At 35.9% G+C, this 519,117-nt stretch overlaps 1 protein-coding gene across 1 annotated transcript; it reads right to left on the bottom strand.

Annotated features, from left to right (window-relative positions):
• Positions 1–41,558: 41,558 nt before the first annotated feature.
• On the bottom strand, positions 41,559–475,584 carry LOC138691409 (mucin-2). Its single transcript, XM_069813321.1, has 14 exons — positions 475,393–475,584; positions 192,275–192,331; positions 187,269–187,466; positions 128,493–128,570; positions 126,426–126,608; positions 118,321–118,371; positions 115,053–115,241; positions 103,047–103,132; positions 84,797–85,521; positions 74,049–74,209; positions 68,265–68,386; positions 60,151–60,358; positions 51,356–51,544; positions 41,559–43,976 (listed from the first exon to the last, which is right to left on the bottom strand). Exons 1-14 carry the CDS (start codon positions 475,499–475,501, stop codon positions 42,850–42,852), a joined length of 3,483 nt encoding a protein of 1,160 aa, XP_069669422.1. The 5' UTR covers positions 475,502–475,584; the 3' UTR covers positions 41,559–42,849.
• Positions 475,585–519,117: the final 43,533 nt, after the last annotated feature.

Below are 519,117 nucleotides of genomic sequence, written 5' to 3'. Positions count from 1 at the left end.
TCTCTCTTCTTCATCTTTACATATCTACAATATTAATTATACTCTAATTTTATATATATCACATACATTACATTGCAATTTTACAATTTATTTACTCGCCACTGCTGACGTTGGGATTCGATCCAGGAACCTTCATATTTCATTCACATCTCATTACTTGTCCAACACCTTAGTTATTAAGCCAAGAAGACAAGTTACAAATCAGACATTAAAATCATCTCTCTATAGAATTGTAACGACTGTTTCAATGATAATAGCAAATACCTTACTATAATAATACCGGACAGTTAGCAGTTCTGCGCGCGAACGACGCTGGTGCTGCTACCTAGGCGACTGGTGTGGCGATACTCGCGAAACAAGTTGTAATCAACTGCAATGTATATTGTTTCTGGGCTAGTTAATAGTTTTATTAATATACTCGTATGTGCTGTTTATAATTGCTACAAAATTACAGCATTACAAATTGCTCCAAATCGTACCTTCGATTTCCGAAGGATCATAAAACGTGAGTCAACAACATTCTTTAGTAGGCCTAATTCCTTCGTCTTTGTGTTGATAGAAAAATACAAATTAGCGTTTTTATTTAGACCTATTAAATGTACAGAAGTTAAAATGTATCGGAAATTTTAAGGTTTCATCAAATTAAGTTTTACTGTTGTCCACATGCCTTTACTAATTATTACAAGCATCAGATAACTATCAATTTTATACTTGCAGTTGTCAGCAATGTGTATATAAAGCATTATTGTAAATTCATTCCTAATATCAGAATTGATTTTGTCTTACTAAACCAAAGAAAAAATATGTAACAATTAATTACGGAAAGTAATATGAAGTGGCTCTGGAAGTATGCAATATTTTTCATAATATGCAGCTTTGATAAGATAATAATTTTACATTAAATATTATTCAACATTTCCTAAGTGTTTCATATATTATTCCTCATTAGTAACCCACGATTTAAACAATAGTCCGAATCCCGCTATGTTAATATTTGTATTTGTGGACGTAATTCCACGCCGCTCCGCTAGATGTCAGGTCCGCGATATTTCGCACTCACTCGCTAGTATACAGCTGTCCGGTATTATTATAGTAAGGTATTTGATAATAGCACAGTCTAGTACAGTCAGTTCAAACTCAATGCTCTGTGACGTCATAGCGAGCTTCTCTCGTTCTCCGTAGCAATCCAGATAGACTCTCGGAGCAGACCGCAACGCCAGACCCTATCGAAGCAGTGGTGTATGGCAAACCAGTTTAACTTAGCGTCTACAGTACCTATAAAAAAAAGGGACAGAAGAAATCGGCGGGTCTGGCGAACCCCTACTTCTCTACCCCGACTCCTACACCCCTCAGAACCTGCTTGGTGTGTAGTCCTGTCTCAAATAACTCCATTGATACTTTTTCACTGCAGGAAAACTTAGAAAATAAATAAAATAATAACGTGATTTGTAGTAATTACAAATAGGGCCTACGTTCTTTACTCAGTATTATCATAATAATATTTTGCAAGTTAAGTCATTTCACAAATATAATAAAGTGTAATGTAAACCTAGTATAAATCAAATATTTAGCATTAAACAAATACTTTGTATTTATGTATTTTCAGAATGTTGTGTTGAAATAGTAAATACTAAATAATGTTTGTGCAGTATACTTACCAACTTTATAAATCACGATAAAATTAAACATTAAAGTACAAAATATTAATGTATGTTTACTGATTGTGAAATATGTATATTATTATAACATGAACGAGTTTCGTAATGAAAGCACACTTACGAATGGCTTAGCTTAATAAAATAAATAACATAATAAGTATGACACAAAAAATCGTTTATAAATTGGGCACTCAGTACTATTCTGATTCTATGCGGGGAGTTTCATTCATGCCCATGTGCACCATTCTCGATTAAAATTTGACCATGGTTAAGTCGGCACTTGACCATCTTCAACGCCAATTTGCGGAGTATCAATCTTGATCAGAGTTAAACAAGCCAGTTGATGATAATCAAATTTGATCACGGGTGTGGGACCGATTATCTTGAATTGAACATGGTCAAGTCGAGAAAATCAAAATGGCGGCACGATTTGACGTACTTGTTGGAATTGAAGATGAAATGATGTATCTTGAACACGCAAATCATTGCGGAAATAACAGAATTGGTGTTATTGTAGAAAGAGTAAGTTTGTAGATGAATAATAAAAATGTTCTTTTTTTTATCAAAATAGGCTAATGTTTTATATATGTTTCTGCTTTGGAAGATCGGGACTTTACTTGAGGACAAAATATTATTTAGGCCTAATTGTCCAATTTTGTTAGCATAATAATAAAGCAGTTATTCTATGCCGGTAATAATATAGCAAAACTAAATGACCATTTTGTAGAATGCGAGATTATCACTTATTAGCTATAGATTTACCGTTTGAAACTATTAAGACCTACATGACGTTTTGGACAGTTAGGCTATTTACGATTTAATTAAGAGAAATTACACGGTACCTTCCTTTCCCTCTTACTCCAAAATTCCAACCTTGTGAACACAAAATAAATGGATAAATTTCAGAACAAGGATACTTTCCTTTCCCTCTTACTCCAAAATTCCAACCTTGTGCACACAAAATAAATTGACACTAAAAACTTCCTTTTCGTATGCATGATGGTGCGTATTCGACATACACAGACGAATTGCTTTTTTTTTTTTTTTTTTTTTTTTTAAATAATTGTTAGCGAGGTATCCGTATACTGAAATTTTCCCAAATAAATTATTGGCACTGAAATGTGTCTTTTTCGTAAGCAAGATGATGAGCATTCGACAAACACAAATCTGCTCTTTTTAGTATCCTATTTCAAGATAATTGTCAGTGAGGTATCCGTATACTGAATTTTTCCCAATTATTATCAATAATATGAAATAACCACTGTATAAATTACGTTACAAATTATGTGGAATTATGTAAACACGTATAACTCATGTGAATTGTGAGGTTAAATCCAACCAGGTAGCCTGCTTTTCTCTTAGAGAACTTCCGTCAGTACTTTTATTCTGTAATATGGATGCATAATTGCTGACGAGTTCTAAAGGAATTCCCACTTCGAACTGTGAGAAGTTCGGTGCTCTTTTCTTTTTTTCTTCCATGATTATTGAAACTTGTTATTTGAAAACTGCGAGGATGTTTGAAAGCAGTCCGACAAACAAAAACGAAGAGATAATTGACAGAGTGCGTTCGTTCGCTGTTTTATACGCGGTAACCTAGCGCTCAGATGATTCTTCTCAAGCGAGCGTACCGTCAGCTGACGGTACTGAGTTGATCGAGGGAAAATGTCGGTGCACCGCATCTGTAACTTGATCATTGTCAAGAATTAACCATGTTTCCGTGATTGCTGATAAACGGGCTAGATGATCGAGAATGGTGCACACGGCCATAAGTCTTGTTTATGCGTCTGTATTATTAAAGTCCATCAACAATTCAATAGGCTACAAAAAGTGTTGAAATAGCATATATTCAAAGAAAAAAGTCGATAAAATATTCGCCAGTCACAGTTATATCTACTCAAGTTAATGCATTATTGACAAGTTATTAAATAATATTTCATTTTATGATCCTAATAATATTTTATTCCCAAACGTAATGTATTTTACCTAATTATAACTAACACTGGAGCTCCTAAAAATTTAGCAGTCAAGAACATGTAGTAGACTACAATATAATACTCCATTTGACAGAGATATAATTAGCATATCAATTAAGAAATTTACCTCATTCCGTGAACAGTTTCTAAAAAAATTAAATTAACTTAATAATGGTCTTCAACAATCTAAATAATGAAACAATTTTCCATTGTTAATATCTTAAATAAGCAACTTAATATAGCATAAAATAAAATGTTACAATATCTAAAAAAAATATATATATTAATTTAAATGTAAAATTCCATATTATCTATACCTGTCCGTGTATTCTTTAAATAAATATCTGTAAAATTAGGCTCCATAGGTTCATTGTTTTACTGCTATTCGTCTCCCTTTTGCATAAATTCTCTGGACCGATCGTAAAGAAGGGCCACTCGCCTTTGACAGTGACTGTCTGCATTGATGATAGGACATTTTTAATGTCCTCACAGTTCTTTCAAGAAAGAGTGAAGTTGATAAACACCACCTTTAGTAAGGCTTCTGATATCAGGGCCCGATTGAGACATGATAGCGATTACAGTACTGGATGATTAGCTGTTTAAAAATACTGTTTATTATGAGATATATTGTATTTACAAACAAACTGTGGGACAGTAGTATATATCGGAACTACATGTCTTTAAATAATTTTATATCTTATTTTCTAGGTTGAAGATATAAATGAAAATGCAAGTAATTGCACCATCCCTGAAATTTCTGCAAAGTGTTTCAAAATAACTATTTCTGTTGGAAGTGAAGTTGATTTATCAGCTCACAATCCTAGGAATGACTTAAAAAACGGCATGTACAAAGTATGAGAAAACAGTCGTGATTCTCAGCTTGCGGGTGGAAATAGCGACCAATTAAAAAAAGTATGTGATATGTTTTTAACTACCGTAAAGATTTAGCACGCATTGTGAAAATTAAAATGGATTTACGGGATCGTAGCAAGAAAGAAATGTGATACCAAAAGGAACTGAAAATTGTGGCTCTAACGATGTTTTTAAGTCCTAAGTTTTGACTGTATAAATCATAAAATGCTGCTAGATAAATTAGATTATTATGGAATTAAAGGTGTTGCACACCAATGGTTTCACTCATATCTCATAGATAGGAAACAGAAAGTTGAAATCAATACAACTATGAAATTTACATCGACATGGGGAACTATTAATAATGGAATTCCTCAAGGATCAATATTAGGTCCCCTACTTTTTCTAGTGTTTATAAATGATCTTGCCCCCCTTATAAAAGATGTAGGTCATCCCATATTATTTGCAGATGACACAAGTATAGTAATTACAGCCAATAACTCCAACACATTCCAATCTTCAACAGAGGAAATTCTCTTCAAAATATGTGACTGGTTCTCAGTCAATAAATTAGTATTAAATTGTAACAAAATTAACATAATTCAATTTAAATCCTGTCCAAATTCAACGTCCCAAATTTCTAGCGCAATAATTAACAATAGATCCCTATTAGAAACAACAACAACAACAACAACAACAACAACCAAATTTCTTGGCTTAAAAATCGATAATGTGTTAAATTGGAAAAATCATATTAAAGAAATTACCCCCAAACTAAATTCAGCTTATTTTGCTATTAGATCTATGCAAAAGATAGTAAATATCAATACCTTAAAAACAATATACTCGTACTCGTACTTTGCATACTTCCACTCGGTAATGAGTTTTGGAATAATATTCTGGGGAAATTCCACAGATAGTAACAATATATTTCTATTACAAAAAAGAGTAATTAGAATAATATTAGGTGCCAAATCTAGGGAATCGTGTAGGACTATTTTCAAAAAACTACAAATAATGCCCATGGCTTGTCAGTATATCTTTTCATTAATAGTCTTCCTCGTATGTAATCGTGAAAACTTTGTAACTAATTCAACAGTTCATAGCATAAATACACGTCAAAAAAATGACTTTCATACTCCATCGGCAAGTCTATCGTGCTATCAAAAAGGAGTGCGTTATATGGCAGTAAAAATTTTTAATAGCCTCCCTATCGATATAAAAAATGAAACTCAAAACATAAAATTATTTAGGGCCAAATTAAAGAAGTACCTAATTTCTCACGCATTCTATTCTGTAGGTGAATTCATGACATTCAATAACATTTCATGAAATTGATACTAAAACTATGTGTTGTACTAGTAGACTATATTGTAAATCTCGTCTGTATATATTTCATCTAGACTGTGACTATAAATTAAGATTTTATAATAGTACCGGTATTAAGTTTTTTGACTTGTTGCATATTCTAGCTGTAAGCATGTATGAATACCATGGAATGTTAATAAATACAATACAATACAATAAGTTTATGCAGTACTACAATAATTGTCTACAATGTGCTTAAGACAAATGACAGAAAAATGGCAATACTCTCCTGCCCCAAATTAATTTATATTTTCTGGTGTAAAATTGAAACTGAGTAATTTAAGTAAGATAGAGAAATATTGTCTTAATTTCAGATGCAATTCATATTGAATGATGAAATAGTATGATTAGGTAATACAGGTACTGTACAATGAAATGTACCTAATCTATGTTTGGCATGGTAGGTCAACAATGTAGATTCTACATATTTGTAGTTGCTTCATAAATGAATGGAAATTTAAAAAATGAGACAAAAGACATTGCCCGTTTAAGTATGGTATTCCTTGCATACCGTATATAATATGTAAATATAATTAGTATCGTTATTACGCTATTATTATTACTACTACTACCACTACTACTGTATTTTTCTATTGTGTATACAGTAAGTCTAATTCTGTACCTAATACATTTTCATTTTTGCATTTCTTTGTATTACTAGTATGTAAAGCAAGCCTGGTTTCAACACGGCTGCCAGCACGGCTTCATAATAATAGAAGGAACCGATATTTACTTTCATTTCTGTATATTACTTAATCTCTACATTAGACCTATACATTCAACCAGAGCTAATAGCTCTGACAATTCACGATCCACCACAGCCCCGAGATCGGCTCTGATTATTATTTCTCTGGGCCTCTTCTCCGAGAGGAAAAGCATGCTCCGATGTCACAACTCGATCAGTTGTCACAAAGCTCAATACGTAGGGAATATGCATTCATAGATTGTTGCTAACCACTAGGATCGCTACTATTGCCTCATCACAGTCAATGCGAAATAGTCAAAGACGTTTTATAGTACACAGTCTACTATATACTGTGGTACCTGCACAATTGTTCCTAGTACCTTCATCAACTCAAGGTTCGTGACTGTATATACTAGACTGTGATAATAGTCTATAAACAAAACAATAGATGGCGTAACGTATACGTAATATTAAATATGTTGACAGGTTATAAACATAGACTTACTGGTTATAAATTCGTACTAAGTAGCGCCAGTGAAATAGTTCAACGCCAGGAAAATATACGACAGACTTTAAGACGGATAGATATTATATCGTCATTAGAAAGTGTGTATGGAAACCAGTGGTAGTATAGTGCAATGCGAGAAAATATACGACAGACTTTAATGTGGATACATATTGTATCGTCACTAGAAAATGTGGAACAAAGTGTTCAGTTTTGTAGAGAATGTAACTTACTTCCATCAGAAGAACCACAGAATTATGTGCATTATGAAAACCAATTCAAAGTTAAAACTCAGCAATGGTTTGAAGAGTGTAAATTTTCAATTTTGCTGAACAGTATAGTACAGTATATTGTTGCCTTCATGAAATTTCTTTACTAATAACTAGTAGTGAAAGTAACTTAAGCATAGTTAGCGTGCAAGTTTGTGTTTCTTACAAGACATCGCCAAAGTGTATCCAAGATACGACAAGCAGAAATTAAGTTCAAAAGCTTACACTACTCGAATAGTCGAAGTGAATGTTGAATAAAACACAATGGTGAGTAACTTACTAAATATTATAGCCTATGTACACTTAATTTAATCGCATTAACTCTATACTATATAACCAAATCGTGAATTAAAAAAAAACATGGTGCTACTATTATAACTACCGTAGCTCGTTAGACACGTATAACTACCTTCTGACGTCATCAATGACATACCTTTCCATCGTATCTTTAAATTCAGGGCTGGACACCAAGAGCGGATTCTACTCTCACTGGGAACCATATGACTTCTCTTCAATCCCTTTCTTCCCCCCCCCCCAACACCGCTCAGCATTGATGCCGTGACGGATGAATATTAAGTATTCCCGTTTAGAGTTTGAATTCGCTCCTGGTGCCCAGCCCTGTTTAAATTTAACAGAAACTCAATGACATGGACTTGCATGGACATGGAAGAGTGTACAAAATTGACGGACAAGCCTTTTACAGTATATTGTAGAAAAACTAGAATGCTAAACAGTCAGTTTCATAGATCTTCTGTTTCTAATGCACAATCTTTAGAAGCCAAATATCAGGAACTTTAAAGTAATTGGAAGTTTTTGACGAAACAAAGTGGCCAGAAGATGTGGGTAATGATATTAAATATTTGGGTAATTGTGAATTACAGGAACGCCACCTTTATCTTTTTCAAAATCGCTGAAATAAACTATAAAATGAAAGTATTCATTAGTACAAATAGATGTGATCACTTGGAGAGCTGTGGGCCCAACCCTAAATAGGTACTTTACTTATATACGAAAATCGTCGTCTGTGAATAAGAATGCGGCCATATTTCGTTAATTTCATAGTGGGTTTCATTGTCGCCAACATAGTAATAATACTACACACCTAATAAAACCTAACCTAACCTTCCACCTGTAGCAACATTTTTCACGTTTAGTATCATTTCGTTTGCATGTATTGGCAACCCAGCTGCTCGTGTCGGGGAGCCATCTAGTGGAAGTAGATCGTACTGCCAGGAAGAAGAACAGTCTGCAATATTCTTTCAGTGGCCAGTAATATACTCCATCTTGGTGTGCCCAAGCTTCACAATTAATAATATTTGTTTTGGAGACAGTAAAATAAAATATCTGTGTGAAAAATTGTATATAGCCTAGGTTCCAGTAACAGCGTTTAGTTTTTATGCATCTGACAATACATAACAGATGATTTGAAACTCTACTTTGAGCTGTGAAAACCATAATCATATCCACAACAGAATGTGAATGATCATTCAGTGCCATAAACATAATATAGGCCTATTCACCTGAAAGGAATTAGCTCCAGATGAAAACTGCCAGCAACTTGGCCTTCCTGACGTTGGTAGGGGTCCAAGTGCACAAATTCAAGCCAAAGAAATATGTGAAGATATGGCTAAGTAAGGGACGTCAGGGTACCACTGAAAACAACTGTATGAAGCGAAAGGTATCAGATGTTGCTCCCTCAGGATTAAATGCAGTCTGGGAGTTTCTGCATGAATAAGATGATAAGCCTCAAATCAGAAGGCAAATTTCTGCTTCAGCATAGGCTACTTTTGTAAGATAATTTTTGTTGCTGTTGCACTTTTTATTAATAAAATTAAGTAAGACACTTTGGAACTTTAACATTATTTTATATGATCAGTCTCAATGGACTATGCAAAATAATCTAATAAATAACTGAATAACTTGAAATTATTTTGTTAAGAAATTTAATGTTTTGCGTCAAAGATTCGTGTTACTGATTACATAAAACATATACGGTATGTATGTGAATGCTGTAAGGGAGGAGTATGCCTTTTTTTTTTTCCTCGCTGTTATTTATACTCGCTTTAACATCTTTGGTCATATCGCGTGTTAATCTTTGGTTGAAATCCGAAGACCTGTGTACTATTGTTGAGACTGGTTCTATTGTTGTGAACTAGATGGCGACTGTATATATATTAGTGATTTGTTATGAATATGATTTCGGTGATAAATGAGACCGGTGATTTTCAGGGATGTTGTGGCCCGAATTTCCTGGCATTTGCCTTACGGTTGAGGGAAAGCCCTGAAAAACCTCAACCAGGAAATTCAACCTGACCGGGCCCTCTGTGTAAGAGACCAGCATGCTGACCCCTACACCACAGAGGTGGTCAATGCCTTTTTTTTAAATTGAGGTATGTGAGGGAAAAATCTTGGGGATAGCATACCGACTTTGGTTTTTCCCCATTTCCCTTACTGAGGTTAGGTAATCAACACAAAAATTCAAATATTAATACTCAGAATCTAATAAATTAAAACATTTACCATCTGAAAACAATAAAATTACTTCTTTTTGTGAGCCTGATTCTAATGTGATTAGATTCTGTTGTCTTAAGCCACCTTTCAACGAGGTTGTTATCCTGCGACGGTACCAGTTTCTGATTTAGTGTTGCGAAGAAGTTTTGGAAATTTCTTTGCTGTGGTTTCCTTAGTGCACGTATACTTTCTACTATACCTTGGATATTTTCCTATTGACATACCGGTACCTTTTCTTTTCCTTTCCCATTTAGATGCAAACATTGTGTTTTGTGAACTGATCTGTTTAAATGGCTTATGTCTGAAAGTTACATAGCTATTCCTTAAATATTTACATAGGCTATGTTACTACGTACATAAATTAATGATACATTATTAGCTTATACAGGATAGGGAACATGTCGATATGGAACACTGGTGACAACAGCATTTGTATGTGTAAGTTGTCCTAGAGTTACCAAAAATTGTTTTGGTGCATGAGTTTTGTCCTTGTGAACATCATTTGAGGTCCCCATTATTACCACAAAGCCATGTGAATTGTAGTGGTTAGTGTCTTCGTGCAATGGGGCATTCAATTTTACAATAACTGTTGTTCTCATTTTCTGCCATTATAGGTTACTGGACAGTTCCTCCCATGACTGTCTGAATATATTATGATGACATTGCGTTTTACAGCTTTTTTCTTTGTGTGTGCTGGACCATTTTACAATTTTGCGTTGCTTCAGTTGGTAGAGCAGCTGGCTACGGACTGGAAGGTCCGGGGTTCGATCCCAGGTGGTGACAGGATTTTTTCTCGTTGCCAAACTTTCAGAACGGCCCCGAGGTTCACTCAGCCTGCTATAAAATTGAGTACCGGGTCTTTCCCGGGGGTAAAAGGTGGTGAGAGCGTGGTGCCGATCACACCACCTCATTCTAGTGCCGAGGTCATGGAAAGCATGGGGCTCTACCTCCATGCCCCCCAAGTGCCTTCATGGCATGTTACAGGGATACCTTTACCTTTTACCTTTTTTTATTGCATTTTATTTCGTGATGGATTTTCTTCATTTTGCAGTACCAGCATATAAAACTTTTTTTTATTTTTTTATTTTATACGAGTCAACAAATGGACCACGAAAACAAACAGTTAAAAACAATACCATTTGTTATACAACATTGGAAGTTAATTTTTTTCATTGTTGTATTGTTATATTTTAAATAACTTATCAATTAGCAGAAATTACTTTAAATTCTTTTGACTATTTTAGATGTAGGTCTAACTGATTTTAACATTGATATTGTTTGTACTCTAAGCCTATAAAGTGTTCATACATTGTAACATTCATACCTATGATCTGAAGATGGCAAAACATTTGCCGAAAACGTTCATCTATGTAACATTGTCATACACATTATGCTAATTTAACTTTGTGAACAAATTTCACCTCACTTAGTATTTGATAAGCTATTTTAGACAACAAACACAAAATAAATAATTTCTACATTTTTTTTCCCCTTGGGATTTAACAGTTTGAACCTGGGATCCATAATGCTTTGTAACAGTGTGATGTCTGCTGCCATCTACAGTCACTGAATTCTTGAATTTCCTTTTCTCGATGACTAATTTCTGTAGCATTTCATTCTGTTTCTTATTTCGGCTCTGCTATAATTATAGTTTGGTAACTTCAAGTAATATTGTTAGCTGTACCTCCAGCTCTCTATTTTGAATCACAAAAGCCACACTTCCTGCATTGCAGTCCGAAAAATACCATTCTTTTCAATCAATATCTGTTACATTTCTGTTAATATTACCACATTTAAAATGACACTACTTGTCACAGTATGCACACAGAATACCATTTAGCCTACAAGATTTCTTCTATACTTTAGACACTTTGTATCATGGATTATCAAAGTTTACTTGTGAATCCATACACAATGTCATTTTAGGATGTTAGGATGTCCTTTCTTGGATCATTCCTTAAATTACTGTTGTTCTCCATCAGATTGAGCAGTAAATTCAGAATGTTTTCCACACATTGAGCCACATAACCACATTGTCTCTGTCTCTGCTGTATGATATGTAGACCTGTTTTTGATGCACACACACAGGTAGATGAGTGAGCATATGTGAGGTCTCTCCATTGTTCTTCTCAATGTATGAATATAGTTTCTCTCCGGCAATATCTCCTAGGTTCTACACGGTTGGTTAGCAATTTGGAGGGTATACTGTAGCAACAGACTAAATACAGTGCTTCCGTTCTTGCGTTGCGCATGATGTCATTCTTTCTCACCCATCAACTGATAACATAGGCATGACAGGGAGATAGACCATTATATACTTCAAGATTACCTTAAAATAAGCTAATATAGTAGGAAGAGAACAATGATATATTACACTATCTAGAGTAAACCGTACTTCACAAGAGCAGATCCATACTCTTCAAGAGACTCAAGACGAATTATGCCCCATTCCAGTCTGAACAGTAGGAACACTTGCTTTCTGCGCATTTAGAAATGTTTGTTACCTGACTATACTGACTTCTCGGCCAGTGTCTTCTTCTTGATCACACTGATTGGTAATGGTCCAGGAGGCTGATAGCATTACAAAAACTCCTCACATTGTAAAGTATAGGTAATTACTCAAGAAGGCACTTTGTTTTTTGCCTCACTGTCTTCTGTGAAATGTATAGTGATAAACAAGTCGTTTTAGTTTTCAGTCACAAATACCAGCACTTTCAACACAAAAATCGCTTGATATTTACCTGCATATTTTAATGCTGTTGTAGTTTCCACAATCCACACTTGTCACAAATACAGAGTGTCCCAAATTGATGTATACACATTTTGAAACACTTTCTCAGCAACGAGATGACACAGAAATACGATTTTTGCGATTTTGTATTCATCAAGCCCATACATGTTCAAAATGGCCCCCATCCGCCACAGTACACTCCCAACACCGACTTACAACAGAGTGACATCCAACTGGATTGTTACTAATGGAATACCATTACAGGTATGTTCAATCTGAACTCCCAGTTCCTCCAGTGTTTGTGGTTTTGTGGCGTACACTTTGTCTTTTAGAGCTCCCCATAGGTAGAAGCATGGCGGGGTTAAATCAGAGATCGAGGCGGGAACTCCGCAGCACTTCCTCTTCGTCCTATCCATCTCTGATTGAGTGTGCGATCGAGAAAATTCCTCACATTGACATGAAAGTGAGCTGGAGTCCCCTCTTGTTGAAAGTAAAACCCATTTTCATTCTCAAAGAGGTCATTAAGACATAGAATCGTGGTTTTCAACATTTGCAGCTGTATTTCTCATCTGTGACAATCCCTTTGAAGAAGTATGGCTCAATTATTTCTCTGAAAGACAGACCACCATACTGTTACTCCTGAAAGATTGACGGCCTTTTCTTGAAAGGTGTGTGGATTTTCGTTAGCCCAGTACACACAATTGTGCTATTAAGTTCAAATGTGGCTTCATCTGACCAAACAATTAAGTCTTGAAAATCTTCCCTTTCATCACACATGTTCAAGAATCACTCAAAAAAGTCCAGTCACCTATCTGGGTCATCCTCATTTAGTACATGGACAAGTCTCGGAATATAAGGCTTCCATTTTTGGGCTCGCAAAATTCGATGAACACTTGATTTGCTGATACCAATCTCACAAGAACATTGCTTCATTGACTTTTTTTGAGGATTGTGCAAAAGTCTGCATGACTGCATCAACACAATCATTATCGGTGGAACTTCGCTTTCTTCCGCACCGCCCTTTCAGCACATCTTGCACTGTTCCGTCTACTTCAAACTTGTCTCAGATTCTTGTGATAGTTAACATTGTTGGTGGTTGTGTTCCAAATTCAACCCTCAAACGTCGTTGAACCTCAACAACATTCTCCACTTTCCAATAACATTTCATTATCCACCTACTTTCATTGAATGATAATTGCACCACCATGTATGTTTATAAACAGATAAACATGTTTTCATGCTTTCCACGCCTTCTGAATCATAAACCGCAAAAATTATACTTCTCATTTCTTTGCTGTGAAATAGTATTTCAAAGAGTGTATAGGCTTCATCAATTTGGGACACTCCATATAATACTCGAGAGATCCAGGATGCAATATTAAGGAAACTGACATTTTCCTAGTAACGTCCTGGACTGCTCACATGTTATGTTGGTAATTAGTAACAAGTAGAGGGAGGGGTGGGAGGGAGTTACAGCAGTGCAGTAGAATATGTAGGTAAGTATCGAACGAGTTTTATGTTGAACATACTTGTGGCTGCAACTAACTTTTCTGGAGAATTATAAAAAAATAAATGTTTCAACCACGAGGCGTGTTCTTAAAGTAAGTTCCAAAAGGGTGTAGTAAGTAAATGGGAAGATATTTAAAAACCATTTTTGTTGCATTGTATTCCCCACACTTCAATTACTTCTCAACATAATCTCCACCATTATTGAGGTATTTATCGAGTCGTGGCACAAGTCTTTCTATCCCCTCATTGTAGAATTCGCCCGCCTGCAATGCGAACCACTCCCACACTGCTGTTTTCACTTCATCATCGCCATCAAAACGTTGACCATCTAGGAACTTCTTGAGGTGCAGGAAGAGATAAAAGTCACTCGGAGCCAAATCTGGACTGTAGGGGGATGGTCAATTTTTCCCAGCCAGATTTCGAGATGAGATTTTGGGTGTCACGAGCTGTGCGTGGCCGAGCGTTGTCATGAAGCAACACAACTCCATCGGTCAGCATTCCACATCTCTTGTTGTGAATTGTGCGACGGATCTTCTTCAAGGCCTGACAATAGGTTTCTCTATTAATGGTTTCACCCCAAGGCAAGAATTCGATGAGTAGGACTCCTTTTCTGTCCCAAAAAACAGTGCACATGATCTTGCGTGTTGACATGGTTTGTTTGAATTTCTTTTTCCTTGGCGCTGCAGTGTGCCTCCATTCCATGGACTTCTGCTTTGATTCAGGTGTCATGTGAGACACCCAAGTCTCGTCACCTGTCACGATATGGTCAAGAAACTCATCACCTTGCTCACTGTAACATGTGAGAAAGCTCAATGCACTGGAAGCTCGTTTAGTTTTGTGTTCCTCGGTGAGCATCTTGGGTACTCATCGCGAGTACAATTTTCGATATCGTAATCGATCTGTCACAATTTTGTAGAGAATACTCCGCGACATTTGTGGAAAATTCAAGGAACGCGAAGAAATTGTGAACCTCCTGTCCTCATGAATTTTTTCATCGACAGCACGCACCAAATCGTCATTGATCAAAGATGGCCGACCGGTATGCTGCTCGTCATGCACAGAGACGCGGCCCTCTTTGAACTTCCTAACCGATCTCCTGACCATTCCATCACTAATGGCATCATCACCATACACCTCACAAAGTTGACGATGAATGTCAGCTTGTTTGATATTTTTCGCATTCAAGAAACGGATAACAGACTGCATCTCACATTCGGCTGGGTGCTCGATCACTTTAAACATTTCAACTGATCACAACTAACCACACACACACGGACTGAAGCTCTGAAACTGCATGCACAGCTTGCCTGAGGACTGAAGAAGAAAACACGCATGTGCAAAATAACGATTGCAGTGATGAGACTGCTATAATTATTGAAAATGAACTTACTTTAAGAATGCACCTTGTACTACAACTACATCCGCCTTCAACATTCCCCTACTCTCAACATGCACTATGTTTCAGTGTTTTCTTCTTATACAATCACTGCATATAAGTTAACCCCTTACCGCATTCTGGGACAGATATGGCACATACCAGTTTATATTCATATAATTTATAATATAAGCATATAATAATATAATATTTCAAACTGCATACTGGGACAGATATGGTACACGGTCAAGAATTGGATTTGACCATATGTGACATCAGTTGAGAAGGAAAGAACTACTTAAGTTATTTGAATATTAAACCAGTGTGTGCAAGACTGTCCCATGCGGTAAGGGGTTAATTTACATAAACTAACGAAATTGCTACGTCAAAGCTGCCTGAGCTACACAATGCCTACTAACCTCCGCCATGATACATAGCTATATAGTCTTCATAACTATCAGTTAATTTAAAACTGAAATGTGAAATTGTTGTTGTTGTTGTTTTCTAATGCCAGGCGTTTGATAATAAAGTCATTTGACCTCTTGCACTCCAATATTTTTCAAAGATATTATCATGGCCAGCCACTGAAGCACAGATTTTGAGGTGTTCCGAATCCATTTCTTGGTTTGAGTTGCTCAATGGGCAGTTAGGGGACTGATATATTCCAAATCTATGCAGGTGTTTGGCCAAACAATCATGGCCTGTTGCCAATCTAAATGCAGCTACAGACGATTTTCGTGGTAAATCGGGAATTAACTGTGTTTTATGATGCAGAGAGTTCCATTTTTTCCCTTGAGATTGTGTTATCAAATTTTGTTTGTTGAAGTCTAAGTATGTAGATTTAATAAATCTTTTCACAGAGTAATACGTAGATTTAGTAACAGGTCTGTGAAATTGTAAGAACATTCATTCGAAGCACATGATTTCTCCATTCAATATAGCTGCATGATCAGAAACTATTGTAATTTTTTTTATTCCTGAACAAGTCTGTTTTACATTAAAAAATAAGAATGTGTAATTTGAAGTAAAAGTTGTTGAAGCATATAAAACTGTACAGAGATTATTATGAAGTAGATAAGAGAACTAAAAGTGCTGTCAAATTAGTAACTGTAAGTTTGCTAGTTTTGAAATGCATTACATATAATTTGGAAACCTTTTAAAATATGTACAATTTTTTTTTTATGTTTGTACCTACAGATTTACTGTGCTTATTGTCAGTGCTGTAGTTGAGCCAGAACAGACTGGAACAGAGTTCCTGTTAAAATTTTAGTTGGACTTTACCATTACGGTTAAAAATTAATAGGACTTCACCATTCCGGTATAAATAACCTTTTAATTCTAGCAGTGGTGATTCCTCCAAGAAGGATATGAGGATGATCCTACAGTTTAATTTCGTGCCTCTGAGGATAGAAAACATTTCAATTACAGATTTTATTTTTAATGTGTCCCAATGTAATAATTTTCTACAAACTTTCCACTTTCTCTTTGAGTTGTCGTCATTGGACATCTCAGACCTTAGAAATACTTTTCGAGGAACCATCCAAATATCTTACAGCAAACGGGTTTTTCTAGCAGTGAAGTTACGGACAGGGGTGAGTGCGGAGGGTATGGCTCGTCTTTAACCGCATTTGAGGATATGACTGTATAACCTAATACTACGACACTTCTTTCTGGGTGGTGGTGTGGAAACCCTGTCAGAGACTACAATACGAATTTTCTAGTACCCTTGTAGCCTCCTTAAATGCAATTCACTGGTCATTTTAAAAGAATAGAATAAACGAAATAATCGTCTTCTTCTTCTTCTTCTTCACTTCAAGGATTAGGTGAATCGCCTGTTCCGAATTCACAATGATTCCCTCCATCTCTTCCTAGGTCTTCCCACATCCCTTAGTCCTCTTGGTTTATATTGATATGCTACATTGGACAATCTTGTTTCTTCCATTCTCTGGACATCCTGTTCCCAACCGATGCGATGTTGTTGAATTCTATCATTTATTGAGTATATTTCTAATTCTCATCTAATTTCCTCATTTTTTATGTGGTCTAATTTTGTGCAACCTTTGGTCCTTCTTAGAAAGTTCATTTCTACACTTTGTATTCTACTCGAGTTCTTCTTATTTATTACCCAGGACTCGCTACCATACAGAAGCATCGGCACCGCCATTGTCTTAAACGAAATAATAAATAATTTAAAATGGTATGATATAAAAAATAAAATTAATAAAAACCAAAATTACATAAAAATAAATAAAATAAGCTATAATAAATTCAAGAATTAACAGGACTTTCAGACGACAGGACTGCCGAAAGAATATGTGAAGTTGTATTTGATCATTTAGAAGAATTTAACTGTAGCAAGAAATTAATTGCGCATGCGCTATTATTATTATTATTATTATTATTATTATTATTATTATTATTATTATTATTGTCCAGGATAACAGAGAGGGTTTGGAATTGAACGGGTTGCATCAGCTGTTTGTGTGCGGATGACGTGAATATGTTAGGAGAAAATCCACAGACAATTAGGGAAAACACGGGAATTTTACTGGAAGTAAGCAAAGAGATAGGTTTGGAAGTAAATCCCGAAAAGACAAAGTATATGATTATGTCCCGTGACGAGAATATTGTAGGAAATGGACATATAAAAATTGAAAATTTATCTTTTGAAGAGGTGGAGAAGTTCAAATATCTGGGAGCAACAGTAACAAATATAAATGATACTCGGGAGGAAATTAAACACAGAATAAATATGGGAAATGCCTGTCATTATTCGGTTGAGAAACTTTTATCATCCAGTCTGCTGTCGAAAAATCTGAAAGTTAGAATTTATAAAATAGTTATATTACCGGTTGTTCTTTATGGTTGTGAAACTTGGACTCTCACTTTGAGAGAGGAACAGAGATTAAGTGTGTTTGAGAATAAGTGCTTAGGAAAATATTTGGGACCAAGAGGGATGAAGTTACAGGAGAATGAAGAATGTTACAAAACACAGAACTGCTCGCATTGTATTCTTCACCTGACATAATTAGGAATATTAAATCCAGACGTTTGAGATGGGCAGGGCATGTAGCACGTATGGGCGAATCCAGAAATGCATATAGAGTGTTAGTGGGAGGCCGGAGGGAAAAAGACCTTTAGGGAGGCCGAGACGTAGATGGGAAGATAATATTAAAATGGATTTGAGGGAGGTGGGATATGATGATAGAGAATGGATTAATTTTGCTCAGGATAGGGACCGATGGCGGGCTTATGTGAGGGCGGCAATGAACCTCCGGGTTCCTTAAAAGCCAGTAAGTAAGTAGTAATTATTATTATTATTATTATTATTATTATTATTATTATTATTATTATTATTATTAGTTTCGGTCTTGGCCATCAGTCGTCAATCTTATATCCTACAAACAAAAAATATCACGAGTCGCCACTGAATTCTAGGTAAATATTTATCAGTGAAACGATTCTGTTTTTTATCGGGTTCAGTATTCGTGCAAATTTCAATTTATGGTAGGCTTCCGTTAAAGAAACACACTTTAAGTTAGAAAAATACGGAGTGAAATGTCAGCAGTCATCTTTTTTTCCTCTATGCAGCCCGCACACAGACAGAGAATGCACTCTGTTGTATAAAAGTGAAGTTAGTCCCAAGAAATGCCGCAAAACTAGTCATCAGTTTCCAGTGTCACCATACCAATTGAAATTTTTTCTTGCTAAGTGATGAATAAATGAATTTACTTGTAAATGATCTCTTCCTGAGACTGATATCACTAAAGTTGATAAAAATGTGTGCAGACTCTGCGATATTTTTCGTTTGCTAGAAAAGGGACTCTTCAACTGCTTTCCGTGAGTTTATTGACTGTGAAACTGAAACACATGAACTGAAAATTTTAAAACAAACAATCGACACTCTGTCAATTTCAGTATTAGAGTACAAAAGATCATTCAGCACAATGATTGAAGTAATAATATAAAAAAAAGAGAAATGCTCTCCTAGTCTCCTGGGAAGCTTGGAGCAACAATAACAAATATAAATGACACTCGGGAGGAAATTAAACGCAGAATAAATATGGGAAATGCCTGTTATTATTCGGTTGAGAAGCTTTTGGTAACTAATCTGGTCTCAAAAAATCTGGAAGTTGGAATTTATAAAACAGTTAACTTACGTTACCGGTTGTTCTGTAGGTTGTGAAACTTGGACTCTCACTTTGAGAGAGGAACATAGGTTAAGGATATACGAGAATGGGGTTCTTAGGAAAATGTTTGGGACTAAGAGGGATGAAGTTACAGGAGAATGGAAAAAGTTACACAACGCAGAACTGCACTCATTGTATTCTTTACCTGACATAATTAGGAACATTAAATCCAAATGTTTGAGATGGGCAAGGCATGTAACACATATGGACGAAACCAGAAATGCATATAGAGTGTTAGTTGGGAGGCCGGAGGGAGAAACACCTTTGCAAAGGCTGAGACGTAGATAGAAGGATAATATTAAAATGGATTTGAGGGAGGTGGAAAATGATGATAGAGACTGGATTAATCTTGCTCAGGATAGGTGCCGATGAATGGCTTATGTGAGGGCAGCAATGAACCTCCGAGTTCCTTTTTTTTTTTTTTTTATTGGGTTATTTTACGACGCTGTATCAACATCTAGGTTATTTAGCGTCTGAATGATATGAAGGTGATAATGCTGGTGAAAGGAGTCCGGGGTCCAGCACCGAAAGTTACCCAGCATTTGCTCGTAGTGGGTTGAGGGAAAACCCCGGAAAAAACCAACCTCAACCAGGTAACTTGCCCCGACCGGGATTCGAACCCGGGCCACCTGGTTTCGCAGTCAGACGCGCTGACCGTTACTCCACAGGTGTGGACTCCGGGTTCCTTAAAAGCCATAAGTAAGTAGGATAGTCTCCCGGGAAGTGAGTTGATATTCATAAGCCGTGTTGGCCCTCCACTTCAAGAGTTCAATCCACACCCTTATGTACAGACTTAGAAACAAAATTTGAGTCACCTGAATTTTCCAAGTTTTAGTAAGCACTGAGCATGTGCATTATGTTATAACTAGAGTACGGATTTTTAGGTCGTTAAAATGTAATTTTAGGTACCTAAAATAGGCTTAAAAGTGTAGGAAATAGTCTCTAAAGAATTGAAAATAGGCTCTAACAAAAAATAATGTTTTCTTTAAAAACATGTTCCAAATCATCACTTCTAGAATTTGATAATTTTAAATGCTTATAAACCATCATGACATACTAAAGAATGAAAAATTAAAAAAAATAGAGCATAAAATTAATTTTTGTGTGAGAAGATACGTTTCAATTTTGTTACATTTTTCTGAAAAATTTAAAGAAAAAAAATATATATCTCAAAAACTATTTGAGATATTGAGTTCAAACTTGTCACAGCTACTTTTAGTGTCAAATAGACATCAGTTATCATAAATCAAGGAGTAAGGCAGGGCTACCCATTGTCCCCTTCTATTTTTAATATATATTTTGACGCAGCCGTTGGCGAATGGAAAGAAAAATTAAATGAGAATTTTAGATTGGCAAATTTAAAATTAGATAGACCTACGTTACTATTTGCAGATGACCAGGTTATATTCGCTGGAACAGAAGATCAGCTACAAAGAGCTTCCTTACAATTATATAATACTATGGCTACTTATAATCTACTTATTTCAAATACTAAGACAAAAGTATTGGCCTTTATAGGTAAGCAACCAATCAGATCGAAAATAATAATCAATAATGCAGCAATAGAGCAAGTTTCTCATTTCAACTATTTAGATTGTGAAGTGTCATACAATAAAGATAATGATGTAATACAAAAACTATATAAATTTCAATACGTGTGTGGCACTGTAAGTAGAACATTGAAGAATAAGATAAGAGTTGATACACAGCTAAAATTTTATAAGACTATGGCTGTTCCAATGTTGATGTATGGATCTGAGAACTGGGCTCTAAATAGATTTGATGTTAGGAAAGTTGAAACAATTGAAATGAAATTTCTAAGAAGAGTAGCAGGCCTTACCTTATGTGACCAAGTGAGCAACAATGAAATAAGACAAACATTAGGAATATATGATTTCAAAGAGAAAATATATGCAAATAAAATAATTGATATAATCATATACAAAGAATGGATCATAATTCTATAACAAAACAGGTTTTAAATTATAATCCAAAAGGTTATCGTGATGTAGGACGTCCGGTAACCAGATGGAGAGATTCTCTGAGTCGGAACAGGCCATGAGACAGCCTACCATGATGATGATGATGATGATGATGATGATGATGATGATGATGATGATGATGATGATAAATTCAGTACACAAACAAGTCAAATATAACCGATTTTGTCTGTCATGTTCATAATTAGCTTCACAATAAATTAATAATACTTTTTCTAAATTTTCAATAAAAAGCAATACCGTCTGTCACTCAACACAAATTTGCATACTGAAAATGAACGCTCCACATCCACTGAAGTAACAGGAGCGTATTTAAATTTTGACACTAGTTGGACAGGAATGTTACATTGTAAATCAGTATTCTTCCCTGCTAGGATATCTGAAGCAGTATGTAGGTCCTTCAGTCCTACATTTCTCTGCAGAACTTGCTCCAGTTTATTCCGTACTTTATTTTCAACAGAACCAGGAACACATTTGGAATTTAAAATACAAATTTTCGAAATAAGAATGGGCATTTTAACCTATTACAAATGAAACATACTTGGTAGGTCAAAATAGGCTTTGTCGTCAAAATAGGCAGTTTTAGGTGCTTTTAAAATACCCATTTTAGGCATAGTTTTATATGAAACGTGTACTTGCAAGTTTTTATGAACTTATCTTTTAAGGATTAAAATAGGTTTTTACCTAAAATCCGAAGTCTAGTTATAATTGGAACTTGGAAAATTCAGTTTGCCCAAATTTTGTTTCTGGGTCTATACAATCGTGGTTGCGAGATGGCAGATGAAACAGCATGTAGGAAACGACAGCCAGTCAAAGGATGTACATATGAGGCAATCTGGGGTCTTCTGAAATAGACAATAAGATGAGTTTCACTTACAATTTTTTCCCCAACTACAGCACTGCTTATTGTACATAAAAGGTGTGTTCATTTATGGAAATGCAATGGGATTTCTTCGAAATCTATTTACAGTTGTACGAGGCGCATCCAGAAAGTAAGTTTCCCAATTTTTTCCCCTTGAAAGTAAATGTAATTAGCCGTGTCAATTGCGCATGTGTAACAGATCTATGCCGTATCAATCATATGCCAGCCGGACAGGTCCCGCCTGGTACCAGTATTGTGGCAGCAGTGGTCCAAAATGGAAGCTCTTATTCCTTCTCCCGCTGCCTGCTAGGTTCGGTTGGTGATAAAGTTATTTAATGCACAAAGCAGCTCTGTCAGGTCTATGGACCGAACATCATGAATAAGCAGATGGTGCGTCCCTGGTGTAGGCAGTTTTCCGAAGGTCGTCAAAGTGTCCATGATGAAGAGCGCAGTGGGCGACCGTCCCTCATCAATGATGATCGTGTTGAGCTGGTGTGGCAGTGCATCATGGAGAACCATCGCTTCACGATTACGGAGCTGAGCAGCCATTTTCCGCAGATATCGCGATCCTTGTTGCATGAGATTGTCACTAAGCACCTGCTGTTCAAAAAAGTGTGTGCCAGGTGGGTTCCGAAAAACCTGACACCCGAACACAAAATGCAACGTTTAGGAGCAGCACTGACATTTTTACAAAGGCATCACGATGACGGCGACGAGTTCCTCGACAGGATCATCACGGGCAATGAGACTTGGATTTCGCACTTCACCCTGGAAACCAAGCAGCAGTCAATGCATTGGCGGCATAGTGGATCTCCGGTCAGGACGAAATTCAAACAGATGCTTTCGGTACGGAAAGTGATGTGCATGGTGTTCTGGGACAGGAAGGGCATTCTGCTCATTGACTTCCTTCCAAGAGGTGAAACAGTGAACGCTGACCGTTACTGTGAAAAACTGCGAAAATTGCGACGTGCCATTCAAAACAAGAGGCGTGGAATGCTTACTGCAGGTGTTGTGCTCCTCCATGACAATGCTCGTCCACATACGGCTCGGCGCACAGCAGCTATTTTGACGGAATTTGGCTGGGAGTTGTTTGATCATCCACCCTACAGTCCTGATCTTGCTCCCAGCGATTTTCACGTTTTCTTGCACCTCAAGAAATTCCTGTCCCCCAGTGAGCATTTTGGCAATGACGAAGAGCTGAAGACGTCTGTCACACGCTGGTTCCATTCACAGGAGGCAGAATTCTACGACAGAGGGATACAAAAGTTGATCCCACGATACGACAAGTGTCTCAATTTTGATGGTGGCTATGTTGAAAAATAGCTGAAACATTCCTGTACCTGTTGCCAATAAATGTTTTCCTGAAAGTGTGTGTTCTTTTTTTTTAAATAGGGAAACTTACTTTCTGGATGCGCCTCGTAAATTGATAACGATTCCAAACGGGAAAGGGATGTATAAAATAAGATTAAGGTTAGACTTTTGAGTTTCTCATTACATATAGTGCTGTTTTAATGTCCGATACTTAGCTTAAAAACTACTAATTACAAAATGCTTGTTGAGAGGTATACTTAACAACAGACACTATTGTTAGAAGATTAACATACTGCCACATTGATGTGAAGATACTTTTCAGAAAATGTAAGTAAATTACATCTTCAAAGCTTTAATTCCACTTTTCATTGAAACAGACACTTCTCTAACAAGTATTTAGCATAATGAACTTAAAATATTCACAACTAATGTATCACTGTAATTTGACCAAAAGATAGAAGTACATAGAAAAAAAAAAAAAAATAAAAGTACATGTGCAGAGATAGTGTGGGTGAATACGGTTGGTGACCGCAAATCACCCCAGCCTCTGTTGGCACTCTTCTTTGGGCCATTATGTTACCAACATCATCAACAATGAAAATAAAAAAAAACACTTATTATAAAATAAATAATTATAATAATATGTAACAAGTAACTTAACACTAACCATCACTTTGGATTTTGAAACACATTGAGGTTTATGAAACTAAACTAAATTGCCAAGTCAGATATTTTAAATTATTCTGAAACATTCTACATGTTGCCACTTTATGATAATGCTTTTTTTTTAAATGTGATATGATGAATAGTCTATTACAATTATGTAATATGATAGGCCCTATGTAAATATCACAATATCGAAAACAACGGGAACCATTGTTTTAGGCCTATCATTAATTTCTCTAGTAGCTACAGCAGTGATCGCCAAAAACTGTGTCGCAACACATGCCCCTGTCTCCACTCAAGCGTAACCATGGCATCATACCCCCACCTTCTGTTTACAGCCTTCACTTCGATATAAGACAAGACATTTATCAACAGTGGACGTTACAAGTGTGTAGGATAATATGTTTCGATGTTTTTTTTTCAAAACAGAAAACAGGTAATATGCAAAAACTTAATTTTAAGGAGCATAGGAGCAAAAGTATTTCTTTTGTGCATATGGCAAAAATATGCGATACTTAATTTGTTGTAAAATTTTTAATGAAGTATAAAAGAACAATGTACATTCTCATTATTTTTTATATAAAGTCTACCAAGCCCTTACCTGTAAATTGAATATTTCATTAATAAACGAACAATAAAAAGTATCGACTTCTATGTCTTAATCGAGGTAAAATACTTCGACGTTCTTTTTTTTTTTTTTTTTTTTTTTGAAGTATGTAATGTAATTTACAACTTCCTGACCAGCCTGGCACGTTTTTCTAATTTCAAGTATCTGCAGATGTAAAGTACACGTTCTTTTTATTGTAAATAAGAAAATATATTTTATTTTATTAATAATACAAAAATAATGAATAGGAGAATAAAAGTTAACACGGACAAAAGTGTGTGTAGTTAATAAGTAGAAGAATATTATACTGTTTTTGTTTTTTTGGTCACAATCCATCTCTGCACTGTTATCGCTGCATTACCTGAGGAGACACGCACTCCACCCCTCTCCCTGCGATAGTGGTGTGTGGGTTGCATTTCTATTACGTCACAATTTCGTGGTGTTTGGCAACCACTGAGCTACAGTGTCGTAGCTGCCATATCTCCATTATGGTCATTGTGGTCAGGCACAATCTGTAGCTGCCAAATCGCCATGATTGTTCCAGTAAAGCAAGCACTTAAAAGAAGAAAACTAGCACAAAAAGTCGTTACAGGAAATGTATTTCTTTCCTCTCTCCATAGAGGTGCAGGAACACAAAGGTCAGGACCTGATCAATCACCTGCCATCTAGTAGTCAACTGCGTAAGTATCATACAGGATAGGGAAACTGCATAATCAAAGCTGATAATCCCCACAAGTGTTATTAAACGACATGGAGCCAGTTAAATAGATTGACAGAAGGTAGAGTACAATATAGTAGATGGATCTGAGGAAATTCCCTAACACCACGATAGTGGTATACTAGGGAAGAAGAAGAAGAAGAAGTTATTAAACGATTTTTCTTTAAACCAGAATCCACTACCTATTGTGGCTCCCCAATTTTGCTATCATGAAACTTGTTGGACCTTGTTCCAGATCCTATACCCTTGAAGAAATAGTTGAACCTGCCGGAAATCGAACCAGAACCTCTGGGTTCACAATCAGGCAAGTTAACCATTACATCGAGGAAGCAGTCACAGTAAATGTATAACCTCTGCAGACATATTATGTCTATATTTTAAGGTTATGGTATAAAAATAAAATGAGATTAGTTCAGAATGTTTTTAATGACTGCTCTGAATGCAGGTTTATTTAATTTTTTACATCTTATTTTGTGTTTGAGACAGAAAAAATCATAACATTTATAGGCCATTCATTATCTTGTGAAACAAAATGCATTCATGTGCCGTATATTATAGTAAGAGTCTTATTGTGGGGTTAAGTGAGCTAGCTAACTAGAAATGCTGGCATATCGAGGGAGAGAAGCTTCCCAATGCACTTCCTTGTTCTCCTCATGCGCAGGTAGGTTTCACGAGATCACAAAATCCTGTACACGTACTTTTAATTAGGTACCGTTATTCAGAAACCTCTCTTTGTTTAAGGGGCTGTATTGAGATGGGATCTATCTGGTAATCAGCTGGGTTCAGGTCCACAGCTACCAAGCAGACTGGGTCAGTCAAGCGAGTAGAAACTCCTTACCCCAATTTGTATTGCATGAAGACGTGATTTCCTATTTTATTACTAGCAGTGGAAAAAGTTTGATTTACGCCTCTCCCTCATTTAGATCAACTGAGTACTGAACAAGAAGACAATGAGAAGTCATGTGAGATCTAGTTTCAAATTTTTAAGTAAAATTATTTGGCTATATATGACTTTATAATATCTATTCATTTCATTACATTGTCTTTTCTCTAGTGACCATCACGTGGCTTATTAAAAATTAATTTATGGATCAACATAATTGCCAGAATAGCAAAGTAACTTTCAGCCACCAGTGTAGCTCAGCCAGTAGCACGTTTGCCTACTAGTTCACAGTTGCGTTTAGGCTATTGCTTGGACATACTATCTGGTTGGACTTTTTCCAAGGTTTTTCCTAACTGTAAGGCGAATATCAAGTACGGTAATCTATGGCGAATCCTCGGCCTCATCTCGTCAAATACCATCTCATTATCACTAATTTCATTGACGCTAAATAACCCAGTAGTTGAAGAAACTTAAGTGTTTTCTGTGATTTTAAGAACACAATCTTTACATTCTGTAAGATGGTGATGTAACAACTAAAGACTATAAGGTGGCTCTATCACAGTACCAATAGTATGCTTATGGTTTCCATAGTTTAACACAGATATTGAGCTTCCTGGTTTGAACGAAGGTAACGAAGGTCTTCATGAACTTCAGTGTTAAGTCTGTAGCAAGAGAGAGAAAGAGTAAGTTAAATCAGAAGAATGCAATATATGATTTAAAATCTTAATGCACTGGTTACAAAGAACCTTAATTTAACAGTAACAAAGTACAGACTGAAGATAAATTCAAGTGTTATTACGGTACATAATGTAAAAATAAGAAATTATACATTCTAATTTGAGCTTAAAAATTAATGTTTCTGTAACAACATCTACTTAAGAAACAAGTGTTGTACCTACATTTATGTTCATTAGAAAACAGTTACCAGTACCAGTATTGATTACTAAACCAGTGTGAAACTAAATGGTACTGAAAAGAAGACAGAAGCATAGGCGGAGTTATGGGGGGGAGGGGGCATGGAGGGGCACTGCCCCCCCCAAACTTGTCTGAACTCCTTTTTTTTTTTTTTTTTTTTCTATTAACATTAGAAAATATTGAATGCAAAAGACTTTTCTTGCTTTTGTTTATGATTAAGTTTCTGTGCTTAAATTGAAGAATTAATGTCTTCAGATCATGTGTCTAGACTATAATATTCATTTTAAATTTCTGAATGTATAAGAATTTCTATACCTCGTTTGAGGAATGGAAGCACTGCACTGTAATGTTTCTTTTAACAGCTTGTACTCCTGTGTTAGAAATCTGCAGCGGCCAGCTACTGAATTAGGTGTTAATGAAAAAAAAAACACCATAGTCCCATGTGGAAATTTTCAGTAGTTTTCATAAAACAACCATAGTCCAATGATTTTTTTTGTGAAAACAGCCATTTTCCAGGAAGATGGTATAATGGTAGCATTTACAAATAATATCCCATTCATAAACAAAAGCAAGAAAAGTCTTTTGAATTCAATATTTTGTACTGTTAATAGAAAAAAAAAGAGTTCAGACAAACTTGGGGGGGGGGGGGAGCAGTGCCCCCACATACCCTCCCATAACTCTGCCTATGGTTATGCCCTATTACAATTTGTAGTATACCTACAGTTGAAGCCCTATACATCTCGGTACGAAACATCGTGGATATGGATGTAACACTGTAAGAAACATGCATCCCAAAAATACTTTTATTAAATGATCATATTCCCATATACTATACCACGGTGAAGCTATAATGGGGGAGAAAGTAAATGATATCTATCTCCCGTAACCTCGTTATATCGGGATTCTATGGTTTTGCTTTGCCCCCCCCCCCCCCCCCCAAGGAAATGGTTCTCTCTCCGCCTGTGGACAGAAGTATAACTATATGTCACTAATTAGGAGTAAAGTCATAGACAAAATACAAACTGTTTATTAACGTCATAAAGACATACTGGAGGAAATAAAATTTAAAGAATATGCACATTGAATGATATTACATATTGACAAAATACTAATAGAAGGACTTGCTGACTACATCAACCATGGAAAATTTTGACAGAATGAAACTGACAGACTAAACTGGTCATAATATGAACTTAGTGTATTAACATGAAATATGTAACTTGCTATGGACATATAGCCTATTAGTGAGTTTTATCTTTTTAATGAGGTACCATAACATACAACTATGAAATCTGCATCGACATGAGGAACTATTAATAATGGAATTCCTCAAGGATCAATATTAGGTCCCCTACTTTTTTTAGTGTTTATAAATGATCTTGCCTCCCTAATAAAAGATGTAGGTCATCCCATATTATTTGTAGATGACACAAGTATAGTAATTACAGCCAATAAGTCCAACACATTCCAATCTTCAACAGAGAAAATTCTCGTCAAAATATGTGACTGGTTCTCAGTCAATAAATTGATATTAAATTGTAACAAAACTAACATAATTCAATTTAAATCCTGTCCGAATTCAATGTCGCAAATTTCTAGCGCAATAATTAACAATAGATCCCTATTAGAAACAACAACAACCAAATTTCTTGGCTTAAAAATCGATAATGTGTTAAATTGGAATAATCATATTAAAGAAATTACCCCCAAACTAAATTCAGCTTGTTTTGCTATTAGATCTATGCAAAAGATAGTAAATATCAATACCTTAAAAACAATATACTTTGCATACTTCCACTCGGTAATGAGTTTTGGAATAATATTCTGGGGAAATTCCACAGATAGTAACAGTATATTTCTATTCCAGAAAAGAGTAATTAGAATAATATTAGGTGCAAAATCTAGGGAATCGTGTAGGACTATTTTCAAAAAACTACAAATAATGCCCATGGCTTGTCAGTATATCTTTTCATTAATAATCTTCCTCGTATGTAATCGTGAAAATTTTGTAACTAATTCAACATAATAAATACACGTCAAAATAATGACTTTCATACTCCATCAGCAAATCTATCGTGCTATTAAAAAGGAGTGCGTTATATGGCAGTAAAAATCTTTAATAGCCTCCCTGTCGATATAAAAAATGAAACTCAAAACATAAAATTATTCAGGGCCAAATTTAAAAAGTACCTAATTTCTCACGCCTTCTATTCTGTAGGTGAACTCATGACATTCAATAACACTTCATAAAATTGATACTAAAACTATGTGTTGTACTAGTAGACTATATTGTAAATCTCGTCTGTATGTATTTCATCTAGACTGTGACTATAAATTAAGACTTAATAATAGTATTAAGTTTTTTGACTTGTTCCATATTCTAGCTGTAAGCAATGTATGAATACCATGGAATGTTAATAAATACAATACAATACAATAACTTCAACCTCGTACATTAGTAGAGTCAAAGCTAAACTTTGTTCAAATGTTATCTGTTTTCTGAATTCATGGATAGTAGAATATTAATGTCTCATCACTTTGAATACGAATGTATTATAATTCAGTATCTACTATTTTAAAAATCTGCAAGCAAATGTTCCAAGTAAGGTTTTATAACATAAAGTGGCAACTCTAATATTATGTTCCAGAAAAACATAGAAGTATTGCAGACACATATGTAATGGAGAGATTTGATATTTGTTACATTCATTTTATAAAATTCATAGAAACTGAAATTTGTGTTACACTATTACAGATGACAGCTGTTTATCAAACAGCATCAACGAAATGAGGTATTGAACTTACATTTGTGACAATCGGTGGGGATGAATGTCTCGTGAAGTAGTAAAGGTGCAGTTACCATTGTATATCAGTTAATTCAGTTTTCTTCCTAGAATATAAAATATTACTAAGTATGACATAAAGGAATTGTTATTATTTTGTTTTAAGTAGAGTGGCTACAGTACCTAATAAAATTACAGTATACTATATTTTGTGGTCTAAAATAATAATGAATAGTGATAGCTACACATTTCTTGCTTGTATTGTGATATTTCCAAAAATTATTATCCAGGTTAGAAAAACACAAAGGATTCCAAAGTATGCATGGGTAAGCCTATATTAGCGATAGTGTTTCTATATTATTTCTATTTTTACATAATATTTCTTGTAGCTAAAACTATCCCACAAAATTGATCCAACGGTAACTGCACATGACCATATAAAATACTGAGGTAATGGTTAAATGAGAGAACCAAGACTACATGTCATTGAGAAAGAATGTTGCAATCTAGTGGGATCATATTCTGTACAATCTGTACATATTATATTCATGTAATTTTTTAATCCTTGTATTGAAAGTTTCCTTCCATCAACTTTGTTTTGATGTTATCTTGTTTTCGTTACCGGTACATAACAATTTAAAATTTAGTATACATCTTGATTACACAACTTTTAACACTATATCACTTTGTAATATAAAGTATGTAATATATGCTTTCACGTATTAATTAACTAGGTTACCTTGTTGATTAGTTTCAGCATCAGAACTTGGTGGTAATAAAATTTAGAATGAAAGTAAAGAAAATCTAAATATAGAAATACAATAAGATATTCACGTGACATAAAACAATAAGGATCTAATATTTCTTTCTGTAAAACATTCAGAACTAAGAAACTCATTTCAGACCTTGATTTTGAATTTCAAATTGTTTTACACTAATTTTTACAATAAGTCCCTACTCTTCGTAATCAACGAGGTGAAGTCGCTAACTGAATCTTAGACTCTCTTTGTCATCTAGTAGAACTTTGTTACTTTATTGTGAAATGGGAGTGGTTCTTAAGCATTTACTGAAAGTATAGTGATAATAAAAAGAAAATATTTAATATATTTACATAGGCCTGCATCATGTCCATATAGAATCTTACCAGTTTTGATTGGCTGTAAAATAAAGAAGAGGTCTTGTACCAATCTGACTTGAGTTTTATAAGGTGATAAAACTGTACAAGTTTTGTTTGGAAGCTGTAAATTATTCTCTAATGTTCAAAAAATTGCATTATCATTGTTGAAGTCTAAATGGCATCTCCGTAAGGATGTGTGCAAACTGTTGTATGGTTTGCTGAGTTAAAATCAATGATATTAGTGCAGTGAAACTTCAGAAATGTGTAGTGGAAGAATGCACCCGATAAAAGCACTATCAAATCATGATATAACACATTTCTTGCCGTTGGAAACATTAAAGAGAGCATTCAAAATTATAAGATTGTACATCTCGGTCTACTAAACATGATGATTAAGCTTAGTGAAATTTTGTTTTTTGTTCTTTTTTTGTTTTTAATTTCTAAAATAATGTTTTTAGGGTTGATAGTAATCTAATGTTTACTGTTCGAGTAAATGTTTACCCATGTTGAATCTTTTGTACACTACTTTTAACACTTGAATATAAATAATTGATTAAATAGCGATCTTACTCGTGTTAATTGTGTAAGCATGTACGGCTTACAGCTGTTTCGGTGCTTCACACCATCCTCAGAGCCTACTAGATCTCGGCATCATCTCGAACTTCGTTGCCTGTTGTGTGGGTGCGTTCGATTGTTGAAAAGTGTTGAAGTGTGGCGTCAAATAATGTGTGTGTTCTGAAATTAGTCTGTGTATTGAGAATTTGATCAGGGTGTGTTTTAGTGTGTCTGTATATTTCATATTGTTCCAGTGTGTTGAGTTTTTGGTTTTTGGGTTGTATGTATAGGATTTCCATGTCTGTATTTATGTTATTGTATGTGTGGTTAGCATTGGTTATGTGATTGGCGTATGTAGATATATTGTGTCCTCTAGTTATTGCTTTAATGTGTTCTTTGTAGCCTGTTTGGAATGATCTGCCTGTCTGTCCTATGTAGAACTTATCTTACATAATTAACAAGAGTAAGTCCGCTAGTTAATCAATTAATTATATTCAAGTGTTAAAAGTAGTGTACGCAAGATTCAAAATGGAGTAATATTCTATAATCATTAGTGTCTTTACAGTGTCAAATTAAAATAGGTTAGGTTCTGTGTGGACATGGTAACTCAAATTTTGTAATTTTTGAATGCTGAACTGTAATTTAAATTTAGTTACATTATTTAAGGAAAATATGATGTTCGAGAGACTTTTATTTTCCTTAAAGGTAAAATTATTCTAGTACATTAATACATTAATAACTTGTAGTTGGTTCTCTCTATATTGAGTTAATGTTACGAAAATGTGAGTTAAGGCATGGAAATTGAAAACTGGAATGGCACTTTACCTGCTTGTAATAGAAGTAAGGGCTGTACAGTAGTGGCAATGGATTTGGCATTGGAACTTAAGTCATTTGGCAAGTTACGTCTATTTCAAGAGAGATTAACAATGGAGGCAGAAATGTTGTGCTTGAAACCACGATTAAAATGTATCCTGGGAATACATTATCATTTTCTCATTTCAAATCTCCATTATGTAAAATATATCACCACATTGTCCCTTGCGTCTGTTAATTATTTACGTACAATAAATAAAGCAATTTTAATTGTACTGCTAGATCTAGTTATTTAACTCTTTGCCATTCGAGTTAAGTATCTACTATAATTTGTTTCTAACACAGAAAAATCGTTAAATTATATTTGATGACTACAAATGAGCATACCAAAGCCCAGTCTGGTTATCTACATATAACAATATTGTTACAGCAAAGAGTTAAATTACTGTAACATTCAAGCTCATAGGATTAACTAATGAAGAGGGTTTGCACTGCAACTGGATTGATAAACACCATCTTTAAACTTTATTATATATCCAAACAGGTAGAATTTTATCCACATAATGACAGAATTCAGAGCCAGCCAAGTGAGTACAGTTTTAGCGCGAAAGTCAAGCAAATGCAGTGTAACACTGAATTTTTCTTAATATTCTATATGAATATAATACGAGAATAATATTATAAATATAATACCAGATACGAAATTATCTTCTGACATGTGCAGTAAATATTAAGTGAAAATTGTATTTCGTAAAATATAAAACTTTTGCAATTTATCACACTTTTTAAAAATATTTCTTTCATTTGTAATTTTACTTTATACGTATTTATTATTGTACTCCATGTGTTCTCAATATAACAAATACCTACTATATGATATGGTTATTAATGTTATTATCAGAAGGTCGCGGGTTCGATTCCCGATAGAGTAATTGGTTTTTCCATTCATCTTATGCTTCCAGCCGCACTATGACCTGGCTCTACTGAGCCCCTAATAACATTTATTGGGGATAAAGGCGGCGGACAAGTAGGACTGACATCCCTACTGCTATTAAATACCGATTGTCTGTAAATGTGGAAGCCTTAACTTTTCATTACCCTCTGGGCCGATTTGGTCTGTCATGGGATTGACTTTACCTTTACCTTTAATGTTTTTACACAAAATTTAAAACTCTGAGCTTTAACTGTTGTTTTACAATTGATCTTTATATTTATTATTATTAGGCCTACTATTTACTCAACATACCGTATGGTAAAAACTATTTTGCTTAAATAAGGTATTATTATTTGAGAAGAAGTGTTAACCTCATATGATATTATTGTAATTGCTGTCTCTGCATAGATGAGTTAAACTTTACTGTTACATTAATAACATAGTGTGATAAACAAATGATAAAAATTTCAATTGTCTAAAGCAACCATTTTCAACCGGTGTGCTGCAGCACACTAGTGTGTCGTGAATGATCAGCTGATGTGCCGCGAGAAAATGAAAATAGTAAAGGTTGTTGAAGCAAAAATTGGAAAAATAAAAGTTAAGAGATTAGTAAAAAAAGAAGTGAGTCCACAAGAGTCAACTTTCAGCAAACATGATGCAAGTTAACATTCAGTAAATGAAGTGTAAGTGTACAAGCGGTAGAGAAGAGAATGACTGACATGCAGCTAGGGTTGCCAGTTCAGTAAAGTTAGAATATCGTACCATTCTTTAAAAGTGTCATGTTTTACTTGTCTTTATAAAAAAAATGTCGTACATTAAATACCTTGGCAAAACGTAATAATATTGTATGTTTTTCTAAATAACAAATTAAAGAAACACGCGTAATACCATAATTATTACACTAATATTGCATTGTAATAATTTTCTGTCATTAAAGTTTAAATTTCTATCATAAACTTCAAATAAAAATACAAAAAATGTTTTATATTTGTAAACAATGTGTATTTTGTTTCTCTTATCAACTTTTTTTTTTGTCCCATGCGCCCTTTCACCATTCATCACATTATCACTCCCCCTTATGTTGACTAAAAAATAATGCCTATAAAATTGAAAATATTTTATTTTATACAGAGTGAATCAAAAGTCTGGAACCATATAAATGTCTTCCATATGCTTGATTTTCGATTAATATAGGTGTCACAGGTTAACCAAACAGTAAAGCAAGAAAACTTAATTACCAGAATTGCATAAAAATACCTTTTCCAAAGCCTCCTTAGTACTGTACCACAGCCTACTATATACAGTCACGAAGCTTGAGTTTTGAGGGTGCTAGAAACAATAGACTGTGACGGTATTATTTTGCATTGCCTGTAATGAGGCGATATTAGCGATCCTAGTGGTGAGCAACTATCTAATGTTTGCATGTTTGCTACGTATTGACTTCGAGACTGTATATACTAGACTGTGACTGTACCATGTTACAAATATCTGTAGATACAGTACCGTCATTTCTCATAACTATAGTCCTGGATCACAATTATGGTCCGCGAACAACTATTCAAAGAACATTGTAGAAGTACTGTAACATGAACCATTTGTAGATAGCTGCAGTGACTTGACTTCAAACTACAGTACAGCAAAAATATAGATAAACGAGGTACTACATTATGAAGTGCAAAATTTGAATGGACCATAGTTGTGTTCCAGGACCATAGTTATGGGAAATGACGGTAACTAATGTTTGTGTCATTATGACAGTTATCTTTAAATAACTTGAAAACGATTAGAGATATCTCAAAACAGATTGCACCATTTTTTTTTTCCCCAGAAAATTTCACATGATTTTGAGTACCTGCATGACCCCCTTTCTATTTAAAATTTCAAAGTTGCATCCAAAATGGCGGTTTTTGATATAGCTGAGGGCTAGAATCGAATGTGTCACTGGTGAGAGCATATGGAAGATATTTATATGGGTCCAAACTTTTGATTCACTCACAGTACATATCTCATTTATTTGTATTTTATAGTTCTTATTCCCTTCTAGAACCCTCAAAATTTCCTCCTAGTTGGGAACCACAGTTTTAGATTATAGTTCTATGAGTGTGCCTCGGAATACAGACTAAAATTGGTAAAATAGCTTAGAAGCATGAATAGTGACATTTTTAGAATGTAAGAATTCAATGCATGTCAATAGGTCATCATATTTTATGTTTTTTTTTTTATGTGCTTCAGCTTCAGTCACTGAAAGCAGTTAAATTCTTTCATAGGTTTTCACCATTTGTTTAGATATTCTATGCATAATATCGCACATTATTCAATATTAATATTAATTGTATTTGAAATGCGAAATGCCAGACATTCCAATTTTTTTTAATGCCTCCCAGACAGGATAAAATGATTAAAAAAGAGGACATGTCCTCCTTTTCCTGGACGGATGGTAACCCCAGAAAAAGTGCATTGGCCATGTGGAAAATAAGGAGTTGAAATATTGCATTAGAGATCATGATGAAGACAATAGAATAATAATTCATTTGAACGATGATGACAGTAGCTCCAGTGACGAGGGTAATGGCATGGATGAAAACAACTGAGTAACAGGTAAATTTTTAAATAATATCATATTATCTAATAACATTAAATGTGCATGTATGTAGGCCTACTGTACTGATATGTATAAATTAGCTAAGAATGCGATGAGAAGAGGTAGGCGTCTGTAGCAGCTGGTAACCGAAATCCTCGGTGAGGCCAGATGCAACTAGTTTAAGTGCCTCCGATAGAAAATGTTTATTTATGATATTAATTATTGTTATATTATTAATATGAGTACTGTATTATTATTAGTAGTATTATTATTATTAGTCTATTATTATTAGCCTACTATTGATGAAAAATAATGTCACTCACCAAATAAGCTGTCATGCTGTGAGTTTCAGTGATTGTTTCAGTGTGATGAAGCAACCCACATTATGTGTTGAAAATCCCCTCCTTTCTGTTCATTTTATTTTTTTCCCTTGACAGCAACGAACAAGGCCAACAGAGAAGTTTATTTTACACCACATTACCACTTAACCATTTATGTTGCCATACCAAGATGCAATAGAAACTCGCGTTTTAAGATTATCTGTCAGAAAAATTGTCAGTGATGTCGTAGGTATCTCGGTAGACTCTCTCTTTATTTAAAACTTCCTTTCTTTCAATATTATTTCTTCTTGAAAAAAGACACTTTAACAATGAATTACTACACCAGCATTATTTCTCGCATTTGTTTCTGTTTATATTTTCCCGAAATACATAACAACATTGGCCCAGATTCACTACTGTACTACGAATTACAATAGTACAACACCCTGTATCATAAACTGATACATAAGGGGAGGGAATAGTGTGCGTCTCTGCCTGCCAAAGAGCTGGAATTTGTGTTATTTATGACCTATTTAGGAAGACAAGTCACCGTTGCTATTCCCACCCCACTCTACCCTTGAGGCCAGCCCATGGATGTGAGGAGTGAAACCTGACCAGGCCACGAGGCCAGACGAATTGTGCCTCGGCTACAACGTTTTAAGCACAAGCTCAAACCCCGCGAAAATACAGGAAATTCAGAAGACAGACCCGGCACGAACGATTCTGGCCTCAGGAACAAATTTTACTGCAAAGCAGGTCTATATACATCACAGAGTTTTAAAATGCTTCTACAGCGATGCTTCATTCAAATAACTAATACATTATATAAAAACACAAAATCTGATTTCTGTTAAGCCAAGTGACTGAGGCCCGGCCCCACTTGCCTCAGTCAATCAGCTGCCACTGGTAGGCGTGACAACTATATTTATGTCTTAGTTGCGCCACGGTAGCTGTCTCAGAAACAAAGGAAGCCGGCAGACTGAATTTCCATTGTCTCTAAATCAATGGCTTGCAGGTGGTTAACATGGAATTCGACTCTACTATACCAGTAGGGGTGCTGTTCTGTAATATCTAAGACTCATATTAACTAACGATAGGAAACTATACAGGCAACTCAAGTAACAGGTGATTTGATTTGAAATTTGAGGTTATCTCAGATGCATAAGCTAACAATAACGGTATACATTACTGTTGATACCTAGAGTAGAGTCCTGTGCTGGAACAACTAAAACAAAAATAAGTAGTCTACTCAGTTATTAAGAATAATAGAGGTGTAAAACCAATACTGGACATTACATTATGGGATCAGATGCAAAAGGACATCAAGAATTTATGCTCGATCTACGACCAATGGTTATTTCAACAGGTGAGGCTTGAGCTGTTTGTAGTAAACTTGAAATTAACTTTTTTGTTTCTTTCTCAAATGAATTTTTCTGTGAGCTGGACTTTCACGTGTGAGAATAAACATTAAAATGCGCAATGATTTCTTAATATAGATATAAATAATTGCATTCACAACTTCTTAGATAAACAGAGCTAATATAGAAAAATAAAATTTGAATATGCTCATGTATTGTATAATCTAAAATAAGAAAGTCACATGATCGTCAGCAAATCTTTTGTTATGCAGTTAGCTTGTAATTAGTCATTATGGTCTCTGATAGTATTTACTGAACAGCTATTTAATGTTAATTCTGTGGTGTTTGGGTAAAGGGACATGTCATAAAAATGAGTCCGGAGATAAACGAAAATTAAACTTCGAAACCTTATTACATGTAATTTCCTACACAAATAAAACACATCAACTGCTTGTATTCTTTGATTTTTGCACACCCACTTGTATAATTTAACTTGTGTGTTCATCTGGGGAACAAAATTCCATCTGGACAAAAAATGACTTATACCCCTTTACCCGAACACCACAGAATTATTCAATAATTACATTTTTTCACTGCAGAATTATATTCATAAAAAAAGTATCGTACTTATATAAGATGTGCGTAATTGTATTTACCTATTAAAAGTTGAGATAATCGATTACAATTTGTTAACGTCTGAAGGAACTTTCTTTTAACTTTTGATTTTACCTATACTATAGTATAGAAATATTATATTGTCTGTTACAAAATACGTAGTCGAAGAAACAGGACTACTTCAGTTTGGGCAGGACATTGACAGATGTGTAAAAATACGCTGAATAGAGTGGCACAACCATATGTAAAATCAAATCCAAAAAGGCTAATTAAATAACTAAGAAATAATGAAATGGGTGGGCAGTAAGTAATCGTACTGTTTCACACGAAACTAGAGGTACAGTGACAATACACAAAACTCGTCATAATTAAGATCATCGTCATTGTCGTCGTAATCGTCTTTGCTGTTATACTGGTACTATACGTAGGAATTTATACAAATAAGAATGTTAGATTCTTCTCCTAACTACCCATTGTAAAGTTTTATAGTATTACAATGTTATAAAAATTAAATTTTAAAATACTCACTCTTAAAATTTTTGGAAGTACTATGAGAGTCAAGTGTTTGAGTGTTGCGAGGTGTAGTTACTCTCGGCTGGCTCTGGATTGGAAGGCATAAAATTAAATATACATCTTTCTTGTTTCCTTAACATGAACGGGGAAAAAAAGTTTCCAAACAATAATCTGAATTCAGCTTCAGTTTACAACCCTCGTGTATTAATGAATGTATTGCAGTATGTTCATAGCCTCCCTTGTGAGTTTTAAAGCTTTCTAATCCGTGATACTATTACACAAAGAAAACAACTTAACAAATATGTGTCCTTATTGCAGTCAAGTGGTTCCCAATCATTCAAATTTCTTGGTTCAGTCTATATCGTCGTTATTGCATTATATTTAATCAAGAAAATTTTGTTATAATAATAATAATAATAATAATAATAATAATAATAATAATAATAATAATAATAATTTATTATTTAAGCGTTTATTATTATTATTATTATTATTATTATTATTATTATTATTATTATTATTATTATTACTATTATTATTATTAATTTTCACACAGCTATAAGATGGAGAAAAAAAGATAAACCGAATAAACCAACTTCTTAGGATTATAATTTAGGAAGATTATGATGCTTGTGAAGCATCTTGGGAATGTGTGCAGAGTCTTAAAATTATTGTTGTTCTATGTAATTTGTTCAAGCTTGATGCTTCAGAAATGGTAGAAAGATATTAAATTAACCATTCTGTAACATTTCTTGCATCACTGATGAAACTAGTATGGTAGTCTGTACATCCTATATGAGTTGTGTTTCTTTATAGTTTAAGGTAGTTACTGGTATATACGAGGGGGATCCAGGAAATAACGACCGTTCGCGCATACCCGCCGCGCAGCTAACTCCCCTTCCTTGTTTGAAGGTCAACTGGCTTCCTTAACATGTATTCTCATAATGTTGTGAGTACTGGTTGCAACAAGTCGCCATTGTGCATTTTGTGTTACTTCAAAATGAACGACGTGATTGATAATCCCGCCGACTGTGAGGTGAGGAGTGTGATTCGATTTTTGAATGCCCGACATTTGAAACCTGCAGAAATTTACCGGCAATTGAAAGAAGTGTATGGTGATACTGTGATAAATGAAAGAAATGTGAGAAAATGGTGCGAAATGTTCAACAATGGGCGAACAAATGTCCACGATGAAACTCGACCCGGACGCCCATCACTCATCACAGAAGACCTGAAGACTAAAGTGAACGACAGAATCTTGCAAGACAGGCGCACATCTCTCGACGAATTGCATATTGCCTTTCCTGACATTCCTCGTTCTTTGCTTGGTGAAATTGTGTCGCAACATCTTGGCTACCACAAAATCTGTGCATGATGGGTTCCACGGCAACTGAGTGACCAACACAAAACTCAGAGAATGGCCTCAGCATTGACATTCTTGATGCGATATCACACAGATGGAGACGCCTTTCTTGATCAAATTGTGACTGGTGATGAGACCTGGGTATCTCACAACACCCCAGAGACCAAGCACCAATCACGTCAGTGGCATCATCCCTCATCACCCAAGAAACCGAGAAAATTCAAACAGACTCTCTCAACACAAAAAGTCATGGCTACTGTCTTTTGGGATCGCAAAGGTGTTCTTTTGCTGGATTTCATGCCAAAAGGCACTACGATCAATGCAAATCGTTATTATGAGACTTTACGAAAACTATGGTGAGCCATCCAAAACAAGAGGCGAGGAATGCTTTCGAGAGGAGTTGTGCTTCTTCACGACAACGCCCGCCCGCACACTGCTGCTTCAACTCGAGAATTGCTGGATCAATTCGGTTGGGAAATCTTTGATCATCCGCCCTATAGTCCAGACCTTGCTCCTAGCGATTTTCACCTTTTCACTAAGCTGAAAGACTTTCTAGGTGGTACGCGTTTTGGAAGTGATGAAGAGTTGAAGAAGACAGTGAACACCTGGCTTAATGAACTGGAGTATAACACGGGAATTCTAAAGCTAGTGAACAGATACGACAAATGTTTAAATGTAGGTGGTGATTATGTAGAGAAGTGAAGGAAGCTTGAGTTATGTAACAGACTTTGTTTTTTTCAAATAAATATATATTTTTTTTAATTATTACAACAAAACGGTCGTTATTTCCTGGATCCCCCTCGTAATATGTTTCTACAGTTGTTAAGTTTGCTGCTTCATTACATTCTATCAGTTTGTTTAATTATATCAATAATTTATAAAGGCTTCGTATCATCATCATCATCATCATCATCATCATCTATGAGATGACGTGATTGCATTGTTGAATTGAAATTGATGATTTTGATAAAGTTAAAATATTTCAGAAAATTTTGATTGTTTAAATCACCGTATTTAAATTTATGTAAATTAATAAATAACAACTTCACTGTGTTAATATTTTAAATAATGATGTTGTAGTACCTGATTGACTAGTTTTGATGTTATTTTCATCATTGTCGGAATTCTAGTGAGTGTTAAAAGAGTGTAATGGTACTAGTATACAAGAAAAAATAAAACATCCATGTTGCATTTTTCGTACACTACTTTTAACACTTGAATATAAATAATTGATTAAATGGCGATCTTACTCGTGTTAATTATGTAAGCATGTGCGGCTTACAGCTGTTTCGGTGCTATTCGACACCATCCTCGGAGCCTACTAGATCTCGGCGCTATCTCAACTTCACTGCCTGTTGTGTGAGTGCGTTCGTGTGATGAAGAGTTGTGTCAAATAGTGTGTGTGTTCTGAAATTGATCTGTGTGTTGAGAATTTGACTGGGGTGTGTTTTAGTGCGTCTGTATATTTCATATTATTCTATTGTGTTGAGTTTTTGGTTTTTGGGTTGTATGTGTAGGATTTCCATGTCTGTATTTATGTTATTGTGTGTGTGGTTAGCATTAGTTACGTGTTCGGCATATATAGATGTATTAATTTTTAATGTGGACCCTATAATTATATAATTAACAGGACGTAAGGGCATTTCTTAAAATAATACATGATATACACTATATATTTAGGCAATAAGACATATTCCGCGCCTCTGAAAGGGTATTTGGTACTCTAAAGGTTGTTTTTACATGGACTATTCTATAGATTGCACTGTAAAAACGAATATGTAATATACCATATGAAAACAGAATAAAAACTGAATACTACCGTAATATCTCTCTGAAAGTGAAAGAATCTAACACAAATTCTGCGCTCATAAAAAATGTTATTCAATTCGAAAATCTTCATATTTTAAGTAATGCATACATATATTATTTACTAGTAATTTAATAAATTGATTGCACGATGATTATGATGGTGTTGATGATGCAATTTGAAGCACAAAACAGGTCAATCAATGTCAGGACTCCTAATAGTTCATCATAACTATGGGGGTAATATAAGGAAGGAGAAATGAACTACATTTCCTTCATATATCAATTAAATTTTAAAATAAACTCTTTAGACCTACAGACTTTGGGAAATACGAAAGTTTATATCACTGCTTGCATGTTATTGAACAACGTTTTTTCCTCAAGTGCAGTATAAATATTTATATACAGTTGCTTACAGTTAATTGTCAAACATTTTTAAAGTAAGGGTGATTTGTAATTGAATGATTGGTAACCACTAACATCATTTTAAAGAAAAAGTGTCATCAACAATCAAGTGGCCGACATTGAACCCCCACCTCTGTACACATACACTCCAAGCAGGGACCAGACAATTCTGAAATGATTCTACCAACGCGGTACATACGGCCGTATATGTTACAACCTGCAAGTTTCAGTAGACCTGATGCTGCTCCCAGATCTGCTGACACTGGCGCTGGCAACTGTGGGTGATGGAGGGGCTCTGCACTCAGATTCGGTGGCCTACCTGAAGGAGGGTCATGACTGCTCGAAGTGTCTGGAGAAATTGTGTTCATGTTGTTTAAAACTGCCGTTAAAACCAGTGGCGGAATAATGCTGAATTTTGTATTAGCCAGATTTGAATCTGTCGTAAAATTAAGATCATCTTGATTATTTGACGATGTATTTAAATCAACAGTATTTCCTGAGAAGTTTTTATTGGAAGCTTTGTTAGTATCAGAAATTGGTTGACTTGAATATCCAATCGTTGATGAAACAGTATTATGTGATGTAGTAACCATTTCTTCAAAAGAACTACTTGATAATTGTGGTGTACTGCTGTTAGAAGGTGGGTTTGTTGTGCGCAATGGTGCCTTTGTGGTGTCACCACCAGAAAACAGAAACTGAAGCACGCTATCTAAAGATAAGCCCGAATCTTCATCTTCGTCTTCGTCATCTTCTTCCTTACTGAGTTGATCTTCAGTGTCATCATTTCTCTGAGGATTATTTTCCTCTGAAACAACTTTAGTTTCATTAAGAAGTTCTAGCGTAATGGGTGAAATATCAGGCAATGAAGATGTTTGAATTTTAGATGTTTCTGTTGTACTTTCTTCTTCTTGGATAGGAAAAGATGGTTTGGAAACAGATGTGGTGGAAGATGATGCTAAAGGAGTAGTGCTGGAAGCAAATGTGGTGGCTGTGTGACGTTCTAGAAGAAATGGCATCATGTCTTCAATAAGCGAAGGTAAATCTGGAGCTGGTTCTGTTCTAATTACATCTCTGAATGGGTCTGGAGTTACAACCCCATCTGCTACCGTGATTGGCGGCACGATGCCACCCAAATGATGTGGTGGAGGCTGCTGTTGCAATGTCTGTAGAGAACTTGGAGTTACATCTTTTCGATCCAAAACTACTGTTGGTGATTCATCATCATCTGAAACATTAAAGAGAATAATCGGCTGTTATTTATTCTAACTCGTGGTTAAACTATCCTGACTTTATCTCAGCTCAGTGACTTTATTTATAAAGATTGAACTTTAATAGATCCTGTGATATTTACAAGGACTGAAGTAGTTGTGACAGGTTTTCTCATCATGTCAGTCTTCCATTATCATCGTAACAAGTCTGAATAGAATGAACAACTTAAAAAAGTTAATATTTATTAATATTACTTACTTACTGGCTTTTAAGGAACCCGGAGGTTCATTGCCATCCTCACATAAGCCCGCCATTGTTCCCTATCCTGAGCAAGATTAATCCAGTCTCTACCATCATATCCCACCTCCGTGAAATCCATTTTAATATTATCTTCCCATCTGCGTCTCGGCCTCCCCAAAGGTCTTTTTTCCTCTGGCCTCCCAGCTAACACTCTATATGCATTTCTGGATTCGCCCGTACGTGCTACATGTCCTGCCCATCTCAAACGTCTGGATTTAATGTTCCTAATTATGTCAGGTGAAGAATACAATGCGTGCAGCTCTGCGTTGTGTAACTTTCTCCATTCTCCTGTAACTTCATCCCTCTTAGCCCCAAATATTTTCCTAAGAACCTTATTCTCAAACACCCTTAACCTCTGTTCCTCTCTCAAAGTGAGAGTCCAAGTTTCACAACCATACAGAACAACCAGTAATATAACTGTTTTATAAATTCTAACTTTCAGATTTTTTGACAGCAGACTAGATGACAAAAGCTTCTCAACCGAATAATAACACTCATTTCCTATATTTATTCTGTGTTTAATTTCCTCCTGAGTGTCATTTATATTTGTTACTGTTGCTCCAAGGTATTTGAATTTTTCCACCTCTTCGAAGGATAAATCTCCAATTTTTATACTTCCATTTCGTACAATATTCTGGTCACGAGACATAATCATATACTTAGTCTTTTTCGGGATTTACATCCAACCCTATCACTTTACTTGCTTGAAGTAGAATTTCCGTGTTTTCCCTAATCGTTTGTGGATTTTCTCCTAACATATTCACGTCATCCGCATAGACAAGAAGCTGATGTAACCCGTTCAATTCCAAACCCTCTCTGTTATCCTGAACTTTCCTAATGGCATATTCTAGAGTGAAGTTAAAAAGTAGAGGTGACAATGCATCTCCTTGCATCAATATTAGAGGAAAAAAATTCGCTCTGGTGCCGGGGATCGAACCTGAGTCCTTGATTCTACGTACCAAGCACTCTCACCATTGAGCTATGCCGAAGCTCAATCCATAGCACCGGATCAAACCCCCTCCTCCAGTATTTTTCCCCTTGTGGCCTGACTCCAAGTTAGGCATGTTGACATTTTATATTGTCAACTGCCATTATACAAGGAGCGCTATGCTGTGGATTGAGCTCGGCATAACTCAATGGTGAGAGCGCATGGTACATAGAACCAACGATCCGTGTTCGATCCCTGGTGACAGAGCGAATTTTTCTCCTCTGATATTAATTGCTACCATAACAGATGTATTCTGTAGGACCAAAAATAATAATCTTTACGTAGAGTCTTCTAGCAATAGTGCATATTACTGCACAGATTACTGTGCATATTACTGTGGAATCCCGGCCACAAGTCACTCAACTGAGTGCGCTCCTTGTATAATGGCAGTTGACTTAATATAAAATGTCAACATACATGCCCAACTTGGAGTCAGGCCACAAAGGGAAAAACACTGGAGGAGGGGGGGGGGGTTCGATCCAGTGCTGTGAATTGAGCTTCGGCGTAGCTCAATGGTGAGAGCACTTGGTACATAGAACCAAAGACCCGGGTTCGAATTTTTCTCTTCTGATATTAATTGTTACCATAACAGATGTATTCTGTAGGACCAAAACATAATAATCTTTACGTAGAAACTTAAAAAAGACTTCTTAAATTAAAGATTGTCTGCCTTATATTTCAAGACATGTAACAGACTTTTATGAACAATTATTATGTTGCCTTATATTAAAAAAGAAACTATGAAACACTTATTTAAGGAGTTATTATTTTATACATCTTGATTAGACAACTTTTAACACTATATCACTTCGGAATATAAAGTATATATATGCTTTCACATGTTGATTAACTAGGTTACTTTGTTGACTAGTTTCAGATGGTTTATTATTTTTTGTTCCAAGAGAAGGCATGTAACAAAATTTTACGTGAAGTTACATTCCAAAAGTGGTTATTCTACAGAGATCTACACTAATAATAAATCTGTAAGCGAAATTGTTCTGGTAATTTTCGATTTTCCAAAAATAATTGGTGTTAACATGTACTGAAACCGAAAATCGCTTTTTTTAAATTTTTGTTTGTATGTCTGTCTGTCTGGATGTTTGTTACCTTTTCACGCGATAATGGCTGACCGGATTTCGATGAAAATTGGAATATAAATTAAGTTCTTTGTAACTTAGATTTTAGGCTATATGGAATTCAAAATACTTTATTTAAAAGTGTGGTTATAAGGGGGCCTGAATTAAATAAACCGAAATATCTCGCTTATTATTGATTTTTGTGGAAAATGTTACATAACAAAAGTTTCTCTAAAAATGATTTCCGATAAGTTTCATCCCAGGTAAAATTTTGATAGGACACGCATTCGGGGGGGTCCCTGGTTCAAACCTCGTGGCCGACCAATCTGACTGGGGTTTTTCATGATTTTCCTTAGTCATAAAGGCAAATGCCGGATTGGAAAGATACATGCCATTATTCATCACCGCCTCAATTACCAATACCAAAAACATTAATCAAAGTCTATAATCAGTTACATGAACACAAGCCATCTACAACACACAATAGAAACAGGAACTCAACAAGAGTAAACGCGGCCTGCTGATATACCCACACATTCTAAACACGTGACATGACCACAGATGTTAAGGCGTGAATAAAATAAACTTAACAAAAAAAAAGAAGATGCACAGTAAGGTTACATAAAAATGATCTTCGTACACAATCAACTCTATTAATTTGGAGTGATTTATTAAAGGATGCATTCAAGACTAATTTAGAAAAATGTTAAACGAATTATCTTTGCACCAAATGAGTGGTCTCTGGACCAAAATGATAGCATTTTAATTATTTAAATACAATTTAAATTAAGTAGCATAAGAGAAGGCCTTATGGCCTTAACTCTGCCAGGTTAAATAAAGCCATTATTATTATTATTATTATTATTATTATTATTATTATTATTATTATTGTTATTATTATTATTATTATTATTATTATTATTATTATTACTAAACGATTTATTCTTCTATCAAATACGAATGTTCCCTGGACCCAATGTTCTATTTTAATTATGTAATTACTTTATATTTATTTATAATAAGTGCAGCAGAGCGTACGGGTGCAGCTAGTTTTTTAAATAAATAATTAGGATATCTTGGATTTCAAAAGAAACCATGCAATGCCATAGATTTTTTATGAAGAATTATCTTCCCTTTTATTCTAAGGGAACTATAGGTGTGCCACAGATATGTATTTCTCTTAAAATTCACAACTCTCAGACGTATTTGAACCATAAACGTCAGTTGTACAATAGCAATTTAGAAAGGTTGACCAGATTTATGAAATCAAAAACCAGGAAAATTCATAAATTTAATGTTGTTTGCTGTTTAGTCAACTGTCCGAAGACAGGTAGGAACCTCAGAAGTGACACCAATAAGGCATCACTCAATGAGGCAACTAAGCCAGGAGATAATGAGATATGTTGGCCAGTTCATTTCCCCTGCCATTGCATACAACGCTGACTAGTAACATATTTTACAAATCAGATTTCAGGTGTATACAAACAATAAAATTGTTCTTCCTCTGACACATATCGTCAGGTGAGATATGTAGGCCCTACTGTCTGATGAGAGATTACATATCAGCGAGAACCTCAATCAGAGGTTAAATTTAATGTAATATAGGACAAAACCGGATACTTAAATTACAAAAAATTATGCACTGAACAGCAATGTTTTAAAAGTAATAATTGTTAGGAAGATATTTAATATACATAGTAAACGCTAGAGTCGACGGCAATTTGAAAAGCAGTAGTCTGCTAGCGTTTGCATCGAGAGAGACAGATAGAGAGAGCAAGGCAGCATACAACATTGCCACATTCTACTTTACGAGCACTTGCAATACAAATAGCGCAGGAGAGAATTTAAATTATCAAAAGACAATAATGACCTTAGCCATTGATTACTGTAAGCATGACACCAAACAAACCTTCTTTCCTTCACTAACAATATTCTTTGCACGGTTCCCATTCGTACACCACTTGCTTCTGCAGTTGTTTCTTGCGCATTGGCAACATTGAAGCCAGCATCAAAATGGCCGGCAGTGTTCTGCTCTTTAACGTTTTTAAAATAATTAGGTATAAACCTTAAACACTGTTTTCCGCGCCTGCCTTGCAATATTTGTCTTTTTATAGTCTCTTATTCCATTTGTTTATGTCACACGCACGCACGCACACACACACACGAGAGAGAGAGGGAGGGAGGGAGGGGGAGGGGGAGGGAGAGGGAGGGGGAGGGGAGAGAGAGAGTGTGTGTGTGTGTGTGTGTTAGTTTTACTTATCAGAGAGAGAGAGTGTGTGTGTGTGTGTGTGTGTGTGTGTGTGTGTGTGTGTTAGTTTTACTTATCAGATGTATTGAAACACTCGCAAGTGAACAAACGAACTCGGGAAATACTTGTTACAGACTGATTCTGATTGGTTATACTGTACAAGCTTGTGACATCACATACAAAAAATGCTACGGCGCATATAGCAACTGACCGCCTTCCGAAATGCCGTCTAGTCTAGTGATTTCATACAAATGTAAACATGAACACTTCAACAATCTACAGAATTTGAGTTAGTGATAATGGTGGTTCCAAAATCAGGATCTATACTTTTTTCCTTGTATTTTTATGAGTTGATTTCCAGTAAGAGTTTTGAATTAGGCTTACTTAATAACAGACTGTCAAATTTTTTGCAACTAAAAATCCTGAAAATAGTCTTAAGGGGAGAGGATGGTTAAATATGATGAAAAACCCGTAAATTAATATATATTAAATCATATCTTATCAGTTATTTGCGTTTATGGTTCAAATATGTCTGAGAGTTGTGAATTTTAAGGGAAATACATATGTCTTCATATATGGATTGGAAAGAAGAAATGACAGAGGAGAGTCTTTGGTAAATTTCTGTAGCCTAAAAGAAATGCAATGATTGTTGGATATACATTATCCCAACAACATAAACAAAGAAGATACACATGGACATGCCCAAGAGACGAAAGCAGATACCAGATAGATTACATACTGGTGCAGGAAAGATTCCGAAATTGCTTAAAAAATGCGAAGACTTTACCAGGAGCAGTTATTAACTCAGATCATGCTCTCCTGATAGGCGAAGTAGATATTCATCTGAAGGAGACAAGAGGAAGACAAGTGACGAAATTGAACATGGAAAAACTGAAGAATGAAGAGAAAAGAAGAACATTTGAAGCAATTACATAAACTTTAATGCGGCCTTGTCAGCTACTGTGACGCCATTTTGAAAGTTCTGGCGCACAGGGTTAAAAATCTTGCCATTAAATGACCCTTAAATGTCAATTAAGCTTGATAGCAATTTCCCATAATTTTAATTTATTGCTTAATTCCATACAAAAATTTATTTATCTTCGGAACTATTAATGCTATATTCAAGAAATTTTGTACACTACTTCTTTAGGCTATTAGGAAACTTTTTTCTGGAATAGAAATTTGTTATTTTGTTGCATTTCAAAAATATATCTCCATATATCTATCGTCTAAAACTCATTCTTAAAATTAATTGTTTATGTTAAAAATGTTGAAAACCAATATCAAAATTGTGTTCCAGACATTTTAAATAACGTGCTTTTTGGAGTAAAATGTTATAGACATTTTATTTTATTTTTAAAATTTGGTGAGTTATATCCATTTTAATGAATTACTCTTATCCTGTTTTTTTTAATTTGAACTCCTTTTTTTTTTTTTTTTCAAAAACTAATCTCGAATTTAAGTTGCTGCAGCAATGATATTTCTACATGCAAAATATGAAAATTGTGCATCAATTAGGAAAAAAATTTAAAATTTCACCATACTCTCCACCAATAACTTTCTGCTTGTACAGTTTCAGTTAAATAACGGTTCTTTTCACCAGTCGACGAAGAGTTACATTTGAACAGAATACATTTGGATCTACAGTCGTGCTTGCGTAAATGCAGAGCTCACAACCATCTCTATGTTTTGACATTATTTAATTTATGAAAAGCATCACACCATATTTTATCTGCATCTGTGTTAATGTTTTTACATTCCGGTTACTCAAGTTTGCTGAATGCAATATTGTTTAAATGTTGTTGTTGTTTTCTAATGCCAGGCATTTGACAATAAAGTCATTTGACCTCTTGCACTCCAATATTTTTCAAAGATATTGTCATGGTTAGCTACTGACACACAGACTTTGAGATGTTCTGAATCCATTTCTTGATTCGAGTTGCACAATGGACAGTTAGGAGACTGATATATTCCAATTCTATGCAGATGCTTGGCCAAACAGTCATGGCCTGTTGCCAATCTAAATGCAGCTACAGACGATTTGCGTGGTAAATCGGGAATCAACTGTGAATTATGATGCAGAGAGTTCCATTTTTTCCCTTGAGACTGTGTTATCAAATTTTGTTTGTTGAAGTCTAAGTATGTAGATTTAATACTTAGACTTCAACAAACAAAATTAAATGTAAATGTTTAAATGTAAAATTTCATTAAACAGTTCACCTTTATGTGTCTGAAATAATGAACCTGAATCTATTGTTTTAAGAACTTCAGGACTTTTCACAGTTTCATCTTAAGTTAAAATCCTTTTTAATTGCATCCAATGAAAAGAGTTTAGAGGCTGATACGGAGAAATCCACGTCTCTAAGTAGCGTACAAATTTGTCATAATAGAAATTTGCAACCTCTTCAGAATTTGATTGGATGGAAATACCTTCACATTATATTCTAATCTAAAATTGGTGAAACAGCCAAAATTTGAAACTTAACACATTTCCTGTCAGGGCCATCTTAACAGTATTATAGGCCCTCAGGCAAAGCAGTGCATTGAGCCCTGCCTACACAACCACTCACAGGAGGAAAAATGTAAATTATCTATAAAATAAACTTATGTTTATTAGTATATCTTCAACTAACATCTAGTCATTCTAATTTAGCAAGATATGAATGTTATGAATGACAAGTTTGCCATGTACTTGGTTTGAATATTTGGAATAAATGGAGCAGTTTTATTTTTTAATGCACTCAAATTCTTATAAACAAAACTAAAGATTTTCTGACCCATACCACAGACAATTCGGCCACAGCAAACACCATGTTCTTTCTCCTTGAGACGTCGACACCCTGTCTTGACATGCGGGCACTTGCCCTCTTGGCATAGTACTTCACCATAGTAACAGACACACATGATGCAGGCACTCGGATCCGAGATGAGTTCCCCATGCCGAAACTCACGTCCATCAGACAGGCAGTGTTCTGTAACATCGTTTCAGTAAAATATTCATAACATGATGATGATAATTATTATAATGATGTAGGTCAGTGGTTGCCAAACACCACGAAATTGTGACGTAATAGAAATGCAACCCGCACACCACTATCGCAGGGAGAGGGGTGGAGTGGGTATCTCTTCAAGTAATGCAGTGAATAACAGTGCAGAGACGGACTGTGACCAAAAAACGAAAGCAGTATAATATTCTTCTACTTATTAACTATACACACTTTTTTCCGTGTTAATTTTTTATCTTCCTATTAATTATTTTTGTATTATTAATAAAATAACATAAATTTATTTCCTTATGTAACATAGAAAGAGCGTGTACTTTACATCAGCAGTAATCTGAAATTAGAAAAATGTACCAGGTTGGTCACGAAGTTGTAAATTATGCTACATACTTAAAAAAACGTTGAAGTATTTTACTCCGATTAAGACATAGAAGCCGATATTTTTTATTGTTTATTTATTAATGAAATATTCAAATTACACTCATAGAAAAAAACGTGGAAGTATTTTACACTGATTAAAACATAGAAGCCAATACTTTTTATTGTTTATATATTAATGAAATATACACTACATACGTCGAAAAAAACGTCGAAGTATTTTACCCCGATTAAGACATAGAAGCCGTTACTTTTTATTGTTAGTTTATTATTCAAGTTACAGGTAAGGGCGTGGTAGTCTTCATAACAAGAAAAATAATGACAACGTACATTGTTCTTTTATACTTCATTTAAAATTTTACAACAAATTACGTATCTCATATTTTTGCCATCTGCACAAAATAAATACTTTTCCTTCCATGCTCCTTAAAATTAAGTTTTTACTTACTATCTGTTTTCGAAAAGACATCGAAACATATTATCCTACACGCTTGTACATTACATGCGTACGTCTGCTGCTGATAAATGTCTTTACTTATATCGAAGTGATGGCTGTAAACAGAGGGTGGGGATATGATGTCATGGTTACGCTTGAGTAGAGACAGGGGCATGTGTCGCAACACAGCTTTTGGCGATCACTGATGTAGGTGATTATGATAATGAACATATACAGGGTGGAAGTAAAATAACCTCGGCAGATTTTCAGAGCAAAGAGCTCATTTTGTATATAACGTGTAATATAATATTGGTGGGAAGTTCATAGTTTTCTCAGAAAAAAATGTTTTTTTTTTTTTTTTTTCTAATTGTGAGTAGGATCGTGATTTTTGTTCATATCGATAGAGAATGTAATAAAGAATCATTTATCCCTCTGACGTATTTCAATAGCGTGGACAGTTTTAGTGTAAATTTAATTTAAAAACCACTAATTTCAAGCCACTTAAGGCGTTAGGTACAGCTTACAACAGTAAAATTTTGAAAATATTCAACATTTTTTTCCTTCATTACTGTATCTTACGCAATAATGAAAATTAGTATGTGCAAAACACTGCCCTTCTGCTATATGAAAAAAAATATTTTTACGATTTAAAAAAAATTATTTACATTTTTATTTTCAAAACTCAGTTCACTGTGCAATGATGAAGTGTTTCCCATGCAACTATGCAACATTCTGTGATCAAATATTTTGTGTGTATTTATGCATGTCATATCTACAATATGATGCAAGATCTCTTCTCTATCTTTGATAGATTTTCTGATAAAAAATAAATTCTTTAAAAAATGGTCAAATATCAGTACTTTATTCTACCACAAAATAAAAAAAAATACACTATTTATTGAGGAATGTAGTTGAAAGAGTATGATATTGTAAACACGAGTTTCAGGAATAAAATAAGAGAGAGAGAACATGAAAAAGTTAAGCGGTTTATGAGTTATGAGGGAAATGCTTCATCACTGCACAGTGAACTACCACCATTTTGAATTTTGAACAAAAAATATATACATAAATATTTTTTTTAAATTGTAAAAATATTTTCTCATTTAGCAGGATGATAGTGTTTTACATATACCAATTTTCATTATTGTACAAGATACAGTAATGAAGGAAAAAAATGTTGAATACTTCCAAAATTTTGCTGCTGTAAGCTATAGCTTATCCATTAACAATGTAACCAGATTACAACGTTATATCCAGAGAGGGAGTTGGGAGGTAGTCCATGTTGGCTGAGTTTGTTGACCTATTACATCTGTATTACGAGAAAGAAGAAGACTGTGTTAGTGGCGATGTTGCCAGACTACTGGAACTTCCAACTTAATTTTCTAATTAATTGTGCAGTTAATCAAAAAACGTAATAGGATAGCTTGTCTATTCATTTAAGTGTACTCTATCGTCCCTTTCAATCTGCAGGACTGTTTCATTTCCTCCTTGTATGTATTCGCTTCCATTGCACAATGTTCTACAGCAATGTTTCAGTGGGATTATCAACTTCTATATTAAGAAGAAACGGTGTTGGTGGTAGTAACAACCCTGATCCTTTGTCTCATTATGAACATATTAAGTAACAGAGATGTTTTAAATAAAGAAATACTTTAGATAAATGTAGAAAGAAATACTGTAGACTGAAATGGTTTGGGCATATTAAAAGAATGGATGAAAGCAGATTACCTAAGGGAATGTTAATTTGAAGCTGAAAGATGAACGACTCAGAGGAAGATCTCGAATGAATTGGATTGACCAAATTAAAAAGAGCATAACAGCTTGTGATTTCCAATGGGAGGAGATATCGGTAAAAAAAAAAAAAAAAAAGGAATGATGAGAGATATATGAAGAGGACACGATTAGAGGATGATGATAATGGTGGATGGATGGGTGGGTGGGTGGGTGGGTGGGTGGGTGGGTGGGTGGTGGTGGTGGTTAACAGTGTTGTAATCTATTAAATTTTGTTATATAGGGATCAAGACACAACAGACAGGAGAGTAAATAATAATTTTCCTTGTAAATTGATAGATTCTGTCTTGGATCACAATAACAAATGTTGGAATGATTAAACGATATCAACACAAAAGAAGACCTACTAAATTAAAATTATGGAATGAGGAATTAAAGAAAGTTAGACAGGATGCACAGGCGGAGTTATGGGGGGGGGGGGGGTACTGTCCTCCCAAACTTGGCCGAACTCTTTTTTTTTTTTCTATTAACATTAGAAAATAATGAATTCAAAAAAATTTTCTTGTTTTTGTTTATGATTAAGTTTCTGTGTTTAAATTGACGAATTATTGTCTTCAGACCATGTGTCTGGACTATAATATTTATTTTAAATTTCTGAATGTATAAGAATTTCTATACCTCCTTTGAGGAATGGAAGCAATGTTATGTTTTTTTTTTGTAACAGCCTGTACTGATGTGTTAGAACGTCTGACTAATACACACTAATAAATGTTATATGATATTACTCCTTATAGCATAAAAAACACGCTGCATTAAAAGGTACGAGAAATTAAATGCAGTTTATACGTAACTACTATTTCCCAAGGAAATTTATAAATATGAAATGTGCGTAGAAAACGAAATATGATTTTTTTGAAATTAGTTTTAGGTCGAGAACATGCAAATCTATTGAGTAATCTTGAGAAACGCCAGAATATTCAAGAGAATAAATGTATACAACGTGATGGAATATTATTGACTAGTTACACAATTTCTTGGGAACTCAGTGACGGAGAAACAGTAAAAAGGTTTATGATTAAAGCTGCTGAATTAATTTGCCCAAATTAAATAAAGATTTTCGATCGTCTCACGTTAACCAGGTGCTTTCCTAATAATTCGCCACTGACTGCCTTGGTGATTACGATAAGGTGATGCAGGTCACAGCAGTTTATATTTCCCATCCTACTCTGCAGTCTGCTCTTCTAATAAACAAACTATTTCAAATCGAGTACCTCACGTAACAGAAAATTGTGCCCATGTCTGCTCTAGACCAAACACTGAATGGGTTTCTCTAATTGATTGAAAAAGTATCGAGCTTGAAGTTTACACTTAGAATCATCGTTATCTTTGACAGCCTCCATGTCTTTTTCATTCCATATGTCTGTCGAATATCATTACGTTCATAAAATACGTTAACTTTTTTAATGGTATCTGAATTCATTGCCTGTGAATTGGTAGACCTATGTTTTTTTGCAGCTTTTGAGGTCTCCATTTCCTACAAGAGATTGAAATAATTAATTTTCTTATTATACACTTCCTTTTCTGTGGCAGTTTTGGTAATGCCTTTCAGGCACGAGCAGTATCTTTTCCAGGTGAACAAAAAGTTTTCGTTTGTAATTGAAGATGTTTGATTATGAAATGCCATCCTTTGTTTTTTTAGTGCTCTTTCTCTTGAAAATCGTTCCTTTGCTTTCCTCCTTTGTTCTTGTTTAATTGCTTTCCTTTTTTTGTCACTCAGTTTTGCTAATTCTTACTTTTCTCTTATCTTTTTCATAGATTGTTTTTGTTTTGTTTTTTTTTTGTATTCATCACACTTTCCTGTATCTTTTAATTTCTGCTGCCATTTTCTCATTTATTCTGCACAAGATAATGGCTTGCCTGCAAAATAAAGTAAGAATTCCAGAATTCTTTTAAAACTGTGAAATAGGTGCCAAAAGTGAAGTGAGTTTGCATGTTTCTTCAGCTTTTATACATATATTAAAAATTCTTGTCGTTTTGAAAAAATTTCTTTTGATCATTACAAAACTATCATGTTATTAAAGGTTAAGTGTAAAAAAATACCGGTATTCTATTTTCAGTTCTTTATACAGTGGCCTATTTCTGGAAGACTTTGTTACATCTTTCTTATATTCTAATTTAGGTCTGGCCGTGACTGTGCATTGAGTAGCTCATCGGTAACTAACATTATAAAAATTTAAACTTAAATAAAAATGCTTGAGTTATGTACAAAAGGTCAAATCAATTTCCTCACCATTTTACTCAATAATTCTCGAGTAAATTATATTTTTTGTTTGTTTAAAGCAAATAAGATGACTAAGATAAACTTTTCCATGTTTGTGGTCATTCATATTACAACTTAATCCTTAATTTTCAAGACTTGATGGAAGGTATAGCACCAAAATCAAGTGAAATTAAGAAGTTGTTGACCTACCATATATATTTGTTAATATCCTCCACTAAAAATGTTTCTTGTATTTATTATAAAAATTCTTGAAAATATATAATAAAAATACTCAAATGTATCTGCCAGGACTGCCTGTACAGATTATCAAGTTTCACAAACAAAATACACAGAAATGCTTTGTTTAATCTCTACAATTTTGGCCTACCAATATTCTCTCAAGTTTTTGCCTTATGGAAAACAAACTTTTGTTGAAATTTATTTATTTAAAAAAAATAAGAGTTTTGTCCTGTTTCTCATGGACATAGGTACCCAATTGTAAAGTAGTAATTCCAGAAGTTGTCACTACATTTGACGAAGTATTTAAAATTCAGTGTTTATTAATTTATTACAACTACTTATAAAATTTATTGATAACTAAATTCTTTGTACAGGGTCCGGCATTTGGTTCTGACGAGTTTCAACATGCTGTTGTAAAGGAACTATAAACAAAAACACGCAAAACACAACACAAACACAAGAACACAAGAAATACATCACACTAACGTATGAAAACAAAAGCACACATAAGATCGCATCTTCATTCAGAAAGCAGAAATACAACATAGCATACAGAACAGAAAACACACTACAAAGACATCTCAACACACAAAAAACACAAACAAATAAATACGACCACACAGGTTATACAAACTCACATGTAATAGTTGCGACAAGTTCTACATAGGACAGACCGGCAGATCATTCCAAACATGCTACAAAGAACACATTAAAGCAATAACTGAGGACACAATAGCCCTACATCTACATACACTGATCACATAACCAATGCTAACCATGCATACAATAACATAAATGCGGACATGGAAATCCTACACATACAACCCAAGAACAAAAACTCAACACACTAAAACAATACGAAATATACAAACACACTAAAACACACCCCAATCAAATTCTCAACACACAGATCAATTTCAGTACACACACACACTATTTGACTCCACTTTTCAATACCTTTCAACAATCAAACGCACCCACATAACAGGCAGAGAAGTTCGAGATGACGCCGAGATCTAGTAGGCTCTGAGGATGGTGTGATGAAGCACCGAAACAGCTGTAAGCCGCACAAACTTACATAATTAACATGAGTAAGTCCGCTAGTTAATCAATTACGAACTATAAGGTTTATAAATTAAAAAATTACACAGTATGTAGCGTGAATAATGCAATTTATTGGAATGTCTTCATTTTTTGAAAATTACACATTTCAAGTGATCCCCTTGGTAATCTTATGACCTGTTGTAATCTTATACGAAAATTGTTCATGACACTTTGCAATAAATCTGGCGTTTCGTTGATTTCTTGCACTTCAGCCTGTAATCTGTTCTTCAGATCCTGGACAGAGTGTGTCCCCACAAAAAGAAGTCAGAAGCTGTTAGATCTGAAGATCAAGCCGGCCAATTGATATCTCCAAACCGAGAAATTATGCGTCCTGGGAAGAATTTTCTCAACAATTACAGTGTGTCTCTGGCAGTATGGGCCATAGCCTCATCTTGTTGAAATCACATGTCATCCCTGTTTAGTGTCTCTAAATGTCTGTAACATCTGTCAATACCGTTCACCATTCACTGTAACAGCTCTCTCATTTCCATCTTCGAAAAAATAGGGACCAATTATGACTGCAGCAGAAACAGGACACCATAAGGTCACCCTCAAAGCAAGAGTGTTTCAAACCAGACCACACTCTATCCAGGATCTGAAGAACAGGATACAGGCTAAAGTGCAAGAAATCAACGAAACCCCAGGGTTATTGCAAAGTGTCGTGAACAATTTTTGTGTAAGATTACAACAGGTCATAAGATACCAAGGGGATCACTTGAAATGTGTAATTTTCAAAAAATGAAGACATTCCAATAAATTGCATTATTCAAGCTACATACTGTGTTATTTTTTAATTTTTAAACCTTACAATCCCTTTACAACAGCATGTTGAAACTCGTCAGAACCAAATTCCGGACGCTGTATGTTAAACATTAATTTTGTGTTTTAGCAAATTACTAGCCTACATATTTATCACGGTCTTAGCATTTTCAAGAAGCTTTTTCTCCATTCTCGAAATTTAGAAATTCCTTGAACTATTGACAAGATAAATTAAAATTTATTTTTACTAATAATGTACCCTCAATGTTGCCTAAACTTAATTACTTATTCTTTACTTTCTCAATGAAAACTCTTTCTGAAGAGACATTAGAAAGGGGTATGGAAATTAAAAGAAACACTTTTCTCCAACTGAGGAGCTTCAAGTTTGAGAAAAAAAAAAAAAACAACTCATTTTTGGTCAGTTTCCACCTTACAAAAATTTTTGTCTTTGTTCTTTTCAATGACGGCACAAAATCAACTGACAAATAACTGTGATACAGAAAGTTTATTTCCGCCTTAATTATATATTATCGTCTGTTTCTTTGCTTACATTACTCTTAAAAACTTATCATCTTTCTATGTCATGTATTCCTGATGAACATACAACATCCGTTTTTGAATGTTTAGGAATATCATACTCACTACAACGACCGACACTGGACTGGCTGTTACCTACCTTACACTTGACAATATATTCTTTTTTTTTTTTCAGATCTCACACAAACTAACTAGACAACCATGATTCTCTAAATTTACATAGTTATTTTCTTTTCTCGCACACTGGAGGGGAAGAAAGTTTCAAATGTTGTATGCCTCCACCGGGATTTGAAGGAGTGTCACTGTCACTTCCACTCGACATTGTAGCAAGCGCCTCACTTTTATAGACTGTTATAAAAAACACAAACACACAAAAGTAAAGAACTTTGTTTCTGATCTATCTTAATAATAGCCTACTAAGTTAGCGGTTAATGTTCAACTCTCACTAATGTGTGCTCGAAATTAAGTCACACTTTTAAAGTGAGGTAGAACAGTAAGTAAATTCTTCTAGTCCTTTAGTCCTGCACAACCACGTTTATTCTTTCCTCTCGGCACCAAGATATTCAAATTGTTGCAGATAACTTAGCTGTCATGTGAGCAGAAACGCAATAAGTACGTCATACTAGTTTAAAAGTGTAAACCTACATTGTTTACCAAATGAATTTAAATTTAATGTGATTATTTAGACGAAAAGAGTTATTAGCTAATGATAAAATTATACAAATGATGATGTCCACACCTGTGGAGTAACGGTTAGTGCGTCTGGCCGCGAAACCAGGTGGCCTGGGTTCGATTCCTGGTCGGGGTAAGTTACCTGGTTGAGTTTTTTTTCCGGGGTTTTCCCTGAACCCAATATGAGCAAATGCTGGATAACTTTCGGTGCTCGACCCGGACTCATTTCACTGGCATTATCACGTTCATCTCATTTAGACGCTAAATAACCTAAGATGTTGATAAGGCGTCGTAAAATAACCTACTAAAATAAAAATAAATAGCCTACAAGTGATGTTGGTTTTCTAAAGGAGGGACTTTTTGCATCTCCCCTCGATTCGAAGTGGGATGAGGGATTTTTATATGGAAATCAAGACATCTGGCAACCCTGTCTTTCCTTATCCAATCTTAAAAACTCACCATCATCTGTTTTTGGCAGCATTGTTATTGATGGTGGAATAATTGTCCCAGACGTTATGTCAACAGGCATATGGCCATCTGGAATATTGAGTCCTGTTGTATGGTAGGGAACTTCATATTTGGTCTCATAGAATGGCCCATCAATAATAGGTTCACGTGGAACAAAACCACCTGGAAAACAATACAAAACACATGTCACTACCACTTTCTACATATACAGTTCTTTAGGCTTTTTGTATGGCTTGATTTCATTGTATTTTTGATGGATTTGGAGGTCAGAATGTAAATCATCCTGTTGTCAGGTATCTGCCAATGCTAATAACAAATTGGTCATTTCGATACCATTGAACATTATTTTACATTCCAAGGGCATTCATGCCCACAAAGTAATTGAGATTTCAATGTATAGAAGTGGAAGGTTAGAAAAACCGACAGTGTCTATTTACTGAAAGAATATGTGGAGATGGTAGTGCTATCAAATGCTAAAAACAGATCTGAGGTGAAAGTTGTTTTGAACAGTGATATATCTGACTTCAAGAATTAGTGGCCAAATTTCTATCAGAAAAATAGAGTTTTTTTTAAACAAGCAGCAGGTGTACCAAGAGAACAAAAGAAGCACTTTAATATTAGAAATTTTATGAAATTCATATATTCAGGAGACCAAGTGGAGCTGTGAAAATAAGCTAAAAGCTACACTGTTAGGCTAGGTGCTAGAGGAACCAGTGGCGGCTGGTGAAGCATTCTGGTAGTGGTGCCAAAAAAAAATGATTGCACGCAAATCACCCAAGTAAAAGATGATAATCACAGGTCACTTTACATTATGTTATATAAAACACATTAATTAAACCAGCTATTTTACCAGGTGTGCAGTTAATAATGCACCTAGTAACAGTTACAATACTGTAACATTTCCGAAACTAATAACGAAATTTACAAATACAGATAATGCAAAACTTTCTCAGTATTGTTAAGTCAAATACAAGTAACTTTTATAACTAGTAAAATTACTGACAAAAACACACGAGGTGAACAATGATATAGGTAATAAATGAACAAGTTTACACTTTATTTAAATAGGCCGATGAATCCAAGGCATCAGCCTGAATAACACATGTTCATGTCCTGCACAGATCTCATGTATTGTTAACAAAAGCATCAATACTAGCAACAGTGTAGCGATATTTAGTTGCCACGAAATAAAACAAATATTACACAAAATTAACAAATAGTGTTACACAATATGAAAAAAAAATCTTTCTAAAAAGAACCATGACTGGCTATCTCTGCATTCGATATAATTAAATGGATAATAACTTACACATTCAAATCCAAGTTGTGTGCATTAATTTTGAATTGGCAACATTACATTAAGATTTGGCGCGGAACTTTAACTTGTGTTTTCGTGCAAGTCTGCGCTTGATGGTTCCCTGAAAACGTCTCCAACAACCCTGTCATTTGGCGAAATTTCTGCATTACTGTGCTCTAGCGGGCGGAATGTTAACTACTGAGTCAAATTGAATTCGGCTCAAAGTCTGCCATAAGAAACGCATATAAACTAGAATCAGTAGCCTTTTGTACAGTGTTATATGGAGGCACCGAACTGGCTCCAACATTCGGAGAAACACTGCAAGAGTGCGTCCCGATCTGTGCGCGCGCTTGTTCAGATGAAATACGAATAAAATGTGTAGAAATAAACGATTACAACTCCTTTTTGGATATTATTTTTTGTTTCTTTCATTGGTGGTGCCATGACACACTGGCACTGCCCCAAAAGCCGCCCCTGAGAGGAACACACATTTTGTCGGCAGATTCTCAAAATGTACTGTACCCACTCCATCTTTCAATATACTGGTAGTCTATCCCGAAGAAAATGTGCAATAAATCCAAAGAAAATAGAAAACATAAAAATAAAAAATATTCCGACCTTACTTGTCTGACAATGTTGAAACAATGACTTTCGTGATGAAATCTGTACTTTATTTATCTGCACAGTGAATAAAAACTAAGTTAATGATATTCTTACTGAGCCACAGTTTTCCCTGTTATTTATTTTCTCTAACTCCAGCACAGGACACAATGCATCTGTGTTTCTTGTTAATTGTTCATACTAAGTAAGTGTCACAATTCAGTTTGCACTTTGCATGGTTAATCTCCATTAGTGAGTTGTCTGAATTGTATTCAGAAAGACGTATGTTCAGCCATAGTACCTATAGTACAAAGATACACAGTACAAAGGTATGACAACGTATTTTCTTTCATTGTTTCTTTTTCACTCGTTTAAAACTTAAACGTTTTTAGTTGAAACGTTAAAAGTGTTATAATTTTAAAGAGGTTATGTACCTTATGACAGACGGATCCCATTTCAACATCAGTATGGTGTCTTCTTCAGCTGTTCCAGCTGATTTTGAGTTCTGGTGTTTGCGTTTGTCAGTTGTAGAGGTGTGTTGCTCTTAGGAAGGGAGATGGTTGTTTGTGTGTCATGTATTATGATATCGAATAATGCATGGGTATTGAATTGTAATTGTATATTAAGTACATAATTATATGCTGTGGGTGTGTTATTGTGTGCTTGTATATTTCGTATTGTTCTAATATTATGCTTAACTGTGAACTTATTGGTGTGATGTACAGTATTTCCATATATGTTTCTATGTTATTGTAGTCGTGATTGTTGTTGATAATATGTTCTGCGTAATGTGATGTGATGTAGGGTTTAGTTGAGGGAGTCAGCGCAACAGTGGTCTAAGCCACTTTTTGTAATGTAGAAAAAGGAAGTTAAAATTATATATATTATATAAGTGTTATTTTTTAGGGGCAAAATTACATGCTTCCTAACAAGCTTTATAATAGTGGATTGGTCTATTCCACTTCGTAGGAAGGTAGTTCACGTCAAAATCAACAGAAGGCTCAATATTTAATTTTTCGTATTGAGGAAGGTTAGAAAACTGTTGTGCTGACCCTCTCAGTTGTAGCTTTAATGTGTTCTTGCAAATCAGGCTTTCAGGTTTAACTCCCTGTAAAGTTGATTTGAATAATTTCGAGGGAAAAATTGTTCCGGGGCCGGGCATCCAACCCGGGACCTTTGGTTAAACGTACCAATGCTCTACCAACTGAGCTACCCGGGAACTCTACCAGACACTGATCCAATTTTTCCCTCTATATCCACAGACCTTACAGTGGGCTGACGACCGTCAAGCAACCAACATTGAGTGCACACTAACTCTATGTGACTTAAATTGTGGTTTTCTGTTAACGAACAGTGACGTGTATTATGCAGATCAAAATTTTCAGGTATAAACCTATGTAAAGTTGATTTGAATAATTTCGAGGGAAAAATTGTTCCGGAGCTGGGCATCGAACCCGGGACCTTTGGTTAAACGTACCAACGCTCTACCAACTGAGCTACCCGGGAACTCTTATCAGACACCGATCCAATTTTTTTTTCCCTCGAAATTATTCAAATCAACTTTACAGGGAGCTATACCTGAAAGCTTGATTTGCATAATGCAAGTCACTGTTCGTTAACAGAAAACCACAATTTAAGTCACAGAGAGTTAGTATGCACTCAATGTTGGTTGCTTGACGGTCGTCAGCCCACTTTGAGATCTGTGGATATGGAGGGAAAAATTGGATCGGTATCTGGTAGAGTTCCCAGGTAGCTCAGTTGGTAGAGCATTGGTACGTTTAACCAAAGGTCCTGGGTTCGATGCCCGGCCCCAGAACAATTTTTCCCACGAAATTATTAATGTGTTCTTGTTTGAAAGGAACTTCCTGCCTATACCATGTAAAAATCTGGGCAGCTATTGCATTTTAATTTGTAAACCCCAGTTGAATTATATTTATTAGTATGTTTGATGTGATTATTTAAATATTTCTGTGTTGTGTTATTTGTTTTATATGCTACTTGTATATTAGTTTTCTGAATGAAGTTGCGATTTTGTATGTATTGGTATTACAATATGTTAATATTATGTACCGGTATTAATAAAATTCTCGTGTATTGTGTTGGTTTGTTATGTTTTTATTTTGCCTTTTTATTAGTGTGTCTCAGTGGAGTAGCGTCAATGTAAGCTGAAAAGCTCAGCTTCCCCGCTTAATAATAATTTCATAATAAACCTGCAGTCTATGGACAAAATTATTTATTAATTTTAATAGAATTTATATTTACGCGTTAAATATTGTGATGCGGCAGCTCAGGATGATTTATGATGCAGCAGTAAACAAGAAGCCTGCACACACCAGCTTCCAAGCAGACTGGTTTCTTACACTCATTCTTCTGTGTAACCCACCCCACAGATTTTCCATCCCTTTCTAACTAAACCACCCTGGTCGCAAGGCTCGCAAGAAGCTAGCTTTGACATTGAAAATAAGTAGTTTCCGAGTTATCCCTTTTCGTGAGTTGTGTTCAGTTAAAGTGTTAGTGTGCATTGTGGCTGATATAATAAATAATGAGTGAAATAACAGTTCCTGACACAAATTTACTTGAACTTTTAGGACAATTCTATTATCAAGACTGACTTACGAACAAAAGTGTGATCTAAAAAACAAATGACCGACTCCCTTGCTGTCAATGAAGGGTAGAAACAAAAGACAGACGCATACTTATGTAATGATACTAATACTGTATCTATTGACCGTTAATATTGTGATTTCTCTAACTATAACAGGGAGTGAGCTAATGTTATACATATATGTACCAGTATCTATTTGTTAGAGATATGTGTAAACTGTGAAATCATATTTTACTACGTACCATTTGAGGTCATGCCTTATTGGTGTTACTTACGAGGTTCCAACGAATCTTCGACTGCTGAATTGACATTGACTACTATTGTATGACTTGAGGCTTTCCCGGCGTTTGATATAGAATAACTCTTCTCGGGTTCTCAGAAAGGTGAGTTGGAGATTAGCTTCCAAGCTTTCGACGGCTAACTCTGCCATCTTCTTCAGGGACGAAGTGATGTGGGACCACGTCTAGCCGGTATATATGCAAAAATAGGGCTTCCCGCTGCGGGCCAATCAGGAGCTAGTTCCTAGCCCCGACCGCCAGGCGCATTCTGGTTGGTGGACACGGCAGCCAATCAGGAGCTCCTGAGCATTCGTGCGCTAAGCAAAGGGTCCTGGGATCGATACCCAGCCCCGGAACAATTTTTCCTTGAAATTATTCAACCTGCTTTTCAGGGAGCTACTACCTGAAAGCCAGATTTGCATAATGTATTAAATTTATTAAACAAGTGGCGAAAAACAGGTTCTGTTTTCGATAGATGAAACATTGCCTGAAGTGTAAACACAACTCATACAGCTTCTTCTTCAGTAGATACGTTTCAACAAGGAAAATGCGTTGTTGTAAGTTACATTCTATTATTGAAAATATGTCGTTCTCAATACAGATCAGACAACTCTCTAACGTAGATTCACAATGCAAAGTGCGGGCAGAATTGTGTTGCCGACTTAGTGTGAACAATTAAGAGGAAACAAGTAACCAGGAAATCTCAATGCGGTGTCTGTCAAAAAGCAACCTCGTAACTCAGCAATGATGCTGGTAACCAGAGGCGGCTCTACAATAAGAACTGCAGAGCTGCAGAACCGCCATTTAAATGGACCTGAAAAAATTAAAAATGTAAAACGTGCTTTTATGTAATCTAGTTCATTGTTTCATTTATTTTTCCAATACATTCTCCTTCGATTCGAGATTTTACTGTCTGTAGGAGCCTTGAACTGCTCGAGAATTTTAGCTGTAGTGTACTTTTCGGATCTATGATCGGCAGTTCCTGAAGCTCAACGTAGGGTAGTCGGCAGCAGAAAACTGGTTTTCTTCACCATCCCATAAGACTGCATTAGAGCTGCAACCGAAGCAGCTCTCTCCGAATATACAAAAGAATCGTCAACACCCTCATCTCTTTATGACCTGCCTTAGAACACACAGGCTTCTGAACTACTGTATATCATTACAGTTCCAGTGTGTTACAGTACTGTGGGTGGTGTGATGTGATTAGTCAGTGTGTCTAAGGAAATATTTTATATTAAAAATGAATGAAATGAAAACCTAATAATCGACTAACCCTTTTCGAAATTGAAAGAGAAATTGCATGTTAACTTAAGAAATTACGATGTCCTACACAAAATTTAAATATTGAAATTTCTGCAAAAAGTCGAGGAAATCATATAGCCTACTAGTCATTTTAATACCGAAATGTGTAATGGAAACAATTGGTTTTTTGCTGTGATCATAAAAATGCTTTCTCCTCCACCTGTGTATTCTGTTTAGAGGAGAAAATACATGGACAAACACCGGAGTGAAGGATTTAGTTAATTTGACTTAAAAAACTAGAAAAGTATGTGGGGCACATCTCCACTACGTGACTAGTTATACTAGGTGGGAGAGGTGTAGCGCACGGATGGTTGCAGTACAATTTCGGGTGCACAGTCAACTTCGAGAAGGGACTGTAATTACACGTGTTATCCTATTTAGATGCAATAAACAGCATGCGTTTGCTAAATACACTATTTTTCATGCAGAACTGCTAATCTTTGTAACCGCGGCCGCTACTGCTGGTAACTTAGGTTTGACTCGCTCTAGACAAATCAAGACTAAAAAGTTAGACAATAATATATTATTTTAAACTCTCTCAGAATTCTTATTATATTTTTCTGTGAAAATTACATTATAAATAAATGGTTTGCATGAGGAGAACATTTTGCTGTATTATGTCCATGAAAATTTAGTTTTGGCCCGTTTTATTGTGTTTATTGTGTCCTGAAAGTACATACTGGTATTATATTTGTGTAAAGTTTCCATGAATATCAGAAACCGCATATGTCAACCATATTTTACATTTTTACTCTCACCCAAGAATGATAAAAATATGGTACAAATTGTGCTAGAATCTTACCTGATAATGCACTGCCTATGGATAAATTATTTTTCCCGAGAAGTATAATAATAATAATAATAATAATAATAATAATAATAATAATAGCCTAATGTGTCCCTTGAAGGGCAAAGGCCTCCTGCTAGAGGGTAGCTCTGTTTCACTAACGCGGTGAGCTACTCCGCGTTAGGTTGTGTCTAGTGTTTCTTTGTCTGGTTTGAGTTGATTTCGCTGTCACTTTGATTAATTTGATTTCACTAACACTTTGATTATATTGAATGCACTATCACTAAGTCAACTTGGGATGTTGTTTGTGGCTGGCACTGTCTTCGTTTGTAGTCGATTTCCAATTGTTCTCCATGTTCCCCTGCTTCTTGCTATTCTGGACCATTGCTGGCCTGCTTGTGTCGTGTAGAAGTCTGCCCACCTCTTCCTTGGTCTGCCTCTATGCCGGTCTCCTGTGCGCGGGTCCCACATGGTGGCTCTGTATGTCCATCTTTCGTCTTTCATTCGCGCGATGTGGCCTCCCCACTTCCACTTCAATTTGTTTGCTCTTTGTGTGACGTTTGTTGTTGATGCCATTTGGGACAGCGACTCATTGGAAATTCTGTCTCTCATAGTTATTCCCAATATCTTTCGTTCCATTTTCCTTTGGCATATTTCTAGCGCATTCATCTGTCTGTTTGTTGTCGACCATGTTTGGCATCCATAAAGTAGTGTTGGGTAGACGCAGGTTTGTAGTACTTCGAATTTGAGTCTTCTGTTGATTGTCTTGTCCAGGAGTATGAACTGGAGGGACCAGAAGGATTTCCAAGCTAAGGATATTCTTCTTCTTATTTCTTTTCCAGTCTTGTCTTTAAAGGAAATTAGTTGGCCTAGGTATGTGTATTCCGTTGCATATGGTAGCGTTGTTCCGTCAATTGAGATGGGGATTTCTTGTCTGTTTGTCATCAGCTGTGTTTTTGTCATGTTCATTGATAGACCTGCGGTTTTGCTTTGTGTACGGAGTTGTTGGAGCATTGATTGTAGTTCTTCTGGTGTTTTTGCGAACAGGACTACGTCGTCCGCGAATCTTAGGTCTGTTAGGTGTCTTCCGTTTATGTTTATTCCCTGTTGCTTGCTCCAATTCATTTTTCTGAATACATTTTCCAAAACGTTTGTAAAAAGTTTGGGAGAGATTGGGTCACCTTGTCGTACTCCGCGTTCTAGACGAAATGATTGGCCTTCTATTTCTGTTCTTACCTTAGCAAAGTTTTGTCTATAAATATTGCTCAATAGACGAATGTATTTGCCTTCCACTCCCTTTGTGGACAAGGCCTGCAGAATGCTTCTGTGTTCGATTGAGTCAAAAGCTTTGCTGTAGTCTACAAAGCCGAGAAGTATGCTATTCTTAAATGAAACAGTTTTTTATTTTTCCTAAAACTGTAGTTCAATGAACATGTGAAGTTTCTGGAATTGGAGGTTCGAGTTCATTTTTAAATTGTCAAAAATAAATAAATAAATAAATAAATAAATAAATAAATAAACAAGCAAGCAAGCAAGCAAGCAAGCAAGCAAGCAAGCAAGCAAGCAAGCAAGCAAGCAAGCAAGCAAGCAAGCAAGCAAGCAAGCAAGCAAGCAAGCAAGCAAGCAAGCAAGCAAGCAAGCAAGCAAGCAAGCAAGCAAGCAAGCAAGCAAGCAAGCAAGCAAGCAAGCAAGCAAGCAAGCAAGCAAGCAAGCAAGCAAGCAAGCAAGCAAGCAAGCAAGCAAGCAAGCAAGCAAGCAAGCAAGCAAGCAAGCAAGCAAGCAAGCAAGCAAGCAAGCAAGCAAGCAAGCAAGCAAGCAAGCAAGCAAGCAAGCAAGCAAGCAAGCAAGCAAGCAAGCAAGCAAGCAAGCAAGCAAGCAAGCAAGCAAGCAAGCAAGCAAGCAAGCAAGCAAGCAAGCAAGCAAGCAAGCAAGCAAGCAAGCAAGCAAGCAAGCAAGCAAGCAAGCAAGCAAGCAAGCAAGCAAGCAAGCAAGCAAGCAAGCAAGCAAGCAAGCAAGCAAGCAAGCAAGCAAGCAAGCAAGCAAGCAAGCAAGCAAGCAAGCAAGCAAGCAAGCAAGCAAGCAAGCAAGCAAGCAAGCAAGCAAGCAAGCAAGCAAGCAAGCAAGCAAGCAAGCAAGCAAGCAAGCAAGCAAGCAAGCAAGCAAGCAAGCAAGCAAGCAAGCAAGCAAGCAAGCAAGCAAGCAAGCAAGCAAGCAAGCAAGCAAGCAAGCAAGCAAGCAAGCAAGCAAGCAAGCAAGCAAGCAAGCAAGCAAGCAAGCAAGCAAGCAAGCAAGCAAGCAAGCAAGCAAGCAAGCAAGCAAGCAAGCAAGCAAGCAAGCAAGCAAGCAAGCAAGCAAGCAAGCAAGCAAGCAAGCAAGCAAGCAAGCAAGCAAGCAAGCAAGCAAGCAAGCAAGCAAGCAAGCAAGCAAGCAAGCAAGCAAGCAAGCAAGCAAGCAAGCAAGCAAGCAAGCAAGCAAGCAAGCAAGCAAGCAAGCAAGCAAGCAAGCAAGCAAGCAAGCAAGCAAGCAAGCAAGCAAGCAAGCAAGCAAGCAAGCAAGCAAGCAAGCAAGCAAGCAAGCAAGCAAGCAAGCAAGCAAGCAAGCAAGCAAGCAAGCAAGCAAGCAAGCAAGCAAGCAAGCAAGCAAGCAAGCAAGCAAGCAAGCAAGCAAGCAAGCAAGCAAGCAAGCAAGCAAGCAAGCAAGCAAGCAAGCAAGCAAGCAAGCAAGCAAGCAAGCAAGCAAGCAAGCAAGCAAGCAAGCAAGCAAGCAAGCAAGCAAGCAAGCAAGCAAGCAAGCAAGCAAGCAAGCAAGCAAGCAAGCAAGCAAGCAAGCAAGCAAGCAAGCAAGCAAGCAAGCAAGCAAGCAAGCAAGCAAGCAAGCAAGCAAGCAAGCAAGCAAGCAAGCAAGCAAGCAAGCAAGCAAGCAAGCAAGCAAGCAAGCAAGCAAGCAAGCAAGCAAGCAAGCAAGCAAGCAAGCAAGCAAGCAAGCAAGCAAGCAAGCAAGCAAGCAAGCAAGCAAGCAAGCAAGCAAGCAAGCAAGCAAGCAAGCAAGCAAGCAAGCAAGCAAGCAAGCAAGCAAGCAAGCAAGCAAGCAAGCAAGCAAGCAAGCAAGCAAGCAAGCAAGCAAGCAAGCAAGCAAGCAAGCAAGCAAGCAAGCAAGCAAGCAAGCAAGCAAGCAAGCAAGCAAGCAAGCAAGCAAGCAAGCAAGCAAGCAAGCAAGCAAGCAAGCAAGCAAGCAAGCAAGCAAGCAAGCAAGCAAGCAAGCAAGCAAGCAAGCAAGCAAGCAAGCAAGCAAGCAAGCAAGCAAGCAAGCAAGCAAGCAAGCAAGCAAGCAAGCAAGCAAGCAAGCAAGCAAGCAAGCAAGCAAGCAAGCAAGCAAGCAAGCAAGCAAGCAAGCAAGCAAGCAAGCAAGCAAGCAAGCAAGCAAGCAAGCAAGCAAGCAAGCAAGCAAGCAAGCAAGCAAGCAAGCAAGCAAGCAAGCAAGCAAGCAAGCAAGCAAGCAAGCAAGCAAGCAAGCAAGCAAGCAAGCAAGCAAGCAAGCAAGCAAGCAAGCAAGCAAGCAAGCAAGCAAGCAAGCAAGCAAGCAAGCAAGCAAGCAAGCAAGCAAGCAAGCAAGCAAGCAAGCAAGCAAGCAAGCAAGCAAGCAAGCAAGCAAGCAAGCAAGCAAGCAAGCAAGCAAGCAAGCAAGCAAGCAAGCAAGCAAGCAAGCAAGCAAGCAAGCAAGCAAGCAAGCAAGCAAGCAAGCAAGCAAGCAAGCAAGCAAGCAAGCAAGCAAGCAAGCAAGCAAGCAAGCAAGCAAGCAAGCAAGCAAGCAAGCAAGCAAGCAAGCAAGCAAGCAAGCAAGCAAGCAAGCAAGCAAGCAAGCAAGCAAGCAAGCAAGCAAGCAAGCAAGCAAGCAAGCAAGCAAGCAAGCAAGCAAGCAAGCAAGCAAGCAAGCAAGCAAGCAAGCAAGCAAGCAAGCAAGCAAGCAAGCAAGCAAGCAAGCAAGCAAGCAAGCAAGCAAGCAAGCAAGCAAGCAAGCAAGCAAGCAAGCAAGCAAGCAAGCAAGCAAGCAAGCAAGCAAGCAAGCAAGCAAGCAAGCAAGCAAGCAAGCAAGCAAGCAAGCAAGCAAGCAAGCAAGCAAGCAAGCAAGCAAGCAAGCAAGCAAGCAAGCAAGCAAGCAAGCAAGCAAGCAAGCAAGCAAGCAAGCAAGCAAGCAAGCAAGCAAGCAAGCAAGCAAGCAAGCAAGCAAGCAAGCAAGCAAGCAAGCAAGCAAGCAAGCAAGCAAGCAAGCAAGCAAGCAAGCAAGCAAGCAAGCAAGCAAGCAAGCAAGCAAGCAAGCAAGCAAGCAAGCAAGCAAGCAAGCAAGCAAGCAAGCAAGCAAGCAAGCAAGCAAGCAAGCAAGCAAGCAAGCAAGCAAGCAAGCAAGCAAGCAAGCAAGCAAGCAAGCAAGCAAGCAAGCAAGCAAGCAAGCAAGCAAGCAAGCAAGCAAGCAAGCAAGCAAGCAAGCAAGCAAGCAAGCAAGCAAGCAAGCAAGCAAGCAAGCAAGCAAGCAAGCAAGCAAGCAAGCAAGCAAGCAAGCAAGCAAGCAAGCAAGCAAGCAAGCAAGCAAGCAAGCAAGCAAGCAAGCAAGCAAGCAAGCAAGCAAGCAAGCAAGCAAGCAAGCAAGCAAGCAAGCAAGCAAGCAAGCAAGCAAGCAAGCAAGCAAGCAAGCAAGCAAGCAAGCAAGCAAGCAAGCAAGCAAGCAAGCAAGCAAGCAAGCAAGCAAGCAAGCAAGCAAGCAAGCAAGCAAGCAAGCAAGCAAGCAAGCAAGCAAGCAAGCAAGCAAGCAAGCAAGCAAGCAAGCAAGCAAGCAAGCAAGCAAGCAAGCAAGCAAGCAAGCAAGCAAGCAAGCAAGCAAGCAAGCAAGCAAGCAAGCAAGCAAGCAAGCAAGCAAGCAAGCAAGCAAGCAAGCAAGCAAGCAAGCAAGCAAGCAAGCAAGCAAGCAAGCAAGCAAGCAAGCAAGCAAGCAAGCAAGCAAGCAAGCAAGCAAGCAAGCAAGCAAGCAAGCAAGCAAGCAAGCAAGCAAGCAAGCAAGCAAGCAAGCAAGCAAGCAAGCAAGCAAGCAAGCAAGCAAGCAAGCAAGCAAGCAAGCAAGCAAGCAAGCAAGCAAGCAAGCAAGCAAGCAAGCAAGCAAGCAAGCAAGCAAGCAAGCAAGCAAGCAAGCAAGCAAGCAAGCAAGCAAGCAAGCAAGCAAGCAAGCAAGCAAGCAAGCAAGCAAGCAAGCAAGCAAGCAAGCAAGCAAGCAAGCAAGCAAGCAAGCAAGCAAGCAAGCAAGCAAGCAAGCAAGCAAGCAAGCAAGCAAGCAAGCAAGCAAGCAAGCAAGCAAGCAAGCAAGCAAGCAAGCAAGCAAGCAAGCAAGCAAGCAAGCAAGCAAGCAAGCAAGCAAGCAAGCAAGCAAGCAAGCAAGCAAGCAAGCAAGCAAGCAAGCAAGCAAGCAAGCAAGCAAGCAAGCAAGCAAGCAAGCAAGCAAGCAAGCAAGCAAGCAAGCAAGCAAGCAAGCAAGCAAGCAAGCAAGCAAGCAAGCAAGCAAGCAAGCAAGCAAGCAAGCAAGCAAGCAAGCAAGCAAGCAAGCAAGCAAGCAAGCAAGCAAGCAAGCAAGCAAGCAAGCAAGCAAGCAAGCAAGCAAGCAAGCAAGCAAGCAAGCAAGCAAGCAAAATTAAAATAAATAAATAAAATTAAATAAATTAAAATTAAATAAATAAAACAACATTAAACTACAAAATAAGGCCAAGGAGTTAAAATAGGCGAAATAAAAAAAAAGAATTGTAAAAAGACTAGTGCAACAATATGAAAGTAATTTTTACATTAAGAAATCATCGATACACACAGCCAATTAAATGTGACATTTCTGCAAACTACTGCAACTGCAACTTTCTTTCAGGAGTTAGACCCAACAGCCTGTTCCAGTCTCAATTCCGCCTTTTAACCACTCGTTCTACATCTGTCTTCCTTGTTGGATTATAATATAGGGCCATGCTTGGAATACTTATTTCCTCCATACGTTCAAGATGTTCTTTCCATTTTTGTTTATGTTCTATTCTGTCATTATCTGACAATATATCGATGGCCCAGAACCAGACTGTTCCAAGTCCATTTTACAATTTTTTTTTTCAGAAGAGCTATTTTAAGCTGCTGACATTCAAAGCTTCATGAAACAATTTGTAATAGCTTCATAGCAACCTTATGGAGAGGAATATTTATAAGTTTGTTCAATTCATATATGTAGAGAAGAACTGGAACACAGTGAAACAGAGATTTCTTTCTTATAAAAAGTTGGACTTAGAACAGTCTGGTTCTCAGCCATCGATATTTAATTCTTTTCTGATCTCTTCATTGCGTATTTTCCCAAACTTCTGGGCTCTGATTTTAACTGATAATTAGCTATATGAGCGATATTATGATTATTGGTCGCAATATAAATAATAATGATTTTTTAAATATGGAAAAAAATAACATTTGATCGTTCTTCTTTATAATTATACTTATACGTGGAAATTTGTTCCATCAACTCCTTAAATAGAGACTTGGTTTGAAATATCATCTGATTCTTCTTTGTTGCAACATTTACAAAAATTATGACACTCGAAAGTTTAGAAACAATTCAGAAGAGAAATAGAGTACTTGTACCTACATATAAACACAGTTTATCCATAATTAATTTGCAATTGAACCAGCTATCTTTAAAAACAAATAAATGAAACTTGTGAACAGTCTTGACATATAAATAGCCAGTAAAAGCGATGGCATTAAAGTCTCACTTTACTAATGGCTTGTACGAAGGGATTGGTATTTGAACCTTATATATTACCAGTACATTCTGTGAGATGTAGGCCTACTAAATGATGAAAAATGACTGCGAAGTAAGGCTTATTTCGAAGTATTCTACCATTCTATCATTGCTTCATCACTTCTATATTATTATTACTGTGGTTTAAAAGATACGTTAATTATTATTGTTCGTATGGTTCCCTACCTTAATACAAAATACGAAATATACCGGTACCTTCTGTTTCTATGGGTGGTGAGAAACGGTTTGGATGTGAGACTTTGTAGTATAGTGGATTGTCTGTTGGTATATGTTTATCCTGTGTAGGATAAACTGTGGGTCTGTCCACTTCATCATCTTCTTCCAAAACTGCATCTGCTGCTACGAATGGAATAATTCTGAAAAAAGTCGAAATTTAGATTATGTTTAAGTATTTCTGTTGAAATACTCTCATAAATATGTAGGCCTAAAGGTAAACACACAAAGACAAAGAAATTAGGAATTTATTCATCACTGTGGTTTTAATAAATATCTGTCCTGTCTCCTTCCAGAATGAGTAGTGAGAGATATGTTGCAATATATAATTGGAGCTGAAAATGTATTTTTCACAATGATTTTAATATGATCTTCTTCTACCGAGTGCAGTTTCTTCAGAGTATTTTATATTAACATTTCAAAATACCGTAGCTTTTATGATAAATTCAGATACTGGAAACCTGTGTGACTACTTTCTATTCTGTAAAGAGAAAAGTTTCAAATATAACCTAGAACTGAGGAAATACCTCAATAAATGTTGCTTTTTTTACTGTTTTATAATACAAGGGTCGTTCAAAACTATGCCTAATGCCCCACAATTTTTATCAGTCATTAACAAAGATAGAAAAGTGCACTGTTGAGGGCTTGAAATCTGATGTTTCTTCCGTGCGTGTACCGGTACTGAGTTGCAAGTCATACCAACAGATGGTGGAGCTGTAGTGAATTGTTAAAATGACGTCTGTTGCAGATTTCGATTACAAGAGGCGACCAATGACTGAATTTTTGGTTCTTGAAAACGAAAGTAGTAGTATTAATAGTAGTAGTATTTATTTATTTAACTCTGGTAGAGATCTCTGCCCCTCTACCAGGGGATTACAACTATAATATGAAAAATAAAATTACAATTAATATTACATTCACAATTACAATTACAATAAAAATTAAAGTATGACAAGATTACCTGATTAATGAAAGCTAGACATTTTATCATAGAAGTTAAGAACAAAGAATATTTTTGTATTTACTGAATTACAAATTAAACCGAGAATAACAAAATTCTATAATGATGAAATTACCGGATATTGAAATATTTTTTGATAGATTAAGAGAACTATTTACAAGAAACCATGTCTGAACGAGTCTCAATTACTAACCAAGTGCCTAGTAAGTTTGCATTTGAATTCAATTTTATTTCGACAGTCCCTGATGCTAGCAGGTAACGAATTCCAGAGTCTTGGCAGGGCTATTATCAAAGAGGATGAATATGAGGAGGTACGATGGGATGGTATTGTTAGTATTCTTTCATGGCGAGAGCGTGTGTTCAGATTGTGGTGGGAAGAAGGGTAAGTGAAGCGAGACGACAGGTACGAAGGAATACATGCTCTAAACGTTTCTTGAGGTTGTTCAGGGTGTTGAAAAATTTGTTTTTAAATTATGGTTTATTTAACGACACTCGCAACTGCAGAGGTTATATCAGCATTGCCGGTGTGCTGGAATTTTGTCTTGTTGGGATTCTTTTACATGAAGTAAATCTACTGACACGAGCTATCCATAAACGTTTGTGTGCAGTGTGTGATAGTTGTACAGTTACTTAGGCGGTGGTTTCAGCAAGTTCGGGCATCAGGATGTGCAGTAACCAAACTCCGAGATGTGTCACATGCTGAACACTGGGATTGTGGAGGAGTCATCTTTGTGGATGTGATGACAAGAGGAACAACCATTAACTCAGAGATGTACCATCAATACCCTGAAGTCGGCCTGGATAGTGCAGTCGATATAGTGCTGGCCTTCTGTGCTCGAGATTGCAGGTTCGATCCCGGCCCAGGTTGAGGCATTTAAGTGTGTTTAAATGCGACAGGCTCATGTCAATAGATTTACTGGCATGTAAAAGAATTCCTTCGGGACAAAATTCTGGCACACCGGCGACGCTGATATAACCTCTGCAGTTGCGAGTGTCGTTAAATAAAACATAATTTAAAAACAAATTTTCCAACACTCTGAACAAACTCAAGAAACGTTTAGAGCGAATTCAGCCTAGCAAGAATCCAGTAGTTGCTCCAACATGAAAATGTATGCCCTCACATAGTAAGTCTGCAAACCTGGAAACATATTATCAAAATGGTTTGGATCATGCTGACCCATTCACCCTACAGCCCAGATCTATTACCATTAGACTTCCACCACTTTTAGTCTCTCCACCATTCTTTGCATGGAACTCATTTTGAAAGTGACAACAGCATAAATGATGGAGTAAGAAAGTGGCTACGCATGCAGGACAAGAGCTGGTACTGGCAAGGAATACATGCACTCGTTGCACATTGGCATAAGGTCGTACAAAGTGATGGAGACTATGTAGAAAAATAGTATGTGAAAAAGAAACATTCATTTATACTGTCACCAAACTACAGTAATATTCATTAAATATAATCTGAGAAAAGAATGTGGGGCATTATTTTTTTAATGTTCCTTGTATATGATGTTAATTTATCAAAGAGTAGAGGAAGAATTCACTGAGGATAAATAACGACCCTATGGGTTATGGTTTAGAAAAATGTCATATTCATCATATTGCTGTTCCAAAAAAACAATGACACATCTGCAAAATTGGGGTGAATATTAAAATCACCCATATCTGACTAGTACTTCGGAATATGTATGATAAGAACTTTCTTGTGTTAAATTTTAATGTAACTTGTTAGCATGTTTCGACCTATTTTCGGTCATCTTCGGAACTGATCGTTGTTGGTCTTGGCGCCTCTTGTTTCCTGTGTGGGTGCGTTCGTAGTGTAGAGTCAAAGAGTGTATGTGTTTTGAAATTGAGACCAAGACCAACAACTACCAGTTCCGAAGTTGACCGAAAATAGGTCAAAACATGTTAACAAGGTACGTTAAAATTTAACACAAGAAAGTTCTTATCATACATATTCCGAAGTGATACAGTGTTAAAAGTTGTGTAATCAAGATGTATATATATATATATATATATATATATATATATATATATAACTAGTACTATTTAAAAGTAACCAAAAATTAGAATATTTTGCTTCATTTCGATTGTCATAATAGGCCTATTTTTATCAAATACTGGTATTTATTATTTATTTTTATACAGGGTGTTTCATGAGGTTTTCCCCCGGTTTATTGAGGTGATTCCTGGTGTTATTTGGAACAAAAAATGTAAATACAGTAATGGGGTGACATTCATAATTACGGAGTTACGACAATTTGAAAAAAGCAGAAAAAAATTTTATTTGAGGATGTCACTGGTAAAAATGGAAATCATAGTTAGAATACAAACAAGTGTTTCATTTTGTACCAGTCTCTTGCATGTAGAGTGGATTTAAAGCAAATTTTCAAAATTTCCTCCCTCCATCTGAAGGTAAAGATTTGCATGGTTGTGCACTGCGCGTGTAGCATTTCGTAAATTCACATGTAAACAGAGACTGCTGTATCAACAACGTGCTTGTTGTTATGAGAAAGTACCACTCGCTTCGCTTATCTACTGCTTAGTGTTTGATCGTTACAGTCCTCCGCCCCCCACACATCGTTAGTCCTGCGCAAACATATCTAGCGCTACATACACCATGGCGTGTTTCGAAAACCTGTTGTAACTCCTTAATTATGAATGTCACCCCATTACTATATTTACATTTTTTGTTCCAAATAACACCAGGGATCACCTCCATAAACCAGGGGAAAACCTCATGATACACTCTGTATCTATTTATATCTAAATAAGATCCTGTTTTTTGCTTCTCCTGAAAAACATTCTAGGTTGTACTTACGTCATTGTTCCTCCAGAACAGCATACCTTACCTAATATCATTTGTTTCTTTTATGGTGCTATGGCCGAATACTCGGGCATGAGTATAAACTGAAGGAATTCCCGTGACTACTGACTTGTTCCATAAACTGTCCACCATAGAAACTTCGTGTGCTGGAGAAAATGTTATGATACAGCAGTTCTGCATTGCTATTGAATCTGTGACGGGATTATTTCTAATGTTTTAATGATGAAGAAATTATGGATTAAGGGCAGAGGAAACTAGAGTATTCATCCATATCGTCTTGTTAATCAGAGATTCAACTTACGGTCTCCGGGATTTGAACTCGGACCTTTAATGCTACTAAAATGGCAACAGTAATGTGTGTACATATTTTTTTTAAATTATATGTCAAATTGTAGCTTAATTTTTTCCTTCGTAAGGAGCACGGGCCCAAAGGCTAGCATAACAGCCCGAGGTTTTTGTACCTTACCACTCCTTTATGTGGGAATGGTTATTTGAGTCCAAGTGATAGCTTTTTTGTAGATATCGTGACTCAGATATGAGGTGCCATTTGTCGATTCAGCCATGTAGGCTCAATGTCAGGTGATGTCCTGCTAAAGCACCCTTTCGTCCTCGAGTAGTGTACTACACCTTCTCAGACTGATGCCATCTGTGCAGTAGTCATAATACTACATCCATGTGCACCATTTTAAATGGGCACTACTGAGATGATGATGATGATGATGATAATAATAATAATGGAGAGTGACAGAGATAAATTCTCAGGAACATTGGCTTTGTTCATCACAAATATAACTCCGCCATCACCAAGATATTGTGGCACCAGTCTGGATTGTTCTGGTTGCCTCAGGAGTGTGCATGCGCATCTAGCGAGAAGGAAGGCGTGGGGAAACGGAAACTCGAGCTTCGGTAGGAGCTGTACCGCAGTACAGAGCGAGGGTAGGAGAACTATGGTGATGGCACGGAGCAGAGAGAGCAAGGGAAACATCTAGAAGCGGAATTCTCTCGAAGATTCTAAAAGCCATGCGAATCGAAGATTCCAGAACATGTGGTGTAATAAATAACACAGTGAACGGCCGAGTCAGTCAGTCTTCAAGTCTTGTCTTGGACAGCAGCGAGCAAGGGGGACCTGAGTTCGACATGCAGTAAACAGCATCTGGAAGACTTAGGTTCGACGTGCAGTGAACCCTATCTGGAAGACTTGGGTTCGACATGCAGTGAACCGCATCTGGAAGACCGGGGTTCGACGTGCAGTGACCTTGAACTAGAAGAATTAGCCAAGGCAAGTGAACTGAGAACTGACAGTTTTGTTCTGCACACAGTGCATTGTGAAGATTAATTGAAATTAGGAGTATTGTTCTTCTCAATAATACACGTCATGTATTGCCATTGCTGTCATGTGGAGTGCAATAACGACTATTGTGTTGAGTGGAATATTCATTGTTGTATGGTGAATTATTAAGAATAAAAGTCACATTGTTGTCGGGTGTGTGGTGGTTAAAGTAGAGAATAAAAATCACAATATAAGTCCCGATTTCGCAATTATTTTGAGCCATTGCTCTGCCAGTTGGGCTACCAAGGCGACTCTACGTATAGCTTACAAAATGAAAATTTATTTTATTGGTTGTCAGTACTGTAATAAGTTGCACCAACGATTTAAGAAAGGACAGTGGTTCTTGAATTTAAATTAGCATATTACAGATAAGCAGTACTTTCTAGATTATAATAAAATCTGTATTTAGAGAAATTAAACTATAACAATCCCATTAGCTTTGTACACATTTGGACCTTTACCTTAAAAAATTAAACGACATTAGACACATTTTGAGGAATAACGTTAATGAAAATTTATCAAGATAAATTGAAGAGGTTAGTGGAATAAGGGGGTATCCCACATTTTGGTAAAAAATGAACTAAGTTCGTGTTATGAAAGCTGAGTCCATCTACTGTTAGTTTAATGTGCTATTTAAGTATGGGATAGTCCCATTTTAAAGTAAATATGAACATATGAAAGGGCTTTGTAAGTTGTATCAAAATTCTGAATGGAATAAGGAGGTATCCCACAGTTCCTTGAAACCTTGGTTCTGATTGGCCAGCTGTTTACCTAACTGACCAATGGGAGAATACTGCTTTGATACAATAAGTTTCCAAGCAACATGGCGGATGTTGACCGTACTAATGTTTTTGTAAGTGACGAAATGGTGAAAATAAGACAAATAATAGCAAAAAGAGGAAAAGAAATCCATAAAATGGAAAGACAACAGCAGACAGAAGGCACGAAACAGTGGAAAAGAATATATTACACGCACAGACAAAGTAATGTCTGCTAAAGTGTTCACTAACATACAGGAAAAGAAAAGCCACCAAATACAGGATGTTAAAAAGTATCCACTATTTTAGGAGGTGATAGTATGCATCAAAATAAGAAAATAATGTCTAATAAACATGGGTCCTACAACACACACTTGTTCATAAGAGGTGCTCAATGTGACGTCCATTCATGGCAATGAATTTCTCTGCCTTACAATACAGCAGACTACCAGAAAATCATACCGTAGTTGACACCTTTGGCATGGAATAATGATACGTCGCAAGGAATACTGAAAACAAAAGTCTGGTTGCGGATATGAGCAGGGTTCAGCAGAGATGGTGTTGTGAATTTTCATAATCAGCATGTGTGGGCTGATGAAAATTCCAATGCAGTTGAAGAAACGAGGCATCAGCACCCATTCTCAATCAACGTATGGGCAGGCATTCTTGGTGAAAGATTAATAGGGCCATATGTGCTACCACAGAGACTTTTAGGACTTTCTTATTAACGTATTGCCTGCCTTGCTGGAGAATGTGTCTTGTCAGCAGGACTACAGATGTGGTTCATACACGATGGCGCACCAGCACATTTTCACCACAATGTACGTGAACACCTGATGTTGACATTTCAAGACCACTGCAATGGTCGGGGAAGCCTCACACATTGGCCTGCTCGTTCCCCAAACCTAAATCCCCTAGACTTTTGGTTATGGGGACACAGATGTGGTTCATACACGATGACACACACCACTGCAATGGTCGGGGAAGCCCCACACCTTGGCCTGCTCGTTCCCCAAACCTAAATCTCCTAGACTTTTGTTATGGGGACACATAAAGGAATCAGGTCAATTTCAAAGAGTGCGTGATTCCTTACTCCAAAGGGCAGAGAAATGCATTGCGATGAGTGGACATTAGATTAGGCACCTCCTATGAAGAAGTGTTCAGAAAGTATGTGTTGTAGGACCGATGTTTATTAGACATTATTTTCTTGTTTTGATGCATACTTGCACCTCCTAAAATATTGGATATTTTTAACACTCTGCATAGCAAGCATAGTTATGAAACCAAAGCACCCCGATGGAATGCTCATCAAAGCTGCTTAGCGTCCTGACATACTGTCCATATTAAAGTTCAGACCTCCAATTCATCACAACTTTTATTTAAATTTGAAATCAGATAATGGATGTGAAGTAGAAAACAATGATCATAACCCATTACTTCCTGGTCTAGTTGCTTCATAAGTGGTGCCTTGTTGGTATCACTTATGAGGTTCAGACCTGTCTTCGGACAGTTGACTCAACAGACAAACAAATGAATCTTATTTAAGTGTCTTTTGATTAATACCTTTCAAAGTTTTTTCTTTCTTTGTTGTAAAATATAGTATATCATAAGTGAAATTTTCCTACAATAACAATAATAATCAAGATATTATGCTCTACATTTGCAGAAAGTTAGTTCAATACCTACCTAACACATTACCCAAAAGACTTTGTGATCCTTATTATTTTCCTTAAGTTACAGAGAATCTAACAAAATGCTAAATATCTCAAAAACATACTTTTGAGGGATACCCCCTTCTTCCACTAAGCCCTTCAATTTATTTAAAGAAAGATACATACTACGAAATGAAGACATTATTACAAACACAACCGTTGTCAAAATTGTAATTTTTCAGGAGAACAAAAGAATAACGCATGTCATCTATTTTCGTTCAACTGGTGTTTTATCCTTGTGTCTATTGGACTTTACATGGGCAGTTTTTGGAGTCTATAAACATTTAAAATCGTAGCAAATGTGTCAACTCAATTTCATCAAAAATGACTTGGGCTGTTTTTGTAATAATGTCTTCAATTGTATAACTTACATTATATCCTTGAAATTAAAAAAAAAAAAAAAAAATAGCTCTAGAGTGAAGTGAGTAGGACTTGGTATCAAAATGATTAGTTGAATTCTGTACATTAACTGTTGCTAAGAAAATGAAACTATAGTACAAAGCTAGACAAACCTAAGGGACTGGCATCTCCTACACTACAGCCTGGTAAGCAGATCGCCAGTTCTCGAGGATAACATTCTTACTGGCTGACTAACCTATAGTCTGGCAAGTGATCTTTTGCATAACTAGTGAATTAATCATTTATGAAAATGGAGATAATTTATCTGAATTTCAGAGCAGTTGCTCAAAATGTTCTCCATTATGTTCTGTACATTTGGTTGTGAAAACACGATGCACTGCTTGCAGCTTGGTAAGAATGCCGGTATTTTAGGTTTGCTTTAGGGGGTTAGGTACAGCTTACAGCAGTAAAATTTTTGGAAATATTCAATTTTTTTTCCTCCATTACTGTATCTTGTACAATAATGAAAATTGGTATGCGTAAAATACTGTCCTTCTGCTATGTGAAACAAATATTTTTACGATTTAAAAAAAAAATTACTTAGGCCTATATTCTTTTTTTCAAAATTCAAAATGTTGGCAGTTGACTGTGCTGTGATGAAGCGTTTCCCTCACAATTCATAAACTTGTTAACTTTTTCATGTTCTTTCTCTTTTATTTTATTGCTGAAACTCATGTTTACACTATCATGCTCTTTCAACTACATTCCTTTATAAATAATATTTTTTTTTATTTTGTGTTAGAAGAAAATACTGATGTTTGACCATTTTTTAAAATGAATTTATTTTTTATCAGACAATCTATCAAAGGAAGAGAAGTGATCTTGCATCATATTGTAGATATAGCATGCATAAATACACACAAAAAAATTCATCACAGAATGTTGAATAGTTTTTGAGTTATGCGGGAAATGCTTCATCACTGCACAGTGAACTGAATTTTGAAAAAAAAAAAAAAATAAATGTTAATAATATTTTTAAATTGTAAAAATATTTTTTCATATAGCAGAAGGACAGTGTTTTACACATATTAATTTTCATTATTGTACAAGATACAGTAATGGAGGAAAAAAAAAAGTTGAATATTTCCAAAATTTTACTGCTGTAAGTTGTACCTAACCCCTTAAGCCCAGCACATGACATAGTAGTTGGGGTTTCCTTACCAGTTGTTGCACTACATTGATGACACAATTCTGCTGGCACTCTACACTGTCAATCTCAGCTACTGAGCTATCTGAACTATATTCATCACACACATTGGAGCATCCAATGAAAGCTGTACATGAAATTTCTATGACAGAGTAATAAGTATTGGATTATGACCTACCCCTCTCCAGAATTCTTGGTGTGTGACTTTTATCTATGGAGTACCATACTCTTAAACAAATGTGTACAAAAACAACCCGCATACTATGGATGCTCAGGCTATTATGCAGTATCAGCTAGGATGAGATCCAGTGAGTAACCTAGAGCTTCATACATTGCTGCAACATGTGTATAGAACTAATGGAGGACATTTTGAACAACTGCTCTGAATTTCACGTAAAATTATCTCCATTTGGTTAAATATATAAATCACTAGTTACACGAAAAAGATCACTTGCCAGACTGTAATGCTGTGAAATGTCAAGAATGTTATTCATGAGAGTTGGCGATCTGCTTGCCAGACTCCTGTGCCAAGAGACAGCTGGAGTGTCGGTTCCCTAGGTTTGATTCGCTCTGTATAAAATGGAAGAGGTCAGAGATAGTTGAATGGATAATCTGCTTGAAAGAGAACAGAGCATCCATAATAAAAAATAGAAAAATTTCGCCCTCAACCATATCTGATGCAGACTTCTATCTACAAATTTTAATGCCCATGGCGATGTGATGATAATGCAAAGCGTGAGAAGAGACCGGGAAAATAATATCATTGACAGTGATAATAAAGAAGAAGAAGAGAAACTAAAAGAAAAAGAACACATCACAAATGCTAACCACACCCACAGAGACATTAACACAGACATGGAAATACTACACATCCAACCAAAAAGCCAGAAACTAAGCACACTAGAACAATATGAAATATACAGATACACGAAAACACACCCCAACGAAATTCTCGACACACAACTCAATTTCAAAACACACACACGCTTTGACTCTACACTATACCACACGAACGCACCCTCACAGGAAACAGAACAAGAGGCGCCAAGACCAACAACGACCAGTTCTGAAGATGACCCATAAATAGGTCGAAACATGTAAACAAGGTACGTTAGAATTTAACACAAGAAAGTCTTATCATACATATTCTGAAGTTATACAGTGTTAAAAGTTGTGTAATCAAGATGTATAAGAAAGAAAAGGCTAAAAAAGAAGAGGAAATTAAGTCGATAGGAGATTAAATGAAAAAGTAGAAAAATTGAGAAGGAAAATGATGATGATGATGATGATGGTGATAATAATAATAATAATAATAATAATAATAATAATAATAATAATAATAATAATAATAGTAATGTGGTGATCGTGACGAAGTAATAGAGGGGAATATGGAGAAGAAAGAAATAAGAAAAATTGTTATGTTGAAAAAAACGAGAAAGAGGACAAAGACAAAGGTGGTGGTGGTGGTGGTGGTGGTGGTGGTTGTGGTAGTAGTGGTGATGTTGGTGGTAATATTGTCTAGTAAAAGATGCAGATAAGAATTAAGCAAATAATGTTTAGTTTCGTAGTAATAGTGATAGTTATATTTACCTCAAATTGGGCAGAGATGGTGGCAGTGAAGGTTCATTATAGTCGTATTCATAATCGTCGTCTTTCTTATGAGTGATGTTCAGAATAGCTTCAATTTCAGGTGAAATGGCTCGCACAGGTGGCAGCGATCCATTCACAGCAGTACTGTTGTCTTCTCTTTCAACAATAGTGACATTACTGTGAACTGTTATGTTTGCCACATACATATCTTCTGGTATGATCATAGTTGTAGGTAGTGACGTCATGAACGTTGTTTCTGTTTGCATCGTCATGGGATTCTCATCTTCATCACTGAAAGTAGTCGTAACTGTGGTCATCAGGCTCTCGTCGGCTGTACCTTCTGTTGGAGAGTCCCCCTGTCTCTCTTGGACGTCACTTTCACTCACCTTGACGTCTTCCGAAGCTTCCAGTGTAGACAGCAGCGACACTGTAGTGGACTGGATAGTAGTAACATCTGTTGTTACTGTGGATGTGATGGTAGTTGTATCTGAACTCATTTCGTCTGTTGTTGTTTCCACTGTAGTAACACTTGTTGTAGTGGGAGTGCCAGTTGATGTTTCATTCAGCTCCACAGTGGTCGTGTTTTCTGCCCATTTGGTGTCTGCATTGTGGTTGCTCCTTCCTTCATTAGCAACTTGTTGCTGGTAGTGATTTTTTGATTTCATTAGTGATCCAGGCATTGAGCGAACTGTACTAACATGTTTCCGCTTGGTTATTGTATTGCTCTAAAAATAATAAACATTATGAGCTAGATTATGGTGATTTGCTCATGTACTAAAAATTCCAAACAATAATAAACATTATGAGCTAGATTATGGTGATTTGCTCATGTACTAAAAATTCCAAACAATAATAAACATTATGAGCTAGAATATGATGATTTGCTCATGTACTAAAAGTTCCAAACAATAATAAACATTATGAGCTAGATTATGGTGATTTACTCATGTACTAAAAATTCCAAACAATAATAAATATTATGAGCTAGATTATGGTAATTTGCTCATGTACTAAAAATTCCAAACAATAATAAACATTATCAGCTAGATTATGGTGATTTGCTCATGTACTAAAAATTCCAAACAATAAACATTATGAGCTAGATTATGGTGATTTACTCATGTACTAAAAATTCCAAACAATAATAAACATTATGAACTAGATTATGGTGATTTGCTCATGTACTAAAAATTCCAAATAATAATAAACATTATGAGATAGATTATGGTGATTTGCTCATGTACCCGTACTAAAAATTCCAAACAATAATAAACATTATGAGCTAGATTATGATGATTTGCTCATGTACTAAAAATTCGAAATAATAATAAACATTATGAGCTAGATTATGATGATTTGCTCATGTACTAAAAATTCCAAACATACTGAGTATTTCACTATCAAGTTTTAATTAATTACACTTATTCTCTACTTTAACATAAAAACCAAGACGTAACTAATTAATAAATATTTCAATTTATTTTCATATTTTCATACTTAGTAAACATATTATTTACGTTCTAAACACAGTTTCTTTCATAGTAATTTTGAATAATATATCGACAGCCCAATTCAAAAGGGAAACAACTTAAAATTTAAAATTTTGAGAAATCTGAATTTTAAAGCTTCATGTTGCTCTAAAGAATCTAATTCATTCATTCATTCATTCATTCATTCATTCATTCATTCATAGTGCTCTGCCCAAAGGCGAACTCAGCATTCTCCAGTTTTTCCTATTGTCTACCTTCCTCTTTGCCTCCGCATATGATCCATATATCTTAATGTTGTCTAATAGAAAATCCAATTAACACACACTAATTTGAAACTTACGATATATATAAAACATCATAAACATAATTTGAAGTAATTTCAACGATCCATTGATTTTTCGCAGTAACTTAAAACTTTAAGAAATGCAGGTTTCTCAGAACTTCAAATTTTGAGTTGTTTCCCTTTTGAACTGGGCCGTCATTGTATTCGTGATCAAACTGTACTTCAGTTTATGACATCTTTTAAATGAGTGGTTCAATTCTTCATTATGAGGTTCTTTAGTGATAATACATCAGTTTCGACATTGGCACTGATTTGAAGTAATTTATTTACATTTATAATTAGTAGAAAATAATGCTGTAATTTTATAATATCTATATTTTATGAAGTAATGAATTACACACAAAATTTATTTTAACTTAAATTAATAATTTTATTATAACACATATATAGGATTGTACGTAAAATCATGTTGGGCATTTAAATGATTATGATCATACAATTTTATTGCATTGAAACACGAGAGAGATGTGAAACAACCACTAAATAAAAGAATAAAGGTAGGTGGTCGCTTACTAGAATGGGTTCGTTCGGCGCATTCGGATTTCTGTTATAGTATCGCTCCTTTACTCTGCATTTCCAAATTTATCATATAATAGTGTTATTATTTACCGATAGAGCGAGAACATTACTTCCTTGTAATATTCTGTACTAAATCTGGAAATAAAATGAGTACCGTAGCTCTGAGGATGTTGTATTTTTAATTGCCTTAGCTTTGGAAGAAGAAATAACGTAATAAACTTAGCGTCATCCATTTCATTTATGCCTTCAGTATATTACCACAGTCTAGTACAGTATATACAGTCACGAAGCTCAATATGTAGTAAATATGCATCCATAGACAGTTACTAACCACTAGGATCGCTACTATCGCCTCATCACAGACAATGCGAAATAGTACCTGCACGGTCTATTGTTCCTAGTACCCTCACAACTCAAGCTTCGTGACTGTATATACTAGACTGTGGTATTACCGCGATTGAAGGCCTTGGAATCGATATATTGCCGTGGCTTTCTTTATTTCGTTCTTGACCTGTACGGAAATCCGTCTAGATTTCTCTGGCCAGAATTCTGGATGATATTTAGTCATGCATGCAGAGATGATATGTCGAGTGGGCGATGGTCAATTTAAAATAGTGCAAAGAATAAAAATCCGTACGCGCCGAACGATTTCGTTCCGGTGAGTGCCTACCTTTAACTCTTCAAGTTTTTTTTTTTTTTTTTTTTTTTTGCAGTGGCGGCACCAAAATTTCACAGTTGAGGGTGCGAATTGGGTGCTATATATACAATGAAAGGTGCTGTTAGTAGAATAAAATAGAATGTTTTATTTTCGCTGGCAGAGTTAGTATTACTAGATTAGTAATAGATTTAATAGTCTATCTATGAAACGAAAATGTACCGTAATATTTCATGTTCCTGATTTAAATTAACACTTACGTATACACTTATTCTCATATAGGCTATATAGGCTACACACATACATTAACCTACGCATAGGGTCTTCATGTACTTAGAATATTATAGCTCGCGCAAGGAACGATTACCGAAAAGCATTGGCGGCGTTGCTGTCTGTTTTGATGTGTGTATGTAGGCAAGCCGAGGGAGGAAAGGTGCGGGCCGATGGAAGTACTCTCTCTTCCAAGAAGATGAACAAATGAGGACATCGCTGTGGAAATAAAGAACGTAGCAAGAGAAAAATTCGAAGCTAATTAAACGCGCAACATATGTTTACGAATGAAATAATAATACCGTGCGATACAAGACACGTATTCACATGCAAGAGAACAAACTAAAGTCATAATGTAACTATTCACAACGCAAGACTGATTCTATCGATGTCATTTCTCTTCCGACTGTACTCTTGAATATCATTCAAGTTATCTCGTGACCTTTCCTATCGCCCGCTCTTCCTTATTGCAGTGTTTCATTCGCATTCCTTCCGTCGGTATTCCGTGCTTGCGAGACCTATACCTTAGCATGGTGTGACGTGATGTTAATGTAGTGCTATGCGACAGTTTTCATGTCTCCGGTCGAATTTACTTAAATATTATTTTTTTTTTGGTCCTACAGAATTATCTGTTATGGTTACCGGTTGAATTTGTGAATTAGAGTATTTTTACCTAATTTTTCACTATGTCGTTCTGGATCGCCAAAACGGCCAAGTTCCTGTTGCGCATATATATTTTAAACAACGCATGTACAAAAAGAATACATTAGACATTCGAAAAATAAATTGTTATGGTTATTAGGCCTATTGTGAGTTTCGGTCATGAAAATATGCAAGGACGTAATTTCACAGAGTGGAAAATATTATTTATGACTTTATTATTCTCATATTTAGCACGACTTGTGGCTTTGGGAATCAATTTTACTTCTGCTTGAACATCATCCATGTTACAGTAAGTTGTAGTGTATGTAGTTCATCAGTGTTTAGAAATTTTCACGAGCAGGATGTAGACATTAGTGTCCTGCAATGTTTGAACATGAGAGAGGCAACAAAACATTACGAACTTCGTTTTATATGAAAAACTAATCGCAAGATCTGTGCTAAATCCTTAAGGGGTTAGGTACAGCTTACAGCAGTAAAATTTTTGGAAATATTAAACATTTTTTTCCTCCATTACTGTATCTTGTACAATAATGAAAATTGGTATGTGTAAAACACTGTCCTGCTATATGAAAAAAAAATATATATATATTAAAAAATTACTTATATATATATATTTTTTTTTTTCAAAATAAAAAATGGTGGCAGTTCACTGTGCAGTGATGAAGCGTTTCCCTCGTAACTCATAAACTTGTTAACTTTTTCATGTTCTCTCTCTTTTATTTTATTGCTGAAACTCATTTTTACAATATCATGCTCCTTCAACCACTTTCCTTAATAAATAATATTTTTTTATTTTGTGTTAGAAGAAAATACTGATATTTGACCATTTTTAAAATAAATTTATATTTTATCAGACAATTTATCAAAGGTAAAGGAGTGATCTTGCATCATATTGTAGATATGACATGTATAAATACTTACTTACTTACTGGCCTTTAAGGAACCCGGAGGTTTATTGCCGCCCTCACATAAGTCCGCCATAGATCCCTATCCTGAGCAAGATTAATCCAGTCTCTATCATCATAGCCCACCTCCCTCAAATCGATTTTAATATTATCTTCCCATCTACGTCTCGGCCTCCCCAAAGGTAATTTTCCTCCCCAAAGGTAATTTTCCCCTCCGGCCTCCCAACTAACACTCTATATGCATTTCTAGATTCACCCATACGTGCTACGTGCCCTGCCCATCTCAAACGTCTGGATTTAATGTTCCTAATTAATGACATGTATAAATACACACAAAAAATTTCATCACAGAATGTTATGTGAGAAATGCTTCATCACTCCACAGTGAACTGGGGGGGGGGGGAAATAAAAGTAAATATTTTTTTTAATCGTAAAAATATTTTTTTCATGTAGAACAAGGACAGTGTTTTAAAGATACGTACCAATTTTCATTATTGTGCAAGAAAGAGTAATGCAGAAAAAAATGTTGAATATTTCCCAAAATTTGACTGCTATAAGCTGTACCTAACCCCCTTAAGCAGTTAAAACATGAAGCGATGGGAGTGGAGGACAGCGAATATTTGTATAACAAGATGGAACAAACACAACAGGCCTCATTCTGCAGAGCGATCATCGACGAATATCAAACTTCGCCATACTCGACAAACTTGAACCGAGTTTAGTGCCTGTAATGCACGACGCTAGTAGACAAATAATACCTTCCAGGATGTGACTGTTTTGGTCAAATATTCTGCCGATTCTCTAGACTGGGAAGAAAGATATGTCAGTAGAAACCTTCCATTACTACAAATTTTACAAGATTAGGGTGACCAGACGCCCTCTTTTATCCCGTCATGTCCTCCTTTTTAGGCTTTGTCTGGGGTCCGGGCGGATTTTTAAAAAATCAGGAAATGTCCTCCTTTCCGTAACTTGTATGCCTGATATTTTGAAACTATCTGATTTGACGCCTTTTTTTGTAGGTGGCAGTAGTATCGACGGAATATGCTCTTTGCCAACGTTCATAACTCTCTTTGCTCCTCCTTTTGATAATAATTATAGTTCCCTTGGTTTTCATATGTAGCTAACTGTAAAATCATTTTGTATTATTAAGTTTTGTCATAAGTATGCTATAATAAAATAGATATTGACATAATTTTAAATACAGTATAGGCTAAGCCTAAATATAAATACATATTTTCTGTCCTCTTTAATAATAATTCTGCAGTGCCTGGGAAAAGTGACATAAGTCAGTTTCCACAAACCTTTTTTGATAATTTGACAACTTACGGAACATCTGCTCGCTTGGAAAAAGAGACATAAATATTTCTCCCATTACAATAATTCATACAGAAAAAAATCAAATCGACATAAACCAGTGTAAGTTGTCAATAAATTATCAAAAAAGGTTTGTGGAAACTGACTTATGTCACTTTTCCCAGGCACTGCAGAATTATAGTTCCCTTGACTTTCATATGTAGCTAATTGTAAAATCATTATTATTAATTTTTATCATAATTATTTTGTAATAAAATAGATATTAACATACGTTTAAATATGATATAAGCCTAAATCTGTACTGTATATTGACGTAAATTAAAGTACAATATAGCCCTAAGCTTAAATCAAAGTAGGCTACATATTTCCTGTCCTCTTTTTTAGAACAATGTCCTCCTTTTGAAGCTTTGTGTCCTCTGTTTTATCGATGTGAATCCGGTCACCCTATATAAGATGGTCTAGAAGTCTTCTTGTTCGACTAAGACGTTCATCGCTGTCTTTGGTACCTATTTAAATTTCAAAGGCATTCCACTTCCTGCTAGACTTAACTGAAATCAATAGCAAAACGAAGCTGTTTTAATCTATTTCTTGTAGCTGCGTCCTTCTCCGTGACATCGTGGTTTAAGGCATCATGCCTAGGACTCGCGTTATGAAATGCGTTTTGGTTCGAGTCCTCATGAGGGAATAAATTTTCTCATGATTATGTATTAGTTACGAAAGTTATGGCATCAAAGGGGAAATACCCGAGAAGGTCTAAAATATTGATTGATGATAAAATAGTAGAACAGGTGCAACATTTTAATTATTTAGGCTGCGAAGTTGCATTTAATTACGAAGAAGACCTGAAGAACAAAGTTCATATATTCCAAAATATATGTGGAACTATCAAATCTTAAAAAATAAAACACAGAAAGAAACAATGCTTAAATTCTACAAAACTATGGCAGTACCAGTTTTGATTTACGGCTCGGAGAACTGGGCAAAGAATAGAAGAACTATAGAAACTGCAGAAATGAAGTTCCTTAGATATGTGGTCGGATACTCTCTCACAGACCATAATTATGAGAAGTGAAGAAATACGAGATCAGCTGAATATATATAACTTAAATGACAAAATCATGAATAATAAACAGAATTGGCATGACCATATACTCAGAATGATGAATAATAGATCGGCAAAACAAGCAATGCGATATAAACCCCTAGGATCTAGAGACATAGGAAGACCTCGCCGGCGATGGGAGGATGACTTCTGAGACGAAACAGGTCAATTTGGCCTATCTTGATGCAGATGATGATGATGATTATTATTTATTAGGTTTTTACGACGCTGTACCAACATCTTAGGTTATTTAGCGGCTGAATGAGATGAAGGTAATAATGCCGGTGAAATGAGCCTGGGGTCCAGCACCGATAGTTACCCAGCATTTGCTCATATTGAGTTTAGGGAAAACCCCGGAAGAAACTTCAATCAGATAAGTAGTCCCGACCGGGATTCGAACCCGGGCCACCTGATTTCGCGGCCAGACGCGCTAACCGTTACTCCACAGGTGTTGACCTTTTCTAATGATATTTCGGCCAATGTATGGAACTGGTGCCACCCAGCATCGTGATGCATTTGAGGTGCTGCTATAGGTAGCGAAATCTGATTACAACCAGCTATAAAGGATGGGTAATAATCGTGTTAACCACACGATAACTCCGTTCTGGGTGAATGATTGTTCAGCTCTGCAGAAGCATATGGACGTGAGGCCAGTAGTCGGTTGGTCGGCCCTGGCTCTTAATGGGCTGTTGCGCCGGGGACATTTATTTTTTCTTGCAGCTGCAACTTTGGTAAGGACTCGTCCAATATGACTATCCTGTATTTGCAAGATATGATATATTTTTAATTTCTTTTAGAAGCATACCGAAAATTAACAAATGTACCAAAAACCCTTTGTTTATGGCATTAATCAAGCCTCTTGCCTCTTTAGCACCGTGCCAGAAAACACCTCTATTTCTTACTGGTCCTGTAGTCTCTTTCGAGTAATGCTTCTAACATAAGCTGTGGAATTCCAACTGAAATATTTGTCGCAATGTCACAAGGGAATTCAAATTCATGAACACTCGCCTCTTTTACATCACTCTACGCAAAATCATCCTCGAAAGTAGCAGTTCTCCCAAGAAAGTCTGATATACTCAGTTTCTTGCCCAGGCCCGACGTTTCAAAGACGCTTATTAGCAATTGCTAAAGAATCTGCCTATATAATCGGAAATTTGTTTCACTTTGTCACATTGAACATTTTATTCCATTAGACCAGCGGTGACCAAAGCAGGTGTCATGATTACATCGTGTAATCAGACATTCAAACGGGTATAAGAAGTTTCCTGTACATTGCTGTGTGTTTCATTCACATACTGCAGGTAAGCAGTGGCGGTATCATGTCGCTCTACAAACTCTGGATCTACAAGCAGTGAGAGGTGCTTTCGTAAAGAATGAGGAGGAGAACTTTTTTCTTGTTGTCGGACAAAATATAATATGTTTACTTTGCTCAACGGTTCAATTAGGAGCATATAGAAACATTAATTGCCACGCTGAATAATGTATTATTATTATTATTATTATTATTATTATTATTATTATTATTATTATTGACCACTAAGTAGGCTATGTGTTCTTCTGTATGTGCATGAATATTGATATTTTTAGATCTTCTCCCTAGAAAGATAAAATTATTAGGTTTTATCTCAGTTTGAATCTTCTTAATCTTTAGATGAGAATAACTATTTATTAGTTATTCATTTAATAATAATATTGTAGAAAAACTGATTCAATATTATGTCCAACGAACTGTTAAACACTAGGAATTGACATGTCTTAAATCATAGCCAGGAAGAGAAAGTAAGAAAATAAATGTAAGGAAGTCAGCTGTTTAATGGGGTTTGAAGTATTTCGTGCTCTAAAGCCTTTTAATATAACAGAATTTCTAAAAAAAAAGAGTAATGATTAAAATAGCTTAAATAACTTGTCTATAAGAAGTTTTTAATTTTGAAAAACTACGAATTTCTCGACCAAGTATCGAGAGAAGAATTTAGAAAATTTCTGATTATATTGAAGAGGAAGGTTAAAAAAAGAAGCAAGAAAAATCGTATATTATTCACTGGCTCTTGATGACAGCAGTGACATTACTGATACAGAAAAGCTTGAGATTTTTATCCGCGGGATTGATCAAGATGTTAGTACAGCAACCACCACTGGTTGTAGTCTTCATGCCAAGCACTTTTACTCTGTTTCCTTACTTCATAGGCTGACTGTCGCATGTAATCACTGCAGCTCGAGTTTTGGTCACCGCTGCATTAGACGAATTGAGTGGTTCAGCACAAGGAACTGAACAATATAATTATCACTTGAAAAGTACAGAGGAGTTTGAAATGAAATCTAATTTGGTATGTATTGACTAACACTGTCGAGAATTTTGTCTATCGTCGGCTGGCGATCAAAACCTCGTAACTCCAAAATTGAAAATTTTACAGGAGAAAGAAATAATGTTGCTGTGACCATGTTTTTAAAGCAAAATCGATGTGGTTTTGAATTTAGCAACCGAAATGTGATACATTAAATGTACGATAACAGTATATATTGTAAATTACATACATTTGTGTGTGGTGGAGTTACGGGTTTTTGTTACTGGTTAGGACTTTGGATTTACGTGGTTTTTACTAAATGAACATATTTCTTTCGTATACTCTATGTTCTTTTAAGTGTTCTCAATAGTTTTTCACAACTACACGGATGCCAAATTAGTAAGTGACTACACTTAATTGGAATACAGGCATGTTTGTATATTTTATGACAAATTTAACGACAATAAAAATGAATACAAACTTTACAGATAGCCATTATACAAACTGTTAAAAAAAATTAACATAAACGCTGTAAAGACAATTTTAATTTTTAATTTCCCAATTTTATAAATATTTCTGTTGTTCGTTGTGTTGGGATTTATACAAAATTATATACTTTCCACTAAACTGGAAGAAAGTGTCTGCTGACGTTTTGCAGGAAGTCGTAGAATACATTGAAATCATGGGGTATAATTTTATTTATTTACTGCAAGTAGGTGAGAATTTGTATAAAGTTGTGGTAAAGACATATTTTCTCTGTTCTTTGGCATCCTTTTAGAAATAATGTTCCATGCACAATTCAAGTTCAATTTGTATTCAATAATTATTCCTGAATTGTCGGCGACAGTTGGGTCTCCTGCTTTTGAAATAAGTCCAATGGAGAAGTGCCTCGAAACTTTACTACATACTTTGAAGAAGTCATGGTGAAGATATTACATGATGCATGGCTAATTTTTTGTCTGGCAGTTTGCATGCTTCAACATACACTGTAGGTGTGTAAATTTACCAGTTGCTTAATTTTCTTTCTATTGTAGAGTGAACAGAATCACACTTCATTTGATTGTAACCTATCTCAAGAAACTCCCGAACACTTCTCATGGTTAAGGCGATTAAATCATTTGCCAAAATACTATTTCTGTTTTGTTAAGTACATTCATCACTATACAAAATTACTTCATCTTCAGGTACTTTTTTTTGTAAATAAAACTCACTATTATACTGGTAAATTAATAAGAATTTAGTCTATCTTCAGCTCATGCCATCGATAACAAAATACATCTTTTCATTGTGACTCAAACAGCGTAAAGTTATGCAGTTTCAGTTTCGTCTTAATGGTACAGAGCTGAGTCATGGAGAGATAAGCACAGAAGTACATCCTGCAAGTCAATAGTCAGTACTCTTTTAGTGTCTTTTTTTGTCTGCTTCCTTAGACTTTCTTGCTTCATATTTTATAAGAATATGATACTAATATTTTTCATCATCAACATTTCCTGCATCACGAAAGTAGCACAAATGACAGTGTTGTTTTTTTTTAGGTGAAAATAGACTTAAATTTTGTTCCTCAATCACATACCTACATAAATATATTTATTCAGGACTGTGATTTTTTATGTATAGGATGTCTCATATTCTTTGTAGAGGGCAGCGTTACTCTGCCAATTTGGTTCAAAAAATATTTTTCTGGAAGTAGTTTGATAATGATAGAACTCCAATTTAGGCAGCTCAGAAACTTAACAGCTTCTTTGGTTTGATGATAGATTTAGAGTTAGCTTAGGTCCCATTTCTTACAGACACATTCCCCTATGGAAAACGTGTTAAGAAACGTGGACTTGCAGACTTTCTGTCTTTTACTGCCAATGAAAAATAATTGGGCATAGTATAAAATCGATTTGATTCTTTTTAATCTCTCCTTCGACGCTGAACTGGAATACAATCTACAAGCCCTATTACAAACATCTTTTTTCCTCCCATGACAGATTAGTCCAGAAATTATCGAAAATTGTCTTTAGTTGATTTTCTGAAATTATTTTACAAAACCTACTTTTTGCATTACACGAATGCGTCTTTCTACTTCATATCTCCATTTTTCTGCCTCATCTTTCGCCAGCTCCATGTGATCTAGTTCTTTCATTCGTTGTTTCTTGTTGACTGTCAGTTTCCATTAGCCGCATCCCGATTTCTTATATATTAAGTTTTGCCACTTTATTGCTAATAGTAAATGAAAAAAAAAATATTGTTTCATTACCATTTCAACAAACCATAACAAAATAATGTATACTGTACCAGTGCAGCAACAATTAATTTCAAGTGTCACTCACTTCGTCCATTTATCTTCCCTTCATTTTCGTTTTCTGATTCACCTTCGTTCTAAACGCTATTATTTTTGGCATATAGTGTTCATCACAACTACTTAAGTGGATTCCTCTTCACTGCTCTTATCAGCCTTAGTATTACTACTGAGTTGAACGGAGGTATTGGATATTCTGATGTCTGTAACAGGAGTTTTTGCAATACCGCCACAGAGTGCAGACTAATTTCTAAAGTGTTATGTTCTGTAACACCGAAGTTTACAGCGGAACCATAATAATGGTGTTTAATATTTATCTTGTTCTAAATAAAATGAATGTAATTAGAGCATTTAATTATTTATTTACTCATTCATTCATTTATTATTTAATTACATATTTATTTATTCATCTTTTAGGCCTAATAAAACGCCATTTCAGTTCCCTTTATTCTGCGTATTATTTCCATACAGTGCAGGCACAATTTCTGAACTGTTGTCTTCTGTAACACCGAAGTTTGCAGCAGATTATTGTCATACTGATCACTAGACAGAGTACAATATTTTTAACGTAGCATCAGTCGCAATGCCTCGTATGTCAGTTTCAGTCTGCAAATGATCAATCAGCATGGTATTTAAAACCTCGTAATATCCCACCCAATGGAGTTCCGAACTTTTGAGTCTAAGATTAAGAGCAGTGGAAACCTCGTGATTCCAGTCTGCTGGAGATCCGAGGTTTTGAGTCTGAGATTAAATGCTAGGGAGATACGAGGTCTTTGTAATTGGTCAGTAGATGGCTTCTGTAAGATTTGAAGTCACAATGCTTTAATAGAACATGGGAAATGTTATTTGTTGCCAGTTTATGACAAAAAACCGATTTTACTTGTAAATGGAGTTACGAGGTTTTGATCGCCGACCGACGCTATGTGTGTACGATTGTCGCAACAATCTGCTGAACTGCAAAACTTATCAAAGCGCATCTGTGATTAGCACACGTACAGAAGACTTCAAACAAAAAGTAATAAAACGAAAGTTTACAAAATGCAAGAAAATTTTTATATACTTACTCGTATTGTCCCTTTATAATGAACAATAATTTATGTACGTAGCCTATCTATTGTTTATTTAGAAGTTAAACGTTATTGTTTAGAGAGTTTAGATGATAATTACAAGAATTAGCATTTATTAGATTTTTAAATAAATCCATAAAGAATGTACAACAATGTATTGTAAGTAACTTATTTTGAAAGTCCGACAATAAAATTTTACGTGATTATAAATCGTTGGTTACGAGCAACGGTATAAATGTCAATGAAATACTTACATACCTATATAACACTCCTTTAACATTGCATAAATATAAATAAAGTATGAAGGGATCTCTCTTTCTTAACTTAAAAATTATATTTTATTCATCATCAGTCTATACATGATTAAACGCTGAGGGCCGTATTCATAGACACTTTTAGCGCGGGCTTCCGGTAGATGATCAGCGTTTTTCGTATTCATAAACCAGTGTTAGCGATAGGATATGATTTGAATTCTGTACAAGTAACCAGTGGATAGTCGGGGCTAGCTTAGTACGCTCGTAGCGCGTGCTGCGAAATGTCTATGAATCGCACCCTATAATACTAAGATTACCTTATGAGTTATCTGAAAGGGGCACTGAAGGAGGATGAGGGATTTCAGAAGGGGTGCGCAAGCACCCCCTGGCGCCGCGCCTGATTTCATGGTTGTCATGGTTACTTGCTGATCGATTATTATCATCATTGGAATGAACAAGATGGACGTAAGAAGAATTAATGTGTACGGTAGTGCACTTTATGACTTGCAAATTTGAATGAATTACTCTTGTCTGATGTGAACATTCTCGTATGATTAATGAAATTTACCACATAAAAACAACATTAACCATTAAGATAAACAGTTCAAAGAAACGAGAAGCCTATTCAACAAAACGCAATTATGCTGCGAATATTCTTCATGGGATTGACAATGACGAACAGTTTTTAGGTGGTGTAGTATTAGGCCAATTTTCGTATTTCTGAACATATTTATGTAGGCTATTCATCGACAGAATGAGACAGTTTGGTTCATAAAAATCCACATTCCATTGTTGAACATGAGTGCAATAGTTCGACAGTGTAGTGTGCTTTCGCAACATATAAAGTGATTATTCTCTCCTTACAGAATTACCTCGATATGTTGAAACTGCTTGCAGTAGGTAGGCCTACCGCAGATTTACAATGCTACCAGTAATGTAATCTTTCAGCAAGATGCTCCTCTGCACTTTTCTGGTGTAGTTCGAAAATTCCTAAATGCAACATTTCCACAGAGATGGATCAGAAGGGGCAGATGGAAATCATATTCACCTCACTCTTTTGGACTCTTACTTACGAGGTTAAAGCAAGGGATATACATTATAACCATTAAAAAATATTACTAAAACAAATCAACAATGAAAATGTTTCATTCCTGACCTGACAATTGTTCATCCTGGGTTTCCTCACTGAAAAAGAAAAATAGAATTCCCAATCATGATTGCTTATAGACAAAATGAGGAATCAAGAAAAGGTATGCTATGTGTTGAATGGAGTACACTGGGGTAGGATAATCAACATAGTCCAAAAATTTAATGAAACAGGAAGTATAAAGAATGAACCAAAATCTGGAAGACCAAAGAGAAGAAAATGTCTTTGATATTATGTTATCAATCCAAGATATCCGCAAAAATCTACCAGACAGGTTGCACATGAATAAAATGGTAATCGTGTATTGGTATGAAGTTCTTGAAATCAGAGAAATGGTATCCATACTGGTGGTGGGTTTGATTTGAAGCCCTGTTATTTTGTCGCTGTGATAGGTTTGTCGCTAGTTCTGATTGTGACTATAGTTCTAAAATCACAGCTTCGAGAAATCGCCATCTCCGACCTATATGTGAATCATAGCTAGGCGACTGTTGTACGTAATTAAGACTCCATAGAGCTCATTCTTTTTGTCAAAATCATCTTCAATTAATTCAGATTTTGTATGGATTAGAGGTGGGTGTAACAGCTTTTTGCTGTCACAGCTCCGGAAAAATCGCTGTGAAAGATAATGGTGATTAAGTCACAGTGTGATTTTTGTGTTCGGACGATTCTTGGCATTTCAAATGTTTCTTATCACGAACCGACAGATTATTATGTTTATCGCTCTTCTGCGAATTGATATGCATGTTCCTTAAGTATTATAAACAATATTAATTAGACGGCTGGTTTTCTAGGGTACTACCACATCCCTCTATCATTCCACTAACACTCTCCACCTTCCCCTTATTTCATTTATCATATACAAGAGTTGAGAGTTGGAGAGAAGTCTTGGGGTAGTACGCGTTTCCAATGCTGATATAGAGAAGGTTGGACCCTGCGGCTTATCAGATACTCGCCCAAGGATGATACCTGTCTCTATCAGGGCAGAGGCAGGATGGCCCACCTGTTAGAATCCAGTAACGAATGCCACCCAGACTGCCTTGGATGATCATCGCACATAGGACGCACAGCAAGACTACGTGCAAGGATCCGTCCCAGGTCATGCCCTCGAGAATGTCAAGCCACGTCATTCAGGATAATATTTGGTATTAGTAAGATGATCCTCCGCGCATTTTGGGAGCGAACTATTGCTTACAATATTTATATACACTGTCTACGAAAAAGTAATTGGGCACTGTTTTTGCCCCTTTAGAACCTCGTGGTACACCTCTTGTTGCTATAACAGCAGCCACCCTCTCAGGCATGTTCTCCACTAGTTTGTGTAGGATATCCACTGGAATGCGTCGCCATTCCTCCTGCAATATGGTTCTCAGTTGGACAATGGAAGTTGGCCGCATTTCCCGAAACCTCAATCGCCGGTCCAATTCGTCTCAAAGGTGCTCAATGTGATTGAGATCAGGACTCTGTGCAGGCCAGTCCAACCGGTGAACATTGTCTGCATACCACTGCATAGTAGCCGCCGAAACTTGGCATCTAGCACGTAAAATCCTGGGTGCTCAATTACTTTTTGGTAGATAGTGTATTTATTTATTTCATCAATCTTTGTTCACATCATGGCGGATTAAATGTGTTCCAGTTCTTAATCCACCATTACTCTCTATACAAACATTACAAGAACAACTACATATCGAACCTATAAGTATCCTCTGTACACCCTAATAATAATAATAATAATAATAATAATAATAATAATAAACTAATAATAAGTAGTCCTATAGCTCTTGTATTTAAAACTCTTACTTTAGCTTTTTCACTTCTATACTCAATCTCTTAAAAATTATTCTGTTCACTTCATTGACTTCCTATCGTGTTCGACTACTCAAAATTTATAATTCCATATCCGTTAGAGCTTTGACTTTCTCTTCCCATCTAATTTTAACTCTAAAAAGAAATTTTCCTAATTTATGCAGACTGCTGGCGTTTAATGGACCATTCATTTTTTATAAGCTACTATAGCGTTTATTTGTAGAAATTTTTTATCCACCCAACTGTGTCTCAAATCATTCGTTGCCTAATACTTTAACGCAATATGCATTGCGTCTTCCGCTAGTCCACACAAAGGACATTTATCGTTCTCTACGTTCCCTCTCTTATTCTTGAGTCTCCAGATACCTAATCTCCAGCATGCCATTCCTGTTCTCTCTTCCCTTGAATTTAGTCTAATATATTCTTCCTGTTCCCAAAACTGTTTAACCTCCCTATAGTATTTTAGTGATTCTAGGGCTTTAATATTACTAAAAATATCTTGTCTCGAAATTTCGTTTGCCCTCTCTTTTACTATTCCTCCAATAGTATTCGTGTTTATAGACCCTAGTTTTCTCCATAGCCAATTTAGACCTAATCTGTTTATTTCTCGTTCCAGCTCTTTCAGCCAATTCGATTTCCAATTAGTGGCTTCCATACAAAAGATACATGTTTTCATAATTTCTGAATCATCCCTAATCGTTCATAACCTAAATATTTGATTTTTCTTTCTAGAATAATTATTGCTTACAATAACATTATAAAGCTTTCAATAACAACGGCTCTGAAGATACGAAGCCTTTGCTTATCTCTTGGTGTGAGAAAATCAACTTAAGAATGAAGAAATTTCAGAAAGGAATACAATTGAAAGAAATAACGCTACCGGCAGGTCTACGCACATAAGTATAAATGACGACATTAATTTATAAAAGTGGCCAGTGTATGACTTTCATGTAAGTTTTATGCCCTTCAAAAATGTAATTAATATCGGTATTTAAAAGAATATTCACTGAAATAAGTGAAATGTTTATGTTTAAAGTATAACATTTAAAAGGAGATTTCAGATATGTACAAATTAATCATACATTTTATCTTCCCCCGCTCGAGGACGTTGAGCGGAGGCGGGAGTGCACAGTGCAGCTGCCCACATGCGAGCGGGGAAAGATAAAATGTATGCAGTGTAGAATGTGATTTAAAAATATATTTGCCACAAACGTTACCTACTGCCTACATGTTTTATTTTCTAAAACATTGGCAATAATATCTACTGTACCAATGTGATTTGTTTCTAACAACGTTTGTACTTTATAGTAAGACTAAAAATTGTAATACTATGAGTTGTATTCCATACTTTCTTTACACTCTATAAATACTATTCGTCTTGTGTTTTCAAGAAAAATCAATTACGGAACACAGCCTTCCCGCCATTTCTTTCTGTGTGCCATCTTATTGCACTGAGGAAGTTACGAATTGCTTCAGGCGAATAAATTTATTGGCTAGAATACAGAACAGTATTCGGAGTGTAAACCTTTTTCGAGTATCGATTGCCAATTACTATAGTACATGATTAGGCCTACACTAGCTCTGGAAACAAAGTTCAGTATTTTTTACTTTTGTGTTAATTTTCCAGTAGGAGGAGGAGTTTAATATTATATTGGAGTCATATTGTTTACGTTTCTCAAGATTTTATGTAGTACGTTAAGCGACAATTCAAGCTACCTACTTGTACTAAATATTACAGCTTAAGTTTCTTAGATAACCTGCAGTTTCGATGTGCTAAAAATCAGTATGGTGTAGGTCTACATAAAGATAGAAGCATAGAAGGTTACTCTATTATAATTAATAATGTGACTTTCCATTCTGAACAATTTTGCTCATGGTAGGCTATTATAGTCATGAATCATAATAATAATAATATTAATAATAATAATAATAATAATAATAATAATAAAACATTAATGTCCCAAAGCACTTCATATATCGCTAGTAACGTTCTTTCTCCCTTTGTAGAGAGATTTTAAAGAATACAGCATCCGTAAGCTGTCTTGCTTTTAAGTAATGCTAATACTGTATTTACTTCAGTGGTTTAATGTCTACATAACATAACTATGATTTAAAAGAATTAATAAAAATAATTGTGCTTTACCAATACCTTAGAATCTGAATACAATTCCAGATGGTTGTTGTCTGACCCATAAGCTGGAAAGGTGCCTTCTGTAAGCTCCAGAGCACTTGCACCTGAAATTGCATAGTTGTGCATATTTTATGTTATTTCATGTTGTTGCAAGTATCTTAAACTTGTATTTAATTGTAATATATTACTTAGTATAGTATGTAAGTTAAACTATACGGCGGGTGCACACAGAATCAGATGCGACTCAACTTTTGTGGCATGGTATTTCAGTTTCACTGATTTCTTATAATGTAATGGCAATAGAATCAGATGCGACAAGACAGTCGCGGTCAGACACGAGACAACATTGGATGACTGCTTGAACTTTTTCCCGAGCAGACGGTCTGATGGTGCAGCATATTGCGCATGTGTGAGTGGCCATGTTCACGATCTCGACGTAGACAATTTTTAAGAAGATACTCAATCATTAAGAGATGGTAGATTTTACAATCACTATAAATGCGAAATATGTCCAAAATATGCTGTCACAATATGCAATTTTATGTTCAAAAGCATGTTAAAAGTATTAGTGTAGCGATAAAATGAGAAATGGCAACATTTTGTCTGTTTATTTTGCTCTTTACCTCTGATTGAGGTTCTGGCTGATATAACTCTATTATCAGGTAGTACATCTCACTTGATACGTGTCAGAGAAAGAATTTTATTGCCTGTATACAGCTGAAATCTGATTTGTATAATATGTAGCTAATCGGCGATATAAACCGAGGGGGAAAGGAATTGGTCACCCTATCCCTTTTTCTCCTGGCTTAGTTGCCTCATTGGTATCACTTGTGAGGTTCAGGTCTGTCTGTGGACAGTTGACTAAAGAACAGTATTTCTACCTTTCTTATTCTTCCTCCAAAATAATGAAAATTCACCATGACGCCATTTTCTAGACTAGGGTAGTTTTCCAAACCCACACAACCGGCAGATCAGTTGTCGCAAGCAGACAGGATTAAGCTGTCACGCACGGGTCGTTGTGTAAAGCAAAGCGTCGCGTTGTGAAGGGGCGCTCCGCGTCTGGTCCTGTGTGTACTCCAGCTTTGGAGTTTAACCATTGTTACACGTTAAGTTAGCCTATATTTCTGGACAACTATTAAAGAAGAACAATATCTCCTCCTTCCTCTTAAGACGATGGACCACAAAAAAATGTTGTTTTAGGGTCAAAAATCACATTATATTGAAAAATTCTCTACAGTTTAAATAGCATATCTGCGAATTTTGGTACCCCTACGGGCTCTACAGCATGTGTTTACGTCGCCATTTTTAAAAGTTTGTGCTGCGTTTAAATCGCCCCAACCACCGCCCCACCAACCACTATGTAGTTTTAACATTTTTCTTTACTTAAATTTATTTTTCTCCTAAGTGTTTTAAGATACAGTCATGAAATTTGGTAGTTATGTTCAGAAGGGTGTGGAGCATGTACCCTGATACTACTTTCTTTCTTAGTAACAAAGAACATGAGATACAAATTTTTTCATATGTATATATATCCATTATTCAAAGAGGGGAAAAAATATGAATAAGTAATACTGTATTTTTTTCTCTTGATGTAATGGGGGAAAAAAAACAAAGGTACCGGAGTGATTGGATCTCATTATTGGCTACACTTTGACCATAAGGACATTGAAATATCTTACAAACTGAAAGCATGCAATGGGTAGCAATGGCGCATCAATATTTCTAATTAAATTAATTACTGTAGCTACATATTTTATCCAATCTATATGAAACTTTGACATATACTTATTGAAATAGTCCTATCCAGTCCTTACCACCATATCCCACCTTCCTCAAATCCATTTTAATATTATCCTTCCATCTACGTCTCGGTCTTTCCAAAGATCTCTTTCCCTCAGGCCTCCTAACTAACACTCTATATGCATTTCTGGATTCGCCCGTACGTTCTACATGCCCTGCCCATCTCAAACTTCTGGATTTAATGTTTCTAATTATGTCAGGTGAAGAATACAATGCGTGCAGTTCTGTGTTGTGTAACTTTCTCTATTCTCATGTAACTTCATCCCTCTTAGTCCCAAATATTTTCCTAAGAACCTTATTCTCCAACACCCTTAACCTCGGGTCCTCTCGCTAAGTGAGACTCCAAGTTTCCCAACCATACAGAACAACCGGTAGTATAACTGTTTTATAAATTCTAACTTTCAGATTTTTTGAGAGCAGACTGGATGACAACAATTTCTCAACCGAATAATAACAAACATTTCCCATATTTATTCCGCGTTTAATTTTGTCCCGGGTGTCATTTACATTTGTTACTGTTGCTCCCAGATATTTTAATTTTTCCACCTCTTCAAAGGATAAATTTTCAATTTTTATATTTTCATTTCTTACAATGTTCTTGTCACGAGACATAATAATGTACTTTGTCTTTTCGGGATTTACTTCCAAACTTATCTCTTTACTTGCTTAAAGTAAAATTCCCCTGTTGTCCCTAATAGTTTGTGGATTTTTTCCTAAGATATTAACGTCATCTGCATAGACAAGCAGCTGACTTAACCCGTTTAATTCCAAACCCTCACTGTGATCCTGAACTTTCCTAATGGCATATTGTAAAGCAAAGTTAAAAAGTAAGGGTGATGGTGCATCTCTTTGCTTTAGCCCGCAGTGAATTGGAAAAGCATCCGACAGCATCTGGCCTATACGGACTCTGCTGTACGTTTCACTGAACTAGTTTCTTGGGAATACCAAATTCAATAAGAATATCATAATTATAAAACTTCTCTCTTAACCGAGTCATATGCCTTTCTTAAATCTATGAACAACTGACGTACTATACCCTTATACTCCCATTTTTTCTCCAATGTCTGTCAAATACAAAAAATCTTATCAATATTCAGTCTATTACGCCTGAAACCACACTGATGATCCCCAATAATTTCATCTACATATGGAGTTAATCTTCTCAAAAGAATATTGGACAAAATTTCGTACAAAATAAAGTGATATTCCTCGAAAGTTACTACAGTTTAGTGTTGCCCCCCTTCTTAAAGATAGGTATTATTTTGGACTCCTTCCATAGTGATTACTACTGCAAATAATTCCTTTATTATTGTTTGCTTTCCAGTTTTTTGTGTCTGCTGTTGTACTCCTCAAATTACTTTAAAAATATGAAAATAAATGGAAATTTTCATGAAATTGTATTATTCGCTAAGTTAATATCCTTCACCTAGTGAAAATGACTTCTTTCTTATACATAGAAATTATTATTGTATATTGATATTCAATTTTCTATGATAATATAGGAGTGGCATTGTCTCACTCTTTCCTGTAAAGGCTTAATCAATTTTTTTTAGAGTTGAGAAAAAGTCACCTCAGCCGGAGGTGAGATTGTCTAATTTTTTTGGAAAGAAATATGTGGACTTCAGAAATTTCAATAACTTTGGAAAAATTGTTTAAATTAACTTATTCATTAGACACTAAACATTTGAGAAAAATATTCTAGAAATTTAAAAAAATACTTGTCACACAATAAAAATGTTTTAAATGGAAAGAGGTTCTGAAAATGAGTCAGTCACCGTTGTTGACGATACCTCTATAATTTGGAAAATGTTCGGATGAGCTGTATAGAATAAAGCGTTCAACTTTGCACGAAATGGTTCACAGCTGTTTGTTGTTCTTTGGACTCTTCCTTTGAATTCAATCCATATTATTGGTGGGAAAGCAGCATCGAGTTTAATATATTCTAGTACGAAATCTGTAAATTCCTGCACTCTTTGATCTTGTGGTTGAATACTCATCAAATACTCGTAATCCATTTCTTGCGGTGACAGAAATGGAAGGCCAAAAAAGCAACTGAGATATGTTGCAATATCTGTATTGTTCTTGTATTCTGATGAAAAACCTACTTTCTGGATTTATCGCCACCAACTTCGTTCTAAATGAAATCTGCAGACTTCGATTTCAGTATCTGGCCATACAGTCGATATTGCACTGTGTATAGCCTTTTCAAAGTCCACGTACACTCCTTTAGAGTAAAATGACAAGTTCAGTTTATTATTTTCAATCACCAAGCCTCTCAAAGCATCGACATAATTCTTTTCAGACTTTCCTGGTAATAAACAAAATGCAAGGAGCAAGTAGTGGTCGTTACGAAGACCATGAACAGTGAAAAGTTGAGTGAACATCTTTGGAGCACTCTTAAACGTTCCGTGTGAGAATATTTTATCCATAGTGCATACTTACAATGGCTTTTAAGGAACCCGAAGGTTCATTGCCGCCCTCACATAAGCCCGCCATCGGTCCCTATCCTGTGCAAGATTAAGCCAGTCTGTATCATCATACCCCACCTCCCTCAAATCCATTTTAATATTATCCTCCCATCTACGTCTCGGCCTTCCTAAAGGTCTTTTTCCCTCCGGTCTCCCAAGTAACACTCTATATGCATTTCTGGATTCGCCCATACGTGCTACATGCCCTGCCCATCTCAAACGTCTGGATTTCAAGTTCCTAATTATGTCAGGTGAAGAATACAATGCGTGTAGTTCTGTGTTGTGTAACTTTCTCCATTCTCCTGTAACTTCATCCCGCTTAGCCCCAAATATTTTCCTAAGCACCTTATTCTCAAACACCCTTAACCTATGTTCCTCTCTCAGAGTGAGAGTCCAAGTTTCACAGCCATATAGAAGAACCGGTAATATAACTGTTTTATAAATTCTAACTTTCAGATTTTTGGACAGCAGACTGGATGACAAGAGCTTCTCAACCGAATAATAACACGCATTTCCCATATTTATTCTGCGTTTAATTTCCTCCCGAGTGTCATTTACATTTGTTACTGTTGCTCCAAGATATTTGAATTTTTCCACCTCTTCGAAGGATAAATCTCCAATATTTATATTTCCATTTCGTACAATATTCCCGTCACGAGACATAATCATATACTTTGTCTTTTCGGGATTTACTTCCAAACCGATCGCTTTACTTGCTTCAAGTAAAATTTCCGTGTTTTCCCTAACCGTTTGTGTATTTTCTCCTAACATATTCACGTCATCTGCATAGACAAGAAGCTGATGTAGCCCGTTCAATTCCAAACCCTGCCTGTTATCCTGAACTTTCCTAATGGCATATTCTAAAGCGAAGTTAAAAAGTAAAGGTGATAGTGCATCTCCCTGCTTTAGCCCGCAGTGAATTGGAAAAGGATCAGATAGAAACTGACCTATACGGACTCTGCTGTATGTTTCACTGAGACACATTTTAATTAATCGAACTAGTTTCTTGGGAATACCAAATTCAATAAGAATATCATATAATACTTCCCTCTTAACCGAGTCATATGCCTTTTTGAAATCTATGAATAACTGATGTACTGTACCCTTATACTCCCATTTTTTCTCCATTATCTGCCGAATACAAAAAATCTGATCAATAGTCGATCTATTACGCCGAAAACCGCACTGATGATCCCCAATAATTTCATCTACGTACGGAGTTAATCTCCTCAAAAGAATATTGGACAAAATTTTGTACGACGTCAACAAAAGTGATATTCCTCGAAAGTTACCACAGTTGGTTTTGTCCCCCTTTTTAAAAATAGGTACAATTATGGACTCCTTCCATTGTTCTGGTACAATTTCCTTTTCCCAAATAGCAAGTACAAGTTTATAAATTTCGCTATATAATGCACTTCCACCCTCTTGTATTAATTCTGCTGGAATTTGATCGATACCTGGAGACTTGTACTTTTTCAGATTTTCTATCGCAATTTCGACTTCTGAAATCGTGGGTTCGGGTATAAATGGCTCAGCAGTTTGTATTTCAATATCGTCCCGATCATTTCTATTTGGCCTATGTACATTTAGTAGTTGCGCAAAATAGTTTTTCCATCTGTTTAGGATTGATGAAGAGTCTGCAAGCAAGTCACCATTCTCATCCTTGATCACGTTTACCCTTGACTGATATCCGTTCTTAAATTCCTTTATACCCTTATATAAATCTCGAATGTTTTTATTCTTACTATTTGTTTCTACCTCATTCAGTTTTTCCTTCAAGTAACCTCTCTTTTTATTCCTAAGTGTACGACTTGCTTCCCGTCTTTCATTGAAATAATTATCTCTATTCTCCTCAACTGGATCCTGTAAGAATTTCAATTTTGCCTGTTTCCTTCTTTCTACTACCATGCAACAATCTTCATCAAACCACGGTTTCTTTTTCTTAGTTTCATAATAACCTATGCTCTGCTCAGCTGCAATTTTGATACTATCTCTGATATTTTCCCACACGCTATTAACATCTAATTCTTTCTCAACTTCGTCGGAACTTTCTAAAGTGGCAAACCTATTCGAAATTTCGACCTGATAATTTTGCTTAGCTTCCTCGTCCTTTAATTTCAAAATATTGAATTTAGTAATATTAACTTGTTGCTCTACTCGCTTGGCTACTGATAATCTTTCTCTTAATTCTCCAATCACCAAATAATGGTCAGAATTACAGTCTGCACCTCTGAAAGTTCGAATATCTACTATACTAGTATGTCTCCGTTTATCTATCAAGATGTGATCTATTTGGTTGTGTGTCAATCCATCCGGAGAAGTCCAAGTATATTTATGTATATCCTTATGGGGGAATGTTGTACTTTTGACAATTAAATTTTTCGATGTGGCAAAGTTGACTAATCTAACTCCATTGTCACTACTAATTGCGTGTAGGCTCTCTTTTCCAATAGTTGGTCTAAAAATATCCTCCCGTCCTACTTTAGCGTTGAAATCCCCCAATAAAATTTTCATATGATATCTAGGAAACTGATCAAAAGTATGTTCCAATTCCTCATAGAAGCTATCCTTTATATGGTCGTCTTTCTCTTCTGTAGGGGCGTGAGCATTTATAACTATGATGTCGCACCATCTACCCTTAAGTACTAAATATGATAACCTGTCACTGATAAATTCGACCTTTTTTACTGCTGATTTTATTCTTTTATGTACAAAGAATCCTGTTCCTAATTGGTGATTATTGTTTCCTTCCCCATAATACAACAAGTAATCTCCTATTTGTGATATGCCATTCCCATCTAACCTAACCTCTTGTACTCCCACAAAGTCTATTCTATATCTAGCTAGTTCTTTTGCTACTAATGTTACCCCTCCTGTTCTATAAAGACTAGTTACGTTCCAAGTGCCAAATCTCAAAACCTTATTCCTTTGCTGTGGTCGTGCCAGAGAATCAGTCCTATTCCGAGGCTTACTGTAGGAATTCGTAACAAGCTGTTTTTTACGGTGATGGGTTGTTAGCCCTTCGCCCAACCCCCAAGCTGGAGGACCACCCCTTATCGGCTGTCCACGACTGCTTATTCAATATATTCGCAGCTACCCTCCATATCTGGAGGCCGTCTCCTCTATCCGCAACCTGAGGACGCGCCATGCCGTGGTGATAGGGACCCACCATACATGGTTATCCATAGTGCATAAATATTTAAAATTGAGCATGGTTTAAAATACAACAATATGTTTATCATCTTCATTAACAAGCAAAATTTTTTAATTTTCAATACTTTCAATCAACATATCTTGCAGTGTTCGATGAACTTCAGTTAAACTTTTCGGAATCTAGTATCGTGCATGTTTTTCCTAATTAAATGGGTATCATCTTTGGTTAAGTGTTGCAAATCACTTTTTTTGGCACAACTACTGTACATGGAAACTGCTGTTTTTCATAACACATTATTAAGAGAAGTTCTACTTTGCTGTACGTGTACTTCAAAAACACTGTTAGATTCATTTTCCGGTACGAATACCGCAAAGTTATCATAGTAACATAATTATAGTTATAATTAGACGTATTATTAAATAGTGCTATTGATCGATCAAAATGTTTAATCGATTAATCGAGCTTTGATTGATTTGAAAAAAAGTTCTAATATACAATTACTGTTAAATTTAATTTCTGTTCGGTGATAAGCATAAGTATAAAATGTTGTATATCTGTTTATACTGCATCGTTATATTACAAAATAATACTATTTTAGTTATTTACTAACATATTTATTATGTAGGCTTATAATTTATTGTATAAATTTCTCCGAGGATTTTTGAGACAAACAAATAAAAAAAATATGAAGACTCACCTGGTTAATACTGCTTCATCCATGATTTTAAACATGTGAGTACCTTTACATGGTATGAATTAAGTGCTGTTCTACGTTTACTAACAATATTTCCTCCATCACTAAACAAAAAAGATTTTTTTTTCTGTCAAGCACTTCTCCACGATCGTTCAACTTAAATCCAAATGTTTCACCGAGTTTATCTCTCAAATTCTCATATGACATAATGGAATTTTCACTTTTCACAGACCACAGAAATCTGATTCTTTAGCAAACTAAACACACACGCTTCATCTACAAACTCAATAAAGAAACTGCAGTGGTGAAATCGGATTACAAAATTTTAGGAAGAGAAGAAGATAGATACTCTCTCACTTTCCCATAGTGTAGCCATGGGTAAGGGATGAGTGGGGAGATTCCAGAAAAGTATGTATTTCATATAGGAGGAAGACGAACTGACAACAAGGTGGAAGTTTTCTTGGAAAACTATAAAACTTAATAAGGGTTTCACATTGTGTTTCAACTTTCAATAGGAGTAGATCAGATCACCGTCCTCATATCTCCATCTCTTTCTGAAGTGCTTGCCTTATACTGCTTTGCAGTTACAAAATAACGGTACTATTGTGCTTTGAAGTAAGTAATTTCTGAGAGACAAGTATTGTTGGAATTTTTAGTCTGAGTTTGTATTAACAAAATAATAATTAATATCAAGTACAACCGATTAATTTTAATCGACTCGATTATTCCATTAAATATTTTGGTCGATTAAACTTACAGTAGAAATTGATCGCTTAATCGATCAGATTAGCTAATCGATTAAATTCCACAACACTGCTATTAAGACAATGTAGTTTTAGAAGGCCGTGGTTTCTAGCGTACAAAAATTTCAATAGGCTCTGATTAATTAATAAGTTAATTAATTCACTAGAATTTTTATGTAGTTGTGCGAAAATATTGTCCGTAACTAGTACGTGTCTAGCTTTCATTAATCAGGTAATCTTATCGTACTTTAATTTTTATTGTAATTGTAATATTGTAAATTTAATATTAATTGTAATTTTATTCTTCATATTATAGTTTTAATCCCCTGGTAGAGGGGCAGAGTAGGCCTGATGGCCTTATCTCTACCAGGTTAAATAAATAAATACCGGTACTAAATACTAAAATACTAAGAAAGTGTTTTTCGCGCACTCGTTTCGAAATTCCGAACTAGGCTAACGTCTCGTCCGTAAGGGCCGTATTCATAGACATTCTTAGCTCGGGCTTTCGGTGGATGATCAGCGAACTAACGTTTTTCGTATTCATAAACCAGTGTCAGCGATATGATATGATATGGATCCTGTTTAGCACGCTCGTAGCGCGGGCTAGCGAAATGTCTATGAATAGCACCCTAAACGTCTAACTCGTGCACAAAAGTATCACTTTCTCTCCTAGTTATGTAAATAACTATTTTTAAGTTCATTGTGTAATAACTTAGAGGTCTTTCACAAATATCATCTAGGCCTAAAGATTTCCTTTTAAGCTTGTTAATAAGCACTTGCCTGTTTAGTATTGTTGCATCCACTTTATTATGATTGTACACTTCATGTCGATCTGTATAGTTTCATAACGTCCATTAACTTTAAGGAACGCTTTGCAGGATCGCAACACATATCGCTATCTTTCGATATCGTTGGCTAATTGTTTCTGGAACGAATACTTGAAACCATCTATAAGATACTCATATATTGGTTTTCCTTTTCCACTATAGGGTATACAGAGTTGTTTCCGATCTCTGATAACGAATTTGAATGACATCTTGTGCGTCAGAAATCACACCGACAGCTGAATTGCGGCGAGAGGTGGAAGACCAGTAGCGAGTGATTTCATAATCAGAGTGCACGGTGTATCACAGTAGCAATGCCCAAGAAACTCGAGCCTTTTTTGAGAGGGATACATAACAACTCTTTCCGATGCCAAGTATAGTTACGTGAAAATCATAGGAGCTGCAAAAAACGTGGTTTCGTTATTTCCAAGAAAGGCATCTTGTGTGTACCTAATAAGACTGGCAAAGCTCGGATGGGATTAATTCCAGAGTGGAAAAAGCAAGCAAATACACCCCCTGTCACAAGTCGCTGCACCCCACGAGATGTTACAAATTAATTCCATTCGAGCTTTACAAATCTTATTAAGTACACAGAAGATGCCTTTCTTGGAAATAATGAAACCTCGTTTATTGCAGGCTTCTTTTATTTTCACTTAACTATACTTGACATCGGAAAGGGTTGTTATGTATCCCTCCCAAAAAGGCTAGATTTTCTTGAAAATTTCTGCTGTGAGTCGCTGTGCACTCTGACTATGAGATCACTCAGTTCTGGTCTGTCACTTCGTGCCACAGTTCAACTGTCGTGTGACTCCTGACGCACATGATGTCATTCAAATTGGTTATCGGAGATCGGAAACAACCCTGTACAACTCATCTTCGCAGTCACCCATGACTGTGAACGAGAGCCTTACTGTTCTAAACTTCACAAATAAATGAAATCTAACATCGACGACACGCCCACATACATCTGAATAGTTACTACCAACATACTGTATATGGGCTAGATAGGTCGATATATTCACAGTAATTAAGGGGACACTCAACTATATTTTGGAACTTTTTTCCTATTTGATCAATCTTTTTCAAATTTGGAGAAGAAGTAACATGCAAAATCTCAGCTCATTAGATCCAATACTTTTCAAAATAAAAAAATATTTCAATTTTTAATCAATCATTAATTGAAATATCACTTTTAATTATCATTTTTTTATTTTTTGGCTTTTTGCATTTGACTGTGTCTTCTCAATGAATAGGGGAAGAATTCTGCGTATTGATTTAGTTCTGTCATGTAAATTAGTGTAGAAATTTAATTTTTTCATTTCTATGACACTTTTTCTCCAATTTTTAAGTTGAGTATACCCTTAATTAGTACCAATCTTATAAATGGTACGCTCGTAATCGATATCAGATAGCAGTCGATTCACGGCAATTAGGGACAATACTACACTTACATGAACTATGATTCTAATTGACTCATATATTTAAAGTGATTAATATGTACTGTATCTTAACATTCATGAATAAAAGCAGAAATACCTGCAAGGAAGGGACCCAACTAGTACTATACTCTTTTACCCTAGGATCTAACTAGTACTGATATTTCAAGTATATAGTATTTATTCGGACCCAACTTATTTTCATCACTCACTCTATACAAGGAATGGCCGACTTAGCAAGAGTCTATTGTACCTGACATTGGAACAGATAGACACTATACCTACTTAATCATGTTACTTACAAATAGTTTTTAAGGAACCCGGAGGTTCATTGCCGCCCTCACATAAGACTGCCATCGGTTCCTGTCCTCAGTAAGATTAATCCAGTCCCTACCATTATATCCCACTTTCCTCAAATCCATTTTATTATCCTCCTATCTACGCCTCGACCTCACCAAAGGTCTTTTTCCCTCAGCTCTTCCAACTAACACTCTATATGCATTTCTGGATTCACCCATACGTGCTTTATGTTCTGCCCATCTCAAACGTCTGGATTTAATGTTTGTAATTATGTTAGGTGAAGAAAACACTGTGTGTAGGTCTGCATTGTGTAACTTTTATCCTTTCTCTTGTAACTTCATCCCTCTTAGCCCCAAATATTTTCCTAAGCATCTTATTCTCTAATACCCTTAACCTCGATTCCTTTCTCAAAGTGAGAGTCCAAGTTTCACAACCATCCAGAACAACCGGTGATATAACTGTTTTATAAATTCTAACTTTCAGCTTTTTTGAGAGCACACAGGATGACAAAAGCTTCTCAACCGTATAATAATAGATATTTCCCATATTTATTCTGCGTTTAATTAGTTAATCATGCATATTATGTAGTTAAATAATTTACTTACTGCAGTTGTAACTTGTTGGACAACATTTTCCTGGAGTCATAACGGGACTGCAACCCAATAAAGGCGGTGCACATTCCAGTGGTATACATTGTACTTTGCCCTTTATACAGAAACAGTTCTCACATTGTGATCTGGCTACAGCTTGTACCATCTCTCCTTCTGGGTAGAAGTGACTGTCCAATTCACATCCTGTAATCATATGTGTTTTAAACCTTGAAATTTAAACTGAAAAAAGGAGCGAAAATATGTCACGAAAAATAACATTTTTAAAAACTCATAACAAATTAGATGTTAAGAGAACTTTAGCAAAAACAATGGCCTTACACTTCCAGGCCATGAAAAATATTACAAAATGTACACAAAATTATCGTATTAACTAGCAATATCATATTTAGAATTCCAAAACAATATCAGAGATGTCTGGACCGCGAGCCATTTCCCATATTAGTGTACCGTACTTCATGCAGGATGCACATGACATACGGGCTTTGTCGTTGCAAGTCTAAAGACGCCTTTTAATTGCTAATTGTAACTTATTGCTGAGAATACACTTTCAATAACTAGTTGAATGGAAATGTAAGTCTGAATAAGTGTCACAAATTTTTAATATTTCATTTATTACTTGTAATAAACAGTTTGAATGAAACAGAACTTCTCACTGGACTAAATAAGTTTCCAGTTATAGCTAGAGAGCGGAATTTAGGCAAAAACCTATTTTTTTTTCTTGATATATGTAGGCTTGAGATTCATTATTTACATTTTTCATGGAAATATAGGTATAAATAAAGGGGTTTCATAGTACCTAAAATGCCTATTTCGACGTTAGTGCCTATTTTTAAGTTTTTTTTTTAATTATACATCTTTTATGCTCGACCATGCCGAAATGTAGTAATTATACACCTGGTAGTAGCCCTTTAATGCACCTCATTAAAGTACACCTATTCATTATAGTTCAGTTGTTCAGCCAATGAGAAATCACCTTTGTAGCATTATAAAAGCGCAAGTATCGATTATTCTCGGATATGCAATCGAAAGACAACTAGCGAAAAGTCACGGAGGCTGGAAATCCAATACTGTCGCAGAAGGTTATATTCTGTTACTATAATAATTAGCGTTAATTGTAAATAATATTAAAATAAATTGAATTTGTCATCTCGTTTTTCAATTCTAAATCAATTTCCAGGTTATATCAAGACTAATGTTCCTGTTATTCTCTAGATTATATCAAGGTCATGACATTCGTTCCTCGGAAAAAAATCAATACTTTCGCGTCTGCGCACATCTCACAATTTAGAAGGTCAGTTCCGCTCCTCACTTAGATAACCATAACATGAATACTTATGAATAATTTCAAGTTAGAAATATGGACGATCATAAAAAGTCGTATGAAACTTGACTATAATGGTAATTAAGACGTTCGTATGAAAATTATGAAACTCGCTTGCGCTCGTTTCATAAACAAACATACTCGCGTCTTAATTACTACCATTATAGGCTTGTTGCATAATGTACTATTTCGTAATTGTTTACTGTTTTTGTTAACCTTTTGTACCGTTTGCGTTCCAAAACGGATAACAACAACTCCTTCCTAGCAATAAACAACACAACAGAGAAGTACCTCCGGGCCACCCCTTCTCATTCTTAAAATCTTTCAATCCTAAAATTCCAACTTTCAGTCGACCTGGGTAGCGTAGTCGGTGTAGCGCTGGCCTTCTGTGCTCGAGGTTACGAGTTCGATCCCGGCCTAGATCAGTGTCATTTAAGTGTGCTTAAATGAGACAGGCTCATGTCAGTAGATTTACTGGCATGTAAAAGAACGCCTGCATGACAAATAATAATAATAATTATTATTATTATTATTATTATTATTATTATCATCATATCATCTTCCTCTGTCTGTCAGCAATTTAACACAAATTTGCTGGGTTGTACCCGAATAAGCATTCTCTTACATTCCAACACAGATAACAACCCCTTCCTTTTCGTCACCATTTGTAAGTACAGCAGTGAGCGACACAATAGCCACAATAGGTGCTGATCATCTACTGTGACGCAAACTATGGAAATGTTATTACTGAATGAAAAACGCTAACTTAAAAACAGAATGTCTTCATTTTGTGTGTGTATGTATACACTTGTAAAACGTGAAATGTATGGAAGTTTGTTTTACATTAAATACATGTTGAATCTTATATTAGTGACGTTATTTAACAAAAAAGCCAATTTTTTATTTTATAGAGCCTAAATAAAGGAGTTTAAGAGCCTATTTTAGGTGCCTAAAATGCCACTTTTTAGGGCCTAAAATTCCGCTCTCTAGACTTAATAGCAAACAGAAAATCATTTGCTGCTGAGTCAACCTGGCCACAAATGTAGCATATCGTCGTTGATTTTATGAAACATTCCATGTGACATTTACAACTTACTTACAAATGGCTTTTAAGGAACCCGAAGGTTCATTGCCGCCCTCACATAAGCCCGCCATCGGTCCCTATCCTGTGCAAGATTAAGCCAGTCTATGTGACATTACAGAGCATAATTATTCAGGAGGAAGAAAAAAGTAATTAACTATCAATAAGCCTACACTGATCCTAGATGATGTTATTGTTGTCAACCAACAAGTTCTACCGAATCACCTAATTTATTATGTAGGCCTATTGATATTTAACTACTTTTTTTCTTCCTCCTGAAGCTCTGTACTGTCAAATAGGAGGTTTCATGAAATCAGCGACGATGTTTTCTCGGCAATAAATGCAGCTACGCATATGCGTAATGCGTTGTCACGACCGTAAAAAAAAACGAACTTTTGAGTTTATCTTTCACTTCAGGTATCACTTATTGGGTTGCTGCATAAACATGAAATCTTGTAAATTTTTCTCGCCGCAGCTCATTTCGCCACATTTTATCCTTAGGACATATCATCGCACCTACTTCAATGTAGGCACATTCAGAATCCAACGTGCTTGGTTTGGCAACGTTGTACGGTGTATGTATCGTAGCATATCTTATAGGCGAAGTCACTACTTGCCTTCGCTTAGTCTTAATGGTAGGATAGTGCATAGTTGCGCATTTCCTTTTTTTTTGTCGTGGTTAGGGAAATAACATGGCTTCAATATAGTCCCAAAAACCCAACCAGGTAATGAGGCCAAACGGGAATCGAACATGCGCCCGAACGTAACTCCGGATCGGCAAGCGATTTAGCCGCCTGAGCTACGCCGGTGATTCTCTTGCCTCAGTAATTTTAATATACCTACACATGTAATTTACTTACCAACAAAACTTGAAGGTGCTGTAGAAGTTGTTGTTGTCTGTGCAGCTTGACCTGCAATAAGTCAGTTCAGTTATGTTTTGTTTAAGAAAAATAAGCAGTTTCAGTTCACAAAATACACAAAATATTGTTCATTGAAGCGTTGGGACGAATAACGGTCTATGTTACAATCTGCTAATTGTGCAGAAGGAACAAAAATGTTACATCGTAATTCCGCTCATAAATTTACTATCGGACGGGCAACATAGACCGTTATTCCATCAGTATGTTTTGTACACTAAGCGACTGTAGAGATGGGAACGATATATCGGTTTTTACGAAATACCGATATTTTCGTTTCGATATAGCGATATATCGATATCGAAATTTTGATTCAATATATCGTATAATATATCGGTTTGTCATAAATTTATCGATTTTCGTGGAATGATTAGCATTATCAACAACAACAAAATCCGCACTAGAAAACTCTGATAATTCCCGAGAGATGGCGCTACTGAAGGTGGACCGTTACATAATTGTCTATGATTTCTATGCACAACCTAGTGCTGACATTCTGTTTTCTTATTATATCTTTTAGTGCATAAAAATTCTGTCCCTATAATCATCACCATTGCTGTTTGGAATGTTGGAGTGTAACAATAACTTGCAATGGGAACTTACTATAGAAGGATTGTATCAAATCAATTGTGAAGTTTGTTAAAACTTGTAACATTCTGAGTACGGTTTACTTATATTTTAAAATAATTACAAGTTCTGTTTACTTGCATTCAAAAATGATTTTGTTGTTAGGTAGAAAAGAGCATTATATCTGAGTCCTAGATTGAATCCTATATAACATTAGAATAATTGAATCGCGTTCCAATATCAAATACTCAACCATGTAGAGTTCACTTAATTGTTTCTCACTATATCATTTAAGCTCCCTTGCCTTCACCATAATTTTGATTTAGGTTAGGATCTACATCATATGGTATTGAAAATGTATTGTTTATTGTTACAATTTTACATTTATATATGCTTTTGACTGTTATGATGTTAATTTCAATGGTAAAAAGAAATATTACAATTTAAGTAATTTTATTGTAATACAGTAAATGTAAGCCTGAAAATGCAATTTGCTTACGGAATAGTGATATATCGATAATCGTTCGATACATCGATATATTTTCTGCGATATATATCGTTTATCGAATTTAGGTTTGTAATATATTGCAATATCAATATATCGGTATTTAATTTATTTCCTCCATCACTAAGCAAAGTATACGATTGTATGTTATTGAAAGTCGTATTACACATCATAGATGTTTGTAACATTTTTAACTCCACAGAAATGCTATTGGGGAATACAGACAATAAACAGCTTTATACAATCAGAATATTATGAAATATAGAAAATCAATAAAAAGGATATATTATGAACAAAATGATTGTCATTTATTTTTAAATGCTATATATTAATATGAATTAACACCATGTAATTAATTAAAGTTACACTCAATGTCATATTATGAATAAACATAGAATAGCCTATTGATCAAATAATAATACTATTATTAGGAAATAACTGGAGTATTAAGATATAGGGACACTATTAAATTAATGAAAGTTGTAACAATAACGAATGAATAAAGAAAATTAATTAAATATTACAGTTGTGAAATTGTTGGAGGATGGAATTTGAACCCCTGTCCCGAATATTCAGTATTCAACACAACAGATGGCCAACCCATCTCTGTTAAGTAAAAATTTTATTAATAATGAAGACAATAACAATCACAGTTTTTAAATGCTGACTGATGACAATATTCCTCGTCGCTTGTTCTGAATTGCCTTTCGTAGACTTTGAAGAGTCACGCTGTATGAGGCTGCAGTGATGGTCGTGCCACGTTTCACGAATTCCACCAAGAGAACTTCTTGTCGGTCCCAGAACACAGGAAACATACACTTTCTGACGGAGAAAGTACGCTTGAACTTCTTTGGTTTACTCGGGGAATGAGAATGCATCCACTGTTTGGATTGCTCTTTTGTTTCTTCAATTTGGAAATGGACCCATGTCTCGTCCCCTGTGACAGTTTTGTTCAAAAAATCTTCTCCATCATGGTAGCGCTGGAGAAACATTAAGGTGGCGCCCATTCGCTGTGTTTGTGATGGTCGAACAGCATCTTGAGAACCCATCTCGCACACAGTTTGCGGTAATGAAGTCTCTGTCACGATGGTATAGAGCAGTGTTCCGCAACCTTTTTATACTCACGGCACACCCTAGATGGGCCTAGACCAGGGATGAGACGATATTAATAATAATAATAATAAATAATAATGATTTGTTTAACCTGGCAGAGTTAAGGCCATACGGCCTTCTCTAACAGCTCCCAATCATGGTAGAAGAGCTCGACCTTGATCACGAGCGCATAGCGCATCCCCTACATAGCGTCGTAATGTAGACGTCAGGGATGTACATGCACATGCAGCGAATAAAGGCAGCAATTATTACAATAACTTGCGTTACTAAATTTCTGGCTATGTAATAGGGCTAATTATTCAGTTATTTAATATACATGTACAGCTGTCAAAAAAAAAAAAAAGTGGCCGCACTCGTGAACAGCGAATATTTTCAAAGTCCACTTCGGGTCGCGGCGATGTTACACGATGCATGTGCTTGTACAAGCAGTTCCGGAACTATGAAAGTGTTCCATATCTACGCCTCGTGGACCAGTGGTAGAGTGCTTGTTTAATGATTCAAAGGTCGTGGGTTCGGGCCTTCTTCAAGTTTTCATTTTATTTTTTAATCTTTCTTTAGCGATGTAAATGATATTCAAATTATCATTTACATCCAGTTATCGTTCTTTATGGATATCACGTTATTTATATTTTGTTATCGTTCTTTAGAGATATGAACAAAATCCAGGTCATCATTTGTATTCTGTTATCGTATTATAACGATATGAATAATAATTATTATTGTATTTCCAATGGGGGTTAGCCGTATTTTACATATGTATGTTAGAGCTATAGTTTTATACACAAAAAAGATAAGCATAAAGAGAAATGGAAAAGAAAATTAAATTAGCTTACGCGATGTAAACAAAACATAAACAATCCGTAAATTAGGCATTGCGATTGCAAAACAAATATCAGGTATCAAATTGTAACATACAAAAACATTAACAACACACATACGTAACACTTCTATAACACAAATATGCAGCTTTCCGTACCATACATCATAAATTAATACACAATAGTCACACAAACACAATCAAACCATAATTACGACATTGCGACGACATCAAGCATCACATAACTGACTCACATACATAACAAATCAAGCATCCGTTACAACACATACACTTCAACATAGTAACCACACTTTTAAAAGTTACAAATTTGGCTCCAAGAAGAATAAATAGGACACTGTTACTAATTACTATTCTTCTACAATTCCTTAAATACATCTGTAATAAATCTGTGAAATTCCGATATGAATAATATTCACGTTTTTTATATTGTTATCGTTCTTTAGCGATTTAAATAATATTCAAGTTATCATTTATATTCTGTTTTCCTTCATTAGCATTATAAAACAATATTCAAGTTATTTATATTGTTATTGTTCTTTCGCAATATATTAATTAAACAAACCGATATTTATCATTTATATTCTGTTATCGTTCTTTAGTGAGACTGTATAAATAATATTCAAGTTATTTATATTGTAATCGTTCTTTAGCGATATAAATAACATAAATTTAATATTAGGTTTGGAAAAATCCAGTTGCATAATACTGGTATTAGTTTTTCTTTTTGTATTATTACATACAATTGAACCACAATAAAATGAAAAGGAGTAACGAGGAATTGAACCTGAGACGTTGACATCTAAATTCCGACGTTCGTCCGCTGAGCTACGAGAGCAAAAGTGTGGAAACATTTTTGGAAAAATTGGCCCAATCACACTCTAAGATCTTCTGATGATTCGTAGAAGCTAGTCCAGGATTCGGGGGGCAAAGGCTAATTGAGATTTCCCGGTCTCTGACCGGGTCAAACATCCTGATAGAATTAATATTTAACCTTTGCCGTGACTTTCGGTGAAGTCCGGAGGGCCCAATTAGTCAAATCCACTCTCCTCATCTCCACGCTTGGGCCCCTTGGGATTTAATAAAATGCGAAAGAGATTGTGGTGTGCGGAAAGCAACGGGATGTTACCGCATTTAGGCCTATCCTTCCTAAGAAAACTGCAAACATGAACAAAGGAAGCTTTTAATAGAAGAAGAAGGATCTTCTGCGGACCTCTGGAAAAAGAACTAAGGAAGAGACTAGTGAAGTGCTTTGTGTGGAGTGTGGCATTGTATGGGGAAGGAACATGGACATGACGACGAAATGAAGAGAAACGAATTGAAGCATTTGAAATGTGGATGTGGAGAAGAACGGTGCGTGTAAAGTGGACAGGCAGAATAAGAAATAAAATTGTGTTTGAAAAAGTGAGTGAAGAAAGAATGATGCTGAAACTGATTAGAAAGAGAAAAAGGAATTGGTTGGGTCTCTGGTTGAAAAGAATAATGGACGACATTAGGATATGTGGATCATATGCGGAGACTAAGAGGAAGGCAGAAAATAGGAAAGATTGGAGATTGCTGGGTTTGCAGTTAAAGACCTGCCCATGGACAGAACATTTATGTGTGTATGTTCAGAATGCCTGGAATATCGTGTCTAAGAACAGTCGCTATTTGCAAAGACTAGTCAATTCCATGCCCACTCGACTGCAAGATGATCGAGATAAGAGGAAGATAGACTAAATATTGAATTGTGGCTTTTTGTTTTGTTTTTTGAACGCTTAATTGTTTGAATATTTTAAGGCCGACGCCAGTAAATTTGTTATGTTTATGCCACGAAAGATATTTTATTGAGAATAAAATCTTTTTTCTTTCCATTTGCAGCCACAATATCATAATGATAATGATAAAGTCATGGCATAATATATTAATGAACCTGATGTTAATTACTAAAATAATCATAAAAGAAATAGGAGCCATTATGTCTAGTTTGTCTCTCTCAAAAACAGAACAAAAAAGGACATGAAAAGCACGAGGTTGTAGTCGAACGCAGGACCTCATGAATAAGACGCCTGAATGCTACCATTATGCTATCGAATAACACACAATATACTTCAATTATAACTGTAATCAGGCAACGTGGTCCAACAACATGTAACATCGCCTGTCTCTGAATTGTAGCGAAGATACCCGAAGGGAACTTTGATACAGGAGAGCGGCCACTTTTTCTTTTGACAGCTGTACATATATAAACAAATCGCAAAGGGAAGGGTTTTTTTAGGAACAAAAAGAGAAATAGGAAACGTTAATTGTATTTAAACCATTTTATTGTTAAAAGCAATTATTTATTATGTAAATAATTCACTTCATTGGTTAGGAGAAACTAATAGGGTCTACCTGCTCGACATGTGTGATCTCTAAGTACTTTTGAGTATTTGTTGAAAAAATAGTAATGACAATATTGATTGAAATAGAGTATATTGATTGTGTGATTGTGAAAATGTAGTCCTTACTCTCCAGTCGTGATTATGTAATGAGTTTTCTTAGAGTGATTTGTGAGAGGCACGTAACACGAAAAACAAATTGATTAAATTAAGATATTGTGAGCCATCGTAATTTTTGGAGTCAATCATTTAAGGGGATATGTATGATTTTTAAAACTTCCACAATTTCGGCCAAAATTTGTGAAATTTAAACTATATAAACAGATCTGTAATAATATCATCTGTACCAAATTTGGTGCAATTAGGTCTAATAGTTTTGAAATTATATTTTTAAGTATATTTTATATTGACGTTGCTAAAAAAAGCTCCTTGCATCAAAGTTTTCAAAATTTTAGTTCATATTTGCTAAAAATCCTGAAAATAGTTATTGGAATAAAAGTAAGTTAGCATTTTGAGTTTAGTAATAGTATAAGTTAAAGTGCAATCAAAGATAAAATATTATTTCTAAATTAAAGAAACACGTAGTCTAATAAAAGTAAATATCCAGAAACAAGCAACAAATAAAACATCAACAATACATTTAATAAAAGAAATAAAAGGAATCTAGATACTATCTACTGACCCAAATGTAAATTAATTTAACTTCGATGTCAATTCCGAAATGAATTTATTTCTCTCTTCTCCTGAATAATGCCTATATTTTTTTCATGTTGCGTCTCATAATGCCGTTTTATGTTGCTTTTTTTGCAAATGATATTTTTTTTACACAACAAACACTGGACTTCATCACCATGTTCCAAGCATAAATACTGTATCTTCCACTCTTCCTTGAAAGCTTAAGCGCTTCCGTTCCGTCATGATGCGCTGTGTTCTAAGATCTGTACATCCTTTAGCATTGTTTACAGGTAAAAGAGCTCCGCGCGCGCGCAGCGGGCATAAAATAGCTCTTGCTCGCAATCATTAGTCACCATCGCAAGACTAGCCTAGACTCAATACTGCACAACAAAATATTAATCCTCTCAAAAACATATGATGGATTCTCTTAATATAATTACGAAATATAATTAAATTTATGATTAACGTTGTTATTATTATTATTATTATTATTATTATTATTATTATTATTGTTGTTGTTGTTGTTGTTGTTATTACAAAACAGAAATAGACTCTTGCATTTATTGAGAATTTATGAACTTTAATTCACTGTAGATAACTTTACTCACACCTTCAATGTGGTACTTGGGCCTGCTTAGCTGCACACAAGTCGCTGATCTGTGGCGGAATCGTTGATAGTGCAAGCCTCATTTCTTCATCGATGGATCTGAGTCTCTGATGTCTTTGATGTTTTAATTTTCAGTTAACGTCAAGAAGCCCAGTTCACACACATATGTGAAAATGGCAATAACATATTAACTGCAATCTCGGAGATAGCCGGGTATACACTCCTTATTGACAACCAATCTGTTTCCAAAGACACTTCGAAAAGTTTTAATTTCAATATTCTGTCTGCTTTTAAGTCTGCTAGTTTCTCTTGTACGAGTATATTATTCGGAAGATGTTTTGAATCCACAATGAATGAATCACGAACCCAGTAAAAATCTTGAACACACTCTCCGAAGTAATTCTTGAACTTCTGCTGCAAGATTACTAAATATTCTTTAATTAAGTCCATCAACACTTTATTACCGTTAGCAAGGGGCCATATAGTTGAGAACATCTCAAACGACCCACGGAACACTGTGAATGAATATTAATAGTAATGTCATTTTATCATGGCGATTCAAAACTTATGTTTCAGAAGAATAATCAATGTGTGTCCTATCTCGCACCGGTACGACACTGCACTTGGTTTAGTGTTGTGGTTGTTTGCCACATTGTGATTGTTTGCTATGCGCATTGATTCGTCATTGTTGTTTTTAGGTATATTTATTGAAAGCTCAGTCATCAGAGAGTCAACAATAAAAAAATGGAGTGTTAGGGCGTCAGAGAACTAGTCGACGTGCATTTGGTTTTTGCATGAAAGCGCAGTGATACCCCAGTTCGCAAGTTGTGTGTTGTTCACTGATGAAGCAACTTTCACGCGGGTTGGTATTTTTAAAACACACAACCAGCATTGCAGTTATATCTCATCAGGTAAGATTGTATTTTAGTATTTAATTTCAACTCATTGCATTTCATTCATTCATGTGTACGAATTATAAAACTTTGTAGAGATTTGCTGAATATATAGATTTGTAAAATTGTATTAATTTCATAATTGACACGTAAGGCTAATTCAATAGGAGACTTTATTAATCAATGTCATATAATAATAATAATAATAATAATAATAATAATAATTATTATTATTATTATTATTATTATTATTATTATTATTATTATTATTACTGTTATGTATTTATAACCCTAACATACCTATCTCAGGTAAAATAGGGTTCTCTGTAAAATTGCAGTATAATAAATAAATATATAAAATTATTGCAACCTATCTTATTCGAGCCTAAAAACCCGAGGTCTAATAATTATTTTGTAGCATCATAATACTTTCCCTGTACTTCGTATAATGAGAAAGTAGAAAGTTATTTTCATGAGCCGTTAATGAACTTACTGCAGTTATAATGCGTCGGGCAGCACGACAGAGCTCTGTAACCAGGTGTGCAACCCTCTAGTGGCAGGAGGCACTGTGGCTGCACGCACTGTTGACGTCCCCTGATGCAGTAGCAGTAGTCACACAGCCCAGAACTGTGCATGGCCGAACCCTCGGCGTACAAGGTTCCATTTGCTACGCAGGCTGCATGATAGGATATGACATTAGTGTCATTCTTAAGATTTTAAATTGTTAATTAAATGTATTTGAGGTGTTGAAAGTGAGCGAGAATGGCTTGATTTTAAATCTGTGTGTGGTAGGAGAAAAAAAAACACAACTCCTGCAAATGTTTCTTTGTCTTCATAGACCTACATCCAAATGTCTTGTATAGCAACACAGGACATTTATATTAAGGGTTCAGAACCATAGTGGGCCACGTGCCATCTACTAAAACCGTAGAAAACAAAGGTTAAAATGAAGTTATGACCATAATTCAATGAAAACATATAGCAAGTAGTCTAAAGTATATACATTAAAACTAAATGATATGTCAATCTTCATTAAACTATGGTATTCACTTAACTTTAACCCTTGCTTTCTCTATTTTTAATAAATGGCGCTTGGCCCACTGTGGCTATGAACCCTTCATATGTGATCAGTTGGTGGAGAGAAAAAAGAAAAAAAAAGTATCATGAAGATGACATAAATATCTACATATATCGTAACAATTCACTTTTTTCATATTGAGAATGATATTCACTTGTGTAGTTTATTTTTGTTAAATATTATAATATATATATATATATATATATATATATATATATATATATATATATATTTGTTTGTGTTGTTTGTGTGTTGAGATGTCTTTGTAGTGTGATTTCTGTTCTGTATGCTATGTTGTATTTCTGTTTTCTGAATGAGGATGCGATCTTATGTGTGTTCTTGTTTTCGTATGTTAAAGAACACAAACAAATACAACCACACAGGCGTATACAAACTCACATGCAATAGTTGCGACAGTTTCTGCATTGGACAGACAGGCAGTTCATTCCAAACTCGATACAAAAAAACCCATTAAAGCAATAACCACAGGACACAATACATCTACATATGCCGAACACATAACTAATGTTAACCACAAATAAAATAACATAAATACAGACATGGAAATCCTACACATAAACCCAAAAACCAAAAACTCAACACACTAGAACAATATGAAATATACAGACACACCAAAACACACCCCAATCAAATTCTCAACACACAATTCAATTTCAGAACACACACACTATTCGACTCAACTCTTCATCACACGAACGCACCCACACAATAGGCAGCGATGTTGAGATGACGCCGAGATACAGAAGACTCTGAGGATGGTGTCAAATAGTACCGAAACAGCTGTAAGCCGCACATGCTTACATAATTAACACGAGTAAGTTCGCCATTTAATCAAGTATTTATATTCGAGTGTTAAAAGTAGTGTACGAAAGATTCAAAATGGATTATGAAGGTTAGGTAAGGTTTGATAAGGATGTAGATTATTAACAAGTAGTCCCACTGTCAGTGTTAAGGTTAGGTAAGGTTTGATTAGGATGTAGATTAGTAACAATTAGTCCCACTGCCAGTATTACGGTTAGGTAAGGTTTGATAAGGAGGTAGATTAGTAACAAGTAGTCCCACTGTCAATAATACAGTTTAGGTACGGTTTGATGAGAAGATAGATGAATGGCAAGTAGTAGGCTACCACTCTCAGTGATGAGGTTTAGATATGGTTTGATGACACAGGTTAGTGAATAGTACTTCGTGTAAAAATGACACACGTGAATATCGTACTCATTATCCTTTTCTATATATTGAGGTTCCAATTTTTTCTCCATAATTGTTCTTCCTTCACGATTTTGGCCATAGCCTGTTTCGGCTTCTTATAGGAACATCTATCCTTAGGTTGACCCTGTGAGTTTTTACCATTTGTTTAAAAATAATTAATTTATTACCACACGAGATACCTTCAAAATATTACAATAGAATTCATTTTTACTCTTTATTCATGTGAAAATAAGTAGCATATTGTTTTGTTACCTCTGTCTGGTTGTGCATCGCTTGCTCCTGGGATGACGTCAGACCTTACATCAAACTTCTTTTTGGACGTACCGCTATCTGGAACAGAAGGTTGAAAGTTAGGCAGTGGATATAAGAAAACAATATTCAGTACATTTTTTTCAATATTTTAACAGTAGCAAAGAAGCACTGCTGTAAACACATGAAAATATACCCTCATTATACAATAATTTCAATATATTGATATTCTGTTGTCGGCCTCGGTAGCGTAGTCGATATAGTGCTCGCCTTATATGCTCGAGGTTGCGGGTTGGATCCCGGCCCAGGTCGACGGCATTTAAGTGTGTTAAAATGCTACATGCTCATGTCAGTAGATTTACTGGGATGTAAAAGAACGCCTGCGGGACAAAATTCCGGCACACCGGCGACGCTGATATAACGTCTGCAGTTGAGAGCGTCGTTAAATAAACCATAATTTAATAATAATTTTTCGTATTCTGTCGGAAAAAGAATAGATACAAGAGGGCTGTGAATAATAACACACAAACTGTCTTTCCATGTCTGAACATTCTCTATTGATTCATCGTTTAGTCTACATTTATCATACATATAACTGAAACTTTTTTCGGTAAATGCTGATAAAATATATTTTTGCAAAGCAAAAAAGATTAAGGAGCAAGTTACGTAACTCCGCGGAACTTTCCGAAAATGCACCGATTAGTAATTTATACAACAAGGACATAAAGTGACTAATTTTTGCACGCGTGAGAGAGATTTTAAACGAGCCGTTAGGCGGGTCTGAAAATCTTACGAGTGAAAAATTAGTCACTTTTTGTCGTTATATGAACATTTTTTCCACAAAGAAGATTTTAAAGTGTTTAACCTTCAACCCTGTGGTCGAATTTTTCTGTGTTAAATTGAACTTTAGCTGTGAAAGAATTTATAGATGTAAGTAATTAGCCTACAGTGATGGAATTTCTTAAAGGACAAAGTGAAGGTTATAAACATAAGTACCATCTACAAACGTATAATAGTCTAACTATAAATTTGTTAAAAATGAATAGTGATATATTTGATATTGAATAACATGTTTGAAGCTTAGTTAATTTTCTTGTTTAAATTTGAATTGTTTCGAGCGTGCAATCTTACTCTACAGTAAAAGCATTTCTTAAAAGACAAAGTGAAGGTTATAAACATAAGTAACTTCTCAAACAGCACAATAACTATAAATTTATTAAAAAAGAATAGTGATGTTGTATTTTTATATTACTGCATAAAATGTTTGAAACTTAGTTAACTTTCTTTTTTAATTTGAATTGTTTCAAGTGTGCAAACTTTGTATTTTTTTAAACAGCGTGCAAGACTGCGCTTAAACGTCGTTTCGATAATTCTGACTGAGCTCTGTGGTAGCGTGTATGCCTCCGGACTAACCGGCCCGGGTTCGATCCCCGACGGGTAAGAAATTTTCATGTAAAGAGATGGCGGTGCACAACTTTTAATCACTAGATTGTGCATCAATTCGTCTGGGATTTCTCCGCAGTGCGTATGAAGAGAAGGCATAATATGTACCCGTCGGACGGGGACGTGAAGTCCGGCGGAAATCTTGGTGCTATTCGAGATGAGTAGGATACGTGCCGGCACCGGGTTTTTCCTTCTTTCTTCCTCATCTTCATATTCATCATCATCATCATCATCATCATCATGTACACTACACTTACACATACTCTCACCCTAGTGCACGACGTAACTCTCCAAAGATACACATAATGTACAGCGTGACCCACCGTAGTGGTGTGCAACTAGAAAATGGGTCACAGTCCATTCATCTATCCGCACTATGCGGATCCCGAATCATGTAAAGTGAAGTGAGTAGGCATTGGATGCATGCATGCATACATGCATGCATACATACATACATACATACATACATACATACATACATACATACATACATACATACATACATACATACATACATACATACATACATACATGCATGCATACATACATAGGCCTACAACTGGCGAATTCCTTTGGCAATTATCGAACTCTTTCTGTTAGAGGCCAATCACTTCCGCCGACCTTTATATAGCGTCGTTAAATACCTAACCGATTATATATATATATATATATATATATATATATATATATATATATATATATATATATATATCAACTTGTGCCTAATAGTATTTAACTTATATCTGAGAGAAATTATTATAAAAACAAGATAAAAGATAAAAATTACATTTCTTTTCAACTGACTACTCCCCATTCAGAATATTTTTACAACAGACTAACTAAATAATTCGTATGCCGAGCTTGTCTCATTTCCAGGACAAACATGTGATGGCAATTTTTTATTAGAATATAGGGTGGATACATTTTTTATTTGAAGTGCGTCTATAGGCCTACTCATCAGAATCTGAACCCAAGTTTCCAGAATGAAAATAATGACGACAATTGAATTAATCGCGACATACGACGCAAGAATTTGATATTGTAATCTGACTGGAGGACAGGATTGGACGATAGCTTAGAAAAATATGCAATTTTAAGTTTGAATTTCAGTTTGAACACACTAGTAGGCCTCATTTATGACCGATGGTATAAATAGGAATGGATGCACGACAGCGTCCCGGTTAAAGGCGTAAAGTTGCAAAGCCGGAAGGTCGCGGGTTCAGTTCCCGATGAAGTTATGAATTTTCTTCATTGATCCAATTCTTCCGGCCACCTATGGCCCTGGGGTTTACTTAGTCTCTAACAGAAATGAGTATCAGGGTAATTTCCTTGAGGTTAAAGGCGGCGGGTACGTAGGACTGACATCCCTACTGTCATTAATGCAGATTGCATATAAACGTGGAAGCCTTAACCTCTCAACACCCTCTGGGCTGATTTGGCATGTAATGCAGTTAAATTTACCTTTTACCATAAGAAATGCTTTACTGGATGAAGTGACATGTGGTTCAGAGTGTGATTTTTTTTTCTTTCAACCGCTGTCTTTCCTGACGGTACACTCTATTTTATTTTTCGATTTGGATTTACGTTCACTCTGAAGGTGTTGTCAGTGTGTTTCCTCTCATCTCTCCATTGATCAATGTCGTGCAGCCGTTCACAAATATTACAAGACACATGATATGTACAGCATTTAGTAACCCCCCTTTCTTTTTATTAAAAATTAACACTTTCATGTTCTATTCAGTCCCGAGAACAACTTAAAATATGAAATTAATTATTTTAATATTATTGTTGAAATTTGACTTACTGGATAGTTATTAGTTGAAATAAGATCATGTCCGGGTATACTGAAAATATTTAAATAATTGATTAAATGGCGATCGTACTTGTGTTAATTATGTAAGCATGTGCGGCTTACAGCTGTTTCGGTGCTACTTGACACTATCCTCAGAGCTTACTAGATCTCGGCGCTATCTCAACTTCGCTGCCTGTTGTGTGGGTGCGTTCGTGTGATGAAGAGTTGTGTCGAGTAGTGTGTGTGTTCTGAAATTGATCTGTGTGTTGAGAATTTGATTGGGGTGTGTTTTAGTGTGTCTGTATATTTCATATTGTTCTAGTGTGTTGAGTTTTTGGTTTTTGGGTTTATGTGTAGGATTTCCATGTCTGTATTTATGTTATTTTATTTGTGGTTAACATTAGTTATGCGTTCGGCATATGTAGATGTATTGTGTCCTCTGGTTATTGCTTTAATGTGTTCTTTGTATCGAGTTTGGAATGATCTGCCTGTCTGTTCAATGCAGAAACTGTCAAGTGTTAAAAGTAGTGTACGAAAGATTCAACATGGATGAAAAGATTTTTTCTATACATTTCATGAATACACAAACATCAAGATGGGTACCAAATAAGACACTTTTGGACAGTGTGCAAATGGACCCCCTTGGAGAATCTGATGAAAAGGCAATAATTTGCCCCTGTTAGGAACAACATTCATTATCCCTCTCATGTGGCCAACGTACAGTATTTTATATGTTATTACTCGTAATAGTCCACACCTGTGGAGTAACGGTCAGCGCTTCTGGCTGCGAAACCAAGTGGCTCGGGTTTGAATCCTGGTCGGGACAAGTTACCTGGTTGAGGTTTTTTCCGGGGTTTTCCCTCAACCCAATACGAGCAAATGCTGGGTAACTTTCGGTGCTGGACCCCGGACTCATTTCACCGACATTATCACCTTCATTTCATTCAGACGCTAAATAACCTAATGTTGATACAGCGTCGTAAAATAACTCAATGAAATAAATACAAAAATACTCGTAATACAACACATATTAACGATTCTCCTTTGTTGAGTGCGACAACAATACGAATCGGCCCAACATTGTTAATTATTCATTCATTCATTCATTCATTCATTGTTTTCTGCCCAAAGAAGGTCTTTCACTACAAATCCAGCTTTTCCAAATCTTTCCTATTTTCTGCCTTCCTCTTAGTCTCCGCATATAATCCATATACGGTACTATCTTAATGTCGTCTATCATCTGATATCTTCTTCTGACCGAACTCTTCTCCTGTTCACCATTCCTTCCAGTGCATCTTTCAGTAGGCAGTTTCTTCTCAGCCAGTGACCCAGCTAATTATTCCGTTTTCTCTTCCTGATCTGTTTCAGTATCATTATTATGGACAGCTGTTCCCGGGTATAGAATAGAATAGAATGTTTTATTTTCGCTGGCAGAGTTAAGGCCATAAGGCCTTCTCTTCCATTCAACCAGCCTCAATCAATACAATACAAAACATATTTAAATTACGAATACTTACACTACACTTAAAAGATTCTCCAGCAATATTCTTCAGTTAAGGTTTAACGACTAGTACATGTTTATTTAAATTTAGATAAAGTAGTAACTTAATTTATTAGCAAATGTAATCCAATCATTTTTATTATAATTAATTTGAGATAGCTAGTAACATGATGAGAATTAACTTAATATAAGTTTACTAGAACTATGTTATAGGGAGAAAAATATAAATATAAAATATATTTATATAATGAGAATATTTAATGTAATGAAATTTTGCCATTAGAAGTTTTGTATTCTGTTTAGAGTTAGTGATAATAATAAGAATGGACAGATGTTAGTTTCATTATAAGTAACAAATATTAATCAGTAATTAATCTGTTATGTAATTTTGACCTAAATGAAGTTATTGTCCAACAACCCCTTAGATCACTCGGAAGCGAGTTCCGATTTCTAGCAACTGAAACTGTATAAGATGACGAGTATAAAGGTGTCTTGTGGTAGGGTATAATGAGTAAATCGTTATGATGAGATCTGGTACTTAGCTGATGATATGCGTACCTTTGTGTTGTTCGTTTCTTAATTCGACAGTAAGTTATACATAAAATGTATTATGCCTTGTGAGTTTACAACGGTACAGCATGTCTTTCTTTACGATTCATATGTGTTAACTCAGCTCGGAAGTTCGAAGATGGTTTCAAGGAAGATTCCTGTGTAGACGCTCCAGATCGTAAAATATAAATTTCGTGAAACTAGAAGTGTCCAGCCTAAAAACCCAAAAAAGCAGCATAGGGTTCTCACTGAAGAAAGATTACATGACATTAGTAATAGTTTACGAAAGTCTCATAGAAAATCTCTTTGTCGTCTTGCACAATAAGTGGGACTTTCATATGGGTCTGTGCAAAAGGCTACTAAATTATTGCACTTCAAGACGTATAAAATAACTGTGGAACACGCTTTTCAGTCAGATGACGCCGTACGTAGGCGCACATTTTGCGAGTGGATTCTGGAATATGTGACGAATAATTTCCTAGAGAGATGCGAAAAATGTGTGGAGAATGAAATCGGGCAGTTTCAACATTCCATTTGATAATATGGTAAGTAATGAGCCTCTTAAATTTGTTTATGTATTGTTTGATTGGTTTGTTTTATTGTTTTACTCTCCCCCTAATCACCGAGACACGACTAACTGGCTAACCGGCTAACGAACGGCGCGGTCGCCTATAGACAAAACACTCCGACGGAAAGCAAAACTGATCGCACTATATAATTCAGTGAGGGGACATCCATCGTTTGATAAAACTTATTTCTCGTCAATCTTCTAATATCGTATTTGAGATGCATTCTTATTCTTTTGAAAATAATCCGAGATGTTGTCGTTTCTGTATTTGTACCCAGTTTTTTCAGTATATTTTTTTTGCAGATTTTAAATTTCTTATTCTACTTTTTCTAATTACATATTTGTCTTTCAATCACATTTTGCACAATAATTCATTTAGCTTACGATAATCAACTCACTTAGCAACCCTAACATTCTTACAGCGGCGAGATAATGTTACTATAATGTCAAAGGAATCAAATTCATTCGTAGAAAGGCTGTCTGCAGCCTTTTAATTCAATGTCTGAACCGGGAATTTAAACTCTGGGATTCCTCAATGAATAAATACTTAATCTGTAGAATATGCAATATAATAGTACATTATGCAACGAGCCTATAATGGTAGTAATTAAGACGCAAGTATGATTGTTTATGAATTGTGAGATGTGCGCAGACGCGAAAGTATTGATTTTTTCCGAGGCCGAATGTCATTGACCTTGGCACAGAATAAGAATGAACATTAGTCTGATATAACCTGGAAATTGATTTAGAATTGAAAAACGAGATGACAAATTGAATTTATTTGAATATTATTTACAATTAACGCTAATTATTATAGTAACAGAACATAACCTTCTGCGACAGTATTGGATTTCCAGCCTCCGTGACTTTTCGCTAATTGTCTGTCGATTGCATATCCGAGAATAATCGATATAACGGTACAAATCTGACTTGTGATTGGCTGAAGACCTGTACTTTAATGAGTAGGTGTACTTTAATGACATGCATTAAAGGACTACTACCAGGTGTATAATTACAACATTTCGGCATGGTCGAGCATAAACCAATTCTTACTTCTGCATTTTCATAATTTAACACTATGAAAATTAGATGTGTCGTATTAAGAGAAACAATAATCTAAGCACTGAAATAAACATATATATTTTTTCACTTTTTAAATTCGTTTCTCATCACCATCATGATCATCATCATCATCTGCATTACGGTATGGACCATAAGATCCGTTCCACTCCAATCAAAACTGGTCCCGCCATCTTTTTGTGAGTCTTCCTGGGTTTCTTTTCCTACGAGGGTCGTGATTGTCTATTGTTCTGGTAATTGATGTTTTTGACATACGCTGTATATACTTCCTATTGTTTTCATGTCTTCTTATTATATCTATAATATTATGCATTTTTATTCGGATCTAATGTCGTCACTTCTCTTTTTTTATCAAGTAGTGTATAGCCACAAATCTAAAAAATTTCATTTCAACAGCCTCAATTCTTCTCTCGTCTTTCTTCCTTAAAACCTAGTTTTCGCATTCATACAGTAAAGTTGGTAAAGCCATCACCTTGTAAATCTTTAGTAATGTTTCTTTCCGAACGTTCCTACCTAAAGTTCGACGAATTGTTCCACAATAGTACATTATGTAACGAGCCTATAATGATAGTATTTAAGAAGCGAGTATGGATGTTTATGAAACGAGCGCAAGCGAGTTTCATAATTTTCATACGAGCTTCTTAATTACCATTATAGGCGAGTTTCATACGACTTTTTATGCTCGACCATATTTCTAACTTGAAATTACAGTATTCAGATGTATACATTTTATTTGTATCTGACAAGATCGGAAGTGATCTTGTTCTAGGTCGTGAATTGTGAGATGTGCGCAGACGCGAAAGTATTTATTTTTTCCGAGGAACAATAATGTCATTGACCTTGTGTAATCCGTTAAACTTGGTATAACCTTGATTATTGAATTCGACATTGAAAAACGAGATGACAAATTGAATTTATTTGAATATTATTTACAATTAACGCTAATTATTATAGTAACAGAACATAACCTTCTGCGACAGTATTGGATTTCCAGCCTCCGTGACTTTTCGTTAATTCTCTTTCGATTGCATATCCGAGAATAAGCGATACTTGCGGTTTTATAACGGTACAAAGCTGACTCGTTATTGGCTAAACACCTGTAAGCTGAGTTGTCATTGGCTGAAAACACCTGAACTTTAATGAGTAGGTGTACTTTAATGACATGCGTTAAAGGACTGCTACCAGGTGTATAATTACTACATTTCGGCATGGTCGAGCATAAAAATAATTAAAAGCATTTAACTTAGTCTATTATCTATTTCTCGGCTCTTATTATAAGTGACATTGCAGCCTAGATATTTGAACGTATTCACTTGTTCTATGATTTTATTGTTCAGTACAATTTTTGTTTTGTTTGGGTAAGATCCTACGAATGCCATTACTTTTGTTTTATCTGTGGAGATAATCATATATTTGCAGATCATTTTTGTTACGGCTGACAATTACTTGATCGTCTGGAAATAAAAGTGCTGTAAAATTTACATTGTCAATATTAAAATGTTTAATCTCCTCAAACCAAATTCTTGTTATTTCATCTATATATATATATATATATATATATTGAAAAGAGTGGGTGAGAAAGGGCACCCTTGTCGAACTCCTTGGTTTATTTCGGCCATTTTTTGTACTATCTTATATTTTAATCTGTATGGCATTATTTTTGTATAGACTTTGTATCGTTTTGATAAGGTGTCCCATAATTAAATAATATGCCCCATAATAATTCTCGGTCTACTCTGTCGAAAGCCTTCTCATAGTCTATAAAAGCGAAATATGTTGGCAAATTAAATTCGCGACGTTGTTCTGTAAGTTGAGTGATAATAAATAAACAGTCTGTACAAGACTTGCCTTTTCTAAAACCATGTTGTACATCCAGTATCATGCTATCAGTTATTGGATAGAGTCGTTTTTCTATTATCCGTGCATATAATTTATAACAAGTATTTAAAAGGCTGATGCCACGATAATTTTCGCATTTATTTCTATCTCCTTTTTTATACAAAGGACATATTTGGCCTACGTGCCATTCTTCTGGTATGTAATAACTCTGCCAGCATACATTGATGAAATCCAAAATTCTTCTTTTCATTGTATCAGGTGCATACTTAATTAATTCTATATTAATTCCGTCGCTTCCTGGAGATTTCTTACTTTTGCTTGAAGCGATTGTTTCTTGTAGTCCTTCTAATGTGATAGGATCTATATTATCATCCCTTTCTTGTATTATTATACATCTATCTTCTACACTGATATTTATAGTATTGTAGCCATTCGTCTTCGGTTATTAAGTTAAGTTTTAACGTATCTCTATTTTATTAAGGCGTCTCATAATTTTATATGCCTTATCTTGTCTTCCATGGGCATCATGTTCAATTTCACTTATATATCTATCCCAACTGTTTCTTTTAATTTGTCTTACTTTTCTTTTCGCTATAGCTGAATTTCTTTTATAATCAATTTTCAATTCTACTTCATTTGGTGAACTTATTATTTTTAAGTAGGCTTACTTTTTATTTTCGATTATTTCTTTTAATTCCAAAATTTTAGTCCTCTATTGTTATTTCTTTTCTTACTTCTTCCGAGAGCTTCTCCTGCTGCTTTTGTTATTATTTCTTTGATATTATTCCATTCAAGATTTATATTATTAATTTTCGGGGTTATATTTATGTAATTTTCAAGTCGCGTTTCATAAAATTTGCGAATACTATGATCTTTGAGAAGATTTACCGTAAATAATGTCGATTCAGTTTGGTTTTCTTTTCTGGAAGACATTTTCTTCCATTTCTCATATATTGCTATTTTGGCAACGACCATGAAATGATCAGATGATATGTCTGGGCCTCTAAATACTCTCACATTCTGTATCGTGAGCCATATCTTCTTATTTACCATAACATAGTCTATTATTGTTGAGAAACCTCTCGCTGACCATGTGTATTTGTGAATTTTTTATGTCTAAAAAAAGTTTGTTACTCGGAGTTCGTTATTGATGCAAACTCTCTTAATTCATAACCGTTATTGTTTATGACTTCTTCTCCTTCTGTACCAACTATATTTGATATTGGGATTCTGCCCATTCTTGCATTTAGATCCCCAGCTATAATATAATAATCATTTTTATTAATTTTGTCAACTAATTTTTGCAAATCTTCATGTCTACCTTCTTCTGGAGCATAGACACCTATTACCGTTAGATATCCCCTTTTTATCTTTACTCTAAAGAAGAAATTACTTTGGTAATCCCTGTGTACGATGAACAATTATAAAGCTCCACAGGACGACGGGTTTTGAACTCGTAACTGCCCATCTGTAGGGACTGAAATGTTCGACGAACACGCAGAGTTTTTTCTTTTGCAGTTAATACTCAGGTATGAAGCAAAAATAAGAACAAAAATTGACACTACGTAACATTATGTGGCTGATTACCGGAGACACGCCCAGAGGAGTGTGCAAGGACATAAACTGTTATATTTCTCGTACAATTAACCAAACAAGATCATAACAAGATTGTAGTTAATAAATAAAAAAAACTTAATATAGATTCTAAAACTCGAATAAGTAGTCAAGCTCTTCTGAAAACTACCGAGCACGAGCAATTTACCATTCAAATGAGTTCTGAAATTATAGGCGATAGCGCGCAGTCCGAAGAACTGCTGCTTCGTTGTCATGGACTGAGGCAGACATCGAACTTGGAACGGAGTGGAACAGTCGGTACAACTATATTCAAGCGACACGGTGCGAAATTCCAGTTATACTAAAATCGGCTTTGCTTCAATAAATTATTAATTTCAGTAAGCGTAAAAAACATTTCTGACGACTTCCGTTTGTTGCTCTGAGCGCCACTCGTGGGGTCGTAGCTGAACGCGAAAACATCCATGGAGTAAAATACGTATTCAAGCATTAATCTATACCGATATGCAATTTATTTTCACTGATGTATAATTAATGTGTAATCTACAAACATTTTCTATACGCTATTTATTTATATTGGTCCCGCGCCTTGGCGTCGTGGTTTAAGGCATCCTGCCTAGGACTCGCGTTACGGAATGCGCGCTGGTTCGAGTCCTCATGCGGGAAGAAATTTTCTCATGAAGTTTCGACCAGTGTATGGGACCGGTGCCCACCCAGCATCGTGATGCACTTGGGGAGCTACGCTAGGTAGCGAAATCCGGTTGCGAATACCAGCTATAACGGTTGGGGGGATCATCGTGCTAACCACACGATACCTCCATTCTGGTTGGATGATCGTCCACCTCTGCTTCATCATGTGGGCGTGAGGCCAGCAGGCGACTGGTCGGTCTAGGCCCTTCACGGGCTGTAGAGCTACGGATAATTTATTTATATTGATGTATGATTAATGTGTCACCTACCTACTTCTACTTCTTCTTCTTCTTCTTCTTCTTCTTCTTCTTCTTCTTCAATTCAAGGGATAGGCATATGCCTGTTCCGGCTTCATAGTGTATCCGTCCAACACTTCCTAGGTCTTCCCGGATGTCTTCTCCCTCTAGGTCTATAATTCATCATTCCTCTTGGGATTCTTTCTGGTGTCATTCTATTGACATGTTCTGCCCACTGATCTCTATAATTCTTAATTTTTTCTTCTAGGGAAAAGATCATCAATTCTTCTCTTATTTTATCATTTCTAATTTTATCCGATATAGTACATCCCTTGACTGACCTTAGAAATTTCATTTCAGCGGCCTGTAATTTTTTTGCTGTCAGCTGCAGTCATCGTCCAGGTTTCTGATCCAAATAGCAAAGATGGTACTGCCATTACTTTATAAAATTTAATTTGCGTTTCTTTTCTTGCTTTATTTTTCAAATTCCTGTTTATTGTAGGCCTACCACAAAGTTGCTGAAATATGGGGAGTTTATATTTGTAGTCACTTTCATGTTTATATGTGAGCTGAGTACCTAGGTATTTAAAGCTTGTTACTTGTTCTAGAGGAGTGTCATTTAAAACAATTTTTGTCCTTACGCTGTATTTCCCTTGAAAAGCCATTGTTTTGGTTTTAGTTAAGGAAATTTTAAAATTATATTTCTCACACACTTTCCGTAGTTCATACACCACCTACTTCTTTGAAGACAAAACTAAACTTTCCATAATTTATTTTATTACAACATTTTCACAATCGTTGAGTAATAACAAATGAATAACACCTATCGACAAATACGAATATTAATAAATGACGCCTATCGACAAATAACAAACGGTGATCACACACTCGACTTTGTCTCGTCTTCTCTAGCTTTTCCTCGATTCTGTTATAATGAACTTACTATGCTTGTAACTCTTAAAAATAAACTTCTGGATTTTGACTTATCGTTATAACGTAGTGTGTAGATAAAATTGCTTTAGGACCTTTTGTACAGGCCTTTCGATTAAAACTGATATTATAATTTGCAATTCTGTGTAGGCGTAGCATTCTCACGCACTACAGAATAGAGTGTGTGTAGCCTAATAGCGTAATTGGGGAGAAAGGAATAGACGTGCTTCAACGCTTAGCAACAATAGTCGAAACGTATGCCTGTGACATAGTCTCGATTCCTGAGTGATATTTGTCTGTGTCTGTAAGAAACTATCTGCAACATTGTTATATTTACTTTCTCATTATATGTATTTAGTATAAAAATAAACTTTTATGAAACCGAAAATATTAAATTTTGAGATTTCCATGGAAATACAAGTTTACAGCTACCATGGAAAAGTGTTTTTTTGTAGTGCTGTTGATCGATCAAAATATTTAATCGATTAACTGAATTTAATCGATAGATTAATCGAGTTTTGATCGATTTGAAAACAGTACATTATGCAACGAGCCTATAATGGTAATAACTAAGACGCAAGTATGTTTGTTTATGAAACGAGCGCAAGCGAGTTTCATAATTTTCATACGAGCGTCTTAATTACCATTATAGGCAAGTTTCATACGACTTTTTATGCTCGACCATATTTCTAACTTGAAATTATTCAAAATTAGGTCATGTTATGGTTATGTGCGAACTGGCCTGAATTGTGAGATGTGCGCAGACGCGAAAGTATTGATTTTTTCCGAGGCCGAATGTCATTGACCTTGATAGAGAATAAGATGACCATTAGTCTGATATAACCTGGAAATTTATTTAGAATTGAAAAACGAGATGACAAATTGAATTTATTTGAATATTATTTACAATTAACGCTAATTATTATAGTAACAGAACATAACCTTCTGCGACAGTATTGGATTTCCAGCCTCCGTGACTTTTCGCTAATTGTCTTTCGATTGCGTATCCGAGAATAATCGATACTTGCGGTTTTATAACGGTACAAAGGTGACTTGTCATTGGCTGAACATCTGAACTTTAATGAATAGGTGTACTTTAATGAGGTGCATTAAAGGGCTACTACCAGGTGTATAATTACTTCATTTCGGCATGGTCGAGCATAAAATGTTTTAATATATTGTAATACACAATTATTGTTCAATTTAACTTGTGTTTAGTGATAAGCATAAGTATTAAATGTTGTATATCTGTATATATTATATCGTTATATTACAAAATAACTATTTTAATTATTATGATGTTTACAATTTATTGTGTCAATTTCTTCGGGAATTTTTGAGATAAACATAAATAACAAAAAGTATGAAGACTCACCTAGTTAATACTGCCTCATCTATGATTTTAGTCCACACCTGTGGAGTAACAGACAGCGCGTCTGGCCGCGAAATCAGGTGGCCCGGGTTCGAATCCCGGTCGGGGAAAGTTACTTGCTTGAGGTTTTTCTGGGGTTTTCCCTCAACCCAATACGAGCAAATGCTGGGTAACTTTCGGTGCTGGACCCCGGACTCATTTCACCGGCATTATCACCTTCATTTCATTCAGACGCTAAATAACCCAGATGTTGAAAAAGCGTCGTAGAATAACCCAATAAAATAAAAATAAATAAATCCATGATTTTAAACACGTGAGTGCATTCACATGCTCCGAATTAAGTATCGCTCTACCTTTAGTAACAATGTTTCCTGCATAACTAAACACGAAATTTTTTTTTTGTGTCAAGCACTTCTCCACGATCGTTCAATATAAATCCAAACTTTTCACCGAGTTTACCTCTCAAATTCTCATATGACATACTGGAGTTTACACTTTTCACAGACTATAGAAAACTGATGTTTTTCCTTTATCAAACTAAACACACAACCTTGATATACAGACTAAATACAGAAACTGCAACTGCAAAAGTACAGCGGTCGAAACAGAAGACTGGCCCTATTGTAATCGAATTACCAGATATTAGAAAGAGAAGAAGATAGTTACGCTCTCACTTACACACACAGTGTAGACGTGGCTATTTTATAAGGGATGAGGGGGACAAATCTCAGAAAAGTATGTATTTCATATGCTAGGAAGATGAGCTGACAATAATGTGTAAGTTTTCTTGGAAAACCATAAAACTTAATAAGGGTTTCGCATTGTGTTTCAACTTTCAGTAGTGGTAGACCAGGTCACTGTCCTCATACAGTAGAACCTCTATTATCCGTGATAATGAAGGGGATATAGTGAACGGTTAATCGAAAAAATCGGATAATCCATACTATAAAAGGTGTTCATAAACTAATTGCATAATACAGTTTCGTCATTTACCCCGTTGACTTTTCTTTTAACACGCTAGGTTGTGGATCATAAGTTCATTAATTGAAATCTAGTTTTCAACGACGGGTTTTTAATGGACAAGGAAGCTCTTTATGAGAGCTGTCTGTAGAAAGACAGGAATAGTAGAGGTCTAATGTTGTAGATTTACAAATTTAATGCACTTTATATTTTGTTTTTCATTAAATCGCGCACAGTTGTAATTCCTATCTCGTATTGTGATAAGACAGATTCTCATTTCCCATATCACTCAATTACTTGCACTTTTTTTCGTAGCAAACACGTTTTCTTTTGACACCTGTGGAAGACATTTTGCATAGAAGTTAGACAGTACGACCACTCGAAGAGTAGATCATACTACGTAACTGTAAAGGTTTGTAAAAAGAACACTCTGTAGAAAAAAAATTTCGTACTAATATAATGTACAGTACTCTTATTTTTTCTGCAAAACAAAAAGAGCGAGAGAGAAAGACAGTTGGATAATCCATCAATCGGTTAATACGGTGACGGATAATCGGGGTTTTACTGTATCTCCATTTCTTTCTGAAGTGTTTGTGCAAAGATTTTCCCTACGCTACCTACTTTGCAGTTAGAAAATAACGTACTATTGTCCTTTTAAGTAAGCAACTTCCAAGAGAGGAATATTGTCTGCATTTTTAGTATGAACTTGTATTAACAAAATAATAATAATATTAACTACAGCCGATTAATTTTAGTGAACTCAATTATTCGATTAAATACCTTTGATCGATTAATCTTACAACAGAAATTGATTGATTAATCGATTAAATTCCACAACACTAGTTTCTTGACATGATTTTTGCTGCTATTCGCCCTTCTTCCTGTGTGTTGCGATTTAGTGGTTTAGTGAAAAAAGACTGAAAATTTTCTTTCTTTCTTTCCGTCGATCTGTGCAAAGCATTTATCCTAAACTATTAAACGAGCTTCAATCATGGCCTATGATTCAATTCTTAAAGGAAGAATTTTTAGGCTAAATGAAATATAATAATCGTTCCCGAAATTAATATATTTTTATTTGAAAAACCTAGAATAACTATTTACTTAAAAGCGACTGTGACGCTATTTTGTAGTTCTTTCTTGTACTAAATAAAGTGATAAATTAAACTGTTCACATATTTTGAAAGTAGCTGAAGGAAATGAGTCACATGACAAAGAACTGAAACCGTTGCGAAATGTATGAAACCTATGTATAATGAGAAAATATGTGTTATTTTTATGCTGTGCATTTTTACTTAATCCGTTCTTGCATCTAGTAGATAGTGACAATACTTGAATATGAAGTTTACATGGAAGCAAATTTCATGAACGTTAGGGAAATGATGGCACTTGCTCCTTGAAATTATTAATAAGTTTTTATAATAACTAGTCTGAATACACTTACGCCCTCTTCTCTTCACACTTGTCTTCCGAGAACAGACAGTGATTACAAGTGTGATCGCCGTACATTACCAGGGGTGCCCAGTGTGTCGCAGTCTAGTATAGTCTACTTCCCAAAGAAGAAACTTGTCTCACCTCTTTAAATAGGCGACCCTTTGTTCCATTCAATTCCCATTCGTGTGAGGATTATAATCCAGTAATGACATTCATAAGTAGCGGGCACCTTTGTCATTCCGGTACATAGTAGTGTACAATGCAATTCTACGAGCTGTAGGCCTATACAATTTTTGAATTACAAGATAATTAAATCAAATGTCTGCTTTAAAAAATAAAGCATTAGATTATAAATATGTATATATCTTTTATTTTCAAAAAATCGTCTGCTCAGGCATCCTGGGTTGCCAAAAACACAGAATAACACACATATGAGTCATTACACGTCAAATCGCACAAAATTATACAAATTTTGACGTTCATATTTCTGATTGCGTTTATATTTTTTTTACCAACTCTATGGGTCTAATAAACCAACAAGTGTATTTTTATTTCCTCCTAAGTCCACATGTTTTTAAAATATTACATGTTAAAATTCGTTAAAAATGTCGCACAATGCAACACTTAAAGCGTCATATTTCTGACGATATTGATGTTAAAATTTTTTTGAAAAATGCATTTAAAAGCTCAAAGTACTGTTTTTATTAAATATTTACTAATTAATTTTAATATAATTATTATAAATATTTGTTTATAATTCAATTTTTAAAACATATATATCAATGTGAAATAGCCCTATTAGAAATCTAAAAAAATTCCTACTAGGTGCACTGAAGTACTCTTAATAATCCCAGAAAAAATCAGAATGGGATCTCCAATAGTTTCATGGAAATTTAATTACTTACGACACAATGTGTAGCGGTCGGCGCAGCAGCAGTGGACGGGAAGCGTTAAAGCGCGCTGGTAGGTTTATCGGCGTTGGATGATTGACTGAACGTTGCAACATTACACGCAGTACGGATAAAGTCACTCGAGAAAACACTGTTAATTTACTTATCATGATATCTTCAAATATTTGTACATTATGCTTTTTAAATGTTTCTTTTCATTCACACTTTAAATTTTCATTCGCCTACCTTCTTTTTTTTTATTTTAGTAGGTTATTTTACGATGCTTTATCAACATCTTTGGTTATTTAGCGTCTGAATGAGATGAAGGTAATAATGCCGGTGAAATGAGTCCGGGGTCCAGCACCGAAAGTTACCCAGCATTTGCTCATATTGGGTTGAGGGAAAACCCCGGAAAAAACCTCAACCAGGTAACTTGCCCCGACCGAGAATCGAACCCGGGCCACCTGGTTTCGCGGCCAGACGCGCTGACCGTTACTCCACAGGTGTGGACCCTACCTTCTTTCTTGAAAGAAAATTGTTTTACTAAATCTTCAGTTTTTGACAACGGAATGAAAGAATGTAATTTTAATGTACCAGTTATTGGTTTTAGATTATGGTATCTGGCCTGCAAATTTTCAGTGGGGTTTTTGTGCTTATTCAATGGACAAAATATAAATAACAAGTTAGAAATTTTTTTTGTGACCAATCAAACAGTTTCTTTTTTTGGTGTTGTTATAGGATCTTGTATAGGCTGGATCTCGTGGCAAGTCTTTTAACAGTATCTCTAATGCCATCACATGGACCTTTACCATGCGACATTGCAAAGAAGTGTCATTCAGCACTAATTCCATAATCGTCTTCATGTAAGCAATTATTTTTAATTTTTTTTTTTTGAACTTGATCCATTGGAAAAGTAGATGATTTTTTTTTCATATCGTTGAATTCTTGCTTTAAGAAATTGATTGCTTCGTATTGAAAAAAAAGGGAAAGAGATCGGTGCCGTGTTTCATGGTTTCTGAGATGACAATTCTTTTGTAACGAATTTCTGTATCTCCTTTGAAATATACTACGAAAGGATTTATTTATTCATTTATTTATTTATTTATTTATTTATTTATACAGAATAAAGAATATAATTACAAACAAGAGAAATAGAAATAAAATAATACAATCAATATAAAAAAGGAGATACAATAGTATTAACAAAATATGAGACCGAATGAGCAGCGCTCGTGTTCGGTCGCAGTTCAGATATAATATTAATAGACCTATAAGAGAATATAAAATAAAATAAAATAGGAAGTAAAATTAAATTTGTATTGTATTGTGGCTTGGCATATGTTCCAATGCACACCTTTTATTGAATCTTGTATTACAAATGAATAATTTTCAGAAAAGTCTGCAATAACTATGTAATTTTCTGGTTGTACATTTCTTTGCATTCCGTCAAAAATAAAATATGGCTGTCTTTTAAAGGGACGACGATGCATCTTCTACATAAAAAAACTTTACATGCTAGGGAGTCTTTTACTTTTTGAAACTTTTCACGGGGGTATCGTTTTTGTTGTAGCTTTCTTTTCTTGATAAGGGATTCTATTGACATCAAACTCCTGTTTAATTCCTCAATATTAGTGATTTCTAGCACTGTATCCATAGAACTGCTAGAAGAAGAACTGGGATAATCACTTTCTCTGTTCGCACTTTCATTTGATTCATGTTTATTAATATCACAAGAACTACCGGCTTCACATATAATTTCACCTGACCTATCCGGAAATTGATTGATTTTTAAGGAACGGAATCACATATTTGCACAGTCAAAGACTCCTTTAAATTGAGCTTTATCAATAAGTCGCGACTTACGCGTCTTAATGTACTTTTCTTTTTAAAAGCGTGATTAGGAAGGTAAATGGATTCAAACACTTGTTATATATTACGCGATCTTTACCATCACTCATGTTGTATAGAAGTCACGTCACTGCGTGAAATTCACACCCAAACTGATTATTCTTCTCTCCTGCCATCTGTTTACTGCCATAAAGTTTACTGCCTTACCCAGCCTTGCTATCATCAAACACTTGGCTATATTACAGTATAAACATATAGCACTATGAAGGGCTTCCCCTCTTAGCTGAGCTGACAATAATAAAATAATTTTAGATAAGATATTTACTGTTCCTTAAGGTATTAATCATTTGATGATTAGTATGGTGACATCAGATGCAACGGGGAATTTCGTAAAACTAGCCACGGCAGCCTTCTAGCCTATGGCTGCAAGCAGTTCATTAGCTGGGCATCGCGAGTGCGAGCATGCCTCCGGAAAATAAATTGTTATATATGTATGGGTGCCGATCCCATATTTATAAATGCAGTAGTTTACAGATAATATATCAGCGAACAAGTGTATATTTTTTCAGATTTTTAACTTGGGTATTTAATATAGTAATTTTGCTTTGAAAAAGAAATGATTAAAAAATAGGCCAAATTTTAAATTTATTTGCGATAGGCATAAAGTAATAAAAATTGTTGTATTTAGTCTTTCAGTCCCGCCTAGGACCCGCGTTACGGAATGCGCGCTGGTCGGTCTAGGCCCTTCAAGGGCTGTAGTGCCACGGATTGTTTATTTAGTCTTTCAAATGCGCCAAACCGCAAATCTCAATTATATGTAGACACAGAGTTCCAAGTGAGTTTATGTAACAGTGCGCGCATAATTTGCGTAACTTCAAATAGTCATAACTACACAAATAATTAATAATTGTGAAAATAAAACAATACGGGTCTCCTTATTTGATGTCTGGAATTCATGAAAAAAAAATTCGACCATTTCCGAGAAGGTCGTGTTTTATTGCTGTGCGATTTGACGTGGAATGACTCATGTAAGAATAATAACGATTACAGTAAAATAGATGAGTCAAATTGAAATGTGAACTAGGAGTTAAAATTTAAGAAATCTACTACTACGACCACCACCACCACCACCACCACCACCACCACCACTGCTACTATTGATATTGATCGTATTCAATCTTGTTATTTTATATCAATGACCATTAAAACTCTGTTTATAGGCCTATTCCTAAACTTTGCACTACGATATCAATGTCATGTTATCTGTGTATGCCAAACGTCAGGAGAGCCGCCACTGGTTTAAAGTATGGTCGGCCAGTTCATATTTTAGTGCAACGCTTCCCCGAAACCTACACATTCAATTATAATGAAACATCAAGAAGCGGCCTTACGGTTAATTAAAGTATTGCTGGTAATCCCGAAGGCAGAAGCGGCAGTTATGCACTTGTCTGAATGAAATTATCACGTGGCTGGCAAGTCTGCTCCTTCTTTTTCTCCAGTCCTTACGAAGAAATATCTTAGCATCTCCCATTGGCTAATTAAGACGCCACGTAATTAGGGTTTCATGAATTGCCATGCAGCCGTGAGAAGACAGTCTGTGCCACTATAAAGCTACGTTTACAATGAGGGCTTTGTACCTGGGACATGTCTCTGGCATATAATCTCAGATACAAGTGTCCAAGGGACTTGTGAACTGATACTTGATACATGTCCGTGGCACAAATATCCAATCAGTTGTTCACATTCACGGTAAAAATCAAAGGACAAATGCTGATACTATTGCTCCAGATGCTGAACTCTTGTTTTGTATGTGTGAACGCTTTAAGTGTACTTAAAGAAGAGAAGAGGGAGAAATGTAGTCAAGACGCTTGTAATTGTGTTATTATTAACAATTAAAACTTGAGGGCAGTCATGGATGTATAGATGTCTGCAGCAGAATTTAATACATTGCTAAATATGATAGGATCATACATCCATAAGGAAGCGCATTAGTTGAGGAGTATATTCTAAAGTTGGGTCATTGGATAAGAAGAAACTTCCTGCTGAAGGATGAACCAGAAGGAATGGTGAACGGGAAAAAGTTCGGGGTAGAAGAAGATACGATGATAGACAACATTAAGATATATGGATCGTATGCGAAGACGAAGAGGAAGGTGGAAGTGGAAAAGAGGAAGACTGGAGAATGTTGGGTTTGCAATGATGGACCTTGCCCGTGGGAAGAAAACTATGAATGAATGAATGAATGAATGAATGAATGAACAAACGAAAAACAAATAAACAGACAAACGAAATACTCTTTGCGTGTGTAACTTTGTTACATTAAAAGAAAAAAATAAACTTGATTTCAAATTTGAAATTTTTTCACATCTCCTTTTCATTGGCATTGAACACTGTCTTCATTTATATGAAATGGTCATATTTAAATCTTCTGTTCTCATATCAATTGAAAGCACGGTCCCACAAACATCTGCTAAATGCTACCAGATTTTTTAATCAGTTTTGATTGGTTTTCGATTACTTCATTTTTCATGCAGTTAGAAGTTCAGTATACAATGGCATTAAACTAATGAATCACTACGCTAGCAAGGCAAGAAGGCACATGCGCCCTGAGTCAGAACTTCGGAACATGTGCCTAAATATTTATTTCCTATTAGATACACATATCCTGCAACAAGGTTTTGAACTTTCAAATCAATGTTTGTGCCCAGATAATTGAAGCGGTTATCGAAGGAAGGACTCAACTCGTCATTTAAAAATTTTACAGGAGGAACAAAAAACTGAATAACTCAGTATCAAATATCGACTGAAAGTTAATTCTTTAACATCATATATTTAAAGCACTTGCAAGAAGATATGATATAATTTTATCCTTCTGCATGTTTAAGAAAGAGGCGCGCAAACAATGGTCAAGAAAAGCAAAGGACAGAGTTTTATGGAAAGAACTAGGAAAAGGCATTTAAATAGTTAACATGAGTGTTGAAAATATTGTAAATAGTAAACTCAGTGATTTTGAAAGTGCTAGTTGAAAATAGCAAAAATGCGTGTCTAAATATTGTAAATAGTAAAGTTGGTGTTTGTGAAAGTGTCAATTAAAATATTGTATGTATATGAAAGCGCTAGTTAAAGTATTGTAAATAGTAATCTCAGTGTTTGTCAAAGTGATGGTGTTAGTAATGCGTGGATAGTGCATGAAAAGCTCAAAGATCAAAGTGCTGAGACTAGTAAAATTTAACAGGGTTAATAACCATTCCAAGACAGTATCTACGACAACTCGCCTGGATTGGCTCACCGAACGAGTATCCACGAGCCAACCCTGTAAAGAGAGTCCTACCCTCAGCACAGGAGGGCTTTGCCCAACATGGGACATCATGGCTATTATTCGTTCATTCATTCATTACTGCTTGAAAAAGGTTTAATTATAATTTTAATAATAATAAAATACTACTACAATACTACTATTTTAGAAATAAAATTCCTTTTAAAGCCTTACTATTAATGATTTGAACAAATCAAATTCTAAACTATTACATTAAGTAAATTCAAACAGATAAAACGTCATACTAAGAAAACTGGAATTTCAAACTTCAAAATGTACCGATATGCATTGATACATGTGCTGAAGTATGTCTGTGATAAATCCCTCATGTGAACATAGCATAACCACAGTCTAGTAGTATATACATTCACGAAGCTTGAGTTGTTGGATAAACTGTGCCGGTACTGTTTCACATTGTCTGTAATGAGGCGATAGTAGCGATCCTAGTAGTTAGCAACTATCTATTGATGCATATTTCCTACATATATTTAGCTTCGTGACTGTATATATAGACTGTGGCATAACAATGATCGAAATCACTGTTTTCGTTGCCTCGTCAACCCATCTCTGCAAAACAAATTTAGGTATAATATTGGAGAATAATATTGAGAGCTAGACAGGGAGACAAACTACAAACAGACCTACAAGAAAATAGATGAGACAAAACATGACAGACAACAGAGACAGAGAGAGAGAGAGAGAGAGAGAGAGAGAGAGAGAGAGATATTGAGAGGAGAGAGAGAGACGAGCGTTACTTGGTGGAAGATATGCAGGGATTCCGGAAATGTGTTTCTTTTAATGTACTACATATTTTCTTCTTCAGACATCAGATTTATAAAAGTATTCCTCGTCCACTTATCTCCTCTAAACGTTGAGTACGTATAACTTCTGCCATAATTGAGGCGTTCCCTGGGACAAGAACTCAACTACAAAATCTTGAATTTGAGGTACAAAGCATCAATATCTTATATCTGGCATAACAGAATTGCTTAGAGAGACATTCAAATATCACAAATATCAGGTCATTGAAAATTGTTTGTGAAATTTGATCTGAATTTCATATAATTTAGTCTGCTGAATTGAAATATAACCACCATTTTTCTCCATCACGTAAGGTTTTTTCACAAAGTTAATTTGAAAATATGGGAAAAGAATAGATTGCTTCAGATTATGATCGAAACATGTGCTTTGAAAAGAAAATTAAAAATAGCATCATATTCATCTTTTTCATCAGAAAATCACTCCCAATGTTTATTTATCTTTACAGATTCTGACAACGCCTTTTTCGTTTTCCCTCGAAGCTCCGTCTGCTACTTCTCTTGTAAGTTGCTTTACGCAAAACTCTGCGTAATATCCAACAGTAGTCCGCAAGCATGTTGAAGTTCCATCTACCCTGATATCTCGTTCCATTTCTTTGACACCTTGATGGAATCTCTCGCCCTGTTCTTCACTTATAACACCAAGATTTTCAGGAAAGTAGTCCAAATGGGAATGTAAGAAATGTACCTTCAGACTCATTGAACAGCCAAAATCCTTGAATTTCATTAACATGTTTTGCATTATACGTTTAAAATTCTGATGCTTGTAGTTTCGAAGAAATATCTGTGCAACTTCTTTGAACGCTCTCCAAGCTACTTTTTGACAAGTTTCCAATTTTGTTTCGAATACTTCGTCTCTAAAGAGTTTCCGAATATCTGGATCAAGAAAACACCTTCTTTCACTTTTGCTTCTGGAAGTTCCTGAAACTTACTGTGGAAGTATGGAAAACACTCTCCTTCGTGTAGTAAAGTCTTCACAAACTGTTTCATTAGTCCAAACTTTATATGAAGTGGTGGAAGGAGAACTTTTCTTCGATCAACCAAACTTTCTCGTAATATATTTGCGTTTCCAGGTTCTAAATTTATTCTAGACAGTCACTCTCTTTTGACCCAGTGCTGACGACCCCTATCTCTATTGCCTCTCTGTTGTCCAAGAAGCATGGTAATAACTTGCCGCATATCGTCCAATGATCATTGTATTTCAGTTTGGAGAGGATTAATGCTAAGTTTTCATAGTATTCTTTCATATGTATAAAATGTCCTGGCACTGAGGTATACTTGCTGCCATTGTGAATAAGTACTGCTTTGAGGCTCCTTTTAGACGAATAAAATATAAAAAGCGTCCATTCATTGACATCATAGCCTACTGAATGTTAAATTCCTTAAACAGTCCAATAACATCACTACAGTTAACCAGGTCGTTTTCCTGTGAAAATTAAGGTGTGAAATTTCTTTCTCTATATCTGAACCATGAGAAAAATGTACTGGGAGCCAATAAATTATTTTCCTTTAATCTGGAACGTAACAGTTCTGCTGGATCTTTAGAGACACCTAAGTCTCTAACCAAATCATTCAATTCAGGCTGTGAATACAGTTGAGACTCTCTACTGCCTGTAACAACGAATTCTTCGCCAGATTTCCCAGATTCATTTTCAGAGTCATTAGCTATGTCTTCTAGTTTATCCGGGAGTGAAGGTACAGGTATTCCTGGTTGATGAGGTACAGGGCGTCTTGCTGACTGAACATTGGGATAAACAATTTCTTATTTATAAGATTATACCTTGCTATATATCAGGAAGTAACAGTCAGTACTGTGATTTGTGGGTTCCATTCATAAAATTTGATCCCCAAAACGGAAAGCTTTTATCTTACCTACAGATCATTGTCGGAGTTCTTCCACACAAATACATCATACCTTATGTAGAGCTCATGTCTTGTCCAAATCACCAAGTTTTACCCCAAAATATGTATAGTACAATTTCTTTACAAAGGTAGTAATGTTTCTGCGCTGTTTCTTTACAACAAAGTCTCCACAAATGTAAGAGACGTTATCAGGCGAATTACGACACCCCCTTGAAGTCATCTTGTATTAATAAATAAATAAATAAATAAATAAATGAAACCACAAATATAGTAGTAAAAATGATATAGGTTAAGTTTGGAATATACACAGAAATAAAGTAATAAACTGAAGAAAAAACTCATTACGAATATATAAAAACTGAACTTCTTGAACAATTTAGAAATCTACACTGGAATAACAATCATCTTACACAGAGTACTAGCACATTCTAGTATATACAATCACGAAGCTCAATACGTAGGAAATATGCATCCATAGATAGTTGCTAACCACTAGGATCGCTACTATCGCTTGATCACAAACAATGCGAAGCAATACCGGCACAGTCAATTGTTCCTAGTACCCTCAACAACTCAAGCATCGTGACTGTATATATTACTGTGGTACTAGTTACAACTGAACTGAAAATGAAGCAACAATGAAATTGTGATTGTAAAACAACAATAATGCATCATATAGTCAGAATTCTTTCATTGTTGTGCGAAAAACGAAGATTAATAGACACCAGTACTGTGAGTAGAATTTAGTGATTCAGTAGACATAAAAATTTAGATATTAATTTTTGAAAAAATGATGGGTGAAATTTTGAAGTATCTTATCAGATATTAGCACACATAAATCTGTGGAAATCAACTATTACTCTCCAAACAATTTTTCCATCGCAGGCCTATGTTTTCTAGAGGCGCCCTCTGTGCTACAGGCAAGTAATATTTTATCAGGAGAGAGATGTGTTACTAAATATTCAATATATGAGCCGTTCAGAGCAAAAGTGGTGTAAGTCAAAATTGGGTAATGAGGTTTAAAGCAAAAATTCTGTAAAATACAGAGCAACGTAGCAATTAATATGTCCTTCTTGACTACTAATAGTTTAAACAAATTGACTATTAATATGTCTTTCTTGCTATCCACTGACTACTAATGGTTTAAACAAATTGACTATTAATTGCTACTTTTCTCTGTATTTTACAGAATGTTTACTTTAATCCTAATTACCCATTTTTGACTTACACTACTTCTGCTCTGAACGGCTCATATACTGGAACGACGGAAAGTACGTCAAGTCGTTATTCCAGGAAACGCATCAATTTCACTTCCAATTCGCGATCGACCATCGCATCAATTACTCCGCATTATCATTTTGTTCTGAGTCGTTCTCTTTTCTGTCTTTCTGCAGACGTTAAATTAATTATTTTTGTTAGCAATTTTACAGTTTCCGTGCATTTGTCGTGACTTCATCTATTTAACCGTTATTTCCCTATGCTTTCTCTATGTAGAATTTTTCACCCATAAATTCCAGTACAGTTTAGATGTATCTTCCGTCTTCTGAGAAAGTTCGTTCTATGGTCAATAATATTTCAAGTTTGCCAAGTCTCTCCATTTGATAATTAAAAATAAAACACTTCTAGGTAATGAAAATGTTAATTTTAGTTTCCTGTTGTTCCTTATTTCATAAAATGGAGATTATGGCTGAGATCATTATTTTTCTACGCACAAATTACATTTTTTGTATATGGTACGTTGGTGCCTTATATTTTTGTTATTGTCTCTAAGTGTTTATAAATCCTATTCGTCAAACTACTTTTTCTTAAAGTATCGGTACCTTGAAATTAAATTATAAATTAATATTACATAATTATATTGAAATAAATTTCTTTAAAGTTTCTGTAAAATTGGAGTTCATAATATCTGAAAGAAAATTTTTATTATTTGAAGTTTTACCGTCGCACTAAAATATTATAGATAGCCTAGTCTTTAATGTCATTATGCCTCTCTGACGTTACTTGTAACCAACTTGATGTACGAGCCGCTTCTTTTAGGCCCTCGGGGATCACGTATCCCGTACGCTAGAATCTATGATACATTTTTTCACCAACTTCCATGGAAGTGAACGGTAACTTGCGGGTCTATCAGTCATTTCATACCAACGACATACAGTAATTTAACCGCATAGCAATCAAGAGTTGCTATTAAATGAGAGAGAGAGCCCCAAACATTAATACTGTCCTAATTTTAGAACATAGAACATAACAGCGATTCCGCGAAGAATAAAACTTAAAGAGCTCAAATTCCATTTCCTTCTTGACTTCTTGCAGTTATCGTTGCTTGTTCTGCAAGGGACTATACCAGTCATAATACCATCTATGGCAGGCCTGGGCGCTATTAACTCAATTGAGTCATACATATTTCTCCTTAACTTCTCATTCCACCTTCCCCGGATCAGGCGACTAGACTGATAGTTAAACACTGTTCAGTGACGGATTGCATCATAGCTTCTACGAAATTTCGCTCTCGCTGGTCATCTGAAATCCATCACTGATGCACAGTGCCCACTGTGCGTTTGTTTATAAGGCATTGAACATGGGAGTTTCAGAGTTCCGTTCCACTTCCCCGTTGTGATCTATAGTATGTGTAATCTTACCTGGAACACTAGCTATTCGATTATCAACCAACATAATTGCTGGACATTTAGCTCTCTTTGCAATAGCTGTCTGTTTTATGTAACAGATCGTCATCTGAATTTCATATGTACTATACCGGTACAGGATTACCGAGTTTTAAGGCCGTGTCTCAAAGCTGAAGTCTATACTACATGATAATAACTAGCAACTAGCTGACTTGTAAACTACACACTAGAGAGCTTTGAATGTGTATGCTGGAATCATCGCCTTCTTCATAGACTATTCTTCTCAAAGCCATGAAATTACGGTATAGCAATAAATTAAGAAGGCAGTGTCCTAATGCAGTTTAATGATGAGTTATCAGCTGTTATTTTTTGGAAATTCGAATTCTTTGTTTATAACAGAGTGCTGCATTGGAATTAAATCGCTCGCTTGAACTCGGTCGAATGTCGCACCCTCGAGTGAGATAAGATCGGTCGTGATGCGCTCGTAATGCGCTCGTAATAAATAGAAGCACAGTACAAAGTCATCTCACCGACATGTCTTATCTTGTATGGAAGGCGACAGATAAGATACACATGTTTTGCTCACAAGGTAAAAATAAGGCTTTGTTATGACAAACGTCAAAGGGAACGTACCGAAAGAGTAACATGAAGTTATAAATAAAATAGTATGAAAAACTTCGACATACAGTTATTATTCCTAATTAATAATTATTCAATATTTGATAGGTGTCCACACCTGTGGAGTAACGGTCAGCGCGTCTGGCCGCGAAACCAGGTGGCCCGGGTTCGAATCCCAGTGGGGGCAAATTACCTGGTTGAGGTTTTTTCCGGGGTTTTCCCTCAACCCAATACGAGCAAATGCTGGGTAACTTTCGGTGCTGGACCCCGGACTCATTTCACCGGCATTATCACCTTCATATCATTCAGACGCTAGATAACCTAGCTGTTGATACAGCGTTGTAAAATAACCAAAAAAAAAATTGATAGGTCCATACATAGTGTTCCGCCTATATACTGTGACAATGTAGAAACGTTTTACAAAATATTATTGATATAGCAGTAGATTAATAACAATATTAGTAGGCTTACAGAGATAACGTCACAGAAAATATATATATATATATATATATATATATATATATATATTTTTTTTTTTTTCGTTGTTGGTAACTCTATAGCATCTATTAGATGCTTTATGGTTGTGCTAACAGATGGAGTTACTTGTCAACAATGTGACGCTGAAACGTGTGTTCAGGTTACTGCCCAGCGACAGTCCTGACGTTGAAAATATAATAAAACGAATAATCATGCTGCACAATTGTTACAACGCAAAGATTGATACACTAATAATTATATTATTATTATTATTATTATTATTATTATTATTATTATTATTATTACTAGAAAACTTGATACATTTCTTGCATTATCGTGATTGTGTTCTCCTTTTATAATAATTACATTTACATCCAATAACATCTATCAGATATGGCAAAAACAAAATCACTCCTGTGTGGGGGGTGGGGAAACATTTACCTACATCATTTATATTACATTTCAAAGCAAGTTTTGTAGTTGTACTATGGAGAGGTTAGTTAAACACTGCAAAGTTTTGAAATGATAAACATCTATGATGTTACTATACAGTTCATCACTGTAACAAGAACGAATATCTAACGCTCGGCTTATACCGTTCGAGGATTTATCGCTCGCGACAATTTTACCCATCATGCATGTGCGCTACCTATCAGATTATGCTATGAACTACTTGGCGCTCGAGCGAAAACGTCCGATGCAGACCTCTGGTTTATAAATAGTTTTCCAGTAAACAGTTCAAGAAACTTAATTCTCAGGATTATGAACTAAATGGTAATTTCCTGAGGCACTAGAAAAGAAACGTAGAAAGATGTAGAATTGTAAAAGATGTTCAAAAGATATCTATGAAAATTACGTTTGGCTATCAACAATCGAAATAATTGTGGAAAAGGTAAGGCCTGAAATATTACAATATAAAAAAATGCAACTCAGATACCAACAATGTCAATGTTCCAAGTTAACGTGTTATTCTACATTGAACTCGCATTTTATTTCCAAACATCATCAGATTTCATAATCCCAATTGTTAATGAGGTATCCATGTTTGTTTAGTATACAAGTCAACAATCAAGCAAGCATAAATTCAGTGTTGTCAATACAGCGATTTTCCCGCTAGATCTAACGTTTTTCAGTGTTAGCTTAGCGGATAACATTTATGGGATTTGTATTGCTGATATAGGGATTTAGCGGGTATTTTCAGCATTCACAGCGGCAAAATAATCTAATTTTACATTGACAATATAGCAATTTAGCGGTTTCTGCACGGTCTCATAGGGGATTTTAAGAATCGAGTTGGCAACACTTTTCGTTTACTAGCTACTACGGACTTGATTGCTATTCACACGTAGCTTTGGATTATAATTTATGATGTCACATCCGGCTATTTAGTCAACAATCTAGTTCACTTCAGCTGAAAATGTAGCTTTGAGACACGGCCTAATATTTTTTATTCTCTTAGGAAAATATTTTTAGAATAGTATACTATTTCTTAACCATTTATCAATTGTATTCATCTTACAAGTGCAGAATACGAAGACAAGGAAAACTTTCTTCTCATTTCGCATTCACTACAGAAGACTGATATTAGTTTTGATTAAATTTTAGTTAAACTAACACTTATTTTGTAATACTGAGATTTCAAGAAAATAATAATAATAATAATAATAATAAATTACCAAACGGATGTACGCCTGGAAACATAAATATTTCACTTAATACGGCGCCATTCGAAATGTGCCATAAGCAAAAAACAATATGTTTTTCGGGGATTGAACGCGTCAGCAATCAGCAATAAAATCTCGCTACTTAAACCTTATGTTACAGATGTAGACTAATTTATTGGCTCACTTTACAATAAGTGTTGGAAATACAGCACGGCCCTTTTTCTACGATTTCTTTGTAATATACATATCATGTAATGAAGATTTACCGTTCTAATGTGTACTTAATTGCCACGAACTAAACTAAACTGCACTGATTGGAAGTCAACTGTATACCAATTCTCTAACCACGGCGTACCTTCAGACTGTGTTATCTGTCCATACTACGCAACACAAAACTCTCCCGAACTCGATCCAGGGGAAATATAGGCCCACTATTCTCTATTTTCTCGGTATTCTCGTTCGATCTGTAACAGTGAAAGGCCTACGGAATTTACCTGAGCCAAACCGGTTTCTTGGCGAACCCTCTGTGGACTCTTTTACACAATTGAATTATTAAATCACTTGGGGTGCTATGCATAGACAATTCGTTAGCCCGCTTTACGAGAGTGCTAAACTAGTCCCGGCTATCTCCGCTATTTTTTTAAGAGAGAGATAAAATATAAAAATTAGAATTCTTCACCATTTAACCCCTTACTGCATGTGACAGTCATGCACACACCGGTTTAATATTCAAATAACTTAAGTAGTTCTTTCTTTCTCAACGGATGTCACATATGGTCAAATCCAATTCTTGACCGTGTGCCATATCTGTCCCAGTATGCAGTTTGAAATATTATATGCTTATATTATAAATTATATGAATATAAAATCGGTATGTGCCATATCTGTCCCAGAATGCGGTAAGGGGTTAAATGGCTCATTAGGTTACGTTGTTCAGTAAGGTTTTTATTTAAATGTTAAAATTGGAGAAGGCACGTTTTGGAACTATACCTAAGAGTAGGCAAGTTTTGGAAACAACATAGACCTAGTTGGATAAGACATGATTTATAAAAACACAAAAATCTTCAATCTAAATTAAATTTTGTATTACAAGACTTCAAATCAAGAGTTTCACAATGTTAATGAATTATAGGGTATTTCAAAAATAAATTCAAACATTATACCGTTATCAATATTATAATATTTCAGACAGGGAAAAAACAAAAACATCACAGTGTTGGGCAAACAACGGGGCTTACAAAACATTGGGAAGATGTCCGCCGTTTTCTTGTTCAACGTGCAGCATTCTGTCTGCGACACCATGCACAGCTTTTTGCAGATAATGTCGTGGAATATTGGAAATTTCTTGCGAGATGGCATCTCACAGTTGCAGTAGTTGGTTGTGTCAGGAAAACTCGATGTTTAAGGTAACCCCACAACCAAAAGTCGTCTGGATTGAAATCTGGAGATCGCGGAGGCTACATTGCTGGAAAGTGCCTACTGATAACACGATCGCCAAACATCTGCGTAATTAATTGTTTTGCAGGGATAAAGATGTGTGGTGGAGAGCCATCTTGCGTGAAGATTATGTTTTCCATATCGTGATTCCTCAGTCTAGGGATGACGAAGTTGTGTAACGAACTGTAGCAGCGCTCCCCGTTTACTGTAATAGTCTGGGTTATTCCATTATTGTCCACACCTGTGGACTAACGGTTAGCGCGTCTGACCGGAAAACCATGTGGCCCGGGTTCGATTCCCGGTGGGGGCAAGTTACGTGGTTGAGATTTTTCCGGGATTTTCCTTCAACCCAATATGAAAAAATACTAGGTAACTTTCGGTGCTGGACCTCGGAATCATTTCAACGGCATTATCACCTTCATCTCATTCAGACGCTAAATAAAGTAAGATGTTGATAAAGCGTCCTAAAATAACGTACTAAGAATTAATGGTGGAGTTAGCACACGTAATTGAAGTTCGTTTTCCAACCAAAGTCATCAGTAGGCACTTTCCAGAAATGTGGCGTACGCGATCTCCAGATTTCAATCCGGACGATTTGTTGTTGTGAGGGTACTTTAGAGAACGAGTTTTCCTCACACATCCAACATCCCTACTGCAACTGAAAGATGCCATCTCGGAAGAGATTGCCAATATTCCAAGATATTATCTGGAAAATGCTGTGCATGGTTCGCAGACAGAATACTGTACGTTGAACAAGAGAACGGCGGACATCTTCCCAATGTTTTGTAAACTCCGTTGTTTGCCCAACACTGTGATGTTTTTGTTATTTTTTTCCCCTATCTCAAATATTATAATATTTATAGGGGTTTAACATTTGAACTGACTTTGGAAATACCCTATACTTTAATGTCAATGATTAGCAAAAAACTGAATCTTACTAAAAAAAACTCAAAATACTCACATAATTAGAAAGTCAATGTAAATTAAATTTTGTATTACAAGACTTCAAATCAAAAGCTATTCATTGTTAGTGAAGTAGTTTACGGTCAATGATTAGTAAAAAACTGACAGCTTACTAAAAAAATTCAAAATACTCTCATAATGAAAAAGTTTTCCAATGTTCTTAAGCACGATGAACTGATTCAGAGTCTGGTTCATCACAACAGTCAACATATGATTCAACATTCTGGATTCATCAGCACGATTTGTACTCAGGAGGTTCATGTAGAAAGATAATCCGGCCTGATTTTTCCATCCATCGCCGAAATGTTTTGTTAGAAGGTTGTTAACATTATTTAATTTTGCTTCTTTAATGATGTTCCTTTTGCGAATAACTTAAGGCTCAACATTAAAAATGTTGTCCCCATTTTTCACAACATTTCTATGGAGTATGGAGTAGGCAAGTTATGAAACATACTTTTGGAGGATAAGACACATTTTGGAACGTCAACCATATTTCTCCTATTAAATTGAGTGGGAGAAGAATTTTTTTAGAACATCACTTTGTCACAGTATATTATGTATTGATCGCATAGTGCAGTAGTGTATTGGTACTTATCTGAATTTTCGATTTTTCGGGATAAGACACATTAATTTTAGAACTATAATAATTGAATTGATTTATTTAATCTGGTGGAGCTAAGGCCAGTAGGCCTTCTCTTCCGCCCAGCCAGACTTTAATTCTAATTGAATACAATTGGTTACATAGTTATTACATTAATATCTAGACCATAAACCAACATGAAAGTAAATGATTAAAGTTGGATAAGTAATGTTAGTGAGACAATAATAAACATTGGTAAGAAATAGTAATAATAATAATAATAATAATAATAATAATAATAATAATAACACTTACTGGCTTTTAAGAAACCCGGAGGTTCATTGCCGCCCTCACATAAGTCCGCCATTGGTCCCTATTCTGAGCAAAGATTAATCCAGTCTCTATCATCATATCCCAAGTCCCTCAAATCTATTTTAATATTGTCCTCCCATCTATATCTCGGGCTCCCCAAAGGTATATTTCCCTCCGGCCTCCCAACTAACACATTATCTGCATTTCTGGATTCGCCCATATGTGCTACATGCCCTGCCCATCTCAAACGTATGGATTTAATGTTCCTAATTATGTCGGGTAAAGAATACAATGCGTGCAGTTCTGTGTTGTGGAACTTTTTCCAATCTCCTGTAAATTCATCCCTCTTAGCCCCAAATATTTTCCTAAGCACCTTATTCTTAAACACCCTTAACCTCTGTTCCTCTCTCAAAGTGAGAGCCCAAGTTTCACAACCATACAGACCAACCGGTAATATAATATAATATAATAATAATAATAATAATAATAATAATAATAATAATAATAATACTAATCATCTAATAATAATAATCTAATAATAATGAGATAATTTAAATATTTATTCTGTGATATATAATTATTAAACATTGAGAAACCTGTAACAACTATTATTGTTAACAAGAATTGTTAGAAAAATATTTCCTTATTCTATTCTTAAGTTGGTTTGATATCTGACAGTCTCTGACATTACTCGGTAGGGAATTCCAAAGTCGAGGAACAGCCACAGTGAAAGAAGATGAATATCAGGAAGTTCGGTGGGAGGGAATGGATAATATTGAGGAGTGTTGTGATCGTGTGTCTAGATTATGGTGAGTGGATAAATTTTGAAGACGAGACGCAAGATAGACAGGAGTGGAGAAATGCAATATGTGAAAGAGGAGGGAAAGACAGTGGATTTTCCTAGGATCTTCTAAATGGAGCCAGGACAACATTTTGAGGGATGGTGTTACGTGATCAGCCCGGCGAATATTGCAGACGAAACGGACGCACATATGTGAACACGTTGTAGTCTCTGCTCCGAAGTAACGCTTAGGTCAGTAAACAGAATATCACAGTAATCGAAATGGGGCATCACGAGTGTTTGCACTAACATTTTTTTCGGGGAAAAGGGTAGAAAATTCTTCAATCACCTAAACGAGTGGATTAATGAGAATACTTTTTTGCAGGTTTCTGCAACTTGAATGTTCCCATTTAAACTTTTTTCCATATAAATACCCAGGTTCTTTACTGATTCACTGAATGGAATTTCGGTGCCGTAAATTTTAATCGGGGACATATTTGATATGGTAATAGTGCTTAACAAACGTGAATGGCCCACAATTATTGACTGTGATTTTTCTGGACTTATCACATGTGATATACTAAAATAAAACTTTGAGTTTCCCTTTCTAGTAGTATGAATTTCAAGTTATCTGATTTTCATTAAATGTAAGTTGCACGTGTTCGAAAGCGGAAAGGTCATTTGTGGGAATCCTATATCATTTAGAACATAAGAAAATAAAATACAGACTTTAGAAATGAGATGAAAGAGTAATGGAACGGAGAAAAATTCTCTCCGGCGCCGGGATTTGAACCCGGGTTTTCAGCTCTACGTGCTGATGCTTTATCCACTAAGCCATACCGGATACCACCCCGGCGTCGGACAGAATTGTCTCTAATTAAGTTCCAACTCTTGGGTTCCCTCTAGTGGCCGCCCTCTGCACTACGTCATAGATGTCTATGAACATAGGACCGAAGTCCACACATGTGCTGAGGTGCACTCGTTATGAGTGACCAGTTGGCCGGGATCCGACGGAATAAGCGCCGTCTTAAATCACGAAGTGATTTACGCATATCATATATATTATTTTAATGTACCGAAGTACATATGATATTTCCATGCATATATTCTGCGTCATCATACGATGAAAGAGTAATGGAACGGAGAAAAATTCTTTCCGGCGCCGGGATTTGAACCCGGGTTTTCAGCTCTACTTGCTGATGCTTTATCCACTAAGCCACACCGGATACCACCCCGGCGTCGGACAGAATTGTCTCTAATTAAGTTCCAACTCTTGGGTTCCCTCTAGTGGCCGCCCTCTGCACTACGGTGTGGCTTAGTGGATAAAGCATCAGCACGTAGAGCTGAAAACCCGGGTTCAAATCCCGGCGCCGGAGAGAATTTTTCTCCGTTCCATTACTCTTTCATCGTATGATGACGCAGAATATCTGCATGCAAATATCATATGTACTTCGGTACATTAAAATAATATTTAGAAATGAGGTTTACCGTACAAGTAAAAGAACGCACTAAGTTATACTATAAAAGAAACGAAATGAACATGACATGAACGAATATAAAAGTTACAGGAAGCAAACTTGAACGTCTTGAAAATATGTAGGCAAAACGACCCATCTGAACAAATGTGGAATTATAGTATAGGATGGAGATTTTTGGGTAGTTCTAGAAAGGATAGCTGGAAGACGTATGAAGGCGCAACATGCACTTTGCCTAATCCATATAATGAAGAGCGGATGTCTCCAAAAGCCTACTCGCGAGTAAGCCCCTGAACGGAACCGAAGCCAGTACGTAAAGGTGCGTCCAGACTTGCAACAGAACATCGTAGCGCAACCGCGCTGCGATCCTATCTGGACAGCGAACGATACTTCGCAACATCGGCGCGTAGCGTGAGCCCGCAACCTGAGCGTTACGGACCTAGAGGCGCTGAGTTGCACCACTTGTCGTTTATTCCAAGGAAAAATCAAAGGATCCAGGGGCCCGTTTCACAATCCTTACAAATTACAAATTAACAATTTACAAATAACAAGTAAAAGTTTACAAATGCTTGTAAATTGTTTCACAATGCTACTTTATTAGTTTGTAAAGTCTGACGAATTTTACAAAATCAGCTAAAGAAATTTACAAATACGCATTATTGGTTACACAATATCGCCAACGACAGTTTACAAAAATCGCTAAGGAGCAGAGCTAAAGTCGCTGTATTTTTACTACTATCGATACATATGTTTATATTTTGTACTAAAATAGATTATTCTAAGCTTGCTGATTCATATTTCACCAACAGAAAATAAAAAGTATTGTTAAAAAAATTAAAAGTATTTAGATTTTTATATATTGGCGACAATGGAGTTTCATGTAATGTGATTGGTCGAGTATACCAATACGTCTATTACTTAAATGACCAATGTTAGCACAAAATTCAGTAAAATAAGTAAACAACAGATTTGGTCTATGTACAAAAATGCAATTGATAAAATAATTACGATGTCTAAACGCAAAATCAGATTCATTTTTTGTGTTGATCCATCAGTATTTATTAATGTTTCATCCCTAACCTCACAAACATTAGTGATCCCGTCAGCAGCATAAAAATTCTGTGCTATAATAAATAACATTTTGGTGATCAAAAACCTGCCCCGAATTTAACTCTTTTAACAACATCAACTACCCTGTGCGCACTTTTGCACACTGATATCTTAGAAATTCCGTGCTTATCTGCTAACCCACGGAACTGACTGCATCCAATGCAAAACAATACAGTTCTAGCTTTTCTCTTTTGGATGTTGGATATATGATGTCCCATATCTTGTAGGAGAGATTCCAGCGAAACGGGACTCGAAACGACTTCAGAATACCGCGTAAGTAGTGTCGATATTGCATTATTGAATTATTTATTTTTGGTGCAGGGAAGTTCTTTATTAAGTGCGAGTATTTATTAAATACAGTCTTCGTATATAAATACTTACGCGGTATTCTGAAGTATAGCGCGGGACTCATTCGAAACCTTTCATTAAGTTTATACAATGATACGAACGTGTTATTAATTCTTGCCCGGAGAATTTTACGTATACGTCTTCGTTTGATTAGGCCTAAATTCAATATCTTCGTCTGAGTCATTAGAACTCCTTAATAACATAAAAACTGCTTTAGTTTAATTCTTAATATTATCCAGTTACTCAAAAATTAATTTAATAAGTATTTCTTTATTGTATTTATTCATAATTTGTTGCAATATCAAACTTTACACATCTCAGAGGTATTGTAGAAAATGTGCTAATTTTACAAGTAAATTTACATGTTTGTAAAATTACTCTTAATTGTGAAACAGAATATTTGTAAAGCGAGCAAAATTTAATTTGTAAAAATTTGATTTCCTTTGTAAAGTTCAACATTACAAACAAAGATTGTGAAACAGAAGCTTACAATTTACAAGCAAAGTTTACAATTTACAAAGATTGTAAACATTGTGAAACAGGCCCCAGAGCGTTGAAGTTGCAGTAAGTGTGGACGTGCATGGAAGCTGGACGTGTAACACCCATTCGTGCTGCATGTGTGGCTACAGTGCTAGTGCACTGGCCTTTCATGAAGACGGTCCGGGTTCGGTCTGCGTGGAATGTATGATGGTAAAATAGACGTTGCATAAGGGTTTTCTCGGCATACTCTGTTTCCTTCTTTCATTCCAACACTTCACTTCTCCTTCATTTCATCTCTCGGAACAACTGGATAAGGCGGACCGCACAGCAGCGCCGACTATGCTCGCCACTAGTGACCTGGCCGTACCGAAATAAGACAATCGAAATTTCGCTAGTAAATTCGCGACTATAATCTTTAAGAATTATTTCAAATGCAAGGTTTACGGAGTATAACGGCGGTCTTTTGAATGCACTAGAAGAAAATACAGATTTAGTAAGATATTATATCAGATTATCACAGCGAAATGGAGGAAAAATATGATGTGATTTAGGAAATATCACTGAAATCGACAAAATCAAATTTCGTAGCAATCGTCAAGCGCTAGCTAGGGTATTCAATTATAACCGCATTGGCGTTGTATTTTTGGTTCAGAGAAAAGAGCTCGTCTTTACGAAAGAAACGTTCAGCTGCCATGAAGTTAATTATTGCTTTCATAACATTGCTTATCAATTTTACGAAAAAATTATCATCAGAACAATGGGCGACTAGAAACATCATAGTGTCCACCGCTGTGGAGTAACGGTTAGCTTGCCTGACCGTGACACGAGCGGGCACGGATTCAAATCCTGGTTGAGGTTTTTTTCAGGGAGTTTACTTCAACCCATTAAGAGCAATTGCTTGGTAACTTTCGGCACTGGACCCTGGACTCATTTCGCCGTCATTATCACCTTCATAGCATTCAGACGCTAGATAACCATAGATGTTGATCGTCTGACCGCGAAACCAGATGGCCCGGGTTCGAATCCCGGTCGGGGCAAGTTACCTGGTTGAGGTTTTTTCCGGGGTTTTCCCTCAACCCAATACGAGGAAATTCTGGGCAACTTTCGGTGCTGGACCCGGACTCATTTCACCGGCATTATCACCTTCATTTCATTCAGACGCTAAATAACCTAGATGTTGATACAGCGTTGCAAAATAATAATAATAATAATAATAATAATAATAATAATAATAATAATAATAATAATAATAATGGCTTTATTTAACCTAGCAGAGTTAAAGCCATAAGGCCTTCTCTTACACTCAACCAGGATTAAAACTTGCTTACATAGTTGAACATACAACTGGATCGGAATTAAGTAATTACATACTGATACAATTTAGGTACATAATGAGATCAAAAGAGGTAGTTACATAAAAATACATAATGAGATCAAAAGAGGTAGTTACATAAAAATTTACCTCATAAAATAAAAATAAACGTAGTGGAATACATATTAATATTGTTAGAATCAAATACTAATCACATAAAAACAGAAGCGGATAATAACAAATGTACACAGTAAAAATAAAAATAAACAATTAGTATACATATTAGTATTAGACTACAATTAAGTAGGATTCACATAATTAAACCAGAAACCGACAATTGAATAAAATGTACACAAAAAATAGATTAAGTTAATAATAAAAAACAACACAGTGGGATACATATTGGTGTTAAGTGGTAAATAAACACGATTTACGTGCTTACACAATAAAAATAAGAAACAAAAAAATAAAAATAAATACAGTGGAACACATTCCATTAAATGTTTGCAACGCGTTAGGTCTGGCAACTCATCATAAGATATGTTTCTAATTTACATTTAAGGAAATTAAAGTTCGCCAGGCCTTGACTTCAGAAAATAACCTACTACAAAAATACTCGTACATCACTAGCCGATGTTAATCTAGGTTCTAAGGGCTTGAGGCTCCAGGTTCTATTCGGGCTCTTTAGTAGATGATGAAACCTTACCTGCAGGGTCAAGGAAAGATAGCCCACTTGTTAGCGTAGGATTAATGTCAATCAATTAGTCAATCAATCAACCATCAATCAACGAATCAATCAACACCCATTCGTCTGTCTGTGTGGGCAGTGAACATGGAATGGACCGAGCAAAACACGTTGCACTTTATGCAATTATACAGAGGTAAAGAAATTTTGTGAAATGCCAAACACCACAAGGAATTTAAAAAAAAAGTTTAAGGAACGATGCTTGGGAGCAGCTGGCGCGACCTTGATGTTACGACCCTGCGTTGCGGACCGATGATGCGGAGGCGATCCGTCAGTAGTCTGTATTCCTGCGTAACAGTCAAAGGATTCAGCTCTCAAGTTGCAGTAGGGGAGAGTCGGGTAGTATCGGACATCGGGTAATATCGGACAGTGAGTTTCTTTCATCTACCACACGATGATAGTACCTGATTGACGTGGTTACGTTTCTGTGATGTCGCATAGAGAAACGTAACCATGTCATTCAGGTACTACCATATGGTGGTAGATGAAAGAAACGCACTGTCCGATACTACCCGATGTCCGATACTACCCGACTCTCCCCTATGTGTGGACGCTGACACAAATATGTTGGACTGCGCATGCTGACGTCACACTGGGATGTTAATGATTGCAATTTGAATTTTATTGTTTCCGAATTATTATTAAATTCAGCAAATTATGCTGCACCAGTACCATGTTCATGCTTTATACTTATTTATGTTTATTTTATGGTCAACTTCATTATTATTATTATTATTATTATTATTGTTATTATTAATATCATCATTATCATCATTTATATTCATACGACTATTTCATTGACTCTGATTATTTCCTGATTTATTGTAGTATTCAATGAGATCCAAAATTGTAACATCTATGTTAATTCACATTCGGAAAACCAAAATCACTGTCCTTATACAAAATATTACTGTCAATAATACGAATAATCAGCAAGTATGAAGTTATTGGCATGTAAAAATATCTCAATAATATATTATTATACTAGCAAGTATAAATAATAATTATTTGTATACATACTGCTGATGTCTACACTTCGCTCAAACACACGCCATAATGAATTACTTTTTAAAAATTAAATACACGCAAACACTAAATAGTAATATACGTTACAAGAGCGGTATGTTGACGTTTTCATGGTCGAGGAAAAGATTGAAAAAGCGAAACGTAGTTGAGCTTTTTTAATTTCCGAGAACATGAAAACAAACATATCGCTCGTGTATCGTACATTATTTTGTGCGAAGATCGTTTATTACATACCTGAAAGACGAATTTCTAATTAGTTGCAATGAAATCTCCATGTTGGTTTCTATTTAATGACGGCAACTTCGGAAAACCAAAATATCTTTCTTCAACATAGTTGCTATAAAATGTTTTCTGTGTTTACTATACTCCAGCAGGCCGTGATATACGTCTGTCTTTTTTTTCCCCCAGTCTATAAATGCGAACTTAAAGCAAACGGTAAGGTTATGTAATGATTTATTTTTCATTTTAATATTTTAACAATATTATGTATATAACATATTGCAGTAATAACATCGGCATCTGGAATCTTGTCGATTTTTTTCACGGCTTCCTTAATGTTACTTGTATCAGGAATGCAATAAGTTTCGTGGAGTAGTAGACTTTACTTAATTTTTGCAAATATTTAAAAACAATAATTAACAGTGCAACTTAGGTGAAATTGCAGTGGTAAGTTTCCAATTTATAATTATTACTATTTTAACGTCTCTAAAAATAATATGTTAAAAGCCTAAAGCAGTAAAATGAATGTCGCGCTTAAGCGGTAAGATGAGGGAAATTGTTATGTGTGTTACGTTGGGAATACTGAATGTGGTATTTCACACTTACCGCATATTGGTTCTGGGCGGAAAACAAGCAAATACGCACGATCTCGCACGAAAGTAATTAACACTTCTTAGGAACACAACATTGAAGTTACTCTCAATTTCTCAATTGTTAATTGAACATAATTCAATACACCGATATGAAATGAGTTTAAATCACCGCCAATTACAGTGGTCAACTCCCTAGATTTTAACTTATTAAAAAATAAAGTACTACAATAATGAGGCATTTCATATTTCTTCTGTCTGTGACTTTCTATTCTTACAGTTCTGCATTACGTGTATTAAAATCATGACAATTTACTCGTAATATTTTATTATATTCAGTTTCGTCATGCGTAAACAGCATTAAACCTTTATAAATAGAAGTATAGGCTGTACAAAGAAATACCAAGATTCTATATTCCTAAAAAAGAAAAAAAAATACAAGGTTTTGTACTTAAAATAACAAAATCGTTCTAATAACTCGTTTCTGAGCAATAAAGACTCTGCTAATATTTACAGTATTTCTCCTTAAAAGGTACCATGGTTAAAATGAGAATAATATATAGATAAGAAAGAATGTACTTTCAACGTAGACCTAAGCTGTAAAAATAGCAAAATTTATGGTATTTAGTTTTTTTTTTAAATAAAATCAATATAGGCCTACCATTGTAAAGTGTTGTCGACAAAAAATTCAAGAAACCTAATATTATCCACAGATGTAATATAACAATTATTAAAATTGATAGATGGATGGACGGACAGGCAGACAGACAGACATATTTATTCGTTCGATAATATCTTACAGTTGCTTTAGAGTATAGAATAAAGAACATGTCAAATTCTTTCGTTTAAAATATAAAAATGCAAATATGAAATATATACAGAATTAATACCTTAATGACAATAACATATTATACAATAGAATTCATTTACCATTTCATAGTATTAAAATATTTACACTACCAATATGTGAAATGTCAAGAATTCATCTACAGAATAGAAAGTGTGAGATATTAAGTACGGTAATTTTTAGTTATACTTTAAATAATGCAGGATTTTGATTATAACTCAATGGCTTGAAGACTACTGAAAAAATTTTTATTGTCATGCAAGGTACTACTCCCTTTGATAGCATGATAAGTTTGATGATGGCGTTTGAAAATCATTATTTCTGCAGGTATTTATACATGTATGGCTAAATTAGTTGTAAAATTTCTTTATTACATTAGAGGAAATTTATTGAAGAGTATAATGTACTGATTTGTTAAAGTCAGAATCTCTAATTAAAAAAAAAAAATGCTTTACACGATTCTATAGCCTTTGCTGCAACTATTATTCTAATTTCTCTTTTTGTAATAATATATTTTTACTATCCCCAAAATATTATTTCGTAGAACATAATTAAATAAATATAGGCAAATATATTGTCTTTAAAATACTCCTATTTACGAATTGTTGTAACGACCTAATTGCAAAGCATGCTGAGCTACGTTTGGGGGTTATTTCATTATTTTGATGGTTGCAGTTTAATGTAGACCTATTATTAATATGCAAACCAATAAATTTGGTTGTTGATGTTTCTAGTAGAGGTATATTGTTGATAGTTGTGTCTCATGTTTCAGAGATTAAATTTGAAGAGGTTTTAAGTTGAATTATGTTAGTTTTATTAATGTTTAAAGCTAGTTTATCGGTTGTAAACCAGTCATAAATTTTAAGGAAAAGTGTTTCTGTTTTATGTTTGAATGTGGCAAAGTTGCTGTCTGTAATTATGATACTTGTGTCACCTGTAAATAGTATAGGATAATCTGTTCCTTTATTAAGGGGCCAAGATCATTTATAAAAATTAGAAAAAGAAGAGGTCCTAATAGATATCTTTGTGTGACCCCTGTATGAACATTTCCCCATGTTGAAGTAGGTTTAAAGGTGTCACTGAATGCGTTGATTTCAACTTTTGTTTTCTGAAATGGAGATATGATTCAAACCACTGTTATGCTATGCCTTTAATAACATAGTATTCTAATTTTTAAAGTAGAATTTTATGATTAATACAATCGAAAGCTTTGGAGAGATCACAAAATATCCCTCCTACTTGTAATTTCCTATTAATTGCTTCCAGAATTTTATAAACCATACAATATGATACCAGTTTTCGAAAAAAAGTTAGATATTCAGACATAAAGGGTGTGACAGTAAAGTTAATTTTTAATGATACTCTATATTAAAATTTACATATTCCGATTCTCCATTAAATGTTATGTTTGAATGCATACAAATTTTACCCACCGAGTTAGTTCTGTGGTAGCAAGTTCTACATCCAGACTAGCCGGTCCGGGTTCCATTCCCGGCGGGGTCAGAAATTTTCATGTAAATAGTGATAGTGATTCGTCCGTCGGGTGGAGACGTTAAGCCTGGCGGCCCTCTTGGTGCTACTCGGCAGAGTAGGCTACGTGCCGGCACCGGGTTTCCCCTTCTTCCTTCCTCACCATCATCATCCTCACCCATTCCCTACACTACACTTACACATACACTCACCCTAGTAGCCTACACGACATAATTCTTCATAGATACACATCATGCATAACGTGGCTCTCCGAAGTGTTGTGCAATTTGAAAGTGGGCCACAGTCCTGCCATCTATGTGCAGTATGCGGAACCGAATCACGCAAGTGGAGTAAGCATTAGATACACAGATAATATTAAAATAGATTTGAAGGAGGTGGGATATGATGGTAGAGACTGGATTAATCTTGCTCAGGATAGGGACCAATAGTGGGCTTATGTGAGAGCGGCAATGAACCTCCGGGTTCCTTAAAAGCCAGTAAGGAAGTAAATAATGTTCCTAGTTGTTTTGATTTTATTAGTCAAGTTTAGAATAAATTGTTAAAGTAAAGTTATTTGGCTTTTAAGATTACTTTGTGTTTCATTTAACTGATAAAATTCTGGAAGCAATTAATAAAAAATAACAAATAGGAGGGGTATTCTGTGATCTCTCCAAAGCCTTCGTTTGTATTAATCATAAAATTGTACTACAGAAATTAGACCTATTAATTTGCGGTCATTACTATTTCTACTTTAAATATATTGAGTTCTCTTTGTTTTGCATGAGATTCTTATGTCTTGTGTAATCCAATTATTTTTAGATGTTTGAGAATTTTTGTGCTTTACAAGAAAATTTAGTTCAAAGATATTTAAGAATGTATTATGAAACGCATTGAATTTACTATTCATATCTTCATTGACATATACTGATTTCCAGGTTTCATTTTTTAATTTAGCTTCAAAGTCCTTTAAAGATTCTTCATTTGTGATTCTTAACCTAATTTTAGTCTTGTGTGTTGATTCAGCAATGTTGTTGCATATTATTGTACGGTTGCCAGAAATCGCATCGTCACTGCCACTCTTTCTTGAACTGAATGTGGTATCCTTCTTTTCAACATTAGGCGCCAGCAAATATTTAAAGTTTGTAGGTGACATTCTGGTAAAATTTTTATAATGTCCACCAACTGTTTTGAACTTCAAGTCAGCCAGAAAATTTGAATCACCACATTTATTTCTACTTGTATATGATATGTAACTATGTTTACCACCATTGCCTCTGTTTCCGTTTCTTTTTGCACGCAAAATGCAAATAAATATAGGCTGCTGCAACTACGTCCATGATTGAAAGTAGGAGTACCTGAACTGGCGGACGCTGGTAGGTTAGGGTCCAGTTTTACCAACTTCGTTACAATAACGCTAACAGCATGTTAACTAACGTGTTGTTAAAAATTAAACATTCTGTTAGCGTAATAGTGTTTCACCAACCATTTGAGGTAGTTTGGTTAGGTAACATGATGTTAAGAGTAATGTAACAGGAATCAAAGAAGCAGTGATTGTATGAAAGTTTACTGAATGTGCCTTTAGTTGATGTAGTCATTTGTTCTAGCGGGGAATTGTATTTTTTACATTATGGAAGTATTGGAGACTAACATAATTTCAACGGAAATCGAGAAAAAGAAAGTGTAAGGAGCAGTAATTTTACCTCATATGAGAAATATAATTATTTTAGCATATCTAGCAATTATATGAATGTAATTGAACTCAAACTTAGTGATGGAACTTTCATTAGGAAAAAGGAAAAAAGATGGGTCTCTTTAACCCAATATTTTCAATCGCCATTTGGATGTGAAAACGCAAACTATGAAACAAATCAATGTTATGAAACTATTAAAATAAATGCTAAGACCGGTCATGCACAAGATACAGTGGAACATTTGAAAACTGACGGTGGTACTTTCACTCTCAAAGTTGATATTTGTACGAAGATTCTTTCAATTATCCAGGATCAAATAGAACCAATAGAAAATGAAAATAATTGTGATGCTGAATAAGCGTTAACATTATTTTCATATCTTATATATCTAACATATCTTCACACGTTATTAGTCATAATTACATGTGAACTCTTAAATCATTGAAATAAAGAAATATCGTTTTGAAAATCTGCAATTATATCTGAGAGTTAATACGAAATAATAATCACAGAAATGCTTACCTTAATAAACACACTTCTTCTCTTTACTGTGGATGCAGTGCTAATATTAATATGAATAATTTTAGTATTCATGAACATATCTATTCTGAATAATTAAAAATGCTGAAGTAGTGATTGCAGCTAATTGTTTTCACTGCAAATATATCTCGATATAATAATGCGGCATGTAACATATGTTCTCTGGCAGCCATGATTCACGCTGTAGCAGGACGTTAAGGATTTAAGTGAGGGAGTATGCTATGTTAATTTAACAGTGGGTTTAACATGATGATAGCAGTAACAACAGTTGATGAAACATCACTTCGTTAAGTTTGCTGTTAAACTACCTTAACGTAATGTTAAATATTTAACAAGGGTTGGTGCAACCGGTCCGTAGTGTTGCGGAGTTTGGCGCGGGTTGAAAAAGTTCATCGCGCAACGTCATAGTGCAACCACCGTGCGTAACATTGCCCTGGCGCGGGTCGTGGTTGCGCTATGGGTTTCGGCGCGCATATCTGTACGAGGCTTAGGCTGGTATTCATAGTCGACACTTTATATCACCACTTTGCAAAGTGACACTTTTGACGAAAGTGGCTCTTTCATATTAGTGATATTCATAGACTATTGAAGAAGTGCACTTCACAAAGTGTCATTTTACGCCAGCAAAGTGTAGAGTTACAATTTGGTTGGTAATAGAAGTCCCACAATGCCTTTCAAAACAAGTGAACAAACAATAACAAATTAATGACGTATAACCTACAAATTACAATGCTTGTGATTTGAATTGGGAGCCTATTGATTGCGCGAGGAAGAAAATATATATTTAAAGTTGTTTTATTTCAGTTTCTAGTTTTTGTTGCCGATAGTTTAGATTATTTCAGTCTGTTCAGATATATAACATTTTATTAAATAGTTAGTGATACTGCTGGTGAAATTAGGTTAGATTTTGTACAGTACATAACTGATTCATTAATTTATATAGTTAGATTAGGTTCTGTACATATCTTTTTCATTGATTTATGTCGCTAAGTTAGATTTGTATGTATCCGTTCCACTGATTTATACAGTTCGGTTAGATTTTGTAGCCTACATATCTTCTATTAGTTTATATAGTTAGGTTAAGTTGGACTGAGTAGGTTAAGTTTTGTGTGTGTGTATATATATATATATATATATATATATATATATATATATCATTAAATTTATATCGTTAGGTTAGGTTTTATAAGTATCTGCTTCATTGATATATCGTGTTATTTCCGTTATTTTCATTTTTGTCTTTTTCGTGAATAGTGAATAGAAGTAGAAAAAGAATGAGATAAACACATGACTACTGCTATTATTATTATTATTATTATTATTATTATTATTATTATTATTATTACTACTACTACTACTACTACTACTACTACTACTACTACTACTACTACTACTACTACTACTACTATTTTCGCTCTCTCGTTTCCATTATTGCCTGCTCTTCAGGAATATTTTGAATGCCAAATGTTTCTACAATGCAAAACAAAATAGGCCTAATAGTATGAGATCTCTTTTCATGGTGAGGTTATGACTGCACATTAACTAGAGACAGTAGATGTATTGCTTACCGGCGTGAAAATATATATTACCGTTATCAAAACAGTAATGATTATATCAACATCAAGATAAATCTTATCTCAAAATACAGGTAGTCAACAAAAATCAAAATCATTTTAAACCCAATATAATTATGGAATCTGCTTAGAAGGCAGGCACGTGAGGTCTCTCAATGCTAATTTAAAATAATTATGCCTACATTAGATTGAAGTTAGTTTAACATTATTAAGTTAAAAAATTCGTTTCAGTAGTAAAAAATAGGTTATATAGGCATATCTACCTACATATCACTTCATCGAATTGAGGTTATAAATATACGAATGTTACTACAGAAATACCTGAACTATAATATTATATATATATATATATATATATATATATATATATATATATATATATATATATATATATTAATGTATGGTACATATCTGTAGCATAGAATTTTAATGCAGTCAATAACTGTATTATTGGAGGCACTGGCAAACGTCTATTATTCGTTTTTGTCAACCAGTCATCGAAAATATAAGCAATCTCAATAAGTTTCTTTATCAAATCGGAACCGTTTTTTTTTAATTCTATATCATTATAAAATTCCACGGGATTGTCTTTAGGCCCATCTCTAATTTTTACATTGTCCACTAATTGTGCCATCTCTTCCGCACGTTCTAATAATTCGACAACTTCCAAGACGTCCGCCATTTTTATACAAAGTGCCACTTTCGGCTGAAAGTGTGGTCGGAACTACACTTTCATCCAAAGTGTTCTTTTGCACCAAAGTGTCGACTGTGCGACGGAAAAGTGATACTTCGCGTCTTCCAAAGGACACTTTAATCGAAAGTGTCGACTATGAATACCAGCCTTCTTGAGCGCGCTGCGCCTCACCCATACCCACCTGTACTGTACTCAGTGTTTATGCGCAAACGAAGAGCAGTGGCGGACTGCCATTATCATTGTGTTGGTCGCAGTGTTCCACCGTTTCACAATGTCTTCTAATCATGGACGTAGTACATTCAAGGAGTCCACACCTGTGGAGTAACGGTCAGCGCGTCTGGCCGCGAAACCAGGTGGCCCGGGTTCGAATCCCGGTCGGGGCAAGTTACCTGGTTGAGGTTTTTTCTGGGGTTTTCCCTCAACCCAATACGAGCAAATGCTGGGTGACTTTCGGTGCTGGACCTCGGACTCATTTCACCGGCATTATCACCTTCATTTCATTCAGACGCTTAATAACCTAGATGTTGACATAGCGTCGTAAAATAACCTAATAAAATAAAATAATAAAAAAAAAACATTCAAGGATGAACAGGAAGAGAAATTTTTTGTGTTAGTGGGGACAATGTGAAATGCTTAATTTGTTTGAAAATTCTTAAGGGTGTGTTAAAATTCAACTTGCAACGACAATACTCGACTCTTCAGAAAGAATATCATACAATTATAGGCATGTTGGACATGTGAAAATATTTATTTTGGGGCTATCTGTGTAACTGTTGGTTATACATAATAATCAGTATAACAATACGTTTACACTCATTTCCGCATGACAAACATATGTTTTTCGTTTCATTTTGGGTGAAATGCGTAGGCTCACAAATATTTTGATAAATATAAAACAAGAAAATACAAACACAAATCACACACGTGTCCTCAGTCTTAAACAGAAAAACCTTCTTGCTAGCTATGTTCTAGCTTGAAATATTGGAAAATCAATGAAACCCTTTACAGAAGCATCATTTGCAAAATAATGCATACAGGACGTTGCTAAAATATTGTGTCTAGAACAAAGTCAAAGTTTAAGAAAATTAAATTGTTTCCAATTACAGTTCAGAGAAGGAATTTCAAGATTGTAAAAGCAATTAAATCTGAAGTCGAGACCACAGTTAACCAGTTTGTAGCTTACTCACATGCATTGGACGAAAGCACAATAGAAATGACAAAGCTCACCTAGCCATTTTCATCCGAGAAGTTAATAAACATTTTATTGTGTCTGAATGTCTTCTAGATGTAATTACAAAATACAACTGGAGAAGATCTTTTCCAGGCACTGAAAGGCACCATAGGACAGAAGAGGTTGAATTTGCAATGGTTGTGTCAATATCAACGACGGGGCTCCAGCTTCATATATGGGGCATTCCTTGTCAAATCAACACAAAAAAGTGGACTTTTCAACCCGACCACCTCAGATTTTCATTAAATTTGGTGGGATGGTAAAGAACCTTAAGTTAAGTAATTATGTAAAATTTTAGCCCTCAATAATGCACGATATTCATACAGCAATTCTGTCAATACGAGAAAAAATGTAAAAATGTCGCATACTATGTCAATAAAAATAATTCATAACTTCTCTTCTAATTGAGGTAGAATCTTAAACTTGGGCTTATTTTAAAGCTAATGGATCATACGTTTCAATAAAAATAGGTTTACATCAAAGTAATGAATTTTTTTATTGAATGGTCACGTGAAACACATTTTAACATTAAATATCTATAAATGCGGGACATAAATTATTTCGCGAAAAATGTATGTTATAGAGGTAAGAGTATTCTCCCCTTGGTGTAAGTTTCATTTTGAAAACGATTCAGGAATATCAGTAAAAAAATATATCAATTTATCGGTTTGTAGCACTTAAACCCGTCTTACACCAACACTGCATGCGCGCGAGTTCGTACTTGTCTGATAAGCTGCGTCGTAGATCTGTCAGGCCGTCATGTGTGGCAGTTTATACAGTCTTCAATTTATACAAAACGTGCAATCTGTTTCAAGTGCAGTGTCGTTAGTTTTCGTAGTATGTGGTAGTTTTGTGCGATGTAATGGAGTCGCGTTTTAAGTTACAGGTCTGTGTTTTCTGCAATCCCTTCGAGAAATCAAGGCGTTGTAATTAGAGGAAAAATTTAAGAAGTGTTATATCGTGGATGCTTAATGTATTTCCTGATTTAAAACAGGAACAAAATGTGTGCGCTATGTGTCGCAAAGAAATAAAAATATAATATAATGCTATTACGCAGAATCCTCATAATGACTCTAGTAATGAAGAATACGTCGACTCTACAACAAATGTAAGTTCATTAAATACAAGTCTTTTTGACCAAGGTGTGTTCCTTATTAAACAAGAAAGGCTACAACAAGAGAAATATAAGAGACAGAAATTTGAAAATATTGTGCAGTAAAAGACAAAGTCTTCGATATTAAAGATGCCGAGGAACCAGGACCTTTCTGATTCTGAAATTTTGTCTCGGTTGCAGGAAAATTTTCAAAATTCAGGTGAAAGTGAGAAAATCACCATTTTAACACTACTACCTAAAAGCTGGAGCGTAAATAATATAAAAAAGTTTCTTTCAGCTTTCGAATACATAATTCGGAAAGCCAAAGTCCTGGCAAAGGGAAAGGGAATTTTGTGATCACCAAATCCGAAACCTGGAAAACCCTTGCTCGCGGCTGTTGCCGGTAAAGTTAAAGAATTCTGTTGTTCTGACGAGATAAGCAGAATGATGCCTGGTAAGAAATATTTGTTGAGATTAAAGAATCAGGGAGTAAATCACATGAGTAGAAATTAATTATATGCAGTGTTTAAAAATTCTAACCCTGACCGAGAAATTGTATCCTAGCTGGAGTTAGTGGACTATACTGTCTGTGTTTGTGTCCTCATCAGAATGTAAAACTTATGCCGGAAGCAATTTATTAAAGTTTCAGGTCTACGTGGATTTCAAGAAAATTTTTCTTTATACTTTCCAACTTAACATTTCTTGGCTACTATGGTATGCAATCCTCCTCATATAAACTGCTTGTTCAGGAAATGTACAGGATGTCCTGAACCATTCAAAATAAGAGAGGGTTTAGAGAAATGTTTCGAATAAAACTTCAGTTAATCAGTGACCTACAAGCAGTGGATGACGACTGACCGATCAACGCTTGAGACTATAATGAAACCCACAGACAAATTTTTCGACTGTCTCTTGGGGAAACTTGGTGATTTACTGACTCACTCATTTATATCACCTGGACAAAGTAAGTTTCTACGTGATATGAATTCATTTCTACAGCCATGCCTGCTTGTTGTGTTATGCGACTTCGCTGAAAACTATTATTTCGTAATCCAAGATGAAATTCAGTCATATCACAGGACTAATGTGCAGACAACCATTCATACTTTCGTAATATATTATAACGAATCGTCATCCGATACAGTCTCTATTAAAAATCTGGTAATAATTTCACACTGCCTGAAATATGACACTACAGCTGTACATCTGTTTCAAAAATATCTAATGGAGTCATTAAAACAAACATCTGTAATTCACCACAAAAATTATATATTTCTCCGATGGATTCTCTGCTCAGTATAAAAATAGGAAAAAATTTCCTGAACCTCACATTACATGGAGAAGATTTTGGATTTCCAACAGAATTGCATTATTTTTGCATATCGCATGGCAAAAGACCTACGACGTTGTAGGTGGGACACTTAAAAGGTTTGCGGCTTGTGCTAGTTTGCAGAGACCATCCGATAAACAAATAACTACACCTAGGGAATTGTACGACTGGACAAGGGATCATCTCCCAAACATTAATACCGTTTATACAACTAAAAAAGGCTATACTGAAGAGGAAAAAATGCTTGCTCTTCGATTTACAAAATCCACCGCAGTGCCTGGAACACAAGTTTCATACAGTCCTGCTGTTTAGGATGGGTATTATACTTGCTAAGCAGTTTTAAAATGCAGCTGAAACAACGCAGCATCCTGTCTGGAAATATGATCAGGCTATTTGATCTCAGCAATGAAAGGTAAGCATTTCTTACAGAACTTCAGGTTTAACAAAATCCATGTGACAATAATTTATTTCAAGTAATATTTAAAAAAATGCGAATTATGTACTACATGTTAAATTACATAGTGCCATTCAAGAATATGATCAAATATAATTAAATACAACGAATGTGTGGGACATAATTATCGCGACTTATACGGTTAGCTTACGCTTGCTGTGACATAATAATTTTTATCTTTGTAACCTATGATGATTCCAAGTTGAAACTTATCAGTTCATTATATCACTAATTGAGGCGTACTATATATTTTTTTTCATTAAAATAGAACCCCTGCATTTTTAAATATGAATATATGAAAATTGTTTCACCACGTTTTTTTAGTGTAATTGAATACATGCAGAAAACAATATAAGCAATAAAAACTATCACATATTAAGAATGTATCACCCAATTTTTGTAAATTTATCTGGAGACGTTGTTGAGATATATAATTTTAATTGAAGCGGCGTGCTTACAAAAATATGATTTTTCTTCATGTTTGAAACGCCACTGACAGAAAACGAAAAGCACAGGACATATGAAATTCGGCAGTTTTAGTTAACGCGGCAGGTAAAACAAACCCTCAAAATTTGAAAGAAATCTGAGTCGGTCGGGTTGAGTGCCTTGTTGATTTGATATGGAATGACCCATATGTCAAAATAATATACAAACGTGTGATATTTCTTATTCTTTTGATGATATTATTTGTAAACATAAGCAGACCGTTGCCGCGAACCCCCACTGATCGCTCCCATCTGTTGAGGTACGAATCTCTCCCCCTTCTCTAGCCTTACAGCACACTGTGTTCGGCGGGCAGCATCGAGAGCACGAATGACGATACGCTTTTTGGAGACCTCTGATGAAGAGGAAAGAGAAATGTATTCCACTTTGTCGGATCTGCTTCTGCGAATCTCAGTAAAATTCAACCAGAGAACTACTAATATGTGCTTAAAAACTTCCACACATTCAAGCACTGGAAAACCTGGAATCACAAGGAAATGGTGGTGTATGAGACCGTATGGCTAATTATTGCAGAAGCGGTGATCCTAGTCACGGAAGATGAAGGTGGTACGAATGAGTGGGCGGTTGAAGTGTGCGTGGTACCGACCTTCCGGGTGAATGGCCTACATGCCGTGCAGATTGTTTCCTTATCCGAGCCTAGGCGCAGCGCCGGAGCAGTTCCCCACCATTCATAAACAGCTTCCCGCCCCCACACGACTCATTCAGAGCACGTACCGGTATACGTCTACAACAACAACGTGTCTGTTGCAGCGAAACGCCTCCGAGTTGGACGTCTGCCGGCCTAACGTACGGAACATCTAATTGGGAAGAGATCTCTCTTTTTAAATGCTGTGATATAGGGATTGTTTTTTTAACAAATAAATATAGGCCTATATGGTTTATTTAACGACGCTCGCAACTGTAGAAGTTATAAGTATCAGCGTCGCCGGTGTGCCGGAATTTTGTCCCGCAGAAGAAACTAAGAAAAAGAAACTGTGGTTTGATGAAGATTGTTGCATGAATTGAAATTCTTACAGGATCCAGTTGAGGCGAATAGAAATAATTATTTCAATAAAAGACGGGAAGCAAATCTTACGCTTAGGAATAAAGAGAGAGATTACTTGAAGGAAAAACTGAATGAGGTAGAAACAAATAGTAGGAATAAAAACATTTGAGATTTATATAAGGGCATAAAGGAATTCAAGAATGGATATCAGGCAAGGGTAAACGTGATCAAGGATGATAATGGTGACTTGCTTGCAGACGCTCATTCAATCTTGAACAGATGTAAAAACTGTTTTGGACAACTACTAAATATACATAGGCCAAATGGAAATGATCGGGACGAAATTGAAATACAAACTGCTGAGCCATTTATACCCGAACCCACACTTTCTGAAGTCGAAATTGCGATAGAAAATCTGAAAAATTATAAGTCTTCAGGTATCGATCAAATTCCAGCAGAATTAATACAAGAGGGAGGAAGCGCATTATCTAACGAAATTTATAAGCTTCTGCTTGCTATTTGGGAAAATGAAATTGTACCAGAACAATGGAAGGAGCCCATAATCGTACCTATCTTTAAGAAGGGGGACAAGACTAATGGCCGGTTTCACCAACCTTCGTTATCATTATAACGTCTCGTTATATAATTTAATGACATGTTAGTCAGTTTTTGTGTTTCACCAAGTATCATTATTGCTAACGCATCTTTAAATTGATCGTTAATTTATTAGGACCTATTCGTCGCGTTAAAACAGTAACGATGCGTTAAGAAGTCAACAACATGGCGGACGTAATTATTCGATGATGAAGTTCTTTATTTAGAACTTCAACATAACGACGAACTTATATGTTGTAATAACACTCGGAATAATCATTTTGAGATTTAAGTGATAAAGAATTCCACGAAAGCTACACATTAAGGAAATAAGTAGTAAGAATGATTCTAGAAGAAACTGAATACCGGTATACTGTATAGGTTAGAATACGACAGATAGAAATCACCCACTTAACGCCTCTTCAACAGATTCTTCTCGTTTTAAAATAATGTTGCGGGAAGTTTTGAAATAACTTAGTAATTGATGATATGAACGGGGTATCAAAAGCTGTATTGTCTAGATATGTGAATAAATTATCAGACGTACTACCAACATTACAATAGTCATTATTTCTATAGGCCTAATAAGCTTATAGCTAAATTTTATGTTGTCATAGATAACATAGATTGTGTACATGTTCCAATCGTATATCCTAGCAGTAATATAGCCAAAAGATTCTGCAATAGAAGATCCTATTTTTCCTTCAATATTCAAACAATTTCATAGGCCTATGTAATGCTCCGCATAGAAAAATTGTGGCTAAACTAGCGCTGAGGTAGTTTAACTTCGTACTCTGCTTATACACCTTGCACATACGAATCTGTGAAAGGGTTATGTTTGATTAGTTTAATTTTTTGTTATGACTTGCATATACGATCAACTGCATTACCACAAAAAAATCCCTTATAAGTTCAACGATTTTCACTTCTACCTCAGAACTACCTCAGCGCTAGTTTATTGAAATTGTAATAGGTTAGAATACGACAGATAGGAATCACCCACTTAACGCCTCTCCAACAGATTCTTCTCGGTTTAAGATAATGTTACGGTCTACACGGATAGCACAACATTCCAAAGGAGGATGCCTTTTAAATGAAAAGGGTGCAAAGAGATTTTCTTTTAGGAGACAATGGATACCCCTTAAAATCCAATTTAATGACATCTCTCCTGAATCCTGCCACACAAGCATGGCAAAATTGTTACAGGGTACTAATAAATCTGCATGAAATGCAGTGGAAAAGTAGTATGCAATTTATGGAAGAGGCGATTTCCCGTCCTAAATTTAGGCCTAATATAACTGCTTAGAATGCTTTGTATATAATTAATTGTGGCATCAATTTTTAAGCTGTCGACCTTGTAGTCCGCTAAATTTTCTCAGATTTCCTTTAGAAGCTACAATTTAACTGCTCTACATTCCTATTATTTACATTTGGAAGCAGCTGTCTTTTTTTTTTTTTTTAATTGCGGTATGACAACATACTGTATTTAGGAAGATGTTCTTAAAATTACTGCCTCTTACCCGTTTGCCTATGATTGTTTCTTCATGCCAAACAAAGTCAGCCATGATCATATGTAACCAATGAAATTCGCGATTTCGAAGCCATGGTCGTATGAAAAACAAAACATGCAAGATACAAGTACAAAATCCCCTCGTTAGTAAACGCCTGTTAATTTTAAAGATGTGAGGCTTGGTGAAATAGTCAACTTTTAAAGATTCCGTTAAAATTAAACGATCCATTTGTTAACAAGTCGTTTGTGCTGATTTAAAGAAGCTTGGTGAAACCGGCCATAACTGTAGTAAATTTCGAGGAATATCACTTTTGTTGACGTCGTACAAAATTTTGTCGAATATTCTTTTGAGAAGATTAACTCCATATGTAGATGAAATTATTGGGGATCATCAGTGTGGTTTTAGGCGTAATAGATTAACTATTGACCAGATATTTTGTATTCGACAGATAATGGAGAAAAAATGGGAGTATAAGGGTAGAGTGCATCAGTTATTCATAGAGTTCAAAAAGGCATATGACTCTGTTAAGAGAGAAGTTTTATATGATATTCTTATTGAATTTGGTATTCCCAAGAAACTAGTTCGATTAATTAAAATGTGTCTCAGTGAATCGTATAGCAGAGTTCGTATAGGTTACTGTTATGCGTTTCCAATTCACTGTGGGCTAAAGCAAGGAGATGTACTATCACCTTTACTTTTAACTTTGCTTTAGAGTATGCCATTAGGAAAGTTCAGGATAACAGAGAGGGTTTGGAATTGAACGGATTACATCAGCTTCTTGTCTATGCGGATGACCTGAATATATTAGGAGAAAATCCGCAAACGATTAGGAAAAACATGGGAATTTTACTGGAAGCAAGTAAAGAGATAGGTTTGGAAATAAATCCCGAAAAGACAAAGTATATGATTATGTCTCGTGACGAGAATATTGTAAGAAATGGAAATATAAAAATTGGAAATTTATCTTTTGAAGAGATGGAGAAGTTCAAATATCTTGGAGCAACAGTAACAAATATAAATGATACTCGGGAGGAAATTAAACACAGAATTAATATGGGAAATGCCTGTTATTATTCGATTGAGAAGCTGTTATCATCCAGTCTGCTGTCAAAAAATCTGAAAGTTAGACTTTATAAAACAGTTGTATTACGGGTTGTTCTTTATGGTTGTTAAACTTGGACTCTCACTTTGAGAGAGGAACATAGGTTAAGGGTGTTTGAGAATAAGGTGCTTAGGAAAATATTTGGGGCTAAAAAGGATGAAGTTACAGGAGAATGGAGAAAGTTACACAACACAGAACTGCACGCATTGTATTCTTCACCTGACATAATTAGGAACATTAAATCCAGACGTTTGAGATGGGCAGGGCATGTAGCACGTATGTGCGAATCCAGAAATGCATATAGAGAGTTAGTTGGGAGGTCGGAGGGAAAACGACCTTTGGGGAGGCCGAGACGTAGATGGGAAGATAATATTGAAATGGATTTGAGGGAGGTGGGATATGATGATATAGACTGGATTAATCTTGCTCAGGATAGGGACCAATGGCGGGCTTATGTAAGGGCGGCAATGAACCTCCGGGATCCTTAAAAGCCAGTAAGTAAGTAAGTGTTAGAATACAACGATACAATATATACATATATACAACATTTAATATTTATGCTTATCACCGAACATAAGTTAAATTTAACAATAATTGTGTATTACAGTATATTAAGACATTTCTTCAACTCGATCAAAACTCGACTAATCTATTGATTAATCGATTAAATTCAAATAGTTAATCGATTAAATATTTTGATCGATCGACAGCACTAATATATATATATATATATATATATATATATATATATATATATATAATCTGCAGAAGTTACAATATAGCCATTAAAGAAAAAAGGAAATGTTCTTGAAAAGTATTGTGTGTTTATTGTGATGTGTAATATATGAAATGCACTGTAAGATTCACGAAGCTGTGTTTTTTCACTTGCTGATACAGTAAGAGATACTGTATCATATTTAAGATTTTCTCCAGTTACGGCTTGTAACGTAGAAGGAACATTTTCAAGTACAATTTTTTTTTCAGAACATGCAAGAGTATTTCTTTTGATAAACTGAAAATGTACATTGTTACTAATTTTAACAACACTTGATACATATAATTATGTATTTTGTTTCTTATTCTTATATCAGTGAGTAAATAGCCTAGTAATTTTATATTGAAAATTACAGAGATTCTTATTGTCAAATATATACTCGTATTTTATACAATATTATTTGCCTATTTTGTTTCCTATTCTAAGGTACAAAGACAAGTTTTGTTACCACCCTATTGTACATGTTCGTTTTGCTGGTTTGTTGACGGTGAGAGCTGCGTTACTGCTGTTCATTCGGTATATATATAGTCCAAGCTCACACAACTTGAAAGTTCCGGTACGAACTTCTTATCTCTGTTGGAGACCAGACTAATGCGTTCCTTGCGAACTTTCCGTTACTACAAAACATTGTTGAATTGAGATATTTCCCACCGGAATGGATTTATGGAAGCAGGAGGCGATGAATTTGATTTTGACTATAAGGTAACTTCAATATCACTATAGACGGACGATGGTGTAATGCTGTGCGAGGGGTCCTCGACTTTGGTGGGATGCAAAGGTAGGCTCTTAGTACTTCGGGCTTGAACTTAGTTGACCTCGTACTTTGAGGGCGCAAAGCTGGAAGTCGTATAGTAGAGAATATGTACGGACCGAGAAGCAAAATTTGGGTCACCTGAATTTTGTTTTGGGTTTGTACAGAACTCACCCCTGCAGTTGAGCTGCGGACAGCAGTGATTTTTGCGATGCACCAAGACACATTCTGGAGGCGGAGGGTTAGGAAGGCGAGGACATACACGAAGATAGCACACCAGCGAGCCCTGCTGGCAGCTGCAGTTGACGCACGGCTCGTCTGCTATCGTCACCTGCTGACCCTCCACGTACACCAGGCCCTCATGCGTGCAACCTGAGGAAAACAAACGTATCAATACCCTTCGAGGATTGGGCCTTGTGGTCCATTAAACAGCCACCTTTAGCAGAACTTCCTTTTTCATGTTGTCATCATGGAGGAAGGATAATACACTGCTCCCCCGATTTAGTAGGAAGCGTTCGAGTCTAAAGAAAGCACCAAAATAGTGTACAACATGGCCTGTTGCTGTGACAAGAATCCAAGCCCTCGCATACTATTACGACATCATGTCACAAACACTTTCACATCTGAATATTTCTGACAAAGTGAATATTATTCAACGCCTTGAAAACAGCGCAAATATTAAGGATATTGCTGGAGAGTCTCAGGTAGTAATCATTGATTGATTGATTGGATTCATTCATTCATTCATTCATTCTGAACGATGTGCATCATAATACCGTAAGACATCGTATTTTTTGTATATTCCTTGTGTGTGTGTGTGTGTGTGTGTGTTTTTTTTTTTGCATACAAAACGTTGTTCTTCTCCTCTACGCTTAAGTCTCCGGGAAATAAACTGTGTTGACCTTTTGTCATCAAATTTGCACTAGACTTCTAGTCTACCGTCCCCGGAGCCAAACATTGTAATATTACACCATCAACTCTGAACAACACTTCCACTACTGTTTACTTCTCCACTGACTAGCAACTACAAGTACTGCCAAAGTACATTGACGTTCCCAGGACTTTGCACATTTTGCAGTATATCCCACGTCTGCCATAGATTAATACAGTGGTTCCCTTTTTTGACTGACGACACACTTTACTGAACGCCCATGATACATTTATTTTTATTAAATATAATGATATAATAATAACAGCCAGTGCTTTTCTTATGGAGAAAAAGGTAGTGGAACCGTGTGTAGAATATTTTATAGCGGACGGGGTGATGATTACTGTTCACTGCACGGGAATTTTGTCGTTTTTGATCTCCTTTTAGTCCAACTAAGAGTTTTGTTGAAGGTATAAGCGGAATTCAAAGAAAAATAGCTAATATTAAAAACATAGTTATTCACTCATATTTCGGTTCGATGACAAAAAGGTGCCAGAATACCGTTCCAGAGCGTTCCGCCAGAAAAGAGCACTAATAACAATTTCTATGTAGTGTCGGACATCCAGTGTTGTAAATAGGTCGATGTTGACACGCAGTCTAAAAAAAGCAGCAACTTGAGTGGCATTAGAAAAAAAAACAAAGGTATGTGTCAAAAATCTCAACTTATCTATTCTGGATGTCCGATAAAATATTTTTATTATCGTTTTTGGAAACTCGCCTATTTAAATTAATGTGAAGTCTGCGCTTGGTGGGTTGCATAGAGTTTCTCTATACGTGGTCTTATGATTGACAGACCAACACGTAAATCATTTTCAAGATGCAGCAGTCTGTATCTTTGTTTAGAGTTCACTATTTTCATTGTAGAAAATGCTGATTCACATAAGTATGGCGTTGAAAACGGCAGTTCTGAATGTCTTTTTAGTTTATTCCGCATCATCGACTGATTTGACAAAACATTTCCGCATATAAGACACTCGGGATTTTGTTTATATTCATCTCCACGCCACGTAAAACCATATTCCAAGTATTTATCACTATAATATTTACGAAACGCAGTACGTTTTTGCGAACCCTGAAGGGAACTTTCGCTCACATTATTTGAATTAGCCCTGCTGTCATCTAACCCAGAACTTAATTCAGATTGAGTTTTTTAAATTAAAAATTTGTACATAAAAATCTAAATAAAGCACTTTTGATAAAATAGTCGCACTATCACCCGCCCATTCATACTTATATACTGAAACTGATCAATATGTTCTAACGATTCTAAACTCTCTTTATTAGTAAGTGGGAAGGGTACACGAATTACTAAGCACTGTTGCAGGTGTTCAATTTCATTCGAATTATCGCCACGCAGAAAAATTAAAACTGAGTATTGTTGCAGGTCTTCACGTTTCATTGGTAAAGTCTGTCTCAAAATAAAATGTACAATATCAAAGACTTCGTTGTAAAAAAAATGCATTGTAAAGAGACGTCCTGGATGGGATAAAATTTATTTTTCAATTCCAAAATTTCGCGACACATTCCATGGCGCTGTGCGACACACCGGTTGGGAACCATTGAATTAATACATGACACACATGGAGTCTGAACTACAGGAGGGAGTATTGGAGAGAAGCAAAAATAGAAGCTGCTACTACTACTATTACTACTACTACTACCACCACCACTACTACCATCACCACAACCACTACCACTGCCACTACCACAACCACAACCACTACCACTAGTATAGGATGAATAAAAATCTGGAATCACCCAATTAAGCCTATAAGTGTGATGTTGTGTACCTAGGTGAATATAGTTGTTGTTATTTAAATGTCCGAAGACAAGTTTGAACCTCATAAGTGACACCAATAAGATATATATATATATATATATATATATATATATATATATATATATATATATATATAGGGTTATTTTACGACGCTGTATCAACATCTAGGTTATTTAGCGTCTGAATGATATGACGGTGATAATGCCGGTGAAATGAGTCCGGGTCCACACCTGTGGAGTAACGGTCAGCGCGTCTGGCCGCGAAACCAGGTGGCCCGGGTTCGATTCCCGGTCGGGGCAAGTTACCTGGTTGAGGTTTTTTTCCGGGGTTTTCCGTCAACCCAATATGAGCAAATGCTGGGTAACTTTCGGTGCTGGACCCCGGACTCATTTCACCGGCATTATCACCTTCACCTCATTCAGACGCTAAATAACCTAAGCTGTTGATAAAGCGTCGTAAAATAATCTACTAAAAAAATGAGTCCGGGGTCCAGCACCGAAAGTTACCCAGAATTTACTCGTATTGGGTTGAGGGAAAACCCTGGAAAAAACCACAACCAGCTAACTCGCCTCGACCGGGATTCGAACCCGGGCCACTTGGTTTCACAGCCAGACGCGCTGACCGTTACTCCACAGGTGTGATCACCAATAAGAAATCAGTCATGAGTATTACTTCTGACAGATAAACATCTGACATCATTCACCAGCTAGCTTAAAGCGCTAGATCTGTTCGGTACACTAACATTAGGCCTATTATTATTATTATTATTATTATTATTATTATTATTATTATTATTAGCTGCATTTATGAATAATAAAGTTAATTTTGATCTAATAATCTTTAACACTGTGTAAATCTATAACATTTCTCCCACTTGAATGCACTCTAAAGAAAACAACACAACGTTTATTTTCCACACGCGGATTTGAATCCACGAAATCCTGTAATCATTTCATAGCCTGGGCCTGCATTCAGGACATCAGTTCCTTCTGTTAGAAATATGACTAAAATTTCATCAAAGAAGCGAGGAAAGAGGTAGATCTAGTGGTAGGGGATAGTATTACCACTGTCTAGTATATAGTCACGAAGCTTGAGTTTATGAAGATACTAGAAACAATAGACTGCAGGTACTATTTTGTATGGTCTGTAATGAGGCGATAGTAGCGATCCTAGTGGTTAGCAACTATCTATGGATGCATATTTACTACGTATTGAGCTTCGTGACTATATACTGGACCAGGCATGTCAATTGATGCCCACAGGAGCAAGCGCGCGCTTTAGAGCCCAGGAGAGCCTGAGCGCTTTACAGCGGAAAGGAAAGAGACAGACGAAAGAGGTGGTTTATGCCGCTTGGTCGAGCTATATTCAGGGATGGCCAGCACTGATTCAATAGGTAAATGGAATAGAACTTATTAAAACTGTATCCGTGTTAATTTTTAGATTTGCCTGTGAAGTATAAGTGCATTATAAGAATGTAAATTTTAATTTTAATGCTCATTTTTCACAAGTTTGATTTTTTTTATTCAAAAGAAATATTTTCTCAACTTTTTCGTATAGAAAAGTGAAATTTTCAGATATAGGCCTATTTATTTAGTAGCCTTACAGAATGTTTTCGTAAATCTAATATACCGTATATACGTATTAGTGAAGATAGTGTATTGAACATTTTGAAAATATTCGCATGGAAATTGTTTATAAGGAAATGAATTAACAAGGCAACTACTGTTACACCATAAGCAAAAGATAAGTGCCCATGTGTTGTAAAAATGTCAGCTCTATAGCTTCAGCAGATTTCGAGAAAATAATTTAATATTCTGATGATAGGAAGTTGCACACAAATATCACCTTAAAAGCATAATGCGATAAGAGTTTTGTTATGTAATATTACTTACACTTAAAACAGATACAGTACCTAGGTAACTTTGCTTTGTACTGTAATATTGTTTTGATTAGTTTATTGATTACTTTTGAAAGGCTAAAGATACCATCAATATAAATTCCCACTTATCATGTCATACTCAATCCATTTCTTTGGAATATCACTTTCTTTATGAATGACGTGTTTCATCCACTTAATACAGTACAATATTATACTACTATGGAATTTAAGTGAATATTCCTTCTTAACTCTCTGTTATGTTATTAAGATTTAAAACACAAGTGCAATATTAAGAAATCAGTGTTAGTACTTCTGTTTTACAGACAATATAGATAATATTAAACAGAAAGAAGCCATATAAAAATAACGACATAAAATTTCACGTTCCGTTTGAAGTTTGTACACCACTGTTTTCTTAATCCAACGGGCTGCTTATTCATATACACAACCCTTCCTCTTTCCACACTTAGCGCTTGCTGCCCGCGCACGACGTCAAGGTCAGAAAAATGCGCTTGCTTTGACATCACTGTACTAGACTGTGGTATTACTGTTTCCTCATCAGCTCGCCACTGTAGTGTGTATTTCATACTCACTTCTATTGCGCTGCAGTTGCTGCAGATCTCGCGGCTCGGATAATACGACTTCTGAATCTGAAACGAAGAGCAGACATGAAATAAGGAGGATGACAGGTGAGTAGGCCTATCTTTAGAAGCACATACTTTGAATCGAAAATAACATAAAACTAGGAAATTAAGAACTCCTCAGAAATAAGGAGAATAAACTAAGATCTCAAGAAACAATCACTTGTAAATCGGAAATAGCATCACATTACAAAGGTAAGGACTCCATGGAAATGGGAAGAAAAAGTGATTGTCTATAGGAGCATATTCTTGCAATCAGAAATAGCATCTAACTACAAAATGAAGGAATTCATAGAAATAGGCCTAAGGAGAATAAGCAAAACTTTTCGAACTCTATTCTTCTTCTTCCTAATTTATTTTAAAATTTAACTTGATTAAAATTTTAAAACCCTACTAACAGTCTGTTCAAACCAATGTCAGACCATCTCTTTTCGGCCAGTCTACGCTTCTATGTCCTCTAGGCCAATGGTTCTCAAAGTGAGGGTCGTGTAAGGAGCTGAGGGGGAGTCGCGAGATGATTTACAAATTAATACAACAAAGTTTTATTAACATAGGCCTACATTTATTTTGTATTTAGAAACATAAACACAAACAACGTTGAACATAAGAATAAAAAATGTTTCTGTAGTTATAAATTAAATGCAGACATTAAATTAGCAACATTAAATCCAGACGTTTGAGATGGGCAGGGCATGTAGCACGTATGGGCGAATCCAGAAATGCATATAGAGTGTTAGTTGGGAGACCGGAGGGAAAAAGACCTTTAGGGAGACCGAGACGTAGATGGGAGGATAATATTAAAATGGATTTGAGGGAGGTGGGGTATGATGATAGAGACTGGATTAATCTTGCACAGGATAGGGACCGCTGGCGGGCTTATGTGAGGGCGGCAATGAACCTTCGGGTTCCTTAAAAGCCATTTGTAAGTAAGTAAGTTATAAATTAAAAAATAATATAATAAGAGTGTCTGTTTTTCAGAAAGCAGTTTCTCAAATATGGACTCCATATTCGAAACACATAGTGATTTAATTTTGAAATTCAAGGAAATTTCTCGCTTTTGTTTTGATGATGATGATGATGATGATGATGATAGACAAGAAATGTATTTTCCATAAATACGAGGATACAAATATTACAAAAAAATTTAAGAACTACGTACTTTTGGAAGCTAGAGGTATTCTTACATTCTTTTGATCCAAAGCTGGTCTTTGCTCTTCGAAAGAAAAGTCTAGTTTAAACGTTTCAATAGTAGGCATATATTTCAATGACTTTCTTCTTAATATTTTCTGGAATTTCAGTCAGTTGAACGAAAATGTCTAAAACAGATTCATTTTCCATCTGTCATTGTCGTAATTGTTTTGAGATTTTCGTCGGAAAGTACTCAAAAAGCTGTTGTTTAAAATTGTGGAAACTCAATTGCTTGTCGGCAAAAACAAACTCGGTATTTGTCTACCATACGTAGCTAAATTTTTCATGAGTTCTTTAATACAATGAAATGAATCAGATTTCTTTTTGTCAAGAGATATTGACCAGAAATCAAGTTTCTTTATAAATCCGCTGATTTCATCTCAGGCTGGTATTATATTATTATCTTGGTCTTGGAAATTACGATTCAAAGTGTTTAAGTGTTCAAAAATATGAGCAAGAAAGATCAATCCAAGAAACAAAATAGAATCGGGAAATAGATTTGCATATTCTGATTTCTCGTCATAGATGTACCGGTACAATAAAAGTTCTGCTCTTAACTGTAAAAGTCTTTTCAACACATTACTCCATGAAAACCGTCTTACTTTCGTATGATAAAGAATATTTTCATGTAACGAACCCATGTCTTCACAAATTTTGCTCAAAATACGAGTTTGCAAAGCTCTTCCTTTAATGAAATTTACCACTTTATATTGAACTACTATCGCAGCGCCATGGTGGTAATAGTTTGAAGTATTATAAATGATGTTTACTTAATATTTCGTGTCATGGTTATGCTATATACTTCTATTTTTATCGTTCTTTGGTTCCAGTGGTTTTAAGTAAAAGTATCGTTATTTTCGATTTTACAGAGATTTGTATTTTTAGAATGGAGTTAAGTACCGGTACGATAGATTGGGGGGGGGGGTCGCAAAAGAAAATCTCATCCAAAAGTGGGTCGTGCCTTGAAAAAGTTTGGGAACCACTGCTCTAGGCGATTTATCTCTTGCTGTTTTTATTACCTTGCTTTGTCCATTCTGTATTCACACAGCGCTTTTCAAACTGCCTCTCTATAGTATTATAATTCGTTGAGAACGACAGAGGTTTTAAGTAGGGTTCGGAAGTCGATGACCTAAAAATCACAGAAAAATAACCTATAAAGTGACTTGAAATTTCTGAAAATTTAACATTAAAATTTAAGAAAGAAAATGACCAACTCTGATATGCCACTGTCGTACAATTTATGTCCGATATTCTGTATCAAAAAAGTAGCCAATGTACATTATATGCAAGAATGGAACGAAAGATGGGTCAATAGTGATAAGGGTATTCTTAGAAAAGATCTATATTTTCCAACAGTCTATGATCGAAATAAATGTAAATTAATAACGCCAAATTTCGTACTGACACAGTTTTTGACTGGGCATGGAAAATTCGGGGAATACTTAAATAGATTCCATATTAAATACGATGCAACTTGCATTTGTGGGGAGGAATCTCAAGATGTGAAACATGTATTATTATCATTGTCCAGTCTTTTGTCGTGAAAGATACGAGTTTGAATTGTTGCTGAACACTTTAAATTATACGTTTACTAAACCGTTAACCAATATACTTACCAACTCTAAATCATATAATTATTTCATGTCATTCTTGAATAGAATATTCGTGAAACTGTAAAATGTTAAATTATTCTGGTAAAAAATATCGTATTAGTTCTAATCAACTATTGTGAAACTGTAAGTCTTCAATTTCGCATACTATAAGGGTACTATTGGTTTTAATTTTTTTTTCAAATTAGGTATTTGATTTCTAATTTTGAGCCATTTCTTGTAATACCTCCTTATTGCCAATTGTTGTTACTAAATAATGTATTTAATTCGTAAATTTTAAATCATCTCTTAGTATAGCTATTTATTGCTTCTAAAATAATGCGTTTAATAGCTATTATATATATATATATATATATATATATATATATATATATATATATATATATATATATATGTCTTCCTATAACCATTACAGGTTGCCATTGATAAAGACTACCATGATACAATAAATATAGAGAAATGCCTTGAGGCTTTATGAAACATATTTTTGTTGTTACAGTGAAAAATAACAAATTGAAATAGATTGAAACACAAAATAATATATGAAGTAACGTCAAGAAGATGTGAATTAAAGTCATGGTCCATGTATATAATGCCTGAAAATAGCTATTGATCCTTTGCGTGTTTGTTTTTAAAACAATGTGTTTAATCTGTAACTACAGTCAATGTATTGTAAATTTATTTCAACTCAACAACAATGTAATTTTATTATCTCAACAATAACTCTTCACTCTCTACAATTTAATTTCACTCTCGTCAACAATGGGATTTGCTCTCCACACAGTAACACAGTATCCGTTAGTGCACTCCACAAACGACAATGACAATTTACTTGGACTATTACGAACAACAATGAACTGTTAATCTTTACTAATATTCACAAAGCACTATTTACAACACAGAACTGTCAGTTCTCAGTTCACAGCTCGTTTGTCTTGGCTAGTTCTTCTAGCTCAGTCACTCGCGTTCACAGAATCTCGAACCCCAGACCTTCAGAGACGATCCGCTGAACTTCGAACTCAGGTCCCCCAACTGCGGTCCACTGCACTCGAACTCCGGGCTTCAGGCTCCACAGTTACGGACACAACTCAAGTCGCGCTCTGGTCTCGAAGCTGGCTTCACTGCTACAAAAGACTGGCTTGCTGTCCACTGACTTACTCTCTGACTGACTGACAATAAAACTGCTCAAGTTCTCTCGCGTTTCTTCTTTTATAACTAAACCATAGTTTCTGGAGAGTTCGCCAAAGATTCCACTCTCGAATAATCTGGATTTCCACTTCGACGGACTTCTGGACGATTCGGGAGGGTCCGTTCCCCCTTCACTCCGCACGTAGCAGTTTGCTTCCATCCTCACTCGGCAGGTAGCAGATGCGCGCGCAACCTCCCCTCGCCGCGTTGCCGTAATACATCCCCTCTGCCCTCTCAGCATGCAGATGCTCCCCGTACCAGCGTTTCGTCTGCCGCGCGCCCTGTCGGTCGTGAGATTGAACCTCACGTGGCCATCACAGTATTGTTATCAGTATCTCTTTGTTGTTACCTATTGCTTTAAAAAGAATGTGTTTAACTTGTAATTTTAAGTCAATTTTTCTGCTATTCCTTTACTGTTTACATTTGTTTTTCAAATCTTTTGTATTGTCCCTACTATTATATATTGCCCTTCAAGAATTTCGTTATTCGTTAGTTGTAACTCTTTACTTGTTTTATTATTTTAATTATTGTACTTGTTCCTGAATCACGTATTTAACTTGTAAACGTAAATCATTGCTTGTAATATCCCTTTATTACTCTTAGCTGTTCCAATGTTCATGAATTAAGTATTAATTTGAAAGTTAAAGTCAAACTTTATTATATTAATCTAGTATTGATTATCTTTTTAGGTCGTGTATTTACTCTGAAACGGTTAGACATTCTTGTATATCTTTTGCATTGATTATTCCTCAAACATCTCATTAATCTTTAACAGGATCCGTTTTTCATTAAGGTGCATTCTTCTACATAATTGATGTAAATTAACTGTGACCACTATTTTATATCATGACTTTACTATTGTTTATTGGTTATAAAATATGTATTTTGATGCCAACTATAACCCTAATATACCTCAGGGTGAAATAGGGTTTATTAAATTGGATAATAAAAAAATAAAGGATATGACCACGGTTTTAATAGTAAAATATAAACAAAATAAAAGTATAATTCCATCTGTGAAAAATACATTCTCAGTCACTAACTGTTGCAAAAACTTTCACTGCTTTGTTTTTCTTTCGGAATTTTTACGTCTTCACATGTGTGATACAATATGCTGACTGCGGGCGTTGTGGCTACAGTATTTGTTCTGTTGAGTTCAATGGGGGGGGGGGGAAGCATGTAACACAAGTGATCAGGAGTCAAAGCAGATGCAAAGGAAAATTCTTTTTAACACGAAATCGAATTGCGTAAGCAATCTCCAGTAGGTTCTCAAATATAGACAACGAGAACACCGTAAAAAATGTCCGTTAATAAGCAGAAAAAGGAAAAAATGTTACAAAAAATAGAAAATACCGAAAAATGCAAAATAAAAGTAGGCTATATTAGTCCGTGTTGAAGTCAAACGTGTTTGTAAAGCATCCTGCATTATCTGTGATGTTTCATAAAAAAATTATACGTATTTCATCAACTTCTGAGCCCTAGTTATAAGTGGAATAGACACTGGCGATTCGAATGAGATTATCGGCCAGAAGATACAGGTGCTCAATTTAATATTCGGTCAGGCTTTATATTGAATATTTAAAAACTTTAATAAACCATTTGAAGCGAAATAAATATATTAATGCGTATAAAACAAAAATATTTGTACTTCATACAAAGTAAACAATATAATACATTTTTCCAAATTGACCCTGACATTACAAAAATCAAACTATTTATTCTTTTATCAACATAAACAAAAATATCACAGTTAATTTAATATTCGGTCAAAAGTTAGGAAATAAAAAGTATACTTCTTCATAAGAACAGCAACAGAAAATTAATCATTTGTGGGGTACCCCTTCTGCTGGATAACATGCTGCAATCGTCTGGGCATACTGGCAATGATCCTGCTTGTATATGCTTCATCAATACGACGTCATTCCTCTTCCAGTCGTCGTTTTAACTCTTCTTTTTAAGAAACTGGCACTTTTCTCAGTCTTCTGTTCAGTTCATTTCATAGATTTTCTATGGAGTTGCTGTCGGGAGATTGGGAAAACGTATTGATAACTTTTGGACAGTTACACAGTACCCAATTGCGCACAATATGCGACTTATTTTTGGAGTCGTTGTCTTGGTAAAATTTGAATGTATTATGTATTCCCAACTTTTCAGCACTCTTGTGTAAATTTTCTTTCATGATTTGGAGATACTATTCCTTGTTCATGTTACCGTCAATGAAGACGAGCTCCCCTACTCCAGCAGCTGACATGCAGCCCCAAACCATAACTTTTCCACCACCATGCTTCACAGTTGGTTGCAAGTTGTTGATTTTCATGTCATCTTTCACCTTACGCTACACCATCAGCCGACCAGCCTGACTAAAAACTCTAAATGGACTTTCGCCTACGAAAATACCTCATTCCACCAAGCTTCATCCTTGTCAATATCCTAGTCATTATTCCATGGTAACCACGCTTTCATAACATTTTTATAATTGTTTCATGTGCGCAATCTTTGAAGATTTTTTTGCTAGGTCTTTTGCTAGTTGTGGAGCACTTATTCGGGGATTCTTATTAATTTTCCTGATGATCGAACGTACATCTCTGTATGTTAACTTCCTTGGTTGCCTTCTCTGCGGCACATATTCAATCCTGTCTTCATTCTCATATCTTCTGATTATGTACCCGAACTGTACTCCTTCTCATATTCAACATTTCGGCGATCTCTCTATGTGTACGTCCCTTCGCATGGTGGAAAATATCAAGCTGTCGTTTTTCAAAACTAATATTCTTGCCTTTGCGGCCCATTATTACAATGATCTTGCAAATGTTAAAAGTAAGAAGATAACTTAGACATACCACTGCCACCCTTCACTGTACAATGCTTGCAGACGACATAGTAAACACAGTGCAAAAGGGACTATATCACACTGACCGAATATTAAAGTGTACACAATTTTTATATTCAAAACTACAAATTATATGGTATATATTAATTCTGAATCAATAAGTGTTTGCTCAATATTCTTCTTTCGTTTGCTTGAATTTATCAATTATACTTTTTTTAAGTTTTTTGCACTTACTATCTGACTCAAGTTCGAAAATAATGAAATTTAAAGTCTGGCCGAATATTAAGGTGAGTACCTGTATGCAGGAAACAGCAAGCGAGTCGCAAAAGAACAACTAACAAGTCACTCGCAGACGCGCTACTTTTATAGTCGCATATTTTCAATCCAGAAAGTTCGAGACTCATCGGTATCTGCTGCGAACATTCGGGTAACAGGAAATTGCGTCATAATACGACACGACTGCACTACGTCGGCAGCGATAGCAAGTGTTGTCAATCGAGTTTAAATTATCGCGTTATTGGGTTATTCTCATCTATCATTCTATCTTATATTTTGAGGGGAGGCGCAGCATTATCAAAGGCAAAAAAAAAATAATAAATAAATAAGGAACACGAAATACGAAAGTTTTTGAACCGCTGCAGTACTGTTTAAATATTACAATTGAAAATATACATATACAGTCTTACTAACAAACCGTGTATAGTTTTTATACGAGACTTATGCAGAGTTGAGACAGAAAACTTTACTAATAAACCATGCATAAGCAATGGATATATAAACAGACTGTAACTATACAATGGGAATTGCTTTGTAGTAGTTATATGCACGAAACCTCTTGTTTAAGCGTTGTATATAGAGAAAAAATGGCCGCCCCTCTAACAACTGTTCGTATCGACTGTCATTTTATGATGATGGTTGCCTTGTAACCACAGAAGAACAAACCAAAGAGCACAGAATAATTAGAATAATATTGCTGTAGCGTGTACTCTTTGACCAAAATATAGCGTGGTAATCGATTAGAGGCAGTTGTGCTATCGATACTTAACACGCCACACTAGAGCGCTCTACCGGATGCAATAAAGAACCTCAGAGATTCTATTACCTTTCGTAACGAAGTAATGATGAAACTATGACGTAACTGTGTCACAGTTAATACTGTTATACACGACGTATGTAATGATTATTAGTAAGGAATTTACACACGACGTATAAAAGAGCTACTCACTGTATAAGTATAAGACAGTTAAACGTCTATATATAGAGATTTTATTAGTAAGACCGCTATTTTTTAAAGTTCTCACAAATATAATGTGACTTTTAATATAGCCAGTCATGTTAGGTTACAGTAATTCTTTTACCATTTAATACAACATCATTTAGAGGAGTGGTCGCCAGCACTCGCTGAAATGAGTAACGGGTAAGCAGTGCGTCGTAATATGCCCCGTCGTGCAGCAGGAAGAGGGAGAGAGTAAACCCACCAGCACTGTAGTCCAGTCTCTTATCCGCGGGTAAGAGACGCTAGCCCGAGGGTGCATTGTGCTGATGACCGCTGATTTAGAGTGTTAAATTTGTTTTAGAGTTTGCGTGTTCTTGCGCATTTATCAGTAATGAATTCTTTTCATTGGTGGCGCACAATCACTGCGTGAGTGTTTTAGGTATGCAAAATTATTCACATGGCATTGATTATCAGGTTAAAAATATATTGGATACATTTTCATCCAACCTTAATAAACGCACAGTGGATCAGAACGCAAATCCAGTAGCAGGACAAAATTAATAACTTGTCTGCATTCTAACGAATTGTAATGAAACTTTGTACAGACCTTAAAGGTAGTACATATTTTTTGTAAACAAACTTTGATTACGTTTACACAAGAGAAATTACTCCTTTTTAGGGGGTCATTTAGACAAAATAACTTCACTCTTATCTAACAGAATTTTATAAAACATTGTACAAAAGTTACAGGTGGCATATACAAACTATATTTACAGTTCCATAAGAGCTACTACTCCTTTATAGAGGGTGCATTTAGACAAACTTAATAATTTCTCTCTTATGTAACAGATGTTTGTGAAACTTTACACAGAAATTATACGTAGCATATATTTTTTGTCTACAAAGTCTGATTATGTTCCTATAAGAGGAATTACCCGTTTATAGTGGTAAATTTAGGCAAAATAACAGATAGAATACAAATATAATCAGAGTTTGTACACAGTAGTCTAATATATGCTACCTGTAACTCCTGCACAAAGTTTAATATAGGAAAGAATTTATTAATCGAGACTACATTCACCTCTATAAAGGGATAGTTTCTCTTGCACATGTAATCAGAGTATCCATACAAAAAATATATGCTATCTGTACCACCTATATAGAGTTTCATAAAAATTCGTTGAATAGAGAGAAAGTTATTACTTTTGTATGAAACCACCACCTATAAACGGGTAGTTCCACTTGCACAAACGTAATGAGAGTTTGTACACAAAAAATATGTGCTACCTGTAAAATCTGTACGAAGTTAATTACAATCCGTTAGAAAGCAGAGAATTTATAAATTTTGTCCAGTTAGATTTGCGTTTTTACACACTATACGATGGATGGATGGATGGATGGATGGATGGGTAGATAGATGGGTACACAGATGCGTAGGAAGGCAAGTAGAAAGGTAGCAGCCAGGCAGATAAAAGTATCGGTGAATGAGTAGATATAACATAATGGATAGCTAATGTAGGTAATAAGCGAGGCTGTTGGGTAAGATTTTAAAATTATGGTTTTCAATCCAGTAATGGTTCTAATTTATAGTTTATAGTGATAGTGCAAAGTATTTGAACAGCGAAATGTTTTTGAAGTGTTAGTAAAATCAGGATAGTATGAGTGAAATGTGCCGCAGTTCCAGTGCAGTGAGTCAGTTGACAGCGAAATGAGTGTAGTGCTGAAATGTTCTTGTGAATGTATGCAGATATCATACTCGTGGGTTTTGGTTCGAATTTAAGGTTAAGATACAAATTAGATTTAGTTTAAATGTTATTTTAAATGATCGTGCTTAATTTAATTTGGGATGCTCATTATTATTACTTACTTACTGACTTTTAAGGAACCCGGAGGTTCATTGCCGCCCTCACATAAGCCCGCCATTGGTCCCTATCCTGAGCAAGATTAATCCATTCTCTATCATCATATCCCACGTCCCTCAAATCCATTTTAATATTATCTTCCCATCTACGTCTCGGCCTCCCAACTAACACTCTATATGCATTTCTCGATTCGCCCACACGTGCTACATGCCCTGCCCATCTCAAACGTCTGGATTTAATGTTCCTAATTATGTCAGGTGAACAGTACAATGCGTGCAGTTCTGTGCTGTGTAACTTTCTCCATTCTCCTGTAACTACATCCCTCTTAGCCCCAAATATTTTTCTAAGCACCTTATTCTCAAACAACCTTAACCTATGTTCCTCTCTCAAAGTGAGAGTCCAAGTTTCACAGCCATACAGAACAACCGGTAATATAACTGTTTTATAAATTCTAACTTTCAGATTTTTTTACAGCAGACTAGATGACAAAAGCTTCTCAACCGAATAATAACAGGCATTTCCCATATTTATTCTGTGATTAATTTCCTCCCGAGTATCATTTATATTTGTTATTGTTGCTCCAGGTATTTGAATTTTTCCACCTCTTCAAAGGATAAATTTCCAGTTTTTATATTTCCATTTCGTACAATATTCCCATCACGAGACATAATCATATACTTTGTCTTTTCGGGATTTACTTCCAAACCTATCTCTTTACTTGCTTCCAGTAAAATTCTCGTGTTTTCCCTAGTCGTTTGTGGATTTTCTCCTAACATATTCACGTCATCCGCATAGACAAGCAGCTGATGTAACCCGTTCAATTCCAAACCCTCTGTGTTATCCTGAACTTTCCTAATGGCATATTCTAGAGCAAAGTTATAAAGTAAAGGTGATAGTGCATCTCCTTGCTTTAGCCCACAGTGAATTATTATTAGTATTATTATTAATTGTGTTTATTATTAATTGTCATTATTGAGTGTAATTAGTTACCATTGCCACCGGTGAATAAATACATACATTTGGACAGCCCTGTTATCGATGTTTTTGTTGTGTTTGCTGTGTCGTAAGGTAATGAAGCGCTGCACCTTATTAAAACCAGTGGAGGGTGTGGTGTTGGTGGTGACGTAATAACGAGATTGATGGTCGCCACCACCTCCCTAACTGCGGGGCAGTGCGGACTCAAACCGTCTGTAATAATTCTGTCCTTTGCCTTTGATATAATATTTACTGACGTGATGGGATTGCTACGCGCCGAAGGTTTCGGTGAGCACGTAAATTCCTTATGTAACCATCGTTGAAAACCGATAGAGGTGAACATAGCAGCTAAGATAATGATCGTAGTTCGAATCCCGCATTTGTGATGGGTAGGTCTACTCGTCAGGTGTGAATATTGTGTCTTATGTCGTCTTAAGAAAGGACAAGTTATGTGAATCTCGTCTTATGAAAGAAGACCTAGCGACTTGTTTCTGGCTAGTTCTCATTACCTCACTAGAAAGAGTGGAAAGGCCTGAGAAAAATGAGAGGGTGAAAGGAAAATTAGGGTATGGCAGAAATTATGAAAAAGAAAGTAAAGAGGGCACAGAAAAATGAAGAGTGGAAATGACAAAGGTTTTAAGTGCCATTTTGTGTATTGTACGTTTTTTGATTCATCGTGTTCCTTGTGTCATCGAGAATAACCTGCGAAAGTTTCATAAACCTAAGGCCTTTACAAGTAGTTCAAGCATTCATCGCAGATGATGCATGTTCTAACACCGGATTCCTTTGCTATGTTCGATGTGCCATCGTCAGATTTATTATGTTTAACTTGTACTATATCACCTGATCACAGCTCCTCCAACAATTGGTTACATAGTTATTATCTAGATCATAAAACAACATGAAAGTAAATAATGAAAGTTGGATAAGTAATGTTAGTAAGATAAACATTGGTAAGTACTTACTTACTTACTTACTGGCTTTTAAGGAACCCGGAGGTTCATTGCCGCCCTCACAAAAGCCCGCCATTGGTCCCTATCCTGAGCAAGATTAATCCAGTCCCTACCATCATATCCCACCTCCCTCAAATACATTTTAATATTATCTTCCCATCTACGTCTCGGCCTTCCCAAAGGTATTTTCCTCTCTGGCCTCCCAACTAACACTCTATATGCATTTCTGGAATCGCCCATACGTGCTACATGCCCAGCCCATCTCAAACGTCTGGATTTAATGTTCCTAATTATGTCAGGTGAAGGATACAATGCGTGCTGCTCTGCGTTGTGTAACTTTCTCCATTCTCCTGTAACTTCATCCCTCTTAGTCCCAAATATTTTCCTAAGAACCTTATTCTCAAAAACCCTCATCTCTGTTCCTCTCTCAAAGTGAGAGTCCAAGTTTCACAGCCATACAGAACAACCGGTAATATAACTGTTTCATAAATTCTAACTTTCAGATTTGTTGACAGCAGACTAGATGACAAAAGCTTCTCAACCGAATAATAACAGGCATTTCCCATATTTATTATGTGATTAATTTCCTCCCGAGTGTCATTTACATTTGTTACTGTTGCTCCAAGATATTTGAATTTTTCCACCTCTTCGAAGGATAAATCTCCAACTTTTATAGTTCCATTTCGTACAATATTCTGATCACGAGACATAATCATATACTTAGTCTTTTCGGGATTTACTTCCAACCCTATCTCCTTACTTGCTTCAAGTAAAATTTCCGCGTTTTCCCAAATCGTTTGTGGATTTTCTCCTAACATATTCACGTCATCCGCATAGACAAGAAGCTGATGTAACCCGTTCAATTCCAAATCCTCTGTGTTATCCTGAACTTTCCTAATGGCATATTCTAGAGCGAAGTTAAAAAGTAAAGGTGATAGTGCATCTCCCTGCTTTAGCCCGCAGTGAATTGGAAAAGCGTCAGATAGAAGCTTGTCTATACGGACTCTGCTGTAAGTTTCACTAAGACACATTTTAATTAATCGAACTAGATTCTTGGGAATATCAAATTCAATAAGAATATTATATAAGACTTCTCTCTTAACCGAGTCATGCGCCTTTTTAAACATTGGTAAGTAAGTAAGTAAGTAAGTAATAATAATAATAATAATAATGGGCTACATCAGCTGCTTGTCTATGCGGATGATATGAATATGTTACGACAAAATTCACAAACGATTAGGGAAAATACGGGAATTATACTTGAAGGAAGTAAGGAAATAGGTTTGGAAATAAATCCCGAAAAGACAAAGTATATGATTATGTCTCGTGACCAGAATATTGTACGAAATGGAAATATAAAAACTGGAAATTTATCCTTTGAGGAGGTGGAAAAATTTAAATACCTGGGAGCAACAATAACAAATATAAAAAGTACTCGGGAGGAAATTAAACACAGAATAAATATGGGAAATGCTTGTTATTATTCGGCTAAGAAACTTTTATTATCCAGTCTCTTGTCAAAAAATCTAAAAGTTAGAATTTATAAAACAGTTATATTACCGGTTGTTTTCTTATGGTTGTGAAACTTGAACTCTCAATTTGAGAGAGTAACATAGGTTAAGGTTGTTTGAGAATAAAGTGCTTAGGAAAATATTTGGGGGCTAAGAGGGATGAAGTTACAGGAGAAAGGAGAAAGTTACACAACACAGAACTGCACGCATTGTATTCTTCACCTGACATAATTAGGAACATTAAATCCAGACGTTTGAGATGGGCAGGGCATGTAGCACATATGGACGAATCCAGAAATGCATATAGAGTGTTAGTTGGGAGGCCGGAGGGAAAAAGACCTTTGGGAAGGCCGAGACGTAGATGGGAGGATAATATTAAAATGGATTTGAGGGAGGTGGGATATGATGATAGAGAATGGATTAATCTTGCTCAGGATAGGGACCAATGGCGGACTTATGTGAGGGCCAAGCACTATTTACTAAAACCGTAGAAATCAGGAGTTAAAATGATAATTTCACCATAATTGAATGGAAACATATAGCAAGTAATATAAAGTATACACATTAAAACTAAATGATATGTCAATCTTCATTAAACTATGGTATTCACTTATCTTTAACCTTTACTGTCTCCGTTTTTAATAAATGGCGCTTGGCCCACTATGGCTCTGAACCCTTCATTTATAAGTTTTTAACCAGTTCTAGAATCTTCCATTGTTTGTGGTTTTTCGAAAAAGATCTGGATGTGAGACGTCCAGCGACATGTAGAGGCAGGGTATTGCATGGCGCGAGGCAAGAAGATATGTCTGTCATTAGCAATAAATCCTTGGCGTATCCCTCAGTGGCCCGACGATTACCGAAGATCATAGAACGTGAAGAATGTAAAACTTATCACCGCTGTTAGAAATGGAGAAATCACGTCTATCTGATTTCAAATAGCCGAAAAAAGAACGATAGATCATAAGGAAAGAGATCAATAGGCCGAGGTGTAAAAATATATCTTCATTCCTTTTGGATTAGATCACTATGGCAAATGCTTGACTTGGATAACAATAAGTGACGACTGATGGAGGTTCTGAAACGCCGCTCTCTCTATAGAAAATTTTAAAGACTATTATTTCGTGTCTGTTCTCCTGATTACTTGAATTATGTACATTGTAGTAGGGTCGAGTGGGGTTATTATGATACAAAAATTCAGTCTTTTGCGGTAATTTTTCTATCGAAACAAAAAAAAAATGAAAAAAAAATGTCATATTCTACTTTAGACATATATGAAGGATTTGGAGTTACATTTACTTTCATTTGTAATAATTAATACAATTTAAAATAAACCAGTATATCATTACATTTTAATGGTTTCCTAAATAAAAAAATTATTCACAAATTTTAAGAAAATATTAAAAAATAATAAAGAATTGCATTAAATTCTTATAATTATAAGATTTGTTGTCACCAAAAATTAATTTCATTTTTTCGCAAACGTTTGAAATGTCATGGAAAATTCACTTTTCCAAATGTTCCAGATGTTTCAATGGTTTCGAAGTCAGACATCAAAATGATCTAAATAAGCCTACAAAGCATGTCAAGATAAAGAGACAGCAACTTTTTGTTTTCTTTTGAAATAAATGCAAATCATTTCAATGTCCGTTATTAGACACTATGGTGTCTCACTGTACCCTCATGAATGGGAACAGTGAGACATTTGCATTTTTTTGACAAACACGTAATGCATATTATGTCCTTTATCTACTAACATTTTTGTTATGTATTATTATACTCCATGTTTTAATGTCTATTTCTATTGCACTTGATTTAAAAAATACTTGAATTATCACTTGCATACATATGTCTTAATGTTTTGTGTCTCACTGTACCCACTACTCCTCTACTTACAAATGGCTTTTAAGGAACCCGGAGGTTCATTGCCACCGTCACATAAGCCCACCATTGGTCCCTATCCTGTGCAAGATTAATCCAGTCTTTATCATCATATCCCACCTCCCTCAAATCCATTTTAATCAGCGGCGTGCGGTGATGACGTTTTAGGGGAAGCAATTCCATGGAAACTCTGTATGTAGGCAACAGGCATCGAAGCCCAGTCGAGCAATGGCATACATATAGGCACCACTTCCCTTCGCGTCATGCTAGTGCACGCCACTGACTTTAATATTATCCCCCCCCATCTACGTCTCGGCCTCCCTAAAGGTTTTATTCCCTCTGGCCTTCCAACTAACACTCTATATGCATTTCTATATTCGCCCATACGTACTACATGCCCTGCCCATCTCAAACGTCTGGATTTAATGTTCCTAATTATGTCAGGTGAAGAATACATTGCGTGCAGTTCTGCGTTGTGTAATTTTCTCCATTCTCCTGTGACTTCATCTCATCCCTCTTAGCACCAAATATTTTCCTAAGAACCTTGTTCTCAAACACCCTTAATCTGTGTTCCTCTCTCAAAGTGAGACTCCAAGTTTCACAACCATACAGAACAACCGGTAATATAACTGTTTTATAAATTCTAACTTTCAGATTTTTTGACAGCAGATTGGATGATGAAAACTTCTCAACCGAATAATAACAGGCATTTCCAATATTTATTCTGCGTTTAATTTCCTCCCGAGTGTCATTTATATTTGTTGGTCCAAGATATTTGCATTTTTCCATCTCTAGAATTTTTATATTTCCATTTCGTACAATGTTCTGGTCACGAGATATAATCATATACTTCGTCTTTTCTTTACAGTTTGTACTGTTAAAATAATTTAAAATGCCTTTTAAATAATGATGAAAGTATTTTTCGAAGTTTTGTAAAAACTTTAGCAGTCAGAAGAAAGACTATGAAGCTAAAATCTATACTAATAATAAATCTGTAGCCAAACTTTTTCTGGTAATATTCGATTTTCCAAAAATAATTGGTGTTAACATGTATAATTAATCATCCTGAAACCGAAAATCGATTTTTTGAAATTTTTGTTTGTATGTCTGTCTGTCTGGATGTTTGTTACCTTTTCACGCGATAATGGCAGAACCGATTTATATGAAAATTGAAATATAAATTAAGTTCGTTATAACTTAGATTTTAGGCTATATGGCATTCAAAATACTTTATTTAAAAGGGGGGTTATAAGGGAGCCTGAATTAAATAAATCGAAATATCTCGCTTATTATTGATTCTCATGAAAAATATTACATAACAAAAGTTTCTTTAAAAATAATTTCCGATAAGTTGTATTCTATACAAAATTTTAATAGGACTGATATTTAATGAGATAAATGAATTTTAAAATTACAATAACAACGCCATCTAAGGCGCTGTATTGAAATATAAACAAATGACTTCGTCTATAAGGGGCCTTGGACAGCAACAATCGAAAGCTATTAAACATAGCCTAAGAGAATGTTTCTATGTTTGTATGAAGTAATATCGGAAGCTAATTAATTGTTAATTATTATTTCACCATTGGAAAGTGTAGTTTCTCTAGATGGACATAATTCTATGTTATTACAGTAACTTCTGAAACATATAGTAAGTAGTATAAAGTATACTCATTAAAACTAAATGATATGTCAATCTTCATTAAACTATGGTTGCATGTAATAACAATTAAGAAACATGTTAAAGGAATTGTCATTGCACCAAATGATTGCTCCATGGACCAAAATGACCGCATTTTAATTATTTAAATGCAATTTAAATTAAGTAACATATTAAACGATTTATCCTTCTATCAAACATGAATGTTTCCTGGATCAAACGTCCTATTTTAATTATGTAATTACTTTATATTTATTTCTAACAGGTGCAGCGGAGCGCACGGGTACGGCTAGTTATTAGATAAATAAGTAAAAATAGGACAACATGTGTAATTTCTTAACTTATCGTGGGTTCCAACATGTTAATTCAAACATCCCTCAAGAGGAGAGAAATTATTATGAAATACTCCTCAACAGGTAATACATTACTTTAAGTTAGATCACTGAGGAACTTCGTCAATTTCGACTTTTTACTGTATCATATTAGCCCTACTTTACCCAATATTAAAAATTGTCCACGTATGGCATCGACGCCTGGGTAAGGCACGTTAGACAACACGCAATACTGGACCGGACTTATCCACCTCTGCTGTACGAAACGCGGCGTTGCCATGACTAATATCTCCATCTCTCCCAACCACTGAGACTGTAGGCGAATGTCCGAGCGTAATTTTTCAAAAGTGAACTTGTGAGAGAGATGAAGTGTCAGTACAATGAAATGGCTGTGATTTTCTTGAAAGTGAGACGCATGACTTCACTTGACAAATACGGAGTGTCAGTTAAAATGTTTATGGTTTTTTGAAAGCATTTGTGTTTGAATCCATTTGATACATATGGATGAAGCGTCAATTCAAATTTGTTATACGGAACGTTCTCTTCGGATCTGGGCCGGCCGAATCGCAGACGGCTGATATCACGCCACCTCAACATTACGTATTGAGCGTGTATGCTGCGTGATGAGCTATTAAAGATCGAGACGTGTCATTACTTTTAGGGTAGGTTAGTTTTTTCAAATGTGATTTCACTATACGTGTATTAAATTAGATCGTTGAGACCATTGAAATGGTAGCCAAAGAGTTCATGCTACGGCAAGAATTTTTGTGTCTGATACAAGTGTCAAAATCGACTCATAGCTGTCTACGCCATGCGCAGTTCGCTAACGTATATATGCGCTTTATCGGCACAAACCCGAGCCGAGCGATGTGTAGGAAGCGTATACGAGTATGATCAAAATACAAGACTATCCATTACATCATTCCAAAACTTTTATTTGACACTCTGATTTTTAAAGTAGGTAGTCTCTCTTTACTGACGAAGACATGATGATGATGATGATGATGATGATGATGATGATGATGATGATGATGATGATAAATTTGTAAAGATCAAAGGTAGTTTTTCTCAAACAAGTTTGCAATATTCTATTAAATAAAACATTTTCCAACTTGGATTTTCCCACCTCCTACCAGTAGCGGCTCCTGCGTATTTCTTAAGAGGAGGAAAGAAGGTAACAGGATGAAATGACACCTTCTTGAATGAAACATGCTACAAATTAGCCAACATGCACACATGTAAGACCAGGTAGTGTTGGGGTTGGCCTTCCCTTCTGTATAGCAATAATCTGTTCTTGTAAACTGACTTTCCTAAATTTTCCATAAAATATAATGTTTTCACTTCCATTCATTGTTGAATAATTGCACAAATTAACAATTACAAGGAAATTCACCTCGCAGCATTTTTCGAGCACACTACAGCATCACACGTGTTGGAAGAGACTATAGCAACTAACACGTAATCGGAACCACGGAAATGGGAATGGGAAATAATCTGAGGAAAGCGAGAACACTGCACCCACCCACTTGGTCTGTGTTGCCACATGTACATTGTACAAGTTCAGTATCACATGCTTTTGAAGAATATCAGTTCTTGTAAAGTCATACTACCATTATTGTTCAAAGTTGCCGGTGCCCAATTTTTTATGTTAAAAATAATGTAGTTTGGAGTACCTAGTTACTTTCAATTTCAAATATATTTGTAAAAAACTGGCAACTTGGCTGTTGCCCTGTCTAGTACACAATGAACGGAAATGAATTTCAGGAGCCAAAAAGATCTGCGATACTAACATAGAACTACTTCCTATTTGTTTTATATAAACACGACTTTAACTTTCAAATATCCTTGAAAGTTTCAAACCATGAATAGTAGCCTATATCAAGTGCAATGAATAAAATTTTTGATTTATAATTTTGAAAAAAGTTTATATGGTGTCTTTCATAGTGTTGCGTTAAAACTGTTTTATTGTGCCTCCTCCTAGTTGTGTTGTAGTCTCGTTGAATGCAAGATCGTTAGATGGCAGCGGTAGCGAGCTTGCTGCACGACCAGTCGGTTTCTATTTCCCGCCCATGCGCTGATTCAGAGGAGGATCTCCTCCCTCTCCGTTCATTTACTCGCTTTAAAACTCTGCTTCTTTCTCTGGCCGCTAGCGCGCTGTTGTCTATGTGTGCTCAGAGTCCGTGGATATCCAGAGTACCGCAATCGTATGAGCCGGCAAATGCCGACAAATCCGCCATTGTTAGTCCAGCGCGCGCTATGCAGTATACAGTTGCATAGGGAAAGAATGTGATTTAAATGTGAAAAAATGCAATGCTGCTGTGTTCAGAACTGTTCACAGAGAACTGAAAAAAAGCGCACATTTGTTTTCTCTCTGACAAGGTGAAAGAAATAAGGAAAAAGGAAAAAAGTGACTATAAATATAAAAAGGAACAATCCACCACCTAAGCGAGCATACATTGCGAGATTAATGAATGACTGTATTTTGATATTTATTTTTTTTTAAATTGGGGCCCAAAATATTTTTATAAAACTAATCTAGAATTTAAGTTCTTTCAGGAATGATATTTCTACATAAAACAAATGAAAATCACGTACAAATTAGGATCAGTGCCAAATTTTTACCATCTTCTCCCTTTCAAATCAAGCATTTCTGAATTTAATCCTGTTTGCTATTTGCAAGAATGACATAATATATTTGTGAAGTTCTGAATTCATTCTTGAGACAAGATTGTATTGTTTGGCTCGATTGGAAAATGCAGAGACCGTAGAAACTAGAAACCCTGTTAAGGTTATACTGATGTGAAATTTCAATTTTCTAAACTATTATAGGCAGATCTATGAAATTTTGTACTTTTAATTTGAAATTTTAAATTGTGTAAATTTAGGTTTTCAAAAATTGCTACGATTATGGCCAGAAGTTTTGTCTACATACTTGTCAGACCTTCAGAAACAAAACTTACTATACAATTTTCCTTTTATTTTACTAAAAAAATAATTAAAAATATTTAATGCACTAAAAGTGTAAAAAAAGGAAAAAAAATTCGAGCGTAAAAAATGGTATTAAAAATACCTTTTATTGATATTCTGGCTGATATGCATATATATTATCAGGTAGTACATCTCACTTGACGGTATGTGTCAGAGGAAGAACAGTTGTTTATATGCATCTGAAGTCTGATTAGTGGAATATGTAGCTAATCGGCGAAGTATGCATTGGAGGGAGAAAGGAACTGGCTACCCTACCCCATTATCTCCTGGCCTAGTTGTCTCATGAGTGATGCCTTACTTATGAGATTCAAACATGTCTTCGGACATTTGACTAAACAACAGCAACAACAAAAAATATGAGTGTTAGGTATAATCCTGATAGTAAGTTTTGTTAAGAACATTTCAAAAACCTCTAATGATTATTGTAATATAGTAAACTCTATGTAAACTGTAAGAATTGTTTATGTATTTTCGCGATATGACTTCCTAAGCTAAAACGACATAAAATAAATAAATTAAAAAAAACCTCTACAAAAAATGATGCACGTAGTTCAAAATCTGTAGAAAGAGTAGAATTTTTATCAATGCAAACTTTACAGTAAATTAAAGTGGAGAAAATTCACTTCAAAGTTTTGGATGATAATAATGAACCAGGTCTCTGTCTTTTTTATTTTCTAGGCATTTTGAAGCATATAGACCTAGCATATTATATACAGAACTTACCCTTATATACACTACCACGCTGTGCACATCTAACATACACTAGTAAACAAAGGTGACTAAAAAACTATGTAAACTTATGAAAACACTATAATAGATAAATATTATTTACAAGTTACTATAGACTGTAGAAACTATAACACTAACAATAAAACAGAAACTTTCAAATATTTATTGTATCACAAACAAAAAACCAAGCATGGAAAACACGTTGTTATGGCTACTAGCAACAAGCGGAATTTTCTTTTAGACAAGAGTTGTGCTCTCCTTTGTAACTGAATGTTTCTTTTAAGGAAAGAAGTCTTTGAAGTAGGCCTAACACCTGTTGGATTCTATGAAGAAATATTTCGAGAAGTCGAGAAGCTACACTGACTCAATCGGAAATCTAATATAATAAATAATGTATGAAATAGAGCGTAATTTCCAAAATGGTCGCACAATTCAGAGTGGAGGGCGTGGACGGAGCATTTAAATTAACAGTCAGAGCCCGCAGCCTTTTAAAATGTGACCCTAAATAGCTGATAGACCGGTCGTATGGTCATGAAAATTGGCAGAGGGCATCTTTAGACCAAAAATGAATTTTAAAGGTAAAAACAAAGAAACGATTTTTTGACCAAAAATGACAAAATCTCACATCAGTGTATCCTTGGGGACATTATACTGAAATTACCAACTTCCATATTTTTCAAGCTAAATTCACAAAATGTTTATCAGTAGTATATCTGGTTAGTAATAACACATGTACAAAATTTCGTCTCCCTATAATAAGTGGTTTGCATTTTATTAATAACTTAATAGAATAATATTCGGTCAGAGCGTCTGGCCGCGAAACCAGGTGGCCCGGGTTCGAATCCCGGTCGGGGCAAGTTACCTGGTTGAGGTTTTTTCCGGGGTTTTCCCTCAACCCAGTAGGAGCAAATGCTGGGTAACTTTCGGTGCTGGACCCCGGACTCATTTCACCGACATTATCACCTTCATATCATTGAGACGCTAAATAACCTAGATGTTGATATAGCGTCGTAAAATAACCCAATAAAATAAAGAAAAATGAAAACAGAATAATATTGTATTGCTTTATACAAAAAATCTCATGCGTCACAATTTACATTATTTGTAATTGATATTCACTTATATGATTCTTTATATACATTGGAAGAAACATTACTATTGGAATTTTCTGTATAGCGAATGGGTAAATTACTAGGAAATTTTATGGCTATTAATTTTTTATTTTTTATAATAAAAAATTTTAGTAATTTACTGATTAATTTTACAGCTAACCCTATAGTAAGCTTTGATTCCATGTATGTAAGGACCCATATAAGTGAAAATCAGTTAAGAATAATGTCAATTGTAGTGCAAGCGCCTTTTTATATAAAGCGGTTCAATATTTTAGTAAAATAATTAATAAAATGCAAACCATGTATCATAGGCGGATGCAATTTTGTACACTTGTCACTATTAAGCAGATATATCAGTGATAAAAGTTAGATGAATCTAGCTTCGGAAGTATGGTAGTTATGGATTTTACTATTGTGAACTCTTAATACTAATGAACTTCGAGAGATTTCAGTATAGTGTCCCCTTATATACGGAAGCCGGAGAGTTCGCACGAGGAATGTAGTTGCAAATGTTTAGATTTATTGTTATTTTATTTGAAACATTGTTGTTTTAATTTGTTACTTGTAATTTATTAACTTCTTGTTGCTGTAATCCCTATAACTGATACGTTTATGAAGGAGACACTTAAATGTATATTTATGCTATATTAATTATTAAATGAAGTTTTTTTACATTAGTATGTTGACTGACAATAATGTTCTATAATATAAGAAGATCCTTTAGACGTTTTTGCCCTTCAAATTAAAAATATCTGAGTTTTACTTTAAATATTCCTATCCCTAGCGTGTTGAAAAGGACTAACAATGGCGGCCGACTCGGTGATTGCGCTACTCTGGTATATCCACGGACTCTGTGTGTGCTCAGAGTCCGTGGATATACCAGAGTAGCGCAATCACCGAGTCGGCCGCCATTGTTATTCCTTTTCAACACGCTGGGGATAGGAATATTTAAAGTAAACTCAGATATTTTTAATTTGAAGGGCAAAAACTTGTAAAGGATCTTCTTACATTATGGAACATTATTGTCAGTGAACATACTACTGTAAAAAAACTTCATTTAATAATTATAATAGCATAAATATACATTTAAGTGTTCAATACACTCCTTCATAAACGTATCAGTTGTAGGTATTACAGCAACAAGAACTTAATAAATTACAAGTAACAAATTAAAACAACAATGTTTCAAATAAAATAACATTTTTGCAACTACATTCCTCGTGCGAACTCTCCGGCTTCCGCGTATAAGGGGACACTATACTGAAATTTCGCGAAGTTCCTTAGTATTAAGAGTTCACAACAGCGAAATCCATAACTACCATACTTACGATTCATCAAACTTTTATCACTGATATATCTCCTTAATAGTGACAAGTGTACAAAATTGCATCCTCCTATAATACGTGGTTTGCATTTTATTAAAACATTGAACCGCTTTATATAAAAAGGCGCTTGCACTACAATTGACATTATTCTTAAGTGATTTTTATTTATATGGATCCATACATACACGGAATCAAAGCTTACTATAGGGTTTTCTGTAAAATTAATCAGTAAATTACTAGAATTTTTTATTATAAAAATAAAAAATTGATAGCCATAAAATTTCCTAGTAATTTACCCATTAGCTGTACAGAAAATTCCAATAGTAGGCCTAATGTTTGTTCCAATGTATATAAAAAATCATATAAGTGAATGTCAATTAAAAATAATGTAAATTGTGACGCATGGGACTTTTTGTATAAAGCAATACAATATTATTCTACTAAGTTGTTAATAAAATGCAAACCACTTATTATAGAGAGACGAAATTTTGTACATGTGTTACTGCTAACCAGATATACTACTGATAAACATTTTGTGAATTTAACTTTAAAAATATGGAAGTTAGTAATTTCAGTATAATGTCCCCAATTATACACTGATGTGAGGTTTTGTCATTTTTGGTCAAAAAATCGTTTCTTTGTTTTTCTCTTTAAAAATTCATTTTTGGTCTAAAGATGCCCTCTGTCAATTTTCATGACCATACGACCGGTCTATCAGTTATTTAGGGTCACATTTTTAAAAGGCTGCGGACTCTGACTGTTAATTTAAATGCTCCGTCCACGCCCTCCACTCTGAATTGTGTGACCATTTTGGAAATTACGCTCTATTTCATACATTATTTATTATATTAGATTTCCGATTCAACCAGTGTAGCTTCTCGAAATATTTCTTCATAGAATCCAACAAGTGTTAGCCTACTTCCAAGGTTGCTTTCCTTTTAAAAACTTTCAGTTACAAAGGAGAGCACAACTCTTGTCTAAAGGAAAATTCCGCTTGTTGCTAGTAGCCATAACAACGTGTTTTCCATGCTTGGTTTTTGTTTGTGATACAATAAATATTTGGAAGTTTCTGTTTTATTGTTAGTGTTATAATAGTGTCTACAGCCTATAGTGATTTGTTAATAGTATTTATCTATTATAGTGTTTTCATAAGTTTACATAGTTTTTTTGGTCACCTTTGTTTACTAGTGTAGGTTAGGTGTGCACAGCGTGGTAGTGTATATAAGGGTAAGTTCTGTATATAATATGCTAGGTCTATATGCTTCAAAATGCCTAGAAAATAAAAAAGACAGAGACCTGGTTCATTATTATCATCCAAAACTTTGAAGTGAATTTTCTCCACTTTAATTTACTGTAAATTTTTCATTGCTAAAAATTCTACTCTTTGTACAGATTTTGTACTACGTCCATGATTTTTTGTAGAGTTTTTTTTTTAAATTTATTTATTTTATGTCGTTTTAGCTTAGGAAGTCATATCGCGAAAATACATAAACATTTCTTACAGTTTACATAGAGTTTACTATATTACAATAATCATTAGAGGTTTTTGAAATGTTCTTAACAAAACTTACTATCAGGATTATACCTAACACTCATATTTTTAGTTGTTGCTGTTGTTTAGTCAAATGTCCGAAGACATGTTTGAATCTCATAAGTAAGGCATCACTCATGAGACAACTAGGCCAGGAGATAATGGGGTAGGGTAGCCAGTTCCTTTCTCCCTCCAATGCATACTTCGCCTATTAGCTACATATTCCACTAATCAGACTTCATATGCATGCAAACAATTGTTCTTCCTCTGACACATACCGTCAAGTGAGATGTACTGCCTGATAATATATATGCATATCAGCCAGAATATCAATAAAAGGTACTTTTAATGCTATTTTTTTACGCTCGAGTTGAATTTTTTTACCTTTGTTTACACTTTTAGTGCATTAAATAGTTTTAATTATTTTTTTAGTAAAATAAAAGGATAATTGTATAGTAAGTTTTGTTTCTGAAGGTCTGACAAGTATGTAGACAAAAATTCTGGCCATAATCGTAGCAATTTTCGAAAACCTAAATTTACATAATTTAAAATTACACATTAAAAGTAGAAAATTGAAATTTCACATCAGTCTAACCTTAATAGGGTTTCTAGTTTCTACGGTCTCTGCATTTTCCAATCGAGACAAACAATACAATCTTGTCTCAAGAATGAATACAGAACTTCACAAATATATTATGTCATTCTTGCAAATAGCAAAAAGGATTGAATTCAGAAATGCTTGATTTGAAAGGGAGAAGATGGTAAAAATTTGGCATTGATCCTAATAGGTACGTGATATTCATTTGTTTTATGTAGAAATATCATTCCTGAAACAACTTAAATTCTAGATTAGTTTTATAAAAATATTTTGGGGCCCAATTTAAAAAAAAATAAATATCAAAATACAGTCATTCATTAATGTCGCAATGTATGCTCGCTTAGGTAGCGGATCGTTCCTTTTTATATTTATAATCACTTCTTTCCTTTTTCCTTATTTCTTTCACTTTGTCACAGAGAAAACAAATGTGCGCTTTTTTCAGTTCTCTGTGAACAGTTCTGAACACAGCAGCACTACAATTTTTCGCACTTAAATTACATTTTTTCCCTATGCTACTGTATACTGCATAGCGCGCGCTGGACTAACAATGGCGGATTTGTCGGCATTTGCCGGCTCATACGATTGCGGTACTCTGGATATCCACGGACTCTGTGTGTGCTAACTGCAGTAAAGGAGGAATGGATTGGCTTTCCTCCACACAAACAATCTCGCATCTTTCTCACAGTTTTGTACCAGCACATGAGCGCGCATCGTTCAAAACTCGATCAACCGAGGTTTTCTTATAGCTGTGAACTTAAAAATGATCGAATCTTTCTTGAATTTCAAGGCACATATTTTATTTGGTATTTACTTTCAAAAGAAGAAAAATGTGAGGAGGACGTTCCTCCCTTCTCTCCCCCGAGGAACCGCCACTGCCTACAATACAATTTAGAAATAACAAGTAAAAGATAAATGTCTGTAAACTGTGTTTCACAATGCAATCTCATTCATTTGTAAAGTTTAACGAACTTTAAAAAATCAGCGAAAGATATTTACAAATACGCATTATTGGTTAAACAATATCGCCAACAACAGTTTACAAAAATCACTAAGGATCAGAGCTAAAGTAGCTGTATTTTTACAACTATCGATAGACATGTTTATATTTTATCCTAAAATAGATTATTATAAGCTTGCTAAATTATATTTCACTAACAGAAAAATTTAAAAGTGTCTAGAATTTGTTATATTGGCGACAACGGAGTTTCGTATACCAAAGCGTTAATTGGCCTACGACTTAAATGACGAAAGTTAGCGCGAAATTCATTCAAATAAATAAATAACGATCTGATCCACATACAAATATGCAATTGATAGATAGTTAACATGTCTATCCATAAAATCAGCTTCATTTTGTGTTGGTCCATCAGTATTTATTGTTTCATCCATAACCTCACAAACATTAGGGAACCCAGCAAGAGCATAAAAATCCTTTGCTCCAGTAAGTACATTCAGTAACCTGCCTCGAATTTCACTCTGTTAACAACATCAACTACTATTTGGGAACTTTTGCACACTGAAATCTTAGAAAATCCGTGCTTATCTGCTAACGCACGAAACTGACAGCTATAGTCCCGTCGCTATAATTTCCGGCAGCCAATCGCGTTGCAGATCGGCTACATTTAAACGTGTGCGTCTTGTGATTCACTTATGAAGACGTTATTCATTTCTTAAGGCTCGGTAAATACTTAATATAATCGCCCGCCATTTTGGCTCTTTCGTTGGCGTTCGCAGAAAGCACACGAAGACGTTATTTGCCGCTCAGTTATGTGCTGAATTACAGTGCTTTTGATTTATTATCATAGGAGCTACGACATGATAATATTTAACGGTGTGGCAAATAGATTCCTCGTATGGTAGCTCGGCAACAAAAGAACAAAAATGGCGAACGATACTACCTACCTAGACTTTATAGAGCCTTCACTTCCTAAGACGTAAGCAAAGAGGAGGAGTCGCGCCGGGAATGACAGCGTCGCGACTATAGTATGCAACCAATGCAAAACAATACAGTTCTCGCTTTGATGTCTGATGTGATGTCCCATATCTTGTAAGAGAGATTCCAGCGAAATGGGATTCAGAACGACTTCAGAATACTGCGTAAGTAATGCCGTTATTGCATTATTGAGTTATTTATTTTTGGTGCAAAGAACTTCTTTTTTTTAAATGTGAGTATTTATTAAATACATTCTTCGTATATAAATACTTACGCGGTATTCTGATGTATAGCGCTGGATTCATTCGAAAACTTTCATTAAATTCATACAATGATATGAACGTGTTATTCATTCTTGGCCGGAAAATTTTACGTATACGTCTTCTTTGATTAGGTCTAAATGCAATATCTTCGTCTGAGTGACTAGAACTGCTTAATAACATCACAACTGCTTTAATTTAATTTTTAATGGTACCCAGTTACTAAAAAATTAATTTTATAAATATATATTTATTTTGTTTATTCACAATTTGTTGCAATATCAAACTTTGCACATCTCAAAGCCAGAATTAAAACAGACTTTAGTGCAAACCCTCGTACTAGCACTGTTTGACTATTGCGACGTAATACTTACAGACTTGACAACTGATCTTTCGAACAAGCTCCAGCGTGTGCACAATATGTGTGTCAGATTCATCAACAATGCCCACAAATTTGACCACATGTCATTACACCCTCGTTCAAATCTTTATCCTGGCTGCAACTTAGTAACCGTAGAACACTTCATTCGCTCTCTCTTCTGTTTCGAGTTCTCCACACTTCTACTCGAAATTATCTTCGTTCCCGGTTTAACTACTTATCCTCCAATCACAATCTAAACACCAGGTCACAGGAGAGCCAAATCCTAGCAATTCCTGCCCATAGGACATCCCACTATTCATCCTCTTTTACTGTCTCAGTTCCCCGCGAATGGAATTCTCTACCTCAGAAGATAGGGGCTGCCAGACAATAACCACTTTCAAGAAAAGGATAAACGATTTTTTACGGGCGCAGTCAAATTGAAGTTATAATTGTGATCGAGTTTAATAATTTAATTTAATTTAGGTATGACTATCATTACTATTATTATTATTATTATTATTATTATTATTATTATTATTACATAATTATTTTATTGGTGTTGTGAAGATGAAAAGAATTGTCATTGTATTATATTAATTATGTATTATAATGTCTTGTATTGTAGTATTGTATTGCTTTGAATTGTATTGTATTAATTATATTATATCCACAGCATTGTAGTAATTTTCTGTCATACTGGTTGAGTGGAAGAGAAGGCCGAATGGCCTTAACTCTGCCAGTTAAAATAAACTATTATTATTATTATTATTATTATTATTATTATTATTATTATTATTGTAGAAAATGTGCTAACTTTACAAGTAAAGTTTACACTCCTTCATTGTGAAACAAAACACTTGTAAAGAGCGCAAAATTCCATTTGTAAAGATTTGATTTCCTTTATAAAGTTCAATATTACAAATAAAGATTGTGAAACAGAAGTGTACAATTTACAGGAAGTGATTTGGGAAGTCATGTGTATTCTGAACGTGAAGGTAAAATTATTGCTTATTGTACTAGTAGGCCTATTGTTGAAACAATTGATTGTGTTATGCGTTGTGGTGTGGTGTAATGTACAAGTTCCTTTACATAATTCTCGGCGCTGGGATAGCAGCTTTGGTAGCAGGCTGTTAAAGCGATAGGTTCACAGGTGCCGTCGTTGGTTGATTACTGGCCAAACCTTCCAGACAGGTGGACGACTATCATGCGACCGGATGAATATTCATCAACCTGAATGGAGAGAGACAGACTCTGCGAGAGAGAGAAAAAAATACTGACAAAAAAGGACAAGTTTTGAGACTCAGTGTCGACTGTCTTGTTCCTGACCTTCTCCTCCCACGTGCTCTTCTCTATAGCACCTACATACATGACGGACACCTCTAAATCACTCACCATCGTCTTAAATTAAAAAAACTACTTAAATGTGCGATTTAGTACACTCTAGCTTTCTCTTTGTCTCTGCGACAGTACAGTATGTGCATCCCCCATCTGTCTCTCTTGTGGCCCAACACTCTGTGTGGTTGAGCGTTGTCTGATTATTAAATTAACAAGTTAAGATGGAAACTCTTCCGCTTTTAAGCATTATTTTCATCACGAAAACCTGATGATTTAAAAAAAAAGCAAGGGATTTATTTTTTAGTTGGTTATTTAACGACGCACTATCAACTACGAGATTATTTAGCGTCGATGAGATTGGTGATAGCGAGATGGTATTTGGCGAGATGAGGCCGAGGATTCGCTATAGATTACCTGGCATTCACCTTACGGTTGGCGAAAACCTCGGAAAAAACCCAACGAAGTTATCAGCCCAAGCGGGAATCGAACCCGCGCCCGAGCGCAACTTCAAACCGGCAGGCAGGCGCCTTAACCGACTGAGCCACGCCGGTGGCGCAAGGGCTTTAATTCTGCGAATATTGTGTGGGATGTTTGTGAAAAAAAAAAAGTAGGATATGGGTTAGGATTTATTCGGTTTCCCCTCGTATTCTCATCTCACCAAGATTCCAAGCTGAGATGCTATCCTTAGGAGCTCTCCTTCGTATAAGGGGAAAACCAAGTAACAATTAAAATTGTCCACCGTTGTGGCTGAGGGGTTATCGAGTCTAACTCCGAACCCAGCGGTCCCGGGTTCGAGTCCCGGTCAGGACGATTTTCCTGGGTGAGGTTTTATGGATGAATATCAGGTAACTGTATCAGGAGATTGGAACCCCACTCATCTTCGCCACTTCCTTTCCTCCCCCATCATCCCGTTTCTGGTTTTTCAGATCACTCTACCGGCGTCCTCCCGAAGCTGCTGACTCTCTCGACCGGCCTGCGTGGAATGTAGTTCAGCGACGTTGGATGGCTTCTGCAACGAGCACCCGAGGCGGACCTACTCGGGGGAGGAGTTTCGCCTCGGGCCGACAGGGGGGCCTTGGGGGAATTTACCGAAGCATGAATGGTATATGGATTCTGTCGGCTGTAGGGACGGGTCGTTAAGGTCCTGTGGTTAGGGCGGTGCGCGTAGGGAATCTGTGGCATGCAACTCATTCCATATCGAGGGTTAGCGCAATAGATCTCAATAGGTCGCAGTGCTGGGCCATCCGTGCCCCCTCTCAGTTAAATTAAAATTACAATATCTATCACAAACAAAATGTATAGTATATCTAACTTGTTACGGCGATCCAGCGAGTTCGATTGCTGAGTATTTGTGATAAATAAAGAAGTTAGGTATAGGCCAGGGATAAAGAACTGGCGAGAGATGGGTGGAAAGCATGGGAAAAGCGTTGGTTCCCCGTCCACAGTCCATATGCGTTGAATGACGTATCTGTGGCCCGTACGCAATCACATAAGACAGACACTGAATACAAATCCCCTCCTCTACCAAGTCAATGACGCGGGAATGGAAGGAAGGGGTGAGTGACGTATCCGATGAGTGACGCAACGCCACAATTGTCACTCAATTCTGCAAGCCTGGTATAGGCCTTCTCTCTGAGTATTAGTCACCCCGTCAGCTAATTCCAGCATGGTCCAATTATCTCAGTGCTTTAAGAGAGGCGTAAAAATGACGGTTATAGTAATATTATCATCTCTTACTTGAATAACCTTTGCAATTTAAAGCGACATTAAACAAATAATAAATAAAATAACTATCATATTATAGTCTGTGAATAGTCGGTGTGCTTTAAAGGAGATGTGAGGCTAAATAAAGAATTGTGACGTTACCATTTCATCGTTTCTGAGTAGACAGTGTAGCTTTATCAAGGCTTTTATAATACGATGGGTGAGAGTATAAAAGTTGTACATCCAAAAAATTACAAAAATGAGTTATAGGTACTAGTTGATTTGTCTTAGTGTAATCTTCATTTGGACATCGGTAATATATCCTTCCTTGAAGAAAATACCATAAAAATGATTATGACAACGAGGTTAAAATCCATGATTGAATAGTCTACTCTTCAAAATCTTATTTTCTCCATTTCCCATAAATTGTGTTTTATGCACATACAACCTTTGTATTCTTACTCATAGTATTACAAAAGCCTATTCTCCGCCTTCATTCTGTGAATAGCTTATGCGCTTTCCATCTAAACAGTCAATCGTTTGGTTCCTGGTATGGAGAATGGAAGAGATTCGCCTTCTATCCACGAGACTGGGTAATTTGTCCGTTGTCATGTGCTGACCTGTGTTATCTCAACGGTAGCTCTGTGCCATGCTGACCATATGACCAGAGAGCTCAAATATATACCCTCTCTTACACCACAATAATTTGTAAGTGGCTATTGAAAAGGGGAAGTAAAAATAGACAATAACGAAGAAATGAATAGCTTGTGTATTGGGAAATTGATGTTAAATGTCCAATTATGGTTACAGTTATTTTCTCTAATATGAATTGGAAATTAAAAGGGTCTTAAATTAAAGGTTACAATTACAAATATTATTTTATCGTTTCTGAAATGTTTGACTAAGTAAATATTAAATTATTATATTATTGTGTCTGAGTAATTGTGTAGTTCAGCGCTTCTCAAACTTTCTTGAAGTGGGGACCATTTTTTTAAGTCAGAACAGTTCCGCGAACCACCTTACTCTTGTTCCCTTCGAAAACAAATGTATCATTTTTGTAGCATATTTTAATACCAAATAGAATTAATTAATTATTAATACTTTTGTAATTATATTTTTGTAGCCAATCATAAATAACTTATAACAAATATTCTGTGCATTGTTGATTCATCGCTTGCCTGTTAGCAGTTAGTTGTTTGAAATCCTTCTTTTGTGATACACGCTAGTAGTTGTTCATGTCTCTGTCAAATAATGTCCATTATAAATAATGGAAAATTGGCTTCGATCCGCATCTTTGAAAAGAAAGGACCATGAAGATACGCTTAATTTAGGCAGTGTTAATAGTTCAGAAGCTGTGTGTGAAGTAATATATTAATTATAGTGTCATTAAAGAAATATCTAGTCCTAGTGGTAGCTATTCAAAGAAAAAATACTTTCGTAAATATGACAAGAATTATGTGGAACTTGGTCTTACTTGGTATGGCAATGAGAATGAACCAAAACCTCGATGCGTTGTTTGTTACGAAGTGCTTTCAAACGACTGTATGAAACCCGCGAAATTGAAACGGCACTTAGAGACGAAACACGCAAGTGTAAAAAGTAAACCTGTCAGATTTTAAAATAGGCGGAGTCTAAAATTTCTTATATCGTCAACTGGAAAAAAACAAATAAAAAAAATTAATGCAGAAACATGCCCGATTTTCAACAAGTAAAGATGCAATTTGGCACGTTCTGTTGTTGGTGTACGACGAACGGTACTTGTCCATATCAATGTGCGTACTGAGTGTCGGCAATACTATTAAGAAAGTCATCATTACATGAAAAGGTTCGGTACTTTGGTCCTCTGTTATGAATTCGGGTGGTCCCTGGCTGAGTGACAGGCTCAGCGCGAGATGTGCAGGGAAAAGATGGCGAGAAACGCCACGTTCATAGTGCTTTAAATCTCTCTTTTGTTGCTGAGAGTATAGTGGGAAGTACGTACATGGGTAGGGTAAGAAATTTCATAAAATATTAGTACTGGGAGAAAAAGTGAAAGGCGATTGCCATGTGTCATTTCCAAACTCTGAGATTTTCAGCTATAGTATGATACGTAATTCGTTTGAATTTCATTTTTTCTTCTCTCTCTTCTGAAGGACCACAAGGGAAGAACTCGAGGACCACAGGTGGTCCGCGGACCATAGTTTGAGAAACGTTGGTTTAGTTTAGTCAGCATTAAATACATACAATTAAATTGCAATTATCATGTCGTCGTCTCATTAAGCTGGTTAGTTGAACTGAGGTTGTAAATAAAGAATTAGGTTGCAATTGATCTCATTGCTTTTGAATAGTTTCTTTAGAATGTAAGGGATACTAAATATTATAGAATTTAAACGTAACCATGTCAATCAGGTACTATCATCGTGTGGTAAATGAAAGAAACTCACTGTCCGATATTACCCGATGTCCGATACTACCCGACTCTCCCCTAATGAAAAATAGTCACATCATGGCATTAACTATAATAATATTTAATTTCTAATGTTAATAATGTTATCAAACCACCTCATGTTTTGTAGATTTTAATATCCAATACACAGCTGCACTCAGAAAATTACACACCGCAAAATCATACCTGTGAATAATTTAGTAAGTCTTGAAGTTTTTAATATCCAATTGAATTTGAACTCTAAATATGTCAGCAATCTTGCAGGTCATGGCCTTCGTGTAATAACCTATTGTTTATTGTAATGTGTGTTTTGTTTTATTCTGAAATCACGGCCGACTGCTGAAATGCAATTAGTTGTCAAAACTGACGAAAGATGGATTTTGGAAAATAGGAAAATTATGTAGGAAAACTAACGCTTCACTGAAAGTTACTATTTTTCTGAAAATCCTTGGGTGCCAAGCTTCAAAATGACGGGTCATTCATTAAAATCCGTTCAGCCGTTTTCCCGTAATTTCCATTACCAGTTCAAATATATATATATATATATATATATATATATATATATATATAAAGAAACTTTAATTCACTGTAAGTTTTTGCCGTAGTGAAATGTACACTGAGCAATGAACGTGTGGGTTTTCTGCAACTCACGATTCAATTGTGATCTCATCGTTTCAGAATAGACTGTGCTATGCATTGCTATGCTTAGACATGTAGAATTCATCTAGAGACACAACTGTGAAACCTCAAATATAAATTGAATGAAAACTACGCTCATGCCTTGCATTCGATGATATTGCGAACATATCCTTAGTTCACAAGTTCATTCATTCTTGCGTCTGTGACGGCATTCTTTGGTTCCTTCATTCATTGCAAGAACGCACTCCTCTTCACACTTACTGCATGTCTGGCTGGTTTGTAAATGCTACTTTATCTATTGAAATAAATTCTGGATACGCCAATATCCTTCCAGGAGCTGGTTTGGTGGGTTTGATCAGGTTTTTCCAATCTGGGTGTGCTCGTTCTCTTTAAATGAATCTTTAGAAACATATCTGGATTCTCTTCTTGATTCTTTCATACATAATTATTACTTGTGAGATATTTTTATACAATGTCGTTAGCACTGAATAAATACTTCGACGAAAGAGAAGTTAAGAGAAATTTTATTTCACTGCATCTAACATTGTAAAAAATGTTCACTTCCGGACTGATAATAATATCGCTGCAATACTTTTCGATTGCAGCGATATTTTAATACTTAGGCTAATTAACTTATTATTCCCAGAACATGAATTTTACCAGCAATCGAAAAGCATTCGGAATAAATTTGAAAAAGGAACAAAAAAAAAAAAAAATTTCCTTCCCAGGCAGAATTCGAAACACGAAAGTCTTAGTTACCAGTCTATCGTACTATGGAGTGAATAAGGCTCTGAAATCAGCTACAAGGGTCGGTCCGGTATTTTTTACCACTACTGTATATCACCACCACTATCTTTAGTCGTCTTGGTAGTTCAGTTGGCAAAGCGCTGGCTTATGACGTCCGCGGACCTGAATTCAAATCTCGGAGATGGCGGAGTTGTATTTGTGGTGGACAAAACCAAGCTTGTTCAGGTTTTCTCGGGGTTCTCCAGTATTTATCTGGAAATTTTTAAAGATATGGCATTTCCTGTGTTTGTGTCAAGCAGAATCGCCATCCGCCATGGTGGGTGTTCCTCGAGATTTGTCAAAATATAGGTAGATCTATTTGGCAGTAGTGTCGGATTCTAAATGACTCGTAGATCTGTGTAAGAGTTACAGAGGCACCACAGATACTTCCCTTCACCTGACGGGTAAATGATGACTCGCATAGTTTTGTCAGTATATAGACAATCAACAGAAATATGATATACATATTTGAAGAGTAGAGGGGAATGCAAGGTATGGCAGATGATGGGGCTTGATTGATTCCCGGACATTTTCCTGAATACCCATTCTCCTGAAAGACTCCCTACAAATCCAGTTTCCCAAATGACGTTGCCCGAAATCATATTTCTCGAAAAAATTTATATAAAGTTAATGACTGTTAAATAATTTTAATGCTGCCAATATTATAATGCTATTTTTAAGAGGAACATCTACAACGAGAAATTATATCCAATGCGTCTCTGTCTAATCTTCTGTTTTCCTCTTTATATTCAAAATCTATTTTCAGTCTCCCCATCTTCATCAAAACTATCAAATAGAAGATAGTTATCGCCTTCAAAGGTATTTTTTAATCTCTTTGGAATCTCCTGAATTTGTGTAAGCAATATTGGATTAACTGGTAGATTTTTCATCTTTCCCTCCTTAAAATTTTCACGTTCCGGTGGCAGTATTAAAGCAGACCAGGGTTTAGTTCAGGATATCCGTCTACTATACGTCTCAGGTTTGTTTTTACAATTTTAGCATTAGTTTCTTCTCTATGATTATATGGAGAGTCCACATCGCCTTACTCTTGTACTTTGGCTTACCGTAATGGATCTGCATTATACTCCCTCTGTCTCAGTTTCTTACAATCCCAGTAAGTTTTTGCTTCTGTCCCATTTATACTTTTATAATAAATGTAACTATTTTATAATAACTCAGTGCCTCTTTTTCCGTAGGTTATAATTCTAGGTATATTGTCCATTTCAACTTTTAGTACTGTGTCCAGTTTACTTGAAGATTTTGAAATGTTGATTTTGTGAAATGTATAGCAACAGTAAGACAATTTTTGTATTATGCTGCTATTGAAACTTACATACCAATTTTTTAAAATAAATGATACAAAGTAGATTTGGGATAACCGATTCGGGAAAATGTTCATTCGGGAAACTAGATTCGGGAATATGGGTTTGGGATAACCGATTCTGGAAAATGTCCATTCCGCAAAATATACATTCGGGATTTTGGGTTCGGGAAAATGGATTCGAGAATTTGGTCCGGAACGAGCTGGCTTAGCCTGACAGCACAATCGGCACACACCTCATTCCATCAGGGGTGTACAAGAATCCTATTTGGGCTGAAGTGCTCAGTGATGCTCCATGTCACGCCCGATACAGAAGTATCGTTGCCACTAAGTATCTTTCCCATTTAACATAATTTTTGTCACTTGCACTTTTATCTTACAACGTTATTTCTTTGTTTTTTGTCTTTATCTGCGTCACTATCTTTTTCTGCCAATCTCAGTCGCTTTTATCTTTATATTAGTCATTTTAACCTCATCCCCTTATTTTCCTCCTCATTTTTGCATCTCTCGTCTATATTTGCGTCACGTTACTGTCCGCATTAATCGCGTCTTTGTGACTATCATTCTCGCCCTTATCACATCACTGTTCATATCTTCATCACTCTCATATTTGTCCTCGTAATTTTCGTCCCTGTACCAATCGTTCTCGTCCTTGTTTGTAGCACCGTTTCCCATGTCTTCATTTTCGTCCTTGTATTCATATCTTTCGTTTTGTTCCCATCACTTTTGCTCTTGTTATCATTACTTTCTTCCTTGTCCTCATTACTTTCTTTCTTGTCCTCATCACTTTCGTCCTTGTCCCCCATTACTTTCGTCCTTTTCCTCACTTTCGTCCTTGTTCTCATAACTTCCGCCCTTGTCCTAATCACTTTCGTTCCTGACCTCATAACTTCCGTCCTTGTCCTCATCACTTTCGTCCTTGTTCTCAACACTTTCGTCCTTGTTCTCATCACTTTCGTCCTTGTTCTCATCACTTTCGTCCTTGTTCTCATCACTTTCGTCCTTGTTCTCATCACTTTCGTCCTTGTTCTCATGACTTTCGTCCTTGTTCTCATCACTTTCGTCCTTTTCCTCACTTTCGTCCTTGTTCTCATCACTCGTCCTTGTTCTCATCACTTTCGTCCTTGTTCTCAACACTTTCGTTCTTGTTCTCATCACTTTCGTTCTTGTTCTCATCACTTTCGTCCTTGTTCTCATCACTTTCGTCCTTGTTCTCATCACTTTCGTCCTTGTTCTCATCAATTTCGTCCTTGTTCTCATCACTTTCGTCCTCGTTCTCATCACTTTCGTCCTTATTCTCATCACTTTCGTCCTTGTTCTCAACACTTTCGTCCTTGTTCTCTTTACTTTCGTCCTTGTTCTCATCACTTTCGTCCTTGTTCTCAACACTTTCGTCCTTGTTCTCATCACTTTCGTCCTTGTTCTCATCACTTTCGTCCTTGTTCTCATCACTTTCGTCCTTGTTCTCAACACTTTCGTCCTTGTTCTCATCACTTTCGTCATTTGTTCTCATCACTTTCGTCTTTGTTCTCATCACTTTCGTCCTCGTTCTCATCACTTTCGTCCTTGTCTTCATTACTTTCATTTTTCCCTCAAAAAATTCGTCCTTGTTCTCGTCACTAACCTTCTTGTCTTCATCACTTACGTCCTTGTCCTCATTACTTTCATTTTTCCCGCAACACATTCGTTCTTGTTCTCGTCACTAACCTTCATGTCTTCATCACTTTTATGATTGTCCTTTTCACTTTTTTGCTTATCTTAATGACTTTCGTTCTTCCTTAATCACTTTCGTGCTTGTCTCTATAATTTTCGTCCTTATTCTCGTCACAATAGTATATGTCCCCACCACTTCTTCTTTGTTCCAATCACCTTCGCCTACCCTCACCACTTTTGTCTTTATTCTCATCACTTGCGTTCTTGTTCTTATCACTCGTTCTTGTCCCTATCAGTTTCGTTCTCGTCTTCATTCCTTTCGTCCTTGTCCATATCAGTTTTGTCCTTGTCCCCATCACTTTCATCTTTGTTTCTATTACTCGTTCTTGTGTACTCCACTTTCGTCATTATCTTCATCACTTTTGATCTTGTCTTCATCACTTTCGACTTTGTGTTCATATTTTGTCTTTGTCTTCATTACTTTCGGCCTTGTGTTTATCAAATTCTGTCTTGTCTTCATCACTGTTGTCCTTGTCTTTATCACTTTCGTTGTTGACTTCTTTGTCTTAATTATTTCCGTTCTTGTCTTCATAACTTTCGTCTTTCTCTTCATACTTTTGTCTTTGTCTTAATCACTTTCGCCCTTGTGTTCATCACGTTTATCCTTTCCTTCATCACTTTCGTACTTTATAGCTTTCTCTTTTCTCCATTACTTCCGTCCTTGTCCCTATTACACATCCTTGTCTTCATCACCTTCGTCCTTGTCTTCAACACTTTCGTCTTTGTATTCATCAGTTTCGTCCTTCTCCATCAGTTTCATCCTGGTCTTTATAATTTCCGTCTCTGTCTTCATAAATTTCGTACTCCTCCCAAACATTTCCGTCCTTGTTCCTATTACTCGTCCTTGTTTTTATCACCTTCATCCTTGTCTTCTTCACTTTCGTCTTTGCCTTATCATTTTCGTCCTTTCTTCAAAATTTTCGTGTTTGTCTTCATAACTTTCGTCTTTTCCTCATCACTTCCGTCCTTGTCCCTATTACTCGTCCTTGTTTTTATTACTCAAGTTATTATCCTTCATAACTTCAGTTTTTGTCTCAGCCACTTCCATCCTTGCCACTATTTGTAGTTTTGCAGTTGTAATCCCCTGGTAGAGGGGAAGAGAAGGCCTGATGGCCTTATCTCTACCAGGTTAAATAAATAAATAAATATATATATATATATATATATATATATATATATATATATATATATATATATATATTACTCTTTCTTGCCGTCATGACTTCAATTTTTTGTCTACGTCACTTCCGTCCTTGTTCCCATTACTCGTCCTTATCCTATCACTCACGTGTTTATCCCAATCACGCTTATCCTTGTGTCCAGTTCTTGTCTTCTTTGTAGATGTCGCTCTGGGTTATGTTGCTTTCTTACCCTTTTCAACGCAACTTCGGCAGTTTTCATTCTTGTATTATCCCAACCTTCACATTTGTTCACACTATTTTCCTACCATTCTAAATTGGCTTATTTCAGTGTGTCTTGCTGTTAGCAGTATTAAAACAGACCAGGGTTTAGTTCAGGATATCCGTCTACTCTACTGTTTCTCGGTCGATCAGTCAATCGGTCAGTTAGTCAGTAGATCGTTCTCGGTCAGTCAGTTTGTCAGATTTTTGGTCTGTCAGTCGATCTGTCAGTCGGTCTGTCAATCTGTCAGTCAGTAATGTTTCGGTAGGTCGGCCAATTCGATATATTGACCCACTGAACGACTGATCTATAGGCCGACTTACTGAAGGACTGGCCGTCAGGTCGATTGAACGAATGATCGACTGACAGACAGAGCGACAGACTTTTTCACCGCCTGGCCGACCGGCCGATTACCGACTGACCAACTAAATGACTGATACAAGATTGACCGACTGACTACCACTGAACGACTGTCACACTGACTAGTTGACAGACCGTCTGGATGAAAGGTTTACTGATCGACAGGTCGTCCGACCGAATGACGACTTGGTCGACCGATCAACTGACCGACTGACTGACTCACTGACCGATTACCGACAGACCGAGCGACTAGCTGAAAATAGTTTTCCAGCAAGGCGTTCCATCTCTGAAAACAGGTGAAAATCGGTCCATGTTAAGTCCGGACTATAGATTGAGTGCTTAAAAGTTTCCCAATGAAATTCATCACGCACCAAGTCCTTTGCTTCCCTGGCAATATGCGAGCGGGATTATCAATGGACACGTTCGTTTTCAAAAAGCGTTACACCCCTTATCACATATAACAGATTGATCAGACCAATATGGTTTCAAGACAACTTTTATCAATTTCACTATGTTGTTATCTAGCGACTGCAAAATAAGTCACGTTATAATCCTGATGGAATTGCTTGGAGTAATACGAGGCGCGTCCATAAAGTAACTTTCCCACTCGTTCTACAGCTAGCAAACCATATGTTGAGCGAAGCGACTGCGTGTACGTGATAGAGTAATGTACTGGCATGGCGCATGCGCTAGCGGAACTTCCCGAGTGCTCTCAGTAGCTTCGTTTCATTGGTTGAAGATAGACGCTCCTATTCCAGCTCCCGCCGCATGTGAAGTGCGATGAGTGATAAAGTTTTTGAATGCACAGGGCATAGCGCCGATTGAAATTGATCGTCAGCTGTGCCAGGTCTATGGGCCTAACGTCATGAGCAAGCAGATGGGTGAGTTGCTGCTGTAGACAATTTTCAGCAGAACGCCAAACTGTGCCTGACGAGGAGCGAAGTTGGAGGCCAACCATCATCACAGACGACCTTGTGGAGCAACGCACTATCTGCTTCCTCATGACGTTAGGCCCATAGACCTGGCATAGCTGACGATAAATTTCATGCCCTATGCATTCTAAAGCTTTATCACTCATCGCACTTCACACGCGGCGGAAGCTGGAATATGAGCGTCCATCTTCAACCAATGAAACGAAGCTACTGAGAGCATTCGGGAAGTTCCGCTAGCGCATGCGCCATGCCAGGACATTACTCTATCACATACACGCAGTCGCTTCGCGCAACATATGGTTTGCTAGATGTGGGACGAGTGGGAAAGTTACTTTATGGACGTGCCTTGTATTTTAAAAGCAGTATCCCCATTTAGCGGTCGTTATCAAAAAATTCATTTTCGACATTGAAGATCCTGGTGTTTGTTCTCTTTTATATGTTGCCATTTCAAAACGTGGGAATGGCCAAACCGATATACAGGGTGATTGATAAATACCGTTACAAACTTTGTAGGTGTAATATAGAGGAAATAATAAGACCAAAACGTTCTATACAACTTTTCCTGCAAACCCTTACTTTCAGAGTTATGATGCATAATGTCCTATCTTGCTAGGCTTCAAAGATATGGGACAGTAAAGCCTTCGGATGTGGCACGTTCGCCTACATAGCGACTGCGGTAGATGTTTGTTACTCGTACATCCTGCTACAGTTAATTTCGACTTGATGGACTTTGTTTGCTGTGCGTAGGTATATACTGATTTTGGAATGTAACAGACTTCGTTCAACTCATTCCGAACAGTTTCACAGCCATTTTGAGTTCGTTGCTGTAGTTCTGCTACGTTCGAAATCTGAGTGGCATAAACGAGCGTCTTTAAATGGCCCCAAAGATAGAAGTTCAGGTCCGGTGATCTGGCTGGACAAGCAACTGGTTCTGCACGACCTGTCGTATCGTACACAACTGATGCATACTGAACTAACGACAGAATGAATGTGTACTAACGAGACGTGGTGACGGTAGGAAATACAACAGCGCCATACAACTAAACATATCTATGTATAGTAAACAAAGTCCTATCAGGTCGGAATCAATTGTAGTGAGGTGTACGAATAACAAACACATATTGCAGTCGCTATGTAGGCAACCACGACACATCCGAAGACTTTACTGGCCCATGTTTTTATGCCTAGCAAGATAGGGCCTTACGTTACTAGTGACCTGAAGCAACAATAGCTGCTTGTATATTGGATTTGTATTTAAAAAAATAAGTAAATATACAATTAAACTGAAAGATAAAGCAATAAGGAACACAATATCTCTGTACAATGTCACTGAAGGCAGCAATTCGATCCAAACATAATTCTTTGTATAAAATCTAACTTTACATACTGCATATGCGAATAATTGAGTCAAACACAACACCGATTGAAAAACATAACTTGACACAATTAGAATGAGACATATTACAATAATATTTATTTGTAAACAATGTTTTTTGTATGTGCTATATCACCGTCTTGGCCTTCTTTAAGGTTTAAAAATACCCTCCAATAAAAAAAAATAAAAGTTCTACCTAGTTATTTATATGAAAGTAACAAACTCTTTTCACTTCACATTGCATTGGTTGTGAACAACAGTTGAACATCGTGATAAATGGGTGAAAAGCATAAGAAAATTTTCAACCATTATCACAAATTTCAGGGGCAAAGGCTAATTGGGATTTCCCTGTCTCTGATCGGGTCAGAAGTCTTAAAAAAAAAAACTAATATTTAACTCTTGTGGTGAATTTCGGTGAAATCCTGAAGGTCTTAATCAGTCAAATCCACTTTCCTCACCTACACGCTGGGACGCCTGAGATCTTTTAAGATGCAAAAGAGAGAGTGGTGTGGGGAAAGCAACGGGAAGGTGCCGCACTTATATTTCCCAAGAAAAACTGCAAACACGACTACATTAAGATATATGGGTCGTATGCGGAGACTAAGAGGAAGGCGAAAAACAGGAAAGATTGGATAATAGGATTGAGTTTGCAGTGAAAGATCTTTCCTTTGGCAGAACACTATGAATGAATCACAATGCTATGTGGTTAGGTTTCAGCCAAGACTGTCATTTGAGACAACATAGATCAAAACAAGATAAGATGCTGTCTCTTTCTATGGAAGACACATGAGTCTGCACTTCCTCGATGAAAATTGAACTCGATTTCACTACATTTGTAGATGAATACGCTTCCATTCGTGTCAGAGACGAGTATGAAATCGAAATTCTTCATCATCATCATCATCATCATCATCATCATCATCATCATCATCATCACCAGGGATCGGATTTTTATATAATACCAAGGTGTGAAATATGTACATATTTATGTAAGAAAAATAAGCTGAATATGTACCAAAATATGTAAAATCATGAAAATATTTAATATCAATATCTGGCAGGTATAGAATAGGTAATGTGATTTCATAGAGCACCCGACTTTTTTACCGCACATTGACACATTACTATTTTTCCATCTGTAGTGAAAGCTTCGCAATCCATGATTTTATTTTTGTCGTTAGTGTTGAAGATACAGGGGCCATTTTAGTTAGTTAAAAGCAGTTGATAAACTCACTTGTACTTTATACTGTAAGTACTAAAACTAGAGAACTGAGTGAAATGAATGACACAACAGGAATGCAAGCACTGTTTCACTTTACTGGATTAAGAGAAAATAAGAGGAGATGTGGGACACTACCTACTAAAACCTCAAACTATAGGCATTTACAAATTGTTGATTGAAATGTGACATTCCTGTCTCATTCAGAAGGGTAGAATTATTCCAACCGAGAACCATACTTTCTAATTCCTCGGAAAATCCCATATCCGTATAGATCTACTAAATTTAAAGTAAAGAGATCAAGTAATATCCTGAAAAGCTATTTATTTTAATCTTTCAACATTTTTCCAGTTTGTTTCTTTACTCCAGCTTCTTTTCAAAAGTCTGCTACTTTATTGCGGCTCATGCCAGACTTGACACGGGTTTTCCCTGGAAGGATTAGGAAGAGGGTGGGTAAGGTTGCAAATTGCATGGGAACGGCTTGTTAAGACGTGTGGAGAACAATTATAGTTCGAGAAAAATCATGTCGTCCTCGTCCCACTCCATCGCATGAAGGCAACACTACTTTCTGAGTGATTTTTACAATATAAGGTAGTTGTATGAGAAAAGTTGCCTTTTTTTCACTCATATTTACAGTGGGTGATATGGGATGAGTGCTTCTGTTACTTCCTGGAACTAAGAATGTTATGTTTCGTTCCGAAATATATCCTTTCTTGGGTAGATGAAAAGGCTTTTTAAATCAATGTATTTCAAATTGTAAACTTCCCTAGGAGAAGTTTTTTTTTTTTTTTTTTTTTTTTTTTTTTTTCCACTTTTAGAGAAATAAAAATGAATAAAACCCTTAAATATATAGATTTATGTAGTACCAAGCCATAATATGTAATGTGGGGTAAATATGTAGTGTCAAATTTTAATATATTAACGGTAATTACAAGATTCGCAAGATTTGTTATTTATATACAGTTAGGTTGAAAGGAATATAATATGTAATTACATAAAAATCCGGTCCCTAATCATCATCATCCTCGTGTTCGTCGTAATCATCATCGTCGTAATCATCATCATCGTCATCATCATCATCATCATCATCGTCATCATCATCATCATCATCAAGTTATGGGCCTATTGGACCGCTTTGGTCCCCATTGAAACATGTCGCGGTTCATCTTTCCAGGGTAAAGAACGACATTATCCAACATATTAATTACACCATCGCCATGGATTCTGTCAATCAGCAGGATGCTTACTTGTAAGGCAACTTGTAATCTGTCGGAGCTCCTTAGTGTACCAAGTGCCTCTCAGAGCGCAGGTAGTGGAAACCTGAGTGATTTTTCGGTTGTTCACCTTGAGGCCCGGAGCCCCCACGACGAAATGGTCTGTGTGTCTGGTAGACTGGAGGATTTCCGTTAATGTCAAGGCGAGAGGAAGACTTTTACGACTTTATTGATAAACACAGCGTGCTCAATGAATAGAAACAACTCCGGACCCCATTCAAGAAGCACTTTACGTACTCTAAATCCGGTTTAATGGGGATCCTTTCACTTCTAACAGATATCTAAACTAAACGTGTTGTCTATCAAGACTGCTTGCATTTATGGTACATGCTAATATCTAAAAATAGAACATCAGAAGATATTTTATCTATTAGGAGCATGAAAATCAAGGCGATTATATGAGCAATTTTATATAACCTCTTTAAAGTGATCTGCAAACAAATGTGCAATCAAGCCTGTACAGCACTTTACTAACCTTATTAGTAGCTTTGCCTATGCAATCAATCAATCAATTAGTCATTTCATTCTAAAATCTTGGTCTCGTCTCTTCAATAACTTTTCTCTTTCCTCTGCTGTTTTTCTAATTAATTCTTCCCAGTAATTATACTTCATTTTACTGAGAAAGTATGTGACGTATTTAGTTCTCGGTCTTCCCCTTCCTTTATTGAGAAATACAGTATTTTCACTTGCAATATATTAACTAATAATGTGTAATGTCTGTATAATCAGTGAATTTCGTTCTTATTTTGTGTAGTTTTTATCAATGATCTATTTTTATTTGCCTTCCTGAATTTTTATATTCTGTGTCAGATACATTTTTTCAGCTACAAAATATTAAATATTAAATATTTTAGATCCGAAGTGAAAACTGGATTACCTAAGAATTATGTGTCACATATTAGGCACACGTTAGTAAAACTAACTGAATAACAGAGAAAATTAAAATTAAACATTAAGAAGAATCTATACTAATAATAAATCTGTAGCCGAAATTTTTCTGGTAATTTTCGATTTTCCAAAAATAATTGATGTTAACATGTATAATTAACCATCCTGAAACCGAAAATCGCTTTTTTGACATTTTTGTATGTCTGTCTGTCTGTCTGGATGTTTGTTACCTTTTCACGCGATAATGGCGGAACCGATTTATATGAAAATTGGAATATAAATTAAGTTCATTGTAACTTAGATTTTAGGCTATATGGCATTCAAAATACTTTATTTAAAAGGGAGGTTACAGGGGGGCCTGAATTAAATAAACCGAAATATCTCGCTTTTTATTGATTTTTGTGAAACATGTTACATAACAAAAGTTTCTTTAAAAATGATTTCCGAAACGTTTCATTCCAAGCAAAAGTTTGATGGGACTAAATTGCACCAAAAACGGATGTTCTCTGAATCAAATGATCCTATTTTAATTATTTGCATGTAATAACAATTAATAAACATGTTGAAGGAATTATCATTGCACTAAATGAGTGGTCTCTGGATCAAAATTATCGCATTTTAATTATTTAAATACAATTTAAATTAGGTGACATATAAACGATTTATCCTTCTATCAAACACGAATGTTCCCTGGACCAGATGTCCTATTTTAATTATGTAATTACATTATATTTATTTCTAACAAGTGCAGCGGAGCGCACGGGTACGGCTAGTTAGAAATAAATCAAGAAGTGACTAGGAAGAAGACAGAATGACAGTAATAGATATAAGCTTTAATATCTAAGCAATTAATGAATGAATCGATATTATCATAAAATGAATATATTGCTTACATCATAATGATAAATAAAGCCCGGATTTCTAAGCACCATCAAACAGTAAAACAAGCAAGAAAATAAGCACCAAAATAAGCAAAAACAAATACACGGAAATATGATGATAAATTATTTGTTTCGTAGAACTCTTACCATATTGAAGGCTGTTGCAGTATACAAGGAAGTTCATCCTGAGATTTTCCTATGTGAAGTTCGTGCGTCTGTCAGTGAAAAATAATTTGTACAGTGAAAATGTTCTTTCGACGTCGCATGACGTCACAGGCACATGTGAAAAGCACTACAGTTCTTCTTCTATGAATTCCTCTTCAATATCTGTTTCTTCACCAGAAAGCTTTTTAGAAATTTGACACAGTGTTTTGTAACCGGAATTTTTATGTAATACCTGGCTGAGTTTATCGAACGCACTTTTTGCAACCCCATGTGTTTATGAAGATAATGTTACCGAAATTTCGTCTATCAGAGAAAGTGAATGTTCCAAGGAATTATTTCGAGCTTCCAACTGCTTTAAAATTTCGGGTATTTTGGAGAAACGGTTATGAATGTACTGAATCTTTTCTTGGATGCCGTTTCTATCAAAACATTCCTGGGCTGTGGCAATGCTGACTGCATCTTCTGCATTTATGGAATTCAAAACATTTTTCACTTCACTGAAATGTCCGCATAGTATGACACAACATGTAACCATGTACCCCATCGAGTTAAGACTGGCTGAGGAGGTAAAGGCAAATTTGGAAGGAGTTCACGAAATTTCTTAATTCTAATCGGTGACTTTATAAACACTTTCTTCACGCTGAAAACAAGAAGATCCACGTCTTTATACTGCCTAGTTGCAGAAGCTTGGAGGGGAATCCCAGGGTTCTCTCCTAATTAGAACTACGCAGTATTTTTTAATATTTCTCTATTTTATTGCACGAAGAGTGGTTTGTATAAGTCTTAATAGCTGCTCAGTTGTTAATGCATCAGTCTTATCTTATCTAAGCTGCTTTTGGAAATTTTCACACAAGAAATGAGAACAAAGTAATTCTTAATAGGTTAAAAATCCTGATTTTTCAATGTATCAAGTAAAGATCAAGTAAGTATCTATAACACTAAAACGTGACGTGTTACGAACTTTTCACTGTCATTTTCGTGTTCAGCGTATGAAAATTAGTTAAGATCAGCCTATTTTATTAATGTTATGGAAAAAAAGTTCAAATTTGTTGAGTAGTGTTATTATTATTATTATTATTATTATTATTATTATTATTATTATTATTATTATTAGGCTATTATTATTACTCAGAATTATTAAACTTGCCTCTTTTAAGGAGGCTTTCTCAAGATTCTCAAGTCCACCGCTGTGAAGTAACGATTAGCCTATCTGACCGTGAAACGAGCAGTCCCGGGTTCAAATCCTGGTTGGGAAAGTTACCTGGATGAGATTTTTTCTGTTTTTTTTTTCTCAACTCATTAAGAACAAATGCTAGATAACTTTCAGCGCTGGACCCTGGACTCATTTCGCTGGCATTATCACCTTCATCTCACTCAGACGCTAGATAATCTTAGCAGTCGATAAATCGTCGTAAAATAAACGAATAAGAAGGAAAAAATCGTGAGACATTTTTGTACGATCCCCTTTTACAACCAAATCATAAGTATTAGCATGTTTGTATTATAGTGGCACTCCACATTATATTGGCCGCAAAAATACCACATATCAGGCATATTATTATGTTATATATTATTATATAATAATATTATAATTATATAATTTATTATATTATATTATTATAGCTAATCGTACTTCTTTTTGGGTTCGTGGTACCATCTCCAATTACACTTATAACCTTTTAAAATCAATAGGATTCGCATTTTATCACGCTGAGAAAATCCTTAAGAAATTCTAATAGATTCAAGTCAAATTTTGCAATTCCATCTCTAGTTCAAGCGATATAATTATTTCATCTTCACTTTAATTTTCTTTTGAAAGTGAGTGAGTGTGTGTGTGTGTGTGTATCTAATGCCAACTCACTTCACTTGCATGATTCGGGTTCCGCATACCGCGGGTAAATGACAGGATTGTGATTCATTTTCAAGTTGCACACCACTTCGACGGGCCACGTTATGCATAATGTGTATCTGTGAAGAGTTATGTCGTGTACTAGGGTGAGTGTATGTATGTGTTTGTGTAAGTTAGTGTAGGGAATGGGTGATGATGATAATGATGATGATGATGAAGATGAAGGTGAGGAAGAGAGAAGGGGAAACCCGGTGCCGGCACTTAGCCTACTCCTGTCGAATAGCACCAAGGGCTTAACGTTCCCATCCGACGGACCAATCACTATCAACAGTGACATATGCCTTCTCTTCATATGCACTGGGAAGAGATTAATTGGGATTTAACCCAGGCATTTGGTGTACAATTTAGTGGTTAGAAATTGTGCACCGCCATCTCTCCAAGAAAATTTCTAACTCCGCCGGGAATCGAACTCGGGTCGGCTAATCTGGATGCAGACGCGCTTTCTTTTGAAAATTATTGCATGTATTTTCATTGTTTCATTGTAAATTTCTTTAAATGTATTTTTTTCTGGATCCTTCTGGTCACCCTTATTGAAGGGCAGATGGTTTTATTTAATAAATTCGATATCTCGGGAAAGTTGTTTTAAATGAGGCGATTCTTTCCAGAACTTGCCTTATTCACTAACACATAATTCCTATAATCTTGAGTCAGACTTCCTGAATATTTTACTAACACTCCAAACCAAGATCAAGAGGACTACCAAGCAGGGAAATATAAATATTATCAACAGAACCGTAGTTATTCAATTTTTATTTTAGATATAACTAGTTTTGAGGAAATAGGTCGTATTAATTTACATAACTTTATTGAAAAGGCAACAAATAAAGCAAAAATTAAGACATCTTAGCTCTTTCTTTTTATCCCTATGAATATTCCGCCTTGAAAATCACAATGTGTAAGTGATATAATTTAAATAATATTATTCAGAACACAAAAACAAAAACTAACACATTTTGGCTTATTTAATCCCATCAGTATTGCGGCTTGCAGACCACACTTTATTTTATGTGGCTTCACCTGTTTCAGAGCACTATGGAAAGAATATAAATTTGCAATACAGTGGTAATACAGTGCAAAACATAATATTTTCCAATTACTCAAACCCATAAAATAAAATAAAATAAAATAAAATAAATAATTTTGTGACAATACCATAGAAACACTCTAAGGCCCGTAACACACTTGAAGACCATTCGCTAGCGAGAACTGTGTTGCGAGAAAGAGGTGAAGAGCCTTCCTCCACACACTTGGCGAGTTCTCGCTGTCACAGATCACACCTCGCTATGATCATCTATGCACTGCCTTCATGCAGAAAGAATTTTTCTGATTATAGTAATCACTCGTTGGGGGAAATATTATAGGTTGTGTATTTACGTATATTGTTGTACTTAAATATATAACCTGTAAGTATATTTACAAATTACGTACGAACGCTATGTTGAATCTGAGTATTCAGATGATGAGGAAATGGAGTTACATGAACATATTTTGTTAATGAAAAGAAAAAGTAGGCCTAAAATTAAAGCCAGAAATATCTGAAAATTACATTGTATCTTACGAAAATAAGGGCGAGTTTTGGACACTGGTTTCGATTTGGATGATGATACGTTTAGGCGTTATTTCAGGTTGAATGGACCTCAGTTTTTTGCTATTCATGATATGATAGAGGATTCTTTGCTATGTTCTGATTAAAATTATGTAAACTGTTAAGACATATAGATACATTATTTCAAATGTTTAATTAATACTATTAAATCTCATCAAAATAAAATATAGCCCTATTTATTTTCAGATAATCTGATATTTGTCTCCAGATTTCTTCTTTGAGTTTCGTGTTTTTGTAATTTTCATCCCGTGTATCATATAAATAGGCCTACGGGTGACATCGCAAAAGTTCTATAAGTTTCTGACTGCAATTATCAGCCATCTTTCCTCATTTCCAAATAAAAACCTACATTCAATCGTCATGAAGGGTATAAATATCAAACGTCTTCGATAAATGTGTCAAGAAAATTCGCTGAGCTACCGATTCCAGCGAAAAACTCGCGCGAGGTTTTTGCCTCGAACGAGAATCTCTTCTAGTGTGTGGACGTCCATTTGAATCCATGTTATCAATCTTTGAATTTTCTCGCAACACATTTCTCGCTACCGAAAACTCTTCAAGTGTGTTACGGGCCTAAAACAGGAGTTCTCAACCTGGGAGGGTTCCCCCCTGGGGAGGCGTTTGAGAATTTCAGGGGAAGCGTGGTGAACAGTGAAAGATATACAAGAATTAGCCAATCAAAAAAAAAAAAATTATGACAAAACACAAACTCCTTGTGTAGGTCTCAGAAGAGAGACTTCTGCAAATAGTTCTCTCCGTCACTTCCAGATCTAATTTCATTCAGACACCCGTCTTATTTACACTCCCTTTATCTATTGTAATTGTATTCTTCGTATTGTAGTTGTAATCCCTGGTAAAGGGGAAGAGAAGGCTTGATGACCTTATCTTTACCAGGTTAAATAAATACATATACCTAAATAATTTGCCCTAGATCCCTCTGTATTTCTGTTGGAAGCAGGCGAGCAGTGTTCTTAGGGGAAAATTTTACCGTGGCTAGGGCAATTTTACTACCGGTTGGTGGCTACATTGCATAGAACAGACGATTGAGGTTTGTTATTGTGTTTCAGTCGTTTGAGCGATTTTCGTGCGTAGTAGTTCTAAACATGGCTAAATCGTTATCAAACAAAAGACTGTACAGTGATGAGTAGGCCTATATATAAGATTCGGCTTTATGCACATTGAGAAAAACGATTGTCGTTTACCTCAGTGTGTTATTTGTCACAATGTTCTGTGTAATGATGCAATGGGACAGGGCGTTTAGAATGCCATTTGACTACCAATCATCCCGGCTTCAAAGACAAACCACGCGAGTTCTCCCTTAAACGAATGAAACTTAATTCAACTGGAACTTTTCAAGTGGAGAAGAAAAGGCAGCTTTGCTTATAGCAAAAGACAAGAAACCAAATACCATTGGTGAGTCACTTATAAAACCATGTTTACTAAATGCATGCAGTACTTTATTTGGAGAGGAAATTGCCAAAATATACCGCTCTCAAATGTCACAGTACAACCACAGTCTAGTATACGAGTATACAGTCACGAAGCTTGAGTTGTTGAGGGTACTAGGAACAATAGACTGTGCCGGTACTATTTCGCATTATCTGTGATGAGGCGGTAGTAGCGATCCTAGTGGTTAGCAACTATCTATGGATGCATATTCCCTATGTATTGAGCTTCGTGACTGTATATACTAAACTGTGGTACAACGTAGAATTGATGACATGGCACAAGATTAAAAAAAACAAGTAATAGAAACGTTAAAGAAATTTCCATTCTTTTCTCTGTAGTGTGATGAGACAATTGACATTTCAAAGCACTTTCAGTTGCTGTTTTACTGTAGATATATTGACGGAAAACTCTTCATAGAGGAAATATTGTTTTCCAAAACTCTTCAGACAACCACAAAATCTGAAAATGTTTTTCCTGCTCTGTGCAACTTTTTGGCAGTTAACAATTTGCATTGGGAGAACGTTGTTGGAATATGCATGATGATCACAAGCCATGACAGGATGCATTCTCGATTTGTAGACCGTGCAAAAAAAAACAGAACCCTAACATCATTGGTTCTCATTGTATCATACACAGACAAGCTTTGGCTTGCAAGACTCTGCCTGAAACGCTTAAAACTGTTTTTAAATTAGTAATCGAATTATGGCAGTCATTCCAGGATGGAGAGTTCAGAGCGAGAGGCTTATGACAGAAGCCTCTAAAGACATGACTACGACCTTGACTCGCAAGCTTGAAGGGGAATCGGGGAGGGGTTATCGATTCGCAACATCTCTATAGGAAACGCTGCTAGCTTCAACAATAATACATTGCGCTATATTGGTGTTCTGTGATTGTGCTGCGTTGTTGAATGTTAATGTAATCAAAAGTGCATGCGTGTGTATGTTACATATTAATTTTGTGTAATGTGGCTCATAATGAGAGAACATTGAGATTATTATTTGTAGAATTAAAAAGAACCATTTTCAAGTTGGACATATGAAACAAAATGTGATTACAAAGATAAAACATCGACATCACATTTACACATTAAAATAGCGGATGTAGGAAGACAAAATATAAATTTTCAATGTTCGTGGTATAAGAAATATCCTTGGTTAACAGGATGCTCTGAGACAAATAAGTTATACAGTGTGTCCCATTATCTTGTGCACCTATTATAACTGTTTTGTTTGGATAGGTATTGGAATTTTCGTTTTTGAGAGTTATGTTAGAACGAAGGGCTAATATAAGTGTAGAGAGTTGGTGCATGTAACTACATTATGGTACAAGATACACGTGACGTCATCAATTTTTCAAATACCACTACATACTTTACATTGATTACGCACATTAAGACGAGTTCAAAAATGTATCACATTGTCACCCTCCCAATCAATAACAACAAAATCCAAAATGAATGCCATCAGAACGTGCCGTTTGTTGTGGTGTCCCATTCATCTTGTGCATTAACTTACACGAAACGAAAGACGACTGACGTCCGTACACGTCGTGTGTTGTGTGTTTGCTGTCTTAACATGTAAAGAAATCACAACTGTCGACGCCACAATCCACGTACAATGGTCTGCACGTTCTCCCAACCTGTCGCCATTCGACTTCTTCCTGTGGGGAACTGTAAAGGACAGTGTGTACTAGAACATTCTGACAACACCAGACGACATGCAGCAACGCATTCGACAGGATGGTGTGTCCATTCAGCCAGCAACATGCCGGGCAGTCATACGGTCTTTCGGGGAACGCCTTCGAATGTGCATTAATGTGAATGGTCACCATTTGGAACATCTTATGTGACTCTCAGAGCATAACATTATCACATTGGAAGTACGTTTTTGTTACGTTTTGTTGTTGTTATTGATTAGGAAGGTGACATTGTGATACATTTTTGATCTCGCCTTAATATGTATGATCAATGTAACATGATTAAAGTATGTAGTGCTATTTGAAAAATTGATGACGTCACGTGTATCTTGTACCATAATGTAGTTACATGCACCAAATCTCTACACTCATGTTAGCCCCTCGTTCTAACATAACGCTCAAAAACAAAAGTTCCAATACCTATCCAAACAAAAAAGTTATAATAGGTGCACAAGATAAATGGGACAACCTGTATTGTTATACCTGTATTCTTTTTGGGGATGAAAATAAGTGATCACCATCTTCTTGTGGAGTCTCTGTCACAAAAAAAATTGATTAAATAGCCGAGAAACATGTGCTATGTAAAAAGATGTAAGGTAAGCAGATTTTTTCAGCTTATCCAGTATTTACACCTGAAGCTTCGCCACTGATAGAGATTGTAATAGATCTGTGTCAGAAGTTAAGAAATACACGATACTTGTACGAAAAACCACTATCTTAAGAATGTTTGAGTTTTTGTGACTTGGGGAAGTTTGTTAAGAAACTCGTCAATTAAGGCTTGTGAGAAGACCGAAACTATATCCTGCTCAGAAGATAAATGAAGTGAATTTGCAAGCCAAGACTCAGTCTGCACGATGACGGGACAATTTCCATACTCCGCTCCGACTGCGATTAGATAGTGGCGGGCCCGACATGGATTCCGCTTCTCGCGCGTGACAGTAGTCGTGTAGTCCATCTGCCACAATCGAAGATTCTTTCATACACTGTCAAAAGCTGGAGCCAATTCTTGCTCACATAGCATGTCCGACTACAGATCTACAGAACCCTGATTCGATTTCCAGTAGACACATTCAAATTTCATGTCACTTCTTTGACAACTAGGGCTCTTATATCTTAAATATTCTGTTTATCTTTTAATTTCATTGTTTTGGAACTTGTTAATTAGATGTCTACAAAGCCCCCACCTTTTGAATGCTTTGGATGACATATCTGAACAGTATGTTCTGTAGTAAAGAGATGCACTATATTCATTGATTCTGGTTCACGTTAACACTTTGTTTAAAAAACTTAAAATTGTTTAACGTCACGTTAAAAGTGTTATAAATTTTAAAAAAGGTTATGTACCTTAGACAGACGGCCCGTTTCGACGCCGGTTCTGCGTCATCTTCAGTGTCCTACGAACTACTGTTCTTCCTGTTGATCTTTCATTCTGCCATTTGCATTCGTCAGTTGTAGGGGTGGGGGTGTAAGTTTTTTGAATCACTATATTTGTAAACTGATGATGATGACATGATACGATACGATATAGGCCCTATATGATATGATTTTTCTTCCTATGACCAAGATCTTGTCTTATTTGCATTTATCCTCATTCCATACTGCTCACAGCTGTCATTTAGCTCCAGTAGTATATTCTTTAGTATAATTTCCTCTTCTGCTAACAACGCCATATATCAGCAAAACTTATGCACCTTATTCTTCTTCCTCCCGAGTGTCATTTATATTTGTTACTGTTGCTCCAAGATATATTTAAATTTTTCCACCTCTTCGAAGGATAAATCTCCAATTTTTATGTTTCCTTTTCGTACAATATTCTGGTCACGAGACATAATCATATGCTTTGTCCTTTCGGAATTTATTTCCAAACCTATCGCTTTACTTGCTTCAAGTAAAATTTCCGTGTTTTCCCTAATCGTCTGTGTATTTTCTCCTAGCATATTCACGTCATCCGCATAGACAAGAGGCTGATGTAACCCGTTCAATTCCAAACCCTGTCTGTTATCCTGAACTTTGTGCCTTATATCGTACAACAAGGGAAATGTTTTTCGAACACAACGGGAAAGCGGACACCTGATGACGGAAGTTTGAATTTATTTTAGTATTGTAACATAATACACATTTTATAGGAAAACTCAAGAAAATCTGGGATTTTTAAAGATTTGTATTTAACCGGCAGGGACAATTTTTCAGTTCTCAAATCCGGGACAACCCCGGTTTTCCGGGACGCATGGCAACTCTAATCATGGAGGACCAGGAAACTGCAGAACTCACGTCGACATGAATCAGCAGATGTGAAAGATCATTCAACCAGTAGAGGATAACATGGTATTAGCACGACGACCCTTCTGGTAGTTATAGCTGGCTTTCGAAATCGGCTTTTGCTACACGCTACATCTCCCCACACTTATCACGATGCTAGGTAGGCATCGATCCTATACATGGGTCGAAATATGAGAATATTTATTGCTCCATGAAGATTCGAATCAGCGCCCATTTGGTATAGTTAGTTCAATGCATATAAATTAGTAATATAATGAAGTCAGTAGCAGTAATAATAATAATGGTAATAATAATAATAATAATAATAATAATAATAATACAGAGCGATCCAAAACTCGCGCACATCTTAATAAGTTCACATATATTTATAAAGATGAATTTATTACGTTTACTTACATCAGTTTTGACAGGAGTTACATCATTTTTCACAACATATGCTGAAAATGGCAGTCCCGTTAAGTAATACATGTACGAACTCTTTTTACCATGTTTGCGGCCACTTTTTTGAGCACGCGTACATTGATGTTGTTAATCTCCGTTGTTATGTTCCTCTTTAATTCCTCCAGAGTGTGCGGCCTGTTTTTGTATACCCTTCATTTAAGATAACCCCACAGGAAGAAATCTGGGGACGTCAAATCGGGGGAACATAGGGGCCACAATCCTTGAGAAATTATATGTTCACCAAAAATCTCGCGCAAAAACAGATGTGTGACATGTGGCACTGTCCTGCTGGAACCAACATTCACGTTCATCATCGTCAAGAAGCGCTGACCCTCATTCTCTAAAATGGCGATTAATCTCGTTATGGTCGAATTGTTAGGCACTGCCACATCCGAATAATTCCTACGAAATTCGTCTACAACACGTGTATAAGAACGACTGAAAAAGTAATGTTAAACAATGAAAATTCGTTGCTTTTGTGAAAAAGACATGTTTCCCGAGTAATAAACAAAGGACTACTGCAAGTGTCAGTGTATACATACACATCACAATGACGTCTAGATTTGTTGCTGTTAATAACAATGATGCTATCTAGAGGTAGCCGATAGCCGATAGCACTTTCCAACTGCACTACTCAATATAGACACTATAATTTAAATTGCGCGACTTTTGGACCGCTCTGTAATAATAATGATAATAATAATAATAATAATAATAATAATAATAATAATAATAGGTCCACACCTGTGGAGTAATGGTTAGCGCGTCTGGCCGCGAAACCAGGTGGCCCGGGTTCGATTCTCGGTTGAGGCAAGTTGCCTGGTTGAGGTTTTTTCCGGGGTTTTCCCTCAACCCAGTATGAGCAAATGCTGGATAACTATAGGTACTGGACCCCGGACTCATTTCATCGGCATTATCACCTTCATCTCATTCAGACGCTAAATAACCTAAGATGTTGATAAAGCGTCGTAAAATAACCTACTAAAATAATAATAATAATAATAATAATAATAATAATAATAATAATAATAATAATGATAATCACCATCATCAAAATAAGTAGTATGTAATCTACCGACTATGATGTAGGCTACACAAAATTTAAGATGAAACTTCAATGCTGTATGGAAGCCATGGTGTGAGTTAGAATCCCTACCACAAAATGTGTGTCACTCTGCCTATGGCAACGTGACGTACTGTTTTATATTAAGTGGAGATCTATCGTTATATTGGTTCAGCGTCACGTAGGTTCCAACACGTAGGGCTACTCGTCTAAGAATGTTTCAGGTCTAGAAAAGTTCGTATGGACTGAAGCCAAGGTCCAATAACGGAATAAATTCAAATGGAAAAAGAAAAACAATAAGTACGTTATAATATTAAGAATAGAGTCAGGGTTTTTATTCAAGTTTATTTATTTAATACATTACACTTGAGCTACATTAGGCATTGCAGCCCGAAATAATAGAAGTTCGAAATTATGTAATTACATATTTTTTTTCTATAATATTTTATCTTTCTGAAATCCCAAAATGTTGGTGAATTGGGCTACTAAGGTGAAGCAGTAATTAGGAGACGGAGAGACAGATTTAATAGCGAGGTTGATACCACCGTATTTTAGTTACTTGAATTCGCGGGGACGTTTTAGCGACTTTGTCAGAAATAGTTTCCCACGCAGGTGTTTCGTCTTAGTGAGTCACTTAGCAGCATCGGACAGATTTACGGCCACCTTGTGCGGGGTTGTATAGAGACGCATTCAGGCGTAGAATCCGGAAGTTGGACAGACTCGTGGGAAAGCAATTGCAAAGATCGGGGTTTTCCAAAAGAACGGGTATTGTCGAAAAGTCTACTAACTAATTCGATGTTGTGGGAAGTCCAAGTCTAAATTTACAGATGACGTATTTCGTGACCAATGAGAAGAGATCTCGATTCAGTATATGAGGTCACTTTGGACCAATAGAAAACAGATTTTAGGTCGGCTAAATGACGTAGGTTTCAATAAATAAGGGTGACGAGGCGCAGAGAGGAGCTTTTTCGTGTCCACGGCACTACATACGAGTCGTCCTTTCGGCGAAGACACGACAGACAGAACTTTATCATCGACGAGGCTACACATCAACATTACCATCAGGAGCCGTTCGGATGGAGAGAGAGCGGAGTGAATAGGAGCTTCGAGTATAGAGTATTGAACAGAGGATCGAGTTTATAGTATTGAATAGAGCATATTCAGCGCTGTCATAGAGTTGATATAGAAGTACGACCAACTATTAAATTACAAGTTCAGCCGGAAATACATCCTCAAGGGTTTATTAGTTGAATACGCCAATAAACTTATAGTTTCGATATCAACACTGCCTTTTCTCTAAGTAGTCGGCTTGGTATTATTCCCGACATCATCCTACACCGCAACTGTACCTCGGCTACCCTGAATGGATCTCATGCTACACCGAGCGCCGAAATAGGGTGGGCTGGCGCCCACTACTTAAAACAATAGTAAATTTGCCTACCCTATTCGCGCTTCTCGAAGGACGAGTGCTGACAGCCGTGGACCTGCTGGCTGGTGCGAGTGAAGGGGCGTCATCCGTTGCATCGTCATCGATTGGGGACCACCTCAATCACGACGCCTCCCACCCTCAAAGGGCAGAGTTCACCAACTTGTTACTAATCCACAATTAGCTAATTGTAATTTAACTTAAATACTGGTTAAATCATATTTAATTCGTTTGCATTTTACCAAACTAATACGCATTTAAAATAAAGCCTATTAATTTAATTTCCAATTAAGTGACCACGGCTTTCGGAATCACAGTAAAATCGTAGTTTCAAAGGCCACGTGCATTGTTAATATAAGCAGTGACCTTTATAGTGAGTTCATTTCTTATATTACAACAATAAAATGTCATCATAAACAGCGGTAATCTCAAAACATATTAAAATCTTCGTAAACAAAAAGATGGATGGGCAGACTTCAGAAGAAAAGAAGAAAGAAGTAGAAAGAGATTTCAATGCAAGAATACTTTATCCCATAGGCCTACATGATAAATTTGTTACATACACTACTTTAGTTGCTTTATTTAGGCAATCGAAAATTGATTATAGTAAGTTTCTTCGATAAATATATAATTTAAATAATTATGAAGTACTTAACTATCAGTTGGAAATTCTAAATCACCTTTTGCACTATTCAAAATATACAATGCTGATTTTTTTTCCTTAACCTAAACCGCATTTGCAAATCTTTTTCCTTAATTGTATTAAAATAATATTCTCTTTCGGAAATTATCTTTGCCCAACTTGGTAAGAAAGCAATATTTTCAAAAATCAAGTCCATCATTGTCCTTGCCATGATGATAATTATTGTCGTTAATGAAGTATTAATTATTTAAATGATCAAATATTGACAAATTAACTTAAATATAGTTTAATGAGAGCTTAAAATCCAGTTTGTGTAGGTGAAATACATTATCTCCTTAAATGTCAATTAAAGACTTTAAATAGCAATTAAAGTTGAATATGTTTGGTGAAATGGGCCCTAAGACTTTATATTTAATTTTAATACTACATATTTTTACATATTTCGCACAATACTATGTAATTATTTTTAAGAAAATTACATATTTTTACTTAAAATTAACATTATGCCAAATGTCGTTTCATCAAACGCCTTGTAAAGAAAATTGTCAGTTATTTCAGCATAAACTAAAAGGAAATTATAAAAATATTTTTACAGTTTTAAACTCAACGTTGTCAGTACTTAATAGGATATTTATTTTAACATTGAGAACAGAATAATCACTCAGATATAACTTGATATTTCCCTGCTAATTCTGCAATTTTGCACTTCGTTCTCAACTCTGAAAAAAGCTAGGTGATTTTGACAGTTCTCACTACATAAGATTTCATTTCACTTCAACCGCCTGAAGGAGCTCCAGCTTAACTTTTAACTTTGTCTTTTGTTAGCTGATGTTTGTAAGAGATGTAGAAAAGGGCGAGTGTCTATAGTAGACACCGGCAAATCAGACAAGACTAACGCCTGTAACTACCTGTCGTCAGGCTTGGGTTCCGGTGAACCTACAAAGCAAGTTAAGAGTTAAGACTGGCCCATTCAGCCCAGGTTTTATGAGCTCAGTCCAGGCGGAACCCGAGAAAGCTTGCCTGTGTGCTCGCATTACTTGCATTCAAGGAAACTAGTGTCTACGCTGCTTAAGAGGAAACAGTACTAGTTTTAAATCTAAGTTCGTTGGCTATATAGCCACTTCAAAAAATCTTTATTTTCTGCTCCAACACGGCAGAAAATTCTTGATTAAAGAAACACAGTTTTGGAATTTATTGCACTACAGGATTTCGTAAAATAATAAGTCAATATTATACATTTCATATTCCTGCAAAGTGTATCTGACTCAACAAAATATTTCGTAACTTGTAACTAGAGGAGAGGAGAGGAGAGGAGAGGAGAGGAGAGGAGAGGAGAGGAGAGGAGAGACGAGAGAGAAGGAAATATGTTGAAAAGATATTGATAACAATTATTATGAATATTAACAATTATTATAGAAAAATATTCCATTTTAACTTTTTCATTATCAACAATTAAAAGCCTCATGAAGACCTGTAAAATGTATAAAAGTTATTTGTTCCTCAGAATATTGATTTGCTATTTAACTTCCGAGGAACAGATTTCTTTATATTTATTAACGGTACGTTTCAGAAAACAACAAATTAAATGTTCGGTAGTTTGTCTATATTTGTAGGCTTCCCGTCAGGTTTGAATGACTCGGTTGATATTTTATCGTGCATCTGAAAGCAGCACAGTCTGGCGCAGATCGATGAAACATAACAGTCCTTTCGGGTTACCATTAGGACTGTTTGACGTCACGTGCAACGTCACTGCCTGTCTGCTTGTGAGGAAAGATTGAAGGCAGGCTAGCGATTTCATGCGTAAAACGGGTATGGGCAGGCCTGAAAGAGATTTTGCCGACCTCTGGGCTATAGTATTTCCTGAAACTGGAGGAGGTACGTTTTGTTACACTGGACAGTGGCTTTATCTTTTATCCCAATATTCGCTTGACTTCTTCGCAACGAGTCTTACAGTATTCTAAAATTCCTTATTAAGTGGCATATATCGACTGTAACTTCGATTGGATTTCCGAAAGCATCAAAATGTGGGAAACTATCAGACTTTCACTCATAGAATCGATGGACATCATCTGTGACTCAAAAAATAAATTCAGTGCTGTCCGTGGAACTGCAGGTAAGCAAGTCGTAAAAAAATTCGAAGTAGTCTGTGAAAGATATTGGGGTTACGCCAGTTTATGTACTGTTAACCAAGTCCTCAGAAGAAAAACCCGGAACCCTGTCAGTCACTTCTATTTATTTAAATATGCACCAGTAACCTCATGCGGTGCCGAGCAATCGTTTTCGGTGGACAAGAACAAACTGTAAAATCACAGACATATCTTAACTACTAAAAAATCATAAAAAGATATATGTAAAGGTGTAATTTGTATGAAATTAATCTTCTTATTTATCTTTATTTAAGACAAAATTATTTTTAAAATAAATAAAAAAAATTTAACTCTCTGTGCAATTTTGACACCTAGACCTATAACATATTCAGTATACATATGAGGACTACACAGCAAGAAGGATGAATAAACATTCGAGCGCATGATGTTCCTTGTGCTTTTCTTGCGCGGAGGAAGGAGCGGCAACCAAGGAGTTGTCCCCTAATCTACTACCAGAGACAAGTAAAGTCTCTTTCCGGCTTGCCTATGACTGTTTACGTCCGTGAGCGGGCTTACGCTTAGTATCGTTCGCCCGCCTGCAACCTTCCCTCACAAGCAGACAGGCAGTGTGGTTGCACGTGACTCCCAAACAGTCCTAAGAGTGACCCGAAAGGACTGTTGGATTCCGCCGACCTGCGCCAGACTGTGCTGCTTTCAGATGCATGATAAATATCGACCAAGTCATTCAAACCTGACAAGTAGCCTACAGATATAGACAAACTACTGAAAACTTAATTTGTTGTCTTCTGAAACGTACCGTTAATAAAGACAAAAAAAACTGTTTCTCGACAACATAATATCCATTAAATGCCAACAATTAATGCATAATGTACTCGTAATAAAGAGGCACTAGGTAGCTACAGTCATAAAAAATAAATTATCATATCCTAAAAACAAAAGTTCGACTGTTGAACTTATAGGCTTACTTCCTCTTGTGAGGGACACTTCTGAAATATTCCTTTGCTGCAGCTAAATTACATTACAGGAAATATTCTTATAAGGTAAGGATGTTAAAATCTAACGACATGGACGAAATACCACCAGTGTGTTTGAAAGCATTCATTTCTTGCACGGGATCTTTTACAAACGAGTTCAGATGTCTACCTAAAGATCAACGAGGTAAACATCATAATCATCACAACAAAAATTTCTTGATGTCTTCGAAAGTGTGCCCAACCACATTAACTCCCATTCAAGGGACAGAAGCCATTATGGTCAGTCAAAAAGTGATCGAATATATCTTCCCGACAATCTCAACGTAAAAAAATATGAAATGCATATTTCATAAGGTCCAAAGATTTTCAAACCAGATTTAATATATCATTTGGATATTCAAGCTGTGACACTTGTAGTACATGTGACAAGTTTCAGACTGATCTCAAAGTTTATGAAATTAAACTCTCTGATAACATGGTGTCTTTTCTTCCTGTACGTCAGCCGTGGCGAGAACGTGACTCGCGAGACATTGTGGCTCGCAGTGATAGCTGTGCATTTCGCTTGCTTCTAACCTCCGCCAACCCCCACCCTCTCACTCACTGGAGTCAAACTCCGTTCCATTTGTATTTGTCTCTGACTTGCGAGTGGCATATGTCTCTCTCGAAACCATGTACGAAAGTTCCAAGTAGGATGGGAGGACGCATTTTTTTGCTGTCAATATGATGAGAATATTAAATGTATGATTTGTTCACGAGTATTACGAGGAAAAAGGTTGTATAACATAAAACGGCATTATACTACATGTTACTGATGAAACATTAAAAGGTTAAGTGTTATTGTTGTTGTTATCATCATCATCATCATCTCTCTACTTCGACACTTTTTCAGCAGATGTACGAATAATGCGGTTAGCTCTTCAATTTGAACTCGTTGATGTACTATGTGATGTCAAATGAAAGCTAGATGCAAGGACTTGACAAATGTTGAACTTTCAAATCTTTGCCAAAAAATAAATATCCGAAGGTTCGTTCTTTCGCTTGCTCTGTTGAAGCCATGTTCGCTACAACTTACGTTTATGAAAAATTATTTTCAACAATTAAAACAGTAAAAACCAAATTTAGATCACGACTGACAGACAAATACCTTCGTGATCAACTACGACTGGCAGTAAGTGACATAATTCCTGATTTTGAAACTTTGTCACAGAGACATTCTGAAGACAGTTAATTTTAGGTTGTGATATTGTTCATTTATTGTTCATTTCTTTCTTCGTTACACGTACTAAACATTAGTTTGTAGCCTTGTCCTGTATAAAATTATATTTAAGTGCTTGACGTAAGGAAAATGAAAATCCGTTAATAAGTCAGACAGTTGCTTCACTTCCCCTTCTGGTGTCCGCCTCCCTCCGTAGGTGCTATGCACGTTGCAGGTTACACAGTGGTTCGGCGCACGATTACATTTTCGCCACTGCTGCTGTATTTACGTACCAGCTAGGTCCGGTGTGCCTTCTAAGCTTCTTACAACAATGGCATAGGCCTATGGCGCTGAATGTTTCGGAAACTCTATTCATCCTTTTTGGCCTTTTCAGACTTCATTTATGATTCAGTGGTAGTGTTCCTGCCTACAGATCTAGCGGAATTGGTTCGCATGATAAAAATTATATGGAGAATTGTGTTCGCCATAAAAGAGTAATTATGTGTTGTCTATTTTTTTATGTTGTCTCAAACGTTACCTTATATCATGCTGGAACTCCGTTGCTGCTGGAAGTCTAGTACTAATTAACAATCTTTACAGGGGTGGACCAAACTTAAAAAGCAGTTGACGATGTCTAAATAAAGCGTCCTTTGTGTGTCGAAGTGACGTAACCTCGTCTGAGTGTCTGGCAGGCCAGTCATCTGTTCAGGTTTTCTTGTGTAGACCAGAGTACTTAATATTGTTCACTAACACGATGGTAACTTGGTTATTGAATCTTACTATTCGACGATTTCCACTTTGAGGACGAAGCGGTTCACACCTGTGGAGTAACGGCTAGCGCGTCTGGCCGCGAAACCAGGTAAACCGGGTTCGATTCCCGGTCGGGGAAAGTTACCTGGTTGAGGTTTTTTCCGAAGTTATCCTCAACCCAATATGAGCAAATACTGGATAACTCTCGGTGTTGGACCTCGGACTCATTTGACCGGCATTATCACCTTCATTTCATTCAGACGCTAAATAACCTAGATGTTGATAAAGCGTCGTAAAATAACCTACTAAAAAAATAAAAAAATAAAGGACGAAACGGACCTTTGAGATTCAAATATGAATTTATGCTTTCATTGAATAATTTTAAGGGAAGAATTTTACCGGGATAGATACCCGGCCGCGGAAAAATTTTTCCCTTGAAATTATTCAAGTTTGCTTCACAGAAAGCTTTACGGGAAGTTAGATTTGCATATTATCCTTCCATTGTTTGTTACTTTATTTTTGTTTCTTCTTTCTGTCTTCGATTGTCTGTAATATCTGTATCATCAGTCTATGTTTTCTTCCCCCTTGTGCCTACTTCTGTCTTCATATTCCCACTATAATTTTATTTTCTTTTTGCCTTTTTTCAATTCTTCTTCCCTTTTCCATTTGTTTTTAATTTCACCCATCTGTTCTTCCTTATATACTTACTTACTTACTGGCTTTTAAAGAATCCGCAAGTTCATTGCCGCTCTCACATAAGCCCGCCATTGGTCCCTATCCTGAGCAAGATTAATCCATTCTCTATCATCATATCCCACCTCCCTCAAATCCATGTTAATAGTATCATCCCATCTATGTCTCGATCTCCCGAAAGGTCTTTTTCCCTCCGGCCTCCCAACTAACACTCTATATGCATTTCTGGATTCGTCCATACGTGCTACATGCCCTGCCCATCTCAAACGTCTGGATTTAATGTTCCTAATTATGTCAGATGAAGAATACAATGCGTGCAGTTCTGCGTTGTGTAACTTTCTCCATTCTCCTGTAACTTCAACCCTCTTAGCCCCAAATATTTTCCTAAGCACCTTATTCTCAATATTATTATCTATTTTTATTATTTCCTGTTTTGTGATTTTCTTCCTCTTCCGTTTTTCCCCTCCTACGTCTTTCGTTTATTTTTTATTGTTTAGTTCATGTTTTCGTCTTTTATTCTTCGTTACTTTCGCTTTAATTTTCCTTGCTTCGTCTGTGATATTTTTTATAGCCTATTCATTTTCATTCTTAATTTTCTTATTTTTTCTTTTCATTCTCTCTTTTCTTATTTTTTTCTTTTCATTGTTTCTTTTCATATTCTCTCTTTTCTTATTTTTTCTTTTCATTGTTTCTTTTCATATTTTTTCTTTTCATTCTTTCTTTTCTTATTTTTTCTTTTCATTATATTTTTTCTTTTCATTCACTCTTTTCTTATTTTTCTGTTCATTCTCTCTTTTCTTATTTTTTTCATTCTCTTTTCTTATTTTTTCTTTCCGTTCTTTCTTATTTTTCTTTTTATTCGCTCTTTTCTTATTTTTTCTTTTCATGCTTTCTTTTCTTATTTTTTCTTTTCATTCTATCTTTTCTTATTTTTTTCTTTTCATTCTTTCTCTTATTTTTTTTTTCATTCTATCTTTTCCTATTTTTTTCATTCAATCTTTTCTTACATTTTTCTTTTCATTCTTTCTCTTATGTTTTTCATTCTATCTTTTCTTATTTTTTCGTCCTTTAATTCTTTCCTCATTACCCATTCCATCCTTCATGATTCCAGCTTTCTTTTACGAGTATATTTCACTTTTATCCATATTTCTTTGGTTCACTGTGATATGTTTCTTATTTAGTTATTTCTAGTCTTCCTTCTATTTTCTTTGTTATTTCTCTTTTAGACACCCATTCCTAAAAGTAGATATATTAACATTAGGCAAGCATCTTAAAATTGACTATTTACGATAGAGTGCGAAGTACTTTTAACACTAGTGTGAAAAGTATTTTTTTATTCTGTTAAGAGAGAAGTTTTATATAATATTCTTATTGAATTTGGTATTCCCAAGAAGCTAGTTCGATTAATTAAAATGTGTCTCAGTAAAATGGACAACATAATCCGTATAGGCCAGTTTCTGTCTGACGATTTTCCTATTCACTGCGGGCTAAAGCAGGGAGATGCACTATCACCTTTACTTTTTAACTTTGCTCTAAAATATGCCTTTAGTAAAGTTCAGGAAAACAGAGAGAGTTTGGAATTGAACAGGTTACACCTACTGCTTGTTTATATGTATAGCGTGAATATGCTAGGAGAAAATCCACAAACTATTAGGGAAATCACGGGAATTTTACTTGAAGCAAGTAATGAGATAGGTTTGAAAGTAAATTCCGAAAAAAAAAACAAAACAAAATATATGATTGTCTCGTGACCAGAACATAGTGTCGACCTGGGTGGCGCAGTCAGTATAGTGCTAGCCTTCTGTGCCCGAGGTTGCGGGTTCGATCCCGGCGCAAGTCTATAGCATTTAAGTGTGCTTAAATGCGATAGGCTGATGTCAGTAAATTTGTTGGTATGTAAAAGAACTCCTGCGGGACTCCTGCAAGTTACCTGATTGAGGTTTTTCCATAGTTTTCCCTTAATCCAACAAGAACAAATGCTGGGTAACTTCCGCGTTGGACCCTGGACTCATTTCGCTGGCATACAACAGAAAGTTATTAATTTAAATCGATGTATGTATGTGTCTGCGTGTGCGTGCTCGTGTATGTGCGCGCGCGCGCGCGTGTATGTATGTATGTATGTATGTATGTATGCATGTATGTATTTTTTTATATTGGTTGAACAGCATGTCCCATTACAATAAAGGTAATACTACATGCCTTGCTACCTGTATGTTTACACTATACACATTATGCCTCTAGGCGTATGTAGGTTTGTTATTCTGTTGTGAAAATTTGAGTATTCCACTATGTCTAATGCCTACTCTTATCTATCCTAGATTAAATTATCCTAAGTTTACTTAAGTATCAAATATGTATGAGTTTATTATCGTCAAAATTACTTATCAATGGTCACACATTAAACCATTATGATGTTACATGAAATGGTACATAAAACTGACAAACGTTTTCGCCATAAACACGGCATCTTCAGGTCACATCAAAGCGATAACACATGATGAACACTTGAAATATTCTGGTTTGAAACAATCGTTAAAATGTTTTAAAAAAGTTGATGTGATAGGCAGTTTAAACATATTCCATTTAAAAACATATATGTAGCATGAAATTTAAGTGTATAAAAAACAAGCAGTGTGCTAATAAAAGAGTATATAAAGAAATATAATAATTTGACAATCTTCAGATACAAGTGGGCACAATTCACAAGTCAGTCGTGTTGCTGCGTCATTCAGGTCAGGTCAGCCTCTCCTCAACCAAATTTGAGTTTGATTTCGTACGCCCCTTAAACAGCAGCACGAGCGAACTACATACCGTAGCATGTTCCGCTATTTTGTGAATTCTGCCCACCTGTATCTGAAGATTGTCAAATTATTATATTTCCTTTATACACTCATTTATTAGCACACTGCTTGTTTTTTCTATACTTTGTATGGTGTTAAATTTCATGCTACATATATGTTTTTAAATGGCATATGTTTAAACTGCCTATCACATGAACTCTTTTAAACATTTTAACGATTGTTTTAAACCAGAATATTTCAAGTGTTCATCACGTGTTATCGCTTTGATGTGACCTGAGGATGCCGTGTTAATGGCGAAAACTTTAGTCAGTTTTTATGTACCATTTCATGTAACATCATAATGGTTTAATGTGTGACTATTGATAAGTAATTTTGACGATAATAAACCCACACATATTTGATACTTATATTACACTTATCGGACCCAACGTGTGTGTGTGTGTGCGTGCGTGTGTGTTTTTTTTCAGTTGTGGGTATTTTAATTATTCTAATTGACTAAAACTCTTTCCGCTAAAAGCAAAGCGCCGAAACTGTGGATCACTCTGCCGTCATAAATGTTGTCCGTGAAAGCGCAACTATATTTAGTATTTAGTATTTATGTATTTAACCTGGTAGAGATAAGGCCGTCAGGCCTTCTCTGCCCCTCTACCAGGGGATTACAACTATAACATGAACAATAAGATTACAATTAATATTAAATTTACAATTACAATTACAATAAAAATTAAAGTACGACAAGAATACCTGATTAATGAAAGCTAGACATTTTATCATAGAAGTTAAGAACAAAGAATATTTTTTAATTTACTAAATTACAAATTAAACCTACAATAACAAAATTCTATAGTGATGAAATTACCGGATATTGAAATATTTTGTGATAGATTAAGAGATCTATTTACAAGAAACCATGTCTGAACGAGTCTCAATTACTGACCAAGTGCCTATTAGTTTGCGTTTGAATTCAATTTTATTTCGACAGTCTCTGATGCCAGCAGGTAACGAATTCCAGAGTCTTGGCAGGGCTATTGTGAAAGAGGATGAGTATGAGGAGGTGCGATGGGATGGTATTGTTAGTATTGCTTCATGGCGAGAGCGTGTGTTCAGATTATGGTGGGAAGAAAGGTAAGTGAAGCGAGACGACAGGTACGAAGGAATAGAAGAGTTCAAGATTTCGAAGAGAAGGAGAAGTGAATGTAAATTTCTTTTCTTATCTAGTTTAAGCCAACCTATTGCTTCCAGGGATGGGGTAATGTGATCATATTTACGAACATTGCTTACAAAACGTACACACAAATTATGAGCACGTTGACGTTTCGTTTTGTTGTCGCTGGAAAGGTCAGTCAGTAAAATGTCAGCATAGTCAAAATAGGGAAATACAAGTGTCTGCACAAGGGACTTTTTTAAGCAAGAGGGAAGATGAACATTTATCCTTTTTAGCACATGAATAATAGAATATACTTTTCTGCAGGTTTCTGTGATTTGCATGTCCCAGTTGAGATTATTATCCATGTGAATGCCAAGATTTTTTATCGAAGAACTGAAAGGGATATGCACTGTACTTACTTTAACGGGGGAAATGTCGAGGTGCTTTACAGCGTCGATTTGCCGTTTGTGTCCTAATATGATTGCTTGTGTCTTTCCAGGATTGATATTAAGATGGAATTTCTTTGTCCATGTCACAATCGAGTCAATGTCTTCGTTCAATTTATCTATAGCGTCATTTATTCTATCTAAGCGGGAAGAGATGTAGCATTGAAGGTCGTCAGCATACAAGTGATAGTTACAATGCCTTACATGAGATGTAATATCATTGACATAAATTGTGAACAACAATGGTCCGAGTACCGAACCCTGTGGTATACCTGATGTTATGTTAAGCCAGGAAGAGCTTCGATTCCCGGATACAACACATTGTTGTCTTTCCCGTAAGTAGGATTCGAACCAACTCACAGCAGTCTCTGACAAATGCAGATTTCTCAATTTATGGGTGAGCATGTCAAAATTTACAGAGTTGAAAGCTTTGCTAAGGTCAAGAAGTGTTAGTATTGTTACTTTATTAGAGTCGATTGCTTCACGAATGTCTTCTGTCACTTTAAGTAGAGCAGTGCTTGTGTTGTGTCCAGCTCTGAAACCTGACTGATACTTGTCGAATAGTTTGTGTTCGTTCATGTAGTTAGTAATTTGTCTGTGTACGATTCTTTCCAGTGCTTTTGATATGGCTGGCAGGATACTGATTGGTCTATAGTCGTTTGGGTCGGTGGGAACTTTGACTTTTGGAAGAGGAAGAACGAAAGCTTGCTTCCATATTGTACTAAGAGGAAGAAGACTATTAATGGAGAACGCTATAATTTTCACATATAACGCGGGAGTTCCTGTAATAGCCTTTCCCGACAGTCATATCTGTGCACTGGAATTTTTACTCGAATTCGCAAGGTGTTGTACCCAGGTTTTCGGCGAGTGAAGTCGCCTCTAGATGTTAGGTAAACTGTACAGTGCATCTAATTGATATGCAAATACTATTGTATGAAAATAGTGCTTCCAGATTAAATTGCCCACTTCAAAATGACCAGAGGAAATATGACCACAAACAAAAATGTCCAGAGCAAAATGTCCAAGGAGAAAAGACCAGTAAAAAATGTTCATATACAAAAATGTCCACAACAAAATGTCCCGTATAAAAATGTCCATTAGCAAAATTCCCACATAAAAAATGTCCACAATAAAATGTCCAGTATAAAAAAGTCCGAATTCAAAAATGTCCATAAAAAGTTCATAATTGGAAAAAAAAATCCGTAATAATTTTTTTACAGAAGCAGTAACCAGTAGAAAGATTAAAATTTAAAATGTTTTATTGAGATTGCTAAGCGACGTACCAAATTTTAAATCAAGAGTGACAGAATGGCTGAAATTATACGTTCACAAAAAGGAAAAACATTCTAGTACACAATGGCATTTCGTATCACTTTCATTCAAGGAGCAAAAATGGTAATACATTATATTGGAGGTGTATGGAAAGAAGCATCTGTGATGCGAAATGTGTGACCAATGCTGACATGGATAACTTACATGTAGATAAACCAAGTGGACATTTAGTTTTATGGACATTTATATAAGTGGACATTGGATTTGTGGACATTTAATTTTTATGGACATTTATGTAAGTCGACATTTTGCTAGTGGATATTTCTGTTTGCGGACGTATTGAAATGGACATTTTAACCTCCAACCAAAATAGTACCAAAATGATGATGGCTGTGGTGTTGATGGTGATGGTGATGATGATGATGATGATGATGATGATGATGATAATAATAATAATAGGCCTAGTAATAATAATAATAATAATAATAATAGGAATAATAATAGTAATAATAATATAATAGAATGTATTATAATATAATATAATATAATAATTGTTATTGTTATAAAAATAGTTTCATAATTGCCGTTGTGACATGATTTTGCTCAAGAATCATAACACTCTTTGCTTGGTGATGATTTTGGCAGTGTACGTTGTCACCGCAATTTATTTTAGACGGAATGGATGACTTAATCGACTTAGAGTAGTGGAGACTGTTGCTTGGTTCATGACCGACCACCTGTAGAGGCAAGAGATCCGGGATCGGGAGAATTGACCGCCAAACCGACCGTTATTGTATGGACAATAAAAGTGTCTTACCACAAACACACCAAATGCACGGGTATCAAGCACGTGGGCATTTTACAGCCTGCGCTCTAAGATGACTGCTTTCGCCCTCAAGATTTATACATTTTCGTTTAAATACAGCATGAATACATTCTGTGAACATTACATGGCATCAGTTTAAATATAATATAGGCTACTTCTACAGTTTTTCGTAGGCAATTTTACGCAATAAACCATAAGTAAGTAATAATAATAACAATAGTCAAAACTGTCAATATCATATTACAAAGAAAGACTGTATAATACAGAATTCACTTTTTCACTCGATAATGGCTGAAGAGATTTCTATGAAAATTGGCATGCAAAATAAGTTGGGACCTACTTAGATTTTAAGAAATTTGGCATTCAAAATACTTTCTTTAAAAACGGGTTAAAAGGGGGCCAGACGTAAATAAATCGAAATATCTCGCTTATTTTTTTATGTTTTAGGAGAATGTTACATAATAAAGGTTGCTTTAAAAATTTTTCGGACAAGTTTTTATGCTGTGCAAAATTTTTATATTTCATGAGACATATGAGTTTTAAAATAACTACTCGTTTTATATCAGTGCATGTCAATCAGATTAATAAAACTTTAGTCTAACATACATTTTTCTGATTTTTTCGCTTTTGCGAAAATAATTATTGGTGTTAACATATGAACTATCCTGAGACAGAAAATCGCATTTTTTTTTTTTAATTTTTCTTTCCTTGTATCTATGTCTGTCTGTCTATATGTTTGTTACTTTTTCACTTTATAATTGCTGAACAGATTTCTATGAAAATTGGTACCGTAAGCTGGGATCACTTTGTCTAACCCGAGGTGACTTTGTCTCATATCACGAAAAAAAATAAATAAATAAAAGTGGCGCCATCTCACGTTCTTTTTCAATTAAACAGGTTACTAATGCCTGATTCCGATATATAACAGAACTACTTTCAGTATGGAAATTTCAGATTGGACTTTGTGGTTTCACAGTTGGTTGTATTGGAGCTGTTCTGTTGTTTACATTTTTCAGTGAATTTCTTGTGCATCAAACTTTCTATTGAAACAGAGTCTGAACTTACTTCAATAAGCTGGTAAGTATTTATTTTTATTCCGTAATATTTCTACTTGAAACACCAATGAAAGTTACAATAATTATTGATCCAAGACTGTAGGTTATTTTGTTGGGTTTAAGGAAATATGGCGTTTCTAACAGCGATTTGGGGTGACTTTGTCGCATCAAAATTTGCTCATGTTTGTATTGAAAATGAATTTAGGTACCGGTAATTTTGATTTGCATTTATATCCATACATGAATACTAAAAAATACTGGTACTTGCTTTTGTTTTCATATAGGTAGGCCTAGGTACGTACTGATCCATCATGCCATGTAAGTGTATGTGCCAGCCCTACAAAAACTACAATGAAGAAACTTTGAAGAAAGCTGTAAATGATGTCTTAATGAAACGATTAAGGCAAAGAAAAGCGGCCATAGATGATCGAATTTCTATTATAACTTTCAAGAGTAAACTGAAAAAGAGGCACACAAAAACACGGGGGAGACAAAAGATTTTCAACGATAGGGAGAAGCAATCATTTTAGGCCATCTTATCAAGGTATCAGAGTTTGGGTTTCCTGTGGATGAAACTGATTTTAGAATGACTGTGCGATATAATCTGCAACACAAAGGTGTAAGTGTGCCTAAATTCAAGGTCAATACTCCAGGCTCTGATTGGATCAAAAGGTTTCTCCGTGATCAGCCTGAATTAACGGTGAGGTTTGCGCAAAATATTAAGAAAGTATCTCAGATAATACGAATGGGAGAGCATTTTGAGGAAAATTGATCCTCGGAGGCCTGTATCGGTGAAGAAGAACAACTATTTTTTAGCCCTAGAGTTTAGTGATTACTATTGCAAATAAATCCTTCATTATTGTTTTTTTTTTGTATTATTTTGTGTCTGTTTTTCTACTCCTCAAATTACTTTTAAAATATGAAAACAGATGGAAATTTTTAAGAAATTATATTTACTTCAATTTTTTTATTGTACCTGACTTTTTCAATGTACTTCACTCCCACCCTCTCTACTAGTAAACATCCAACCGTCCACCACACAGAACCAAGGCCGCGTATACAATCAAAGTCGCCTTACGGTCATAGTAAACAGTACTCAGTGAGTATAGTGCTTTCCATAAATATGTTCACGTTTTCCAGTGAGGAAAGAGCTTTCAATATTGAATCATATTTTCGCACAGGTACTGTCGTCCGTTTGCCTACGTCGCATTCCGGTTTTCCCCACCCGCTTCTGCTCGCCCCTCTGTAAAGACTAGTGGCTTGGCTGTCTTAGCTCTTTTTTGAAAACATTAATTTCTGTTAGGAATTGGACGTCTACGTAATATTATACAACTGTTCAAAATAACTTAAATAAAATGGCCTCGTTAATTAATTAACTGTAACGTGATTTCCTCCATTTCTATGACCCTGCGACAAAACCACTTGGACGGACAGTAGATAGCATGTCTGAGTAATTTTATTTTTTCGGATCGGGCAGAAGTGAAGATTGAATTCACGGTACGTAAGGTACTCTTTTGTAGAGTAGGTAGAGAATTATTTCAACATGAATTACTAGAACGAAGGACGAAACTGCTAATTGGAATCAGGTACAATAGTATACGCGTATAGTGCGATAATATGCACAAATGAACTGAAGTCTGTATGAAATGAACGGCCACCATTTTAAAAATGTGTTTAAATATCCACATTATGATTATTTTTCAATTTAACTTCATTCTCTATATTGTATGCTAATGTACTGTAGACAATATAATATACACTGCGTAATGAATACGTCCGAATGAATAGCTCAGGTCGTGAGTAAAAACACTTATTGTTAATACAGTACTGTATTTTGATTAAACAAAAACCTAATAAAAATTATCAAACTCAAAATCGCGATATTTCCTAGTTTACGTAAATGGATGAACTATTCTTCCCCCTATACCTAGTAAAGTGATTTGTTTGCATTTTACGCCAGTATCATCGAACTCCAGTCGTGGAAGGGGGTAGCAAACGGTATTTCCGCTTCTCAACCGGTAATCCAAAGGTATGGCCAGATTAATATTAGAAATGTCAGTAAAAATAAAATGATGTCCCTGTATTTTTCGCCTAGTTTACGTACTTCACTTACTGAAAATGATGACTTTTTATACATAGAAATCATCATTGTTTATTGAGATTCATTTTTCTATGACTATTACACTTTTACTACGTCACACTACTTTTGACCAATAAATCGGTACGAAAAGACGTCTTTCAATCAATCGTGGCTGCTTATCGCACAATTTTATCGGGTCTCTAGCATTTGTTTAATTTTATCGCGTCCCTAGCATTTGTTTATTTTTATCACTACCCTAGCATTTGTTTCTTTGTTTGCCAACATTTCAAACTGCACTAGTCTGAACGTCAAAAAACAGAAAATTACAAACTACTCCAGGTGATGCACAGCACTTTTAAATATGACTTGCATTGGCATTCAAGAACAAGATTTAATAAAGATCACTGGTCATAGCTATGTATCTTCCCTGAAACCCTATTTACAAACAAATAAAGAACACCATTCGGAAATCCTGAATAAGTTGAGGGATACACCATGTACAGTTTCCCTGGAAAAGGATGAGACGATTGAATATTCCTAAGTCTCAGAAGTGAGACACTGCGCATGATCGGAGACCAGAGCACTGATACACAAGATAACGAATATTGAGTTACTTAAATTCAGGCTATTTGGTTTGTTACTAGCATCGTTCCGAAATTCACTTCAAAAACTGCAAAAAATATGATAATATTACGTAAATAAAAGATAAATATATACATAAATCGTGTAGTTAAATCGACAATGGACCTTCATGACTAGATCGACACTCCGCACAGAAAGGAACGCTTTCGTGTCGTTTCAATAGCTCAGACGGTAAGACTTCTGCGTGTTGTGTAGAAGAGTGCGAGTTCGATTCTTAGTCTACGCAACGATTTTTTTTGTCTAAATAACGTTGAAATAGAGTTTTACAAAGTCCTGAGATTAAGTGTTAATGATCGCAAACAATACAAAATTACAAGTTATAATATTATAAACGTTAATCTAATGAATGCATTTATACACATATACAATGTAAATGCATATATATTAAAAACTAACAATAAAAATGAAATTAAAAAATATATGTAATAATAGACAAACTTTTACAAAGGTTTAGAGTCCTTAGGCTAAGTCATTTGTCGAGTAATCATTACAATATTTTTATTAATAGCTTTCCCATACGTGTAAGAGATGCACTCGCACAAAACAATTTTTGTTAAAAGTATGGCTTTGGATTATTTCATTCTTACCCCTTCAGTTAATTTTAACTATTTTATCTACGTGTTTGCAATAGTGTTTAATTTAATGTGCATTCAATTTTATTCATGTTATGATTGAATGAAGAAGCACTGTTGCAGTTATTGACTAATTACATATATCAATATAATTATTAAATGCATCTGTTAAGTAACCAATTGCAGTATCTTTTGAAAAATCTTGAATGTTTAAGTTGTCAATAATATTTCTGTACTATATACTATAATACGTTAAAAGAATTTGCAATAGATTTGGGATCCTCTACTTTATAATCATTGGTTTTAATGAAAAAATATTTTCTTTCTTAGGATATCTACAAGTTTAAATTTAACAATATTTCAATAGGTTTAATTGTATTATCTGAATTTTGTACTTTTCTATTCAAATATATTCTATTTCCCTCTTTCATAATTTTTTATAAATTACACTGTACTTCTTATAGTATTTAAGAACATGAGGATCATTACATTGCAACTCATTACATATAGATTCTTCTTTTTAATACATGAGATTTTGAAGTCCCTGCGTTATCTACATGTTTTAACTTTTGAATTTTTTCACAACATTGAGTGGAGAACATCCACTGAAGTGATTATGAAATTAAGTGAAAAATTCAATACATTTACTCTTAATATCAGTAGTACCAGTATAATATATGTTTTTCCAAGATTCATTTTGTAGACATAAATGTAAATAATCACTAGATACAGCATTTACGATCCTTTCTTAGTTTTTAAATTAATATTTTGAAATTGTTCAGTAACATTGGAAACACTTAGGATTTGTTTATCATGTTCAGACAAGCCATTGATTATAGGTTCTGTCGAATAGGAATTCAGTCTAATTCTGTGTACAAAACATTTACAATGGCTGTGCTACTTCAGCTTGTATGCTATGGGAAAATGACTCTGCGACTAAGGTTTCCAGTTTCAAGGAGTGAATTTAATTTACATTTACGGAAAAGTTCCGAGAGATAATCTATGTTTATGTCACTACAGATCACAAATTCCATATGAGATTTCTAAAGTCTTTTCTTTACAAATTCAATGTTGGCTATAAATATTAATAAATAATGTAAGAAATATGAATGATTGTAGTTATAAGTCTGATTTACATTATAAAAAGCAAGAAGTTACATTCCTCCGCAAGATTCGAACTTTCGATGATGGTTTTGTAGTCCAACGCACAGCCACGGACCTATTCAATGCTTATGTTAATAACCTACAATTTAGCTGTAGGAATGTGGTGTCATAACTTGGAGTTTATTTACTAAATGTAATTAGATTTAATTTGATTAGTTTCGCAACAATTGGACTTCCTGTTATATTCTGTTATTTATATATTTAATTTAGGGTTGATTTATTAACTCTTACTATGCAAGATGCCTGTTATTTCAATAATTCTATATCACGTTAAATAGTCATTGTCTACACTAAAGTATTATCGTCATCCCTCATTTCTCATCGTAATGGCGAACCGACGTGACATGAGACAGCGAATTATAGCTCTAGTTGAGGCTGGATATGGGGCTAGATCTGCTGGCCGTTTGGTCGATGTTCCTGGAAGTACAGCCGCGAGGTGGGTTCATCGTTACCAAAATTTAGGGAAAGTCGAAAATCACCCTATTCCTCGGCGTTCGCGGATTTCTTCATTGGAAGAGGATGATCTCTTATTCGAGACAGTTCGACAGGACCCCTTTCTGACTGCTAACGAAATAAGAGCAGCATCTAACTTTCCCGGCTCTTCACAGACTGTGATCAGCAGGTTGAGGAACCGCGGTATTAGGAGCCGGAGGGCTGCGCAAATGGAAATTTTGGGGGAAGCACAAGCTGTCGACCATCTTGCCTTCGCTACCAATCGAGTGGATTTCGATTGGAGAAATGTAATTTTCTCCGACGAAACAACCATCTCGAGTGATTACGAAGGTCCTGTCCGTGTCTATCGTGAGAATGGTCTCCGACATGACCAGCGCTATGTGCACCGACGTGAAAGATCGGGGCGCTTTAGCATATCGTGTTGGGGGTGGATGTCTTACGATGGACCTGGCGTTATAGAACACATCGATGGCCGGTTTAATGCGGGAACTTATATGCACATTCTGGAAAATATATTCCTTCCCTCCGCCCGAGAACTTTTTCCCGAAGGAACATTGCTGTTCCAGCAGGATAACCATCCCGTGCACTATGCTGCAAGCATTCAAAGATGGTTTCAAAGGAGACCCGAGATCGAAATCATTAATTGGCCTCCGAAGTCACCTGATTTGAATGTCATCGAAAATTTATGGGCGGAATTGAAAAAGAGAAGGATAGCCACCTATGCCCACCGGCGCCCTCGAAATCGAGACGAATTGTGGGATCAAGTTGTTGACACCTGGGAAGATCTCGTCGGGGATCAGAACTTATTCCACAATCTCGTGACATCCATGCCGGATCGACTTAGAGTTGTAATAGAAGCTGATGGCATGTGGACAAGATTTTAAGTTAACAGGTCTCTTTTTGTTTCTTATGATTTTTGTTTGAGGAAGAATACTTTTAACTTACAAGTAAGATTTATTTATTTTTTTGACGAGGTTCAGCCCACTTGTAAGACCCAGAAATTGGGTATAAATTATTCCACATTTTTCGACAAATTGGACAGTCGAGGAACTCTGAACAAATTAATTACACCTCAATAAAAAAGTTTTACCCGGGATCGAACACGAGACGTTTCAGTTATACAGTGGAACCGACACGCTACTATCTGAGCTAACGAGACAAGACAGTGACAGCAGCAGTCCAGAATGTAGATCCTTTAGCAGGCATTTGCCATTCGGTACAGTGAAGCAATGATATTTTGAGACTCGAGCTATGTTGTGAAATCCTGGCCTTAAATAGCTATCTTCGCGATCCTTATTCTGGTCCTTGTCCTTGTTGTGGTCCTTGTAACAATTCTTGTACTATTTGTCATGGTATGTATCGTTACGTCGATATCGAGTGAACCGCGCTGTAGAACTTTAACTTCCGACGACCAAGAATCGTCTCATTATTTTTCAGGGTAACTGGACATCAACGAGTTCACTTCTTTTACGCACACGTCCAATATAACATCAACTGAACCACCAACCACTAAAACATTCAAATTTGAAAATTGTACCTACTTTCAATAATTGTTTCTTTTAAAATTATTCATGTTTATTTTTTATTTCATCATCGTTAATCAAAACATTTCTTGTTTATTTGATCATCCCTAATTAAAATTTTTCTAACACTTGTTTATATTATTTAGGTTATGTTATAGCTTCTGCTATATGATTTTATGGATAGTCACGTATCACAGATTGTTTAATACTAAGATTTATTGAATATCATCTGTCAAGTGACGTTGATTACTGGGATCCGGATGATTGAAGTGGAATGCAAATGTTCTAATAAAAATGAAACTGAATCAACAAAGCCTTCTTGACTACTAACCGTCCACAGAGTTCAATGAAGATTCCATAGTTGGCACAACTGATAACAAGAAAACAGCTAATCCGTTGCCTACGCTATTATACTATAGCGTAGGCAATGGCTAATCATAACACGCTACTGCCATCTAGCGTAATGTTGAGATGGTACAATAAAACATTTGAAGACAGTTGTATTTTCGTAAGTCAATTAATATTTTATTGTATTGTAGTACTTCGTTACTTCTAATCTTTATATACTTTCTTCTAATCGTGTAATAGTCAATTAAATCCCACTCGAGTTTTGATTTTCTCTAGATAAATCAGATCTTCTAGTGAGATTACTGTTGATAATATAGAGGTGACATTTGTCTCACTAGTTACTGTAAAGGCATATTCAATGGTTTTTGAGATTCGAGACAGTCACCGTAGGTCGAGGTGTTAATTTTGATCCAAAATGTAAGAGCCTGAAAGTTCTAAATAAATATATTACGTAAATTTATAATAATAATAATAATAATAATAATAATAATAATAATATTTATTTAATTTATTATTATTATTATTATTATTATTATTATTATTATTATTATTATTATTATTATTATCTGGGAGCAACAGTAACAAGTATAAATGATAGTCGGGAAAAAATTAAACACAGAATAAATATGGGAAATGCCTGTTATTATTCGGTTGAGAAACTTTTATCATCCAGTCTACTGTCGAAAAATCTGAAAGTTAGAATTTATAAAACAGTTTATTACCGGTTGTTCTGTATGGTTGTGAAACTTGGACTCTCACTTTGAGAAAGGAAGAGAGATTAAGGGTTTTTGAGAATAAGGTCCTTAGAAAAATATTTTGGGCTAAGAGGGATGAAGTTACAGGAGAATGGAGGAAGTTACACAACACAGAGCTGCACGCATTGTATACTTCACCTGACATAATTAGGAACATAAAATCCAGACGTTTGAGATGGGCAGGGCATGTAGCACGTATGGGCGAATCCAGAAATGCATATAGAGTGTTAGTTGGGAGGCCGGAGGGCAAAAGACCTTTTGGGAGGCCGAGACGTAGATGCGAAGATAATATTAAAATGGATTTAAGGGAGGTAGGATATGATGGTAGAGACTGGATTAATCTTGCTCAGGATAGGGGCCAATGGCGGGCTTATGTGAGGGCGGCAATGAACGTCCGGGTTCCTTAAAAGCCAGTAAGTAAGTAAGTATTGGAGTACTTTGTTACTTCTAATCTTTATATACTTTCTTCTAATCGTGTAATAGTCAATTAACTCCCACTCGAGTTTTGATTGTCTCTAGATAAATCAAAACCTCTAGTGAGATTACTGTTAATAATATTTGGGGTGATATTTGTCTCACTAGTTACTGTAAAGGCATATTCAATGGTTTTTGAGATTCGAGACAGTCATCGTAGGTCGAGGTGTTAATTTTGATGCAAAATGTAAGAGCTTGAAAGTTCTAAATAAATATATTATGTAAATTAATAATAATAATAATATTTAATTAATTTATTATTATTATTATTATTATTATTATTATTATTATTATTATTATTATTATTAATTTACACGGCATTACGATGCTGTGGCCTGAGAATATCTTGATATTTTGACGAGTCCAACAGTCTAGAAGGAAGCGAAGGTGTGAGACCTTCCGGTTACAGCGGGGTCATTGGCTGTACGACGTAACATTCGTCTAGGCAAGTTCCCAAACCAATCGTGCGGTGTAGCAGTGTGTTTGCCAACCAGGGGGCGGGGTGGCGGCAGCATGTAATTGCATTAGACAGTTTTGTTTTGTTTCGTTCTTTTTAGTCGTCTGGCCTTTGTCCAACTGTTTGGTGCTCCTCCTTGTCTCCCAATCACGGACACTCATCGTCGTCCTCCATCGCATATTTATGTTGTGCTCAGAAGGTCGTTTGATTTGTGTTGTGTGCAGTAGTTATTTTGGTTTTATATGAAGTCTGATAAACGTTATACACATGAAGACACTCTTTTATTAAGTTATTTTATTTTAGTTGGCTTCTTAACCACGCTGTATCAACTACAAGTTGTTTAATGTCGATGAAATTGGTGATAGAGAGGTGGTATGTGACGAGATGGGAGAAATCTCGGGGAAAACCGAACCAGATAATAAAACCAAGCGGGAATCGAACCCATACTCAAGCGCAACTCCGTATCAGCAGACTAACGGTCCTATAGTTGGTCTTTTGAAAGATGGGTTATGACAGGAGCGTTGTGATTGGAAAAACAACTGAATGTTACATAGCGTGGTAGGCCTGTTGCTATGGTAACAACGGTTGAGTTGCCAAACTTACCGTTCTCACGTGGCGAGTGTTTAATAGCTCTCTTGGCGAAATTTATTGTGCACACAATGTTAGCATTGGTACGTTTCGTGTTTGATTCTCTGTCGATTTTTGTATTGTTTTCTTACCTTCGCGTCAATTATCAATGAATGTTTTAACGTCAGCCATCTTAACGTCAATTGCTAGCTTCCATCAGGCGGCAGCATGATGGTCCAAATTGGCAACATAGCACTGTAGTTCCAAGCTCGGCCTCTTAACTGTCATGTCCCATCTTTAAGAAGAACAAGTATAGTACCTGAGCAATGCCCGTAGCTGCTACACTCTTTATCAAGGGTTCTACTCTATGTTCACTTTTCATTTTGTGACTGGCTTAAATAAAAACATACCGTACCCGCAAGTGGTTATAAAAGTGCATATACAGAGTACATACAATTTATTTTTGCAATTTATGTCTGTAAATCAATTACTATAGTAATAAGTATCATTCATTCATTTAGTGTTCCGCCCAAGGGCAGATCTTTCACTGCAAACCCAGTTTTCTCCAATCTTTCCTATTTTCTGCCTTCCTCTTCGTTTTCTCATATTATTCACATATTTTAATGTCGTTTAGGCCAATCATCTGATATCTTCTTCTACCCTGAACTCTTCTCCCGTTCACCATTCCTTTCAATGCATCCCACAGTACCCAGTTTCTTCTCATCCAGTGACCCAACCAATTCCTTTTCCTCTCCCTGATCAGTTTCAGCATCATTCTTTCTTCACCCATTCCTTCCAACACAGCTTCATTTCTTATTCTGTCTGTCCACTTCACTTGTTTCATCCTTCTCCATACCCACATTTCAAATACTTCTGTTTGCTTCTCTTCACTTCGTCGTAATGTCCATGTTTCTGCTTCATACAATGCCACACTCCATTCAAAGCACTTTACTAGTCTCTTCCTTAGTTCTTTTTCCAGAGGTCCGCAGAAGATGCTCCTTTTTCTATTACAAGTTTTCTTGGCCATTGCTATCCTCCTTTTGACTTCGTAACAACAGCTCATATTACAGCTTATAGTACACCCAAATACTTGAAGCTGTCCACTTGCTCTACTGCTTCATTTAGAATTCGCAAGTTTATCTTCTGTATTTTTCTTCCTATCACCATGCTCTTCGTCTTATTTGCATTTATCTTCATCCCATTCTGCTTATAGCTGTCACTTCGCTCCAGTCGCATATCCTTTAGTATCATTTCCTCTTCTGCTAATAAAGCCATATCATCAGCAAATCTTATGCACTTTATTCTTCTTCCTCCTACTATCATTCCTCCCATGTTCTGAAAACAGTTCTTTAACCAAATTCTCAAGTAGATGTTGAACACAGTAGGTGATAAAGGACATCCTTGGCGTACTCCTCTCCCAACTAATTACGAGGGCTATTCATAAGGTAACTTCCGTTTTATTATAACAAAAATAGCAATGTGATTACTTAATTTGTTTAAAACAGATTAAAACTACAAACTTTGCTTAATATTACTATACAGTTTCTGGCTAAATTGAGACACTTATCATAGCGTTTAACGAGAGTTTGAATACCGCAACATTAAAGATTTATATAACGATATAAAGGAATTTAAGTAAGAATATCAAGCAAGAGTAAACGTGACCAGTATGAGAATGGTGTCTCTCATTTATTTACTTATTTATTTATTTATTTATTTATTTATTTACTTATTTATTTATTTATTTATTTATTTTATTTATTTATTCATTTATTGATTCATTTTTTGATTCATTTATTGATTCATTTATATTGTCGCTTTAACTTATAATAAAAGTCATATCGCGACACGAATTAATTTTAACACTAACATAACATTTGGCAAGTTACAATAAACATTACACAATTTTAACAAACAATCCTGTTAACTTGAAAAACTTTATGACACTATTGCAGTAAGAGGGTTCACCACGAGATCTTGCTATATCGTTGGGGATTTTTAGTTGTTGTCGTAACTGATTGCACTGAGGACAGTCCTGGATGATGTGCTTCACAGAAAGAGTTTCACTGCAAGTGTTACAAACTGGAGAAGGTTTCTTCTTTAATAAATAACCATGTGTGAGCTTGGTATGTCCAATACGTAGTCGGTTGATGAGAACTTGATTCCTGCGTGATAGATGTTTAGTTGGATAGGATAAACTGGAAGCAGTTCTAATTTCCCTGAGTTTGCTAGTAGATGTTTGAAGCCAACTGGAGTACCATAGATTATTTAACTTTGTTTTAAGGTGAGTGGCTATATCATTATTCCAAGTGTGAATGACTATATCCTGTATAGGAAGACGGGTTGCTTCTTTTGCTGCCATATCAGCCTGTTCATTTCGATGCAGACCTTGATGGGAAGGAATCCAGATTACGATAATTTGCTTTGATTGATTGAAGATCTCAATGTAATAATGTTGAATTTCGTTGATCAGTGGAAATTTAGAGGATGAGTTATGTAGGGCTTTTATGGCAGATTGAGAATCCGTAAAGAGCAGATACCGATCGCTATCAGGATGTTTCAGTACATTCTCAAAGGCCTTTTTAATTGCATGTAGTTCAGAAGAGTAAACTGTATAAAATGGTGTCTCTCATTCGATCCTGAACAGACGAACAACTATTAAATGTACATAGGCCAAAATTGAATGATCGGGACGAAATTCAAATACAAACTGCTGAGCAATTTATACCGGAACCCACACTTTTTGGAGTCGAAATTTTGATAGAGAAGATGAAAAATATAAGTCTCCAGGTATCGATAGAATTCCAGCAGAATTAGTACAGAAGGATGAAGACGCATTGTGTAGTCAAATTTATCATTTTGTAGGCTATTGGGAAAAAGGAAATTTTACCAGAACAATGGAAGGAGCCCAGCGGGGAAACGAGAAACAAGAGGAAGATGCTAATACAGTTTCTAAAAGATGCGAGAGGATCCATGATTAGAGAATTTCCAATGAGAGATAAGAACAAGGGTGCTGATGGAAAAAGAAACAAGGAAATTCAAACAGAGGCCAAAGAAATCCGGCCGTCATCCAAGGATAGTGTAGTGAATAAAGGAACGAAAAAAATCCGTGGGAGAGAGTAAGAACGTGTTTTGTGAGAATAGAATACAGAAATGAACTTTAAAGGATTTGGTTAGGAAGTGAAAGACAACACATAAGGGATAACTGAGAACAAAAGTAGGAAATATAATTTCAGTATAGAGCTAATTTATTAATACTACTACTACTTACTGGCTTTTAAGGAACCCGGAGGTTCATTGCCGCCCTCACATAAGACCGCCATTGGTCCCTATTCTAAGCAAGATTAATCCAGTCTCTACCATCATATCCCACCTCCCTCAAATACATTTTAATATTATCCTCTCATCTACGTCTCGGCCTCCCCAAAGATCTTTTTCCCTCCGACCTCCCAACTAACACTCTATATGCATTTCTAGATTAGCCCATACGTGCTACATGCCCTGCCCATCTCAAACGTCTGGATTTAATGTTCCTAATTATGTCAGGTGAAGAATACAATGCGTGCAGCTCTGCGTTGTGTAAGTTTCTCCATTCTTCTGTAACTTCATCTCTCTTAGCCCCAAATATTCTCCTAAGAACCTTATTCTCAAACATCCTTAATCTGTGTTCCTCTCTCAAAGTGAGAGTCCAAGTTTCACAGCCATACAGAACAACCGGTAATATAACTGTTTTATAAATTCTAACTTTCAGATTTTTTGACAACAGACTAGATGACAAAAGCTTCTCAACCGAATAATAACAGGCATTTCCCATATTTATTCTGCGTTTAATTTCCTCCCGAGTGTCATTTATATTTGTTACTTTTGCTCCAAGATATTTCAATTTTTCCACCTCTTCGAAGGATAAATCTCCAATTTTTATGTTTCCATTTCGTACAATATTCTGGTCACGAGACATAATCATATACTTAGAATTTATTAATAGTAAGAAATATAAAGTAGAATACTGGAAGAATAGTAATAAAATTGTAGACAAATGTAAATGAGAATTATGATGTAATTTAATTCAGTAATGTGAAGGTACACTATAACAGACATAGATCCTGTTGACAAGGGCCTAAGGACAGGTCTTTCAATACAAACCCAGCAATCTCCAGTCTTTCCTATTTTTTGCCTTTCTCTTAGTCTCCGCATATGTTCATAAATATGTTCGTATATCTTAATGTCGTTTTTCATCTGATATCTTCTTCTGCTCCGAGTTTTCTCTTACACCATTTCTTCCAGTGCTTCCTTCAAAAGGCAGTTTCTTCTCAATTACTGATCTAGCACATCCTTTTCCTCTTACTATTCAGTTTCAGCGTCATTCTTTCTTCACCCACTTCGTTTCTTATTCTGTCTGTCCATTTCACGCGCTCCATCCTTCTCCATATCCACATTTCAAATGCTTCTATTCACTTCTCTCCACTTCATCGTAATGTTCACGTTTCTGCCCCATACAATGCTACACTCCACACAAAGTATTTCACCATATGAAATAAGGGAAGAAGACTGAAAAAAGAGAGAAACAAATAACTCAAAATGAGGTCATAAGAATGTATAATGCAGGACAGAACAAAAAGTGAAGAAAAAAATGGAAGGTAATATTATAATATAATAATAATAATAATAATAATAATAATAATAATAATAATAATAATGGAAATGAAGAAAGCTGATTAAGAAGAGAAGCATTTAAGGAAGAACACACCTAGTGAAAAAATGACTTAACAAAAGGTGGAGTAATATGTAATATACCTGAAATAAAAAGGAAAGAAGATTCATAAGGAAGTACTCATTAAGATTAGAAAGTAGAGAAAATGGACAAATTTCCTCAATAGTATTGAACAGAAATTATTTTTGCAGTACAATTTTAAGAACTCTATTGTCCACAAGGGCAAAGTAACAGTAAGTTGCATTACTATCAAAATACTTTTCTTTTCTCCGATGCAGTCGCCATGGGTGGTGCAGGCGGTATAACGCTGACCTTCTGTGCCCGAAGTTGCGGATTTTTCTAAGTAGGTTATTTTACGACGCTTTATCAACATCTTAGGTTATTTATCGGCTCATGAGATGAAGGTGATAATTCCGGTGAAATGAGTCCGGAGTCCAGCACCGATAATTACCCAGCATTTGCTCATATGGGTTGAGGGAAAAACCTCAACTAGGTAACTTGCCCCGATTGGGATTCGAACCCGGGCCACCTGGTTTTGCGGCCAGACGTGCTAACCGTTACTCCACAGGTGTGGATAGCTCGCGGATTCGATTCCGGCCCAGGTCAATGGTATTTAAGAGTCATGTTACTAGATTTAGTGGCATCTAAAATAACTCCTGCGGGACAAAATTCCGGCACACCGGCGACGCTGATATAACCTCTGCAGTTGCGAGCGTCGTTAAATAAAACCTTTTTTTTCTCCGATGCAGATGTGCTAGCTAGTATCCTAACTAACAGTTTCACTAACATTTTTATTATTATTTCACGCTCCACTTAGTTCAGAGCAAAGGAAAGCGGCGAAGTTCTTCCGCCTAATAATATTGAACATCATGCAGCATCATAGGATCCCTGTAATTGCGTCAGACTTTCATGATCTAGGTTGGCGTTTTTGTGATATTTCGATATTTAAAGAATTGATCCTCATTTAAAAGGAGTGTGAATACGATTGAAAATTAAATAAATTTAATGGAATGTTATGTGTTGTATTATTAATGATAATTTTCACTTTATTTTTTAATTGAATGTATACCACGTATCTGTACAAGTATTTAAAATGGGATTACTGTTTTCCATCTGGATTGGTTCGTTGGAGAGCTGTTAGCACAGGTCTCCGATAAGAGAAATAGGAAAATATTGTGACAGCGACGTGAGATTCGAACTCACGACCAGCGTCCCGCAAGAGGGCGGACCGCGCGTGGGCCGGCGCGGGCTTCGCGGAGCGCTTTGGGATGGCGCGTGGCGGAGAGAAGTAAGGGGAAAGGGCCTACGCGGCGAGAGAGTGGAGAGAGAGTACGCGCGCATCTGGTGCTGGTAGAGAGGAGAGGGCTCTGGATTTTTCTGGAGTGCCATCTCTAGAGACGCGTGGAACTTTCGAGGCTACGTCGCTGTGGTTATAAATTACGGACGCGAAGGAACGACAGCAGTTTTCAGTTGATTAGTCAGCCAGTCAGTGAGAAAGCCAGAGCAAGCAAGCCAGTCTTGTGTACCGGAGTTCGACTCGAGTGTGCGTCCGCAACTGTATCAGCATCCGAAGGCCTGAGTTCGAGTGCAGTGGACCGCAGTTGGAGGAACCTGAGTTCGAGTGCAGTGGACCGCAGTTGGAGGGACCTGAGTTCGAGTACAGTGAACTGTCTCTGAAGGTCTGTGGTTCGAGATACTGTGAACTCGAGTGACTGAGCTAGAAGAACTGTGAACTGAGAACTGATAGTTCTGATTTGTAAATAGTGCTTTGTAAATATTAGTTAAGATTAACAGTTCATTATTGTTCGTAATAGTCCCAGTAAATTGTCATTGCCGTCAGTGGAGTGCTATAACGAATACTGTGTTGAGTGAAAATGCTATTGTTGACGAGAGCGTTTAAGGTGAATTGTAGAAAGGAATTATTGTTGGAAGAATAAAATCCTATTGTTGATTTGAAATAAAATTCACACTGGTGTCAGAATCGGGACATTATCGACAATGGAGAATCTACAGCAGATCCTGCAAGCCATCGCGGAAATGAAAGCAGAAATGAAAGACGAAATGAACAAGCACATCAGTGAGCTGAAGAACGACATAAGTGAAGTGAAAACGGAGATGAAATGTGACATAAGTGAAGTGAAAACGGAGATGAAAGGCGACATAAGCGGAGTGAAAAATGACGTCACTACGCAAATTGAAAGCGTTTCGGCCCACGTAGATGGAATTGTCGCCATCGTGAAAGACGAACTCAAAGCCGATCTTGACAACCTAAACAAGAATTTTACAACTATAAACGAGACAGTAGCCGAATTGAGACAGGAGGTAGACCATTTCGACGGCAAAATCCGCGATCTCGAGCGTCGTCAAGAGCAGACGAGCGAGTTGCTGGACAAGACGAGTGAGGTGATGGACAAACACGCCGAGGAAAACAAGCACATACTCACGTTGATGGACCGACGGACCGACATGCTGAAGAAAACAAGCACATACTCACGTTGATGGACCGACTTGCTGAAGAAAACAAGCACATCCTCGCGTTGGTGGATCGCCAGGCTAGAGAACAGAAAAAGATAATTGCCGAGGAAGTTCAACGGGCCGTGGAAAGATCGACGACAGAATTGAGGACCTCATTTAGTGGCCATGTGGAACCGTCGCCCTCAGCCAGACATTGCAACGTCAAGACGCCGAAGTTCGACGGTACGACGTCTTGGGCGATATTCCGTCGCCAGTTCGAGGCCACCGCGGCACATAATGGGTGGACGCCAGCGGAGAAGACTACCCAGCTGTTGACCGCGCTTCAGGGGCAGGCGTCGGAGATTCTTCACAGCGTTCCAGAAGTTGGGACAGCCGCTGAGATAATGGCGGCCTTGGAGGGACGTTATGGTGACCATCAACTTGCGGCAGCATTCAGAACCCAACTGAAAACGAGGGTCCAACAGTCAGGCGAGTCCCTACAAGAATTCGCGATGGCGGTGGAACAACTTGCCCATAAGGCCCTCAGGGGCCTACCTAATGATTTCATCGCTGGAGAGGCGGCCTACACCTTCGGCAGCGGAGTTCGAGACCCGGAAATAAGACAACAGCTACTCTTAGCAGAGCATCGCGCCATCAACGCAGCTCTGGCGGCGGCCCTCAGGATGGAGGCAGCCAAGTTGACTGCGAACGTCTCGGCATCGCACCGGATTAGGAGCGTCGCGGCGGCCGACGTCGAGGAGCGTTAACCGAAATCGCCCGAACGACGAAAACGAGGAGTGCCTACCTGCTGGTCCTGCGGCGAACCTGGGCACTTGAAGAGGGACTGTGACCGATCTGGTCACAAACAGGTTAACTAAAAGGGGCCGATGCGACAAGGGGCACGTCGGCGCCGCCATCACCATCCCCTCGGCTGATCTTGAAGACGGTTAACAGAAGATGCGACGATGGGCTGATTGCTGACGGATGGATAAGAGGCCGCCCATGCAGAGTACTGGTAGACATCGGGGCGTCGCTCACCATCGCCAGACCGGAAGTCGTGCGTGGCCTACCTGGAAGGACGCCGCTGCGCCGGTATGAGCTACGTACTGCCTCAGGCGAGAACCTGCCCATCCAGAAAGAGGTTTTCGTGGACTTGACCTTGGGAAAGAGGAGACTGGAGATGTGGGTGTTCGTCGCCATCATCACTGAAGACGTCATCCTGGGACTCGACGCCATGCGGATCTTCGATGCAACGGTGGACGTCAGGCGCCGTATCCTGCGTTTTGGTCAGGATGAAGTGTTCCTGAGGGACGTCGAAGACCAACCCATGGCCAGCAGACTCACCTTGGAGAAACAAGTGACAATCCCAGCAGGCTGCGAGATGGTGGTGACGACAAGACTAGACGGACAACCTAAGAGAAACCTGCTGCTCGATTCGCTAACAACTCCGATAGATGGGGTTTATGTGGCCAGATCCCTACTCCCGAATCAGAAGGTGGTACCGGTGAGGGTCCTGAATGTCACCAATCGGGACAAGGAGGTGCCTAGTGGAACTGTACTAGGTAGCGTCGAGCCGGTGGTGTCTGTGACGTCTCTGGCAGATAACGAGGAGTGTCACCGACCACGTCCAGATCTAGACCCATCACTGAAAGAGCTGGGTCGAGAATTGCCGGCGAATTTAAGCAAAAGAGAAAGAAGACAAGTCCACGATCTACTGACAGAATTTCAGGACGTGTTCAGTCTGTCTGAAAATGACTACGGGAGAACGGAGAAAGTTCAGCACCGCATTGACTCCGGAAATGCTCGCCCAATCAGACAACCTCCTCGACGCGTCCCTCTAGCTAAACAGAGGGAGATTGACAGCCAACTGGAGGGCATGAAAGCAACAGGGGTCATCGAGGAATCCGACAGCCCTTGGTCATCACCTGTAGTGCTGGTGAAGAAGAAGTATGGGGACCTGCGTTTCTGCGTGGACTACAGAAGACTGAATGACGTCACCAGGAAAGACTGTTTCCCCTCCCACGAATTGACGACACCTTGGACACCCTGGCCGGAGCAGAGTGGTTCTCGACGTTGGATATCAAGTCAGGATACTGGCAGGTGGCTCTACATCCTGAGGACAAGGAGAAAACGGCATTCACTACAGGCCAGGGACTATGGCAGTTCACCGTTATGCCGTTCGGCCTCTTCAACGCCCCGGCTACATTCCAGAGACTAATGGCATCCGTAATGTGAGGCCTGACATACGACACCTGTTTGCTGTACCTTGATGACGTCATCGTGGTGGGCAAGACTTTCGGCGAACAGCTGTTGAACCTGAGGAAAGTGTTCGAGAGACTGCGACAAGCCAGACTCAAGTTGAACCCGAAGAAATGTCATCTATTCCAGAAGAATGTCAGCTACCTGGGGCACGTAGTAGGGACCAACGGAGTGGCCACGGACCCGGAGAAGCTATAAGCCGTAAGAGGATGGCCGAGACCGAGGGACAAGCAGGAGTTGCGCCGCTTTCTGGGCCTCTGCACTTATTACACAAGGTTCATAGCTGGGTACGCCAACATCGCTAAGCCTCTAACCCAGCTGACCGAGGAGAAACGACAATTCCAGTGGACAGACGAGGCGGAGTCATCCTTCCAATCACTGAAAGAGGCGCTCTGCACTGCTGTACTGGGATATCCAATCCCTGGAAGGAAGTTCACGCTCGACACGGACGCTAGCAACGTAGGCATCGGTGGAGTACTCTCTCAGGAACAGGACGGACAAGAGAGGGTGATTGCCTACTTCAGCCGAACACTATCCAAGGCTGAGAGAAACTACTGTGTAACGCGTAGAGAACATCTTGCCATTGTGGAAGCCCTGAAACACTTCCACAAATATTTGTATGGCCAGGAATTCTATCTGAGGACAGACCATTCTGCACTCACCTGGCTATTAGGCTTCAAGAATCTGGAGGAGCAGACCGCCCGTTGGGTTCAACGACTGCAGGAGTACAACTTCACCTCCGAACACCGCCAAGGGAAGAAACATTCCAACGCTGATGCCTTATCACGACGTCCGTGCCCGGATGGCTGCAAACACTGCCTGAAAGTAGAAGAGCGGGATAGCGCCCACGCAGTCCGAGCAATTGCCGCCCAGCCGAGCCCAGGATGGGATAACGCCGCCGTAAGGAGGGAGCAGCTGGAGGACCCAAACATGGGACACTACTGCGTGATGTGGAGTCCGGCCAGAGACCTGTATGGGCCGATATCGCCAACCGTATCACCACTTACAAGAGCTATTGGGCCCAGTGGGAATCCTTCACTGTCAAGGGCGGTATCCTGAAGAGGATTTAGGAGTCGGTCGATGGAAGGACCCGCATAGAACAACTTGTCCTGCCCAGGAGCAAGGTGAAGGAAGTGCTGGAGGAGACTCATGGTGGAGTGACTGGAGGCCACCTTGGAGCCAACAAGATGCTGGACAAGTTAAGACAGAGGTTCTATTGGTTGCATCAGAGAACCGACATGGAACAATGGTACCGAAGATGCGACACCTGTGCAGACAGTCGCGGACCAAGGACACGCAGCATGGGAGCCATGCAACAGTACAACGTGGGAGCTCCCTTTGAGAGGATCGCCATCGACGTTGCTGGACCGTTCCCGGTCACGGATCGCGGGAACCGCTACCTGCTAGTCGCCATGGATTACTTCACAAAATGGCCAGAGGTGTACGCGATTCCCAACCAAGAGGCTTCGACGGTGGCCGACGCGCTGCTTGACAACTTCATCTACCGATTCGGGGTGCCCCGGGAATTGCATAGCGATCAGGGGCGCAACTTCGAATCCAACCTGATGGGAGAATTGCTCGAGCGTCTGGGGGTGCATAGAACCAGGACCACTCCCCTCCACCCACAGTCCGACGGCATGGTGGAACGATACATCAAAACCGTGGAGGAGCACCTGCGGAAGGTGGTGTCCAACCATCAGCGAGACTGGGATGCCAGAGTTCCACTGTTCCTCTTGGCCTACAGAGCTTCGGTCCACGATACAACAGGGATGACACGGCAAACATGTTCTTCGGGAGAGAGCTGCGCCTGCCCTGTGATCTGCTGTTTGGCACGCCACCCAGCGCCGACCAGCCAGCGACTGACTATGTGGCAGAACTCACCGAGAAGTTGAATGGAGTTCACCACCTGGCCAGAGAGCACCTCAAGAAGGCCAGCGACAGGATGAAGGTGCGCTACGACAGATTAGCCAACTCTGCAGGATTCCAGGAGGGCGACCTGGTGTGGCTGTATCGACCTACAAGGACCAAAGGGAAATCACCAAAGCTGCAGCGTGCCTTGGATGGACCATACCGCGTGGTGACCCGGATCAACGACGTGGTGTACCGCATCCAGCGACAACCTCGAGGGAAAATGATGGTGATGCATCTGGACCGATTAGTAGCCTACCAAGGGACTGCCCGGGACGAGCAGCCCTAAGAGGGAGCAATGTGACAGCGACGTGAGATTCGAACTCACGACCAGCGTCCCGCAAGAGAGAAGATCGCGCGGAGCACTTTGGGACGGTGCGCGGCGAGAGAGTGGAGAGGGAGTTTGCGCGCGCATCTTCTGCTTGCCTAGAGAGGCCGAGAAATCCGTCGAAGTGGAAGACTCGCGAATTCGAACTTTCGAGGCTACGTCGCTGTGGTTATAAATTACGATCGCGAAGGAACGACAGCAGTTTTCAGTTGATTAGTCAGCCAGTCAGTGAGAAAGCCAGAGCAAGCAAGCCAGTCTTGTGTACCGGAGTTCGACTCGAGTGTGCGTCCGCAACTGTATCAGCATCCGAAGGCCTGAGTTCGAGTGCAGTGGACCGCAGTTGGAGGGACCTGAGTTCGAGTGTAGTGGACCGCAGTTGGAGGGACCTGAGTTCGAGTACAGTGAACTGTCTCTGAAGGTCTGTGGTTCGAGATACTGTGAACTCGAGTGACTGAGCTAGAAGAACTGTGAACTGAGAACTGATAGTTCTGATTTGTAAATAGTGCTTTGTAAATATTAGTTAAGATTAACAGTTCATTATTGTTCGTAATAGTCCCAGTAAATTGTCATTGCCGTCAGAGGAGTGCTATAACGAATACTGTGTTGAGTGAAAATTCTATTGTTGACGAGAGCGTTTAAGGTGAATTGTAGAAAGGAATTATTGTTGGAAGAATAAAATCCTATTGTTGATTTGAAATAAAATTCACAATAGTGTGATATAACTCATCGTTATTGCTAAGCAACTGACGTCAGATATTGAAATGTTTGTAATTTATTTTTATTAGACAGTTGAGTATGCAGAACTGTTGCTACGATTGTGACGTTAGAATACTGTGATATAACTCATCGTTAATGCTAAGCAACTGACGTCGGATTTTGAAATGTTTGTAATATTATTTTTATTAGGCAGTTGAGTATGCTGAACTGTAGCTACGAAAGTGACGTTAGAATACTGTGATATAACTCATCGTTATTGCTAAACAACTGACGTCGGATGTTGAAATGTTTGTAATATTATTTTTATTAGACAGTTGAGTATGCTGAACTGTAGCTACGAAAGTGACGTTAGAATACTGTGATATAACTCATCGTTATTGCTAAGAAACTGACGTCGGATGTTGAAATTTTTGTAATATTTTCGTTGGACAGTTGAGAATGCTGTACTATAGCTACGAAAGTGACGTTAGAATACTGTGATATAACTCATCGTTTTTGCTAAGCAACTGACGTCGGATTGTGAAATGTTTTTAATATTTCATTAGACACTCGAGCATAAATGTTTCACGCTGATTCGTTGCTACGAAGGTAACGTCAGAATAGTGTGATACTTCTAACTTATGTTATTATTAAGCAACTGGCGTCAGATGTTGAAATGTTTGTAATATTATTTTTATTTGACAATTGAGAATGCTGAACTGTTGCTACGAAAGTGACGTTAGAATACTGTGATATAACTCATTGTTGTTGCTAAGCAAATGACGTCGGATGTTGAAATGTTTGTAATATTTCATTAGACACTCGAGCATAAATGTTTCACTCTGATTCGTTGCTACAAAATTAACGTCAAAATAGTGTGATATATAACTCATGTTATTATTAAGCAACTGACGTCAAATGTTGACAATTTCGTGACATTTTATTCCTTTTTGTTTATTAATTAGGTTGTATAGTCAACTGTTCGAGGACAGGTTTGAACCTCATAAGTGACACCAATAAGACATGACTCGTGAGGCAGCTAAGCCAGGAGATAATGGGTTAGGGTATTAACTAAGGAAGTTTTAAATATAATTACACTAAAGAATTAGCTTTTGATCTCCTCGTTCTCTTCCTCTCCCCATCATCATTATCATCATCATCATCATCATCATCATCCATATTCCTGTGGGGTTGGGTTGTGTTGCATTCGGTTTGGAGTGCATTGTTTGCACTAATGTAGTCAGCTTTTAGCTTCTAAGCGTACCTGTAAGACTAATTCTTCTCTTTCCACAATTTATAATGCCCTTGTAAATATCTTCAGACTAATGTCATACATGCCGGAGTCTTCTGCTTGCTATTTACTATAGCTTCTGTTTCCTTTATTTGGGAAGTATACGGTCTTAAAGTTACACAACGCAGTATCAGATAAATTCAAAATATATGTGTTGCCAACGTAGAGAATATCTTGTATACATTTGCCATTGATCCTTCTCATTACAGAAAAGCGTTCTTTTATGTACATTCCATGAATGTACTTCACGCCACTACAGCTAGGTCTATAATTTCCCTTATGAAGAAACGCAGTATCAGAGAAATTCAAAATATATCTGTTGCCGAAGTAGAGAACATCTTGTATACATTTGCTATTGATCCTTCTCATTACAGAAAAGCGTTCTTTTATGTACATTCCATGAATGTACTTCACGCCACTACAGCTAGGTCTATAATTTCCCTTATGAAGAAACGCAGTATCAGAGAAATTCAAAATATATCTGTTGCCGAAGTAGAGAACATATTGTATACATTTGCTATTGATCCTTCTCATAACAGAAAAGCGTTCTTTTATGTACGTTCCATAAATATATACTTCACGCCACTACAGCTAGGTCTATAATTTCCCTTATGAAGAAACCGTGTAAGAAATTTTTATCATCCTTAAAATTGAACTCCACTGGGCTGGATTTGAACTCGAGAATCAGGGATAACTGTAACCAGACCATAACCAATAACAGCAGCATGACAGAAGGTAAAATTACAAATTTAGTCCCTTTCTAAGTTACATAAATCTATTTCCTCCCCATGTATGTGGGTCCCTATCATGACGGCATGGCGCGTGCTCAGGTTGCGGATAGAGGAGACTACCTCCAGATATGCTGGTGGATAGCTGCGAAATATATTGAACAAGCAGTTACGGACAGCCGATAAGAAGTGGTCCTCCAGCTTGGGGGTTGGACGAGGGGCTAACAACCGATCACCGTAAAAAGATCCTGTTACGAAACCCCAACATAAGCCTCGAAATGAGGCTGATTTTTTGGCACGACCATAGCAAAGGAATCGGCGTATAGGCTAGTTTCTCTCTGACGCTTTTCCAATTTACTGCTGGCTAAAGCAAGGATATGCACTATAACTTTTTAACCTTGCTCTAGAATATACTTTTAGCAAAATCCAGGAAAAGAGAAAGGCATTGTAACCTTAATTTGAATTATTTTTTTCATGACTGTGGTATTCCCTAAATAAAAAGTTCGTGTGTTTGTATGAACTTCGATTCTTTATACACAAATAGAAAAATAATCCAGAGTGTTTTGCTTTTTACATTTTGAAAAATCTTACATTGTGCAGGTAGTATGACCAGAAGGAAGAAAATTCATTATTCTGGAAAGAAAAGCATTTATTGGCGATTAATGAAGTTTGGATTGAGAATAATGGTTTTTGGCTTCAAAAAATATTCCCACAAATAATTTGTGACTAGGTCTATAAAAGGTTGCAATTTTAAAAAGAAAATAATGACAAAGTTAACAAACACAAGAATGGAAAAAAAAACAATGTGTATATGTGAGAGTAAATAAGTCTTTTGTGAGTCCAACACATTTATCATGCATATACACACACACCATAAATTGTACACAGTGGCATATTCATATGGCCATATTACCTTCATCCAGCACCTCTCGAAAAATCAGCTATTTTTCAGTTCAATATGAAAGCATTTTAAATAAGCATTGGATGTCTGTAACGAGCATTGAACAAGTTATAAAATGTTATATACAAGCTATAATAGTTAGAGCTGAGACGAGATGTTATGGCACCAACCTGCGCGAAGTTTTAAATTGCCGGCCAGCAGGGTAGAGGAGTGGGGGTTGTTTGGGTTACGGTTCTCAAGCTCAGAGCGGCAGGCATATCCGTTTCATCTCTTTCCAAAAACATTCGTCTTATCTAAGTATCACCACTTTCCTATTCAAGAGTCCGAAGGTACCTAATGAAATTACGCCCGCTATTCCATCTTTATTTCTTATTCTCAGTCTGAATCAGACGACTGATCAGTGCTGGAATCAGATGTCCCTAAGTTTATGGAAATGTTCTCCAAAATACTGTCCATCACGTGCTCACTTTCAATGTAATTGTCCTCTACTTTCTTCACATAATCATACACTGATATCCATTTTTGGAAGAAGCGATTGCAGAGTCGGCCTCTGCTTATGCGTAGCGTAGAAATTATAGATGAGTGTTCTTAGGACTTCATCAAAACTGTCCACAGCTGCAACAATCTTCTTCTTCTGCTGTGATTTTTCCGGACTGGAGAAAGAATCTACTGTTCCTGCCTCAATATTTTCCCCTTCTTTCCTGATTCTTGCCAAGGTTCGCTTTGAAATACCAGTGGCAGCCAGTACTCTTGCACAACGCTTTTCAATGGAATTGGTATTCCATTTACAGCCTCTTCAGACATGAATTTCCATACATTGTATGCTATTTCATGTCCTTGACTATGAATTACTCTATGATTTCACACCTCAGACAATGCCATAATGAGGGCGGTCAGAAGGACAATGTTTTCAGTATTAGCAATAGCGGTAGTAGCAGAACGATCTGAACACTCGGAATGCTAGTAACCAACTAACCCAACACCCCTCCAGTTGAGTGTGAGGGCGAGTCCAAGCAAACGAACTAAAATGCATCCCTCGCACCGGTGCCATAACTTCTCGTCCGGGCTCTAACTCCGGATATAGTGAACATCTACGGACTTGCATATTTCGTTCACTATATCCGGAGTGTCTCTCCCCTGACCTTAAACGGCAGAAATGAATGACATTGTGAACAAGAAAATAAAATATTTCATTTTTGTGGAATGGATTACACTGTATACTGTATATTATTATTCACAGTTGATTTACTTAAACTATGTTGTCGACTCACGTCCGCTTGCGAAAGACCACGTTCAATGTCATTTATAATATTCGCCTTATCTTCCAAAGAAAATACTTTACGCTTCCACATTTTTATACAGTACATTCACTGTTGGAACACCAGAAACAGACTGATCAGGTAGAAATGATAAACGCTATTATGGTGTGACTGCGTACTCAGCCTTGAAATTTCCCGGGTCACTTAATGGAAACTGAGAGAGGGTTAATGGAGTTTGAAAGCCATTGAAAACCTTCATTTATGCTCTGGACATAATGTTCGTCCCCTATTAATAAAAGAAGGCAATTTCATTTTCCGTTGTTTCGATGCTATCAGTCATAATGGAAATGTTTCTGAGAACAAAAGGCAACCCTTTGACGGTGAAGGATTAGAAATAACAGTAGATTAGAGTGCCTGAGAACAGAATATCAACCCTTTGATTGTGGAGTGAGGCAAGATCGTCACGTGTTGCCTGTATTTACAGTACAGCTCATTGTCTAGGAAACGCTAATCCTACCTTTGTCCTTTGACTAAACGAGTAAGAAACTTAGAATGTTGTTCTCAACACATTCTTTCAATTTTATACAAGAAGGTCTGACTTCAAATAAGGATTTGTCAGAACACAAGGTTCACTATAACCGAAGCGAGGGTTCACTATAAACGGAAATATTAATGTAGTTTTTAATGTACAGTATGCGGGTCGGGACCAACGATTTAGGTTTACTATAGCTGAATGTTCACTATAACCGAGTTCACTATGTCCAGAGTCGACTGCACAAGACAAACTTAGCAACAGCGATATTATAACTAGAGCTAGGATTCCTATGTAGTAAAAGCTAATATTTTTAGTCGGTATAGTTTACAAACGTGCAAGCCATGCCCCCCACTCCTCATACTTGCCATTCTTGTCATTCAGTACTTCCATTGTTTGCGCTAAGGGTTTTTAAGCCTCTTAACCACCACTTACAAAACAGCGGGGGTTTAAAAGCTGCATTGTCTAGTACTTGTGACTTTCCTGCATTTCAAGTCTTGTCAACCAGGCTTAAAACCTTCTTAACCGGCATCACATCGATTCAAATGTATTCGGCGTCATTCTTAACTCATACTACATATAAATCCTAACTCTAATTATAACACCGTCTTAATCCGTTGCCACAAATCAAATAAAGAATGCCTGTGGAAGCAGTTTTGCTATTATCCACTAATGTCGCTGATTATGTACACTTCCTAACACGTGGTTCGACATACTGTCATTAACGTTTGGTTATCATATTAATTAGCTATAGAACAGTAACGTAGCTATATTATCTGCATTGCCCATATTTGTATCACATACCTTATAAACTGTCTACTGATGGCATTTTGAATGTCCGCGGTTTTATGATCGTGAAAAGTTAATACAATAATTTAATGTACTAATTCGAGGTTAGAATTAATTATTGAAGAATGTTCCCAATTTTATTAAGTTATTTAATTTAAGGGGTTAGGTACAGCTTACAGCAGTAAAATTTTTGGAAATATTCAACATTTTTTTTCCCTCCATTACTGTATTTTCTCTAATAATGAAAATTGGTATGTGTGAAACACTGTCCTTCTGCTATATGAAAAAAAAATATATATATATTTTTACGATTAAATTTTTTTTTTCAAAATTCAAAATGGTGGCAATTTATTGTGCAATCATGAAACGTTTCCCTCATAACTCATAAACTTGTTAACTTTTTCATGTTCTTTCTCTTTTATTTTATTGCTAAAACTCATACTTACAATATCATGCTCTTTCAACTACATTCCTTAATAAACAATATATTTTTTTTTATTTTGTGTTAGAAGAAAATACTGATATTTGACCATTTTTAAATTAATTTATTTTTTATCAGACAATCTATCAAAGATAGAGAAGTTATCTTACATCATATTGTAGACATGACATGTATAAATACACACAAAAAATTTCATCACATAATGTTGGAAAGGTTGATTAAGAATTATGGAAGTAGAGAAAGAAATGGGAAGTAAGAATAAATTAGGAAAGAGAAATGTAAGAAAAGAAGAAAGAAGAAAACAGATATGAAGCATGGGATTCGCATTCGGGAGGTCCATGGTTCGATTCCTGGACCGACCAACCTGACTGTGGTTTTTCCGTGGTTTTGCACAGTTACTTAGACAAATGCCGGGTTGGAATTTTCATTGCCACGGTCCATTTTCTCTTCCCCTCCCGTGTAGAAACAAAAAATAGATTTTCTTATCATAACATTCATCTTTCTCATCTCATTTAATAACCATATTCATGTCTTCATCCGCTTACATTAGGGGGCGTCCTCTCTACAACCGTCCCTGGGTTCCCAGCCTTCCGCAATATCTCTGCCAGGATTAATTCCTTAAGAGCACTTCCAAGGGCGCCTCGACACCTTGGAAGGACCGTTTGAATGGATCCTATGCTGCTTGGTCACCTTGGGCGGTGTGAATTTAGAGCGGGGAGGGTTGGAGGCCCCCATTGGGTGAGCGGATGAGGGGTCACATGTGGCCGGTGGGCTGGTACACTCTAATTTTCATTCATCCCATACACTTCGGGGTGCACAATAGGCCTCAGTATGGCTGACGTGCAGAGGGTCGTTCTAACCTGCCCGTAGCCACCGCGACCTAACCTAATCTGAAGAGGTATGAAAACAGGAAGAAAGAGAAAAGAAATGGAACGAAGGAAGGAGGAAAGGTAGGAGAGAAGAGAAATAAGAAATAAAGAAAGAAAGACAGACAGACAATACTGGTAACTGTAGTCGATAAATTCTCTTCCAGGTACACCTAAATTTGGTAAGATTTCACCGTTAGCTCATTTTGTGGGCACAAGATGAATCTCACGTGATGCCAGACGTTAAATTCGTGACGAGAAGAAAATAATTCCAGCAATTGAATGTATGATTATGGACCGTTGCGTTGAAAGAAATCTCAAGGGTTACTGCGGTGCAGTCTACTTTATTATAGACTGCATGTAAATATAATTTGTTTGTCTGAAAGAAACCAGAATATCATATACAGTGTTTGTACATTAATATTTTAAGTACCTGTAACATATGACCAGCTTGGTCGCTAAGTGGCTTAAGTAAAATAAAAAAGTTGTTCTGATATAAATAGGATTTTGCGTTTCTTATGTTAAAAAATTCTAGAAATTCTAGTAACATATTCCTGTATTGATGCTGAACTACATGCGATGGAGTAAACGCATGGCCGATTATTCAAATGCAGTGCTGCCTGAGTTGCTTCACTATACTTGTTTCTTTGAAACATGGGACATGACAGTTAAGCGGCAGAGCTTGGAACTACAGTGCCATGTTACCGATATGGACTACCACACTGCCAGCTGATGGAAGCTAGCAAAATTGTCATTAAGATGGCTGACGTTAAAACATTCACTGACACGAAGGTAAGAAAACAATACAAAAATCGACAGAGAATCAAAAAATGAAACGTATCAATGCTAACATTGTGTGCACAATAAATGTCGCCAAGAGAGCTATTAAGCACTCGCCACGTGGGAACTGTAAGTTTGGCAACTCAACCGTTGTTACCATAACAACAGGCATACCACGCTATGTGACATTCAGTTGTTTTTCCGATCGCAACGCTCCTGTCATGTCCCGTCTTTCAAAAACACGAGTATAGGACAAAACGTGAGGTGAACTTACTTCTTGTGCTCAAACTTCTAATGCTCTCTGTTGGCAGTTTTATGTACTACGAACTTACTTCGCTTCGCATATAAATACTTCTCTCTGTGTATGAGCATACGATAAAACTTCTAACTCATATTCGATAATTTCTGACTTAGATCACTTGGCGACAAATCAGCTCATGTTACCTATGTGTCCGGGATGGATCACAAAACTAAAAAGTACCAAGTTTAGTGATGATGATGATGATAATAATAATAATAATAGTTTGTGAGAGCGGCAATGAATCTCCGGATTCCTCACAAGCCATAAGTAAGTTATTATTATTATTATTATTATTATTATTATTATTATTATTATTATTATTATTATTATTAGGTTTGTTTCTGCTGCAGTTTCCAACGTTCCGAACCGTCATGAGCACGCGCACATCGACTTTACTTATCCTATTCGTGCAGCGACAACTTCAAACTCACAAGCATTCTCTTGAGGGCAAATAAAAAAAAAAAATTTTTTTTCTTCAACCATGTTAATATTGTCAAAACAATTGCTTATATAAAAACTTTGGTCACTGGAACGCTATTACGAGGGCCGTCCAGAGAGTAAGTTTGCCTGGGGCTGTTTACAAAAAGAAAACACAATTTCATAGAAATATTTATTTGAACAGATACAGCAATTGTAGAGCTATTTTTTCAATTTATTTCCCACCGGATTAGAGACACTTGTCATACCATGGAATCAATAGATCCGATCCCAGGCGGCAGACTTCTACGACACAGGGATACAAAAATTGACCCCTTGGTATGACAAATGTCCGAATTCCGCTGGGAAATATGTTTTAAAATAGCTCAACAATTTTCTGTATCTGTTCCAATAAATATTTCCATGAAATTGTGTTTTCTTTCTGTAAACGGCCCTAGGCAAACTTACTTTCTGGACAGCCCTCGTAATTGCACTCGAGTGGCCAAAATTTTTATAAGCACTTGTTTTAACATTAGTAACATGCTAGAAGAAAAAAATAACTTTTTTATCTGCATCCATGAGAATGTTTGCTTGTCAGACTATTTGCTGATTAAAGTCAGGTGTTCTTGCAGAATATAAAACTGTCACCAAACCATTTCCTGACGGTCAGAAAAATTTGCGCATGAAACCCAAACCAATCTTAAATCACGTTGACGCATACGCATTGAGATACTTGTGCTTTACTTTTATCCACTAGACTGGCAAACACATACTTCTTGCATTAATATTTTGTGTTTCCGTGCTTATCTATATTTGGTTATTAAAATGTACTGTGAAACTTAATTACATCTTCAATATTCGAGATAATTAAATTATTTTACAGAACATGAGCGTTCGTGCAGTGATGGTTTGAAATTAATTTGAAATCGAACACGGCTGATGATGCGCAACAGTTAAGGTTGGAAAAGTTTACAAACACTTGTCACAAAGTCGCTACAGATACAAGCCCATTATTATTATTATTATTATTATTATTATTATTATTATTATTATTATTATTATCATATAGATTTACCTCTGATTGAGGTTCTGGCTGATGTGTGGCCTACATCTTTTATCACTTATCAGCAGGGAACGAAGTTTGGACAGCAAAACATTGCCTAGAGGCGAATACAGGTTTCAACTGGCTTTAGTTAGGATTACGTTAGTTGTTTACTCTACTGATGTACCTTCAGGTTCGTATGCAAAATGAAAGATATGCGGGAGCTATGTTCATTCCAAACTTAAAGGGAGCGAATTTTATGTTGTTCACTCCATTATAATAGGATGTTTCGACACATCACGCCTATTTTCTGTTCGTAAGGAGTTCAGTTGTGATCTAACAAAGGTACTGTGAAGATGTATTAAAATGCCTCCAATAAAATCCGCAACCCAGCCTGTGCTTGTAAAGGACTTCGGAGATGAATATTTTTCAGTCAAGGACGAAAATATATTATGACGTAAAGTGTGTAAGACATAAATGTTAAAAAGCGTCGCAATTTAGTAAAAAAATTTGTCACTCTAAAAGACACATCGAACATCGGAATTTGTTTAGTGATTTGATTTTGGATCAGTCCACCTTTTATTGTGGCTTGTGTCCGATGCTGGCGTGTGCGAATATTCCGCTCCATAACCTTGAGAATCCACTTTATATATAAATCCCACAAGGGTAACTGCCCTTCAGTAAGGGTTGTCAAAAGACCAGCATACTAAACAAATAAAATAAAAATAAACATTTGCGTCATCACTATTTACGATTTTTATTTTCAAATGGAAGCTACCCTTGGGAAAGTACTTCATTCAATAGTTATTAGTAATCAAATAGAATATAAGGAAATTTAGGTGTACAGTTGAACAGAATGTTTCATTACGTCTATAGCAATAATTTTCAAAATATTTAAAGGAATTCCAAAAGACTTAAAACATTCAACTGAGAATTTTGGAATTGTTCCCCTTGCTCAGAACAATAATCCAAATACTTCAATCTGTCCTTGTATATGATAATAATATCTAAAGTATTTAATTGTAGGCTCATAGATGGTCTTCTTTTCTTCATGTAGTGCTACAGATTGTTCAACTGCAGTTTCAAAGCGCATGGTGGGATCGATGATAATTGCTCTGTCATTTCTTCTATCAATGAGCGTATTCCGAATCTCAGCGCTGAGCAATCTGATGGCATCACGGTGTTCCGAACTTCACCGATGGCTTCACTGATGCTCCACCGGTGTCGCACCGATGCCATCAGCTTGCAGAGGTGGTGGCAGTCTCCATCAGCCGCCATCAGTGAATCTGATTGGTTCTTGTATAGGGCGGGAATTAGCAGACGAATGACATCGTGCACTGTTGTGTCATGGCGGTGTGTTCTGATGTATTGTTTGTAATGAGCACAACGTAAAAACAATATGTTAATGGCTTATGAGCGAACATGTCAACGGACCAGTTATTACTACCGGTTCAAGAAATAAGTTGTTTATGATCTCTTTTCTTTGAACGAGATGGCAATACGAAAATTTCGCAAAATTTTGCTAGCGTAGCACAGACAACAACTTATACAGTCGCCATGACAGCCATCGATCCTTCTAGCAGTTTTGTTCCTATTTCGCTGCAGCGTGACGTCATTGTTGTTCACCGGTCCGGTGAGATTCGGAAAACGCTGAATGGCAATGATGTCAACTCGCCGAGAACTTCCATCTTTTGCAAGGCAGTGGACTTCTTGGTGAACCTCGTAGAAGGAAGGAAGACTTTTAGCAATACGTTCTCGTATAGCATGTTGTCTAGTATTCCGGATGAGAGTTCCATGTTGGCAGAATCCCAGGATTCTTCATTGAAAAGTATACGTCTAGAAAACTGCGACTCCAACGACCATACGTACACAATATTTGCACTCGTGTTGTGAAAAAACTTTAAATTTTTTACCATCAGCTGTTGGTAATAATAAAAAAAATTAAACTGAAACTGAAAAGTGTTAAAAAAAACCTGCTTATTCGGAACACTATGAAGTGCAGTATGAATTAAATAGTGAACAGGTACAAGATAACACACAACGTTATAATGAAGTAAACTATTTCAAATTCGGACTAATAGCATCGTGTAATGTCGAAAGAACATTCTCTTGTTTTCATTTTTATTTAGAAAGTATCACCTTTTCTACAAAGAAGAGAATGAGGTAAGTCGCTTTCGTAAATGTGTGCTGTACTCGATTTGTTTTAGTCGCTGACTATACCGAGCAATATTTTGATTCAAGCATAGCAGTGCTATGTATAAATTCCTGTACTACCCAGAGTTGATATAAACAACACAATTTGTATAACACGCTACGTAGTTAACTTCATAGGTTAGGTGTCCGAACTTCCATTCCCAGTGATGACTAGGGAACGGATTTTTATGTAATATCAAGGTGTGAAATATGTACATATTTATGTAAGAAAATAAGCTGAATATGTACCAAAATATGTCAAATCATGAAAATATTTAATATCAATATCTGGCAGGTATAGGATAGGTAAGACTCTCCAGTTTTGATTTCATAGAGCACCCGACTTTTCTTTACCGCACATTTGACACATTACTATTTTCCCATCTGTAGCGAAAGCTTCGTCCACTGCAATCCATGATTTTATTTGTGTTGTTAGGGTAGAAAATACAGGAACCATTTTAGTTAGTTAAAAGCAGTAGATAAATTCACTTGCACTTTATAGGTACTGTAAGTACTAAAACTAGAGAACTGAGTGAAATGAATAACACAACAGTACTGCAAGCACTGTTTCGCTTTACTGGATTAGGAGAAAATAAGAGAGATGTGGGACACATGCATTTTAACTGCTCCCTGTAAGAAACAAAGTACCTACTAAAACCTCAAACCATAGGTGCTTTATTTACAAACTGTTGTTTGAAAAGTGACATTTCTGTCTCATTCAGAAGGGTAGGATTATTCCAGCCGAGAACCATACTTTCTAATTGCTCGGAAAATCTCATTTCCGTATAGGTCTACTAAATTTAAAGTAAAGAGATCAAGCAGTAACCTGAAAAGCTATTTATTTTAATCTTTCAACATCTTTGCAATTTGTTTCTTTACTTCAGCTTCTTTTCAAAAGTCGGCTACTTTATTGCGGCTCATGCCAGACTTGACACGGGTTTTCCCTGGAAGGAATAGGAAGAGCATGGGTTGCGAATTGCATGGGAACTGCTTGTTAAGACGTGTGGAGAACAATTATAGTTCGAGAAAAATCATGTCGTCCTCGTCCCACTTCACCGCATGAAGACAACGCTACTTTCTGAGGGATTTTTACAATACAAGGTAGTTGTATGAGAAAGGTTGCCTTTTGTTCACTCATATTTACAGTGGGCGGTATGGGGTGAGTGCCTCTTTTACTTCCTGGAACTAAGAATGTTATGTTTCGTCCCGAAATATGTCCTTTCTTGCGTAGGTAAAAAGGCTTTTCAAATGTGTATTTCAAATTGTTAACTTCCCTAGCAGAAGTTTTTTTTTTTTCTTTTAGAGAAATAAAAATGAATAAAACCCCTAAATATATAGATTTATGCAACACCAAACCATAATACAAAGGTTGGATAAAAAGTAATGGCAACACTGCTGTCAAGTGACGATGGTGCGTTCGAGACCTGCCAGCTGTGTGGACATGAACAAGGACTGTTAGATGAGTTAGTGCAGCCAGCGGCGACAGTACTCTGTCAATATACTGCAGTGTGTAGAACGTTGACTTTCATAGGGATAGTGCGAGCGCCCTAAGACCACGTTTACAAAACTAGAGCAACGTTTCTGGATCAAAATTGAAATGGCACGAGGTCGTAATGCACAAGAATGTTTTCAGGGACTGCGTGAAGCATGTGGCGATGCAGCGTTGCCATATCGCACAATGGGTTAAAGCGTTTCGGGAAGGCCTTGTTGGACCGGTGCCAAAGGGAAGGTGACGACTTTCTTGGACGAATCGTCGCTATGGACAAAACCTGGGCTCGCTCGTATGAACCAAACTTAAAACGCCAATTAAATGGATGGAAGCATCCCGGTTCTCCTCGTCCAAAGAAAGTGCGCCCTACACAAAGTGCTGTGAAGGTGATGTTCATTGTGGCGTATGACATTGATGGCGGTAATACTGCACCACGCTCTAAGTCCAAGGCAGACGGCAAACGAGGACTACTACTGCAGGTTCCTGCAGCACCACTTTCGTCCAGCCCTCAGGAGAAAACGAAGATACTTGGTGGTACAGAACCCCATCATTCTTCATGATAATGCAAGGAGTCACACCACTGCTGTTGTCAAGGACCTCTTGCGCCGCTGGCAATGGGAGATTCTGGAACATCCACCGTACTCACCCGATATGAGTCCATATGATTACGATCTTTTCATCAAAGTGAAAGAACCACTGGGAGGGACCCGGTACAATACCAGAGATGAACTTATCCGTGCTATAGGGCGGTCAATACGGAACATCAACAAAGATGGACGCGCTTATGGTGTACGACGCTATCCAAAAATTTGGCAAAAGGTAATAAATAAGGGGGGCGACTATACAGAAGGTACGTAAATGTTGTACCACTGTAAATAAAGCCATGTCAGAAATATCGAACTGTTGCCATTACTTTTTATCCAGCCCTAGTATGTAATTTAGGGCAAATATGTAAAAATATGTACTATCAAATTTTAATATATTAATGATAATTACAAGATTCGCAAAGATTTGTTATTTATATACGGTTAGGTGGAAAGGAATATAATATGTAATTACATAAAAATCCGGCCCCTAGTGTTGACATCCAAACCGATTTCTTGATGAATTATAAAACTTCCTCTAAACTTGGTCACCAAGTTGATCTCACACATGTAGAAGGTACAATATGTCTGGTACAAGTTCGGAAATGCCTGAATGCCGAAATACTAAAAGAACTGAATGATATGATAGCTGTCGTGTGTATATGTCACGCTTGGAGGCGGGCGGCTGAGAACACGGAGATCGTGACTGCGGGGACGGACAGACAGCCTTGTGAATACTAAGCCTGTTCAGACGATTAAGTTCTTACCGATCGTGACCCGACAGTTCACGGCGCGTTACATATGACACCACCACATCCAGGTGTAACAAAAAGCGTCTGTCTACTATACAAGTCATACAATTCGACTTCATACACTGAATTAAACTGATATGAAATGTGTCATTTGCATGAAAATGGGCAGATCATATTAGGCGTCGCGAACAGTAAGCTCGATTCCTGGTTACATTTTTCGGAAGTTTTCCCCAACTTACTCATGGCTTTTAAGGAACCCGGAGGTTCATTGCCACCCTCACGTAAGCCCGCCATTGGTCCCTATCCTGAGCAAGATCAATCCAGTCTCTATCATCATATCCCACCTCCCTCAAATCCATTTTAATATTATCCTCCCATCTACGTCTCGGCCTCCCCAAAGGTTTTTTCCCCTCTGGACTCCCAACTCACACTCTATATGCATTTCTGGATTCGTCCATACGTGCTGCATGCCCTGCCCATCTCAAACATCTGGATTTAATGTTCCTAATTATGTCAGGTGAAGAATATAATGCGTGCAGTTCTGCGTTGTGTAACTTTCTCCATTCTCCTGTAACTTCGTCCCTTTTAGCCCCAAATATTTTCCTAAGAACTTTATTCTCAAACACCCTCAATCTCTGTTCCCCTCTCAAAGTGAAAGTCCAAGTTTCACAACCATACAGAACAACCGGTATTATAATTGTTTTATAAATTCTAATCTTCAAATTTTTTGACAGCAGATTAGATGACAAAAGCTTCTCAGCCGAATAATAACAGGCATTTCCCATATTTATTCTGAGTTTAATTTCCTCCCGAGTATCATTTATATTTGTTACTGTTGCTCCAAGATATTTGAATTTTTGCACCTCTTGGAAGGATAAGTCTCCAATTTTTATAGTTCCATTTCGTACAATATTCTGGTCACGAGACATAATCATATACTTAGTCTTTTCGGGATTTACTTCCAAACCTATCGCTTTATTTGCTTCAAGTAGAATTTCCGTGTTTTCCCTAATCGTTTGTCGATTTTCTTCTAAGATATTCACGGCATCCGCAATAGTAAGGCGAATAACAGGTAATCACATGGCTAATTCTCGGCCCCATCTCGCAGAATGCCATTTCGCTATCTCCACTACCACCGACGCTAAATAATCTAATAGTTGATACAGTGTTGTTAAATAGCCTACGATAAAAAAGTAACGATAATCGCCAAATATCGCATCCGATCGTCAATATTCATTTTTTTTTATTTTAATATGTGAACATAACAGGCTAACCAATTACAATGCTCACTTATAATTACAATGTTAATTATTAAATACAACAGCCTAACCAACTGAGTACCAAGCCTAATCTCATTTGGAATTTAGATGAAACAGGGTTTTCATTGGTTACCAAACCTAACAAAATTGTGTCCCCAAGAGGAGCAAAGTCTGTCCATCTTCAATAGCAGAGAAAGGAGAAATAATTGTCTTGCTAGCGGAAGGGGATTCGGATTGGAACTAAATAGTTATCATAGTGTTTTCTTTCTATCTTTGGCATAATGTTTGATGCAGATATGTGTTAGATAAATTTATTAATTTACAATTAATATGCAAGCCTTTTCCTGTTACTAGTGTTAATAATTGAAGCCCAGTTGTTCTATATTTATTGACTAGTGTGTTAATGTGTGTTCAGTTCATGCGTGTAAACATGTACTGATATTTAGATTACATTAAACATGTTTGAGATAAAAGGAGTACTCTTGAAAATTGTATGTGTTACTGCGAAATTGCCCGAGCAGTATTGCGAAGTTACACGAGTTTCTGAAAGAATACACATATGTTCTCATCTTTTAGACGGAGCTATTTCTCTGTTGAGATACACTTAGAAAAATCAAATCTTTTTACAAACCAATAAAATTAAGTATAGTGATTAACTGCCAAATGAAGGAAGTTTTTTAAAGCATTTTTGGGTATAACTGTAGACAGAAAAGCTTAATACTGCGAAATTAGCCGAGTTTGCTTTATACCCTATCTCGTCAACTAGGCATGACTGACTGTTCATCGATGCTGCACTTACCAGTCCATCCTCGCTTGCGTTAATCAACGAAAACTGTATCTTCATTTGATATCACCGAAATCATTCACCATAGACCTACGTCAAAGGAAAGGAAGATAAATGAAATGGTATTGTTGGAATTATATTTTTAAAGGAGAGGGAACGAGATAAAGAAGAGACAAAAACGTTCGTCTTTTGATGATGTCCCCCACAAGTAACATTATTTCGATAATGTCACCCACAAGTAACATTTCAGTCAAAGGCAAGAATCGAACCTCAATCCGAGGAATAATAATTTATTTCTTTAATCTGCAGAGCTAAGGTCAGAAAGTCTTCTCTTCCGCTCAGCCAGACTGTAAATGAAGGGTTCAGAGCCATAGTGGGTCAAGCGCCACAAATAAAAAGCGAAGTGATCATTGTAATTTAATGACACATACAGCAAGTAATATAAAGAATGCATATTAAAACTATATGACAGGAATCTTCATTAAACTATAGTATTCACTTAACTTTAAACCTTGCTTTCTTCGTTTTTAATAAATGGCGCTTGGCCCACTATGGCTCTGAACCTTTCAAATGACTCTAGGAATGATAAACGCATAGCTACTTGTTGTTGCTTAGTCAACTGTCTGAAGACAGGTCTGAACCTCACAAGCACCAGCAAGAAGGCACCACTTATGCGGCAACTAGGCCAGGAGATAATAGGGTAGCGTGGCCAGTTCCTTTCCCCCCTCCATTGCATACATCACCAACTAGCTACATATAACACTAGTCAGACAAACAATTATTCTTCCTCTGACACATCTTCAAGTGAGATGTACTGCCTGATAACACTGAACAACAAATTTTCACTTTTTGTCTTACTCCGAAATAAAAATAGGTTAATATCACTAATACGTGTGCCCTAAATCTGAATTTAAAATCCAAATTGCCCCATCACGTACCATTTTCCGAGGAAAATGAATTGAACTTTTTATGACAAAACTTATTTGTTTTTAATTTTTCACTGCTACTGATAAAATTACAACATACTAGGGATTCAAAATTCCTCATAATACTTGAAAAATATATACTAGATACAAAAATGATGTTACATAGTTTAAAACACAGCAACAATAAAAACATTTCATGCATATAATGAGAAAAATCTCGGAATTTGAACTTATATTTAAAATAATTTTCTGGATGACGTCTGTTTATAACTAGACCTGGGATTGTCTTTTACAAAGAACCAAGAATAGTCTGCAAGCATGCTGGATGATGATCTTCCTTTATATCGCCTTTCCATTTCAGGTACTTCTTGATGAAATATTTGCCCATGCTCGTCCTTTACCACTCCAAAGTTAGATGGAAAGAAATCCAAATGAGAATGTAAAAAGTGTATTTTGAGAGACATATTACACTCCATTTTGTCATATGCACTTAACATGGTTTCCAGAACAAGTTCTATGTATTTCTCTGCCCTAGAATTTCCAAGGAAATTTGAGCAAACGTGTTTGAAAGTGCGCCATGCCATTCTTTCTGTAACGGAAATTTTTCCTCAAACAAAGAGTCAGCCATAACTTCGTGAATTTGTGAACCTATGAAAATGCCCTCTTTTAATTTGCCTTCACTCAAACCTGTACAAGTTTCCTTCAAATACTGAAAACCACACCCTTGTTTGTTCATTGCATAGACCTTACTTTGAATTGTTATGAAATTTATTTAATAGAAGGGACCAATATCTGTTTATTTATTATAAGTACAAAATAACATGCTAACAACCTTAAGAAACCGGAAATAAGTCTTGAACTCATAAAATGCATTAGATTTTGTTTCGGTTTATACTCCCAACCCGCGCCAGTTGTTTCCTGGGTGAGCGCTTATCGAAAAGTGAAATCATAGTTCAGTGAAACTTCTCTTAACGGACACTTCCCAATAGCGGACATTTTAAAATTCCCCTGCAAAATAACATTGGCCCTTATGATAAAATTCTTCCAAATAGCGGACATTCTCAATAACGGACGCGGACACTGAAATGTATCTCCCAACAACTATTAAAACTTCCAAATAACGGACAGCTTGAAAGAAAAAAAAAAAAGAAAAAGACGGTTGTAAATTGAACGGAATTCTAACGGAATTCTTTGCAACAATCATTATCATGCATTTCAACGTTCTTGTACTTTATTGAAGGTAAGCAGCACAGTTGTTAATTTTGATACTGTACGTGAGCAGTCCGTACTTTCTTAGTTTGTCAAGTTGAGTGTTCGGAAATACAGTCACATTAAAAATGTCACAAAAACGTAAACGTTTGTCACTAAAAGAGAAAGTGGATATTGTAAAGCATAGTGAGAAGGAGAAATTAAGTGTTCGTGAGCTGGCCACAAAGTTTAATGTGGGAAAAACTCAGGTTAGTGAAATTTTGAAAAACAAGGATGTTATTTTAAAATCATACACTGAGAATGCAATTCTAGATTTCTTTGTGTAAGGTGAAGTGGTACAGTGACTGATGTTTATTTCATTTACAAAACATTTACTGGTACGATTTCTCTATGGATGAATAATATGAACAATCTCACTGTCTACTGTACTGTACTGTAAAATATAGTGTTGAATACGTATGAGAAATTTTAATGTACCGTCAACGCGGGCTACTTGGACCCTTAAGGTGTTACTTGAACCCAGAAGAAAAAAATGTTTACTTACCATTGGAGTAACTTAGGTGAAAATATTTGTACAGATGAAAGTTTGCAGAGAAAAAAACCACAACTTTCGACACCAAACTGTTATTTTACATCGACGAAAACATTTTTTTCTTCTGGGTTCAAGTAACACCTTAAGGGTCAAAGTAGCCCGCGTTGACGGTACTGTATACATACTAACGATTTTCTAAATAGCGGACACTCCTAAATAACGGACATTTAATTTTTCCCCGACGGTGTCCGTATTGGGAAGTTTCACTGTATATCTCAAAACCCTTACGTGATACCAAGAAAAGATATGCATTTTCGGATACAGCGCACATCAAACCTTAAGGGACATATTGTTTTAAGTCGGAGCAAAATTCTTGTTGTTCAGCGTAATCAGAGCTACTATTTTAGCAAATACTAGAACTTTATATCTGACGAGAAATTTGAGCTGAAAACTTGTTAAACATTTCTTGTCAGTGTTCAAACGCGCGAATCTTGAATCTAATGAGCTTGATTAAGCACTTACTCGACCACCGAAACCGACGTCATGTGTAATTAAGACGAATTTCTGAGGACTGCGTTAAGACAGGTTTCCTTGCTGAAAACGTACGTGAAATCGCAAGTTGTCTTACAAGTAAAGGCAGAACTTGAAAAATGAAGAAGACGAGGAGTCTGGAGTAGTCTACGTCTGGGCCACACAGTATGAATCCCACTTTGTATAGGAATTCCGACTCGGGATTGTTTTGACGAAAACTAGTTGAGGTCATCATTTCAATCCATTTACCAAGACTCCGGCAGTGAAACATTAAAACTGTGTTCTTGCCTTTATATTTTTTTTTTATTCTTCTGTACTCGTCTACGTCTGTGTGTGGCCCCAAATATCAAGACAACTCAAAGAAACAAGAGGATTACTAATGTTCCGTGCATACGCAACATTCTACAACTTTGTATAATTGCATTCTCTTCATATTAGACAATGATTCGTGCTCAAGTACGATACATGTAGAACAAAAAGTGTTGATGTAATTTGAAAATGATGTGATTAACCTAAACGACGTTTGTCGTCTAAGTCAGGGTCGTCCATCTATTGATATAATTCCAAAAGATGAGTTTTTGAGGTCGTATGTTTAAAATCTAAAGTAGGCTAATCCATTTCAAAATATTACAATTCTGTTCCCTATTCCGTATTAATTGTGAAGTTTACTTTAGGTTTTGAATTAGGCTAAATTACAACGTTCAATTTTTAATTTTAACAAAATTGGAATTAAATATGATATGAAAGTCAATATAGAAAAAACTAAAATTATGGCCTTCTGCGGAAAATACCCTATGCCTAGCAAAATATGTTTAGATTCAAAAATATTAGAAAGGATAAATTATTTTACATATCTTGGATACACATGATCTTTTTTTCGATGATGTAGACATTTCACAGAAAATTTCTAAATGCACCAAAAAAATGGGAATAATTAACACCATTATGAAACCTTCCCTAGTACAAAGACATAATCGAATTCGCCTTTACAAGACCTTGGCGAGACCTGTACTTTGTTACGGCAGTGAGGCATGGACATTGAGGAAGAAAGACGAAAGCAGAATAACGGCTAATGAAATGAAATTTATGAGATATACAGCGGGATATACGAAATGGGATCACAAACGCAATGAAGATGTAATGGAAGAATTACAATTGAACCTGTAATTAATCACGTAAAACATTATCAGAACAACTGGATAAATCATCTGCATCGCATGCATAGAGATAGAATCCCATAAGTCATGCTCCACTATCGCCCAAAAGGGAAGAGATCTCTCGGTCGTCCAAAGAAGCGCTGAATTGAAAATTCAACTGTGAGATCGTAACAGGCCATTTGACCTAATACTTGAAGGGAAGAAGAAGAAGAATTAGGCTAAATCTCCACTTTTGGACCCATAAACCATCCTGTGCCTAATGTAATCGAACATGCGATCACTTGGTACACAGCGATTAATTAATTTACTAATTTCGCTATATTTTGGCAAGGCTTCTAATTCCACTAGTGAACTATCGGAGAAGTTCGCGCTACATTCGAACAAGTCTGGCGTCTGAAAGATTTGACAGAGCAACAAACGGGGAAATAAAGAAATTAATTTGAGAGGCTGAGCCTAAGAACATCGAAATGAATAGAATATATATATATATATATATATATATATATATATATATATACTGTATTATTTAGGGTTATTTATTATATCTCCAGCGCCACTTTTAATCCATATTTGGTATATTGACAACCATAGGATTAAGATACTTGCAATGACCACTCGTGTGATGTTAAAATGTCACTTATTGTAAGTACGGTATTTGAAATAGTACCTTCTTTCATTAGTTCTATTTACTTCGTTTTATTCGGGAATCGATAAGGTCAAAACCACTCGTGGCAATCTACTTGCCGATAGACATGTAATTGGTTCATTTAACTAAATTAGACGGAAATACACAAATTTCTTAAACATATTTAAATCTTCAATAGACTGTAACGAGCCTCAATTTTTGTAAAAGTAACTTACTATTCAAGCTTAATAATTGTAGCTTACTCAGCTCCTTGATTATTATCAGAGTTCATTTGTATTGCCTATATATATATATATATATATATATATATATATATATATATATATATGTTGGAACATGATTGGCAATACAAATGGACTCTGATAATAATCAAGGAGCTGAGTATGCTACAATTATTATATCTGCAGTGCTTGGGAAAAGTGACATAAGTCAGTTTTCACAAACCTTTTATGATAATTTATTGACAACTTACGGAACATCTGCTCGCTTGGAAAAAAATACATAAGTATTTCTCTCATTACAATAACTCATACAGAAAAAAATCAAATCGACATAAACCAGTGTAAGTCGTCAATAAATTGTCAAAAATGGTTTGTGGAAACTGACTTATGTCACTTTTCCCAAGCACTGCATATATATATATATATATATATAGGAGAGAGTCGGATAGTATCGGACATCGGGTAGTATTGGACAGTGCGTTTCTTTCATCTACCACCATATGGTAGTACCTGAATGACATGGTTACGTTTCTCTATGCGACATCACAGAAACGTAACCATGTCAATCAAGTACTATCATCGTGTGGTAGATGAAAGAAACTCACTGTCCGATATTACCCGATGTCCGATACTACCCGACTCTCCCCTATATACATATATATAATAATAATAATAATAATAATAATAATAATAATAATAATAATAATAATAATAATAATTGTAGCTTAGTCAGCTATATATTCATTCATTCATTCATTCATTCATTCATTCATTCATTCATTCAACTAGTGTTCTGCCCAAGGGCAGGTTTTTCACTGCAAACCCAGCTTTCTCCAATCTTTCTTATTTTCTGCTTTCCTTTTCGTTTCTTCATATGATCCATATATCTTAATGTCGTCTATGATCTGATATGTTCCTCTACCCCGAACTCTTCTCCCGTTCACCATTCCTTCCGGTGCATCCTTCACTAGGCAATTTTTTTTCTCAGCCAGTGATCCAACCAATTCCTTTTCCTCTTCTTGATCAGTTTCAGTATCACTCTTTCTTCACCCACTCTTTCCAACACAGCTTCATTTCTTACTCTCTCTGTCCACTTTACACGTTCCATTCTCTTCCATATCCACATTTCAAATGCTTCTATTCGCTTCTCTTCACTTTGTCGTAATGTCCATGTTTCTGCCCCATACAATGCCACAGTCCATATAAAGCACTTCACTAGTCTCTTCCTTAGTTCTTTTTCCAGAGGTCCGCAGAAAATGTTCTTTTTTCTATTAAAAGCTTCCTTGGCCATTGCTATCCTTCTTTTGACTTCCTGGCAGCAGTTCATGTCACTTCTTACAGTATAATAACCACAAGTAGTTGAAGCTGTCCACTATATATACAGAGTGTTTCCGAGGTGGTGTTACAAACTTCAGGGATGATGGCGAAGGGTAAAAAAAAAAGGTAAAGGTATCCCCATAACATGCCATGAAGGCACTTGGGGGGCATGGAGGTAGAGCCCCATGCTTTCCGTGACCTCGGCACTAGAATGAGGTGGTGTGGTCGGCACCACGCTCTGACCGCCTTTTACCCCGGGAAAGACCCGGTACTCAATTTTATAGGAGGCTGAGTGAACCTCGGGGCCGTTCTGAAAGTTTGGCAACGAGAAAAAATCCTGTCACCACCTGGGATCGAACCCCGGACCTTCCAGTCCGTAGCCAGCTGCTCTACCAACTGAGCTACCCGGCCGCCCGATGGCGAAGGGTACATGTATCAATTTGAGATCAGGAACCATTGTCCGGAAATGACTGAGTCGAAAGTTATAAGCAAAAATAGTTGTGGGAAAATGGAATTATTGTAATTTGGCACCTCGTGCCCTCCTTCCTTTAACCTTTGGAACAGTCGTGGAAAGATGGTATGGGCCGGATGTCTCCTACATGGGTACATAGCCCGATACAATCTGTGAGCTTGTCTACTCTTCCCATTGGCTCATCCGTATTCGATAATCAGGTCTGCTTATTCCTCTCTAGTGTACTCCTCCATTTCACTAGGACTGATCGACTGATATATATATATATATATATATATATATATATATATATATATATATATAGTGTCTCAAGAGGAATGTAAAATACTTCACGATAAATAGTTTGGGTTAATCTATATAGATACTCGTATAACCTGATATATCTATGTCCGAAATGTAACGTTTGATTAGTTATTGATGAGCGACATTGGAATGGAGACAGGCATTATTTCTACGTTTTAGAACATTGTAATATGATACTATGAAAATACTACATCTTGTGTTGTTTCAATAAGTTTATTTTGTAATTAAATATTTAAATTCAAATTATGTTTTTACTCAGTGTCGCCGGTGTGCCGAAATTTTGTCCCTCAGGAGTTCTTTTGCATGCCAGTAAATATATTCACATGAGCCTGTCGCATTTAAGCACACTTAAATTCCATCGTCCTGAGCCCGGATCGCACCCGCATTCTCAGGCATATAGACCAGCAATCTACCGACTGCGTCACCCAGGCGGACCATAATTTTGTTAAGTACAAACTCAGTAAGAAAAGAAAATAATTACACAAGGGATTCAATGAATTGTAAATTCATATCGGATATCGGTAACCCTTCTCTTTTCGAACTCAATGAAACACTTGGTAGCTTGCCAGTTTTAGATGACGTCCGGTAAACACGGGAAAACATATAACTAGATGAAACCCTTCGATTGGGAAAACGTCGTCTGTATTCCTAAACAACAGTCAATGCGTTGCCGTCACAAAATACATAAACAAAGATCATATCTACATATTCACTAAGCGAATACACGAATTAAATATCAAGTGGACGTGTATTTAGTTATGTGTGCTCCGCTAGTGTTGCGGTGCTCAGATGCTACCGTGTGCAAAAGATCTGGCAAGTACAGTACATGGAGCTGCAAGACTTTCTAGTATTTCTCCCCAACCATTAGACTTCGAACATAGGTATAAGAGATTAAATCGATGTAGGTCAACTCAAACTATTATACATTATACTAAAGGATTTTAAATTCCTCCTGAGACATTCTGTATATAACTATATAGAGAATGTTACAAAAAGGTATGTCAAAACTTTAGGGAATTATCACATCAAATAGGTTTGCTGCTTTAGCAACTGCTGACGAAGCTGAGGAAGAGTTAGATGTTAATAGCGTGTGGGACAATATCCGAGATAATATCAAAATTGCACCTGAGCAGAGCATAGGTTATCATGAAACTAAGAAAAAGAAATCATGGTTTGATGAAGATTGTTCCATTGTAGTAGATAGAAGGAAACAGGCAAAATTGAAATTCTTACAGGATCCAATTGTGGAGAATAGAGATAATTATTTCAATGAAAGACGGGAAGCAAGTCGTACACTTAGGAATAAAAAGAGAGAATACTTGAAGGAAAAACTGAATGAATAATAGTAAGAATAAAAACATTCGAGATTTATATAAGGTTATAAAGGAATTTAAACACGGATATCAGGCAAGGATAAACGTGATCAAGGATGGGAATGGTGACTTGCTTGCAGACTCTCATTCAATCCTGAAGAGATGGAAAAACTATTTTGGGCAATTACTAAATAAAAATAGGCCAAATAGAAATGATCGGGACGAAATTGAAATACAAACTGCTGAACAATTTATACCGGAACCCACACTTTCAGAAGTCGAAATGGCGATAGAAAATTTGAAAAAGTACAAGTCTCCAGGTATTGATCAAATTCCAGCAGAATTAATACAAGAGGGTGGAAGGGCTTTATGTAACCAAATTTATAAGCTTGTACTTGCTATTTGGGAAACGGAAAATGTACCAGAACAATGGAAGGCGTCCATAATCGTACCTGTCTTTAAGAAGGGGGACAAGACTAACTGTAGTAATTTTCGAGGAATATCACTTTTGTTGACGTCGTACAAAATTTTGTCCAATATCCTTTTCAGAAGATTAACTCCATATGTAGATGAAATTATTGGGGATTATCAGTGTGGTTTTAGGCGTAATAGATCGACTATTGATCAGATTTTTTGTATTCGACAGATATTAGAGAAAAAAATGAGAGTATAAGGGTACAGTACACCAGTTATTCATAGATTTCAAAAATGCGTATGACTCGGTTAAGAGAGAAGTTTTATATAATATTCTTCTTGGATTTAGTATTCCCAAGAAACTAGTTCGATTAATTAAAATGTGTCTTAGTGAACCTTACAACAGAGTCCGTATAGGCCAGTTTCTATCTGATGCTTTTCCAATTCACTGCGGGCTAAAGCAGGGAGATGCACTATCACCTTTACTTTTTAACTTCGCTCTAGAATATGCCATTAGGAAAGTTCAGGATAACACAAAGGGTTTGGAATTGAACGGGTTACATCAGCTTCTTGTCTATACGGATGACGTGAATATGTTAGGGGAAAATCCACAAACGATTAGGGAAAACGTAGAAATTCTAGTTGAAGCAAGTAAAGCGATAGGTTTGGAAGTAAATCCCGAAAAGACTAGATATATGATTATGTGTCATGACCAGAATATTGTACGAAATGGAACTATAAAAATTGGAGATTTATCCTTCGAAGAGGTGGAAAAATTCAAATATCTTGGAGCAACAGTAACAAATATAAATGACACTCGGGAGGAAATTAAACTCAGAATAAATATGGGAAATGCCTGTTATTATTCGGTTGAGAAGCTTTTGTCATCTAGTCTTCTGTCAAAAAATCTGAAAGTTAGAATTTATAAAACAGTTATATTACCGGTTGTTCTGTATGGTTTTGAAACTTGGACTCTCACTTTGAGAGAGGAACAGAGATTAAGCGTGTTTGAGAATAAGGTTCTTAGGAAAATATTTGGGGCTAAGCGGGATGAAGTTACAGGAGAATGGAGAAAGTTACACAACGCAGAGCTGCACGCATTGTATACCTCACCTGACATAATTAGGAACATTAAATCCAGACGTTTGAGATGGGCAAGACATGTAGTATGTATGGGCGAATCCAGAAATGCATATAGAGTGTTAGTTGGGAGGCCGGAGGGCAAAATACATTTGGGGAGGCCGAGACGTAGATGGGAGGATAATATTAAAATGGATTTGAGGGAAGTGGGATATGATGGTAGAGACTGGATTAATCTTGCTCAGGATAGGGACCATGGCGGGCTTATGTGAGGGCGGCAATGAACCTCCGGGTTCCTTAAAAGCCAGTAAGTAAGTAAGAGGATGAAAATATGTTATATAAACATGAGTCCGGAAACGGTTTATTTCCGTATTAGAGCTCATTTTCTGCAATTAGTCTTCCCCAGTTTACAAACAAGAGCTTGTAAATAAGAACTGGTTTACAAACAGCTTGTAATCTGACTGTAGTAGACTACTGTTTACGTCTGATTAGTGGTAGTGAAGTCGTGACGTAATTCTTAGTTTCACCACCAATGTTGATTTGCAACTGTACATACAAAGGTCGTGCGAATCACCTCATTGCTTGACTACATAGCATCAAGCACGTAGTATCAAGTTGTTTTTGTTTATCACGGACTTTGTTTACAGTGAATTTTCACAAGCAACATTTATGGGCAGACGAGAATCCAATGATAATTGTTCAGTCACGTCATCAACAATGATTCTCTGTCACTGTTTGGGCTGGTATGGTTGTGACTTTTTGTTGGGCCCTTATTTTCTTCCATTCAGGCTGAACGGACAAACATACCAAGTGTTCGTAGAGAATACCTTACTGTTCGCTTGGAAGTTATCACTAGGAATACGACGAAAGATGTACTTTAAGGACGATGGAGCTCCTGCTCATTTGAATATCATTGTGCGTCTGTTGCCAAATGAAAGGTTGCGTGACAGATGGATAGGGAGAAGTGGACCAATATCTTGGTCTCCACGCTCTCCGGACCTATACCCACTTGATTATTACTTATGAGTACATATGAAAGCTCTTGTTTATGAAACCCCGGTGTAAGATGTAGATTGTCTTCGCGCCCGTATTGTGAAAAGCTGGGGAAAAATACGACATTCTCCAGGGGTACATTAGCCTCTCCGGAATGCAATGCGACAGCGGGTTCATGTATGTTCTGTGGTAATGGAGAACATTTTGAACTCTTCTTGTATTGCAGAGTTTCTTGTGGTATGTTCCTGCGTGTTTCCCATGATATGTAAGCGAAGTTGTAGAAAAATGACCTTTAACACGGAAATAAAGCATTTCGGACCCATATTTACATGACATAATCCCATACGTGTGAGAAATATTTCCTTAAAGTTTTGACATGCTTTTTTATTTTTACTAACATTTCTGATATTAACCTGGCTATACATTTGGATTAACGGTTGAGAACTGGAAACACCGTTTGCTACCCCTTTCCACGAGTGGAGTTCGATGATACAAACAAATCACTTTACTAGGTATAGGAGGGAAGAAAAGTAGTTCATCCATTTACGTAAACTAGGAAATATCGCGATTTTGAGTTTGATCATTTTCATTAGGTTTTTGTTTAATCAAATTACAGTACTGTATTAACAATACGTATTTTTATTCACAAACTGAGCTATCCATTCGGACGTATTCATTATGCAGTGTATATTGTATTGTCTACAGCACATTAGCGTACAATGTAGAGAATGAAGGTAAATTGAAAAATATAGTAATATGGATATTTAAACACATTTTTGAAAATGGTGGCCGTTCATTTCGATACAGGCTTCAGTTCTTTTGTTCATATTATTGCACTGTAGACTATTGTACCTAATTCCAATTAGCATTTTCGTCCTTCGTACTAGTAACTCATGTTGAAATAATTCTGTACCTACTTTATAAAAGAAGAGTACCTTACGTACTGTAAATTCAATCTTCACTTCTGCCCGGTCCGAAAAGATAAAATTACTCAGACATGCTATCTACTGTCTGTCCAAGTGGTTTTGTCGTAGAAAGGGGGGAAATCACGTGACAATTACTTAACGAGGCCCTTTTAAGTTATTTTAAACAGTAGTATAATATTAGGTAGACATCTAATTTCTAACAGAAATTAATGTTTTTGAAAAGAACTAAGACAGCCCAGCCACTACAGAGGGGCGAGCAGAAACGGATGGGGAAACCGGGATGCGACGTAGGCAAACGGACGACAGTACCTGTGCGAAAATATGATTCAATATTTAAAGCTTTTTCGTCACTGGAAAACGCGAACATATTTCTGGAACGTACTATACTCACTAACTCAGTACTGTTTACTATGACCGTAAGGCGACTTTGACTGCATACACGACCTTGGTTCTGTGTGGAGGACGATTGAAAGTTTACTAGTAGAGGGGGTGGAAGTAAAGTACATTCAAAAACTCAGATGCAATAAAAATTGAAGTAAAAATTATATATACCCACACTGCTTCTTAATTACATTTTGTAATTTAAGAAGGTTAGTAAACATCAAAATACTTGAAATCTTCTCACTGGAAGAGGCTTGGAAGACAAACAGGTTGTCATTTAATATAATGTGATACTATTATATGCACATCTTCTTAAATTCATTGCAGTATCTAAAAATGTGATGATTGTTGTATTTTAGTCCCTTAATCGTGCAGTGAAGTTATTTTACTAATATGATTATTTCCTAACACAAGCGTATCTTAAAATGAAGACAATTGTTTGAAATTGGGTCTAAGAATACTTAAACTTAGAGGGAATAGCTGCAAAGCGAATGCTTGGAAAAATAAATGTTTTTTATTAGAGTTCAGGCGGAAGAAGTGAACATAAAAACTTTTTCTTCAACTTCTGATTGAGTGCCTTGTCTTATTGTATTGCGATATCTTAAGCCAAGACTTTTAATGTTGCCTAGATGTCCAAAAGACTCGAAATTCGTAAATGTCCATTATTGAATCATATCCATCATAGCTTCGACCTGGTTGGCGAGTTGGTATAGCGCTTGCCTTCTATGCCAAAGGTTGCAGGTTCGATCCCGGGCCAGGTCGATGGCATTTAAGTGTGCTTAAATGCGACAAGCTCATGTCAGTAGATTTATTGGCATGTAAAAGAACTTCTGCGGGACAAAATTCCGGCACATTCGGCGATGCTGATATAACCTCGGCAGTTGCGAGCGTTGTTAAATAAAACATAACATTATCCATCATAGCCAGACAAGGTGGTTTGTACGTAATTAATTATATTCTTTTAATATTAACATAACTTACTAGAATTATAGGTAGGAGAAGGAACGAAGAGGAGGATGAAGTGGAGAAAATATGTAATGATGTGTTAGGATACGATTTATGATTATAATACGAGAGTCACTCCAAACTACCAAACTAATTCACAACATTTATTTAAAAATTACATTTTTATCCTACAATTTTGCTATTTTCACAGAATGTAGAACATCCTTTAGGAACAATATGTCATTTCCCACATAATCTCCGTCCCTTTCAACTGCCTTACGCCATCTTGGAACGAGGGTCTGTATACCTGTACGAGGGAGTCGTCATCTTCAAACCTCGTTCCGCACAGTTTACCAAAGAGATGGTAATAGTGCCAGATCAGGATATAAGGCGGATGTGTCAGTATTGTCCATCAAAGTTTTCTGATATGGTCTGTGGTCTTATGATTGACATGTAACCGTGCGTTGTCGTGCAATGGCAGAACATCCTGCTTCTCCCATTATGGTCGAACACGACTCACAATTCCTGCACGGAAATATCATAAGTACTTCGGTACATCATAATAATATGATATGCGTAAGTAATCACTTAGTGATTCAAGACGGCGCTCAACCCTCGGATCCCAGTCACTTAGTCACTCGTAATGAGCGCACATCTATACATAGTGTGTTGGGTATTGTGCCACTGTCACATATTCTGTGACACAGTACATGAAGGTAGGCCACCAAAGGGAAAACTGAGAGGTAGAACTTAAACTGAGGGTATTCAATCCGCCATCGGAACTGGAATCCGGTGTGGCTCAGTGGATAAAGGGTCAGCACGTAGAGCTGAAAACCCGGGTTCCAGTCCCGGTGCCGGGGAGAATTTGTCTATGTTATATCCACCCTTCATCTTCTTGAGAGTTGTCACATACACATACGAATTAATGGTGGTTCCGTGTGGCATGATGTCCACAAGCAAGAGTGCTTCTGAATCGAAAAACACAGTAGCCACAGCTTTTCCTGCCGAAGGCGCAAGTTTGAATTTATTTTTCTTTGGTGAATTTGCATGATGCCATTCCATTGTTTGCCTCTTTGTCTCCGGATCAAAATAGTGGAACTGTGTTTCATCTCCTGTACAATTCTTACAAGAAAGTCATCTCCACCATTCTCATGCTGGTCCAAAAGTTCACTGCACACTGTTTTTCGAGTTTCTTCGTGGGCTTCTGTCAACATTCTCGAAACTCACCTGGCACAAACCTTTTTTAACCCCAACTGTTCAATATTCTGCTTCTCCTATTCAAACTTGAAGTGACAATTCTTTCACTGTTACGCGTTTGTCAGCCACAACCATGTTGTTACGCGCTGCACATTGTCAGAACTTCGTGCAGTGCAGGGTCTGCCGCTGCGAGGAGTATCCAGAATATTGGCGTGTCGTCTTTCACCAGATAATCTGCTTGCCCACCGACTAACCGTACTACGATACTGCGATCGACAGCTGCATTTCCATACCTTTCTCAGCCTTTTGTGAATGTTTCCCTCTCGTTCTCACACCACAGGAACAGGATAATAGCACGTTGGTTCTGACGAATGTGAAGTACAGCAGTCATCTTGAAGGAATGTTATCATGGCTCCACTCACGGAAGCGACTTAAATTAAATTTGAATACAAGCGGGAAGGATGTATCTATGATCTCCATAAATTGCAAAGGTGTAGAATAAAATATATATGAAAATGTAATGTGCATTTCTTTTGGAGTGACTCTAGTAAGTTTCGATATTTTAGTATTTTAGAAGATGATATCAGATGATGTAAAATAAGATAAGATCCGATACAAAATTATTACTTACGATACAATACAATACAATACAATACAATAACTTCAGTGCAACAAGAAGTATTAACATAAGATAGAATATGATAGCATACAAGGAAAGTTGGGAACGATACTATATACTACTTGTACGAGGGAATTCTGTAAGAAGAAATTTGGTACAATAAGATAAAATACAACATCACTACCATGTGATAACTAGAGCTCTGAAGTTGATGACCAAAAATTACACAGAAATGATCTTAAATTTCTGAAAATATGACATTAAAGTTAAAAAAAATGACCGTGATTTTAATAGTAAAATACAAATAAAGTAATAGTAGGCCCATATTTCCATCTGTGGAAAGTCCATTGTCACCAAACTCAGTCACTAACTGTCGCAAAAATACTTTGTCTGCTTTCTTTTACTTTCGGCAATTTTAATCTTCTCTTGTGAGATAGAATATGCTGATTGTGGGCACTGCGGCTACAGTATTTGTTTTGTTGCGTTCAATGGAGGAAACACATAACACACGTGGTCAAGAGTCAAAGCTGATGCAACCATAAGAAAAATTCTTGTAAGACGCAATCGAATTGCATAAACAATATGCAGTAGGATCTCGAATATAGACTATGACTACACAGTAAAAAACATGGCCGTACATAAGCAGAAGAGCAAAAATGCAACAAAAAGTAGAAAACTTCCTAAAAAAATTACAATTAGACAATAAAATACCGAAAAATGCAAAAGAAAATACAAAATAAAAGTAGCTATATTATTTCGTGTTGAAGTGAAACGAGTTTCTATTGCATCCCGTATTGTCTGTGATGTCTCAGAAAAAAGATAATATTATATCAACTTCCGAGCCCTAGTGATAACATAGCACAATGCAAAAATATATGAAGTTATCATATATTAGCAAGATAAGATATTTTAGTCTATACCAGGCCTGCTCAAACTGCGCTCAACAGCTCGCCGGAAATGTACGTCGGAATGACGTAGGCCCACTATAGGTAGAGGACAGTCCACGCAGCTATCTGGTGTAGTATGTATTATCAGTAGCTATTTCACTTTGCCTATCTACGGCTACATAATAGAGGAATCTAAAAGACGGAAAAATGATCATCAGACAAATTCTTTCAATATTGCATGGGAAATTTCTTATTTTTTTCACAGCAGCTGGAGTCAGTACTTAACTGCCACAAAAGTTTGAAAGAAAGAGGAAAACATAATATAATGCGTCATTACTAGTCCACACATACAGATAGGCCTACGACGGTTTTCTTGGTGAAGATCGCAGTAAAAAGGTTAAGGAGTTGAAAGTTGCATTATTACATGAGGTAGGGTACGTTAGAATTTATTAATCTTCAACAATTTACCGTAAATATCTCTCTTCAGGGAAAAGGCCAGCTCATTGTTGATATGTTGAATAAATTACGGGATTTCAGTCGTAAACTTACACTTTTCCTAAGTCAGTTTCGGGAAGGTAATATGGCTCACTTTCCAACGATAGAAACTGCTCGTGATGAAGCCATGTTAAACGATTATGTGCAAATGTTAATTGGAATTCAAAATGAATTTAATACTGGGTTCAAAGATCTTGTCTTAATTGGAAAGAATTTTAAAGTTATCATAATAAATTCCTTCAACACCAGTTGAAATAGTGTCATACGATTTACAGCTTGAATTTATTGATCTTCAATGTGACCTAAGGACCAAGTTGAATTTTACAAGACTAAATCTCAGTAATAATATCTACGACTACACAGACTAACTGTGAAAATGATTGCTATGTTTGGCTCAACTTTTATATGTGTGAGCAATTGTTTTCTATAATAATCAACTTTAATAAAGGCAGGCATGTTTCATTACGATCATTACTGTTCCTTTCAGCTGCCAACAGCATAAATCCCCGTTTTGATGTACTGATAAGTAAAACTATGATATTGTATATTTAAGTAGCTATAGAATATCTATTATTTCTGTAAAATGAATATTTATTTATTAATTAATAATAGTCCATGATAGTTTTGTAAACACTGAACGGGAATTCATTTCAGGAACACTCGTACTAGTACTTCCTTTTGTGTACATTTTGTACGAGATCACCCCTGCTTCCAGTTCACCCTTATACAGAGCGCAGCCAATATCTGCATTCCGCTCGCGAGCTGTGAACCGATTCGGAGAGCGCAAACCTTGTGCAGGCCTGGTCTATACTGTGTAGATGCGTTACGATGCGATGTAGACTTGTAAAATAGAACAGGGAATCTTATGATATAAAGCCCTGTCCATGGCTGAAGCGCCAGCGTGCTGGCCTTCCATTAAGTGGACCCAGATTCGATTCTCGGCCAGGTCTTGGGTTTGTGGTGGATAGAGGAGACGTTACAGAATGGTTTTCTCATGGTACTCAACACTCTCTACCTCCTCATTTCATCTATCATCTGCAGTAGTAAAAATAGGCTGTGACGAAGTCTTTGGGGATATTACGGGTTTCCGATACTGATATAGAAAGAGCTTCGAGTTCTGGTGGATCCCGAGTATCTTATCAAGTGCTAATCTGAGGATTAGTTCTGGCTCTGTGTCAGGCCTGAAGCAGGATGGCTCATCTAACAGCATCTAAATCACGAATGCCACTTAGATCACCTGTTGAACTTGAAAAATTGTAGCATAAATAATGTGTAAAATGGATCAAAGAAAGTCTATGGTGTGTCAAAAACTACTTCCGACCTGACGAATGGCGCCTTTAGCATGTTACCATGGCAACCCTTCAAATCAACCAATCACGAGAGATGCGTAACCATGGTGACAGGACGGTGTTGCCGTGTCTATGTTTAAAGTGCATATAATTTCCAGGTTGACTTTGAGTTGGCTGCTTAGCGTGTCCGTTATGTGAATTAAAAGTATTGTTTAGTTTTATTATTGTTTTAGTGTATCGATAATTATTGTGTTTAAATTATATTACACGTATTATCTTCATTGTCATTGGTGGAGTATGTGACTAGTGTGTGTTTTCTAGTTTCTACGAGAGTTTTTAAATAAGTTACTTGTGCAATATCGGAAGGAAGGAAAGGCAGGCGTAGAAGAAAGAATATTGTACAAGTGCCTCGTTAAAGAGTCAAGCGCGAGAAATGTTGTGTAACGTAGGAGAGTATTTTGAGAGGCAAAAAGACACCTTTGGAATAAGTCGTAATGAGAACTGCTGCTTGCGATAAAATTAATAAGAGCTATGTCATCGATAGAAAAAAAAAGAAAAAGGCCGTATAGATGAAGTTGACGCAAGTCTTGAAACTCCGGGAAAAGGGAAAAGTGGAGAAAAGTGTAACAAATATGAATACTTTCCAGCAAGATGCTTTTCTAATAATATTATATGGACAAATACTGGCACTCATAAAAGTAAAGGTATTGTGTTAAATTTAAACTTGTTTTTAAGTTAACAGTTCTTTCAACGTTTTTCTAGCAATATTAGAATACCGGTGCTGCTGCTACTACTGATAATAATAATAATAATAATAATAATAATAATAATAATAATAATGTACTCTAATTTTAATGCATAGTACTCAACAAATTGGTTAGCAATGTATACATTCATATCAGTTGTTCGTTACTGCAATCTATCGGCAGCGCGCTCGCTTACACGTAAGATGGACAACATGACAACACTGCTACCCCTTCTCTGTAAGCTGTCAAGTCGGAAGTAGATTTGGTCACACCATAAGTTTAAGGATCCGTCTCGGGTCCGCTCCTCGAAAAAGGAATGATATTAATTAGGGTAATACTGTGAGACCTATACTATTTGAAATGATGTACCATATGATAGTAGTATATCATACATCACACCAAACCACACTCCACTATATCATTACAATTTCTTACTATACTGTACCATATCACACTTACTTACTGGTTCATTGCCGCCCTCACATAAGCCCGCCATTGGTCCCTATCCTGAGCAAGATTAATCCAGTCCCTATCATCATATCCCACCTCACTCAAATCAATTTTAATATTATCCTCCAATCTACGTCTCGGCCTCCCCAAAAGTCTTTTTCCCTCCGGCCTCCCAACTAACAATCTATATGCATTTCTTGATTCGCCCATACGTGCTACATGCCCTGCCCATCACATACGTCTGGATTTAATGTTCCTAATTATGTCAGGTGAAAAATACAATGCGTGCAGTTCTGTATTGTGTAACTTTCTCCATTCTCCTGTAACTTCATCCCTCTTAGCCCAAAATATTTTCCTAAGCACCTTATTCTCAAACACCCTTAACCTATGTTCCTCTCTCAAAGTGAGAGTCCAAGTTTCACAACCATATAGAACAACCTGTAATATAACTGTTTTATAAATTCTAACTTTCAGATTTTTTGACAACAGACTGGATGATAAAAGCTTTTCAACCGAATAATAACAGGCATTTCCCATATTTATTCTGTGTTTAATTTTCTTCCGAGAATCATTTATATTTGTTACTGTTGCTTCCAGGTATTTGAATTTTTCCACCTCTTCAAAGGATAAATTTCCAATTTTTATATTTCAATTTCGTACAATATTCTGGTCACGAGACATAATCATATACTTTGTCTTTTCGGGATTTACTTCCAAACCTATTTCTTTACTTCCTTCAAGTAAAATTCCAGTATTTTCCCTAATCGTTATCATACAATATATAATACTACTTAAATTACCCGGCGTTGCCCGGGTTTTAAATTTTGGTCTATTTCTAAATAAACTGTTGTTAGACTTATCGGAGACCTCGGCAAGGGAACTATATAAAACCAAAAGGAACCATATTTACTTATGTTTTCTCCTCCCTAGTGACGAATATTAAAGAAAGTGCCACTAATATCCAAAGAAACTGACTAATCGAAATAATTCCATCTCACCTATGAATAGAGTTTTAACAACATTAAGGCTGGTATTCATAGTCGACACTTTATATCACCACTTTGCAAAGTGACACTTTTGACGAAAGTGGCTCTTTCATATTAGTGGTATTCATAGACGATTGAAGAAGTGCACTTCACAAAGTGTCACTTTACGCCAGCAAAGTGTAGAGTTACAATTTGGTTGGTAATAGAAGTCCCACAATGCCTTTCAAAACAAGTGAACAAACAATAACAAATTAATGACGTATAACCTACAAATTACAATGCTTGTGATTTGAATTGGAAGCCTATTGATTTCGCGAGGAAGAAAATATATATTTAAAGTTGTTTTATTTCAGTTTATAGTTTTTGTTGCCGATAGTTTAGATTATTTCAGTCAGTTCAGATATATAACATTTTATTAAATAGTTAGTGATACTGCTGGTGAAATTAGGTTAGGTTTTGTACAGTACATAACTGATCCATTAATTTATATAGTTAGATTAGGTTCTGTACATATCTTTTTCATTGATTTATGTCGCTAAGTTAGATTATATATGTATCCGTTCCACTGATTTATACAGTTCGGTTAGATTTTGTAGCCTACATATCTTCTATTAGTTTATATAGTTAGGTTAAGTTGGACTGAGTAGGTTAAGTATATATATATATATATATATATATATATATATATATATAATCAAATTTATATCGTTAGGTTAGGTTTTATACGTATCTGCTTCATTGATATATCGTGTTATTTCCGTTATTTTCATTTTTGTCTTTTTCGTGAATAGTGAATAGAAGTAAAAAAAGAATGAGATAAACACATTACTACTGCTATTATTATTATTATTATTATTATTATTATTATTATTATTATTACTACTACTACTACTACTATTTTCTCACTCTCGTTTCCATTATTGCCTGCTCTTCAGGAATATTTTGAATGCCAAATGTTTCTATAATGCAAAACAAAATAGGCCTAATAGTATGAGATCTCTTTTCATGGTGAGGTTATCACCACATGAACTAGAGACAGTAGATGTATTGCTTACCGGCGTGAAAATATATATTACCGGTATCAAAACAGTAATGATTATATCAACATCAAGATAAATCTTATCTCAAAATACAGGTAGTCAACAAAAATCAAAATCATTTAAAACCCAATATAATTATGGAATCTGCTTAGAAGGCAGGCACGTGAGGTCTCTCAATGCTAATTTAAAATAATTATGCCTTCATTAGATTGAAGTTAGTTTAATATTATTTAAGTTAAAAAATTCGTTTCAGTAATAGAAAGTGGGTTATATAGGCATATCTACCTACATATCACTTAATCGAATTGAGGTTATAAATATACGAATGTTACTACAGAAATACCTGAACTATAATATTATATATATATATATATATATATATATATGGTACATATCTGTAGCATAGAATTTTAATGCAGTCAATAACTGTATTATTGGAGGCACTGGCAAACGTCTATTATTCGTTTTTGTCAACCAGTCATCGAAAATATAAGCAATCTCAATAAGTTTCTTTATCAAATCGGAACCGTTTTTTTTTAATTCTATATCATTATAAAATTCCACGGGATTGTCTTTAGGCCTATCTCTAATTTGTACATTGTCCACTAATTGTGCCATCTCTTCCGCACGTTCTAATAATTCGACAACTTCCAAGACGTCCGCCATTTTTATACAAAGTGCCACTTTCGGCTCAAAGTGTGGTCGCAACTACACTTTCATCCAAAGTGTTCTTTTGCACCAAAGTGTCGACTGTGCAACGGAAAAGTGATACTTTGCGTCTTCCAAAGGACACTTTAATCGAAAGTGTCGACTATGAATACCAGCCTAAGACCTTATGCTACAGGGATATTTAAGAAATTTAACATTGTGATTCATGATAATATTTATCGTAACACAGCATTATGCATTATTAAGCCTTTCTGCCCACAATATATTTAATTTCCTTCAAGGCCAAAGTACAATCTGTAACGGGTGGATTCTATCAAATACATGGATTTCAGGGTGTTTTGCAGTAACGGAGACTATACTCATCAGAATTCACTCTCCTGGAGAAGGCAATGTAGAACACTACCGCAACAGAAAATCGTATTTTTCTATAAACGGCCAAGTCATTAGTGACCATAACTTATTAATAAGAGACGGGTTAACAGTAACAGTAAAATAGGCTCTATTTTATTATTGCAATATTATAATATTGTAATATTATCACAAATATTACTATAACTTATAATAATTGCTTAAAATCGAATGGCTATAATAGCAATACGTAGGATAAAAACATCATCTTCTTTCGTTTTTCCAGTTAATATTGCCACTCATATTACATTTCGCATGGGTTTTTGACACAAATTCTTGTTAGTGCATAATTTTGGTGAGTCAATATTTCGCAATAGTAGGTCTACTGTGGCTATTCAATATTAAGTAAATTATGTGGTAGAAATCCTTGTAGTTTGAAAGAATTCTAGAATTCAATTGGATAAAACAGTCTGCTCACTATCTACAAAACTGCATCGAGGAATTCATAATACGGTCCTGGACTGCGTAAAGATACTTAAATTATCTAGTTTTAGCCTTCATGATCTGTAACAACAATGTAATTTAATTTCGTGTTAAAATTTCCAAGGCCTCGTGAAAGTATATGTTGAATACAACAGACAACAATAATAAAGAACAATTGACTGTAGAAGATTTTGCATTTTAATATAATACATGAATATTATTTATTTTTATTTTTTATATATTTAATTAATTTAACTTCCATTTGCACAATTTTAATGTAGCCTATGTTCTTCTCCTGGTTATGAAGGTTAAATGTGCAAACTTTGGAACATATCGGTCAAAGCGTGTAGATTTGTATAGAGAACATATACATACATACATACATACATACATACATACATACATACATACATACATACATACATACATACATACATACATACATACCCACATTCAATTTCATATATTAAGATATCATACTGCACCACACGTCACTATATCATACCATAACATCTCAGTCATATCACATTCCAGCATGCGATACTATTACACCACATTATATTATATCATACACTATACCACCTGCAGAAACCTGCAACAAAGTATTCTCATTAATCCACTCGTTTAGGCGATTGAAGAATTTTCTAGCCTTTTCCATGAAAAAAAAAAAAAATGTTAGTGCAAACACTCGTGATGTCCCTCTTCGATTACTGTGATATTCTGCTTACTGACCTAAGCGCATAGACTACAACGTGTTCACAATATGTGCGTCCGTTTCATCTGCAATATTCGCCGGGCTGATCACGTAACACCATCCCTCGAAATGTTATCCTGGCTCCGTCTAGAAGATCGTAGGAAAATCCACTGTCTTTCCCTTCTCTTTCACATATTGCATTTCACCACTCCTGTCTATCTTGCGTCTCGTTTTCAAAATTTATCCACCCATCATAACTTAGACACACGATCACAACACTCCTCAATTTCATCCATTCCTTCCCACCGAACATCCTCATATTCATCTTCTTTCACTGTGGCTGTTCCTCGGCTTTGGAATTCCCTACCGAGTAATGTCAGGGACTGTCAGACATCAAACCAATTTAAGAATAGACTAACGAAATATTTTTCTAGCAATTCTTGTTAGTAATAATAGCTGTTTCAGGTTTCTCAATGTTTAATGGTTTTATATATATATATATATATATATATATATATATATCTGAATTATATTATTATTACTATTATTATTATTACTATTATTACTATTACCATTATTATTATTATTATTATTATTATTATTATTATTTCTTACCAATGTTTATTATTGTCGCACTAACATTACTTATCCAACTTTCATTATTTATTTTGATGTTGTTTTATGGTCTAGATATTAATGTAATAACTATGTAAGCAATTGTATTCAATTAGAATTAGAGTCTGGCTGGGCGGAAGAGAAGGCCTACTGGCCTTAGCTCTGCCAGATTAAATAAATAAATAATAATAATTATTATTATTATACCACACCATTCCATAACACACTCTACCACAACACTCTGTACCAAGCCACAATGTACAAAACCACGCTATACCACATCACACTATACCGTTTCACCATGTACCACACAGAACTTTACTATACCATGCCATACCATGCTATACAATAATAATATTTTAAAACATTGCTAGATATTTCATGTGTGGTGGCCTTTATTTTATTTTCTTACATTTCAATTTAACCAATGTTTTGGGCCTAATTAATTGTTCTTGTATGATACACAAAGTGTTTGCAAATGGGTGGAAAATATTTTGGGGACAAATTTGTAATAACAAGATATTGAAAAACTTTCATATAAACATGGCCTTGGAAATGCTTAGCTTCAAAATTACGATACTTTGTTGATAACAAACCCATAGTATAAGTGATACTAAGCAACTTATTACTAAAAATAACTAATTACAAAAACTCAAAATCGCCTCTTTCTTCATCGATGCATCTCCTAAGCCTGTGTGCCATGCTTTGGTATACTTTGTTGAAAAATGGTAGAATGTTTCGTATTTGCTCGAACCCAGTTAGGATTGTATTGTATTGTATTTATTAACATTCCGTGGTATTCATACATTGCTTTACAGCTAGAATGTGGAACAAGTCAAAAAAAACTTAATACTATTATAAAGTCTTAATTTATAGTCACAGTCTAGGTGAAATATATACAGACGAGATTTACAATATAGTCTACTGGTACAACACAAATTTTTAGTATCAATTTCATGACGTGTTATTGAATGTCATGAATTCACCTACAGAATAGAAGGCGTGAGAAATTAGGTACTTCTTTAATTTGACCCTAAATAATCTTATGTTTTGAGTTTAATTTTTTATATCGATAGGGAGGCTATTAAAAATTTTTACTGCCATATAACGCACTCCATTTTGATAGCACGATAGACCTGCCGATGGAGTATGAAAGTCATTTTTTGACGTGTATTTATGTTATGAACTGTTGAATTAGTTACAAAGTTTTCACGATTACATACGAGGAAGATTATTAATGAAAAGATATACTGACACCCATGGGCATTATTTGTAGTTTTTTTTTAAATAGTCCTACACGATTCTCTAGATTTGGCACCTACTATTATTCTAATTACTCTTTTTTGTAATAGAAATATACTGTTACTATCTGTGGAATTTCCCCAGAATAATATTCCAAAACTCATTACCGAGTGGAAGTATGCAAAGTTTATTGTTTTTATCTACTATTTACTATCTTTTGCATAGATCTAATAGCAAAACAAGCTGAATTTAGTTCGGGGGTAATTTCTTTAATATTATTTTTCCAATTTAACACATTATCGATTTTTAAGCCAAGAAATTTGGTTGTTGTTGTTTCTAATAGGGATCTATTGTTAAATATTGAGCTAGAAATTTGCGAGGTTGAATTTGGACAGGATTTAAATTGAATTATGTTAGTTTTGTTACAATTTAATACCAATTTATTGACTGAGAACCAGTCACATATTTTGATACGATAGACTTGCCGATGGAGTATGATACTCTCTAAGAACGTCAATAGTAGGTACAGTACACAAGTTGCATGAATTCATTCATTCGTAGTTCTCTGCGCAAGGCCAGGTCTTCTACTGCAAACCTAGCAAACGCTCTTATACAAGTACAGCACGCTGCACCGTCAACTTAACCCGGGCGTGGTATGGATGATGATATCTGAATTAATTATGGCGAAATGAGTCCGAAGTCCAACGCCGAACGTTACCCAGCAATTACAGCTTCAATTGGTTGAGAGAAAACTCCGGATAAAACCCCAACCAGGTAACTTGTCTCAACCAGGATTTGAACCCGGGCAGATATGCTAACCGTTACTCCACAGCAGTGGACCTTGGGACAAGTTACTTGTTTGAGGATTTTTTGCGAGGTTTTTCTTCAATTAAATGAAGCAGAATTCTTGCGTAACTTTCAGCTTTGTACCCAGGACTCATTTCGCCATCAGAATTTTACTTTCCCTCTTTCATCATGTCTGTTTCTTTCCCATACTCGGCTGTGGCCGAATTTTAACCCCGTGGCATGTGGTCATTAGTTGCTGGTGGTAGTGTTATGTACCGTAGGCTCTCCTCTGGACTCGTGGTAGCTTGTGAGACGGGATTGAGGGACCAAGGTGATGTCTACGCGGAAAGGCAAAAGAATTCTCTAAGCCAGTGTTTCTCAAACTATGGTCCGCGAACCACCTGTGGTCCTCGAGGTCTGCCCTTATGGTCCTTCAAAAAAGACAGAAGAAAAACTGAAATTCAAACGAATTGCGTATCACATTATAGATGAAAATCTCAGAGTTTGTAAATGACACATGGCAATCGCTTTTCACTTTTTCTCCCAGTACTGACATTTTATGAATTTTATTACCCTACTCCTCTACCGTCTTCCCACTCTACTCTCAGCAACAAAAGAGAGATTTAAAGCACTATAAACGTGGTGTTTCTCGCCATCTTTTCCCTGCACATCTGACGCCTGTAACACGCTAGGGACCACCTGAATTCATAACAGAGGACTAAAGTACCGAACCTTTTCATGTATTTATTACTTTCTTAGTAGTTTTTCCGACACCTAGTCTGCACATTGAAATGGTCACGTACTGTACGTCATACACTAAAAATACAACTCAGAGTTCACAATTTGAAACTTATTTCCCAAATAAACATGACGAATTTTCATGGGTTCGTGATCCCTTTCATTACGATATTGAAAATAACAAACTTTCATTGTATGAAACAGAACGATTAATTGAACTCTCGAATGACACCGGATTTAAAATGAAATTCAAAGCGGAAGGTATGGTTAATTTCTGGACCTCATCATAAGTGAAAAGAGAATATAGTGAATTGTTCAATGGTGCTTTAGAGATTATAGTTGTTTGCTTCTACGTATCTGTGTGAGAAAGGGTTTTCATCACTAACTCTAATAAAAACAAAGTACCGAAATCGACTCGATATATGTGACGATCTCCGACGTAAGCTTACCAGCATTCCTACATTCAAATACAGAAAAACTGTGCAAGAATCGGCAGGCTTATCCATCTCAATATGAATACCAACATTTGTTTATTTATTTTTTTAGTTAATAAGTTAAAGATTATCCAAACTCTACTAGCCTAGAATTATAAAAAAAAAACAAAAAACGAAACATTAACTTAATTAGTTAATACTAATGTAAAATCAACTGAATTAAATCAATTTTAATTAATTAATTCTATTTTAAAATATAAGTTTACTGGTATTAAAATATGCTACAAAAAAGATAAAGTTTCTTCTGAAGGGAACAAGAATAAGGTGGTCCGCGGAACTGTTCTCACTTAAAAAAGTGGTCCCCACTTCAAAAAAGATTGAGAAACGCTGCTCTAAGCTGTAGAGGAGCTAGGAGGCGGCCCACGGAGAAGTGTCTTAGGACATGCACACCATTTCATTCCGTGTAATAGCCTACAATAGGCCAACCTAAGCGTCCTACGTGCGAGGGCCATCCTTAGTCAGTGCCCCTCCCCCTCAAGAGAGCATTCAATTGTTATTCAAAAAATACAGTAAAACCTCGATAAGACGCGCCCGCTTATTACGCTGTCCCGTATAATACGCTTTTTTTGTCCAGTCCCTGCACATTTCATACATAACGCCTTTATAAAATACCCCGTTTGTTGCGCTCAAGTTCCGCATAATACGCTGTTTTTGTGGAATATTTTCGATGTAATTTTCAGCAATGTACTGTAACGGCAATGAAACATCTTGGTCATTGAACTCACTGGTGCCATTAACGTGAAAAGTATTGGTATTCGACCCTTTACCTGCGCATTTAAACCTTCATACTTCATACCCACCCTCTTGTTACGCTCTCTTATTCGACTCCTTATCTGCGAGGTTAAAGCCTACATACAGTTACAATACCTCACCCTCTTGCTAACCCCCTCTCTCAAACAACATTCCTCACTCGGCCGTAATAAAATTCTGGAAATTTTTGCTGGGCAGTTTGTTGTCCTTTTGTGTATTGAAGTGTCTGTGAATGTGATTATACAATGAGTGTTAAACGAAAAGCCCTTTCTGTGTCGGAAAAATTGGAAATCTTACGAAAGTACGATGAGAACAGTACTCTTACTCAGAAACAACTCTCTGATTCATTAGGAATCCCATCATCGACATTAAGAACGATAATAAAAAATCGCGACTCAATCACTGCAGCTGCGACGTCTGAATGTAATGTAATCGCAGAAACTGAAGTGTGGTAAACATGAGGACTTGGAGAACACGCACATGGCAACCACCTATAAATGGCTTTTTTTTTTCGAAACAATTAAGTACCGGTACAGTACATATTGTAAAAAAATGTCTTTGACGTACAGTACGGTAATTACATAATGGAGTAATACTGTATTACCTTTCATGAATAATGTATTTTAATAAAGAAACGTGCTAATAGATACTGTATATAAGTCAAAATTGGTATACCCGGTTAATACGCGTTTTACACCCGGTCTCTTCAACAGCGTCTTATCGGGGTTTTACTGTATTGTTGCTTTTGTCATTGTGTGACAACTGTGATACGAAAAAAAAAACATAATGTTATGAAGCATTAGGGAAAACAAAGAAACGAGTTCCCTTGACAAGTTAACATAAAATTATATTAGGTAATGATATTTGTTCCACGAAACTAGACTATTCTTCCACAACTGCACATGAATAAGAATATTTGTAAAAGCAGTAGATAAAGAAAGAGAGATGGATTTTAGTACTTTAGAAGTGTTTTTTTTTTCTAATTTAACATACTTAGTTTAATTTTCTTTTCTTTTTTTTTTTTCTAACACAGCTCATTTTTCATTAGCGCCTCTGCCTACTTTCTGATGATTTTGACGACGAATCCCATATTGAGGTTAGAGCACCCATTCGGTCGGATTCTGTTCGCCCCGTATAGTAGGATGACATGGGTAAGAAAGTGGGCAAGATAGTTGAAGATTAAAGTGATAATGACGACAAAACGAGTCTCGCTGAAATTTATTCAGCATTTGCTCTTAATGAGTTGACTTAAGTAAAACTTAGCGATATTTTAATACGATAAAAAATTGATAAACTTCTGATTGAGAAGCTTAACAATCATTGAAGGCGTTTCGACATAGTTTTCTCGGTAAAAAGAAAAACGGTGGGTTTTTTTCGGCGCTGAACCCTGAAATCTTGCATTATCACCATCTCACTTAGACGCTAGATAACTACAACAGTTGATAAAGAGTCGTAAAGTACGCCAATTAAAAGCATTACAGAATGCAATATCTTAATGTAAAATATGATCAGACACAATGCGACACTATCTGATGAGATTCTGTGCGTTCAGGTTCGTTATGAAAAGATACAATATAGCATGACAGTGGTCGTCAGCACTCGCTGAAATGGGTAAAGGGTATTTGGTGCAACATCATATTACCTGTCGTGCAGCAGGCAGAGAGGGAGAGCGGTATGGCGTAGTTGCGCCCCGCGGTCAATTGGGAGACCTAGGCATGGCATAATTGCGCCCCGAAGAAATCAGATAGCAGAAGGGACATGGCATAGTTGCGCCACGAAGAAATCAGGTAGCAGAATGGACATGGCATAGTTGCGCCCCGATGGGCATAGTACACACGAAAATGATTGTCATAATATAAACAAATTACTTAAAAATATTACAGTGATAGCTGCATTGAAATCAGGTAGGCCTAGCATATGATCAATTTTGCTATTTAAAATAACACTTTTTTATTGATCACACACAATGGATGAACTGCATTTTTTGTTTCTACATCGATATCTTAACCCTGCGGTACAGTATTTCGAAAATTGAAACTTAGAACCATTGTAAATTATTAACTCTTTACCCTTTTCACTAAACTTAACATTAATTTTAAATTAACCTCACTATACGCCACAGACGGTGTGAAAATCACTAATAAAATGTCAAGACTGCTAAGTCCCCATATTCCAACGGCTCACTCATTTGAATATGTCAGTTAATAAAGTACTTCCAACTTCATGGTGTCCATTATAACAGTAGATTATTGATAATCACTACATAAGCAGTAGAAAAACAGTTAATAAAGTACTACCAACTTCATGGTGTTCATTTTAACGGTATCATAATGAATATTAAATGTAATAAGAAATCAATAAAGTTGGTTGATTACGAGGCTCGAGTTTCCGTAGTGTCCTTTTCTCTACCTATTTCATCGGGGTGCAACTATGCCATGCCCCTTTTCTCTACCTGATGGGAAAGGGACGCAACTATGCCCACAAAACCGGGACCCTTTTTTCTCTGCTGCATCTTATCTGACCGTGGGGCGCAACTATGCCATGCCCAGGGAGAGAACATACCCGCCAGCAGCTATGGATGCACCATAGTGCATCTCTTATCCGCGGGTAAAAGACGCTAGCCTGAGGGTGCTCTGTGCTGATTACCGCTGTAGTATGACATGGTAAGATAGATGAGATACAATATGGTAAGATATTGTACAACGGATTATGATAGGATACAATACGGTCGCGTGTGTGGTTCAAGTGCTAGCGCACTGGTATTCTAGACCCCCTCATTTCATCTATTATTTACAATAGTAAAAATAGGCTAGGGTGAAGTCTGGGGGTTGTTCTGGTTTCCGATCTGATATAGGAAGGGTTTGGGGCTCCGGGCCCATGGGGTTTATCAGGCTGCGGATGGACAAGACTCTGTCAGGGGCAAGATGGCCCACCTGTTATCGTCAGATTCACGAATGCCACCCAGGTCAAGCTGTAGGTCCAGTAACGTAGATTATTGCTCGTAGAAGACACTGTTCCTGATAGGAAGCTCTAAGCCAGGCTTGCAGAACTGGGCGACAATTGTGACGTTGCGTCACTCATCGATACGTCACTCACTCCTTCCTTTCATCCCCGCGTCATTGACTTGATAGGGAAAGGGATTTGTATTCAGTGTCTGTCTTATGTGATTGCATATGGGCTACAGGTACGTCATTCAACGCCGGTGGACTGTGGACGGGAAACTAACGCTTTCCCCATACTTTCCACCCCTCTCTCGCCAGTTCTGTATCCCTGCTCTAGGCAAAATAACCACGCACGTTGAATTTTAACGTTGAGTAACCTCTGCAGTCAAAAGCGAAATTAATAAAAATACAACTACTACTACTACTACTACTGCTGCTGCTGCTGCTGCTATTCCAGAACGAGATCATTTCTTGTAAGTTGAATATTTGACGCCTTCTCACAAAAAGGGAGTTGAGATGGAATCAATTGTTTTGAGTAGTTCCTTTTTCCTGATACATTATTCCTATCCTATCCTACGTGTAATGGTAAAGGGATCTGTAGGCCAGTGGTTCCCAAACGGGGGGTCGCGATCCCCAGGGGGTTTATAAAGGGCTGAGGGGGGGCGCGAGATGATTTACAAAATGAAACAAAAATGTTTTTTTAACATGCATTTACTATGTGTTCAGAAGCATCAACAACATTAATACAAAAATAAAAAAACCAGTAGTTATATACTAAATGAAATATATTTTTATTAATGCAACAGATGTACCCTTCTTACATAGAAAATCGCTATCAAATTTGGAATCTGTATTCGATATACACATGGTGACATCACTTTGAAGTTCAATGACATTTCTCGTCTTTGGTTTGATAGCAATAATAACGAGAATCTTATTTTGCATAAATATGAGGTTGCGAATGTTAGGCCTATTAAAAATGTAAGAGTTTCTTTGGGATCATGCATTGTTTGGTCCAAACTGATCTACACTCTACGAAAAGCCTAATTTCAACGTTCTATCAATAAGTACTGTACATACCGGTACGTACAGGGTGTATCTATATACGTGTCTATAAATGTGGGGGCATATTCCTGGCACCAAAACATAACAAAAAGTTCATATGAACATGGGTCCACAAACCCTTCGTTAGGGAGTTATGAGAGGAATTTCCTGTAGTGACCCCTGATTATGTAATTCACCTCAAACTTGCATTTTTCCCACTTTCTTCATTACAGTTGTTCATGACATTTGTTTTGTTTTGTCTGATTGCCTTTTGTTCTGCTTTGTGTTATTCACAGTAACATTCATCACATTACAAGATGTATTCAGTGAGAGAAATGACGGATATACACTACATTTATGGTCTACCAGATGGGAATACGGTAGCAGCACGTCGTTTGATCAATTCGTAACACCCCAGGATATTTGAGAGCGTACGACAAAGCATGAAACGTAGGCTCAGGGCATGCATCGAAGCAGGAGGAAGTCACTTTGAGCAATTTTTGTAAATGAGTGTTGTTAAATGTATCACATGTACCATTACCAATAAACTCATAACTCCCTAACGAAGGGTTTTCGGACCCATGTTCATATGAACTTCTAGTTATGGTTTGGTGTCAGGAATACGCCTCCACATTTATGGATACATATATAGATACACCCTGTATTAAAATGATTTTTTCTTCATTTTCTAACTTTTAACAGTTGAACGCAACTGTCTAGAAATGGATTTAGTAACAAACTGTGACAGTCGTATTGCTTTGAGTGTCTTCCGGAAAACACTCAAAAAGCTGTTTAAAATTTTGAAAATTATGTTCGCAAAAACAAACTCAGTATTTGTCGTATCATATTATGTAGCTAAATTTTCCAAAAGTTCTTTAATACCTTGCAATACATCACATACTTTATGTCAAATAATGTCTACCAGAAATCAAGTTCGTTTATAAATCCTTTGATTTTATCCCTGGCTGTTATTATATTAACACCTTGGCCTTGCAAAATACTATCCAAAGTGTTTTAATAGGCTATTCTAAAATATCAGCAAAGTAGACGACTTTTCTAGTAGTAGGTTCATGTAATATTTCGTGTCATTGCTGCATTATATTCTTCTATTTTAGACGTCCTTTGAGTGGTAGGCCTATCACTAATTTTGAGTAAAATAGTTGTTTTCGATTGTATAGGGATTTGTTTTTTTAGAATGAAGTTAAGTATTCTACCAGTTCGGTAGTGGGGGTCGCATAAAGAAGTCTCGCCCAAAAGTGGGTCGCACCTTCAGTAAATTTGGAAACCACTGATGTAGGTTATAGTGGAGTTCGGTAGCGGCGCGCAAGGGAGATCTGCAGCGCGGGGGTCCTTAGGACATGCACACCATTCCATCCCGGGTAGTACAAAGCGCTCACCCGTACGGCGTCCGTGCGAGGCCAGTCCCAGTCCATCCTTTAAAGGGGAAATAATAGATACACAGATTCCTGTCTTATCATTAACCAGTTATCCCAATACCCCGAACACATCTCTTTTGTGCATCTTCCAATATTTGAAAAGCACGTCAAATCAAGAACAACTAGGCCAGACCTGCAGAACTGTATCTCCTCAGAGCGACAGCCTTACTACACCTACTTACCCCATCCACCTTTTCTACCAGTGTGGTCATGGCGTTCTAGTTACGCTCGGCTGCATCAACATTCATTCTCGCTGCGGCAGGTATACAATAGGCTATCAAGAATTACAATTAACAGATAATAGAGTCCTTAGGAACATACCTTTAGAAAGTAAGAGAAAAATGAATGAGGGAAATAAATTAGTTAAAAGACATTTAAAATAAACTTTAAAATGTATGTGTGCATATAATGTAAGAAAGTCTGCCTATGTATATATCGTCATATTACTAGTAAAGTCGATTAACTTAAATACACTACAGTCCCCGACTTGTCTTTACGTGCTCTGTATTCTACTAAAATGAAATAAGTCCGAAATGTTGCATGCAAGCAACAAACCAATTACTTTATTTGAAGAATTCATTATGATTTTTCGTGCATTAATAAAGTTTTAATTCCTGTTTTTACAAAACTTGCATTACTGGTCTTAACAGGTTTTACTAGTAATAGGACGATAAATAAATTGTTCGTTGATAAGTGATTGATAGCTTTATGACCAGATGTCAAAGCTGTCATTCAACATTGTAACACACTCCAACCAAATAAATAGATAGATAGATAGATAGATAGATAGATAGATAGATAGATAGATAGATAGATAGATAGATAGATAGATAGATAGATAGATAGATAGATAGATGGATGGATGGATGGATGGATGGATGGATGGATGGATGGATGGATGGATGGATGGATGGATGGATGGATGGATGGATGGATGGATGGATGGATGGAGAGATAGAGAGACAGACAGACAGACAGAAAGGTAGGTAGATAAATAGGTAGATAGATAAATAAGTAGGAAAATAAATAAATAAGTAAGTAAATAAATAAATAAATAAATAAACGCGTACTGCAGTTTAAAGAGAACTGGAACATGGCAAAATCTAGACCCGTGAAGAAATACTACTTCCAAAGAAAATGGGAATATGATTATTTTGTTGTTGGAGACGAAAGAATTCCTTGTTTACTGCGTCCCATCCAATTTATTTCTACTAGTCATTTCAATATTAAACTACATTTCAACAAAGCCCATATTAAGAATTATGGAATGCACAAAGTTTCGGGTAAGTTCATTGTTACGAACTGTATGTTGATTATTTATTTATATAGTGTTAAATTAAGGACGTCACTCGTTGTGTTCATTTTGAATTGAAATTAATAGTGATTTTCAAAGTTCATTACTTAAATGCTATAAATTTATGTTTCCGTAGGTGATTATAGGAGGAAAGTTTTCGAAAAGCTAAAGCAGGTTAGATGCAAAGAAATTTCAAAGAAACTACCGATAGGAAATCTAGCATAATTCTAAACCTTGAAACGATATAACGCATTATAAATACAATGAAATTATTACAATCCTTTTTGAAAATTACATGCCGCCACTGATGAACCTTTGCACGGGCAGAAAATATAAACAACTCTACGCGGAACTCGATCATCCCCAATAGAAGTGGAGTGAGACTGACGACATATTTCCCCTACTTACGGGTTCTGCAGGCCTGAACTAGGCCTACATGGGCATTGCTTCATCGTAACATAGTCCTGCCTACAATCTGCAGCATATATAGAGGTCTTACGTGCAATGCAGGAATATCTAAGCACCAGGACGAAGGGCTTTATTTCCTTCGTTGGGCTCGCTTTGCAGACGCCGCACAATAAGAATGAGCTTGTTGGACAGCCTTTGTACAAACAAGTTACACTGTGGGACCCGACAATTGCAGTGGTACGTGAGACAAGACGAATTTATTCTACATGGTTGGAATGTGCCATTATAACAGGCCACCGCGTAGTCATGCAGATGTTCTGCCCCCGCCATTCTGCGATGCTCATGCTAAATTACGAAACGGAATTTTTTTCCACTAGAAATTAATAGAGCCATTAAGGAAACAGGCAACTTTATTTATACTGTGGATATAATAAAATAAATTACACAAAGGATCGAAAGGACGCGATTGCTTTTAAAAGCTGTAATACATATCATACATTGACATTTACATTCCAGCTAATTGCTGACTTCACTTTAATCAATGGAATATTACGTATGTTTAATTGCGTTTGAAAGAATTCGTTGCTCTTCTCTTTGTTAGGTGAATGTTTTATTTGCGAAAGAAAAAATTGTGTGTATATGAAACTTTCTATGCGATGTAAATATTAGGAAATCTAATTTCAGGCTGAAGTAGGCACGAAAATATCTATAGTAATAATAATAATAATAATAATAATAATAATAATAGTAGTAATAATGATAATAATATGCTAATAATCATAATATTACGTTACCTTACATTATTATTATTATTATTATTATTATTATTATTATTATTATTATTATTATTATTATTATTATACAGGTTTAAAGAGCATCTTCGTGTATCGATACCCAATTTTTTATACTTTTATCCTCTTCCTCCAACACTCTCTATTCTCCCAGTTCTGTTATATTATAGCTACTACTAGCTGAAAGCACCCGACGTTGCCCTGGTTATCCTTTTTGCTTCTTTTTTTTTTTAATTGCACTGGTTGTTAGACTTCGGAAATCTCAGAAACTCAACTATATACAACCACTGAGATTTCCTCGTCCATAAAGATTAAATCTTTACATAGTATCATTTACATGAATTAATGAACTTCTTAGCCGAATGCCTGAAAAAGATTAACTCAATTTGAAACAAATGTAGGTCAGGCAGTGAAAGAAAACATTTCATCACGCGCCATACGTTCAAATGTTTTTTAATTTGATGTATATATATATATATATATATATATATATATATATATATATATATATATATACAGTATACATATGTGTGTATTTATTTATTTATTTATTTTGGCGCAGTTAAGGCCGTCAGACCTTCTCTTCCACATCACCAGAAATACAAATAAAATAATAGAAAAATTAAACTATAAATAAAATAAATCTAAACGAAAATATATACAGGTTACAGCAACACAAACTTTAAATGAGTTAGCATTGCTTTGATTTTCATTCCCCATTTTCCTGGCGCTACAGTCCATGAAGGACCCTGGCTTCTCTTACAGCTCTCGCCCAATCTTTCTTGTCCGCAGCACACCTCCAGCATTGCCTTGAAGTTCAGCTAAACAAAAACGCACTCCTCGACCACTTAACGTTAACTCAATGTTCTACAGATCTTATATTTTATTTCTGCCGGTCAGTGACTGTTAAATTCCAAATGGCTTATCTTAGTCGTGAGAGTCAGCGTGTTAAAAATCATTACAACTTTTCTGCCGTCTTCCTTCCTCCCTACCGCAAATGTGACGTTGCACAGAAGCAGAGACATACTAATTATAAGATCTGTACATTGATCTATGCTGTGGTGACATACATTTCACGTAACTTCATGTCTATGTATGCGTTCACTTAAATTTCAGAGACAGCTGACGATGAAAGGGAATTCCCTTGTTCCCAGTCTTAACCCGTTGCGGTGTCATCGTGAGCCAAAATTTATCTCTCTATCTGTCGTACCAAAGAATCAATATAGCCTATAGGCTACGTATATTTTAATTTACATTGGAAGATTTTTTTACCGCTTGATCGCTGTACGCCCGCTTATAATATAATACCCAGTTTTGTTTTGTAATCATGACTTAAGAAATTGTATCTCACAAATTCAGAACATACTAATTATATTATTTTATATACAGAATACAGATACAATACAAACCCGCAAGAAGTCATTATTTTTAACATAAAGACTAATATTCTGAGCGACGTATGCCAGTATTTTGTAAATTAAGAGATTGCTCTTTCCACAACGCAAAACGTACTACATTGGTAACGTGATTATACTGATAGAATTTCTCAGTAATAAATTTTCGAACATGAATAACAATACGTATATTTTAGAATTAATACAGTGTTATTTTCAGTGGGCTTACGTACATTCACATACTTCATTACCAACATGACAAAATTATCATTGAAGTGCTTTTTGATATGTGTAATTTTTTTTTTCACTCCTTTGTATAAAATAAAGTTGAGAATGTGAAAAACAGTTAGTTTTTAAGTTAATGTCTGCAACTTTGACCGACTGTCCTTGAGTTTCATTTTAATAAATGGCCATTATAAATGCTGGTCGCATTGAAATTGCAGTTGCTTAAAATCGAAAGGCATGTTAGTGGGTATCATAGAAATACTTACTTACTTACTTACTTACTTACTTACTTACTTACTTACTTACTTACTTACTTACTTACTTACTGGCTTTTAAGGAACCCGGAGGTTCATTGCCGCCCTCACATAAGCCCGCCATTGGTCCCTATCCTGACCAAGATTAATCCATTCTCTATCATCATATCCCACCTCCCTCAAATCCATTTTAATATTATCCTCCCACCTACGTCTCGGTCTCCCTAAAGGTCTTTTTCCCTCCGGCCTCCCAACTAACACTCTATATGCATTTCTGGATTCGCCCATACCTGCTACATGCCCTGCCCATCTCAAACGTCTGGATTTAATGTTCCTAATTATGTCAGGTGAAGAATACAATGCGTGCAGTTCTGTGTTGTGTAACTTTCTCCATTCTCCTGTAACTTCATCCCTCTTAGCCCCAAATATTTTCCAAAGCACTTTATTCTCAAACACCTTTAACCTATGTTCCTCTCTCAAAGTGAGAGTCCAAGTTTCACAACCATAAAGAACAACCGGTAATATAACTGTTTTATAAATTCCAACTTTCAAATTTTTTGACAACAGACTGGATGATAAAAGTTTCTTAACCGAATAATACCAGGCATTTCCCATATTTATTCTGTGTTTAATTTCCTCCCGAGTATCATTTATATTTGTTACTGTTGCTCCAACATATTTGAACTTCTCCACCTCCACAAAAGATAAATTTCCAATTTCTATATTTCCATTTCCTACAATATTCTCGTCACGAGACATAATCATATACTTTGTTTTTCGGGATTTACTTCCAAACCTATCTCTTTATTTGCTTCAGTAAAATTCCAATGTTTTCCCTAATCATTTGTATATTTTCTCCTAACATATTCACGTCATCCGCATAGACAAGCAGCCGATGTAACCCGTTCAATTCCAAACCCTCTCTGCACTTTCCTGATGGCATACTATAGACCAAAGTTAAAAAGTAAAGGTGATAGTGCATCTCCTTGCTTTAGCCCACAGTGAATTGGAAACGCATCTGACAGAAACTGACCTATACGAACTCTGCTGTACGTTTCACTGAGACACATTTTAATTAATCGAACTAGTTTCTTGGGAATACCAAATTCTATAAGAATATCATATAAAACTTCTCTCTTAACCGAGTCATATGTCTTTTTGAAATCTATGAATAACTGATGCACTGTACCCTTATTACTCCCATTTTTTCTCCATTATCTGTCGAATACAAAATATCTGATCAATAGTTGATCTAGTACGCCTAAAACCACACTGATGATCCCCAATAAATTCATCTACATATGGAGTTAATCTTCTCAAAAGAATTTATTTATTTTATTTTAGTAGGTTATATTACGACGCTTTATCAACAGCTCAGGTTATTTAGCGTCTGAATGGGATGAAGGTGATAATGCCGGTGAAATGAGTCCGGGGTCCAACACCGAAAGTTACCCAGCATTTGCTCATATTGGGTTAAGGGAAAACCCCAGAATAAACCTCAACCAGGTAACTTGCCCCAAGCGGGAATCGAACCCGGGCCACCTGATTTCGCGGCTAGGCATGCTAACCGTTACTCCATAGATGTGGACTCTCAAAAGCGTATTGGACAAAATTTTGTACGACGTCAACAAAAGTGATATTCCTCGAAATTTACTACAGTTAGTCTTGTCCACCTTCTTAAAGATAGGTACGATTATGGACTCCTTCCATTGTTCTGGTACAATTTCCTTTTCCCAAGTAGGAAATACAAGCTTATAAATTTCGTTAGATAATGCGCTTCCACCCTCTTGTATAAATTCTGCTGGAATTTGATCAGTACTTGGAGACTTATAATTTTTAAGATTTTCTATCTCAATTTCGACTTCAGAAAGTGTGGGTTCCGGTATAAATGGCTCAGCAGTTTGTATTTCAATTTCGTCCCGATCATTTCTATATGTCTACTATACTAGTATGTTTTCTTTTACCTATCAAGATGTGATCTATCTGGTTATGTGTCAATCCATCTGGAGAAGTCCAAGTATATTTATGTATATCCTTATGGGGGAATGTTGTACTTTTGACAATTAAATTTTTTGATGTGGCAAAGTTGACTAACCTAACTCCATTGTTTTTTTATTGGGTTATTTTACGACGCTGTATCAACATCTAGGTTATTTAGCGTCTGAATGATATGAAGGTGATAATGCCGGTGAAATAAGTCCGGGGTCCAGCACCGAAAGTTACCCAGCATTTGCTCGTATTGAGTTGAGGGAAAACCCAGGAAAAAAACCTCAACCAGGTAACTTGCCCCGACCGGGTTTGGAACCCGGGCCACCTGGTTTCGCGGTCAGACGCGCTGACCGTTACTCCACAGGTGTGGACCTAACTCCATTGTCATTACTAGTTGTGTGTAGGCTCTCTTTTCCAATAGTTGGTTTAAAAATATCCTCCCGTCCTACTTTAGCATTGAAATCCCCCAATAAAATTTTCATGTGATATCTAGGTAACTGATCAAAAGTCTGTTCCAATTCCTCATAGAAGCTATCCTTTATATGGTCGTCTTTCTCTTCTGTAGGGGCATGAGCGTTTATAACTACGATATCGCACCATCTACTCTTAAGTACTAAATACGATAACCTATCACTGATAAATTCGACCTTTTTTACTGCTGATTTTATTCTTTTATGAATAAAGAATCCTGTTCCTAATTGGTGATTATCGTTTCCTTCCCCATAATACAACAAATAATTTCCTATTTGTGTTATGCCATTCCCATCTAACCGAACCTCCTGTACTACCACAAAGTATATTCTATATCTAGCTAGTTCTTTTGCTACTAATGTTATCCCTCCCGTTCTATATAGACTTGTAACATTCCAAGTACCAAATCTCAAAACATTATTCCTTTGCTGTGGTCATGCCAGAGAATCAGTCCCATTCCGAGGTTTATTTGAAGGATTCGTAACAAGCTGTTTTTTTACGGTGATGGGTTGTTAGCCCTTCGCCCAACCCCCAAGCTGGAGGACCACCCCTCATCGGCTGTCCGCGACTGCTTATTCAATATATTCACAGCTACCCTCCATATCTGGAGGCCGTCTCCTCGATCCGCAACCTGAGGACGCGCCATGCCGTGGTGATAGGGACCCACAATACATAGAAATACATGGGATAAAAACATCTTCTCCTTTCGTTTTGACAGTTAATATTGTCACTTCTATTATGTTTTTCTTGAGTTTTTTCTCATCAATTCTCGTTCCATTGCAGAATTTTGGTGGATCAATATTTCGTAATAGTACTATTGGTGATTCAATAGGGTATTAAGTATTCAATTATGTGATAGCAATTCTTGTGGTTTCAAAGAATTCAGTTGGATAAACACAGCCTGCTCACTATGTACACCTGCATCGAGAAATTCATAATGCGATCCTGGACTGCGTAAATATACTTATTGTATTGTCTTCTAGATTTTAGCCTTCATGATGTATCAACAGTGTAATTTAATTTCGTGTTATAATTTCCATGGCCTCGTGAAAGTCGATGTTGAATGCAACAGACAATAATAAAGAACAATTTTATTGACTATAGAAGCTTTTGCATTTTAATGTTATACATGAATATTTGATCTGTTTATTTTTATTTTTTATATTTTAATTAATTTAACGTCCATCTATCCAATTTTAATATAGCTTATGTTCTTCTCCGGGTTATGAAGGTTAAATGTGCAAACTTTGGTAAATATCGGTCAATGCGTGTAGATTTGTATCGAGTACATACATACATACATACATAGCCACATTGACTTTTATATATAAGATATTACATTATATTATATTATATTTTATGCTCGACCATGCAGAAATGTAGTAATTATACACCTGGTAGCAGACCTTTAATGCATGTCAGGTTACAACTGTTCAGCCAATGACAGGTCAGCTTTCTACCGTTATAAAACCGCAAGTATCGATTATTCTCGGATATGCATTCGAAAGAGAATTAGCGAAAAGTCACGGAGGCTGGAAATCCGATACTGTCGCAGAAGGTTATGTTCTGTTGCTATAATAATTAGCGTTAATTGTAAATAATATTCAAATAAATTCAATTTGTCATCTCGTTTTTCAATGTCTAATTTAATTTCAGTGTTATCTCTGTAGGTTCTTATGGCCTAGCAAGGTCAATGTGGACATCTGTTCCTCGGAAAAAATCAATAATTTCGCGTCTGCGCACATCTCACAACATATGGGACATTGCTCCAGGTCAGATACAATAAAATTAATAATATCAAGTTAGAAATATGGTCGAGCATAAAAAGTCGTATGAAACTCGCCTATAATGGTAATTAAGAAGCTCGTATGAAAATTATGAAACTCGCTTGCGCTCGTTTCATAAATATCCATACTCACTTCTTAATTACCTTCATTATAGGCTCGTTGCATAATGTACTAATATAATATTGTATTATATTATATTATATTATATTATATTATATTATATTATATTATATTATATTATATTATATTATATTATATTATATTGGATTGGTGCATAAGATCGTAGCGTTTTTGTTTCGCGTGTTGGTAGGCCTATTCCGATTGCTATGAGTTTATTTAACGATTGTCATTTTTTATTTGAAGTTCAGTTGTTGTGCTTGAGTTTTAATATTCTTCTTTTTGAGTTCAATAGAGGGGCGAAAGCAGCGGAGGCTGCCAGAAACATTTGTTCCGTGTATTGGGACAATGCTATCGGAGAGACCACGACAAGAAAATGGTTTTCTTATTTTATGGAAGGTCGTTTTGACATTAGTGACACTCCATGTTCAGACAGACGTTTGGGATTTGATGAAGACCGTTTAAACACATTAATCCACAATGATCCATGTCAGTGTACCCGAAAACTGGCAAATCTGATGAACTGTGACCATTCCACCACCGTGCGGCATTTGCATTCAATGGGCAAGGGTAAACAATCAGGTATATGGGCACCTCATGCTCTAAACCAAAACCACAAAAAGCAGCGGTTGGCCATATGTGCATCTTTGCTTGCTCGTCATCGATTGGCTCGTGAACAACATCGAACATTCCTATCCAATATCGTTACTGGTGACGAGAAATAGTGTTTTTATGCTAACGTTAGGAAAAGAAAGGAATGGTTGAGCCCGAACAAAAAAGCAACTCCCCGTACAAGGACCAGCGCGCATCGACAAAAGATAATTTTATGCATCTGTTGGAACTGCGAGGGTGTGCTGTACTACGAATTTCTTCCCCGAAGTGTAACCATCACTGCCGACATTTATTGCCACCAACTGAGAGTCCACACCTGTAGAGTAACGGTCAGCGCGTCTGACCGCGAAACGAGGTGACCCGGGTTCGAATCCCGGTCGGGGCAAGTTACCTGGTTGAGGTTTTTTTTGGGGTTTTCCCTCAACCCAATACGAGCAAATGCTGGGTAACTTTCGGTGCTGGACCCCGGACTCATTTCACCGGCATTATCACCTTCATTTCATTCAGACGCTAAATAACCTAGATGTTGATACAGCGTCGTAAAATAACCCAATAAAATAAAAAAGCCAACTGAGACGTCTTGCACACGTAATCAAAGAAAAACGACCAACAAGACGTGAAGTAATGCTACTACACGATAACGCCCAAAAATAATATTTAATCAAAGGTCTTATTGTAGATGCAAAAAGCATTCCTTTTGACAATATGCTTTTGAAAATAGTCAATGTCTTACAGCCCCTTTACACTATGTACATTATTCGCTATTTTTGTTATTTAAACCATCATAAAGACTGTAGACTTACATTGATCGAACATATTTGCACTATTATTTACAAAATAAGTAGACTATGAAATAAAATAGGTTGCATCATAATACACAGCACTATACATAATTTAAAAGTGTAAATAGTGCGTGATCAATGTAGGCCTACATTCTTTATGATAGAGTGAACAGTGAAAATAGCGTATTCTAGTGTAAATGGGTAAATAATTTAAAGTGTAAATATTAGTGTAATTGTTAAAGTGGTCCATGTTTTGTTGTGCCCAAATTGACCACACAAGAGTCGCGTGCGTGGTCGTCCACTTAAAACTCCAGTAATATTTACCTAATTACTACATCACAACACCCTCTGTACAAGCAATATCAAAAGAAACACATCGCTTAGTTGTCTCATAAGTGGTATCTTATTGGTATCACTTGTGAGGTTCAGACCTGCCTTACGGTATATTAGATTTACGAAAACATTCTGTAAGGCTACTAAATAAATAGGCCTATATTTGAAAATTTCACTTTTCTATTAAAAAAAGTTGAGAAAATATTTCTTTTGAACAAAAAAATCAAACTTGTGAAAAATGAACATTAAAATTAAAACTTACATTCTTATAATGCACTCATACTTCTCAGACAAATCTAAAAATTAACATGGATACAGTTTTATTAAGTTCTCTTCCCTTTATCTATTGAATCAGTGCTGGCCATCCCTGAATATAGCTCGACCAAGTGGCATATACTACCTCTTTCGTCTGTCTCTTTCCTTCCCGCTGTAAAGCGCTCAGGCTCTCCTGAGCTCTAAAGCGCGCCCTTGTTCCTATGGGCATCAATTGACATGACTGGCCTACTGTGTGAAGAAACACTTCATTAAAACTAAAATTTTTCTATATTCCTAAATTCAAATTTGTTGCAATAACAATGATAATAAATTAACTTGAGGAAATGTGATGCAGATATTTTTCTCTGTCTCTGTCCATTAATTTTTTTGGCACATTTAAGTAGTCATCACTGTTTCTCCTTGCGCAACGTATATGTAAGGAAGGCGTGGCTGTGTTGTGCTTTGGGATTTTACATGCAATTCAGCTTAAACTTGTTTCTGTATTTTGAGTGCAAGCAAAAATATATAGGCCTATAGCGGGTGAAATGATTCGCATGTAGGCCTACGTATTGATTGTGCAATTCGTAATAGCTGAACCAGAAGAAAACATTTGGGGAGGAAACGTAGTTTCCTGTGATATTCAGTCATCTACTAAAAAATCTGAAATTTTCACTAACCTGTCATCTACTGGTTGTATTGAATATAATTCTGTGACGAATTCATTTCTCACGTCATTCCGTGTACACATTGAATCCCAAAGTATAGGCTATCCACTTTCAGACTTCAGTTAGATTGATGTATTCGTTGGCTAAACCTAGCGATTGTATCTTGCGCCATCATGCCACAGAAAGGTGGCATCTGCTTGCCATTATTTTGACGTTCACCAATAGAGCAACTAATGATTTGTACTACTTCTTTAGCGGAAAACACCAAAGTTAGTTTTTCACATCTGTATTAAGTTATTAATAAATCTGTAGCCGAAATTTTTCTGGTAATTTTCGCTTTTCCAAAAATAATTGGTCGTAACTTATATAATTAGCCACCCTGAAACCAAAAATATTTTTTTTTGAAATTTTTATTTGTATGTATGTCTGTCTGTCTTGATGTTTGTTACCTTTTCACGCGATAGTGGCTGAACCGATTTATATGAAAATTGGAATATAAATTAAGTTTGTTGTAACTTAGATTTTAGGCTATATGACATTCAAAATACTTTATTTAAATGGGGTGTTATAAGGGGGCCTGAATTAAATAAATCGAAATATCTCGCTTATTATTGATTTTTGTGAAAAATGTTACATAACAAAAGTTTCTTTAAAAGTTATTTCCGATAAGTTCGCGCGCAAAAAAAGAAAACTAGATTTGCATAATGTGTACGTTACTGTAGGTACGTTAACAGAAAGCCACAATTTAAAGTCACACAGTATTTGTGTGCACTCGATGTGGATTTGTGGCGTCTCGTCAGTCAACTCGAGGTGTGTGGATATAAGGGGAAAAATTGAGACGGTGTCGGGTGGAGTTCCTGGGTAGTTTAGTCGGTAAAGCGCTAGTGCGTTCAGCCAGAGGTCCCGAGATCGATACACGGCCCCAGAACAATTTTTCCCTTGAAATTATTCAATAATAAATTGGAGCACAAAATCATAATGAAACTGCAGTACATGTAGCAGCCTACATCGGCAAGGCATCACATGAGCAGACATCACCAGAAGCGTGATTGACTGGGAAGTGGAGAGCTAGAGTTGATTTGTTGATGTGGTGAAGCTGGCCTGGAGCTAAAGCTTTTACTAACACTTCTGGCTAACTCTGCTATACTTGTCAGGTATCACCATCGTCACGAATCGGACCCTCTTGATCTGCTTGGTTGATGATCAATTTGAAACTATGATGTCAAATTGTTGTTGAGATTACGACGAAATGAAGAGAAACGAATAGAAGCATTTGAAATCTGGATATGGAGAAGAATGAAGCGTGTGAAGTGGACAGACAGAATAAGAAATGAAGTTATGTTGGTAAGAGTGAGTGAAGAAAGAATGATGCTGAAATTGATAAAGGAAGAGGAATGGGAATTGGTTGGGTCACTGTCTGAGAAGAAACTGCCTACTGAAGGATGCATTGGAAGGAATGGTGAACGAAAGGAGAGTTCGGGGCAAAAGAAGATATCAGACGATAGACGTCACATGACGTTGGTGCGTTCGAGAGCTGCCAGCTGTGTGGACTTGAACAAGGACTGTTAGATGAGTTAGTGCAGCCAGTGACGACAGTATTCTGTCAATCTACTGCAGTGTGTAAAACGTTGCCTTTCATAAGGACAGTGCGAGCGCCCTAAGACCATGCTTCAGTGTTGCTCATCGGAGTGACTACTACCGCGGAGGAATCGGAGATTACGAATAAAGCTCTCCACCGGTGATCTCCGATACTACCGTAGGTGAAAAAGGGGACACACGGAGGGATGCGGGGGTTCGGAGCGAAGCAACAGTTAGCTCAAGGACGACCGGCGCGTACGGACTGAGGGTAGTTGTGAGGGGAATAAAATGGCACCAAATCGGATATCCGTCGCATGGAAATTATTTAATTTAGTTGAAGGTAATAATAAAGTCGCACACTGTAAACTTTGTGGGCGAATTTACTCTAAGGGTGGTGGAACTTCGAATTTGTTAGACCATTTGAAGCGATCGCACAATCGCGAACTCGATGAAAACAATTACGCAAAACATTTGATACGATTTATTTTTAAATTGTTTAAGTGCTATTCTTCCCAAAGGCTCACAGTCTACTAAAAAGTCTTGAAATTTCTCTAAAACGTAACTTTCGAGGCAATAAAAAACAAATGAAATATTTACGACTTGAGTTATATTTTACTCTTTAGACAACTTGAGTTATATTTTACTGTTGGGATTAAAATATTTCTGAATGAAACTAAAGAAGCATCTGGTAATAGTATAATTACAATTATCCTTAAGTTGATATCCACTTTTATTTTTATTACAGAGCAAGAGTGGCGCGTTTTAGAAGAGGCAGTTCAAATACTGACACCCTTTAACACAATAATCACAATCCTGTCCGGTGAAGAATCTGAATAAATTATGTTGGACAGTAAACTTTTTCCCATTGATAGCCCACGTTTTTTTTTTTGTTTCATTCTGAAGCTCCCTTAATATATTTTTAACTAAACCGATTAGAATAATAATTGGCAAACCCTGTTTGCGATTAAACGAGAGTTTCTAGGAGAATTAAAGTATGAAAGTTTACATTAGCTCCTGAAAAGTTTTATTTCTGCGTTAGTTTTGCAGTTAGATTGAATGTTATTAATTTGATCAATGACACAAAACTAATACAGCTTTCCACATATACTATGAATTTCAAAACTAAAAAAAAATCTGTCAGCTAACGTAGCACTTTAAGCAACACAAAAAAAAAAGCCGAAGAAAGAGAGAGAGATTAAACAACAACAAATTAGAACTTACTTTAAAAGATACGCGGACGTCAGCGGACTTGAATCACTACCTGATCCGATTAAAGGAATGCTCAGCGGAAAGAGTATGTCTGCGCCACAGCACATATACAACCCACGCGGCATCAATCGGAGGTAACCGGAAGTCTCCGATTGAAAGGGCGCAAACAACCGCTCCGGAGAAAACCTAATCATAAGCAGCACTACCATGCTTACAAAATTAGAGCAACGTTCCTGGTTCAAAATTGAAGTGGCACGAGGTCGTAGTGCACAAGAATGTTTTCAGGGACTGCGTGAGGCATGTGGCGATGCAGTGTTGCCATATCGCACAGTTGCACGATGGGTTAAAGCGTTCCGGGAAGGCCTTGTTGGACCGGTACCAAAGGGAAGGTGACGACTTTCTTGAACGAATCGTCGCTATGGACGAAACCTGGACTCGCTCGTATGAACCAAACTTGAAACGCTAATCAAATGAATGGAAGCATCCCGGTTCTCCTCGTCCAAAGGAAGTGCGCCCTACACAAAGTGCTGTGAAGGAAATGTTCATTGTGGCGTATGACACTGATAGGTAATACTGCACCACGCTGTACTTCCAAGACAGACGGTAAACGCGGGCTACTACTGCAGGTTCCTGCAGCACCACCTTCGTCCAGCCCTGAGGAGAAAACGACGTTACTTGGTGGTACAGAACCCCATCATTCTTCATGATAATGCAAGGAGTCACACCGCTGTGCTGTCAAGGACCTCTTGCGCCGCTGGCAATGGGAGATTCTGGAACATCCACCCTACTCACCCGATATGAGTCCATGCAATTACGATGTCTTCGCCAAAGTGAAAGAACCACTGCGAGGGACCCGGTACAATGTCAGAGATGAACTTATCTGTGCTATAGGGCGGTCAATATGGAACATCAACAAAGATGGACGCGCTGATGGTGTACGCCGCCTTCCAAACATTTAGAAAAAGGTGATAAATAAAGGGGGCGACTATATAAATGTTGTACCCCTGTGAATAAAGCCATGTTAGAAATATCGAACTGTTGCCATTACGTTTTATCCAACCTTTTGTATATGAATCATATGAGGAGACAAAGAGGAAGGCAGAAATTGGATAGATTGGATAAAGCTGGGTTTACAGTGAAAGATCTGCCTTCGGGCAGAACACTATGAATGAAAAAACTATAATTTATATTGTGCTCACGGTTTATCTCATATAATTGTATGGTCTTTATTAACATTTACTTCTACTGATTATGTCCGCCGAGTTAGCTCTGAGGTAGGGCATCCAGACTAGCCGACCCGGGTTCGATTCCCGGCAGGGTCAGAAATTTTCATGTTAAAATTTCTACCTTAGGACTAGGAAAGATGGCGATGTACAACTTCTAATCACTAAATTATGCACCAATAAGCCTGGGTTAAATCCCAAATCTGTTCGCAGTGCATATAAAGAGAAGGCATATGTCACTGTTGATAGTGATTCGTCCGTCTAATAGAGACGTTAAGCTTGGCGGCCACCTTGGTGCGATTCGACATGAGTAGGCTACGTGTCGGCACCGGATTTCTCCTTCGCCCTTCCTCACCTTCATCATCATCCTCACCTATTCCCTAAAGTACACTTACAAGAATACTTACACATACATTCACCCTAGTACACGACATAGGCTTAATTCTTCACAGATATTACACATGCATAACGTGGTCCGCCGAAGTGGTGCGCAACTTGAAAATGGATTACAATCCTGCAGTATGCGGAACCAGAATCACGCAAGTGAAGTGGATAGACATTAAATACACACACACACACACACACTTCTACTGATTATTATTGTGTAAGCATGTTATTTTTGACGTTGCTAATTGTCTTCTATGTCAAGTTAGGATGTGTAAATAAATCAGTTGAACTCCTTCACATCCTAACGCCATTTATGATTATAACATATACAGGGTGTCTCCGAGGTGGTGTTACAAACTTTCAGGGATGATGGCGAAGTTCACATGTATCAATTTGAGATAGGAACCATGGTCCGGAAATGACTGAGTCGAAAGTATTAAGCAAAAATAGTTGTGTGGAAATGGAATTGTAATTTGGTACCACGTACCCTTCTTCTCTTAACTTTTGGAACAGTCGTGGAAAAATGGTATGGGCCAGATGTCTCCTACGTGGGTGGGTACTTGCCCCGATACAATCTGTGAGCTTGTCTACTGTTCCTATTGGCTCATCCGTATTCGAAAATCAGGTCTGCTTATTCCGCTCTCGTGTACTCCTCCATTTCACTAGGACTGATCGACTGGACACTGCAACTTGTACACATACACTGCTGTACAGACGTGCATATCAGGACCAACCATGTCCGTTACACATTACGGTATCTGCATTGCTTTAGTGTAGTTTTCTGTCCCCATCCCTCAGACAGCTCATTGAATGGAATACTGTAAGTAGACAATGTAAACAACGTCAGATGAATACAGTATGCGAGCCCCTACAGCCAAAGCTGCGCAGAAGTTTAGAGTAGAGACAAATTGAAGCTTGCGTCCGCCGCCATGCTTTGGGAGAAGCACCGGCTAGCAGACGGCTGTACTATACAATGCTGAATGTTTAATATAAATGTTTGGTTTCTCTTATAAATCAATCTGAATGGATAAATGAAAAAAAAAATCTTATTAACATTTAAAGCGACCACGTTAAAGAAATAATCAAGCTTAGTTACCGTTAGTTTGACATGAAACGAAAGAAAACTGTAACAATTTGATACCGTAACTAAAGATGTTGTATAGTTATTTGACAACATATAGAGCGAACAGAAATACAAATGCATATTGTAGTAATAGTTCAGATGAAAAGAAAATTATTAGTATTAACTATTATTAACAAAACACTGCCTGTGTAAGACGTTACATTAGGCCTATATTGTAAAAACGTTTGCATTGATATGGACGAGAAATGAACAATTATTATTTATTCGCTTCCATATCACATAATATAGGCCTACACCTGTAAAATAGAAACACATTCCTAATGTTTTAGTTAGAAATATAAGTAGGCCTACCGTGCAATAGCTTATTATCACAGCTGTAGTATGAAATAAACGTCACATGGATGAATTAGTCAATTAGTCATATAATAGAACTCAGGCCTAGTGTACAGAACATCTTGCCTATTGATTCATTATTATTATTATTATTATTATTATTATTATTATTATTATCGACTCCGTTAAATATTGTCTTACAACATTTTTATGTAAAGTCATGTTGTACTGGTAACCTTAAGCTGTGTGCTAACATATGCTCTTTATGTAGTACTTTCTTTTGTTTGGTTATTTAATGACGCTGTATCACCTACTAGATTATTTAGCATCGATGGTATTGATGATAGCGAGATGATATTTGGCGAGACGAGGCCAAGGATCCGCCATAGATTACCTGACATTCACCTTACGGTTGGGGATATAAGAAAAAACCCAACCAGGAAATCAGCGGGAATCGAATCCGCGACCGAGCGCGACTCCGGACCGACAGTCCTTAGCTCGCTGAGCTACGTCAGTATCTTTATGTACTTTTATGGTCAGTTTAATAAGTTTAAAATATGATTCTCGGGAGGAATCTGGAATCCATTTTCTAAAATATGTTCCTAAAAGCGTAGAAAGATTGTACAAGTATTCTACTTCTAGAGCACATTGTTTTCACACGATGTAAGGGTGGGTGGTAATATGCCATTGAACTGTCAACATCTGTATAATCGCTCTTTCACTTAAGCGGCATATTTCTATAATCTCAGATGATGGTATGACAAGACTCCCATTATTCTTTCGTTAAAAAAATAAAATAGATTTTGTTTACTGCTGGTAGACTACGTACCATAAATTGAGTCTTTAGATTTATTACAGCATATTTTTCTTAACGATTTAACAACTAAGCCAGCAATGAATACAATCACATTTTGACAATGTTGTGTCATTGAGAATGATGTCTGGAAATGACCATTGGGTATATAGATATTTTTAGCGGACATCCCTCTCTTTGTAATATAATTTAAATAAATTATTTACGTATTTTCTAACGTATATAAAATAACATAAGTAAAAATATTCCATGTATTCCGTCATAGGAAATAGAAATAAACTAATAAGTCTATTTATGAGCAATATAAAGCGTTTATATTTAAAACTATGCTTAGTTACAATATTAAGATTTACTTCTGTTATTTTATATTAGACGTTAGAAAATACTTAAATAAGTTTAGTTATCGCTAATATGTTTTCGCGGGATATCAGCCGAGTTAAGATTTTGGAATGCTCCAAGCTTTCGACTGCTATCTCTGCAGCCATCTTCAGGGAAGTGATGTCCGAACAGAAAGTCGAAAGGTTATATAGATGTGGCTGTCTCAGGTGAAACGGGATTGGTTGGCGGATCGGCCAATCCGGGGCCGGGAATTGTCATCGCTCGTAAGCTCCGCCCCTCCCGGGATTACTGCGTGAAGTTTGGCGGGCGGCGAGCCCTGTTCCGCCGGTTGGAATCGGTTGCCGTCCTCGGTCCGTGATCTTCATGACCTTGATTGTAAGAGGGCCTGAGTTGGTCTAAGGCCGGTGTCCATGCCTGACTGAGCTGGAGTCCACTGTCTCTGTTAAAGTTGTTTTTCTCCAGCTTGATCTCTATGGCCTCCTTGATTGTACGATCCCAGTAGTGGCTTGATTTGTTAATGACCTTGGTGTGGTCAAACAGTATTTTATGCTCCTTTCTATGCTGTGTTGCGCCACTGCAGATTTTTCCGGGTAATACAGCCTCAGGTTCCTCTTATGTTCTTTGATTCTGTCTTCTATTGTGCGGCCAGTCTGCCCTATGTATACTTCGCCACACTCGCATGGAATCTTGTAAATCCCTGGAGTCCTTAAGCCCTGACTGTCTTTAACCTGACGTAGATGACTCCGGATTTTGCTCTGTGGTTTATGGATGGTTTTGATATTAACCTTCTGGAGGATTCTGCTTATTTTGTGTGACACAACTCAGGCCCTCTTACAATCAAGGTCATGAAGATCACGGACCGAGGACGGCAACCGATTCCAACCGGCGGAACAGGGCTCGCCGCCCGCCAAACTTCACGCAGTAATCCCGGGAGGGGCGGAGCTTACGAGCGATGACAATTCCCGGCCCCGGATTGGCCGATCCGCCAACCAATCCCGTTTCACCTGAGACAGCCACATCTATATAACCTTTCGACTTTCTGTTCGGACATCACTTCCCTGAAGATGGCTGCAGAGATAGCAGTCGAAAGCTTGGAGCATTCCAAAATCTTAACTCGGCTGATATCCCGCGAAAACATATTAGCGAACCAACGCCGAGAAAGCCTCAAATCATACAAGTTTAGTTATATTACAGTGAAGGAGGAAATCCACTAAGAAAACGCCTATATACTCGATGGTATTTTCTAAACTCCGAATGCTTAATACGAGTAGAAACAATCATTCGTGCTCCCCAAACATGGCGTCGCGCGAACCTGCGCGAGAGGTTTCAAATTTGTACACGACACCAGCGCCAATTGTGTGTCTAGATATATAACTACAACGTCTTTGACAGTATGTATAAGCTGTACAGATAAATATACATAAATAAGGTGTAAAGAGTAATAAAATTATTTCATTTCCACAGAACTATTTTTGCTTGTAACTTTCGACTCGGTCATTTCCGGATCAGGGTTCCTTATCTCAAATTGATACATGTGTCCTTCGCAATCATCCCTGAAAGTTTGTAACACCACTTCTGAAACATCCTGTATAGTTTCCATATTTAATATAATATAGTCGTCACTTTTAAAGTAGTTTTATGAAAACCACAGTTTATAATAGGCCTATTTACAAATTCACAACATTTTAGGTGCTACTTTCGTGATAATCTTTTTTTTTCTAACGTGAATGTTTAACGAATTCATAGGACAAGTTTTAATCAAAGATCTAAGTATATCTGTCAGTTTTCCCATTCTGTTTCAAAATTTGTCTCGTTTCTCAAGTATTGTGATAAATATATTTTATAATATCCGTTTTTCGTATTATTTTATAGGTTACTATACACCAAGTGATAGCGGTTCTGGATTAAATCCAAACAAAGTGGAGATTTATATCTTTTCATAGGGACTTAAGTATGAACTTTTATTTTATATCACCCCTTAAGCGACGATATTGGACCATGCTGACAAGATGATCAGAGAGGTTCTCAAATTGCTTTGTCCATAATACTCACACGAATGGATGTAGGACGAAACAATGGGCACAATCCTAGAAGCATATTATTATTATTATTATTATTATTATTATTATTATTATTATTATTATTATTATATTCTATGTAAGCCTAGTTGATCTTTGTATGAAATGTATGACTCATCAAAAGTAGCCATATTATTCAGAGGAGTCTGTTAGCAGTGTAATACTCGTATCATCTATCATTATTGACGTTTTGTTGATATGTTGAAGTTACAGTGATGGTCCCAAAATCGAATTAAGTCATATCTTTACTATTATCGTGTGCAATTCAGTTCTTTACCTATCGAGTGAAGCATCAAGTTTTGGAAGGCGCTGTGAACTCAAGCAAACCGCAGAAGTGCATTTCTCTACACCACAAATACCACATGTCTGATCGGGTTTCGAATCCAGGTGTGCTCCTTTGAAGGACTGCGTTTTACCCATGCGGCCCAAGGTGAGTGCACACAGCAATTGCAATGAGAATTTCCCTAGGTTCAGACGTCAATTGATTATATCTCATTAAAGTGAGTTAAGACTTCTCAATATTCTCTCGGGGTTATACAGAATGTCTACGATGAAATGTCCTCATTTCGGCCATAACGAGTACGTACAAATCGGCAAATGTACCATTTTTAGGTCAGATATTTCCCAGTTGTAATACAGATATTAAAATTTAATTTTTTAATCCTTAACTTATTTATTTAACTATTCATTTATTGGTTTAATTAATTATTTATTTATGTATTTATGTATTTAATTAATTATTTATTTATTTACTTATTTATGTATTTATTTATGATTGTAGTTATTTATTTAATTTATTATTTATTTATATATTTAATTATTTATTTAACTAATTACTTATTTAACTATTTATTTATTTGTTTATTTATTTATTTAGTTATTTATTTAGCTATTTAGCTATTTATGTATTCATTTATTTATCTACGAGTATTTATGTATTTATCTATTTATCTATATATCTATTTATTTATTTATTTATTTATTTATTCTGGGCGGAGTTAGTGCCATCAAGCCTTCTCTACCACACCACCAGAATACAAATTTAATCAACAACACATTCAAAAACAAGCAATTAATTTTAACATAAAAAATAAAATAAATAATTAAAATAAATGAATCATCAGATGACTGAAAGCAAGTAATGGTCTCTTAAACCAAATTAGAGTAATTTAGCAATTACTTCGACATGTACAAGAAACAAAAAATGCAGAGAGAAAAAGGAAAGAAGAAATAGTAGTAACAATATATTGTTTAACTAATATATTAGTGATTAAGGAAAATGATTAAATATCTAGAAGTAAGTAGCTGACTGTGCAAATGTAAAGCGGAACAAAACAGTAACAATTTCGAAACATTTGCAATAAATGAGTAGGCTATACTCATTTTCCTGCATGGCACTCTACAGCTCAAGCATTTTGTCAAGATATCCCCCACTCTTCCTATAGAGCTGCGCACGAGATCGGTTGAATTTACTTACGAATTATAGGGGAATGGGTTAGCCTTTGCCTTGAACTCGGTAGACACATTCCCGACCTTCCCTTCTATTCCTATTCCCTCCACATAAAACGTTGTTCCCCTACTGCGCATCACAAGTGTCTTGACAAAATGCATGAGCTGTACGCAGTAACAAAATGCTTAATGAGTTTGTTTTTTAACACTGTTAAATTCTGACAGTCTCTGATGTCACTGGATAGGGTATTCCACAAGCGGGATAGCGAGATTGTGTATGATGATGAATACGATGATGTCTTATGTGTTGGTATGGCTAGTATGCGGCTATTTTGCGTGCGTGTGTAATGAAATTTGTGTATGAAATAAATAAAATTCACAAACATTTTATCTTTCATTTATGTCACATACATAGAAATCTAAGAATACAAGCGGTCTTAATCCTTGCATATCAATTGAATATGTTTAGAAGAAAAGTTCAGTATTTTACATCGTGAATTCGACTTAATATGATCAATGTTTTGGAACTGCACACTAGTTTCCAACATTAAAGTAATACAGTTCTAGGTCTTAGGGCTCGCATATCTGTTAGATACGTTTCATTCATTCATTCATTCATTCATTCATTCATTCATTCATTCATTCAGTAAAATTGCAATAGATTCTCAAAAAGAACTATCACAATATTACTCGTATCACAGTACACCAACCTTTACCCTATACAGTAAGTAGACACTTTAACCAGGACGAATAGATCTATTCGTCCTGCTTTAACTTTTCGGTCAAAACTTGGTGTGTTTTGTATGAACAAAAATGTTTCATAATTTTGCTCACTTTTAGAGAATACAATAAACTCTGGGTATTTCATTATAGACAATATGTTCGTTTTTAGTTAGCAAGATTGAGAACTTTCTAGTCATTACTACTATTACTAGTGTTACTGTTACTATTACTACTATTATTTGAACTATAATAGCAGCTGTTACTATTACCATAATTACTATTAATACTACTATTACTATTCTTTTACTGTTTCTTCATTTAACAAGCACTACACGCTCAATGTTACATGACCACTGAGCGGTGATGTCGCCACTGTCGTTGTATACACTACATCGTTAGCGATTAAGCAGTTCGGGACATTGAGAGGATCGAGGCATTCATGGAGGGCTCTGTTAGTTTGTGGAATCAGCACCGATCAATTTACAACGGACGAGTAGTATAGTGCTGGCTTCACTCAGACTGGCGTGAACCGTGAACTTGAGGGAGTCTTGACGTACGCTACGCCAATGGTTTTCAATCTATGGTACGCGTACCCGGGTAGCGGGGTTGTGTCAAGGGGTATGAATCCCACTGATTAGGTATGTAAAAATGTTGCCGTATTTATTTTATTTGTTGATAATTATTGCAGTTTATATATTTTCATTTATAATATCAACCCATGTTTTTCATTGTTTCAATAACATTTTACATGATTCATAAATATAATCATTGCGTCAATAATTACCATACTGTATAATAATAATAATAATAATAATAATAATAATAATAATAATAATAATCTATACTAATAATAAATATGTAGCTGAAATTTTTCTGGTAATTTTCGATTTTCCAAAATTCTGTGTTCGTATGAAGTAATATCGGAAGCTAAATTAACCGATTTGTGTAATTAATTATTATTTCACCATTGGAAAGTGTAGTTTCTCTATATGGACACAATGCTATAATGTTATTACAGTAACTTCAGAGTGAAATGAGGACAGGTAAGATTAAAATAGCTTCTTATGCACAAACAACTTGATAGGCTATTCTGTGTATTCGTTTCCTATATTTCTTATAATAATGTTTATCTCAGAGAATTAACGAACCACAAGAGTGTATTGATTTAGTATGCAGTAATAATATGTTAGATTAGCATTCCATTATTTTATAATCCAAATTTTAACTATGCTCAATTGAATCATGTTAAAATACATAAAATACATATGCATTAAATGCAATGCAAAAAAAAAAAAATAGGTAATGAGCCAAGCAGATTATGTTGCGCTGTTGTAAAATAAAATTTGTTCCTCCTGAGATTCAAGAGCTCCCATAACAAATTAAAACTTACTTATCAGTGTACATCCGTTATCAGCACATTTTTATATAATATAATATAATATAATATAATATAATATAATATAATATAATATAAGTTATTTGAAGGGTTCAGAACGATAGTGGCCCAAGCGGCATTTACTGAATACGTAGAAAACAAGGGTTAAAATTAAGTTATTATCATAATTCAATGGAAACATATAGCAAGTAAAATAAAGTATATACATTAAATCTAAATGATATGTGAGTCTTCATTAAAGTATGGATGCATATAATAAAAATTAAGAAACATGTTAAATGTTATGTTTTATTTAACGACACTCGCAACTGCAGAGGTTATATCAGCGTCGCCGGATGTGCCGGAATTTTGTCCCGCAGGAGTTCTTTTACATGCCAGTAAATCTACTGACATGAGCCTGTCGCATTTAAGCACACTTAAATGTCATCGACTTGGCCCGGGATCGAACCCGCAACCTTGGGCATAGAAGGCCAGCTCTATACCAACTCGCCAACCAGGTCGACAACATGTTAAAGGAATTGTCATTGCACCAAGTGAGTGGTCTCTGGACCAAAATGATCGCATTTTAATTATTTAAATACAATTTAAATTAAGTAACATATTAAACGATTTATCCTTCTATCAAACACGAATCTTCCCTGGATCAAATGTCCTATTTTAATTATGTAATTACTTTATATTTATTTGTAACGGGTGCAGCGGAGCGCACGGGTACGGCTAGTAATAATAATAATAATAATAATAATAATAATAATAATAATAATAAGGATAATGATAAGGATAATAATAATAATAATAATAATAATAATAATAATAATACTTACAAATGGCTTTTAAGGAACACGGAGGTTCATTTCCGCCCTCACATAAGCTCGCCATCGGTCCCTATGCTGTGTAAGATTATTCCAATCTCTATCATCATATGCCACCTCCCTCAAACCAATTTTAATATTATCCTCCCATGTACGTCTCGGTCTCCCCAAAGGTCTTTTTCCCTCTGGCCTCCCAACTCACACTCTATATCAGCGGTGACGAAAACTCGAACGGCAGTGATTAGGCTACACGCGAGAGACGTCTATAAAGTAAAGAGACGGGGGAGAGGTACTTGGCATGAAAACTACAACCAGTGGTTATTCGTGCACTAGCATTGAGTTCTTCATCAATCCGCTAATAAGAATCGCAAGTTTTGCTGTATCTTGATGACAGTAGTGACATTTCACTACTGTCATCAAGAGTTAATAATAATAATAATAGTAATAATAATAATAATAATAATAATACTAATAATAATAATAATACTAATAATAATAATATTATAATACAGTAAATTTTCTTGCCCTTTTTTCTTAATATTCCTGACGAACACAATCAGAAATGAATTCTCTTCTGGATATTTAGTCGAGAAAGCGCAGTTTTTCAAAATTAATTAACAACTTTCATTGGACAAATTATTTCAGCTACCTTCATCATTATGCTTTTAAAAAACTCTTCTTCGTTGGAAGGCTTAAGAGAACGAGCTACAGTATTTCGTTCGCCACTAGATAGCTGGCTTCCTTACATTTATTTATGTCATTTTTCTCTTCATGACGATGATTTATGGCTGATTTCAGTTCTTGGAGTTTAATAGCTCGTTTCATTACTACACTAGCACATAATATTCAATCAGTTCCTCTATATTATTATTATTATTATTATTATTATTATTATTATTATTATTATTATTACTGCTGCTACTGGTAATCTATCAGTATTGTTATTAGTATTATTATTATTATCATTATTACTATTATTATTAAATCAATAACTAGTAAATAACTGATAATAGTCACCAAAATATTAAAAAAAATTAAAATGGAGATATAGCGTACAGTAGTATTTTATCCTTCAAGGGAAGATGTAGGCCTATATATTTAGGCACGTATATAAGAATTATGATAACACTTGCTGATAAATAATAATAGTAATAATAATAATAATAATAATAATAATACCTATATATATGTGCATTCAGCGTAATGCCCTGTAATGTCTCTTCTATATACTACTACTAATTGAACCATTGAGCATTTTCTCCGACAGAACAGCGAATAAATTCCTCTTACCATTTTGTACGAAACCTTCTGTTTCTGCTAGACACAAAGGGTTTATAGAGCGACATAGTACCGACACTGCTTACCATCAGTACATGAGCGAGACAGAGAGCAATGTACAGGAAACTCCTCTTACCAGTATGAATGTCTTTGATTACACGATGTAATCACGATACCCAGTTTGGTCACCGCTGCCCTATATGCATTTCTGGATTCGCCCATACGTACTACATGCCCTGCCCATCTCAAACGTCTGGATTTAATGTTCCTAATTATGTCAGGTGAAGAATACAATGCGTGCAGTTCTGCGTTGTGCAATTTTCTTCATTCTCCTGTAACTTCATCTCTCTTAGCTCCAAATATTTTCCTAAGAACCTTATTCTGAAACATCCTTAATCTCTGTTCCTCTCTCAAAGTGAGAGTCCGAGTTTTACAACCATACACAACAACCGGTAACATAACTGTTTTATAAATTCTAACTTTCTGATTTTTTTGAGAACAGACCAGATGACAAAAGCTTCTCAAATTTTCGAATAATAATTATTTATTTATTTTGCATACCTATAACTTCAATCATAGTCTTTTTCAATAGCAATGTTGCCAGTTGCACTTTCCGACCGTAAAATAATTTGTTCGCCCAATATAATACATATACGGTCTTACTAATAAAATCTCTATATAAGGGAGAGTTGGATAAAACAGGATGGTATGATAAAACGGGATACCCGACTTATTTCGTTGGAAACTTACCGAATGATGCGAAGACTTTGTTCTTAGACAAGAAGGGGACAATGTGCAGTGCTCACATGCAGAACGAACACGTTAATTTTTGTTGTGTAGAGAAAAGTTTAAAATCAGCTGCTTAACTAAATTCTTTCCATTGATTTTAATTGGCAAATTCTGGGATTAAATTTGCAGAGTTGAAGAGGTAAGTCTCTTATATAAATAAACCATTATTAGTCTTTAATTCTTTGTAAAGAAAACCGCTGTAGCTTTTACCGTTTTTTTGTGACGCCATGTTTTTCTTTACAACTCCTAGTCGGACAAAACAGGATACCCTATTGTTTGGCAAAACGGGATAGTATGACAACCAACAATGACAGTAGTTAGGAAGAAGAGGATGAAGACAACGACGAATTCTCTAATTCAAAATCTGAAGAGGGATGAGGAAATAAGTGTACTCAATGCCAAGAATGGGCTCATCAGGCGTGCAGTAGTATAGAATCGGAAGACTGCGAATAATTCTACTGTAACTTTTGTAAATGAAAAATTCTGCAAAAGGACTATGAATGAATGTCAACAAACAGGATAGACTTTATGTATAATAATTTGATATTCTTCACTTAAGCCCACATATATATTTTAGTACTACTAATACATCAAAAAAGTTTTGCATCACCTGTAGAAGTGGTATTTACGCTCCACTTCAAGAAATATCCATAAAAACACTTGAAAGATATCCTTTTAACTGTCTAAAAAACGTAAACAATGTTGAGAAACAGTAGAAGTCTACCCTAGAATCCGACTGAGAAAGTAAACAGATGTAAACAGAAGTGCAAGAAATCTCATCTCTCAGTGAATAACCCAGGCTAAAACACTTTTATTTCATTCTAAAGAGGTTGAACAATAGCAAGCTGTCAATTACGAACTTCAACCGTGTGAGGACTGTTTCTCCATGTCAGGAAGGACTGTCTTCAAGGCAAGTAGCGAGCCACTTAGGATTGAACCAGAGTGATGTGGTACGAACCTGGAATCGCTTCCGAAACCCAGGTATTGTCGACGACATGCCTCGTAGTTGTCGTCCACGGGCAACAACAGAATGTGATGATCAATATCTGCAAATTATTGCCATGAGAAACGCTGAGAATACTGCTGGCATGATTAACAACGACTTTCAAACTGCGACAGGGAGACGCGTATCCAATCAATTTGTATGAAACCGATTACATGATAGCAGACTGCACTACAGACGTTCATGGCGAGGCCCAACTCTTACACCTAAGCACGTTACACCTGGGCAAGAAATAATCACCAATGGACTGTACAAAACTGGCAGAAAGTTCTATTCACGGATAAATGCGAATATGCCTTGTGCCAGATAATCATCGACAACGTGTGTGGAGAGAATCAGGTAATACTGCACGACTTAGACACCCCTAAAATCAAATGCAGTAAGGTAGTGGGTCAGTGATATTTTGGGGTGGCATTATGTGGGGTCACGGACAAAATTGTTGTCGATCCAAGGAATGCTGAGGGCTCCACAGTACAGGAACAACATTCTTCAAGCCATAGTAGCACCGTTTAATTAGCACTTCGCAAAAGGATTCATGTTTATGGACGATAATTCCAGAATCCATCGTGCGGCTGTTATCAATGACTTTCATAATCGTGAAGGAATTGCCAGGTTTGAATGGCCCGCATGTTCTTCAGACATGAATCAATTGAGCATGTCTGGGTTCAACTAAAGAGAGCCATTCTCCCGCGCCCTGTCCCCTCACGCAATCTCGAAGACCTGTGAAGAATTGCTGTTGAAGAATGGGACAGAATGTATCAACAGTTGATAAATGTGGTGATAGACAGTATGCCACGAAGAGTCCAAGCATTATCAATGCAAGAGGAAGCACTACTCTCTATTGAAGTTGCTAGGATAGAGATTTGGTACTCCAGCCAATACTCAATTTCCATTTGGCCATCCACACCATTGCTATAATTTTGTCAGCAACTGTTAAAAATAAATACATTTTCATTCCTTAGCTTTCCTTCTTTTTATCTTTTATTGAAGGTCTGGTTTACAGGTGATGCAAAACATTTTATGGAGTGTTTATTATGCATTATAATAAAAACACACATATTTTTTTCAGTTCCTTAACAATATTTGCTTTATTTTAAATAAGTATCCTGTTTTACCCAACTAGTCGGCCAAAACGGGATACTTGCGCACTTTCCAAGAAAATTGTTTTCCCACTTTAGCTATATCATTAGAAGTGAAAATCAAAATATATTATGAAAGTACATAGAATAGTGGATTCATAAGTAAAAATTGAATTGTTTCCTATCACTTCAACAGGAAATATACAAGATTCCGTGTTAAGTATCCCGTTTTGACCAACTCTCCCTTACAGACGTTTAACTGTCTTATACTTATACAATGAGTAGCTGGTTTATAAGTCATGTGTAAAGTCCTTGCTAATAATCACTATATTCGTCGTGTATAACAGTGTAATTGTTACACAGCTACGTCACAACTTCGTCATTACTTCATTCCGAAAGGTAATAGAATATCTGAGGTTCTCTATTGTATCGGTAGAGCGCTCTAGTGTGCCGTTTAAGTATCGATAGTACAACTGGCTTTGATCGATTACCACACTGTATTTTGGTCAAAGAGTACAGGCTACAGCAATATTATTCTAATTTATTCTGTGCTCTTCGGTTTGTTCTTCTGTGATTACAAGGTAACCATCATCAAAAAATGACAGTCGATACGAACAGCTGTTAGAGGGGCGGCCATTTTTTCTCTATATACAACGCTTAAACAAGGGTTTTTGTGTATATAACTATTGCAAAGCATTTCCCATTGTATATTTATAGACTGTTTATACGTCCATAACTTATGCATGGTTTATTAGTAACGTTTTCTGTCCCAAGTCTGCATAAATCTCGTATAAAAACTATACACGGTTTATTAGTAAGACCGATACTGTATGTTTTTAAATAGAGTGAACGTTAGTTGTCATTTTTATAAGTATTTTATAGGTGACTGAGAGTTAGAGACGGAAATTTTTGTGACGTTTGTCCAATCTGTGGTTGTGGTGGCTGTGTGAGATGCAGCTGCACTATTTGCACCATTCACAGATTGAGTACCTTATTTCCAATGAGTCGTGATTCATTATTTTCACCTTCTATCGCTGAAGCCAGAAAATATTAGTTTTTTAAGTTTGCATGCACTATACAAAATGAACGCATATTCCATTTAGATCAAATCCATTGCATGGCTTGACTTGTGCTGTTTGTTACGTAGGTTTTGTTTGGCTTTTTGCTCAGATAAAACACTGTTCCACTTGATTCTCTGAACACATTGCATACAAGTTGATGGCGGTGGGTCTGTTACGACGATCGTAAAAGCTGCAGATAGGAACAGGACCCGTCATTGATGCCTGGGAAGAACGCCAGGTGTGGACCGCAGCTTGAATGAAAGAAAAATGCTGTCGTATAGCGTAAAACAGACTTAAGTCCCGTTTTTATTTTTTGTCTTGGTTTTTATCACATATCGTTAGTTCCAAGGACTTTCTTCTTCTCTTATATCCCGGTCGTAGCATTGGTGGATTAGATTTCATTTGTTTTGAGTACTAGTGTTACGGATAAAATTAAATATGGCAAAATTGGTGGATTATGGCAGGAAAAAATGGTCTTTTCTTTGACATTGTCGTGTTAAAAAATTCAGACATCTGCGCCAACTCTAGGGATTTCTATGGTTGCTTATTCCGTAGAATGTGCGCCGCAGAGACTCTGTGTAGTTGATCTGAGAATGGACGAGAGAGCCGATAACGCGGTTTTCAGGACGGAAAGTCTAAACTGCACTGCAATTCGACTAATGACGATGCATATAAGAAGCGTTTATAACAACGTGATTATTTCCTTAATGTCCGGTGCAGCAGACAGATCCATAACTCCGAGAATGCTCTCCGCGTAGAACGTTTACGGTCTTACTAATAAAAACTCTATATACAGGCATTTAACTGTCATATACTTATGCAATGAGTAGCTCGTTTATAAGTCCTCATTTGAAATTGTCACAAATTTTACATAGAACTAAATATCTATAATGTTTATCCAGTATTTCTTTAATCTTGTTTGCAACATTTTTTCCTGTTTCGTGTTCCAAACTACTCGTATTCAGTTTCGTCACAATATCATTGCCTACATGTCATTTTCTGTCTGTAGAAAATACACCTATTATGACATTGACAAGTATCAGCCTTATTATTTCACTCTGATTATGTGATAGTGTATTACGGTTTTGTTTTACATATTTTTTCATTTCATATATTGTTGCAGTGAATAACAAACCGCATTTTCGAATTTTCAAAGGAGAATGATTACCTGTTGCTAGAAACCACCAGCGGCGGATTTTCAGGGGAGGCAAGGGAGGCCGAGCCTCCCCTAATATTTTACCAGAACACAATATTACACTAATAATTTCAGCTGAATTAAGATCACAGACAAGTTATAGCAAATGACGAACATTTTTCCTTTTATATTAATTTTACTATTCCGTACGACTAAGATGTAAGTTACGTGAAGTCGACCACATTCAGTTGGTGATGCCCGCTCGCTATACTGTAGATAGTACAAATAATTCGTACTGAAAAATAACAGATAGCGCTGTAACCTGTATAGTCGACATCTAGCAGTCTGCAGTGTCTATGCGAGAGCGGGAGAGAGGAGTCGGGTACATGACGCTACTCCCCGGTAACCATGACAACAGCAGTTCAACTAATAAGATAGCTGGTTAGCGGAGTGTTTAAACTTGACTAGAACGCGCGAAGGGAGCCGATTTGGAGACGTCCTACCCACCGCTTACAACTGTACTGCTTATAGTCACGGCCGGTTTCGGCTGTATTGGGAAGCTCTCTCTCTTCTCTCGTCTCTCTTCTTGGTTTTAGAAAATTGAGTCTCGTGTTGATAGTTTTCTCTCCCTGCGTAAAAGTTTTCATTTATGTTGTTAGATTTTCTCTTGTTTGCGGGTATTCTTGTTATTTTATTCTTTTGTGTTACGAGATGTATTTACTTATACAGTATTTTAAGTATATCGAGAGTTTAGAAACAAATGCAGATTTGTCTCTAGCATCTTCTAGTAGCAGTTATTCAGTATGTTGTGACGTATTTGATCGGTTTGCGAAGAAAGAGGAACGTCCAGCTAATTTGCTGTAAAATTAGACTATGTAATAGTAATGAGCAAGCCCCGGTTTCTTAGGTTCGAATCAATTTTGTTGCTATCTCGTTACTCTCGAAATATTGTTTTTCTTGTTCGTTTTATGTAGCAAAGAGTAACATTCTTAAATGTAATCCTAATTCGTAGGTTAGGACTTAAAGTGTCCTAAAGAGAGGCAATCTTTACCAAGCCGTTGTAATATATTAACAGTATGTTGTTTATTTTTATTTATTTTTTCCCGTAAAATCATATAAATTCCTAAGCATAAGATTTAAAATCCTAAAATATAAATTGGAAAACCTAATTTTAATTTCTTAAAACCTATAAATTCTGCGCTTGGTAATGAGGTACGTAACAGGCCTTATATTTTTATATTCTCATCATTCACGTCTTGGCCTCCTCAACTTTCAAACCCACCGTCCGCTACTGGAAAACACAGCCTTACATCTAGAAAAACTTCGTTCCACTTCTGCAGAAACAATGAGGACATGTTTGAAATATTTTACACAAGCATTATTTATCTTAAAATCTGTATCATTATTACAAATTTCCTCATTTGAAATTAAATCACAAATTTCGTCCTCGGCATGTTGCTATTATTCTTCTTTACAAGACGCTGAATGTTGCCTGTTACGAATAACAGTAGGCCTATTCGATCGTAGTGTAACCGATTAACTAAAGTTCACTGCTGAACGAAACACACTGAAATCCCCCACCCCAACGCAATTACGTACTGGTACCTAAAGTCAGAGGCGCATGAAGCGCAATGTAACGGCATACAATTTTTAGCCCTAGTAATAAGAAAGGAATTGTACCGGATAGTAAAGAATGTCCTTCGGAGATGTGAAGAATGTGTCGACATTTTCACATTCAACTTTAGAGACTAGTGAGTATTTTTAAATAAAGCTATATTTCATTTTTATTTTATTTATTTAAGCAATAAGCAAAGTGAGTACAAATTCAAAATTATACAGGGACATCATTTTATTTTTATTTCAATTGTTATTGTACCTGAGTTTTTGAATGTATTTCACTCCCACCCCCTCTACTAGTAAAGTTTCAGCCGTTCTCCACACAGAACCAAACGTATACAGTCAAAGTCACCTTAAGGTCATAGTAAACACAAACAGTACTGAGCGAGTATAGTATGTTCCAGAAATATATTCGCGCTTTCAAATGACGAAAGAGCTTTCAATATTGAATCATATTTTTGCATAGATGCTGTTGTCCGTTTGCCTACATCGCATCCTGGATTCCCCCTCCCGCTTCTGCTGGCCCTCTATAAAGGCTAGTAGCTGGGCTGTTTTAGCTCTTTTCTGAAAACATTAATTTCTGTTAGGAATTGGACGTCTACGTAATATTATACAACTGTTTAAAATAACTTAAATAAAAGGGCCTCGTTAATTATTAATTGTCACGTGATGTCCCCCCTTTCTATAACCCTGCAACAAAACTCTTGGACAGACAGTAGATAGCATGTCTGAGTAATTTTATCTTTTCGGATCGGGCAGAAGTGAAGACTGAATTTACAGTACATAAAGTACTCTTTTAGAGAGTAGGTACAGAATTATTTCAACATGAGGTACTAGCGCGAAGGACGAAACTGGTAATTGGAATTAGGTACAATAGACTATAGCGCAATAATATGCAAAAAAGAACTGAAGAATGTATCGAAATGAACGGCCACCATTTTAAAAATTGTGTTTAAATATCCATATTATGATTATTTTGCAATTTAACTTTATTCTCTATATTGTACGCTAATGTGCTGTAGACAGTATAATGTACACTGCATAATGAATACGTCCGAATGGATAGTTCATTTCGTAAGTAAAAACACTTATTGTTAATACTGTACTGTATTTTGATTAAAGAAAAACCTAATGAAAATTATCAAACTCAAAGTCGCGATATTTCCTACTTTCCTCCTGTACCTAATAAAGTGATTTGTTTGCATTTTACGCCAGTATCATCGAAGTCCAGTCGTGGAAGGGGATAGCAAACGGTCTTTCCCTTTAATCCAAAGGCATAGTCAGGTTAATATTAAAATGTTAGTAAAAATAAAATGATGTCCCTGTACAACAGAAATGTTTCTAGCCACTACCGTAAGAGCCAGGCTCGTGTACGATGTGGTCTTAGCCAGTAATGTAACATAAAATTTACAACGACAGTTTATTAAATTCATCAATTAACTTAATTCGGACCGACAACTAACACACAAGAGAAAAAATAACGAAAAAAGAGAGAAAAACACATTTAATATAAATTGACAATCAGTCAAAAACCAATGACATTCAATAAAAACATGAATATAGTCGACAGAAATAAAAAATTAAAAAATACACCATTTATTTTCTTAATTTGTCATATATCACGAATAAGTTTATAAATTTCTTATTTAAAAGGTTCAATTTTAAAATATATCAAATTTGGAAAATGGTTTGTAATTTTATTATAAACTCTTGGGCCGAAACTAGCACCATGTTTAAGTGCTGCACTTGTATGACATTCAAGCTCAATTAAGGGTTTAGGTACAGCTTACAGCAGTAAACTTTTGGAAATATTCAACATTTCTTTCCTCCATTACTGTATCTTGTACAATAATGAAAATTATTAGTATGTGTAAAACACTGTCCTTCTGCTATATGAAAAAAATATATATATTTTTACGATTTAAAAAAAAAAATATTACATTTTTTTTTTTTTTTCAAAAATTCAGTTCACTGTGCAGTGACGAAGCGTTTCCTACATAATTAAAAAACTATCCAACATTCTGTGATAAAATTTCTTGTGTGTATTAATGCATGTCATATCTGCAATATGATTCAAGATAAGTTCCCTATCTTTGATACATTGTCTGATAAAAAAAAAAAATCTTCATTTTACAAAATGGTCAAATATCAGTATTTTCTTTTAACACAAAATAATATATATATATATATTAAGGAATATAGTTGAAAGAGCATGATATAGTAAACATGAGTTTCAGAAATAAAATAAAAGAGAGAGAACATGAAAAAGTTAACAAGTTTATGAGTTATGAGGGAAACGCTTCATCACTGCACAGTGAATTGCACATTTTAAATTAAAAAAATATATATATATTATATATATATATATATATATATATATATATATATATATAGCCTACAAATAATTTTTTTAAATCATAAAAATATTTTTGTCATATATACAGAAGGACAGTGTTTTATACATACACAATTTTCATCATTGTGCAATATATAATAATGGAGGGAAAAAATGTTGAATATTTCCAAAAAATTTACCTATTCCCTTAATGGGAAAGTTGACTTTAGTCTTAGAGTATGATATTCATGTCGATTAGATTTATGTTTTATTTGATATCTGTGATAGTAAGTTAGTAAACTCTATATGTCTTCAATAGTTAGTATTTTTCTATATTTTTATATTTTTATTTTTAATGCAACAACAATACAATATTAAGAATACAATTACAATTATAATTACAATTAATATTAGGGGAGAGTTGGGTAGTATCGGACATCGGGTAATTTCGGACAGTGAGTTTCTTTCATCTACCACCAGATGATAGTACCTGAATGACATGGTTATGTTTCTGCGATGTCGCATACAGAAACGTAACCATGTTATTCAGGTACTACCATCTGGTGGTAGATGAAAGGAACGCACTGTCCGATATTACCCGATGTCCGATACTACCCAACTCTCCCCTAAATTTACAAATACAATAAAAATTAAAGTACTAAAAGATTGACTGATTAATAAAGTTTATTGTAGAAGTTAAGAACAAAGAAAGATTAATTTTTACTTAAGTAAAAATTAGACCTACTCTACGCAGTAAGGAAATGCTTAATGAGTTTATTTTTGAACACTAAATTCCGACAGTCTCTGATGTCGCTGGGTAGGGTATTCCACAAGCGCGATAGTGAGATTTTGTATGATGATGAATACGATTATGTCTTATGTGTTGGTATGACTAGTATGCGGCTATTTTGCGTGCGTGTGAAGAGATTGTCGTAAAATCTTTAGAATTTGTGTCGTATGATACAGATGTGGCACTAGTTACTGATAAGATACGTTCTCATGTTATAATGTTCTCTCCTCGTAATAAAAATTATCTCCCTATTAAGGGTAGGGTAAAGTAGGGTCTGTTAGACAGTCGGGCATGTTGGACAATTCGTACTTCCGCGTGTTACATCGCCACTTGTGGGCACCACATGCTGCTAGAAGTCAATAACGGAAGTAGCCACGAGTGGGGCTACTTCCGTCATTGACTTCTAGCAGAATGTGGTTCCCACAAGTGGCGAGGTAACACGTTAAAGTACGAAGTGTGCGACATATCCGACTGTCCAACAGACCCTAATTTACAAATATTATTAGAAAATACAGGCTCTAAGTTTTTAAAGTTTTATAAGAAAATGAACTCAAAATTGGACAAAAATTACAAAGTACCAGAAAAAGACTTAAATGTCTGATAAAAGTATAAAAAAGTTACTAATAATTTTTTTCAAACCAGTTTTATCAAAGTATGAAAAAAAAAAAAAACAAAAAAACAAAAATATTCTGCAGTTACATCATCTGGTAACTATAGCTTTGTTATGATCTCTCTGACATCTTTAGTATTTTTCTTGCATGTAATAAACACTTATTTGTGAAAAATAGACTACTCTCAGACATGTAGAGTTGTTTATTGTAATACAATTAATTTTTTATCTGATCTATATAAAATATATTAAAATTTACATAATATTTTGTGACCTAATTTTTCTATTTTCAAGGAAATGGGCATTATTGTAGTCTACCTTTTGCATAAATGCATGTTAAATCAGTGTACAAAATTTCATAATTCTATCTCTAATGGTTGTGAAATTGTGAAATAATATGTGTGAAAATTTTCAAATTTTGGAAAATTTGACTTAAAGTAAAAGGTGAATTCTAGAAAATATTATTGGTAACCTTTTTGATACTTTTATCAGATATTTAAGTTCTAATAAGTCTTGTTGTGGTACCTTGTAATATTTGTTCAATTGTGAGTTCATTTTGTTGTAAAATTTTAGAGCCTACATTTTCTAATAATATTTGTGGTCGTTCACGTTTATATACCCTTAATCATCACCGAATCATAATCATTACCATCATAACTGTCCATTCTCTCGAAATTAGAAGTCCAAGAAGACGAGAATAAAATGTTCGAGAATCTATAACTCGCAACTTGAGCCAATCTTGCACTTTACGTACCTTTCACTGAGAGTAATACATGTGCGATATAGACAGTAATGCAGTGCCAAAGCGGTGTCATACTTACTTTACGCCGAGATTAGTTTTGATTGCAAAATGCATTTATGAAGCGCAGGTACGACAGCGTCAAAATTCTTGCCTAGCACATAAATTACCGTGATTTTGTCATAGTTGCCGGCCGCACCTCTAACACTTAGAACACCTGTTACCAGTCTTCGTTTCGCATAATAAAAATATCAAGACTCAAACAAAAGAAAGAATGAGCTTATCCTGCGGTTAGAGAGAAAAAGCATCTCTCTTGTGTTTGCTTCTCGCTCGGATTTTTTTCATTTCATAGGTAATTTAGATTCATCTGTCGTGCACTCCATGAACAGAAACTGAAAAGGAAAATACCATTTGAAGTAGTAACGTTTCCTACTATAAATGTTGGAGATCCGGATTCGATTCTGGGCGTGGAAAAATAAATTCACCGCTCTTCCATTCGGACAGGTGGATATCGTTTTTGTTCTGTTTATCCTGATTTGCCTTTTAAAGAAGTGCCTTGTAATGTGCTGATTAGGCTATAATACATATCCAGAGAGTCAGCTACTTTGTGACACTTAATATTGGTTATTGGTTAGAATTACTCCTTACCATTGTAGCATCGTGGTTAAGGCTTTGCATTGCAATGCCGGAAGGTCGCGGATACTATTCCCTTAGGGATAATGGATTTTCTCCATTAATGTATTCTTCCTGTACGCTCTGTGGCCATGGGCTTTTTTTCTTGTTTGGAGGGAGGGAACATTCCACGCACTACGACCTGAGGTCTATTGTACACCCCCATATATCGGATGAGTTGCGTGCCCACCGATCCTCTACGCGCACCGACCTAACCACTTGACCCCTTTAACGGCTGGTCCGTACAGCCAACAGAGTCCATGTACCACTCCTGCTTCGGCAACCCCCCCCAAGGATCCCTTAACGGTCCGAGGCGGAAGTCCTCCCCCGAGAAGGTCTGCACCGGGTTCCGTTGCAGAAGCTATCCATCATCACTTGAATACAATCCACGGAGACCGGTCTAGAGAGACAGCAGCTTCGGAGGGCCGCCTGTAGAGCGATCTGAAAACCAGAAGAAGTAACGGAATGATGAATGAAAGGATAATAGGGGAGGAAAGGAAGTGGCGAAGATGAGTGGGGTTCCAATCGCCTGATAAAGTTACCTGATATTCATCCATGGGAATGAGGGAATAAACCACGAAAAAGTCTCACCCAGGCAACTCGTCCCGACCGGGGATCGAACCCGGGCTCGCTGGATTCGGAGTTAGACTCGCTAACCCCTCAGCCACAACGGTGGATGGTCACGGGCTCTATTCAACCTCTAACAAAAATGACTACAGATGTATTTCCTCGAGGCAAAGCTGGCAAGTATGTAAGATTGACATCCATACTGTTACTAATGCCGATTGTCTAGAAAAAAATGGGAACATTAACCTTCTGTTAGGACCATGTTGGCTTCCATGGCCTGTAATAGAGATATTTATTTCATTATGAAAATAAGTTAAGCCAATATGCTTAAATTTGAAAGTAAATGAAGATAACAAAGAATTTTTTCTTTATTTTAACAGTTGTTTTCAAGATACTAGCCCTGATCACAAATAATAGATTGATCAGTTTCATGTACTTTCAAGGCAATCACTTCTATCAAATTCACTACGTTGTCATCTAGCTACTGCAAAATATGTCATGTTATAAAACTTATGAAATTGCATGAAGCAACTGTACTTCTAGGTATCTAGAGGTCGTTACCAAAAAATGTCTTTTCGACGGTGAAGGCTCTGGTGGTTGTTCTCATTTTATGTTACCGTTTCATAACATGGAAATGACCAATCTGATAGGTATGTATGTAGTCAGGGATACTAGCAACTGGCTGCATTCAATTCATGATAATGAAGTAGAAAGTTTACCTTCTTTTCCATATCGTTTACACATGAGATCAGTGATGTCCTTGACTGGTATCTGTATCCAGGGTTGAAAAAGAAACCTGGTTCTTTAGGGAACCAAAATTATATAGTCTTTTGGTTTCAAACAGATTTCTTTTGTTTAAACCTCGCATGTTTTCGCAATATTAAGAAAAACAATCTATACTAATAATAAATCTGTAGCCGAAATTTTTCTGGTAACTTTAGATTTTCCAAAAATAATTGGTCCTAACATATATAATTAACCACCCTGAAACCGAAAATCGCATTTTTGTAATTTTTGTTTGTATGCCTGTCTGTATGCTTGTTACCTTTTCATGCGATAATGGCTGAACCGATTTATATGAAAATTGGAATATAAATTAAGTTCGTTGTAACTTAGAGTTTAGGCTATATGGCATTCAAAATACTTTATTTAAAAGGTAGGTTATAAGGAGGCCTGAATTAAATAAATCGAAATATCTCGCTTATTATTGATTTTTGTGAAAAAAGTTAAATAACAAAAGTTTCTTTAAAAATGATTTCCGATAAGTATTATTCTTTACAAAATTTTGATAGGATTGATATTTAATGAGATAAATGAGTTTTAAAATTAAAATAACGCCATCTAAGACGGTGCAATGAATTAAGAACAAATGACTTCGTCTATAAGGGGCCTTGGACAACAACAATCGAAACAGGGGCCTTGGACATCAACAATCGAAAGCTATTAAACATAGCCTACAGAGAATGTTTCTGTGTTTGTATGAAGTAATATCAGAAGCTAAATTAACCGATTTGTATAATTAATCATTATTTCACCATTGGAAAGTGTAGTTTCTCTAGATGGACAGTTATTACAGTAACGTCTGAGTAAATCGAGGACAGGTAAGATTAAAATAGCTTCTTATGCACAGAAAATTTGATAGGCTATTTTGTACATTCGTTTTCTGTATTTCTTAAAGTAATATTTATGTACACTCATTTTAATCTCAGAGAATTAACGAACAACGAGAGTGTATTGATTTAGTATGGATTAATAGTACGTTAGCTTAGCAATCCATTATTTTATAATTCAAATTTTAACTATGCTCAATTGAATCGTGTTAAAATACATAAAATATATATGCAATAAATGCAATGCAAAAAAAATTGGGTAATGAGCGAAGCAGATTATCTTGCGCTGTTGTAAAAGTTGTTCCCTGGATCAAACGTCCTATTTTAATTAAGTAATTACTTTATATTTATTTCTAACAGGTGCAGCGGAGCGCACGGGTACGGCTAGTGGAGAATAAAACAATTGCTTTTTTGAAATTATACTGATTAGTTTTAAAATCTCAGATAAGGTGCCGACACCATCTCTATGCAGACGACCTTCAAATATACATAAAATTCCATACTGACGAAATAAATGATGCAATAACTAAAATTAATGACGATCTGATCTGGTCATGGACACGGAAATTCCGACTTAAACTAAATCCAGAAAAATCACAGTCAATCATTGTGGCCATTCACGTTTGTTAAGCACTATTACCATACCACATTTGTCCCCGATTAAAATATACGGCACCGAAATTCCGTTCAGTGAATCAGTAAAGAATCTAGATATTTAGCCTATATGGATAAAAGTTTAAATTGGAACATTCAAGTTGCAGAGACCTGCAAAAAATTATTCTCATTAATCCACTCGTTTAGGCGATTGAAGAATTTTCTACCCTTTTCCATGAAGAAAATGTTATTGCAAACATCCGTGATGCCCCACTTCGATTACTGTCATATTCTGTTTACTGACGTAAGCGTTACTTCGGCGAAGAGACTACAACGTGTTCATAATATGTGCGTCCGTTTCGTCTGCAATATTCGCCGGGCTAATCACGTAACACCATCCCTCGAAATGTTGTCCTGGCTCCGTCTAGAAGATCGTAGGAAAATCCACTGTCTTTCCCTTCTCTTTCACATATAGCATTTCTCCACTCCTGTCTATCTTGCGTCTCGTTTTCAAACTTTATCCACCCATCCTAACCTAGACACACGATCACAGCACTCCTCAATATTATCCATTCCCTCCCACCGAACATCCACATATTCATCTTCTTTCACTGTGGCTGTTCCTCGACTTTGGAATTCCCTACCGAGTAATGTCAGGGACTGTCAGACATCAAACCAATTTAAGAATAGGCTAACGAAATATTTTGCTAGTAATTCTTGTTAAGAATAATAGCTGTTTTAGGTTTCTAAATGTTTAATGGTTATATATATATATATATATATATATATATATATATATATATATATATATATCACAGATAAATATCTAAATTATTTCATTATTATTATTATTATTATTATTATTATTATAACTATTTCTTACCAATGTTTATTATTGTTACACTAACATTACTTATCCAACTTTCATTATTTACTTTCATGTTGTTTTATGGTCTAGATATTAATGTAATAACTATGTAAGCAATTGTATTCAATTAGAATTAGAGTCTGGCTGGGCGGGAGAGAAGGCCTACTGGCCTTAGCTCTGCCAGATTAAATAAATAAACTATTATTATTATTATTATTATTATTATTATTATTATTATTAGAAGAAGAAGAAGAAGAAGATATATTATAGACATACTGTGCATGCGAGTGTTTCTTTTCCGCTTTTTCATTTCCACAAAATACATTTATGACGTAGGTTAACCTCAGTCGAGTACACCGTTGTGGCTGAGGGTTAGCGAGTCTAACTCCGAACCCAGCGGGCCCGGGTTCGATCCCGGGTCGGGACGAGTTGCCTAGGTGAGGTTTATTCGGAGTTTTTCTCTCAATCCTATGGATGGATATCAGGTAACTTTATCAGGCGATTGGAACTCCACTCATCTTCGCCACTTCCTTTCCTCCCCCATCATCATTACTAAAATTTAGGCCTACTATCATTTTCATTCGTGAAGGGACACATAGGCTATAAGTGTTTCTTCATTCTTGTCACTTGATTCTTAATTTTATGTCAACATTTATTTCACTTATCTCGCTTTCCCTTTCTAGACTTGTGTTTAATTATTTTAAAATGTTATCAAACTATATCTGACTTTCTACTCGTACCGTCGACCTGGTTGGCGAGTTGGTATAGCGCTGGCCTTCTATGCCCAAAGTTGCGGGTTCCATCCCGGGCCAGGTCGATGGCATTTAAGTGTGCTTAAATGCGACAGGCTCATGTCAGTAGATTTACTGGCATGTAAAAGAACTCCTGCGGGACAAAATTCCGGCACATCCGGCGACGCTGATATAACCTCTGCAGTTGCGAGCGTCGTTAAATAAAACATAACATTTAACATTCTGCTCGTACCAGACTAAAAAAGTTAGAGTAAGTGAAGGTACTAACGCCATCTAATATTTTATAATTAGTTACGTGAAAATCTGTTGGCAGCCCTAGTCAGAGAAGTGTGATGTTTAGAGGAACCTTTCTTAAACATCCGTCTTTAGTGTGAGTTTAACAAAAGGCTTAGTGAAGAAGTTCGCGCTTGAGCTGATCGTCCAGTGTCATGAATGTTGTACTGTGCATAAAGGAAGTATAGGTAATTGAATTTTAAAATGTAATATATTTAATATAGTGAATGATGAAATATGTTTATATATTATGGGGCAGGGCATAGTTGCGCCCCACGGTCAGATAAAATGCAGGAGATAAAAAAGGATCCCTGTTTTGTGGGCACATAGTTGCGCCCCGTTCCCATCAGGTAGAGAAAAGGGGATGGCATAGTTGCGCCCCGATGAAATAGGTAGAGAAAAAGACACTACGGAAACTCGAGTCTCGTAATCAACCAACCTTATTGATTTCTTATTCGATTTAGTATTCATTATCGATACCTTTAAAATGAACACCATGAAGTTGGCAGTATTTTATTAACTGTTTTTCTACTGTTTATGCAGTGATTATCGATAGCCTACCGTTAAAATGAACACCATGAAGTTGGCAGTACTTTATTAACTGTTTTTCTACTGTTTGTGCAATGATTATCAATAGCCCACCGTTAAAATGAACACTATGAAGTTGGCAGTACTTTATTAACTGACATATTCAAATGAGTGAGCCGTTGGAATATGGGGGCTTAGCAGTCTTTGACATTTTATTAATGATTTTCACACCGTCTGTGGCGTATAGTGAGGATAATTTAAAATTAATGTCAAGTTTAGTGAAAAGAGTAAAGAGTTAATAATTCACAATGGTTCTAAGTTTCAATTTTCGAAACCCTGTACCGTAGGGTTAAGATATCGATGTACAAACCAAAAATGCAGTTCATTTATTGTGTGTGATCGATAAAAAGTGTTATTTTAAATAGTAAAATTGATCATATGCTAGGCCTATCTAATTTCAATGCAGCTATCCGTAGTAATGTCACGAGAGGTCTGAGATCTGCCGATAAATCCACGAGCGAAGCGAGTGGAATTATCTGGGAAATCTCAGACCTCGAGTGATATTTATTAGGACTATTTCGTGAATAAAATAAAATTTAAAATAATATATCCCTAAAATTCGATCACAAAATGTTAATAATTGTATATTAACGAATACTTAACCTATTCAGACATTGTGAAGTTGAAATACTCGTAGATGAATATCGATTATTGCAATAAAGAAATTCGATGTTATTATTCACTAATACCAATTGCGAAAAGCGAAATACAGGTTTAAAATGTTAATTGCATGTGCTGCACTTTTCTCTTATTATTATAACATAAATACATTTTCATTATCTGCTGAAATCATAATTTAATTTAACAGTAACAGTGGGGACAGCTATATACCAATGCTTATGTATTCACAGCGAGACATGTTGCTACACAGTGAAGCTATCTCTGTATAGATAGGCCATACGAAAGGCAGTTGCTACACAGCGAGACATGTTGCTACACAGTGAAGCTATCTCTGTATAGATAGGCCATACGAAAGGCAGTTTGATCAAAGACATTATTACTATGCAAGGTCTTTGAGTTTGATATGCAATGATGTTACATAAATTTGAACGTCTATTAATTGTTTAATTGCAATACAAATGTAATAGGCTACAATTTTATAGGTTACGTTAGGCCTACCTGTGGAAGCAGGACCAATGTCAGCTGTGCCTTGTTTCGACCGTTGCTTACAATCAGTGCTACACGAAGGCATTTTTTATAGCTCGACAAACGCATTCTCGCCGTAGTGTGTAACGGAACTAAAGCTGCATCTACACAGTTCAATATTCCAATCGCGTATGCGTGCAATCTGGGAAGAATATTGAAAGAATCAAGTTTAAAAGGTACGTTCAATTAAGATGCATAAAGATTTTGTGTCTACATGGTGCGCCGTTTTGAAAGTGGTCTTCACTGCGTAAATATATTAATTAATATTAAATATCAATCTTGGATTCATTGCTTTAAAGTTCAAAGAAAAGTTTAACCGCGTAGTTGCAGCTTAATGTATTCATGATCATCAATTTAAGGCGAAACAGTTGGCGACAACGACTAAACAAAAGAACGACCATGCGATAAATTGATAGCGATAAATCTAGCTGCAGAAATTATCGCAAAGTCTGATTGTGATTGGTTGGAATTCAAAATTTCATTACACTTCATTGGTCGAAAATGCAATGACGTCATATAAACGAAATAGTCGCTGTAATATTTGTAAGTAATTTGTTTATATGTTATGACTTTCGTGTGTACTATGTCCATCGGGGCGCAACTATGCCATGTCCATTCTGCTACCTGATTTCTTCGGGGCGCAACTATGCCATGTCCCTTCTGCTACCTGATTTCTTCGGGGCGCAACTATGCCATGTCCCTTCTGCTACCTGATTTCTTCGGGGCGCAATTATGCCAAGCCTAGGCCTCCCAATTGACCGCGTGGCGCAACTATGCCATACCGATATTATGTTCTTTAGTGGAATGGCATTGTTTTAAAATTTATAATATTATATTATGGTAATTATTCATTTAAAATAGAATTTGCGACTACTGGTAATAGCGCCATCTCGCTGCGAGAATAAACTTTGATTTAGTGTGTAATAATAGCGGTTAGTTTAATTGTCTCTAAATTAAAGATAATGGACCGGACTGGGATACCACGACACCTGCGATAGGAGTAGCATAACGAAAACTGGAGTATTCACCAGTGGCGCGCCAAGGTGGTTAAAACTGGGGGGGGGGAGGCCGAATTGGAATAGAAAGCAAACCAAGTGCAAAAAAAAAAAAAAAAAATTAAAAGCCAAAGAGCATGCAAAAAAAAAACATAAAATTATAATTTCGCACTTACTTAATCGCAAAAACTTCTATATTTTGCATTTTGTACTCAATTTCGCATTTTATCGCGGATTAGAAAATCACCATGAGGTATGAAATTCCCTCTCTAAGGCGCAATTACATGATTACATAGCATTTTGAAATTTTTCGCATTTATCGCGACTGCGAAAATCTACCATCTCTAATAATTCTAGACTGCTCGGGAAAAAGAGTATAAGTCAAAAGTGGCCAAAATAAGATAAGTCAATATTATGTTACACCATGACATGTTCTACAGACTGGTATAAACAATATAGGGGAGAGTCGGGTAGTATCGGACATCGGGTAATATCGGACAATGAGTTTCTTTCATCTACTACACGATGATAGTACCTGATTGACATGGTTACGTTTCTGTGATGTCGCATAGAGAAACGTAACCATGTCATTCAGGTACTACCATATGGTGGTAGATGAAAGAAACGCACCGTCCGATATTACCCGATGTCCGATACTACCCGACTCTCCCCTAAGTAAAATAATGTATTAATATAATGTAAAACACAATGGTTGTATATATAAAATGAGAAAAATCCTGCTTGGGAAAAAGAATATAAGTCAACTTATATTATTACGGCCATACCAATCTTGAGACCTTCCTTGGCTCTAATAGTATAAGTCAGTTTGTTGTTATATTCTTTGTAGCTTACTTAGTTACATTGATTCTAAACATACTGCCACATCTAGAAAGAGGACACATGGTCCAGAAAAATAAAAATTTCGTTTATTAACACATATATTTCACTTGAGCGTTAATGGTCAGAGAATTCCTGTATGTAAATGCTGCTTCATGAAAACTTTTGATGAGACAAATAAGTTCATAACTCTTAACACATATAAACAGAAACTTATGTATGCGATGACAAATGAGGCCTTGATTCTTCACCTAACAAGCGCAGTGAGAAGAAAATTAAGGACGTTCAGGATCATATTAATTCCTTTCCATTATACGAGTCTTACTTACTTACTAGCTTTTAAGGAACCCGGAGGTTCATTGCCGCCCTCACATAAGCCCGCCATCAGTCCCTATCCTGAGCAAGATTAATCCAGTCTCTATCATCATATTCCACCTCCCTCACATACATTTTTATATTATCCTCCCATCTACATCTCGGCCTTCCCAAAGGTCTTTTTCCCTCCGGCCTTCCAACTAACACTCTATATGAATTTCTGAATTCGCCCATACGTGCTGCATGCCCTGTCCATCTCAAACGTCTGGATTTAATGTTCCTAATTCTGTCAGGTGAAGAATACAATGCGTGCAGGTCTGTGTCGTGTAACTTTCTCCATTCTCCTGTAACTTCATCCCTCTTAGCCCCAGATATTTTCCGAAGTACCTTATTCTCAAACACCCTTGACCTATGTTGCTCTCTCAAAGTGAGAATCCAAGTTTCACAACCATAAAGAACAACCGGTAATATAACTGTTTTATAAATTCTAACTTTGATTTTTTGACAACAGACTGGATTATAAAAGCTTCTCAACCGAATAATAACAGGAATTTCCCATATTTATTCTGTGTTTAATTTCCTCCCGAGTATCATTTATATTTGTTACTGTTGCTCCCAGGTATTTGAATTTTTCCACCTCTTCAAAGGATAAATTTCCAATTTTTATATTTCCATTTCGTACAATATTCTCGTCACGAGACATAATCATATACTTTGTCTCTTCGGGATTTACTTCCAAACCTATTTCTTTACTTGGTTCAAGTAAAATTCCCGTATTTTGCCTAATCGTTTGTGGATTTTCTCCTGACATATTCACGTCATCCGCATAGACAAGAAGCTGTTGTAAACCGTTCAATTCCAAACTCTCTTTGTTATCCTGAACTTTCCTAATGGCATACTCTAGAGCAAAGTTAAAAAGTAAAGGTGATAGTGCATCTCCTTGCTTCAGCCCACAGTGAATTGGAAACACATCTGACAGAAACCGACCACTACGCATGTGGCTTATTCTACACAGCTTATTCTTACTACACTCGCCGGAAAAACCTCAAGAAAATATTAACCACCATATCTCAATCTGCAGAATATGTAGAAACTATACGGTGGAAAATACCAGGAACATCCAGTTTCAAGACTCATTTATGAAAGGGAGTTTCATAAACTTAATAATTTCATTCAAAGAACCAAAAATAGATACATGCCATAAATGTGACATATTAGCAAACAAACTGAAAGTTTCACGTAATGAAACAGAGAGAAACCAAATTCAAGAGGAGATCATATTCATCATGCTGAAGCAGATAATGCATCTCTTATGAAGGACAAAGATAAGAAGTTGGCGAAGACAGAAGTGCATTACGCTGCTACACCTTTGACTTGCAATAGTGTCTACCAGCCCCTCTTCTCAATACATGTTGCATTTTACAAGAGACATCTATGGACCTTCAATCTGACTACGCATGAAAGAGAAAGTGGAGATGTAAAGTGTCCCATGTGGCATGAAGCTGAAGGTGGACGAGGAGGCAATCAAATTGGGACTTCTGTCTACAAAGAAATTACTTCATTGCCACCAGAAGTAAGGAGAGTAGTTCTCTACTTAGACGCATGCGGAAGACAAAATAAAAATCCGCATGTGTCAGCTATGTTTCTTGTAGCAATGAAAGAAAATTCTAATCTTGAATTTATTGACCATAAATGTATGGTTAGTGGTCACAGTCATATGAAATGCGACATAGATCATGGTCCAACAGAGACGTAAAAGAAACGTCTGGATGTTCCAATAGCACACTCATGTGACTGGTACCAGTTATGCGTGGAGCTAGAAAGAAAAATATATTTAAGGCAATGGAACTTCTTCATGGGAATTGCTTAAACTTTAGTGATTTAATAAAGACTAGTATAATTATGAGAACAAAAGACACTAATGGTAATGCCTTCCTTTGGCATGATATCAATTGGCTCTGCTACGTTAAGGAGACAAGTATTTTGTCCAAAACTTCTATAAATAGGAAGAACCATTCAGAACCATCTATGTTTTGTGAAGAGGTCAGCAGAAGTTGATTTAGCATCCAGAAGGTTGTATCAGAGTACCTTCCTGTGTAAAAAGAAAAAAAAAATCTTGGACCTTCTGACATTGATAAATCCAGTGTTCCATGAACTCTATATGATACTGAAGACCACAGAGGCCCGAGATGTGTATTGTGATGAGGATGATGATTTTTCTGACGTTTAGTTAGATTAATATTCGACTCACTTTAATTTTTCAAATTGTTTTATTCCCAGTCATTGCAAACAGCATTACAACCACTGAATAAAGATTGTTCTCGGAGGCCCCAGTTTATAAACTTTGTTTAATAATGAGAAATGTTATTTTTATTACTTTAATGCAAAAAAGGTCATGGGCTAGAAAGAAAGTTGTTAATTACTTCACTGTTACTAGTAGCAAGAGTATTAAAATGTTGCATAAGTTAGTGCTTTTGACTGGGTCACTTTAGTATAAGTCACTGTGAGATTGTGGTCCAGATAGTATAAGTCAGCTTTTCTTTATTTCCATGTAATTCCATAAGTGTTTCTCCAGTTTAATTCAAACTATTCATTTCCATGCAATAACTATGTAAAAATCAGTTTTCTAGTATGAGACATTAGCAAACAGTAAGATTGTGAAGAATTAAATTGATTGTACTGAAAAGTTGTGTATTTTGACTTATACTCTTTTTCCCGAGCAGTCTAAAATTATTATTAACAACAAATATTCTTGGGGTCAAACAGACCCCAGCTAAGTAGCATGAAATTCTAGAGCAGCTAAGTTGTGAAGGTTAATAAGTTATAAAATTTCAACAAAATTCGCTTTATTATTATCTGCCATTATCGTCATCCGCAACAGTTTCGCGATTATTTTTAAGCCCAATATCTTGCAGAGCACAAACTCACGCGACCCCGGCCATTGTTGTGTTTCTCTCTTAGCTTTGAAATCAGTGTGCCGCTACATTCACTTTCAAGAAAACTGTTTCATTTTACTATTGAAGACATTCACTATCTACATGTTTTGCAAGTTTTTCTCCTATTTTTTTTTCTAATTGCTAAAAAAAGATTTAGTGAAAACATGTTCAGCATTGCTTGAATCAGATTGAACGACATGGCAGCAAGGAAAACAGAAAACTGCATATTTCTGCTTAGAGTATTCAATGAATTTATACCTATCAAATCGTTTACTGTTAAAACTTCTCTTCTTATTATACAGTAACATTTGTTTGTAGACTGACTTACATGGTTTGCATGCAGTGGCGCCAATTTATATGGGCCTTTGGGGCCTGAGCTCACCCAATAATTTGTCATCTTATTATTATTATCATTATTATTATTATTATTATTATTATTATTATTATTATCATCATCATCATCATCAACATTACAATTTTCTTTTGCATTCTTTCCTGGCTTAGTTACCTCATGAGTGATGCCTTACTGGTGTCATTTATGAGGTACAAACCTGTCTTCGGACAGTTGACTAAACAAGAACATGATATGTTATGGTTGCTTATTGAAATCAGTAAAATACAATAAGTAAATTTTCAATAAGTAGCCTAAGGATGCATTGTTGGTGTGCACTTTATTCATCTCTCCTGGTGCCACATAAGGATAGTGCTGAAAAGTTAGATTTAGAAGATTTTGTGACGAATTTGTAGAGATAAGAAATACATTTGCATCACTCCGTTCTACGTAATAGTGAGTCCACTTTAGTATTATCAATTTATAGTTAGAAAGAATTCAAGTCCTCAAGTTAAAATGTTTATATAATTGTAACATTCTATTTAATTACTAAAAATTGATAATTGTGCAGAAACAGCTACGCACAAGATAATGCGGAGATTTCTTTGTATATAGTTACTAATATGAAGGAGCAAATTGGATAATCGTAGATCGATGCATTGATATCAAATGGTTTGTCTATTTTAGAAATATTTGCACTCAACTTTACGTCACGGAGTTGGTGAGATATCGATGCATTTATACCACATGGAGGTTTGTCTACATTAGAAACATTTGAATTTGCATTTAAGTCACAAAGTTGGGGGAGAGTTTAAGACATTTCGGTTCACTGAGCTCACAAACACTTTCATCGCACTTGCTATTATCACAGGAAAAAAAAAACTTCAAAATATTACATTGTTTAGCGAAAACACAACTAATATAAGAACACTACTAGCATCAGCGACTAATCATTTACTACTGAAAACTTTTGCGATTTTGCGTAACGACGATTTTTTTCTGTGATTGTAACCGCCAGTCGACACTGTCAGATATACCACATTTTGAATGCAGACAGCATTGTTGGTTGTATAGAACTATCTAAAAATGTTGATTATGGTGTGCATGTACTGAATGTACTATGCATGTTAAAAATATTGCGTTTAAACTTTATTTCATTTGTTATACATTGTATCCATTTGCAGTGTGCATACATACATACATACATACATACATACATACACACACATACACATACGTACATACGTATTATCGCCGCGCTCTCATGGTTAACATTCGGCAGGTCTTTGAGCGGCCTCGTGCATAACATTCGGCAGGTCTTTGAAATTTAATTGCATTATTATTTTCAATTTCTTACGTCGCCGCTCCAATCACTCGCCTCAATTTCAATATTGCAACCAATAAGCCGCTTCCATTATTAAATGACACCTACTTGTCTAATCCACGTGGACTAAAACCGAGGTTGCAATGTCTTGTGCTGAGGACGAACATTAAGGTATGTGATTAAGAATTATTATTAAGAGTTAAGAATGTCAACGTACTCGTATATGAAATAACAATAATAATAATAATAATAATAATAATAATAATAATAATAATAATTATTATTATTATTATTATTATTATTATAACTATAATAATAATTATAGCTATAATAATAATAATAATAATAATAATAATAGCTATTTAACAATAAAACAAACTAGTGCTTATCCTTATCGAGGAAGTAGACGTAACAACGTGACGCTTAGAGTGAAACCTACAGAGCAACAATCGGTCCGCAAAATTATATTTTAAAAGCACACCGTACGTTATTGTATGATGCCAACATGTTAACCATGAGAGCGCGGCAATAATACATACATACATACATACATACATACATACATACATACATCAGGGAGCTTTTGACTCAGCCTGGTGGCAGGGGATCATGCAAGCCCTGAGGAAATTCCAGTGCCCAAGAAATCTGTATAAGCTTGCGGACGATTATTTTAACCAGAGAACAGCAACATTAGCAGTGAACAACGCTAAAGTAGACAAAAACGTAAGCAAAGGCTGCCCGCAAGGATCCTGTTGCGGGCCAGGATTCTGGAACCTACAATACAACTCTATTCTCAGTTTAGACTATACGGAACACACTAAAGCAGTAGCATTTGCAGACGATCTGATAGTCATAACTAAGGGAAAATCAACTCTTGAAGCTGAGAATTATGCAAATATGGAAATGCGAAAAATTTCATCCTGGACCCAAAACAACAAATCCAGGTTCAATGAACAGAAATCAAAAACTATTTTAGTAACACGAAGAAAGCGAAGGGAAAGCAAAGAAATACACATATTTCTAAATAATAAACAGTTAGAACAGGTCGATCAGATGAAATATCTTGGAATTATAATCGACAAAAGATTCACCTTCAACCAACACATCGACTACGTCGCAGAGAGATGCAAAAAGCTTATTAACGCTCTCTCCAAAACAGCAAAAATAAGCTGGGGATTAAATTACAAAGCCCTATGGACAATTTATAATGGTGAAATTCTGCCACTTTTATCGTACGGGGCACCAGTATGGATAAGCGCTCTGGACAAGGAATACAATATCCGGAAACTTAAACAGGTACAGAGACTAATAAGCTTACGGATGGCAAAGGCATATCGTACTGCGTCCTATGAAGCTCTCTCCATTCTGACGGGACTGACTCCTGTACATCTAAAACTAAAAGAAATTGCGATCATCCACCAAGTAAAAGGAAGTAATAATTACGAAACTCATAATGTTGACCAGATAGTTAATTACAAAAATTGGACACACCCTGCAAAATCAGTAGAAATCTACGAAACAAGACAAGGCGAAGAATACACATACGAAATATACACAGATGGAAGCAAAAGTGATGAAGGAGTTGGATCAGGAATAGCCATGTTCAGAAATCAGGCATTAACGCACCAACTGAAATTCAAGTTGTACAAAAAATGTTCAAATAATCAAGCTGAGCAACTTGCAATTATGAAAGCATTGGACAGCTTAAAAGGTCTCAACATCAGAGAAGTGCCGATTGACGAGCGTAAAGTGGCAATCTACACTGACAGCAAAATCACGTTAGATTCCCTAAAGAACAAAAAAAAATCACAAATATTTAATTGAAGAAATTCGAAATAAGATTAAATCTGTAGAAGAAGACAACTGGACAGCGAAATTCAGCTGGGTTAAAGCGCATGCTGGGATCTACGGCAACGAGTTAGCGGATCGCCTGGCGAAGCAAGCAGCGAGAGACGGCGATCTGCAGACGAGTTAAGACAGGATTCCAATAAGTGCCGTGAAGAAACAACTGGCAACCATAAGCGAGGAAATATGGGAAAGGGAATGGGAGTCAACCACCAAAGGAAATTTGACGAAATCATTCTTCCCGAAGGTCAGCGTCCGATTAAAGAAGAAGATACCGATGTCTTCCAACTTGACAACGCATGTGACTGGACACGGGAATATAAATGCCTATTTCCATCGCTTCAAAATCAAGGACAGTGCTATGTGTGTATGCGGTGTAGGCGAACAAACAGTGGACCATGTAATATATGACTGCATCAAATTTAAAAATGAAAGAAAAACTCTAGCAAATTTTATACATAGGAGTGGTGAAAGGTGGCCCATAGACAAAGACAAATTAGCTAATAAGTATACAAAACAATTAATCAAATTTGCGAATAATATAGACTTAGGAAAACTACAATAAAAGACATAACAAAGACATAAAATAGGAATCACAACTTGTTAGAATTAGTGATGTAAGTGTAAATAGAAATAACGTAAGAGGATTGTAAGGAACAGTATATTATTTAAATGAGTGTAAATGTTAATCACAACTTGTTAGGATTAGTCAGCGTTATAAGTGTAAATAGGAATCACATCTTGTTAGGATGAGTAACGAACAATTATAATTTAAGTAAGTGCAAATAAGAACCATAACTTGTTAGGCTAAGTCAATGTTATAATCAATGAACAGTATATTTCAATGAAATGTAAATAGGAATAATAACTAGATAGCTCAGGATTAGTGAATATATAACGTTAAATGTAAGCAAGGAAGTATTCATGACATGTTAATATTGTATATAGATATATTCGTATTGTCAAATGTAAACCAAGGCATGTAGTACTGCAGGAACTAGTGGTGGAGCATGCTGTTGTATATAGACTTCATGACATATACATACATACATACATACATACATACTTTAGGCCTACATACATACGAGTACAGTAGGCCTACATACATACATACATACATACATACATACATACATACATACTTACATACTACACACATACATATTTTTTTAAACAGAACAAATAAACTGTATGTTAAAAATAGCATATCGTTATCTTAATTTCGAAACCTCGTAACTTGCAGAGATGTCGATTTTCACTTTTTGCGCATTTTTGATAGTATATCCACAGATCCATCCACTGACAAAGCAGTGAAACTTAATTTAAAAGACTAGCGCTGATATTGGGCTACTCCGAAACCACTTAATTTCTTTATCTGTGAATACACTTTGAAAACGCGTAAAAAGTGAAAAATGACATCCGAGCGAGCTACGAGGTTTTGGAGTTAAAGTAACGATATAAAACTTTAAAATTAATGTGAAGCAACGTCTGTTTTCCCACCACAAATTCCACCCAAACTTGACCGCGAATCGAACCCAAGCCGCCTGGGTGGACGGCCAGCGCACAAACACTGTAGCCACAAACACGGCGTGTGGAAGGTGAATACCGAATAGTTCATCCAGGAAGTAAGTTTCAATGGCCGATAAAGAAAACACAAACATCAATAAGGAGGCAATATTTATTGCACTATTTACAGAGATTCACTGGCTTCTTCTCAACATAGTCACCTCCGTAATTGAGACATTTATCGTACCGGTGCACCAATGTTTGTATGCCCGTGTCATAGGAGTCTGCCGCCAACGTCTGGAGCCAATGAAGTCTCTGCCGTCTGTACCTCAGCGTCGTTGTGGAAACGTTTTCTTGCTAGAAAGCGCTTCATGAGACGGAAGAGATGAAAGTCACTTGGCGCGAGGTCGGAGCTGTAGGGTGGATGGTCGAAGATCTCCCATCCAAACTGAAGCGACAGATTCTGTATGGCGTTGGCTGTATGGGGTCTTGCATTGTCGTGCAAAAGCGTAATGCCTCTTGTCAGCATTTCACGTCTCTTGTTCTGAATTGCCCTCCTAAGATTTCGCAATGTATGACAATACCGCAAGCATTAACGGTCTCCCCTCGCGGTAAAAACTCGTACATGAGGACACCACGTCGATCCCAGAAGACAGTGCGCATAATTTTTTGACAGAGATTGTCTGCTTGAATTTGGTCCTCACAGGTGACCCACTACGCCGCCAATGCATGGATTGTTGTTTTGTTTTTGGTGTGGCATGCGACACCCATGTTTCATCCCCAGTAAGAACATTATCGAGAAATTCCTCACCTTTCTCTGCGTAGCTCTAGAGGAATGTCAATGCTACGGCCAGACGTTTCGTTTTGTTTTAGCTGCTTTGGCACCTATCTTGCACAAACTTTCCGAAAACCAAGCCACCGGGAGACGATTTCGTGCAGTAGTGAGCGAGATATCTGGGGGAATTGACCAGAGAGTTTCGAAATTGTGAAGCGCCGGTTCTGTAAAACTGCTTGCCTCACACTTTCCATCAGTTCTGGCATCACCAGGGACGATCGCCCACTATGGTCTCCGTCGTGCACATTAATTCGGCCTTCAGTGAATTGCCTGCACCATCGTCTGACCATACTATCGCTCTTAATGTCAGGTCCATACACGTTGCACAATTGGCGGTTGATATCTGGTGGAGATTGCTTCTCAGCGTGCAGAAATCAGATAACTGCACGAATCTTGCAGTTGGCGGGAGACAATATCAGTGCAGCCATTTTCGCCTAGCGCTGTGCAATAACTACTGCCGTCACAAGACTGAAACTGCAATGCATTACTCCCATACTGCTACTCATGCGCATTCCCGTCCAACTAGTCATGCCATCTCTGGACGTGATTTTGTTTTTTTTTTTTTTTAAATTTCGACCGGCCAGAGGCCGTTTTTCCAAAGTTATCTATTTTTGTTTTTGTTTTTTGTTTGTTTTACCTTTGGTTCCTTTGTTTTTTACTTATACTAATACAATCACAACACCCATGCCCGAGGCGGGACTCGAACCCACAACCCTTCGGACCAAGCGATAGGGACATGCCGTGCCCCTACCGCTTGAGCCATCCGGGCCGGCCATGTTAATATTGTGATTGAAACTTACTTCTTTTATTTATTTATTTATTTATTTATTTATTTATTTATTTATTTATTTTACTTTATTTACGTATTTATTTTGCTACTAATTGTAGCATAAAATATAATATAAACAGAAAAAGTTTAGCTCGCCTCTGAACGAGTAGAACTCGTGCTCAGGGGCGGATTCCTGAATTGAAATTAAGAAGTATGTAATACAATTTTTCTTATATCTACTACGCAATAAGAATATATAAATTCAAATTTACAATTTTTCAATTTTTTTATAAAATCCATACATAACTTTTTTAATTTAGTATTAGAACTATTACAATTGACAAGATTAGAATATTTAAATATAAATTTCTTATATATTCTTGGGCCTAACTTACTACAATGATTAAATACTATAGTAGTGTTGCATTTCGGTTCAAACAATCTTAAAGAATATATACCTTTTGTTTCATAACTATGAGAATACAATTCAAAATTATTTCGATTTTTATTTATGAATTCTATTAATACAATATAATGAATTTGTCTTATTTTAAGAACATTAAAGTCTAAAAACAATTTTTGAGATGGAAAATCAATAGGTTTATGAAGACATATTTTAATTATTTACTTCTGTAATAAATAAAGTGGATTAAAATTTGATTTAAATAAGCTATCCCTTCCTATAATTCCATACACAATTACCGATTGAAATAAAGTTAAGCATATTTTGCGTAATAAACTTATTGACAAGTAATTCCTTTCGTATTAATATAACATAGTACCGGTACGTTAAGTTTTAATCCGACAAAGTGCAATGAGTTCGCGGATATCTGTGTTCGGCCGACAGAAACACCGGGAAAGTGAACATTCCTTTGGACTTACATTATTAAAATTATGTATAGAAATATTTAAATGAATTTTAAACTACAAAACAAAGCAGTGTTACAGTTACAGAAAACATGAAAAATTGGATAATGTAAGATCATGTTCAATTAAAACTTCTCACATACGAATTCTGTATGCCCTGTTAGAGATTAAATTAATGATTAGCAATCTTCTCATTGTACACTTAAGTAATATACAGGGTGATTCAAAAAGACTTCACAACTTTGAGAGCTCACGAAAATTTACTGAGAAGACTTACATAATTGGTTTTAATATATAATTTGATAGCAGAACACATTAAGTTCAGTTTTGTGGCTTTTGTAGTATAGAACTCTATCACTGCGAGCGTTAGCGACATTCATTTCAAAATAGCTGCCTTCACAGGTGCAGAGTGTGCTCGATGTGCGTTTTGGTTTCAAGAAACAAACGCCGGATATGCTGCGTCGAGTTTGGGAAGAAATTGACTTCAGGTGGAATGTTTGCCGTATGATCAGTGGCAATGACATTGAATATTCATGTACAAACTTGATGTGTTCTGCTATCGAATGACATTAATACCAGTTATATAAGTCTTCTCAATAAATTTTCGTTAGCTTTCACAGATATGAAGTCCGTCTTGAATAACCCTATATATGAACGCGAAAGTCATAACCTATTTATATTTACATCATTCGTTTTATGGTAAATGGTTCTTTGCAAAACTGACATTGAAATGGAGGACTGTTTTCACATTTTCATCAGGTAAGCTACGGTAATTCAGAATTTGCACTCAGTATCTGTAACAGTTTTGTTGTCCTTCAATGTATATTAAATCGAGCTCAGTGAAGTTACAATGAAAATGAATTAAATTCTGTTTTATGTTAGTCGATTTTTGCACACTTGAATAACCTTATAAATGAATGCGAATGTCAATAAATGAAGCAAGTATATTTCCTTTCTAAGTGCAATAATTGAACTATACGAATTCTTAGGTACAATCTTTAATAATCACGTTTATAATCACTTTTAGTGGCCGCCACCAGCGGTGAAGCGTCTGCAGCGCGACTGATTTTGTGGTTGTGGCTGTGTCTGAAGGCCTCCATTTAAATACATTATTCACGCGCATTAGCAGCGCTTCTAAAAATGGCCTCGTCTGAAGGGACTCTAAAAGTAGCGCTTCTCGTCGCGATACATAGAATTAAATGGTAGGTTTCACACGAGGCCACAACCAGGCCAGCGTGGCCAGGCCACGCGTGAGTAGTGCGTTCGTCGCGCTGCTAACAGACATCTGTTGGACCACCAATTCCTTACACCAGTGGCCGGCAGATGCTGCAGTTATGACGTGAGAGCCAGTCAGGCCTCAAGAGCTTGGAAGAGCGAGCAGTTGAGTCGTGTTACTGTTATCACGCACCAGCGCAGTGGCGTCAGTGCAGCAATGATACGACAGTTCTTGGAGATAAACTGATGGAATCACATTCCTGTATTTTGCTAGGGAATAACTACTCTGCGGTCATGATGTCAACATTCTTGGCAAATTCCCCGTCATTAAAAGAACGCATGTTCTTTGCAATGGCTAGTGAAATCCTATATATTAAGCCCTAAGCTTACCATTGATTCACTGACAGTATGTTCCCTAGCTTCACTTAACAATTTATCTTTCAATTGCTGCACTAGTACTTGTCGATATTCTCCCCTATATTTGTCATAATCATTTGTGTGGCATAGAGAATAATGGCATTGTATATTGAATTTCTTTACATGCTGAAACAGTTTGCCACAAATAAAACACTTCGCCATTCCTCCATACTCCATAACACAGTTTGATCTCGACAAAGCATTTAACTTGTGCACGGTAGTAACACAAAGTGATGGTGTGTTTCAAAAGTTGAAATATACTTTGCATACTACTCACCAAGTTAGGACCTATGTAGTTCAATCTGTATATTGTGTAGGAAAATGTCTGTTTAAAACACTTGAACTGTTTTCAAGTTTCCGAGTAGACAAAGTGTTGTAGCACTGCTTAAATTATTTATTTCTATATTTGTATATTTATAGCAGTTTCGGAGCCTCATTTACATAATGCGAACGCTTCTGCAGCTGGCTGTATTATGAATTTCATATTATTATAAGTAAATTAAATTTGATTACAAACCAAAATATTTTGTTACATTGATTTATCACGGATGTACAGTTTTGTTTTCGTACAAATGTATTGTAATTGTGCTGTTCCCATACTACCTCAGACGAATGGATCGCGCTCTGTCAGTGTATAGGCGCCGTACCACCACTGTTCAGATGAACCTTTTCTCCTCGCTGTGCTCAGTATGCAGAGATTGCCGAGCAAAGAGCGTGGCGGCTCCGTGGTATGACGTCACAGAGCACGGAACATGCCGGTCACTGCCTTACACCTATACCGTCAGGCTGTGTTGCGACAGAATAATATAGAATGACGATAATGATGATAATAATAATAATAATAATAATAATAATAATAATAATAATAATAATCTTTTGTCATCTATTCTGCTGTCAAAAAATCTGGAAGTTAGAATTTATAAAACAGTTATATTACCGGTTGTTCTGTATGGTTGAGAGAGGAACAGAGGTTAAGGGTGTTTGAGAATAAGGTTCTTAGGAAAATATCTGGGGCTGAGAGGGATGAAGTTACAGGAGAATGGAGAAAGTTACATAACACAGAACTGCACGCATTGTATTTTTCACCTGACATAACTAGGAACATTAAACCCAGACGTTTGAGATGGGCAGGACATGTAGCACGTATGGGCGAATCCAGAAATGCATATAGAGTGTTAGTTGGGAAACCGGAGGGAAAAAGACCTTTGGGGAGGCCGAGACGTAGATGGGAAGATAATATTAAAATGGATTTGAGGGAGGTGGGATATGATGATAGAGACTGGATTAATCTTGCACAGGATAGGGACTGATGGCGGGCTTATGTAAGGGCGGCAATGAATCTTCGGGTTCCTTGAAAGCCCTTTGTAAGTAAGTTTTTTATTTTATTGGGTCATTTTACGACGCTGTATCAATATCTAGGTTATTTAGCGTCTGAATGAAATGAAGGTGATAATGCCGGTGAAATAAGTCCGAGGTCCAGCACCGAAAGTTACCCAGCATTTGCTCGTATTGCGTTGAAGGAAAACCCCGGAAAAAAACCTCAACCAGGTAACTTGCCCCGACCGGAATTCGAACCCGGGCAACCTGGTTTCTCGGTCAGACGCGCTGACCGTTACTCCACAGGCGTGGACTGTAAGTAAGTAAGTAATAGTAATAATAATAATAATAATAATAATAATAATAATAGTAATAATAGTAATAGTAGTAGTAATAATAATAACAATAATAATAATAATAATAATAATAATAATAATAATAATAATATCATCGACTAACCATAGACTAGTCAACTAAGTAGCTGGACTAGTGCGAATTACGGATATATTTTATGTAGTAAAATCTCCTTTATTTCACGTTAAAATAAAACAACGCATCTAAAATAATGTCAATAAATTAACAAAGAGATAAAAAAAACTAGTTGATCTCAGGTTGGAATCAGGGTTCAATTACACTACAGTCTTTGACTTTACCATTACACTACAGACACTTATTGTAGTATAGCCTATTGGTTGAATTACTTGCTATGAATGGTTTCATGTTTGCTGCCTATTATATTTAATTTTGAATTCTTAATTATTAAACAAAAATATGTTTTATGCTATGTCGTCCCTCATTTGCGTAAATTTAAATTAATATTTTTGTCGTCCTGATGTAAATTTTATTCATCGAACAAGGTATGGAACAGTCCTCGATTCTTTCTTTTCAAAACTAGTGAATGAACCCAGACTCTTCTTCTATGTTTACGTCTATTCTTTCTCCGTCTGAGCAAAATTGCCAAAAGAATATCTCCTTCTACGTCCATGTTCACTGGAAGACTGAAAAATTCTCTAAAAAAATTAATTTATAAAGCAGCGCCACTCACTCGCGTTCGCAGCGCCACTAACGCGCATTTGCAGCGCTACTAACGCGCCAGTAGTCTCGTCTGAAAGGACCTATCGATGCTGGGTGGGCACCGGTCCCATACACTGGCCGAAATTTCATGAGAAAATTTCTGTCCCCATGAGGACTCGAATCAGCGCGCATTCCGCAACGCGAGTCCTAGGCAGGATGCCTTAGACCACGATGCCACGGCGCGGGACTACGTCCATTTTACTATACGAAATTAATAAATAAATAATTAAATAGACGTCACAAGCATAGGTGGAGTTATGGGGGGCATGGGGGAGCACTGCCCTCCCAAACTTGTCTCAACTCTTTTTTTTTTCTATTAACATTAGAAAATATTGAATGCAAAAAACTTTTCTTGTTTTGTTTATGATTAAGGTTCAGTGCTTAAATTGGCGAATTAATGTCTTCAGATCATGTGTCTAGACTATAATACATATTTATTTTAAATTTCTGTATGCATAAGAATTTTTCTACCTCGTTTGAGGAATGGAAGCACTATAATGTTTCTTTCGAAACAGCCTGTACTCCTGTGTTACAAGTCTGCAGCGGCCTCTACTGAATTAGGTGTTAGTGAAAAAAAAAAAAACACTATAGTCCCATGTTAAAGGAGTGGAAATTTTCAGTAGTTTTCATAAAACAACCGTAGTCCAAAGATTTTTTAGTGAAAACAGTCATTTTCCAGGAAGATGGTACGATGATAGCATTTACAAATAATATCCCATTCATAAGAAAAAGCAAGAAAAGTCTTTTGAATTCAATATTTTGTAATGCTAATAGAAAAAAAGAGTTCAGACAAATTTGGGGGGGAAGTGCCCCCACAAACCCTCCCATAACTCTGGTTATGGTTATGCCCTATTATAATTTGCAGCAGACCTACAGTTGAAGCCCTATACAACTCGGTCCGAAACATCGTGGATATGGATGTAATACTGTAAGAAACATGCACCCCAAAAATACTTTTATTAAATGATCATATTCCCATATACTATACCACGGTGAAGCTATAATGGGGGAGAAAGTAAAATGATGTGTCTCATAACCTCGTTGTATTGGGATTCTATGGTTTTGCTTTGCTCCCCAAGGAAACGGTTCTCTCTCTCCGCCTATGGTCACAAGAAAGATGACTACAAATTACCTCTACAAATTCCGAGAGAAAAAAAGCTAGAAATGCATCAGAAACACTTGATAACAACGCTCCTTTCTTCGCTGAAACGACAGGGGCAGTAATTACTAATTAGTGAATGAATATAATTGTGATAATGATGACGACTATATACGAAACTTATTTGTAAATATGCTTACTAAAACGGAAGTTATTCTTTTCATCATCATCATCATCATTATCATGATCATCATCATTAATAGGGCTAGGATTTTGATGACCTATAAATTATAAAAAAATGTCCTAAAAACAATGCATTTATGTCCTAAAAACCTTTAAAAAATGCCCTAAAAGTTGATCTTACATTCTAAAATTGGCTTAGTAAGAAAAGGAGTTTTGTGCTACTTAATATTTAGACTAGTAACTAAATTAAATTCTAATACCTACATTTAAGTTTATTTAATTTTACATAATTTTTTCTAAGTGGCACACTTTCATTAATTATTTTACCTGATTAGTTTCCATGTAGCCCATCACAAGGCCACTCTTGTACGGAATTAGCAAGTATTGATGAGTCTATATTGAAGGGGTGGTTGGACTGATCCATTACATGAGGTGTGCTACGTTAAAAGGGCAATATTTGTGTAGAAAAACGATTAAAATATTATACAAAATAATGGGTATTAGCCACCGGCGTAGCTCGGTCGGTTAAGGCGCTTGCCTGCCGATCCGGAGTTGCGCTCGGGTGCGGGTTCGATTCCCGCTTGGGCTGATTATCTGATTGTGTTTTTTCCTAAGTTTTTCCCAACCGTAAGGCAAATATCAGGTAAACTATGGCGAATCCTCGGCCTCATCTCGCCAAATATCATATCACTATCACTAACTCCATCGACGCTAAATAACCTCGTAATTGTTACAGCGTCGTTAAATAACCAAGTAAAAATAGAGGTTATTAATGGACAAAATATGTAGACAAAATTTCAAAGGAAATAAACATTATTTTATATTAATAATGGGGATTTGTGGCCAAAATTAAATGAAAATGCCTAAAAAAGTGCCAATAACACGAAAGATGCTCTTATGAGTTGAAACAGGCAAAAAATGCAAAAAAAATGCCCTAACAAATATGTCTTAAAAAACTCAGTTTATCACATAACATATGAATACTAAAGCGGCTATGTTTCTGGCTTACTAGAAAAAAGATGCAATTTCATTAAAATCCTAGCCCTAATCATCATCATCATCATCTTCATCTTCTTTTCTATTTCAGAGCATTTAATTTTCAAGTCTTGTGAGATCTACCTACTCAAGGCATTTCTTCTTATGTTCCACATTCTCCCTCCAGCTCATATAATAATATTAATTATTTTGTTTAGTCATTTCGTATAATTTTATTACTTACATAGTGACTTTTAAGGAACCCGAAGGTTCATTGCCGCCCTCACATAAGCCCGCCATAGGTCCCTATCCTGAGCAAGATCAATCCAGTCTCTATCATCATAACCCACCTCCCTCAAATCCATTTTAATATTATCCTCCCATCTACGTCTGGCCTCCCCAAAGGTCTTTTTCCCTCCGGCCTCCCAACTAACACTCTATATGCATTTCTGTATTTGCCCATACGTACTACATGTTCTGCCCATCTGAAACGTCTGGATTTAATGTTCCTAGTTATGTCAGGTGAAGAATACAATGCGTGCAGTTCTGTGTTGTGTAACTTTCTCCATTCTTCTGTAACTTCATCCCTTTTAGCCCCAAATATTTTCCTAAGCACCTTATTCTCAAACACCCTTAACCTATGTTCCTCTCTCAAAGTGAGAGTCCAAGTTTCACAACCATACAGAACAACCGGTAATATAACTGTTTTATAAATTCTAACTTTCAGATTTTTTGACAGCAGACTGGATGGTAAAAGCTTCTCAACCGAATAATAACATGCACTTCCCATATTTGTTCTGTGCTTAATTTCCTCCAGAGTATCATTTATATTCATATTATTTTATTATTCTTCATATATAATAATCTAATCATTTTCTTTTGCAATGGTCTATTTTATTCTCTGGACTAAGTATTTTATGTTGGTTTCGTATGTGTTCTTTTCTTGCTGTACTCGAAGCTGAGATTGCAATTTTGTTGTGGATGACCGTCAAAGTTGTCGGCCTATAGCAGTGGTGCTGTTAGTCAAGTCAAGGAAGGCCGGTCGGTTCATGCTCCTGGGTGATCACTCCCGGCACAACACCTGGCCACTACTTTGTTTGTGTGAATGAAGGTAGTCTGGTCCAGTGCAGAACAAGACAGGGCTCTCCAAACTCCAGCGCGCCACTTAATCTCGCGTCGCGTCGTAGCTGGGTGATAAGTGAATGAGTGAGGGAGTTAATTGTTTAATGAATGAAGGAATCGGCGAGTCAGTAAGGATCTGATGCCCGGTTTCTGGTACACCTCAGTTAACTCTCAGTTACTTAACTGCTCTTATAAATTTAACTGCACTGATAACTTTCATGTGTATATAGGCCAAATAGAAATGATCGGGACGAAATCGAAATACAGACTGCTGAGCCATTTACACTCGAACCCACGCTTCAGAGGTCGAAATTGCGATACAAAATCTGAAAAAGTACAAGTCTCCAGATATCGATCAAATTCCAGCAGAATTAATACAAGAGGGTGGAAGGGCATTATCTAGCGAAATTTATAAACTTGTTCTTGCTATTTGGGAAAACGAAATTGTACCAGAACAATGGAAGGAGTCCATAATTGTACCTATTTTTAAGAAGGGAGACAAGACTAACTGTAGTAACTTTCGAGGAATATCACTTTTGCTGACGTCGTACAAAATTTTGTCCAATATTCTTGTGAGAAGATTAACTCCGTACGCAGATGAAACTATTGGGGATCATCAGTGTGGTTTTAGGCGTAATAGATCGAATATTGATCAGATGTTTTGTATTCGACAGATATTGGAGAAAAAATGGGAGGCATATGATTCGGTTAGAAGAGATGTATTATATGACATTCTTATTGAATTTCATATTCCAAAGAAACTAGTTCGATTAATTAAAATGTGTCTCAGTGAAACGTACAGCAGATTCCATATAGGCCAGCATCTATCTGATGCTTTTCCAATTCACTGCGGGCTAAAGCAAGGAGATGCACTATCACCTTTACTTTTTAACTTCGCTCTAGAATATGCCATTAGGAAAGTTCAGGATAACACAGAGGGTTTGGAATTGAACGGGTTACATCAGCTTCTTGTATACGCGGATGACGTGAATATGTTAGGAAAAAATCCACAAACGATTAGGGAAAACACGGAAATTTTACTTGAAGCAAGTAAAACGATAGGTTTGGAAGTAAATCCCGAAAAGACAAAGTATATGATTATGTCTCGTGACCAGAATATTGTACGAAATAGAAATATAAAAATTGGAGATTTATCCTTCGAAGAGGTGGAAAAATTCAAATATCTTGGAGCAACAGTAACAAATATAAATGACACTTGGGAGGAAATTAAACACAAATATGGGAAATGCCTGTTATTATTCGGATGAGAAGCTCTTGTCATCTAGTCTGCTATGAAAAATTCTGAAAGTTAGAATTTAAAAACAGTTATATTACCGGTTGTTCTGTATGGTTGTGAAACTTGGACTCTTACTTTGAGAGAGGAACAGAGATTAAGGGTGTTTGAGAATAAGGTTCTTAGGAAAATATTTGAGGCTAAAAGGGATGAAGTTACAGGAGAATGGAGAAAGTTACACAATGCAGAACTTCACGCATTGTATACTTCACCAGGCATATTTAGGAACATTAAATCCAGACGTTTGAGATTAGCAGGGCATGTAGCATGTATGGGCGAATCCAAAAATGCATATAGAGTGTTAGTTGGGAGGCCGGAGGGAAAAAGACCTTAGGGGAGGCCGAGACGTAGATGGGAGGATAATATTAATATAGATTTGAGGGAGATGGGATATGATTATATAGAGTGGTTTAATCTTGCACAGGATAGGGACGGATTCCGGGCTTATGTGAGGGCAGCAATGAACCTTCGTATTCCTTAAAAAACATTTTGTTGTTGTTGTTGCTGTTGTTGATAATTTTCATGATTTTCCGGAAAGTTTAATGATAGCCCTTGTAACTAACAGTTGAGGTAACTTCAAGTTCAGTATCTATTGTCGTCCATAGATAACTCCACTAGTATTTTGTTAGTGATTTTTTAGTTATTTATAGTTACTTTTGTTTGCAGAAGTTTTCAGCAGTAATATGGCTGATATGTACACAGTGAGCTCTGTACAAGTATGTGCAAGGTTTTTAAATTAAGAACCGTGTGATTAACGATAATGTACTTGTACACTTCCATCTCAATCATAATATGATTAAAAAAGTAATAATTGTTGGTATTTGTCATGATCATCGAGGTAAATAATTCTAGTAAAGAGAGGGCTAGATGTAACTTCTGCTTCAAAACTGCAACCATATTTAGCTGTGGTGGCTATGGCAGCCATACTGATAAACATGTCAAAATATTTTACATTCATCCATATGAATGCTTTCATGTATTCATATCGACTATTCAGAGTCCGAAATACCATTGGCATTGGTAGAACACCTAAGAATAAAATGTTCCTCGACTGACGACATAGAATCTTTAGTTGATGACGAAAATTAAACTTGAAATGTTCAAAATTGTGTTTACAAACACACATTATTATCCTAATATGTCATAGAAAGTAAAACATTTGCCGTAAGTTACGTAAATACAACGCCAAATTTTTAAAACTATACAGATAATATAATAAATCAATTTATTCTGATCTATATTATTATTTAATATCAGTTATTATAGTTTACAAAAGAGTAATGCAGTAGCGCCGCAAGTCGGTATTAGTTCGAATCAGTACTAACAGCCAGGTAACTACAGGCCGAAGCATAGTTACCAGTTGAAGCACAGATAACTTAATGAGATCGTCGTCTTTTAGCTTGCCTCTTGTGAGTTCCGGAGCATTCCTACACAAAGACCAGCAGTAATCCGCAATCATTGCTTCATTCCAACGGCCCTGATATCTTTGTTCCATAACAGAAATATCGTGATGGAACCTTCCTCCACGTTCATCACTGAAAGCTCCACAACTAGGAGGGAAAAAGTCTAGGTGGGAGTGGAGAAAATGGATTTTAAGGGACATTTTGCATCCGAGTTGATGGTATTTTTGCAGGAGCACTGTCACCAACTGAGTGTAGTTATCATCTCTTTTGTTGCCTAAAAAATCCATGAATAACTCCCTTGAAGGCTTCCCAAACTTCCTTTCCTTTCCCCGCCAAAACTTGGTCAAATGCAGGATCCTTCACAAGTTCTCGAATTAGGGGCCCGACAAAAATACCTTCCTTGACTTTGGCATCACTTAATTTCGGAAATTTCTCTCTTACGTACTTAAAGGCATGTCCTTCTTGGTTCATACCTATGACAAAATATTTTATCAAACCCAGCTTAATATGCAGGGGTGGAAGAAGAACATCTTTTGGGTCCACGAGAGGCTCGGCAACAACATTTTTCTCCCTAGGGTTATGATTTCTTGCAGGCCAGTCTGCCTGAATATTATGTGATTTCCTATCCCTGCTGTCCCACATACATAAAAAGCAGCAATATTTTATGTACCCCAGTTGCATTCCTAAGAGTACAGCAATGATTTTTAGATCACCACAGATTTTCCACTTGTGTTCATGATATTCGATTGAGTCGAAGAGGGCTGTCATAATTGCATAAGTCTCCTTCATGTGAACTCCATGACCAACAGGAATAGAAGGAAGACGGTTGCCATTGTGAATAATACAGATTTCAAACTAAGCTTGGAGGAGACTATGAATAGCCTCCATTCAGTTGGATCATGGTTCAAATTCAAACATTTCATCAAGCCATTAATGTCGCAGCAAACAAGATTGTTTTTCTTCTAAATAAAGGGAAGCAGATCCCTGTGACGTTGTCTGTACTGTGAGACCCTGACATCACGTTCGAGAAGATTCCATTGCTGTAGTCTAGACCCTAGGATTTCTGCCTTCTCCTTTGACAGGTCAAGGTCTCTAATGAGATCACTCAATTCCGCTTGACTCAGTCTGTGCGGTTTATCATCTTTTTTCCTCAAAATTAGAGTCCTGGGATGTGGAAGGCTTGTTGGGTTCTTCTTCTTGTTCCACACTGTCTTCATTTTCTACTTCAAACACACAATTTTCGTGGCATTTTTACAAATTTTACGCTTTAAAAACACTTCCAAACCAGAAATTCTACATTAATTACATCAGAAACAATATGAAATTCACAGTGACAGCAACAATATCTACGTTTGTAACTTACAACCAACTGAAGAACATTTGTGTTTTGTTATTTGACAGGTGTGCCAACTCCCAAAACAAAATTTCCCCCAAATTTCCCCCAAACTGAAAATGTTGACTCTAAAAAATGAAATGTCACTTTATCTCCAAAGCAAGAGCTAATCTGTAATTTTTATGGTGATTTTTGAATTCAGCAGGTGGAAATATATCAGAATTAGCTATTTTTGAGCAAGAAACATTTTCATTGTTGAGCAATGTAATTGGATCTGTTGATTTAGTTACCACTCAGAAAGAAATGAATAAGAAAACAAGAATAAATTTTAACCATAAAAGAAATAAATGGGCTGAAATGGAATTTTTGTCTTATTTTATGTAAAGCACTATATATTCTGTCCCTTTGAAACCCCTCAAAAATACTGTATACTGCAACCCCAATTTAGAGTCTTCCAAATAAAGTTTAAATAATATGTGATTTTACAACAATTAATTAGCTATGTAATGAAAAACAATACAATAGAACAAATATATAAAGAGGCAAAAAATTTATACTTTTAAGGAACTTCAAAGCCCTTGGGGCACCTCAAAAGATAAATATAGAAATTCCATATTTTTCACATTCCTAAGTTAAGTGAAAATACAGAGTTTTGCAACTATTACATTTATAAAACAGATAAAAAACAAATTCATGTATAGATTCACTCCACCCTAATGTGCATTGATAAGCTAGTCAATGGATTATTTAGCAAGTGAGCGAATTAGTGAATAGCGAGTGAGAGTCGGTTATTGGTACGTAAATTTCAGAGTAAGCGAATTAATGATACTGTATGATGAATGAGTAGTTTAGTGAGTGAGAATGTGCATTGATAAGCTAGTGATTGGATTAAAGCAGCGGTCATCAGCACAGTGCACCCTCGGGCTAGCGTCTCTTACCCGTGTAGCCTATAAGCCCATTTCAGCGACTGCTGAGGACCACTGGATTACAGCTAATGAGCAAATTGGAGAGTTAGCGAGTGAAAAATTGAGTTATTAATATGTGAATTGCTGACTGGAAAGTCAGTTTTAGTGAGTGAGAAAGTTAGCAGATCAGCTAGTGAATGAATAATTTAACTTAGTAAGTGAATGAGTGAGCTAATTAGTGATTTAGATAGTGAGGAAGGTGGTGATTTAATAAATATAAATAACTTAGTAACTTGTGAATGAGTAATTAGCAAACTGCGGCTCAGGGTACCGAAAAGCCTTAAGGTACGAACGCACGGACCGCTGTGTTGTGGAGATCGAGGGGAATGGGAGAGTGAGAGTGCAGTTATTCCTTGCCTCAACATGTAAACATTCAGTCACAGTAAGACACAAAATAAATTTTCACGTTTACATAATATAATATATACAGTGCATTTCTAGTACAAAAAATAATTGCCTAACATTAAATGTTTCAATTTACATTATACTGTACAAGTTTTAACAATAGAAAATAATCATTTGTGTGTCAGTACATACTACTTGACTCCACTTTTCAATTTTGATTTTCTATGTCTGATTTTGATGTAGAAGGCCAGTTTTGACTGTATAATTAAATATTGTTCATGTACCTTTTGCTATTACACTGCTTTTGAAAGAATCGACTTCTATCTGTCCTTATGTCCAGCGTTGTGGCTTAGGGGTTAGCGAGTCTAACTCCGAACCCAGCGGTCCCGGGTTCGATTCCCGGTTAGGATGAATTGCTGGGTGAGGGTTTTTCGGGGTTTTCCCCTCACTCCTATGGATGAATAGCAGGCGATTGGAACCCCACTCATCTTCGCCACTTCGTATTTCCCCATCATCATTTCCTCATCATCCCGTTTCTGTTTTTTTTTCATATGACTATCGACGGCCTCCCGAAGCTGCTGGCTCTCTCGTCCGTCCTCCTTGGAATGTAGTTAAGCGACGTTGGATGGTTTCTGCAATGGCATCCAAGGCGGACCTACTCGGGGGAGGAGTTTCGCCTCGGACCGACAGGGGAGTCTTGGGGGAAGTTGCCGAAGCAGGAATGGTATATGGATTCTGTCGGATGTAGGGGCAGGTCGTTAAGGGAGTCATGTGGTTAGAGCGGTGCGCGTAGGGGATCTGTGGCATGCAACTCATTCCATATCGTGGGTTAGCGCAATAGATCATTATAGGAAGCAGTGCTGGGCCATCCGTGCTCGCTTCAGTTAAATTCCATTCCATTTCGTGTCCTTATACTTTTTTTAACAATTTGCAAAATTCAGTGTTTGTTTCCTTTAATAAGGAAATATTCATTTCCGAGCTTCTCTATAAGTTCGTTCTGAAGGAAACGCTTGATGCTTTTAATTTTCGACATGTTCCTCAGTAGTGTGAATTACAAAACAGCGAAATTAAGACTAACACAAATATGCATGTATAAATAATCAAATAAATAAATGAAGAGAAATAAAACATACTTGTTTAGTCACAGGATCTCAAGTACGTGTGGTGATTGCAAGGACCCACGGCAAGCAGAATTAGAAAGGCGATAATGTAATTTCTTATGAAACCACGTATACTCCGTGCGTTCCAAACTTCAGTCTCGCGAATCGGTGACCCTAGACCGCAGTCTGGTTATTAGTAAGAGAGTGAATTTCTGAGTGTGGTGTATTCAGAATTTTTTTGGAGATATGGTTGGTTGGATGTACTTTGTTAGGTGATGAGTTAGAGCTCGAAATTTTAGGTGCTAAAAGTTAAGAATGACACTGAGTGCAGATAAATAGAAGTGGTGCCCGTGAGGAGGGTTTTAAGCCTAGTTCACAAGAGTACGATATGTAATAACAATAGACAATAGACTGAGCAATAAATCTTGTAAACCGTTCACTAATTTGTAAGTGGGGTTAAGAGGATTAAAGACTTTAAGTGATACCAAAGGGAAAATACTGAATGACAAGGCTAGCATTTCAATGAAGTGAAGCCATGGCAATGATAAATCGTGCGCTAGTTTGTAAGTGGTGGTTAAGAGGATTAGAGACCTTTAGCGGTACCGAAGCGAAAATACTGAATGATATCTCAAAGAAGTGGTGGCACGGCTTTTATATTTATAAACTATAGCGAGGAACAATATTATCTTTTAGCACCTAAAATTCCGGGCTCTAGTGATGACTCAATAAGTTAATGGCTGAGCTGTGGGAAAAGTGAGAAAATTAATAAGTTGAAACAAAATGGTTTAATGTGTGATTTAATGAGTGGAATAGCGAGTAAGAAGTCAGTGACTTGAATGAGAAAGTGAGTGAGTCTATTTTATTAAGCCAGTGAGTAAGATAACATTGTTAAGTTAGTGAGGGAGAAGTAAGTTGGTGAGGAGATCAAGAAATTATGTATAGAACATACGAATTGATTATTGGGTTAAGGGAGAGGTGGAAGAGGTGAGTTAGTGAGGGGATTAAGGAGTCAGTTATTGAGCATAGGATTTGATGGGTGGATAAGAAAATGGGTAACTTAATAAGGTGGTGACTGAGTGATTATTGAGTTGGGGAGTGAGTGAATAATTAGCTGTTACAGAGTGACGGAGTGAATTCAGAGGTTATTTAATAAAAGGATTAGTTCATTTCCAATTCCTACTCATTTCAACCCTGCCAGTTTCCAGTATTTACATGGATGGGAGAAAAGAGGATTATTAGCAATGACAGAGTTGAAACTTCGAGGCAGAAAGGGAAAATTGACGGGGATTTTTTTTCTGTAAAATATCTCGAATTAATGATAAATTGATAACATGTTCTCGGAGACAAGTAGGCCTATAGCAAAATTTATCTTGTCACATCACGTGAGATACGCATCACTTTGCGGACAAGCAATCAGTCTGTGTGTTGTTAAATGTTTACTGCTATTGCTCTTATATTATACTTACTTACAAATAGCTTCTAAGGAACCCGCAGGTTCATTGTCACCCTCACATAAACCCGTCATCGATCCCTAGTTTGTGCAAGATTAATTCAGTCTCTATCATCATATCCCACCTCCCTCAAATCCATTTTAATAGTATCCTCCCATCTATGTCTCGGCCTCCCCTAAGGTCTTCTTCCTTCCGGCCTTCCTATTAGCACTCTGTATGCCTTTCTAGGTACGTGCTACATGCCCTGCCCATATTAAACGTCTGGGTTTAATGCTCCTAATTATGTCAGGTGAAGAATACAATGCGTGCAGTTTTGCGTTGTGTAATTTTCTCCTTTCTCCTGTAACTTCATCCCTCTTAGTCCCAAATATATTGCTAAGAACCTCATTCTCCAACACCCTTAATCTCTGTTCCTCTCTCGAATTGAGACTCCAAGTTTCACAACCATACAGAACAACCGATAATATAACTGTTCTATAAATTCTAACTTTCAGATTTTTTGACAGCAGACTAGATGACAAAAGCTTCTCAACCGAATAATAACAGGCATTTCCCATATTGATTCTGCGTTTAATTTCTTCCCAAGTGTCATTTATATTTGTTACTGTTGCTCCAAGATACAGTCAATTCTGGATATAGTGAACTCTGTTATAGTGAACATTCGGCTATAGTGAACCTAAGTCGTTGGTCTCGACCCGCATACATTAAAAAGTACGTGAACCCTCGCTTCGGTTATAGTGAACCTAAAAGTAGAACTTTCCCAAGAAAATATAATTTTAAAATGACCAAAATGGTAATTTAGGAAACCCTTTCTCCTTCCAAGAATATGTTCAGAACAAAATCTCAAACCTTCTACTCCTTAAGTGCATTGAAAGAGGTTATTAGAAGGAAAGGAAGAGGAATCGTTTTCTTTTGTAAAAGGGAGTAGAGTGATGACCAAACGGTAAATAAAAGAAGAATTACAGTATAGTGGACCTCAACCCTTTCTCCCGCATCTTTGTAAAAGTGAACCCGAGGATATTCCAAGGCCGAGTACACAGTAGCATACCTTTAGTGGGAAGAGGTGCGAAATCGGTCATTGCCTACATGGCCAGATTAGATTCAAGTTTCGAACTGTGAACAACAGGATGTCGAAGTGTAAAGTGTTTAAGTTAGAAGATAAAGAGAACATTAGTACTCGTACGCTACTGATATTGAACGTGGTCTGTCCCAAACCGGCATTTATACTGTATGTATAGCAACGTCAGTAATATAAATACAGACACTACGGTTTTAGTGAACCTCGGATATAGTGAACGAAATATGCTAGTCCGCGGAGATTCACTATAACCAAAGTTGACTGTATTTGAATCTTTCCACCTTTTCGAAGAATAAATCTCCAATTTTTTTATTTCCATTTCGTACAATATTCTGATCACGAGACATAATCATATACTTTGTCTTTTCGGGATTTACTTCCAAACTTATCACTTTACTTGCTTCAAGTAAAATTTCTGTTTTTTCCCTAATCTTTTGTGGATTTTCTCCTAACATATTCACGTCATCCGCATAGACAAGAAGCTTATATTATACATAAACTTTCTGCAATATTCGTACTTTAAATGTACTGGTAACAATCTGGAATCACTGAACAAACTATGAATCTCATGCCACTGAGAGTATCGACTATAGGCAACATACTTTGCTTCCTGTATAGTCGTTTCAGAGGCTGTTTCCAGCAAACTGTTTATTTGTTTAGTAGATCTTTTAGAATGAGTGATGATGATTATGATGGATGATAGTGATGCTAACAAATGATGATGATGATGATGATGATGAGAAAGAAGAAGAGGAGGACGAGGAGGAGGACGTAGATAATTAAGACTCGCAAGAGAAAATCTATCTTAATCCTACATATACAGAGCGATTCTAAAGTTTTCCCGGGGTTTCAGGGGTCTATACATCAGTAACCATGACAGATATAGTGGAAACCTTATTAGTATCATCTCATGGGGTGAGGCGACTTGTAACGGGGGGTGGATTTGTTTGCTTTTTACACTCTGGAATTGATCCCATCCGAGCATTGTCAGTCTTATTAGGTACACACAAGATGCCTTTCTTGGAAATAATGAACCACGTTTTTTTGCAGGCTCCTACGATTTTCACGTAACTGTACTTGGCATCGGAAATGGTTGTTATGTACTCCTCCCAAAAAGGCTCGATTTTCTTGGGCTTTGCTGCTGTGATACACCGTGCACTCTGATTATGAAATCACTCACTACTGGTCTGTCACCTCTCGCCGCAATTCAGTTGTCGGTGTGATTCCTGATGCACATGATGCCATTCAAATTCGTTATCAGAGATCTTAAACAACCCTGTAAGACGGTATATTCGTAACATCATTTAATAGATAAAGTTGCTGAGGTTGCTGAGTGCATGACCAAGTTAGTTGTCGGTTTGAATGGCATATGGCTTGTGTCGCACCTGTTGAGTGTCACACTTAGGCCTATCGCTATTGTGTGTTGTAGATTACTGAAATAGATGTTAATTAACTAAAGTAATGAAAATGTTGTACCATTGGATAAAAATATTTAATACTTACTTTAATTGCTTCATGGTTATTATTATGATGAAGTACATGTGGTTTAATGATGTTTTAACAAATCAGCGATGTAAACCGGTGTTTAAATGGAAAGAACAAGTGTATGTTTCAATTCCGCCTTAGAATAAGACAAGATTATCGACAATGCATCGCGTCTGGGAGAGGCCTGCAGCTTCAATACTCCGGTGAGGACTCGTAACGTGGCTGGAGAATTAGCAACATTTCAACTGCAACTCTTTAGAGAAGAAGTGTGTAGGGGTCATATAATTTAAACTTTCGCATTTAAGTTTCCATTCAGCTTCAAGTGCAGGTTACAATAAATTTTGTTTGGTTTGATGCGCGTGGGAGGAAATTGGACTGTGCGAAACCGAACACAAGTTTTCGTTCTCATTAATTACGAGTTGCAACTTCAGTTCTTCCACATATTCAATTTCTTTATGTAAATATTATTGATTTAGTTGTTATTTATTAATTGACTTGGACTATGTGGGCACTGGTATATTGTGCAGCTACAAATTGTAAAATGATGAGTTCGATTTGAAAGAATGAATTGGTTTTGTTTTTAACGGTTCACGGGACACACCCAGTCTTCTATCTTTCCTGTATCGACTTGTGGCCATCCCTCACAGGAATGAAAGAAAAGTTGTTTCTGCAAGTAAATGGACTATTTGATACTAATGCCATTTTATGCTCTATACTATCTCATGAACGAATATATTTATATTGCATTATCGTTAAGTACGGTCGTAATTCGGTTCTGTAACTTCTGCCTAAATAAGTTTGATTTAACGATCAATGTTATTCTCCTTTTCTCATCCAAAATGTAGGCATGTCTTCTTTGTCTGTTATCAAATTTACTCACTTCTTCTACCAATAAATTGTTTCAGGTAATCATATATTTTCATTCTTAATAACATTACACCTAACACTTTTCATACAAGTTAAATATTTAGGAATTATTATAGATCAGTATTTACTTTGGGATAAACAAATTAATTCATGTATACAAGTATAAGAAAGACAATTTATAAATTCATAATACTTCGAAATTTTATCACTAAGGAGGCATTGAGAATAATGTTCTTAGCTTTAGTACAATCATTAATAGAAGGCGCATCCAGAAAGTAAGTTTCCAAATTTTTTCCCCTTGAAAGTAAACGTAATTAGCCGTGTCAATTGCGCATGCATAACAGATCTATGCCATATCAATCATATACCAGCCGGACAGGTCCCGCCTGGTGCCAGTAACGTGGCAGCAGTGGTCCGAAATGGAAGCTCTTATTCCTTCTCCCGCCGCCTGCGAGGTTCGATCGGTGATAAAGTTCTTTAATGCACAAAGCATTGCGCCAATTGAAATTCATCGGCAGCTCTGTCAGGTCTATGGGCCGAACATCATGAGTAAGCAGATGGTGCGTCGCTGGTGTAGGCAGTTTTCTGAAGGTCGTCAAAGTGTCCATGATGAAGAGCGCAGTGGGCGACCGTCCCTCATCAATGATGATCGTGTTGAGCTGGTGCGACAGTGCATCATGGAGAACCGTCGCTTCACGATTACGGAGCTGAGCAGCCATTTTCCGCAGATATCGCGATCCTTGTTGCATGAGATTGTCACTAAGCACCTGCTGTTCAAAAAAGTGTGTGCCAGGTGGGTGCCGAAAAACCTGACACCCAAACATAAAATGCAACGTTTAGGAGCAGCACTGACATTTCTGCAACGGTATCACGATGACGGCGACGAGTTCCTCGACAGGATCGTCACGGGCGATGAGACTTGGATTTCGCACTTCACCCCGGAAACCAAGCAGCAGTCAACGCATTGGCGGCATAGTGGATCTCCGGTCAGGACGAAATTCAAACAGACGCTGTCGGCACGGAAAGTGATGTGCACGGTGTTCTGGGACAGGAAGGACATTCTGCTCATTGAATTCCTTCCAAGAGGTGAAACAGTGAACGCTGACCGTTACTGTGAAAATTTGTCTGACCAAAAATATAGATTACCCAAGAAATTTAATTTATACAAATTTTAAAGTACCGGTACTCACTATTGAAGAAATTTATTAATATAGTTTACTAACTTACTACCACAGAAATCAAATAAAATATAAATCTAATTGACATGAATATCATACTCGAATACAAAAGTCTACTTTTCCATTAATTGAGCCTAAATGTCATAGAAGTGCAGCTCTTAAACATGGTGCTAGTTTCGGCCCAAGACTTTGTAATAAAATTACAAACCATTTTCCAAATTTGAAATATTTTAAAATTGAAGCTTTTAAAATAGTACATTAAGCAACGAGCCTATAATGGTAGTAATTAAGACGCGAATATTTTTATGAAACGAGTGCAAGCGAGTTTCATAATTTTCATACGAGCGTCTTAATTACCATAGTAGTCAAGTTTCATACGACTTTTTATGCTCGACCATATTGATTTTTTCCGGCAATTGGTGAAATGAATTTGCGGGAATGAGCTTTGTGAAAGGCTGGAAGATGGTGAATTGATGTTAATTTGTGTGTTGTTTTTTTCGACTGCGTTTAATATTATCTAATCTTGCGTTAGTTGTCTTTCGATTGCATATCCGAGAATAATCGATACTTGCGCTTTCATATTGCTACAATGGTATTTTCTGATTGGTGGAACATCTGAACTTTAATGAATAAGTATACATTAATGAGGTCCATTAAAGGGCTGCTACCAGGTGTATAATTACTACATTTCGGCATGGTCGAGCATAAAAAAATTTATAAAATTATTCATGATATATAATATTAACAAATGTATTTTTTTACTTTTTATTTCCGTCGACTATATTAATGTTTTTATTGAATATCATGGCTTCTGTCTGATTGTCAATTTACTTATATTAAATGTGTTTTCCTCTTTCTTTTTTTTTTTTTTTTTGTATTTAGTAAACTGTCCTTGTATTTTTTATGTTATATTATTGACTAAGACCACACCGTACACGAGCCTGGCTCTTACGGTAGTGGCTAGAAACATTTTTGTTTTACAAATTTAATTTATACTCATTAGCTAGCTAAATAAATAAATAAATGAAAGAACGAAGGAACGAACAAACGAATAAACAAATAAATAAATAAGTAAATGAATGAATGAATGAATGAATAAAGGGATTGTTAAATGCTTGTGATATTGTACAATATTCTAATTTACTAAACTGATCTATAACTACATTTATTCCATCTTCACTTTATCTTTTCGAAATTGTTTAAAGTAACAACTTCACTTCGGGAGCTTCTATTTATCTCATTTATTCTCTTCTAGCATCCAAGTAACGCAGCTGTTTTTATGAATGTTCTTACTTAATTCTGCAGATAACAGATTGTACTCTGTTGAATATTTGAGAGCATATAGGTCTCTACTTTCTAATTTTCTAATATTTTACGCAATTAAAAATGGGATGAAAATTTATATTATTAGTATATTACAATTTTTTGGAAATTCTGGAAACGGGTTCGAGTAAGTCGGTTATTATTATTTTTTTATTTCCTCATTTTATACGACCTAACGTTGTACATGCACATCCTTCTGTTCTTAAAAAAGTCATTTCGGCACTCTATATTTTATTCTGATTGTATCTATGTTTCTGATCCATAAGGAAGAACAAGTATAACTATTGTTTTATGAACTTAATTCTGGTTTCCTTCCTCATTTTATTCTTAAATATGCTACAGATGTTGTCGTTATATCATTTCTGAAATGTTAATAATTTCTTGACATGTCTTTCTTGTGTTTGTCACAGCTCAAACGATTACAATTTTTAAATTGTAGTAAAAGTTTTCCTTCAAGTACAATTTCACATCGCATTAATCATTTTATTCAGAATGACAATATTTTGTCCTTTTTATGATGAGATTTTAAAATCATAATATTTACATTTGTTGTTAAAATAATGTAAATACGGGATCCGTATAATTCCTCACATATTACATGTCACATTAAATTTTCGTCAAAGAACTGTAGGTTACAAATACATTCTTGTCACATAATTATGTATCACAAGATACCGTAGTTTCCTCTAACTATGGTCCACATTTGTCACATTTTTCTTTGTACATTCAGTACTATTCATCCAGATTAAGTGACATTTTGGCTTCGGACTCTTGTAAGTTTATATTAAGTAAATATTGACATATGTGTTTGAAATGATTTAATTACAAGTGTTAAAAAAATAATAAGCATTGGTACATAGTTGTATTCTGAGTTGCCCAACTATGGTCCACTCATATATTCATGCTTGAAACCATGAATGGACTATAGCTGGAGCTGTAGTTATTCGTAAATCAATGCATTGAGTTTCTAATTTATGGATAGAAATATAGTCTAGCACATAAACATTAAAAATAAATGAAAAGTATATGGATTCTTTTTATTAGTACACATTACATAAACACTCAATAAACAAGTGAAATCTGAAAGTCATTTTTCTGCAATAATGAACAACTACACTCACCGGAAAAAAAAAAAAAAAAAAAAAACACGGGCCACCTAAAGTTTCTCAATTTTTTTTATGAGGTGATAATCAGAAAACGCATTATGAAATGAAGAAAACATTGCTTCCCAGATAAAAACTCTTTTTATTATCACTTGCGCTATTATTTTCAACGCCAAACAATGGATATAATTAAACGTTGTAAAAACTTTCAAATTATATCAATTTTCTTCCAAATGTTCAACTGATTTTGTGGTCACCCAGATGTTGGTAATTGCGGGTATTGCCTCCCTGTGACTGTATGACTGTTACCATCCGCCGATTCAACCCTTCGATCAGATTCTGGATGTCAGTCTGGTTGATTCTATTCCATTCTTTACTTAGAACATTTCGCATCTGCTCTAAGTTGCTGTGAGGAGTTAAGCGACTTCTAACTTGCTTCCCTAGCAGTCCCCACACATGTTCAATAGAGTTTATATCAGGACTTCTTGCTGGCCAATCCATCCTATTCAATCCAACGTCGTGAAGGAACTCATCCACGATTCTTGTAGCATGAGGGCGTGCATTGTGATGCATTAACAGGAAAGTTTCACCAATAAGTGGGGCATATGGTACCACATGTTAAATTAGACCTTCTTCGCTGTATTTTGGAGCAGTCAAAGCACCTCCATTAATGAAAACAAGTTCTGTGTGAGCTTCATACGAAATGCCACCCCATACCATTACTGATCCACCTTGGAAACTGACACGTGAAGTGAAGGAACATGAAGAAAAACGTTCTCCTTCTCTTCTCCACACTCTTTCACGTCCATCTGTAAACTAAGTCTCGATTCATCTGTGAAGAGCACTCGTCGCCACTCCCCCAGGTTCCAATTAGCTTGATTGTGAGCAAAACGTAATCGTTCAAAATGATGTTGCTGGAGCAATTCTGGGTCTTTAGCTGGTCTTCTGGAATCAGCCCATATTCATCCAGACGTCCTCTTACAGTTCTCTCACTCACGTTAACTTGTCTTATTTTCTGGAAAGATCTTCTGGTCTCAATAGCTGTGGAATGGCGATTTCTTAATGTGTTTAGGACAATAAAATGGTTGTCACGAGACGAAGTTACTCGTTTTCTCCCTGAGCCGGGTCTCCTGGAATAACCTCTTGTCTCTCTAAATCGATGGTACACTCGTTGTACGGTCGATCGAGGAATCCCAAGATCTGCAGCCACATAACGCTGACTATTCCCATCTTCTATCAATGCAACCACTTTTGCTGAATCGGTACGACTTAGTGACATTTGTATACAATGAAGTACTCCAATACTGCCTCAAAAGAGCTTACCAGTCTGTAGACATCTTCAGCTTAGCTCGAAATGATTCCGAGAAGTTTACACACAATATTACAAGAAGGACGAATCTTCTTTTCAGATCATTGTTGGCTATTACGTATTCAGTATTACAGTGTTACGTATCACATAATTGATGAATAACTAAATGAACCTCAGCACACCTACAATTATTTTAAAAAATCCTACAATTTAAAAAAAAAAAAATGTAGTTGAATCGGTTTTTTCGCAGGTGAGCGTATATTAAAGAATAAAAGTACGGTATCAAAATAAACAAATTCTTAGCAAAATATTATGCAAATAAATTCACTAATAATGTTTATTTATCGTACTGACAACTACATTCAGTAGGCTTATTTCGATCCTTTGAATCTCCACTTCTCTTGTAAGTCTGAAATTGAAAATAGATCTCTCTTTTTCGAGACGCATTTGGGGTCTTCAATTTGTTTTATTATGTTTTCCTTTCTACACAATAAAATGACTTCCATTTCTCGCCACCTCAGTAATTGCCGCTTCTTACTATACATGACACAACAGCTCAAACACTTCCAAAACTTTCCATGGCCACAATTCCTTCTCATAAGTATCTACCATATAACTCTGTGCCTTTAGCATTAATTTAACAGATTTCGTCTTCTTTTCCATATCTGACTCACTGTCTGTAAATATGGAGAGAACACCGGAAACATCATAATCTGTATCCAATTCAATTTCATCGCTCTCATAGTCACTTACAAGGACGGTTGTTTTCCTTCTACCCTGAAGTTTTCGTTTTACCGGACCATCACTCGTGCTAGTACCATTGATGCTGGAACAGCCTGTTTCTTTGTTTACTGGACTATAATGTTAAATGGTGTTTTAGAATATACTGAGATGCCGTATTTGCAGAAGTAAATAATCATATTGATCACATTTTATTGAAACAAATATTTCAAAATGAAATACAACTATGGTCCACAAAAAATTGTGATACATAGTTGAGGACTGACTTCTAGTCTTGAGGTTAAACATTTTTCACGCAGAGTCCTTAACCTCTGCCAGTGTAATTATTACGTGAAAGTAAACACTATATAGCCAGGTTTAATTGTACAAAGAATAATATATATATATAACGTACCAGTTCTACAGAGGAGACCTTAATAAAACAGACAATCATAAACTCAATGATTTCGTGTCTTCACACATTCAATAGAACGATGCACACTGACCTTGTTAAGCATCCATATCATTGCCACGTGTAATGGTAGATAGAAGCATCTATGGGGAACATAACTCCATCTCAGTGGTGCCTTAAATGGCAAACACCGAACTCTTGGGGGACTAAGTAGCACATAATGCGTTTTGGACCATAGTTGGGTACCTGGACCATAGTTATGGGAATTTACGGTACTCGTTGATAACGTTTTAATTGCATTTATTTTTCCACGATCTTATTTTATAATATTTCATAACTTCTCCAAATTTTTTATATAGTTTCGCATATAATTTGCATGGTCTTTGTTTTTATTTATTGTAAGACATTATATGGTTTTATTTTTATAGTTTCGCAAAACATTTCCATGGTCCTTATTATTTTTACATTAGGCTATTACAAAAGATACCCATGATTTTTATTTTTATATTTTAGAAAAAATTTCCATGGCTTTTATTTTTATAGTTTAGCAAAATACTTCCATGGATTTCATTTTTATATTACCGTAAAATAATCCCAGTTTTCATTTTTGTAATATCGCGAAACGGTTCCATGGTATTTATTTTTATTCTTATAGTTTCGCAAAACGTTTGCATCGTTTTCATTTTTATTGCATCGCAAAACATTTCAATAATTGTTTTATTTCTATATTATCGCAAGAATCATTATCTAATGAAATGTATAAGCTTGTACTTGCTATTTGGAAAAAGGAAATTGTAACAGAACAATGGAAGAAGTCCATAATCGTATTTATCTTAAAGAGATGGAAACAGACTAACTGTAGTAACTTTCGAGAAATATCACTTTTGTTGACGCCGTACAATATTTTGCTCAATATTCTCTTGAGAAGATTAATTCCATATGTAGATGACATTATTGGGGAACATCAATGTGGTTCTAGGCGTAATAGATGGAGTATTGAACAGATTTTTTTATTCGACAGATATTGGAGAAAAAAAATGGGAGCATAAGGGTACAGTACATCAGTTACTCATAAATTTAAAAAAGACATGTGACTTCGTTAAGAGAGAAGTTTTATATAATATTCTTATTGAATTTGATATTCCCAAGAAACTGGTTCGATTAGTTTAAATGTGTCTCAGTGAAACTTACAGCAGAGTCCGTGTATGCCAGTTTCTGTCTGACGCTTTTCCAATTCACTGTGGGCTAAAGCAGGGAGATGGACTATCACCTTTACTTTTTAACTTCGCTCTGGAATATGCCATTAGGTAAGTCCAGGATAACAGAGAGGGTTTGGAATTGAACGGGTTACATCAGCTGCTTGTTTATGCGGATGACGTGAATATGTTAGGAGAAAATCCACAATATATTAGTGAAAATACGGGAACTTTACTTGAAGCAAGTAAAGAGATAGGTTTTGAAGTAAATCCCGAAAATACAAAGTAGCCTATATGATGTCTCGTGACCAATAAATGGAAATATAAAAATTGGAAATTTATCCTTTGAAGAGGTGGAAAAATTCAAAGATCTAGTAGCAACAGGAACAAATATAAATGACACAAGGGAGGAAATTAAATGCAGAATAAATATTCTGTATATAATATAAATGCCTGTTATTATTCGGTTGAGAAGCTTTTGTCATCAAGTCTGCTTTCAAAACAGCTGAAAGTTGGACTTTATAAACCAGTTTTATTACCATTTTTCTATATGGTTGTGAAACTTGGATTCTCACTTCGAGAGAGGAACAGATGCTAAGGATATTAGAGAATAAAGTGCTTAGAAAAATATTTGGAGCTGAAAGAGATTAAGTTACAGGACAATGGAGAAAGTTACACAACTCAAAATTGCACGGATTGTATTCTTCACCTAACATAATTTAGGAAGATTAAATCCAGACGTTTGAGGTGACAGGGAATGTAGCAAGTATGGATGAATCCAGAAATGCATATAGAGTGCTAGTTGGAAGGCCGGAGGGAAAAAGACCTTCAGTGAGGTCGAGACTTAGATGTGAGGATAATATTAAAATGGATTTGAGGGAGGTGGGATGTGATGCTAGAGACTGCATTAATTTTGCCCAGGATAGGAATAGGGATCGATGGCCTTTGTGAGGGCGGTAATGAACCTCTGGATTCTCTAAAAGCCATTTGTAACTATCACAAATCATTACGATAGTTTTCATTTATATAGTATCGAAAAATATTTCAATGGTTCTTAATTTTTTCTTTTAATGCCGGAAAACATTTCAATGGTTTTTATTTTTATATTATCGTGAAAAATTTCCATGGATTTTATTTTTATATTATCGGAACACTTTTCCATATTTTTATTTTTATATTATAGTATTTTTTTATTTTTATAGTTTGGCAAAACATTTCCAAGATTTTATTTTTCTATTAACTCCAAATAATTCTATCATTTTTATTTTTACAGTATCACGAACATTTCCATGGTTTATTTTTATATTATCACAAAATATTTCCATGGTTTTTACTTTTATAGTATGGCAAAACATTGTCATTGTTTTTACTCTTACTATATTATCGCAAAACCTGTACATGGTTTTTTCGTTTTTTTTTTTTTAATTTCGCAACACATATTCAAAGTTCTTATTTAGATATTATAGCAAAACATTTCCATTATTTTCATAGTTTCTATTTTTTATATTATCGCAAAATTTTCCCATGGTTTTTATTTATATAGGCCTATTATGTCAGATCATTTCCATAGCTTTTATTTTTATATATTGTCGCAAAATATTTCCATGGTGTTTATTTTTTAGCAACACAAATCGTTTCCATAGATTTTATTTTTGTAGTGTCGCAAACATTTCCATTGTTTTTATTTCTATACTATCGCAAAACATTTTCATAGGTTTTATTCTTATACTATCGCAGTACATTTCCATGGTTTTTATTTTTATACTGTCGCAATACATTTCCATGGTTTTATTTTGTACTGTCGCAAAACGTTTCCATGGGTTTTATTTTTATTATCAAAAAAATTTACATGGTTTTTATTTTTATACTATCGCAAGACATTTCCATGGTTTTTATTTTTATATTGTCTCTAAATATTACCATGGCTTTTATTTTGATAGTATCGTAAAACATTTCCATGTTTTTTTTTATTTTCATAGTATCGCTAGACACATCCATAGCTTATATTTTTATAGTTGTCCAAAACATTTCCATGGTTTTCATTTTTGTTAGGTCATCAAAACATTTCCATGATTTTTATTTTCATATCATCGCAAAACATATCCATGGTTCTTATTTTCATATTATCACAGAATATGTCCATTGTTTCTATTTTTATATTTCACGAAATATATCTATAGTTTTTTATGTTTTTATTACAGCAAAATATTTCCATTTTTATTTTATTATTGTACCCTTGCAAAAAACATTTCCATGGTTTCCATTTTTGTATTCTCGCAAAACGTTTCCATAGTTTTTATTTCATTTTTATAATGTCTCAAAACATTTCCATGGTTTTTATTTTTATAGAGTCGCAAAACATTTCCATGACTTTTTTTTTAGTAACGTAAAACATTTCCATGATTTCTACGTTCATAGTTTCGCAAAACATGTCCATGTGTTTTATCTTTATAAGCTTAGTATCTCAAAACATTTCTTTCTCCTGGATGAACTGGAAATTATTCCTTACATAGATATCTGAACTTTAAACGGCTAAAAATTGAAATTCTTGTGACGAATCGGATACTGAGGTATCGTACTTGCGTGACGAAAATTTTGTCTGCGACAAACTATGATAAATTATTATGTTGATTAAAATTGTATGAGGAAAACCTCCAGACCACGTAAATTCCACTAATTTATTGTTTTATATTGTTCTTTATTACAATTAATGACTGTTTTCTGAAACTGTAGCCTTTCAGAAATTACATAAATATTTTGTCGCAAGACTTGGTGGTTGTTGCAAGTTACTCGCTAAATGACGTTAAAATCTGTGACGCAAACTTTTGAAACATCGATACTCCTTGCCTCTGCGTTAAGTTTGTGTTTGCATACGAAATTGTGAATGGTCACATACTTGTATGTTTGTGTTACGGTTATGTTTACGTCCGCTTCGTGAATAGGTCATTATAGCAGACATGGACTAGTCTCTGTAAACACACTCTTTAAGAAATAGTATACATTTATCAGGTTAGTAAAACCTCGTTTATCGCTTTAGCTTGTCTGTGATCTGCAAGAAGCTTGTGTCTTTCATTCATTTTTTTCGTTTTCATCCATTATTTTCTTTTTGTCTTTCTTGTTTTTTATATTTATTCTCTCTCTCTCTTCATTAGCCTATATTTCTTCCTTTTCTCACTCTTATGATTTAGTGAATTTGTTATATAAACACCTTTCCTGTGTTAATTGAAACTATTATGGTATTTTATCTTAGTTAATGACTAGTTTCGGTTTGATTTCTACCATCTTCAAATTTATCATGAAATCCTGTGCTTGTTTCCGGTCTCTTCTTTTTAGTGTCTTGGTAATAACTAATGTTATAGGCTATGCCATAATAGTTTCGATTAACACAGGTAAGTTCTTTATACTGTATAAGAAATTAATCAAATCATTAGCGTTAGCCTACAAATGTTGAAAGTGTGTAATCACGATGTATATTCTTCTTTTTCTATCTTATTTTCGTTATTTCTTCTTTTCATTTGTTGTTATACCCTATTTTCTTAATTTGGTTTTTTCTTTATTTTTTTTCTCTCATTTAATTTGGTCTTTCCACATATTTCCCTCACTTTTCTTCTTTCAAATTCTTTAATCATTCATTTTCCTTTCTCTTCACTTTCTATACAGTTCCCTTTCGTTCCAGCTTTCCCTGTTTTTAAACTGTCTCCTTTTTTCGTTATCGTTTCCTTCTTTCTTTCTTTCTTTCTTTCTTTCTTTCTTTCTTTCTTTCTTTCTTTCTTTCTTTCTTCATATGTACTGTCCTTTCTTTCTGTGTTTTTTTATTCACATTTCCCTCTATTTTACCATTCGTTATAGCCCAGATCACATATAGATTACTCATTCCTATGTTAAAATCGATTGCACTTTGAAGAGAACAACCGCCAGGATCGCCACCCGTCCGCCGTAAACGAACACAAGATGGCAGTACAGTCGCTAATGCAATTCAAGTGGGATTTATGACGTGACTCCTTATGTAATAACTAGATGGCAGCATAGTAAACCTGACAAAAGCTGTAACCGTCAAAACCTATAACGCCGAGCGATCTGGGTATATATGATCTACGGTTATACTCATAGCTATCTTTCCTTTATTTTCCATTCTAAGTTAAGACCGAGTGTTTGTCATATTTGTAACGCGCCACACGATAATAATAATAATAATAATAATAATAATGTTTTATTTTCGCAGTCAGAGTTAAGGCCATAAGGCCTTCTCTTCCACTCAACCAGCCTTAATCAATACAATACATATTTAAATTACGAATATTTACACTACATTTAAAAGGTTCTCCAGCAATATTCTTCAGTTAAGTTTTAACGACTAGTAGACTATATATTTATTTCAATTTAGATAAACCTATAAGGTAAGTAGTAACTTAATTTATGGGCTAATTAAATTCACTCAGTTATAATTAATTTGAGATTTGAGATACAGCTAGTAAAATGATGAAAATTAATTTAATATAAGCTTACTGGAACTATGTTACAGGGAGAAAAAAAAATATATATAAATCTAAAATATTTTTCACGATCAGAAATGTCCGCGCTGTAAGAGTCTAGTATTGCTCCAAAGACACCCTTCCCCTACAGTTACAGAACATTGGATTGTTAAGTCGGCATAAAGAAGGTTAACATCGCACAGTATAGGCTAATTATCTTGAGCGATACTGACCTTTAGATTGGATGGATGTAGTTGGTACGTACTGCGCATACGCTACATTGATTTCTATATTATAGCTACAACATATCAGTTGTAGATCTATCAGAGATATATCGATGTATGTGATGAATGTTTATAGTTTTCCGTACATGAGTGCTCTTTCTTACTATAATTCTAACAAGAGGGCTATAATAGGAGAGATGGTCTCATAAACCGGATTAAGTGTAATCTGTCACGAAGTTTCTCGCAGCCACAAGCGGAGCGCCACATGCAAAAAAAGGCGGAAATTTCAAACGACTTCCCTTCACAAAAAATAGTGGGAATTTCAAAACTTCTCTGCACCTCCCCGTTATATTCATATTTACATCAATATTTGAAATGTAATCATCCCTATTACAATTTTGACTTTTTTTCTCCCTTTTTGTAAAAAAAAAAACTCGAGCCAATAAGGTAATGACACTGAGCAGTCTGTTTTTGTTTGTTGTTTTTTTCTGTCTGTTTTCAGATCAAGTGTTATAACACAAATAATCTATAACAAAATGTATTCAATAGGTAAATTAGGTCCAAAATAAACATTCTTTCCCTAGCTGCTGCCCGAAGATGGACTTATACGAATTCATGCTTTAGGAGATCGGTCATTTTTTGCATCAAGAAGTTTACATTTAGAAGCGGTATTCGCATAAACACCATATATTTTTATTCATAAACAAATTTATAGACATTAGGAAAGGTTTTAATAATCCTTGATAAAAAAAATATCGATGCGAGACAAACTAAGAGAGCTGAACAATGTATTTAAAAGTAATGATTCATAACAACATACGTGAGGGATGTTTTTTCGTCAGAATGTTTTATTCACAAAAATTCATATTTAACGAGAAAGATTTTGATAAGTCCATGCTGGAAAATGAAATATTCAAGGCAAAGGGAAATAGCTACCGTCGTCATGTTCAGCAAAATATCTTGGAATTATGTTACATAACGTTGTACAATCAAAAGTATTCTCTTTCCAAAGAAAACACTTGATTCTCAAACAAATTTATAGATATAGAGAAAGCTTCTCACATAAAAGATTAATTAAACAGACAGACGAACAGAGTTACACATCCTAAATGCATGAATGTTTCAAAAATCAAATTGTATAACCAATTACAAGCACGGGTCTTCTTCTCGTAAATATAACTTATGTATTCTAGTTGAAGCAAGTAAAGCGATAGGGTTGGAAGTAAATCCCGAAAAGACTAAGTATATGATTATGTCTCGTGACCAGAATATTGTACGAAATGGAACTATACAAATTGGAGATTTATCTTTCGAAGAGGTGTAAAAATTCAAATATCTTGGAGCAACAGTAACAAATATAAATGACACTCGGGAGGAAATTAAACACAGAATAAATATGGGAAATGCGTGATATTATTCGGTTGAGAAGCTTTCGTCATCTAGTCTTCTGTCAAAAAATCTGAAAGTTAGAATTTATAAAACAGTTATATTACCGGTTGTTTTGTATGGCTGTGAAACTTGGACTCTCACTTTGAGAGAGGAACAGAGATTAAGGGTGTTTGAGAATAAGGTTCTTAGGAAAATATTTGGGGCTAAGAGGGATGAAGTTACAGGAGAATGGAGAAAGTTACATAACACAGAGCTGCACGCATTGTATTCTTCACCTGACATAATTAGGAACATTAAATCCAGACGTTTGAGATGGGCAGGACATGTAGCACGTATGGGCGAATCCAGAAATGCATATAGAGTGTTAGTTGGGAGGCCGGAGGGAAAAAGACCTTTGGGGAGGCCGAGACGTAGGTGGGAAGATAATATTAAAATGGATTTGAGGGAGGAGGGATATAATGGTAGAGACTGGATTAATCTTGCTCAGGATAGGGACCAATGGCGGGCTTATGTGAGGGCGGCAATGAACCTCCGGATTCTTTAAGAGCAAGTAAGTAAGTAAGATATCAAGAAAGGTTTTGATTTACAAGTAGCAAGAAATTAATCATGCGGTACAGAAAAATATAAATTTGCTAGATACAAAACTATTTAAAACTGAGTGTCAATAGCGCTACACAGCCAAATAGATTCTTAATAAGAAATAAAAAATTTCCAGTAATTAGAAGAACCAGATATTGAAACAGATTTGGAAAAGGACTTTTATCTGTCTCATTTATGCTCTACAAGTTCTGGTATAAGGCTGTAAGAGAAAACAAGTCAGTCGCGGATACTCATTCGAATCCCGCCGGAGGGATGGGTCCCCGCTACTCATGTGTCCTGCGTTTCGGTCTACCCTTGGCGCTCTTTTCGAAGAGCTTCTTGCTGCTGCATATGACTTTACATGCTCTGTATAAGAAAGTCCGCGCACCGTTAGCGGAATAGATAGTCCACCATATTCAATGCTGGGACCATAGTTTATATCTCTGTTAGGTCAAGTTAAAATTTATAGTATAAATAGTTTGTACTGAAGCAGATTTTCTCGGACACTCCCGTTTCTTGTGACATTCTATTATAATCCACTACTTTCAGGAACTATGTTGTTGAAACCAGTCCCAATTTGTGCATAATCTTTCTGTAGCTTTGTCACTGTCTCATCATTCTCTTGACCTACATTCTACAGTTTGTCTCTAATATATTTCGTAGTTTATTCTATATATATATATATATATATATATATATATATATATATATATATTTTCCTTAATTACAAATATTTATACATATCCAATTTTGATCTCCTTTATCCATCCTTTAAATAAACGTAAAATTTCATATCTGTCGCAGTTGTAATGTGTTATTTCCTCACAGTTCATTATTACTAGAGACGAGAATTTCATGCACTACAACATCCCAAAATACTGCATGAATGCATGCATATCAAACTATGAAACATGCACGATCAAGCGAAAAATACATTAAAATATGTACTTTCATTTTTGTTCCAAATTTATATTTCTTTTATTTTATTTTATTTTTTTTTTTTTTTTGCAAAGTTAACGACTAACACCATTTCTAAATTGGTTTCCGTGAGGTTCCTGTGCTTGTCAGTCAATATGTTTTTGTAGGCAAAGAATGATTTCTCTACATCGCAAGAAGTTGTGAGTGCAAACTTAAATGAACATATTTGTGACAATGTCAGACCAATTCTTCATTCAAGTTTTCGCCACGAATAACCTTCTTCACTGAACAAAAGAATCCGAAGTCCGTGTTCGCGTTTATGACCCTGTTCAATTTATTTTAAAGAAGTTTTGTAATGTTTTACAAAGAACAACTGTCATAGAAAATATTCGGAAACAGAATAGCAGTGCTTACCTCTTTACTGCAACAATCGAAGTATACGACATCCCTAAATGATCTAATAAAATTTTTTCCCTTAATTCACTTGCAAAGAGTAGGCCTACACTTACGAGGTTCACACACTACAAAGACAGTTTCACGAATGATTACAATTTTAGAAGAATTTAAATTGCTACTGGTACTGGAAAAGGGAGAGAGCATTTATAACCTCCCTAAAAAAGAGTGTTTTTACCTAAATTATTTATCGGCAGTTTCCTTGAACCCTCTATTTTTCCTTTCTACTATTCTCAAAATATCCAACGTAATAAATCCCTTCGGTGAAGTTTTGTAAAACTGAACTTCCGTCCAGAGAAAGATCCTCTAACATCTTACTGTGCAAATCTTGACATTTTTTTTTCCTTTTTGTGTTATTTAGTTTTTTTTTTCCTTTGTTAATCCAGATTCCTGAAGTTAAAATAAGGGACATAAAAATCAGAAACTGAGGTGTCCACCCAAAACCATTAAAACATATATTAGTGTATAGTATATGTATGATTAAGCTAAAAATTGCTTAAATATGCATTATGCATGTTTTTATCCCCAAAAAGGCCAAAACATATAAATATGCACGGAAAAAGTACATATATTTGGATCCGGAAAGTAATGAAATGGGTAAGTACTAAGTTTGAGCTATGTTCTATGTTCTTGTAAAAATATTCATTTGCATGGAATTCTCGTCTCTAATTTTATTACCCTTGAATTTCCTCAATTTAAAACTGCAAGGTAAAATCCCAAATATAATGGATGCTCATGACGCAGTAAATGCTATCTTGGAAATGACGCAACTATGGAAGCGTCAATTGGATACTCCCATGACGAGTTTTTCATCATTCCTTAGAGTCAATGTTTCAATGAGCTTCTAGACAGAGATGTATGATTTCATGGAGTTGAAACATATTATAATTCTTCATTCTTGGGTACAATTCTCTAAATACTTGTATAATTAGTGATAAACGTTATTGAACAAGTAATAATTACTTCACTGTGTTAATATTATAAATTTGGTGGTAAATTACCTCATTGACTAGTTTTGACGGTTTTGACGTGGTTTTGCGTCATCCTCTGAATCCATATTATAAGTACACATCTAGTTCTTCAAGATGAGGTGTTGCTGTCATCAGTGAACGAATTGCAAAGCTCATCTTTTCTTTGACTCGCAAGGAAAATTCCACATCTGATTTCACTTCTTATAGCTTATTTAACATATTACCCTTTAAACGCCACTAAACATGAGTATGAAAAAGTAAGCTCTCGTGTTCCGCACTAGGACCTAATATTATCACGGGTCTTCACAGCACTTGATTTAATAAAATTTAACTACTTCGATAGACACTTTCAGTATGCAGTTGAGTTTTGTTTGATGTAATTTTAGAAGATAAGATCTCATTAAATCGTAAAATGTGTTTCTAAATTTTCAACTGGAAACAATTTGGATTTATCAGTTAACATTTACAGAGCTGAAGTATAATTTGTGCTCTCTGTCCTAACTGCTGGGGTTGTATCGATTTTGTAAAGCACTTCATATGTAATAGATTCCCGATTATCCGGACTATACGGACCGAGGGCATTCCGGATAATACGGAGGGTGAAAGCGCTATCTGTTTTCTTTTTAGTTGGTTATTTAACGACGCTGTATCGACTACGAGGTTATTTAGTATCGATGAGATTGGTGATAGAGAGATGGTATTTGGCGAGATGAGGCCGAGGATTCCCCATAGATTACCTGGCATTCACCTTACGGTTGGGGAAAACCTCGGAAAACCCATATTCAGGTAATCAGCCCAAGCGGGGATCGAACCCGCGCCCGAGCGCAACTTTAGACTGGCAGGAAAATGCCTTAACCGACTGAGCCACGCCGGTGGCCTAAGTTATGTGGTTTTTGATCCTGTAATCTTAAAGGGACAAAAGTCACACCCAGTAATATAGAAAGACTTTACTCACATGCACATAAGAAACGAGTTTTTATTCAAAATATTGTACAGTATGTAATTGACTTTTAAAAACTTTGTTATTGTTCAGTACTATATTTACGTACACTATTGTGATTAAAAAAAAGCTATCCGGATAACACGAAAGGCCGGATAATCGGGACTCTACTGTATATAAGAATTTGTAAATTGAACGCTCAATTATATAAATAATACTTAATATATCTGACGCATGTTTTTGGAATCATAATCACAATAACATTTCATTAATATGGAAGAAATAAAATAAAGAACAAATATTTAGTTGATATCGAGTAAATAGCTATTTCATGGCACGTTAATAAAATGATTGTACTTCATTTTTATAATTCGTAGTTGGATTGAGTCACATATGCTAAATATATGCGACAAATTGCTGTATACAGGTAACTTTTTCAGTCAGAAAGAATGCCGATATCGTATTTTCCGTGAAAATATAAGAATACTACAGGGTTGTTTCCGATCTCTGATAACGAATTTGAATGACATCATGTGCGTCAGGAGTCACACGACAGCTGAACTGTGAAGCGAAGTGACAGACCAGTAGTGAGTGATCTCATAGTCAGAGTGCACGACGACTCACAGCAGAAATTCCCAAGAAAATCGAGCTTTATAGGAGGGGGTACATTACGATCTTTCCAATGCCAAGTACAGTTAAGTGAAAATAAAAGAAACCTGCAATAAACTAGGTTTAGTTATTTCCAAGAAAGACATCTTCTGTATACTTAATAAGATTGGTAAAGCTCGAATGGAATTAATTTGTATCATCTTGTGGGATGCAGCGACTTGTGAAGGGGGTTGGATTTGCTTACTTTTTTCACTCTCGAACTAATCGCATCCGAGCTTTGCCAGTCTTATTAGGTACACACAAGACGCCTTTCTTGGAAATAACGTAACCACATGTTTTGCAGGCTCCTATGATTTTCACGTAACTGTACTTGGCACCGGAAAGAGTTGTTATGTACCCCTCCCAAAAAGGCTCGATTTTCTTGGACATTGCTACTGTGATACACCGTGCACTCTGATTATGAAATCACTCACTACTGGTCTGTCACCTCTCGCCGCAATTCAGCTGTCTGTGTGATTCCTGACGCACATGACGTCATTCAAATTCGTTATCAGAGATCGGAAACAACCCTATACATTTATCCAATATGAGAATATTTTGTTCTCCTATTTTATATAAGGAGAGGATTTGTAGAGTTACTGTGGCAATAGCAACTAGACTTATAAAATTGACGGTTGGATTAGCAGAACAAATATGAACAATGAAAAATTGGTATCATACAATTTTTGTATAATATTTAACAGGAGAAGTATAGTAATGAACTTCTGAAGGAAATATATCGTAAGGTCTTACTACTATGAGTGGCATTTAATTAAAAACCACATTTTATTTTGTCTGTAATAAATTTAATTATTTAAAAGCAAAAACATTTTCGAAAATTAATTTAATTGGTTTCTAATCAATTAACAATTAATAGAGTAAGTTTAATTAGGTGAATTTATTTCTTTCTTACTTTCTTACTCTGCTTAAGCTCTCATTTCATCCGACTTGCACACAATTGCGAGAAGGAGAGGGAGAGTCATTTGATCGTACATGAGACATCTAAAAATTCAGGCCTCCATGGTCATGACGATAGTCACTGCTGAGACGTCACAAAACGGACAAACGCCCGGTCCAGTAGACGAAAGAAATTATGTATTCTTTTCTCTGAATATACAGGATGATTCACAAAGTTCTCCCCCGGTTTATGGAGGTGATTCCTGAGGTTATTTGGAACAAAAATGTAGACAAGTTAATGATATCACATTCATATTTACGGAGTTACAACACATAGTGAATGCAGCACTAGGCATGTTTGTTGCCATAACTACGTGCACGTTGTTCATAGTCGCATCTGGGGGTGGGTGAAAGACTTCATGTATGAAGTTAAGGTACAAGCATGCGAAGAGTTGCTACAATTCAGTCTGGATGCCGCGGCGACAATAGGAAACAAACGTGTGAAGCTGCGAAATGCAGGTCACACCGTGTAATGATGGAAGAAATAAATTAAATACCGATATATTGATATTGCAATATATTGCAAACCTAATTTCGATAAACGATATATATATCGCAGAAAATATATAAATATATCGAACGATTATCGATATATCGCTATTCCGTAACAAATTGCATTTTCAGGCGTACATTTACTGTATTACAATAGAATTACTTAAATTTTAATATTCCTTTTTTACCATTGAAATTATCATCCTAACAGTCAAAAGCATAAATGTAAAATTTTAATAATAAACAATACATTTTCAATACCATATATGATGTGGAGGCAAGGGAACTTAAATGATATAGTGAGGAGTTAAATGAACTCTACATGGTTTAGTATTTGATATTGGATCACGATTTAATTATTCTGATGTTATATAGGATTCAATCCAGGACACAGATATAATGCTCTTTTCTACCTAACAACGTAATCATTTTTAAATGTAGGCCTAAGTAAACAGAACTTATAATTATTTCTAAAAGTAAGTAAACCGTACTTAGAATGTTACTAGTTTTAACATAAGATCCATCAGTCACAACACAACATCAATATTGTATAGTACCTTAAGGCATTTCACATTTCATTCTTCGAACAATGTGAATTTTAATTAATTATTTTTTAACCCTGCTGTTCTGTTACATTTTACTATACGAATGTGCTGTTCGGGTCCATATGACTCGACCTCTTTTAATTGCATATAAAATTACAAAATCATGTTTGTGAACATTTGCATGACTACAACAACATAGTTTATCATTATTGTTATTGCTAATTAATATTACTGTTATTTATTTTTTAATTTTATTATAATCTTACATTATTTTGCTTTTTTTACTATTATTTCATTTGTGATATTTTATTTTGCTATATTATTCATTTGTTCTTTTTCTACATTCTTATTAAAAATTAATAACAACAAATTGAAGAAACATACTTGTTTGAATGAAATGTTTAACTTATAATACAACAATAGACCTTGAAAAATTATAGATTGAACTAAATGCTTGTGCTATGTTATAATGATTAACTTCTGTCTTATGTTTTGTGTAACACACATGATATACATAATCACAATTCTTTCTCAGTGTTTACAATTATGTGACGTGACCTTTACAATATGTATGCTGTAGTTTCCATACAACATGATCGTTTTATTGTCATTGCTTGATGGACAGAACTTACAGCGTTCACGTTTTACAGTTTTTCCTCTTGTAGACTCTGATACCGGTACTGTAGTTACAATTTTAGGTTTTTGAATGTTCTTGACAATTCTGATTGCTTCCTCTGTTCTTGAAAAGTGCTTTCTTGATGAAATATGTTCCTTTGTCAGTGATTTTTCAAGTTCCTCTAAGAATAATCTCCTTCTAGTCAATTTATTTGCATTCCAATTTGGGTCTATCGAAGTCCACAAGACATTCGCATTGTAAGCAGATACATCAAGAATGTTATAAAAATATCACTGGCCATCTGTTTGTTTTTCTTTTGCCCCTTTGGATGCATGATAATCTAAAATCATTTGAGGCTTCTTATCATTCCTGTTGCTGACTTCATTGACATGATGCAGTGTACTCATTAGCACAACATTTTTGTTTTTCCTTGGGACACAATTGACCACAGTAGTATAATTTGTGAAGTAGAATGAAGAACTATGTATTTACTTTTTGTTCATTTGCTGTGGAAGTTCTGGCTTATTTTTCCGTATAGTCCCCAACATTGTCATTTTTTTTTTCAAAAGTATTGTTCCAAATTGTAAGAAGTGAAAAATTTTTCACAAGTTACATTTTGACCCCTTAGGTTATTGGAAAGATCACACACTACCTTCATACCCTGACTTTTTTTTTTTCTGATAGTCCATATTCTTTCCCTGTATAAACTTGTGCTACCAATGCTTATGAAGTTTTGCTGTCACAAAGCGTCCATATTTTTATTCCGTATTTCGATGGTTTCCTGGGAATATACACCTTGAATGGACAGTTACTTCAAAATTCTACTAACTGTTTGACAGTTATATTTTCGCTAGGATTGAAGAATTTAGGCAGGACCTCCTGACATTTCTCCCAAATGCAACGAATAGCAGCAAGTTTATCAGTGCGTCTTCGTTATTCTCTAGTAGATTTCTTATCAAATCGAAAGACACGCGACATCTTGCAAAAGGTTTCAAGTGACATAGTTGCCCGCAAAATGTTTCTGCCCGTTTTCTGATCCCACAAACTTTCTGTTGACTCCCCATGAGATCGAGTCACACCAGCAAGAAGCAAGAGTCCTACATAAGCCTGGTAAACAATGCAGTCGATATTTGTCCATTGCTGGCCATAAACTTGCCGTCCTTCTATGTTTGGCATCTACATTATTTCATTATGGTGGCATACCTTGTAAATCATGGTGTAATCGTGATGAGGTTCGAGGCAGAAAGATGGCCCTGTTGTGGAGGTGGATTCAACTTCCATTCTATAGCTTTATTCTTGAAAGAACTGACTGAACAATATTGACTGGTTGTTGACTGTCAAAATCGTCATCATTTCCACTTTCAGATTCACTTACATTATCTTCAAATTCTGAAACAAGCTCTTCACTGTCGGAGGAATTCACAATTGATACTAACTGAGCATTACTCAATGGTCTTTCCGTCATGGTGTGTGAACTCAAACTGAGAAACAACATTGAAATATTTATCCAGAAAAAATACAACAGTTTAGAAGGAATTCATTCAGAAAAACAACAGGAAATCAGTCCATTGTTGTAAATTAGTGTATCTGATTGTTGGGTATAATTCAATTTCTACTCATTATAATAAAGGCATGATACAAATTCTTGAGAAATGTTAATACCACATTAGAAAATAATAAAATCTTATGTTGGGTCATATTGACCCGAACGTTACATAAGTAACAATTACAGATTATGACAAATCTATTTGAAAATTTTAAATTATTTTCAAATCACAAATGTATATTGCATTATTAGACAAAGTCACTGAGTCTCATAAGCATATCTCACTATTTCAAGAAAATATTAAGAAAACAATATTCACTTCAGGTCATATAGACCCGAACAGAACAGCAGGGTTAAGCTAATATATTCATTTTATTCATAATTTATTTTAACATTACTGATAATTCGTATAATTCTAATTGATTAATTTGTATTTATACTGTAACATGAGTTATGTGTATACACAATCAACTTTCAATTTCAATTTTAAAAGTTTGCATCACATTGGAATTAATTATCCTCCAATTTTATTTATAGTTTTATACATAAAGCTCATGAAGATCCAACACCATGTATAATACATTTGCTCATTTGTTATTTGCTCAATTTCATCAAGGTTCAGATTACATATTTTATTATATCTGATGATGCCCAATAAGGCGAAAATGTTAATATATTCCATATTCATATAGCAAATAAACATTTGCAAATAGATGTGTCTTATGATTGAAATTTATATATATACTTATTCTATTATAGAAATCATAGACGTAAACAAATCTCACATCGGTATTAAATCCTTGTTTCTCTTTCCATTTCAGAATTTATAAATGAACATTTTGATACCCGCTTTAAGGTCAGACGGTTACCTTTCAGGGTGGGAGAACATTAATAACAATATTAAAACACTAGTACATAAACCTCCCGTCTGTCTCACGTTCGCATATGCTGCATTTTGAATTTGGTGCTGCATATTAAACAGTTTCAATTCGAATTCCAGTCCGGCCAATTAGAACAAGGTATTGAGTGAGGTTGGACAATTATGTAACTGTCCACCTTCAGTAGCGCCATCTCTCGGGAATTATCGGAGTTGTCTAATGTGAATTCTGTTGTTGATAATTATAATAATTCCAAAGAAAATCGATAAATTTATGAGAAAACCTATATATTACACGATATATTGAATCAAAATTTCTATATCGATATATCGCTATATCGAAACGAAAATATCGGTATTTCGTAAAAAAAGATATATCGTTCCCATCTCTGCACCCGTGCGGAGAGCGGACCGTTGCATTGAGATTCAGCGAGAGATTTTCGAAAATGCGATTTAAATCCATTCTAAATGAAAGAGACTGATTCATAAACAATCAATTGTTTGTATTTTAATTATTTTTTGCAGTTTTGTTAGTGAAATCCTGAAATAAAAGTTTTTTCTACCGTTTTCAAATTCCCTTAACTCCGTAATTTGTTTAAATTTTTTGTTCCAAATAACCTCAGAAATCACCTCCATAAACCGGGGTAGAACTTCGTGAATCACTCTGTATAATCCAAGCCGAATGAAAGAATGCTCTCTGACACGTTGTAAATAGGCGCATTTATATTCGCAAGGGCTTCATATCTGATGTGAGTACTCTAGGTATATAATTTATTAGTAGGCGTTGAGACATATACAGATAATGTCGCCATTCTGTAAGTGCCATTTTCAAGATGATCGTGAAAATGAACGTATTCTAAATAACTTACACTGTGTGGGATTTATAGCCAATAACATTACTGCAACTATTTCGTTCATGTACCAATTCACAAACTGAGTGCAAGAGTTCCTTAATTCAAACCAATCACTGCAGTATTGTTGACGTAATATTGTCTCTTTTGTCTTGTTACTGATGATTAGCAATTGTTTCCTGCTTGGTACGCTATGTAAGTGTTTAGAAGTCAATCAAAATTGTAATGTCCACACAAATGTCTATGCGGATGACGTGAATATTTTAGGAGAAAATCCACAAACAATTAGGGAAAACACGGAAATTTTACTTGAGGCAAGTAAAACGATAGGTTTGGAAGTAAATCCCGAAAAGACTAAGTATATGATTTTGTCTCGTGACCAGAATATTGTACGAAATGGAAATATAAAAATTGGAAATTTATCCTTTGAAGAGGTGAAAAAAATTCAAATATCTTGAAGCAACAGTAACAAATATAAATGATATTCGGGAAGAAATTAAACGCAGAATAAATATGGGAAATGCCTGTTATTATTCTGTTGAGAAGCTTTTGTCATCTAGTCTGCTGTCAAAAAATCTGAAAGTTAGAATTTATAAAACATCTATATTACCAGTTGTTTTGTATGGTTGTGAAATTTTAACTCTCACTTAGAGAGAGAAACAGAGATTAAGGGTGTTTAAGAATAAGATTCTTAGGAAAATATTTGGGGCTAAGAAGGATGAAGTTACACAACCCTGAACTGCACGCTTTGTATTCTTCACCTGACATAATTAGGAACATTAAATCCAGACGTTTGAGATGGCCAGGGCATGTAGCACGTATGGGCGAATCCAGAAATGCCTATAGAGTGTTAGTTGGGAGGCCGGAGGGAAAAAGACCTTTAGGGAGGCCGAGACGTAGATGGGAGGATAATGTTAAAATGGATTTGAGTGAAGTGGGATATGATGATAGAGACTGGATTAATCTTGCACAGGATAGGAACCGATGGCGGACTTATGTGAGGGCGGCAATGAACCTCCGGGTTCCTTAAAAGCCATTTGTAAGTAAGTAAGTGTTCACACAAATAAATGAGGAACTTAACAACATAATTATAATTCAGCTAAGAAGTAATTAATCAACATCAATTTCCTCACCGTCAATTATAATAAACTAATTTTCATTTACGAAATGTCACTTTTATTATTACGTTTTGAATTACATTACCATCTTTTAAAATTATTTCACTGTGTTCACAATAAATATGAATATTTCTTTTATTTCGTCTAGTCTGTCCATTCGTTTGTAGTCAGAGTAGTTAACACTCGATGGCTAGACTCGTATTTCTAAATAAATATTTCCATTCTTTCTATACAAATACAGTGATAGGTTGTGGAGTGAATGAAATATGATACGATGTGAGTAGAGTAAATCAAATATATCATACAATAATATTATGATTTGTTATCTTCATTTTGTTATGTTATTCCATTCACGAAATAGTGTTACTAAATATCACAAAAATTGTTCACTTTATTTGGAATTTATCAGCAAGAAGAAAACCTGTTGAGACACTGCATGTTTTAAATTTCATTGACTATTACACTTTTACTACGTCACATTACTTTTGACCAATAAAACGGTACGAAAGGACGTCTCTCAACCAATCATGGCTGCTTATCGCACAATTTTATCGCGTCCCTAGCATTTGTTTAATTTTATCGCATCTCTAGCATTTGCTTATTTTTATCACTACCCTAGCATTTGTTTCTTTGTTTGCCAACATTTCAAACTGCACTGGTCTGGATGTCAAAAAACAGAAAATTACAAACCACTCCAGTCGATGCACAGCAGTTTCAAATATGACTCGCATTGGCATTCAAGAACAAGAATTAATAAAGATCACTGGTCATAGCTATGCATCTTCTCTGAAACCCTATTTACAAATAAATGAAGAGCACCATTCGGAAATCCTGAATAAGTTGAGGGATACACCATATACATCAACGAGTTCACTTCTTTTACGCACACGTCCAATATAACATCAACTGAACCACAAACCACTAAAACATTCAAAAGTGAAAATTGTACCTACTTTCAATAATTGTTTCTTTTAAAATTATTCATGTTTATTTTTTATTTCATCATCGTTAATTAAAACGTTTCTTGTTTATTTCATCATGCCTAATTAAAACTTTTGTAACACTTGTTTATAATAGGTTATGTTATAGCCTCTGCTTTATGATATTATGAATAGTCACGTATCCGAGATTGTTTAATATTAAGATTTATTGAAAAACATCTGCCAAGTGACGTTGATTACTGGGATGATATAATTGAAGTGGAATGCAACTATATTAATAAAAATGAAACTGAATCAACAAAGCCTTCTTGACCAATAACCGGACACAGAGTTCAATGAAGATTCCATAGTTGGCGCAACTGATAACAAGAAAACAGCTAACCATAACACACTACTGCCATCTACTAGCGTAATATTTGTAATGTTGAGATGGTACAAATTTGAAGACAGTTTTGTATTTTCGTAAGTCAATTAATATTTTATTGTATTGGAGTACTTCGTTACTTCTAATCTTTATATACTTTCTTCTAATCGTGTAATAGTCAATTAAATCCCACTCGAGTTTTTATTTTCTCTAGATAAATCAAAACCTCTAGTGAGATTACTGTTGATAATAATATGGTATTCTCGATTCGTGATATATTTCCTTTTTCATATTTAATTTGCGTTTCAATTAGACAAGATAAAAGTGATTTAAGTTTTCGAATACATATTACGGTATGTAAACTTTCTGACTAATTGAATTCAATTTCAGAAGGAAAATTAAATTATTGAGCTTTACCTTTATTCCTACGAAATTAAACACTTAACTACTTAGTAACTGACCTATATTCTCATTTGAAATTTCGAAGTTGACCACAGATACCCATACTTCCGGTTTGTTACGGAAAATGATACTACCACCAGCCGATTCTTCACATAGGTTTTGTTGATCAAATTTTTTTATGAACAATCATTATCATATAGTTTTCGAGAAAAAAGTCTGATATGATGGTCTGAGACACTCGGTGTACATCGTAATGTCGCTGTACATTAAATTTCTTACAGGTAATGTGTTTTTACACATTATACATTGTGGCTCTTCATCGTGATTGCGGCTTGAAAGCTTGAATAACCTATCTCCATGCCAAGCTTGAATAACAACACTGATATCGCTAACGTAATAATGAACAAAAATGAATCAGTCTAATCCATTTATATTACCTTGTTTCCAATTAAAGTGGCTGATTAGATATGAACCCCGTATTAAGTTGCAATGTTGGCATTTCTGCATGTGGTAGTGATAGTGGGATTATATTGGAGAAATTATGTTCGACCAATTCTCAATCATATCGTCAGGGGAAACAGGCGTACACCAAGAAATAATACTTCAGTACCATCTTTAGCATATCTACAAATTTCACTTCGACCCATAGGGGTTTGAACCAGAATTTCTAAGTGGGCAGCTACTGCTTTAGTTTTTTGACCGAGAGTTTGCTATGAATAGAATTTCTAAAGTCATACAATATTTTCGTATTCATGCAAGTAAGAGCCATTGTGTGGTTGACATCTGCTGTAAGTGAGAAATCACTCCATTAACCCCGCACGTGGTGTCGAAACATTTCCGGCACAAAGTAGGTCTGTCTCCGTTTCGAGGGGCAAGGTGACTTGTAGGCCAAACTTATGTCAACAGACATGTGTACGAAAACATGGTTCCCGATTGGGCGTAGCAAGTACTCTTAAAATTGACAATATGAGGAGTCTAGGTTAGCAAGGAGAAAATTTAAGTTGCATGTGTGTTCTTACAAGTGCCAGATATTCCTGCAGCAACATTGGACCTAGTATATGGATCTGTAGTTAGGTCATCTATGTTGTATGGGGCGGAAATTTGGGGTTGGGAAAATGCGGGAAAACTAATAAGGTACAAATGGACTTCCTGAAACGAATACTTGGAATTGGCAGAAGCACAGCTAACTGCGGGGTGCTAAAGGAATTTGGGCTTCAAAACGAAGTAATTCATATGAAAAATAGGGTGATAAAATACTGGTTAAAAATTATATTTGGGGATCAGTCGCTTCTACGGTCGATTTTCTACAAAGTTCAACAAAGAGAGGGTTGGGAAAAGGGGTGGGTTTTTAAACTGCAGAGAGGGCTGCATCATATAGGAATGGGATGGGTGTGGGAGAAAGAGAATAACAGGAGGAATGTATGGCGTAATGTGAAGATGCGTTTAATTGATATCGAGAGGAAAGAGATTGAGCTCCAATGTTCGGAAAAGTCTTCAGATCTCATGCTTAACTGGGGGAGGTGTGACTACATAAATTCTTATAACAAAGACAGCAGAGCAGGTTTAGCGTGACTAAGATTGTGGGCATGGAAGGGTAATAAAATTGTCAACGAAGAAGGGGAGCGTCTTTGTCCGCTTTGCAGAGAAAAGGACTCCTATAAACATATTTATTACAGTGTGTCGAATTGGAACATGTACCGAGAAAATATCTACCACCCTCGAAGCTAAGTCAGAATAGGAGTTCGCTTGCATGTCTTGACCTCATGGGGAATAGACAATGGGAACAAAAGACGGGATTGTTCCTCTTGAAGGCGAGAAAGATTAGAACTTCAGCTGTTGAAGTTTGTGACGCGAACTGAGGAAGGCATAATAGTATCTACCCAACTGTACACTTTTATGTCTTTTAGGTTAGGTATATTATATAATGTGTTTTATTGTGCCATTTTCATTTTAATATGTGTTCTTTTAGAGAGTAGTTGGATATAATCATAAATGGGGGAAACCTACAAAGGAGGACTTGTTTTGTGTACAAAGCACGTACGGTCAGAAGACCCGTGCATTGGATTTTAGAGAAAATTATGAAAAATATAAAATCTGTATGTATAATATTACTCAATAAATCCATCCATATATATATATATATATATATATATATATATATATATATATATATATATATATATATAAAAACAAGGAGCTGAAGAGGAACTAAAATAGACCTATCTACAGGGTGTTTAAAAATACGGGGCATAATTTCAGGTATGTATTTCCCACATGTAGACAATCAAAATAGTTCATTACAACATGTGTCCGGAAATGCTTTATTTCCGAGTTATGGCCTTCACAACATTGAAATTCACCGGAACGTTTTTCTTTCCGCAGGTCGTTGCCGTCAAAGGAGACATTAAGAGGGCACTCCGAAGTTCATTCCGAGGCGAAGGTTACATTCAGTGTTGTGTAGGCGTTAGACTGTGCGACATGTATTCAAATCAAGAGCTGGCAGAGATACGCTTCATGTACTGTAAGGCAGACGGCAATGCTGCGCTGGCTCGTCGTTTGTACCAGGAGAGGTACCCACAGCGACAATGTCTGGATCGGAAGACATTTGTACGTCTCCATTACCGTCTGTGCGAGTATGGAAAATGTAACTCTCCTGGTTTGGGAAGGGGACGACCAAGATCTACAACTCCAGAAGTACAGGAGGAGATTCTGGAAGCTGTGAACATGACTCCCTCTATCAGCACACGAAGGGTAGCGTTGCAAGTCAGTGTTCCTCATACGACTGTCTGGAGACTGTTGAAAGGTTAGGTTCTGTCAGTGGTTCTTGCAGCAGTGTGGTATAAATCCGAACTTTCCTGCCTTAGTATTATTTACAGATGAAGCACAGTTCACACGAGATGGCATAACAAATTTCCACAATCAGCATGTATGGGCGTATGAAAACCCACATGCAACTGTTCCATCTCATCACCAGGTGCGGTTCTCCCTCAACATGTGGGCCGGTATCATTGGTGATCGATTAGGTGGACCCCATGAATTTGTAAACAGACTTACGGGGCAGGCGTACACAAACTTCCTGGAAAACACCATATCTCATGTTTTAGAAGACACTCCACTGATCAATCGTCAACACATTCACTTCTTGCATGATGGCGCTCCTGCACACTTCAGTCGTACGGCTCGCCGGTACTTGGATCGAAGGTTTCCTGATCGATGGATAGGTAGAGGTGGCCCAATTGCTTGGCCTCCACGCTCACTTGATCTGAATCCTCTCGATTTCTACTTGTGGGGCCATTTAAAATCATTGGTTTATTCGTCTCCGGTGCCTGATTCGGAATCCCTTCGGAATCGAATTGTGGCATGTTCTGAGGACATACGCAATACTCCTGGAGTTTGGGATCGTGTTTGCAGCTCAGTGAGACATCGATGTGAGGTCTGTATTCAAGCAGGAGGTGGACATTTTGAACATCTTCTTTAATGACAACGACCTGCGGAAAGAAAAACGTTCCGGTGAATTTCAATGTTGTAAAGGCCATAACTCGGAAATGAAGCATTTCCGGACACATGTTGTAATGAACTATTTTGATTGTCTACATGTGGGAAATACATACCTGAAATTATGCCCCGTATTTTTTAAACTTCCTGTATATAAATCATAAACTTGTGCATCACCTGTCTTATTTAGAGATTCCACATCACTTTGATGAAAATTTGACAATTTGAAGAAGGAAAGTCGAAAAGCGAAAAGTAATCTAGTCCACGATACATAGTGTCAGATGGTGAAGCTGACCGTCTTGATTGTAGGCTATATTATAAACGTCATGTTTGAGGATTCAAGCCTATTGCTGAAATATGTAGTTCTTGTATCGATGTTTGAACCAAAAATCTTACGAACAAAATTTATTTCTACGTAGTAAGGTAATCGCATTGACAACAGGCAAAGTTCGGACAATGGAAAACTAGATCTCGCCTTATTGAAGATCTCGGGATTGGTTGGAATATCTGTGTAAACTCCAAGTGTAGTGACCAATTGAAGGCTTCCTGTGAAAAGGGAGTGGCTCCACTTTTTGGTGAAATTAATATTTTGCTTGTTTCATACGTTAAAAAATACGCTCGACATTTCAGTTCAAGAAGGTTGTGCATTTGGTAGTAAGTTACAGTGGCACTGGAGCGGAGCTCTCAGTCATATCGTTGCAAAAAGGAGGCAGCTCCTGGACCTATATGCAAAGTGAACCGTAAATAGTGTCATTAATTTCAGGGGGTTATTCTTTGAGATATTCCATACAAAAATGTTTAATACAATTTTGCTCGTGTTTGCTTCCTTTGGAGATAAAAATTGTTTTTTATTAAATATGTCATAGCGTATTTCGGGAAAGCCATTGATTTATAGTCCCGCCGCTCTAATTTCCGGCAGCCAATCGCGTTGCAGGTCGGCTACATTTAAACGTGTGCGTCCTGTGATTCGCTGAGGAAGACGTTATTCATTTCTTAAGGCTCGATAAATACTTAATATAATCGCCCGCCATTTTGGCTCTTTCGTTGGCGTTCGCAGAAAGCACACGAAGACGTTATTTGCCGCTCAATTATTTGCTGAATTACAGTGCGTTTGATTTATTATCATAGGAGCTACGACATGATAATGTTTAACGGTGTGGCAAATAGATTCCTCGTATGGTAGCCTGGCAACGAAAGAACAAAAATGGCGAACGATACTACCTGCCTTCACTTCCTAAGACGTAAGCAAAGAGGAGGAGTCACGCCGGGAATAACAGCGTCGCGACTATAATTCCCAATGCGCTCAGTCATTTCAAGAGAGCAGCGTATTATGGTAATAAATTATTTAAAGAATTCTAGTTTTGTCCTTCATATATGCAGAAATTTGAACCAAACAAATGTAACTTTTCGTTCTGCAAAGGAATTTCACACTGTTATATTTGTTCGGATCAGGTTTCTGCGGATTTAAAGGACTAAACTAAAATCTTTCAATAAATTATATCATAATAGACTGCTCTCTTAAAGTGACCGAGCATATTGGGATTAAATCAATGGCTTTCCGAAAATATGATATGAAATGTTTCATTTAAAACAAATTTTATCTCGAAAAGGAAGCAAAGACGAGCAAAATTGTATTACACTTTTCTGTTTCAAATATCTCAAATAATAACTCCCTGAAATTAATAGCATATATATATATATATATATATATATATATATATATATATACAGTAGAACCCTGATTATCCGTCATCCGATTAACAGATCGGCGGATTATCCGATTGCCTTTCTCTCGCTCTTTTCTTATTTCTTTCTTTGCTGCTGAAAAAATGTAGTAGCCTACTATACCTTACATTATTATTACCTAATTTTTCTAGAGTATATTATTACAAGTCTTTACCCTTACATAGTGCTACTGCCGGCAATAAGATAGTTACTTGAAGGTGTTTTTTTTCCCAAATTGTAAAATAGTCACTATCTGCTTTCAAAGAAATGGTCCCAAGAACTTCCGCAAAATTTGTAGCAAACCCGTGCAGCATTCAGTCTTTGTCCTACTGTTCGAGTGCCCGTACTTTATATCTTCTATAAAAGATATCTTCCACGGGTGTCAGAAGTGTTTTACTAAGTATCGAAATAAAAATACAAATAGCCTAATTTAGAGCTTGAGCGAAGTATTAAAAGCAAGTCTCCATGTCCTGTTACTGTGTCGCTTGCACGCACAAGTCACGTGTACTTTGAAGTCTGTAATCTTATTCTCCAGCAATACATATGTTTCCAAGAAGTCGTTAACTTTTCTCCCCTACCGATTCCATCTTTTATGTCACTTAACAAAGATGTTTGAACAGTATAACCCCCAGTGCTCAGGTCACTTCGGAGTTTACCAGTGAAAGAAAGGGGATGAGGGAAGTATTAAAAGCCAGTCTCCAGGTCCTGTTACTGTTGTTGCTCGCACGCACAAGTCACGCGTACGGTACTTTGAAGTTACTAATCCCTTCTCACAGCCCTCTTTTTGAGACAATGCACAGTCGGTTTTTCCCGATCTCTGAAAGAAAGTTGAGACAGTCGTTTTGAAATAAGTTGTTTTAAGTTTGCTCCAATCACTTCACTAGAAGTATAAAGATCTTTTTCCACCATGAAAAACGTTCTCTCTGACAGACGGCTCACTATGACAGTTGACAACTTAAAAAAACATCTTGTTGTGACATGTAACCAAGGAAAGTGAATACCGTATGGGATAGTTTATTAAGTATTTGTCTATTTTTTGTCTGTTTCCATAAATAATAAATTCCTATTTCACTGCCTATTTTTACTATTTTTAGTGCCTATATGCCTACAGTATTTTAACCAAAATAAGTGCCTAAACATCCGGGCTCTATTCATAACATATGTACAGGAACTATCTGCCTTTTTTGGTGGCGTCCACACTTGTGGAATAACGGTTACTGCGTCTGGCTGCGAAACCAGGTGGCCCGGGTTCGATTCAAGGTCGGAGCAGTTACCGGTTTGAGGTTTTTTCCGGGGTTTTCCCTTAACCCAATATGAGTAAATGCTAGGTAACTTTCTGAGCTGAACCTCGGACTCATTTCACCGGCATTATCACCTTCATCTCATTCAGACGCTAAATAACCTAAGATGTTGATAAAGCGTCGTAAAATAACCTACTAAAATAAATTTTTGGTTACAATGTGTCAAGTAGTTCATTTATGACTGCGATTTTTTTGCTGAAAAACGTCGAATTCATGTGGTACAATTATTTAAACACATTTAAGAAGTGCACTCATTAAAAAAAAAAAATGTAGATATAGCAGATGTGTAAACACACACAAGCTTGCGAGTATAATCCACAAGCGACTTCGACTTGTACATGCTTCAGTGACCAAGGTCAAATAGATGTACTGTATTTATATTCAGTTACGAAGCGGTCAGTTTGGGAACCGTCCACACAGTTATCCACTCCTGCTTCCCTTCACTGCACCACTTCTGTAAACTAGTGAAAGAATTGTACAGGGACATCACTTTATTTTTACCAACATTTTTAACATTAACCTGGCTATACTCGGAAACACTGTTACCCCATTCCATTACAGGAGTTTGGAGTTGCTAGTGCAATATGTAAACAAATCATTTTACTAGCTATAGGAGGAGAGAAAAGTAGTGTATCCATTTATGTTACAGGGAAATACAGTATTATGATTTTCAGTTTGATCATTACTTTTGCAGTATTTTATCAAAAAAACGGTAGAATAGTAACATTTTTTTTTTCACAAACTCAATTCTTCAGGCGGTTATATTCATTATGTAATGTCTACTTTATTCAGCATATTACTAACCTAATTTATTCCTGAGAATTTTGTGAGCACTTACGTAAGAAACCCAAATTTCTACAGCTAACTTCTTGACTGACTTATTAGGACTTCGCTGCATCCTTTCTCTAGTATCTTCTACAGCATCTTCTGTTACCTTTGTTGGCCATCTTACACTTTTCTTCCTTTCTGTGCACTCTGTTGCTCTAAATTTATCTACCAGATTAATGACATTTCTACGAAAATATTCCGTAATGGTATAATCAGGAAATTGTGAAAAAAAAAAACTGTTGTTCACATCCGGTTATAGCCTATTGTAATATTCCAGTTTTCATCATCGTCCTTCATACTTACAAAGAGTAAAACAAAACTCTTGTTTAAATAATGCTGTTAAGTACTGTACCATATTATAGGGTACCTTACTTTCGGTAACTCTAATCTTCACTTGTGCTCAGTCCACACAGATAAATTCAGTTATGCTACACACCATACCTGCGTGAAAATAAACTTCAATAATATAAGCTCTTTCTTCTACAGAAAATGCACACTGTGCTCTGTAGTACTTCACTGCTAGCATCAGCGGCCGTAAGTTTGTACAGCTAGCAAGGACATTAGTGAAAGGGGTGGGAGTCAAGTACATTTAGAAACGCAGGTACAATAAAAATTGAAGTAAAAATAAAATGATGTCCCTGTATTTCCTTGACTGTGTTTTGCAGACCTCCTGGCAATTCTTAGAAATATGAAAGCTTTAATTTCTTGCCGATGAATTAACAGTAATTTCGAATAACCAAGAACCTAGAGGACTGGTCATTTTATCTGTTTTTTTAACAAAATATTTTAAGCACAATAAATTTCTAATAATTATAATCGTTATCGTGTTTTATTTCAATACTTTATCTGTGCGATATCATTGTTTCCCAGCAAAAATAAAATGTTTTACATAATACAAATATTAGATATATTGAGAACTTACGCTAATAGGCCTAAACTTTACATTTTTGTTCAGATCAAATTTCTTCACAGTTAAAGGACAAAACTAAAAAGTCGCCAGCGTAGCTCGGTCGGCTAAGGCACTTGCCTGTCGATCCAGATTTGCGCTCGGGCGCGGGTTCGATTCCCGCTTGGGCTGATTACTTGGTTGGGTTTTTTCCGAGGTTTTCCCCAACCGTAAGACAAATGTCAGGTAATCTATGGCGAATTCTCGGCCTCATCTCGCCAAATATCATTTCGCTATCACCAATTTCATCGACGCTAAATAACCTCGTAGTTGATACAGCGTCGTTAAATAACCAAGTAAAAAAAAAACTAAAATTATTTCAATCATTTTTATCATAATACACTGCTGTCTTAAATTAAGTGAACATATTGAGAATTAATTCAGTAGCGTTCCCAAAACACGCTATGAAATATTTAATATAAAACAGTTTTTATCTCGAAAAGGAAGTAAACACGAGGAAAATGGTATTAAACTATTTTGCTTGAAACGTCTCAAAGAATAACCTCCTGAAATTAATGACTTTACTTACGGTTCACTCTGTAGTCACATTAAAATTCTTGACACCTAATATAAATCAACTACTCTTTTCACGTGTCCATAGAATTCTAATCTTTTCGTTCAAGTACGTTTAATGCTTGCTTGCTTACTTACTTGTGGTTTTTAGAGAACCCGGATGTTCATTGCCGTTCTCACATAAGCCCCTATTCCGAGCGATATTAATCATACCCCACCTCCCTCAAATCCATTTTTAAATTACCCTCCCATCTACGTCTCGGCCTGCCCAAAGGTCTTTTCCTTCCGGCCTCCCAAGTAACACTCTATATGCATCTCTGAATTCGCTCATACGTGCTACATGCCCTGCCCATTTCAAATGTCTGGATTTAATGTTCCTAATTATGTCAGGTGAAGAATACAATGCGTGCAGTTCTGCGTTGTGTAACTTTCTCCATTCTTCTGTAACTTCATCCCTCTTAGCCCCAAATATTTTCCTAAGTACCTTATTCTCAAACACCCTTAACATCTGTTCCTCTCTCAAAGTGAGAGTCCAAGTTCCACAACCACACAGAACAACTGATAATATAGCTGTTTTATAAAATCTAACTTTCAGGTTTTTTTTTTTTGAGAGAGAGAGAGAGAGCAGACTAGATGATAAATGCTTCTCAACCGAATAATAACAGACATTTCATATATTTATTCTGTGTTTAATTTCGTCCCGAGTGTCATTTATATTTGTTACTGTTGTTGAATTTTGCCACCTCTTCAAAGGATAAATTTCCAATTTTTATATTTCCATTTCGTATTATGTTCTGGTCACGAGACATAATCATACAGACTACTTAGTTTTTTCGAGATTTACTTCCAAACCTATCCCTTTACTTGTTTCAAGTAAAATTCTCGTGCTTTCACTAATAGTTGAGGATTTTCTCCTACGATATTCACGTCATCCTCATAGACAAGCAGCTGATGTAACCCGTTCAATTCCAAAACCCTTTCAGTTTTCCTGGACTTTCCTAATGGCATATTCTAGAGTTGTGGTCGTCAGCACTCGCTGAAATGGGTAGAGCTTAGGAACTGTATTAGAATATGCACCGTCGTGCACAAGGGAGAGGTAGAAAGCCAACCCGCTAGCAGCCACAGATGCACGCCAGTGCATCTCTTACCCGCGGGTAAGAGACGCCAGCCCGAGAGTGCACTGTGCTGGTGACCGCTGTTCTAGAACAAAGTTAAAAAGTAAAGGTGGTAATGCATCTCCTCCTTAACTTCCATTACACTTTTTATTTTCGATATCCTTCTATATAAACTGCTCAAAAGCGAACACTTATATTGCAATTACCATAAAAATTCATATTCATTAATTTGTTATATATTTTTAAATATAATCGCTAGGAGGCGGATGTTGATGACCTAAAAATCTACTTAAAGTGATCATTAAAATGTCCTTAAACTAATGGAAAAATGACATACAATTTAAAGAAAATGACATTTAAATATTATTCACCATACTCGCACCACAGCTTCTTAAAAATTAGTCACTTTGTTTCGATGACTGCCCTGCAAATTTCGGACAGAGGAGGCAACTTCCTGGAATTTGGCTAAGATAAAGGAAAAGAACATGCAACAAATTGAAGGTTTTAAGGAAAAACTATAGATTTTAATGAGGGTTTACAATGTGTTTCCATCAGAAGTTGTCCATTTCAGTGCCTTCATTCTCCGTCTCCTCCTCCTTCCGCGCTTCTCTTTGCTACCAGATATTCCAGATGAGGGAGAGTGAATGACAGAACAAATTGTTGGCGCAGCGTGCATTCTTGCAATCTTTGTGTTAAAAATAATGTCTACTACAGTAGACATCCCTTCCGAACATGTTGAGGACACAACGTCCTGTCCAGGACACTGTGGAAATTTCCCGCCTTCCAAACATAAATTCTAAAGACACTCTGGTACCGACAAAAAATCAGTAGCGGTCAAAGCCTTCACTTAAACTAAGCGGTTGTCAAGCATTTTATATTACTTCCGTTATGTGAAGTGAAGTCTCCAGTGGAATGAGGGATGGACTTTAAAGTCTGTTCCAAACTATAAAACTCAAACTTCACTGTCATTCACTTATTCAGTAGGTAATTACTGCTGACCTATGATTTAACGACCTATCGGTAAATAAAAAACTAAAATGCATTTCAAATAATCTAAAAGTTCTTCAAAGCATTAAAAATTATCAAAAATTGCCGAAACAAATGTAAAAATGACCTATTAGTTCAAAAACGTCAAAAGATACAAAAAAAAATGCAGTATAAGATTTTTTTTACGTTGATATTAACATAGGAAGGGTTTCTATATTAATAGGCATCGTCCTAATTTGAAAAATCAGAAGATGACTTTTCATCAACATCCGCCTCCTAATAATTACACGATGTATTGTTTTAGACATTTTAAATAATAGTAATAAACAGAAAGAAAAGAAGCAAAAGAGGCTAGATGGATATATTTTTGTAACGAACAGTAATTCACAAAAGCAAAATGACATACATTGTTTCGATTCAGTACCGAGTTGTGTTTCCGCGGACATTAATAACGTGTGATATCTCTCTGGCCTGTTTTAGATGCAGTTTTCAATTTGTTCTCGGGGTATTTCATTGAACAGTATGGAACAAATTCCTAGAAGATCTCTGATGTGATTGATGGCTATCCAGTCGCTTCCGAAGTAAATTCCAAACATGTTAATTGCATTTAGATCAGAAGAATACAGTGGAGTGGAAGATGATTGATCTGAAGAACTGACTATTGCAGATCGATGTACATGTGTATTAACATGAAGAAAAATGAAATTCTCTGGCCAATAGCAACACGCCTGTCTGATAGGAATCACTCCCTGATTAGCTCCTCAACATACCTTCAGTCGGTGAGTGATGAATGCAGGGTATAAAGTTTGCGTTCACCAATCTTAAAAGAACACAACTGCTCAAATCATAATAGAGCCGAGACGAGATGTTATGGCACCAACCTGCACGAAGTTTTAAATTGCCGGCCAGCAGGGTAGAGGAGTGGGGGTTGTTTGGGTTACGGTTCTCAAGCTCAGAGCGGCAGGCATATCCGTTTCATCTCTTCCTAAAAACATTCATCTTACCTTAGTATCACCACTTTCTTACTCAAAAGTCCGAAAGTACTTAATGGAATTACGCCCTCTATTCCATATTTATATTCTTATTCTCAGTTCGAAACAGACGACTGATCTGTGCTGGAATCAGATGTCCCTAAGTTTATGGAAATGTTCTCCAAAATACTGTCCATCACGTGCTCACTTTCAATGTAATTGTTCTCTACTTTCTTCACATAATCATACACTAATATCCATTCTTGAAATAAGCGATTGCAGAGTCGGCCTCTGCTTATGCGTTGCCTAGAAATTATAGATGAGTCTTCTTATGACTTCCTCATCAAAACTGTCTACAGCTGCAACAATCTACTTCTTCGGCTGTGATTTTTCCGGACTGGAGAAAGAATCTGCTGTTCATGCCTCAATATTTTTCCCTTCGTTCCTGATTCTTGCCAAGGTTCGCTTTCAAATGCTATTGACAGCCAGTACTCTTGCACACACACTTTTCAATGTAACTGGTATTCCATTTACAGCCTCATCTGACATGTATTTCCATACATTGTATGCTATTTCATGTCCTTGACTATGAACTACTCTATGATTTCACAACTTAGACAATGCCATAATGAGGTTGCTCAGAAGGACAATGTTTTCAGTATTAGCAATAGTGGTAGTAGCAGAACGATCTAAACACTCGGAATGCTAGTAACCAACTAACCCAACATCCCTCCAGTTGAGTGTGAGGGCGAGTCCAAGGAAACGAACTAAAATGCGTGCCTCGCGCTGGTGCCATAACTTCTCGTCCGGGCTCTCTACAGTAAAATCCTTCATATCCGGCACTCAAATAACCGGCACAACCAAAACAACGGTACTTTTGGCTAGGCCAAAAAAAGTCATTCATGCGAAAGAGAAGAGTCTGACGAAAATGTGAGTGGTTTTCGTAGATCGCACATGCTGCATATTGTGTTTACTCTTTCCACTGTTCACGTGTGAAAACAGACAAAAAACCGTTATATCCCTGAATTAAAGGATAGCATCGGTAACCTGTCACTTGGACCTTGTAAACAATACGCAGAGGCGATATTTTTCAATTTAACACTTGGAGGTGTTGGATGAGTCTAAATACGAAAGTGTGAAATTGTCTGTTCCTACAGAACGTAAAAATTTCATTCGAGTGATGGATAGTACCATAGCCATTACCGCTAAGCGCTTCTGTTGCATAATGGATTCCGCGAAACGCAAGCGAAATGTTCTTAAGTTCAAATCATCGAGCGCTACTTCAGTTGCGACGTTGGCTACACTGCTCTTCACGTCACGTGACTCACATGACCGCCATTTAAAATTGTCATAAGGTTACGAAAGCTTTTAGTATTTTTTACGCTATTATGTATTACTGTTTTACAATAATTATGAACTGATGAAAGTACATTACCGTATTCAGTACTAAAAATAAACATTGTCTATTTAAAAACTTTATTTTTAATTGCCTATAGGCCAACCATGGGGAAAAATGGCTCCGAAGGGCCACTGCACTCAAAGCCTCCTTACCTCACTCCACCGACCATCTCCTCCGCCTGGTGCTTCTCTAGATACGCTTCATTCAGTGGCGGGTATGGCTTCGATCTCGGGACGTTAGTTTCAGGAAGAGTGGCAGAAAGAATTTTTTGTTACTTACAAAAAGAAGAAAGTCTGTTGCGTAATATGTAGGTTTAAAATTGCGCATATAAAACGCTTCAATATTAAACACCACTTTGATCGTAAGCATTAAGCGGACTTCGGTGATCTTACAGGTATTTATTTAAAATTTTAAAAGCTATTTTCGTAATATTTGTGAAAATATACAAAACGAGATATGTTTATGGTATTTTCAGGATTTAGATACTTATTATGTTATTAAGTATCTGGAACTGAACTTATTTAAAACTTTGAGTGCATATTAGGCCTACTTGATGCGTTCTCTTTCCAAGAAAGATTTTCAGAAGTAACTGCAATGGACAAGGAGATGTGTCTGTTCAATAATCCATTTGTATTTGATGTTATCCAAGCATCAGAGCCACTATAGAGATGCAAAAGAGCACGCCACTAAAGTGTTTAGGAAAAAATGGATTAGATCTCTTTAAATACCTATTCCCTAATCTGCGCACATTTGCAATGCGTATGGTATCTATGTTTGGCTCAACTTACTGTTGTGCGCTGTTTTTCTTTTCAAAATGAATATGACCAAAAGTATCTCCAGGTCTAGGATCACAGACATGCATTTAGTTTCAGTATTACAGTTGAGTTGTTCTATTTTAGAGCCAAATATACCCTTTTTAGTTAATAACAAGAAATTTCGAGAGCAATTAACAACAAAATAATGAAAATCAGCAATATAGATCTACAGTAGTATTTCGTTTCATTCATATTTCATATATTTTGTTTAATATGTTTTAAAGTTAAATGATAGTGGAGCTTAGTTTTACTTTCTTTAGTATTTATAAAAAGAAACAATTGATTTTGTTGATCATTATATTGTGTTTAATATGTTCTCAAGTTAAATGACAATGGAGCTTAGTTACTTTATTGGTTTTAAAAAGAAACAATTTATTATGTTGAGCATTGTATCTTTTAATATATTGTGCAGTTAAATGACAATGGAGCTTTGCTTTTTTCTTTATTGTTTTTAAAAAAGAAATACTTTATTATGTCGATCACAAGGCAGTTCAAGAATTTTTCGTGCACATGATAAAGGAATAGTTATACAATTGAAAAATAATAATTTGCCTAATCACAGTAGGTGGCTGTCATTATTATTTTATGATACGTGTACTTCCTATAAACAAAATACTGTAAAGATTTTGAAACAAGAAATAACAACGGAGAAATTACCGATGCGCAAGGTGTGTCGAATCCACCACTGCACTTGACTTAGCAAAAGAACTGCGTTATCCCTCACCTGTCAATCAAACGAATGTGGGGTGAGTAGGAACGTTCCCTCCCTACTTTGCTGATAGTCCCCATAGCTGCTATAGGCCTAGTAAAATTACTGAATTTCAACATGGAAAAAAATGTTTGTGCAGTACAATGTATATTTACATAACCTATAAACGTATTTTTTAATTATCCGGCAAAATAATTTATCCGGCATGGCTTTGTCCACAGTTGCCGGATACGAGGAATTCTACTGTACCTCCATCACCCGAAGGGAACTACTCGCTTGATATATTGTGGAAATAACTTACTTTCAGCAGTCCCTTATGCTATCTGCTGTCGGTTGTCATTAAAGAGACAGTGTCTGGACTCATCGATAAAGAGTACATTTTCCTATAGAGCAGTGGTTCCCAACCTTTTGAATGTCACGGATCCCTTCAAGCTCATATTTCATTTTGATGGACCCCAAAATATTTTTATAATTTAAGTTGGTAATCATGTTCTGCTCATTAAAACTTTTCTATTTATTTATTTATTTATTTGTGTATATATTTATGTATGTATTTATGTATGTATGTATTTATTAACACTTCAATTGGGTATACACCCGGTGGCAGTGTTATATAATATACAGTAATGCCATTATAATTCTACAATAATTACAGCAATAAAAGAAAAATTAAAAATAAAATAATATATATCTAAATTTATTTCTAACCATAAATAAATAGATGCAATGAACCTAGGACTATAAATAAATAGGTACTATTCTATAATGACGCCTACAATAAGCAAAAGTAAACCTAACTTATAAGTACTTCTATTTGACCTAACTATTACGAATTTAAGTAGTTACATATCACCTTAATTAATTACAAATCAACTTAATTAAATATCATCTTAATTAATTACATATCACCTTAATTTATTTACATATCAACTAATTTACATATCATCTTAATTAATTACATATCAACTTAATTAATTACATGACACAACATAGATATTTACACAGCACCTACAATTGCATTTTCAGTCTAATCTTCTCAACCTTTCCTTATGTGTGTATTTATTCATTTATACATTGCTTCATTTATTCATTCATTCATTCATTCATTCATTCATTCATTCATTCATTCATTCACTTATTTATTTACTTACTTTATTTACTTACTTATTTATTTATTTATTTATTAATTTATTTATTTACTAATTTACTTATTTAATTATTTATTTAATTATTTATTTAATTACTTATTTATTTAATTACGTATTTAATTATTTATTTGTTCATTCATTTATTCAGTCATTTATTTATTTATTTATTCATTCATTAATTTATTCATTCACTCATTCATTTATATATTTATCTATTTATTTATTTATTCCGGTAGAGTTAAGATCACGAGACTTTCTCTTTCACACTACCAGAATTGAAATACACAATGAAACGATGACAAAAATAGTAATATTAATAGTCATACTTAAATATAAAAATCATTTACGTGCACATTAACAAGCTTACACATAATGAAATATTTACTGAACATGATACATAATTAAGTGATTTACAATTCATATCCTAATTCTACTTTATGATATGTCTAAATGACAATTTATATACACACAGAATAACCTATAAAAATCGGCTAACGCTCACAAATCAATTTCATATAAAAGTATGCAATTCTTAATTTTTTAATTTAAATTGTTTAACCGTTCGGCAATCCCTGACATGACGAGGTAAGGAGTTCCATAGGCGACAAACTGACACGGTGAAAGAGGACGAATAGAAAGAGGTGCGGTGACGAGGAATGGATAGTAAGGTCTGATGTTGATTCCTTAACGTTGTAAGATATTCAAAGCGAGTTCTCAGATATTTTTCTTAATATAGTGAATTAAACATCCTTAATAAATTGACAGAGATATTAAATTTCAGTTTTAGCTTTTGAATGTAATGTGAAAATACACAAATACAAAGTTATTTCACGTTATATCATATTTTAATGTGAAAAATGAAATCTGATTTTATTTAGACTTATAATGGATGGTAGCTGTTGCTTTGCGAAGTCTGCTAAATTGTAGATGGAATGAAATGGAATTGAATTTACGGGAAGGGGCACTATGGGCCAGCACTGCGATCTTTTACGATCTATTGCGCTCACCCTAAAGCAACCGGCTGACTACACTGAAGTTCGCTGCGTACCCAGGATTCGAAAAGGCAACCCCCCGTCGTCACTAGGCCAGTTCCCCGTGCGTCACGAGCCGATGATCGGAGAATGCTATTTAATATGGGGAAAACTGGAGAACCCCGAGAAAAACCCCCAACTGCGACCTTGTCCGCCACAACTGTCGCTATGGATTTTTCAATGAAAAATCCCAGACCTGACCGGGACTCGAACCTTGGCCGCCTGCGTGACAGGTCGGAGGTCAGCCACCGCAGAGGTTCTCAATTGTAGATACTCTTAAGTTGCAAGTATACCTCAACATTAAGTTTACCTCTAGGCTATATTTATTCTTCAAGAAGACAGAGCAGAAAATGTATTCTCACACAAGTATGCTGATAGAAATGGCATTAAGTGCTGAATTGCAATTCGGAAAATATCGGGGGATGTAACTGGTGGATACAACCAAGCCTGTAACAGCAACGTTGTAGAAAATATTATTTTTAAGCTGTACTGAGAAGCTAATTCTAATAATTCTTCTTTCTTGTTGAGAAAACTATTATTTTTCAGCAAGAAGGGATTTTTCATACTTTTTTCTTACTGATTAACTTTATAACTTCTTTACAGTGTGGTTATTACTTGAAAAAGCAGACAGATTCTTGAAAAAAATAATATACTATTATATAATTTTTATTAATTGATTCTGAATAAAAAAGATTATATTGCAATAATTGAAAACAAAATTATGATTTATTTTTTATTTTTATTGACTTTATACGTAGTTGAAATTGATAGTCCGTGCATGATGGTTTTGTACTAGAAAAGTCAACTATCTAACTTCCTGTACAACATCAAAATTGTCTACTTTATATACACGTGCTGTTGTTCATAGTTTGAACTCATCACTCAAGCAATAAAAAATTGATGAGGTAAGTCTCTTTCTTATTATAGCACTTAATAAGTTAGTATGTATTGGTGTCACACCCGTAATAAAAAAGTGATTAAGTTAAGTTTATTACTAAACTAAAATGAATAAGTTTGTTAAAATTGGCAGAAGTAAGGCTAGGAATGAGTTCATCATCCCCAAAATTAATTTAATATCAATTAAACTTTTAAATGTTTCTATCATGAAGGACAAAAGAAAGAAAGAAACAGAGAAGGGAAGATGAAGGAAAACGAAAGAAGGATTCAGGAAAGAAGGAAAAAGGAAGAAGAAAGGAAGAAAGAAGGATGAAGGAAGATAGAAAAAAGGATCAAGGAAGGAAGAAAGAAGGATGAAGGAAAGAAGAAAGAAGGATAAAAGAAAGAAGGATGGAGAAAGAAAAAAGAAAGAAGAAAGGAGGATGAAGGAAGAAAAAAGAAAGATGAAGGAAGGAAGAAGGGAAGATGAAGGAAGGAAGAAAGAAGCGTGAAGGAAAGAAAAAAAGAAAGATGAAGGAAGGAAGAAGGGAAAATGAAGGAAGGAAGAAAGAAGAGTGAAGGAAAGAAAAAAGAAAGATGAAGGAAGGAAGAAGGGAAGATGAAGGAAGGAAGAAAGAAGAATGAAGGAAAGAAAAAAGAAAGATGAAGGAAGGAAGAAAGGAAGAAAGAAGGGTGCAGGAAAGAAGAAAGATGAAGGAAGAAAGAAGGGTAAAGGAAAGAAGAAATAAGGATAAAAGAAGGAAGAAAGAAGGATGAATGAAGGAAGAAAGAAGGATGAAGGAAAAAAGGATGCAGGAAAAAAGAAGGATGCAGGAAAGAACGAAGAAAGAAGGATAAAGGAAAGAAGAAAGAAGGATGAAGGAAGGAAGAAGGATGAAGGAAGAAAGAAGGCTGCAGGGAAGGAGAAAGAAGGTTAAAGGAAAAAAGAAAGAAGGAGAAAGAAAGATGAAGGAAAGAAAAAAGAAGGATCCAGGAAAGGAGAAAGAAGGATAAAGGAAAGAAGAAAGAAGGAGAAAGAAAGATGAAGGAAGGAAGTAAAAAAAGAAAACAAGAAAGAAAAAGAAGGAAAAAATAAAGAAGGATGCAAAAAGAAAGAAAGAAAGAGAGGGAGAAAGGAAGAAGGAATGGTGGGAGGAAGAAGGGAAGGACGAAGGGAGAGAGGGAAGAAGGAGAAAGGGAGGGAGAAAGGAGTGGAGGATAGAGGGAGCGAGAAAGAAGGAATGAAAGCTGGAGGGAAGAAGACAGAAAGAAAATGGAAGGAAGAACGGAAGGATGAAGGAAGAAAGAACAGAAAGGAGGAAGGGTGAAGGAGGAAAGGACAGAAGGATGCTAGAAAGAAAGAGAAAGGAGAAAAGAACGGAGGGATGGAAGGATGAAGGAAGAACGGAAGGATAAAAGGCTGAAGGAAGAAAGGAAGGAGCAAGATTTTACACAGACTATCATTTTTTCTACCTGCAAGATTTGACAACGATATCTTTTCTGGCCGGAGATGAACTCTGGCTCGCCCTATGCTTGTAGCCCTCTTGGCTTGTAGACACGAACTATGTACATTGGTTCATTGAAGGGATTAAGAATAAAGGAATAAACTGTAGGAATAAATCTGTAGTTACATTGAGCGCAACGAAAAGCAATATGAAATTTGTGGCCTGCAGAGCTGGAAGCAATTTAAACGCAGAAGTGTGGTTGATCTCACTTCCTGCATCTGGCAATGCAGTGCGGAACATTGACTTCTCCATTTTAGCTGTAGCACAAGGTCGCGCCCATGGCCGAGAACTTGAAGGTGTTGTTACGGCAGCGCACGAAGCGTAAACCTAACACTTCATTGTCGTATTGCAATCGCGTGACTCGCTTCTCGGTCCTCTCAACACAACAAAGGACGTAGCAGATTTCCTGAAAAGCATTATGTCCAACGACCAGCAAAGTGAAAATGAAATAAGAATCTATATTAGATCATTACTATTATTTATGTATAAATTAAGACTTTTTAATGTATATTTGGACGACATCTTGTTGACGTGGCAGATGGATTTGAAAGTACATTTTAAAATAAAAAAACATAAACTTAGATACGATACTTTTTGCCGATTAATTTGTGCTTCCGAAGATGACCTACAAATGGCAATATTTAAATTAAACAAAATTAGCAAAGAAAATAGCTTAACTGTATCGGCTTCTGAAACAAAAGTGTTAGCCTTTAGAGGATTAGAAACAATTAGAGCCAAAATCGTGTTGAATGGAAGAATGAGAGAACAAATTAATACTTTTAATTATCTGGGCTGCAATATCTCATATGCAAGAAAAGAAGATTTTACAAATAAAATAAACAAATTTGATTATTTCTGTGGGATAATAAAAAGAACTTTAAAATACACTAGCAAAGAAACAAGATTAAAATTTTATAAAGTTATGGCAGTCCCTATGTTGCTGTACGGCTCTGAATTCTGGACTCTTACTAAATCCGAAGAGAAAAGAATCGAGGTGATAGAAATGAGATTTTTGAGGAGTATAGTAGGTTATACTCTTTTAGACAAGAAACGCAATGAAGACATCAGACTAGAACTGAATATATTCAATTTAATTGAAAAAATCACAGAGTATAGAAATAAATGGAAGCAACACGTTGAAAGAATGACTCGTCAAGACCGTATTCCTAAATTAATATTCGACTACAGACCAACTGGTAAACGAAACATAGGTAGACCCAGGAAAAGATGGCTTCAACAATTTAAAATTTATATACTTCATGAGACCGGAACGAGCCAAAAAAGGCTTAAACCATGTGGCTGATGATGATGATGATGATGATGATGATGATTATGACTATTATTTATTTTACTTCAAAGTACCGGTACGCTGTACGAAAATATAATAGGTGATACATCATCATCATCACATAAACTACACGGTTTAAGCTACATTAACATCTTTCAGCGTCGCAATGCAAGCAAGCAAGTCACATTTTCTCAACTTTACAGGAGACACAAGAAACAATTTCAATTAAAGAAAAAAAATCCAATTCTTTGTATTGCATCTTGGGAAGGGTACTAAAATACACTTAACACACGAGTTTCAGATTTTTTAAATGAAAATTGTGGTAACTATTGAATTTTTTTGTCTTGGACATGTGCCTTTTCTAAACTAAACACAGAAACAATGAGGGTTCAAAAAGTGCACATATGCTTTAATGAACAAGAACTGTACAAAATAGTGATAAGCATGAAAATATGCCTCTTATTTTGACTTTTGGCATGAAAAACTTTACTTTGCATTATTCTGTGTTGTAGTTGGCCAATTCACAATGGTGTCATAGAAAAACTTTTCCTCTTCACTTACATATTTGAGGACTCTTTTGATGTCTCCGATTTTTTTTCCATTTATAGGTATTTTCTTCAAAAGTTCGTTCATTCGGAAAAGTGATACGTATTACATTAAGCTTTTTAAGGGGTTAGGTATAGCTTACAGCAGTAAAATTTTTGGAAATATTCAACATTTTTTTCGTCCAATACTGTATCCTGTACAATAATGATAATTGGTATGTATATTTTTACGTTTTAAAAAAATTATTATTATTTTTTTTTCAAATTTCAAAATGGTTCACTTGCAGTGATGAAGTATTTCCCTCATAACTCATAAACTTGTTAACTTTTTCATGTTCTCTCTTCTTTATTTTATTGCTGAAACTCATGTTTACAATATCTTGCTCTTTCAACTGCATTCCTTAATAAATAATATACATTTTTTATTTTGTGTTAGAAGAAAATACTGATATTTGACCATTTTTTAAAATGAATTTATTTTTTATCAGACAATCTATCAATAGTGGAGAAATGATTTTGCATCATATTGAGATATGACATGCAATACACACAAAACATTTCATCAAAGAATGTTGAATAGTTTTTTTTTTTTTTTTTTAATTATGAGGGAAACGCTTCATCACTGCACACAGAACTGCCTCCATTTTGAATCTTGAAAAAAAAAAAAATTAATCGTAAAAATATTTCTTCATATAGCAGAGGGACAGAGTTTTACACATACTAATTTTCATTATTGTACAAGATACAGTAATGGAGGAAAAAAAATGTCGAATATTTCCAAAATTTTAATGCTGTAAGCTTTTCCTAACCCCTTAAGACGAAACGGACTTTGATTCAGCGCATTGATATCAACACTTCCTTTAACATTTCCTTTGTCCAGTTCAAAGTAGTATAGCTCAGATATTTTAAAAACCTTTCTCTCTTTCTTATTTTTGATCGACATTGTTTCACTTGAAGTTACATACTTTCTGAAATATTCAGGCCATCAATTATCAAAATTCAATATGATGTTACTGTCTGTTAATAATCTGTTTTAATTTTACCTTTTGAGCCCTCTTTTATCAGTGTTTCATACTCTTGTGGGGTGTACACTCTTTTTTCTTAATAGTCCTTCTGATAACTCCAAAAGAAAGGTTATGTGCCCTTTGATGGAAAGAATTATCAAATATCCATAGCAACAAATGCAGTCGAGTAAGGAATTTGCCCTTTCGAAACTTAATGCGGCTACCCCAATGGAGTATATTTTTTAACAAAACATCAATTTCCACAAAAATGTGACTAATGCCCTTTCTAAAATAAACGATTCAATTATAAATTTTAGCAGACGTCACATTTTAACGTAAAAGGCCAATATGGAGAACATAGAGGCCGCTGTTACAGTAATATATGCTGAGGTGAAAATGCATAAAAGAAGAAGAAATATAGCCACCGGCGTATCTCTGTCAGCTAAGGCGCTTGCCTGCCGATCCGGAGTTACGCTTGGACGTGGGTTCGATTCCCGTTGGGCTGATTAACTAGTTGGGTTTTATCCGATCTTTTCCCCGTAAGACGAATGTCAGGTAATCTCTGACGAATTCTCGGCTTCATTTCGCCAAATATCATCTCGCTATCTCCAATTTCATCGACGTTAAATAACCGAGCAGTAGATACAGAGTCGTTAAATAACCAAGTTAAAAAAAAAAGAATGACTAACCGAAGAAAAATGGTGAGTACATTCCATAACATACCATTATCATACAAAAAGTATTTTATAGCGCACATTACACGTTATATGAGCGTCTGAGAGGTAATGAAAATTTTTTTTCTCCCCCCCCCCCCCCAGGTTCTAGTTCGATCCCTTTACTTACTACTTCGGCAACATTAAGCCAATCTTCGTTCATTTTATTTCTTTCTTTATAGTATGTATCTGACACATTCCATAAAGTAGGACATTTTTCTACTTCTGAAATTAATATTTTTGAATAATTCTGTATACGTAGGTAAAGTTAGGCCTACCTATTTCCGTGATACTCCTAATCCCGTTAATTTAAAAAAATTGAATGTCAGTCAAAGCTTTTCCGTTCGACCATAGCGCCAGACATCTTTCTCGAATGAGTGCATCTTTCGCCTACTTTTGAGACATCGGTGAACTTCCTAGCAAGATACTCAATTCCGTAACATTCGAGACATTCAGTGAAAAAAACCTACCACGGAATTAAGAGTATCACGGAATTAGGCAACTTTCCCTTACACCATTACCTTAATATGTGGATGTATTACGGGTATCTGTCAGTTTCTGTCAGATGCGTTTCCAATTTACTGTGGGCTAAAGCAAGGAGATGCACTATCACCTTTACTTTTTAACGTTGCTCTAGAGTATACCATTAGGAAAGTCCAGGATAACAGAGAGGGTTTGGAATTGAACGGGTTACATCAGCTGCTTGTCTATGCGATGACGTGAATTTGTTAGGAGAAAATCCACAAACGATTAGGGAAAATACAGAAATTTTACTTGAAGCAAGTAAAGAGATAGGTTTGGAAGTAAATCCCGAAAAGACAAGGTATATGATTATGTCTCGTGACCAGAATATTGTACGAAATAGAAATATAAAAATTGGAAATTTATCCCCTGAAGAGGCGGAAAAATTCAAATACCTGGGAGCAACAGTAACAAATATAAATGATACTTGGGAGGAAATTAAACACAGAATAAATATGGGAAATGCCTTTTATTATTCGGTTGAGAAGCTTTTGTCATCCAGTCTGCTCTCAAAAAAGCTGAAAGTTAGATTTTATAAAACACTTATATTACCGGTTGTTCTGTATGGTTGTGAAACTTGGACTCTCACTTTGAGAGAGGAACAGATGCTAAGGGTGTATGAGAATAAGATACTTAGAAAAATATTTGAGATTAAGAGAGATTAAGTTACAGGAGAATGGCGAAAGTTACACAACACAGAACTGCAGGCATTGTATTCTTCACCTGACATAATTAGGAATATTAAATCCAGACGTTTGGGATGGGCAGGGCATGTAGCACGTATAGGCAAATCTATAAATGCATATAAAGTATTAGTTGGGAGGCTAGAGAGAAAAAGACCTTTAGGGAGGCCGAGACGTAGATGGGAAGATAATATTAAATGGATTTGAGGTAGGTGGGATATGATTATAGAGACTGGATTAATCTTGCTCAGGATAGGGACCAATGACGGGTTTATGTGAAGGCGGCAATGAACCTGCGGGTTTCTTCAAAGCCAGTAAGTAAGTATTACGAGTAGAAGGTGGGGTAAGTCCATTTGCGTTTAGACTTAATTTGGACACAATTTGCTACCTCCAAATTTTGATGTTTGATGTGTGCAAGAGAGTAGCCGGTAAATTTTGTCTGTCGCCTTCATCATGAAAAGGTTTGAACTCGCATAGCAACAACTTTACAATAGAGGATGATTCACCTTATATAAGTTCGATAAAGACTCTACTCGTCAGACAGTGCGAGGAATTTAATTTCCGATACAGAGATATGTTTTAGGAGGAAGTCACTGTATCCGGTATTATGACGAAAGGTGAATTGATTACTAGCAAGCAAGGTGCATTTTTAAGTGCGCTAGGAATGGCTAGGAAATTTATTTGTAGATATTTCTATCACAGACAAGAATTTCTTACGTATCCCTAATTAGTAGTAGTGGTAGTGGTAGTGGCTAGTGGCGGGTCAGGGACGACCCTTCAGCACGTCACACGTCGACATACCATGAAGGCATCACTTATGAGGCAACTACGCCAGAAGATAATAGGGTAGGGTGGTCAGTTCCTTTCCCCCTCCATTGCATACATCACAGATTACATATTATACTAATCAGGCTTCAGATGCATACAAACAATTTTTCTTTCCCTGACACACATCGTCAAGTGAGATGTACATATCAGCCAGAACCTCAATCAGAGTAAAGTGGCTTATTGTGCACACTAATTTGTGGGAAGAATGAGAATGAGGTGTACCAGCCCACCGGTCGCATGAGACTCCACACCCGCTCACACCCCTGCCTCAAGTTCAAGCAGCACAGGATCCATTCCCACTTCCCTTATAAGGTGTCGAAGCGCCCTCGGAAGTACTCTTAAGGAATGAATCTTGGCAGAGATATTGCAAAAGACTCAGAACCCAGAGACGGTTTCGGAGAGGTCGCCCCTCCTTCAAGCAGAAGACATGCGTCATAACTTTAATATGTCTATGAAATGAGATGATGAAGGTGAATGATATGATATGAAATCTAAATTCTTTTCTACAGGAAAGAGGAAGAGAAATGAACTGTGGGAATGAAATTTCCAACACAGCATTTGCCTAAGTAACTGTGGAAAACCACGGAAAAACCACAATCAGGTAGGTCGGTCCGGGGATTTCAACCGCAGACCTCCCGATTGCGAGTTACGTGCTTAACGCTTGAGCCACTTAACTCGGTTATCCCACATGAACAACATGGCCCTTTCGGCTTAACTTCTCTCTCCGAGAATGTATAGGGCTTAAAAATATGTCATCGCTTTCTTCCGGGTTTGAACCTGTGTTTCTTGAGTTTAATACAACAACTCGATGTTAAGTAGACAATTTTTGTTATATTATTTGACATAAGGAAAGAACTAATCAGATATTTAGACTATAAAATAATGGAATATGAATTGCCAAACAACCATTAGAGCAGCCGTCATTGTGGTCTAATAGCTAGAGAAATGGACTTAGAACCTGTGGACCCAGGTTCAATCCCCGGTGTACTCCCGATTTATAACTTAAGTTGGGCAAGGCCGTGGTCCAAGTAACATAGAGGTTTTCTCCGGCAACTCCGGTTCCTTGCGGGATCTCAAAATCTCCACCATCATCTCTTCTCATCGAGGGTGTAATATGTCTATACAACTGGATAACTGGCTTCATATGATGAGTGACAAAAAGTCAAGTTTATTGTTTATTCTTTATTGTTAGTAAAATAACATGTAAAAAATACAGTCTTAATTCTTCCCTGAAGGAGTAAAAACCCGTGCTCAGGGAGTTATCTAAACACATACTTAACACAAAGATAATTATTTGATAAAAAGAAGGTCAAGGGAAAAAAATTATAGCAGTAAATTAACTTTAAAAAATACAATTTTAACAATTTAACCCATACAAATACATATACATATTAAATCAATGTATATTCTTTAAAAATTAAATTCCTAACGCTATTTTTGAAATTTCTGATACTGAAGTTTTCCAAATTTGGGTATTTTTCAATTATTTTATTATATAACCTTGGACCATAGTAGGTACCATGGCTAAGAGCTGTGCATGTGAAACACTTTGGTTCCTCTAGAGTCAAGGGCAATTCGGAAGGCGGTAGTCTGCTAGCATTTGCGTCGAGAGAGACAGATAGAGAAAGCAAGGCTGCGTACAACATTGCCACATCTTACTGCAATACAAATAGCGCAGGAGAGAATTTAAATCATCAAAAGACAATAATGACCTTAGCCGTTGATTACTGTAAGGATGACACCAAACAAACCCTTTTTCCTTCACTAACAATATTCTTTGCACGGTTCTCAATCCCACACCACATGCTTCTGCAGTCATTTCTTGCGCGTTGGCAACGTTGCAGCCAGCATCAAGATGGCCGGCAGCGTTCTGCTCGTCAACGTTTTAAAATAATTATACACTTTAAACACTATATTCCGCGCCTGCCTGTGCAACACTTGTCTTTTTACAGTCTCTCCTTCCATTGATTTATCTTACACACACAGTAAATGTTAGTTTTACTTATTCAATCTATTGAAACACTCACACGTGAACAAACGAACTCGGGAAGTACTTGTTACAGACTGATTCCGACTGGTTCTATTGTACAAGCTTGTGACGTCACAGGCCAGAAATGCTACGGCGCATATAGCAGCTGACCGCCTTCCGAAATGCCGTCTAATCTAGTCGTGTAAAATCGGATCTTTTAGTTCTATATTTATAATGATACAATTTGATTTTATTGCAGTTTTTATGTATGAAGTTTAATAAGGCGATATAATAAATTTGTTTAATTTTCAAAACATTAAAATCAGTGAACAAAAGCTCGGATGAGTAATCAATTGGTTTATTAAGGCATATTTTAATTATTCTTTTCTGAATAAGTATTAGTGGAGTGAGATTAGAATTACAAGCATTTCCCCATCCTAAAATTCCATACCGGAGAATGGATTGAAATAAAGCTAAATAAATTGGACGTAAAATATAAACTGGTAAATATGACCGAAGTATAACAAAGATATAAATTAATTTCAAGGAAAAATTGTTCCGGGGCCGGGTATCGATCCCGGGACCCTTCGCTTAGCGCGCGAACGCTCTACCGACTGAGTTACCCCAGGAACTATACATGACAGATGACACCGTCACAATTTTTCCTTTACAGGGAGATACTACCTGAAAGCTAGATTTGTATAAAGATATAAATTGTTTTAAGTAATCTATTGCACAAGTAGCCTATGTAATATGTTTATTCCATCGTAAATTCTGGTCGTTCGTAATGCCTAAATACTTAACTTCTGAGGATTCGATTAATATGGGACATTCACAATTTTGAGAAGAACAATCAGAATGATGAATTTTGAACTTAAAAGAAGATTGAGGAGATTTAAGACCACTGGACCTTAGTGAAAACGGAACAACAGTTGTTTTGAATGTGTTTAAGGAAAGAGCGTTTGACTCAAACCACTCTTTAATTATTTATCTGTACCCGCCATTACTTAAGAAAACCTACAAACATTATGAAATAAGATCGGATTCTAGATTATGAAGCCGAACAATCACTGTCTAATCTTGGAGAAATAGGAAAAGTTGATGTCGAGATCACACTTTCTTTGGAGGTCTGTCCGGTTATTGATCCATTGAACTCTGGTTACTCCTCATGATAGCTACGATGCTAAGACATCACTATAGAAATTATTTATATCGTTTCTGTTCCTATAAGCCTACATCTTAAGGCACACTCGGTTAGCTGGCCTAGCCATATGTACAGTAGTGGCAAAAAAACCGGACCGACCCTTGTAGCTGATTTCAGAGCCTTGTTCACTCCAGAGCCATGATAGACTGGTAACTAAGACTTTCGTGGTTCAAATCCTGTCTGGAAAGGCAACTTTTTTTTGTTCCTTATTCAAATTTATTCCCAATACTTTTCGATTGCAGCGATATTTTACTAGTTAACTAACTTATTATTTCCAGAACATGAATTTCACCAGCTTATTTTCTAATAGCTTTCGAAATGGGCTATGTCAGCAGTCGAAACTACAACAATTTCAATAGATTACTCACTATTGCAAATATCTATTATTATTATTATTATTATTAGTATTATTATTATTATTATTATTATTATTATTATTATTATTATTATTATTATAAGGCGATCTCTTGTTTCCTCGGCCCTCAAGATGTATGAGAACAGATTAATAACAATCATAATCATTGTTACTATCACTATTAGTAAAGCATTGTGCCCAGACAAGATTCTATCATATGCAAAAAACTTGGAGAGTTTGAAGTTCTTAGAATCCTCGAAATGGAATGTTTTTCTGCCTTTCTGTATAGTGTAATGGATTTATTGTCAAAAATAATTGAAGTAGTAAGTGCTGTGCATAGAAATGAACGTTAAATAAAAGACTTTTTTCATAAAAAAATTTGCAGTAGCTATTATTATCTGGTTACACAGTTACTGTCGCTGTCTTCCGGTTTCCAAAATTATACAACCATTCTATTCTCTTTGTCTATTGATACAACTGCAGTTGTTTACTTTTGAGTCTACTTGAAATTCTTCATACCACTTTTTTATGCTAAGTTGGTGAGTATATGATTCGAAATTCGTGGTTTTTTCTTGAATTTTTGTTTGGTTTCCTTCGACTTAAGGATAGCAGAACAATTCACAGTAGTTATTCAATATCATAAATAATAAATGACAATATTGTTCTCTTGTGTTCTATATTTTATCCATTATAGATATAAAAGTTTACTTTATTGCAGTATTCATTCCATGGTTCATTTTAGTTGATATGTGTCAAGTTTCAGTCTAATGTGATGTAATAAATAAGTACATGTAAACGAATGAATGGATGAATGAATGAATGAATGAATGAATGAATGAATGAATGAATGAATGAATGAATGAATGAATGAATTCCTAAAAATTCATAACTGTTTGTTTTTGTTGTTGTTACTATTATTATTATTATTATTATTATTATTATTATTATTATTATTATTACTATTATTACTATTACTATTATTTCTTGCACAGGATAGGGTCCGATGGCGGGCTTATGTGAGGGCGGCAATGAACCTGCGGGTTCCTTAAAAGCTATTTGTAAGTATTATTATTATTATTATTATTATTATTATTATTATTATCATTATTATTAATGTTACAGTTTACAAATATAACTTGCAGTATATAGGTATCTCATTGCTATAATTGTACGCAATGAGAATTGTAGATTTAGTTATATGCAAATTTAAATCTAAATTCTAGATTAGTACTTACTAGTATACATACAGATGGTGTAAATTCAATGACATTTTAAAGGTTTTCAGTGAAAACTTAATTCATGTAAGGAGGAATACAAATTCACATTGCATTTCTTCAAATTCAATGTGATATAGTCCAAAAATAGCCTACTGTCTAACCACTTTTGAAAATGTGCTAATATAATCTGACTTCACACTGATTAAACTACGCGAATTGGATCGTGAACTTCGATATTGAAAGTGTGTAGTAAAACTTGCTTTGGATAAGAGATCACGATCTTCATTGTTTGGTACTTAATTATACGGAAGAACAGTTAAAGTAAGATATTGTTTTGATATAATGTTATAATACTTTTAACTAGGGAATCATTCCAAACTTAGATGAACGGAGAAAATAGACAAATGATTTAATACGGTATGTGAAAAATCTATTTGAGTCACTTGGGCAAATGAACTAAATGCAGCAACCATTCAGAGACAGTAAGGTGATATAACGATAATGGAGCCATAGTAAAATGAAAATAACAGAAGAAGCCATCCCATTTTAAACATAAAGTAGAAAAAGGTGATGGTCAATTCCTAATACGTAATATTTATAACGAACAAGGCAACTTTTTTTTTTTTGAGTAGTTGGATATCCCCTATAATTCTTATTTCATCCATTTTTTCATGAACACCACCATTTCATGTAAATTGTGTCGAAGAGGCATTGAAATGTTGAAGAAATTTCTTAGCAATGGAAGCTTTTTGCAGCTAGTGACAGTTGTGGTGAACAAAGAGGTTGTGTGACATGTTTTCCTGCTTATTAAGCAAACTTAAAATATCATTGTGCCATTATCATCGTAATATCAATAGAGTGATTGGTAGTAGCTATATAAAACGCTTCTTAAATACCAACATTCGTTTGAATTTCGTGATATACAAGGAGAGTTTACGAGAGTTTATCTCTTAGTTCTTCGGTTTTCATTGTTGTACCAAAGATCAGGAATAGTTTGTCTCGTCCAAAACGGTTATAAAGTCAGCAACTATGTTTCTACTTATGGGCTATGTAGCTTTTCTTTGTTATATTATCACTTCGACAGACTTTTCTGATGTCCAGAAGGATGTTATATGAGTATCTGACATTTAATAACATCTTGTCAGATTCATAGTGAACGAAGAAATTTTATGATAGGTTTTCTCCGACTACATTAGATTTTCTCTGTTACATTACCGCTTGGAAGTAATGAAGTCCAAGATACATGCGACTTTCGGACATTTCCTACTAACTCGTGGATAAGAAGACTGAAGGTTGGGGTTGTTTCCGAATCTTTCGGTTTTCACTGTTCATAATATTTAAGGAATAGTTTCCGATCTAGAAAATATTGAGATGAGCTATAAAACTAGTGGACTCTCCACAACATCTAGTGAGATTTTATCGTGGACAAAGAGGTTATGGGGCAGAAATTTCTCAGTTTTTCCTGTTAATTTTTGTATTCTTCGCTACTCCATTGCCATAGCACCGTCTCATCGCCTCTACATAATATTTCTGTGGCCGGGAGGAAAAAGGTCTTAAGTCAATTTTTTGTGAAAATGAGATTTTTATATATTTTGAAAGCGGAAACAAGTGGACTCCACTGCAAGAATGATGGATGTCACTTTCTTGTCGAAAATGAACCAAGACTGTCAATGTATAGCTTAAGACGTATAGAATGTACAGCTGTCAAAAAAAAAAAAAAAAAAAAAGTGGCCGCACTCGTGAACAGCGAATATTTTCAAAGTCCACTTCGGGTCGCGGCGATGTTACACGATGCATGTGCTTGTACAAGCAGTTCCGGAACTATGAAAGTGTTCCATATCTGCTCCTCGCAGACCAGCGGTAGAGTGCTTGTTTAATGATTCAAAGGTTCTGGGTTCGCGCCTTCTTCAAGTTTTCATTTTATTTTTTAATCGTTCTTTAGCGATGTAAATGATATTCAAATTATCATTTATATCCAGTTATCGTTCTTGATGGATATCACGTTATTTATATTTTGTTATCGTTCTTTAGAGATATGAATAAAATTCAAGTCATCATTTGTATTCTGTTATCGTTTTATAACTATATGAATAATAATTATTACTATTGTAGCTACAGTATCTCCAATGGGGGTTAGCCCTATTTTACATATGTACGTTAGGGCTATAGTTTTATACACAAAAAACATACGCATAAAGAGAAACGGAAAAGAAAATTAAATTAGCTTACGCGATGTAAACAAAACATAAACAATCCTTAAATTAGGCATTGCGATTGCAAAACAAATATCAGTTATCAATTTGAAACATACAAAAACATTAACAACACACATACGTAACACTTCTATAACACAAATATGCAGCTTTCCGTACCATACATCATAAATTAATACACAATAGTCACACAAACACAATCAAACTATAATTACGACATTGCGACGACATCAAGCACCCCATAACTGACTCACATACATAACAAATCAAGCATCCGTTGCAACACATACACTTCAACATAGTAACCACACTTTTAAAAGTTACAAATTTGGCTCCAAGAAGAATAAATAGGACACTGTTATTAATTACTATTCTTCTACAATTTCTTAAATACATCTGTAATAAATCTGTGAAATTCCGATATGAATAATATTCACGTTTTTTATATTGTTATCGTTCTTAGCGATTTAAATAATATTCAAGTTATCATTTATATTGTTTTCCTTCATTAGCATTATAAAATAATATTCAAGTTATTTATATTGTTATTGTTCTTTCGCAATATAAATAATCTGTATTTTATGTAGGTAATTATAACACAAACATCTTTCTTTGTAAAATAGGTTATTTTATTTAGATAATTAAATACGTATTATATAATATCTTATATTAATTAAACAAACCGAAATTTATCATTTATATTGTGTTATCGTTCTTTAGTGATACTGTATAAATAATATTCAAGTTATTTATATTGTAATCGTTCTTTAGGGATATAAATAACATAAATTTAATATTAGGTTTGGAAAAATCCAGTTGCATAATACTGCTATTAGTTTTTCTTTTTGTATTATTACATTATACTATCTTGAACTACAATAAAATGAAAAGGAGTAACGAGGAATTGAACCTGAGACGCTGACATCTAAATTCCGACGTTCGTCCGCTGAGCTACGAGGGCAAAAGTGTGGAAACATTTTCGGAAAAATTGACCCAATCACACCCTAAGATTTTCTGATGATTCGTAGAAGCTAGTCCAGGATGCCGGGGGCAAAGGCTAATTGAGATTTCCCGATCTCTGATAGGGTCAAACATCCTGATAGAATTAATATTTAACCCTTGCCGTGGCTTTCGGTGAAGTCCGGAGGGCCCAATTAGTCAAATCCACTCTCCTCATCTCCACGCTTGGGCCCCCTGGAATTTAATAAGATGCGAAAGAGATAGTGGTGTGCGGAAAGCAACGGGATGTTACCGCATTTAGGCCTATCCTTCCCAAGAAAAACTGCAAACACGAACAAAGGAAGCTTTAAATAGAAGAAGAAGGATCTTCTGCGGACCTCTGGAAAAAGAACTAAGGAAGAGACTAGTGAAGTGCTTTGTGTGGAGTGTGGCATTGTATGGGGAAGGAACATGGACATTACGACGAAATGAAGAGAAACGAATTGAAGCATTTGAAATGTGGATGTGGAGAAGAACGGTGCGTGTGAAGTGGACAGATAGAATAAGAAATAAAATTGTGTTTGAAAAAGTAAGTGAAGAAAGAATGATGCTGAAACTGATTAGAAAGATAAAAAGTAACTGGTTGGGTCTCTGGTTGAAAAGAATAATAGACGACATTAGGATATGTGGATCATATGCGGAGACTAAGAGGAAGGCAGAAAATAGGAAAGATTGGAGATTGCTGGGTTTGCAATGAAAGACCTGCCCATGGACAGAACACTTATGTATGTATGTTCAGAATGCCTGGAATATCGTGTCTAAAAACAGTCGCTATTTGCAAAGACTAGTCAATTCCATGCCCACTCGACTCCAAGATGATCGAGATAAGAGGAAGATAGACTAAATATTGAATTGTGGCTTTTTGTTTTGTTTTTTTGAACGCTTAATTGTTTGAATGTTTTAAGGCCGACGCCAGTAAATTTGTTTTGTTTATGCCACGAAAGATATTTTTATTGAGAATAAAATCTTTTTTCTTTCCATTTGCAGCCACAATATCATAATGATAAAGTCATGGCATAATATATTAATGAACCTGATGTTAATTACTAAAATAATCGTAAAAGAGAAAGGAGCCATTATGTATAGTTTGTCTCTCTCAAAAACAGAACGAAAAAGAACATAAAAAGCACGAGGTTGTAGTCGAACGCAGGACCTCATGAATAAGAGGCCTGAACGCTACCATTATGCTATCGATAACACACAGAATACTTCAATTATAACTGTAGATATCAGGCAACGTGGTCCAACAACATGTAACATCGCCTGTCTCCGAATTGTAGCGAAGATACCCGAAGGGCACTTTGTTTCAGGAGAGCGGCCACTTTTTCTTTTGACAGCTGTACATAGAGAGTTACTTGGCATTAACACTGATAGTCATTGTCTAGTAGTGATCGGAAAATCACAGTTAAGCTTTGAGCGCTAAGCATTTCAAACTTTCAATTGCTTCTCCTGCAAAATGTATTCCAAATGACATCCATCATTCTTGCAGTGGACTCTTCAATTCTCTACAATCTGGTAAAACGGTTAAAGGCAAATAAGACTCCTGATTGAATTTATAGAGCGTTACCAAATGTCCTAAGTACTTTTTGAATCGAGCACACACAGGATAAAGGACTTAAGAATATTTAATACTTTATTCCTTACAAACATCACATGTTTACTTTCCATGCTTCCCTATCAAAAAGGTCTAACTTGTATTTTAACCATTTTATCACATACTGATGCCCTTTCCTTTCAAAACTTTAAATCCTATAATTGTTTAAGACCCATTTTGCATTCCTAATAATTTATATTTCTCATTTATTTTGACATGAAGTTCTTATGTTTAATAGTCCCTTCTACTTAGTTTGGCTTCTAGTCTTAAAAGGGCTTAAGTGCGGCTATTTTTGGAAATAATCAAGAAAATTGTTAAATGAGCAGAATAACCTATTTTAGAAGAAATGTAAACAAGTAGTATCCAGGAAAAACCTCTTAATTTAAAAAACTCTATAATTGACACCAATTTTAATCTTTCTACTGCTTTCCTGAAAAGTATAAAATTTTTACTTAAGACCTTTTTCCTCCCGGCCACAGATTTATGATCTAAAAAATCGCGAAAAAAAAAATGTGCTTGCTTTATGTAGTATGTTTCGTGGTGGAGCTACGGAGCAGGGTTTCCCCAAGAACTTTAGTTTCTTATGTATCTTTTAATATTTCTAATGCCGATATTATCGTCACTAGGGCTAGGATTTTGATGACCTATAAATAATAAAAAAATTTCCTAAAAACAATGCATTTATGTCCTAAAAATCTAAAAAAAAAAAAATGACCTTAAAAATGCCCTAAAAGTTGATCTTACATTCTAAAATTGGCTTAGTAGGAAAAGGAGTTTTGTGCTACTTAATATTTAGACTAATTAAATTAAATTCTACTACCAACATTTAAGTTTATTTAATTGTACATATTTTATCTAAGTCGTACACTTTAATTAATTATTTTACCTGATGTAGTTTCCATGTAGCCCATCACAAGGCCACTCTTATACGGAATTAGCAGGTATAGAGGAGTCTATATTGAAGGGGTGGTTGGACTGATCCATTACATGGGGTGTACTACGTTAAAAGGGCTATATTTGCGTAGAAAAACTATTAAAATATTATACAAAATAATTAGCCATGGGCGTAGCTCGGTCGGTTAACGCGCTTGCCTGCCGATCCGGAGTTCCGCTCGGCCGCAGGTTCGATTCCCGCTTGGGCTGATTATCTGATTAGGTTTTTTCCGAGGTTTTTCCAAACCGTAAGGCAAATGTCAGATAATCTATGTGCGAATCTGCGGCTTCATCTCGCCAAATATCATATCACTATCACCAACTCCATCGACGCTAAATAACCTCGTAGTTGGTACAGTGTCGTTAAATAACCAAGTAAAAAATAAAGGGTATTATTTGACAAAATATGTAGACAAAATATCAAAGGAAATAAACATTATTTTATATTAATAATGAGGATTTGTGGCCAAAATTAAGTGAAAATGCCACAAAAATGTCCGAATAACACGAAAGATGCTCTTATGAGTTGAAACAGGCAAAAAATGCAAAACAATGCCCTAACAAATATGTCTTAAAACACTCAGTTTATCACATCTATACTAATAATAAATCTGGAGCCGAAATGTTTCTGGTAATTTTCGATTTTGCAAAAACAATTGGTCCTAACATATATAATTAACCACCCTGAAACCGAAAATCGCTCTTTTGAAATTTTTGTTTGTATGTCTGTCTGTCTGTCTGTCTGTCTGCCTGTATGTTTGTTACCTTTTCACGCGATAATGGATGAACAAATTTTGATGAAAATTGGAATATAAATTATGTTCGTTGTAACTTAGATTTTAGGCTATATGGCATTCAAAATACATTATTTAAAAGGGGGTTATAAGGGGGCCTGAATTAAATAAATCGAAATATCTCGCTTATTATTGATTTTTGTGAAATATGTTACATAACAAAAGTTTCTTTAAAAATAATTTGCGATAAGTTTTATTCCTTGAAATATTTTGATAGGACTGATATTTAATGAGATAAATGAGTTTTAAATATTAAAATAACTGCCATCTAAGGCCGTATAATGAAATAGAAAACAAATGACTTCGTCTATAAGGGGCCTTGGACAGCAACAGTCGAAAGCTATGAAAGATAGCCTACAGAGAATGTTTCTGTGTTTGTATGAAGTAATATCGGAAGCTAAATTAACCGATTTGTATAATTATTATTTCACCGTTGGAAAGTGTAGTTTCTCTAGATGGACATAATGCTATAATGTTATTACAGTAACTTCTGATATAATATAATGTAATGTAATATAGTATAATATAATATAATATAATATAATATAATATAATATAATATAATATAATATAATATAATATAATATAATATAATATATGTAATATTATATAATTTAATTTAAGTTATTTGAAGGGTTCAGAACCATAGTGGGCCAAATGCCATTTACTGAATACGTAGAAAACAAGGGTTGAAATTAAGTTATTACCATAATTCAATGGAAACCTATAACAAGTAAAATAAAGTATACACATTAAATCTAAATGATGTCAATGTTCATTAAACTATGATTGCATATAATAAAAATTAGAAACATGTTAAAGGAATTGTCATTGCACCAATGAGTGGTCTCTGGACCAAAATGATCGCATTTTAATTATTTGGATGCAATTTAAATTAAGTAACATATTAAACGATTTATCCTTCTATCAAGCACGAATGTTCCCTGGATCAAATGTCCTATTTTAATTATGTAATTACTTTATATTTATTTCTAACGGGTGCAGCGGAGCGCACGGGTACGGCTAGTAACGTATAAATATTAAAGCGGCAATGTTTCTGGCTTACTTAAAAAAAGATGCAATTTCATCAAAATCCTAGCCCTCATCGTCACATTATCATCTTATGACTTGAAAATAAGTTCCAATTTTTTAAATTGTTGTAAAGTGAAATATGTAGCTGATGACTTTTTAACGTCTTTTGAGATTTCCGGTGGGAGCTAGGAAGTTGTAGGGTAGCATTTCCTCCAAGTGCTTGGATTTCTATTGTCAATCTTATTTGCGACTGTCACCATATGTCCATTCCATGGATTCCCAAGTTCAGGGTGGATAATAAAGAAGTACTGAGTAGCACTAGACTCACCGCCTGCGCCTGGTGGTGTGGCCGCCATGTCTTCCCCGCTGCAGGCGATGATCCCGAAGAGGACACTCACCGCAACCAACACTGACGCCGTTATCACCGTCGCCGTCATAGTCCGGCGGGTTGACGGGCACTGCGCGTCTTGGTTCTTGGCGGTCTGGCTGAACACTACAGAGGCCGGCCCGCGTGCTCTCCTGGTCTGTTGGCGGCTGTGTGGAGCGCGAGGAGAGGAGAGGGGGCACAGCGGCCGAACACCACGACCTGAAACCGAGAAGTACCTGTGTGCTCTCTCTGCACACTGCACTTCCCTTATCTGTGATAACACCTCGAGGAAATGCACTCTAATTGTCGAGGGGCAATGCCCAATGGCCTGTCCTTCGCTATAGCGTCCCCGAGTTCGATTACTCGTAGGGTAGTCTAGATTCATCTCTCATACATAGGTAGGTTCTGGATGTGTGTCTTTTTGATCTAGCACCAGCGAACCAGAGTTCGATCCCGGAGAGAAAACTGGAACTATGTCCCTTTTCTGTAGAGACTGAGTATCTGCCCTTCTTTCCATGTCAGGGAATACGGCTTCGATCTTCGACACCTAATTCAGACTGATCTTTTCTTACGTGTTCCTTGTTTAACTTCAGCAACTAGAAGACGATCCCACATTGAAAAGTGGAGATTTGGAGATTTGCCTCCTTTCTAAAGGAACTGGGCACATGTCCCATTTCTTGAGCCAAAGCAGCAGGCATAAGTTCGATTCTCGGAAGAAAGTGGATGTATATTTAACAATCGGAGGGACCTGATGGTTCCATGTCAACAATCAACATCAATAGGTAGCGTCCCCGAGTTCGATTAAAGTTGCCTCGTTTAATTATTAGGCAGCGGCATTCCTTTTAAGATTTGTAGGTCTTTATTGCATGCACCGATAATAAAATGAAAATGCGACGTTGTCAAGTCTTGTTTATTGCTGCTATATTTTAATATAACATGGATATGGGCTAGGCTTAATTTCTCAAAGCATGAGTTAATTTGAAGATTATTTATATTATTTAGATTATTTATTTTAAATTAATTATTTAAAGAACTGTAATGTAATTAATTTTCACTGTGAAATAGAACAAGACACACTGCTAAAATTTGCAACTCTGGTTTATACACTCCGCGTGGAGTATTGAAGCGGCCTTCAAAAGACTTGACGACGACAATGGACAGCGACATAATTAAAATTATTGAAACTACAAAGCTTCCGTCCTCTTTGACACCGCTAGCCTACTAAGTAGCCACTACTTTACTCGTAGGGTAGTCGAGATTAATCTCTCATACATACGTAGGTTCTGGATGTGTGTCTTCTTTATGATCTAGCACCAGCGAACAAGAGTTCGTTCCCGGAGAGAAAACTGGAACTATGTCCCTTTTCTGTGGAGGCTGAGTATCTGTCCTTTCCATGTCAGGGAACACGGTTTCGATCCTCACCTAATTCAGATTGATCTTTTCTTACGTGTTTCTTGTTTAACTTCAGGAACTATAAGACGATCCCAAATAGAAGAGTGGAGATTTGGAGATTTACCTAATTTCTAAACACATAATATATGGCATTCATTGACTTTGAAAAGGCTTTTAATAAAGTTAATCGGAATAAATTACTTCAGATTTTGGCAGATGATCGAGTACCTCAACAGAGTATACAAAATATTTACAACATATATAAAACAACCATCATAGCAATTCGAAGCAACAATAGACTTTCAGAATGGCGACCTGTTTATAGTGGAGTACGACAAGACTGTGGTCTTTCACCACTTCTGTTCATTATATATATATATATATATATATATATATATATATATATATATATATATATATATAAACAGAATCGTTCAAGATTGGCGACAGACACGCCATGGATTTATTCCAATTAATCGAAATTTCCAGCTTAATGCTTTACTTTTCGCTGATGATCTAGTTCTCATAGCATCAACTGAAGATGATTTACAATATTCAGTACACAATATAAATATGGTCAGTGAAAAATATAACATGGAAATTAATATTGAAAAACGAAAATCATGTCATTTTGTGGGAAATTCCCTGTGCCAAGTAAAATCTGTTTGAATAATAAAATAATAGAAAGAGTAAATACTTTCACTTACCTTGGCTATACACTATCACCTTATGATGAAGTAGATATTGCTGAAAAAATATGTAAATATAATAAAACAATGGGGATCATTAATAAAATCATGAAACCTTCACTAATAGAAAGACACAAGAATAGGCTTGTATAAAACCTTAGCACAGCCAGTATTAAGCTATGGTAGTGTAGCGTGGACTTTGAAGAATAAAGAGGTCAGTAGAATAACAGCAAGTGAGATGAGGTTCATGAGAGCAACAGCTGGGTATACTCGCTGGGATCATAAAAATAATGAGGACATATGCAAGAACTTCAAATAGAACCCATTATGCAGTTCATCAGCAAATATCAATTTCAGTGGAAGGGTCATCTCGAACGAATGGATCGATGCAGAATTCCAAAAGCACTGTTTCATTAACATCCGCATGGCAAAAGATCTCTAGGTCGTCCGAAGAAGAGATGGACTGAAAATTATAGTTTGAGACCGTAACAGGCCACTTGACCTAATACTTGTTAGGAAGACGACGACGACGACCTCCCTTCTATAGGACCTGGGCAGGTGTCCCAAAGCAGCGGGCATAAGTTCGATTCTCGGAAGAAAAGTGGATGTATATTTAACAATCGGAGGGACCGGATGGTCCCATGTCAAGAATCAACATCAATAGACTTCCATACAATTCCGGATAGAATAGCCTCTTCCCATATGTACAGTCTGTGTCCCTTGTCTTCGTAGAAAACTATCTTCTCCGTTTCTGTTACCGGCAGCACGGAAGTACAAGTCATAGATCAATTTCTAGCCCTACAGGAACATAGTTAATGTTCTTATTTGCTACATAAATAAAAGAACTGAATTCGATTACTAATAGAAGAGTAAAGATTTACAGTATATCCTTCTTGTATTCTAACAAAATCAGCAGAGCCATAGACTACTAGATTTTCGTCAAAATTGGCATTTTATTTCCTTCCTTATATTGGAATTCTGTGTCCTTTTTATCAAGAAAAAACTAAGTTCCTGACACGAAAATTGATATCTCCCCTATACAACTGTCGAACTGTTGAACGATATTGCAATTTGAAAGGAAATTGTTTAAACACGTGATCAGTATTCATGTTTAATTCTCCTTTGTGTGTATAGCCTATATGTAATTTTCCTCAGTGTTGTATAGTTATAATTTACATTTGAATTTGTTATTCTTGTAATTTGTAATATTGGTTCACTTACCGGTTGCATATTCATTGAGTGTATCTTCTAGCCTTATATTATTTTTCAATTATTATTTAGTATGTTTGCATTATTTTACTCAACTTATGCTTGTGTGACTATAGAAATTTTTTGTTACTCTTCTTTAAATATTAGTCTGTAAAATTGTATCAGCTTCTTTTGTTTCTGGCTAAGTGGAAGAGAAGGCCTGATGGGCTTAACTTCGCCAGAATAAATAATAATAATAATAATAATAATAATAATAATAATAATAATAATAATAATAATAAATATTATTATTATTATTATTATTATTATTATTATTATTATTATTATTATTATTACATAAGTAGTGGGTAAGTGTCCCTTGTTTTGCTGCAAAACCAGTATCCAACTTTGATTACTGGCAGTTAGGTGCAGATTTATCCCAATTTCTTAGAGAGTGGATGTTTATTCTGGATCTTCTTGCGTAAAAATCTTATCCCGATTCGATTTCTGGAATGAATGTGTAATTTATTATAGATGGCGCCAGCGTTCTTGGCGTATGTCCTAGAGTATAGTGCCCAGTTTGTGAGCATGTTGCTAGTGCAGGTGAGAATGGTACCACTCTCTATACACGTCACATCAACCATTTGTCAAACACAATTGTCAGATTGACTGCGGCAAAGGTAAAACACTCGTACTTAACGTTCCTATTACTTATTTCACACGCCAGAAACGGTGATGCGGACTGTACTATGCTTGTGTCCCTCGTCTTTTGCTGCAAAACCATGTGGGTAGGATTCTGTTACCGACTGGATAGTAGAGATCTCTCACTTTGGCGCACGTATCTTTCTACTGTATTATCACAGACGGTACATTTTTTCACGCTGACCAATAGCTCGTGGAATTCTATTAGTTAAAATTACAGGATATGAAGTGCCAACGCTGACCAGCCCGCTGTTGGCCTCACGTCTACAAGCCCCAGCAGAAATTAACGTTTAATCAACACAACGAAAATATCGTGTGGTTAGCACGATGATCCCCCAGCCATTATACCTGGTTCGTAACCAGATTTTGCTACCTATTATAGGTACTCAAATTCATCACGATGCTGGTTGGGACCGGTCCCATTCACTGGCCGAAATTTAATGAGAAAATATTTTCCCCAAGAGAACTGGAACCAGCGTTCATTCTGTAAAGCAGAGCTGGGCACCAAGAGCGAATTCTACTCTCTCCCGGGGAGACATATGACTTCTCTGCAATTCCTTTCTTCCCCTCCGAACACCGCGCAGCTTGATGCCGTGACGGATGAATATTAAGCGTCCCCGTTTAGAGTTTGGATTCGCTCCTGGTGCCCAGCCATGCTGTAAAGCGAGTCCTAGGAAGGATGCCTTAAACCACGACGCTACTTCAGGGAACGGAGTTCCACTAATTTTGCTTTCAAATCCTTGCAAAAGTGAGAACAGGTGAACTTAATTATTAACAGTGTATATTTCCAATAAATGATTTCTTAGCATCGCCACAGATACACTTGATTGTACTTGTCACTATCTCTGTCACTAGAGAGTTCTTGAAATTTATATTTTCCCCGCCATTCATAAAATATTTTGATATGATACCTCCTGCACAAAAGGGGAGATCTATAACTGAAACTTGATGAATATATTTCAGTATTATTTGTATTTATCCTGGTAATAATGAACAGTTTGTTTTTCAGCATTAACTTCCCATGATTGTATGAGAAGATTCGAAGAGAACGTCTGGATGTATACCTTCGGCTCCCCCTCCTACCAATAATGCATAAGACAATGTCAATACGGCGGTTGCTGTCGTCTGCGATACGACGAACTTTTTTGTTGATTTAGAGTTCGTTATTTTTTTTCTGGCTATTACGTGCTTATTTAAGTTGTGTTAACTCTCGCTAAGTGGTTTTATTATTTTATTTTATCAGTCTTAGTATTTATTTTATTATTGTTAATATTTTTGTTTTATTATTATTATTAATTAATTAATTAATTTGTATTACTATCTTTGTATTATCTCCGTCACGGTTATTCTATTATTATTATTATTATTATTATTATTATTATTATTATTACCATTATTTCTATCATCAACACTATTATTAATATCTGTAAAATTTATGTAGACTACTGGACTGTACCCGAGCACGAGCATATGCTCATTTCGAGTATCTATTCTTATGTACCATTTCAAATGTATATTGGGAATAAATTTGAATTTGAATTTGTTAAATTATAACCATTGAAAGACTATTGTCTGTACATCATCATCATCATCATCATCATCATCATCATCATCATCATCATCATCATCATCATCATCATCATCATGTCTTCTGTCAGCCTCTGTGATAAAATATCCAGCTAATAATGTCTGATTTCTGACGAGGGAGTGAAAATTGATCTCTCTTCTTTGAGACTGTGTGTGATGTAAGTTACTCTAGTTTATCCCTGTGCTGTATTGCCTTAAGCGATGATTTTGGACCATGCTGTTAGCATGACCACTTCATCACTTGTAAATTTTAAGTAAAATGAAGTTATGTTCGTTAAAAATAGAAACTTTTGTGTTCATTTGAAACTCGCTTCGTTTTGTGAAACTAAGCCTAATAATAATAATAATAATAATAATAATAATAATAATAATAATAATAATAATACTCGGTCACGACGAGATAGCACGTTAGAAATTCCACTTCACACATCATCTCTGTATTCCTCATCTTTCACTGTTGCTACTTCTCGTCACTGAAACTCTCTGCCGCCTGAAGTCAAGGACTGCCGAACATTGAAATCTTTCAAATCCAAGTTAGAAAATTATCTTATGACGAGTTGCCAAACTAACTTACTATTATGACAAGTATTTTATCTTTTTGTTTTCATATGTCCCGATAATGGTATCTCTATATTGTAACAACATGAGCTATATATATAATCATAATTTTCCTTACTGTGTGTACCTAAAAATATTGTGTTCATTGTATGCTTTGTACTTCACTATTTTATTATTATTATTATTATTATTACTATTATCAATATTGTTATTATCTTATATTTTTTCACTTTGTATGTTTCATTTATTTTTATTATGCATTTTCCTTTCTATATGTTATATATTATATATGATTTCTACTTACTTATTGTTCACATTATATTATTATTATTATTATTATTATTATTATTATTATTTTATTCAGTTTTGTGTGTAAAATTGTAGTGTACTTTGTAAATTTATAGTGTTTTTTGTAATGCAGTTTTACTCCTGGTTGAGTTTTAGAGAAGGCCGTATGCCCTTAACTCTGCCAGGTTAAATAAACCTTTATATTATTATTATTATTATTATTATTATTATTATTATTATTATTATTATTATTATATTATTATTAATTGTAATAATGATCATGATCATGATCATGATAATAATATTGATAATGGTACAGTAAATGCAAAAATTAAATTTAAATATTCGACATGAAGGCTAATATTAGGATCCTACACACTAATCCAGATTGATTATATGCGTACATTTAGACATGATAATGTAGGCAAAATTTTGCAGAAAAAAATCACCCTTAGATATTTACTGTTCTTGTTAAATCAACTGTCCAAAGACAGATCTGAACCTCACAAGTGATACCAACAAGACACCACTTACGAGGCAACTAGGCCAGGAGATAATGGGGTAGGGAGGCTAATTTCTTTCCTCCATTGCATACATCGCCGATTAACTACATATTACATTAATCAAAATTTTCCGTGTTTATACAGGGACATCATTTTATTTTTACTTCAATTTTTATTGTAACTGAGTTCTTGAATGTACTTCACCCCCACCCCTTCTACTAGTGAACTTCCACCCGTCCTTACACAGAACCAAGGCCGCATATGGTAAACAGCACTGAGTTAGTGAGTATAGTACGTTCCAGAAATATGTTCGCGTTTTCCAGTGACGAAAGAGCTTTCAATATTGAATCATATTTTCGCACAGGTACTGTCCGTTTGTCTACGTCGCATCCCGATTTCCCCCACCTGCTTCTGCTCGCCCCTCTGTTAAAGCTGGGCTGTCTTAGCTCTTTTCTGAAAACATTAATTTCCGTTAGGAATTGGACGTTTACATAATATTATACAACTGTTTAAAATAACTTAAAATGGCCTCGTTAAGTAATTAACTGTCACGTGATTTTCCCCCTTTCTACGATTCTGCGGCATAACCACTTGGACGGACAGTAGATAGCATGTCTGAGTAATTTTATTCGTGCGGGTCGGGCAGAAGTGAAGATTTAATTTACAGTACGTAAGGTACTCTTTTATAGACTAAGTACAGAATTATTTCAACATGAGTTACTAATAAGAAGGACGAAACTGGCAATTGGAATTAGATGCAATAGTCTATAGTGGGATAATATGCATAAAAGAACTGAAGCCTGTATCGAAATGAATGGCCACCATTTTCAGAAATGTGTTTAAATATCCATATTATGATTATTTTTCAATTTAACTTCATTCTCTATGTTGTACGCTTATGTGCTGCAGACACTATAATATACACTGCATAATGAATACGTTCACATGGATAACTCAGTTCGTGAGTAAAACACTTATTCTTAATATAGTAATTACTGTATTTTGATTAAACAAAAACCTAATGAAAATTATCAAACTCAAAATCGCGATATTTCCTAGTTTACGTAAATGGATGAACTACTTTTTTTCCCTCCTATACCTAGTAGAGTGATTTGTTTGTGTTTTACTTTTCATGAAAATAAATTAATTGTTCTATAATAGGTGATGCTCTGTCTTGTAAATTTATGTTGGCTCAGTATCATCGAACTACAGCCGTGGAAGGGATAGAAACTGTTTCCGGTTCTCTAAAGGTATAGCCAGGTTAATATTAAAAATGTTAGTAAAAATAAAATGATGTCCCTATATAATCCATGCAAGATATTAGAAAATGATTCAGCAATTGTGTATTGGGACAGATGTGTGTTGACAAATGGTACAGTTAGATAATAGACCAAAATTTATAGTTCTGCAAAGAATGAACAATAACTCATTTTTGACAGATGTAACACTTGTAAAGAAATCAAATTTACTGTCAGCATATACAACCAAGATATAGAAATACTTCTATTGACTTGGCAATTGAAATTGCATAACTTTGTAAGATTAGCTGATAAATAAATTCACTGACATATTTTCATTTTTATCATAGTTTCGAAAGTGCATTGATAAACCCATCTTTTTGCTTGAAATGACGCCAATATTATTGTTCGTTTGATTGTTAGAGGCAAGTTAAAATCACAATTTGTTTTAATTGGTCAATGACATATATCGTTTTAAAACTATTCAATTGGCAGTGGTGACTAAGTGCGAACAGCTGAAAACAGAAGAAACATTACAAAAGACTGCTGTTTCTGAAGAAATAAGGAACAAACAAAGAAATGAGATATTAATCAATGTGTACCCTATTCTACTGTGAGTATACACATTACAGAGTTGGATAAATAAAATTATCTAGTAGTATCAATGAATTAGTAAGCCACCCATTCTTCATGGCACTTCTGCGAGAATCTGTTCCTCCAGCAACAAGCCCAGTCCACCCAGCAGGAAAAGTGGCAATAAAACAGAAAAAAATGAAAGACTTGGAAAAAATGAAGCAGTAGGCGCTACATCTCAAGTGAGCATGCGGCATTTTATGAAGAACTCTTCAGCTGGCCTACAGACAGTAACGCAACATATGATGACTGGAAAACAGTACATCCCAAGTGAAAAGACTGATTTCTCTTCATCATTCATGATATTTTCGTATTTTATTTATAATTATTATAATACATTCTATTTGTTGATTGTGTATGATTTCCAGTAAAGTAATTCAAGAATAGCATGAAAATATCTTTATCGTATTTGATTTTACTTGTTACAAAATTAATTTTTTTAAAGGGCTGCTTTTTTCATATTTTAAATTTCAATAAAGCCTGAAGTATCCGCATAATGCTTATAATTACTTTAAAAACCAATAATTGCAACCTGGACTATCAGCCCACATGTCCGGAATTATACATTTCCAAATATTTTCCCTCTATCATAGATTTGTTTAAAATTTCCCACAAATTTACTTTTCCTGACTTACGCCCTTAGAGAAAACCGATTCATTCAAGAAGCTGGATGTACTTCTTTTAAATACTTAATTAACAACTCAAATAATGTCAAGTGTTGCATAAACGTATATTATTTAGTACTAAATAAGCATAACATAACCTAACCTTTTCTAAGTAAGCTTAAGCAATCTCGTTTACATAAACATAACTAGACCTTTCCTAAACAAATCATATTAATTAATTGATTACATAAATTTTCTGTATACAGAATCAAAGTATAATAAAATACAATGTGGTGTATTGATATAAACTGATTAATTAAAGACAGAAAATTTCATATAAATAAGAGAACTCAGGGAAGGATGCAAGAATACTTGTTGCATTACCACGCTGAATGGAGATACCAATGCGCTAACGTAGATATTGACTGCTTCGAGGGTCCCCAGAAAGCTGCACTAAACGTCTGCCTATGGTGGAGATGAGAGCTTTGGCTTCAATACACATGATCCAAACGTTTCAACCGTAAAAGGGATAAAAATATAATTATCTGCAAGATGTTTATATTTATGATGTTTACTAAGAGCGGCACTTTCTGCTGCAGGTCCTGGTGTCTGGCACTTTCTGCTGCAGGTCCTGGTGTCTTAGAGGTTGAAGACAGATGAGAAGGGGCCAGTGTATCCACACATGTGGAATCCCAAAGTAAGAATTCACTTTACTTATTTTAATACGTTCTATATTGAGTATAATTATCTTCAGATTATTTCAGTTGTGTTTTATTTCAGATTGAAAGTTGATTTATCTAATGTAACTAGACAAATATTTGTATCGATGGTATTATATTTTCTTGGGTCTAGAAGTGTTCAGAATGTGGAGACAAACGTTTTAAAATAATGTTTCTCTCTATTTATTATTTATTCTGCATATTTCCTGTTTTACATTTAAAATTCATGTGAATGAAGGAAATTCAAGTGCCATGAGCATTAAACTACTACATTTAAGATTAAAAAATGCTGTCTATCACACTTAAAATAACCTTCTCAGTGGAAAATTGAGAGAGTATGCGCTGGCATTATGAAGAAAACTGCATTAGTAAGTATTCATAAATTTCCAAACGAACTTGAACCTTCTATTTTTAAAATGTAATATATTGCCACATCACAATCTGTGAATGAAATCATAAACAAGCCAATGAATGCGGGTGTAAAAATTATAGTGAGCAAATTGCTAATTTCCTGGAGACTACTTTTATTTGAAGAGACTCGTTTGCATGTCGTGAAAAATCTGTCTCCTTGACATTATTAAGGAATTTGTTCGACCATGATCAGCCTACTGGAATAATTATTGTTAAAATCTCTGTTTGAGCGTAACTTGAGTCCGTAAATTGCAAGAGTTTTGTGTACTTTGAGGTGATTTCAAATGGGCGCGTTATTATCACTTCTTTTATTTAGATCAGTTAGATCGAGTCTACTTCATCGGAAATACTGTAGATGCTGCTGCACGCCGTTCAAACCACTTTATAGTCCGGGTCAGCTTACTTAATACTCTAAGGGTGAAACCTTACCATTTCTCCCCTCTTACTACATATTGTAATGGATTATACTGATTTTCTAGCTCTCAGGTTGAATTTTCTTTTACCAACTTCCATAGGCGGAGAGAGAACCGTTTCCTTGGGAGGGAAGGGGGCAAAGCAAAACCATAGAATCCCCATATAACGGGGTTATGGGGGACATCATTTACCTCCTCCCCCGTTATAGCTTGACCGTAGTACAGTGTATCGGAATATAATCATTTAATAAAGGTATTTTCGGGGGCATTTTTCTTACAGTGTTATATCCATATCCGCAATTTTTCGAACCGAGCTGTATAGGGCTTGAACTGTAGGTCTACTACAAATTATAATAGGGTATAACTTAAAACAATCTTTCTCTTTTTCTCTCTCGTACAGAAGCAAATGCATACATCAATAAAACTGTGTAATAGTGCTAACAGAAACTTTTTATATGAAGTTTATCTTCCTGAAGATATATTATGAAATGTAAATTCTAATTATTTTATTTAATCTCGTCTTTAAGTTTACACATTTTACCAGGATCACTTTTCTTTTTTGTGCATTGTTGTGAAGTATGTTATTCATATTTCTCCAAGTGGCGGCCTGAACACCTGCAGACTTCTAACACACGAGTACAGGCTGTTACAAAAAAAAATTACAGTTCTTCCATTCCTCAAATGAGGTATAGGAATTATTATACATTCAGAAATTTAAAATAAATACTATAGTCGAGACACATGATCTGAAGACATTAACTCATCAACTTAAGCACAGAAACTTAATCATAAACAAAAGCAAAAAATATCTTTTGAATTCAATATTTTCTAATGTTAACAGAAAAAATATAAGAGGTCAGACAAATTTGGGGGGGGGCAGTGCCCCCCATACCTCCCATAACTCCGCCTTCGTTCCGAATTTCGGGTACTGACAAATACTACAACTGACAGTTATTTTCGAACTGTTATGTTGGCAGCAATAACTTGGGTTTGCAGTAAAGTTAACTGATGAAAATGCAAGTACCTAGGCTTGTGAATTAATAATTAATTAGTAATACTGATATTAATATTAATATCAATACACAATTCAGTTCTGTTGCGTTGTGATTCCAATTCAACTCTGTATTCAGGTAAGTGTAATTTAATAAGAAATAGCTTAGAGACTTACTTCGTATGAAACTTGCACGTAAATATATTAGACATTTCAATGATATTCTTTCGTGTTTAGATTTTTATTAATATGTCCAAGAGAAGAAGTAGCATGGTACCGACTTCTCCAAGAAAGAAAGCGCATGTAATTATTTTAAATACAGTAAGCTATACATTTCAAAGTGGTGTTCTGTTTTCAGAATTCATTCTAATAGTTTCACGTGATCAAACTACATTTTTATGTTAGTTAAAGCAATTAATTTTATGTTGCCAGACAAGATAAATTTTAATATTAGATGATATTAATTCTAATCACCAACATAATATGCGAGAAGTCCAGGAGGAAACTATTCTATTTCATAATTTATTGAACCATTTAGGAAACATCTCGCAATATAAAGATGGGATGTGGTAAATAAATAAGTCATTGTTATTGTTAATTACTATATTATTATTATTTATTATTATTATTATTATTATTATTATTATTATTATTACAGTACTTAGCATTGTCATTTTTCCCTCTTTGGTGATAACTGGTATTAGTTGGCAGCACTGAAGAGGCGGCCAATTTAGACTTTTAGGAACTACACTTACGTGATCCTACTATAGACGAAGTTAAAGAACTAGATACAGTACAATGGTACTCCTAAGACATCCAGCGTGTAGTTCTACTTTTCGTCTAAATATTGCCCCTGTTAAGATCATAGCTTATTTTTTCGAGGAACGAAAATAAAAAGAGGAATATTAAATAATGTATAGCTTTAGACGCAAAAAATGACCGATCTCCTGTAACGTGAATTTATTAAAATTCACTTCGAGCAGCGACTAAGGAAATGATGTTTATTTTGCACCCAATTTACTCATTGAGTATACCTTCGTTATAGATTATTCATAACACTTTACCCATAAATAGACAGAAAAAGCAACACACAAACAAAACAAAGGAAAAACAGAGTGGAATCGTGCATAAGAAATTCTTTCACGTGTAAACCTAAACTATCACGGAATTAACCGAAGTCTTTCGAAGGAGACTTAGCGTATGGCAGTCGGTCTTTTTTTGTCTAAGACTGTACATCAGCTTTTTTATTCAAATAACGAAGAGGATCAAGGTACTGGTTGCAGGAAGATTTAAAACCACAGATCAAATTACTTATTTTATTTAAGATGAAGTACTTTGTAGGTTTTAATTTGAACTAAATGGAATAATGTTTTAAAATTATTTAATTTATTTGAGTTACTCTACAAACACTGTGTTATAACTAGAGCCCGGATGTTTAGGCATTTATTTTGGTTAAAATAGGCAGGCATTTATTATTCATGGAAACAGACGAAAAATAAACGAATAATAAACTATCCCATACGGTATTCACTTTCCTTGGTTACATGTCAGAACAAGATGTTTTTAAGTTATCAAATGTCATAGTGAGCCGCCTGTCAGAGAGGACGGTTTTCATGGTGGAAAAAGATCTTTCTACTTCTACTGAAGTGATTGTAGCAAACTTAAAACAACTTATTTCAGAAGGACTGTCTCTACTTTCTTTCAGAGATCGGGAAAAATCGACTGTGTAGTGTTTCAAAAAGAGGGGTGTGAGAAAGGCTTAGAGACTTCAAAGTACGCGTGACTTGTGCGTGCAAGCGACAACAGTAACGAGATCTGGAGACTTACTTTTAATACTTCCTCATCCCCTTTCCTTCGCTGGTAAACCGCGAAGTGACTTGAGCACTGAGGGTTATACTGTTCAAACATCTTTGTTAAGTGACATAAAAGATAGAATCGGTAGGGGAGAAAAGTTTACGTTTTCTTGGAAACATATGTATTGCTGGAGAATGAGATTCTCAGTAAATATTTGTGTGAGGTGAATATATATTTTTAATTTGTACAACGGTTCTTTTTTGTTTTTTTTATATATATAATTTATGTGCGGTTTATTTTAAATGCGTTAAAAATATAGAAATGTACATTAACGACGTAAAAAGCTAAAAAAGGTATTTAACCTTAAAATAGGCAACGGGAACTTAAATAGGCGGAAAAGGCAAAATAAAAATTGGGCCTATCGTCCCCAAATGTGTGGAAACGTGTTTATCTCTAATAGGTTTTTCATACATACACTCAGTTTAAAAAAGGCATTTTTGCCTAACATTTGAACTCTAGTTATAACCCTTTCGATATCTTCTAATTCTTTAATCCCATTATTCAACCGTTGCCCAACCATGAGGTCTCTCTCTTGCTTAGTATTGTAATGTACACATATCATAGTATCCAGTTTCATTTCGCGCTCATCCACTTCTTTTAATTTTCATCGGTGAACGAAATACAATACTTTTTGTAGCGGCTTGTAAGGGTCCTCATTTGAACATAATTATTTTTGTACAGATTTTGTGAATGGTTATGTTTGTTATTTTTTCTTTATTTTTCATTTATAGGCCTACACGATTTTTGATTATTCTAGTAGAACATCTTGATTAATTTACCTGCACAATAATCCTAAAAGTAAGAAATGTCCTTGTACAGCCTATAGAAATGAGTAACTAATCATCTTCATAATCATCATTAGCATCATTCATAATCATATCCGTCAGGGATATTAGGCCAGGCGATTCCTTTGGCAAACAAATGATACATTTAAGAGATGTTCCTCATCTTTTATCTCTCAGGCTATAGGCTATGTAGAATAAAATTTGTAGACTTAATCCCTATTAACTAATTTCAATATGATTTTTATTAAAATTCCTTTGTAATTATTAACTAATTTTGTGATGTGATTTCTATTGTTAACAGAATTTCATTATTTCTTTTATGCTCGACCATGCCGAAATGTAGTAATTATACACCTGGTAGCAGCCCTTTAATGGACCTCATTAAAGTATACCTAACCATTAAAGTTCAGGTTTTCCACCAATCAGAAAGCAATATGAAAGCGCAAGTATCGATTATTCTCGGATATGCAATCGAAAGACAACTAGCGAAACGTCACGGAGGCTGGAAATCCAATACTGTCGCAGAAGGTTATGTTCTGTTACTATAATAATTAGCGTTAATTGTAAATAATATTCAAATAAATTCAATTTGTCATCTCGTTTTTTAATGTCTAATTTAATTTCAATGTTATATCAAGATTAATATTTATTTTACATTCTAGATTATATCAAGGTCAATGTGGACATCTGTTTCTCGGAAAAAATCAATACTTTCGCGTCTGCGCACATCTCACAATTTACGAGCTATGCACAAGGTCAGTACCGCTCTTCAGTCAGATAAGAATAAAATGAATACTTCTGAATAATTTCAAGTTAGAAATATGGTCGAGTATAAAAAGTCGTATGAAACTTGACTATAATGGTAATTAAGACGCTCGTATGAAAATTATGAAACTAGCTTGCGCTCGTTTCATAAACATACTCGCGTCTTAATTACTACCATTATAGGCTCGTTGCATAATGTACTATTGTAGTGCAAAAGAACTGTAGTTAGTTTTTACTTTGTAAAATATCAGCAGATTTCGCTAACACATAACATTATTCTTTAAGTATTGTACACTCTTTCTTGTTAAATATATTTAAAAAATATCCACCGCTGTACAATAACGGTTAGCATGTCTGACATTGAGCGGGTTCAAATCCTGGTGTGGACAAGTTACCTAGTTAAGGTTTTTCCGAAATTTTCCCTCAGCCCATTAATAGCAAATGCTGGGTAACTTTCCGCGCTGGAACCTGGACTCATTTCGCTGGCATTATCACCTTCACTACACTCGACGAAAGATAACCATCGCAGTTGATAAAGCGTCGTCAAATAAACACTTATATTAACAAATTAGATTATGTTCTTCTTGTTAACATAGACTAGATTAAACTGTGAATGTTAGACAAAATATGACCATCAATATTCCACAAGCACACTTCAGAATTTTAACTCCGGGACTCCAACTGTAAGAGGCAGAGAATTGTACTCCATAACCCTATACGCCTTCACAGCGTGAAGCATGTCACGAGGAAATTGAACAATAAGCCTTCAGCTGCACGAAGGAAGAATCCCACAAGAGCTGGAGTAAAGGTGATGGTTAGAATTTTACTCCGATGTAATCGCCATATTCTGCAACGGTTAATTGCAAACTATTAACGGTATTTTCAAGAGCGCGTCGAAAGAAAAGGGGTCAGTTCATAAAATTTTGTGCAACGAAAGATTCTGATAATATTCTGTGAGATATTGCCTAACTAAGGGTTGTCCAGAGAACGTCTATGGTCGTTTTAATGCACTTCAAATTTAAAACGATTAACAGAAATAAATTTCACAATTTATAATTCATCTACAATAGAAATCAGCAAAATAGTTGATAATTCACCATCATCATCATCAACATCATCATCATCATCATCATCATCATCTGCTACAGGTGTGAATTAAATTAATTCTGGCGAAGTTAGTTGTGGAGTCCATCTCCCTCCCGAATTATCTGTTTGAGATTCTTTATTTGTCTATGAATAACATATTTTCTATCCCATTTCTTTCTTATACTTTTATTTTATACTGTAAATTATGTTTTAGACTACAGATTTCCTCATACCTTACATGTCGTCTTGGAATTTCCCAGGAAAAGTATTTTTGCTGTTCGTACTCTTATTTCTTGGTTTAAGAATAGAAGCGAGATCTCGGCCGTAGTGTTATACAACTTGGTTATTTCCTCGTTTCGTTTTTATACTCACGGTGCTAACAATATTTCCACATATTGCTTTGGGTTTTGATATTTTGTTTCAGTATTTTATATATTTGTGATATTTCGCCAAAAGTATTGAAAATAAGACAGGTTTGTAATCGCAACATGCCTTAAGTCCAATGGCTACACTACCTATGAAGAAGTCCATGGAATAGCGGATGCTGGAAGTCATCGGCGTATTGATATAATATTTAAACCTGGAGAGACAAAAGGTCATATTCTGGATCCGACCATCAGATTCGAGACGCATCAGAATCAACCCGAGGAGGTTAATCTACAAAAAAGGACAATTTATGAACCCACTATCCCTTATTACAAAACATCATATAAGCTCAGAGATATAGAAGTCATCGGATTAATGGTGGACGCTAGAGGGACCATAACAAAACAATTTGTGTCATTCTGTCATAAATTTGGAGTCCCAACAACAACAATTAAGGAAATCTCTATTATAGTTTTGAAAGGTTCTTTGCAGATTTTATGGCGACATTTGTATTTCAATTCAAATTACGGTTGAATTTTCTCAGTCTATTATTTTATCTGTATTTTTATAAATTTTCATTACGTGAAATATTGTCTACTGCAAATTTTAGTTCCTTGTAAAAAAATTTCTTGTAAGACATTTTTAATGTGATTTTAAATGTTACTGTTTAACATTCTTTGTCTTTGGCATTATCAACAAGTTAAGGAAGATTGAATTATTGATATATATTAGTCCATTTTGACCCTTAAATTGGCGAAACTTTATTTCTCACTTTATTAAACCGTGTCGGAGTGTAAAGAAAACAACCATCGCAATGTCCATATTTTATATATTATACAATATTATAGGATGGCAGAAGGGAATTCAGGGCAACCGCTGAAGAGTGGAAGAGCCCACAAAAGAAAGAAGAATACAATATTATAGTATTGTGAAATTTTAATTTTCCTACCAATTTTTTTCTAGTCTATTAAAACTATAGCATACAGAGTGTTTAAAAAATACGAGGTATAATTTCAGGTATGTATTTCCCACATGTAGACAATCAAAATAGTTCATTACAACATGTGTCCGGAAATGCTTTATTTCCGAGTTATGGCCTTCACAACATTGAAATTCACCGGAACGTTTTTCTTTCCGCAGGTCGTTGCCCTCAAAGGAGACATTAAGAGGGCACTCCGAAGTTCATTCCGAGGCGAAGGTTACATTCAGTGTTGTGTAGGCGTTAGACCATGCGACATGTATTCAAATCAAGAGCTGGCAGAGATACACTTCATGTACGGTAAGGCGGACGGCAATGCTGCGCTGGCTCGTCGTTTGTACCAGGAGAGGTACCCACAGCGACAATGTCTGGATCGGAAGACATTTGTACGTCTCCATTACCGTCTGTGCGAGTATGGAAAATTTAACTCTCCTGGTTTGGGAAGGGGACGACCAAGATCTACAACTCCAGAAGTACAGGAAGAGATTCTGGAGGCTGTGAACATGACTCCTTCTATCAGCACACGAAGGGTAGCGTTGCAAGTCAATGTTCCTCATACGACTGTCTGGAGACTGTTGAAAGAGTATCAATTGTATCCTTATCATTTGCAACGTGTACAGGCCCTGTCACCAGCAGATTACCCTGCACGAGTTAGGTTCTGTCGGTGGTTCTTGCAGCAGTGTGGTATAAATCCGAACTTTCCTGCCTTAGTATTATTTACAGATGAAGCACAGTTCACACGAGATGGCATAACAAATTTCCACAATAAGAATGTATGGGCGTATGAAAACCCACGTGCAACTGTTCCATCTCATCACTAGGTGCGGTTCTCCCTCAACATGTGGGCCAGTATCATTGGTGATCGATTAGTTGGACCCCATGTACTTGTAAACAGACTTACGGGGCAGGCGTACACAAACTTCCTGGAAAACACTATACCTCATGTTTTAGAAGACACTCCACTAATCAATCGTCAACACATTCACTTCTCGCATGATGGCGCTCCTGCACACTTCAGTCGTACGGCTCGCCGGTACTTGGATCGAAGGTTTCCTGATCGATGGATAGGTAGAGGTGGCCCAATTGCTTGGCCTCCACGCTCACCTGATCTGAACCCTCTCGATTTCTACTTGTGGGGCCATTTAAAATCATTGGTTTATTCGTCTCCGGTGCCTGATTTGGAATCCCTTCGGAATCGAATTGTGGCATGTTCTGAGGACATACGCAACACTCCTGGAGTTTGGGATCGTGTTCGCAGGTCAATGAGACATCGATGTGAGGTCTGTATTCTAGCAGGAGGTGGACATTTTGAACATCTTCTGTAATGACAATGACCTGCGGAAAGAAAAACATTCCGGTGAATTTCAATGTTGTGAAGGTCATGACTCGGAAATGAAGCATTTCCGGACACATGTTGTAATGAACTATTTTGATTGTCTACATGTGGGAAATACATACCTGAAATTATGCCCCGTATTTTTGAAACACCCTGTATAGCCTATTTTTAGTAGGTTGTTTTACGACGCTTTATCAACATCTTAGGTTATTTAGCGTCTGAATGAGATGAAGGTGATAATGCCGCTGAAATGAGTCCGGGATTCAACACCGAAACATTTGATCAAAATGGGTTGAGGGGAAACCCCGGAAAAAACCTCAACCTGGTAACTTGCCCCGACCGGGAATCGAACCTGCCCCGACCGGGAATCGAACCCGGGCCACCTGGTTTCACGGCTAGACGCGCTAACCGTTATTCCACAGATGTGAACTGTATAGCCTATTAACCTGTTGTATCCTATAGGATACATTGCGAATTTAAGGATTAAAAACAATGACGCCTACATTATAGGCCTATTCTGAAAGGGGAAAATGATCTCTTTCTTATTGAGGTACGACTCAATCTAGCAGTTATAACAAGTACCGCACTTTGTTACAGGAGTGAATGTTTGACCTCGAAGAGCGTGATGGTGTAGGGTGAGTACAAGAGAGGGTGTAGTCTTCTCGGGTCAGCATGACGTTACTGTTCTCGTACAAAAGTTTTTTTTAGATGAGTCCAGTACTCATTACCAGGCTTCGAGACTTTGGACCCGATACAATAATTTTACTGTGCATGCACTATAGGTTGTTGACTCGCTGCAGGTAGATAGATATGTGTTGAGATAACAACGTTGCTATTTAGAGTAGGGTAAGGTAGTATGGGGAAACACACACATATGTACATTCTGAAAGTAAATATACATTGCACAATGACAATGTCAAAAGAATGTGTAAAGCTTTTATTCTCCGTCTTTCATCAGCATTCGTGTTTAATTATACACAGTGTTAATGGTGGAAATAAGCATGTAGCAATTTTAATTTTTTCATTTATCCTATTGGTCGAATTGCAATGTACCTACTACAAGATGCATTCTCAGTGTCTCAAACGTAAATCTTTTTCGGTTATCTGCCAAAGTTTGTACTGTAGAAAGCTGCGCTCTACGTCGCATGACGTGATAGGAGCAAAACGAAAAAACCTAACATCACTGCAGTCTCTAAGAGACAGATCTTTATTCTCGAGTGACTCTATATCCACTAATTTGCTGTTTATCTTACACAATATTCCATATCCGTTATTTTTACATAAAATTGATTTCCACTTTTGTTTATACGTTCAGTAACCGGTGTACTTGATGTCTCATTAATTCTCTGCATCATTTTCTAAATTAATTTGAGGGCTTCCGGCATCTCTTGCTCGGACTTTTCTAACCGTGTAATAGTTTCAGACACAGTATGTATGAAAACCAAATTATTCGTCAGAGCGTTTTCCTTTGCGTATTTGTTGGCATTCATTCTACAGTACCCCCACCCACTGTACGCTTTACCACTATACTCAGTACGCCGTTATGCGGATTTCCCACTGAACTGCTCTATTGGGTCCGAAGTCTCGAAGCCTGCTCATTACTATTTTCAGATATGAATTCTAATGTAGCAGCTTTTTCTTGATTCCTCTACAGCAGAAACGATTCCTCTATTTAATTGAACGTTGAGACATTGTTGCTCACCGCAACGAAATTTTAAGAACAAGGACAAAATGACGAAATTAGGAAGATCTATAATATTTTTAGATTAAATTATTTTTAATTATCTTGTGAACTTAGTTCTGAAACGTTCTACGCAGTATCTCCCCCTCGAAGTGGACATGCTCAGACGGTTTGAAATTTCAGCCGGAAGATTCCCTCTGTATGAAAAACAGAGCATAATCATATTCATTTGAACAGAAACCCATTATTATTATTTTCGAATGAATGAATGAATGAATGAAGAACAGGTTGAACTATTGAATTAATTAATGTTTCGAATTGATGAATGACTGCTTGCATTAAAATTCTACGTATAATTGTGACATCAATGAAGTAATCTATTAATCAAATTTCGATGCGTTAAGACTACAATTAGAGTTAGAAGCTCAATTGAAATCTTGGAATACAGATATAGCAGCCATATCAGAAACTAAAAGAAGCTCTAAAGAATTAACAGATTACATTAAAATTTATAGTGGAGTACCTCAAGGAAAGGGAGCATCTGCTCGAGTCTCTTCTCATATTAAAGAAATCATGGAAGAATAAAATACACAGTTACAACTAGGTCAGTGAAAGAATCGTAGGCCTAAGTGTAAGATTACGTACAGATAGAGGATATTTAACACTAAATTCAATCTCTGCACCTGAGGAAAGAGGGAGAGAAGCCGCAATGAATTCTGTACAGAACTTCAAGAATATTTATCACAAATAAATAAAAATGATTAATTAATTATAGCTGGAGACTTCAATGCTCGTATAGAAAAACAAACTAATACAAGATATAATGGGAACACATGGACAAGCTATATTGAATCAAAATGGTAAAATGTTAATAGAAATCAGTACTTTTAATGAACTTACGATTACAAACACTTTATTCATACATTGTAATATTCATGAATATATGCACATGGGTACAAAAAGGAACTAAAAGTACCGGTATAACAGATTATGTTCTTAAAAACAAGAAAATCTCATTATCTTTGCTAGACACTAGAGTATTTAGAGGAAGTAATGTGGGCTCTGACCATTATCTTCTTATCTCAAAATTTGTACTTTTTAAAATATGGTTAAAAATAAAGCCAAAAGAAGAAAGAATCTACAAAGAAACTTATAAGGTTCACTTGCTTCAAGAAGAAAGTGTACAGAATCTTACTAAAGAAGAATGAAACAAGGCCTACATAAAATATATTGAGTTTAATAATAACAATAATAATAATAATAATAATAATAATAATAATAATATTAATCAAAACTAGGATATATTCGAAAGTGATTTATAACAAACTATATCGGAAAGAAAAGAAGACATAAGAGTGGGCTCATTTAGCGGAATGATGATATAGCGGTAAAAATACGACAGAAAAAATTGACTTACGATAAAATATTTGCAAAATCGATCATTAGAAGATAGAAGTAGCCATAAATTAAAGCCCGTCATATTGAAAAAATAAGTAAGAAAAACAAATAGACAACATTGGGATCGATACGTGCAGAGATAGACCACAATGTACATGACCAAGAGAATAAAACATATAAAATAATCAAAGATTTAAACAAAACCGAGAAAGATACGGTTCAAATAAACCCAATATCACTGAATAAATGGGTAGAATACTATGCAGAGCTATGGACAGACAAAGATAACCCTCCTTTGACTCCAGCAGAGAATCACCCAAATGAGTTCCCATCACATAAGATGAACTGAAAGAGGTACTAAGTATATTCAAAAATTTTAAAAATCCCCAGGCACGGACAGTATGAATATTGACTTATTGAAATACGCCTCAAATATATTTCTATTAAAGTTTTTAGAGTTATTGAATATTGTATATGTTGGAGAGATGGAATAATACCAGACAAATGGAAAGAAGCTATAGTAATTCCGATATTTATAAAAGGAGATAGGCAAAATTGTACAAATTACAGAGGAATAAGTCTTCTGAATTGTGCCTACGACGTTTATGTAAATATTTTAATTAATACAATAAATAAAATATTCGAGAATATGTTATTGGAACAGCAATATAGATTTAGAAGAGGATACTCTTGGATGGATTGTGTGTTTACTGTTAGCTACTCAGTTAATAGAAAGTAGACGAGATTTAATCTTCTTACTTACATTGCCTTTATAGATTACATAAAGGCTTTTGATACGATAAAAATAAATCTCCTATGTATAATATAAAAAGAGAACTGTCCAGAGTTTTTTTTTAGCGAAACAAGGATAATAATTGAAATTGGCGAAAAGAAAAGTAAACAATGCATTTTAAAAAATTTAGGTGTGCGACAATGGTGTCCGTTATCACCTGTTTTATTCAATTGAGATCTCGGTCAAATCATAAATGGGTGGCTAGAATATTTTAGCGGATATTATATTGTGAATTTTACAACGCACTTATTCGCGATGATCAAATTGTCATGGCTGCATTGGAAGACAATCTAAAAAAACTGTTACATAATTGCGGAGCGTTTTTGCAAAAGTCGATAGATGCAGAAATTTTCAAAAGTGAGTTACATATGGATATCGTATGTTTTCTACCTCCGGAATCGATCTATGAAATCAGATTTACCAAAACTTGATTCATACCGTATGTAGAGACTACCAAACCTTCCAGGTTTTTTTCAAAACTCAATAGATCCTGTCACTTGTAATTTCTGTAAAATCTTGATTTCTGCATCTATCGACTTTTGCAAAAACGCTCCTCAATTTACAAACGACAGCATCAAGATATAATCTGACAATATTTACAAAAAATACAAATATTTTAGCTTTTCATGGTAAAGACTTGTTAAAAAGCAAGATATCAATTAACAACAACTATATTGAAGGCGGGAGAGATTTTAATATTTATGATGTGAAGTAGGTAATGCAAAAGGATTGGTCCTAGAAAGGAAACTCAAACATCTCAGTGATCTATGCGGAATAATAACAAGGACTCTTTTAAATAAAAATAGGATAGAAACAGTCTTAAAATTTTATAAAGTTTTAGCAGTATCAGTTCTTCTGTATGGGTTAGAATGTTGGACACTAACAAGAAGTCACAAACTTAAAATTGAGGTCTTAGAGATGCGATTTTTGAGGGGGTTGCGAGATACAAAGTAACAGACAATGAGCACAATGTAGACATCAGGATGGAACTGACTATATTCAATTTAAATTATAAAATAGAAGTATACCTGAACAAATATTATAATCACGTACTACGAATATCAGACTACAGAATTCCCAAGATGATTGTGAATTATAGACTTCAAGGAAAAAGAGAGAGGGGGGGAAGACCAACGAAGAGGTGGTTAGCCCAATTTCTATGATAGGCTGGAACAGGTTGTAAGACCTAAACCATGTTGATGATAATGATGATGATGATGATGATGATTGTAAAATATGACATGGTATTTAAAAAGTTCCGGTGACAAATTTATGTAACCTAACGTGGACTCTCATTCAGTTTTGTCGGAGATCTCTTGTATGCTTATGTCAATATCTTATGTAACTAGTAGTACAAATACGATCTTTACACTATTCGCCAATTTCACGTAATGATTTGCATCACGATGTAAATTTATAATAATTATTTAATCAGTGACTCTGCAATTTTTGTAGCAAGAATGGCCACGCACAGCCATTGAAAATAAGATATTCTTCTATAAATAACATTCATGGATAGTATTAGTAAATTTCATTTCCTTTTATGTGTTTATTCACTTTTCAAAGGCATACTAAATTTGACGTTAATTAAAATTGTATTTGAAATATTGAATATATTAAACATTGCTGCCTTGTATCACAAACTATAACAAACATAAATATCATTGCAAATATAATAATTCTATAGGTTTATCTGATGATATTCGAGCCTCATTTCTTTGTCCTGGATACTCGCAATGTTCGTATTGAAATTTACCGATGGGCCTACAGCGTTCCTGTAATAAAAAGCAAAAACAGTAGGCCTACAATTCCAAATTCGAACTCATCTACAGTATAACATCTCTGCTGTCTGCCTGTAGATATTCCTGTCAGTTATCCTATCTGTCTACATTGTGTATATATGTACGGTATTAATACATGTCTTGTGTATGCATTATTTAAATGTGTACGTACAGTATGTATGTATGTACGTACGTACGTATGTATGTATGTATGTACGTACGTACGTATGTATGTATGTATGTATGTATGTATGTATGTATGTATGTATGTATGTATGTATGTATGTATGTATGTATGTATGTATGTATGTATGTATGTATGTATGTATGTTAGACGCACCTCGTAGAACATGTATTTAATTCTCTCTCACAAGAAGAAGTCATTTGAAGCGAAGTCAGGAGATCGGGCTGGGCAAGCTACTGGTCCTCCTCGTCCAATCCATCGTTGGGGAAATAACTTGTTCATAACTCGTCGAGCCCTATTTGAAAAGTGAGCCATACAGTCGTCCTGCTAAAGCGCAAGGGGGACATCATGAAGCAACTGGTGCATAATATTTCGGAGGAAGCGTGAGTTCTACCATTCAAGTTCTCCTAAAAAAAAATGGTCCTATGACTCGGTGTCCGAGGAGGCCACACCATGTGTTGAGGCTCCACACGTGCTGGTAATCCACTTCACGTGGCCAATGTGGATTAACCGGAGACCAGTAATGGGTATTGTAGAGATTCACCTGACCATTACTTTTGAAAGATGCCTCATCAATTCACAGAATTCTGAGCTCGAAATCACGATCCGTGTTTAGAAACCAGTTGGAGAAATCAACACGAGTCTGGAAGTTATGTCTCCCAAGTTCCTGATGGAGATGAATGTGGTATGAATGAAATTTGTTCTCTTTCAGAATTATAAACACTATATTATGGTGCAATCCTGAGTCACGAGCAAGCCTTCTTGTGAGAGAGAATTAAATACATGTTCTACCAGGTGCGTCCAACAACTAGAGAAGACAAGAAACAAAGAATTAGATAAGCCTGTGGGTCTCTCACGGATGTTAGGAGGTGATCAGAACATTGTTCAGCACAGGGTGGCTTACATTTTGAATACTTACTATGAAGAGTGTACGTACATAAACAACATACAGCATTTCTCAGAAGATACTATTTTTGTTGCTTTGTGAGTAAACAATAAAAGTTACAAAAAAAGTTTCAGTAAAAGTTGTTTCTTTTTAAAAGTAGTTTCCATTGGTACCTTCAATTACCCAAGTTCTCATTTGAAATTTCGAAGTTGACCACAGGTACCCCTACTTCCGATTTGTTACGGGAAGTGATACTACTACAGTCTAGTATATACAGTCGCGAAGCTTGAGTTTATGGGGGTACTAGGAACAATAGTGCAGGTACTATTTCGCATTGTCTGTAATGAGGCGATAGTAACGATTCCAGTGGTTAGCAACTATCTATGGATACATATTTACTACGTATTGAGCTTCGTGACTGTATATACTAGACCAGGGCCGGGCATGAGAGCGGCTCCATTTGGTCGGCCAGAGCTGCTCTCGCTCCGCAAGGCACTTCAATTCCAAGCCAGAGCAGAACGCTCACGCAGTGGCGGACTTGCATTACAGCTACCTTCCCTGCATTAATGTAACAAGAGCCACGGTTGTTCTAGTCATTCAGTCTGTCAGTACATAATAGTTTATAAGGATATTACATCAATCCATTGTACATTACAGAATTTATAACACTCATTAATTTAATGAAATAAACTTCGCTCTATGCACACACACAAATCATTAGGCTAATTTACATAACCCATACGTACATACTGCAATCTCCTCACCGCGATTCTACGAGACAGGCGTATGGCTTCCACTTCCCCTACTTGCTGTGGACAGAGTTTATCTGCCATTATAATTAAACATCCCTTGATGAATTTACCTTCGTTGAATGATTTCAATTCCTTTGCAATTTCGTGGCAAATTTTGTAGCTAATTCTCATAGCCGATTCACTAAGTGCATTATTGTCATCCTGTTAATATAATATAATATAATATAATGTAATATAATATAATATAATATAATATAATATAATATAATATAATATAATATAATATAATATAATATAATATAATATAATATAATATAATATAATATAATATAATATAATATAATATAATATATAACATAATATAATATGTAATATAATATAATATATGATATGATTTGACCATAAATTAATACAACTTAAAGAAAATGTTTCTCAGGTACATTATATTAGAGTATCTATTCGATATTTATATTGCATTATAAGTTATTATAGTACATTTAGTAATATATAATTTTAAATTATACAAATATTATGATATATCATAGTATACTATATTACAGTTCATGATATATAATATGATATATGATATATCATGAACTGTAATATACTATACTATGATATATCATAATACTTGTGTAATTTAAAATTATATATTACTAAATGTATATTAACCTATAATGCAATGTAAATATCAAATAGATACTCTAATCTAATGTACCTGAGAAATATTTTCTTTAAATTGTATCAATTTATGGCGTTCATTACCAACATATTTGTCATATTCAGTAGCATGTTGTAAAGAATAATGTGGTTGGATATTGAACTTCTTAATCAGTTGGAGTGTTTTATGCCAAATTAATATATTAATTATGCGCTCTTTAAAGCACACAGCGCTCATTTCTCAGAATCACGTAATGTGCCCAGCCCTGCACTATACTGTGATACTACCACAAATCGATTCTTCACATAGGTTTCGGTTATCAATTTTTTTATGAACAACTAATATCACATAGTTTTCGAGAAAAAAGACTGATAAGGGTGGTCTGAAACACCCGGTATATACAGATATATATATAACGTAACTCTATTTCGATTCTTCCGCTGTATTCTCGTTTAAGAGTAGCTACATTATCACCATTTCATCATAATATAATCTCTCAGCAACTCTGAATTGAGTGATAGCTATTAAATTACCGTACATTTATGAACTTCTCGACAATGCACCGTTTGTCCCCGATTCGTTTTTTACGTCCAAATAATTATTCATCTTGCGCCTGAAATTGTCTTCGCTTTATTGTGACAATCTAATCATCACGTTCTCTATTCGTCACATGCGTGTGTCGTTGTTTCTTATATGTTCTCTTGCTTTCGTGACACTGATGGTTTTGCACAGTACTGTATAATTAGATTTCTCAATGGAACCGATGTTTCATTTGCTTGTTATTATTTAAATGTTATTTGAATACAGACATGCGATACTTAGTCTAACAAGGAATATGCTTTATAATTCTAGCAACTCAATTCTGCTTCACTTTTTACGGATGTTAGGAATACGTTTTGTTCTGTTTCGTTCAACATGTCATTTTTACAATGATACCTTGATGCTTGTGAAATCTAAACGAGAAATAGTAGGCCTACAATCAGCTACAATCCATTAATCATTAATGTCGAATATAGACGGACATACAATGCCCTAAACATCTGAGCTCCTTTTCAGCAAGAGTGACGTGACTTGCCGAGCTCAAAACAATATCCGGTGATGAATCGCTTTAAGTAACTAAATAAATGGAAGTGATTTAAATATGTCCATCGGCTATGAACTGCCTGAAAATGTACAATGTTCTAGAAGTTAATGTGAAATTAGTATATTTCCAACTGCAAATTAGATGTGATTTCAGCCAGTCAGGCAAACTGGGAATTTCAATGAAAAAGTCTTTTTCAGAAATATTTGTTCATTATTATTAGTGTAATACAAAGATAAATCTCTAAATTTAAATATTCTAATGTTTTATTTTCAAAAAGAACATATTTTACAAGTTTTATGTACATTAAATCTAAGTGGTCTTGGCTAGGTAATGGATACTTTTTGTTTCCGCAAACTTTGCAGCACTTACTAACAGAGAGATCAGCTGTTATTGTATGTTTTTCAAGGAGCTATTGTTGAAGTAATATTTTGAGAGTCTGCACTGTTAATTCCAGAGTTCCAGGATCGAGGAACATTTTACTGTGTACTATATTCCTTCTGTCATTTAGAGTGAATCGTGGGGAGATGACTATCGGGGGAAGAATTCTTATTTCTTTGTAGTTTCACATTCTTCCAAGAGAAAACGCCACGCGCATGTCTTCATGATCACTGAGACAGTTGAATGTCTGTAGAGTGGAAGCTAACTCATTTTGCCACGTGTTCTTGTTGTGAGAAGAAGAAAAGCAAGAAAACAGCTCATTTTTCTGCTATAAAATAATTGCAAAGGTACGTTGAAATTTTAATACATCCTTGAATTCGTAATAACTGTCAAACCTTCGTAATGGATATTGTAGTTAAAGGTTCTAAAGTTTGTAAAACGACCTTGTTCCGCCATCTTATGTTGCGTCACAGCATTAGGCACATCTAACCCCGATACTTGGAGAAGATGATCACTTTTTTTCGGGATAAGATGGCAACTTGTTGCGAGAGTTTTATTTTTTGTTTTAATGCAGGGAATGTGTAAACATTACGTAAGATCCTCTGATAGACGTCCATTGATTGAGGACAGTCTTCAACTTGCGATGAAACATGTTATAACAGAGGATATGAACTGTTTTAAAGCATCGCAAGCATACGTGATTTCTTACCATACCCTTAAACGCCTCTTAATAAGAATTATGACAAAAAATGTACTGGATTGAGTTCATTGTGTGCAAGAAGTGTTTTCACTAATCTTTGACACGGCAATAAAATATGTGCAATAAACGAGTGATAAAGTGTCCATGAGGTTTAGATTAAGTCAATTTTGTTATATACATGTATCAAACCATGTTCAGGTAAAATATATATATATATATATAAATGTGTTAATAGCATTTGCCATCTTACCCGAATATCGGGGAAAGATGCCTACAGTGCAGGTGAGGAGAAAACCTGTATCTATAAAAAAGGTAATTAATGTTTTCTGTTTTGTATTAAAAATATATTTTTCAAATACCTTCCAGACTCTGATATTTCAATATAAATTCAAAACTAAATGAACAGTATCTAAAATTTTCAATGAAAGAAAAAGTCAGGCATCTTCCCCCGATCCACTCTATTTTAAGTAGATTGGGTTAATAAGAGCAATCTTACAGTTAAAGTGAATATTTTGACTTAGAAATGTCGCAGTTGTTTTGAAACTGTAAAAATGAAGGACATTAACTCATGTGTAACATTCATGACAAAATGTGTCTAACATCCATGACATGGAAGAAGTAGCTATAAAATATGTAGCGATTATGTTTTTGTGAACTAATTGGATGCCATGAGATTTACATAGCTTTCACATGGACACTATGAGAATGAATCTCTTTTTGCTTGAGGCAGAGTCCTGTGTTTTATACTTTTTGTTAATAAGGTGTAAAGTGAGTTCACAAATCTTGTAACATCCGTAACGAAACCTTTTCTTTATTTTCTGCAATAATAATAAATTTTATTCAAACAACTTTTTTCTGTAAAATGATACTGACCTTCTAAATTGATTGTGATAATAAAAGTTGACAAAATTCATTTCATTTCCAATATATAGAGTTTAAAAATAGTAAAAATGTGACATCTGTGACAACTGAAATAGCTGATTTCTTTTCCGACCAAGTGGAGTTAGCCTATATATCTCATACAATGTTTTTACTGTCTGAAGAGGCGACCTGCTTACTAAAGAGGCTGTTAAGTTAGGTTCGGTAGTAAATGGTGACAAAACCAGATACATGAACACATTCAGAAATGTTAACAGATGGTGTTGAATTGAAAGTTTCGACATAGGCTACATGGAACAAAATTTCTGTGGGTTCTAAATCTGAATATCTGGGGACAATTTTAATTGAAATAGATGTTATAATGAACTTGGAGGGGTATTGAAGTCTAGCAGTAAGTAAATCTAGGAATGCCAAATTATAAATACAGAGTGGGTTAAAAGTCGCTTTCCCCAAACACTTCCTTACATTTAATTACATTCAATTTACATTTGACTACACATTCCTTTACAGATTTTGTTCAAAATGAAGGCCCTGTTTCTAGATACACAATTCACAACATCTGGTTGGGTTTTTCCGATTGTTTCCCCAACCACAAGGCAAATGCCTGGTGATCTTTTGGCGAATCCTCGGACCTCACCTCATCTCACTACATCTCGCCAAAATATTGTAAAAATTGCACAAAATTGTAAAAATTGTAGAAAATTATTAAATTGTAAAACTGTAAAAATTTGTAAACATTGTAATTGTAATATTGTAGAATTTTGACTTGTTCCACATCTTAAAGCTTCATTGCTGATGTAAGATCTATGGAATAAAATGAATGAATGAATGTATGAATGAATGAATGAATGAACAATGTTTAGACACTACACTACACCAGATAGCTGAGTGAACCATCTTCTACCTATAGCAGGCCTACGTCATTCCGACGTACCCCTCCGGCGAGCTGTTAGAAACTCTCCGGCCGCGTTCAGTGAGCGCCGTATGTGATAAATGCATAATGAATTACGATAATCAAAATGCCATTAGTCGAAAAGAAAATATTGTAATACTTTTGTTATTGCTGATGATATGATAATAATGACTTATTTAAAAATTGGAAGTTAATGATATGTTTCAAAACTATACTTTAATTGGTTATTTAACGACGCTCTATCAACTGCTATGGTTATATAGCATCTGAGTGTAATGAAGGTGATAATGACGGCGAAATGAATGCAGGGTCCAGCGCCGAAAGTTACTCAGCATTTGCTCTTATTGGACTGAGGGGAAAAGACCGGAAAAAAACTCAACTAGGAATTCATTCGGGGCCCGTTAACTGTTAACAAGAGCGGTGGACGTTTCAATACTGCGAGGTAGGTTAACACTAAAGGGAAAAGGGTTACCGACAGAAGCGGGTGTCGACTATGGAAGGCTCAGAAGGTGAACCGGAGTTGTAAAGCCGAAAGTCATTTTAAACTTTCCAACGTGCAAGGGGCATGGCGTCTACCTCCACACTGAGTGGTTGTTGACAGTGCTCCTGCGTGTAGGCAATTGTGTGGTCCCGCACGGGTGCGCCTCCCGATAGCCCACGTCTGCACGACGCGACGTCTACATGCTGGGATTACATAATCACTCGTTGAGGACTTGGTCAACAGTAAGGCCCACATCCGTTAGCCTAACGGCCAGAGTTTCGCCTTCCACTCCAAAGACTCATGTTCGATTTCCATAAAACGAATTATATTTCTTCTTCGAGCTTCATTTCTTCCTAACCAGGGGCGGCCCGTCCCTATGTGCTACAGTGCTACAGCACAGTGATAATTTTGCTCAAATAATGTATTTGTAATACCATAGTATCTGATCTGTCATTTGACAATTTCCCGTGGTTATATTCATGACGCATTATCGAGTGTTTAGTCTTCGCTCTTCGCTCTTTGGTGCCTCAGGCGGTTCGTTGTGCTACTCTGAAGTTCATATGAGAATGTAGACATTTATGCGCATGTGCGAAGCTGAAATCACTGCTCTGATTGGCTATTTTTATGCGGGAAAATGCTGTAGTCAGCTTCAGCACAACACAGCTTGGAGATTGCAAAAGTAAAGCGTAACGAAAGAGTGTTTGTTTGTGGAAGAACTGGGAACTATTTACAATGTATTTGTAATTCAAATATCAGACTGCTGCTGCCATCTACCTGTAGGGCTACGAGGTTCCTCCTGAATCAGCTAGCAAGCGACGGAAAATGGAATCCCAGAAAATTGAAGCCAAGGAAGTATGTGACTGTATAATTCAGGAAGCTACTCACCGTTTCCAGTCTTTAAGCTACCTAAACGCAACAAAATTGTTAAACAGCAAACTTTTTGAGAATTTTTCGTATAACTTTCGCGAACGCGAACTTGAAGTTGCTGTTAACAACTATACTATACTGAACAAAAGAGTGTTAAAGACACAACTTGGAGTTCTATACGGAAAGTCCGACTTCCGAAATATAGATGTCTGTTCAATTGTTATAATACATAGTCTCCAACAATTTACAGGATCCATTCCCTGAAGTAACGAAGTTAAATATTTTGGTTACAACACCAATGGCCACTGCTGAGCCAGAAAGATGTTTTTCTTGCTTGAAACGCATAAAAACGGTTTTTAAGGAACACTGTGTCCCAGGATCGTCTCACTGCTCTTGCAATACTGTCAATAGAAAAGAGTATGATGTCCAAGATGGAGGAGTTTAACACCAGGGTAATTGACAAGTTCTGCAGTAGGAAGGAACGTCGTATGGGCTTCATATTTCGTCACTAGGCGAGTCTCAAATTAAGATAAATACATATAAGTGTGTACAGTAGGCCGATATAGAGATTGTAGCACACTCATTATTTTGACCACCAGCCGCTACTGTTCCCAACACAATTATTGTTTAATTATTATAAAGCTCCTTGTATGTGCCGATGATATCATGTTACAGAGATTGTTGAAATGCAACGATGTTAATAAAGAGATGATGGAAAATTCCCAAACTAATATAAGAGCACACGGGAGTCGGGCGTCGGAAACTGCACACCAACATTTGCTACCTGGATTACGGCCATATGGACACTGCACACCAACATATTTTCTACCTGCTTTGCCAATATTATAGATAGTTTTAATTCACCAAACTGTTTTAATTTTGTTCGAAATGGAGCGTCTGTTTACATCTGAAAGTGAACGGGGTAATTTAGTACTGGTATATGACGACTATACATTTTATAAAGCCAAGGAATTGCAAAACTATGAAGTAATGTGGAGATGTTGTGTTAGAAAATGCAATGCGAAAATTTATAGCTTGCTGAGCAATGTGGAAGTTATTAGAGAACGCGGTGGGCATAACATGTGGTGGACATTAGTATATTAAATCGCTGAATAACAATTAATGCATCTAAGAAAAGAAAAGCCATCGATGTTGTTAATAGTAAGTCATCAAAAATATTTCATGCTGTTTGTCAAATCTTGCCTACAGAAAACCTAAAAGTGCGTGACATATCTTGAATAAAAGATAACATACAAATCGTGGAAGAAACTTCAACCTATTCTACCTAAATCGCAACCCGAACTTTATTACTCAACGAAGCAAAGATTTCGTTCTTTTCAATGACAAGAATCGGGGATTTCTTCGCTATGGAACTGGCTAAGGTAAAACCGATAGCTACTAGACTGGAGAAATATTATTATTATTATTATTATTATTATTATTATTATTATTATTATTATTATTGTTATTGATAAGTAAAGTGGGGTTACTTGACCACGGCGGGGCTACTTGGACACAACACGACATGTTGAGACATTATATTTAGTTAGGAGAAGGAGGTCCATAAAGGACGCAGCAGAAAAATTTAAAGCACCTCAGGTGACGTTAGTACGGAAGGTATTTGGAAAGAATCCGGGACCTGTTGTTCTAAGTTAAGATCCTGGGAGTGGTGGCTATTTTTACTTTTACCTATTTGTACTTTTTAATTAGATGATTGTTAAGATCACTTGTATGTTTTTTGATAAAGAATTTATGAGAATAAGTAAATTTCAATTAACCTTACGACGAATGAGCATAGTTTCCAACCATCTAAAAATAATGGAGACACAAAAAGTAATTTAAAATAATGATAATATTCTAAAATAATAATAAAATTAATTTAATATTCTAATTGTATTTGGTAATGTTCTCTCCCAGGCCACTCAAATATACAGAGACATCATTTTATTTTTACTTCAAATTTTATTCTATCTGAGTTTTTAATGTACTTCACTCCCCCCACCCCCTCTACTAGTAAACTTTCAACCATCCTCCACACAGAACCAAGGCCCCGCGTATGCAGTCAAAGTAAACAGTACTGAGTTAGTGAATATAGTATTTTCCAGAAATACGTTCGCGTTTTCCAGTGACGAAAGAGCTTTCAATATTGAATCATATTTTCGCACAGGTACTGACGTCCGTCTGCCTACGTCGCATCCCGGTTTCTCCCACCCGCTTCTGCTCGCCCCTCTGTAAAGGCTAGTGGCTGTTCTGTCTTAGCTCTTTTCTGAAAACATTAATTTCTATTAGGAATTGGACGTTTACGTCGAATCTTCCTTTAATGAAAGGGCGAATGTCGGAATGAGACAGTGGCCAAATGACTTTGAATTCACATGGACACTTTCTCAGCACCAATTTCCCTTGCTAAGGACGCGTTTGCAAGAACGTTTTACATGTTTCTCAACTCCCTATCTATTGACATTAGCATTGACATGAATGTAACTTAACATCGACTCTACGGTTATTACGGTCATTACTGATGGGAAACATTGAGCTTACTGGTATGAACTGAAGACAAATCTATCATTTTATGGTACACCCGATTTTCTTCTCCACCTTAGAAGGCGCGACAAATGAACAATGTAGAGCCGATGATAATAAGATCTTTTTTACTATATTTACGAGACTGTAACAAATTATTGTTCTTACAGGGCAGATAATGAGTGCCATGTTCTATACAGAATGTCCCATTTATCTTGTGCACCTATTATAACTTTTTTGTTTGGATAGGTATTGGAATTTTTGTTTTTGAGCGTTGTGTTAGAACGAGGGGCTAACATGATTGTGGAGATTTGGTGCATGTAACTACATTATGGTACAAGATACACGTGACGTCATCAATTTTTCAAATAGCACTACATACTTTAATCATGTTACATTGATTACACACATTAAGAGGAGTTCAAAAATACACGTGACGTCATCAATTTTTCAAATAGCACTACATACTTTAATCATGTTACATTGATTACACACATTAAGAGGAGTTCAAAAATGTATCACAATGTCACCTTCCCAATCAATAACAACAAAGTAAAAAATGAATGCCATCAGAATGTGCCGTTTGTTGTGGTGTCCCATTTATCTTGTTCATTAACTTACACAAAACGAAAGACGTCTGACGTTCGTACACGTCGTAAGTTGTAAACAAACCACAACTGTCAACGCCACAATCCACGTATAATTGCCTGCACATTCTGCGGACCTGTCGCCACTCGACTTCTTCCTGTGGGGAGCTGTTAAGGACAGTGTGTACCAGAACATTCTGACAACACCAGATGACATGCAGCAACGCATTCGACAGGCTTGTGTGTCCATTCAGCCAGCAACATGCCGGGCAGTCATACGGTCTTTCGGGGAACGCCTTCGAATGGGCATTAATGTGAATGGTCATCATTTAGAACATCTTCTGTGACTTTCAAAGCATAACATTGTCATATTAGAAGTACGTTTCTGTTTCGTTTTGTTGTTGTTATTGTGTAAGAAGGTGACATTTTGATACATTTTTAAACTCGTCTTAATGTGTGTAATCAATGTAACATGATTAAAGTATGTAGTGCTATTTGAAAAATCGATGACGTCACGTTATCTGTTAGCATAATGCAGTTACATGCACCAAATCTCCACACTCATGTTAGCCCCTCGTTCTAACATAACGCTCAAAAGCAAAAATTCCAATACCTATCCAAACAAAAATGTTATAATAAGTGCACAAGATAAATGGGACATCCTGTATGTACTGCCTATATAATTTTGGTATTTTACTATCATTTGCACATTGTATATGTTGCCATGATCATCACGTTTTAAGTTTTGTTTCATGTTACGGTCTCACATTAGAGTTTTAATGACTTAATCAATTTTCTTTTCCTGCTATTGGCAAAAGGAGAATTGGTCTTGGCAGGATACCTACAATAATTATAAATGTAGTTCATAATCTTAATATATGAAATTGAATGTGGGTATGTATTTATATGTGTGTATGTGTGTGTGTGTGTATGTTCTCTATACAAATCTACACGCTTTGACCAATATGTGCCAAAGTTTGCACATTTAACCTTCATAACCAGGAGAAGAACATAGGCTACATTAAAATTGTGCAAATGGAAGTTAAATTAATTAAAATTATAAAAAATATAAATAAATAGATGAAATCTTCATGTATAATATTAAAATGCAAAATCATCTACAGTCAATTGTTTTTTATTGTCTGTTGTATTCAACATCGACTTTCACGAGGCCTTGGAAATTTTAACACGAAATTAAATTACATTGTTGTTACAGATCATGAAGGCTAAAACAAGATAATTCAAGAAATAAGTATCTTTACGCAGTCCAGGACCGTATTATGAATTCCTCGATGCAGTTTTGTAGGTAGTGAGCAAACTGTTTTATACAACTGAATTCTAGAATTCTTTGAAACTACAAGGATTACTACCACATAATTTACTTAATAATGAATAACCAATAGTACAGTACTATTGCGAAATATTGACCCACCAAAATTATGCACGAATAAGAATTGGTGTGAAAAACTCATACGAAACGTAATAGAATTGGCAATATTAACTGCAAAAATAAAAGGAGATGTTTTTATTCCACGTATTGCTAGGATACTCATTCAATTTTAAGCAACTGCAATTTCAATGCCACTAGCATTTGTAATGGCCATATTAAAATGAAGCTCAAGGACAGTCGCTCAAAGTTGCAGACGTTAACTTAAAAACTGCGTGTTTTTCACATTCTCAACTATATTTTATTCAAAGGAGTGAAAAAAAAAAGATTTTACATATATCAATAAGCAATTCAATTATACTTTTGTCATGTTGCTAATGTAGTATGTGAATGTACATAAGCCCACTGAAAATAACATTGTATTAATTCTAAAAATATTGTTGTTCACGTTGCAAATTTAATATGTTAAGCGTTGTGGAAATAAAAATCTCTTAATTTCTAAAATATCGGTAGGCCTATACGTTTCTCAGAATATTAGTCTTTATGTTAAAAAATGACTTATTGCGAGTATATATTGTATCTATATTCTTTGTATAAAATTAGAACAAATATAATATGTTCTGAATTTATGGGATATAGTTTGAAGTTATATTAAAAAAACTGCGTATGATATAAGTGGGTGTACAGCGGTCAAGAGGTAAAAAAATCTTCCAATATAAATTAAATTATATATGTATACTGTATATTGATTCAGTGCTAAAACTGATCAGGAAGAGGAGAAGGAATTATATTTTCGTTGGGTTTTACTTTGTTTATAGTTTGATTTTTCTATTATTTTATTTGTATTTCTGGCGGTGTGGAAGAGAAGGCCTAATGGCCTTAACTACACCAGAATAAATAAATAAATAAATAAATAAATAAATAAATAAATAAACAAATAAATAAATACATAAATAAATAAATAAAAACAAGTAAAGAAATAAATTTAAAAGAACAGTTTAACGTCAGGCACATGATGACATGTTTTCTTTTCGGTGCCTGATTTACAACTGTTTTAAATTGAGTTAACCCTGGCAGGCATTTGGCTAAGGAGTTCATTAATTCATGTAAGTGACGTTAAGTAAAGATCCATCTTTATGGGCGAGGAAAGCTTAGTAAAGACAATTCGTTTTGGTTGTGTGTAGCCTAGTTAGGTTTCCGAGATTTCCGAAAATTTATTAACCAGTTTAATTAAAAATAGAAGCAGAAAGGAAAACCTGGGCAACGCCGGGTACTTTCAGCTAGTAGTTAATAAACTTAATTCTTATTTTAGTTTCTCTTACGATCTTTTAGTCTTTTAGAGTGTAGTCTTCTGTTCTCATTAATTTAACTTCATCTGCTTATATTGTCCAGTCCTCACTATCAGAGCATAACATTAGTTGTAAATTCTTAATTTACTATGTCTTAAATGAATTTTTTTTCACACTTTATCTATACTCCCATTGCTTGATTAATTCCGGAGCGCGATAAATAAATAAATAATGAAATAATAACTATTGCATATTTGTATACTTTAAAACATGGCATACTGCTAAATTAAAGGTGGCTCAATTTCTTGCCGGATGTAGATGCAGGAGCAGCCCGGGATAACAGTATGACACAATCATCTGAACGTGCGTCATAAACACAACCTAGACCATTATTATGCTAATTGTATGAGGAAGGACAAACAGGTATCAAACTGACGATTTTCATTTAAATGTTCGATGTTGTAACTAAATAAAACGCTGGTACTCGAATAGTATTTATAGCCGTTACATAGAATGCTGATACCACCAGACAGTCTCTTTGAGGAGGAGGATGTTCCATAATTAATCTTGTGGGCGAAATGAACTGAGGTCAAAAATATTGTTGATAATTATGTTGATGGTGACGAGCGTGAGCATGACATTGAGGGTGGTGGTGATTATATTGAAGATAGGCCTACTACTAATAATTTCGATTTGAATGATCGTAATGTTGACTCTAGCAGGAAAAGCAAGCAAAAATCTCTGTTGGTTGGGCTCGCCAATTCATAGTAATTCAGCTAGTCCTGTAACGCTTCCGGCTTAATGCTGAGACATTGGAATCATAGTCTGAAGATTCCGGGTTCAAATCCCCCAGTTTGCCAATCTGATCGAATTGTTAGCAATAGCTTCCTCGATCAAAACGTAAATAGAAAACTGAATATTTAAGAGGCAAATCCTGGATTGGCACTTCCAGTACAAAGACACTGATACTGAATGCAAGACCTAAGGTGTTTCAGTTTCAGGTATAGTTATGATGGATTAGCTAGTATTTTGCAGTAGAATTAGAACGCAATGTGTTGGGTTGTTCATAGCATATTTTCGCTGTGACAAAAGTTTCCATATGAGATGAAGAGAAGATAAAAATTAGTCGGTATATATTCTCCTACATTATGTATCACTCTCCACCAACGCTGGGATAGTTTTTCGATCCCGCTTCTGAACAAATCCGGTGGTTTGGTGTTAAAGAAATCGTCAAGCCAAGTTTGCAAAGCATATTCGTTATCAAAGAAGTTCCCTTGAAAAATGTTAGATAGGGAACGGAAAAGGTAAAAATCTGAGGGCGCAACATCGGGAGTATATGGAGGATGTGGAATCACCTCCCGACCAACCTTCTGGATAGCTAGTTTCGTCATGTTATCGTAGTGCTGGCGTGCATTATCCTCGCACCAACAGCACTTGATGCAGACTCCTCGGTCGTTTTTCTTCAATTGCGGCCACAAGGCGTCTGAGTGGTTGGCAGTAAATGTCAGCAGATATGGTTAAATACTTGGGAAGCAATTTGTAGTACACGATGCCTTTCTTATCCCACCGGATGTATAATATCATCTTCTGTGGATGGACACTAACTTTTGTATGGGATGTTGTAGGTTGAAATGACAGAACCATTTACTTTCAATGCTTTCTCCAATGGCATTTTCCCTGTATCAGGTACAAATGTTTCCAGCCTCCTCCCCTGCCCTTGCTCCTCTATTAAGATCAAACAGAAGAGTCCGTCAGAAGTGTTCGTTTATTTCCACTTGACACTCCAATTTCTTTAGCCCAAAAATAGCACAAACTTTCTTGAAATCCGCAAAATTCAAGGCGTATTTACAAGCACAATACTCCAGATATCAAATGACAAACGACAAACCATCTCCCAAGAACGCAGTGTTGTGTTGACGAATCTAATACAATTCCAAACGGACAGTCGTGGTTTCAACTCGTAAGAGAAGAATATTTCACTGACCTCTTCTTCAAGTAACGTGTTGCAACAGCGTTTCGGTTTTTAGAACTGTCAAGTGCCGATATGGTTCCCTGGCTCCCACTAGCCAAATCTTCAGTGAACGAGCAATAAGTTGAGCAATGTTGTATGAGATACCTGTAAAACCAATCATGTGGAATGTAAATATCAAGCGGTGTTAGTAAGTCACGATATAACCTAGATGTCAAAGACACTCTATAGATATTTAGTAGATATATTTAAAAGAGAGACAGACAAACGGCATATAAAGAACGAATTTTTGTTTCTTAATTCTTGAAATAGCTATTTCAGTCTGCAGAAACAAATGTAATATACTGTACAATTGACATCATGCGAGGGTCATACTGAAAGTCATTAGCAACCCATTATTATAAATTTTTATTTTTATTTTCTAGACAAACCAGATATACCATTTTAATCTACAGACTTTTCTGTCACTTTTAAATACAGTCTCCATTTCTTTGCACACGTTTTTCCCACCGTTCTGTAAGTTTGGAAATTCCCTTGCTGTAGAAGTCCGTTTCATCTTCCCGAAGACACTGACGCACTGCTTTCCGGATGTCCTCCAGCGTCTCGTACCGTTGGCCTCGCAGCTGCTCCTTTACAGAAGCGGAAAGATCGTAGTCGGAGGGTGCAAAGTCGAGACTGTAGGGAGATTGCGGAAGAGTTTCCCCACCCAAATGCTCTAATTTTCTCCACGATGACACTATCAGCATGATGCCATGCGCTATCGTGTTGCAGGATGATCTTCTTTCCAGGGAGATTCTCGCGCAATGTACGACGGAGCTTCAAAACTGTCTGAATGTAGCGGACAGCATTTATGGTATGTCCAGTTTCAAGAAATTCAACCAAAATGCATCACAGAACTCGTCAACTCTTTCCTTGTTGCGGCAGTTCGAGGGCGACCTCTACAAGGCTCATCTTGTATGCTCGTGTTCCCATCTTCGAAATGTTTCACTAAACACCTAACATTGCTGGCGTCCATGCACACATCTCTGTATGCACGCTGAAATCAAAGGTGAATTTCAGCAGCAGATTTTTCTTGCTGAACAAGGTCCACACCTGTGGAGTAACGGTCAGCGCGTCTGGCCGCGAAACCAGATGGCCCGGGTTCGAATCCCGGTCGGAGGAAGTTATCTGGTTGAGGTTTATTTCGGGGTTTTCCCTCAACCCAATACGAGCTAATGTTGGGTAACTTTCGGTGCTGAACACTGGATTCATTTCACTGTAATTATCATCTTCAGTTCATTCAGACGCTAAATAACCAGAAATCTTGATACAGCGTCGTAAAATAACCCAATAAAAAAAAAATCTTTACCGAGGAGTTTAACATCTGTCGAAACGAATCATCGTTGTCGACGATTTTGCAAATATTACCTGTGGTCACATGATAGAAGTTAATGACGTCACAATGTGTCAATACATACAGCGTATTCCGAATCTCACCGGACCGGTGGACAACAATGACGTCACGCTGCAACGAAATAGGAACAAAACTGCTGGAAGGTTCGATGGCTATCATGGCTACTGTACAAGTTGTCTGTGCTACGCCAGCAAGATTTTGCGAAATTTTCGTACTGTTATCTCGTTCAAAGAAAAGAGAGCATACACAATTTATTTATTGAACCAATAGTAATAACTGGACCGTTGAGATGTTCGTTCATAAGCCATTAACATAGTGTTTTTACGTTGTGCTCATTACAAATAATACAGCAGAACACACCGCCATGACACAACAGTGCACGATGTCATTCGTCTGCTTATTCCCGCCCTATACAAGAACCAATCAGAATCACTGATGGCGGCTGATGGATAATGCCACCACCTCTGCAAGCTGATGGAACCGGTACGACACCGGCGGAGTATCAGTGACGTCATCGTTGAAATTCGGAACGCTTTGATGCCATCAGATTGCTGAGGGCTGAGATTCGGCATACGCTGATAGTGTAGAGTTTGTAGATCATGATCATATAACCGTTTTTGTTACATTGTTGAAATTGAAATTATAGCAATGTGTTGCTCATGACTTTCAATACGACCCTCTGTATTATAATGATGCATCGATAGAGGATTGAGTTCGGTAGTATAAAGGCCGTGGTCCAACCGACCAGGAATAACATATAGAACGTCGGTGTAAAGTTTATAGGGCCGTTCACTTAACAGTTGTCCTACACGGGAGAGCCGCCAAACCAGGTAATATCGTGGATGTCACCGTGTGGGACTGAACGAGGATGACTCACTGGTGTCTGCGTGTTGGTTGAGACGAACCCTCCAGCATCTCACTAATTACATTGTGAATGGTCGTCAGCCCTTTCTTGTTGCTACAGTCTGATAACTGAGTGTGCTCTCCCACCAAACTACACAATTTTCAGTTTCAAATAATGGAAGCAAAAACTGAGCCCCTATCACTCAGTAATAAAACTAACAAAGAGCCATGTTGATTTTTTTTTTTTTTTTAATTTTGTACCCGCAAGTATGAAATCATATGATAAAAATTTAATTAGTAATCAAAACTGCAAGATCCTTTTTATGGTAGTACATACCTTTACTATGCTGCATATTTTTATGCTACATAGAACTACGTATGGTTGCGATCACCTGTCAAAAAGAAGACCAAGAGGAATACGAGGAGAACAAGTCGAACACAAGGAGAAAAGGGGTAAGACGAGGTGATCAAGGCGAATACAAGGAAAGCGAGGGGAATACAAAGTGGAATTAAGATTAAAAACCAACCGATATGCACGAAGTAACACCACTAGATAGCAATAGCAGTTTAATTGGACCAGTGATCTCAACATTTTAAACTGAATACACAACTCCTGTAGAGAAATGCTGAAAAATACGTGACGTGTAACTTCCGTACTATTGGCACACCTGACGCGTATCTTTATCTCTTTCTAACGCACATGGGAAATGGTTGTTTTGTTGAAAGAAGTATATATATGTTAATTATATTTCTTTAATTTTGCCGTTATAATGGTGAAATATTGTGTAGCATACGGTTGTACCGTACGTAAGATTGAGTAACAAAGAAGTGACATATAGGTCTACTTTATTTTTCCAAAGAAGTCCGGACATAGAGACTCAGGGACTCTAGGCAGTAAATAAACTAGAATTTATTTAATGCAATTTGAATTTATTACACATGCAGTCTTAGAAATGAAGTAGACAAGTACCTTATTATACTTTTTTATATTTATAATTACAAGATTACTTCTGATTGAGGTTCTGGCTGATACGTATATATATATATATATATATATATATATATATATACATATATGTTAATGGTCAGCAGTATATCACTTGTATGTCAGAGGAATAACAATTGTTTGCATACATCTGATTAGTGAAATATGTTACTAGTCATCGATGAAT

The sequence above is a fragment of the Periplaneta americana genome, chromosome 16, assembly GCF_040183065.1.
Source record: "Periplaneta americana isolate PAMFEO1 chromosome 16, P.americana_PAMFEO1_priV1, whole genome shotgun sequence".
NCBI lineage: Eukaryota > Metazoa > Arthropoda > Insecta > Blattodea > Blattidae > Periplaneta > Periplaneta americana.
This window is presented reverse-complemented; position numbering and strand designations above follow the sequence as displayed.

Excerpts from the sequence above, each read along its gene's own strand:
- LOC138691409 (XM_069813321.1), bottom strand. The coding sequence starts at position 475,501 with ATGACGGCGACGGTGATAACGGCGTCAGTGTTGGTTGCGGTGAGTGTC. Across the intron at positions 118,372-126,425 it reads CCCGACGCATTATAACTGCA|GTCAAGCTGCACAGACAACA; the intron begins GTAAGTTCATTA and ends GACTTATTGCAG. Across the intron at positions 115,242-118,320 it reads AGCACCTTCAAGTTTTGTTG|GATGTGAATTGGACAGTCAC; the intron begins GTAAGTAAATTA and ends ATATGATTACAG.